Raw genomic sequence first — 459,251 nt, 5'->3', positions numbered from 1 at the left:
GATTATGGTAGCTTGATTTTCTAACATAGATCTTTGTGATTTCCTCTGTGTTCTCTGTTTCAAGACATGACCAGATGGCTGTTTCGGCACTCCTGGGCGTGGCTTCAGCACCCTGGATTGGATTTAAGGGCTCTTGGGATTTTGAGCCAGTATATTCTGTAATACCATCTAACTCACTCACCAACCAGCTGCTCTAAAGATACTGTTAACAGACAGAGACACAGGTTTAAAATTTAGCTTTTATTCACATAGATCCCAGGTTGGGTCTCAGGTAATTTTATCCAGTGCAATGTCTTACAAACAAGGTACAATGGCAGCGACCACAGCCAGCAAAACTTCAGCTTCTACAACAGAGGGATACAGCTGAGTTTATGTCTAAGGGTCATTACCCCTTCTCTCAGTGCCCAAGTCCTATGTGGGCTTACCAAGGACTACTTTGATGTACCCAAATGCTCTGTGTCTGGTAGAGGCTGTCAGCTAACAAAGCTTGGCATGTGGTCTGTTGTTGCAACTAAGAATTTGATCAAAAAATAGGCACATGGAACCCCATCTAAGCCCTCCAAATAAAAACAGTGCAGGTCTGAATTCAAACCAAAAAGGCAGCAGGGAATAAAAGGCCATTGTCTGTACATGTAACAGAAAAGTGAAAGATGTTTGGAAAACTAAAACAGGAATGCTCAGGTAGCGCACTATGCATCGAAGGACAACAGGGCACAAATGTGAAATGGAACTATCGGGGCAAATGTGTTTCAATATATATTTAAAAAAAAGGCAACTGTCAGGCAAGAAACAACTTGAAATACACAAACCCTTAAAAACAAACAGCCCAGGGAGGGGTCATTGCCATGCAGGCATGCCAAAGACACATGGGCCTTGATATAACCCTCCACTGCCGCCTTTGAGGAAGATGCTTTTCCCTGCAACAACAGTAGCTGGATCATAAAAGGTGGCAGGAGAGATGTCTAGCAAGTCTGCATTGAAATGCTGAATATCGAGGCACCAACACTTTTCAATGAGACAGACCACGTGTCCATACCAGCAACAGCTATGATCATCCTCCAATGGACCAACTTTGGCTTCTACCATAAAAACGTAAAAAGCTTAACATAAATAACACTAAGCAAACTCCACAAACCCACCACCTCAAACAAAGGCAAACAATTACCTCAGCTCTTGATGCTTGTTTTTTGTTGTCTCAAGTATAACGGAAAAATGCAAAGAGCTGAACCGTCTTCACCCCCAGTTCAACCCCTCATCTGACATATCCTACATTTAGTCTTCAAAGCTAGGGATCAGCCAATTAGTATAGCTCTGGTGAAATATAAGGAAGGCTGTGACTCCTTCTTCTCCATAGCAACCAGTCTTTTGAGCAGAGTTGCATCTTGTCCCATGGCACCTTCTAGCAAAGACCCTTGAACAGTCTGGCTCTTGAAGAATGGGTAAGGCTCACCTGTGACACCTTCTGTTCCAGGACCCACTAGCAGTCATCAATTTGTATCTTTGTATTCTATAGCAGACCATCTCTAAGTGGATTAGCTGAGTGGCTTTGTCTGGTGATGCAATAAGGAAACGCCAGCCTAGCTCTTTGAACAGAGTGACATTTAGTCTTAAGGCCTTGTCTGCCCTGGAACCCATCAGGCACTTACTAGCAGTCTGTCACTCTGAGCAGGACTGTTGGTCCTCCAGTGGCACATGATCTCTTTGATGGAGTTGTGTCTAGGCCTGTGGCGCTTTCTCCCCTGGGGGTCCTTTCCATCTGTGAGGCATCTCATGGCTGGGCACCTATAACCATCTATTTGAGTAGGTCTGTTTTTGCACAGGTACCACTTACCGCCTGAAATTCAATAACAGTCTGTGTCTTTGATCGGATGTGGATTTAGACCTGCGGCATGGTCTGCACTAGAGTTTTACAGTATTACATTGGTGTATGGGGAGTTTTCCTACCTTGCAGCATTTCATGCCTTCTAATCCTATCACAGTTTACTCTTTTTGAAGAGACCTGCTTATGCCATGGTGGCACCTTCCGGATCAAAACCAAATAACATTTGGGCTCTTCAATGCCATTGTTTAGTCCTGTGCTGGAGAACCTTCCAACAGTTTAGCTGTTTGAGTAGAGTTTTATCTGATTATGAAACACAAACAGTCTGACTCTTTGCGGAGTTGGGCCTAATTCTGTGCTTTTGCATATTCTGACACAGGACACTCCAACAGTCAGTCTATTTGAGTGTAGTTGTGGCCGGTTATTGCACACCTTCCCCTAAAAACAATATAAAAGTTGTCTCTTCCATTATGATTTCTCTAGTCCTGCAAAACCTTCCTCCCCAGGATCCAAGAGTATCACGTCTGAGTGGGACAGCCAAGTGCCTGTTTCTAGAGCAACACCACCACCCACTTTCCAACAGTATATACCCATTTGAAAGGAGTTGGGACTATCCTTATGTATTGTCTGCCCTTTGGTCCTAAAACATTCCATACCAAAAAGAAAATCATATCTGGTCCTACATGTCTCCCACAGCAGGGTACAGTATAAGCTGATCTCCTTTGAGGAGAACTGTGTGAGCTACTCAGAAACTTCCTGCCCCATGGTCCTTGCTTCTGTTCCTTTTGAAAGGGTTATCCCTTGTTCTGCGGCACATTTCACCTGGAGCCTATAATGGTCTGTGTCTTTGAGCAGAGACAGGTAAAGGATAGTGTTGAGTAATGAGACTGCAAATATCATCCCTCCTAAGTGCTTGTGAGTCAGATGCCCATGCCCAGGGAGTGTGGCCAGCACAAACCGCCCTAAACCTTCCCCATTACCGATTCTTCACAAATTGCGCACTCTAAAGACCCAATTTGTATCTCACCAGAGATAGCAGAGTGATAATTGGTTCTGTATTGTTCTGCCAGATTGCCCACATTGAAGAATTTAAGCCCAATATCTGATATCCAGATGTCTGGTTGACAGTCTAAATTTGACAGCCCTGAAAAGCTTCTACATCAAGGTATCCAATTGGTATAAGTCAGTAATGTAGGCGGCAGGTTTATCCCTCAAGATTCATAAATACGCATGATCTGGTTTCAGACAGCAGAGCTGTATCCAGGCAGGCCGCTTGTTTTTTACATAAAGGTCTCATATCAGAATGATGGAGTGATTCCTATGTGTTAGGAAAAGTAGTAGCAGATGGTAGCCCTGCACTCCAAATCCTGGGGAAACTATCCACTGACGCCTCATTCAACAGAAGCTAAAGCACAGAGTGGGTGCCTGCTTCCTGGCAGGAGAGTTAGTAGTTAGCACAACTCAATTCACCCGTGTCCTTCACCAGACAGAGCCCATTCAAGAGGTCAACAGAGAGCATAAAACAAAGGGGCTCTAGCTGCAGAGGATGATTGCCTCAAAAAGCCCTTGCACTTGTTACGGCATCTACAGCAATTAATTTGCTTTACCACCTCGAAAAATGTCAGGATTTCCATTGCACGTCACTTTTTGACTGCTCAGAAAAGTGAAGCTATTTCCCCCCCCATTAGGAGGTATTTGTCTTTTCAGGCCAATGTTCCCCTTGTAGATTGTGTCCAGCTCCAGACACCTTCCCCCTCCTTGTCCTCATGCCCTGCAAGCGGTCTTAAAGTAAGGATAGGTTAGTCTCATTCAGGAGTCAGTTACATTGGCGATATGATGGTGACACTCAGAAGTGATGCCTAGGAGGCTCCACAGCTCTATTGGCCTGCACCGGCTGCCAGAGCCTATTCTCAGAGTGCTCTCCTTTCTTATCTTCTCAACAAGTCCCTAGCTTTTGTCTTTCGGAGACTTAGGTTTTGGGTCTGGCTTCGAGCTGAGCATCTTCAGAGCCTTCAGTGGTTTAAATTTTCCCTTCTTCTTTGTCATTGTTGACTCTGAATCCTTGTGGAAATCTGAAGTGAGAGGAAGGAGCGGGGAAGTGGTTGGATACAAAAAGAAAAGGGTGAGCCACTTCGAATTAGTCATTTCATATTCAACACCAGAAATCAGATATATGTAGCAATAAAATCGTTTTTTTTAACTAGATCGTCTAAAATAGGGGACTGCACATCTCTGGCACACACACAAACTACAGCAAAAAAAGAATGTTTGTTAGCTCGATTTTCTTTCAGTACAAGAATGTTTAACTTCAACCCCCAATATAAAGAAAGCAAGAAATGACCAAACAGTGCCAACTGTACCCATGGAGATAGTTTTGGGTTTCTTCTGACAGATTGCAGTGAACCATCAAGCTTAGTATTTACTGGGGACTTTGAATCACATAGTTAATTTTGAAAATCTCCACCCCTGACCAGTATTAGAACCTTTGCTCGGGACTGGGTCGTTCACAAAGCCACAGTGTCCTTGTAGCCTGAGGCTGAAGAATAAGTGGAGAAGCGTGGCTCAATGGTTAGAGCAGGCAGACCTCGATGCAGAGCTCTGGCCAGGGACCAGGGTTCGATTCCCGTCTCGGCGGGTCTCGGGCTCATTAATTCCCCTCACCGGATATTCTCGCCTCAGTGCCTATTCTGATCATGGGTCCCGCGCTGCAACTCTGGGCAATAGCTTGCTTAGTCTCCAGAACGGCCCCCACAACGCGAGGGATGCCTGGTCTGCACCATGGGGGTGCCCAGGAGTGGACACTTCACAGGGAAAGCCAGGAAGGGTTCCCTTGCGGTATTCGTACAAGCGCCGGGAAACCCACTGCGGGTAGCTGTGCGCTATACAAGTACAAAAACATTTACATTTACATTAAGTCACATAGGCATGTAAGGAAAATGTTACTTACCCAGTAAGCACCTGTTTGTGGCATGTAGTGCTGTAGGATCAAATGCTTAGCATAAGTCCGCCATCTAGTGTTGGGCTCATTTGTGTGCAAGTTGTTTTTCTTCGAAATAAAGTCCTTGAGACATGAGGTGGTGTCATTCCTCCCTGTTTTCCCTCATGATGGGTGAGGATAGAATGTCAAGTAAAGCATAGTACAAAGCGATGACCATGCGAAAGGAGTTTGTGAAAAAATTGTGAAAATAACTAACAAACGCAGGTGTCCAGGGAGGAGAGTGGGCATAAGTGAATCTACAGCAAAACATGCCCCAAACAGATGCTTACAGGGTCAGTAACATTTTCTGTTTGAGGCATGTGTGGCTGTAGATACACATGCTTAGAATAGATTGTTAAACAGTTTTCCTCTATAAACAATGGTTAGCCGTGGGAATTACAGTTGTTTGAAATAATGTCCGTAGGACTGTTTGGCCCACATTGACTTATTGACAGGGCAGTGCATCTACACAGTAATGTTTTCTAAATGTATGTGGGGGTAGAGCATATAGCTGCTTTACAAGTAAGCTCTGGGCATGTTTCCCTAGAAGGCCATAGAAGCTCCTTTCTTACGAGTGGAGTGAGCTCTAGGAGGAATGGGTAAAGTTATTTTAGCTTTAGCATAGCATGTTTGGATGCATTTAACAATCCATTGTGCAATGCCTCATTTAGAAATGACCCTGCCTTTGTGAGGTTTTGAAAAAGCGACAAATAGTTGTGGTGTTTTTCAAAATTATTTAGTCTTGTTAGTGTAATAAATGGGAGATCTTTTTACATTTAACATATGGACAGCCTTGGGAAAAGACAGGTAGTTGAATAGATTGATGAAGATGAAATTAAGAGACCACCGTAGGAAGAAATTTAGGGTTGGTGCAAATTACAACCCTATCACTATGTATTTGGAAGAAGGGAACTTCTAAAAGTAATGCCTGAAGCTCACTGACACATCTGAGTGAAGTAATAACAACTAGGAATGCTACTTTCCAGGATAGAAACTGGAGGGGGCAGGAGTGTAGGAATTCAAATGGTGTGCCCAATAATTTGTTAATACAATATTGAGTTCCACGTGGGAGTTGGTGGCACTCTAGGAGGAATGACTCGTAACTCCTTCCAGAAAGGCTTTGACAACCGGAATTTTGAATAGGGCAGTGTGCTGTCTATTTTGCAGATATGCAGCGACCAATGCTAGGTGTAGACGTATAGCTATAAATGCTAAACCACATGTATGTAAGTGAAATAAGTAGCAAACATTGTCCTGTAATTTAGCTGCTAAGGGAACAATGTGTTTTGAATGACAATAGTGAACAAATCATTTCCATTTGGCAGCGTAACAGGCTCAAGTAGTAGGCCTGCGTGATTCTTTAGGAATAGCCATACAGAGGGGAGGAGCTACGCTAGCAACCTAGATGGCCGCATAAGCTCCCGGCTCCGCCGACCTCCGCCGGTTGCTCATAAATCCTGACTACCATCCTGATTTCCCACCGGACTCCCGTGCAGCTGAAGTGCGCCTGACCCTAAAGGTGCGATCCCGGAATTTCTAGCTGCTCAAATGGTGAAGATAAGCCGTGCGCCATTCTCGGCCTAACCCGGAGTTGAAGCCGGGGCCTCGAGTTCTAACTCAGCCGGGTTGGAGTTGAACAACATCGGCTGCGGGACGTGGGTGGCTTCCGGTCTCCCGAAGTGGTGTCTTTCTTGTCCGTTTTGGATGGTGATCTGGTGGCAGCTTTATCCCGCACCTGCGGCGGCTTGACGTATCGACTGCTCTGGTCGGGGATCCGCTGCCCGGATGCCCCGCTGAGCTCCCGGGTCGATGGGCTTGGTTCCTCGCTGGCGGCGACGGTGTTGAGATCGTGCTTTTGGAGGTGCCCACAGTTGTCATCTGCATTGCCTTTTCCTGGTGCCCCGGAGTAGTCGACCTCCGGGGTTCAGAGACCTGCCCAGTCGCTCAGTGAGGGGCGATGGAGCGGGCTGAATGTGTACCGTCGCTGCATACTATAATGGCCGCCATTGGGGAGCTCCACATACGAGTCACCGCCATCGTCCAGAGGATGGTTGTAACTGCTGATAACATCTGTCGGAGACCGGACTCCGACCCTTTGTCGGTTGTGAACCAAGATGCTTTACCCGCGGAGCAAGCTCCGATTGCTACCGAGGACCCTGTGCGGAAGTCGGACTTTGAATTTTTTTGCGACCCCCAGATGGCAGCGAGCGAGCCCGAAACTATCGGCTGTGTGTTTTGCCCTATGTCGATATTGCCCGAGACGGATGTGACTATTCCTATACTTCAGTGTGAGTTCTCCAATGACTGTCGGATTACTATCTCGCCCTTTTTCTCTCAGATGGATCAAAAACGCTCTGCTGACTTATTGCTGGTGGGCAGTGAAATTTGTTTGACTTTTGGACTTTGTAAACGTCTATCCTGGTACCAATCCTTCCGTGTTGACTTTGAAACTTTTCTATTTCTTGATACTCCTGTTGTGATGGCGGTTCGAATGGACAGGGCTCGCATGAAGAATCGTAGCGGCCAGGGTTGACTTTTCTCGTATGGGTTTGGAAAATGACTTCATTTGACGCGGGATTGTACCTCATGATTGCACGGGAGGGGGGTGGGTTTTTTACACGCTTCCCCCCTGTTGGATTTTACTTGTTGCGTTTTCTTATCCTGGAGATTTATGGGGTGGGTTGCTGCTGGCGGGGGGGGAAGGGGGACCGGGGGCATGTTTGATATTCCCTCCTCCACTTTCTTCTTTCCTTCTTTTAGGTACAAGTTCTGGGGCGACAGGCACGCTGCTAGTGGGGATGGGCCGTAGCCATTGCAGAGGTGTAGGGTGGGGGGAACGGGGAGGGGTTTATTATTTTATATTAGTTTAGTTCTATGGCCTTTTTTTCTTCTTCCTTTCTTCTTTCACAAGAGATGGGTCGATTATCCTGTATCGATTTTCTTAATTGTCGGGTGTCTAATTTGGTCTTTAATTCCTGTATCATGGGTGGGCTAACTTTGTGGACTACTGTCTTGTCGGATTGCTGTTTGTTTCTCCCCTTTAAGTATGTATCGTTGCCACAATTGCAACCGTCGGTAAATTGCTTTCTACGCATTGTGTACTTGCTCACCTATTGATGTATCGTTTTAGGAGCGTGACACCCGATTTATTTATATTCTCTTGCTTTTCTTCAATAAAAACCTAAAAAAAAAAAAGAATAGCCATACATTGTTGTATGAGATTGAGGTAGCCACATTTTAAGACTTCAGGAGCCAGATTGCAAGGTTGAGTTATCTAGGGTCTGGGTGTCTGATTTCTCCACGGTTCTGTATTATAAGAAAGTCCTGCCTGTTTGGCAGTGCTTTGTGGGGAACTACTGACAGCTCAAGAAGTGTGCTGAACCATGGTCGCCGTGCCCAACTGGGAGGTACCAGGATGAGTGTAAGAGATGGCTGACGTAGCTTGCAAACCAGAAATGAAATCAGTGGGAGAGGTGGAAAAGCATAAGAAAATATCCCGGACCAACTCATCCATAGTGCGTTGCCCTTGGATTGTAAGTGTGAGAACATGGAGACAAAGCTTTGGCATTTTCTACTATGGAGAGGTCTATTTGTGGTTGTCCCCAACGCTGGAAGTATTGGACGAGTACTTACTTTGTGGGTAGAGTTCCCACTTGTGGCTTGTTGGAGCCTCCTGCTGAGCAGATCTGCAAAGTCGTTGTCCACTCTCGGGAGATACTCCGCTAACAGGTGAATGTTGTATGGGACACCCCAATTCCAAATGGTCTGGGCTAAATGGGAAAGCTCTAGTGACTTGGTGCCCCCTTGCTTTTGGAGATAATACACGGGTGTCACGTTATCCATCTTGATGAGGAGTACCTTGCCATTTAATGGTGAGGAAGGAAGGCTTTCATTGCCAAGTGAACAGCTAGTTACTCCAGGTGATTTATATGGATAGCTCTCTGACTGGGTGTCCAGTGGCCTTGGACAGTTAGATGTTGGGAATAGTTACTGTCCTCTGCGGAACTAGGTCTAGGAAAGACTGTCCTTTTGACAGGTTGTTGGTGTTGCACCATTGCAGAGTGCGGCAAGCCTGACAGCCGACAAACACTAGATCTTCTAATTTACCCTTCGCTTGAGTACATTGGTGCGATAAGCACTCCTGCAACGGACGCATGTTCAGTATGGCATGGGTACTATGGCTATACATAAAGCCATCATGCAGAAGAGATGCAGGACTGTTCTTACTGTTACCTGTTGACCTGGTTGAAATTGTGAAATGAGTACCTGGAATGCTTGTATTCTGGCAGTGTTTGGGTAAGCTATAAGTACTTGTGAATTGAGAATCGCCCATTGGTAAGGTTCCATTTGAAGGGGTTGGAGGTTGTACTTTAAGGTGTTGATTGTAAAGCCTAGTTGGTGAAGTAGGTTTATGGTGGCCTGTGTGTGTTGAAAGCACTGTTGATGAGCCAGTCGACCAGATATAGAAATACATTTATGCTTTGCCTGTGCAGGTGAGCAGTTACTACCATGAGACATTTGGTAAAAACCAGGGCATGGTAGTGACCCCGAATGGGAGCACTTTCAACTGAAAATGCTGACCTTTTGTTAGAAACAGAAGATATTGGCGATGTGCCGGGTAAATAGGAATATGAAAGTAGGCGTGCTTAAGGCAAAATGTGGCCATGAAGTCGCCTTGTTGTAACAGTGGAATGATATCTTGAAGAGTGACCATGTTAAAGTGCTCTGAGAAAATGTATTTGTTTAGTGGTTTAAAGTTCAAGATTGGTCTCTGAGGGACCTGTCCTTTTTGGGAATAAGGAAATATAGTGAATAGACCCCTGTGCCATGGTGGTGGAGTGGAACAGATTCTATAGCTCTTGTTTTTTTTTGGGAGTGGTTGCACTTCTCTGAACAACTGCTGGTGTTGTGCGGAAAGTGTGTTTGCGGAGTGGAATGTTGGGAGGTGTGGAAGTGAACTCAAGAAAATTACCACGTTTGATAATATCCAACACCCACTGGTCAGAGGTGATATTCCGCCAGGCAGGAAGAAAACCTTGTAGTCGACCCCCAACAGGTGATGTGTGATCGAGGGGAATGACTGGGGAGTCAGGCCTTCATGGTTGTTGTGGATGGTTTTGTAAATCCGCCGTTACCTCTACCTTTGGAGTTGTTATCCTTGTATGAGCATTGGTAGTAATCCCTAGGAGTTGTGGTTTGGGTCTGAGTCCGCTGATTGGAAGTGGAGGCTTCAGGGGAGGTGGTCTTGAAACCTTCACAGTAAGAAGAGCGGCGACAGGAGTCCTGATGAGACAGTGTCTGCAGCGCTCCCATGGCCTTAGCTGTTTCATTATCTTTTTTGATTTTCTGAAGGAGGATATCTACTTGCAAGCCAAAAAGATATTGCTCATCAAATGGGAGGGCCAAGAGCTTTTGTTGGACTTAGGATTTAAACCCTGAGCTCCGAAGCCAAGCATGCTTGCGTAATAGTACGTTAGAATGTATCCCTCTAGCTGCAGTATCAGCAGCGTTCACAGCAAATTGCAGTATTAGATATTATTTTACCCTCTGAAGCAATTTGATGTATATCCTTTTTTATGTTCATCTGGAAGTGATTGGAGTATCTCCTCCCTCATCTCACATAGGGCTATCATATCTAGAGAGGAGGCAATAGAATATGCAATCCGCCAATGATTGGTCGATTGGGTGGCCACTCTCATTCCTGCTGCATTAACCTTTTTTTCTCTCCTTATCTGGAGGAGGTGTCTCACCATATGTTTGTGAATTGGCCCTTTTACGCGCTGTTGCCACAACCAAAGAGTCTGGTGTAAGTTGACCGTTGATATATATGGGTCCCTAGGTGACGCTTTATATTTTTCTCGACCCTTGGCGTTATGAACCCAGATCTTACAGGGTCACTGAAAATGTCAGTGGTGTGGCGGAGCATGCCATTGAGCATGGGCTGTATTGTGATTATACTTGTGTTGAAGAGAGTGTTTAAAATAAGAAATCTTCCTCTAGGGGCTTTTTATGTAAGGATAAGTTACGTACCTGTAATCCTAGTTCTTTTCCAGGGGTATACTCATCAAAGTCATAAGCAGTGAATTATCCCCGTCCATGTGCAGGACCCCGGAGCTTATAACAATATATATATACATATATATATATATATATATATATATATATATATATATATATATATATATATATATAATAAATAACTATGCAGTCCTATAAATACCAACTATAACAGGGGCAAACAGCCAGAAAATAACTACGCCATACTTGTATAGTAACACACTAGATAAGAAAACTTGTAATAGAGACCATACACCCACATGGCTTCATAAAGGAATTTCTTTATTTTTCAGAACAAGGAACAAAACACAAGTTTTTGAAGGCAGTTTGGCCCATAGACTGCAAAGGAATTACTGTCCTGGGACAGAAAAGCAAACTGGCACCTCGCCTTTAAGACTTCCAAGAATCTAGGTACTTTGCCTTTAAGAACCTCAGAGAGCCCTATGCTCCCAGCATGCACCACAGGTGACAGTTAGGTCAGTTCTTTTTTCCGGCTCCTTCTGTGAGGATCCTGGAGCTTGAGCTCGACAGTTTTTTGGCTTTTTAGTCAAACATTTTTAATTTTCTTGCTGTTTAGCATTTCTCCTGTGCTGGTGGAAGGTTTTTCTTCATTTTCTGACTTGTCATCTTTTTCTGTCAAAATGCCAGCTCTCTTCAGAAATTGTCCATCTTGTGGAAAAAAGATGGCTAGATCAGATCCACACACTGTGTGTATAGCCTGTCTTCCTTACTCTCATAAGGTGGACTCTTGTTATCATTGTCAGAAGCTCTCTTCAAGAACTCTGTGATAGGGAGAGAATTCGGCTTCAGGCGGTCATGGAGAGAGGAAAAACACGTCCAGAAAGTGGCCTTGGAAAATAAAGAAATTCTTGTATGAAGACATGTGGGTGTATGGCCTCTATTACAAGTTTTCTTATCTAGTGTGTTACTATACAAGTATGGCGAAGTTATTTTCTGGCTGTTTGCCCCTGTTTTAGTTGGTATTTATAGGACTGCATAGTTATTTAATATATATATATATATCTATCTATATATATATATATATATATATATATATATATATATATATCTATTGTTATAAGCTCCGGGGTCCCGCACATGGGCGGGGATAATTCACTGCTTATGACTATTGATGAGTATCCCCTGGAAGAGAAGTGCACTTTATGGAAGGTGGCAGTTCTACACATTAAATCATGGAAGGTGGTAGTATTGTCAGGGGGAAAGGATCGGGGTCTGTGTTCGCTGATGGATCAATGTCATATGTATCCCAGGGGTCATCTTGTGGTGTGGTATCCCAAATGTCCCCGTCATCTCCACCCGCTATGTAAGAATTCAATGACCCTTCCGGCGAATATGGTGCAGGGGCAGTCGGTGAAGCCGGTGCCGAGGGTGTATAGTGTGGACCAGGTGTACGTGGTGGGATGATGAGCACAGGGCTAGTGGCCTTGTCCAACTTCTTCCTGTATTTGGGTGGAATGGGATCATCCAAAGCCTCTTTGAAAGAAAGTTGTCTCTAGGAGGGTTGGACACCAGTAAGGGGGGGCCCCAACCTATACGTTGCTTTAGGAGTGGAAAAGCATTTGGCTCCGACGCCAACATGTTCAGTGCTGAACTTTTAGGCCTCTAAGCAACTGGTTTCTGTGCCAAAATCAGGTGGTGTTTCGATGCTGAACGTTTTGGTTCCGAAGGTCGACTCGGCTCTGAGGCAGGAGAGGTTGGCTCCGAAGATTTGTGGGGCATTGAGCTGGGGCTAGGCGTATCCGAAACAGGCAGTCTTGACAACCATGAACTGAAGGGAGTGGTTTTAGGTCTCTCTGGGACAGTATGTTGACCCTTTGTGGTGGTTTGCTGGGGTCGAGCAGAGGTGGTGGAGACAATTTACTCACAGCTGGTTGAGCTGGAGGCAGCCCTTGCAGCTCGGTGTCGGAGCCCCGGCTATTATAATGGGAGAAGTTCCCTCACCTGCAGCCGATACTTGTGCCTGCAGATTTTCTTGGAGATCCTTGGGTCTGAACAGGTGTGGTGTCTCATCCACGCTCACTCAAGACCTCTCGAGACGTCTTCTTGGACTTAAAGGAGCGGCAGGCCTTGCAACTGGCCTCGTTGTGCTCTGAGGAGAGGCAGAGATTACACACCTAATGAAGGTCGGTGCAAGGAACCTTTGTGTGACACAGAGGACAAAATCAAAAAGGCACGAGTGCACATGATGCAGGTGGAATGCATATGTGTGAAATGAGTGCCCAGAAGGGCGAAGGGCGACGAGGGGCCGCAGTCGATGCGAAATCGCCCCGATGAAGGTTAAGTCACTGAATCGATCCGAAGGAAGTAAAAGAGAACTGTGATCGAAAATAATATCGACGAGAAGTAGGTATAGACCGAGAAAGCTGCAGCATGACGGTGTCGAACTGGACCACACATCCAAACCAGATGGCAGAAGAAAACTATCTAGCAATGGAGTTTATGACCATGCGCATTACCAGCAAAAGGAGGAGTCATACTACGTCGTGACTCAAAGGAATTTCTTTGAAGAAAAACAACTTGCACACATCCAAGCCCAACACTTGATGGCAGACCTATGCTAAGAATGTGTATCTATAGCCACATGTGCCTCGAACAGTGCATACCTCCACACTAGTGAGGCTACCTATTGTTCCAGTGCAGTCCCCCTGTTATCTCCCAGGGTTGGAAAGCAGCTTGGAACCCTAGCGAGGAAGGAGTCTTGGAACTAAATCTTCTATTTTTGGTACTACATCGTCACACCAGCCTTAAAGAGACAAAACACACACGCCTGCATCAGGCAAGTGTAACTCTAGCTTAAATGACAATGTGAGGGAAAATTAAAGGGATGTGGGCTAACACACAACAAAGCCCCAAAGACTCCTGTGGTCAAGGCAATACATTAACAAGATTTACAAAGAAGGGGGGTCTATCTCAGCTGCCAGGACTGACTAAGGTCCCCATGGGACCTGAGAGCACCATCAATAATAAACGGTTACCAATCGTCCACCAGATACCCAAACTATAGCAACCAGGTGACCCTAAACATCTTGTGTCCCGCGTAGAGCTACTCCAGTGTAGAAGGCCCTGAAGTCTTCTGAGACATATCTCACACACAAGGACCGACAGAAAAAGACAGTAGGATTACATCAAGTAGGAGCCTTGGAAACCCTCCAGGAATCTGTTTGCTATAAAACCCATTAAATAAGATAATACTACAAACCCAATGGCCGATTGACCATCATAGTGATACTTGGCAGAATGATGTGCAGGGGTTGGTTGGAGGAAATACATGAAAAGACGAACAGTGCCAAGAAAAAACACCACAATTCATTCCATACCTTTCTTCTTGATCATTGCAGCTAACAATTTATCTTCTTCTTCTTCCCTGCAAGATGAAATAATACTTTAGAGACAGAGAATGCCCTACAAGAGTGCCACAGAGGTAGCGACATCCAGTTGCCATTGAGCAGTGTGGTGAGATGGAATGGAGGAGTGGAAGTGTTTAGGGAAGTATCTTGCTGTGCCCTATGAAACCCTTTAGTGCTCAAACTGCAAAGCTTACAGGTTGGTCCCATATGGTTCATCGCAGTAGCCCTACATCTCATGCTCTTCAGTCGTATGTGTTGAAAAAAACTTTCAATCATTTAGACCTCACCTTTGCCGGTCTTCATCCAAGCAGGTGACAATGGCATTACGCTGTTCAATGATGGTCACAAGCTCAGCCATCAGTACCTCCTCCCGTGCTTTGTCATCCACTGTCCAATCCTTCTCTGCAAATAGAAAACAAAGAGTCATTCTTCATGACTATAGCCACAAACTACAACCTACTCACGCACAACATTCACTGTGAGAGCAAAGGAAGCACTGCTCTTTGACCTGGCCCCAACACTAGCAATGCAGGCATAAGTTGCAGGTAAGCCAAAAATTCTACTTCACTGGAAAAAACCCAAAATGCCTTGATACCACTGTTGTAAATTATTACCATTTATGATTTGTGACCTGTGAACCCTGTTTCCTGATGGGGTAACAGAAACTGTTAAGCACTAAGAAATTCATATTGTAAAAATTTTGTTGGTTCATAATAACTTTGACATGTTAGCATACGCTAAATATGAACAGAAGGGAACCTTATTGATATTTACCAATGCCTATATTCAATTCAATTAAAAAAAGTCTTTATTGCGATTATACATCTTAAAAGACAGACAGTCAAGCAAGGAATAAAATGAACTACTGCCAAATATATACCTTAACACGACATGAAGCAAGCTTACATATTTCTCAGTTGGGTTAAAAAAATAAAAATAAATACCTAGATATACATATTAAAAAAAACAGATCCTTGATTAAATATATCCCACGCACAAGACTTTATACACATCGTAAAAACACCTAAAAATACATAATTCCACATAATTCATTCGATAACCCAGGGGGAAATATCTAAGCTGTTAGGTCTCCCCATTTTTCATCTGTAGAACCCATGCCCAGCTCAGGAACTTTGCTACTCCTATTATAGCGATCTCATTGGAGCCAGATTTCAACAGCCTCTTAGCAACCATCGCAGAGCCAGTTCCTAAGGACCGACATACGGGTTTTAGCCACAAGCTACAGGGTTTATTATACACCGGACAGACAAATAAAAGGTGATCAATGTCTTCAATGTGATCCGGGCAAAATCGGCACTTATCATCAAGTCCTGGTTGCCACTTACATGTGAACTTCCTGACCGGCAGTGTCCCAACTCTGAATTGGTGATAAAGCTTGCGGTCTAATGGCTTTGATATGAGGTCCCAATAACTTTCCAGGCAAGGTTCGTCTTTTAGCTCTAGAAAGTCTCTGCACAGGGTTGGGCTAATAGCAGAGGAGAACTTCCTTATTTTTAACTAACTCCCAATAGGCTGCTCGATAGGAGTCTTTGGAGGGAGATTCCGCCGATTCGGGGCTCTCCCATAGTTCCCTCATCCCCATATCAATTAACAATGACTTTATACCAATCAGCCACGGGATTCTATGCATATGATCTAATCCTCTAACTTCGGACAACGCCCTGGCAAAGAGGTGGACCTCTGGAGTAATACAGAGACTCCTCCAGAAGGCCAGTGGCCTATAACGGGCGATGTCCTCAATAATGTGGCAGCCTAGGTCAAACAGCAATGGGATACCGGGGGAAGATTGGGGCAAGCCCACACTGATCTCATGAATTGATTTTGGGCTGTGGCAGTTGGGTCAGGTTACAAAAACCCCAAATTTCAGCACCATACAGAATAGCGGGAATAATTTTAGTCGAGTAAATTGTGACCACTAGTTTGTGATGGCCTGTGTTCCTTGATTAATGCTCCCGCTAACTGGATATGCTTCAGTGCGAGAATCTTAACTTGGGGATCCCAACTTAGGTTATCGCCAAAAGTGACACCCAGATAATTCTAATGTATTATATGAACAACATCATGTGAAAAATTGCAGCTGAGCCTTGTCACATATACAGTACATGCACAGGTTTCCTTATTCCCTCATGCAAGTACAGGTTCTCACGCAGTGGCCTAAAGTCCAGTTAGGAGGGGGTGACAAAAACAGCATTTTTTTCTAGAAAGAAACAACGTATACATTCTGGGGCTTAGTTTCTTGAGGAAGACGTTTTGGACTTCACTGTACAATATGCTGTTGCTAGCACACACAAAAAGGGGAAGAGGAGGTCATCCTAATGAGATTCCACCCTCTCTGGGAAACCCAAAAAAGTTTTTAAAATTGCCCTCACTCACTAATAGTGGCATGCTTTATGATTGGGTGTGCTACAACACCCCTGCGCACACCAACGTTCGGCGTGGAGCAAAGTTTTTTTGGGGGTAGTCTGGGAAGACGCAAAAACTTTTAAAGGGATCCACTGTGCTAATAATACAGTTAAAACCGCCTCATGGATATCCCTAATTCCTGTTTAATACTGGGGCCCCCTACGGAGGATTTAAACAAATCTCCTGTGATGATTTGGGTAAATTAAGGCCCCATCATCTCATCTGCTGCCAACATGTTTCGGTCTAGTTTTCGCCCCTAGGGGTTTACTGGTCTTTTTCAGGATTAAGTTCCCAAGACTCAAGCCCACCACACCTCGTTCCTGAAACAATGCTAAGTGAGTGGTGGTAGAATCTCAGGCTGTGACCTTACTTGTCACTTCATCTATACACACTCTTGGACATCCTGTAATGACAAATAACATGTGTTTACTTCCTCATGATGGTAAGGATATATATATAATCCCAGCATCCAAAGCATATCACTCTTGGTCCAGTGCCCTTATCCAGGGAAGTTCCAAATACACTCCCAATTAAAAGTCCCCCCATATTCATAATGTCAAGCACCCCATCACCATATGTGCACCAAGAAAGGGTGAGGTTAAAATCACAGTCACTAGAAAGACTCATTAATCTTACCCTGGTTCATCTAAATTATCTCTGAAACCTTGTTGGGGCGGTAAAATCTCCCTGTAGTGACACACTACACTATAACATAACATCTGGGTCATGCTATTCAAGTTGTTGTCAAAAAGCAAAGGACTGCTCATCAACTACATGGTGGTGTATTAAAGGAGCATGTAGTTATTATTATATTTAGTGGTCTGTCTCTTTCGGTAAGTAGAGACCAAATGTAGCTGCATTACCAAACATGACATGCAGCACTTGTGTAGTATGTAATGACCTCAAGTTTGTGCGGTAATCAAGCTGAACTGAAACAATGGTAGATGTGTGCGCCTAATTCTCTCTGGTGGTTATAAACGCTGCGAAGCATGCATAAATTAACAACGTGATATTGCTGTTCTGAAAAAGATTTCAGCATCACAGATATTTCTATGTGCACATGCACCTGCGGGTGGCTAACAATGTTAGTGTGCCCAGGCCGATCCAGCAGCCCTTTGTGCATTAAGTAAAACTGCCCCTGCCTCTCGGGCAGCAATCCAAATAATTGTGCAATATAACAGCCCTTTGTAACAATCTCAGCCCCCCAGCATCACAGGACATATCCCAGCCCCCCACCCCCACTTACGTCTATAAGGGACCAATGGCGCTCAACCATGCCGCTTGCTGCCCTTGGTTGGTTCGTAGTCAGCTAGTTGAACTGCCCTTCAATAGTCCTCCAATTGGACACTGGTGGTAGCAATCAAGTGCACCACGTGATTCGTCCTACATGTTAGACCTAATCTTCGGCAATTTCATTGTGCTGAAATTCTCTGCCATATTGGGTTAGGTCAAAAGGGCTAATGAGTGACCCAGATTCAACTTTGAACACACATTACCAGTGATTACACACCCATCTATTAGCCTCCTATGTAAATACAGAGCTCTCTAAACATAAAACATTCAGTAGGAATGGTGTTTTGGAGTGTTTATGATAGTTTTACGATGTGTACTCTGTGCAACTATCAACACAGTTATCGTCCAATCATTGCGATCCGGTTAACTAGGTAGGTAGGGGGCACATTTCCTGAGGTGTAGAGGTGTTATTGAACTCACTGGTGTAAATCTAATGAGCTCACTCCCATTAAGGGAATACGCTGTTGATAAATAGGCTCCCTGGTCCCCTCTGGAATTTGTACGAGTCAGGGTGTTCAACCCTCCTGGAGAGTTAACCATAAATGTATAAACAATTAGATAAAAAGGGAGAGGAAACCAGTCCCTTATAAGTGTGTTTATTGGAGGCAATACAGATGGTGCCAGGGGATGTCATTGTTCAATCCCCTATCATGACTGAGTATTCGATATATTTATCTCTATTCTTATTTCAACAAGAGGTTTTTCACATCTTTCACATTTCTGGGGATGTTGGGCTTATCAAGCATTGTCCCACCGTGTGACTCTTTTCTATGTAACGTGTGGTTAATTTTGTAAACATTTCTTGCATTTGACATTGCTTCTATGTTCTATGATCCTTATTCTGACTTTCCTTGTTGTGATAACCCACATAAAGTAGGTTGCAGAGTAAGCAAATGAGATATATAAAGTTTTCAGAATTGCAGTAAGTATGTTTTGTTCAAATCCATGGGTATTTGAAACCTACATCCACTGTTTTTTAGTCAGGGGGCACACTTTACATGAGCCACAGGCATTATGTCCAACTAAGGGGGGTGGGGAGGGGGGGGGGGGAGATCCTACACTCTTGTCTTTAGCCTGGGTCCGTGATCCAGTGGTCTAATATGGATCAACATGCTCCTGATACTTGCGCTTTTCTTAAATTAAAACATGGGCGGTGGTAGGCCCAAACCATTTGAATTCAAGACGTGCCAATTTTTTGTAACAATGGTCTTTATGTGGTTGGGGGCTGTGCTGAATTTAGTTACACAGATAGTTCTGTCTGTATGGGGTTTTTTATTAGTCTCAAAGAGGGCATCTCTGTTGTAATTCCTTGCCCTCTTGCATGCTCGAGCTATAACCTGATTAAGATAGTGTCTCTCATGCAGTTTGTTATGGAGTCTGTCTGCCTCTAGTTTAAAATCACAACATCTGAGCAGTGTCTGCGGACGCGCAGAACCTGCCCAAAGGGCAGATTCTCTCTTAAGGATCTTGGATAGAAGCTTCTGAATGACAAAAGATTGTTTCTATTGGTATGTTTATGGTATACCTGAATCACTAAATTCCCTGCACTGGCCTTGGTCTCCAGGTCCAGGAAGGGGAATGACATATTAGTGATGGTTTAGGTAAAATGTAAAAGTGAATTTCTACTGTACAGCCAGTTCAGGAAGACCTGTGCTGAATATAGGTCACAATGCCAAATAAAGAGGACATAATCAATGACGTGACGCCATAATCTAATCCATTGGCTCGAAGGGTTATTGGGAAGATGAATCAACTCCCTCTCAAACTCTGAGACGTACAGACCCGCCAGACTCACAGCATGGAAGTCCTGTGGGAGTGGAGGTAGTTGTTAAAGTCAAAGTAATTTTTAGTAAGAGCCATCTGTGCCAGATTGAGGATAAAAGGCCTAGGGGTTTGTAAGTTCTATTGTTGTTGGTATAGAATATCTTTAATGACCCGCAGATTCTCATTCTGAGGGAAGTAAGTATATAAGGACTCAATGTCAAGTCCTATAAGAAGCACTGTCTGAGGAACAAAAGTTGTCTCTAAAAAAGCCTTTCAGATAATAAGGCATTTTCTGAACCAACGGTCTGAGGAGGTTATCACAAAATTGTGATAAGGGTTCTAAAACAGACCCAATACCTGATGTTTATAGGTTGCCCCGGTGGGGGTCTGGTGAGTTTATGCACTTTTGGTAAAGTATAGAAATACAGGATTACTGGTTTCTCTTTTCAGAGAAACGCCCCTTCATTCCATGAGATTCAATCGTTGTTTATGGCCTCCTCAACTTCAGTCCTAATTTCTTTTTGTAATTCTAGAGTGGGGTCTCTCGTATGTATTCTGTAATTACATTGGTCAGATAACAGGTGTAAGCCCTCTTGTTCACAGGCTACCTCAGTTTTTATCACAATGGCTGCCCCCATATTTGCAGGTTTTATAACAATGTTGTGGTTCTGTTTAAGTTCCTGTATGACTTGTGTTTCCAACTTTGTGAGGTTCTTGGAAGGTTGGTTAGTAGTTGTGTTCATCTTTTCAACATCATGTGTTACCGCCTGCTTAAATGCTGCCATTTCTAGTGGAAGTTGTGAGGGCATGGGTATAAATTTGGATTTGGGTCGAAAACCTTTATCACCCAATTATGTGGGCCCTGAGTTTTCCTTATCAAATAAGATCCTGAGGTGGACCTTTCTTGGTTTAAATCATGTTTATTTATTTTATATAGTGTAACAACAATACAGCATAAGCCACCTACAACCCTTGGCCAGTGGTACGTGCAGCTGGAGGCTTGCTCAGTAGGTAGCGAATCAAATAGGAAGAGCAAAGATTATAAACAAGAATAGTAAGGGTAAAAGAGGGAGGGGGAGGTGGGCACGACAATTACCTGAGGTGGACCTTTCTGAACAACTCTGCAAGTTCACATCTGAGTTGGAAAGTGTCATCCACATTGGTAGGGACAAAACCCAGCCCCTTGTTGAGGAACATCTCTTGATGTACAGTAAGGACAATATCTGTAAGATTCATGATCAGGGTCAGTCCTTGTTAGTTCCGAGCACGAACGCCCGGGGCATATTCCCGGTCACCCTCTGGTTGAGGTCTTCCCATTGGACTTTCTGTCCTCTGTTTCCCTCTTCATCTGCCTCTTCATCTGCCCCTTCCTCTCCCTAAAAAAGGAAGGGGATTTTGATGGTACTGGAAGGGTTGCATGAGGGGGCGGGGGGGTACATCGGGGGCCACCGGTAACCCGGGCTGGGGCCCCATTGCACATCTGTGGATGTCACTGGTACAACCCTCTCCCTCTGCCTCTTGGCCAGAAATCATAATCACTACTATCACTCTCAATGCTTGATGTGTGCACAGAACGGGGCTTTTGCTGCAGTTACCCCTCACACTTTGTGCCCCCTTTTCAGTTACTAGATGCTGATTTTCGACTCTGGCACTGCACTGAGGCTTGCTAAGCAGACCTCTGTGCTAATGCGCCTTCCCTAAAACAAGGTAATCCTAATTGTGCTACAATTGGCTAAGGACTTTACCACCCCTGTAAGACCCTAGTAAATGGTACTCCAGGTACCTAGGGCAGGAGTACTACAGAGGGTCCCAAAAGGCTGCAGCATATCTTGTACCACCCTAAGGGACCGTGTGGCGCCGCGGCCAGGGCGACTGACGCTGGAATCTGGGGATCAGGGTTCGATCCCCGGCTCCGGCGGCAGGTTAGCCCAGCACCATGCGACTCTGGGCAATAGCTTGCTTAATCTTCCCGACGGCCCCCAGCGCCTAGAGACCCTAACGGGTGATTGTGCACTATACAAATGTGGATTATTATTATTATTATCCAAATTCCACACAGACTGCCATTGCAGACTGTGTGACATGGTGTAAATCACCCCTACAGCAGGCCTTTGACCCTAAGGCCGGGTGCATTATATTTTATGTGAGGACATATCTGCATGAGCAGATGTGCCCCTATGATGTCTAGTTCTATTACTAGATATTGCAAGTGATCAGGGAAACCATTTTAAAAGCATGTGCTGGGCACTGGTGAAAATGAGTTCCCAAGCTACATGATGGCTTTACCGAAAATAGGGATGTTTGATATAAAAAACCTTGTATTAATAAACCCACTCTGATGCCAGTTTCAGATGTACTAATACATGCACACCGAGAGCAACTTAGAGGTGCCCCCTGAAAACATATCAGCCCCTGGTGTGTTGGCTGACTGATTTCTGCCAGCCTGCCACCAGAGGAGAGTGTCTGACCCTCAAGGGTGAGAGCCTTTGCTTTCAGGAGGTCAGAAACAAAGCCTGCTCAGGAAGTGGGTGATAACACCCCCTCCCACAGGATGGCCTGTTGATTAGCATTCCAAAACATATATAACAACGGGGTTTGCCCTAATCCTCCTCCAGCATCTGGACAAATGAATATCTAACTATACACAGAGAGTGATGCGGAGGAATAAGTACAGTACAAATATCAATAGGACACATACAACTTTAATCCAATTCTTTGGTACACAGTCCCTTCATCTTGGACTTAGTAACATTAAAGTACATACCACCTCTGATTCCAACAGGAACAATTTATAAATTATTTTAATTGTTCTCTTGTTTTTACCAACACATGAAATACATCAATACACCAGCTCACAAAAATAAACTAATTACAGAAACATTAAGAAAGAACAAATAAATACATTCAATTGTGCACGATTATACACATGACCATATATTCCTTCCCACCCCAATCATGCACAATTGACTGTTTTCCCGCCGGGAGCCGCAGTATGGTCTAGTTGCTCTCCCCTACCGTCAGCACTACTTGTAATGCTTTCAGCATCTGTGGCTCTTGAGGGAACTCAGCATAAAGTGTTCTCACAGCCATGCGCGATCTAGTATATATAAACCCATGCATTGACTTATATGCTTGCCCAGCAAAAGCCTAATAACTCCTGCATTTTGCAAGGCACTCATTGCCCCACGTTCCTGCGCAGCTGAGATACCCGGGTGTGCAGCAATTGGCATGGCATGCGCATACAAATACTATCCCCCTGCATGAGCACCCAAAGCTCTCCACACCCTGACAGTGTTCCTCTCTCTCCTGGGTCCTCCATCTCCATTGTGTAGAACCATAGCGGTAAAAGGGATTGGAAAGGTGTGTCCTCCTCCACAGCTAAGTGTGGCAGATAACATTGAGGGAAATGTCAGTAATGTGTGAATTGCACCTGTGCACACAGATAGTACAGCCGCAGATTGGGTGCCTCAAACCCCCCCCCCCCCCCCCGTTCAAATGGCAATATCAGAGTGCTCCAGCCACATCTTGGCTGCTTACCAGCCCACACCAGGGCCAACAAACAGGACTGCAATGTTTTTAAAAGTGCCATTATCAGAATGTTTACAAAAGGAGCTTGGGAAGAATAGTCATCTTCGCCACCGCAATCCTATCTGCCAGGGACAACGGGAGACGCGTCCATCGGGCAACTTGTTTGGTAATTTTAGCTATCACATGCCCATAATTCATACTGAGCACTGTATCAGGGTCTCTGTGCGCCCAGACCCCAAGATATTTTACCTGCTCCGTAGACTAGGCAAGTGGGCACTCCAAGACAGTTTCTTGTGTGCAATCAAATAGTGGGAAGACAGTGGATTTTGCCCAATTTATGCCCAACCCGGAGTGTCTCTCAAATAGGACATATTCACATAGTATGCGTGACATATGTGTGGCCGGCTCCCAGACGTATAGCATCTTATCGTCTGCATACAGTGAAATGGCAAACGGACGCTGCCGAAATCCCAGAGCATCATTAGCATGTAGCTGTTGGATCTTGCACACCAAGGGCTCTAGTGCCAACAAAAAAGCATTGGGGAGAAGGGGCAGCCCTGCCTGGTGCCCCTGCATATTGTGATTGGACACGATACCCATCCAATAACCCGAGCCCTGGCGACTGGGCCAGTGCACTCACTTCAGGAGAAACGGCGTTATCCCCATTCTCTGCAAGACCATAAACATGTACCCCATTGAAGTGAGTCAAAAGCTTTTGCCGTATCTAGAAGCACCACAACAGCCGGGAGCTCGGGATCCAATTGATGCCAAAATGGTATGTAAGTTATTCATGGTTGATCGCTTGGGCACCAATCCAGATTGGTCTGGAAGTATCAAATTGGGACCAGGGGCGAAATCCTATTCGCAACAATTTTTGCCAATATTTTGGTGTTAATATTTATAAGGGACAGTGGCCTATACGACTCACACATATTCGCTTCCTTGTCCGGCTTTAACAGTGTTACAATAAGAGCTTCCCTCCGAGAGGGGGGCAGAACACCAGTTTCGTATGCTTCTGCAAATACTTCCAGAAGGCTCAGAGCCTCAACACATGTTTTATAAAACTCGCTTGGCATCCCATTTAACCCAGAAGCTTTCCTGGATGGCAATGCCATTATAGCTTCTTTGACATCTTCCACCTTAAAAGGCTGTGTTAAATATTCCAGCTGACCGTTGGACAACCACCCCACCGCAACATTATCAAAATAGCTAGAAATCTCACTATCACTCGCCGACGGCCTATTCCCATATAAATCTGAGAAGAAGTCAAGAAACACCTTGCTAATCTGAGGAGTGGTGAACTGCGATATGGAATCACTGTCTAACATATCTATGATGTGCTCCTGTCCCTTTGGAAGAGCCAATTTATGCGCCAGAGAGCGACTGGGCCTGCCTCGCTCCCCATAGGTACGCGCCTTAGATCTCCTGGACCTGTGGAGTTGCTCCTGTTCAGCAACCTGATTATATTCCGACACCAAGTCTCTGATTTGAGCTAAGAATATGGACGGGGGGCTCTGTTTGTTACGAAGCTCCAGCGCACTTATCTAATTGCATAGGCCCTGTGGCCTATTCCCTAAGAGCTTTTAATACACCTGCCTGCGCCCCAATGCATTCTACCCTAATGGTGACCCTGAAAGCCTCCCAAATGGTGCATGCCCCATGAACTGAACCTTCATTTTCAAGGATAAAATGTGTAATAGTGTCACCAATTATGGCCCGGAACACAGGGTCAGAAGCACCAGACCCTGCTCATGCGCCTCAGCCTTAAGCAGAGTCAACGGCGTACCCCTTTTGACCAACACTAGCACTCCCCTAGAGTACGATGAATACGATGCTGCCACTCGCACCGCAGCCCAGCAAGCCCCCACATTAAGTTCTGAATGCTTGGTGAGATGCGTATCCTGCAGAAACGCGACCTGGATATCATTCCTATCAAGGAAAGCTAACACATTGCGGATCTTTTAGGGGTTGTTGAGACCGCATACATTCCATGTTATTATTTTAACAGTACCACCCACACATGCATTTTCAAATCATAATTTGCAAGATTCCACATTGAAGACCTGCTAGGGAGATCACACATGTTTGATAATGTACTGCATTGATATTGCACTGCACCTGCAACAAATCGTTCCCACCCTCCCAGCCCCACCACCCACTTCAGCAAGCCCATCTGCTAAAGACAGCCTATCAAAGAACGAGCAACCCCCCCCCCCCAAAAGAAAACCATCAACCTGTAAAAGAAGTGGAGTACACCCATTGGGAAACACTTGAGTACAATCAGCCTCCCACTGAGCAGGGAGGTGGCCGAACATGTCCATTGTATCAACGTGACAGTCCAACTAGAGTCCAGAGCCCAAGGGACATGCTCAGGCAACTGCCAGGATTTATGTCCCAGGCGCTGGAATGCCAGAATAGGATACTTTTAGTGGTATTATCCTCCTCCAGTGAGCAATTCCCTACAAACCATAACCATCAGCGCATTCAAATGGCAGCAGCAATCCTATAATAGCCTATCTGTGATATGCAGTCCCAGACAAGTACTTACTGCTCCTCTACGTCAGGCTCGCTAGCAGTATCACAGCCCTGTTTTTTCAGAGATTTAGCGTGTTCCATGGCAGCCTTGGGGTTATTGTAAATCTTGGCAGTCCCTTCTGATCCAATTCTCAGGCGGGCCGGATAGAGCATAGCGTATGGGGTGTTTTCCGCCATCAGCAGCTTTTTGACTGGTGTGAATTCCCTCCTCACTGCCTGGACAGCAATCGTGAAGGATGGATAAAAGGCCAGCTCATTCACCTGATAATCATGCGGAGGATCGAGTCCTGTTCTCTATAATTGAGCAACCACGTGATGATCGGGCGTAGCGGGGCCCCAGGGACCGGATGAGCACCAAGCGGTGTGCACTTTCCACAATCAACATGGCTGACAGATTTTCAGACCCAAAAATGTCTTTAAGCATCACCTCAACATAAATCTCCAGCTTCCCATTGTTGGTCAATTCTGGCAGGCCAGTTATTTTCAGATTGCTCCGCCTCGATCTGGCCTCCAAGTCCTCATTCTTTGTCTGAATGACCGCCAAGACTTATTCCATGTTCAGAGCTTTAGTGGATACACTTTGAAGGTCATCCTCAGCCGCAGAGACACGCTTCTCCACCTCGCCCAGCCTGGTGCCCTGTTTGTCAAGTTTCGCAGACATGTGGTCCATACGCAAATTTAGTGTGCCAATCTTGCCATCCATCGACTGGAGACTGTGCTGCATTGCCAGTAGCGTTGTCTCAAGCGCATGGGTGGCTGCAGTCGAGGCATCTAACTCGAAGTCTGAGTTCTGCCTTTGTTGAGACCTCCCAGGCTTACGCATCTCGAACGTTAGGCGAGATTGAACCTTGTTCGTTTTGCTCATTGTGACCAGTACCCGTCACACCAGCTATGTACACTCAGAGCCACAAAAGAAGTAAGTAGTCACTCCGCAGGAAGGATGACCTGAACCGCTGTTGTATGAAGTAAATCCTGCCTTCAGCCAGCGCCCCTGAGATGGGCATCAGTAACGTGACGATGCAGCCATGGGTAGCCACAGCCACGAGCAGCAGCAACACAGCTCTCCCGCCGGGGCACACCACCTCCAGGGCATCAGACTCAGGCACACGTGCGCTGCTTGTACCAATACCTCTGCGAGACGGAATGCCAACGCCAGGCCCACTAGTCACCAGCCGCACCGCCCGCAGTCAGGGGCCAGAGTTCTACCACAGGATGGCACACGCGGTTGGTAGGCAGTCAATCGCAGAATATAATGATGAGCTGCCACACCGCGCTCCAGGGTAGGCCACTTTAACAGGTCCGATGCACTCCGCCTCTCATAGGCCTAAGCGATGAAGAATCCCCGCCACCCGCTGCACAAGTAGACGGGGGCAGCACCTTCCCTGTCGCAGCAGGTCTCCAGGGAGCTCAGCCTGCAGTGACAGGCCTCACCTTCGTATCCTGTTACCCTCGCACTGGCAGTTCTCGCTGTAGCACCAAAGCTGTAAAGCACCTCCATCGAAATCTAAAGATGTGGTGTCACAGGGTCCCCTAAATATTCAATTTAGGGGTGTTAAGGGGAGTGAGGGGTAGTAGCCAATGGGCTACTTACCCCTGAGGTCTCTACCCCTATATGACAACTCCTGTGGGAATTGGGCATAACCCTGTCCCAGAATCCCTAAGTTTGCCAATACAAAGATGGCTAACTCTGAAAAGGTGTGTCCACCTCAGATTAAGCCACCTTAGGGGTGGTACTGGCCTGGGGGTGGGCACGCCTACATGACTGGCTCTGTATATACTATACCAAAATGAGGTATAGTGTGCACAGAGTCCAGTATAACCCAAAAGGTAGGCAGAGGTAAAAGTAGCTGGAACCTTACTCTCTATTTGGGGTCGTTTGGTCGAGCAGTAAGGCAGTATCAGAGGACAGTGCTAAGCATTTGTTGCACACACTCAATCAGCAAATGATTTCACACACTCAAAGATTGAACTTCAGAACAATTGTTTTAATATAAAACAAATATGCTACTTACCAGTATGCATCTGTTCTTGGCATGTAGGTCTGCTGACATTTATATCTTGTGCATAGATTGCCGCCTAGTGTTGGGTCCGGATGATTGCACATTGTTGTCCTGGAAGAGTCTTCGAAGTATCACGAGATAGGTGGCTCCTCCCCTGTACTACAGTGCGCATGGGCATCGACTCCATCCCCAGATTGTTTTTAGCTATTGTGGCAAAGATGGAGTGTAACACTGTGAGAGATGACCATGCTAAGAGTAATTGCAAGTGCTGCAGCCGCTACAGGCGCCGGGGAGGAGGGCGGGAGATATGAATGTCAGCAGCCCTACATGCCAAGAACAGATGCATACTGGTAAGTAGCATATTCGGTTCGAGGCATGTGGGCTGCTGAATTCATATCTTGTGCATAGAATACACAGCAGTCCCTCCATTAGCGGCGGCCGCCTGTGCCAGCTGCAGCAGTCTGAAAAGTGTTTTAAGAACAGCCTGCCCTACAGCTGCCTGCTGTTTGGAGTGCACATCCACACAGTAGTGTTTTGTAAATGTGTGTGTGGTAGACCAAGTGGCTGCTCTACAAATGTCTTCTAAAGGAATATTTCCAAGGAAAGCCATGGAGGTCCCCAACTTACGAGTTGAGTGGGCCCTTGGGGGGACCGATAACATGCGCTTTGCTTTTTGATAGCAAATTTGAATACACTTAACGATCCACCTGGCTATACCCGCTTTGGAAATGGGGTTGCCTTTGTGTTGTGCTGAAAAAGCAACAAAGAGTTGTTTTGTCTTCCTAAAATCTTCAGTTCTATCAATGTAATACATCAAAGCTCTTTTGACGTCAAGAGTGTGGAGCATTCTCTCCGCCACTGACTCAGGATTTTGGAAGAACACAGGCAGTTCAATAGTCTGATTGATATGGAACTGTGAAACCACCTTTGGAAGAAATTTAGGGTTAGTGCGCAGCACCACCCGGTTGGAGTGAATTTGTATGAATGGCTCTTGGATAGTTAGTGCCTGGAGTTCACTAACTCGCCGCAGTGATGTAATCGCTATCAGGAAAGCCACTTTCCACGTCAAGAACTGAATCTCAAATGAATGTAGAGGCTCAAAAGGTGGACCCATCAGTCGGGTGAGGACCACATTAAGGTTCCATTCAGGAGCTGGTGGGGTCCGTGGAGGAATGACTCGTTTGAGTCCTTCCAGAAAGGCTTTAATGGCAGGTACTCTGAAAAGTGAGAGATGCTGCCTGTTTTGTAGATAAGCCGCTATGGCGGACAAATGAATCCGAATGGAAGCATAGGCCAGATTGCATTTGTAAAGATGTAACAGATAACAAATGATGTTGTGCGTAGACGCGTCTAGCGGGTTGATGTTGTGGTCTGCACAATAAATGACAAACCGCTTCCATTTTGCCGCATAGCATGCTCTGGTAGTGGGCTTTCTTGCTTCCCGTATGATATCCATGCAGGCGGGAGGCAAGTCAAGGTAGCCAAATTCTAAGACCTCAGGAGCCAGATCGCCAGGTTCAGCTGTTGCGGATCTGGGTGCTGAATGTCGCCATGGTTCTGCGTCAAAAGCCTGGGAGTGAGGCGCAGCCGTTGATGCGGTACCACGGAAAGTTCTAGAAACTTGGTGTACCATGGTTGGCGTGCCCACGTTGGAGCAACTAGGATGAGCGTCATCGAGTGTTGCTTCAGCTTGCGTGCCACCAGCGGTATTAGAGGTGCTGGGGGAAAAGCGTACGCAAATTTGCCTGACCAGTTCATCCATATCGCATTGCCCTGCGACTGTGGGTGCGGGAACCTGGCGGCAAAGCTTTGGCATTTGGCGTTTTCCTTTGTGGCAAACAGGTCTATCTCTGGATGACCCCACTGCTGGAAGTACGGTGGAGTACCGATGGATGTATCTCCCACTCGTGCACTTGGTGCTGTACCTGCTGAGCAGGTCCGCCATCTGATGGTCTTTGCCTGGGAGGTGCTCCGCCATGAGGAAGATGTTCCTTCGAATGGCCCACTTCCACATGCTCTGAGCCAGATGAGACAACTGTGGAGAGTGTGTACCTCCCTGCTTCTGAATGTAGTACATGGCCGTCATGTTGTCCGTCCGGATCAACACGACCTTGTTGCACAGATGTACTTTGAATGCTTTCATTGCCAGGAAGATAGCCATCAGCTCTAGGAGGTTGATGTGCATCTTCTTTTGCTGCGTTGTCCATAGTCCCTGCACTGTGTAGTGGAGTACATGAGCTCCCCAACCCTGGAGAGATGCGTCCGTGGTTAGGATGATCTGTGGCACAGGCTCCTGGAACGGTCGTCCCTTGCAAAGGTTGTGTGGATTCCACCAATGCAGAGAGTTGTATGCACGACCGGTTACCAACACTAGGTCTTTCAACTGTCCGTGAGCCTGAGTCCACTGATGTGCTAAGCACTCCTGAAGCGGACGCATATGTAGTCTCGCATGCGGGACTATGAAGATGCAGGAGGCCATCATGCCTATCAACTGCATGAACACCCGTGCCGGAAGCGAGTGTTGCGGTCTGAATTTCTGTATCAGCAACTGAATGCTGTTGATCCTCACTGAATTTGGCTGTGCTTTGGCTGCCAGAGTGTCTATTGTCGCGCCCAGATACTGCCGTACGTGGGCGGGCTGAAGGTGTGATTTTGGGTAATTCAGTGAGAATCTCAGATCGTGTAGAAGGTGAATGGTTTGGGACATGCTGGTGGCGCACTGCTGGGCCGACTTTGCTTGGACAAACCAGTCATCCAGATAAGGGTAGACGTGAACGTTCTGTCTCCGTAGGTGTGCAGCCACCGTCGCCAGGCATTTTGTGAACACCCTGGGCGCTGTCGTCACTCCGAAAGGGAGGACTTTGAATTGGTAATGCTGATTTTGAATGGTGAATCGGAGGTATTTTCTGTGTGACGGATGTAGCGGAATGTGAAAATATGCATCCTTTAGATCTAGTGTTGCGAGGAAATCTCCCTGATTGAGCAACGGTAGAACCTGCTGCAGTGTTAGCATGTGAAAGTGTCCCGACAGAATGAATTGGTTTAGGGGTCTGAGGTCCGGTATGGGTCTGAGGGACCCGTCCTTTTTTGGGATTAAGAAGTACAGGGAGTACACTCCCGCGCCTCTTTCTTCCACCGGCACGAGCTCTATCGCCCCTTTTTGCAGCATGACGAGTACCTCCTGCTGCAATAAGTGCAAATGCTCCGCGGACAAAGGACGGTGTTTTGGGGGTATGCTGGGTGGAGTGGATGTCAACTCCAGACAATAACCGTACTGGATAAGCTTTATGACCCACCTGTCTGTGGTGATGGATTTCCAGACCCGCAGGAACTGTTGGAGTCTCCCCCCGACCGGTGTGGTATGGTCGGGGGGCAGTGACAAGGCGTCACTGTTTGTTGGCGGCGGAGGATCGGGAGTTGTTGTTTCCACGACCTCTGCCTTTGGCGCTGTTTCCGCGATAGCCACCTCTACTTTGTTTGGTGTACATGGTTTGCGCGCCACCTTTATTGTACTGTGTTTGCTGGGACAGCTGGCCTCTGGAAACACCTCTATTGCCTGAGCGACGAAAAGAACCACCCCTGAACTGCTGCGACTGGAGAGCCCCCATAGACTTTGCAGTTTCCGTGTCCTTTTTGATTTTCTCTAGGGTGGTGTCCACCTCAGGTCCAAATAAGTGATCAGGGTTTACAGGCTGATATAGGATGGTGGTTTGTATCTCCGGCTTGAACCCGGAGATTCTCAGCCAGGCTTGTCGCCATAACATCACACTGGTATTAATGGCCTTGGCCGTGGTGTCTGCCGCGTCCAGTGCACACTTAATAGAAGCATTTGAGATGAGCTTTCCTTCCTGTATGAGCATCTCTGCTGCCTCCTTATATTCATCTGGCAAGTGTTGTAACAGGGTCTCAAGTGTATCGTAATGGGCCCTGTCATATCTGGCTAAGAGTGCCTGAGTGTTAGAAATGCGCCAGATATTGGCCGCTTGAGCCGCCACCCTTTTCCCAGATGCTTCCAGCACTTTAGATTCCTGTCAGGGGGAGGAGCATCACCAGTAGTTTGTGAGTTTGCCCTCTTCCGGGCATTGGAAACAACCAGAGAGTCCAACGGCAACTGGCCCCTGATGTGGGTAGGGTCCCCAGGCGCCGGCTTGTACTTCTTCTCAACCCTGGGGTTTATAACCCGGGCTCTTGTGGGCTCTTTAAAAATGTCTCTGGCATGTTTTAAGACACCCTTTAGCATTGGCCGAGTTTTTACAGTTCTCTCCGAGGTGGAAAAGGTATCAAACAAAAAGTCCACTTCAATCGGGTCAGCATGGAGCTGGACATCGTGATTTTTGGCTGCCCTCTCAATAAGCGCATTAAACGCCGCTGAGTCCTCAGTAGGCGATGTTTTTATGGTATACACCTGAGCGTCTGGGGCAGATTGTGGATCTCCTGGGTCAGCAGCATCTGCCCACGTGTCATGTTGATCTTCAGGATCAGTGTCGGCAGGGTAGTTGTACTCATTATAGTCACCTTCCCCAGCCTCCACATCCGAGTAAGTGGGCGAGATAGGAGCAGTGTCCTGGCCAACGGGTGAAGTCGTGGAATCCTTCTTCTTCTTTAATGGAATTGTGTACGACTCCATAGGCTGTGCCGGGGCGATCTTTCATTTGTAAATAGAAAGTCTCCCCGTGTCGGCGTCGATGAATTGTTCCGACTGCTCGTCAAGCGGGGGTTGTCGATGCTTTGCGCCCACAACCGCAGGTGTATGCTTCAGCGCCGTGGACACCTTTATAGACCCTTCGACGGCCGTCTTCGTGGCAAAGGCCTTCGGCACCACCTTTGGTGGCAGCATAAACTGAATGGGCGCCGGCGACTTTAGAGGTTTGGTGGCAGGCTTCGGCGTGGAAGTATCTTTTGGACCGACAGCGGAAGCCTTCTCCTTAATGCGTTTCAACGAGTCAGACACCTGCTTCCAGAAGGAGGCGGACGGCTGCGTCGACTCGACCGGGTCCTTTGAGCCACCGCCGGGCGCGGAGTCGAGGGCTGTACTGCTTTTGGCCTTGTCCGGCCGACACGCAGGATCAACAACTCTTGGAGTTCCGAGTCCTTTGTCTGTGTCGACGGTCCTTGTCGCTGATTTCTTCGGGTCGACGACCTTGACCAGTGTTTTTGGTGTCCCAGTCTTCGGCTCGACACCCTTCAGCGACCCCACCGGGTCGATAACACTTTTAGGCTTTGTCGGCGTTGATAGGCCAGAGGACTTCGAGCCGACCAAAGCAACACGCACTTTCGATGGCGCCTCTAGTGCTTTCGGTTGCGTAGACACCGATGCTTTCTCTTTCGGTTTCGATTTCACCACTTGTGGCTCCTTAGAAGTGTCCGAAGCCGGGCCTGGAGGCGAGGCTGTAGAACTTAGTGTAAGATCTTGAGTAAGGCCATGTGGCGATCCCTTGACCTGGTTTTGAAAAAGGGGGGTGGTGATGGACAGAGTTTCTGAATGATGCAGAATACTCTTACCAAGTCAAGAGATCATGGTTTTAATCCATCACCGTTTTTTAGCTCACTGCACCATCCCAGCTCAGAACCTGGCTATATGCAAATTAGTCTGTTCCTGTCCCAGTGCATGATGGGAACAGGGCAAACCAAACTACCAAGCCAATTCTTATACTGGGAAGGAAACAAGCTCCCGGGGACCGGTTTCTGGCATCACAGCCTTCTTCGGCCCGGTTTGCTTGAATCCTGATGGTGCAATGAGCAAGGGACTCACGTCTGAGTATACCCTCCCACACATAGTGTGGATAAAACCGATTTTGAAAAAGGGGGGTGGTGATGGACAGAGTTTCTGAATGATGCAGAATACTCTTACCAAGTCAAGAGATCATGGTTTTAATCCATCACCGTTTTTTAGCTCACTGCACCATCCCAGCTCAGAACCTGGCTATATGCAAATTAGTCTGTTCCTGTCCCAGTGCATGATGGGAACAGGGCAAACCAAACTACCAAGCCAATTCTTATACTGGGAAGGAAACAAGCTCCCGGGGACCGGTTTCTGGCATCACAGCCTTCTTCGGCCCGGTTTGCTTGAATCCTGATGGTGCAATGAGCAAGGGACTCACGTCTGAGTATACCCTCCCACACATAGTGTGGATAAAACCGATTTTGAAAAAGGGGGGTGGTGATGGACAGAGTTTCTGAATGATGCAGAATACTCTTACCAAGTCAAGAGATCATGGTTTTAATCCATCACCGTTTTTTAGCTCACTGCACCATCCCAGCTCAGAACCTGGCTATATGCAAATTAGTCTGTTCCTGTCCCAGTGCATGATGGGAACAGGGCAAACCAAACTACCAAGCCAATTCTTATACTGGGAAGGAAACAAGCTCCCGGGGACCGGTTTCTGGCATCACAGCCTTCTTCGGCCCGGTTTGCTTGAATCCTGATGGTGCAATGAGCAAGGGACTCACGTCTGAGTATACCCTCCCACACATAGTGTGGATAAAACCGATTTTGAAAAAGGGGGGTGGTGATGGACAGAGTTTCTGAATGATGCAGAATACTCTTACCAAGTCAAGAGATCATGGTTTTAATCCATCACCGTTTTTTAGCTCACTGCACCATCCCAGCTCAGAACCTGGCTATATGCAAATTAGTCTGTTCCTGTCCCAGTGCATGATGGGAACAGGGCAAACCAAACTACCAAGCCAATTCTTATACTGGGAAGGAAACAAGCTCCCGGGGACCGGTTTCTGGCATCACAGCCTTCTTCGGCCCGGTTTGCTTGAATCCTGATGGTGCAATGAGCAAGGGACTCACGTCTGAGTATACCCTCCCACACATAGTGTGGATAAAACCGATTTTGAAAAAGGGGGGTGGTGATGGACAGAGTTTCTGAATGATGCAGAATACTCTTACCAAGTCAAGAGATCATGGTTTTAATCCATCACCGTTTTTTAGCTCACTGCACCATCCCAGCTCAGAACCTGGCTATATGCAAATTAGTCTGTTCCTGTCCCAGTGCATGATGGGAACAGGGCAAACCAAACTACCAAGCCAATTCTTATACTGGGAAGGAAACAAGCTCCCGGGGACCGGTTTCTGGCATCACAGCCTTCTTCGGCCCGGTTTGCTTGAATCCTGATGGTGCAATGAGCAAGGGACTCACGTCTGAGTATACCCTCCCACACATAGTGTGGATAAAACCGATTTTGAAAAAGGGGGGTGGTGATGGACAGAGTTTCTGAATGATGCAGAATACTCTTACCAAGTCAAGAGATCATGGTTTTAATCCATCACCGTTTTTTAGCTCACTGCACCATCCCAGCTCAGAACCTGGCTATATGCAAATTAGTCTGTTCCTGTCCCAGTGCATGATGGGAACAGGGCAAACCAAACTACCAAGCCAATTCTTATACTGGGAAGGAAACAAGCTCCCGGGGACCGGTTTCTGGCATCACAGCCTTCTTCGGCCCGGTTTGCTTGAATCCTGATGGTGCAATGAGCAAGGGACTCACGTCTGAGTATACCCTCCCACACATAGTGTGGATAAAACCGATTTTGAAAAAGGGGGGTGGTGATGGACAGAGTTTCTGAATGATGCAGAATACTCTTACCAAGTCAAGAGATCATGGTTTTAATCCATCACCGTTTTTTAGCTCACTGCACCATCCCAGCTCAGAACCTGGCTATATGCAAATTAGTCTGTTCCTGTCCCAGTGTGTGAGAAGTTGGCCTGATGTGCAGTGTTCACTATTCTAGTGATCACTATATATCAGTCCAAACAACCCTTATTGATGATTGGTTGTAAGTCAACCTTATAGACCAGCTATCCTAGTAGGATGGATACGAGCAGTCTAAGGCTAAGACTCTAGAGGGCGTGTTAAGCCAGCTGTTTTACCATCACATTACCCCTTGAACACCCAGTGAAAGGACACCACACAAGTGTTATGAAAATAAACAGTGTATTTATTAGAATCACAACAACCCTGTACTCTTTATGAGGACAGGGTGCTAGGCACACAACAAAACTCTTACGAAAATACTTAAGTTAGCACGTTATACACAAATGCCCGGGGGGCACGAAAAACCATATACTTAAAAAGTGGAATGCGAAATTACTAGCAGGTAAGTACAGTACTAATAGGCTTTGGAATCGCTAGGACTTAACTAGGGAATCGTTAGATTACTTCTAGGAGACCTAGGGGACTCGGGTGCAGAGTGTGCACTCTCACGCGGGATGCGGGACAAAGTCTATGGAGGCTAGTAAAGACAAAGTTAGTGTTCACGGGCGAACCCGACCTGGTAGGAAGAAAACGACAGTGGATCCTGACCCTAGGATAGTGAGGCTATGCTGGGACACCGAAGTGCCGAAGTTACCTAGCCCAGGGGCTGCAGCTGCATAGGTCTGAAAAGACGTCGGGGATCTCGTTGCCGGACCAGGAGCCTGGAAGAAGGAAGTTGCTGGCAGGCGACCAGTGGAGGAAAGTTCGATGGATCCAAGCCTGGATCAAGGAAGAAGAAAACCTGAAAGCAGAGGGGACCAAGTTCTTGAATCACTAGCCAGTGATTAAGTGGGCACCAGGATGGCACCGGGCGAAGTCACCGCAGTCAGGTGAGTGGGCGCTGCTGGGCTCTGCAGTCTCTCGGACCAGGAGGCGTTGTCGGCGACCAGGATGGAGGTGCGAGCTGTCCCACGAAGGTTCTTGCTGTCGACGTCGCTGGACCCAGGATTGGGCAACAAGTCTTGGCAAATGCAAGGCCCACGCGGTGGACCTAAAATGGCGTCTTAGCCGGACCAGGAGGGTCCAGGGTACTTCTCCGATGGAGGGAAGCAAGGGCCAGTCTGGAGCAACCACACTAGCAGCAGAAATGTCGTCGGGCGTCGTCAGGAAGGCCACAAGCCAGCGGGCTAGTAGCCAAACAACGCGGTGGGCAGTAAAAAGCAGAAGGGCCCCACGCAGATCGTGGAGATGCTGGGGGGCTGCTCTTCGGTGCTGGAGCTGCTCAGGGTGGGGGCTCCTCGGACCCCAAAGCACTCACCAGGAATTCACTCGGCGGGCTTGCTGGAAAGAAGTCGTGCAGTCTTGCAGATGGCCGGTCCCTTGAGGTCTCGTCGCACCCACGGTTCTCAGCTGGGCTGTAGAGGTGGGTAGAGGTCAGAGGTGCCAGGGAAGCCGGTTCTCGTCGAGCTGGGCAGTCTTGATCCGGAGGAGAGACGTGCAGCAGACCGCAGTGTTCTTAAGATGGTGCCTGCGGATGCAGGGTGACTACTCCTTAGTCACAAGGGAGAAATCTTAGGGAGAAGTCTTGAGTTCCTTTCGTGGAAAGTAGTTTCAGGATTCAAAGATGATCTGATTTGGAAGGGGGCCAGTCTCTACCTTTATCTGGGAAAAGGGGGCTGGCACGCGACTAAGTCCTGCCCTATGGGTGGGACCAGGAGGGGGGTGGTTACACCCACTTCCTTGGCGGGCTTTTCCCCAGCACAGGGTCTGGAGTGTCCCTGGAACTGGTTCCAGCCAGCCTATGCACAGTGAGCACCGGGGTGCCACGTGCAGTCACCTTCCTCTAAAGCCCTGCCTACCTACAATACACAAAACCCTGTCTGGGACGGTGCTGGCACCGCCCCTGGCAGGAAACCCTTTGTCCTTATCTCCTGCTCTGGGAGGACTCCCAGCAGCAGGAGGGCAGACTTGTGTCTCGGTGGCAGCATCCATTTTGTGGAGCTGAGGCTCTGTTTGACTTTAACCGGGGTTATAGGTTACACACATGTCGTGTCCCTCTAGAAGGGTGGAATGCTAACCCCGTCGCCAGAATTGGCGAGGGGTTAGTATTCCAATTCGTATGACACCTTACTCGACATGTTTTGATAAAGCGATACCAGAGTTGGCATTTAACCGCGAGGATTATAATGCACTTAAGAGTATATGGTATGCGATATCATGGAAACGGCTAAGGGATAGATCCCGAAAGCCGCAGACAGGCTCAGCTCATGCCAGGGCACCATCTCACACGATTCCAAGCACTCTGCCTTCAGGATTGTTAAGGCCTGCCATAGGAGTGACTGATAGGAGATCTGTGTGTCCATTTTAGGGTTAGATATAGGTATACTATATCTAAAGCAAAGGGTGATTACACCACCTTGCCCCAGCTGTCAAGCAGCCAGTTGTGTCAGATTTGGATGGCCAGCCAGGGGTGGCATAATACATGCTGCAGCCCCTGGTAGGCCCTGGGTACACCTATGCCCTGGGTACCTAAGGTACACTGTACAGGGACTGATAAGGTGGCTCAGTATCCAATTTAGATATGTACCTAAGGTACATGGAATCCATTTTACAGAGAGAGCAGTAGGCCTGAGGTCCTGAATAGCAGGGCCTCAGGTCAACTAAGTCAGAAAACCAGCAAAACACCAGGCAAAAAGTTGGGGGCAACCATAGTCAGGGATCTACCTTCCTACATAACCCCCCCCCCCAAACGAAAGGAGATAAGGCTATCCTTGTCCAGGTAAGCCTATATTGCCTAAGTGGCCATTTAAGGAAGTACCAGCACTGGCATGGTTACCCCCTATGTCATGGTCCACTAAGCAATCCCTCACCCTAAGGGTGTCTGAAGGTCTCCACCATAGGGAATCTCTACCTGTGGTGTGTTTTGTCAAAGAAAAAGGCTGGTGCTGAAATGGAGTACTGAAGTGAGGCTCCACTAACTTTGGGCTCAGCTTCCTCCAATCATCATCCACCATAGAGGCCTTTCTTTCCAAGACTGAGTTGTTTTGGGCTCTCAGGGTCAACCTCTGGCTACCTACAGCTGGAGGTTGGGTCCCTCTGTTTGGCTTACTGGAGGGACAGGTCAGGTCTGGGGCCCTCAGGTCCCAAGTTTGGCTGTGCCCAACAGTGTCCATCTGTGGGAGGTCCCTAACTAATTTTAAGGGGGATCCCTCAGGAGTGTGTCTTATTTTCACTTGGCTAGGTCTACTAGCTTCAGTGCCCTTAATCTGCTGATTGGGGAATTCTTTTGGACAGGGGGCCCTTTGGGGTCCAACACTGGCCTCCCTGACCTCTACAGCCCTGGGCTGACTGAGGCAGGGTAGAGAGGGGCAGGTTACCTGCTCCAGACTGGGTCCCACCTTGGAAGGGTCCACTGACATCAGAGGCTCTGCCAGGCTAGGCCTGACTACCTCTGAGGCAGTTCCTTCACAAGGGGTCAGATCAGTTCCCTGAGGAGGCTGATCCTTTCCTAAAGTCTGGTGGGAGGGAGATTTCTCTTCCTCCTCAATGCTCTCTGTCTGAGTGGAGTGATCCATAGTTTCAGGCTTCACAACACTATCATCTGTCTGAGTTTGAGCTGTGGCCATCACAACTCTCCCAACCTTTTCAGGAGGGGGCTCAGTTTGGGTGTGGGCTGTGACCATCACAGCCTTGACAACCTGTTCTGGGAAGGAAGTTGTCTGAGATTGGGCTGTGACTGGCACAGCCCTCCTGACCTGTTCAGGGAGGACATCTTGGACTGTGGCTGTGGCTATCACTGCCCCACTAACCTTACCATGGATGTTTACCATTTTAGAATGGGTTTCTTGCTCTACTTCAGCCCAGGCTGAGGTCTCTAAATCATTCCCCAGTAGGCAATCTACAGGCAAGTTGGATGACACTGCCACTCTCTTGGGGCCAGTGACACTTCCCCAGCTGAGATTTACTACTGCCATGGGATGAGTTTTCTTCACTCCATCAATGTTTACCACCTGGTATGTGGCACCAGGTACAAGTTGCCTTGAGGGGACTAGACTCTCAGTCACCATGGTGATGCTAGCCCCTGTATCTCTATAGGCCTCAACTTTCATTCCATTGATGAGGGGCTCCTGTCTGTACTTGCCCAAAGTGTTGGGACAAGTGGTGAAGTTGGCAAACCCCATGCCAGTCTCACAGACAAGAGTATCTGAGTTTGGGGACCTGGTTAGGCCAGAGTCCCCAGGAACTCCCAAAGTAAATGCACCCAAATTCTTGGGGGCACTCCCACCACCTGGGGGATTACTACTAGTAGTAACAGGAGGTTTGGGAATGTTACCTGGGGGTATGTTCTCCTTATTGTTATTCTTTGGGCAACTGCTGTCAGTTTTTAAATGACCCACCTGTTTACAGGGATAACAGTAAGGCTTTTTCTGTTTATTGGAAGGATTCTGGGACCCACCCCCCTCAGAGGATTTTTGGGGCCCTGATGTGGTTTGATCTGGAGATTTATTCCCACCCTTCTCTTGAGGCTTGGTTGATTCCTTTTTCTGGTCACCACCTTGGTTCTTGGGCCTAATCCTGGTTCTGACCCATTTGTCTGCCCTCTTACCCAATTCTTGTGGAGAGGTCAGATCAGAGTCTACCAGGTGCTGGTGTAATAACTGGTTCTGACAATTATTTAAGACTTGCTCTCTCATAATAAGATTATACAATCCTGTGAAGTCAGTAACCTTGCTACCCAGTAGCCAGCCTTCCAAAGCCTTAGTGGCACAATCAACAAAGTCAGACCAGTCCTGAGACTGAGTTTTCTGGGTGTCTCTGAACAGCAACCTGTACTGCTCAGTGGTTAAGCCAAACCCATCAACCAGTGCATTTTTCAGGACCTGGTAATCATTAGCATCCTCCACTCTTGTAGTGAGGAGCTTATCTCTACCTTTACCATCAAAGGAGAGCCACAGTATAGCTGCCCACTGACTCTGGGGAATGCACTGCACAGTGCAGGCCCTCTCCAGAGCAGCCATCCATTTCTGGATGTCATCCCCTTGTTTAAAGGGGGGCACTATCTTAGTCAGGTGTTTAGTATCTAAACCCTTCTCTTTTTCTCTTGGGAGATTGCTGCCACCAGTGGGAGCTAACCCACTCATCTGCTGCTCTCTAGCAAATGCAAGCTTTTCTTTGGCCAGGGCAAGTTCTTCCCTTTCAATCCTCAGTCTAGCTTGTCTCATCCTTGCTTCATGCTCTCTTCTCTGAGGGGAAGTCAATCTCCTCTGGGGAGAGTTCCTTCTCCCCTGAGAAGAGGCATTAGAGTGCAGAGATCTAATGGAGTCCCTAGAAGGAGATCTATCTCTCCTAACTCCAAGGTTAGGCCTCATTAGGGTCAGTACTGGGGGTCCCCCAGATCCTTCCCCAAGTAGGTCTAAGTTGGCCCTAGTTAGCCTTCTGACTACCTCAAGACCTTTGTCTACCTCATCCCCAGAGAGTTCCTCTTGATCCTCCTCCTCAACTGCATTGGCAGTGTTGGGGAGGTCTGGATCCCCAGAGGTTCCCTCTAAGGCTGGCATGTTCTCATGTAACTGAGAAATCTTTCTGGCATCATATGTCTCTAAGAGACCTATCAGAAAGGGAATGGTGGGGTTAGACCCCTGCTTCAGTTTCCTGGAGGTACAGACTTGTCTCATCTCCTGGAAACTGAGAGCTGCATATCTGGAAGTGACCTGTGGAGGGTCAACACTTACCAGGGGAGTCTCAGTGGACTCTCCATGGTTAGACATGCTTTTCTAGTGAGGTGTAAGTGGTGCACTTACCTACACTATATGTTTGCCTACTGATCCCTTGCTAGAGTTGTAGTTTAGGGTGTGCTAGGCCCTAGGAGCTACAACAGCTGGTTCAGTAGAACTCAGAGTATTCTACGCTAAGTTATATGTACCTTTAGTACTTATGTGATCTTTCACAAGATATTCTTAGGATATGTGTAGTAAAACAACAGCAAGCTCAAATCCCAACCGCTGCTCACCAATGTGAGAAGTTGGCCTGATGTGCAGTGTTCACTATTCTAGTGATCACTATATATCAGTCCAAACAACCCTTATTGATGATTGGTTGTAAGTCAACCTTATAGACCAGCTATCCTAGTAGCATGGATACGAGCAGTCTAAGGCTAAGACTCTAGAGGGCGTGTTAAGCCAGCTGTTTTACCATCACATTACCCCTTGAACACCCAGTGAAAGGACACCACACAAGTGTTATGAAAATAAACAGTGTATTTATTAGAATCACAACAACCCTGTACTCTTTATGAGGACAGGGTGCTAGGCACACAACAAAACTCTTACAAAAATACTTAAGTTAGCACGTTATACACAAATGCCCGGGGGGCACGAAAAACCATATACTTAAAAAGTGGAATGCGAAATTACTAGCAGGTAAGTACAGTACTAATAGGCTTTGGAATCGCTAGGACTTAACTAGGGAATCGTTAGATTACTTCTAGGAGACCTAGGGGACTCGGGTGCAGAGTGTGCACTCTCACGCGGGATGCGGGACAAAGTCTATGGAGGCTAGTAAAGACAAAGTTAGTGTTCACGGGCGAACCCGACCTGGTAGGAAGAAAACGACAGTGGATCCTGACCCTAGGATAGTGAGGCTATGCTGGGACACCGAAGTGCCGAAGTTACCTAGCCCAGGGGCTGCAGCTGCATAGGTCTGAAAAGACGTCGGGGATCTCGTTGCCGGACCAGGAGCCTGGAAGAAGGAAGTTGCTGGCAGGCGACCAGTGGAGGAAAGTTCGATGGATCCAAGCCTGGATCAAGGAAGAAGAAAACCTGAAAGCAGAGGGGACCAAGTTCTTGAATCACTAGCCAGTGATTAAGTGGGCACCAGGATGGCACCGGGCGAAGTCACCGCAGTCAGGTGAGTGGGCGCTGCTGGGCTCTGCAGTCTCTCGGACCAGGAGGCGTTGTCGGCGACCAGGATGGAGGTGCGAGCTGTCCCACGAAGGTTCTTGCTGTCGACGTCGCTGGACCCAGGATTGGGCAACAAGTCTTGGCAAATGCAAGGCCCACGCGGTGGACCTAAAATGGCGTCTTAGCCGGACCAGGAGGGTCCAGGGTACTTCTCCGATGGAGGGAAGCAAGGGCCAGTCTGGAGCAACCAGACTAGCAGCAGAAATGTCGTCGGGCGTCGTCAGGAAGGCCACAAGCCAGCGGGCTAGTAGCCAAACAACGCGGTGGGCAGTAAAAAGCAGAAGGGCCCCACGCAGATCGTGGAGATGCTGGGGGGCTGCTCTTCGGTGCTGGAGCTGCTCAGGGTGGGGGCTTCTCGGACCCCAAAGCACTCACCAGGAATTCACTCGGCGGGCTTGCTGGAAAGAAGTCGTGCAGTCTTGCAGATGGCCGGTCCCTTGAGGTCTCGTCGCACCCACGGTTCTCAGCTGGGCTGTAGAGGTGGGTAGAGGTCAGAGGTGCCAGGGAAGCCGGTTCTCGTCGAGCTGGGCAGTCTTGATCCGGAGGAGAGACGTGCAGCAGACCGCAGTGTTCTTAAGATGGTGCCTGCGGATGCAGGGTGACTACTCCTTAGTCACAAGGGAGAAATCTTAGGGAGAAGTCTTGAGTTCCTTTCGTGGAAAGTAGTTTCAGGATTCAAAGATGATCTGATTTGGAAGGGGGCCAGTCTCTACCTTTATCTGGGAAAAGGGGGCTGGCACGCGACTAAGTCCTGCCCTATGGGTGGGACCAGGAGGGGGGTGGTTACACCCACTTCCTTGGCGGGCTTTTCCCCAGCACAGGGTCTGGAGTGTCCCTGGAACTGGTTCCAGCCAGCCTATGCACAGTGAGCACCGGGGTGCCACGTGCAGTCACCTTCCTCTAAAGCCCTGCCTACCTACAATACACAAAACCCTGTCTGGGACGGTGCTGGCACCGCCCCTGGCAGGAAACCCTTTGTCCTTATCTCCTGCTCTGGGAGGACTCCCAGCAGCAGGAGGGCAGACTTGTGTCTCGGTGGCAGCATCCATTTTGTGGAGCTGAGGCTCTGTTTGACTTTAACCGGGGTTATAGGTTACACACATGTCGTGTCCCTCTAGAAGGGTGGAATGCTAACCCCGTCGCCAGAATTGGCGAGGGGTTAGTATTCCAATTCGTATGACACCTTACTCGACATGTTTTGATAAAGCGATACCAGAGTTGGCATTTAACCGCGAGGATTATAATGCACTTAAGAGTATACGGTATGCGATATCATGGAAACGGCTAAGGGATAGATCCCGAAAGCCGCAGACAGGCTCAGCTCATGCCAGGGCACCATCTCACACGATTCCAAGCACTCTGCCTTCAGGATTGTTAAGGCCTGCCATAGGAGTGACTGATAGGAGATCTGTGTGTCCATTTTAGGGTTAGATATAGGTATACTATATCTAAAGCAAAGGGTGATTACACCACCTTGCCCCAGCTGTCAAGCAGCCAGTTGTGTCAGATTTGGATGGCCAGCCAGGGGTGGCATAATACATGCTGCAGCCCCTGGTAGGCCCTGGGTACACCTATGCCCTGGGTACCTAAGGTACACTGTACAGGGACTGATAAGGTGGCTCAGTATCCAATTTAGATATGTACCTAAGGTACATGGAATCCATTTTACAGAGAGAGCAGTAGGCCTGAGGTCCTGAATAGCAGGGCCTCAGGTCAACTAAGTCAGAAAACCAGCAAAACACCAGGCAAAAAGTTGGGGGCAACCATAGTCAGGGATCTACCTTCCTACACAGTGCATGATGGGAACAGGGCAAACCAAACTACCAAGCCAATTCTTATACTGGGAAGGAAACAAGCTCCCGGGGACCGGTTTCTGGCATCACAGCCTTCTTCGGCCCGGCTTGCTTGAATCCTGATGGTGCAATGAGCAAGGGACTCACGTCTGAGTATACCCTCCCACACATAGTGTGGATAAAATCGATTTTGGAAAAGGTGATGGACAGAGTTTCTGAATGATGCAGAATACTCTTACCAAGTCAATAGATCATGGTTTTAATCCATCACTGTTTGTCCCAGTATAAGAATTGGCTTGGTAGTTTGGTTTGCCCTGTTCCCATCATGCACTGGGACAGGAACAGACTAATTTGCATATAGCCAGGTTCTGAGCTGGGATGGTGCAGTGAGCTAAAAAACGGTGATGGATTAAAACCATGATCTCTTGACTTGGTAAGAGTATTCTGCATCATTCAGAAACTCAGAAACTCTGTCCATCACCTTTTCCAAAATCGATTTTATCCACACTATGTGTGGGAGGGTATACTCAGACGTGAGTCCCTTGCTCATTGCACCATCAGGATTCAAGCAAGCCGGGCCGAAGAAGGCTGTGATGCCAGAAACCGGTCCCCGGAAGCTTGTTTCCTTCCCAGTATAAGAATTGGCTTGGTAGTTTGGTTTGCCCTGTTCTGATCATACACTGGGACAGGAACAGACTAATTTGCATATAGCCAGGTTCTGAGCTGGGATGGTGCAGTGAGCTAAAAAATAGTGATGGATTAAAACCATGATCTATTGACTTGGTAAGAGTATTCTGCATCATTCAGAAACTCTGTCCATCACCTTTTCCAAAATCGATTTTATCCACACTATGTGTGGGAGGGTATACTCAGACGTGAGTCCCTTGCTCATTGCACCATCAGGATTCAAGCAAGCCGGGCCGAAGAAGGCTGTGATGCCAGAAACCGGTCCCCGGAAGCTTGTTTCCTTCCCAGTATAAGAATTGGCTTGGTAGTTTGGTTTGCCCTGTTCTGATCATGCACTGGGACAGGAACAGACTAATTTGCATATAGCCAGGTTCTGAGCTGGGATGGTGCAGTGAGCTAAAAAACAGTGATGGATTAAAACCATGATCTATTGACTTGGTAAGAGTATTCTGCATCATTCAGAAACTCTGTCCATCACCTTTTCCAAAATCGATTTTATCCACACTATGTGTGGGAGGGTATACTCAGACGTGAGTCCCTTGCTCATTGCACCATCAGGATTCAAGCAAGCCGGGCCGAAGAAGGCTGTGATGCCAGAAACCGGTCCCCGGAAGCTTGTTTCCTTCCCAGTATAAGAATTGGCTTGGTAGTTTGGTTTGCCCTGTTCTGATCATGCACTGGGACAGGAACAGACTAATTTGCATATAGCCAGGTTCTGAGCTGGGATGGTGCAGTGAGCTAAAAAACAGTGATGGATTAAAACCATGATCTATTGACTTGGTAAGAGTATTCTGCATCATTCAGAAACTCTGTCCATCACCTTTTCCAAAATCGATCCCTTGACCTGAGCCTTATGAATAGTTTGAACGTTTGGGCATAGCTCCTCGCTTGAGCTATCTTCCATGGCCCCATAGGCCTCATCGTCGTCTCCTACCTCGTCGACGACTTCTTCAGTATCGAGCATTTCAACAACAGCGTCATAGCTGTAGTTGACCTCCGCTGCCGGAGTGGACATCGGCACTTGAACTTCCTGCTCGTCTGCCTCTTCTCCCTCAGTATCGAAAATGTTCACCGAGTCAGGTGCCGTCTGCTGGGCCTCCTGGCGCGCTGCGCGCCGAAGTCGAATCGTCTTCTTGGAGCGGAAACCAGAACAAGCCATACAGTTGGCTTCATCGTGATCCGGCGACAGGCACTTGTTGCACACCGGGTGGACGTCGATGTGAGGATACTTCGAGTTGCACACGGGGCACCTTTTGAACGGGCTCCGTTCCATGATGTTTCGTCGAATAAGGCCTCTGGCGTTGATCGGGCCTTCAGCGCGGAAGAGCCACGCGACTCCTCTGGATGTCCGACTCGGGAACTGAGCTGGAACAGAACTGGGCACCGATCGCAAGACAATACCGACGATATAGGAAAGGCCTTCTGGCCAAAAAGAAAGTGCTCTATTGATTCCGAACTTGAGTGATCAAATATGCATCCGAACCCAATGGCGGAAAAAAACAATCTGGGGATGGAGTCGATGCCCATGCGCACTGTAGTCCAGGGGAGGAGCCACCTATCTCGTGATACTTCGAAGACTCTTCCAGGACAACAATGTGCAATCATCCGGACCCAACACTAGGTGGCAATCTATGCACAAGATATGAATTCAGCAGCCCACATGCCTCGAACATATTATTTTCGTTATTTTATTTCCTAGAACCAAGTAAGCCTGGCACAGGTAAGGGATAAATACTTTGCAGTAAATATACAGTTGTAATACAGTTGTAATAAAGCTTGGATTGTAATGGTACATGTACTTTGTTTTGATTTACAGTATTGTTCCAGAGAAATGCAATGCTTTGTAAATACAGTACATAAACTTGAATGGGCTTTTCAGTAAAATGCCAGGTAAGTTACTTTTTAGATTACTTTTCTTACAGTGTAGTATACCTGGATACTACACTGGGACATTTCCTGTTAATAGGTAAGTAAAGGCAATTTTGTTAAATAGTACAATTTTAAAGAATTTCTTTAGGTTGTCAAATTCCACACTTGAAAACTTTTCCAAGAAAAACAGTCAGTGTTATCCTACGGAGGAAAATAGTGTTATCGGTTTTAAGGTAAGTATTCGGTAGTGGGAGTTGAGGTTCCGTGGTAGACTCAGGGGTCCTCCAGGGTCAGGGATGCACTCTTGTTACACCCTCAGCGGCACTAGGGCGGCTGGGTGCAGAGTGCTGAGCCCCAACAGTATCCAATGGGAGATAGGGGCCTACAGTTGGTGGTTGCTCACGAGCAGGCCATTTGGTGGTGGGCGCAAAGCTCCTGGACTTTAGCTCAGGACAAACGGGGAAACAAAGTAGACCCAAAGGTACACCCTCAGCAGCACTAGGGCGGCCGGGTGCAGGGTGCTGTTTCGACGTCAGGCGCCCTGTTGTTTGCAATGGGGAACCTCTGGTTTGCAAAGGCACTGCAGGCTCGGGGACGAAGGTCTTCTGGGTGCGATCACTACTTCGATAGGTACGTTGGGATGTTGGGGGTTGGTTAGGCACTGTCGGTTTGGCCACCCAAGGCCATAGGTCGTCTGGTGCAGGGGTGCCTTTTAGGGTCGGAGTTTCTTACCAGCTCCAGGTTGCGGTTGGGGGGACCTTCTGGATTTAGGCTGCAGGCATCAGCTGGAGGCAGGTCAGGGGTTGGCGGGTCTCGGTCCCTACCATTTATTTCCAATGGCCATATTACAATAATCTGTGGCACCACAATCATAAAAGTAGGCTACTGTAACAATCTCTCTATCTTAGTGCCCAAAGAATCCTCTCTAGCCCATATCACTCACAAGTGTGCGCTAAGGAGGTCACTGAAGCGGACAAAGTGGCTTGCTTAAACCCTATCCAGTGGGCGCTAAAGGAATCCTGTTCTTCCAATAACTGGATTTAAGATTTTTACATGAAAATACAAAAGGAGCCATGGATTCCCCATTAAATTCTGGAGCAGGAAAATCTCCAAAATACTTTACTATAAGACCCCTTTGTTGATCTGAGAACTGAGCCTCTTGTTAACCGAGATAAAAATATAAACACTAGCCACAATACACTCAATTGTTGGGCCCAAACAGTGAAAAAACATTCCCTCCTATTCCTTTGTGCCAAGGTATTCTAGCCTCGCTTAAAAATAATTCTCAAAGCACACCAGTTTCAACCAATGTTCTCTCTGGTTTCTATCTACATAGCACACCCTTGAATTCCCCCGAGTGCAAATCCTATTAACACTTTTTCTCATGACATTTACTAAGTTGCTCATTGAATATTCATTTTGAGTTTTGTTGCAGCTCTGGACGAAGGACATCAAGATACAAATGCTGATTATCATTGTTTATCATATATGCCCTGATGAAGGGTTTAGTATGAACCCGAAATGCATTGGGATTGATTTTTTGTTTTTGATTTTGTAAATAGGCAACAAATTGTTTCTTGTTGGCTGATGTCAAATCAATGAAGAACGCTTATGATTTACTGGGGCGTGGCTACCAGCCAAGCATGGCAGACGTGAGCTGAGCTCGCTCCGTCCAACGCCCTGGAAATAAGCCGATTATCCTGCAACCCATGGTACTATAATTCCTATTCCTTCACCTACATGAAACGGAACGAGCACGAGCAGTGTGTGTGGGAATCTGGAGTCTGTTGAAGGTACGGACCGTATCGGGCGGATCAGAGACGCGGAGAGGCCTAGCTACGGAGAGGAAGCTGCGACCCACAGTGAGAGGGGAAGCCGAACGGAGGTCGATCTCGAGAGGCGGAATCCCGGCCACATCAGACTGCGGTAGTAATGTGAGCAGCAGCGCGAGCCGAGGTAATGTGAGCAGATACATTTGGAACCGGCCTGACCTAGCGAGAAAGGGAAGTGGGCAGAAGGGAGGCACCCCAGAAGAGTGGACCGGACCGCTACACGGAGAGAGGGGAGTCGCGGTCCGGACGTGCGGCAGCGGACGGAGTGTAATTGGTCGGAAGTTCTGCCCAGGACACCACACCCGAGGAAGAGACGTCCCGTCGCACCATCTGGAGAATTAGAGGGCACTAACTAAACAGTGGAGGCCCCTGCGACTGCCCGGCTAAAGCGCCCCTGTGAGTACAAGCGGCAGCCATTTTGTGAGTCGGGCGCAGAAGAAACGTGAAGGCACGGGGCTGGAGGAATTGAAATGGCACACTAACAATAACAGTCCGGCCTGCACTGCCCTCACAACTAAGTGCATAGAGATGCCCATTGCTTAATGTGGGGATAATATAACCCACCCCCGACCGATGAAGCAGTTGTTGAAGCGTATAGGGGTGGAGGGGCCGTGACCAAGGTGCGGCACGCATAGAGGGCACTAAGACGGGATCGGAGCACAGGCAGGAACCGTATAAGGGACCGGAGAGCGATAACCCTGTACGTCACTAGACGGACAATCCTTCCCAGTCGGGCGCCGGGCTTCTGACACCTCCATATATAATACAAGGGACAGTGGAAGACCGCGGCAGAATCACGAACATTGTGAGAGCATTGAGTGGAACTCGGGCGCTTCCCCCCTGCCAAGAGACGAAGTCCACAGATGAGGATTGGGGGCTACACAGAGTAGGCCAGCGGAGATTGCATTGACCACGCACTGTCACAAGCCAACTGGAATATTACGCTGGGTGAGAACACCGTGACATAGGGCTCCAGAATACAAGAGACAAGGGGAAGGGCCAGGAACAAGAGGAACGGCCGCAATACAGAGAGGTGTACTCGGACCACGAGAGCGGGGTACAAATGGGGCGGAATAGGCTCAAGCAACCAGATACAGCGCCGCATACCACGATACAATCCACGGGTTCTGAAGACCATCTGGCTTCCTCTAATAATGACATGATTCCACCGACGGGCATGGGCTCGCAGGAGGCCAAGTTGGACTTGATTCTAACCGAAATTAGGGCCTCAAGAGAAGCGTTGGAAACACGCATGGACGCGATGTCCACAGGTCTGTCCCTCCTGAAGGACGACCATAAAAAACTAGCGGAGAAGGTCTCGGAACAGAAACTCGCCTTAGATGATTTGATCCCCCAGCAGACGGAACACTCCACGAGACTGGAGGAATTGGAACGACAGCTCAGAGGATTGTGAGATAGGGTGGACGATGCGGAAGGTCGCTCACGCTGCAACAATATATGCATTTTAGGCGTCCCGGAGCGAAGCGAGGGGGCAAACCCAACACAGTTTGTGGAGGACTGGCTGAAGAAAATAATAGATCCTGCGGAACTCACCCCGATGTACAGTGTAGAGCGAGCGCACAGAGTACCCCCGAGACCACCTAGACTGGGGGCTCCCCGCGTCCCCTGATAGCACGCCTCCTACATTATAAAGACAGGGACGCAATACTAAAGGAGGCGAGGGAGAGAGCTCCAGTGAAATATGAAAATAGAACGGTGCCGATCTACCCGGATTTCACCCAAGCAGTGCAGAAAGCCAGGTCGTCCTTCCTAGGAGTGAAGCGCACGCTGCGGGATCGCAATATGAAACATGCACTTTTCTTACCGGCACGCCTTAAAATAATACATGACCACAAAGCTTATTTTTTTGACACCCCAGAGGAGGCATCTGAGTGGATGGAGGTAACGCACACACCGAACCCATCTCAAGAACATGCGGCGGAAGTGATGCAAGGGCACGCATCTGGCGGAGCGGAACTGCAGCGGGACCGGCGAGGAACTACAGAGAAGACGCCCAAAACAATAGGAAGCCACGCCCAGATTGTTGAGGACGAGCCACCGGAAACAGCGCAGTGGATGACGAACGCTCTGGCGGCACATAATGCTACAATTATAACGGACAAGAACAGTCAAGCCAGTTCACACACGGCAGAGTCGGACTCGAACACTAGTTTACAATTGTTCCCACACATCACAGCACAGATGGCGAATGACTTCTGATGAGATGTGATGAAGATGCAGACTGGTAACGTAAACATACAGATGATTGAATTGTTGGAGGAGGGGACAATGGTCCAGGGTATATGCTGATAACAGGGTGTTATGTTGCTGTTCAGAAAACACGACTAGGCTCACCCCCCCAGGCGAAGGCACACTTGAGTTGCACTCATACCCACGTTGGGTATTATTGTTTGGTCCTCAACAGTTCTTGAGTGGGGACCTTAAGGTTGGGAAGTTAAACACAAAAGTAGCACTTACGATGCACAGCACAATGAAACACACCCTTGGGATGCTGGCAATGTCAACGTTCTGGATGCTCAATGCCATGACGTCTCCTAGCACATATAAGATCTGCACCTGGAATGTGAGGGGGCTGGGATCGGTACATAAACGACATAGAATACTGTCGCAACTGCACAGACGGCAAATAACTATAGCATATCTCCAGGAGACCCACTTGAATAGAGCAGAGGGGGCCAAAGTGATCAGGAAATGGAAGGGACACTTGCACGCCACAGAGTATTCAGCGTTTTCCCGAGTGGCGGCCATCTGGATCAAAAATTCTGTCCCTTTTAAAATGTTAGAGAGAAGGGTGGATACAGAGGGGAGATGTGTGTTCGTAAGGGGAATACTTGATGGCTCTTTTATAGTGCTAGGCTGTATATACGCACCCAACACGGAACAGTCAAAGTTTTTTGATAAGGTTAGTGGGGTACTGTTGGACTGGTCGAAACACGACTGGATAATAGGCGGAGACTGCAATGCGGTCCTAGATCTCTCCCTTGACAGGTCACACCCCCGCTGAATGCAACTGAAAGCAGGAAGCAGTCGGAAGCCCTGGCGCGCTGGGCGAACGGCTGGGAACTGGCAGATGCATGGCGAATTAAACACACAAGTCATAGGGAATATACGTTTTATTCCCCACCCCACAACTTACACACCAGAATAGACTGCATATTCTGCTCTAATACACTAACAGGGTCAATTGGTTCCGTAATGCATATGGGTAAGACACTGTCGGACCACAACCCAGTGGAGCTGACGATACAGTGGGGGAGGATTCCTACCCCAATACCAACATGGCGCTTATCGCCGGGGTTGCTGGAAGACTCTGTTTTCAGATCCACACTATTAGAGGCAATCACGCAGTACTTTGCTGAAAACAGGAACACGGCTAGCTCCAGGCAAATTGAATGGGACGCCTTTAAGGCGACCATACACGGCATGGCGATGGGTACGAAAGTGGGCATTAAACACTCGGTAGTGGAGAAGCTCAGGGAAGTGGAGGGTAGCCTGGCGATGCTTGAGAATGAGGCGGCGGGCACGATCGATAGCCTTACACAACTCCAAGAAGCCCATGTTCAGCACGTGGAATTACTAGAGGAGCTGAGGGTAATTGACTACAGAGAATACACATGCCGACAACACACCCAAGCGGACAGGTCGGGCCACTACTAGCACGATTGGTGCGCAATGCTCCGGTGAGCACCCCTATAGTAGAGGTGAACGATCAACAGGGGACGGTACAACGGACACAATTAGACATAAATAACACGTTCAGAGGTTATTACGCTGAGCTATATAGCTCACACCCCCCACTATCAGACGGGAACTTTGAGTCCTTTCTATCGGACATACACATTCCACAACTCAGGAACACACAACGGGATGACCTAGCGAAACCCATAACATTGGTCGAAATCAGGCAGGCCATCAAAGCGTTGCCACGGAACAAATCACCCGGGACGGACGGCCTACCGGCAGAATTCTATATGACGTACATCGACATGATAGCACCACAATTACACACACTATATAACGAATCGTTGTCGTCTAGCACTTTACCAACTACGACACTACAGGCACTGATAGTCTCCCTCTTGAAGCCAGGCAGGAATGCTTCACAATTAGAGAACTACAGACCCCTGTCCCTGTTAAACACGGACTACAAGATCCTGAGCAAGATATTAGCGTCACGTTTATCCAAATATATTCCGGAACTGATACACCCAGACCAATGTGGCTTTGTGCCAGGTAGGAGTACCGCGCTGAATATGAGAAGATTGAGCCAACTGATGACACAAAATGACACGGGGGACAACGCTGAGGGGTGTATATCACTGGACCTCAAACAGGCCTTCGATTCCCTGAGATGGGATTATATGTTTGCGATGCTGGGCAAATTCGGTATACCGCTAGAATACATAGCGTGGGTAAACCTACTATATCTCCACCCCACAGCGCGTTTCCGAACCAATAAATGTATTTCCGAACAATTTACAATTGCAAAAGGGACGCGACAAGGCTTCCCATTATCGCCCTTGTTGTTCATTATCGCCCTGGAACCGTTATTATTTAAAGTAAGGACTCTAGCCTTAACAAAAGGGATAACAAGACATTCACTACCTCATATAATATTGGCTTATGCAGACAACATAATATTATACATTAAAGACATGTCGGATCGATTGGATCCGCTGCCGGAGATCTTTAACGATTTTCGAGGAATATCGGGTCTTACAGTAAATGAATCCAAATCGTATGGATATTGTTTTCATATGACGGTAGAGGACACTCACCTTCAGTTTGCGCCGCATAGGTTTCAGATGGCACCCACGACATTCAGGTACCTGGGGATACAGGTATACCGGAACGCCCGGGACTTACTAGATGGTAATTTGGGCAAGGCGCTCAATACTCTAAGGACTCAGGTGCAATTCTGGAACACATTACCTCTGTCTGTAGCAGGAAAGGCAGCAATCTGAAAGATGTTGGTACTGTCTAGAATGATATACTTTTGTACAAATCTGCCGCTCCTGATACCAATGGCCTTTTTTAAAACTCTGAATATGCTACTAACGGAATTGATATGGGGATCGGGTAGGCGACGTATCAGCCTAGCCAAACTACAGTTACCGACAGACAGGGGCGGTATGGGAGTGCCTGATTTAATTGCCTATGGGTATGCCTGCCAACTTCAATGGCTGGCCTATTCGCTGGCGGGTCGTAACCTACACGAACTGGGTATGACGGAGACCGACAGGAATAGGGGTGCCATACATCGATTGTTGCTACCAAATGCTAAGGTACCCAGTTCAGCGCCACCTCTGCTCCGGCTTGCTATAACACACTGGAGGAAAGCGGTCAAATACACCAATGCAAAATCGTCATACACACCCACAATACCCCTGCTGGGGATTCCACTAGGGTCCGGCACACTTACGGAACTAGAGCTGAGGCCCTGGCATGATGCAGGAATCACACAAATAGGGGACTTTTTTGCGGAGGGTCACATCATGACACATGCAGATTTTACACGCTCACATAGGGCCCCTGGGGCATTATTCTTATTACACGCGCGGGTCGCACATTACATAACTACGACTTGGGCACAAAACAGTATAGAACCAACCACGAATTCACTACTTACAATGCAATACCTGATGGGGACGGGCAGTCGCTTGACCAAGTGGCTGACCAGTGGAATTAGAGATAACAGGGCGATTTCACTACAACCTATCCGAGAACGCTGGGAGGGAGATATGAGCCGAGAACTTAGAGATAAGGAATGGGAGAAGATACTGAGGTTCCCTAAATAGGTGTCGCGTAACCCTAAATTCAAATGTATTCAATTAATGGTTGTTCACAGAGCATATCTCACTCCCCACCGATTACACGCCATGTTCCCAGAGTCGGCAGACACGTGCCCCAGATGCGGGTCGGAAGATGCAGGACTACTGCATATGTTCTGGGAATGCCCCAGGATAGGCTACTATTGGGGAACTGTACACGAGTTTCTAGCAGGGGTTGCCCCGGGCAGGCCTTACACGTCACCGTTGTACAGTGTACTGGGACTAGATCATACCGAAAAGAAAAGGAGCGCCGCTACACGCTTCGTAGATATGGCACTGTTATTAGCAAAATGGACAATAGCGATGAAGTGGAAGTCAGCTAGACCACCAGATGTTGAGGTTTGGTACAGAGAAGTGATACGGTGGGGGAAGGCGGAAGGAATGGAATTACAAAGGGAGGAGCGTAGAGGACTTAGAAAAACACATATTTCATTAGAATGGAACTCCATGCTGGTGGAGTTTGAAACATGCGCTAAATCACACTTGGAGTAGACATGTACTACGATGGGCTGTACATGGGGGGGATACCCGAGTCAGGTCTAAGTCGCCTCATCTGTTTAGTGCTCATTAAGGATACCCCGTGCACTCACACAGGAAGGGTAGCGGGGTTCGACATCATGATTCGTAATTCACGATACAAAGGGAGAGAACTGGTCGGAAGAATGGACCTATACTACAAAATGGAAATATGTGACATTGCCAGAAAGAGAAATATATGTGCGAAATGTAAAGTGCTTGGGATTGAGGGAGGGGGGAGTTACGAATATGCGGGAGTTATATTAAAAAGAAAAACTGCATTGTAAAACGCAATTAACATGGAAGAGTATAAACATATAATTGGATAATGGATACATAATGATGTAAACAGTATGATTATGCAGATGGTGCAGTAATAAAAATATTTTTTTTTTAAAAGAACGCTTATGATTTACATAAATACTGTTTGAACTCATGAGAGTGACATCTACTGAGTATTAAGTTGTGTATTGCATTTTTTCTTAAAACGATTCTTGTTCATTAGATTACATACAAAAATGTTATGGATTTACGTAATAGAAGTGTGTTTACTTTTGTAGAGACATCATTGTCTTCAGCTGTGCTACACATAGGTTGTGGTTTTCCACTGCCTTGTTTTATTACACTTCACTGATAGGGCATTACCTTTGGATAGGGGGTGTGGGGACCTGGATGTGAAGTTTTGGCATTTTTTGTTCTCTACTGTCGCAGAGAGATCTATTTTTGAAAAGCCCTAGCTGTGGAAGTATGGGAGGAGGACTTGGGGGTGGAGTTCCCACTCAGAGTCTCCTTGCTGTATCCTACTGAGGAGGTCGGCAAAGTCATTGTCTGTCTTGGGAATGTTCTCTGCTACAGTTGCTTTCTGTGGTGCATTGCTCAACCCCAAATGGTCTGAGAGAGGCATTATAGCTGTAAAGAGTGTGTTCCCCTCCCCTGTTTTTCTACATAGTACATCTCTGTCCTATTGTCCGTACGTACTAGGACAACCTTGCATATGAAGTGAGGTAGAAATGCTTTCAGCTTTAGGTGCTAAGTAGTTGATATGGAGATTCTGATGTTTGCTGTCCCTGAACTGTTAAAAGTTGTAAGTGAGCACCCCACCTTGTAAGGGATGCATCCACTGTTGGCTCAATCTGTGGAACAGGTTTGACACAGGGCCACCCTTTTGATAAGTGTTGTGTGTTCCACCACTGCAGTGAACAATGGGTACAGCTGTCTACCAACACTAGATCTTGTAGTTGACTCTGTGATTGATGTGCTAAGCATTCCCGTAGAGGATGCATGTTTAATCATGCATGAGGTACTATGGCAAAGCATGATGCCATCATTCCCAGTAGCTGCATGAAAGTTCTGACTGGTAGATACTGATTGGTCCTATTTCACTGTTGAGCATCACTCCTGACTCTTAATCCCTACTGATGTAGAAGATTTATGGTAGTTTGAGTGTGTTGTAGACACTGGTGGTATGTGTTGGCTTTGCTAAGCCAATCGTCGAAATATTGGAAGACATGAATCTGTTGTCTCCTTAGAGGAGCTGCTACCACTGCTAAGCATTTTGTTAATACTCTGGGTGCAGTAGTAGTAGTTCCAAATGGAAGCACTTTGAATTGATAATGCTTTCCTGATACCACAAATCTGAGATATCTGCGGTGACTAGGGATGTGAAAATGTGCATCCTTTAAGTCTAGTGTTGACATAAAGTCACCTTGTTGCAGTAGTGGAAGCACTTGTTGAAGTGTGACCATATGGAAGTGTTCTGATGGTATGTAAAGGTTTAAAGGCCCGAGATCTAAAATTGGCCGTAGAGAACCGTCACTTTTGGGTATTAGGAAGTAAAGTGAATAAATGCTGAAAATTTACTTCTTGTAGGAGCAATTGCTTGTGCTCCAGAGACAACCTGTGATTGCGAGGTGGGCAAATGGGAGGATTGCTGGTGAGCTCCATGCAATAACCATACTGGATAATGTCCAACATCCACTTGTCTGATATTATTGATGGCCAAGTGGGAAGAAACATTTGTAGACGTCCCAGACAGGTGTACGGTAGTCGGGGGGAATGGTTTTGGAGTCACTGCTTGTTGAGTGATGGTGAAGTACAGGTTGGTGAACCTTTACCTTTAGAGTTGTTGCCTCTATATCCACCTCTAAAAAATCCTCTAGAGTTAAAGGATTGGGTTTGGGGCCTGTATGAAGATGTGGACACATCTGTGGATATAGTTTTTGAACCTCCCTTTTAGAATGAGCGACAAAAAAAAACCTCTATTAGAGAATGTCTGAAGTGGCCCCATTGATTTAGCCACTTCTGTATCCCTTTTCAGATTTTCTACTGTCTCATCCACTTGTGGTGCGAAAAGATGTTCTTTATCAAAAGGAGCAGTTACAATTGTTTGTTGGACATCTGGTTTAAAACCAGAGATACGCAGCCATGGGGGCCTTTGGAGGAGAATACTGGTGTTGACTCCTCTGGCTGCAGTGTCAGCAGCACCTAGTGCACACCTGATAAAGGAGTTGGAGATAAATTTTCCCTCCTGCACTCATTCTTGTCCTTTTGTCTTGTGTTCCTCTGGGAGGTATTGGATTAATTCTTCCATTTTATCCCAGTGGGCTCTATCATACCTTGCAAGCAAGCACTGTGTGTTAGCTATACGCCAGCAATTGGCTGATTGAGAAGCCACTTTTTTTTCCCTGAGGCATCTATTAATTTAGATTCTTTGTCTAGTGGTGGTGCATCAGCTGATGTTTGTAAATTTGCTCTTTTACAATCATTAGACAGTATAAAAGAATCTGGTGTAAGCTGACCTCTTATAAAAATGAGGTCAGATAGTGGGGGGGGGGGTTCTATTTTTTGTCAACCCTTAAAAATATCCTCTGCATGACGCATCATGCCTTTTAACATTGGGAGACTGTGATGTTTTATGTGTAGCCCCTAATGTTTCAAATAGGACGTCTTCATCTAAGGCTGCTTTACGTAATGTGACCCCATAATACGTAGCTGCTCTGGGTATAAACTCCTGATATGAGGTGTTGTCATCAGGAGGTGAAGGTGTTGCAGGATAGAGATCAGGATCGGTCTCTCCTGGAGGGTCTACATTGTAGGCATTTAATGGGGTTCTGGTGGTGCTTCATAGGTGCCCGCCCCCCTCCTCTGCATCAGGGTCTGCGTGAGAACACTGAGGTGTAATGTTTAAAGGATTTCCTGGTGAATAAGGTGTTAATGATACAGGTAAAGATGGTAGTGGTGGTGAATGAGGAATACAGTGGAAGGGACTGGTAGCAATGTCTTTTTTTTAACCACTTGGATGCTAAGGTGTTTTATGGCTCCGCATGCACTTTCCATTGAAATCAATGGAAACTCCATGACGAGTTACCCTTGTCATTAGCACTGAAGGGGTTAAGGCATGTTATATCCAGTGTTCTCTAGAAAAGAAATCTTCCTTTTGGAGGGTGGTGGTAGCTCAGATTTTGCTATGATTCGCCAAGTCTCTGGATGAATATTACGTTTTTTTAGTTATGGATCCCGTTTCTCCTGCATTGTTTCCAGAATTAGTTCTGGAAGCGTTGCATGAGCAGGTTTATGTTTTGGTGACAAAATTTTTAAGCCGAACCAGGCTTCTCTTTTTTGTCCTTTAGAACTGAAGTTTTTGCCGCGGAGGTGGAGTCTCGGCTCGAACCACAGTTGTGCTTTCAGTGCCGAGCCGGAGGGTGGGGCGTTGGAAGCAGAATCTCGGGGCCTACCATGGCCAGTGGTGCCCCGAAGCTTTTTGTTTGGAGGAAGCAGGTTTTTGTGTGGGCAAAGAGGTTTGAGTACTCGCGTAACCTTGACCAGCTGGAACATCATGGGACTCCAGTTTTATTTAGAGTTCTGAATCGGAGTCTTGGAGAGACTTCAGCTGCCGACACTTCCAAATCTTCCTGTTCGGTATCTTGTTCTCCGAAGATATCGGGAGTGTCTTCAGTGCTCTGCCTCTGCATCTCTTTCCGGTGAGCTCGGTGGTCCTGCAAGTTATTCTTGGATCGAAACGACTGACAGGCCTCACAATCTTCTTCTCTGTCCTCCTGGCAGAGGCACAGATTGCAGACTTTGTGAAGGTCGGTGCACTGGGGCTTCGAGTGGCACAGAGGGCAGAATTTAAATGTAGTCCATTCCATCAGCTGATTTGGAAAGATACGTTGGACAGACTAGGCCCAAAGACTGCAGTTGGAGTATTCCAGCCTGACTAGGGAACGTTTTCTGATTTTCGACACACGAGGGATGGTGAAACACGTTTGAAACAATACCAACAAGGGAAGAGTGATTGGAGCACCAAAGGTAACCCGAAAAATGGTCTCGAACCGGAGCGCCGCAATACATATCCGAACCTGATGGCAGAAATAAAACAATCTAACAATGGAGTCGATGCCCATGCGTAGTATAAGCAATAGAAAGACACCTTACTTTGTGACTCGAAAAGACTTCTTCGTAGAAAGACAACTTGCAAACATCAGCATCCAACACTAGATGGCAGGAGTATCCAAAGTATGGGTATCAACAGCACACGTCTCGAACATGATAGTTTGACTCGCATGCTGCCCATTGGTGTTTAATCTCAGAGTTTGTGGTTCTACTAAGAAGTTTCTGAGCAGCTTCATTTCCATATCTACCACACTAGACTCAACTGAGAGGTGTATGCTATACATCTTTGTTATTCAACCAATAGCATACATCCCTTCAGTACCATTTTAAATTGCCCTAAAGGGGCAATGGTGACAGTAAAAGGTAAACCTCAACTCAATTCTGTCTTTGTTTGAATAACAATAAGCTGCACACCCGAGTTTTTCCATATGCTCAACTTTTTCTGCGACTCCCGATTCCCACTGTGGGTCACAGTTAACCTCAGCATAGGCCTTTCTGACTCTGTGCTGTCGCATCAATCCCTGGCTTCTCTCCCTTTGCAAGGTTGTGGTAAATACTGGCACCTCCACTGTACCCTGTTAGAGGCAAACTTGTGACTGCAAAGGAGAGCTAATCACCCACATACAGCGCGCTGCACTGCAAAGCAGCACATAACAGAGCTCACCTCTTTCCCCAAAGAACACCTAACACATCCACTTCTGTCTCTCCACAGAGAGCATCTCCACAGAGTACAACACTCTGACATATTCACTCACCAGGTTTGTTGAGAAGGCATCGGAGCTCGTATTCCACATCAGCCTGACGCTGTTCCAAGTTTTGCTGCTTAATGCTGATGGGATAAAATTTAGACCATAAGAAAAACCTTTTCTTTACCCTTTCCACACCCCAGCCAAATCTCTTGCATTTTTGACATCTCACATCACTCAAATAGTTCACCATTGTCTTTACATTTTCTAGCACAAGGCAGGTTTTCAGTGACCATTTATACAGCACACTAAATCAAAGAAATCTTTCAAACTTCAGATAAAATCAACTGTTGGAGCTTACATAATAGGTGTCACTAGCCAATTCAATGGCCTGTGCTTTATGTTATTTTATGTTGCTAGCAAGAGTTATCCTGTCTGCAAAAATGCTTTAAATAACGGAGAAAAACTTGTCTCTATGGGTGCGCCAACAAGTCACAGACATGCGCCTAGAAAGAGTTCCGCTCACAAAGGTAACATTTAATACAAATACAAAAAAGTTACAAATGGTATACATTGAATTACATCCCAAGACCTAAATAAAACTTGAGTTTTTTATTTCTTATTTTTATTCATATCAAAGCGACCAAATTAGACATATTGAGATCAAATCGGGGTGATAAATTCCATACAATCAATAAATGGGTAAAGACAACTGTGTCAGAACACAAGAGAGTCATCGCATCTGATCTATCAGGCATACCGCATTCATACGCATCAACATCAGGCAAAAAGTGGGGGGGAAACCATGCAAAAAGGGGCACTTTCCTACAATCTAATATCAGTAGGCTACCTTATTAGCCCTATCTTCTTTAGGAGTGGTCCATGCCCCCCTGTCTACTCCCCTTAGAAAAATCCCTTGTCTCAGCATAAACCTGGGACCGTTTCCGTAAAGAGATGTTTGACGGGTTAACATCTGTGATTTATTTTCTTGCAAAGACATTACAAATGATTTCTTTCCACGCTGCACTGGTGTTGAGTCCTCCTGAACTGGAAATGACAGTTGCCTACACCTGCTTCTATTGGACCTCTGGGCATACCTGTTGCCCTTGACCACTGCTAATTACTATAAGTGAGTCTTCCTAAGCCAGCCGAGCTCAATGTGGATAGGGATTTGGGTACTAGTGATTCTGAATGATTTCTCTACATCACCCTGATGATAGCTGTTGAGTCACCCTCAGCCATGCCCCCTTGGTTAGCCAAAAGATTCCTGCAATGTGCCCCTATATCACTCATTGTACACTATTAGCCAGGGTTGGTGCTACATAAGGCACTTGTGTAGAATGCAGGAGTGGGTTCAGGGATAGTCACAAGGTGGGTTCAAGTCCTCTACCACTTCTCCTGCAAGCAGACAATAGGTTCTATTACATTGCACAGACAAAGGGTTGTAACATCTAATAGTTATGGGTGTTTAATTTAGGGTTTCGGTCTAATTTAAACATATTTGATCAAGTTAAAAATGATGACAAGAATTTATTCATCAAAAGAATAAATTACTAGGCTCTTCTCTACAACATGTTCGTTCATTTATTTATTTGATGGCAGTAGGAATTGACATCCACTTATCAGCTGGAAGGGTTCAGTTAGCCCACACTAATGGTATGATATTTTATTTTGAGAGGAGTTAGGGCAGAAATAGTATAGAAACAAAGCTCAGGGTTTAAAATGCTAAGAGCATCCCAAAAGCAATATACAGGGCATATATTTCAGATATGTGAACTCCACAACTTTACAAATGGAAGAAGTAACATGTGACGTACCCTGTAAGCATCTGTTTGTGGCATTTAATGCTGCGGATTGACATGCTGTGCATACTCCTGCCATCTACTGTTGGGCCCAGATGTGTGCAAGTTGTTTTTGTTCGAAGTCTTTCGAGTCACGAGGTAGTGTGACTCCTCCTCTCGCTAGTAATGTGCATGGTCATAGGCTCTATTGTTAAGATGTTTTCCAGCAGGGCGGGTGAGGATGGAATGTGAAATGAAGCGATGTATAGAGAGATGCCCATGCAAAAACAGGGAAAAAAGAGAGTAAGAAACACTAAAACATCCATATGTGTCCAGGGAAGAGGGTGGGTGCATGTGAATCTACAGCACTATATGCCACTAACAGATGCTTAGAGGGTAAGTAACATTTTCTGTTTGAGGCATGTGTGGCTGTATATACACATGCTGTACATAGAATGTAAAGCAGTCCTCCCAGAAAGTGATGGCTAGCCTGTGGGTGTTGCATCAGATTGGAAGAGTGTACGGAGCACAGCCTGACAAACATTAGCTTATTGGCGTGTTAGCACATGCACACAGTAATGCTTTGGGAACATTTGTGATATGGACCAAGTAGCTGCTTGGCATATCTCAGCTACTGGGATGTTTCCCAGGATGACCATAGAGGCTCCTTTCTTCAAAGTTGAGTGGCTCTGGGAGGAGGAGGGGGCGGGAGAGGGGGGTCTGGGATGGGGGGGGGGGGCAGATACCGTTTAAATTTAGCATAGCATGTCTGGATGCATCTAACGTTACATCTGGCAATGCCTGACTTGGATAGAGCCTTCCCTTTATGGGGTTTGGAGAAAGCAACAAAACGTTGTTGTGTCTTCTTAAATGGTTTAGTTATGTCAACGTAGTACATGAGGCTCATTTTACATCCAAAGATTGGAAAGTCCGTTTGGCAACAAATCAGGTTGTGGAAAACAGACAGGAAGTTCAATGGACTGGTTACGGTGGAAGAGAGACACCACCTTCAAGAGTAATTTGGGGTTCTTGCGAAGGACAGCCCTATCCCTATGTACTTGGAAGAAGGGTTTTTCCAGGATTAATGCCTGAATCTCATGGATAAGTCTGTGTGAAGTAATAGCGACCAGAAATTCCACCTTCCCAGAGAGGAAGTGAATGAGGCAGGAATAGAAGAGCTCAATCAGAGGGCCCATGAGTCTTGTGAGTACAATGTTGACATTCCATGCTGCGGCTGGTGGGACCCTGAGAGGAATGACCCTCCATGAAAGTTTCAATGACTGGAATACTGAAGAGAGAAATGTGTTGCCTATTTTGCAGGTACGCAGCAATGGCGGCCAGGTGTAGTCATATGGAGGTAAAGGCTAGACCAGAAACCTGCAAGTGGAGTAAGCAGCAGACTATGTTCTGCACTGTGACTTTAAAAGGAACAGTATCTTTCGAGTGAGAGCATACACAAATCTCTTCCACTTGGCATCATAGTAGGCCTGTTTGGTATGTCTGTGTGCTGCTTTGAGAATGCTCACGCATTAAGGTGGAAGATTAAAGTACCCAAATTCTATGACCTCAGGTGCCAGATCGCAAGATTGAGAAACCTGTGGTCTATGTGCCTGATTTCTATATGGTTCTGTATGAATATGTCCGGCCTGTTGGGGAGCCTCTTGCCCAGGACCAGTGAAAGAGCGAATGAGCTGACAAGCTTGTGTTAATGGGAGAGGTGTGGCACAGGGGCTAGGGCGGCTGAGTCTGGAGCGCGGGGCTCACGGCTCGAAGCCGAGCGCCGGAAGCAGATCAGCTCAGCATTATGTGACTCTGGGCAATAGCTCACTTAATCTCCCCGACGGCCCCCAGCCTTGACAATCTTAGGGGTGATTAGTTTGCGCTTTAGTACCAGGCTATTTGATGCACCTGCGCCCAGTGAGTGGTACATAGACCTGAGAAGACTTAGGGCAGCTTTTCCAGCACCCCAAAACGACTTGTTGCTCTCCACTGATAAAGGAATGAGTCCAGAAACGCGTGTCTAGAGATGCACAGCACAGGCTGCACCAACTTGGGTGAAAAATTAAAAACTACTACTGTAGTAAGTGTTATCACGCACTGCATTTACCATGAGGCACAGTGGCAAATTGAGTGCTCGGATGTAAGCCAGTGTGCTTCCACCCTCCTTTTGTTTGACAAGGGTCCTTGAAGATATCGGGCCTGTGGAGTAGCACTCCCTTAAGCATTGGGAGGTACAGAGTAGAGTGGAGAGTGAATGAAAGGGTTTTGAAAAGGAAGTCGTCCTCCAGGGGCTCTGTATAAAGATCCACCTTTGAAACAAGGCAGCTCTACCAATGAGTTCATGGTAGAAAATGGAATTGTCCGGAGGAGAGGGACGGCATGGGCACAGTACAGGTCAGGGTCTGTGTCCCCTGGTGGGTCTGCATCATAGGAGTCCCATCAGTTACCCTGCAGAGGAATGTCAAATGTGTTATCCTCTCCCTGTGCCCACCCATGTCAGTGTGAGGAGACCCCTGAGGTGTGATGTCAATGGAGTCGTCTGGAGATGCAGGCGAGGAACAGGGTAAGGGGCTGGCAGCCTTATCCACTTTCTTGCACTGCTTTGGTGGAATCAGAATGTCCAAGGCTTCCTCGAAGGACAGCTGGCATTTTGAGGGTGGAACAATAGGCCCCAAAGGGCAGGTAAGGATATGGCTTGTATGGGGGTAGATGACCTGGTGTTTGTCATGAGTCGATCTTCTACAGTTTATGGAGAAAACGTTTTGGTCTTGCTTGTCGATGTCAATGTCTTCTGCTCCAAGGGTGGCTTTGGTTTCAGCGCCAAGGTTCTGGTTGGCGCAGAGGCAGATGTGGTGGACGCCGGAGGTCAGCTCAGTGTTGGAGTAGCCGGTGTCAAGGTGGCCAGTCTCAAAAGCTTCTTCAACGCTGAGCTGGAGCTGGGTGGAAAGTGGTTTTTCACGCCAACCATGGCCCGAAGGCAATGATGCTCTGAAAGCCTGTCTCTGCTACTCCAGAGTGGCTGTGTAACCTTTGGTAGGGAGCTGCTCAGATTGAGAGTGGTGTTGAGGGGGAGGTTGTGCCTTACTCATGGACTGCAGGGTTGGCAGAAAGTCCTCAATATCCAGATTGGAGCCTAAGCTTTATTTGGAGGAGAAAGCCTCTTCATCTGTAGCTGTCTGTTGTGGATGAGGTTCCCCCTTATTGTCCTCGGGACCAAAGAGGTCTGGGGTGTCGTTGCCGCTCCTGCACGACATCTTGTGTCAACATGCCGCATGGTCGTAGAGAGTCTTCTTGGAACGGAAGGAGTGGCAGACTTCACAGGCGGCATCGTTGTGTTCAGGTGGCAGACACAAATTGTAGACCTGATAGACATTGGTCCAAAGATATTTTGCGTGGCAGCATGGATAATTTCAGAATCTCGTCCGTTCCATCACCGTCGAGGCATGGTGGAGAGATGTGACCGAGAGACAGGAGTAGGCCCCGAAGACCGAGGCCCAGGAGGAGCTGCTGTCGACCCAGACCCGCTTGAGCAAAGTAAGCAAACATCGACCTGAGACAGAGAGTAAGGGAAACGTGATCAAATACAATATCAATGTAGGGAAGGAAACCATGTGAACCTAAAAGAGCACCACAATCGTGTTGACCCATAGCAGATGTCCGATTCCGACAAGGAAATAAAACAATCTAACAATGGAGCTGGTGACCATGCACATTACCAGCAAGAGGAGGAGTAACATTACCTTGTGACTCTAAAGACTTCTTTGAACAAAAACAACTTTCACACACCCGGGCGCAACATTAGATGGCAGGAGTACACACAGCATGTGCATCTACAGCCAGACATGCCTTGAAACAAGGAAAGCTTTTGAGTTTCCCCACTCTGTGTCTACATTTTCCACAAAGTTGGAAACCTTGTTTGTCTTTTTGGCAGACCACATGTCAGCTCTGAATGAACTAGTGGTCTCATTGTGGTTAAATCCAAAGCTGGGCTTGTGAAATGCCCTAGTGCAATATTTCACATATGAAGAGCGTTTACTTTGTTTGCAGACAGTGAAACTCTCATGCAAAATACACCAGAGTATTAAGAAGAGTATAGACTCTATGCAACACCTGTCAAAAAACACACTAATTGCTTAAAATCACCACGGTCTGAAGGTGCTAAAGATTATACTACCTGCAGCATTCATACTGTGGTGAAAACGTTACAGATAGCCCATCTTCTAAAGCTAAACAAGCACATATTCATGGGTTAGTTCCTGGTGCACACAGTCTTCTATTATATGTAGAAAATGCCACACTATGACAATTCTGACAAATAACTTTAGGCTGCTTACAATACTTAGTATCTACTATGTGTGAGAAAGTGCCATGTTTCCTGCATGGTATGCCCCCACTTTTTCTGAATTGCTGATATGCTTTGACTGAGTGTGGCCTGGGCTCCTGACAATCAGGTGCCCAGGGCCTGTGTCCTTCTCTAAAACTGTGTTTAAACTAAAATCCAATTGGCATCTCTTGCCACCTGTCAGCCACTAGTAAATGGTACCCTAGGTACCCAGGGCATGGTGACCAGATAGAGACCCCTAAGGGCTGCAGCACTTATTGTGCCACCCTTGGGGGCCTGTACCCTGACACCCACACACTGCCTTTGCAGGCTGAGTCTCTAAGTACAGAACTAAACAAAGGCATGGCATGTGGGCATGGCACACATGTGCCATGCCCACAAGCTCACTGCCCTGGCATCGATCAGTCATCCCTCTAGCTGGTTGCCCTATGCCAGTGGTGTGGGCACAGGTGCATGAGCCCTGTGCCCCTAAAGTACTCGGGGCAATTCCTGGGCACTGTAAGTGCAGTACTGCCATTTAGAGTATATGGTGCTGGGAGGTTGTCATTACGAACTCCACAGTACCATAATGGCTTCACTGAAGACTGAGAAGTTTGATATCAAACTTGTCAGCACATTAAACCCGCACTGATGCCAGTGTGGGATTTATTGTAAAATGCACAACAGAGGGCATCTTAGAGATGCCCCCTGAAACCGAACCAATTCCCAGTGTCCTGACTGCGTGGCTACCGAGGCTGCCACCACCAGACATGTTTCTGGACCCCTGAGTCGAGAGCCTGCGCTCTCGGGGCCTGAAACAATGCACATCCTGGGACAAGGTGCCAAGCCTCCTACCCAAGGATGGGCAAGGGAAGCTTCAAAGGCATGCTGCCTTTGTGAGCTTCTCCAGGCCACTTGCTGTACTCAGCAACTGGCCCCCACTCGGGGAGAACAGCGGGAAAACCTAAGTGAGGAAAGGGGGTGTGCCAGCCTATGCCAACTCCACCCCTCAGGTGGGAGAGGCGAGGTGAAGCATGACTACGGGCTCCAGGCCATCTTGAGGATGGGGAGCCCTGCCCAATCAGAGCTAGGCTCCTGCGCCCCCCCCACAGGAGAGGAGCAGGCTAGGGGGTGTACTCACCCATTGGTCTCTGCTCTTGCCCTACTTGTAACGCCCCTAAATTTAGTATTTAGGGGCACCCTGAACCTTCCTTCCCCAGATCCCGATTTCAACAAGAACAAGAAACAAGAAGACCTGCCATGCAGTTGCTAACAAGAGGACGACACCCACTGACTTGACCCCTGAACCCTACAGGCCTGTTGATCCTCGAACCTGCTCCTGCGAAACTCCGGCGTCTCCTGCGGACAGCAACCTCAAAAACCCCGGAGGACCTGCCTGCCTTGAACCTCTAAAAAGACTGGGACTCCCACGAGCAGTGGTTCTGCTCCAACAGCAATACCCCTGGTGTCAGCCAGGAACCGCAAATCCAACACACTCTGCACCCGCCAAGCCCGGCCTGTGCCTGAGTGATCAAAGACCACGAGGACGTCCCCCCGGCAACTGTGACCCGGAGTCCAGTGCCCAAAGACCCTCCTCGACGACCCAGGCGACGCCTGCAGCCTCAGAACCAGGGACCCCTCCAACCGCTGGGTAAGATTTCCCGATGCTAAAAGACACCCTTGCACCCCGCGGCCCCCTTTTTTGTTTCTTTGGGGTACCTACCTCTTCTCCAAGATCCCAACTTACCTCAAAGTGGTGATCGCACCTGAAGAATCTCCGTCCCCGAGCCTGCAGACTTTGTTCACTTTTTAACTTTCCCGTTGGATAACATTGAGCGCCTGACAGATCAAAAGCACCCTGCACCCAGCCGCCCAAGTGCCGCCGGAAGTGCAACTACTACCCTACTCTACTTCCCCACTTGCCCTGAGTAAGTGACCAGGAGCTCAGCTCCCACAGCCACGTGGCCTGCTTGCTTGCAGCCACCAACCGAAGGCCCCCTACCCTCTATAGGATTGCATTGGGCCTACTCTCTCTGCACCCGGCTGCCCCTGTACCGCTGAGGGTGTAACTACTGTACCTTTCCGATCCTGGGAGACCCCTGAGTCTATGCCCAGAACCTTAACTCTACCAGTCAAGTACTTACCTAAAAGCTGATAACTCATTTTCCTTCCATAGGATAACATTGACTGGTTTCACTTGAAATTTCTTCTAAGTGTGGCGTTTTGAAACATTAAAATATTCATCTAAAATCTGCCGAATAACAAATTCCGAATTACTCACCTGTGATCAGGAGAGAAGCCTGTGCTGCACCTTTTAGCCCAGCACTGCCCCGTAAAAGTAATTATATAAGTGTACTTACCAGTAACTTGAATTTCCTCCCATAGGATAACATTACTTGGTTTTCACTGAAAAGTTTTTGTGTCAACTTTGAAAATACCTTTATATTCTTTACAAATCCCAACTGTAACCAAAACGCTTTTACTTAACTGTTTACAGTTTATGTCCCAGGACTGAATCCAGGATCCAGTCCTGTGGCTAGAAAAGTAATCTATAAAGTAATCAATTGTATTTATCTTGAAAAACCCATTGAGCTCAATGTTAAATTGTGTTTGAAATTGTGCTGCCTATTGCAACCACTGTAGCTATTGTACTTACAAAGTCTATTGCCTTTTTGCCAAGTATCTTCCTAAGGTCACTCATATTGAGAAAAGTATATTTTGATACCTTGTTGGTTCTAAAATAAAACAACTATATCTTTTGATATAAAACAATAGGCCTAGAGTTCACTCCTTAAGTGTGTGAGACCATTTGCTGACTGAGTGTGTACAACAAATGCTTTACACTGTCCTCTGATACTGCTTTACTGCTCGACCAAGCTACCACTTTAGAGAGTAAGGTTATATCTAACTTTAACCTCTGCCATACCTCTGGAGACTGGGCACTCTATACACACTGTACCTTACCTTGGTCACGTATATATATATAGCCACTTTCTTACACTATGTAGAATCTTTGCCATGTTGGAAACCTTTTCTCGAGAACCAAAAAACTTGTGTGGCCCATACTGGACACAAGTCGTCAACTGTCATCTGCACACAGAGTTACTCTTCAATGCAAAGCTATATAATGTGTTCAGTACCTCTACACAACTACGATGCATTAGGAACACATGTATTGTAAACACTTACACCCATTAGCTGGACACAGGCTGAAAAAAATTAGGTAGGAAAGTAATATGGTAGCTACCTGCCACTTTCCTTGGATGATGTCATCAGCGATGTCATTAATGAGGTTATTTGAGATGTCATCAGTGATGTCAAATGTCACAGAGCATGGCAAGAGTGGTGTAATATGTGAGGTCATAAGCAGTGCATGGCGGGGTGCAAGTTATAGTAAGCTCTGCTAAGTATAACTGGCGAATTTCAGTGGTTTTTAGGAGTTCAGAACGTTAATGTGGTCACTGACATATCCATCTAACAATAAGGTTATTTTAACCTTTGTTTGTTTCAGTTTATTTTATGTTTTTCCTTTTTAAACAAGAACAGATCTTTTTATCACACCTAACTCGAGCATTACTTTAAAATGTTTTTTCAGAGTGGAAAAAAAAAATATATATATATATATTTCACTGAAAAAAAGAAACCACAGGTTTAATGGACGTTATAGTTAGAAATTAGCATTTAATAAACCTTTAAAATTCAAGAAAAAAACCACAGGTTTCAGGGACGTTATAGTTAGTTGGACATTTCACTCGTACAAAACCAGAGCAATTCGCCCGTTATAGTTAGTTGCGCTAACTATAACTGGTACCATCGAGGAAGGCGTCTGCCGAAATGCATCTGGTGGGTTGAGAGTCTAAATAAAATCTAAGGACTCTCCCCCGCGAGTGCTGTGTCTTTTCTGTGACTAAGAGGAGACGAGGAGCGATGATATTGGTGGGAGCACCCCCCGCCGTAACAGCACCCGTTCAGAGTGCGTGAGCATGGTGCAAGTAGAGCGAATATATATATATATATATATATATATATATATATATATATATATATATATATATATATATATATATATATATATATCCTGTTTTGCCTATGTAGGCGGTTTATGTACTTGCACAATAACTTACTGTAGAGAGGACAATCCGAAGTTCTAGGGGATTTCACTGCTTTACTAACTAGCTAAACCGAAATTACCAATTTCAGGACCAAAATTTCTAATAAGGCCCGATTAACAGGCCTGTCAGTTTCGGTCCCTGTGTTTTGTTCCTTGAAATGCGTTCACACCGGAGTGACTCAAAGGTTGACAGAAAGAAATACAGAATATGCGCTGCAGACATCTGAGGATTCCTGTGCGTGTTTCATTTACACTCAGACGGGACGTTTTGGACGGCGCCGGGGCTCCAGTGCATTCCCGTAGATTGAGCAATTCACAGCACACACAGTAGTAATGAGGCTTAATTCTCTACCCAAGCAGAACTCACGCATTAATAATAAGTGCATCAGAAGCGTCTGTTTATTCGGGGGCTGCATAGTCCGGCTGCAGAACTGCCCACAGAGAGAGGGCAGGACCCGGCGAGCACGAGCCTGCTCTTCCAAGGTACGTCGTTAAATCTCTGCTGCTTTTTTTCGGAGAGGCGCATTAAAAAAAAAACAGTAAATCGCCATTCTCAAAGCGCTGACTTAAATAAAAATATACACGCTCAAAATGTTTAAATTAAATATCTGAGGTTCTTTGATGCTCCGCAAGAAAGAGCGTGGGTACATTCTGGACTGCAATTGCGTTCTATTCCCGGCTTCTTGATTGGTCTGTGTTTGTGATCCTGGGCATGTGTATTTAATTGTTAGAGCGTTAAGGAACAGGCCAAATGTTATTTAGCACTATATCAAACTAGAGAAGAAAAGGCAGTTATTTTTATTTTATTCAGTGATATTATCAATACCGCCAGTATCAAGTTTATAAAGAAGCGCTCCTTTACACTCCTAAAATATACCATGCTAGATTGTACATTTATTTAAAGGGCCCTGTTCGATTTTAGGAAATAATTCACTGAAGTGCGAACAACCTTGTGTCTTGGAAGAACTTGTTTCAGGATAGCTATCTCCTCACTACACTGTTTCCGAGTGGAACAAATGGCTTAAGAGCAGATAATTCAAGCATCACAATTTATGGCAGTGCTAATTTTTCATCCAAAATGCAAAGAACCGACTACGCTCACAGAGGACATCACAGCTCATTTTGCTTAATATCTTCGGCCCGTCACTTTGAGCAAATTTTGATGTTCTATAGAGAAAGATTGTGTCTGCGAGGTGGAATGTTTGGAGGGGTAAGAGCTCCAGACAATAACCACATTGGATAATGTCCAACACCCACTGATCTGATGTTATGGCTTTCCAATTGGGGAAGAAATGTTGTAGGCAGCTCCCGACAGGTGTTAAGTGGTCGGGGGAATGAATAAGAGAGTCTCTGCTTTGAGGTGAAGGGCACAGAGCGTGTTGAGGCACCTCTCCCACACCCTTTGAACTGTTTCCTCTATATGTACCTCTGTAGTACCCTCTTGAGGGGGGAAGTTTGATGTTGCTGCCTGTACGAGGAGGTAGAGGTATTAAGAAGAGTAGTTTCCGCACCTTGTTTGTATGCGGGACACCGAAAGGAACCACATGAAGCAGGGGTTTATAGCACCCTGTCGTGTTGGCCCTTTAATGTTTTTCTTAGAATTGTACTCCTGTAACATTCTTTGTTGTCAGCAACTGTCAATACAGAGACTGGAGAAGAATCCTGTGACAACAAAGAATGTTACAGGAGTACAATTCTAAGAAAAACTTAAAGGGCCAACACGACACATCTTCTTCCTTATAAAAAAAAAAAACAATGTAATAACAAACAAAATCTTGTAACCAAATAGGTTTAGAACAAACACGTTTTTTTCCAATGATGGTATTCTCAGAACAAATGGAATTTTTAACAATAGTGTTGTTAGAGTTTTGACTTGAAGAACAACCTTCACCTGTAATGTGAGTATCACTAACATTTCTGGTGGAAATTAAACTGCCTTTGTTAGCTACATCAGAAGTAGTTACGTTGTCCATACAACCAGGAATGTTTACATCAGGAACAGATACATTTTCAATTCCTGAAATAGACTCATTGTTAATGTCATCAGAAATAACAACATTAGAGGTACAAACAGGAGCAGAAACATTTTCAGAAAAGAGAAAACCACCATGATCCCCATTTTGAACAATTTGAGATTCAGGAGTATTATTAGAAAATGTCCCTGAATTAAAGGAATTAGTACATAGATCTTTCTTCCCTTTGTAAATAGCAATTCTCTTTAAATTCCATACCTTTCCATCACTAAGAAGAACAGCATTTCGCAAGACTTTCTTTACCATCAAGGGTGTAGAAAATTGAGATTCACCTTTGCGAACCTTCCATGGTAATTTCACTTTAACCAACATGCCAGCTTCAACATTTATAGATCCAGAAGCATATTTATTGTCAAAATTCTTCTTATATTGGAGATGTTTCTTAATTATATTGTCTTTGATTTCACTCATGCGGATGTCTACACAATCTTTCTTATGTAACCAGTCAGGATTATATTTAGTCCTAGCGACACGACCCCTCATGATCTCAAAGGGCGACATCTTCAAAGCGTCATGGATGTTGGTTCTGTAGGACCAAACAGCTTTGTGTACACAAACCTCCCAATCTTCTTTTTTTAACCTGGCAAATTGGATAGCATTTTTCAGAACTTTGTTAAACCTTTCACATAAACCATTACCACTAGGATTATACAGTGAAGTAGTTCTGTGAGTTATGCCTGTTAAACGTGTTTGTTCTAAACCTATTTGGTTACAAGATTTTGTTTGTTATTAAATTGTTTTTTTTTTTTATAAGGAAGAAGATGTGTCGTGTTGGCCCTTTAATGTTTTTCTTAGAATTGTACTCCTGTAACATTCTTTGTTGTCACAGGATTCTTCTCCAGTCTCTGTATTGACAGTTGCTGGGGAAGAAGTCCTGTGTAGGTTGTACCCTACCTTGCTCCTGTGCTTTTCCTACTAATAAACCATTTTAATACATATTCTCCTGTGTGGACTCTACACTACAATTTTGGCGACGAGGTCCAGGAAGCACCAGGATAACCCCCGAACCCTGATGATTACAAATTGGAGGATTTTCAAATTTCCACCTATTTACAAGGAAGGAACCTTTCAACGTGAAACTGATTTCACTGATAATTCTACAATTCTTTCTTCAAGAACATCGTGTTTGACCTCTGCCTTGGCTTTATTTTCCTGCCGTTTTAACAGCACCGTGAGGGTAAAGAACGAGTTTCTCCTCCACATCGTGTGAGTAAAGGATTTGTTGATTTTTTGATAATTGACCCTCACGCCGTACATCAGCTTTGAAGATTTTTTTATATACGCGCTGGGTCTAACCAAAACTTCACATTACTCAGTGCATCTTTTAAACGGCAGAGGCTTGCGAGGCGGTTACCTTGATAAGCTGGGAGCGAGCGCTTTCATTCTTCCTCGTTCCCGAACCCTCCACTGCCTCGAGAGCTCCATTCTTCGCTGGGAGTGAGCTTCTCGCTCGCGAACGCCCTGACTTCCTCCTTCACGGCGGTCTCTCTTCATGACGCATCACGCACGTCGCATGATGACGGAAGACACCAGCAGCCATTTTAAGAATCTCCATAGCAACGCATTTCAACGCTACTAACTACTCGGCGTTCATTATTTATAAATATCGATCGGCAAGGTTGTTTTTGAGCTAATTTCAACAGCGTTTGATGTTTAGTTAATAATCCGCTTTTATTAATTTTAATTCTTCATTTTCCACGGATTTATTGCCGTTTCCAGTTCATCAGTGACAGTCAGTAAGATTTTTTTTTCTCCTTCCTACATTGACTATTTATGACATTTTATAATTATCTTCATTGACTGTTTTAGATATCTCATAATATAACAATGGCTACTCAAAACTTTACCATTCAATCACCTCAAGCCTTTTGGCCTTCTGGCACAGAACCTTGCATGAAATGGCTTCAATGGAAAGCTTAGTTTTTAAACTTTATTGATACCATCGACGAAGAAGGGAAAATGAAACCTGAAAAGAAAAAGAAATTATTCTTACATTCTCTTGGCGCTGGTGGTTTGAAAGTCTATGAGGAAATGTCAAAATGTACTGGTGGTGGGGAATCAAATGTTTTTGATGATGTATTGAAGGATTTTGATAATCACTTTTCCCCTAAAGTATGCATTGGTATCACCAGATATAAGTTTTTCCGCAGGAAACAGCAGCCTGGTGAAACTATAGATGTTTATGTATCTGAACTGAAGAAGATAGCAGATGACTGTAAGTTTGATCACCTTCAAGAGCAGTTTATAAGGGATCAAGTTGTGATGCACGCTTCTGATCCATCAATCCAAGATAGACTTTGGATTAATGGCGATTCAGACCTTAAGGATGTTTTAGCTATCGTTAGAAAGGCTGAACTTTCTGGCCGTAGTGCTAAAGCTATCAAAGTTAATGATAAATCTGCTGAATCTAATGTTGTTTCCGAGCATACTGTTTCTAGAGTTCAGAGCAAATCCAATTATAAACAGAAATACCAAGTTAAAACGAAACCTAGTGAGGTTAAAAGTTCTGAGAAGCTCAAATGCTTCAGATGTGGTAGTAGTTCACATTTGGCTAACTTTAAATTGTGTCCAGCCATTAAAGAAAAATGTTCCAATTGTGGACTAATTGGACATTATTCTAGAGCCTGTCATAGGTCTAAGAATAAAAAAGTTAAAGTGATTTGTAATTCTTCTTCTAGTGAAGACGAGGATATTGTTAGAAAAGTCCTACATTGTTCTGTTGAGGATGAATGTATTAAAAAAGTCACACATTGCTCTATGGAAGATGAGTGTACTCGGAAACCACTTGAGAAGGTTTATATCTTCAATATTAATGACTCCCTAAAGAGGAATATTCTCAAGAAACCAATTTGTAACATGTTAATTGGTGGTATTCCAATTAATATATATGCTGATTCCGGTTCTCCCTATACTATAGTTAATGAAAAGGTATGGAATTCGGAATTTGCACAATATTTAGGTAATGAGTTTTACCCTTCTGATATTTCTCCTGAAGGATTTTTAGGAGAAAAATTTTAGATAATTGGTTTCAAACCTTTAAGATTTAGATTTAAAGATAGAGATTCTCTAGGGAAGCTCTATGTGTCCAAACGGGGTCCTTCTGTCCTGGGATGGAAGGATCAATGGGATTTAGACATTATTCTCAATCCTAATAGTCCTGAACCAGTTTTGGTGATTAATGATGGTGAAAAAATTGGTGTTTCCATGTTAAAAAAATTTCCCACAGTCTTTAGTGGCAAGATTGGGAATTTTCAGGGATTTTCTCATCGCATTGTCTTGAAGAGTGATGCGAAACCTAAAGTTTTTAAAGCCAGAAACATTCCTATTTTAGTACGAAATGATGTTGAAAAGGAACTAGAGAAATTGGTTGGAGAAGACATAATAGAGGCAATAGAATCTTCTGAATGGATTCCTCCTGTAGTGATCGCGAGACGTTCTAATGGCAAAATTCGGCTATGCGTAGATCTTCGCCATTTGAACGAGAACATAGTAATCGATAAATTCCCATTGCCCAAAATTTCTGAAATGCTGTCTTCAGTTAAAGATGCCTCCATTTTCTCGACCTTAGACCTTTCTGCTGCTTACCATCAGATTTCATTAGACGATGACAGTAAACATCTCACAGCATTTATTACACCTATGGGTTGTTTTCAATTTAAGAGAATGCCTTTTGGTTTAGCTTCTGCTGCTGCCATTTTCCAACGTATTATGCACCAACTTTTTGGCAAGCACCCCAAAATTAGATTTTTTCAGGACGACATATTAATTTATGGAAAAGATGAAGTTGAACACAATTCTATTCTTGAAGAAGTTCTTACTATTCTTAAAGAGAAAGGTTTGACTATTGAATTTTCCAAATGTCATTTCGGGGTGAAATCTGTAACTTCTTTGGGTCATGTATTATGTTCTGATGGTGTATCGACTAAACCCAAACTAGTTGATGCTATTAAAGAAGCACCTTCTCCGACTAGTAAGGATGATGTTCGATCATTTCTGGGAATGGTAGAATTTTATTTTAAATTTGTTAAAGGTTTCTCCAGTAAAGTGTTTAACATTAGACAACTTTTAAAAAGTAAAGTCAAATTTGAGTGGTCTGCTCTTTGCGAGAATGAATTCAATAGGATTAAATCCGACATCATTAATGCTCCAGTTTTATCCCCTTTTGATGTTGACCTTAATTCTGTTATTACAGTGGATGCCAGCAATAAGGGTCTGGGAGGTGTTCTTTCACAAATTGACAAATTTGGTAAAGAACACATTGTTGCTTTTGCGTCTAGAGCCCTTTCTGTTCCTGAAAGTAAATTCTCAGTTATTGAGAAGGAAACTCTTGCGGTTGTTTGGTCATTAGAACATTTTCGGAGTTTTATATGGGGAAAAAGATGTGTATTTAGAACTGATCACAAACCTCTTACCAAATTGCTTTCCACTGAAGGTCTTTACAATGCCACTGCTAGAATTGCTAGAATGACTATGCGCTTACAAGATTTTATTGTTAAAATTGAATATTTTCCAGGAAAGAGTAATGTTATTGCGGATTTCCTGTCACGCATGCCCTCTGATTTACAAGAGTGTACAGTAAGTGAGTGGGATTCCTTTCAAGTGGCCCTTATTCATGATGAAAATCCTTTTTGTATTGAAAAAAAAGTTTGGATGAAAGAGTATGAGGAAGATAAACTGTTGTCCTTGGTTGTTTCCTCTATTCGTGAAGGTTGGCTAGAGAAAAGTAAATTGGTTTCCGACCTTAAACCTTTTTGGGAGGTTAGGAATGAACTTACTGTTTTGGACAATACTATTTATCGAAGTGACAAAGCTATTCCTCCTTTATCTTTGAGAGACTCCATTTTAAGTTTATGCCACAAGGATCACTGTGGAATTGTTAAAACTAAGCAGAATATTAAACTGTGGTACTGGTGGCCTGGTATTGATGTCATGACGGAGAGAATGGTACGTGATTGTGTAATTTGTTCAAATTCAGATAAAGTTCTTAACACCTTAAAACCTGAGATGTGTGTACCTATAGTGCCTGATGGTCCTTGGCATACTGTTGCAATGGATATTATGGGGCCTGTTGAGGACAGTCACAAATGTATCATTTCTGTCATTGATATTTTCTCTAGATGGCCTTGCATTACCGTGGTAGATAAAGTCGACTCAACCACTGTCTTAGAATTTATTGATAAGGTTTTTATGGAGGAAGGCTTACCCACTCAAATCATTAGTGATAATGGTGTTCAATTTTTGTCTAAATTGGTTAAATGTAATTTTGATAGAACAGGCATAACTCACAGAACTACTTCACTGTATAATCCTAATGGTAATGGTTTATGTGAAAGGTTTAACAAAGTTCTGAAAAATGCTATCCAAATTGCCAGGTTAAAAAAGAAGATTGGGAGGTTTGTGTACACAAAGCTGTTTGGTCCTACAGAACCAACATCCATGACTCTTTGAAGATGTCGCCCTTTGAGATCATGAGGGGTCGTGTCGCTAGGACAAAATATAATCCTGACTGGTTACATAAGAAAGATTGTGTAGACATCCGCATGAGTGAAATCAAAGACAATATAATTAAGAAACATCTCCAATATAAGAAGAATTTTGACAATAAATATGCTTCTGGATCTATAAATGATGAAGCTGGCATGTTGGTTAAAGTGAAATTACCATGGAAGGTTCGCAAAGGTGAATCTCAATTTTCTACACCCTTGATGGTAAAGAAAGTCTTGCGAAATGCTGTTCTTCTTAGTGATGGAAAGGTATGGAATTTAAAGAGAATTGCTATTTACAAAGGGAAGAAAGATCTATGTACTAATTCCTTTAATTCAGGGACATTTTCTAATAATACTCCTGAATCTCAAATTGTTCAAAATGGGGATCATGGTGGTTTTCTCTTTTCTGAAAATGTTTCTGCTCCTGTTTGTACCTCTAATGTTGTTATTTCTGATGACATTAACAATGAGTCTATTTCAGGAATTGAAAATGTATCTGTTCCTGATGTAAACATTCCTGGTTGTATGGACAACGTAACTACTTCTGATGTAGCTAACAAAGGCAGTTTAATTTCCACCAGAAATGTTAGTGATACTCACATTACAGGTGAAGGTTGTTCTTCAAGTCAAAACTCTAACAACACTATTGTTAAAAATTCCATTTGTTCTGAGAATACCATCATTGGAAAAAAACGTGTTTGTTCTAAACCTATTTGGTTACAAGATTTTGTTTGTTAATAAATTGTTTTTTTTTTTTATAAGGAAGAAGATGTGTCGTGTTGGCCCTTTAATGTTTTTCTTAGAATTGTACTCCTGTAACATTCTTTGTTGTCACAGGATTCTTCTCCAGTCTCTGTATTGACAGTTGCTGGGGAAGAAGTCCTGTGTAGGTTGTACCCTACCTTGCTCCTCTGCTTTTCCTACTAATAAACCATTTTAATACATATTCTCCTGTGTGGACTCTACACTACACACCCCCACTGATCTAGCTACCTCAGGGTCCTTTTTCATCTTTTCTAATGCTTGGTCCACCTGGGGACCAAAGAGATGCTCTATAACAAATAGCATATTTAAGAGTGTTAGCTGCACCTCTGGCTTGAAGTCAGATATACAGAGCCAATCATGTCTATGCAATAATACGCTTGTATTGATGCATCCTGCTGCTGTGTCTGCTGAATCTAGGGCTCATCTGATTGAATTGTTGGAAATTAATTTGCCCTAATTTATAATTTCATGTCCTCTTTTTTTAAACTCCTCAGGGACGTGTTATAGGAGCTCCTCCATTTCATCCCAATGTGCTTTTAACATAGCAAGATATTGACATTATCTATCCGTGCTGAACAACGTTTCAAAAAGAAAATCACCCTCTGTATTTAAGGGGACCTGGTGATATGCTGCTGCCCTAGCAATAAGGTCCTGAAAAGATGAAGCATCATCAGGGGGTGATGGTCTGGCTGGGTAGAGACCTGGTTCAGCATCGCCCGGGGATCAATGTCATAATTATCCAAAGGCGCTGTGGAAAAAGCATCATCTACTCCCATGACTGGGTGTGAGTGTTTGATTGGTTCAGATGCTCCGTCCATTACCACCCCCTTTTGTACCGCTTTTGGCCGCCATAAGTGTGCAGGGTATGCTCAGACGTGAGTCCCTTGCTCACTTTGCCACTGGATTCAAGCAAGCCGGGCTGAAGACGGCTGCAATGCCAGAAACCGGTCCTCGGTAGCTTGTTTCCGGTCCAGGGGAGGCATGGCTTGGCAGTTCGGGCTGGACTGTTCCCATGAGGCACAGGGTCAGACTGATTTGCATATAGCCATGTCTGAACTGGGGTGGCAGAGTGGGCTAAAGAACGGTGATGGATTAAACCCAGATCTTTTGACTGGGTGTGAGTGTTTGATTGGTTCAGATGCTCCGTCCATTACCATCCCCTTTTGTACCGTTTTTCAAGGGTGCGGCAGTTTTTCTTGGATGTTTTGAGTCCGTCGGTGAACCACGAGGCTTTCTTGCTGCCGGGTCTGCTGGGAGGGTTCTTCAGTGGTGAGAGGTCGTCGGCGCAGTTGGTGAGCCACTGTGTGAAGGTGCGGGCTGCTTCGTTGGGGTCCGTTGCGCTGGCGGGAGGGTTCAGGCTGAGGGAGGTGGTGAGCTGGTCGGCGGTGATCTTGCTCCAGCTCCTGCGTGGAACCTGTTGCGGGTGGTGGTGGGTCGTGGTTCTTCTGAAGCTGAAGTGGACGCAGCTGTGATCCGTCCAATGAAGTCCGGTGGAGTGATTGAAGGAGATGTGATTGTTGGAGGAGAAGACGGGGTCAAGCGTGTGGCCGGCGTAGTGGGTGAGGGTGTTCACCAGTTGCTTGAGTCCGAGGTTGGCGAGGTTGTCCAGCAGGGTGGTGGTGTTGGTGTCGTTGTTTTTCTCCAGGTGGAAGTTGAGGTCCACTAGGAGGATGTAGTCAGAGGAGGGGAGGGCGTGCGGGCTGATGAAGTCTGCGATGTCTTCGCTGAATTGGGTGCGTGGTCCCGGGGGTCTGTAGATGAGGGTGCCTCTGAGGGTGGTCTTGGGGTCGGTGTGTATCTGGAAATGGAGGTGCTCGGCGGCGGTGAAGGTGTCGTCGGAGTTGGTCGTGATGTGGATGGTGTTCCTGTGGACGATGGCGATGCCTCCTCCGGTCTGGTTGACGCGGTCCCTCCGGGTGATCTTGTATCCGTCCGGGATGGCTATGGCGATGTCGGGCGCTGAGGAGGCGTTCATCTAGGTTTCCGCGAGGAAGGCGACGTCTGGTGATGTTGTGTCGAGCAAGTTCCAGAGTTCGACGGCGTGTCTGTGGACGGAGCGGGTGTTGAGCAGGATGCACTTGAGGTGGTTGTTGCTGGTGCCTGGTCTTTTGGGTGCGGTGCAAGTCCGGAGGCAGGTGAACTTGCAGGCTTGGCAGCTGAAGGGTCCGTGGGTGCGTTTCGGGGTGGCTCGGTAGCAGGCGGGGTTCCGGTCGGGATTGAGTGCGTTGAGGGTGGCAGCGTCGTAGGTCCGTCGTGTGGGCTGGCATCGTCGGGGGCCAGGGGTCCTGGCGCTGGGCGCGGACGGGCACAGACGGGCTTGCCTTTGGCGCGCCTTCGGTGCACAATCGGCGCGCCCGCTGCACGTGACCGCTGCGTGTACGCCGTGCGGCCTCCATATGAGGGGCTGAGGGAGGAGCAGCTGGGAGGCGGGAGTGGGGTGGGAAATGGGAACGGCGGGGGGGCGGGGCCGCAGGGAGCAGCGGCGGGAAGCAGAGGGCGAGGCGGGAAACGGGGGCACAGAAGGCAAAGGGTGAACGGGGGTAAATGACTAATTAAACAAGCACAAGTTACAAAAAGGCAAAAAAGGGGAACGAAGTTACAAAAGGCAAAAAGGGGAACGAGGGGTGCAACGACAGAAAACAAGCACAAGTTACAAAAGGCAAAAAAACGAAAGAGATACAACAGGTTACAGGTACAAGCTCGCAGAATGGCGGAAGAGCGTAGCAGCACAGCACGGGGAGGCCCACGCGGTGGCTAGGGGGGCGACCTACCTGGTGACAGGGTCATGGGTCGCTCCCTTTACCACCATGCGGCCTCCATATGAGGGGCTGAGGGAGGGAGGAGCAGCTGAGAGGCGGGAGTGGGGTGGCGAATGGGAACAGCGGGGGGGTGAGGCCGCAGGGAGCAGCGGCGGGAAGCAGAGGGCGAGGCGGGAAACGGGGGCACAGAAGGCAAAGGGGGAACGGGGGGGTAAATGACTAATAAAACAAGCACAAGTTACAAAAAGGCAAAAAAGGGGAACGAAGTTACAAAAGGTCAGAGATACAAATAGTGGGCCCGGACAGACAAACCCCGAAGGCCGCGATAGGAGCACCCGAAACAACGGCTGAAGTTTTCTGGTTTTCCGTACGAGACAAAGGAAAGATGTCTGAAACAATATCTAAGAGGGTGGAAATGAACAGAGAACCGAAATGAGCCCGAAACGGTCTTGAACCGGATTGCTATAGAACACGTCTGAACTCGACATTTGAAAGAAAACAATCTAACAATAGAGTCGATGGCCATGTGCATTAGCATTAAGAGGAGTCATAACTTTGTTTCGTGACTCAAAAGACTTCTTCGAAGAAAAACAACTTGCACACAGCCGGACCCAGCACTAGATATAGCTATCTAAAGGCGCACATCCTTCTCAAATCCACTGCGCGTGCCGTAAATCCATGTGCCAACAGCAATGCCGTGATTCGCGGGCCGCATCCGGAGTAGAAAGTTACAGCCACCATTTTAGATATCTGGGAACAGTCCCCGGCTGCAAAAATTTAGATGAAATGTAGAAGAAGGGGTCAAGGAAGAGATACCCTGACCCCATTGGTGCAATTTAGGGGTCTGTGAGGGACCCCTAATGGGTTAGGAAATACCCCAGAACAATTGTTTTCCACATGTAGATGCTCTGAATCTGCTGTGATGCTAGCGCGGCCACAGTGCAAGTTTGCAACGGATTTGCAAATTCGGCAGAAAAAATTATAAAACAGAAATGTACACTCAGACACTGATGCACTGACTAACGGACAAGTTACTTACCTTCGGTACCGCCTTATCTGGTAGAGACATGATCTAGCTGCAGATTCCTTACCGTTGAACTTCCAGGCATCAGGCTGGATCCCGAAGATTTTTCGTAGCAGTACTCCTGTGTGCCGGTAGGTGGCGTCAGTCAACTCGGTATCGGCGTCGTGTTAGTCGTCAAGACGTCCGAGTCGTCAATAAAACCGCGACTACGGCACGCTGACATCAGTACTTTTCACGACTTTCCATTCCAGAAGCGCAGAACCATGAAGTGACAGACCATGGTGTATTAAAAAAACGAACAGCGAGGGCTCTGAAGGGGAACATCCCTGACACTTAAAACCAATTCCGCAGTGCAGGGAGGATGGGTGGGCCGGTACGGAATCTGCGGCTAGATCATGTCTCATTTAGATAAGGCGTTACCGAAGGTAAGTAACTTATCCATCTTATAGAGGCATCTAGCTGTAGATTCCTTACCTTTGAACAGCTACCCAAGCCATACTATCCCCGAAGGAGGGACTGCGGAACGGTTCACACCAGAAAATCCTGTAAAACAGAGCGACCAAAGAGGCCCACTCTGCGAACCTGGGAATCCAGGCAGTAGTGTCTGGCAAATGTGTGCAGAGATGTCCACGTGGCAGCTTGGCATATATCCGAAACGGGAACATCATATTGGAGAGCCGTGGTGGCCATTTTTGCCCTCGTGTAATGGGCATTAAGCCCGTCAGGAGACTCCTTCTTCACTAAGGCGTAACACATTTTTATGCAGAGGATAACTGTGAGAAAGTGCCATTTTTCTTGCATGGTATGCCCCCACTTTTTTCTGAATTGCTGATGTGCTTTGACTGAGTGTGCCCTGGGCTCCTGCCAATCAGGTGCCCAGGGCCTCTGTTCCTTCCCTAAAACTGTGTTGAAACTAAAACCCAATTGGCATCTCTGGCTACATGTCAGCCCCTGGTAAATGGTACCCTAGGTACCGAGGGCATTGTGACCAGAGAAGATCCCTAGGGGCTGCAGCACTTATGGTGCCACCCTTAGGGGCCCTGCACCCTGATACACACACACACACACTGCCTTTGCAGGCTGAGTGTCCTGGTGAAGAACTAAACAAAGAGTCGACATGGAACACGTCCCTGTGTACCATGTCACAAACCCACTGCCCTGGCATACATCAGTCACCCTTCTAGCTGGGTGCCCTATGCCAATGGTGTGGGCACAGGTGCATGAGCCCTGTGCCCCTACAGTACCCAGGGCCATTCCTGGGCACTGTAAGTGCAGTGATGCCATTAAAAGTATATGGTGCTGGGAGTTTGTCATTACGAACTGCACAGCACCATAATGGCTACACTGAAGACTCAGCACATTAAACCCACACTGATGCCAGTGTGGGATTTAATGTAAAATGCACAACAGAGGGCATCTTAGGGATGCCCCCTGAAACCTAACCTACAATCCACGTCTTGTCTGAGGGGCTGCCTAGGCTGCTATACAGCAGACATGTTGCTGGACCTCTGGGTAGAGAGCAATCCACTCTCCTGGGCCTGCAACAATGCAAGTCCTGGGCGAGGTGCTAGGTCTCCTCCCCCAGGGTGGGCAGGGCAAGCTTCAAAGGCATGCCGCCTTTGTGAGCTTCTCCAGGCCACTTGCTGTACTCAGCAACTGGGCCCCACCAGTTCTGACCCCCACTCTGGCGGGAAGACTGGCGGGAAACCCTCAGTGAGGAAACGGGGTGTGCCAGCTTGTGCCAACTCCACCCCTCAGGTGGGAGAGGCAAGGTGAAGCATAACTCCGGCCATCTTGAGGATGGGGAGCCCTGCCCAATCAGAGATAGGCTCCTGCCCTCCTCCCACAGGAGAGGAGCAGGATAGGGGGTGTACTCACCCCAGGGCAGGGACCCATTGGTCCCTGCTCTCACCCTACCTGTAACGCCCCTAAACTTAGTATTTAGGAGCACCCTGAACCTTCCTTCCTCAGATCCTGATTTGAAAACAAGAAAGAAGATCAAGAAGAAGAAGACCTGCCGTGCAGCTGCTAACAATACCAACTGACTTGGCCCCAGCCCTACAGGCCTGTTGATCCTTGAACCTGCGCCTGCTAAATCCCGGCGACTCCTGTGGACAGCAACCTTGAAAACCCCGGAGGACCAGTCTGCTCAAACTGCAATACGCCTGGTGCCGGTCAGGAACCGCGAATCCAGCACACTCTGCACCTGCCGAGCATGACCTGTGCCTGAGTGGACCAAGACCCTGAGGACGTCCCCCCGGCGATTCTGACCTGGAATCCAGTGCCCAAGGACCCTCCTCGACGACCCAGACAATGCCTGCATCCTCAAAGCAAGGGACCCCTCCAACCGCGACCAGCAGAGGGTAAGATTTCCAGACGTCAAAAGACACCCCTGCACCCTGCACCCGGCGCCCCACAGCCCCCTGTGCCCAACTCCTGGGTGCCTACCTATCCTCCAAGATCCCAACTTACCTCTCAAAGTGTTGGTCGCCCCTGAAGAATCTCCGTCCCCAAGCCTCCAGCCTTTGTTCATCTCATTTGAATAACATTGAGCGCCCAACAGCTCAAAAGCACTCTGCACTCAGTCGCCTGTGTGCCCCTGGCAGTGCAATCTTGGTCCTAAACTACTTCCCCATTTGCCCTGAGCAAGTGACCAGGAGCCTAGCTCCCACAGCCGCGTGGCCTGCTTGCCAGCAGCCACCAACCGAAGGCCCCCTGCCTCTCATTGGATAACATTGGGCGTAACTACCTCTGCACCCGGCTGCCCCTGTGCCGCTGAGGGTGTACCAACTGTACCTACCTGACCCTGGAAGACCCCTGGTATCTATGCCCAGAACCTTAACTCTGCCAGTCGAGTACTTACCCATAAGCCAATAACTCACTTTTCTTCCATAGGCTAACATTGACTGGTTTCACTTGGAAATTGTTCTAAGTGTGGAGTTTTACTCACCTGTTATCAGGAGAGAACCCAGTGCTGCACCTTTTAGCCCAGCACTGACCCTGAAAAGTAATTTTAACCGTACTTACCAGTAACTTGAATTTCCTTCCATGGGAATGCATTGTCTGGTTTTCACCCAAAAAGTATTTAAGTGTCGATTTTCACAAACTACAAATATTCCTTAAAAATCGCCTGTATGACTTTAACTCTTCTTTCAACTGTTTAGAGGAGATGCGCCAGTGCTGGATCCAGGATCCAACACGGAGTAAGAAAAAGTAACGATAACACTACTTACCTGCTAAGTGAATTTCCTACCATAGGATAACATTGGTGATTCTATGTAAACATGTTTTCTAAGTGTCAACTTTTAAAATACAATAATATCCCTTAAAAATCACTACTGTAACCAAAATGCTTTTACTTAACTGTTTACAGGAAATGTCCCAGGACTGAATCTAGGATCCAGTCCTGTGGTTAAAAAAAAGTAATCTACATAGCACAGAGGGGGAGGGGCCGAGGAGGCGGGGTGCACCACTCCTCATGCTGACGTGGAATGTAAGAGGGCTGGGGGATAAGGTAACGTGCGGACTGGTGCTTATGGCATTGAAAAGACAGGGGCCCGCCCTGGCACTTCTCTAAGATACACACTTAATGGGAGGGGCGACCAAGGCACTAGACAGGAGGGGCTATCGCATGGTAGCACATTCCGAATTCACTTCTGGCTCCAGGGGAACTGGCATACTAATCAAGAACTCCTCACGAATCATACCAATGGGCACCAGGGTGGACGGACAGGGATGCTTTGCGGCACTGCAGGGACAATGGGAGGGGCGTCTCATTAATGTGGTCTCGGTATACATCCCCCCGGCGCTACACTCGGTCATGTTGCCGGCACTTGGTGATTTCCTCTTAACACTGCCAGAGGGAGATGTGATACTTGGGGGAGATTTTAACGCCACCGTAGACACCCAACTAGACCAATTCCCGGAGGTGGCCCCGACGGGTGGCCCCTCCCGCTTTCAACGCTTCCTGACCGCCATGGGTCTGGTGGATATATGGCGGCATACCCATCCTCGAGAGAGACAGTACACCTTCCATTCCTCTGTCAACAACAGTCTCTCGAGGATTGACTATTTCCTGGCACTGGGAGAGGGCATACAGCGCGTAGACACCGTAGACATTCACCCTAGAGGCATATCGGACCACTCACCAGTCACCCTGACGATCTCCACCCAAGAAAAATCACGTAGACGCATCTATCCCATACAGGCCACGTACCTTAAGGTCCCCAAGGTCAGGAAAGCACTGAAGACGGTGACGACGCACTACTTTGCTGAGAATGCAAAGTCAGTGCCTTCCGCAGCAACTTTATGGGAGGCATATAAGACGGTGCTCAGGGGCCAGGCTATAGCCTCGATCACGGGTCACAAAAGGGAAAAGGAGACGGTACTTGCCGGACTAGAGTTGGCACTGCGGGATGCAACAGCAGCACACGAGGCGCACCCCGGGCCCGACACGTCCCATACCAACAACAACTATACGCGGAACATTTACGTCATCAGGTGAGGGGGCAAATTACAGACACAGCACAGGATCTATGATATAGGGGACAAGGCGGGTAGGATGCTGGCCTGGCTAGATAAAAGGGGAGGGAGCTCCAGGGGTATCCAACGAGTGCGAGATAAGCAAGGGGCGGTTCACACAAGCCCCGAACTGATAGTGGAGACACTGGCAGTGCACTTTGAGGAGGTATATACACCGGGCAGGGCAGTCTCGGCCGATATGGCCAGGGCAGCACTAGATTCTATCCCAACACCAACACTTCAGCCGGAGAGATCGGCGGAGTTAGACGCTGACATCACTACAGAGGAAATACAGATGGCCATACGGGAGTTAAAGCCCGGTAAGGCGCTGGGACCGAACGGTATCCCGATAGAATGGTACCAGGCCACGCCGGAGAGTTTGAGCACCCACCTACTGGCTATGTATGAAGACTGCTTGGGACTGGGCGAGCTTCCTCATGACCAAAGGATAGCGACCATTGTCGCAATCCCTAAACCTGGGAAACCACCGGAGGAATGCACTTCCTACCGCCCTATTTCTCTGCTTAACGCGGAAGTCAAAATACTGGCCAAACTCCTGGCTACCCGGCTGTCGGCGCACCTGCCTGACCTCATACATCCCGATCAATCCGGATTCATGCCACACAGAAACACGGCGATGAACCTACGCAGGGTGCATGGAGTACTGGCACGGGCGGACTCGATCCCCGAACCGGCGGTCATCCTGGCACTTGATGCGAAGATGGTTTTCGATTTGGTGGAGTGGAACTATCTGTTCGAGGTCCTGACGCGTTTGGGTTTCGGGCCCAGGTTCGTAGCGTGGGTCAGGCTACTCTATGCTAAACCGGTGGCGCATGTGGTAGCAAATGGCCACATTTCGCGAACATTCCCGTTACAAAGAGTCACCCGCCAGTGTTGCCCTTTGTCGCCGTTGCTTTTCGCAATTGCATTAGAACCCTTAGCGAACCTGATTAGGTCTAGCCCCTTACTGAAAGGCATATCCGGGCAGAGGGGTGGGAAGACCGCCTCTCACTATATGCGGACGATATGCTGGTGTACCTAACGGATCCGGGGAGTGGAGTTCCGGCGCTTCTGACCCTCTGTGATGACCTCGGGAAAGTTTCGGGCTACACGTTGAACTGGACTAAATCGGAACTATATGTTCTGAAGGGCCCGGCTCCGGCGTTGAACGAGGATTGCCCATTAAAGATGGCCGGCTCCTCCTTTAAATATTTGGGAGTCCATGTCACCATGGACCCTTCGGAATTTGCCCGGAAGAACCTGATACCGCCCATGGAGAGGCTTAAACAAGACATTGCATTTTGGGCAGGGCTGCCCCTAACGATGCTGGGTAAAGCAGCACTCTATAAGATGATGTCACTGCCCCGTTTCTTATACATTCTAGAAAATACGCCATATCCGGTAGAACCAGGATACTTCAGGAAGGTATCGGCGTTGGTGGCGGGCCTTCTATGGAGTAATCGCCCGGCTCGCATTGCACAGGCTAAAATGCATAGAAGCTGGTATGACGGAGGGATCGCACTGCCTAGTTTGCAACTGTATTACTGGGCAGCGCAGTTGAAACCCATAAATCAATGGCTTCATGCCCCCCAGAACGACCCTGCATTCCAGGCAGACAGGGCGCAGTTGGGCACTAACACCTTATTGGCCCCTTTATACGACCGGCGAAAAATATACAAATTGACGGGGCCCACGAGACTGACCACAGCGCTGTGGCACACGGCGCAGTCGGCCCTGGGATGGAAAGGAAGACTAACCAAACTTACTTCGCTGTGGGACTCCCGCGCTCTGGGAACCCTGAGATGTAGCAAGGGCTTCTCCCATTGGGATACCATAGGGATATCCACGGTAGGGGATCTATGGGAAAGAGGCACGGTGGTCCCCTTTGATCAGTTGAGGGAGCAATACGAGCTGGGAACTCGGGAATTGTTCCGCTATGTTCAGATTCGGCACGCGCTGCTCACGGCCATCCCCCCCCCCCCCCGAGACAGAAATCCCAGAGGCCTCTCCGCTTGAAGATCGCCTTCTTACGGACTTCATGCCGGAAAGGGCAACCTCCCTTGTATACCGCAAATTACTTAATAACTTGCCAGACCCCATGCTTAAACTGAAAGACAAATGGGAGGGAGAAGTGGAGACTATGGACGAGAATGAATGGAATACGGCGCTAGCGTCACCCAGACAAGTTGGAATTTCGGCTAAATTCCGTCTTGTAGAATTAAAAATTCTGCACAGTGTATACTATACAAGAACGACGCTACACCTCATACACCGTGCACAGCACCCATACTGTCTTCGTGGATGTGGGGAAGAGGGCACATTCTTCCACACGATATGGGAATGCCCGCGCATTCAGGAATACTGGAGGCAGACATTACGCACAATATCACAGACGATGGCAACCTCTTTGGTCCCGGAGCCGCGGCAGTGCTTGCTGAATGTATGGGGGCCTAACGATTTGTCCAGATATGGACAGCAGTGGGTCACATTAGGCATAATGATTGCAAAGAGGGACATAGCGCAAAAGTGGGGGGCGGTAGAGGTGCCAACGAAATCGCAATGGTGTATGAATGTGGACAGGGTGATGATAACAGAAAGGGCTGTGTATGCTAGTCGGGCTTGCCCAAGGAAATGGAACAAGATATGGTCCCCGTGGAATACATACAGGGGGGAGATCTGTGAACCCTTACCGGAGGAAGACACACTGACTTCAGATGAGGAGGGGGAAGAAGACTAAAGACACCCGTAAGGTGTGACAGGGAGGGAGATGCCTCGGGTAGAGAGGGAGGGATTGTGAATTAGAGGGTAGAAGCGAGTGGTTCCCAAAGTATACAGCCTCGGAAGGACTGGGCACGCAGGACCGCTCTCCCAACACAGGCACCACGGCCTCGGTCGCCACTCAGACTGTTCACACTGTGGCCTTAACAGGAGTTTCTCCAGGCACAAGTAGTGCAAATTACTTATTCTAATGATGACCTAAATGTGGTTTACTCAATGTTCTGTTGTTTAAGGTTAAAAAAGAGAAAACCAAAATTACATAGAGCTACATGCTGCCGCGATTTATGCACCTTTACTATGCTGTAAATTAGCCGAACACCGACCATAGCGGCCGATAGGCGATATTATCCTGTTGATCAATACTTGCATTGCTGATGTCGCGGCCGGCCCACTGGGTTGTAGGTCTATGGCTGTGTAAACTGTTCAAGTGCAATAAAGGTTTTTATAAAATAAAAAATAAAAAGTAATCTACAAAGTAACTAATTGCATTTTACTAAAAGTTCCCATTCAGCTCAAAGTTGCATTGTGTTTGAAATTGTGTTGCCTATTGCAACAACTGTAACTATTGTAATCAAAAAGTCTATTGCCTATTTGAAAAGTATTTAACTTAAGTAACTCATTCTGAGAAAGTATATTTTGATAACTTGTTGGTTCTAAAAATAAAACAACTATATATTTTGATACAAAACAATTGGCCTAGAGTTCAGTTCTTGAGTGTGTGAGACCATTTGCTGACTGAGGGTGTACAACAAATGCTTTACACTGTCCTCTGTTACTGCATTACTGCTCGACCTAGCTACCACTTTACAGAGTAAGGTTATATCTAAATTTAGCCTCTGACATACCTCTGGGGACTGTGGACTCTGTGCACACTGTACCTTACTTTGGTCCAATATATACAGAGCCACTTTCTTACAATAACCCATCGGGATATAGTCCTCTTCTGGATATCATGGCCTCTCTTTGCATTCACGCCCCATCCAGAACTCTTTTGTTCAATCAAGGTAGAACGACAACGCTCTCTTTGGGTCCAGACGGTGAAGATGTTACCCTTCCTTGGAAGGGTGCCGAGGCGCATAGAAGGTGGGCAGGGTAAGCGTCTGTCCCAGATAGAAGTTTGATACCACCTTAAGAAGAAAAGATGCCCTTGTCCGGAAGAGTCATCAGGTAAGCAGGCTTTGACGAAAGGGCCTGTAGTTCGCTGACACTCCTGGCAGAGGTTATTGCTACCAAAAAAGCGGTCTCGATGGTGAGCAACCGCCGAGGGCAGTTCTGCAGCAGCTATAACGGTGCACACATCAAGAAAGTGAGCATCAAATTAAGGTCCCACTTGGCAAGATGAAAGGTGAAGGGGGAAAGAAATGGGTTAGCCCCTTAAAAAATATCTGCACAATAGGAGATTTGAACAGAGATGGCTTAACAGTCAGCTGAAGAAAAGAAGAAGGGCCGAAATGTAGCCCGTCAAGGTGCCCAGAGCAGAGCCCGGCTGGGCTAAAGACAGTATGAAGAGAAGGACTTCAGAAAAAAGAGCAAATAAAGGGTCAATAGACCAGACTGTACAATATTTACAAAATGTGTTCCATCAGCAGGCATATACTGATTTCGTAGAGGGACGCCGGGCTGCCAAGATAACCTCACCGCCTTCAGGAGGAAGGTCAAAAGCTGTCAACTGTCACAGCTCAATCTCCACGCGAGGTGGCGGAGAGTGGACAGGTTCGGGTGGAGGACCCTCCCCTGCGGTTGCAACAGAAGATCCTCCCGAAGAGGCAGCCTGACAGTAGGATCGATGTTCATGTCCAGCAGCTCGGGATACCAAACTCTGTGTGCCCGGTCGCTCCTGATCTTCTTCAGCACTCTGGGCAGGAGTGGTATGGGCTGAAAGGCGTATAGGAGGCCTGAACTCCACTTGTGATGAAAGCGTCGCCGAGCGAGTGCCGCCTTGGAAACTTAACGCGCTAAACAGCTGACATTGAGTGTTCTCTTCAGAGGCTAACAGATCTAACCAATGCTCTCCCCACCGCTGAAATGGTGGAAGTGATGGCGTATTCTGCCACCAACTGGCCGAGTTTGTTCGAGGGGGATCGGACTAGGAAGGTTTTGCAGTGGAGGAGGGGCTGGTTGCTTGGCTCGACTTCTGGTTCTTTGACGTAGGAGGCCGGGATGAGCCGCGTCCACGGCCCGCATAAGTTGCTGTACTTGTGGGCCTTCTGGCCAGAATAGGGTTGGTGCTGCTGGTAGGCCCGTCCATAGCCACGGTTGAGCGAAAATTGAATGAAGACCTGGGGGCAGTAGTGAGGCCCAAAGACTTGCCAGTGGCCCGCAAATCCTTGAAGGACTCAAGGGTAGCATCCGCCCTGTCACCAAAGAGACGGGAGCCATCAAAGGGCATGCCCATGAGGCTGGCTTGGGTATCCTCCGAAAAACCAGATGTTATGAGCCAGGGATGGCAACGAACTGCCACTGTTGTGGAAATCGCTCTACCCATAGAGTCTGTCATGTCCAAACCACATCTGATGGCGAACTTAGTTGCGTCTCTCCCATCTGATATCGTTTGGGAGAGTACATACCGGTCCTCCTCCGAAACTCTGGGCCGCACCTGCTCTACCGCATCCCATAGAGAATGGGATTAACGCCCCAAGAGGCATGCAGTGTTCACCGACAGCATCGCTAGGCTGGTGGAAGAGAAAGGTTCTTCCCGAAGTTTTTCAGTCACTTGGATTCCCTGTTCAGTGGTGCGCAACGGAAGGCGCCTCGAGACGTGGAAGCCAGGACTACTACGCTTTGGGGGGTGGTTAGGAAAAGTAGGTCCCCCGGTGCGGGGCGATGGCAGCCAACGATCATCCTATTCACAGGAGCCCTTGTGCTGGGTTTGGACCATGTCCCCGGAAGGAAGTCTGTCAAGGCCTCATTGAAAGGCAATTGGGGTTCCGAGCTCAAGACCCCAGGCTGCAGGACCTCTATCAAAACGTTTGTCTTGACCGCCACTGTAGGAAGCTATAGGTCAAGGACCTCCACAGCCCTACGCACCACCATGGCAAAAGTTGCTCCCTCCTCCATAGCCTGGGTAGGAGGGGAAAGCATGCCAGAATCTGGTGAGGTGACCAGACCACTGGTGTCACCCAATTCCTCATACCAGTCTAGGTCTTGCCTCCCAATCCTCTTCCTCCATTCCTACCCCTTCAGAATAGGGCAGAAAAAACGGCTTGGAGACTATGGCTCCGTCTGCGCCGGTCTCGGCGTTGGAGGATGCTCGACCGGCTCCATGTCGTCGGGAATGAGGATCGGGGAGGCGCCGCCGGTGGGCAGCGGCGAAGCCATGGACCTCGGCACCAGACGCAACGCCGGGGAAGGTCGCTGTGGAGGAGCGACCAGCAACGGTCTGGACCCGGGAACGGGTCCACTCGGAGACCGTGGGGCTGAGGTCAGAAGCGCCGGCACAGAACCACGGGGATCTCTCCGTCTTCTGAACCTGCAAGGCTCTGATGCCCGCCGGCAGGGTCAGACCGCCCAAATATGACGCACATGGCGTCATAAAATTCCTTGAGTTGGGCGGGGGTCGATCCCGGCCCTGGAAAGAGAGGGAAACGCGGAGTCGACCCACGCACACGCTCCGCAGAGCAGGGCCTTGAGCCCCGAGGTTCCTCCACCGCGTCATGTGACGGGTGGGGCAAAGTTGAAGCACGCTTCGACTTCTTGTGCTTTTTGTGGCGCCTCTTACCCGACTTCGATGAAGAGAACTTTGAATCACCGGAACGGTGCTTGGACCTTCTTCTCGACCGAGACCTGCACCGGGATCGAGAACTGCGAAGCGACCTCTGTGGCGCCGGACGCCGGGCCGCCAGTAGTTTTAGGGACCGCTTCATCAAAGCCTTCGGCTCCATGGCCCGGCAGTCGGAACAAGACATGGAGTAGTGGTCGCGCTCCAGACACCACCGACAAACCAAATGGGGGTCCGTAACCAACATGGCGTGCTGACAGGCGCTGCATGGCTTGAACCCCGACGTCTCTTTACTTGACATCACAAACACACCAACGGAGTCGACAAAAAGTTTTTAAAAAGTCTGTCAAAAAATGACAGGGGGTAGCTGTACGAAATTGGCTCAATATATACTGCATCAAATTGAGGTACAGTGTGTATAGAGTCCATGGGTCTCCAGAGGTTTGGCAGAGGTTATAGTTAGATAGAACCTTACTCTCTAAAGTGGTAGCTTGGTCAAGAAGTAAGGCAGTATAAGAGGACAGTGTTAAGCATTTGATGTACACACCCAGTCAGCAAATTAATTCACACACTCAAGAACTGAACTCTAGGCCAATTGTTTTTGTATGATAACAAAATTATACTGTTGTTTTATTTCTAGAAACAAGCAAGCCTGGTACAGGTAAGCATATAAATGCTTTTCAGCTACAAGATGCTGTTGAACACTTTCAAAATACAGTAGGACTTTGTACCAATTCCAGTTTACAGAGGTTGCAACGCAATGCACAAACTTAGTAGACTCAGTACAAAGGAATCAATAGGCCTTTTTAGTAAAAATGCAATTAATTACTATTCAGATTACTTTTACTAACAGTGCTGGATCCTAGATTCAGCACCGGGGAATTTCCTGAAGATAGTTGAGTAAATGCGTTTTAGTTAGTGGTACGATTTTTAAAGAATATTCATGTATTTCAAAAGTTGACACTTGGAAGCTTTTTCACCTAGAACCACCAATGTTATCCTACGGAAGGAAATTCAATTCACAGGTAAGTTACTTTAACGTTACTTTTCTTACTCAGTGCTGGATACCTAGATTCAGCATTGGGACATTTCCTGAAAACAGTTGAGAAAATGTTTTTGGGTTATTTTTGTGATTTTTAAGGAATATTCTTAGTTTTCAAAAGTCGACACCCAGAAACTGTTTGGGAGAAAACGTGTCAATGTTATTCTATGAGGAAAAACAGGTTATCGGTTTCGAGGTAAGTAATCGGTCTTTGGAGTTCGGGTTCTGGAGTTAGACTCAGGGGTCTCCCAGGGTCAGTGATGTACTGTTATGGCACCCTCAGCGGCACTCGAGCGGTCGGGTGCAGAGTGTTAAGGCCCAATGTTATCCTACGGAGGATAGGGGGCTCCATTTGATGGCTGCTGGCAAGCAGGCCACGGGGCTGTGGGAGCAAAGCTCCTAGGGTTTAGCTCAGGGCAAGTTGGGGACCAAGTTAGCACAAAAGGGGCACCCTCATCGGCACTAGGGCGGCCGGGTGCAGGGTGCTGTTTTGAGGTCGGGTGCCCTGTTGATTTCAATGGAGATTCTCCGGGACAAAGAAACACTGCAGGCTCGGGAACGAGGATCTTCCAGGAGTGATCACTACTTCGAGGGGTAAGTTGGGATGTAGAGGGATGGTTATGTTACAAAAAACAGTGGTCCCTACTCATGGACACAATGGTATACTGAGCTAATAATCACACACCTGATAAGTGTTAGGTCTTTTGTCCAGCCGGACAAGGAATTTATTTAAAAATGTTCTTAATAAAAACTGAATGAACACATTAATAACAAGTGGGCACAGCCGTGACCCACAACATTCAGACAAAACAACGAACAGAATGGTAAAAGGAGCAAAGCAAAAATAGGTCTGTGTACTTGTAGTCAGTGTTACAGACAGAGATTGTTATAACCACACCATTGCATTTCACAATATTTTTAAATGTCATATTGCATACAGGGTTTTTTTTGGCCGACGACGTTTCGATGCCTAAGTTAAATGAGGGGCATCATCATCAGGACAAAAACATAGTCATTGTTGTCTTTAAATATTACACTGCCTTTTAACGCAATTGCGTATCACATCAGGCAATTCAACGGATCAGCAGATACCATGAACAATGGAGAAATCGGTACTGCTGTGGCGGATGGTGGGGTTCTAGTCAAAGAACCAGAACCCCATCATCCGCCACAGCGCCCCCGACTTCTGCATATCGAGCTATTACGCTCCTAATCCAGACGACTTCCCACGCTGGACACGGCAGTACCGATTCCTCCGATTCCTCCCGTATGCAATATGACATTTAAAATATTGTGAAATGCAATGGTGTGGTTATAACAATCTCTGTCTGTAACACTGACTACAAGTACACAGACATATTTTTGCTTTGCTCCTTTTACCATTCTGTTCGTTGTTTTGTCTGAATGTTGTGGGTCACGGCTGTGCCCACTTGTTATTATTGTGTTCATTCAGTTTTTATTAAGAAAATTGTTAAATAAATTCCTTGTCCCGCTGGACAAAAGACATAACACTTATCAGGTGTGTGTGATTATTAGCTCAGTATACCATTGTGTCCACGAGTAGGGACCACTGTTTTTTGTAACATGATACTGCCCAAGGTCCCTATGGCATACCTTTTGGGTTCTCTTGTGTTTCTTAAACGTAGAGGGATAGTTAGGCACCGCTGGGTTGGGCACACAAGGCCGTGGGGCGTCGGGTGCAGGGGTGCCTTAGGACGTGGGATTTTCTTACCCGCTCTGGTCGCGGTAGGGGGGGGTCATCTGGATTGAGGCTGCATGCGTCATATGGAGGCTGGAGGCAGGTCAGGGGTCGCCGGTTCTCGGGTCAGGATCGCCGGGGGGACCTCCACGTGGTGTTTGTTCAAACAAACACGGGCCGGGCTTGGCGGGTGCAGAGTGTGCTGGATTCGCGGTTTCTGGCTGGCACCAGAAGCTGCAGTAAACATGTCCGGTGTTCATGAGAGAAACAGCTTGGAATGTAAATGCAGGCAGGTCCTCCGGGGTTTTTAAGGTTGCTGGCCGCTGGCCATACTGGGGTTTCGCAGGAGCAGGTTCGAGGGGAGACAGGCCTGTAGGGCATTGGCCAAGTCAGTGGGCGTCGTCCTTTTGTTAGCTCTGCACCGCTTCTCGTTCTTCTTCTTTTCTTGTGGTTGCTGGATCTGAGGAAGGAAGGTTCAAGGTGCCCCTAAATACTACATTTAGGGGTGTTGCAGATAGGTAAAGGGCAGGGACCAATGGGTCCCTTCCCTGGGGTGGGTACACCCCCTATTCTGCTACTCTCCAGTGGGAGGGGGGCAGGAGCCTGTCCCTGGTTGGCTGGGTCCTCCCATCCTCAAGATGGCGGGGACTCGAAGTTGTGCTTCACCCCGCCTCCCCCACCTTAGGAGTGGAATTGGCAGAGGTGGGCACACCTCTTTTCCTCACTTGTTTTTCCCACTGGTTCGCCCGCCCAAAGGTGGGGGTAGAACCAGTAGGGACCAATTGCTGAACGCAGCAAATGGTCTGGAGAGGCTCACAAAGGGGCATGCCTTTGAAGCTTCTCCTTCGTGAACCCTGCCCATCCTGGGGGAGGAGGCTTGGCACCTCGTCCCAGGATGTGCATTGTTTCAGGCCCCCGAGAGCAGCAAACTCTCGACCCAGGGGTACAGAAACATGTCTGGTGGTGGCAGCCTAGGCAGCCACTCAGTCAGGTCACTGGGAGTTGGTCGAGTTTCAGGGGGCATCTCTAAGATGCCCTCTGTTGTTCATTTTACAATAAATCCCACACTGACATCAGTGTGGGTTTAATGTGCTGAGAAGTTTGATACCAAACTTCCCAGTCTTCAGTGCAGCCATTATGGTGCTGTGGAGTTCGTAATGACAAACTCCCAGCCCCATATACTCTTAATGGCAGCACTGCACTTACAGTGCCCAGGAATGGACCTGGGTACCGTAGGGGTTTAGGGCTCATGCACCTGTACCCTCACCACTGGCATAGGGCACCCAGCTAGAGGGGTGACTGATGTATGCCAGGGAAGTGTTTTGTGGGCATGGCACACACAGATGTGTGCCATGTCGACTCTTTACTTTGTTTTGCACCAAGACACGCAGCCTGCCAAGGCAGTGTGTAGGTTTCAGTGTACAGGGCCTCTAGGGGTGGCACAATAAGTGCTGCAGCCCTTAGAGGTCTTCCCTGGTCACAGTCCCTGGTTACCTGTGGTACCACTTACCAGGGGCTGACCTGTGGCCAGAGATGCCAATTGGGTTCGTTTTTGGGGGTAGAACACAGGCCCTGGGAACCTGATTGACTGGGACCCAGAGCACACCAAGGAAAAGTGCATCAGTAGTCTGGCAAAAAGTGGGGGGGTTACTCTAACAGATACCCACTTTCTTACACTCACCCATACAGCTTCTCACCCACTCAACCAATTACATACGCATTAACACATCCATACAACCACTCACATGCCCACTCACTTACCAATAAAGCCACTCACACAGACACTAACTGTGCCATATCAGTCCACTGAACCAGCCACTCACTCACTCATACACCCCCTTACATATCCTGTCACTCAACCATAGCGCTACTCACACAGCCACTCAGTCACCCATACAGCCACTAACTCACCAACACAACCACTCATACAGTCACTCACCCACACAGGTACTCACACCCCTATTTATTCACCCATACACTACATTACAACCACGTACATACCCATGCACACATCCATACAAGAATGCACACATCCATACAGGCACTCCCACATCCGCTCACTCACCCATACATCCATTCACACAGACAATCTCCAATACAGCCACTCACACAACAACTCACTTAACCAATCACCCACTCAGTCACTTACACACCTACTCACTCACCCATACAGCCATTAACATACCCACTCACACACATAGCCACTCAAACACCCACTCACATATTGATACAGTCACACAACCACTCAGATCATATATGTTAGAAATAGTATCACTCATTTGTAGTGCGCCTAGTATACTAATCTAACTTTTGTAGTAGGTCTGTATATATCTTTAACACTCAAACTCTTACAAAACACACTTAATGGATGATGTCATGAGTGATGTCATTTGAGATGTCATCAGTGATGTCACTGACCATGTCTTGAGTGATGTAACATTTGAGGTCCTAAGCAGTGCATTGCGGAGGCTTAAATTATAGTTAGCTCAGGTAACAATAACATGCTGAATTTCTATGGTTTTCTACAAGAGAAACCTGAGCCTAACTTTAACGTCCCGGTAACCTTTGTGTTTTTCAGTGAATTTACACATTTTTTAATACTATTTCTCAACTACAACATCCCTGTAACCTTTAGTTTTCCAAGAGAATATATATATATTTAATTTTTTTTATACATTTTTATTATATAATGACACATATACATGAACAACAAAACGAAAAAAACATGATTGTCAGCATCATTCACTTGAAGGAACACAGACCTTCCATGTAGTAATATTGAAAAATGTAACAAAAATACCGACACAAAGTGAGGGGGGAGGGGAGAAAAACAGAGGGAAGGAAAGAGGGGAGGGGCCAACTTATGCATTCTGTACTTTCCAATATATCGGTTATTTTGGAAACGTGTCAAGCTGTCCATGCGGTATTTTCTGCATTTGTACTCAACTAGTAGAAATAACCTATACCTTGTCTGGAACGGCGGGGGATATGTGTAAATATAGTGTGCCTGTCCTGAAGATGGGTGTAAAGACGTTGTAGATGAGGATCCCTCCGGCACTGGCCGTTGTGTGGGCGAGAGGGTCGGTGGGGTTGGGTGTACCAATTGTATATAGCAATGGTAGACATGCCAAATGTCCTTGGGTCGCGAGGTTGGGGGCTGGAGCGTAGCGTATATTTCAGTTTGCATGTTACATTATGTCATGCTTCGCAACCATGCCTCCTGCTTAGGGTAGTGTTTGGCGCCCCATGACAATGATATCTCTTTTCGCTAGCAACAGTGCTATGGCGTTAAATCTACGGTAGAAGAGTTTCACATCACTAACTATGCCCAGTAGGCCCAACTTTGGAGAGGCAGGGAGCGGCATGGAGATTATAGTAGATAGCGTTTGGAACACATCTGCCCAATATGCAGCCACAGGGGGACACGTCCAAGTCATTTGTGCAAAGTCTGCTTCTAAAGCTTGACATTTTGGACAACTGGACGATTTGGTATGGTCATATTTGGTCAGTTGTCATGGGGTAATGTAGATCCGGTTTATAAACGTAAAATTAAGCAGTTTATGCCTATGGTCAGGGGATACCCTCTTTGTTTGTTCATGACAGAATGCCCATTCCTTATTCGTCAGTGGTTGACCTAAGTCCTCCATCCAGCGACGTCACACCCCCCTGCCCTGCACTTGTTTGAGCGCCATATACACCCGGTACAACTTGGTGACCAAACGTGCCCCGTCCTTATCAGCTATAAGCAGCGTAAGTGGTGAAAACTCCTCAGGAGGAGAGGGGAATGAAGGAGTGGCCGAGCGGAGGGCACCAATCAGTCTGGTCGCTATAAATTTGTCCATATACGATATTTCATCTTTTGTGAGCAAGTCCGACATGGTTATTGCCTGCCTGTCTGGGAAGAGTGAACCAATGGTGCATAGCTTTAGCTTATTAAGGGTGCGCTGAACAACAGTCTCATTTTGTTGCAGTGGGATGTTAGGTGAATATAAGGAGCCTGTACCTAGTAGATAGATAGATCTAGATCTATATATATATATATATATTACTTCCGAGACCAATCCCTCAGTCAGGTGGCACAATTCTGGCAGAAACCCCAGCCGGTACGAAATGTCCAAAATTTTTTAAGAATAAGACTGCGCACTCAGAAGGGAATTCCAATCACCAGGTTTTAATCCATTATACCGTTACGCGTTTCGACACTCAGCGGTGTCTTGGTCACACGAGCCTGTACCTAGTAGCAATATATATATATATATATATATATATATATATATATATATATATATATATATATATATATATATATATATATATATATATATATATATATATATATATATATATATTCGGACACAATCTGACTTTCCTTCGTCAGAAAAACGGCAAGCACGCTGGAAATCCGATGTAAAGAATTTTATTCTGCAAACCCCCCTCACCCCAGACAGACGCGTTTCGCTATGAAAAGCTTTGTCAGTGTCGTATATATATATATATATATATATATATATTTTCCACAAACGATGCGGCACTCTTAGAATGGTTTTTAGCTTCTTTTTATATTAGCGTTCACCCCACCAACGCGTTTCAGCCACTCTAGGCTTTTTGCACGGTTAGTAAGTCCTTCCTTACTTTCAACATTTATACTCCCATCTTTGCCTTAAAGTGGCATTATGGGATATGTAGTGTTTCAACATTTTATCAGTCAACGTTATACATAAAACAGAAAGACAAGCGCGCTTATAGTCAGCCCGATACATTATGGTCATGTAATTCACTTGGCATTCTGCTTTTCAAAATCATGTAGTTAGCGGCCAGCTCTGGCCGCGAAGGTGCCCCACCGCGATCCCAGCGGGCCCTGTGCTGTGAGTATCTCAACTCATCTGGAACATCGTGTCCGATTTGCAAGCACTTTAATTTGCAGGCCCGTGAACTTACATGTTGTCAGCAACCCACTGTGGTGATTATTTGAATGAAGTGGGGAATATCGTGGCATCTACTACAGAACAATAAGAAGGAATATGCTACTTACCAGTATGCATCTGTTCTTGGCATGTAGGGCTGCTGACATTTATATCTATGCATAGATCGCCGCCTAGTGTTGGGTCCGGATGATTGCACATTGTTGTCCTGGAAGAGTCTTCGAAGTATCACGAGATAGGTGGCTCCTCCTCTGGACTACAGTGCGCATGGGCATCCCCTCCATGCTCTGATTGTTTTTCGCCATTGTGGCAGAGATGGAGTGTGATATAGTAAGTGATGACCATGCGTGAGAATAATTGAATTAAATCTGAGTGCTACAGCTGCGACAGGCACCGGGGAGGAGGGCGGGCGATGTCAGCAGCCCTACATGCCAAGAACAGATGCATACTGGTAAGTAGCATATTCCATTCGAGGCATGTGGGCTGCTGAATTTATATCTATGCATAGAATAAATAGTAGTACCCTCCTTAGCGGCGGTTGCCCGTGCCAGCTGCAGCAGTCTGAAAGAGAGTTCTGAGAACAGCCTGACCTACAGCAGCTTGCTGTTTTGAGTGCACATCCACGCAGTAGTGTTTGATGAATGTGTGTATGGTGGTCCATGTGGCTGCTCTACATATGTCCTCTAGAGGAATGTTACCTAGGAAAGCCATGGATGCCCCCAACTTGCGTGTGGAATGCGCTCTTGGGGGAACTGTTAACGTGCGTTTAGCCTTTTGATAACAGATTTGGATGCACTTAACGATCCTTCTGGCTATACCTGATTTAGAGATTGGGTTGCCCTTGGGCTGTGGAGAGAAGGCAACGAACAGTTGTTTAGTTTTCCTGAAATCTTTAGTCCTGTCTATGTAATACAGGAGAGCTCGTCTAACATCTGTGTGTGTAGTGCTCTGTCTGCTACTGAATCAGGATTTGGGAAGAATACAGGTAGTTCGATAGTTTGGTTAATGTGGAACTGTGAGACTACCTTGGGCATAAATTTAGGGTTGGTGCGGAGCACTACCCTATTAGCATGAATTTGAATGAAAGGCTCCTGAATAGTGAATGCTTGCAGCTCACTAACCCGTCTTAGCGACGTGATCGCCACCAGAAAAGCGACTTTCCATGTGAGAAATTGTATCTCACAAGAGTGAAGAGGTTCAAATGGTGGGCCCATGAGCCTGGTGAGGACTATGTTGAGGTTCCAGACAGGTGAAGGCGGGTGTCTTGGAGGAATGACCCTTTTCAGTCCCTCCATAAAAGCTTTAATGGCTGGCACTCTGAAAAGGGATAGGTGCTGTCTATTTTGAAGATAAGCCGCCATTGCAGCTAAATGTATCCTGATGGAACTATACGCTAGATTACACTTGTATAGGTGCAGCAAGTAACTTATGATGTTTTGCGTGGAAGCATCAAGTGGATTTATGTTATTATTTGAGCAATAGATAACAAAACGCTTCCATTTCGCCGCGTAGCAGGCCCTGGTGGTAGGTCGCCAAGCCTCCTTTATGATGTCCATGCAGTCAGGAGGCAGGTTTAGGTAGCCAAACTCTATGACCTCAGGAGCCATATTGCAAGGCTCAACTGCTGCGGATCTGGGTGCTGAATGTCTCCATGGCTCTGAGTGAGGAGACTGGGTGTGAGTCTTAGGCGCTGGTGGGGAACTACGGAAAGTTCCAGGAACGTGGTGTACCATGCCTGCCTTGCCCACGTTGGAGCAACCAGGATGAGCGTCATGGAGTGTTGCCTCAGTTTGCGTGCCACTAGCGGTATGAGTGGTGCTGGAGGAAAGGCGTACGCAAATCTGTTCGACCAGTTCATCCATATTGCATTGCCCTGAGACTGCGGGTGTGGGAATCTGGCGGCGAAGGTGCGGCATTTTGCGTTGTCGTGTGTGGCGAATAGGTCGATCTCTGGATGACCTCACTGCTGGAAATATGGTTGGAGCACTGAGGGATGTATCTCCCACTCGTGCATCTGATGGCTGTGTCTGCTGAGCAGGTCCGCCATCTGGATGTCCGTGCCTGGGAGGTGTTCCGCTATGAGAAACATGTTTCTTTGAATGGCCCACTTCCACATGCACTGTGCTAGGTGTGACAATTGTGGAGAGTGTGCCCCCCCCTGCTTCTGGATGTAATACATCGCAGTCATGTTGTCCGTCCGGATCAGCACAACTTTGTTGCAGAGATGCAACTTGAATGCCTTCATCGCCATGAAGATTGCCATCAGTTCCAGTAGGTGAATTGCATCTCCTGCTGTTGCGGTGTCCATAGTCCCTGCACTGTATAATGGAGGACATGCGCTCCCCAGCCCTGGAGAGATGCGTCCGTCGTCAGTACTATCTGTGGTACAGGCTCTTGGAACGGTCGTCCCCTGCAAAGGTTTTGTGGTTTCCACCAATGCAGAGAGTTGTATGCACGACCGGTCACCAACACTAGGTCCCTTAGTTGTCCTTGAGCCTGGTTCCACTGGTGTGCCAAGCATTCCTGAAGCGGACGCATGTGTAGCCTCGCGTGCGGAACTATAAAGATGCAGGAGGCCATCATGCCTATTAGTTGCATGAACACCTGCGCTGGGAGTGAGTGTTGTGGCTTGAATTTTTGAATCAAAACTTGCATGCTGTTGACCCTCGCTGAGTTTGGTTGCGCTGTGGCAGCGAGCGTGTTTATTTCCGCGCCTAGGTACTGCTGTACATGTGCGGGTTGAAGATGGGACTTTTGGTAATTGAGTGAAAATCCCAGACTGTTTAGGAGGTGGATTGTGCGTGACATGTGGTTGGCACACTGCTGGGCTGACTTTGCCTGTACAAGCCAGTCGTCCAGATACGGATAGACATGGATGTGTTGCCTCCGAAGATGCGCGGCCACTGTCGCCAAGCACTTCGTGAACACTCTGGGGGCTGTAGGGACCCCGAAAGGCAAGACCTTGAACTGGTAATGCTGGTTGTTGATGGCGAACCTGAGATATTTCCTGTGACTGGGGTGAATGGGAATGTGGAAATAGGCATCCTTCAGATCTAGGTTTGCCAGGAAATTTCCTTGACTGAGCAACGGGAGAACTTGCTGTAACGTGAGCATGTGAAAGTGTTGTGATAGGATGTATTGGTTTAGAGGTCTGAGGTCTAGAATGGGCCTGAGAGACCCGTCCTTTTTTGGGATTAAGAAGTACAGTGAATACACCCCTGTTCCCTGTTGTCCTAAAGGCACGAGTTCAATGGCCCCTTTTTGCAGCATGGATATGACTTCTTGCTGCAATAAGTGCATGTGCTCGGCGGCCATAGGACGGTGCCTTGGGGGTATGTTGGGTGGAGTGGAGGTTAGTTCTAGACAGTAACCGTGTTGTATAAGTTGTCTCACCCACCTGTCCGTGGTAATGCTTTCCCAGACTGGCAGGAACTGTTGGAGTCTCCCCCCGACCGGTGTTATATGGTCGGGGGGCAGTGACAAGACGTCACTGCTTGTTAGTGGCGGAGGATCTGGCATTATTATTTCTTGGTGCGGTTTCCACGCGATCCACCCCTATTGTTCTTGTTATAGGTGGTTTGTGTGCCTCCCTTGGTGTATTGGGCTTGTTGCGACGCTTGTCCTCTTGAAGCTCCCCTGTTACCGGAGCGACGAAAGGAACCGCCCCTGAACTGCTGAGACTGCAGAGCTCCCATGCATTTCGCAGTTTCAGTGTCCTTCTTAATCTTTTCAAGAGTGGTGTCTACCTCTGGACCAAACAGGAAGTCGGGGTTTACTGGCTGATTGAGCAGGGTAGTTTGGATTTCCGACTTAAAACCAGAGATGCGGAGCCAGGCATGCCTCCTGAGCATAACGCTAGTGTTCATGGCCCTTGCTGCTGTGTCGGCCGCATCTAACGCTCACTTAATGGACGCGTTGGAGATCAACTTCCCCTCCTGTATAAGCATTTCTGCTCCCTCTTTATAAGTATCTGGCAGGTGTTGCATTAGCTGCTCTAACGTGTCATAGTGTGCCCTGTCATATCTTGCTAACAGGGCTTGGGTATTGGAGATCCTCCAAATATTAGCAGCTTGAGCTACCACACGTTTCCCAGAGGCTTCTAAGATCTTTGATTCTTTGTCCGGAGGAGGGGCATCACCCGTTGTCTGAGAGTTCGCTCTTTTGCGAGCATTAGCCACCACTAAGGAGTCCAGTGGGAGTTGGCCCTTGATGTAGGTAGGGTCCACGGGCGCAGGCCGGTACTTCCTTTCAATTCTTGGGTTCACCACCCTTGCTTTAGTGGGCTCTTTAAAAATGTCACTGGCATGTTTGAGCAAACCCTTGAGCATAGGCAGAGTTTTTATAGACCTCTCTGATGTGGAGAATGTATCAAAAAGAAAGTCTTCCTCCACGGGGTCAGCGTGCATATCCACGTCATGGTTATGTGCCGCCCTCTCAATTAGTGCATTGAACGCAGCAGTATCTTCAGTAGGCGAAGTCTTGATAGCATATGAAAGAGTATCAGGGGTGGTGTGTGGGTCAGGGTCCACAGCATCAGCCCACGGCTGGGACTCATTTTGATCAGTATCAATGGGATAGTTGAACTGGTCCTCATTGTCTCCTCCCTCCACATCCTCAGTGACATTTGTGGGAGAGTAGGCATAGCCCTGATCATATGATTGCATGGGCTCAAAAAGAATAGGAGAGGTAGTAGAGTCTCTCTTTTTCTTTAGTGGTATCTTATAATGTTCCATAGGCGTTTCAGGCCTGATATTACGCTTGTAAACAGTGAGTCGACCTGATTCGGAGTAGATGTAGAATTTCGACTGGTCGTCGTGGGACGGTGGCTGGAACACAACGTCTTCCGTCCGAGGCTGAGTGGTTGCGGCACCCGACGTCGACTTGGCAGAGTCGGCAGCCTGTGTATGTTAAACAGATTTAGGCCGTGCTGTCGGGGATAGTCCGAACTTCATCGGCGCCGTAAGTATCGGTGACGGACGAACGGACTGTCTTCGATGGAGGCGGTGTCTTCGATTCGACCGACTTCGACGGTTCAGTGCGTTTGAGGCCTTGCGCTGATTCGAGCCGTTGTGGCTTTGCAGGAACGCCCTTGTGCTTCGACACCGTAGGGTCTTTCGATCCGACCTTCGGCTTCGGGTCGAAGGCCTTGACCAACAGTGGCTTCTTCAACTTCGGATCGATGGTGTTCTGGGCCTCGAGTCCCGCAGAAGAGCCACCATCTTTGGAGCCGGAAGTCGACGTCGACGGGGGCGTGACATGCTTCACTGTAGACACAGGCGTAGTCGATCCGATCTTCGGTTCGACGCCCCCCTTCGATCCCGAGGGGTCGATCGCACGCTTCGACTTGGAAGGTTCCGAAGTCGTTGAGCCGATGGTTGTTTTAACCAGTGTCGCTTTCGATTTCGTGTCTTTCAGTTTTGATTTCTCCACTGAGTGTGGTCTATCGACTGATGGCTCTTTGGAAATGTTCTTAGTCGGGCCTTGAAGCGGGACTAGAGAACGGTGTTGAAGATCTTGGCTAAGGCCTTCCGGCGATGCCTCGACCTGAGCCGTGGAAGAGTCTTTATAGGGCCCCGATACTGCGGTTGGGCCTAGCTCCTCGCTTGAGTCGTCGTCGACGGCTCCGATAGGTTGTACGTCGTCTCCTACCTCGACGATGTCTTCATTATGGACGTAGAGTTCTTCCTCGTCCTCGTTGTAGGTGGAGTCTGGCTCCGACGCGGGATCCGAGTGCTCCGGATCCTCTTCTTGTACATTTTCTTCGTCGTCACCACCGAAGATGTTTTCTGGGTCTGGTGCCGATTCTCGCGCCGACTGTCGTGCAGCGCGTCGAAGACGGAGAGTTTTCTTCGATCTGAACTTCGAACAGGCCATGCAGCTGGCCTCGTCGTGGTCCGGTGAGAGACATTTGTTGCACACCGGGTGTACGTCGATGTGGGGATATTTTGAGTTACAGACGGGGCAGCGCTTGAACGGACTCCGTTCCATCGTCGATGGGCCTTTGGCGTCGAAAGGCAAAAAGTCTTCCGACGTAGAGTTCAAAGAACTGGAAAGGTAAAAGGCACCGAGCGAAAGACAATACCGACGCTCCTAAGGCCTTTTGGCCGCGAAAAGAGTAAACAGTATAATTTCCGAACGTGAGTTAAGAAGTACATCCGAACCCAATGGCGGAAAAAAACAATCTGAACATGGAGGGGATGCCCATGCGCACCGTAGTCCAGGGGAGGAGCCACCTATCTCGTGATACTTCGAAGACTCTTCCAGGACAACAATGTGCAATCATCCGGACCCAACACTAGGCGGCGATCTATGAATAGATATAAATTCAGCAGCCCACATGCCTCGAACCTACAAAAACCAAGATGCACACTTGTGAACGCCCACATGGGCGGGACTATAAAATCATCACAAGTGCGATGTGAACGATCCCAGCGGGTCCTGTGCTGTGAGTATCTCAACTCATCTGGAACATCGTGTCCGATTTGCAAGCACTTTAATTTGCAGGCCCGTGAACTTACATGTTGTCAGCAACCCACTGTGGTGATTATTTGAATGAAGTGGGGAATATCGTGGCATCTACTACAGAACAATAAGAAGGAATATGCTACTTACCAGTATGCATCTGTTCTTGGCATGTAGGGCTGCTGACATTTATATCTATGCATAGATCGCCGCCTAGTGTTGGGTCCGGATGATTGCACATTGTTGTCCTGGAAGAGTCTTCGAAGTATCACGAGATAGGTGGCTCCTCCTCTGGACTACAGTGCGCATGGGCATCCCCTCCATGCTCTGATTGTTTTTCGCCATTGTGGCAGAGATGGAGTGTGATATAGTAAGTGATGACCATGCGTGAGAATAATTGAATTAAATCTGAGTGCTACAGCTGCGACAGGCACCGGGGAGGAGGGCGGGCGATGTCAGCAGCCCTACATGCCAAGAACAGATGCATACTGGTAAGTAGCATATTCCATTCGAGGCATGTGGGCTGCTGAATTTATATCTATGCATAGAATAAATAGTAGTACCCTCCTTAGCGGCGGTTGCCCGTGCCAGCTGCAGCAGTCTGAAAGAGAGTTCTGAGAACAGCCTGACCTACAGCAGCTTGCTGTTTTGAGTGCACATCCACGCAGTAGTGTTTGATGAATGTGTGTATGGTGGTCCATGTGGCTGCTCTACATATGTCCTCTAGAGGAATGTTACCTAGGAAAGCCATGGATGCCCCCAACTTGCGTGTGGAATGCGCTCTTGGGGGAACTGTTAACGTGCGTTTAGCCTTTTGATAACAGATTTGGATGCACTTAACGATCCTTCTGGCTATACCTGATTTAGAGATTGGGTTGCCCTTGGGCTGTGGAGAGAAGGCAACGAACAGTTGTTTAGTTTTCCTGAAATCTTTAGTCCTGTCTATGTAATACAGGAGAGCTCGTCTAACATCTGTGTGTGTAGTGCTCTGTCTGCTACTGAATCAGGATTTGGGAAGAATACAGGTAGTTCGATAGTTTGGTTAATGTGGAACTGTGAGACTACCTTGGGCATAAATTTAGGGTTGGTGCGGAGCACTACCCTATTAGCATGAATTTGAATGAAAGGCTCCTGAATAGTGAATGCTTGCAGCTCACTAACCCGTCTTAGCGACGTGATCGCCACCAGAAAAGCGACTTTCCATGTGAGAAATTGTATCTCACAAGAGTGAAGAGGTTCAAATGGTGGGCCCATGAGCCTGGTGAGGACTATGTTGAGGTTCCAGACAGGTGAAGGCGGGTGTCTTGGAGGAATGACCCTTTTCAGTCCCTCCATAAAAGCTTTAATGGCTGGCACTCTGAAAAGGGATAGGTGCTGTCTATTTTGAAGATAAGCCGCCATTGCAGCTAAATGTATCCTGATGGAACTATACGCTAGATTACACTTGTATAGGTGCAGCAAGTAACTTATGATGTTTTGCGTGGAAGCATCAAGTGGATTTATGTTATTATTTGAGCAATAGATAACAAAACGCTTCCATTTCGCCGCGTAGCAGGCCCTGGTGGTAGGTCGCCAAGCCTCCTTTATGATGTCCATGCAGTCAGGAGGCAGGTTTAGGTAGCCAAACTCTATGACCTCAGGAGCCATATTGCAAGGCTCAACTGCTGCGGATCTGGGTGCTGAATGTCTCCATGGCTCTGAGTGAGGAGACTGGGTGTGAGTCTTAGGCGCTGGTGGGGAACTACGGAAAGTTCCAGGAACGTGGTGTACCATGCCTGCCTTGCCCACGTTGGAGCAACCAGGATGAGCGTCATGGAGTGTTGCCTCAGTTTGCGTGCCACTAGCGGTATGAGTGGTGCTGGAGGAAAGGCGTACGCAAATCTGTTCGACCAGTTCATCCATATTGCATTGCCCTGAGACTGCGGGTGTGGGAATCTGGCGGCGAAGGTGCGGCATTTTGCGTTGTCGTGTGTGGCGAATAGGTCGATCTCTGGATGACCTCACTGCTGGAAATATGGTTGGAGCACTGAGGGATGTATCTCCCACTCGTGCATCTGATGGCTGTGTCTGCTGAGCAGGTCCGCCATCTGGATGTCCGTGCCTGGGAGGTGTTCCGCTATGAGAAACATGTTTCTTTGAATGGCCCACTTCCACATGCACTGTGCTAGGTGTGACAATTGTGGAGAGTGTGCCCCCCCCTGCTTCTGGATGTAATACATCGCAGTCATGTTGTCCGTCCGGATCAGCACAACTTTGTTGCAGAGATGCAACTTGAATGCCTTCATCGCCATGAAGATTGCCATCAGTTCCAGTAGGTGAATTGCATCTCCTGCTGTTGCGGTGTCCATAGTCCCTGCACTGTATAATGGAGGACATGCGCTCCCCAGCCCTGGAGAGATGCGTCCGTCGTCAGTACTATCTGTGGTACAGGCTCTTGGAACGGTCGTCCCCTGCAAAGGTTTTGTGGTTTCCACCAATGCAGAGAGTTGTATGCACGACCGGTCACCAACACTAGGTCCCTTAGTTGTCCTTGAGCCTGGTTCCACTGGTGTGCCAAGCATTCCTGAAGCGGACGCATGTGTAGCCTCGCGTGCGGAACTATAAAGATGCAGGAGGCCATCATGCCTATTAGTTGCATGAACACCTGCGCTGGGAGTGAGTGTTGTGGCTTGAATTTTTGAATCAAAACTTGCATGCTGTTGACCCTCGCTGAGTTTGGTTGCGCTGTGGCAGCGAGCGTGTTTATTTCCGCGCCTAGGTACTGCTGTACATGTGCGGGTTGAAGATGGGACTTTTGGTAATTGAGTGAAAATCCCAGACTGTTTAGGAGGTGGATTGTGCGTGACATGTGGTTGGCACACTGCTGGGCTGACTTTGCCTGTACAAGCCAGTCGTCCAGATACGGATAGACATGGATGTGTTGCCTCCGAAGATGCGCGGCCACTGTCGCCAAGCACTTCGTGAACACTCTGGGGGCTGTAGGGACCCCGAAAGGCAAGACCTTGAACTGGTAATGCTGGTTGTTGATGGCGAACCTGAGATATTTCCTGTGACTGGGGTGAATGGGAATGTGGAAATAGGCATCCTTCAGATCTAGGTTTGCCAGGAAATTTCCTTGACTGAGCAACGGGAGAACTTGCTGTAACGTGAGCATGTGAAAGTGTTGTGATAGGATGTATTGGTTTAGAGGTCTGAGGTCTAGAATGGGCCTGAGAGACCCGTCCTTTTTTGGGATTAAGAAGTACAGTGAATACACCCCTGTTCCCTGTTGTCCTAAAGGCACGAGTTCAATGGCCCCTTTTTGCAGCATGGATATGACTTCTTGCTGCAATAAGTGCATGTGCTCGGCGGCCATAGGACGGTGCCTTGGGGGTATGTTGGGTGGAGTGGAGGTTAGTTCTAGACAGTAACCGTGTTGTATAAGTTGTCTCACCCACCTGTCCGTGGTAATGCTTTCCCAGACTGGCAGGAACTGTTGGAGTCTCCCCCCGACCGGTGTTAAATGGTCGGGGGGCAGTGACAAGACGTCACTGCTTGTTAGTGGCGGAGGATCTGGCATTATTATTTCTTGGTGCGGTTTCCACGCGATCCACCCCTATTGTTCTTGTTATAGGTGGTTTGTGTGCCTCCCTTGGTGTATTGGGCTTGTTGCGACGCTTGTCCTCTTGAAGCTCCCCTGTTACCGGAGCGACGAAAGGAACCGCCCCTGAACTGCTGAGACTGCAGAGCTCCCATGCATTTCGCAGTTTCAGTGTCCTTCTTAATCTTTTCAAGAGTGGTGTCTACCTCTGGACCAAACAGGAAGTCGGGGTTTACTGGCTGATTGAGCAGGGTAGTTTGGATTTCCGACTTAAAACCAGAGATGCGGAGCCAGGCATGCCTCCTGAGCATAACGCTAGTGTTCATGGCCCTTGCTGCTGTGTCGGCCGCATCTAACGCTCACTTAATGGACGCGTTGGAGATCAACTTCCCCTCCTGTATAAGCATTTCTGCTCCCTCTTTATAAGTATCTGGCAGGTGTTGCATTAGCTGCTCTAACGTGTCATAGTGTGCCCTGTCATATCTTGCTAACAGGGCTTGGGTATTGGAGATCCTCCAAATATTAGCAGCTTGAGCTGCCACACGTTTCCCAGAGGCTTCTAAGATCTTTGATTCTTTGTCCGGAGGAGGGGCATCACCCGTTGTCTGAGAGTTCGCTCTTTTGCGAGCATTAGCCACCACTAAGGAGTCCAGTGGGAGTTGGCCCTTGATGTAGGTAGGGTCCACGGGCGCAGGCCGGTACTTCCTTTCAATTCTTGGGTTCACCACCCTTGCTTTAGTGGGCTCTTTAAAAATGTCACTGGCATGTTTGAGCAAACCCTTGAGCATAGGCAGAGTTTTTATAGACCTCTCTGATGTGGAGAATGTATCAAAAAGAAAGTCTTCCTCCACGGGGTCAGCGTGCATATCCACGTCATGGTTATGTGCCGCCCTCTCAATTAGTGCATTGAACGCAGCAGTATCTTCAGTAGGCGAAGTCTTGATAGCATATGAAAGAGTATCAGGGGTGGTGTGTGGGTCAGGGTCCACAGCATCAGCCCACGGCTGGGACTCATTTTGATCAGTATCAATGGGATAGTTGAACTGGTCCTCATTGTCTCCTCCCTCCACATCCTCAGTGACATTTGTGGGAGAGTAGGCATAGCCCTGATCATATGATTGCATGGGCTCAAAAAGAATAGGAGAGGTAGTAGAGTCTCTCTTTTTCTTTAGTGGTATCTTATAATGTTCCATAGGCGTTTCAGGCCTGATATTACGCTTGTAAACAGTGAGTCGACCTGATTCGGAGTAGATGTAGAATTTCGACTGGTCGTCGTGGGACGGTGGCTGGAACACAACGTCTTCCGTCCGAGGCTGAGTGGTTGCGGCACCCGACGTCGACTTGGCAGAGTCGGCAGCCTGTGTATGTTAAACAGATTTAGGCCGTGCTGTCGGGGATAGTCCGAACTTCATCGGCGCCGTAAGTATCGGTGACGGACGAACGGACTGTCTTCGATGGAGGCGGTGTCTTCGATTCGACCGACTTCGACGGTTCAGTGCGTTTGAGGCCTTGCGCTGATTCGAGCCGTTGTGGCTTTGCAGGAACGCCCTTGTGCTTCGACACCGTAGGGTCTTTCGATCCGACCTTCGGCTTCGGGTCGAAGGCCTTGACCAACAGTGGCTTCTTCAACTTCGGATCGATGGTGTTCTGGGCCTCGAGTCCCGCAGAAGAGCCACCATCTTTGGAGCCGGAAGTCGACGTCGACGGGGGCGTGACATGCTTCACTGTAGACACAGGCGTAGTCGATCCGATCTTCGGTTCGACGCCCCCCTTCGATCCCGAGGGGTCGATCGCACGCTTCGACTTGGAAGGTTCCGAAGTCGTTGAGCCGATGGTTGTTTTAACCAGTGTCGCTTTCGATTTCGTGTCTTTCAGTTTTGATTTCTCCACTGAGTGTGGTCTATCGACTGATGGCTCTTTGGAAATGTTCTTAGTCGGGCCTTGAAGCGGGACTAGAGAACGGTGTTGAAGATCTTGGCTAAGGCCTTCCGGCGATGCCTCGACCTGAGCCGTGGAAGAGTCTTTATAGGGCCCCGATACTGCGGTTGGGCCTAGCTCCTCGCTTGAGTCGTCGTCGACGGCTCCGATAGGTTGTACGTCGTCTCCTACCTCGACGATGTCTTCATTATGGACGTAGAGTTCTTCCTCGTCCTCGTTGTAGGTGGAGTCTGGCTCCGACGCGGGATCCGAGTGCTCCGGATCCTCTTCTTGTACATTTTCTTCGTCGTCACCACCGAAGATGTTTTCTGGGTCTGGTGCCGATTCTCGCGCCGACTGTCGTGCAGCGCGTCGAAGACGGAGAGTTTTCTTCGATCTGAACTTCGAACAGGCCATGCAGCTGGCCTCGTCGTGGTCCGGTGAGAGACATTTGTTGCACACCGGGTGTACGTCGATGTGGGGATATTTTGAGTTACAGACGGGGCAGCGCTTGAACGGACTCCGTTCCATCGTCGATGGGCCTTTGGCGTCGAAAGGCAAAAAGTCTTCCGACGTAGAGTTCAAAGAACTGGAAAGGTAAAAGGCACCGAGCGAAAGACAATACCGACGCTCCTAAGGCCTTTTGGCCGCGAAAAGAGTAAACAGTATAATTTCCGAACGTGAGTTAAGAAGTACATCCGAACCCAATGGCGGAAAAAAACAATCTGAACATGGAGGGGATGCCCATGCGCACCGTAGTCCAGGGGAGGAGCCACCTATCTCGTGATACTTCGAAGACTCTTCCAGGACAACAATGTGCAATCATCCGGACCCAACACTAGGCGGCGATCTATGAATAGATATAAATTCAGCAGCCCACATGCCTCGAACCTACAAAAACCAAGATGCACACTTGTGAACGCCCACATGGGCGGGACTATAAAATCATCACAAGTGCGATGTGAACGATCCCAGCGGGTCCTGTGCTGTGAGTATCTCAACTCATCTGGAACATCGTGTCCGATTTGCAAGCACTTTAATTTGCAGGCCCGTGAACTTACATGTTGTCAGCAACCCACTGTGGTGATTATTTGAATGAAGTGGGGAATATCGTGGCATCTACTACAGAACAATAAGAACTACAAAAACCAAGATGCACACTTGTGAACGCCCACATGGGCGGGACTATAAAATCATCACAAGTGCGATGTGAACGCTTGCTGCATTATCCCCGTGAAAGCGAGAACCATTGATGAAGGGTGGAAGAGCACCCGAAACGCGTTTGGAACTATGGCCTCATCTTAGCTGCAACCAGTAATGCCACGTGATTTGCGAGTGCTGCAATTAAAAGGATTGAAACAACTACAGTGTGTGGCACCTTCAATGTTGGGAGCAACTAAGTTTGGAATGTGTTAGCGGCTGGCTCTGGCCGCGAAGGTGCCCCACCGCGATCCCAGAGGGTCCTGCGCTGTGAGTATCTCAACGCATCTGGAACGTCGTCTCCGATTTGCAAGCACTTTAGTATGCAGGCCCGTGAACTTACATGTTGTCAGCAACCCACTGTGGTGATTATTTGAATGAAGTGGGGAATATCGTGGCATCTACTACAGAACAATAAGAACTACAAAAACCAAGATGCACACTTGTGAACGCCCACATGGGCGGGACTATAAAATCATCGCAAGTGCGATGTGAACGCTTGCATCTGTTCTTGGCATGTAGGGCTGCGGACATTCATATCTTGTGCATAGATCGCCGCCTAGTGTTGGGTCCGGATGATTGCAGTTTGTTGTCCTGGAAGAGTCTTCGAAGTATCAGGAGATAGGTGACTCCTCCCCTGGACTACAGTGCGCATGGGCATCTTCTCCATCCTCAGATTGTTTTTCGCCATTGTGGCAAAGATGGAGTATAGTAAGTAAGAGATGGCCATGCAAAAGAGAATCCTGCAGCTGCAACAGGCACCGGGGAGGAGGGCGGGCGATATGAATGTCAGCAGCCCTACATGCCAAGAACAGATGCATACTGGTAAGTAGCATATTCCGTTCGAGGCATGTGGGCTGCTGAATTAATATCTTGTGCATAAACTGTATTGAATATGCTACTTACCAGTATGCATCTGTTCTTGGCATGTAGGGCTGCTGACATTCATATCTATAGCATAGATCGCCGCCTAGTGTTGGGTCCGGATGATTGCACATTGTTGTCCTGGAAGAGTCTTCGAAGTATCACGAGATAGGTGGCTCCTCCCCTGGACTACAGTGCGCATGGGCATCGACTCCATCCCCAGATTGTTTTTAGCCATTGTGGCGAAGATGGAGTGTAACAGTGTGAGCAATGACCATGCTAAGAGTAAGTTTGAATTCTGCAGCCGCTACAGGCGCCGGAGAGGAGGGCGGGTGATATGAATGTCAGCAGCCCTACATGCCAAGAACAGATGCATACTGGTAAGTAGCATATTCAGTTCGAGGCATGTGGGCTGCTGAATTCATATCTATAGCATAGAATATATAGCAGTCCCTCCATTAACGGCAGCCGCCTGTGCCAGCTGCAGACGTTTGAAAAAGTGTTTTAAGAACAGCCTGTCCCACAGCTGCCTGCTGCTTGGAGTGCACATCTACACAGTAGTGTTTAGTAAATGTGTGTGGTGTAGACAATGTGGCTGCTCTACAAATGTCTTCCAAAGGGATATTACCAAGGAAAGCCATGGAGGCCCCCAACTTGCGGGTGGAGTGGGCTCTGGGGGGGACCGTTAAAGTGCGCTTAGCCTTGTGATAGCAAATTTGAATACACTTAACGATCCACCTGGCTATACCTGCTTTGGAAATGGGGTTGCCTTTGTGCTGGGCTGAAAAGGCAACAAAGAGTTGTTGTGTCCTCCTAAAATCCTTGGTCCTATCGATGTGGTACATCAAAGCTCGTTTGACGTCAAGAGAGTGGAGCATTCTTTCGGCCACAGTCTCTGGGTTTTGAAAGAACGCGGGCAGTTCAATGGTCTGATTGACATGGAACTGTGAAACCACCTTAGGAAGAAATTTAGGGTTAGTGCGCAGCACCACCCTGTTCGAGTGAATTTGTATGAATGGCTCTTGGACAGTGAGCGCCTGTAGCTCACTAACATGGCGCAGAGACGTAATGGCTATTAGAAAAGCCACTTTCCATGTTAAACAAGCATTGGAAATGCAATAGGTCTCGCAGCATTAGAGTTAGTGCATTTAGAATTGTTTATGGGTTTTTTGTTGTAAATCTTTTGCATTTTTTTTTTTTTTGCCAATGCTAAAGAATTACAAATCAAAAAAGCAATAAACAATTGTAAAAGCTGTAACAAAAAATCCTACGAGACCTATTGCACTGTGTGAGGGTGAGGTGTTGAGGGTGAGTGAGGGTGGGGATGAGTGAGGAGTTGAGTGTGAGTGAGGTGTTGAGGGTGAGTGAGGTGTTGAGGGTGAGTGAGAGTGAGAGTGAGTGAGGGTGAGGGTGAGGGAGGGTTATTGCGAGTTAGGATGAGGGGTTGAGGGTGGGTGATGGTGAGGGTGAGGTGTTGAGGGTGAGTGAGGATGAGTGAGGGTGAGTGAGGAGTTGAGGGTGAGTGAGGGTGAGTGAGGGTGAGTGAGGGTGAGTGAGGGTGACTGAGTGTAAGTGAGTGTGAGTGAGGGTGAGTGAGGGTGAGTGAGAGTGAGTGAGGGTGAGGTGTTGAGGGTGAGTTGTTGAGGTTGAGGTTTTGAAGGTGAGGTGTTGAGGGTGAGGTGTTGAGGGTGAGGTGTTGAGGGTGAGGTGTTGAGGGTGATTGAGTGTGAGTTAGTGAGGGTGAGGTGTTGAGTGTTAGTGATGGTGAGGTGTTGAGGGTGAGTGAGGGTGAGGGTGAGTGAGGGGGAGGGGGAGGCGTTGAGGATGAGTGACGTGTTTAGGGTGAAGTGTTGAGGGTGTGGGTGAGGAATTGAGGGTGAGGGAGGGTGAGTGTGGGTGAATTGTTGAGGGTGAGTGATTGAGGGTGAGGTGTTGAGGCTGATGTTTTGTGGGTGAGTGAGGGTGAGATGTTGATGGTGAGTGAAGGTGAGGTGTTGGGTGAGGCGTTGAGGGTCATTGAAGTTGAGGGTGGTTGAGTGAGGATGAGTGAGAATGAGGGTGAGTGAGGAGTTGAGGGTGAGTGAGGGTGAGGTGTTGAGGGTGAGTGAGGGTGAGTGAGTGTGTGATGTTGAGGGTGATTGAGGATGAGTGAGAGTGAGGGTGAGTGAGGATTTGAGGGTGAGGCGTTGAGGGTGAGGTGTTGCTGGTGAGTGAGGGTGAGAGTGATTGAGTGTGAGTGAGTGTCAGTGAGGGTGAGGTAGCGTCTTACTGATTGCCCGTGAAAAGCCCAATTATCTTCTTATATGTGAAAAAGAATGAAATGCGATAGGTACATTTTACAAAAAAAATTGTGAGCTTATGTGTTGTATTTATTGTTATAAAATAGCACTCGCTCGGTAGGGAGGCTACTTCAGAGCTGATAAAAACAGAATTATACATTTAATAAACTGTCATTTTTTGTCCTGTGTGTTTAAGCGTAGTTGAGACATTGACAGCACGAGTCTGAAATATAAATGAAAACAACGCAGCAGGACCCGGCGCCTTTTCATCCCTAAAAGTATTTACCATTTGAGGAAGGACAAGGCGCGAACCCGAAATGCATCGAGGGGTGTGATGTACAAGTTGCCTATCTAGAATGTGAACGATTGTCCGATAAAGTATTTCAATCAATCATGCAATAGAAGTATAGAAAATTATTTTCAGCAAAGAAAAGACAAATGCACCAGTTTACGTTGGGATGACTGAATGCCAGCCACGGATACAAGAAAATTTATCAGGGATTCCAGGCTGCAATCGCGTAGAGTGTTAGGGGGTGTGAGGGGGGGAGGATGAGTGAAGTTATTTGCGTAAGAGAGTGTGTGAGTGTGTTAGTGTGAGGGTGAGTAAGTGTGTGTGAGGCTGAAGGTGTGTGATGGTGTATGAGGGAGATGTTGTTTTAGCGTTACTGAGCGTGTGTGAAAGAGTGTGATAGTTTTGTTGTGTGAGGGTGATGTTAAGAGTGTGTGTATATGTTAATAATAATTAAGTAATGTGTTGTTTGTAACTAAAGGTGTCCCCTTTGTATTACTTCAGTCTTATGTGTATATTAGTATGTAATTTTAAATGTGTATGTATTGTACTAACTATGTGTATGTTTTGTAACATGTTTGTGTAGTCTCGTTTTTTTTTTTTTTTTTAAATGGCCGACGTATAGCGTCACGTCGACGTCTGCTATGTTTAGCGGTCTAGTTTATTTTTGAGTTGTGTGTGTTTTTTGTTTACGTATTTTTCTAGCCAATCGGAGCGCGACGTTTTTGACGTAGCGTTCCGATTTGCATACGTCAACCGTTGAATTCCCCATTGATCGAGAATGTTGGTGTGCGGAAGGCGTGTTCTTGTCCCGGTGGTGTTGCTGCGTCGTTTGACAGGTAAGAATGTATTCCTAAGTTTATTTTAATGTAATGTAATGTAGTATATATACTATGTAAAATTTAAATACTTGCTAAATTTATTTAATTCACTCGTAATATTTGTAAATGTTTGTAATGTAACATAAAGTAGTGTTTTTTATTGGCGATGTGTAATGCATATGTTTTGTTAAACTGTAATGTAATGTATTAATGTCCTTTTTTTGGTAATTTGACATACAAAAGGGGTTTGTTTCATTTCGAAGTGGTAAATGTGTTGTAATATATTGATGTAAGTTGTTTTTTTATTATTTTTTTGTGTGATGCTGAAGTAGTCGGATAATTTGTTATTGACGTACTTGAAGTATGAAATGAAACTTTGTGTCTTTGCTGACTGTAGTATTTTTAGCAATGTATGAACGACATGTACAGTGAACTAATGTATTTTTCGTTAGATTTTTGTGACTGACTCTTTCTATGTTCGTAATATGTTTTATTGTATTTGAACTAATTCCGTCTGGATAAATGCTATTGTGTTAAGCGTTTCTTTTTTTGTGTAAATCTCGACTATTGTATTCAATGCGTCCCATTTTCCGGATGAATCGTTCTTGTTTATTTCCCTCTGAAAAATTTGATTGTTTCTGAATTTTTGTTTATTTCGTCATATTTGCTTTATATTAGACGGAATTCCGTGAGAAGAAGTGCTATTGTTGTATGCGTCCGGTTTTTTGTGTAACTGTTGACTACTGTCTTTAAACCGTCCCATTCTCCGGATGAATAGTGCTTGTTTATTGCCCGGCGAAAAAGTTGCCTGTTTCACTTGTGTCTTTGTATCTCCTCGTCCTCGCTTCCTGCCACATATTTGTATTTGTTTCCTTTGTGTAATATTGTTGTAATATCGTACGAATTAAATTTACTTTTTGGCCCGAAGACTGATTAACATCCTTGCATCCTTTTAGGTCAATGATGTTAAGTTTTTTTTGTGTCTAACGTATCTGATGCTATACTCCGTCGACCCCCTTGTTTTCCGTCCTGAAATTTCTTTATGTGTAAGAAAATGGCCTAACATTCCTCAAATTGCAGAGTGGGTGAATGCTGCAGAGTGGGTGAATGCTGCAGAGTGGGTGAATGCTGCAGAGTGGGTGTATGCTGCAGAGTGGGTGAATGCTGCAGAGTGGGTGAATGCTGCAGAGTGGGTGAATGCTGCAGAGTGGGTGAATGCTGCAGAGTGGGTGAATGCTGCAGAGTGGGTGAATGCTGCAGAGTGGGTGAATGCTGCAGAGTGGGTGAATGCTGCAGAGTGGGTGAATGCTGCAGAGTGGGTGAATGCTGCAGAGTGGGTGAATGCTGCAGAGTGGGTGAATGCTGCAGAGTGGGTGAATGCTGCAGATTGGGTGAATGCTGCAGATTGGGTGAATGCTGCAGATTGGGTGAATGCTGCAGATTGGGTGAATGCTGCAGATTGGGTGAATGCTGCAGATTGGGTGAATGCTGCAGATTGGGTGAATGCTGTCTATTGGGTGAATGCTGTCTATTGGGTGAATGCTGTAGATTGGGTGAATGCTGTAGATTGGGTGAATGATGGAGATTGGGTGAATGATGGAGATTGGGTGAATGATGGTGAGTGGGTGAATGATGCAGAGTTTCTGAAAGATGGATAGTGTGTGAATGATGGATAGAGTGTGAATGATGGATAGAGTGTGAATGATGGAGAGGCAGAGTGCTGTTGCGTTTTTGAGTGTTAGTGTGTGTAACTGAGGGTGAGTCGTTGAGGGTGAGTGAGGGTGATGTTGAGTGAAGGTGAGGGTGAGGTGTTGAATGGTATTGAGGGTGAGGGTGAGGTGTTAAGGGTGAGTGAGTGTGACTTGTTGAGGATGAGTGAGGGTGAGTGAGGTGTTAAGAGTGAGGTGTTAAGGATGAGATGTTGAGGGTGAGTGATGGTGATGTTGAGTGTAGATGAGGGTGATGTGTTGAGTGTGAGTGAGGGTGAGTGATGGTGAGGGTGAGTGAGGGTGTGGAATTGTGGGTGAGGTGATAAGGGTGAAGTTAGTGAGGGTGAGGTGTTGAGGGTGAGGGTCTGAGGGTATGCTGTGCTGTACCTGCTCCGTGTGTGAGGGAAGCTTGCACTGTTGCCGCCTGTGCTGTACCTGATGTATGTGTGATGAAAGCTTGCACTGCTGCTGTCGGTGCTGTACCTGTTCCATGTGTAAGGGAAGCTTGCACTGCTGTTGGCTGTGCTGTACCTGCTCCGTGTTTGAGTGAAGCTTGCATTGCCGTTGCCTGTGCAGTACCTGCTCCGTGTGTGATGGAAGCTTGCACTGCAGCTGCCTGTGCTGTACCTGATGTATGTGTGAGGGAAGCTTGCACTGCTGCTGTCGGTGCTGTACCTGTTCCATGTGTAAGGGAAGCTTGCACTGCTGTTGCCTGTGCTGTACCTGCTCCGTGTTTGAGTGAAGCTTGCATTGCCGTTGCCTGTGCTATACCTGCTCCGTGTGTGATGGAAGCTTGCACTGCAGCTGCCTGTGCTGTACCTGATGTATGTGTGAGGGAAGCTTGCACTGCTGCTGTCGGTGCTGTACCTGTTCCATGTGTAAGGGAAGCTTGCACTGCTGTTGCCTGTGCTGTACCTGCTCCGTGTTTGAGTGAAGCTTGCATTGCCGTTGCCTGTGCTATACCTGCTCCGTGTGTGATGGAAGCTTGCACTGCTGCTGTCGGTGCTGTACCTGTTGCATGTGTAAGGGAAGCTTGCACTGCTGCCGCCTGTGCTGTACCTGATCTATGTGTGAGGGAAGCTTGCACTGCTGCTGCCTGTGCTGTACCTGCTCTGTGTGTGAGGGAAGCTTGTACTGCTGCCGCCTGTGCTGTACCTGATCTATGTGTGAGGGAAGCTTGCACTGCTGCTGTCGGTGCTGTACCTGTTCCATGTGTAAGGGAAGTTTGCACTGCTGTTGCCTGTGCTGTACCTGCTCCTTGTTTTCGAGTGAAGCTTGCACTGCTGCCGCCTGTGCTGTACCTGATCTATGTGTGAGGGAAGCTTGCACTGCTGCTGTCGGTGCTGTACCTGTTCCATGTGTAAGGGAAGCTTGCACTGCTGTTGGCTGTGCTGTACCTGCTCCGTGTTTGAGTGAAGCTTGCATTGCCGTTGCCTGTGCTATACCTGCTCCGTGTGTGATGGAAGCTTGCACTGCTGCTGTCAGTGCTGTACCTGTTGCATGTGTAAGAGAAGCTTGCACTGCTGCCGCCTGTGCTGTACCTGATCTATGTGTGAGGGAAGCTTGCACTGCTGCTGCCTGTGCTGTACCTGCTCTGTGTGTGAGGGAAGCTTGCACTGCTGCCGGCTGTGCTGTACCTGATGTATGTGTGAGGGAAGATTGCACTGCAGCTCTCGGTGCTGTACCTGTTCCATGTGTAAGGGAATGCTGTTGCCTGTGCTGTACCTGCTCCGTGTTTGAGTGAAGCTTGCATTGCCGTTGCCTGTGCTGGAGCAGCTCCGTGTGTGATGGAAGATTGTGAGATCTGGCATAACGGAAGGATTGGTAGTGCGTGCACAGTTTTTTTTTTTGTTTGTTTATTGTTGTAGTGAAAAGTTTTATGTATGCACTGTGTATGTTCTCTTTGTGTGTTTTCTTTTTTATATTTTCTTTATTTCAGGGAATGAGCTGCTACGATGGACAGGTAATGACAAATTAATTTGCATAATATTAAAGCGTGTCTTTGTGACTTTTATACTTTTGTTTATTGATTTGCTTATTGTAAAGCTAATGTAATTATTTTATTAGGTCTCTCTGCTCGCATGTACTTTCTGCCTGGCTTCTTGCATTTGATTTTTATTTTATCAATGGCTGCTATTTCGGTGTATTTGTTGCCATGGATTGTGTTCCGTTTTGCCGTACGTGTTTTTTGGTCGCACTTGGCTTGTGTATACGTTTCTAAAATTATGTAGTGTATGTAAATAAAAGTTTTTGTTTTTCTGTTCTAGTAAAGGGTATTACGCAATGTATTCCCTTTACGTTTGTTACGTAAGGGATGTTAGCGTTCTATTTTTTAATTGATGGTGATGTAATTATGAGCGTTACGTAATTTTTAGCCAATCGCAGCTCTACGTTGTGTGACGTAGCGTTGCATTTGACATGCGTCAACGGGGCTTTTTCCAAATTGATGTGAATGTTCGTGCGGTAAAGGTGTGTTATTCCTCCGTGTTTGTTGCTGCGTCGTCTGACTGGTAAGATGTACATTTATTAAAAGTGAGTACATGAATTTGAATGTATTAATACGTGTGTGTATATACGTATTATTAATAATGTTTTATTAGGATGTATGAGTGTTTTATTGTATTGCGCCATGTGTATTATCGAGTTTTGAGTTACAATATTCCTTAGTACTGTTCTAAAAGATATATGTTTGAAAAATATAGTTTTTTCGAAATGTTACATAAAGCAATGTTTATGTTTGTATGTGTTATGTCTTTGAAATTGCGTCCCTTGTTATTTCTCGCTCACTTTCCTTGTGTTTTGAATTTTTCTTGATCTTTATGCGAATGTTGGCTCGTGTTTAAGTAGATTCTTTGGGATGCATTGAGTAATCTTTGCTAGTGTCTTCCTGGTATGTAGTTTCAGTAGTTCCGTTTCGCCTGAGGTGGCACTGTGATGTTTATTTTCCCTCTGACTTAGCTTTTGCTTGTGTCATTTGTACCGGTATGTGACTTGTTTCGCCGCTATTCATTTTTTTTGTTAGTTGCTTGTTGTAGTTAAAAGTATAATGTATGCACTGTGTATGTTCTCTTTGTTGTTTTTTTTTTTATATTTTCTACATTTCAGGGAATGAGCTGCTACGATCGACAGGTAATGACAATTTTATTTGCATATTATGAAAAAGTGCCTTTGTGAGTTCTTATACTTTTGTTTATGCCTTTCCTTTTATTGATGTTAATGTAATTATTGTATTTGGTTTTGCTTTGCTCGTACGTATTTTCTGTCTGGCTCCTCTCATTAGAGTGTGTTTAGTATTTTATCAATGGCTGCTATTTAGTTTTATTCTTTGGCATGGATTGAGTTTCGTTTTGGCGTACGTGTTTTTCGGTCGCACTTTCCTTGTGTGTAGTAATTTTTCCTTCCATAGGTCCTGATGATAAGGTCCTAGCTCACTGCGTGATTTCCCTACAGAGACTAGGGTGGCGTAGTAGGTGATAGGTTTTCCTTCCATAGGTCCTAGCTCCCTGCGTGATTTCCCTACAGAGACTAGGGTGGCGTAGGAGGTATTTTCCCTTTACCAGTAGTTACTGGTTGTATGCTACATTTACTATTTCTGTGTTACAGTCATTGTATGTTTATGTGCTAAAGTGTTATACCTACAAGTATTATTTCTAACAAGTGCATACCCCTGACAGTGGTCCAGGTGGCCCTGTCCTGTACATAATCCCTTGTAAATCTTGCCCGTGCCTGTTGGCACATTGTAAAGTGTGTGTGTTATCTAATGTGTTTTTATTATTATAATACAAAGGCTATTTTTTATATAACCTTGTGTGGAGTTTCCTTTGTGGTGGGCCTTTGATTGTTGTCGCTGGGGTGCGCGCGCAAACGCTTTACACATCGCCTCTGAGATTAGCCTTGCTGCTCGCGCCACGTTACCTAGAGGGTGAGCGGGGGTTATCTTGGTGTGTGACTCCCTAGCCCTGACCTTGGAAATGGTGATCCCTGACTGACCTCGACGCGAGTCTTGGCCGGCCAGGGTCCCGTTTCTAACATTGGGTTAGTTTTTGGGTGAGTGGCGTTGCGGGTGAGTGGCGTTGCGTGGGTGAGTGGCGTTGAGTGGCGTTGCGTGGCTGAGTGGCGTTGCGTGGCTGAGTGGCCTTACCGTAATTCGACTTGAACTGTCTGCTCCAAGTTACCCTTCAAAATAGCATGAGGGGTTGAGGGTGAGTGAGGGTGAGTGAGGGTGAGGCTGCTGCGGATGCGCCCCTTAATGTGTGTGTATAAGAAATATGGTAGTTATCCAAAAGAAGGCAACATCGGAAATGTTCCACTGAAGGCAACATAAGAAATCTTTAGTCTGTACAAGCGTCGACGTAGAATAGGCCGATTTTAAATACCACGCTGTAGAGGGAAGTTGTGAAATACTAGACATGGTTATGTGAAGTAAATAATTTTTGTTAAAAAAACATCACGTTTCTAGTGTTAGTATTTTCGTTCAGTGGGATTGTTTAAGTTTAGCGAAAAAGCATCACGTTTCTAGTGTTAGTATTTTCTTCCAGTGACTTTGTTTTTGGGGGGGTTTGTTGTTGTTCTCGAGGTAACACCCGGCTCGCATCCTGCTGTTCTAAATTAGCACATCCCCAAAGGAACTTCACAAGTGATTACAATCTTGAACACGGCGCTTAAAGTAGTCTAGCATCCTGGAGTTTTGGTAACGAAAGCCTTGGAGTCTGTGGCCTGGCTTTGTGTTCATGTAAATGGTATTAAAGAATGGTCCCAGCAGGTCCGTCGTATTGTTGGGGGTTATGGCGGGTTGCGAGGACTGTTTAGTCACGTGGATGTGCTAGAGGCTCTGTGATGTCACTCTGTGTCGGAGGAGGGAAATAGTAGGCCCGTTGAATTGAACTGACTCTGTGTGTTTCATTCCGTTATATGACCGGTATGCGAAGGAGGCACTACAGGTCCAGAGCAGGCTCAACCCAGAAGTACTGGTCAAGCCTTTGCCACCTCCCAACCTTGAGGTCAGACTGAGCAAATAACTTGCGTGGTCTTGAGAAGGGAATACCCCTCTCACACGTAGATACACTTTAGGGCGTGTAGACACATAGTCTCCCCTACACCCCCACTAGGTAGTTTGCACTCACTTATTTTAGGTCCTGAAGAAAGCCAGTCTAGTCATAAGGCACTGGCTGAAACATGTTGACCCATTGGATGTGAGAGGTCGTAACTCGCCCCTTACATCCCCTTGCCTTATTTTTAACCGCTGACGGAGGCCCAGGTATTAAAGTCTAATTTTACCTACGGGTACTGGGACCACCGTTCAGCCGTTTTAACATCACTTCCTTAACTATCTTCACCGCACACTCAGTAAAATACCAGCTCCGCTGTAGTCAGGCGTTGAAGCACACCCGGGGCACGCTAGGTGCCACTGGGTGGGCCCGATGATGAAGCATGCCACCAACTAGGTTGGTGGGTGAGGGCTTTTTGAACACACCTGCTGGGTGTTCACACTCCGTGACAAAACATACCAGAGTCTTCACCCTCCCCTAAAGTAACTTGAGCTAGTCTCTTTTTGATTTAATCATTCCGTTTATAAACATGTCAAAATAATAATTTTTTTTTAGGTGCAATGCTATAGATACAAGCGCTATTTTTGGCGTAGCAGGCTGTAGAGGGAGGGGTGGGAATAGTAGGTCTGCTGATTAGGGAATGTACAAGGCCATGTAGCTTGTAATGCGTCTGTCATTATTTCATTTTGTAGACGATTTCACTTTCAAGTCTTTTTGTGTTCTGAGAGCCTGGCTGTGTGCAGGGACAGAGAGGGGAGGTGCTGGCGTCTGGGGAGGGGGAGTTGAATTGCGAGTCTGGATGTGTAAGGGAACAGAGGGGAGAGGTGCTGGCGTTTGTGGGTTGTAATATTAACTGTTTTTTAGGTGCAATGCTATACATACTAACGGCGTTGCGTGTGTGAGTGGCGTTGCGTGTGTGAGTGGCGTTGCGTGTGTGAGTGGCGTTGCGTGTGTGAGAGGCGTTGCGTGTGTGAGAGGCGTTGCGTGTGTGAGTGGCGTTGCGTGTGAGTGGCGTTGCGTGTGTGAGTGGCGTTGCGTGTGTGAGTGGGGTTGCTTGTGAGTGGGGTTGCTTGTGAGTGGCGTTGCGGGTGAGTGGTGTAGCGTGGGTGAGTGGCGTTGCGTGGGTGAGTGGCGTTGCGTGGGTGAGTGGCGTTGCGTGGGTGAATGGCGTTGCGTGGGTGAGTGGCGTTGCGTGGGTGAGTGGCGTTGCGTGGGTGAGTGGCGTTGCGCGGGTGAGTGGCGTTGCGCGTGTGAGTGGCGTTGCGCGTGTGAGTGGCGTTGCGCGTGTGAGTGGCGTTGCGCGGGTGAGTGGCGTTGCGCGTGTGAGTGGCGTTGCGCGTGTGAGTGGCGTTGCGCGTGGCTGAGTGGCGTTGCGCGTGGCTGAGTGGCGTTGCGTGGCTGAGTGGCGTTGCGTGGGTGAGTGGCGTTGCGTGCCTGAGTGGCGTTGCGTGGGTGAGTGGCGTTGCGTGCCTGAGTGGCGTTGCGTGCCTGAGTGGCGTTGCGTGCCAGAGTGGCGTTGCGTGGGTGAGTGGAGTTGCGTGGGTGAGTGGCGTTGCGTGGGTGAGTGGCGTTGCGTGGGTGAGTGGCGTTGCGTGGGTGAGTGGCGTTGCGTGGCTGAGTGACGTTGCGTGGCTGAGTGGCGTTGCGTGGCTGAGTGGCATTGCGTGGCTGAGTGGCGATGCGTGGGTGAGTGGCGTTACGAATGAATCTAAGCTGCGAGATGTGGCATAACAGAAGGATTGGTACTGCGTGCACCGCTGCTTGGGGTATCTGCGGGATTTGTGTAAGTAAATGGAGAGGGGGGTGAGAGTTGGAAGAGAGAGTGAAACAGGCAGAAACGTGGAGAGTTAAAAGAAAGAGGGAATGAATCTAAGCTGCGAGATGTGGCATAACAGAAGGATTTGTAGTGCGTGCACCGCTGCTTGGGGTACGACAAACAGGAGATGGTGACTAAAGTTTCAAACATGAGGTTGGAAGGCAGTGAAGTGAAATGTGAGGAGGCACCTCTTCAAATTGTAAAACAGACGGAGGGCATTGCTGTGGGGAGGGGGTGTAGGAGAAATGCACATTGCGGGCTGCTGCGCCAACATGCTTGCTGTTCTGATGTCCCTGTGTTAAGACTGGCTTTAATACACTTTCAAGCACGGTATGAATTGGTTCCATAGGCAGTGCATGACGGTGTGCTATGACGTATTGTTGGAGCGGTGTTATTCTAACGAGGTCTTCGAGATATCTGTGTAACGCATTCAGCCGGTCCTTCCATTATTTGCTAGCGTTTTATTACTAAAAGAAACAAAACTACGAGTCCCAGAATGCAATGTTGTAGCTAAAAGCCCGGGACTGCTCGTGAAGTGTTATGGCTGAGTGGCGTTGCGTGGCTGAGTGGCGTTGCGTGTGTGAGTGGCGTTGCGTGTGTGAGTGGCGTTGCGTGTGTGAGTGGCGTTGCGTGGCTGAGTGGCGTTACGTGGCTGAGTGGCGTTGCGTGGGTGAGTGGCGTTGCGTGGGTGAGTGGCGTTGCGTGGGTGAGTGGCGTTGCGTGGGTGAGTGGCGTTGCGTGGGTGAGTGGCGTTGCGTGGGTGAGTGGGTGAGTGGCGTTGCGGGTGAGTGGCGTTGCGTGGGTGAGTGGCGTTGAGTGGCGTTGCGTGGCTGAGTGGCGTTGCGTGGCTGAGTGGCCTTACCGTAATTCGACTTGAACTGTCTGCTCCAAGTTACCCTTCAAAATAGCATGAGGGGTTGAGGGTGAGTGAGGGTGAGTGAGGGTGAGGCTGCTGCGGATGCGCCCCTTAATGTGTGTGTATAAGAAATATGGTAGTTATCCAAAAGAAGGCAACATCGGAAATGTTCCACTGAAGGCAACATAAGAAATCTTTAGTCTGTACAAGCGTCGACGTAGAATAGGCCGATTTTAAATACCACGCTGTAGAGGGAAGTTGTGAAATACTAGACATGGTTATGTGAAGTAAATAATTTTTGTTAAAAAAACATCACGTTTCTAGTGTTAGTATTTTCGTTCAGTGGGATTGTTTAAGTTTAGCGAAAAAGCATCACGTTTCTAGTGTTAGTATTTTCTTCCAGTGACTTTGTTTTTGGGGGGGTTTGTTGTTGTTCTCGAGGTAACACCCGGCTCGCATCCTGCTGTTCTAAATTAGCACATCCCCAAAGGAACTTCACAAGTGATTACAATCTTGAACACGGCGCTTAAAGTAGTCTAGCATCCTGGAGTTTTGGTAACGAAAGCCTTGGAGTCTGTGGCCTGGCTTTGTGTTCATGTAAATGGTATTAAAGAATGGTCCCAGCAGGTCCGTCGTATTGTTGGGGGTTATGGCGGGTTGCGAGGACTGTTTAGTCACGTGGATGTGCTAGAGGCTCTGTGATGTCACTCTGTGTCGGAGGAGGGAAATAGTAGGCCCGTTGAATTGAACTGACTCTGTGTGTTTCATTCCGTTTATAAACATGTCAAAATATTACATGTTTTTTAGGTGCAATGCTATAAATACAAGCGCTATTTTTGGCGTAGCAGGCTGTAGAGGGAGGGGTGGGAATAGTAGGTCTGCTGATTAGGGAATGTACAAGGCCATGTAGCTTGTAATGCGTCTGTCATTATTTCATTTTGTAGACGATTTCAATTTCAAGTCTTTTTGTGTTCTGAGAGCCTGGCTGTGTGCAGGGACAGAGAGGGGAGGTGCTGGCGTCTGGGGAGGGGGAGTTGAATTGCGAGCCTGGATGTGTACGGGAACAGAGGGGAGAGGTGCTGGCGTTTGTGGGTTGTAATATTAACTGTTTTTTAGGTGCAATGCTATACATACTAACGGCGTTGCGTGGCTGAGTGGCGTTCCTTGGGTGAGTGGCGTTGCGTGGGTGAGTGGCGTTGCGTGGGTGAGTGGCGTTGCGTGGGTGAGTGGCGTTGCGTGGGTGAGTGGCGTTGCGTGGGTGAGTGGCGTTGCGTGTGAGTGGCGTTGCGTGTGTGAGTGGCGTTGCGTGGCTGAGTGGCGTTGCGTGGCTGAGTGGCGTTGCGTGGCAGAGTGGCAGTGCGTGGCTGAGTGGCGTTGCATGTGTGCGTGGCGTTGCGTGTGTGAGTGGCGTGTGTGAGTGGCGTTGCGTGGCTGAGTGGCGTTGCGTGGGTGAGTGGCGTTGCGTGGGTGAGTGGCGTTGCGTGGGTGAGTGGCGTTGCGTGGGTGAGTGGCGTTGCGTGGGTGAGTGGCGTTGCGTGGGTGAGTGGCGTTGCGTGGCTGAGTAGCGTTGCGTGGCTGAGTGGCGTTGCGTGGGTGAGTGGCGTTGCGTGGGTGAGTGGCGTTGCGTGGGTGAGTGGCGTTGCGTGGGTGAGTGGCGTTGCGTGGGTGAGTGGCGTTGCGTGGGTGAGTGGCGTTGCGTGGGTGAGTGGCGTTGCGTGGGTGAGTGGCGTTGCGTGGCTGAGTGGCGTTGCGTGGCTGAGTGGCGTTGCGTGGCTGAGTGGCGTTGCGTGGGTGAGTGGCGTTGCGTGTGAGTGGCGTTGCGTGTGTGAGTGGCGTTGCGTGGCTGAGTGGCGTTGCGTGGCTGAGTGGCGTTGCGTGGCTGAGTGGCGTTGCGTGGCTGAGTGGCGTTGCGTGGGTGAGTGGCGTTGCGTGGGTGAGTGGCGTTGTGTGGGTGAGTGGCGTTGCGTGGGTGAGTGGCGTTGCGTGGGTGAGTGGCGTTGCGTGGGTGAGTGGCGTTGCGTGCCAGAGTGGCGTTGCGTGCCAGAGTGGCATTGCGTGGGTGAGTGGCGTTGCGTGGGTGAGTGGCGTTGCGTGGGTGAGTGGCGTTGCGTGTGTGAGTGGCGTTGCGTGGCTGAGTGGCGTTGCGTGGCTGAGTGGCGTTGCGTGGCTGAGTGGCGTTGCGTGGGTGAGTGGCGTTGCGTGTGAGTGGCGTTGCGTGTGTGAGTGGCGTTGCGTGGGTGAGTGGCGTTGCGTGCCAGAGTGGCGTTGCGTGCCAGAGTGGCGTTGCGTGGGTGAGTGGCGTTGCGTGGGTGAGTGGCGTTGCGTGGGTGAGTGGCGTTGCGTGGGTGAGTGGCGTTGCGTGGGTGAGTGGCGTTGCGTGGGTGAGTGGCGTTGCGTGGGTGAGTGGCGTTGCGTGGCTGAGTGGCGTTGCGTGGCTGAGTGGCGTTGCGTGGCTGAGTGGCGTTGCGTGGCTGAGTGGCGTTGCGTGGGTGAGTGGCGTTGCGTGGGGGAGTGGCGTTGCGTGGGGGAGTGGCGTTGCGTGGGTGAGTGGCGTTGCGTGCCAGAGTGGCGTTGCGTGCCAGAGTGGCGTTGCGTGCCAGAGTGGCGTTGCGTGCCAGAGTGGCGTTGCGTGGGTGAGTGGCGTTGCGTGGGTGAGTGGCGTTGCGTGGGTGAGTGGCGTTGCGTGGGTGAGTGGCGTTGCGTGGCTGAGTGGCGTTGCGTGGCTGAGTGGCGTTGCGTGGCTGAGTGGCGTTGCGTGGCTGAGTGGCGTTGCGTGGCTGAGTGGCGTTGCGTGGGTGAGTGGCGTTGCGTGCCAGAGTGGCGTTGCGTGCCAGAGTGGCGTTGCGTGCCAGAGTGGCGTTGCGTGCCAGAGTGGCGTTGCGTGGGTGAGTGGCGTTGCGTGCCAGAGTGGCGTTGCGTGGGTGAGTGGCGTTGCGTGGGTGAGTGGCGTTGCGTGGGTGAGTGGCGTTGCGTGGGTGAGTGGCGTTGCGTGGGTGAGTGGCGTTGCGTGGGTGAGTGGCGTTGCATGGGTGAGTGGCGTTGCGTGGCTGAGTGGCGTTGCGTGGCTGAGTGGCGTTGCGTGGCTGAGTGGCGTTGCGTGGCTGAGTGGCGTTGCGTGGGTGAGTGGCGTTGCGTGGGTGAGTGGCATTGCGTGGGTGAGTGGCGTTGCGTGGGTGAGTGGCGTTGCGTGGCTGAGTGGCGTTGCGTGGGTGAGTGGCGTTGCGTGGCTGAGTGGCGTTGCGTGGCTGAGTGGCGTTGCGTGGCTGAGTGGCGTTGCGTGGCAGAGTGGCAGTGAGTGGCTGAGTGGCGTTGCATGTGTGCGTGGCGTTGCGTGTGTGAGTGGCGTGCATGAGTGGCGTTGCGTGGGTGAGTGGCGTTGCGTGGCTGAGTGGCGTTGCGTGGCTGAGTGGCGTTGCGTGGGTGAGTGGCGTTGCGTGGCTGAGTGGCGTTGCGTGGCTGAGTGGCGTTGCGTGCGTGAGTGGCGTTGCGTGCCTGAGTGGCGTTGCGTGGCTGAGTGAAACAGGCAGAAACGTAAATGGAGAGGGGGGTGAGAGTTAAAAGAGAGAGTGAAACAGGCAGAAACGTGGAGAGTTAAAAAAAAAAGCAAATGAATCTAAGCTGCGAGATGTGGCATAACAGAAGGATTGGTACTGCGTGCACCGCTGCTTGGGGTATCTGCGAGATTTGTGTAAGTAAATGGAGAGGGGGGTGAGAGTTGGAAGAGAGAGTGAAACAGGCAGAAACGTGGGGAGTTAAAAGAAAGAGGGAATGAATCTAAGCTGCGAGATGTGGCATAACAGAAGGATTGGTACTGCGTGCACCGCTGCTTGGGGTATCTGCGAGATATGTGTAAGTAAATGGAGAGGGGGGTGAGAGTTAAAAGAGAGAGTGAAACAGGAAGAAACGTGGAGAGTTAAAAGAAAGAGCGAATGAATCTAAGCTGCGAGATGTGGCATAACAGAAGGATTGGTACTGCGTGCACCGCTGCTTGGGGTATCTGCGAGATTTGTGTAAGTAAATGGAGAGGGGGGTGAGAGTTAAAAGAGAGAGTGAAACAGGCAGAAACGTGGAGAGTTAAAAGAAAGAGCGAAAGAATCTAAGCTGCGAGATGTGGCATAACAGAAGGATTGGTACTGCGTGCACCGCTGCTTGGGGTATCTGCGAGATTTGTGTAAGTAAATGGAGAGGGGGGTGAGAGTTGGAAGAGAGAGTGAAACAGGCAGAAACGTGAATCTAAGCTGCGAGACGGAGAGGGAGGGAGAGAGGAGGAAAAAGAGAGGGGGAGTGAGACAGAGGGAGGAACACAGTTAGAGTGAGACAGAGGAAGACAGGAGAGAGGGAGGGGGAGCTATAGATGTAGGGAGAGCGCGAGAGAAAGAGAGCGATAAAATTATGTGTATGCCGGGAGGGCTCAGTGCACGAAGCCTTCGGCTGCAGGGTCCTGTGATTAACTTCATGGTCAGTTTTATGTTGTTGCTGTCCCTCCAAGCGCAATGCCGCTGCCAGCAATACCAGCATCAAAGAAAACAAGACGGAGGGAAGAGAGGGGAGAGGGGAGAGGGGAGGGGGGAGGAGAAATGCGACACGGCGGGAAGGGGCAGGCAGGATGACTCAGGGGAGGGGGCGGAGCGGGGCAGAGCGGCATGTGGGTGTGAACAAGCCGGGCCTTTGAAGTGAAGCTAAGTTTCACTTCAAAGGTGTCGGAGGAATGCGGGCGGCTGTGCACGCGCTTTTAAGCTCAATGCACATGCGCATTGAGCTTAAAAGTCACGGGCACTGCAAGGAATCGCCACGATTCCTTGAAAGTTAGATAAAGTCTGGATGAGCCCCTATAGTCTCGCTTGCTCGATGCGCATGCGCATCGACAGGCGAGACCTAAACTGAACCTCGCATGAATGCAGAGGCTCAAAAGGTGGGCCCATCAGCCTGGTGAGGACCACATTAAGGTTCCATACAGGAGCTGGCGGGGTCCTGGGAGGGATGACCCGTTTCAGTCCTTCTAGGAAGGCTTTAATGGCAGGCACCCTGAAAACGGAGAGATGCTGCCTGTTTTGGAGATAAGCTGCTATGGCGGATAAGTGTATCCGAATGGAAGCATATGCCAGCTTGCATTTGTAAAGATGTAACAAATAACAGATGATGTTGTGAGTGGATGCATCTAGCGGGTTGATGTTGTGTTCTGTACAGTAAATGACAAACCGCTTCCATTTTGCTGCATAGCAAGCTCTGGTGGTGGGCTTTCTTGCCTCTCGTATGATATCCATGCAGTCAGGAGGCAAGTTAAGGTAGCCAAATTATAAGACTTCAGGAGCCAGATCGCCAGGTTGAGCTGTTGCGGGTCTGGGTGCTGAATTTCGCCATGGCTCTGCGTGAAAAGTTTGGGCGTGAGGTGCAGCCTTTGATGCGGTACCACGGAGAGTTCTAGAAACGTGGTGTACCATGGTTGGCGTGCCCACGTTGGAGCAACCAGGATGAGCGTCATCGAGTGTTGCTTTAGCTTTCTGGCCACCAGCGGTATGAGAGGTGCTGGGGGAAAAGCGTACGCAAATCTGCCTGACCAGTTCATCCATATCGCATTGCCCTGCGACTGTGGGTGAGGGAACCTGGCGGCAAAGTGTTGGCATTTTGCGTTTTCCCTTGTGGCAAACAGGTCTATCTCTGGATGACCCCACTGCTGGAAGTACGGGTGGAGTACTGATGGATGTATCTCCCACTCGTGCATTTGGTGGCTGTACCTGCTGAGCAGATCCGCCATCTGATTGTCCTTGCCCGGGAGGTGTTCCGCCATGAGGAAGATGTTTCTCTGAATGGCCCACTTCAACATGCTCTGAGCCAGATGAGACAACTGTGGAGAGTGTGTACCTCCCTGCTTCTGAATCTAGTACATGGCTGTCATGTTATCCGTCCGGATCAACACGACTTTGTTGCACAGATGTACTTTGAATGCCTTCATCGCCATGAAGATTGCCATCAGCTCTAGGTGGTTGATGTGCATCTTCTTTTGCTGTGACGTCCATAGTCCCTGCACTGTGTAGTGGAGTACATGAGCTCCCCAACCCTGGAGAGATGCGTCCGTCGTTAGGATGATTTGTGGCACAGGCTCCTGGAACGGTCGGCCCTTGCAAAGGTTGTGTGGATTCCACCAATGCCCGACCGGTCACCAACACTAGGTCCTTTAACTGTCCGTGAGCCTGATTCCACTGACGAGCTAAGCACTCTTGAAGCGGACGCATATGTAGCCTCGTGTGCGGGCAGTGCTTTAAATGGAAAAAAATAAGTGCAGGTACTCACCAAATTGAGATGTGTACTAGGGGGGCGGGGCTTGGGGCGGGGCGAGGGGGCGGGGCTATGGGCAGTGTAATGGGATCCGGCCAGGGGCACACATTTAATGTGATTGAGATTTAATTGGTGTGCAGATGTGCATAATTATACGGAAGCCTTTCTTGTATATATTTGAATATTGCATTTCCCTTATACGTACAAAAGGGTATATTTATTATTAAAGTGGGCTTCTCATGGTGCAACACCTAGATCACCTATGACTTGCACAAGATATTTTCCTTAACATTTTTTGGAAAGGTTTAACTATGGTTAACCCTCTTATTTAGTTGCCACTTAGCAGACATCACCCAGAACCTCGCAGTTGGCACAGCTTGGCCTCAAAGCTCCTTACCTGCTGTAAAGTCAGTTTCCCTCTTTCTGGAGTCGGGCAAGCTGCTGAAAGCTCGAGCGAGGATGCCTGGCTTTGGCTCAGTTCCAGGTCCTCTTGCACCCTCAAGCCAAAAATGAACTGAACTGTGATAGTGCATGTGCCTGCCAAACTCTAAACTCATGTGCAAAGATTAAAACAAAATAGTGACCTTAATTGCAATACAGGAGAGAAAGAAAGATACAGCCATCTAGAGGCTGAATTGCACAATGTTAAAGCAGAAATTCTGGGATCAATCCCAGCTTCCCCACATGACCAAATTTTGAGAATTGCTTCCACATGAAAAAAATACAATTTTATTTCACTGGTAATGTTTTCAGGGCTCGACTACTGTATGAGCTTTTAAGGCCAGGCCAGACTTCCTGGTTCGGCTCTGACTGGGCTCTTCTTGTTAATTTGTTGGTTCAACCATCTCTACGCATCCCAGAGCCCCTCCACTTATTCAGGAGAAAATGGCATGTACAAGACAAAATGCAATTGTGTTGAAACACTGCGGAGAGAGCAGATCTGCACTGGGGAGAGAGTGGCATTGCACTTGCTACAAGCGCACCCTTTCACATGCTCGTCAAGTGCAGAGTGTAGTAATACAGGGCTTGTTGGGCTTGCAGCTATACATCTGCTATGCTGGACACTGCAGACAACACTCACTCATGCAAGAATACGCACAGGGTCACAGAAGCATTCATGCAGACAGGGGATTCAGTACATGCGTTTTAGAAATGCTTACATTAGCTCCTGCCCACATTGCTAAACCTTAACTCCCACTGGCTGTGCACAGCATCACTATCACCACTTTCCTCCTCAGTTTGGATCCAAACATTTGCTGCCCTATTCTGCTATGCCAGCAGGAAGTCTTCTCTTCGATTTCCTGAGAGTCACGAGATATGCCTGTTAGCCGGCCCGCTCTCACACCTACAGTGCTATGGACTCCAGAGTGCCTGAGTACACACTGCAGATAGCTGCAAAGGTTTTATGTGTGACATTTTCATAATTTCAGTGTAAATATGAGTGACATTCAACGACTATGAGTGACACTTTCCCACAGGCAAAATCAAGCAGTGAAAATGTGGGAAACCTATACATTTCAGAAATTACACCCATTTGAGCAACAAGAAACTCCAAGAAGATCTTAAAACTACTGCAGAGCACCTGAAATGAAAGGGCACTTTGGCACCAGACTGTACCAAACAGGATGTAAGAGGCCCTACCTACACACATGATCTCAGCTGCCTACTAATACAATTTCATGATTATTCACACTTGCTTTCAAATCAATCAGCCCTTGCCTGGTGTTCTGGAGGGCACCAGAATATTCTGCATATGGAAGACTCTTGCACTAAACTCTCGAACCAAAGCTTAGGAGATTCCTGATTAAACGCACCCCCAGCAGCCCTGGTTTAATGCACCCCAGCAGCCCTGAATAAATGCACCCCCAGCAGCCCTGATTAAATGCACACCCAGCAGCCCTGGTTTAATGCACCCCCAGCAACCCTGATTAAATGCACCCCCAGCAGCCCTGGTTAAATGCACCCGCAGCAGCCCTGGTTTAATGCACCCCCAGCAGCCCTGGTTTAATGCACCCCCAGCAGCCCTGATTAAATGCACCCCCAGCAGCCCTGGTTAAATGCACCCCCAGCAGCCCTGGTGTAATGCACCCCCAGCAGCCCTGGTTAAATGCACCCACAGCAGCCCTGGTTAAATGCACCCCCAGCGGCCCTGATTAAATGCACCCCCAGCAGCCCTGATTAAATGCACCCCCAGCAGCCCTGGTTAAATGCACCCCCAGCAGCCCTGGTTTAATGCACCCCCAGCAGCCCTGGTGTAATGCACCCCCAGCATCCCTGGTTTAATGCACCCCCAGCAGCCCTGGTTAAATGCACCCCCAGCAGCCCTGGTTAAATGCACCCCCAGCAGCCCTGGTTAAATGCACCCCCAGCAGCCCTGGTTTAATGCACCCCCAGCAGCCCTGGTGTAATGCACCCCCAGCAGCCCTGGTGTAATGCACCCCCAGCAGCCCTGGTTAAATGCACCCCCAGCAGCCCTGGTGTAATGCACCCCCAGCAGCCCTGGTTTAATGCACCCCCAGCAGCCCTGGTTAAATGCACCCCCAGCAGCCCTGGTTTAATGCACCCCCAGCAGCCCTGATTAAATGCACCCCCAGCAGTGTCATGCTGTGCTGTCAACGAAGTGAGGGCAGAGCGAAGGTTCTCATTAACTTCACCCCCAGGCAACTAGGTCGAAGGGTGGCGTCTGTCTCTTTAATAAGGCACATCTGTGACCTCGAACCACGAACAAACCCTCATCCGAGGAAATTACAAGAACATTTGTCTGACGTGAGCTGAACAAAAAACAGCAGCTTCATGTGTAAGTGAACAAACAATATCGGCAATAACACTGTTCTCTGCTCAGTGCACCAAGCCCAAGGCCCGCTGTACATCAAACATACCACAGAAACAATTAATATACGTGCCTTTATCTCAGGTCAGATGCTCTAAGTGGAAGAGATCTGTTTGGCGCAGGTTCCTCCCCCCACCAGCACTGCACCCCGTTATGAGCCTGTCCCAGTCTGACTCTGGTCAGAGCAGACAGAGAGTCACAGGCTGTGTCAGTAATCACAGTGTGTGTCCGCCCCGCCCAAACTTCCTGCCAGCTCCCTGGCTCTGGATTAATGCCTCCTGGCAGCCGCTCAATTAGCACATTGTGGGGGGTAGATTAGCACTCGATCAGAGTGCTTCAAGAAAACGGACGGACCCACTCGTTGTCAGCTGTGTTGTGCTTCTTTTTGTAAATGCCAATTTCACGGAGCTTGGTTAACATTCCTGTGAGTACCGGTACTCTCTTTTGGACAAAGAGAAGTTCCGGTACTCAAGCGCCGAAAATTTAGAAGTGCCGGTACTCAGTACCGGTGAGTACCGGCCCATTTAAAGCACTGCGTGCGGGACTATGAAGATGCAGGAGGCCATCATGCCTATCAACTGCATGAACACTCTTGCTGGAAGCGAGTGTTGCGGTCTGAACTTCTGGATGAGCGACTGAATGCTGTTGATCCTCACAGAATTCGGCTGAGCCGTGGCCGCCAGAGTATCTATTGTTGCGCCCAGATACTGCCGCACATGGTCTGGCTGAAGGTGCGATTTGGGATAATTTAGCGAGAATCCCAGACTGTGAAGAAGGTGAATGGTGTGGGACATGTTGGTGGCGCACAGCTGGGCCGACTTCGCTTGGACAAGCCAGTCGTCCAGATAAGGGTAAACGTGAACGTTCTGCCTCCTGAGGTGCGCAGCCACTGTCGCCAGGCATTTTGTGAATACCCTCGGCGCCGTGGTCACTCCGAACGGAAGGACCTTGAACTGATAATGCCGACCCTGAATGGTGAATCTGAGGTATTTTCTGTGTGATGGATGTAGTGGAATGTGAAAGTACACATCCTTGGGATCCAAGGTTGCGAGAAAGTCTCCCTGGTTGAGCAACGGAAGAACTTGCTGCAGCGTTAGCATGTGAAAGTGTTCTGAGAGAATATACTGGTTTAAGGGTCTGAGGTCTAGAATGGGTCTGAGGGACCCGACCTTCTTCGGGATTAAGAAGTACAGGGAGTACACTCCTGTGCCTTCTTCCTCCACCGGCACAAGCTCGATTGCCCCTTTTTGCAGCATGACAAGTACCTCCTGCTGCAATAAGTGCAAATGCTCTGAGGACATAGGACGGTGTTTTGGTGGCATGTTGGGTGGAGTGGATGTTAACTCTAGACAATAACCGAACTGGATAAGTTTCCTGACCCACCTGTCTGTGGTGATGGATTTCCAGACTGGCAGGAACTGCTGGAGTCTCCCCCCGACAGGTGTTGTGTGGTCGGGGGGCAGGGGCAGGGCGTCACTGCTTGGTGGTGGCAGAGGAACGGGAGTTGTTATTTCCACGGCCTCTGCCTTTGGCACTGTTGCCCCGATAGCCGCCTCTACTCTGCTTGGTGTAAGAGGACTGCGCCCCACTTTTAGTGTATTGCGTTTGCTGGGACATCTGGCCTCTGGAAACACCTCTATTGCCTGAGCGACGAAAAGTACTGCCCCGAAACTGTTGGGACTGGAGAGCTCCCATGGACTTTGCAGTCTCAGTATCCTTCTTTATTTTTTCCAGTGTGGCATCCACGTCAGGACCAAACAACCTATCAGGGTTGACCGGCTGATTGAGGATGGTGGTTTGTATCTCCGGTTTGAAACCGGAGATTCTGAGCCATGCCTGACGTCTTAACATCACACTGGTGTTAATGGCCCTGGCCGCGGTGTCTGCCACGTCCAGTGCACATTTAATAGAAGCATTGGAGATGAGCTTCCCCTCCTGAATGAGCATTTCCGCCGCCTCTTTATACTGATCGGGTAGATGTTGTAGCAGGGTCTCTAGTGTGTCATAGTGCGCCCTGTCATATCTGGCCAAGAGTGCCTGAGTGTTTGAGATACGCCAGATATTGGCTGCTTGAGCCGCCTCCCTCTTCCCTGATGCCTCCAGCACTTTAGATTCCTTGTCTGGGGGAGGAGCATCACCAGTTGTTTGTGAATTCGCCCTCTTCCGGGCATTAGAAATGACCAGAATGGCAACTGGCCCTTGATGTAGGTTGGGCCAGGTGCCGGCTTATATATTTTTTTCAATTCTAGGGTTGACCACCCTGGCACGTGTGGGTTCTTTAAAGATGTCCGCAGCATGTTTCAGAACCCCTTTCAACATTGGGAGAGTTTTGACAGTTTTTTCTGCTGTGGAAAAGGTATCAAAAAGGAAGTCCACGTCAACAGGGTCAGCGAGCAGCTGGACGTCGTGGTTTGTAGCCGCCCTCTCAATGAGAGCATTAAATGCCGCAGAATCCTCAGTAGGAGAGGTTTTGACATTGTACACCTGAGTGTCCGGGACAGTTTGCGGATCCCCTGGGTCCCCAGCATCTGCCCAAGAGTCCTGGTGATCCTCAGGATCAGTGTTGGCAGGAAAGTTATACTGTTCGTCCTCACCTTCCCCAGCCTCCACATCTGAGTAAGTGGGTGAGGGTGTAGCAACTCTTGGAGTTTGTGGAGCAAGTGGCTCAACCAGAACCGGGGAATCCGTAGAAGGCTTCTTGCGCTTCAAAGGAATCGTGTAGGACTCCAAAGGCTGCGTCGCCGTGATCTTTCTCTTGTAGAGGGTAAGTTTACCGGTGTCGGCGTCGATAAAGTGTTCCGACTGTTCCTCCACCAAGGGTTGTCGATGCTTCAAGCTCACAAGCTGTGGAGAAGGCTTCGACCCAGCAGACCCTTGCACGGGCGCGTTGGTGACCGACCTTGGTGCGAAGGCCTTCGGTGCCACCTTAGGCGGTAACGTAAACAGGAGTGGCGTCGAAGACGTTGGCGTCTTGGCAGCCTGCTTAGAGGTGGATTTACAACAAGGGGTGGTGATGGACAGAGTCTCTGAATTAAGCAGAATACTCTCACCCAGTCAAGAGATCAGGGCTAGATCCAACACCGTTTTTTAGCTCATTGCACCATCCCTGTTCCCATGATGCACTGGGCCAGGGACAGACTAATTTGCATATAGCCAGGTTCTGAGCTGGGATGGGGCAGTGAGATAAATAACGGTGATGGATCAAGCCCTGATCTTTGGACTGGGTAAGAGTGGTCTGCTTAATTCAGACACTCTGTTCATCACCACCCCCTTTTCTGTATCGTTTTTGGCCACTATAGGTGTGGCAGGGTATACTCAGACATGAGTCCCTTTCTCACTGCTCCATCAGGATTCAAGCAAGCCGGGCCGAAGAGGCTGAAATGCCAGAAACCGGTCCTCGGTAGCTTGTCTCCTTTCTAGTGAAGAATTGGCTTGGTAGTTTGGTCTGCCCTGTTCCCATGATGCACTGGGCCAGGGACAGACTAATTTGCATATAGCCAGGTTCTGAGCTGGGATGGGGCAGTGAGATAAATAACGGTGATGGATCAAGCCCTGATCTTTGGACTGGGTAAGAGTGGTCTGCTTAATTCAGACACTCTGTTCATCACCACCCCCTTTTCTGTATCGTTTTTGGCCACTATAGGTGTGGCAGGGTATACTCAGACATGAGTCCCTTTCTCACTGCTCAATCAGGATTCAAGCAAGCCGGGCCGAAGAGGCTGAAATGCCAGAAACCGGTCCTCGGTAGCTTGTCTCCTTTCTAGTGAAGAATTGGCTTGGTAGTTTGGTCTGCCCTGTTCCCATGATGCACTGGGCCAGGGACAGACTAATTTGCATATAGCCAGGTTCTGAGCTGGGATGGGGCAGTGAGATAAATAACGGTGATGGATCAAGCCCTGATCTTTGGACTGGGTAAGAGTGGTCTGCTTAATTCAGACACTCTGTTCATCACCACCCCCTTTTCTGTATCGTTTTTGGCCACTATAGGTGTGGCAGGGTATACTCAGACATGAGTCCCTTTCTCACTGCTCCATCAGGATTCAAGCAAGCCGGGCCGAAGAGGCTGAAATGCCAGAAACCGGTCCTCGGTAGCTTGTCTCCTTTCTAGTGAAGAATTGGCTTGGTAGTTTGGTCTGCCCTGTTCCCATGATGCACTGGGCCAGGGACAGACTAATTTGCATATAGCCAGGTTCTGAGCTGGGATGGGGCAGTGAGATAAATAACGGTGATGGATCAAGCCCTGATCTTTGGACTGGGTAAGAGTGGTCTGCTTAATTCAGACACTCTGTTCATCACCACCCCCTTTTCTGTATTGCTTAGAGGTGGAAGCATCCTTCGGAGCGACCGCGGAAGCCTTGTTCCTGATGAGTTGCAGTGAGTCCGACACCTGCTTCGTAAAGGAAGCGGACGGTTTCGTCGACCCGACAGACGTCTTCGGTCCACCAGCGTGTGAAGACTCGAGCGCCGATGTCTTGCTCTTCTCCGGCTGAGGCACAGGAGCAGCTTTTTTAGGTGCGCCGTGTCCTCCTTCCGCGCCGACGACTTCGGGTCGGCGGCCTTGACTCCCGGGGTTGGGGCCCCAGTCTTCGGCTCGACGCCCTTTTTCGGTTTTGGATCGACGCCCTTGACCGTCTTCGGCTCGACGGCTTTGGTCGATTTCACCGTGTCGACAGCCTTCTTCGGCTTCGTCTGCCCCGACATATCGGAAGATGAGGAGGGGGCCAGAGGGACAGACTTCTTCTGTTTCGACGGCGTCTCCATCACTTTCGGTTTCGTCGACACCGAGGGTTTCACTTTCGGTTTTGTTTTTACCACCGGCGGCTGCGCAGAAGTGTCCGTAGCCGGGCCCGTAGGCGAGGCCGTGGATTTGGGTGCAAGGTCTTGGGTAAGGCCGTGTGGCGATCCCGCGACCTGAGCCTTAGTGATTGTTCGAACGGGGCATAGCTCTTCGCCTGAGCTATCTTCCATGGCCCCATAGGCCTCATTGTCGTCTCCTACCTCGTCGACGTCTTCTTCTGCATCGAGCGCTTCGACGTCCGCGTCGTAGTCGTAGTCGATCTCCTCCGCAGGAGGTGAAATCTGCAGATGAACTTCTTGGTCGTCTGCTTCTTCTCTCTCGAAGATGTCCACCGGTGCCGGGGCCGACTGCTGGGCCTCCAGGCGCGCCAAAGTCGAATCGTCTTCTTCGATCGAAACCGGGAACAAGCCATACAGTTGGCTTCATCGTGGTCCGGCGACAGGCACTTGTTGCGCACCGGGTGGACGTCGATGTGTGGATACTTCGATCCACACACGGGACATTTCTTGAACGGGCTCCGTTCCATGATGTGTAGTGGAAAGCCTTGTTGCGTCGACTGGGCCTCGAGCACCAAAGAGTCGCGCGACTCCTCGGGACGTCCGACTCTGGAACTGAGCCGGAACAGAGTTGGGCACCGAGCGCAAAAACAATACCGACGGTATAGGAAAAGGCCTTCAGGCCTTAAGAAAAGTCTATATCGATTCCGAACTGGAGATAACGAATATACATCCGAACCCAATAGCGGAAAAAAACAATCTGGGGATGGAGTCGATGCCCATGCGCACTGTAGTCCAGGGGAGGAGCCACCTATCTCGTGATACTTCGAAGACTCTTCCAGGACAACAATGTGCAATCATCCGGACCCAACACTAGGCGGCAATATATGCTATAGATATGAATTCAGCAGCCCACATGCCTCGAACAGCAGTATCTCCTCTAGCGGTGGTTACCTGTACCAGCTGCAGCAGTCTGAAAAAGAGTTTTAAGGACAGCCTGGCCTACCGCAGCTTGCTGCTTTGACTGCACGTCTACACAATAGTGTTTAGTGAAAGTGTGTATGGTAGACCATGTAGGTGCTCTACATATGTCTTCAAGGGGAATATTCCCTAGGAAAGCCATGGATGCCCCCATTTTACGCGTAGAGTGTGCTTTTGGGGGAACAGTTAGAGTGCGTTTAGCTTTTTGATAACATATTTGGATGCACAACTATCCATCTGGCTATTCCTGACTTTGAGATGGGATTACCTTTATGTTGTGGTTAAAAAGCAACAAACAGTTGCTTTGTTTTACGAAATGATTTAGTCCTGTCCACATGATATAGCAGAGCTCTCTTAACATCTAGTGTGTGTAGGGCTCTTTCAGCCACTGACTGTGGGTTTTGAAAGAAGACTGGCAATTCTATGGATTGGTTGATATGGAAAGTGGATATGACTTTTGGCATGAACTTAGGGTTAGTCCGAAGTACTACCTTATTAGCATGTATTTGCATAGAAGGTTCTTGGATGTTAGTGCATGTAGCTCACTTACTCGCCGGAGGGAGGTAATGGCAATTAGAAATGCCACCTTCCATGTTAGAAATTGTAATTCACATGAGTGGAGTGGTTCGAAAGGAGGTCCCATAAGTCTGGTAAGTACTATATTTAAGTTCCAGACTGGTGAAGGTGGGTGCTTTGGAGGAATTATCCTTTTAAGACCTTCCATAAAAGTTTTGATTGGTGGTACTCGAAACAGAGACAGATGTCTGTTCTGGAGGTATGCTGCAATAGCAGCAAGATGTAGTCTTATATGTATGCTAGATTGCATTTTTGAAGGTGCAAGAGGTAACAGATAATGTTTTGGATGGAAGCATCTAATGGATTGATTTGGTTATTGTTGCAGTAAATTACAAATCTTTTCCATTTAGCTGCATAGCATGCTCTAGTAGTTGGCCGTCTTGCCTCCTTGATAATGTTCATGCCATCAGGAGATAAGTTAAGGTATCCGAACTCTAAGACCTCAGGAGCCAGATCGCTAGGTTCATCTGATTGGGATCTGGGTGCCTGATTTCTCCATGGTTCTGAGTTAAAAGATGGGGCACGAGGCGCAGTCTTTGGTGGGGGACTACAGAGAGTTCCAGGAACGTTGTGTACCATGGTTGTCTCGCCCATGTGGGAGCAACCAAGATCATTGAGTGTCTGCTGACGTAGTTTGCGTGCCACTAGCGGAATCAGTGGAGCTGGTGGAAAAGCGTACGCAAATCTGCCTGACCAGTTCATCCATATCGCATTGCCCTGTGACTGTGGATGTGGGAACCTGGCGGCAAAGTACTGGCATTTTGAGTTTTCGTTTGTGGCAAACAGATCTATCTCTGGCTGCCCCCATTTTTGGAAGAATGGTTGTAGAGCCTGAGGGTGAATCTCCCATTCGTGTAGCTGTTGACTGTGTCTGCTTAGCAGATCCGCTACTTGATTGTCTTTTCCTGGCAGGTGTTCTGCTAGGAGAAAAATGGTTTTTGGAATTGCCCATTTCCATATGTTCTGTGCTAAGTGGGATAGTTGTGGAGAGTGCGTCCCACCTTGTTTCTGAATGTAGTACATGGCTGTCATGTTGTCCGTCCGGATCAACACAGCCTTGTTGCACAGGTAGTTTTGGAATGCTTTTAGTGCCAGAAATATTGCTAGCAACTCTAATTGGTTGATATGCAGTCTCCTTTGTTTGATTGTCCAGAACCCTTGGACTGTGTATTGTAGTAAATGGGCTCCCCAACCAGTCAGTGATGCGTCCGCTGTTAGTACTACTTGTGGAACCGGCTCTTGGAACAGTCGCCCCTTGGAAAGGTTTTGTGTGTTCCACCACTGCAGAGAGTTGTGAGTGCGACTGTCCACCAACACTAGGTTTTTTAAATGTCCCTGAGCTGGTTTCCACTGCCGTGCTAGGCATTCCTGTAGCGGACGCATTTGAAGTCGGGCATGGGGGACTATGAATAAACAGGAGACCATCATGCCTATTAGTTGCATGAATACTCAAGCTGGCATAGAGTGTTGTGGCTGGAATTTCTGAATGAGAGTCTGGATGTTGGCTATCCCTGATTGATTTGGATATGCCTTCGCTAGAGAGGTTTTATTGTAGCCCCCAGATATTCTTGTATGTGGGAGGGTTGTAGATGTGATTTTGGGTAGTTCATTGAAAAACCCAGGCTGTGTAGCAGCTGGAGTGTTTGAGACGTATGGCTTGCACACTGCGCGTACGAGTTTGCTTTTATGAGGCAATCGTCCAGGTATGGAAAAACGTGGATATGTTGCCGTCTGAGGTGTGCAGCTACTACTACTAAACATTTTGTGAACACTCTTGGGGCTGTGGTTACCCCGAAGGGGAGAACCTTGAACTGATAATGTTGACCCTCTATTGTGAACCTGAGGTATTTCCTGTGAGCTGGATGTATAGGTATGTGAAAATATGCGTCCTCGAGGTCTAATGTTGCTAGGAAGTCGCCTTGCTGGAGTAATAAGAGTACTTGTTGCAGAGTGATCATATGGAAGTGCTCTGAGAGTATGTATTGATTTAGAGGTCTGAGGTCTAATATTGGTCTGAGGGAGCCGTCCTTTTTGGGAATAACGAAGTATAGTGAGTATACTCCTGTTCCTTGGTGTTGAAAAGGTACTGGTTCTATGGCTCCCTTATCTAGCATGGACTTGACCTCTTGTTGTAGCAGGGTGATATGTTCTTTGGACATAGGACGTTGTCTGGGAGGTATGTTGGGTGGAGTAGAAGTGAGTTCCAGGCAATAACCATACTGGATAATTTGTCTCACCCACCTGTCTGTGGTAATTGCGTTCCAGACTGGTAGCAACTGATTGACTCTGCCTCCGACTGGTGTTAAATGGTCTGGAGGGAGTGTGATGAAGTCACTGTTTGGTGGCAGTGGAGGCTCTGGTGTTATTGCCGCCACGTCCTCTGCCCTTGTTGTTATTGCCCCTGTAACCTCCCCTGTTGGAGCCCTTATTGAAGGAGCTTTGAGTGTTGGTTTTGTATGTAGAGGAAGTCTGTGAAGTGTTGCCTCTTGCGGGGCCTCTGTAGGAGGACCGACGAAAGGAACCTCTATGTTGTTGAAACTGCAGCGCGCCCGTAGATTTTGCAGTTTCAGTATCTTTCTTCATTTTGTCTAAAATGGTATCCACTGCCGGACCAAACAGGAAGTCTTGATTAACTGGTTGGTTAAGGATGGTGGATTGCACCTCGTTTTTAAAACCAGAGATGCGTAGCCACGCGTGTCTGTGTAGTAACACACTAGTGTTAACTGACCTGGCTGCTGTGTCGGCTGCGTCAAGTGCACATTTAATGGAAGCATTAGTTATAAACTTGCCTTCCTGTATGAGGTCGTTAGCTTGAGCTTTGAAAGGTTCTGGCAGGTGTTGCAGCAAACTTTCAAGCTGGTCGTAGTGCGCCCTATCATAGCGAGCTAGGAGAGCCTGTGTGTTTGCGATCCTCCATGAATTAGCAGCTTGTGAGGCCACTCTTTTGCCTGAGGCCTCCAATATTTTAGACTCTTTGTCAGGAGGTGGAGCGTCTCCTGTCGTTTGCGAGTTGGCTCTTTTGCGAGCCTTTGCTACTACCAGTGAGTCTAAAGGCAATTGTGTTTTAATGTAAGTAGGGTCTGTAGGGGCCGCCTTATATTTTTTCTCAACCCCTTGGATTTAGCACCCGTGCCCTGGCTGGATCCTTGAATATGTCTGGCGCGTGTTTTAGTACCCCATTTAGCATAGGAAGTGTCCTGACATTTTTCTCGGAGGTTGGAAAAGTGTCAAATAGAAAATCTTCTATTGGGTCAGTGTGCATGTTGACCTTGTGGTATTTTGCTGCTCTATCTAGCAGTTGGTTAAACATAATGGTGTCGTCAGTAGGCGATGGCTTAGTAGGGTATGGGGAGGTGTCAGGTATGGGTTGTGTGTCATATGGATCATTTTGATCATCCCATGTGTCATCCTGAGGCTGTGGATCCTCTGGGTCATTAAAATCTTCCTGAGGATCTTCCCCCATGTTGTCCTCATCATTGTATTCTGAGTGTGTAGGAGAGTAGGGCACAAAAGGCATATTAGGATAGAAAGGAGGAGGAGTAAAAGGCCTAGAGGGAGATGTCCCGAAGTTCTTTTTCTTTGGTGGTACAGGGCAAGTAGTGTCTGTGTCCAATGGTCTCTTTTTCCGGTAATAGATGGTTACTTTGCCGGTTTCAGGATTTATGTACAGTTTTTATTGTTCCTCCGATTCTGGATCAGGGTGGAAGAGTTCTTCTTCCACTGTCCTTGGCCTTGGCGCCGATGTTTTCGGCTTACTGACTTGCTTGTGACCTTTTGGCTCGAGGGCCTTTGGTTCTGGAGTCTTTTTCAGCTCGACTGTCGGTTTGGGGTCGGTAACCTTTTTTGGTTCGACGTCTTTTGTCGGTTTGGCAGTCTTTTTTGGTTCGGCGACTTTATTTGGGTCGACGACCTTTTTCAGATCGATCCTCTTTTTAGGCTCGACGCCTTTTTTAGGGTCAGTGTCTTTGGTTGAGTCGATGCCACTGTTCGGTTCGACTGGCTTTGGTTTAGTTGCACTCTTTTTAGGATCGGGTGCTGCTTTCGGATCGATGAAATGTTTAGGGTCGAGGCTTTTCTTTGGATCGATAGTTTTTGGTTCGATCACCTTTTTGGGGTGGACGACCTGTTGTGGTTCAACCCCTTTCTTCGGCTCGATGCCCTTTGGCTGGTCGACCTTCTTTTGTTCGACGACCTTTGGCTCGACGACTTTCGGCTCGATGGCCTTTTTTGGGTCGGCGACCTTCGGCTCGACAACCCTTTTGGGTTCGCCGACCTTCTTGGGGGGAAGTTTACTTGGTCCTGGGCTTTTGGAAGGCTTCGATTTGGACTTCGGAGCCGAGCCGGAGGGCGGGGCTTCTGAAGGTGTTTTTCGAACTCGGCTAAGGCCCTTAGGCGATGCTTCGACCGGGGCATTCGGTTTCGGGATAAGTGGCGTTGGGGGATGTGTACTCACGATTTGCCCCGGTGGGATCTCGTCCTCGGAGTCCGACTGGTCCTCGAGGGTAACGATCTCTAGGTCCGAGTCCGCCGCTTCTGGGAGGTCGCGTTCATCATCGAAGATGTTCTCCGGTGCCGACCGCTGCATCTCTTGCCTAGCGGCCCGTCGAATCCGGATGGTCTTCTTCGAACGGAATTGGGCAAACGCTGGGCAGTTTTGTTCGTTGTGCTCCAGTGATAAGCACTTGTTGCATACTGTGTGCTTGTCAGTATGGCGGAATTTGGAGTGGCATTGTGGGCACCTTTTGAACGGGCTCCTTTCCATCGACAGCAGACCCACGTGGCGTCGAAAAGGCCCAACGGCCCGCGTCGACGACCGGATTAAGATGGAGAGGTTGGTTGAGTCAAGAAGTACCGAACGAGAACAATACAGTCGAAGGCCTTTTGGCCTTTAAAAGTAGTTAATTTCGGTTTCCGAAGTTGGAGTAAAGGAATAAAATCCTAAACAAATGGCGGAAAAAACCAATCTGAGGATGGATAAGATGCCCATGCGCACTGTAGTCCAGGGGAGGAGTCACCTATCTCGTGATACTTCGAAGACTCTTCCAGGACAACAAACTGCAATCATCCGGGCCCAACACTAGGTGGCGATCTATGCACAAGATATGAATTCAGCAGCCCACATGCCTCGAACATATATATATATATACACATAAAACACACCCACCCACACATTTTTTTTGCATGTTTCTTTGAGAGTCGGCAGATATCTCCCAGACCACTGCCGGCTACCCCTAACACTTTTTTCACCGTTCGGGAAGGGGACCAAACTAACAACTCCAACTTGGGAGTCTGTAACTTTTCAATGGTTTGTGCATTGATACGTCTGTTATCAATTCGGTATTTTGAAGAGAAGCCCGCAACACGATCCTTCCAAATACTGAATTAGTATCCAGTCACAGTCACCAGTCAGCAAAACGTTATTGACTTCTAAAAAGAGATTGGTACATGGGCAAAACATTTGGTGCGGTAGCAAACTCCAAATCGGAGTTTTTGCGACTGCAAATATTTTTTGTGCACCAGGACCTTAATTACTCATTTCATTTAGTCATTTTTCAATACATTCTACAATTTCCTGTGGGATTGTCACCCCACTCCATTGTGAGAAAATACTGCAACAACTATGTATGCATTTGTATTGTATTTTTGACCCTCCTTTTTATTTTTAAGAACCATAGCCTAGGGTCATCTGCCTGTTTTTTAAAAATGCAGGCTTTAACAAAAGTGGCCCACTGTAGGAAGGTAGATCCCTGACTATGGTTGCCCCCAACTTTTTGCCTGGTGTTTTGCTGGTTTTCTGACTTAGTTGACCTGAGGCCCTGCTACTATTCAGGACCCCAGGCCCACTGCTCTCTCTGTTAAAATGGATTCCATGTACCCTAGGTACATATCTGATTGGATACTAAGTCACCTTATCAGTCCCTGTACAGTATACCTTAGGTATCCAGGGCATAGGTGTACACAGGGCCTACCAGGGGCTGAAGCATGTATTATGCCACCCCTGGCTGGCCATCCAAAACTGACACAACTGGCTGCTTGACAGCTGGGGCAAGGTGGTGTAATCACCCTCTGCTTTAGATATAGTATACCTATATCTAAACCTAGAATGGGCACACAGATCTCCTATCAGTCACTCCTATGGCAGGCCTTAACAATCCTGGAGGCAGAGTGCTTGGAATCGTGTGAGATAGTGCTCTGGCATGAGCTGGGCCTGTCTGCGGCTTTCGGGATCTATCCCTTAGCCGTTTCCATGATAGCGTCAGACCATATACTCTTAAGTGCCTTATAATCCTCGCGGTTATGGTAACTTTGGTCTGACAATATCTAAACATGTCGTGTAAGGTGTCATACGCTTTGGAATACTACCCCCTCGCCAGTTCTGGCGACGGGGGTAGCATTCCACCCCTCTAGAGGGAGAAGACATGTTGGTAGCCTGTAACCCCGGTTAAAGTTGGACATAGCCTCAGCTCCACAAAATGGATGCTGCCACCGAGACACAAGTCTGACCTCCTGATGCTGGGAGTCCTTCCAGCGAGGAGTGCTTGGACAAAGGGTTTCCTGTCAGGGGCGGTGCCAGCACCATCCCAGACAGGGTTTTGTGTATCCCAGGTAGGCAGGGCTATAGAGGAAGGTGACTGCAAGTGGCACCCCGGTGCTCACTGTGCATATGCCGGCTCAAACCAGTTCCTGGGGCACACTGTAGGAGAGTAGGGTCTGCAATCCTATGATCACCCAGATTTTTGCTTTTTGCTTCACTGGTTTACGACTTTCCCTGGCTGTGGGCCTGCTAATCAGACCCACAGCCTAGCTGTTCTCTCTACTCCAAATTGTACCCAGGTACTGAATTGGCACTGGGCCCTCTCAAGTCCCTGTACTCAGGGCTGAGGTGCACCCAGAAGTCTTCCAGGGGCTGCAGCATGTATTATGCCACCCCTGGGCTGACTAACTAAATCAGACACAACTGGCTGCTTGACAGCTGGGGCAGAGTGGTGTACTCACCCTCTGCTGTAGATATAGTATTCCTATATCTAAACCTAAATGGACACACAGATCTCCTATCAGTCACTCCTATGGCAGGCCTTAACAATCCTGAAGGCAGAGTGCTTGGAATCGTGTGAGATGGTGCTCTGGCATGAGCTGAGCCTGTCTGCGGCTTTCGGGATCTATCCCTTAGCCGTTTCCATGATATCGCATACCATATACTCTTAAGTGCATTATAATCCTCGCGGTTATATGCCAACTCTGGTATCGCTTTATCAAAACATGTCGAGTAAGGTGTCATACGAATTGGAATACTAACCCCTCGCCAATTCTGGCGACGGGGTTAGCATTCCACCCTTCTAGAGGGACACGACATGTATGTAACCTGTAACCCCGGTTAAAGTCAGACAGAGCCTTAGCTCCACAAAATGGATGCTGCCACCGAGACACAAGTCTGCCCTCCTGCTGCTGGGAGTCCTCCCAGCCCAGGAGGCAAGGACAAAGGGTTTCCTGCCAGGGGCGGTGCCAGCACCGTCCCAGACAGGATTTTGTGTATTCTAGGTAGGCAGGGCTTTAGAGGAAGGTGACTGCAAGTGGCACCCCGGTGCTCACTGTGCATAGGCCGGCTTGAACCAGTTCCAGGGGCACTCCAGCCCCTGATCTGGGGAAAGCCCGCCAAAGGAGAGGGGTGTAACCACCCCCCTCCTAGTCCCACCCATAGGGCAGGACTTAGTCACGTGCCAGCCCCTTTTTGCAGGATAAAGGTAGGACCTGGCCCCCTTCCAAATCCGATCATCTTTGAATCCTGAAACTACTTTCCACGAAAGGAAATCAAGACTTCTTCCCAAGATTCTCCCTTGTGACTAAGGAGTAGTCACCCTGCAGCAGCAGGCACCAACCAAGCATCGCGGTTTGTTGCCAGTCTCTCCTTCGGATCAAGACTGCTCCAGCACGACGAGAACCGGCTTCCCTGGCACCTCTGACCTCAACCTACATCCTCAGCCCAGCTGTGATCCGTGGGTGTGACGAGACCTCGAGGGACCGGCCATCTTCAGAACTGCACGACGCTTGTCCAGCACGACCGCTGAGTGACCCTCGACTGAGTGCTTTGGGGTAAGAGAAGCCCCGACCCTGAGCAGCTCCAGCACCGAAGTTCAGCCCCCCTGCATCCACGAGATCTGCGTGGGGCCCTTTTGCTGCTCACCGCGTTGTCCCGGTCGCTTGCCCGTTGGCTAGTGGCCCTCTCACGACGCTCCACGACGACAACTACTGCTGGTCTGGTTGCTCCAGACTAGCCCTTGCTCCCCTCCAAAAGAGGAGCACCCTGGACCCTCCTGGTCCACTCAAGACGCCATTTTAGGTCCACCGCGTGGGCCTTGCATTTGCCAAGACTTGTTGCCCAATCCTGGGTCCAGCGACGTCGACAGCAAGTACCTTCGTGGGACAGCTCGCACCTCCATCCTGGTCGCCGACAACGCCTCCTGGTCCGAGAGACTGCAGAGCCCAGCAGCGCCCACTCACCTGGCTGAGGTGACTTCGTCCGGTGCCATCCTGGTGCCCACTCAAATCACTGGCTAGTGATTCAGAACTTGGTCCCCTCTGCTTACAGGTTTCTTCTTCCCTGATCCAGGCTTGGATCACCACGAACTCCTTCACTGGCCGCCTGCCAGCAACTTCTTTCTTCAGGCTCCTGGATCTTCAACGAGGGTTTCCGACGCAACTTCAACCCTATGCAGCCGCAGCCCCTGGGCTAGGTAACCTGAGTACTCCAGTGCTCCAGCATAGTCCAACACCCTAAGTGTTCGGATCCACTCCCGTTTTCGACCCACCTAGTCGGGTTCGCCCGAGAACAGTAACTTTGCAACTGCTAGCCTCCATAGACTTTTTCCCGCCTTACGCGTGAGAGTTCCCACTCTGCACACGACGTCCACAGGCCTCCTGCATCTAATCCCAGTGTTTAGAATTGTAGGCCTAGCGATTCCTAAGTCTAGAAAAGTATTACTTACCTGCTAGCAAGTTCGCATTCCACTTACTGTGTATATGGTTTTTCGTGCCCCTAGGGCATCTGTGTAAATTGTGCGACTTAAAGTATTTTCTTAAGAGTTTTGTTGTGTGCTTAGCTCCCTGACTCATAAAGAGTTCAGGGTAGACTTGTTATAAATAAATATCTGTTTATTTTCATAACAACTTGTGTGGTGTCCTTTCACTTGGTGTTCAAGGGGTAATGTGATATTAAAACAGCTGGCTTAACACGCCCTCTAGAGTCTTAGCCTTAGACTGCTCGTATCCATGCTACTAGGATAGCTGGTCTATCAGGTTGACTTACAACCAATCATCAATAAGGGTTGTTTGGACTGATACATAGTGTTCACTAGAATAGTGAGCACTGCATATCAGGCCAACTTCTCACATTGGTGAGCAGCGGTTGGGATTTGAGCTTGCTGTTGTTTTACCACACATATCCTAAGAATATCATTTGAAAGATCACATAAGTACTAAGGTACATATAACTTAGCTTAGAATACTCTGAGTTCTACTGAACCAGCTGTTGTAGCTCCTAGGGCCTAGCACACCCTAAACTACAACTCTAGCAAGGGATCAGTAGGTAAACATATAGTGTAGGTAAGTGCACCACTTACACCTCACTAGAAAAGCATGTCTACCCAGGGAGAGTCTACTGAGACTCCCCTTGTGGATCTTGACCCTCCACAGGTCAAATCAAGATATGCAGCTCTCAGTTTCCAGGAGATGAGACAAGTGTGTACCTCCAGGAAATTGAAACAGGGGTCTAACCCCACCATTCCCTTTCTGATAGGTCTCTTAGAGACATATGATGCGAGAAAGATTTCTCAGCTAGATGGGAATATGCCAGCCTTAGAGGGTACCACTGGGGATCCAGACCTCCACAACACTGTAAATGCAGTTGAGGAGGAGGAGCCTGAGGAACTCTCTGGGGATGAGGCAGACAAAGGTCTTGAGGTAGTCAGAAGGCTAACTAGGGCCAACATAGACTTGCTTGGGCTAGGATCTGGGGGACCCCCAGTACTGACCCTAAGTAGGCCTAACCTTGGAGTTAGGAGAGATGGATCTCTTTCTAGGGACTCCAATAGATCTCTGCACTCTAATGCCTCTTCTCAGAGGAGAAGGAACTCTCCACAGAGGAGATTGACTTCCCCCCAGAGAATAGAGCATGAAGCCAGAATGAGACAGGCTGCTCTGAGGATTGAAAGGGAAGAACTTGCCCTGGCCAAAGAAAAGCTTGCCTTTGCTAGAGAGCAGCAGATGAGTGGGATAGTTCCCACTGGTGGCAGCAATCTCCCAAGAGATAGAGAGAAGGGTTTAGATACTAAACACCTGACAAAGATAGTGCCCCCCTTTAAGCAAGGGGATGACATCCAGAAATGGATGGCTGCTCTGGAGAGGGCCTGCACTGTGCAGGGCATTCCCCAGAGTCAGTGGGCAGCTATACTGTGGCTCTCCTTTGATGGCAAAGGTAGAGATAAGCTCCTCACTACAAGAGTGGAAGATGCTAACAATTACCAGGTCCTGAAGAATACACTGGTTGATGGGTTTGGTTTAACCACTGAGCAGTACAGGTTGCTGTTCAGAGACACCCAGAAAACTCAGTCTCAGGACTGGTCTGACTTTGTGGATAGTGCCACTAAGGCTTTGGAGGGCTGGTTGCTGGGTAGCAAGGTTACTGATTACACAGGATTGTATAATCTGATGAGGGAACAAATTTTAAATAATTGTCAGAACCAGTTGTTGCACCAGCACCTTGTTGATTCAGATCTGACCTCTCCCCAAGAATTGGGAAAGAAGGCAGACAAATGGGTCAGAACAAGGATCAAGCAGAACCAGAACCAGAACCAGGGTGGTCAGAAGAAAGCAGACCAGAAGGGTAATACTAAGAGTGAACAAAATGACCAGAAGTCTTCAACAGGTCCCCAACAAACCAAAGAGGGTGGGGGTCAGGCTTCACAGCAGAAAAAGAAGACTCAAGAAGGCCAGTCAAAAAGGTGGTGCCAGTACTGTAAAAGTAAGTCTCACTGGTTTAGTGAGTGCACCAAAAGAGGAGGGCAAACCTCTACCACTACAGCCCCTAAGGCAACTGCACCCCCTAGTACAGTCAGTAGTGGTAGTGCACCTCCCAAGGGATTAGTTGGGTTAACCTTGGGAACTGAGGAGTCTGACAACTTAGTTGGCACACTCACTCAGGCTGTCCTTGTCTGTACAGGGGATATGGATATGTCCCCTGATGTAAGTCCCAATACTTTGGGCAAATACAGGCAAACACCTTTGATAAATGGCAAAATGGCTCAGGCCTATAGGGACACTTGTGCCAGTGTCACCATGGTGACACCTAACTTTGTGGACCCTGGACAGATCATGCCAGGTACAGATTTCCTGGTGACCAATGCCAGCAACGTCACTACCAGTCATAGTATGGCGATTGTTGCTTTCTCCTGGGGAGGGGTAAGTGGCCAAAAGAAAGTTGTGGTTAGTTCAGACCTCCCAGTGGATTGTTTGTTGGGCAATGATTTGGAGTCATCCCTATGGTCAGAAGTGGAGCAGAGGACTCACATGGAAATGTTAGGCTTGCCAGCACATGTGCTTGCTGTGACTAGGTCACAGGCCAGAAGATGCCCCACTGAACAGGTGCTGGATCCTGGAAGAAAGGACCAGACACCTTCCAAGAAGAAGAGCAGTAAGGGTAAGGCTTTGCCTTCCCCCTTGCCCCAGGTTGAGGATCAAGTCTCTGAGGAGGCTGATCTGAGAGAGCTGAGGGAAACTGAGCCTAAAGAGCTTGAACTTGATCAAGTTGAGTTTCTGGGCTCAGGGGGACCCTCCAGAGAAGACCTGGGGAAGGCACAGTTAGACTGCCCTTCCCTTGAACCCCTCAGACAGCAGGCTGCTGCTGAGGCTGCAGGGAATGCCACAGGTGCCCACAGGGTATACTGGGAAGATGGACTCCTGTACTCTGAGTCAAGAGACCCCAAGCCTGGTGCAACCAGGAGGCTGGTCATCCCCTTGTCGCTGAGAGGTTTCCTTCTCACCTTGGCCCATGAGATTCCCCTTGCAGGTCACTTAGGTCAGACAAAGACTTGGGACAGACTTGTCTCACACTTTCACTGGCCCCACATGAATGAGAATACCAAGGAGTTTTGTCGCTCCTGTGTCACTTGCCAAGCCAGTGGTAAGTCAGGTGGCACAACAAAGGCCCCCCTTATACCACTACCTGTGGTGGGGGTTCCCTTTGAAAGAGTGGGGATTGACATTGTTGGTCCAATGGAACCCCAGACAGCATCAGGGCACAAGTTTATACTGGTGGTGGTGGACCATGCCACCAGGTATCCTGAAGCTATTCCACTTAGGACCACTACAGCACCTGTAGTGGCAAGGGCCCTAGTTGGAGTGTTCTCCAGAGTGGGCTTCCCTAAGGAGGTTGTTTCTGACAGAGGTGCAAACTTCATGTCAGGATATCTGACTGCAATGTGGAAGGAATGTGGTGTTAACTACAAGTTCACCACACCCTATCACCCACAGTGCAATGGGCTTGTTGAGAGATTCAACAGGACCCTCAAAGGGATGATTCATGGACTACCTGAAAAGCTCAGGCGTAGATGGGATGTCCTGATACCCTGCCTCTTGTTTGCTTACAGAGAGGTCCCACAGAAGGGGGTTGGCTACAGCCCTTTTGAACTTCTGTATGGGCATCCTGTAAGAGGACCCCTGTGTTTGGTGAAGGAAGGATGGGAGAGACCTCTCAAAAAGCCTGCAACCAACATAGTGGACTATGTACTTGGTCTCAGCTCCAGGATGGCTGAATACATGGAGAAGGCATCTAAAAACCTAGAGGCCAGCCAAGAACTCCAAAAAGCTTGGCATGACCAGAAGGCTGTCCTGACTGTGTACCAGCCTGGACAGAAGGTGTGGGTGCTGGAGCCAGTGGCCCCAGCAGCCCTCAAAGACAAATGGTCTGGGCCCCACACCATCATTGAGCAGAAGGGAGAGGTTACCTACCTGGTAGACCTTGGAACTCCCAGGAGCCCCCTCAGGGTGCTCCATGTGAACAGGCTCAAGGCATATGTCGACAGGAAGGACATGAGCTTGCTCATGGCCACAGATGAGGGACAGGAGGAAGAGAGTGACCCTCTCCCAGACCTGCTCACTCAGAATCCTGATGATGGATCAGTAGATGGTGTTGTCTTTTGTGGCAGCCTCTCTGAACATCAGCAACAGGATTGCAGGCAAGTTCTGCAATCCTTCAGACATATGTTCTCTCTGACACCCAGTCAAACTGATTGGTGTACCCATGAAGTGGACACTGGAGACAGTCTGCCTGTCAAGAGTAAAATCTACAGACAGCCTGATCACGTCAGAGACTGCATCAAAACAGAAGTGCAGAAAATGTTGGAGCTGGGAGTCATTGAGCCCTCAGATAGCCCTTGGGCTAGCCCAGTAGTTCTAGTGCCAAAGCCTCACACCCAGGGGGGTAAGAGAGAGATGAGGTTTTGCGTAGACTACAGAGGCCTCAATGCAGTCACTAAGACTGATGCCCACCCAATACCAAGGGCAGATGAACTTATAGATAGATTGGCTTCTGCCAACTACTTAAGCACATTTGACCTGACAGCTGGGTATTGGCAAATCAGGTTAGCTGAGGAAGCCAGGCCCAAGACAGCATTTTCTACCCCTGGTGGGCATTATTAGTTTGTGGTAATGCCCTTTGGGTTGAAAAATGCACCTGCCACCTTCCAAAGGCTGGTGAATCAAGTTCTCACTGGGATGGATGACTTCTGTGCAGCATATCTGGATGATATTGCTGTCTTTAGCTCCACCTGGGAGGATCACCTGGTCCACCTGATGAAAGTGTTGGAGGCCCTGCAAAAGGCAGGCCTCACTATCAAGGCCACTAAGTGCCAGATAGGGCAGACACAGGTTGTATACCTGGGCCACCTTGTAGGTGGAGGCCAGGTTAGGCATTGGAGAGTAAGATACAGGCCATCAAGGACTGGGCTCCTCCAATCACCCAGACTCAGGTTCGAGCTTTCTTGGGCCTGACTGGGTACTATAGGAAATTTGTCAGAAATTATGGGTCCATAGTGACCCCCCTTAATGACCTGACAAGTAAAAAGATGCCAAAGAAAGTTCAGTGGACAGCAAGCTGTCAGAAAGCATTCGATGACCTAAAGCAGGCCATGTGCACAGCACCTATCCTAAAGAGTCCAGACTTCTCCAAACCATTCATTGTCCAAACAGATGCTTCTGAGTTGGGTGTGGGAGCTGTTCTATCTCAGCTGAATTTTGATGGCAACGACCAGCCAATTGCTTTCATTAGCAGGAGGCTGACCCCCAGAGAGGAAAATTGGTCAGCTATTGAGAGGTAGGCCTTTGCTGTGGTTTGGGCCCTGAAGAAGCTGAGGTCCTACTTGTTTGGCACTCACTTCACAGTTCAGACCGACCACAAGCCCCTCTTATGGCTAAGTCAGATGAAGGGTGAAAACCCCAAACTACTTAGGTGGTCCATTTCCCTACAGGGGATGGATTTTACAGTGGAGCACAGACCTGGTACTGATCATGGCAATGCTGATGGGCTCTCCAGGTATTTCCACTTAGAGCAAGAAGACTCACCTGGTCAAGGTTAGTTTATTGTCCCAAAGTTTGGGGGGGGGGTCATGTAGGAGAGTAGGGTCTGCAATCCTATGATCACCCAGATTTTTGCTTTTTGCTTCACTGGTTTACGACTTTCCCTGGCTGTGGGCCTGCTAATCAGACCCACAGCCTAGCTGTTCTCTCTACTCCAAATTGTACCCAGGTACTGAATTGGCACTGGGCCCTCTCAAGTCCCTGTACTCAGGGCTGAGGTGCACCCAGAAGTCTCCCAGGGGCTGCAGCATGTATTATGCCACCCCTGGGCTGACTAACTAAACCAGACACAACTGGCTGCTTGACAGCTGGGGCAGAGTGGTGTACTCACCCTCTGCTGTAGATATAGTATTCCTATATCTAAACCTAAATGGACACACAGATCTCCTATCAGTCACTCCTATGGCAGGCCTTAACAATCCTGAAGGCAGAGTGCTTGGAATCGTGTGAGATGGTGCTCTGGCATGAGCTGAGCCTGTCTGCGGCTTTCGGGATCTATCCCTTAGCCGTTTCCATGATATCGCATACCATATACTCTTAAGTGCATTATAATCCTCGCGGTTATATGCCAACTCTGGTATCGCTTTATCAAAACATGTCGAGTAAGGTGTCATACGAATTGGAATACTAACCCCTCGCCAATTCTGGCGACGGGGTTAGCATTCCACCCTTCTAGAGGGACACGACATGTATGTAACCTGTAACCCCGGTTAAAGTCAGACAGAGCCTTAGCTCCACAAAATGGATGCTGCCACCGAGACACAAGTCTGCCCTCCTGCTGCTGGGAGTCCTCCCAGCCCAGGAGGCAAGGACAAAGGGTTTCCTGCCAGGGGCGGTGCCAGCACCGTCCCAGACAGGATTTTGTGTATTCTAGGTAGGCAGGGCTTTAGAGGAAGGTGACTGCAAGTGGCACCCCGGTGCTCACTGTGCATAGGCCGGCTTGAACCAGTTCCAGGGGCACTCCAGCCCCTGATCTGGGGAAAGCCCGCCAAAGGAGAGGGGTGTAACCACCCCCCTCCTAGTCCCACCCATAGGGCAGGACTTAGTCGCGTGCCAGCCCCTTTTTGCAGGATAAAGGTAGGACCTGGCCCCCTTCCAAATCAGATCATCTTTGAATCCTGAAACTACTTTCCACGAAAGGAAATCAAGACTTCTTCCCAAGATTCTCCCTTGTGACTAAGGAGTAGTCACCCTGCAGCAGCAGGCACCAACCAAGCATCGCGGTTTGTTGCCAGTCTCTCCTTCGGATCAAGACTGCTCCAGCACGACGAGAACCGGCTTCCCTGGCACCTCTGACCTCAACCTACATCATCAGCCCAGCTGTGATCCGTGGGTGTGACGAGACCTCGAGGGACCAGCCATCTTCAGAACTGCACGACGCTTGTCCAGCACGACCGCTGAGTGACCCTCGACTGAGTGCTTTGGGGTAAGAGAAGCCCCGACCCTGAGCAGCTCCAGCACCGAAGTTCAGCCCCCCTGCATCCACGAGATCTGCGTGGGGCCCTTCTGCTTTTTGCTGCTCACCGCGTTGTCCCGGTCGCTTGCCCGTTGGCTAGTGGCCCTCTCACGACGCTCCACGACGACAACTACTGCTGGTCTGGTTGCTCCAGACTGGCCCTTGCTCCCCTCCAACAGAGGAGCACCCCGGACCCTCCTGGTCCACTCCAGACGCCATTTTGAGTCCACCGCGTGGGCTTGCATTTGCCAAGACTTGTTGCCCCAATCCTGGGTCCAGCGACGTCGACAGTAGATACCACCGTGGAACAGCTCGCATCTCCATCCTGGTCGCCGACAACGCCTCCTGGTCCGAGAGACTGCAGAGCCCAGCAACGCCCACTCACCTGGTCGAGGTGACTTCGTCCGGTGCCATCCTGGTGCCCGCCTAATCACTGGCTAGTGATTCAGAACTTGGTCCCCTCTGCTTACAGGTCTTCATCTTCATCTTCATCGATCCAGGCTTGGATCACATCGAACATCTGCCACTGGTCGCCTTCCAGCAACTTCTTCTTTCAGGCTCCGTAGACTGCAACGAGGATTCCCGACGTCTTTTCAGACCTATGCAGCCGCAGCCCCTGGGCTAGGTAACCTAAGCATTTCGGTGCTCCAGCATAGCTTAACTATCTAAGTGTCCAGATCCTTTTTCGTTTCAGCTCTACCTAGTCGGATTCGTCCGATAACACTAACTTTGCATTTACTAGCCTCCATAGACTTTGTTCCGCATCCCGCGTGAGAGTGCACACTCTGCACCAGATCTCCCTAGGCCTCCTGCTAGTAATCTAAAGGTTCAGTAGTCTAGCCCTAGCGATCCCAAAGCCTCTGAGAATAGTTACTTACCTGCTAGTAATTCGCATTCCACTTTTGCAGTATATGGTTTTTCGTGCCCCTCGGGCATTTGTGTAAATTGTGCGACTAAGTATTTTCTTAAGAGTTTTATGTTGTGCTTAGCTCCCTGACTCATAAAGAGTTCAGGGTAGTACTGTTATAAATAAATATACTTTTATTTTCATAACAACTTGTGTGGTGTCCTTTCACTTGGTGTTCAAAGGGTAAATGTGGTGGTAAACAGCTGGCTTAACACGCCCTCTAGAGTTTAGCCTAAAGACTGCTCTTGTCCATGCTACTAGGATAGCTGGTCTATCAGGTTGACTTACAACCAATCATCAATAAGGGTCGTTTGGAATGATACATAGTGATCACTAGAATAGTGAGCACTGCATATCAGGCCAACTTTTCACACCCACTTTTTTATGCTTTCAGTTACTACTGTGTTTGCCTCATTGTGGGTACATTCCTTATGGCAGCAATTATGATAAGGAAGCAATTGGATCAAGTAGCCATGTAGAATATTTAGCTTTGACTCTGCTAGCCTGTTTCAGGCTAAATTACATTTCTTTTTATCTATTCTTTATGCATAACTCATCTGTGTTATATATATTGCTTTATGTTTGCTGTATTTTGTGAGAACATTGCAATGTTCTATCGTTAAGTGATGTAATGTATTTGTTTATGTGTACTTACTTGACTTTATGGAATATTTTCCAAACAAATCAAGTTTTGATGATGGAAGAGACTGCAGATAGTTGCCTTACAGCATCAGTATGTGTCAGATTACAATAAAAGGCCCTTGCTATAAACCTTGTTGGTTGAGGATTCAAGTGGAAATGGGCAGCACCCAAACATCAAAATCAATTTTTTCCTTGTGCACCGGAGCTGCATCTGTCCAATTGGCCCTATGAAACTCAGGTTTTGCTACAGCCATCTTTACTCATGGTGCGGAAGAAGCACACTTACACATAGACAAGCTCAGACTCCCGCCGCACCAGCATGTGCTTCTCATGGATCAGCCTGAACCAGTCCACCAGCAGCTCGTCATCATCCTCGGTCTCTGCAAAGCAGGGGGGAAATATGAGTGGAATGGTCAATTCTGGGTAGCAACCTATCACACGGAGAAAGAAGGTACAATGAAGGATAACTATCCTACCACAGATGGTGCAGAAAAAGTACCCAATAAAATGAGATGGCTAGTAGAGCATGGGAAATTATTCAATCACACCAAAAAGGATTGTTACAACCAACAGAAGTGATCTTGCCACTCCTGGAGTGGATATGTGTTTAGTATATGCTTTGAAAGGTACAAGAAAATACAAAGGGTTGGTACACGCACTGCAAACTACTTCACCATATCCAGAGAGCCCACAAAGGCCTGTGTAACTAACACACAACACAGAGAGCTGGCTAATCCGTGGAAAACCTCATACTGACACCAAGATGGGTGTCACTATTCTAGGTAACCACTAAAATAAGAGGGAAAATGCACTGGGGGTAAACTACCTTCCATAGTCAGAGGGGTGTCATGCCTCTCTAAAACTACCTACGGCTCAGAGAGCAATAGTGTTTAACTAGCACTGCTTTTCAGTGTGATGTGTGACCTACTGGCCCACTGCTGTGCCGCTGTTTATTGAAATGCATTCAGACAAGAGCCAGAATTCAAGAAAATTGCTGGCAGAACACCACAGGCATGCCTTAGCTTGGACAAAATTCCTATGGCCGAGTAGCACTCATCACACTATACAGCCTTTCACAAAAAGGAACCCACTTATTACCGCCTCGTTGTAAACGACTGATATTCAGTGCTGTGTTTCTCCCCTTATACGTTTGTGCTACACAAGTAGCACTATACACACAAATCATAAAAACAATTGAACTGTCACACAAGAAAGGTAGAACTCTTTTTAGCAGAAGTTAAACATTCTCCTTGCACACATAAAAAGGGTATATCCCAGTTTGAATCATGTGTGGCTGTAGACACACATGCTGTGCATACTCCTGCCATCTAGTTTTTGGCCTGGATGTGTGCAAGATGTTTTACTTCACAGAAGTCTTTAAAGTCACAAGGTAGAGTGACTCCTCCTCTTGGTGATAATGTGCATGGGCATCAACTTTTTATTTTAGATTGTTTTCTTTCCACAATCGAATTTGGACATGTGCTCCTGTGCTCTGGTTCAACACCGTTGTGGTGCTCTGTTTGGTTCACACAGAACCTTATCTCCATCGGAACTGTACTTCGATTGTGTTCCTCTTCTTTCCTGTGCGGGTCAACGTTCAAAGACTTTGATTGAGCTGAGATCGTATTGGCGGCCCCTTCTGCACCTCACCTGTCCCGCCCTTCTCTTATCTCTGTTCTGTCTCTCCACCATGCCTCAAGGGTGATGGAACTGATGCCCTTTCAGAGGTTGTCTAGCTGCTACACTAAATACCATCGGACCAACCTACATCTGATCTGTAATTTGTGGCTGTAACCGTAACCCACCAATGGCCAACTGGAATGCCTGCTGCTCCTTCCGCTCCAAGAAGACTCTTCGCAATCATCAGAACTGTAGACTCGAGATGTCACGGAGAAGCGTAGAAGGCACACCAGACCTTTTCAGTCCCAGCAACAGAGGGGGAACAACACCCATAGCCATTGCCTGCAGATGAAGAAGCTTTACCCCCAGAAGGCAGCTCCCACTTGCAGATGGAGGACCTTTCACCAGCTCAGCAGTCTGTGTGTACAGCACCGAAATCTTGAATCTTGCAAGACCAAGCACTTCGGTTCTGACCACCCTGGAACTGAGCTAACCCTTGGCATCAACTTTATACATCTCAGCACCAAGCAGCCTTTCGGCGCCACAACAAAAGATTATTTCTGAACCGAAGACCTCCGCGACAAACTCTAAGTCCAACGCTAGCGCACCAGTTGAGCCCATCCTCCGTAAGCTCCAGGAAGAACTTGATTCAAGGCAAACGCAACTGGTCATCCACCCTCACACTGGCCACATCCTTGCCGACTTTCAAGACCTCCTACTCCATCCTCTCAACAGCAGCTCCTTCCATGAAGCTTTGGATGCTCCTGTTCCTGCCAAGCTTCACATGAAGACAGGAAAGGCTGCTAGCCCCTTACCTCTTGGACCACCATCACCACCTATTCCCCCACCTTTGCCTTCGTCCTCGCCACCTCCTTCTACCAGGGACCCCCTTGGCATTACACCTCAAGGGTCTCCACATTCTGACACAGGTGGGCGTGGTGAGGAGTGGACACGTTTGATACTCCTCCACAAGGTGACTCAGGGATTGCTATGATATAGAGCCACTAGGGCACACAGACCTGTGCCCTGGCCGCTTCTCCCCTCCTGATGACTCTGCATCCTTCCAACAACTGATTAGTAGAGCTGCCTCCTTCCATAAGGTGGTACTGTACAGGGAGCCCTTAGAAGAGAACTTTCTTTTCGGAACCCTTTCCGCCACTCACCGCTCCACCCAGTATCTCCCAATGCTCAAGGGCATGCTTCGCCACGCCCCTGATATTTTTAAAGACCTGACAGAGCTAGGGTTATAACACCTAGGGTGAAAAAAAAGGTTCCCCACCCAACCCTATTTATATTCGTGCTAAGCTTCCTCCCAGACTAACTTGTCATCACCAGTGCCCGTAAACAAGCAAACTCCAGGCCAGCGGAGAAGCCTCACCACCAGATAGAGAGCAAATGCGTGAGGAAAAGGGTGGCAGTGTAATCAATCAACCACTGGCATATTGCAAATTCCATGGGGCTCCTTGCAAGATAGGACCATGCCCACTGGGACGAAATGGAGAAGCTTCTCTAATTACTCCCTCCGAAGCAAAGGAAATGTGGCCAGGAAATAGTATCAGAGGGTAAGTTTATTTCTAATGCTTCCATTTGATGTGCCCTGGCCTCAGTTCAAACCTCGACTAGGAGGGTGAATACTAGTATCCTCCGCAGACATGCATTAAAAAAAAAAATAGTAATAGCAGCATACATCTTGACCAGAAATTACAGTCATTGTTTATCATGTTCTTCACAGTACATTTCAATTATATGAGACTGACAGACATAGGTACATCATATGATACATCAGATTCTGCAGCATCTAAGTAACATTCTTGCAGTACTCTCTAGGGCACCCAGTTGCGCTCTTATCTATGTTCAATTAGTATTACTTCATACTTCTGCTTGAGTGTGCCTTCTAATTTGTGCAAACGTTCATATGCTACACGTTCCGTATTCAGTTTGCCTAATCCGCATTCGCAGTTTCCTCCCCCATTTCTTGGCTAACTAAGTAAGATTGATATGGCCCCCAGCCATTTTGGGGTCTGTTTTTGGGGGGAAGCAGCTCATTGTATGCATCGGTTTGTGTGTTACAATAAAGCATGTCTGTGTGCCAATCTTCAACTGTGGGCATCGGCCCTCTTGCCCCTTTCATAGCTACCCTTCTTTTGGCTAATAAAAGGCCTATGGCTATCAATGGTCTGACTGACTTCTCCACTCTCAGATCATGTCCCAGCAGTGCCATTTTGGGATCCGGTTCTAAGTCTGCGCTCACTATGGTCCCTAGTTCATGGAATATTTTGCCCCAGTACTCGTAAATCCCAGGGCAGTGCCAGGCTGTGTGCATAAACCCAGCATTATACTCGCTGTATCTCTGACATTTTTATTCCTCTTTCAGCCCGTACTGGCATTGTCTTTCAGGTGTGTAGTAGGTTCTATGTAAAAACTGAAAGCGTATGAGCCTATGCCTACCGTTCATGGAAATTGTTTTAGTCCTATTGCAGCAGTACTGCCACTCCTTGTCATTGATCGGACTGACCAAATATTGCTGCCAATCCAGTCGAACCTTAAGCATTCCTGGCCTGTGCACTGCCTGTGCGCTGGTGTAAAAGTTTGTTATTAGTTTGATGGGCGTATCTGTCCTTATCAAGGTCGTAAGTGTGTCCATGGGTTGTGGTTCCACCATGTCTTCCCCTAATAGCTCTTGCATTGTGTGTCTGGCGTGGTGGTAGTGGTATCTGGCAAACCCTGTTGTGTGTTGGGTCCTTTCCCTGATGCTGTCCCAGCATCTCATCTTCCCATTTATAAAGAAGTCGCCCATAGTGTTGATCCCCAGAGTGCTTAGTGCCTTCCTCGTCCCCCCCCCCCTTGGCCCATTGGGAACCCCAAACACCAGTGCAGCTGTATATCTGGGGAGTATAACAATCCACCTGTTTGTCTATTCAGTAATGCATGCCAAGCCTGTGTCGTGACAGCTACCCCATGTCGTCGTGTTGGATTGCAAAGTCTGTGGTAGAGTAACCGGGGAGGCTGCATCCCTCTCCAGATATAAGTGTGTCGTCGTTGGCGAATCATGGATCCAGTAGTGCACAAATGCACTTTGGGCTGCTCTATACTACATCTCTATGTCAGGAGAGTTAAGGCCACCCTGATTATAAGGTTAGGTGAGTCAATCCCAACGCACTCTAGGCTGTCGTCCCGCCCAGGCCAATCTGATCATAATCGAGTGCAATCGCTGGAACATTGTGTGAGATAATAGCATCAGTATGTTTTGAAACAAGAACAGGAATCTCTACATAATTATCATTTTCATTGATGCTACCTGCCCCACTACTGACAGCGGGAGCCTAATCCATCTGTCTACATCTTCATGAGCCTCTGAATGGCTACCTCATAGTTCTCGAGTAGTACCACCGAAGGGTCTGTATAAATCCAAATACTCAGATACCGTACTGAGTCGGTTGTCCATTTAAGGAGGTACTCTGACCTTGGCGAGTCCGTGATGGGGAGAGGGGGGAAATAATCAACTTGGGCATTAAGGCATAAAGCTGCCGCCTTCGCGGACGTGCAGCGGAGCGGCAGATACTGCCATACAGCTTTGTTGTGATTGTGTGTTAAACGGAATATGCTACTTACCAGTATGCATCTGTTCTTGGCATGTAGGGCTGCTGACATTTATATCTATGCATAGATCGCCGCCTAGTGTTTGGTCCGGATGATTGCACATTGTTGTCCTGGAAGAGTCTTCGAAGTATCACGAGATGGGTGGCTCCTCCCCTGGACTACAGTGCGCATGGGCATCCTCTCCATGCTCAGGTTGTTTTTCGCCATTGTGGCAGAGATGGAGTATGAGATAGTAAGTGATGACCATGCTTGAGAAGAATTCTGAGTGCTACAGCTGCGACAGGCACCGGGGAGGGGGGCGGGCGATATAAATGTCAGCAGCCCTACATGCCAAGAACAGATGCATACTGGTAAGTAGCATATTCCGTTCGAGGCATGTGGGCTGCTGAATTTATATCTATGCATAGAATAAATAGTACTACCCTCCCTAACGGCGGTTGCCCGTGCCAGCTGCAGCAGTCTGAAAAAGAGTTCTGAGAACAGCTTGACCTACAGCAGCTTGCTGTTTTGAGTGTACATCCACGCAGTAGTGTTTGGTGAATGTGTGTATGGTGGTCCATGTGGCTGCTCTACATATATCCTCTAGAGGAATGTTACCTAGGAAAGCCATGGATGCCCCTAACTTGCGTGTGGAATGCGCTCTTGGGGGAACTGTTAACGTGCGTTTAGCCTTTTGATAACAGATTTGGATGCACTTAACAATCCATCTGGCAATACCTGATTTGGAAATTGGGTTGCCCTTGTGCTGTGGAGAGAAGGCAACAAATAGTTGTTTAGTTTTCCTGAAATCTTTAGTCCTGTCTATGTAATACAGGAGAGCCCTTTTAACATCCAGTGTGTGTAGTGCCCTGTCTGCTACCGAATCAGATTTGGGAAGAAGACTGGTAGTTCAATAGTTAGGTTAATGTGGAACTGTGAGACTACCTTGGGGATAAATTTAGGGTTGGTACGCAGCACTACCCTATTAGCATGAATTTGAATGAAAGGCTCCTGAATAGTGAGGGCTTGCAGCTCACTAACCCGTCTCAGCGACGTGATCGCCACCAGAAAAGCCACTTTCCATGTGAGAAATTGTATCTCACAAGAGTGAAGAGGTTCAAATGGTGGACCCATGAGCCTGGTGAGGACTATGTTGAGGTTCCAGACAGGCGAAGGCGGGTGTCTTGGAGGAATGACTCTTTTGAGTCCCTCCATAAAAGCTTTAATGGCCGGCACTCTGAAAAGGGATAGGTGCTGTCTATTTTGGAGATAAGCTGCCATTGCAGCTAAATGTATCCTGATGGAACTATACGCTAAATTGCATCTGTATAGGTGCAGCAAATAACATATGATGTTTTGCATGGAAGCATCCAGTGGATTTATGTCATTATTGGAACAATAGATGACAAAACGCTTCCATTTTGCCGCATAGCATGCTCTGGTGGTAGGTCGTCTAGCCTCCTTGATGATGTCCATACAGTCAGGGGGCAGGTTGAAGTAGCCAAACTCTATGACTTCAGGAGCCATATTGCAAGGCTCAGCTGTTGCGGATCTGGGTGCTGAATGTCTCCATGGCTCTGCGTGAGGAGACTGGGCGTGAGCTTTAGGCGCTGGTGGGGCACCACTGAAAGTTCTAGGAACGTGGTGTACCATGCTTGCCTTGCCCACGTTGAAGCAACCAGGATGAGAGTCATGGAGTGCTGCCTCAGTTTGCGTGCCACCAGCAGTATGAGTGGTGCTGGAGGAAAAGCGTAAGCAAATTTGTTCGACCAGTTCATCCATATCGCATTGCCCTGAGACTGCGGGTGTGGGAACCTGGCGGCGAAGGTGTGGCATTTTGCGTTTTCTTGTGTGGCGAATAGGTCTATCTCTGGATGACCCCACCGCTGGAAATATGGTTGGAGCACTGAGGGATGTATCTCCCACTTGTGCATTTGATGGCTGTGTCTGCTGAGCAGGTCCGCCATCTGGTTGTCCTTGCCTGGGAGGTGTTCCGCCATGAGGAACATGTTCCTTTGAACGGCCCACTTCCACATGCACTGTGCCAGGTGTGACAATTGTGGAGAGTGTGTCCCTCCCTGCTTCTGAATGTAATACATTGCAGTCATGTTGTCCGTCCGGATCAGCACGACTTTGTTGCAGAGATGCAACTTGAATGCCTTCATCGCCATGAAGATTGCCATCAGCTCCAGTAGGTTGATGTGCAACCTTTTCTGCTGCGTGGTCCACAGTCCCTGCACAGTATAATGGAGGACATGAGCTCCCCATCCCTGGAGAGATGCGTCCGCTGTTAGCACTACCTGCTAAGCATTCCTGAAGCGGACGCATGTGTAGCCTCGCGTGAGGGACTATAAAGATGCAGGAGGCCATCATGCCTGTTAGTTGCATGAAAACTTGCGCTGGGAGTGAGTGTTGTGGCTTGAATTTTTGAATTAGCACCTGCATGCCGTTGACTCTCGCGGAGTTCGGCTGCGCTGTGGCAGTGAGAGTGTTTATCACTGCGCCTAGGTACTGTTGTACAGGTGCGGGTTGAAGATGAGACTTTTGGTAATTCAGTGAAAATCCTAGACTGTGTAGGAGGTGAATCGTGCGGGACATGTGGCCGGCACACTGTTGGGCTGATTTTGCCTGGACAAGCCAGTCGTCTAGATACGGATAGACATGGATGTGTTGCCTCCGAAGATGCGCGGCCACTGTCGCCAAGCACTTTGTAAATACTCTGGGGGCTGTAGTGACCCCGAAAGGCAGTACCTTGAACTGGTAATGCTGGTCGTTGATGGTGAATCCGAGATATTTCCTGTGACTGGGGTGAATAGGAATGTGGAAATAGGCATCCTTCAGATCTAGGGTTGCTAGGAAATCCCCCTGACTGAGCAATGGTAGAACTTGCTGTAAAGTGAGCATGTGGAAGTGTTCTGATAGGATTTATTGGTTTAAGGGTCTGAGGTCTAGAATGGGCCTGAGAGACCCGTCTTTCTTTGGGATTAAGAAGTACAGTGAATACACCCCTGTACCCTGTTGGTCTAAAGGCACGAGTTCTATGGCCCCTTTTTGCAGCATGGAGATGACTTCTTGCTGCAATAAGTGCATGTGCTCTGCGGACATAGGACGGTGCCTTGGGGGTATGTTGGGTGGAGTGGATGTTAACTCCAGACAATAACCGTAATGTATAAGTTGTCTCACCCACCTGTCCGTGGTAATGCTTTCCCAGACTGGCAGGAACTGCTGAAGTCTCCCCCCTACCGGTGTTGTATGGTCGGGGGCAGTGACAAGACGTCACTGTTTGTTTGCGGCGGAGGATCTGGCGTTAGTATTTCCACGTCCTCTGCCCTTGGTGCTGTTCCCTCGGTATCCACCCCTATTGTTCTTGTTATAGGTGGTCTGTGTGCCTCCCTTGGTGTATTGTGCTTGTTGCGACACTTGTCCTCTAGAAGCTCCCCTGTTACTGGAGCGACAAAAGGAACCGCCCCTGAACTGTTGAGACTGCAGAGCTCCCATGGATTTTGCAGTTTCAGTGTCTTTTTAGATCTTTTCCAGAGTGGTGTCTACCTCTGGACCAAACCGGAAGTCAGGGTTAACTGGCTGGTTAAGTAGAGTAGTTTGGATTTCCGACTTGAAACCAGAGATGCGGAGCCAGGCATGCCTTCGGAGCATTACGCTAGTGTTTATGGCCCTAGCTGCTGTGTCAGCTGCATCTAACGCGCACTTAATGGACGCGTTTGAGATCAACTTCCCCTCTTGTATAAGCATTTCTGCTCCCTCCTTATAAGTATCTGGCAGGTGTTGCATTAGCTGTTCTAACGTGTCATAGTGGGCCCTATCATATCTTGCTAACAGGGCTTGTGTATTGGAGATCCTCCAAATATTCGCAGCTTGAGCTGCGACACGTTTCCCAGATGCCTCTAAGATCTTGGATTCTTTGTCCGGAGGAGGAGCATCACCAGTTGTTTGAGAGTTCGCTCTTTTACGAGCATTAGCTACCACCAAGGAGTCCAGGGGGAGTTGGCCCTTGATATAGGTAGGGTCTACAGGCGCAGGCCGGTACTTCCTCTCAATTCTGGGGTTCACCACCCTTGATTTAGTGGGCTCTTTAAAAATGTTGCTTGCATGTTTGAGCACACCCTTTAGCATAGGCAGAGTCTTGATAGATCTTTCTGACGTTGAGAACGTATCAAAGAGAAAGTCTTCCTCCACGGGGTCGGCGTGCATGTCGACATCATGGTTATGTGCCGCCCTTTCAATAAGTGCGTTAAATGCAGCAGTATCTTCAGTAGGCGAAGGTTTGACCACATATTACCGAGTGTCAGGGGTGGTGTGTGGTTCATCAGGGTCCACAGTGTCAGCCCATGGCTGTGATTCATCCTGATCTGTATAAAAGGGATAGTTAAACTGGTCCTCGTTGTCTCGTTCCTCCACATCCTCAGTGATAGGTGTGGGAGAGTAGGTATAGTCTCGCCCATGTGATTGAATGGGTTAAAAAAAGACAGGAGAGGTGGTGGAGTCCCTTTTTCTCTTTAGTGGTATTCTGTAAGACTCCATAGGAGTTTCCGGCATGATTTTTCGTTTGTAAACGGTGAGTCGACCCGATTCGGAGTCGATGTACAGTTTGGACTGTTCGTCGTAGGACGGTGGCTTGAACATAACTTCATCTGTCCTAGGCTGAGTGGATGCGGCTACTGATGGTGACTTGGATGAGTCGGCAGCCTTAGTGGCTTGAACCGTTTTAGGCCGTGCTGTCGGTGGTAGTCCGTACTTTATTGGCGCCGAAAGCATCGGCGACGGACTGACCTGCTTCGATGTAGGCGTTGTCTTCGTTCCGACCGCCTTCGACAGGTCCGCGTGTTTGAAGCCTTGCGTCGACTCGAGCTGTTGTTGTGCAGCAGGCACGCTCTTGTGCTTCGACGCGGTCTGTTCCTTCGGTCCGAGTTTGGGTTTCGGCTGGAAGGCTTTGACCAGCAGCGGCTTCTTAATTTTCGGATCGATGGTTTTTTGGGCCTCGAGTCCTTTAGAAGAGTCGCCATCTTTGGCGCCGGACGTCGACGTCGGCTTGAGCGTGATGGGCTTAACCGTCGACACTGGCGTAGTCGATCCGATCTTCGGTTCGACGCCCCGTTTCGACCCCGAGGGGTCAAGCGCACGTTTCGACTTGGTAGGTTCCGAAGTCGTCGAGCCGATGGTTGCTTTCGCCACTCTCGGTTTCGATTTCGTGTCTTTCTGTTTCGGTTTTTCCACTGTTTGTGGCCGATCGACCGATGGCTCTTTGGAAATGTTCTTAGTCGGGCCTGGAAGCGGGACTAAAGAACGTGGATGAAGATCTTGGCTAAGGTCTTCCGGCAATGCCTCGAGCTGAGCCGTGGAATAGTCTTTATAGGGCCCTGCTACTGCGGTTGGGCCTAGCTCCTCGCTTGAGTCATCGTTGACGGCTCCGATAGGTTGTACGTCGTCTCCTACCTCGACGATATCTTCATCATGGACGTAGAGTTCTTCCTCGTCCTCATTGTAGTTGGAGTCTTGCTCCGACGCGGGATCCGAGTGTTGATCTGGACCCTCCTCTTGTACACCCTCCTCGTCGTCACCTCCGAAGATGTTTTCTGGGTCGGGTGCCGACTCCCGCGCCAACTGTCGTGCAGCGCGCCGAAGACGGAGAGTTTTCTTCGATCTGAATTTGGAACAGGCCATGCAGCTGGCCTCGTCGTGGTCCGGTGAGAGGCATTTATTGCACACCGGGTGCACGTCGATGTGGGGATATTTCGAGTTGCAAACGGGGCAGCGCTTGAACGGACTCCGTTCCATCGTCGATCGTCGATGGGCCTTTGGTGTCGAAAGGCAATAGTCCTTCGACGTCCTGATCAAAGAGGTACAAGGCACCGAACGAAAGACAATGCAGACGCCCCGAAGGCCTTTTGGCCTCGAAAAAGAGTAACTAATATATTTTCCGAACGCGAGTTAAGAAGTACATCCGAACCCAAACAATCTGAGCATGGAGAGGATGCCCATGTGCACTGTAGTCCAGGGGAGGAGCCACCCATCTCGTGATACTTCGAAGACTCTTCCAGGACAACAATGTGCAATCATCCGGACCCAACACTAGGCGGCGATCTATGCATAGATATAAATTCAGCAGCCCACATGCCTCGAACACTGCTTTATTCACTGCATTTTAAAAATGTTATTTGATTGCCACTGCTTTTATTCGCCGCAAATGCCACTGGGTGATTTTAAAAGAATGATTGCTCTACCAGTTAATGCTCACCTTACCACTCGTCGGCAACTCTCCGGTCCACCACGGTTTATCCCTATGACTGATTGTGTGGAGAGAGTAAGCCGATCTCAGGGGGCCGAGAACGGGCGCCATCTTTGTTGCGGTTAGCGCACTAGCATTCACGGGCATTTAGGCATAAAGCTACCGCCTTCGCGGACACGCCGAAGGCCCGCCCAAGGCAAGCCCGTCTGCGCCTGAACGCTGCCAGCTGCCAGGACACACTGCCCATTTTTCTCTCTGGTCCACACATGCCTTTAATAACATATGCTAAACAGACACTACTGAATTTAAGGGACAAGGTCCCCTCGACGGGTTGTGGGGGAAAGGCAGTGGTAGAGTTTGAGGGCACGGGCAGTAACTGCCCGCAATGTGGCTGGCTGTTAGGTCACGCGCATAGCACTATTGACCTTGCTAGCGGCCATCCCGCAGACTGGCGAGTACCATTGGAACAGACTGCAGGAGGAAAAGCCGGAAGAGGGGTGGGCAAAAAACTACCTTCCAAGGTTTATACCTTAATGCCAGGGAAGTCTGGGACCTTCTGGATGATTTAAAGCCAGATACCTGTTTTTTTACAGAGATCTGACTGCACACTCAATTAGCTCCTTCTGTAGCAACAGCCTTTCCTGCAGATTATACAGTGGCGAGATTAGATAGAACAGGCAAAAGGGGAGGAGGGTTGGCTATAGTTACGCGCCCAGCCCATCAGACAAAAATCCTATATACTATCTCAACCCCTAGTATGGAATTTATGATATTTAAAATGGGACATGCCCTAGATATTAAGCTGATGGGAGCAGTAGTATACCACCCCCCGGGGAAAACAAAAAGAACTTCTGAGTGCCATTACAGAAGAACCTGGCTCCTTACACCATGCAAGCCGACAACTTTCTACTCATAGGTGATTTTAATCATCATTTAGATATCAGCTCGAACTCTGATTACCTAGGCTTATTAGCAGCCATGGAGTCCTTAGGCCTTTGTCCCAGAATTCATAGCCCAACACATATAGCCGGACATACTCTTGATAACATCTTTACGAACATGAAGGATCTCTTAGTAGATCCTCCGTTAGCCTTAAGCTGGATGGACCATATGGTTCTAGGATTCTCCCTGGTTGTTCTGCCACCTTCAAGTCCGGTCCAAGGGCGGAAGAGTTCGCGTAGATCATGGAGGAAAGTGACTTTACCAGCATTTAAGTCAGCATTTTCTCCCCGTCTTTCAGCATGGAGACGGATAGCAACTCAACACTTCATATGCTTGAAAATCTAAAACGGCGGCCCTTGATACTATAGCGCCAGCCAAGACAGTTATAGTGAGGGAAAGAGCTGCCCTAGCACCTTGGTACTAAGAAAGCTTGAAGGTAGAAAAAGCTATCTGTAGAGTTCCTGAGCGGAAATGGAGGAAATCAAAGAGGGATGAGGATAAATTGGCTTATAGATCATTACAAATAACTTATCTTGGTAATTGCAACAGAGCCAGGAGAGCGCACCTAGGGGAAAGAATCGCGGAAGCCAGTAACTCCACCAAAAAGCTCTTCAAGATTCTTAAAGAGTTCACTAATCCCAGAGACAATAACCCCACCCTACCTACTCACTCAAGGGCTTTGCGATGATCTTGCCATTTATTTCAAACAGAAAATTGATAAAATCTATAACACGTTTGAGGTGGAAGAGGCTCTCCTGGCACCTACTCCTCCCTTGGAAGATCCATCCACCCCCAGTTTAGAGACCTTTGCAGCCATTACTACCAAGCAAGTGCATGCCTTACTGCTACACACCATATCAGGCTCGCCGTCAGATGTGCCCTCCCCCCCACATCATCGCAGACTTGGCACCGGCCTTATCAGCCTCGATCATGGAAGTCAATACCTTATCTCTGGACACAGCCGTGTTCCCGGCAAAATGGAAAAGGGCCTATATAAAGCCACTACGTAAGAAACCACTAGCAGATCCTACAGACCTACAAAACTATAGGCCAATTTCACTTCTTCCATACTGTTCTAAAATCATGGAATCCCTGATTAAATCGACAACTATCTGCCTATCTAGAACAATATTATCTGTCCGATCCGTCGTAGTTGGGTTTCTGTGCTGGTCACAGCACGGAATCTGCATTAACAGAGGTTACAGACTCAATAAGGATGCTACTGGATGAAGGAACCCCCGCTATACTAATTCTCCGGGATCTGTCAGCAGCTTTTGACACCACCTCTCACAGTTTCCTTTTGGATAAGCTGCGAGGGATTGGTGTCAAACGTTCAACCTTAAACTGGATACATAGCTTCCTGACAGAAAGAACACAATGTGGCCCCAATCATTAGATCGTGTGGGTTCCATACAATCTCTTATGCAGACGACACCCAGGTGAGTCCGTATTGGGAAAGACCTCGCTCTGACCAGAGAAAAATTTAAGAGCTGCATGCTAAAAACTGCAACCTGGATGAGCAAGAACTTCTTACAACTCAATTCTAGTAAAACTGAGATCTTGCTATTCGGGAAAGCTGAGGAGTTATGAGCCAGAGGAACTGGGGGAAGCCCCCATTCCAAAATAATGGGCTAAGGACCTGGGTGTGGTGATTGACGACAAACTCTCGATGGAGGAGCACAAAAAAATCACCTCGGGTAAGTGCTTCAGCATGATGCGCATGCTGAGAAAGGTCTTTCCTTGGATCCCCCTCTACACCAGGAAAGTTCTCATTCAGGCGCTTCTAGTCAGTAGACTAGACTATGGAATCTCTCTACTGGTAGGGATCAGAGAAGATCTGTTATCACGGCTGCAGGTTGTAAAAAACACAGCAGCGCGTCTGGCCCTAAACAAGCCTGCACGAGCCCCATCATCTCCTCTATTACGGCAACTTCACTGGCTTCCTATAAGGAAAAGATCAATTTTTAAACTCCTATGTCTGGTATTCAAAGCCCTGCAAGGACACGGACCTACATACTTAACCGAGAAGCTGCAATGGTATGCTCCTGAGATCTAGCAGTCAAAGGCTGCTCCCCACCTGCAGAATCAGACCAAGCATTGGCATAGCCAATAGGTCTCGCCTTTGGGACCTTATAAGTATTTAATTATGAAGCACTATCATAGGTGCTACATCAACTGTTGCATGGCTAAACACTTATAAAGTCCCAAAGGCGAGACCTATTGGCTATGCCAATGCTTGTTCTTTTTGATGCAGCTAGCAAGCACCGCCACTAGGTGGTGCCAAATACTGTGTTTTCTCTTGCACCCGAGTACATCCCTTCCCAATTCCGAGCAGCTCGTTTGAGCAGACACCATAGAGAAGATTCCCAAAAAAACTTGGCTCCTGGCCTCAAACGTTTCAGACCTATCTGAGGCCAGACAGTAACCTGTCTGGCCTCTGGCTGGTCAGATGAGGGGTGGCGGGGGCATAGAATACCGTTTACAGGAAGAGGCACCGCTGTGAATCTAAGAAAACCCGCTGGAAGCACTCCAGCCTTAGATTGATATAATTGTTTCTTGTAGGTTACATGGAAGCACCCTGGTGTAGTTTACATTGAGAATGACGTTGGTCATATGACTCCACTCACAGCTACCAGAAATGAGTCGCCCGGTGCGCAACTCAAATGTTTATGCTGGCACAAAATATTTTAAATCCAGATCAAATAGGATTATTGTTCACAAATGAATGTCTTGTCACCTCATGACTGGCAGAGGCAGAGGGGAGAGAAGGACCTTGGAGCACTGGAGGGGCACAGGGCCCTGGAACACAGGGTCTATTGTGGGAATGAGGGACAGTAGAGGTGAGGAGCACTTCGGACCATGGGGGAAGGGGGGCTCTTGGAGCACTGATAAAGGATGGAGAAGTTGCACCATGGAAGATTTGTAAATGGCTCTGCCCACGCTGTGCGCTGTCAGAGGTTTGAGCCTGCGAGCTCCTTGCAGCGGGAGCGACAGCTCTGCTGTCGGAGGGTTATTAAGCCTGTAAGCTCTGTAAAGCAGCGGCCATTGCTCTGCGGTCAGATTGAGCCTATAGGTTCTGTGAAAAGCATATCCACAGGCCTAGTTCACATTGTCACTGGTACCAGTCCTGCAGGATGGCAGTACAGTGGACAAAGTTACATTTACCCAGAATTCAGTTGCTGAGCATGCCAGTTTTCACTTCAGCTCTGCTTGAGCCTGTAACATCTACATGCACGAGGCACGGATCTGCTGTCTAAAACACGAGCCTTTACTGCTTAGCCAGACACGCTGATCTGCTGACTGATGCTCGAGCCTGTAAGATCTGTGCAGACAGCGGTGCATCTCTGGGGTCCGAGGATCGAACCGGACAGGTATGTGCGGATGAGGAACAGCTCTGCTGTCTCAAACTTGATCCTGTTAGACCTGTGTAGCCTGGGGCACAGCTTTGCTGTCTGATGACTGAGTCAGATATGTGTCATGTCAGCCTCATGACATGAAAAATACAAAAAGCGCACAGTGACTCAGAGGTTTTGCATACTTGCTGTATGTACACTGAATACAGAGTAAACTGAAGCCAGGCAGACATTTAAAAGACTCACAAACTATGGAAGTAGGATTTTTACAAGTTGAAAGTTGAGTGTCCAGTTCTCTTATCCGACTTTAAGATATCCACGAGGGAGAAGAATGAAAGAACTGGATTTTAAAATAAGCAGAAGTATTTTTCTTTAGACTCTCTTTTGTTCAAGAGGGTAGTTTCTGCCTAAATTGTGCACAAGCGCGCAGTTTTCACAATACCTCAATTTGCTTGTCCTTGTCTGCTCAACTATATTTGAACGGCTAATTGTAAACTCTCATTTCCAACACCACCAAATAATTGACTTTGCAAATACAAGGGCAAAGGTTAAAACTTCAAGCCTCCGCAGAGGTGCTGCATTTCATCATTCTCCCGATTCACCCTGCAGTTACTCTCCCTGACTGATGAGCATAGATCATGTTAAGAAATGACAGGTTAGCAGAAGGCAGAGCTTAACATGAACAAGCACATCCACACTGTCGGTTGCTAAGGACAGGGACCAGACATTGACGAATGAGTCGTTCAGAAGCACTGTTCAAACAATGAGAGGGTGAAACACAGCTGAAAATTGCCAGGCTGCCACTTGCGAAACCAAAACAAGAACAAGCCTGCGAGTGGTGCGCGAGAGCAGCCCATCTGTTTTCCATTTATCGCGACCGGACACGATAATTGAAAACAGATGTGGCCCGTGCGCGTAACCGCAAGCCTTAGGCCGTGGACGGTTAAACTGGCTGGGAAAGGCGGGGCATGCACCCGCCTTTACCCAATTGCGTGCTGTTTTTTACGGAAGACGCATGCAAAGGCCAATGGAATGTCAGGACTTCGAGCACGAGCTTGCTCTCTTGTGCGCGAACTGCTGGTAAGCTCCAAGGGGTCGTTTTCCCATTGCAGCGCATGCACGCTGCTATAGGCTCGACCTAAAAACATAGATGGGAGGGCATGCATTATCTCTCTAGTCCCCGCCCACTGGATTAGCCTACCATAGGAGCTGCGAGCATGTCCTAACCTGTCACAATTCAAGAAGCTTCTCAAAACGTGGCTGTTTTGTTAGAGCACTGTCCACCCGGTAATCTGACTCTCAGGCACCGAGAGATCCCCTTGGGAATCATTCGCCGCACCTTACAAATATTAAATATAAATATATTGTTGAGTTAATTCTCAGACCCAAGTGGCACCCAAAGCGGACCACCTCTTCTAACATAGGGGAGAGATTAGTGTCAGTGTTACAGACGTACAATACTGTGTCATCAGCATACGCTGATATTATGAGGTTATCACCAGGAAATCTCAGACCCCAATGGCTGTGGTACTCACACAACTCACAGGCCAGTGGTTCAGCCACAATCGCATAAAGCAGTAACAATAACAGGCATCCCTGTCTGGTCCCCCTGGAGATGCCAAAGGCATCACAGTATATGTCACCCACTTGCACCCGGGCTGTCGGTGCAGTATACAATAGTGGGACAAGGCTTATAAAGAGGTCCCCTACTCCTATCCTGCGGAGCATGGCGGACATGAATCCCCACTCAACTGAGTCGAATGCCTGCCTTCTCAGCATCTAGGAACACAGCAGTGGCTTTTGTATCTGGGGTCACTAATTGTATAACTCCGAATAACGTCCTCAAGTTGTGTGTCAGAGTTTGGCCCTGGACGAAGCCCGCTTGTTTGGGTCGGACTATCCCCTGCATCAGTGGTGCCAGTCTGTTGGCTAGGAATTTGGCATACATTTTGGTATCTACATTCAGTAGAGATAGCGGCTGGTATGAGCAGCATAATTCAAGCTGCTTACCCAGCTTTAATATTGTCACTATCACAGCTCCACTTGTGGGGGGGGGATGCAATTTTCCCTACCGCTGCCATCTCCTCATATAATGTTAAGAGGTGCAATAGTATTAACTCCTGAAACTACTTATAGAGTGCCACCGTCAACCCAACAAATCCCAGTGCTTTGCCCGTTGACATGCTCTGCAGTGCGGTCCTGAATTTTCCAGTTGCAGGGGTGCCATCAGATGCAGCCAGCGCTCTGGCGCCAGCCAGGTCATTCTTATGTGAGTCAGGTATTCGGTCAGTGCGTCATTAGTGGTTGAGATTTGCGACTGTATATCGTTTTGTAATAGTTGCTGTACTGTTGTACTATATCTTCTGGGGTAGGAAAAGTTCAACCTCCGTCATCTATTATGTCCGTGATCATATCTGACGTTCTTAGGGTCTGAGTATACCAGCCAATGTCACGCCCAGTCTATCTCGCTCTCCGTAGGAGCGCATTGGCATATTTCCCCATATGCTTGATTTCGTCGTTTGCTAACTCCTGGAAGAAAACAAGTTACTTACCTGTAACTTTAGTTCTCCAGTATTGGAATCTTTCATAGATTCACATGCCTGAATCATTCCCTGTCGTCGAGACGGGAGTCTCCGGTATATAAAAAAGCAGTGCTTAGTAGTATAGCAAACTGAAAAGAGGCCTAGGCCCATTTCCCTTTTGCAACCCATAGCCTTTGTTATGTAAAAAAGGCCCAAACTTTTCTCTGAACCAATCAGACCTCCTCACCCTCTAGAACACTCCTGAGAGAACCTTCTGCCCCTCAGATTTTTCGCGCACTTGTGCATATAACACACTGCTTGTGCTAAATCCGAGGTGAGCCTCTCAGGGGAGGAGGGTGGGTGCATGTGAATCTATGAAAGATTCCAATACTGGAGAACTAAAGTTACAGGTAAGTAACTTGTTTTCTTACTCCAGTATTGGAACTTTCATAGATTCACATGCCTGAATCAGAATAGCGAGCAGTGAAAAAACAAAGCACATTTTCCTGATACATTACATAATCATGCAATACCATTAGAAAATGAAGCATATCTCATATACATATATACATACTTATATAAAATGTGACTTTGTAAACAAGAGAACTTCTGGATGGAGGGATGCAAGAAAGGCTCACCGTTACTGGATGATGTTCCGCAGTACCGCCTCTCCCACCGCCGCATCCGATTCTGCGGCTGCCTCCAAGCAGTAGTGCCTGGTGAAGGTGTGCGTAGATGCCCAGGTTGCTGCTCTGCAGATATCCTGGATTGGCACTCCTCCAAACAGAGCAGTGGATGTGGCCATCGCCCTCGTGGAATGGGCACGGACTCGTGCATTCAAAGGCTTTCCAGCAGCTTGATGACAGTAGACAATCGCACTGGAAATCCATCTGGCAATTCCCCTCTTTGACAGCGGGAAACCTTTCCTGGGTGCGCTGAAGGCGACGAATAACTGGGAAGACTTGCGAAACGCCTTAGTTTCTTTCAAGTAAAATTTCATACATCTCTGAACGTCCAGCGAGTGTAATACTCTTTCTGCCGCTGTTGATTGATGAGGAAAGAAACGCTTCAGCACCAATGGTTCGTTCAAATGAAAATCAGTTGGCACCTTCGGAATGAACTTCGGGTTTGTCCTGAGAATCATCTTATCCTCTTGAAATTGCAAGAAAGGCTCCTGAATCGTGAGCGCTTGTAGTTCACCTACTCTTCTCGCTGAAGTCAATGCAATGAGAAGAGCCACTTTCCAGGACAAGAACTTCAGGTCTGCCCTGTGTATCGGTTCAAATGGTGGCTTCATCAATTGAGAGAGTACAATATTCAGATTCCATAAAGGTGGTGGAGGTTTTACTGGTGGAAAGACTCTGAATATCCCTTTCATGAATTGTTTGATAATCCTTGAGGACCATAATGATGGGCCTGACGATGATCTCCTGTAGCGGGATAACGCAGCCAAATGCACCTTGATGGAGGCGTGTGCTAATCCTGACTTTGCTAACAGCAGAATGTAAGGTATAATTTGATGAGGTGCAGCAGTAAGAGGGTGAACATCATGTCTCTTACACCACAGACAAAACCTCTTCCATTTCATTCTGTAGGTTTTGTTGGTACTCTCCGCTCTGGCCTTGGACAGGATCTCCCGACATTCATGTGAGATGTTCAGATGGCTAAACTCACAGTGTTCAGGAGAAAGGCTGCTAATCGCAAGGATTTCGGGTCCGGATGGCGCACCTGCCCCTTGGACATTGTCAGAAGCGATGGAATCAGGCGCAACCAAATTGGATGGTCCTCCGACAGTAGCAGCAGTTCCGTGAACCAGTGTTGTCTTGGCCACCACGGGGCTACTAGGATCAGCCTGCACGGCTCTTTCTTGATCTTCACCAGTACGCGGGGGAGAAGAGGAATTGGAGGAAAACCGTAGGCAAAGATGCCGGACCATGCCATGGAAAACGCATTCCCCCAAGATCCCCTCTGGGGAAGCCAGCTTGCGAAGTACTGGCATTTTCTGTTTTCCCTTGTTGCGAAGAGGTCCACCATCGGTGTTCCCCATCTCCGAAAGACGCTGTCCAGGATCTCCTGTCTAGCTCCCATTCGTGGCAGGACGATTTTAGCCTGCTGAGAGTATCCGCTTTGACGTTCTGATCTCCCGGGAGGTGTTCTGCTGTCAATGATATTCCCTGCTGAATAGCCCATTCCCATATCTCCTGGGCTTCCTGAGACAGGGAGAGAGATCTTGTTCCCCCTTGCTTGTTCACATAATGCATCGCCGTGTTGTCTGTTCTTACCAACACCGGCGCACCTTTAATCCTTGGCAGAAAAGCCAGTAATGCCAAGCGGATCGCCCTGATCTGCCTTCCAACGGCCGCTGACCTGAAGGAAACCTCCCCATCCTTCTAACGATGCATCTGTCGTTACCACTAGCGGAGCTGCTCTTGCTAGAAACGTCAGTCCTTGACACATTTGCCTTTTGCGTCCACCACTTTGCTGCCTGCAGCATCACTGGTGTCACCTTTATTGTATCGTCGAAGGATCCCTCCGCCTGACGCCATTGGAGATCGATCTGTTCCTGCCATGGTCTCATCCTTAGTCTGCAGCAAGGTACCAGTGGAATACAAGAGGACATTGTGCCCAGCAAGGATTTGTACCTGCGGACTGAAAGAGACTTTCTTTTTCCCAAGTCTTGGAAGAGGGACACAATCCTCAGTTGTCTTTCCTCAGAGGGAAATGCTTTGTTGCATTCCGTGTCCAATATTGCCCCCAGAAATGTGATCACTCTTGCTGGGTGGAGGTTTGACTTTCCCTCGTTTAGAGTCAATCCTAAATCGGCGAATAAGTCTATGCAAGCTTGCGTCGACGCTATGGCCTGTGTCTTTGATGGTGCTTTGACTAACCAGTCGTCGAGGTAAGGAAATATTTGATGTCTTTGCTTCCTCAACACAGCCGCCACTGGAGCCAGGCATTTCGTGAAAACTCTTGGCGCTGACTTCAAGCCGAATGGCAGTACCCTGAATTGGTAATGTCTTCCGGCTACCCAGAACCGAAGGTACTGCCTGTGTGCAGGATGTATCGGCACGTGGAAATACGCGTCTTGTAGGTCCAATGTGGTCATATGATCTCCTGGATTTAAAAACGGAAGGATGTCCTGTAGGGATACCATGCTGAAAGATTGTTTCTTGAGATAGGTGTTTAAGGATCTGAGATCCAGAATGGGACGCCACTGGAGCTTGTTTTTCTTGATAAGAAAAAAACGGGAGTAAAACCCCTTGTTTTCCTGGGATTTCGGTACCGGTTCTATTGCTCCCTTTCGGAGCATTGTCCGAATCTCCTGCCGGAGTTGATGCAGATGATTGGCTCTCTGGTGCATCGGTGGCGTACAAGGGGGCGTCTTAAGAAATTCTAGGGTGTGACCGAATTGAACTATTTTGAGGACCCATTGGTCCGTTGTTATTTTCCGCCAATTGTGAAGATAGTGAGCAATCTTTCCACCCAGGGGAGCAACTGACAGAGCCGGAGGATGGAGGGTGTCATTGCCGACGGGTGTTGTCCTTTCCTCGGCCACCACGTCCTCTTGGAGTTGATTTTGTGTATCCTCCTGACTGACGCTGGTTATATTGCGCACGGTACGGCTGCGATGAGGACTGATAAGAAGACAAATATCTCTCTTGTTGGTATCCTCCTCTATACGAGGATTGTCCTCTCCCCTGGAGCCACGAAAAGGGGTTTTCCTGTACTGCAGTGTTCCCAGAGCCTTTGCCGTATCAGTATCCTTCTTGATACTTTCCAGCGTATCATCTATATGTTTTCCAAATAATTCTTCTTCATTGAAAGGGAGGTCTAAAATGTTGTTTTACACCTCCGGCCTAAATGCTGTTGCCCGTAGCCAACCTTGCCTGCGCAGGACCGCAGCTCCTCCCAAGGATATAAATGCCGTGGTCGCTATATCCATAGCGCAGTCTATGACTTTAGCCGAAGTCCTCTCTCCTTCCATGAGAATTTTCTTCGCCTCTTGCTTCTCTGGATCTGGCACCAGGTTAACGTACGGAGACAGGTCACACCACATCTGCCTGTCATACCTTCCCAATATAGCGAGGGCATTAGCGGCTCTCACAAGCAGAGCAGACATTAATGAAAAACGTTTCCCTGCGTTATCCAACCTTCTGCCCTCTTTGTCTGGAGGTGTTGCAATCGGAGCAGATGGGTTCCTGGATTTCTGTTGTGCCGCCTGCGTGATCACAGAATCCGGTTTGGGATGACCCAAAAGGCAAGATGGAGCATCGACCAGTGCTTTATACTTTTTATCCAGTCTGGCCAGAACCTGTGTTACCGTCGCTGGCGTCTCCATGACCTTCAATCCTTCCTTCCAGATATGAGACACTATAGGCAGAGATCGTACAGATCTCCTATATGAGTCTTTAAAGTCATATAGAAAACACTCCGCTTTCTCCTCTGTCATGGTCAGTGCAAACCTCTTAGTGGCTCTCTCCATCAAATTATGAAATCCACCAATGTCCTCCGGTGCTGAGTCCACTGGTCTCTGCGGAGGAGTTGAAGGTGATTGGGCGACAGTCATGCCATTCCGCATTTGTGTCCGCAATCTCACCCTCCTCTTGATCCTCATCCGAGGTATCGTGGTGTGTTGTCGGTGGTGGGGACCTAACAGTAGGTTCCGGCACAATCTCTCTCCTATGAATCGGAGTTCCTGGAACCGATCGTGGACGTGGAGTAGCCTCTATGGCCTGTTGAGCGACTGGAGTTGCTGGGTATCTTTTCCTATAATCCTCCAACATTCCCTGGAGATCCTTCAACAAAGAGGATGGCACACTTGTCATCTCCTCTCGTTGCTGTTGGCGATATCGGTGTTGTTCCTGGGGTTGCTCTTGATAACCCCCATATTCCTCCTCAGAATCGTATTCTTGGTACTTGACCTGTAATTGTGATGGGCTAATGGCAATACCATACTCATCATCTTCCTCCTCCAGTAAGTGAGACGGTAGCAATGGGGAGACCTTGCTTGGAGATGTAACCTCAGGTGTTATAGGTTTTTTCCAAGGCACCAACCTTTTTTCTGGTGTTTTTTCCCTCGTCGACGAGCACGTCGACGAGATTCCCATCGCCGTCGTCGACCAAGTCATTGTCGTCGACGCCACCGTCGACGTTGTAGTGACCGTCGACGCGGTCCTCGTCGACTTCGACGCTGCCGTCGTCGTCACAGTCCTCGTCAACGCTGCCGTCGACGCTTTTTTCTCACCAGCCTTATCCTTTTTCATCGACGACGGAGGTGTTTTCGTCGTCGTCGTCGTCGATGGTCCCTTTTTAGTCGACGGTCCCGTCGATGGAGTTGATTTCTCCTCAGAAGGCGCAGAAGAAGATCGTTTGATGGTAATCTTGATCTTCTGAGGTGAGTGTGGTGGATCTGAGGTGGATTTTGCTCCTTTCACCTCACCAGCAGAACCCTTCTTCCCCTTAGATGAGACTGAAGAGGATTTTGAGGGACTGCGCCCCGAAGACCCTGGAGTGGTCTTCTCAGGTCTTTCCCATGAGGAATGTGTCTGAGGAGATCTACTTCTCTTCTGAGATCTCTTAGACGCCACAGATTCCTCCTCACTCTCACTTGAGAGGATTTCCTTCCTGGCTTTGTCTTTCTGAAGCCAGATCAGTAGCCTTCCCTCACGATCTCTCAAGGTCTTATTTGAAAAGGTACGACATACCTTACAATCTGCTGCCTTATGGTCTGGGTAGAGACAGTAGATGCAGTCCTTGTGAGGGTCATCTGTAAACAGCCTCTTCTTGGAGCAGGTTGAACAAGCTCTAAATAATCCTTTTTTCTCTTTCTCAGACATGGTTGATGTAGAAACCTCAAATCCAAGTCAAAATACTGTAGAAGTAAAGAGTTTGAGCAGAGCTCAAAGGAGACTCCCTAGCACAACGTGCGGTAGAAAAATCTGAGGGGCAGAAGGTTCTCTCAGGAGTGCTCTAGAGGGTGAGGAGCTCTGATTGGTTCAGAGAAAAGTTTGGGCCTTTTTTACATACCAAAGGCTATGGGTTGCAAAAGGGAAATGGGCCTAGGCCTCTTTTCAGTGTGCTATACTACTAAGCACTGCTTTTTTATATACCAGAGACTCCCGTCTCGACGACGGGGAATGATTCAGGCATGTGACTCTATGAAAGCTCCAATACTGGAGTAAGTTTCTGTTTTATGTCAGCCATGCAGGTGGGTCCCTCTCCCTCCTGCAATGCCCCCTCCATCTTTACTATTTTTTTCTCAAAGACGGCTAACCTTCCCCTTATCGAGTACAGTACCCACGCATGCTTGGCGATTGTAATCCCCTGGATATCGGCCTTAAAGGCCTCCCATACCCTTGCAAATGACCAATCCCATAAATCGCGAAAAATACTCTTCTACTGCTAGCGTTAGTTCTGTCTTAAAGAAGGTTTCCAATAAAGAGTATGTCGGAAACCTTCTAGTAAAGGCTGCGACTCGACGCATTCGGTACTCTAGTGTCAATTGCATTGGGGAGTGGTCAGAGTAGGTCCTAGGGAGATGGGTACAGTCTGGGACTCTTGATTTTAACGCACTGGAAATCAGCCAGTGATCTATGCAGGTGTGTGTATCGTTATTTGCATCAAATTAACCCCTTCCAGGCTGATGACTAGCTCAGCTCGTCATGAGCGTAACCTGCCGTGCGCTCATGACGAGCTCGTCATGTAACGTGGTATTTTTAAAATTACCGCGCACAGCGGGAAAAGCCGCCGCAGCGATGCGGTTAAGGATAGTGCATGCTGCTGCTGAGGGGCGCTTGGCGGGACCTTTGAAGCGGTCTATGTCTAGGTTTAAAATGCAGTTAAAGTCAACCCCCATATCTGAGGGAAGTCTGCCCATTGGTGTAATTTGGCCTCCACGGAGTAGTAAGATAGGGGATCATCATAGTTTGGTCCATATATGCCCATTATTAGGAAGACCATGTCATCCTTGCTGCACTTCGCTACTATACATCTACCTCCTGGATCTTTGTATAGCACTGTTAACTTCACCACGGAGCGCCAGCCCACCCAAATGAGCACCCTCTGGCATGTGATGTGTAGCCAGCGGCATAACACTGGCCCTGCATCTTACGCTGTGTCAGTGTCCTGTCATTTGGTTTAAGGTGTGTTTCCTGTAGGACTGCAATATCTATTTTGTGTTTCTTGATATATGCCACCACTTTTCTGACCTTTCTACTATCATTGAGGCCCCTTGCGTTCCAAGTCAAGAGCCTCAACTCCCTGCTTGCTTTCCCACTAGTTGCCTCTGAGTTTACGTCTGCTATATCTCCATGTGTCGTGTAGTACTGTTGAGGTGCCTGGTTCAGTGTTCAGATGTATTTCTTCCCATTCAAAATATAGCAACAATTCCTGCCCTAATTGTCCATCCCACGCTATGTAAACCCCCAACACTCATAGCATTTGTGTGTCCCTCCCTCCCCAAACAAACTCCATTTCAAAAGCATTATATAAACCATTGCACTTGGTGGAACAAACCTGGGAGCAGATTTTACCCACTCTTTACCTCCCAGCCACTTTCTGCCACCCATATGTTGCATGGGCTATCATGGTGCCCCGTTTCATATTCTGTGCGTTCAGTCTTACTGCCCATTTTGTCAAGAGTTCTAGGCTAATCGTTCCCTATACTGCATGTCCAGTTCAATATGAGTTCTCAATCAAGGCCCCCCACGCGTGCTTCAATCATCAGGGGTCATTTGAGCAGTCTTACCAGAGATCGACACTGGATGCTTCCCTGCAGCTGTGTGCCCCCCTCTAGCACGCAGGCGGTAAGGGTACGTCTTTCAAGTCTACAATTTAGATAATCTCGCCCTCACATTTCCTCTAATACTCTCTGCATTGGGTCTTTTAATTAAGATTCTCGTCGTTTTCCTTGTCTCAGGTGTCAGTGTTCCTCAATCTCTAGTGCTTCTGCCTCATTACCATGGGAGCATCCAGGGGAGCCTCGTCGCTTTCCTGCTCGCTCTCTCGGTTTAATAAACAGTAATGTTTAATAAACGGCATTACTGACTTGGTGTCCGTAAAGTAGTGCACTTTGCCCTCCATATTCACTCTTAGTTTCGCAGGGTATTGCGTGCGATACTACAGATTCAGTTCATGTCCTCTTTTTTTTTTGCCAGGATAAACAAGCGGCTCGTCTCCTGCACCTGCAGGGTGAAGTCCGGGAATAGGGATATCTCAGTTCCTTCCCAAATCTCCGGCTTTCCTCAGCGCTGCATCAAGGTCCCTGTAGTTTAATAATTTGGGGATAATTGGTCTGGGAGCTGCCTCTACCGTGAGGCACTAGAGACCGATGGGTCCTCTCAACTACAAATATATCTGAGACGGTTTCTCTGCCCAACAGGGCCATCAGCACCCGCTCCATGTAGTGTTCCATGTTGTTGATGCTGGTCGATTCTGCTATGCCAATAATTCTAATGTTGTTTATTCTAGACTTTGCTTTTAAGTCTTCCGTTTTAGACTGGAGCGATTGCAATAATGTATCCATTGTGTCTTGTGCTGTGGATTCTATCTGGAGAACATCTTCTGCATTTGAGACTCTCTGCCCCACTGCATCGAGTCTCTCATTATGTTTGTCCAGTCGCTCTGACATTCTGCCCATAAGAAAGAGAAGAGCATCAATTTTACTATAGATTTTTGAGAGGCTTTGCTGCATTGTTCGCAATATGTGTTTCAGGTCAGCCTCGACCATGGTCTCTGCGTCATCGGACATTGATTCAGGATCTGAAGCACCCATTTCATGAGACTTGGAGGTCTTGCGCAATTCAAATTGCAACTTTGATTGCTGTTTGTCTGGTTTCTCCATTTTGTGATCCTGCAGCTACTCCTCTCCCGGTCGTCTACTGCCTGTGCTCTATTCCTCCTTTACCCTGTGTGTGTAGCATTCTCACTATTTATGTCTTATGTAGAGCGTGTTCATAGCCTGTTCCCAGCCGCCCCTCGTGGAATCGTGGTCACTGGTTCGGCACTGAGGCTCAGGCAGTCTGATCAGTTAGCCCCTTCCACCCTGGCTACGTAACACACAATTTCTGTCTTTGTTTGCACTATTTCCTGTGTTCCTGCTATTGTCCACTTCTCCCTTGCTGAATTGCTACTAGGGCGTTGCAGCTTTCCTCTGAGGCACCTTCCTCTTAATTCCTCACTTTCTTTGCAGCCGCTTAGTCCCTGGTAGCCCCTTAGGGCTCGAAAGCTTTCAAACTTTCCAGGCTCCTGCTGGGTCCGCTTCAGCTCCCTAGGCTGCAGCCTCTCTCATGGCCTCCCAGGAAAAGCCGCCACGCCAGATCACCCCAGCTGGGGGGGACGTTTATGGATTTTATTCCTCTCTTTGGCCAGTCGTGCACCCGCAGGCCTCCTATACCTTTGTCTTCCATTCTGCACTTCGTCTCAGGGGGTGCCGATCTGGTGTTCGCTACACCACTGCAGGCTCCTCGCCCAGCCTCCTCCACTCCGACAGGGGCTCACACTGTCTGAGACCGGAGCCAGCATAGCCCACCTGCGCCCTCTACCGCTCGTTTCTCAGCCTCTCACCAGCTCTGTCTCTATCGCCAGCCCAACGGGTGTCTGCCTCACCTTCCCGGCAGCTTTGGAGGACTCAATCACCCAGCCAAGTATTCATGTAGGTGCAACGCCCGGCACAGTCGATTGCCCCTCATTTGGATTGTGCACCTCTGTTTCTGTGTCCCTGCCTCCTGTGTGGTCTGGGGGAGGGGGGGGGGGGGAGGAGATCCAGGATGGGGGGGTGTCTGTCCCTTGTCGTCCGTCCCTCCGTTAGACCCACACGCGCCTCTCGCTGTTCCTGCTGGGGGTTCGCGCCCAATCACCTCCGCATCAGCATTGTCTCTGCCCTGGGGCCTCCTCTCTATGCTATTCTGAGGCTGCGCACACGCCTCCGGCAGTTGGCTTCAGTCTTCCTGGCCTCCTCCAGCCGCTCCGTGGTGCTTACTTGTTATTTTTCTTGGACCGTTTCCGTTATATCTGCTATGTGCCATTACTCTGTGACCCAAATAGTGTATTTAAGTCACTTATTGCACCAAGATTCTGCTGGATTGTGGTGGCGGTCTTGTGAGTCAGGCAAGCTCCGCCCCCCTCCGCAGACATGCATGGCTACATATTGCTGGTAGTAAAATCTGCTGAACATGCCTTTTGATCAGGATGATCTTTTTGACCCACAGGTGGGCCAAACTCTAGAGAAAAGAAAAAAGGGTATGGAGTCGGCGAAAGCAATATGGGCACCTCAAAAATCAGCTCCTTGTAGTTCCTTCCGCTGCCCATCCTATCGTGGAATTTCAAAGACCACCTCATCTGGAACCTCCACCTCTTACCAGCGCACCCGGTACCAGCAATCCTCTCCCAGGGGTCATTTAAGAGGGTCCAATAGGGGAAAGTACTCCAGAGGCAAGGGTATCTCCCAAAAGGATCTACATCCGCCACCAAACCCTGGCTTGCCTCTTCCTCCCGACCACAAAACACCTGTTGGGGGACGTCTACAAGGGTTCTTTCCCACCTGACAAACAATCACCTCGGACCAGTGGGTGTGAGATATTATCAAACATGGTTATTGTCTGGAACTCACTTCCACGCCTCCAACTATTCCACCTTGCAAACACAGACTATCAGCAGAATACCAAACACTACTCAAAGAGGAGGTAAAAGCCTTCTCGTCAGCAGGATGCGGCAACAAGTGGTAACTCCACCCGCAAGTCCTCCATCATTGCTTTCACAAACGGGGGTCCCCTCAATAGATCTCTTCACAACCGCAGACCACACCAATTGCCCAAACATCGCCTCCAGGTTCCAACACCGAAAATCCAGTGGCAATGCACTATGGATGAAGTAGTCAGGGATATTTGCCTACGTTTTTCCTTCTCTTTCTCTTCTTCCATTTGTAGTTCGAAAGCTTTGGCAGACACCCCCTACATTTTTCTTGGTAGTCCCACAAGGGCTCGCCAACCATGGTTCACAACTCTGCCTGACCTCTCTCTGGTCCCACACGAGAGGCTCCCCAACAGGCCTGACCTTCTTACGCAGAACCTTGAAGAAACGAGGCACCCAGATCTTATGTCTCTAAACCTTGCAATCTGGTTCCTGAGGTCCAAGATTTTGGATTCCTTCATCTTCTACCTGAGTGCAAGACCATTCTCAAGGAAACCCTCAGCCTACCACATGTGTCTGCTATGCAGCAAAATGGAATAGGTTTGACTGCTATTGTCACTCGAAACAACTTGACCCTTTCAAAGCTACAGTACAGAACACTGTTTATTACTTGCTTCACTTACAGATTTCTGGACTAGCCTTTACTTCCATACGCTTACATCTAGCCACAGTAGCTGCATATCTTCAGACTAGACATCTCTCACTTCAAAATACCAGTCATTAAAGTCTTCATGAAAGGTCTCATAAGAGTGAGTCCTCCCTGGGTTCCACCAGCACCCTCATGGAATCTTAACACTGTACTTACATGACGCATTGATATTACCTCACTCAGGCATGTCAGTGAGCCTCAAGCATTAACCCAGGAAGAACTTTTTTCCAAATACATAGAGACAGAGCTGTCCTCAGGCACCAACCCCAAATTCCTACCTAAGATAGTGACTCAATTATATCTTAATCAGTCAATCGACCTACCTGGTTTTTTCCACAGCCAGACTCAGTTGCGAATGGACTCTTCATAATTTGGATGTAAAGTGAGCCCCCATGTACTACATTGATAGAAGTAGGACTTTTAGAAAGACACAACTTTTTGTGGCTGTCTCCCACTATCATGAGGGGAAGGCTATATCCAAGACAGGCCTTGTCAGATGGATAGTTAAATAGATTCAGATCTATGCACAGCATGTGCATCTACAGCCACACAAGCTTCGAATAGAGAATGTTACTTACTCTGGAAGCATCTGTTCTTGGGATGTAGTGCTGTAGATTCACATGTGCCCAGCTTCCTCCCTGGAAACCTGTGGCCGTTGCAGTATTTTCTAATATTTCTTTTTTCTTGTATCCATGGACATCTCTGTATGCATAGAAGGTGAATCTAGAGCACTACATGCCACAAACAGATACTTACAGGGTGTGCAACATTTTCCTAAAACCACATCATACACTTCGTAAGAATACTGCAGTAGGTGAAGTAAAGACCTTCCTCATTTACAGGAATCAAACATTCCTTCTATCTGGGTCTAAGCTAAGCTCAATGTTACTGGAATAGTATGACCCTCTTACAGCTATCTGACCACAAGTCTAAATTACAGTCTTAGCTAATCTCTTCCGTTTAACCAGAATGGCAAAATCCACCCTACCTTAATCCCACTTAATTTCATCCTCCACAAACAACTTGCATTCCTCCTTTTTGTTAAACGAAGCCCGTCTTCCCTTGAATCTGATTGATATAGCCCCTGTAACCTCATTCTAAGCCATGGTCCTTCTATCTTGAATGGAGACTACATGGCCTCTCTTACCACTGTCTAACCTAATCTCCTCTTATGTTTACTGGAAAGATATTGCTCTGTTTATTAAAGTCAAGAGGCCTGATTTAATGTTTGGTGGACGGAATGCAATCCTTAAGTGTGGCGGAGGACATTACCTCTGCCACCCTGACGGACTAGCCTCCACCAAATTTATAGTTGACCTCCGGCCCAGCAGGTGATTCCTTGCAGGGTACTAAAAGTTTGGTGGAAGGCCACTGTTGGTTTTGATGACAGTTCACCCAGCTTCTAACTTTTTTTCCCCATAAAAACAGCAAACTAATGACTTCTACACCGTGGAGTTTTTTCTGCGTGTCATTACAGGGTTTTTTTCTGTCCCTCATAGCAAGTATTTTCAGGCAGTGATAAACAGGAAAAAGAAATTAACTACATTACACCGACCATCCTAAAAAGGGACGTTGGAGAAAGAATTCCATTGATGGAGCCAACAGAGGATCCGTCAACGGAATACTTAAGGTCTATCAACCTGTACATGAGGTGGGCGGACGAAGGGTTTGCAGTGCAGGGTACTCTGTTGCATTTGAGACAGACTGTCCACCAAACTGAAAATCGGACCCAGAGATAAACTTTCACCTTGAACTGGAATAACAGGACCCATAATGCCATTGTCTAGCTAAACTTCCCCCATCGTTAACAGAAATTGGATAGGCTCGTAACCACTGTCCATGCTAAGCGCCTCACACTTTTTATGAAAACTATGTGGCACTGCTTACCGCTTGTATGGTACGTTCTTCCTGTTTTAAAAAGGAATGATATAGTCCACTTTAAAGTTGTGTAAACAAAGCATTTTCACTGGGTTTTTATAGCTTATCTACCCAAGCACAGCACTCACTCTTTCACTAGAATGGTCCATCCCCTCTTACCGCTATCTAAGCTGCGCAGTTTGCTCTCCAGCTCGATCCCGCGCCGCTCCATTTCGTCAAGCTGACGCTCAATAGTGTTCAGCTCCCCGTGGATATCTTCCTCTGGGATGTACTGGTCTGCTTGTACCTACCCAGGAGCAGACAGAGACACGTGGTTATCACAGAGTAAAAACTGATGGTGGTGTGCAGTATCAGGTATTTAACCCTTTAATGAGAGATCTTTCTGATTTCTTTGTAGAAGGGAGGGGGCTCTCTTCCTTAATTTTCTGTGGAAAGTGCAAGGTCTGTGTCAGATGTCTGTGAGGAGATGCAAGTTTTAGGTTTGTCTTTTGGAAGTGATTTTTTAGTGGCAATTGTGAAAACATTGTAAAAACATTAATCTGAAGGGGTCATGAGCCATATCTGCATTTTCAGAGATTCGTCACTGCTTTCTTAGTGAGAAGTGAGTTTGAACCCTCATTTTCTGGGAGGGGCGAAGAGGCAATTTTGCATCTGTAGAGTTTGGTCACTGGTTTCTTCTAGGGAAGTGAAAGGCCAGTCCCTAATTTCTCTGGAGGATTGAAGGGGCAGTGCCTCCATTCTCAGAGGATGGTCTCCAGTTTCTTTGTGGGAGGTTAGAAGATGGACCCTCCTCTCTCTAGGGCAAGAGTAGACCATGTATTCAGTGTCTCTGTGGTATGTGAGAGATCTGTCTTTATGGTTTCGTTTTCCCCACTAGTTCCCCTTCAGACATTTTCTGTTTCTGCTTACCTTGCGTTTAACCAGTGGGAAGCCGTGCCCTGGGGCAGGGGGCCGTGCCGGTTTAGGGCCTTTTGTGCTTTTCCTTGATGGAGATATGACCGGTGAGGCGGCAGGTGAGGCCTTCCTATTAAACGGGTTCTCTTTACAAGAGGACTGTAAGATAAAGGCACAGTGAAGGAACCATGAACTGTTTGAGTGTTACTGTATAAACCCAGAGGTAGTGACCCTTGCATCCTCTATCTGTGCATCACTGATACCATTCACCGTGCCACTCACGCCCTCTGTATGTGTGCTTCACTGAGGATATTCCCAGTAGTGCTAAATCTCTGTGTCACTGATGTAATCCCCACATATCATCTGTATCGGTGCATCACTTTTGTCACCCCTAGGTAATCCTCAAACCTCTTCTGTCAAGACATTGACTGCAAACCCAGACACCGTCACATACACAGGGACCCTCACACCTCCTCTACTGGTTTATCATGGATATCACTCCCTGGGTATACTCACACCTTCCGTATCTATATATCATTGAAAGAATCCCCAGGTGCCCTCTCACACAATGTACCCATGCATCGCTGACTTCATCCCTATGTAACCTTCCCAGCCTGTGCAACTGCATTATAGATATCGCCACAGAAGCACTCACATCTTCTGTACCCCTGCCTCAGTGATAGCACACCTAAGAGCTCCCATACATTTATCTGGATGTTTTCCAGAGCTCATTGCTTCTTCTTACCTTTGTATCACTGACACCACCCTCAAGAGCCCAAACAACATCTGTACATGTGAATGACTGTTGACATCCACAGGGTTCCTCACACATTCTGTATCAGTATATCACAACTCCACCTTCCCTTGCTGATTTTCTGTGTGATGTGGCTTACCTTTGGCTGTGTTTTCGGTGGTGGTGAAGTAACACTCTCACTGCCCTCTTGGGAAGAAGCAGCAGCAGAGGGTACTGTAGGCTTAGGAGGTGGAGGCCGGTGTGGGCTGGACTTCAGACTGCCGCATGAGGAGCTCCTGCTGCTCTGCGGCGAAGTAGCCAGATCGGCCGGGCGATGAGCCAGCTCACCAGCAGAAAGCCTGGCAGGTGTTGGGTCACCATTGGTGGGGCAGAGAGCTGCGGCATGCACAGCAGGCTCTGAGGAGCTCTTGCTGACCGTTTCATTCAGGGAAGGGTCTGAAGAAAGACTTTCTATGCTGAGAGCTGGAGATGGAGTACAGGAGGATGGCTCGGAGTGCGAGATCCGAGAGGCTGGATGGAGGCTGGTATGCCGAGCTGTGAACAAACAATGAGAGATATAGTGAGAGAAGTTTGTTGCTGGAACACAAAGCACTAATGAAGTACTCAAGGGTTAGTCCAGGAAAAAAGTCACTTGTAAAACGTATCCCACCACTGTAAGAAAGTTGCTCTATATATACTGGACCAAAGTAAGGTACAGTGTGTATAGAGTCCCCAATCTCCAAAGGTATAACAGAGGTTAAAGCCAGATATGACCTTACTCTCTAAAGTGGTAGCTTGGTCGAGCAGTAAGGCAGTATCAGAGGACAGTGTAAAGCATTTGTTGCACCCACTCAGTCAGCAAAAGGTTTCACACACTCAAGAACTGAACTCTAGGCCAATTGTTTTTAAATCAAAAGATATAGTTGTTTTATTTTAGAACCAACAGGTATCAAAATATACTTTTCTCAATATGAGTGACTTCAGTTAATTAATTTGCAGAAAGGCAATAGACTTTGTAAGTACAATAGCTACAGGCGTTGCAATAGGCAACACAATTCTAAACACAATTTAACATTGAGCTCAATGGGTTTTTCCTACATAAATGCAGTTGATTACTTTAAGGAGTACTTTTCTAACCACAGGACTGGATCTTGGATTCAGTCCCGGGACCAAAGCTGTAAACAGTTAAGTAAAAGCGTTTTGGTTACAGTTGTGATTTTTAAAGAATATAAATGTATTTTCAAAGTTGACACAAAAACTTTTCTGTGAAAAACTAGCAATGTTATCCTATGGAAGGAAATTCAAGTCACAGGTAAAGTAGGTTCTTGTTACTTTTGTAATCCAGTACTAGACTCCTAGGTTCAGCACGGGGACCTCTACCTAAGACAGGCAAGTAATTACGTTTCAGTATTTGGTCCGATTTTTAAAGAATATTTGTAGTTTGCAAAAATCGACACTTAGAAGAAGAAGTTTCACAGAAAAACGGTCAATGGTTTCCTATGGAAGAAAATGCAGGTAACTGGTAAGCACAGTTAAGATTACTTTTGCGGTTCAGTACTGGGCTAAAAGGTACAGTACTGGCTTCTCTCCTGATCACAGGTGAGTAATTCGGAATTCGTTATTCGGCTTTTTTCAGATTAATATTTTAAAGTTTCAAAACTCCACACTTAGTAGAAATTTCAGTGAAAACCAGTCAATGTTAGCCTATGGAAGGAGAGTGAGTTATCGGCTTTTAGATAAGTACTCGACTGGTGGAGATAAGGTTCTGGGCATAGACTCAGGGGTCTCCCAGAGTCGGAAAGGTACAGTAGTTACACCCTCAGTGGCACAGGGGCAGCTGGGTGCAGAGAGAGTAGGCCCAATGCAATCCAATTGGGGGTAGGGGGCCTTCGGTTGGTGGCTGCAAGCAAGTCTGTGGGAGCTGAGCTCCTGGTCACTTACTAAGGGCAAGTGGGGAAGTAGAGTAGGGTAGTTGTTGCACTTCCAGCGGCACTTGGGCGGCTGGGTGCAGGGTGCTTTTGAGCCGTCGGGCGCTCAATGTTATCCAATGGGAAAGTTAAAAAGTGAACAAAGGCTGCAGGCTCGGGGATGGGGATTCTTCAGGTGCGACCACCACTTTGAGAGGTAAGTTGGGATCTTGGAGACGAGGTAGGTACCCCAAAGGAGGGCACAGGGGGCCGCCGGGTGCAGGGGTGTCTTTTGGCATTGGGAAATCTTATCTCTGCTGGTCACGGTTAGAGGGGTCCCTGGTTCTGAGGCTGCAGGCGTCGTCTGGTTCGTTGAGGAAGGACTTTGGGCACTGGACTTCGGGTCCCAGTTGCCGGGGGATGTCCGCGTGGACTTGGGTCACTCAGGCACAGGCCGGGCTTGGCAGGTGCAGAGTGGGCTGAATTTGCGGTTCCTGGCTGGCACCAGGGGTATTGCTGTTGGAGCAGAACCACTGCTCATGGGAGTCCCAGTCTTTTAGAAGGTTCAAGGCAGGCAGGTCCTCCGGGTTGTCGAGGTTGCTGTCCGCGGGAGACGCCGGAGTTTCACAGGAGCAGGTTCAAGGATTAACAGGCCTGTAGGGTTCTGGGGCCAAGTCGGTGGGCATCGTCCTCTTGTTAGCAGCTGCGCGGCAGGTCGTCTTGTTTCTTGGTCTTCTTGTTGTTGCTATCGGGATCTAAGGAAGGAAGGTTCAGGGTGCCCCTAAACACTATATTTAGGGGCGTTACAGGTAGGGCAAGGGCAGGGACCAATGGGTCCCTGTCCTGGGGTGGGTACACCCCCTAGTCTGCTCCTCTCCTGTGGGAGGGGGGCAGGAGCCTAGCTGTGATAGGGCACGGCTCCCCATCTTCAAGATGGCTGGAGCCCAGGGTCGTGCTTCACCTCGTCTCTCACACCTTAGGGGTTGGAGTTTGCACAGGCTGGCACACCCCCCTTCCTGACGTAGGGTTTCCCGCCAGTCTTCCCGCCAGAGTGGGAGGGTCAGAACTGGTGGGGGCCAGTTGCTGAGTACAGCAGATGGTCTGGAGTAGCTCACAAAGGCGGAATGCTTTTGAAGCTTCCCCTGCCCATTCTGGGGGAGGAGGCTTGGCACCTCATCCCAGGATGTGCATTGTTGCAGGCCCAGGAGAGCGAGGGCTCTCCACCCAGGGGCCCAGCAACATGTCTGCTGTGTGGCAGCCTAGGCAGCCTCTCAGACAAGATGTGGATTGTAGAACAAGTTACTTACCTTCGGTAACGATATATCTGTAAGAAACAGTAGTTAGTATTAGATTCCTTACCTTAGAATATCCCCAGGCGTCAGTCTGGATCCGGAAACTTTTGCGTAGCAGTACCCCTGGGCGTCGGTAGGCGTCGTCTGCAGGCGTCCCCTGCGGCTCCGCGTCGTCGGCGTCGTGCGCCGTGATGACGTCGCTGGAGTATATAGACGCCGCCTCCGCGCGCTGACGTCAGTTCTTTGCACACAGCTTTTCCGCGCCAGAACACGCAGAGCCATGTGAGAACTAACACTGGTGCCATTTGAAACTAGGGCCCTGAAAGGGATGTCCTTAACCCTAGGTATCAGTTCGCAGAACGGGGAGGATGGGTGGGGCGGTAAGAATTCTAATACTAACTACTGTTTCTTACAGATATATCGTTACCGAAGGTAAGTAACTTGTTCATCTGAAAGAAACAGGTTAGTATTAGATTCCTTACCTTAGAATAGATACCCCAGCAATACCAACCCCGGTGGTGGGTCTGCGAACCAATACAAACCTACACCAGAAAGTCCTGGAGGACCGAACGGCCAAAGAAGCCATCCCTCCGGACTTGACTGTCCAGGCAGTAGTGCCTCGCAAAGGTGTGCAGCGAGGCCCACGTGGCCGCCTGGCAAATGTCCTGCAAAGGGACTCCCCGGCCCAGGGCAGTAGTAGCCGCCGTGGCCCGAGTGGAATGGGCCCTCAGCCCAACAGGAGGCTCCTTCCGAGCCAAAGAGTAGCATGCTTTGATGCACAGGACGACCCACCGAGAGATGGTTTGTTTCTGCACCGCCCTTCCCTTCTTCTCACCCACATAGCCAACAAACAGTTGGTCATCCACCCGGAACTGGCGTGTGCGATCCATGTAAAACGAAAGCGCACTGTGAGAAGTTGGCCTGATGTGCAGTGCTCACTATTCTAGTGATCACTATATATCAGTCCAAACAACCCTTATTGATGATTGGTTGTAAGTCAACCTTATAGACCAGCTATCCTAGTAGCATGGATACGAGCAGTCTAAGGCTAAGACTCTAGAGGGCGTGTTAAGCCAGCTGTTTTACCATCACATTACCCCTTGAACACCCAGTGAAAGGACACCACACAAGTTGTTATGAAAATAAACAGTGTATTTATTTATAACAAGACTACCCTGGCTCTTTATGAGACAGGGAGCTAAGCACACAACAAAACTCTTACGAAAATACTTAAGTTAGCACGTTATACACAAATGCCCGAGGGGCACGAAAAACCATATACTTTAAAAGTGGAATGCGAATTACTAGCAGGTAAGTAACAGTTCTAATAGGCTTTGGAATCGCTAGGACTGGACTAGGGAATCGTTAGATTACTACTAGGAGGCCCAGGGGACTCGGGTGCAGAGTGTGCACTCTCACGCGGGATGCGGGACAAAGTCTATGGAAGCTAGAATTCACAAAGTTAGTGTTCACGGGCGAACCCGACCTGGTAGGAAGAAAACGACAGTGGATCCTGACCCTTGGATAGTGAGGCTATGCTGGGACACCGAAGTGCCGAAGTTACCTAGCCCAGGGGCTGCAGCTGCATAGGTCTGAAAAGACGTCGGGGATCTCGTTGCCGGACCAGGAGCCTGGAAGGAAGAAGTTGCTGGCAGGCGACCAGTGAAGAAAAGTTCGATGGATCCAAGCCTGGATCAAGGAAGAAGAAAACCTGAAAGCAGAGGGGACCAAGTTCTTGAATCACTAGCCAGTGATTAAGTGGGCACCAGGATGGCACCGGGCGAAGTCACCGCAGTCAGGTGAGTGGGCGCTGCTGGGCTCTGCAGTCTCTCGGACCAGGAGGCGTTGTCGGCGACCAGGATGGAGGTGCGAGCTGTCCCACGAAGGTTCTTGCTGTCGACGTCGCTGGACCCAGGGTTGGGCAACAAGTCTTGGCAAATGCAAGGCCCACGCGGTGGACCTAAAATGGCGTCTTGGGCGGACCAGGAGGGTCCAGGGTACTTCTCCGATGGAGGGAAGCAAGGGCCAGTCTGGAGCAACCAGACCAGCAGCAGAAATGTCGTCGGGCGTCGTCAGGAAGGCCACAAGCCAGCGGGCTAGTAGCCAAACAACGCGGTGAGCAGTAAGGAATATGCTACTTACCAGTATGCATCTGTTCTTGGCATAGAGGGCTGCAGAGTGGTACATTTATGAATAGATCGCCATCTGGTGTTGGGCTCGGATGATTGCACTTTGTTTTTCTTCTGGAGAAGTCTTTGTCGTCATAGGTGACTCCTCCTCTCGGTGTTAGTGCGCATGGGCATCGGCTCCATCCTTAGATTGTTTTGCCATAGTAGGGTTAGATGGAGTAGTGTAGTGTAGTACATAAAGATATGCCCATGTAAATGTATCTAAATAAGATAATGTTGGGACAGACACAGGTTTCCGGGGAGGCAGGGAGGGCATGTACCACTCTGCAGCCCTCTATGCCAAGAACAGATGCATACTGGTAAGTAGCATATTCCGTTCGAGGCATATGGGCTGCAGATGGTACATTTATGAATAGATTGTACAGCAGTTACCTCCCTAGCGGTGGTCACCAGTGTCTGTCGCAACTGTCTGAAATAGAGTTTTTAATACAGCTTGGCCCACTCTGGCTTGTTGTGCAGCCTGTACATCAACACAGTAGTGCTTTGTGAATGTATGTGGTGTAGACCAAGTTGCTGCTCTACATATGTCATCTAGGGGAATGTTCCCTAAGAATGCCATAGATGCTCCTAGTTTTCTTGTGGAATGAGCTCTAGGAGGAACAGTTAATGTTCTCTTTGCTTTAATGTAACATATTTGTATACATCTTACAATCCATCTTGCGATGCCTGCTTTAGAGATAGGATTGCCCTTATGTGTTGGGGAAAATGCTACAAATAGTTGTTTAGTTTTCCTGAAGTCTTGTGTTCTTTCTATGTAGTATGAAATGGCTCTTTTAACATCTAGTGTATGTAGAGCCCTTTCTGCCACCGTCTGTGGCTTTGGAAAGAAGACTGGTAATTCCACTGGCTGATTGATGTGGAATGCTGAAATTACTTTAGGCAAGAACTTTGGGTTTGTTCTAAGAACCACTTTATTCTGGTGTATCTGTAGGAATGGTTCTTGTATTGTTAATGCCTGTAACTCGCTTACTCTTCTGAGTGAGGTAATGGCTATAAGGAATGCCACCTTCCATGTAAGGAATTGTATTTCGCACCTATGCATAGGTTCGAAGGGTGGCCCCATTAGTCTGGTGAGTACTACGTTGAGGTTCCAGACTGGGGAAGGTGGTAATCTTGGTGGAATGACTCTTTTAAGACCTTCCATGAATGCTTTTATCGCTGGTACTCTGAACAGTGATATGCGCTGCCTGTTTTGTAGGTATGCTGCTATAGCTGCTAGATGTACTCTGATAGATGTGTACGCTAGATTACATTGCTGTAAGTGTAACAAGTAGCAAATAATCTCCCTTGTTGATACGTTTAGAGGGTTGATATTGTTATTAGTGCAGTGTATAGCAAACCTCTTCCACTTAGCTGCATAGCATGCTCTGGTGGTTGGACGTCTCGCTTGTTTAATTATTTCCATGCAATTTGGGGGGAGATCTAAGTACCCAAATTCTAGGATTTCAGGAGCCAGATCGCTAAGTTCAATTGAGTTGGATCTGGGTGCATTATTTCTCCATGGTTCTGTGTAAGGTGCATGGGTAGAATTCGTAGCTTTTGATGTGGCACTTGTGAGAGTTGCAGGAGCGTGGTGAACCACGGCTGTCTTGCCCACGTGGGTGCTACTAGTATCATGGTCATTGAATGTTGTTGCAGTTTCCTGACCACTAATGGGATTAGTGGGAGAGGGGGAAAAGCGTATGCAAATTTGTTGGACCAATTTATCCATAACGCATTGCCCTGCGACAGGTGATGTGGGTACCTGGACGCGAAGCTTTGGCATTTTGCGTTCTGATGAGTGGCAAATAGGTCTATCTCTGGTTGTCCCCATCCTTGGAAGAATGGCTGCAGTATTTGTTGGTGCAGTTCCCATTCGTGTATTTGTTCCGACTGTCTGCTTAAGATGTCTGCTATCTGGTTTTGAACTCCTGGTAGGTGTTCGGCTAACAGATAGATGTTTTGAGGAATGGCCCATCTCCAAATCTCCTGTGCTAGTCTGGATAATTGGAGAGAGTGCGTCCCCCCCTGTTTTTGAATATAATACATTGCTGTCATGTTGTCTGTTCTGATCAGGACTGCTTTGTGGATAACATGTATCTGAAAGGCTTTCAATGCTAGAAACACTGCCAGTAGTTCTAGATAGTTGATGTGCAGTGTTTTTTCCTGCACACTCCACCTTCCTTGTACTGTGTATTTGTCCATATGTGCTCCCCATCCGGTGAGCGATGCGTCTGCTGTTATTGTCACCTGTGGAATTGGCTCTAGGAACGACCGCCCCTTGGTAATGTTTGTTCTGTTCCACCACTTCAGAGAGCGGTGTGTGCGGTCGTCTACCAACACCAGATCCGTAATCTGTCCTTGAGCCTGATTCCACTGTGTCGCTAAGCATTCTTGTAGCGGACGCATTTGTAGTTTTGCATATGGTATTAGCAGTATGCAGGATGACATCATGCCTAGTAGCTGCATGAACACTCTTGCTGTTAGTGAGTGTTGTGGCTGAAATCTCTGAATGATTGTAAGCATTGCTTGGACTCTTATTGGGTTGGGGTACACTTTGGCTTTTTCTGTGTCTATGGTAGCCCCCAGATATTGTTGAACTTTGTTTGGTTGTAGGTGTGACTTTGTGTAGTTCACCGTGAACCCTAGCTGGTGTAGTAGCTGAATTGTCTTTTGTGTGTGTTGCAGACACTCCTCTTGCGACCTGGCTTTTATTAGCCAGTCGTCCAAGTATGGGAAGACATGAATTTGTTGTCTTCTTAGGTGAGCTGCTACCACTGCCAGGCATTTTGTGAACACCCTTGGTGCCGTCGTGACACCAAATGGGAGGACTTTGAACTGATAATGTTGTCCTTCTACCACAAACCTGAGGTATTTCCTGTGGGCTTTGTGAATAGTGATATGAAAGTAAGCGTCTTTTAGATCCAGTGTAGAAAGAAAGTCCCCTTTCTTCAGTAAAGGAAGTACTTGTTGGAGCGTGACCATGTGGAAATGTTCCGAATTTATGTATGCGTTGAGAGGTCTTAGGTCCAGTATTGGCCTTAGAGACCCGTCCTTTTTGGGGATTAGGAAGTATAGGGAGTATACTCCTGTTCCCTGTTGGTGCTGTGGAACCTTCTCTATGGCATGCTTTTCTAGTAGTGATATTACTTCCTGTTTTAACAGTGTCAGGTGATCTTGTTTCATTGGACGCTGTTTGGGGGGGATGTTTGGTGGGGTAGCTGTGAGTTCTAGGCAATAACCATGTTGGATAATTTGTCTTACCCACTTGTCTGATGTGATGTTTTCCCAGACAGGTAGGAACTGTGATAGGCGTCCCCCTACCGGTGTTATATGGTCTGGGGGAAGCTCTATGAAGTCACTGTTTTGGGGTTGGAGAGTTGCGGTTGTTGTTGTTTCCGCGACCTCTACCCTTGTTGTTGTTACCCCTGTATCCACCTCTAGAATTACCTCTGGGTGATGTAGGTGTAAAAGAGGTTTGCTGTTGGTTTGTACCTGTACTTTTGGATCCTCCTCTATAGGTGGATCTACGAAAGGAACCTCTTTGTGTCGGCTGCTGCAATGCTCCCATTGATTTAGCCGTTTCTGTATCCTTTTTCATTTTTTCTAGGGCCTCATCTGTCCCTGTGCCAAAAAGTGTTTTCCCATCAAAAGGTTGATTAAGTAACGAGGTTTGTACCTCTTGTTTGAATCCTGACACTCTGAGCCATGCATGTCTCCTTAGCATGATGCTTGTATTTGTCGACCTTGCCGCAGTTTCTGCTGCGTCTAGGGCGCACTTTATTGAAGTGTTAGTAATTAACTTCCCTTCTTGTATAAGTTGATCAGCTCTCTTTTGATGTTCTTTAGGGAGATGTTTGATGAGTGTTTCTAACTCATCATAATGCGCTCTGTCATACCTTGCAAGTAGTGCTTGCGTATTAGCTATGCGCCAACTGTTTGCCGCTTGAGATGCTACTCTCTTGCCAGAGGCATCTATTAGTTTAGACTCTTTGTCAGGAGGTGGCGCTTCTCCCGTAGATAAAGAGTTTGCTCTCTTGCGAGCGTTTGTGACCACTAGTGAGTCTAGAGGAATTTGTCCCTTAATGTATATTGGGTCTTTTGGAGCTGCCCTATATTTTTTATCAATTCTTGGGTTCAATACCCTAGCCCTCACTGGGTCTTTGAATATCTCTGATGTATGACTGAGAAGGCCTTTTAGCATTGGTAGTGTTCCTGATGTTCTTTGTGCAGTAGGTAGTGTCTCTAATAAGAAGTCCTGTACTAGAGGTTCTGTATGTAGGTCTACCTTATGAAATGTTGCTGCTCTAGTAATGAGTTGTGCAAACCCAGTATTGTCATCAGGAGGTGAAGGTTTTGAGGGATATGACTCAAGGTCGGTATCATTACCTGATCCCACATTATACTCCTCCCATGGGTCTGCCTCCTCTGGGATTGTGTCCTCATCATCCCCAGGGTGTCCCCCCTCCCCTGTGTCACTTTCTCCATCTGTTGTAGGTGTAGATGGACGTGTGGGAGGAATATCTGGCCTATTGTGAGGAATAGGCGAAGATGGTGTGTGAGGTTTGGGAGAAGGGGGAGGAGTTGTATTCGTCCCCATTGTTCTCTTCTTTGGATGAGCCTTGTCGTCCAAATGTTCATGTTTCCTCTTTTTAGGTAGCTCTGTGACTACCTTGCCAGTCTTTGGGTCAATAAACAAAGTCTTTTGTTTAGGATCCGTTCCGTGTTCCTGTGTCGGTACCGCAGTTTTCGGTTCCGAAAGGTGTCTTTTCTTTGAAATGTCCATTTGTATTTTCGGTGCCGAAGTTTTGTTCGGATCCGACTTCTTCGGTATCGAAGATGTCCCCGGTGTCGAGGGTATTTTCGGCGCCGAAGCGTGCTTCGGTGTCGACATGGACTGCTTCGACTTCGAGCTTTCCTTGACCTGGTGCTTCGGTGTCGATGTGGTTGGTTTATCGGAACCGGAACCACTATGATGGGGGACCGAGTGTTTCGGTTTCTGTTTCGTTGCCGGGCTCGAAGGCGGGGCGTTGGAAACTTTTTTCGGTTGTCTGACCGGGCTCGAGGGCGGGGTCGACACCGTGCGGGGTCTGTTTTTCGGTAAAGGGACGTCGTCACTCACGGTTTGTTGGACGTCGATTTCCTCGACGTCGGACTCGTCCGCTTCTGACCCCGCCTCGTCGGCCTCTTCTTCCTCCTCTTCTGGTTGCTGGTCCTCGAACAGCTCCGGGATTGCTTGTGACTGCATTCTCGATACCTCGTGTCTTCGGGCTCGACGGTTTCTAATCGTCGACTTTGACGAGAACGCTGCACAGGCCTCACAGTCCCTGGATTCGTGTTCAGGGGACAAGCAGAGGTTGCACACTTCGTGTAGGTCCTTGTGTGGGAACTTAGCACCACACGTTGGACATTTTTTGAATGGAGTCCTTTCCATGGACCCCGGGCTGGACTACGTCGAGTTTCTCGTAGTCGTCGTCCTTCGAATCGCGTCGGTATGGAGTGAATTCGCGTTCGATAACGATACCGTCGATTTGGAAAGGAATACGCGCCGGTTATAACCTTCTTTGTTGAAGTCGGTCCGGAGCGCTTCGATCCTCATCCGAACCCGATGGCGGAAAAAAACAATCTAAGGATGGAGCCGATGCCCATGCGCACTAACACCGAGAGGAGGAGTCACCTATGACGACAAAGACTTCTCCAGAAGAAAAACAAAGTGCAATCATCCGAGCCCAACACCAGATGGCGATCTATTCATAAATGTACCATCTGCAGCCCATATGCCTCGAACAAAGCAGAAGGGCCCCACGCAGATCGTGGAGATGCTGGGGGGCTGCTCTTCGGTGCTGGAGCTGCTCAGGGTGGGGGCTTCTCGGACCCCAAAGCACTCACCAGGAATTCACTCGGCGGGCTTGTTGTTCAGAAGTCGTGCAGTCTTGAAGATGGCCGGTCCCTCGAGGTCTCGTCACACCCACGAATCTCAGCGTGACTGATGATGTAGGTAGAGGTCAGAGGTGCCAGGGAAGCCGGTTCTCGTCGAGCTGGGCAGTCGGATTCCGGAGGAAGGACTTGCAGCAGACCGCAGTGTTCTGTAGATGGTGCCTGCGGATGCAGGGTGACTACTCCTTAGTCACAAGGGAGAAATCTTAGGAAGAAGTCTTGAGTTCCTTTCGTGGAAAGTAGTTTCAGGATTCAAAGATGATCTGATTTGGAAGGGGGCCAGTTCCTACCTTTATCCTGTAAAAAGGGGCTGGCGCGCGACTAAGTCCTGCCCTATGGGTGGGACTAGGAGGGGGGTGGTTACACCCACTTCCTTGGCGGGCTTTTCCCCAGCACAGGGTCTGGAGTGACCCTGGAACTGGTTCCAGCCAGCCTATGCACAGTGAGCACCGGGGTGCCACGTGCAGTCACCTTCCTCTAAAGCCCTGCCTACCTACAATACACAAAACCCTGTCTGGGACGGTGTTGGCACCGCCCCTGGCAGGAAACCCTTTGTCCTTATCTCCTGCTCTGGGAGGACTCCCAGCAGCAGGAGGGCAGACTTGTGTCTCGGTGGCAGCATCCATTTTGTGGAGCTGAGGCTCTGTTCGACTTTAACCGGGGTTAGGGGTTACATACATGTCGTGTCCCTCTAGAAGGGTGGAATGCTAACCCCGTCGCCAGAATTGGCGAGGGGTTAGTATTCCAATTCGTATGACACCTTACTCGACATGTTTTGATAAAGCGATACCAGAGTTGGCACATAACCGCGATGATTATAATGCACTTAAGAGTATATGGTATGCGATATCATGGAAACGGCTAAGGGATGGGTCCCGAAAGCCGCAGACAGGCTCAGCTCATGCCAGAGCACCATCTCACACGATTCCAAGCACTCTGCCTTCAGGATTGTTAAGGCCTGCCATAGGAGTGACTGATAGGAGATCTGTGTGTCCATTTTAGGGTTAGATATAGGTATACTATATCTACAGCAAAGGGTGAGTACACCACCTTGCCCCAGCTGTCGTGCAGCCAGTTGTGTCAGTTTAGTCAGTCAGCCCAGGGGTGGCACAATACATGCTTCAGCCCCTGGGAGACTCCTGGGTGCACCTCAGCCCTGGGTACAGGGACTTGGAGAGGGCCCAGTGCCAATTCAGTACCTGAGTACAATTTGGATAGAGAGAACAGCTAGGCTGTGGGTCTGATTAGCAGGCCCACAGCCAGGGAAAGTCGTAAACCAGTGCAGCAAAAAGCAAAAATCTGGGTGATCATAGGATTGCAGACCCTACTCTCCTACACGCACGTTTTGGGTCCAGACGATGGAGCCGCTCTTCATCCTTTGAAGGATGCGGAGGCGGGAAGAAGGAGGGCAAGGTGATGGACTGCCCAATGTGAAAAGCAGAGACTACCTTGGGCAGGAAAGAAGGTCTAGTCCGAAGGACCACCTTATCAGGATGAACAGACAAGAAAGGAGGTTTAACAGAAAGAGCCTGGAGCTCACTCACTCTCCTGGCAGAGGTGATGGCCACCAGGAAGGCCGTCTTTAAAGTGAGAAGACGGAGAGGACAGGAATGAAGGGGCTCAAAGGGAGCGCACATCAGGAAAGTCAAGACCAGGTTCAAGTCCCACTGAGGCATCACGAACGGAGTTGGAGGATACATGTGCGTGATGCCCTTCAAGAATCTTAACACAATAGGGGACTTGAATAAAGATGGCTGATCAGGTAGCCTCAAGAAGGCGGAAAGGGCAGAAAGATAGCCCTTGATAGTGCCCAGAGCAGAGCCCTGCTGGGCAAGGGAAAGGAGGAGGAGGAGAACCTCAGACAGAGGGGCAGAAAGGGGATCCACAGCCTTTGCTGTGCACCATGCCACAAATCTGTTCCACCGGCAGGCGTATACCGACTTCGTGGAGGGACGCCTGGCTGCCAGAATTACATCACAGACTTCAGGAGGCAAGTCAAATGGCCTCAACTGCCGCCGCTCAATCTCCAAGCATGGAGGTGGAGACTGGACAGGTTCGGGTGGAGGACCGTCCCCTGCTGCTGCGACAGAAGGTCCTCCTGAAGGGGCAGGCGGATCGAGGGACCGACTGTCATGCTGAGTAGCTCGGGATACCAGTATCTTCGAGCCCAGTCCGGAGCCACAAGGATAACTTGGGCCCGGTCGCGCCTGATCTTCTTCAGCACTCTGGGCAGAAGTGGTATAGGCGGAAAGGCGTACAACAGACCGCAAATCCACTCGCGCCGAAAGGCGTCGCCGAGCGAGTGCCGTCTTGGAAACTCCAACGCGCAGAACTGATGACATTGCGCGTTCTCTTCTGTGGCGAATAGATCTAACCAAGGCTCTCCCCATTGCTGAAAGAGGCCTCTCGCCACGTCCGAGTTCAGACGCCATTCGTGATCCACCGAGCACCGACGGCTGAGTTCGTCCGCCCTGGCGTTCAGAGAACCTGCCAGGTGTTGAACCGTCAGAGTCACGCCCTGACGTTCCAGCCATTGCCAGAGACGCAGAGCCTCCTGGCAAAGGGTCCACGACCCCACACCGCCCTGTTTGTTGCAGTACCACATGGCGGTGGTGTTGTCCGTGAACACCTGCACTACACTCCCGTTGACAAAGGGGAGGAATGCCTTCAGTGCTAGGCGAATCGCCCGCAGCTCCAACAGGTTGATATGGAGCCGGGACTCCGCCGGAGACCAGATGCCTCTGATCTCCGCCTCTCCCAAGTGGCCACCCCAGCCCTGGAGGGACGCGTCCGTCACAACCACGTGCTCCGGTTGGGGAAGGGAGAGGGATCTGCCTCTGACCCAATCGCGGTCCGTAAGCCACCACTGCAACTGTCTCGCAGTGCCCTCCGAGATCAGGACATGGTCGGATAGGTTGCCCTGATGCTGGGCCCACTGAAACTTCAGGTCCCACTGCAGAGCCCTCATCCGCCACCTGGCGTGATGCACCAGTAGGATGCAGGAGGCCATCAGCCCCAGAAGCCGCAGCGTCAACCTGACCGAAACCCGGGATAACGGCTGAAAGATGGGAATCAGAGCCTGAATATCCCGGACCCGCCGTTCCGGGGGATAAACCCGAAACTGCGCCGAGTCGAGAACCGCTCCGATGAAAAGGAGCTTTTGAGAGGGACACAGGTGTGATTTCGGCACATTGATGGAAAACCCCAGCTCGTGCAGGAGGTCTGCCGTCATCTGAAGGTGGTGGACGACTGTCTGGGGCGAGCCCGCCTTCAACAACCAGTCGTCGAGGTAGGGGAAGACTGAAACCCCTAACCGGCGCAGATGAGCTGCGACCACCGCCATCACTTTCGTGAACACCCGTGGGGCGCTGGTAAGGCCGAAGGGGAGCACGATAAACTGAAAGTGCTCGTGGCCTACCGTGAACCGCAGGTAACGCCGGTGGGCCGGCAGGACGGGGATGTGAAAATACGCATCCTGCAAGTCCAACGCTACCATCCAGTCTTGTGGGTCTAGAGCAGCCAAGACCTGAGCCAAAGTCAACATCTTGAACTTCTCCTTCCGGAGGAAGCCGTTGACGTTCCGTAGGTCCAAGATAGGACGCAGGCCTCCTTTGTCCTTCTTGGGCACCAGAAAGTAGTGGGAGTAGCAACCACACCCTACTTCTGGCCCAGGAACGCGCTCGATGGCCCCCTTGGCCAAGAGGGCCGTAACTTCCTCCTGCAGAAGTGTCAAGTGGTCCCCCGACACACGGTGGTTCTGCGGTGGCATGGCTGGAGGAGTGGACTCGAAGGGGAGGGCGTAGCCCCTTCGAACGAGCTGCAGCACCCACCTGTCCGATGTTATCGCGCGCCAGCGGGAGTGGTGATGGCGAACCCTGCCACCCACTGGCGTCACGTGAGCCCGAAAGCTCGGACTAGGAAGGCTTGGAAGCAGCAGCGGGGGGAGGCGTGGACTGACCTCGCCGCTGGCCTCTACCGCCACCACGGCGGAAACCACGGCCGCCACCGCGCTGGGGAGCGTTCTGCGGCGCGTGGCTGGCAGCACGTGTGGGACCGCCCCTCCCTTGGCCACGAAAGGGGCGAAACGAACCCGTCTGCTGGCGCTGGGTCGAAAGACCCAAGGACTTGGCCGTGACCCTGGAGTCCTTGAAGCGCTCCAGCGCGTGGTCCGCTTTGTCACCAAACAGGCGACTGCCATCAAATGGCATGTCCATGAGTGTATTTTGGACGTCTGGCGAGAAGTTGGCAGATCTCAGCCAAGCATGGCGACGAATCGCCACCGTCGTGGACATAGCCCGTCCCAGCGAGTCGGTCGTGTCCAGACCACAACGGATCGAGTACCGCGCCGCATCCCGGCCTTCAACGAAGGCCTGGGTGAGCTTGTCCCGCACTTCCTGGGGGCATTGCGGCAAACACTCCTCGACCGTATCCCACAGGGAGTGGGTGTAGCGGCCCAAGAGGCACGCGGTATTACAAGACCGCAGTCCAGCGCTCAAAGAGGAAAAGACCTTTTTACCAAATTGGTCATACCGCTTTGATTCCCGATCGGGCGGAGACGACGGGAACGCGGACTGCGAAGTGGAGGCCTGGATCACCAGACTCTCCGGGGAGGGATGGGTGGATAGGAAGGCAGGGTCGTCCGAGCACGGACGGTGACGCCTGGCAACGTTCCGGTCAACCGGTGCACCGGAAGCGGGCCTGGACCAGGTGCCCAAAAGGACATCCGTCAGGGCCTCATTAAACGGCAGCAGAGGCTCCTGGGGGCATGACTGCGGTTTAAACACTTCGGTCAGAATGTTCGGCTTGACCTTCGCGACAGGGAGCTCAAGGCTCAGGGCCTTGGCAGCCCTCATCAGGACCACCGAATAGGCAGCACCTGCCTCAGACGCCACAGGGGTCGGGGAGACAAACCCAGGGTTGGGCGACTCGTCCAGACCACTGGCATCACCCAGATCACCTACCCAGTCCACATCATACTGGCAGGCATGGGATAAAGGGTCCTCAGACCCCTCCCAACCCTCTCCATACTCGTCCTCATCGCCATATTCTGGATCGACGATATAGACCTCGGGGTCAATGGGCCCCATCGGCGCCGGATCCGGCGTCGGACGACGCCGGTCCGACTCCGCGTCAGGAGTCAGAGGGGGAATGGGGGTGGCGCCGCGTGGCGTCGGCGCCGGGGACCCGACGCCGGCCGGAACCGACGGCGGAGTCGCTGCACCGCGCGGAGGCGGTACCACGGGTTGGCCCAAAGGAACCGACGCCGGAGAGGCCGGTAGACCAGCCGGCGACGAACCTGAGGGGCCCAGCGGCGCCGAGGCCGGAGCCACCGGCGGCGTCGAGGCAGGAGCACCCGAACCGCTCGGGCCCCCAGACGGGACCGACGGGCCCGCAGGCGCCGTAGGCCCCGCCGGAGGAGACCTCGCCCTCATAGCGATTGTAGGAGAGTAGGGTCTGCAATCCTATGATCACCCAGATTTTTTGCTTTTTGCTGCACTGGTTTACGACTTTCCCTGGCTGTGGGCCTGCTAATCAGACCCACAGCCTAGCTGTTCTCTCTATCCAAATTGTACTCAGGTACTGAATTGGCACTGGGCCCTCTCCAAGTCCCTGTACCCAGGGCTGAGGTGCACCCAGGAGTCTCCCAGGGGCTGAAGCATGTATTGTGCCACCCCTGGATTGACTAACTAAAACTGACACAACTGGCTGCACGACAGCTGGGGCAAGGTGGTGTACTCACCCTTTGCTTTAGATATAGTATACCTATATCTAACCCTAAAATGGACACACAGATCTCCTATCAGTCACTCCTATGGCAGGCCTTAACCATCCTGAAGGCAGAGTGCTTGGAATCGTGTGAGATGGTGCTCTGGCATGAGCTGAGCCTGTCTGCGGCTTTCGGGATCCATCCCTTAGCCGTTTCCATGATATCGCATACCATATACTCTTAAGTGCATTATAATCCTCGCGGTTATGTGCCAACTCTGGTATCGCTTTATCAAAACATGTCGAGTAAGGTGTCATACGAATTGGAATACTAACCCCTCGCCAATTCTGGCGACGGGGTTAGCATTCCACCCTTCTAGAGGGACACGACATGCCTGTAACCTGTAACCCGGTTAAAAGTCAGACAGAGCCTTAGCATCCACCAAATGGATGCTGCCACGGAGACACAAGTCTGCCCTCCTGCTGCTGGGAGTCCTCCCAGAGCAGGAGATAAGGACAAAGGGTTTCCTGCCAGGGGCGGTGCCAGCACCGTCCCAGACAGGGTTTTGTGTATTGTAGGTAGGCAGGGCTTTAGAGGAAGGTGACTGCACGTGGCACCCCGGTGCTCACTGTGCATAGGCTGGCTGGAACCAGTTCCAGGGTCACTCCAGACCCTGTGCTGGGGAAAAGCCCGCCAAGGAAGTGGGTGTAACCACCCCCCTCCTAGTCCCACCCATAGGGCAGGACTTAGTCGCGTGCCAGCCCCTTTTTACAGGATAAAGGTAGAGACTGGCCCCCTTCCAGATCAGATCATCTTTGAATCCTGAAACTACTTTCTGCGAAAGGAACTCAAGACTTCTTCCTAAGATTTCTCCCTTGTGACTAAGGAGTAGTCACCCTGCATCCGCAGGCACCATCTAAGAACACTGCGGTCTGCTGCAAGTCCTTCCTCCGGAATCCGACTGCCCAGCTCGACGAGAACCGGCTTCCCTGGCACCTCTGACCTCTACCCGCCTCTACAGCCCAGCTGAGAACCGTGGGTGCGACGAGACCTCAAGGGACCGGCCATCTTCAAGACTGCACGACTTCTTTCCAGCAAGCCCGCCGAGTAATCTACTGGTGAGTGCTTTGGGGTCCGAGAAGCCCCGACTCTGAGCAGCTCCAGCTCCGAAGTGCAGCCCCCAGCATCTCCACGATCTGCGTGGGGCCCTTCTGCTTTCCGCTGCTCACCGCGTTGTTTGGCTACTGGCCCGTTGGCTTGTGGCCTTCCTGACGACGCCCGACGACATTTCTGCTGCTGGTCTGGTTGCTCCAGACTGGCCCTTGCTCCCTTCCAGAAGAGGAGCACCCCGGACCCTCCTGGTCCACTCAGGACGCCATTTTTAGTCCACCGCGTGGGCTTGAATTAGCCAAGGCTTGTTGCCCAATCCTGGGTAACTTCGACGCCGACAACTTCATCCGTCGTGGGACAGCTCGCACCTCCATCCTGGTCGCCGACAACGCCTCCTGGTCCGAGAGACTGCAGAGCCCAGCAGCGCCCACTCACCTGACTGCGGTGACTTCGCCCGGTGCCATCCTGGTGCCCACTTAATCACTGGCTAGTGATTCAAGAACTTGGTCCCCTCTGCTTTCAGGTTTTCTTCTTCCCTGATCCAGGCTTGGATCCATCGAACTTTCCTTCACTGGTCGCCTGCCAGCAACTTCTTCCTTCCAGGCTCCTGGTCCGGCAACGAGATCCCCGACGTCTTTTCAGACCTATGCAGCTGCAGCCCCTGGGCTAGGTAACTTCGGCACTCCGGTGTCCCAGCATAGCCTCACTATCCAAGGGTCAGGATCCACTGTCGTTTTCTCCCTACCAGGTCGGGTTCGCCCGTGAACACTAACTTTGTGAATTCTAGCTTCCATAGACTTTGTCCCGCATCCCGCGTGAGAGTGCACACTCTGCACCCGAGTCCCCTAGGTCTCCTAGTAGTAATCTAACGATTCCCTAGTCAAGTCCTAGCGATTCCAGAGCCTATTAGAACTGTTACGTACCTGCTAGTAATTCGCATTCCACTTTTAGAATATATGGTTTTTCGTGCCCCTCGGGCATTTGTGTATAACGTGCTAACTTAAGTATTTTCGTAAGAGTTTTGTTGTGTGCTTAGCTCCCTGTCTCATAAAGAGCCAGGGTAGTCTTGTTATAAATAAATACACTGTTTATTTTCATAACAACTTGTGTGGTGTCCTTTCACTGGGTGTTCAAGGGGTAAGGTGATGGTAAAACAGCTGGCTTAACACGCCCTCTAGAGTCTTAGCCTTAGACTGCTCGTATCCATGCTACTAGGATAGCTGGTCTATAAGGTTGACTTACAACCAATCATCAATAAGGGTTGTTTGGACTGATATATAGTGATCACTAGAATAGTGAGCACTGCACATCAGGCCAACTTCTCACATTGGTGAGCAGCGGTGGGATTTGAGCTTGCTGTTGTTTTACCACACATGCCCTAAGAATATCTTGTGAAAGATCACATAAGTACTAAAGGTACATATAACTTAGCTTAGAATACTCTGAGTTCTACTGAACCAGCTGTTGTAGCTCCTAGGGCCTAGCACACCCTAAACTACAACTCTAGCAAGGGATCAGTAGGCAAACATATAGTGTAGGTAAGTGCACCACTTACACCTCACTAGAAAAGCATGTCGACTCAGGGGGACTCTACTGAGACTCCCCTGGTCAGTGTTGACCCTCCACAGGTCACTTCAAGATATGCAGCTCTCAGTTTTCATGAAATGAGACAGATCTGTGTCTCCAGAAAACTGAAGCAGGGGTCTAACCCCACCACTTCCTTTCTGATAGGTCTCTTAGAGACATATGATGCCAGAAAGCTTTCTCAGTTACATGAGAACATGCCAGCCTTAGAGGGAACCTCTGGGGATCCAGATCTCCCCAACACTGATTCAGCAGTTGAGGAGGAGGATCAGGAGGTACTCTCTGGGGATGAGGTAGACAAAGGTCTTGAGGTAGTCAGAAGGCTAACTAGGACCAACTTAGACTTACTTGGGCTAGGATCTGGGGGCCCCCCAGTACTAACCCGAAGTGGGCCTAACCTTGGAGTTAGGAGAGAGAGATCTCTTTCTAGGGACTCCAATAGATCTCTGCACTCTAATGCCTCTTCTCAGGGGAGAAGGAATCCTCCACAGAGGAGATTTACTTCCCCTCAGAGAAAGGAGCATGAAGCTAGGATGAGACAAGCTGAACTGAGGATTGAAAGGGAAGAAATTGCCCTGGCCAAAGAGAAGCTTGCCCTGGCAAGAGAGCAGCAGATGAGTGGGCTAGCTCCCACTGGTGGCAGCAATCTCCCAAGAGATAAAGAGAAGGGTTTAGATACTAAACACCTGACTAAAATAGTGCCCCCCTTTAAGCAAGGGGATGATATCCAGAAATGGATGGCTGCTCTGGAGAGGGCCTGCACTGTGCAGGGCATTCCCCAGAGTCAGTGGGCAGCTATACTGTGGCTCTCCTTTGATGGTAAAGGTAGAGATAAGCTCCTCACTACAAGAGTGGAGGATGCTAACAATTACCAGGTCCTGAAGAATACACTGGTTGATGGGTTTGGTTTAACCACTGAGCAGTACAGGTTGCTGTTCAGAGACACCCAGAAAACTCAGTCTCAGGACTGGTCTGATTTTGTGGATTGTGCCACTAAGGCTTTGGAGGGCTGGTTGCTGGGTAGCAAGGTTACAGATTACACAGGATTGTATAATCTAATGATGAGAGAACAAATTTTGAACAATTGTCAGAACCAGTTGCTGCACCAGCACCTTGTTGATTCAGATCTGACCTCTCCCCAAGAATTGGGAAAGAAGGCAGACAAATGGGTCAGGACAAGGATCAAGCAGAACCAGAACCAGAACCAGGGTGGTCAGAAGAAAGCAGACCAGAAGGGTAATGTTACGAATGAGCAAAATGACCAGAAGTCTTCACCAGGTCCCCAACAAACCAAAGAGGGTGGGGGTCAGGCTTCCCAGAAGAAGAAGACTCAAGAAGGCCAGTCAAAAAGGTGGTGCCAGTACTGCAAAAGTAAATCTCACTGGTTTAGTGAGTGCACCAAAAGAGGAGGACAAACGCCTGCCACTACAGCTCCTAAAGCAACTGCACCCCCTAGTACAGTCAGTAGTGGTAGTGTCACTCCCAAGGCATTAGTTGGGTTAACCTTGGGTACTGAGGGGTCTGACAACTTAGTTGGCACACTCACTCAGGCTGTCCTTGTCTGTACAGGGGATATGGATATGTCCCCTGAAATAAGTCCCAATACTTTGGGCAAATACAGGCAGACACCTTTGATAAATGGCAAAATAGCTCAGGCCTATAGGGACACTTGTGCCAGTGTCACCATGGTGACACCTAACTTTGTGGACCCTGGACAGATCATGCCAGGTACTGATTTCCTGGTGACCAATGCCAGCAATGTCACTACTAGTCATAGTGTGGCAATTGTGGCTTTCTCCTGGGGTGGAGTGAAGGGACAAAAGAAAGTTGTAGTCAGTTCAGACCTCCCAGTTGATTGTTTGTTGGGCAATGATTTGGAGTCATCACAATGGTCAGAAGTGGAGCAGAGGACTCACATGGAGATGTTAGGCTTGCCAGCACATGTGCTTGCTGTGACTAGGTCACAGGCCAGAAGATGCCCCACTGAACAGGTGCTGGATCCTGAAACTATGGACCAGACACCTCCCAAGAAGAAGAGCAGTAAGGGTAAGGCTTTGCCTTCCCCCTTGCCCCAGGTTGAGGATCAAGTCTCTGAGGAGGCTGATCTAGAGGAGCTGAGGGAAACTGAGCCTAAAGAGCTTGAACTTGATCAAGTTGAGTTTCTGGGCTCAGGGGGACCCTCCAGAGCAGACCTGGGGAAGGAACAGTTGAGCTGCCCTTCCCTTGAACCCCTCAGACAGCAGGCTGCTGCTGAGGCTGCAGGGAATGCCACAGGTGCCCACAGGGTATACTGGGAAGATGGACTCCTGTACTCTGAGTCAAGAGACCCCAAGCCTGGTGCAACCAGGAGGCTGGTCATCCCCTTGTCTCTGAGAGGTTTCCTTCTCACCTTGGCCCATGAGATTCCCCTTGCAGGTCATTTAGGTCAGACAAAGACTTGGGACAGGCTTGTCTCACACTTTCACTGGCCCCATATGAATGAGAATACCAAGGAGTTTTGTCGCTCATGTGTCACTTGCCAAGCCAGTGGTAAGTCAGGTGGCACAACAAAGGCCCCCCTCATACCACTACCTGTGGTGGGGGTTCCCTTTGAAAGAGTGGGGATTGACATTGTTGGTCCAATGGAACCCCAGACAGCATCAGGACACAAGTTTATACTGGTGGTGGTGGACCATGCCACCAGGTATCCTGAGGCTATTCCCCTTAGGACCACTACAGCCCCTGTAGTGGCAAGAGCCCTAGTTGGAGTGTTCTCCAGGGTGGGTTTCCCTAAGGAGGTCGTTTCTGACAGAGGTACACACTTCATGTCAGGATATCTGACTGCCATGTGGAAAGAGTGTGGTGTGAACTACAAGTTCACCACACCCTATCATCCACAATGCAATGGGCTTGTTGAGAGATTCAACAGGACCCTGAAAGGGATGATTCATGGACTACCTGAACCTCTTAGGAGAAGATGGGATGTCCTGATCCCCTGCCTCTTGTTTGCTTACAGAGAGGTCCCACAGAAGGGGATTGGCTACAGCCCTTTTGAGCTTCTGTATGGGCATCCTGTAAGGGGACCCCTGTGTTTGGTGAAGGAAGGATGGGAGAGACCTCTCAAAAAGCCTGCAACCAACATAGTGGACTATGTACTTGGTCTCCGCTCCAGGATGGCTGAGTATATGGAAAAGGCATCTAAAAACCTTGAGGCCAGCCAGGAACTTCAAAAAGCTTGGCATGACCAAAAGGCTGTACTGACTGTGTACCAGCCAGGACAGAAGGTGTGGGTGCTGGAGCCAGTGGCCCCAGCAGCTCTGAAAGACAAATGGTCTGGGCCCCACACCATCATTGAGCAAAAGGGAGAGGTTACCTACTTGGTGGACCTTGGAACTCCCAGGAGCCCTCTCAGAGTGCTCCATGTTAACAGGCTCAAGGCATATGTTGACAGGAAGGACATGAGCTTGCTCATGGCCACAGATGAGGGACAGGAGGAAGAGAGTGACCCTCTCCCAGACCTGCTCACTCAGAATCCTGATGATGGGTCAGTTGATGGTGTTGTCTTTTGTGGCAGCCTCACTGAACATCAGCAACAGGATTGCAGGCAAGTTCTGCAATCCTTTCGACATATGTTCTCTCTGACACCCAGCCAAACTGATTGGTGTACCCATGATGTTGACACTGGAGACAGTCTGCCTGTCAAGAGTAAAATCTACAGACAGCCTGATCATGTTAGAGACTGCATCAAAACTGAAGTGCAGAAAATGTTGGAACTGGGAGTCATTGAGCCCTCAGATAGCCCTTGGGCTAGCCCAGTAGTTCTAGTACCAAAGCCTCACACCCAGGGTGGTAAGAGAGAGATGAGGTTTTGCGTAGACTACAGAGGCCTCAATGCAGTCACTAAGACTGATGCCCACCCAATACCAAGAGCAGATGAGCTTATAGATAGATTGGCTTCTGCCAACTTCTTAAGCACATTTGATTTGACAGCTGGGTATTGGCAAATCAGGTTAGCTGAGGAAGCCAAACCCAAGACAGCATTTTCTACCCCTGGAGGGCATTATCAATTTGTGGTAATGCCCTTTGGACTGAAAAATGCACCTGCCACCTTCCAAAGGTTGGTGAATCAAGTCCTCACTGGGCTGGATGACTTCTGTGCAGCTTATCTTGACGATATTGCTGTCTTTAGCTCCACCTGGGAGGATCACCTGGTCCACCTGAGGAAAGTGTTAGAGGCCCTGCAAAAGGCAGGCCTCACTATCAAGGCCACAAAGTGCCAGATAGGGCAGTCACAGGTTGTATACCTGGGCCACCTTGTAGGTGGAGGCCAGGTTCAGCCACTGGAGAGTAAGATACAGGCCATCAAGGACTGGACTCCTCCAATCACCCAGACTCAGGTTCGAGCTTTCTTGGGCCTGACTGGGTACTATAGGAAGTTTGTCAGAAATTATGGGTCCATAGTGACCCCCCTTAATGACCTGACAAGCAAAAAGATGCCAAAGAAAGTTCAGTGGACAGCAAGCTGTCAGAAAGCATTCAATGACCTAAAGCAGGCCATGTGCACAGCACCTATCCTCAAGAGTCCAGATTACTCCAAGCCATTCATTGTCCAAACAGATGCTTCTGAGTTGGGTGTGGGAGCTGTTCTGTCTCAACTGAATTTTGATGGTAATGATCAGCCTATTGCTTTCATTAGTAGAAGGTTGACACCCAGAGAGAAAAATTGGTCAGCTATTGAGAGGGAGGCCTTTGCTGTGGTCTGGGCCCTGAAGAAGCTGAGGGCCTACTTGTTTGGCACTCACTTCACCATTCAGACAGACCATAAGCCCCTCTTGTGGCTAAATCAGATGAAGGGTGAAAACCCCAAACTGCTTAGGTGGTCCATTTCCCTACAGGGGATGGATTTTACAGTGGAGCATAGACCTGGGACTGATCACAGCAATGCTGATGGGCTCTCCAGGTATTTCCACTTAGAGCAAGAAGACTCACCTGGTCAAGGTTAGTTTATTGTCCCAAAGTTTGGGTGGGGGGTCATGTAGGAGAGTAGGGTCTGCAATCCTATGATCACCCAGATTTTTTGCTTTTTGCTGCACTGGTTTACGACTTTCCCTGGCTGTGGGCCTGCTAATCAGACCCACAGCCTAGCTGTTCTCTCTATCCAAATTGTACTCAGGTACTGAATTGGCACTGGGCCCTCTCCAAGTCCCTGTACCCAGGGCTGAGGTGCACCCAGGAGTCTCCCAGGGGCTGAAGCATGTATTGTGCCACCCCTGGATTGACTAACTAAAACTGACACAACTGGCTGCACGACAGCTGGGGCAAGGTGGTGTACTCACCCTTTGCTTTAGATATAGTATACCTATATCTAACCCTAAAATGGACACACAGATCTCCTATCAGTCACTCCTATGGCAGGCCTTAACCATCCTGAAGGCAGAGTGCTTGGAATCGTGTGAGATGGTGCTCTGGCATGAGCTGAGCCTGTCTGCGGCTTTCGGGATCCATCCCTTAGCCGTTTCCATGATATCGCATACCATATACTCTTAAGTGCATTATAATCCTCGCGGTTATGTGCCAACTCTGGTATCGCTTTATCAAAACATGTCGAGTAAGGTGTCATACGAATTGGAATACTAACCCCTCGCCAATTCTGGCGACGGGGTTAGCATTCCACCCTTCTAGAGGGACACGACATGCCTGTAACCTGTAACCCGGTTAAAAGTCAGACAGAGCCTTAGCATCCACCAAATGGATGCTGCCACGGAGACACAAGTCTGCCCTCCTGCTGCTGGGAGTCCTCCCAGAGCAGGAGATAAGGACAAAGGGTTTCCTGCCAGGGGCGGTGCCAGCACCGTCCCAGACAGGGTTTTGTGTATTGTAGGTAGGCAGGGCTTTAGAGGAAGGTGACTGCACGTGGCACCCCGGTGCTCACTGTGCATAGGCTGGCTGGAACCAGTTCCAGGGTCACTCCAGACCCTGTGCTGGGGAAAAGCCCGCCAAGGAAGTGGGTGTAACCACCCCCCTCCTAGTCCCACCCATAGGGCAGGACTTAGTCGCGTGCCAGCCCCTTTTTACAGGATAAAGGTAGAGACTGGCCCCCTTCCAGATCAGATCATCTTTGAATCCTGAAACTACTTTCTGCGAAAGGAACTCAAGACTTCTTCCTAAGATTTCTCCCTTGTGACTAAGGAGTAGTCACCCTGCATCCGCAGGCACCATCTAAGAACACTGCGGTCTGCTGCAAGTCCTTCCTCCGGAATCCGACTGCCCAGCTCGACGAGAACCGGCTTCCCTGGCACCTCTGACCTCTACCCGCCTCTACAGCCCAGCTGAGAACCGTGGGTGCGACGAGACCTCAAGGGACCGGCCATCTTCAAGACTGCACGACTTCTTTCCAGCAAGCCCGCCGAGTAATCTACTGGTGAGTGCTTTGGGGTCCGAGAAGCCCCGACTCTGAGCAGCTCCAGCTCCGAAGTGCAGCCCCCCAGCATCTCCACGATCTGCGTGGGGCCCTTCTGCTTTCCGCTGCTCACCGCGTTGTTTGGCTACTAGCCCGTTGGCTTGTGGCCTTCCTGACGACGCCCGACGACATTTCTGCTGCTGGTCTGGTTGCTCCAGACTGGCCCTTGCTCCCTTCCAGAAGAGGAGCACCCCGGACCCTCCTGGTCCACTCAGGACGCCATTTTTAGTCCACCGCGTGGGCTTGAATTAGCCAAGGCTTGTTGCCCAATCCTGGGTAACTTCGACGCCGACAACTTCATCCGTCGTGGGACAGCTCGCACCTCCATCCTGGTCGCCGACAACGCCTCCTGGTCCGAGAGACTGCAGAGCCCAGCAGCGCCCACTCACCTGACTGCGGTGACTTCGCCCGGTGCCATCCTGGTGCCCACTTAATCACTGGCTAGTGATTCAAGAACTTGGTCCCCTCTGCTTTCAGGTTTTCTTCTTCCCTGATCCAGGCTTGGATCCATCGAACTTTCCTTCACTGGTCGCCTGCCAGCAACTTCTTCCTTCCAGGCTCCTGGTCCGGCAACGAGATCCCCGACGTCTTTTCAGACCTATGCAGCTGCAGCCCCTGGGCTAGGTAACTTCGGCACTCCGGTGTCCCAGCATAGCCTCACTATCCAAGGGTCAGGATCCACTGTCGTTTTCTCCCTACCAGGTCGGGTTCGCCCGTGAACACTAACTTTGTGAATTCTAGCTTCCATAGACTTTGTCCCGCATCCCGCGTGAGAGTGCACACTCTGCACCCGAGTCCCCTAGGTCTCCTAGTAGTAATCTAACGATTCCCTAGTCAAGTCCTAGCGATTCCAGAGCCTATTAGAACTGTTACGTACCTGCTAGTAATTCGCATTCCACTTTTAGAATATATGGTTTTTCGTGCCCCTCGGGCATTTGTGTATAACGTGCTAACTTAAGTATTTTCGTAAGAGTTTTGTTGTGTGCTTAGCTCCCTGTCTCATAAAGAGCCAGGGTAGTCTTGTTATAAATAAATACACTGTTTATTTTCATAACAACTTGTGTGGTGTCCTTTCACTGGGTGTTCAAGGGGTAAGGTGATGGTAAAACAGCTGGCTTAACACGCCCTCTAGAGTCTTAGCCTTAGACTGCTCGTATCCATGCTACTAGGATAGCTGGTCTATAAGGTTGACTTACAACCAATCATCAATAAGGGTTGTTTGGACTGATATATAGTGATCACTAGAATAGTGAGCACTGCACATCAGGCCAACTTCTCACAGCGATGAGGAAGGCCTCGATCTCCTCACGCGACGCGCCTTCCCCAGGGACCGACCGGTATGGGGCAGACGGCGTCGGCAACCCACGCGGGGCCGCGGGGGTGGGGCCACCCGAGCCCCCGGCCGCATCACGCGGGCGTTGGGGGGAGTCGGGGGTACGATGACGACGCCCCGACTTCTTACGCTTACCTGACGAACCGGAGGAATGGTGGCGACTCCCGGAGCGCTCATGGCGGCTCCGCGATCGTTCCTTCGACCGCTCCCTCGACCTCCGACCGGACCGGGACCGCTCTCGACGCGGGGCCGACACACGGAGCTCGAGAAGCTTGCGGGACCGCTCCCGCCTAGCTTTACCAGTCAAGGCCCGACAGTCGACGCAGGACTCCACGTCGTGGTCCGCGCCCAGACACCGGAGGCAGAGTCGATGGTGGTCGGTGACCGACATCAGGCGGTCGCACTCGTCGCAACCCTTGAAACCGGGCATCCTACCGGCACCGTAGAAGATTAAGTAGTTAACAATAAACTTGGTCAAAAGACCGGAGTACTGCTCTTCGGATCTGCGCTAACTGGCGCGGAAAAAAGAAGAACTGACGTCAGCGCGCGGAGGCGGCGTCTATATACTCCAGCGACGTCATCACGGCGCACGACGCCGACGACGCGGAGCCGCAGGGGACGCCTGCAGACGACGCCTACCGACGCGCAGGGGTACTGCTACGCAAAAGTTTCCGGATCCAGACTGACGCCTGGGGATATTCTAAGGTAAGGAATCTAATACTAACCTGTTTCTTTCAGATGGTTAGGTTTCAGGGGGCATCTCTAAGATGCCCTCTGTAGTGCATTTTACATTAAATTCCACACTGGCATCAGTGTGAGTTTAATGTGCTGAGAAGTTTGATATCAAACTTGTCAGTCTTCAGTGTAGCCATTATGGTGCTGTGGAGTTCGTAATGACAACCTCCGAGCACCATATACTCTTTTATTTTTTTCTTATTGTTTTTATTGATAGTGAGACATGTCAGACAAGTATACAGTTCTTACAGATAATAACTGCAGGGTACATTAATCACCACATATGCTACGGAAATTGGGAAAACGTTACATTAAACAGTTACATCTCTGTCCATATTTCTTCGCATGTCAAGTTCCACCATAGGCGATACACAGATCTCCCCCTGTGAGTGTTCCACTTCTGCCATTTTTTATCCCATTTCTTCGGGCATCCCCTGGATATGAAGACTTCTTTCTCCGCTCTCATGCACCTATCTAGCTCTTTCAGCCACACCAGCACAGTAGGTGGTGCCACTCCCCCCCCCCACAATCCTCTAGCCAGTTCCCTTTTTACTAATGTGTAGCCCAGCGTCACCAATTGTTGTTGGATTTCAGTCAGGTCTATGTCCTCCCATATGTTGAGCAAACAGAGTCGGGCGTCAGGGTCATTGCCTTCCCTAGTGGCATCACTGCACTTACAGTGCCCAGGAATGGCCCTGGGTACTGTATGTACAAAAGGGGGTGGTGATGGACGGAGCATCTGAACCAATCAAACACTCGCACCCAGTCAACAGATCTGGGTTTAATCCATCACCATTCTTTAGCCCACTCTGCCTTCCCAGTTCAGACATGGCCATATGCAAATCAGTCTGACCCTGTGCCTCATGGGAACAGTCCAGCCCGAACTGCCAAGCCATGCCTTCCCTGGACCGGAAACAAGCTTCCTAGGACCGGTTTCTGGCATTTCAGCCGTCTTCAGCCAGGCTTGCTTGAATCCAGTGGCAAAGTGAGCAAGGGACTCACGTCTGAGCATACCCTGCCAACTTATGGCGAACAAAGCGGTGCAAAAGGGGGTGGTGATGGACGGAGCATCTGAACCAATCAAACACTCACACCCAGTCAACAGATCTGGGTTTAATCCATCACCGTTCTTTAGCCCACTCTGCCACCTTCAGAGGCTCTGTCCATCACCACCCCCTTTTGTACCACTGGGTACTGTAGGGGCACAGGGCTCATGCCCCTGTGCCCACACCAATGGCATAGGGCACCCAGCTAGAGGGGTGGCTGATGTATGCCAGGGCAGTGGGTTGGTGGGCATGGCACACAGGGATGTGTGCCATGTCGACTCTCTGTTTGGTTCTGTACTTAGACACTCAGCCTGCCAAGGCAGTGTGTGGGTGTCAGGGTACAGGGCCCCTAAGGGTGGCACAATAAGTGCTGCAGCCCTTAGGGGTCTTCTCTGATCACCAGGCCGCCCTGGGTACCTAGGGTACCATTTACTAGGGGCTGACAGGTGGCCAGAGGTGCCAATTGGGTTTTAGTTTCAACACAGTTTTAGGGAAGGAGCACAGGCCCTGGGCACCTGGTTGGCAGGAGCCCAGGGCACACTTAGTCAAAGCACATCAGCCATTCAGCAAAAAGTGGGGGCATACCAATGCAAGAAAGAGGGCACTTTCTCACAACCACCCCAAAACCCTTGAAGAAGTCATTACGAGTCCTATGTGAAAAAGGTTTCAGTAATACCTCACCCACAATTAACAATGCTATGGGGTATGGTCGTTTTTTGCAGTATAACTGTGCCAATACAACCTCTGGAATAAAAAGTTTGAGCATCGATTTCCTCAGGCCTTTCCCTCATTCAGAGCATTTTTCCCCTGATGCATTCAACCAGTGTAGGAGAGTAGGGTCTGCAATCCTATGATCACCCAGATTTTTGCTTTTTGCTGCACTGGTTTACGACTTTCCCTGGCTGTGGGCCTGCTAATCAGACCCACAGCCTAGCTGTTCTCTCTATCCAAATTGTACTCAGGTACTGAATTGGCACTGGGCCCTCTCCAAGTCCCTGTACCCAGGGCTGAGGTGCACCCAGAAGTCTCCCAGGGGCTGAAGCATGTATTATGCCACCCCTGGATTGACTAACTAAAACTGACACAACTGGCTGCACGACAGCTGGGGCAAGGTGGTGTACTCACCCTTTGCTTTAGATATAGTATACCTATATCTAACCCTAAAAATGGACACACAGATCTCCTATCAGTCACTCCTATAGCAGGCCTTAACAATCCTGAAGGCAGAGTGCTTGGAATCGTGTGAGATGGTGCTCTAGCATGAGCTGAGACTGTCTGCGGCTTTCGGGATCCATCCCTTAGCCGTTTCCATGATATCGCATACCATATACTCTTAAGTGCATTATAATCCTCGCGGTTATGTGCCAACTCTGGTATCGCTTTATCAAAACATGTCGAGTAAGGTGTCATACGAATTGGAATACTAACCCCTCGCCAATTCTGGCGACGGGGTTAGCATTCCACCCTTCTAGAGGGACACGACATGCATGTAACCTATAACCCGGTTAAAAGTCAGACAGAGCCTTAGCATCCACAAAATGGATGCTGCCACCGAGACACAAGTCTGCCCTCCTGCTGCTGGGAGTCCTCCCAGAGCAGGAGATAAGGACAAAGGGTTTCCTGCCAGGGGCGGTGCCAGCACCGTCCCAGACAGGGTTTTGTGTATTGTAGGTAGGCAGGGCTTTAGAGGAAGGTGACTGCACGTGGCACCCCGGTGCTCACTGTGCATAGGCTGGCTGGAACCAGTTCCAGGGGCACTCCAGCCCCTGGCCTGGGGAAAAGCCCGCCAAGGAAGTGGGTGTAACCACCCCCCTCCTGGTCCCACCCATAGGGCAGGACCTAGTCGCGTGCCAGCCCCCTTTTCCCAGATAAAGGTAGAGACTGGCCCCCTTCCAAATCAGATCATCTTTGAATCCTGAAACTACTTTCCACGAAAGGAACTCAAGACTTCTTCCTAAGATTTCTCCCTTGTGACTAAGGAGTAGTCACCCTGCATCCGCAGGCACCATCTTAAGAGCACTGCGGTCTGCTGCAAGTCTCTCCTCCGGATCAAGACTGCCCAGCTCGACGAGAACCGGCTTCCCTGGCACCTCTGACCTCGACCTACATCATCAGTCACGCTGAGATTCGTGGGTGTGACGAGACCTCGAGGGACCGGCCATCTTCAAGACTGCACGACTTCTTTCCAGCAAGCCCGCCGAGTAATTTCCTGGTGAGTGCTTTGGGGTCCGAGAAGCCCCGACCCTGAGCAGCTCCAGCACCGAAGTGCAGCCTCCCAGCATCTCCACGATCTGCGTGGGGCCCTTCTGCTTTTTGCTGCTCACCGCGTTGTTTGGCTACTAGCCCGCTGGCTTGTGGCCTTCTGAACGACGCCCGACGACATCACTGCTGCTGGTCTGGTTGCTCCAGGCTGGCCCTTGCTCCCTTCCAAAAGAGGAGCACCCCGGACCCTCCTGGTCCACTCAAGACGCCATTTTGAGTCCACCGCGTGGGCTTGAATTAGCCAAGGCTTGTTGCCCAATCCTGGGTAACTTCGACGCCGACAGCTTCATCCATCGTGGGACAGCTCGCCTCTCCATCCTGGTCGCCGACAACGCCTCCTGGTCCGTGAGATCTGCAGAGCCAGCGTCGCCCACTCACCTAGTCGAGGTGACTTCGCCCGGTGCCATCCTGGTGCCCACTTAATCACTGGCTAGTGATTCAAGAACTTGGTCCCCTCTGCTTTCAGGTTTTCTTCTTCCTTGATCCAGGCTTGGATCCCTCGAACTTTTCTTCACTGGTCGCCTGCCAGCAACTTCCTTCTTCCAGGCTCCTGGTCCGGCACGTGGATTCCCGACGTCTTTTCAGACCTATGCAGCTGCAGCCCCTGGGCTAGGTAACTTCGGCACTTCGGTGTCCCAGCATAGCCTCACTATCCAAGGGTCAGGATCCACTGTCATTTTCTCCCTACCAGGTCGGGTTCGCCCGTGAACACTAACTTTGTGAATTCTAGCTCCCATAGACTTTGTCCCGCATCCCGCGTGAGAGTGCACACTCTGCACCCGAGTCCCCTGGGCCTCCTAGTAGTAATCTAACGATTCCCTAGTCAAGTCCTAGCGATTCCAAAGCCTATTAGTACTGTTACTTACCTGCTAGTAATTCGCATTCCACTTTTAGAGTATATGGTTTTTCGTGCCCCTCGGGCATTTGTGTATAACGTGCTAACTTAAGTATTTTCATAAGAGTTTTGTTGTGTGCTTAGCACCCTGTCCTCATAAAGAGTACAGGGTTGTTGTGATTCTAATAAATACATTGTTTATTTTCATAACACTTGTGTGGTGTCCTTTCACTGGGTGTTCAAGGGGTAATGTGATGGTAAAACAGCTGGCTTAACACGCCCTCTAGAGTCTTAGCCTTAGACTGCTCGTATCCATGCTACTAGGATAGCTGGTCTATAAGGTTGACTTACAACCAATCATCAATAAGGGTTGTTTGGACTGATATATAGTGATCACTAGAATAGTGAACACTGCACATCAGGCCAACTTCTCACAACCAGCTTTTCACTTAAAAAAGTGTCCAAGGAGAAACCCAAAGATGCACATTTTACTGCAAACTGGTAATCTTGATTTGGATGGGAACTCTTATTTCTGCAGAATTGTTTTTCTGGCAAACGTGTAATAAGAATCAGAGATGGTTCCACCACAAAAGAAGGGAAAACAGGTTTCAATTTTCTAGACAGTCCTGTAGCCTGTACCCCTGAAGTATGCTCTTACCTAGAGGAGAGGCATTAGGTGCCTTGGGGGCTGCTCGCTTCTTCTGCTTTGGGCTGCTGGTGGGTGTGATACCGTACCAAGGGTGGCTTTGGTTCAGTGAGGAGTCACTGGCCTCTGGGTCATCATCTTCGTCATCATCAAAAGGGTTGTAAGGCTTGGGCTGAAGTGGTGGCTTCCGGAGAGAGGTCCGGCCTACCCGGTCCTGGGCAGGGCTTTGCAGTTGTTCTTCGGTAAGGGCCCTTGGAGGAGTCCCTGGGGGCAGAGGAGCCGATTTCCGCCTCTTTTCCTGAACCAGCACAATCCATGGAGGCTCTTTGTGAGGTTTGCCGTTCTCCACCCTTGGGACGAAAGAGAAGACAAGGGTAAGAAATGAGGGGGGCTAGAGGCAAGAAAGCAGTAAAAGTTGTTGATTTAGCTGTATAATCTGAGCCAACGTAAATTAGAAGTGCAAGGTATAAAAATAAAATTTTTGTCACATAATTACCTACCAAGAGAAAACAGTCAACTAAAGAAATATGAAGGCATAATCATAGCAATATGCAGGGTTTTTGCATATTCATTTCCTCTTAGTGGCACTTATGGAGATTATTTTCTCCTCTATAACAATTCAATTTTTTACATTCTCCGGGAGTGCAGAGCCATTAGGGGTAAAAGATAAAACACCAGCAAGAAGGATTAGGACTTTGAGATGAGCCACAAAACAACTGTAATGTACTTGACATAAATCATGACTAAAGGAGGGGAAAAAAGAGAGGTATCACTAATATTTCTAATGACAATGTGTCTGGATCATGAGTTTTAAAAATGTACCCTATGCTGCACCCCATGTGGCTGTTCACTCAAAGTCTTACTTTAAGAAGAGTGACTTAAGGTTCTATAGATCGTCGTCCTCCACAGGTTGGCAAGCGTAGAATGATTCACTCCTCTCAAGAGAAGACCCTTGAACACATTCTCAACCCGATTTTCAAGATTTCACTTGATAAAAGCTCATGAAGATTCCAGACTTCTGCACAGCTGTCAGGTTCCCGGGATATCCAGCATCTACTGCAGTAGTTCAGTTTGTTTCATCTGCAAGTTGTGCAAGGAACTTTGAATAGGTTTTGCTGCCGTTTTGTAATCTCGAAGTTATTAATGTCCTATTTTTAGGAGCTTGCAGCCATGTGATTAAAATAAAACGCTTACGAAGCACTACTCAGTGCTATGATTCCATAGAGTACAGATTTTGATTGGGCATAAGTGAACAGCCACTGAAATATCGTGCTTGTAGTTACATTTTTTGCCTTGAGATAAAGGGTTTCGTCAGTACAGCAGGACAGAGTTGGTTATGGTGACAGTCCAATGACCAAGGGTGTAAGCCTGATCTGTTAGTTATGAAAGTTTATTTATTGTGAAAAGCATATGCTCAAGCCTATAGGACTACAAGGATGGATTGTCATTACACTGTGTTGAAGCGTGTACATAGGTAATTTGATACATGGAATCACACAGACCGTAATAGGCTAGGGTTTTGTTGATGGTTACACGCTGTGACAACTCATTGGGGAAAAAAATTAGCATTTTGAGAATCCATGTTATGCCATTTTAGGAAGGGCTGTACAGTGTTTTGCCAACTGTGTTGTGTTCTACATATTCATTTATTTATTTATTTAGAGTGTTTTATAAAGCGCATGCATGACTAAAGGGTATCACAGAGCTGTACACAGGGTTGAATGAACAAAGTCATCGATATAGACAGGTACATCAAAAGTAAAGAGCCACATTAGGATGTTTCAACAAATATCACATAAAACAATTAATATTGCCTTAGTCTGCATTGCTCTAGCATCTTCATGGTGGTTATTTTGCTGCTGCTCTGAAACTATTCAGGACAGCCTTTTGACGACTTTAACTCAAGGATTTGTTCCCTAGACAGCATTATTCTTGTAGTTGGTTGAAAACGGGCAGCGTGGCTGGTGCTGGACGCGGCCCGGACGTGAACAGGCGCAGATGGGCTTGGCTTTGGCGAGCCAGCGGCGCATCCGCTGCGTGCGTTTGCTGGCCCATCAGCTGATATGGGAGAGAGTGGGAGTAGCTCCGCCCCCTTTCAGCCCGAAATGGTGTCAACTGCGCATTGAGAGTTTTGCCCTGCCCTCCACACATACGGCACCCGCCACAGTGGACCAGAGCAGGGGACAAAGTGCAAACAGTGCTGTGCAAATGCACGGAATATGAAGTAAGTTTTAGTTAAAAATAGATTAAAACTAACTTAAACTGATCGCAATATGAGCAGCTCAAGAATCGCTTCGTTTCACACGAGTGGTAGCAGTGGCACTAACTAAAGACTTGCAAGTTCAAGGCAATGAGGCTCTGTTTAGACTCTGTCTTACACCAAGACAAATTATTTTCCTGAACAAAACTGTGCAATAAACATACTGCCTCTGCCGGGCCAAGAGAAAGGATATGAATCCACCAAACGTTTCCACATTTTGATAATTGGCAACCGTTTACAAATTATACAGAGGAAGAATTTGACAACATGCTCAACAATAGTACATATAATTCTTCACATTCCAACCCAGAGGGATGGCTAGTGTGGCAATTAGATACTATTGGTTGCCATGCTCGTTTTCTGAACAACATGAAGTCGTTTAGAATAAGCTGACCAGACATACAATACGAGCAGGCACAACACCTGGGAGTAATAATAACATACATTGTGGGAAAATTGTTCCTTGAATGGCTAAAACATTCCACATCAGATGAGGTGAAAGAACACATCCCACTCCTTTCTGATGCCTTTGAGTTAAATGGTCCTAAAAAGCCACGTCAAAAACACTTTTTGTTGCTATATACAACAAACTGTGGAAGGTTTCACAGCCGGAAGCTCCCGAGCGGATACGTGAAATTGACAGAGCAAATTTAGAAAAGGCTCTAGGAGTAGTTGATAATGGTAGGACTACTTTATCCACTAGAATGTATTCTCTGAGCAGAAGTGTGATGGCAGCAATTGACAGAATACAGTGACATGTCCCTCTTACAACATGGACAGAGTCAGATTAGATCCTTCATGTTATTAAGCTGGACTTTACAGACTGTGCAATGGTCATGTGCCTTGAAAACATTTGAACACTACCGATTCATTTCTGCCATACAATTTAACACGAGAACAGAGAATTATAGCAAAGAAGGACGCGACATTCACAATGTTAAACATAGAACATCTAAAGGAATTACCGTTAACTGTGGCAGAAACACGGTCAGCCGATTGGATCATTCATGGGTTTATCTCTCTGCCAATTTCAACATTCCACTTCACATACTGCTTACAACACTATCAAGTAGACAGATATGAAGACTTAGGGGAAAGATTTATACATGAGTAGTGGGTCCTACCTTTCGGGTATAGGTGTAGAAATGGGGACATTGATGTTCTTCTCAGTGGTACAGAATGGAAGAACTTTCTGCCATTTTAGTTTGCAGATAGGTCACACTTCACGGAGCATGTAATTAGGCCTGGGCGGTAAATTCCGTTCCGCTCGAGGAATTTGTGGAATTTGGGTAATTTCGCGTTCTGCAGAGAACGCGAAATTGCTAGTAGCTTGGCTTGGTAAGCGGTGTTTGAACAGTGAGTGTCGAGGCATTCAAGGTTATTTCAACACAGTGGTTGTTGTTCGGTCTGATCAGCGCACGTTCTAGGCATAACATATATGCAGCTGTGGCGGCCTCTGATTTTGGCGCGTTTAATAATGCACTGCGCAGGCATGCTTACACACATTCTTTGGAGAACATTCGCATGCAGAGAGCTGGTGTAGAAAATGATGTGATCCGTTTCTACTAGGACCAGAGGTATGGGGCCGCCCTTGTAAACCCTTGTAAACCCAAGAGACCTTCTTTAGATATAAAATAACCTAATAACAAGGGTGTGTGAAATCTAGGTGTAATCTAGTCTATTTCCATTTAGCATTTTAACATGCTTTCTCCTTTTGTATTTTATGGAACAGTAACTATGCTGATAATCTTGTTGCTTATAATATGTCTGCTTGTATTAGCTAAGATACTGCGCTTGAGAACACGGCATTAGAAATAAATATTTCAAACTTGCATGTGTCTTCATTTACTCCCCGTTTTGGACTAGCATGAGTGTATAACGAAAGAGTGCTCATGTGTTCCACATTGCCTGAGGTATTCTAAGTTCCATGTTCTGGGTTGTCTAATCATTGGGGGTATGGAAGAACCAATGAGACACTGATTGCTAGTCTGGTAGGGGATTTTTGCTACTAAGGTGAGTTTTGGCACACCCTAATTCACTGAGGTTCCAAGTCTCTATGCACAGTTCTGTGTAGGAGCAGAATCCCTGCTACATGGCGCCCATACAATGGTGGTCTTATTACATGACACTTGAGTAGTACTTCATTCAGTCCTTAACCCCTTCGCTATTGTTTCCGGATAATAGTAGTGTCGAACAAACCTACCTATAGTTACATAGGTCTTTTCAAGCTTGAATCTTTTCAAATGGTTTCGTTTTGAATTACTACCCAGTTGTGCTACTAGGTTATACATTGTGCCTTTTTTGTCTCTGTGTCATTATGGCTGACATTGTTATACCGCAGCATAGTCGCATTGCGGTTCGCAATCATTTGCAAGCATACAATGTTGGTTTGGAGGGCGCAGAATGAAGCTTAGTCCCGTGATGGTCAATGCAGTAATGGGCAAACATCCCCAAGATAAGGATGATATGCCTTTTTGGCTTGCCGAGAAATTTGACCAGCTGGAGGCTGTTTTTCCTAATTCGGGTCCCGTGGAAAAACACAGGATTCTTATAATTAGTTTACCCAAGGATTTGGTACCGGAAGCCGGTGACTGAGTCATGGGGTAGAATTTTTGCGGCAGTGTACACAAGGTGCTTCGGCACTCCGTCAATGGCTGTCCTTTTGACGGTCATTAAGCGTGTTCAGGACAAACACGGATCTGAGGCTGAGGCTGCGGTTGAATTGGGAATGAGACTCGTAGGCTCATTTTATGTAGTTTTCGATCTGGTCCTTTCAAATATAAAGGGAGATGCGGTAAACTTTCAGGTGGCTAATGCCTTACGCGAGGTCCCCGATGCCGACAAACCCCGACAGTTACTGAGAATTATTACGGCTGCGTACAAAACCATTGGCCGCAATAGTTTAGGTGTCAAGCCCTTTTCTGCTAAAGATAAGAAGCAAACCCAGGGTGCGAAGTCTAAAACAAACTTTCAACCCACAGCTCCAAAGACAAATTGGAACAGAAATAAAAAACAGGTTAAACAGCAACAGAAACAGGAGTCCCGTCCCCCATCACCAATGCCTGAGTCTACTGAGCGCGTTTATAATTTGCGCAACCGCACTACGATTAATTCGCCTGATCGATTTCAGGTTCCTGATCAACGCTTTCCTCGTTCTTTACAGGACACATCGGCCTTATCGTCCGGTGGTGGAGGCGGCGGCAGAGGTCGGGGTGGCCAGCAGAGTCGCGACCAACCCCTCCCGAAAGACGGAAAAGGCAAGCAGGACGTTTCTTCACAGAAAAGACCCCAGTTCCATAAAAAGAAAGTTGCCGCTTTAACAGCAAGATATGCCACAGATAGTGAGAACGCAGCTTCGGAATCAGACATGGGCGCTGACGTTGTTGGACAGCGCGGCGGAGATTACCATTGTGAGAGAGGTCCTGCGTCCACTACTGAAGGTGACATCGACTGACCGATATGTTGTTGTGGAGACAGCTGATACCAGAGTAGCTCCCCCTGATAGACTTTTTATGAAATAGTCCTTTTAATTGAAGGTGACATACAATGTACAATAAAAGGGGTATTTCTGGAAAATCTTACAACTACCTATGACATTTTGGTAGCGGAGGCTGACTGGCCCCCACCTTTTGTTCTCGCAGCTCCGAGAGGGGAGGAGGTGATCCTCCCTAGTTTCGTGCACACAGTCTCGAAGGAGCATGCGCTGAATTTTGCAGAAGAGTGGGCTAAAGCCCTTGCGCCGGCTCTATACCGTACGCACTGTGGTTGGGATACATTTTCCCCACACCACGAGATTCCCTTACGGTGTATGCCACAGCCTCAACCTCAATATCCCATCCGACGTGAAGCTAAGGCTTCCGTTGCGGAAATCCTTGAACAACTGGAATATCAAGGTGTAATTGAAACTTGCGTGTCACCGATGAATAACCTACTTTTTACTGTAACCAAGCCAAACGGTACGTACCGCTTGGTATTGGATTACCAGCATTTGAACTCGCATTGCCGTACCTGTGCAGTACAGAATACCCACGGCTCTGCTCTAGTGGATGGTCTTGTGCGAAAGCTGTTTAAAACCACACTTGACATATCCAAAGTTTTTTTTGCCCACAATTTGGATGGTCTAACAGGTAGATGCATCAAGCATTTTTGCAAGCGCAAATGGTACGAATCGCAAAATTTAGCCGTTTGCAATCTGGGGTCGCTATTTACCGCAAATTCAAACTACGTGGTAAATAGCAAAAACTTAGAAATATGCACTTTAGTGCATTTTTCTAAGTTGTATATTACACACACACATGTCCTTGGGACATGTGTGTGCGCAACACCAGTGAACTTTACCATTTCAGGGGTGCAACAGGGTGTCCTTTGGACACCCTGGCACCCTTGAAATTGCGGCACATTTGCGATTCGCTAATTGCTAATCGCAAACAAGGAATGACAAGGAATGACTCCCCATTCATTCCTATGGGCCTTTAGGAAAGCCATTCCTTATTTGCGATTAGCAATTAGCGAATCGCAAATAAGGAATCAGTAGGAGTCGCAAATAACATTGTGATTCCTACATGCATCCCGTTTTGCGAGTCTTTAATAGTGAATCCTTAAAATTCGCTATTAAGGACTCGAAAAAATAACTTTGATGCATCTGGGGGTTAGTTCCCAATGGACCAGTTTTACCTGTGGCGGCAAACAACGCCAATATAAACGCCTGGCGATGGACTAGAGGAATAGTCCGGGTGTGTTTGCGGCCCGTATTGTCTCTCTCTTGGAGAGAGTTGACCCAGATGCCTGTTCGTATGTGGGTGACATCTATCTCACAGACGACGAAATTTGGGCGCATCTGTGTCGCGTTGACCGCATAATTTGTAACTTTGCGGACTTCGGTTACAAATTCAACTTTGCAAAGTCTCACATTGCAGAGTACACAGTGTTGTTCCTGGGCTACGAGCTCAACCATGAAGGTCGAGGATTGACTCTTCAGTTCTTGGAGAAATGCACACAACAGCGCGCTCCAACAACTCTGAAAAAATTACAGTCCTTGCAGGGATTTTTGGATTTCGGGCATACATACATTCCCGAATATGCCCAGCGTATCAAGCCTTTGTATGCTTTGATACAACCTACTTTCAACAAATCGTGTTGGCTGCCTGAACATTCAGCCATTTTGCAATCACTGCAGGCTTATCTTCTAGAATCTAAATTCTTACTGACTCGTGACAACCACACCAACCTGATGATAAGAATCATCCCTGGGGCGGTGGGTTTCACTTACCTTACTTTTAACGAAGGAGACACATTACCTATTGCTTACAAATCACACTAGTACACTTCGGCTGAAATGCGGTTTTCCACTGTGGAAAAGGTTTTGACAGCAGTGCAAATGGCAACTCTTAAAGAGCGTGCACTGTCGCAAGGGACGCATGTTGGTTGTTACCCCGTATCCTGCACTGGAGGCAGTGACAAAGGCCAGTGTACCAAATTCAAAAGCTTTGCACCCAAGGTGGATACAATAGGCATCATCTTTGACGTCTCCGGATGTCACTTTCGTTTTTGATGCCTCCTTACAGTCACAAGAGTTTTTGCAGTATGAGTTTGTTCATCCTGCGCCATTGACTATGCGACCTTTAGAGGAGTTCCATTGTATAATATACACTGATGGTTCAGCGCAAGTTGCGCATGGGTCTAAACACGCATACGTCTCAGCTTGCGCCATTGTGGTGGGTACCATGGTGAATGATGAATTCAAGTCCAAAGTCGTGCACACGCAGACTTTAGTGAACTGTACCGCACAATTGGCAGAGCTCCTTGCTCTGATGCTTGCATTGGAGTACGCTGATCCTAGTGTGACGACTCTTATTGTGAGTGATTCTTACTACTGTGTCCAGTCTTACAATGAAAACCTGTTCTGTTGGATTCAGAATGATGTTTGTGACTCCAAAGGTAGCAATATAAAACATAAAATGATCTGGGTCTGAGTGGCTGAGCTTAAAGAGTGTATGTAATTCACACTCTTGGTCGTCAGCGCGTGGGAGTTCACGCTGTTGGCAATTCTTTGGCAGATGAGGCCGCAAAATCAGCAGTATCGACATATTTGGTCGCGGCAGTTACACGTTCCAAGAGTAAGATTGATGATGATGATATCTTGGCAGCTGTAGCCGCGACTGAGAAGGGAAGTAAATATCCTAAGGGGTTCCCTTCGAAGTATACAAGTCCTGATAAAGTTCCTTATGTGAAAATACCGGACGTTGGTGAAAGGTTAATTCCCAACGCAGACCGCAGGTCCACACTGATTACAGCTGCCCATGAAGGTGTTGCGTCTGCGCATGTGGGCGTTTCGGCTACTGTTTCTTAGTTGCAACAACATTTCCGGTGACGGTGACTGTACAAACAGACGCGTGATTATGACCTTCAATGTGACATTTGCCAGCAGATTAAACCTTCAACTGCTGCGCGTCCGCCCCAGACACAGTTGTACATTTCTAATAAGGCACTTGGTTGTGTTTATTTAGATCACTGCGGTCCTTTTTCTTCTGATACTGCGTATAAGTACATCTTAGTAGCAGTTGATTCATGCACACGCTTTGTGTCGGTGTGGCCACACCGCAGCGCTGATTCACGATCTGTCATAAGAGACTTGCGTGTCTTTGTAGGGATTTTTGCCTGTAGTACCATCCATTTGGATCAGGGTCCTGCTTTCGCCTCTAAGGCGTATAAGGATGCCATTGCTATGATGGGGGTCCAAGTCAAGTTTTGGTCTCCATACAGACCCGAGGGTAATAGTGTTGTGGAACGAATGAACCGAGATTTAAAGCAGTCTTTGACAGCTAGGGTTATAGGCACTGGCAGGAACTGGCTGGCCCACCTCAATAGCGTGCAGCGTGCCCTTAATAATCTCCCTAGAAGGTCTCTGGGTGGGCGGACCCCATACGAAATGCTCTTTGGTATCAAGATGTTTGTCCCGGACCTTGACGGTCTAGAGCAGGCGGCAGTTGCTGCCTCCTTTGACGTAGATGAACATTGCAATGTTTTACAGGATCTACAAAAGACGAGAGACACTTGCCCTCCACATCTGATACTGCGCTGCAGATTCCGGTAGTTGGCTGGCTACCCACAGTTGGAGAACTGGTTGGAGAGAAGATCGAGAACAAGAAGGAGTTTGGTCCCTCATATCGAGCTGCAGTTCCCGTGCTTGGCGTGAAGGGCATAAGAACAGTAATTTTACCACCACTTCCAGGTCGTAAAGGTCAAAGGTATATCTCCATTGACAATGTCAAATTACACAGAGTGGCCGATTCTTCTTAGTATGACTCCGGCAGTCTCATGTCCATCGAGTTTGAGAAATTCGGTTTTGGCTCCGGCTCCTAATCCCAGGCCTGATGTTGCCCTCGAGATGCCTGCAGTTTCAAGTCCTTTATTGAGTTCACTACCTGGTGCTCATCTTGATGAGACTGAATATACTTACCCCACTGACTTATCGATGCCTGATTTGCAAACTTGTTTGGCTACAGAATCCAGATTTTCATTTGACACTGACTCTCACACATCGAAGACCCCTTCCAAGGTTTCTGTTCTTGCAACACTAAAAAACATTTTTTGATTCCTCCTTGGACCTACATTTGGTTGGTGCTTTTTTCGATTTACCTGTTCATGTCTATTGGATTTGCGGTGTATTTGTTCCGCCTTGTCAACGGACACTATGTTGAAGAAAGAACATGTATTCGACATATTAATGGAACATTGGCTCCCCATTCCTCATCACACAGATTAAGGAGGGACCGGGCTTTTGTTAACATCACTGCTTGGCCAGTCTTAGATGAGATTGTGTGGGATGCTATTAGATTTCAAATCCATGGGCCCACCGAGGTTATTAATGTCCTAAACGTCCTGAGAGTTTCTATGGGGGATGTAATTAAACAAAATATACGGTCTGATGATTGGGATGTTCAGGCCGTTGAAGCTTTGTTTTCTGATTTGAAATATTATGCAACCTTTGATATTATGCAACCTTTGATGCTGATGATTTGTATCTTGATTCCGCAAATTATGGTGATTTGTTTTGTTATCAACATTTTGGGAATCACTACCTGCATAAAGCAAATACTAGGAGGAATACTGTTAATTATACCCAGTGGGAACATTGTCCCGCTCCTGTAGAAGGCAGTTCCACTTCTTTTTTAAAGAGGTTCACTTACTACTACCTGCTACAGGACGGCCACTTTTTCTCCCATTTTGGAATTCCGTCTTTAGTTAGGTATCTCCCAAACCTTAATAACATAAATTTATTCTTAATCAAAGGTTTTAAATGAAACAACAAATAAGGTTGGGGAGCTAGTTTGCCAAAAAAGTTAGCTATTGAGCATAGATGTTTTTTTTTTCCTTAATTCATTTTTATCCATTATAGTAGACAATGAAGCAGCTGATTGATTAATTGATTTTTTGTAAACCATTTTACTCCTCACTTCATCTACTAAGTTTGGACAATCAAAGTTAAGTAAACACCCATTTAAATAAGTTTGCCAACTACTCGCATATTCACTTTTTATTATCTCAAGCCAACATCGATTTGCTAGAGAACCCTCTTCAGCTCGAGACAGTGTCAATAAGGACTTTAAAAATGTAGATTGTCGGGCCAAAATCTGTTTCTTTCGACCAAATTCTAGTCTTATATTGGCACGACTAATATATCTGGGAATCCTAAAAACTGATTTATATATCCTTAATTCAATATCATCAAGTATTTTCGCATCTTTGCCACGGAAGATAATAGAACCAAAATCCAAAAATGGAATTAGCTTAGCTTTCATAACCTTCAGCAAGTGATCATAATTTGGGCATAATAGCTTATCTCTCAGTTTTCTAAAAGCAAATGCGAGCGATGTGCCCTTAGCTTCAAGGTTATTAAAATGCTGCCTAAATGACATACTGTCATCAAATGTGATTCCCAAATATTTATACGATTTTACACATTCAATAATCAAACCGTTAATATTCCATTCTTTTACTCCTAGTTTGCCTCTTCCCACGGTCATTATTTTTGGGGTTTTTGTATTTAGTTTTAGACCGTTGTTAAAAGAGTCTATTAAACTTTTTATTCCTATGACAGTTTGGCTTATTAAAATGTTATCGTCAGCATATTGTAAGTATTTAAACTCTTTACCCAACACAATAGGAAAGTGGCCATTAACATCATTAAAATGGGCCGGAAGATCAGACATAAAAAGGTTAAAATGGCAGGGGGCCAAGACACATCCTTGTTTCAAGCCGATATTGGTCCCAAGGCGACGAGTCGTGTGTCTTCCATCGCCTACTTTGATCTGTACCCAAGTATCGGAATTTAATAATTTGATCATTTTTAAAAGTGTGTCAGATATATCCCACTTGATTAACTTCGACCAAAGTACATTTAGGGGCACAGAATCAAAGGTGGCTTTTAGGTCAATGAAACAAATATACAATTTTTGTTTCCTATATTTGGCTCTTTCGCCTAATAATGTTAATAAAATCAAGTTGGTATAAGTCGATTCTCCCTTTCTAAATCCGTTTTTAGGTCGAGCAGACGTACTCTCAATGCGTGAGCATTGAGGTGTCTGCTTCAGACCTATTGCTACCCGTCTTTAGTTTTGAGGACACCAATTTGACACGCGCTTTTTGTTTCCAGTTTTGACCGCGTGAGCGCGCGTCTGAGCCGCGCATGCGCAGAGTAACTTGCTCACACACAGACACAGGCAGCCCCCACCCCTCTGCATGCACGCACACACACACACACAGGCGAGCGCATGCACACGCAGGCACACACATACAGGCACACGGCACACAGCACACATACAGGCACACAGCCCCTCCCTCCCTCCCCTCCCTTTAACTCACCGGAGACGGACTCGTCGCACCATCTGTTCAGGGAGCCCCGCAGAGCACTCGAGGTCCTCTGGCACTCTCCCAAAAAGCGGAGCTCTCCCCATAGGCATGGGGGCCCGCAGTCTCCACGCTGGTCTTCACCCGGGCCCCCTCCTGGGACCCGGGACTTCATGCGGCACTTCTCTTCTCCGGGATCGCGCTCCGACCTGAAAACGAAACTGAGGCGTGGCGCGCATGCGCAGGCAGCCCCCGCCCTCCCACTCCTCCACGGCCGGCAGCAGTGAAACATTAACAGCTTTTGTTTGTTCTGTTAATAACTTGGGAGCTGTATGCAGAATCCTTTTGGTTCTCGTTGCTGCCGAACAAATAAGGTAGAGCGCTCAGGCGTGAGAAATAATTGGCTACCTTGGATGGGTCATCTCAACTATGTAGATGTTATGATTCGGAAGTTGTTGCGCTGAAAACTAAAACCATTATTATTATTTTTTTACTTTTATACGCACTGCAGGTCACACATTTGTACAGAAGCCTTTATGAATCGGGCCATTTATGTGCTTCATTTGACGCTGTTAATGCTTTCTGCATGTTTGTGACAACTGTGTTTTTACTGGGGATCATTGATTAATGGGATGTTTATCTGTGCTATGTAAACTGGCTCATTGAAGAGATTGCTAAATTAAGGGGTTGTACTTTTTTGCCAAAAAGGAATGTTGCGCTAACATCTGCTCTCAACGTAGCGTTCTGTAACAGGCCAGGTCATCAACACATGGTGCTACTAAGTATGTGTACCTGGACATGATGCGCTGTGTCAGACAGTGCATATCGTGCTATATGTATGCTACCTTGTAACAGCTGTCCAAAGGTTGGTGTGTTCAACAAGCGCCCTAATGCTATATCTGTTCTGACAAGGCGCTAAATATCGAAGATCTCAGGGGCAGATTTACAAACCCCTTGCGACACTTTTGGGAAAAGTGACGCAAACATGGCGCAAGGGGCTTGTAAATGTGACCCTCGGTGTTTTATTAGTTGCGATATTTAGCGTATTCGACGCCAGGTCACTTGTTATCAAGTGCTGTGTGTCTGAATGAAGAACTAAACCATTTTCAGCAGTGATTACTACAGGTGAAGTAGCGAGTGAGATAGAAAAAGGATGGTGCTCAACAGATATTTGTATTTGGATCCGAGGATTGCACGTTTTCCCGTCGGAATGGGGAATAACATGAATATGTTCTCTCACTATATGTATGCTACCTTGTAACAGCTGTCCAAAGGTTGGTGTGTTCAACAAGCGCCCTAATGCTATATCTGTTCTGACAAGGCGCTACCGGCCTGATTATAACTGCCCCGTTAAATTGTTTGCAAAGGGATTGTAATTGCCAGGTCACTTGTTATCAAGTGCTGTGTGTCTGAATGAAGAACTAAACCATTTTCAGCAGTGATTACTACAGGTGAAGTAGCGAGTGGGATAGAAAAAGGATGGTGCTCAACAGATATTTGTATCTGGATCTCAGGATTGCACGTTTTCCCGTCGGAATGGGGAATAACATGAATATGTTCTCTCACTATATGTATGCTACCTTGTAACAGCTGTCCAAAGGTTGGTGTGTTCAACAAGCGCCCTAATGCTATATCTGTTCTGACAAGGCACTACCGGCCTGATTATAACTGCCCCGTTAAATTGTTTGCACAGGGATTGCAATTACTATAGGAACGATGTTAATCGCACCAGATAATTACCAGGTGCAATCAAGTTTGCAGCCCTGTTAACCGGTAAATGTCAGTAGGTCAAACCTGCCGGACTACATTAGGTAAAAATGCACAACAAATAACAGGACATGGCGATTTTGGTGCCTTAAGCTGCAAAATCTGCATGGTATGCCCCATTTTCATAGCAAAACTCAGAATAGGTAATAATTTGCTCACACTAAAAATATCGAAGATCTCAGGGGCAGATTTACAAACCCCTTGCGACACTTTTGGGAAAAGTGACGCAAACATGGCGCAAGGGGCTTGTAAATGTGACCCTCGGTGTTTTATTAGTTGCGATATTTAGCGTATTCGACGCCAGGTCACTTCTTATCAAGTGCTGTGTGTCTGAATGAAGAACTAAACCATTTTCAGCAGTGATTACTACAGGTGAAGTAGCGAGTGGGATAGAAAAAGGATGGTGCTCAACAGATATTTGTATCTGGATCCGAGGATTGCACGTTTTCCCGTCGGAATGGGGAATAACATGAATATGTTCTCTCACTATATGTATGCTACCTTGTAACAGCTGTCCAAAGGTTGGTGTGTTCAACAAGCGCCCTAATGCTATATCTGTTCTGACAAGGCGCTACCGGCCTGATTATAACTGCCCCGTTAAATTGTTTGCACAGGGATTGTAATTACTATAGGAACGATGTTAATCGCACCAGATAATTACCAGGTGCAATCAAGTTTGCAGCCCTGTTAACCGGTAAATGTCAGTAGGTCAAACCTGCCGGACTACATTAGGTAAAAATGCACAACAAATAACAGGACATGGCGATTTTGGTGCCATAAACTGCAAAATCTGCATGGTATGCCCCATTTTCATAGCAAAACTCAGAATAGGTAATAATTTGCTCACACTAAAAATATCGAAGATCTCAGGGGCAGATTTACGAACCCCTTGCGACACTTTTGGGAAAAGTGACGCAAACATGGCGCAAGGGGCTTGTAAATGTGACCCTCGGTGTTTTATTAGTTGCGATATTTAGCGCATTCGACGCCAGGTCACTTGTTATCAAGTGCTGTGTGTCTGAATGAAGAACTAAACCATTTTCAGCAGTGATTACTACAGGTGAAGTAGCGAGTGGGATAGAAAAAGGATGGTGCTCAACAGATATTTGTATCTGGATCCGAGGATTGCACGTTTTCCCGTCGGAATGGGGAATAACATGAATATGTTCTCTCACTATATGTATGCTACCTTGTAACAGCTGTCCAAAGGTTGGTGTGTTCAACAAGCGCCCTAATGCTATATCTGTTCTGACAAGGCGCTACCGGCCTGATTATAACTGCCCCGTTAAATTGTTTGCACAGGGATTGCAATTACTATAGGAACGATGTTAATCGCACCAGATAATTACCAGGTGCAATCAAGTTTGCAGCCCTGTTAACCGTTAACTGTTTCAAGCTTTATTACAAATGTAACAAAAATATGTTAATATTTCACTTCTGTTCTTGGATTTTCGTGACAAGAAAATACACTGAATATAATCTTCAAAAAAGTTATTTACAAAAGTTTAAGCTATTGCCATTATAAATTACAATAACTTTTATTTAAGTATTAAGGGCCAGATGTAGCAATCTCCCACCTACATCTGGCCCTATATATTTAAAAAAATTAAAAGCCATTGTTATTCGTAATCTCAATACATTTAAGTCACGTAAATACAACACATATTGTATTACAAATGCTATAGGTGTCACATTTGTGAAAGTTCTAACTATTGGCATTGTAAATGACAAAGCTATTAATTTTGCTATTTTCAAAAACAAAACATAAATAAAAATGTTGTCATTTACAAGACCAATAGCTCAAACTTTCCTAATGCGAGACCTATTGCATTGCAAATGCTTGTTTAAGTTTGGGATCAAATCCTCTCTCATGGCCCATGATTCCAATTCTTCCAAAAGACAACTAGAAAATATTTTCGATTCTACATCTGTTAATGCGATTAAGCGATAATTTGCGGGGTTGTCCTGGGGACCACTTTTATAAATTGGTTGGATAATACCTCCCTGCCATGATTCCGGAATCAAGCCTGTTTTAAGTACATCATTACCGCTCGAGAGTGACTTGCTGCCTGGGAATCCTGCCTGCACGCTACTGGAGTAGCATACGAAGATCCCTACCTTGCTCTGGACCCTTAGGCGGATTGTCCGGTGTCTTTGGCGTTTTCGGCCGCAGAGGAGGTGAGAGGCGCGGCGAGCGGGACTGCGAGGACCAGCATTCCTCCAAACATCACCAGCTGGTTCCTCTTCCCGCCCGTGCCGCGCCCCCTCCCAGTGCCACGCCCCCTGCCTGGGTGTACTTTACCTCTCGCGGCCCCCGCTTCGCGGGAGCCGCTCGAGAGTGACTTGCTGCCTGGGAATCCTGCCTGCACGCTACTGGAGTAGCATACGAAGATCCCTACCTTGCTCTGGACCCTTGGGCGGATTGTCCGGTGTCTTTGGCGTTTTCGGCCGCAGAGGAGGTGAGAGGCGCGGCGAGCGGGACTGCGAGGACCAGCATTCCTCCAAACATCACCAGCTGGTTCCTCTTCCCGCCCGTGCCGCGCCCCCTCCCAGTGCCATGCCCCCTTGTTACATTTAAGTGCCCCTGGTTACGCGCATCGCGGGACGCGCGCGGGGCAAAGAGCGGGCCGTTTTAGGCCGTTCGAGGCCGGCTGAGACCGGACCGGGCCTCCCCTCTGACGTCGTGCCTCTTCCAAGTACCCCTCCTTAGCACTACCCAGCGGTCCTGTGTGTTCCTTCTGCCATGTCTACCAGAGCATCCAGGAGCAAGGCTCACCAACAGTGTTCGAGCACTTTGGAAAAATTCTTTCCTAAGGCCAGTGTTGTGGCCAACAAAGTCCAAACAGTCCCAGACACCCTCCTTGAGGTGAGCATAGGCAATGTGGTAGTAGGCTCCTCGGATTCCCCCCTAACTGATGCTAGTACCCCACTACCCCTCGACGCTACCCACTTGTCACTCTTGGACAGTATTGACCAGACTATTGAGTCAGTCCTACAACATCTCAGGACCCCGTCAAACTCCCAGAGGCATAGTGAGTCTCTGCGCCTATCTGGGGTGGTGGAGCCTTCTCCCAATGTGATCTGTGCGGAAACATCTGAGTCGCTGGATGGGGTCCAAGTTGTAGCCTTAACAGAACCCGCAAGCAGCAGAGGGGACCATGCTCCGAAAAGGAAAAGGTCAAGGGAGTCAAGAGGGGCAAAAAGGGCCAAAGTGTATACAACCAGGTTATCACTGGATGACAGTACGGATATCTCGGCCTCTTCTGAGGTCATTTCTCCGGGAATGGGGCCCGATCAATCTGGCTTGACAGTAGCCACAGCTCTACCAGTGTGCTCTGGGCCGTTTATTTTTGGTGGGACCCCTCCTAATATTGCAGATACCCTAATCAGTTCATTCACGGACATCCTTAAGAATCTATTGAATCCCTTGTCTGTTAAATTGGACTCCATAGAAGCTAGACTTATGGCTCTAGAAACCTCACATAATAGAAGTAGCCCTAGTCTGGGATTGCGTTCAAAAGTTCAGACGGTTCCCCGGGAATCAGTGGGAAACAGACTTCCTACTGTTGGAATAAGCACCCAGGCCCAGTCTGGATTACAACACAGTAGCACAGGTAGCCCTGCCCCTCTAATGCCCTCCGCACAAATGTCCAGGCCCCCTGTACCCGCTCCAAGAAGATCCAAGCAACACGCTCCACCCCTACCAACGGGTGAGGGGAGTGCTGCCAACGGACAGATTGGTCGGCCCACTAACCCTAACATCAGGCGAAGGGCGATCAATCTGCCCCCTGAGGCAGTGCCATACACAGCAATTATGGTGGGAGTTCCTGAGCTCACTGGCGACACTAGAGAGCCACAGGACTCACTTCGGAATAAGGTAATTAACTGGCTTAACATTAATAGGCCCCTCCCTCCCAATATTAAAGGTGATGTATTGATGGTCAGAAGGATCCCATGGATTGGAGTTACCCCCAAGAACAGGGCAGGGGACTGTATTATAGTCAGCTTTAAAAGTCCATTAGTTGCCCCATACATTTGCAACTGGCTGGTAAGGCCTGACAAGTCCAACATCGAACTAGTGTCCCTCTCACACTTTTACCCAAATGTTTGTAATCCAGTTGTGGGGAGGGATCAGTGCTGGACTAGAGTGGGCTTTGCAGTAGATGGTTCACGTTACAGGCCCAAGCATAATACACTTCCCGCTCATGGCAATTTCATCCATCAGAATAGATTCTCTTGCCTGGACCAAGTAGATTGACCACAAATGGGAGACACTTTACAGCATTCAGAAAAATCTGCCCTTGTGGTTCCAGTCAGGGGGGAAGTCACTTCTGCTCACGCAACTGGTAAAAGGATTCAGGTCATTGACAAAGGGGGAGGGACCTCCTTGGGAAGTATCTTGGGTCAAGCAGAAGTATCATCAAGCACACTGATTGCCTCTAATACGCAACCAGTGGAGCTGGCTGTACTATCCATCCCGACCACTAGAAGTGGCCTGTGTGATTCTGACGATCCTACAGTCGCTACCCCGCCCGTTTCAAGTGGGGTAGACTTGCAACCACAAGGCCTAGGGCTGAGAATTCTCTCCTGGAATGTGGCAGGCATCACAAGCAAGGCAGGCACACCGGAGTGGGATCTCCTGGTAAATGGTAGTGATATTCTCCTTTTCCAGGAGACGTGGGCAAGGGAACCACAGACTAGGAGGGGCTTTGACATCTTTGAAATCCCAGCAAAGTGGAATGGGAGGGGGAGACCCTCGGGAGGTCTAGCAATCTGGGTGGCGAGTCACATTGGGTGTCAGGTGGAAAGTATGGTCACACTCTCACAGGACATCCAGTGTGTGCTGCTTAGATGGCCCGGCAGAAGAACATGGGCAATTGTCAACGTCTATTCACGTCCAGTTGCTGTGGGCAAAGAATCCCCCACCCTAGATGAATTGTCCTCCTTTCTAGGTCAATTGTCAGGTGATCTCAAACTAGTGGTGGGAGGGGACTTTAACTGCCATTTTGAAGGCCTAATGGAGGGTGCTTTCACTGCTGAGGATGACCATTGGGGAGTTCCAAGCTTGGTCCCCGCTGGCAGTACAACTTACGTCCCTCACCCTGAACTTTGCACTGAGGGCGTGCAATGGACGTACCCCCTCTGACACTCCCTCGCAGTGCACATTTAACAAAAAGGGCCACGAGTCAAGGTTGGACTATATATTAATAGACATTTCCCTGTGGTCTAAAGTCCAAGATTTTAGAGTCCTCCCGAGGACAGACAGTGACCACAATTCTCTGTTATTGGAGATCCAGCATCCAGCCCCTGCAGCAGGGTTGCCAACCACTGACTTTGGAGTTGACCAGGGGGATATTCTCCTCACTACAAATAGGCGTCGGGTGAAATGGGGGAAGCTGATTGATAAAGAAGATGCCATAAACAAGTTATATGGCTTAGCACTCCCATGGTTCCAGGAGGTGGACACTCTCATAAACCAACCAAGACCCTTTGATTTTAATAAGAGACTATCCGGCATTCACCAGGACCTAGTGAGGGTCCTTGCAGAGGTCTTCAATCCGGTGGCACAGTCAAGAAGGAAGAAGACTCGTACCCCATCTTGGTACACTTCTGCCTGCAGGAAAATTAAAACTGAGCTAATCTCCGCTTTTAAAGAGGGTAGCGGTAAGGCGAGGGTAGCAGTTCTTAGGAGGGAGTATAAGTCAGCACTGGCCAATGCTAGGGCAGAGTGGGATTGGAACCACTGGCATGATCTGACTGAAGCCCTCAAAACTAAAGACTCTAGAAAATTCTGGGCCCTGGTAAATAACGGAACGGGGGACCTCATACCCGCAGTGGAACCTAACATCGCCCCCTCTGTTTGGGAGGCCCACTTCGGAGCACTCTATCAAGAAACCACTTTATGGCCCGAAGGGTCGGCGGTGGAGTCCCCCTGCCCCCAGGACATGGCCCTGGAATTTACTTTAGGCGAGGTGGTGATTGCACTGGAGCGCTTAGCGCTGGGGAAGGCACCAGGGCTGGACAAGCTACCCGGGGATCTCTTCAGACACCATCCTGATATCTGGGGTCCGTACCTTCTTATCCTTTTTAACGCTATACTAGGAGGTATGGCGGTCCCTTCCTCTTGGTTAGGGGCTGAAATAGTGCCGATACATAAGAAAGGGTCTCCCCTGAGCCCGGCCAACTATAGGCCAATTAGCCTTATAGATGTCCCCCAAAAGCTATTTGCGCGCCTTATCCTGAACCATCTATTAGACTGGGTAGAGGACAATGACATCATGAGCCCCTTGCAGGCTGGCTTCAGGAAAAACACGTCGACCATGGACCAGATCTTCCGTCTCGTACTCCTCTACTGGAAGACGGTGAGGATCGAGGGGGGTAGATTGTACATGGTCTTCGTGGACCTGAGGTCAGCCTTTGACCTAGTCCCGCGCAGGAAACTATGGGAGGTGTTGGAAAAGCTAGGAGTACCCCCCCAGTTACTTATCATAGCCAGGCTGCATCAGAACAACTATGCGCAGGTCAGGTGTGGGAGAGACGGCAATCTTTCGTCCAGGTTCCCTGTCCGTCGGGGGGTGAGGCAGGGTTGTGTCCTGGCACCGACCCTGTTTTGTTTATACATTAACAATGTCATTTCACATCTGGAAAACGTCAAGGACAACGACGCCCCACACCTGGCAGGCAGGAGGGTTCCGGCAATTATGTTTGCCGATGACACCCTCCTGCTTTCCAAATCCCCCATGGGGATTCAGAGGATCCTGGATGGGTTTGGTCTTTTCTGTCGCCAGCACGGTCTGGAGGTGAACACAGAGAAGACTAAGTACATGATTTTTAATCCACCAATTAAAACCAGGCCTAATCCCACCCTGGGTACTGTTAGCCTTGAGAGGGTCTCCACCTTCATATATCTGGGGGTAACATTGGAGGAAAACCTATCTTGGGACCGCCAGATAGTACGATCAAGGGTTAAATTGTCCCAATTGTCGGGCGCAATCCTGAAGGTGGCTAATACTTCCTCTTTCAAGCCCATAAGACCGGCCCTTGAAACTTACAGGACCCAGGCCAAGACAGCGGCCATGTATGGCAATGAGTTATGGGGGTACAAAGCTGGTAGGGACCTTCCAATAGTTGAAAATAGTTTTTTAAGGCGCTTATTAGCTCTCCCACAAGCTACGCCACTTCAGCCATTGAGGATGGACATGGGTCTCCCTCCTATTGCAGAGGAGCTTGTGTCGAAGCCAGTGAAGTTCTGGCACAGGCTCTGGTCCACAAATGAACTTCACCACTATAGGGAGGATCTTGCCCATGTCATGAGCTTGAACTGTATGGGCAAAATCCCCTGGCTCACCTTTGTGAAAAATGAACTGTTTGCCATGAATCTCCGTGAGCTATGGGAGGACCCTGCGCGTGGTTGTCAAACGATCTCGCGCAGAGCCCTGTCCCAAATCTACAAAGACAGGTCCCTCGCAAACATGATGGGTCAAAACAGCGGCACCTTAACCAAACGATTCTTGGAATCCAAAAATTCTTATGTCTTTGAACCTTTTATGGATTTTATTGTCCCCATCCTGGCGAGGAAATTGTTTGTCCAATGGAGGCTTGGCACACTTCCCATCAACTCATTTACCTGCAAGTGGACCAATGGGGGTGGTAAAATATGTCCCTGCTGTAACATTCATGAGGAAGATGACCTCCACATCTTGTTTGTGTGCCCTGCATACCAAAGGCCCAGAAATTATTGGATAGCGCCGCTTTGTAAGAACCTAGGGTTCAGAGAGTATGCACAGGCATACAGAATCATGAAAACATCATTAAACACGAGCGTTAGTACCTCTGGCCAATCTTTTAGGTTTACTTTAAAAATGGCATTCGGAATTCCATTCGGGCAAGGCGCTCAATTTGATATAATCTTATTTATTACTTTTTTGACTTTATCAACCCGACCATGGCTCATTATCAAGGGAACTTGATGGTTCATAAACACTTAGGTCTGACCCGCCATTTTCTGTTATCTCTCGTTGGCCATGATGAGTAGGATTAATTTTACCATCATCGCACTGTGGGCCCAGGGGGGCAATTTTAAGATTATTAAAAAAGTTTACCCAGCTTAGTTTATCAATATTGGCACTATTACTTCTATGATAACCATTTTCAAGGTTGTTAATAATACTCCAAAATAACCGTGAATCTTTAGATTTACAAGCACAATGTAATTTAGACCAAGTTTCTTCATAGTATGCTTCTTTAGCCTTCCAAATTTTGTTCCTGTATCCCTTTTTAAATTCTCTAATTTGTTGGAATATCGCAAAATGTGATGTTCCTTTTGCTTTCCTATACAATGCTCTTATTGTTTTATTGAGACTTCTTTTAAGGTATAGTAAGCGATGGGAAAACCACCCTGGATTCTTTGGATTCAAAGTTATACCTTGAGAGGGTTTCAAATTAGGAAAATTATCCAAAAGAGCGGAACATAAACAAGGCCAAAGAGCAACCAAAGATTTCCCTACAGCATTAGCATCTTGAACATCTAAAATTATACGGGAACGGACTTCTAAAATATCTTTTTCAGTTCTATCATTCCATATTAACCTTTTAAGGTTAAAAGGAGGAGAAACAGTTGATTATTCTAGATTCTGGCAAATAATCAAAAGAAAAAGCGAGAAAGATAACTTGTGGATTATGATCGCTTTCAGTCCTTGGAGCTACCTGATAACTTTGTACTAGGTTAAAAAGTTTCTCAGAGATTATGGAGTAATCAATTATAGAAGGGCTACACATTTTATTAAACGTCGGTGTGTGATCTTCATCATACATAATCTTTAGGTTACATTTGATAAACTCACAATTGCTCAATTGGGATAACATTTTTGAGGGTGTATTCCGCTTTTTATACGAAAAAAGATGCATGTTAAAATCCCCAGAGATGACGATTATTGAATCCAGATGATCGTAATATAACACTTTCACCCTTTCCCATAGATGTGTAAGTTGCGTGGATCTAACCTTTTTTTTTCGAACTCAAATAAACATTAAAAAAAAATTATCGATTGTTTGGCGATTAATTTGACACACTGTATCCAATCAATCTCAAAATGCTTAACATCAAGATTCAAAGAAACATATATAGAAAGGCCGCCACTAGGACGGCCAGTAGAGGCCTCACGAATTGCCCCATTCAAATATTCAAAATAACCAAAAAGGGGTTTACTAAACATATTCCAAGTTTCTTGTAGCATTAATATATCGAAAGTTTTTAAAAAACGGATTACATTCAAATCCTCAAGAAGTGATTTAAGACCATTTGTGTTCCAAGAACAAATTTTGAAAGGTTATAGTACTTTTTCCAGAGAAGGCCGACATCAATCTTTCTTCACCGAGTTTCCATTTGTTAATATCAATGGAAGCCAACTCCAATCCTCGACCGGATTGGGTACTTTCTTTAACTCTTCCATGTTCGTAGAGCTGGTTGACAACTCATGATCTTAATCCCACATGACAAATTCAACTCTGTTGATAGGCCTGAGGCACCTTTCAACACTCTAACATGTGATACCGGGCCTATTTTTTGTTCACACTTCTTTAAGACTGGGCTGCAAGGACTTACTAGGGATCAACAGAGTTGGATATTAGGACCCATGAATTCTCCAACTTGATGCCCCATTTCTCAAATTGGTTAGTGTTGGCAATTATTTTTCAAACAATTTCATCACTTAGCCAAGTTGTAACAGTTATTTCACTATAAAAAATTATTACAATCTTTCTTAAACTCCACAGATTCCAAATCATCTGATATTACATCCTTTAGATCTTTAATTGCATTAAACAATTTCAAGATATTTCCACGGTTCAAAATATCATAGGGGCCTCTTGTAGTATACTGAGGACAGAAGACTACTTTCTTCGTTTCGTACAAAAGATCAGAGGCCTCTATTTCTTCCTTATTTCTAGAGCCGACTGAAACCCTCTTCCCAATAACAGGAGCCGAGACAGGAACTGTCAATTGACTTAATACATGGGGTTCTAATGGCTTTTGATCATGAATACAAGGTTGATCAGCATGATCATTATTGTAACATTGATGGTTAATATTATTTACAATTTTCCGATTGAGGGTTGTTTGTTCACCATGTTGATCAACCAATTCATTACAAGACTGATCAGGCATAACAACCCCTGGCTTCAATGGAAGAGGGACTTTGGGCCACCTACTGACATTTTCCACATCCTGAAAAGAAGTATTAATGGATTGACCGTTTTGTTTATCCTTTGAGTTAACTACAGGTTCTTCCGTAGATCTAAAAATCGGGAATAAGGCTTTCATTTCAGATTCTTTAGGCTTTTTAGGATCTTTAATTACTACCTCACTGAGGAGTTTTTTATCCTGTGATATTTTATTATGGGTTTTCCATACCCTTTTTCTTGCCCGTTTGGTCTCAGGGTTTGTAGGAACGCCTAATGCTTGGTTTTCTTCAGGGCAGATCATTTTCACCTCAGAGTTTCTAATGACACTTAATGCTTGATTTATCTCTGAACAGTCGATTTTTGACTCGTCAACTGTCAAATGATCCTTATTTTTAATACTTTTAAAGCTAACTTGAGATACCTTAGGTGTTTTCAGATTAATGGCATCATTTGCAGATTGATCATTCATATCGATATTTTTACTATTTCTGCTATTCATGTCTTCTTGCAATATTGCTGATTTATCTATGGTGATCATCCCAGATTGAACTGGACCGTTTTAATTATTTTGTACACCAGGTAGATTAATAATTTCTTCATTACCTTGCACTGTTCTACCTGACAGCAGTTTTACTTCCTGTACCATGGAGCTAACGATTGACGGTAGATCTGAGATTTTGTCTATCCGTTGTGCACAAAAACAGGTTATTAACTGACTCTCTTTATCTGATTGAACTTTAGTAATCAGTTTGGTCAATTGGAGAAGTTTTGCATCAATCCCTACTACATGGGATGCCAATGTGTTTAAAATGTCTACCTGAATATCTTATTTATCCGAATGGAAATTAAGAGCATTAGTGATTGAATCCATAGTGTGGAGTAAACATTCCCATATTACACGCTCAGGTCTAGAAGCGTTATTTTCTATATCACCTGATCTAGCCTGAAAATTCCCATCAAATGTAGTTAATAAAGGGTGCCGCTCGTGAACTAGGAGATTGTGGACTTTGCTTGTGGCCGTATCTGGGGCATTTTGTGCAGCGGAGCCCTTGGGAATCCCTTTTCTGTGACCTGGGAGCACATCTGCTCGGTCACCATCGCTGGGGGAGAGCCACAAACGACATCAGCCTAGGGAGCGGGACTGCGAGGACCAGAAGTGCTTGCGCCGTCCACCGCGCGCACCTGGTTCCTCTTCCCGCCCCCTCCTCTCCTCCTCTATTTCAACTCCGCCCTGAACGCGAACGCGGGACGCTCGCGGACGAAGAAGCGGGCGAAGACCGGGCTAAGAGCGGGCCCTCTGTGGCCCTCAGAGGCACGAAAAGGCCAGGCTAGGCCACCCTTCTGTCAACCACCGTTTGGCGTCGATAAGGTACTGTGTACAGCCTGACATTCTAGCATATAATATCGCGCCGACGAGATTAGTCTGTTAATTTGTTGCCGCTGATTGATTGCCATACCTCATTGTTCCGCTACTTTCACTATCTTTATTTGAAGCCACCTGAGCTAAATTCTGCTAGTCCGCCTAGCCCCAGACAGCCTTCAACAGACGGCAGCAAATATGGGGAAGAAACTGGCACCTGTCCCCACCGAGCCACTTAACACCCTAGACTCATATCTGGTACAAGTGGTCAGCAAAATCAACACCGAGAGAAGGCAATCCTTAGGCTTGAGCCAGTCGCCTATTTTGCCCCCAGAAAGCCCCTCCACAAGCGTTTTAAGTACAGCATCAGCGGATATTCCGCCTGAAAATTCCCCTATAAATCTTGCAGACTCTATCCCTCAAGTTAATGGCAATGAGGTTGACGACTCGGATCCACAAATCGATCTAATAGATCTCTCAGATAATACCGTTGCTGATCAAGACCACCAGGCAGCCATAGCGGATGAAGTTCTATCACCCCCGCAGCCCGCAAAACGGGCGGTCAGAGCCTGTAGAAAATATCCAGCAAAGCGGGGAGGGAAACAACAAGGTAGGAAAAAGCCCGCCACCCCCCCGCAACGTCGTGATGGGAAACACGTCGAGCCCGACATTGACGTAGAGTCAAGACGCATGGTTGATGACGACCTATTCAACAGGATCCAAGACATGATAGACATTAAAATCAGGACCATAATTAAACCCCTGATTGGGAAACTGGACAAACTAACTTCCGAGGTCAAAAAGTTGGGAGGCGTACACAGCAAGTTGGTTGAAGAGGTGGAGAACTTATCTTCTTTTGTCACAAACATGGCGGCTTCGGATGTGGTGGTTACCCCAATTGAAAGCAACCCACCGCCCATCTTACAAGAGCCGTCGCCATCATCTCCATCTCTACCTACACCCAGACAGGAAGCAGAAGCTGTAGATCTACCCATTAGCATAACTGCTGCTAAAGTGGATCTGCAACCAGAGGATGTCTCAGCCCAATTCATCTTGGAAGCTTCACCAGTAGTACTTGTACTAGCAAACGTTCCTGTTCTAACACAAGATAAAATAGAGTCCAACCAGGGCCTGAAAGACAAAGCGCTACATTGGCTCACTAACAACATGCATATGGCACAGCAAGGGTTTGACAAACTGGCTGGGGATATCATCATGACCAGGAGGGTACCCTGGATTGGGAGCAACCCAAAAAAGTTTAAGGGGGATTGTGTAATCTTAAATTTCGCCAACGCGGAGGTCCTCCCAGATATTTTGACTAATATCTTTCCACCCCAACGCCGCAGTGGCTCCATAATCCCGCTCACCCTTAAATTTTTCTATAGCAAATCGCAGTCTGCAACTATTCACAATATCCCCAACTTCAAGAGACCCTCTAACATCATTAGCTGGGGAGGGGATATTAGACATCGATATTCTAACGATCATTTCCAGTCCACAACTAACCCAGATTTAGTCAGATCTAATTACTCGAATGAGCCATACACCAGGCCTGCCACGCTACACGAACCTAGTATAATTGGCTGGGGCACTAGCCTCCCGGGTTATGATCATCGTGGACAGGGCAATAGGTTTATATATCCGATGAGAAATGATCAGTTTAGGATACGCCCAAATACACCTCAACCCATGTGGAACATGCCAGCTTTTGGCCAGGGCCAGGTAGCAACCCCCCTTGGGTGGGGATTTGGCACGAGAAATAGGTATGGCCCTCTATCCGACCTAAACACCTGTGATTGACTTGATGTAGGAGCCGATCTAGTAAATGAGGCACTGATTATGCCATTAACAAAAAGTGGTCGATATAACATCATCGAACCCCACAGCAACCCTAACCACAAGGAAGCTTCGGGGTCTCAAGAGCTGCCAAAATTCGACCAGCCCCCGACTTTATATCGGATGGAGGTTTGCGCCGCGACGACCCCAAATAGCGCGAACGTACAGAGCCTCCCTCAAGGGGAACTCAATGAGGGACCACTAACGCTACGTATAGCAGAAGGGGATTTGGAGGGGGTAAAAGAACCGAGGTTATCCACCGACTCCTGTAAGATCATAAGCTGGAACATAGCAGGTTTAAATGCGAAACGTCAGGATAACGCCTGGTTGAGTTTTATCTCAAACCATCACATCATTGCCCTGCAAGAAACTTGGGACACATCCGCCAATCTTTGGTGGGATGGGTTCACCAGTTTCACCAAACCTGCAGTTCCCAGCAGAGCGGGTAGAGCTAAAGGCGGCTTGGTTATCTTGTTCTCCTTAGACCTAAAAGGCAGCTATAGGCAGATCAGTACCGACTCCGATAATATCTTAATGGTCGAAAGGGTGATTAATAATATTAGCAGGACCCTATATGTCAATTTTTATAACTCTGGGAATAGCGACTATAGAGGTCGCAATATTGCTAACCTAGATAGCATTTTATACTCAGTATCTCAGAATATCCAGTTTGCTTATGAGTTTATTTTATTAGGCGATTTTAATATTCATTTATGTAACCTAGCATGTAAGGGAAGTAGCGTCAATGAGGATGACGATGCGGCCTTAAAGGGTCCTCACTTTGAACATTCTGTAGAGGGGCAGGAGCTTGAAGAACTACTCGCTAACTATGACCTGTACGAACCCGACTGGGGCCTAAGAATGCCAACCTTTTTTGGTATCCAATATGGAACAGTGATAGACTACATCTTCGTCTCACAAGGCATCTTAGGCCGGACCACGGATTATCGCACTGTTTTAAGTCATCATAGCGACCATAACCCCGTATTACTCAAAGTGGCCTGGGGAGCTCAGATGGGGGTACCCCCAATCACAGCAAAATCCGCACAACCCCTGAGGACCACTGATAAGGATAGACGAGTGAAATGGGCCAAAGTGATCCCGGAAAACTTTTATGCATTAAACTTTCCAAAAATTAAAGATAATGTAGAGCTCTGTAAAAAAACCTGGCGCTCAAGGGAAAGAAATAGTATCAGCATACGAGGCAATATGTGTCCAGGTGGCAAAGGACCTTCTAGCAAAACCTATAAAGGGAAGCCCAGGAATTAAGCGCTGGTTTGACTCCGCATGTTCGAATGCCCATAGAGAATTGCTGGTAGCCTTAAAAAATGTTCCCAGGGTCAAAGATGACATTGCCAGATTAAGGAAAAATTATAAGGCAGCCATAAAGAATCGCAAGGATACCATCAAACGCGAGGCCTGGGACAATCTTCTTTCAGCGGCAGTGTTGAAGGATAGTAGGAGATTTTGGGAGATCATCAAACAGCCCTTTTTCTCTGATGACAATAATGCACCCATGGACTGCGTGATTACTGACGAAAAATGGCTGTCTCACTTTAAAAACGTCTATGGGGGCATGGAAGAAGAAATTAAAGAGGTCCCACTGCCCACCGTGGAGGTACAACCCATCATCTTTAACCCCGAAGAAGTGAAAAAAGCTCTTTTGGCAACCACAAAACATAAGGCACCTGGCCCTGACGGAGTCCCCGCTGACTTTTTTATGTACTCACCAAATTTGTGGGCGGAGGTCATGTCAAATGTGTTCAATGCAGTTAATGGCAACCATGCCCCCGCCTCGTGGGCCATATCTACCATCGTCCCTATTTTTAAAAACAAAGGCCAGCGGGACGTTCCCGCATGTTATAGGCCCATATCTCTTCTGGACTCAACCATTAAAATCTTGGGCAGAGTACTTTTATCCAGATTGAGGGAGAATGTTGAGGGCTGTGGTGGGCTGTCTGAATTACAATATGGTTTTAGAGAGAGAAAAGGGACCATTGAACAATGTATCAATCTGCATTTACTTATCTCTAAATATACTGTGGCTAAGGAGGGTTCCGTGTTTCTCGCTTTCATGGACCTCTCCTCGGCCTTCGACCTGGTCAATAGAACAAAACTATGGTTGATTTTGTTGGAGATGGGTATTGATGAAGCCCTGGTTATGTTCATGGCGACTATGCACCAGGAGCTTTTTGCAGCTGTTAGAGTGTCAAATCATGGCAGATGCACCCCATTGTTTAAATCTCTAAAGGGGGTACGGCAAGGCTGTATTTTAGCCCCCTTGCTCTTTACCATCTACATTAATTGCTTGGGAGAACATCTGCGGTCCCAGGTAGCGGATGTTCCGCGTGCAGGAGGCGCCCAAATACCGGCACTCCTGTATGCGGACGATGCCGTGTTGATCGCTCGAACTGGCGTTGGCCTTCAGCTCCTTTTGGATGCCTTTGGTTCTTATATGGATAATCTGGACCTTAAGGTTAACGTCTCTAAGTCACATACGATGGTAATGGGGCGCGAGTGCACTAAAAAAAAGACACAAAACATTTTTCTGCAGAGGGGTCCCTGTCTCTAAGGTAACCACATTCCCCTATTTGGGCGTTTTGTTCGATCAGAAAGGATCATGGGGCCCACAGATAAGAGCAAAGAGGTTGGCTGTAATCAGATCTTCCTCAGCGCTCTTGGGCTTCGCTGGCAAGCTAGGAGCTAGGCCCATGGAAGCTCTTTTAAAAATCTACAAGAGTAAGCCTGTGGCTATTGCACTATATGGGTCCCCTTTGTGGGGGTATGTAAATCTTGACCCTATCCAGAGAGCAGAAAATAGATTTATTAGATCCCTGCTCTCTGTACCGCAGTCAACCCCAACTTACTCTATCCACAAAGAGGTGGGCTTACCCTATCTGTCAGATATATTGAGCCTAGCCCCTCTGACCCTGTGGTTGAAAATGTGGTTGAATGAAGACCTTCCTTTAGACCATAGAATTTTACATGACGTCCTAGCGCTTGATAAACACAGCAGCATTCCTTGGCTGTCGTATTTAGCCAAATCTTTTTCAGATCTGGGTCGCCCTGAACTTTTTTCATCCCCTGAGAAAATTAGGGTCCAGGACATAGACTACATAAAAAAGTCCTTTAAGGAAAGGAAGGAAGTGCGCCGCGAGGCTTACGAATTGATGAAACCAACAGTGAGGGCTCATAGCCTCCTGGTTAGCACATCCTCGCTTGCACCTTACCTTAGTTTCGTTACTTTCCCTTACCACAGGTTTTTATTAACTAAGTTTAGATTTAACCTGTTACATCTTTGTTTAGGTTCTTTTAAGAGCTGGCAGAAACCAGACTTAGCCCCCCCTTGTAGCTGCGATCATTTCTCAGTGCAGGACACAATGCATTTCGTAATGTTTTGTAGTTTGTATCATGAGCAGAGGAAAAAATATATGTTGCCAATCCTGAAAGAAGCCGGCTTCACACAGGTGCGCCCGGCGCTGCTCTTTTTACAACTCCTGTCAAACCCTCGCATTTCCTTCTGCACTGCTAATTTTTTGGTGGCCGCAGCAAGGGCGAAAGCTGCCGGCCAAATCTCGCCTTAAAAGTAATGGTTTTACAATGTTCCTTTCGATATGAAATGTAAATATATTTTAACTATGTATGTAGCTTTTCTAAATGTGCAGCATGTCTGCCGCTTTTAAGATAATCATGGAACATGTATTTTATGTGATGTTTTTGTGTGTTTGTTTCTTTGTATGACTTGGAAAAAGTCGAATAAAGATATTCTGACTGACTGTAGTTAATAAAGATAAATCCACTGAGTTAAACTGATTATTTAAAACTATATTTGTGAATTTACTTTGCTCATTTGAGATGGGAACATTTTCACCTCTAACTGCACCTGGAACCAATAATGATTTATTAATGATAAAACTATTCTCCAAAATTATACTTGCTGGTCCAAATTAAAAGGTCTTGCATTTTCAGGTTTGTCAGATTGGCCATTTGGACTAGATACTAATTCAACTGTAGCTGGTATTGGTATTAAACACCCCCTCTTGGGTTCTGACTCTTCAGCTATGTAGTCTAACATAAAGATCTCATCGCTTACGTTCTGATCCAAACCTGAGGAGATGTTAATTACTGATCCGATCTCTTTTTAGCTGCCAGCTGTCAGTTTACAAAGCTCCTCCTGTCTGGGAGCTAGAGATTCATCAACCGTAGATAACACAGGAAAATGTGCAACAGAGTCCTGCAAATGAATTTGAGCTTTTGTCAGTGACTAACCAGAAGATGATAATAAAAATGTAGGCCTTAACGGCACTTCAACCTTTTCAAAATTGTTAATCCTATCATGAAAATTAACTTCATCTTTTAATTCTTCTATTTCTGAAGACAACTTAGATTGTGTTAATGCAGAAGGGTGAACGCTTTTTACACATATTGGTGATGATGGTAATGAGGATGTTACACGGTCATTAGCAGTCTCATTAACAGTCTCATTATTTTTAGTTCTTTGTTGATTTTGAAACTGTTTTTGACGATACTTAAAAAAAACTCTTACTGGACAGCTGAGTAACATGAGCTAAATGTTTATAGTCTTGACCGGAATTTATGGGGGGGAACTACCATTTTAGCTGGCTCATTCATATGCTCCTTTGTAGAAACACAAGCATCAATGCTTTCCTCATTCTTTTGACATGACTTAGGTTGAGACACAACATCCATAGTTTCCTCGTTCTTTTGGCGTTGTTTCAATTTGGGCAGTGTCCCACGCTGTCAGCCTGATCTCATTATCTACCGACTAAAGGCTGGAATTGGCGAAATATCGATTAGTAAAGCAAACTGACAGGACCTTGCCTCAAGAATAAGGCTATCCTCCGTCGTTAGTGTCTGCACTCCACTCCTTCAGCCGTACTCAAAATGCAGATCTTGTGCAGACAAGTCAATAGACACCAACACCTGCCCCACAACGATGCTTCAACAACTGGATTCAGGTCTATCGATTACGCTCAAATACTCTTGATTGCTTGATTGGCTGCAAAACAAGGCTTACAACCCTCAGGCTTTTCGTGGCACAGCCTTACTTCTGGTGAGCGAGGACCTACGAGGACCCACGGGGGCCTGGTAGGACCTAGTAGGACCAAATATAGGTGCTTAGCTCACTGTCTCTACTAAATACGCAGTTCCTCCTCCTGGGGGCCAAATAACCCCTCCCCACAACGCCAGAGCCCAATCGCTCACCTCTACTGGAGTGGGGCCAAGTTGGGCCGAGTGGGGACAAGTGGGGACTTATATCTCCATCTGCCGGCTGCTGCTCGCAGCCGCACCGCTTTGCCTGCACGAACAGCGAAGAGGGGGGTTTCAAAACCCACACACAGCGAAGAGGGGGGTTTCAAAACCCACACGCAGCGGCTCCAGCAGAGGGTCCGGTTGGTGCTCCTCACCGCTGCCGTTTTCCGCCGACACCAGCAACACCAGCAGGGCCAGGCGGCGGGCACAACCCTCTCCCCCACTCTTTCCTTCTTTTCTTCACCAGCCGCTCAGCACTGGAAATGGCTCCGGGTCAGCCAGGTCGGCCCTCGCACACAACTTTGCAGCTCACGCAACTCACGGCGCACCTTCGCCAGCAGCCGTTCAGCCGCTCCGCTCCGTTCGGCCGCTCGTACTGGAAGCGGACCCGCACACGACTCGCAGCTCGCGGCTCACGAAGCAGCCGCTTGGCTGCCTGCACTCGCGTCTCCTTCATGTCTCGGAACCGGAAGTGGGAGTGTCTCTCAATGCCAGGTGTAAGAAGAAGTCTGGCAGGGATATGTTTGATTTTCAAGTTACAAGGCCTTTTTCCGAAATCCAGTTGCTACTACGCACTAATCTCTCACAACATTTCGAAGAACTTGTGCACTGCAGTTCTAACACCTCAAATACTGCGGGAGTAGTAGTTTTTTTATAAAGCTCTTGGGTATGGGTTTCTTAGCACTTTCCAGACTGTCTTCTGAGTAAATGCATCTTTCATACAATCATTGCTTTACAGCATTTTTGGAGGCATACCTGTCCTGTTTCTGATTGTCAGGATCTTGGTTCTGTTGTTGGTGCTCCGCAGTTGATGTTACACCATGCGGCCAAATGGGAATAGCACTCCCACATGTGCTACTGTGTCGTGAATGCCTGATGCAGTATTTTGGCTCACCCTTACTTCAGGAACTAAATGATAACTGGTCCTTATCCATTCTGCCTATATTGTTACATTGTGTACTGCCTGTGTTCCACTGTCTGCAGTGCACTTTCGAGTGTGCCCTGAATATATGCATTGAAATGCAATCGGTCCAATATACAGATATAGAACTGCTGATGTTAAGAATCAACCAGCAAAGATGTCTTGCATGATTGCAACTGCAGCAAAATGCATATTATAAGCCTTTCTTGAATGTCTCAGCTCCTGGATTTTTGGATCCTGGCTGGTCTTCTGCGGATGCACTACTGGCTGTCACACCTCCAGCGGCTGGGTTGGAAATGACTATGTTTCTTCTTTGAAACTTGTGACTGGGGTGCCAATGAAAACAGTCTGCGGAAGCTGGAAACAAATTTGTTTCATCTGACCCTCGGAACAATCATGCAGTTTCAAGAAGAAGAGTATTTTTCCTGCAGATATTAAATCCTATGTTTGCATTGGCTTTTAATGCATTTTGGCTTTCATTTTGCCTTAGTATTGAAGTGTAAAGTTTTCTTACGTATCATGAGCAATTTATGTTCTGAGGCTTACTATGAGGCTTCTTAATCACCTTAGAGACAGGGAGTGGGTGCCATGAGGTTACATAGGCCCTAGGTACGAACACCTCCTTTTTACATATTCCCGTTGACATATTTTTAAGCGATGATTTTAAAGACACTTTTACTTGCGTGCCCTAATGGGTTGGGTACTCAGTCAGTCAAAAATGTTTATCCAGAAATTCTTCCATAAAACAATGCTAAAAAACAATACAATAGCACAGTAACGAATCCTTCATGAATGAATATGCTACTTACCAGTATGCATCTGTTCTTGGCATGTAGGGCTAGTGACATTCATATCTATAGCATAGATCGCCGCCTAGTGTTGGGTCCGGATGATTGCACATTGTTGTCCTGGAAGAGTCTTAGAAGTATCACGAGATAGGTGGCTCCTCCCCTGGACTACAGTGCGTGGGTGAGAGTGGAGCAGTGTCCAGAGCACATGGAGTAATCAGTTCAACAAGAATTGGGGAATCCATAGAAGCCTTTTTCCTCTTCAAAGGAAATGTGTAGGACTCCATAGGCTGTGCCGGTGTGATCTTTCGCTTGTAGATGGAAAGTTTACCGGTGTCGGCGTCGATAAATTGTTCCGACTGCTCCTCCAGTAGGGGTTGTCGATGCTTTGTGCCTACAACTGCAGGGGTAGGCTTCGGCCCCGTGGACACCTTCATGGACGCGTCGACGACCGTCCTTGGCGTGAACGCCTTCGGCGCCACTCTCGGCGGCAGCGTGAACTGGATCGGCGCCGTCGACTTTTGCGGCTTGGCTGCGAGCTTCGGGGTGGAAGTATCCTTCGGTTCGACCGCGGAAGCCTTGTCCTTGATGCGTTGCAACAAGTCCGACACCTGCTTCGTGAAGGATGCGGACGGTTTCGTCGACCCGGCAGGCGTTCTCGATCCACCACCATGTGCTGACTCGAGGGCGACAGTGCTTCTGGCCTTTTCGGGCCGACGTGCAGGATCGACAGCTTTCGGAGCTCCGAGTCATCTGTCTGTGTCGACGGCCTTCGGCGCCGACGGTTTCGGGTCGGCGGCCTTGATAAGCGGTTTCGGTGGCCCAGTCTTCGGCTCGACGCCCTTGAGCGACTTCACCGGTTCGACAACCTTCTTAGGCTTCGACTGCACCGACAGGTCTGAAGACGTGAAGCCAACGAAGGCGACAGGCGCTTTCTGTTTCGACGGCGCCTCTACCACTTTCTGTTTTGTCGAGACCGAAGCTTTCACTTTCGGTTTCGATTTGACCAATGGCGGCTCCATAGAAGTGTCCGTAGCCGGGCCCGGATGCGAGACCGTGGATCCAGGTGCAAGATCTTGGGTAAGGCCATGTGGCGATCCCTCGACCTGAGCCTTAGTTATTGTTCGAACGGGGCATAGCTCTTCACCCGAGCTATCTTTCATGGCCCCATAGGCCTCATTGTCGTCTCCTACCTCGTCGACGACGTCTTCTGTGTCAAGCATTTCGACGTCTGCGTCGTAGTTGGAGTCGATCTCTGCCGCTGGAGTTGAAAGCGGCTCTCGATCTTCCTGCTCGTCTGCTTCTTCCCCCTCGAAAATGTTCACCGGGTCAGGGGCCGTCTGCTGGGCCTCCTGGCGCGCCACGCGCCGAAGTCGCGTGACTCCTCTGGATATCCGACGCCGGAACAGAGCTGGGCACCGAACGCAAGACAATACCGACGCTATAGGAAAGGCCTTTGGGCCGAAAAGAAAGTTTCTATCGATTCCGAACTTGAGTGATCAAATATGCATCCGAACCCAATGGCGGAAAAAAACAATCTGGGGATGGAGTCGATGCCCATGCGCACTGTAGTCCAGGGGAGGAGCCACCTATCTCGTGATACTTCGAAGACTCTTCCAGGACAACAATGTGCAATCATCCGGACCCAACACTAGGCGGCGATCTATGCTATAGATATGAATTCAGAAGCCCACATGCCTCGAACATAAATACTATCAATAAAATAGACACAGATCACCAAAAACAACAGAGGGTCGCTATAGAATTTCTAAAACCTTTGAATAAGTGGAGAAGCTGGTACCATCAGGTGTTTTTTAAGGCCCACTGATACATCATTGTTCATATAATCAAGTCAACAGTACAATGGTTGAATTGTTTATCTTATTCACTATTCTTGTAATCCTGGTAACTCTGTTTTGTTTCCTTCTATTAATCATTGCAGCACATGTATTTGACACAAGAGTCAAATTGCTTCAATAAATATTTGAAATGCCAATTTGTGCATTTCTTGTGTCTCCCTTTGGGCATGCCCGAGTTAACAACGAAAGGATAGATCTGCTTCCACAATTTTCTTGAGGAATCAGGGTTGTCATGTTCTGAGATTGCAGAAACCTTGGTGTCCTTGTAGGGGTTAAAGGTCCAGATGGTGCATTGCGAGCTAGCCAGGAATTCTGTCAGCATGCTCTGACGGTGTGCACGGACCCAGTATCACATAGCGTTGACGCTTATGTAGCCCAAACACATGGTCTTACTGAAATAGTAGGAACCGTATGACACCCTAATATAGCCATAAACATACCTGGGAGGTGTAAACAGGTAAATTCTAAGACCTCTGGTGTCATCTAGGGCTGGCAAAGGACTGCTCTGCTTGCGTGAAGTGTGATGAAAAGGGACAGGAGGGTGGGTCTCTAAAAGGGCCGTGACCAATGAAGCAAAACTAGGGATCCTTTCCAAGAGCTTTTGTCAGTGCACTTAAGGGCATAGCTTAAAACATGTGAAATACAAACCAGTGCTTCACTCAGTATGCCACCTGACTTGTATTTGGTGCCTCTTTGTGAATATTATGTTCTTGCATCCAGATGTATTACACATAATGGAACGGAGAAATTAGTAATTGGGAAGTAAGAGGACAGTTCCGTGTACATGGTGATTCTATTTACTGCTTTGAATGTAAAGAGTCTTTTTCTGCTGTAGCTGTTCTGGCAAATAGGCTGCAAAAGTTGTTTCTTGTCAAGAGGGCTGCGCCTGTGAGGATTCGACCGTCTTCGAATTCAAGGAGCTGTGCGTTGTCCATGGATCGTATGTTTTTCCATCATGTTCCAGCAGGATATTCAGTGTGTGTGATGCAGATGCCCAGGGTCAAAATAGTGATGTCACACAATATGACACAACATGTACGCCATTTGGAAAGTTTCCTTTTCGCAAAGTTATGTGAACGGACTTTCGAGCTTATTCCAAGCATAGTTTTACTGTAGAGAACATTTTAAAAAAGTATTTCCAGTAATTTGAATACGTGGTACCCATCTTCCCCTTTCAATTAAGGTACTGTCTACACTATGGAATATATACATGTTCTGTAACTTTACAGGTCAGTGCTTTATATACTTGAAATATCAGCTTGATATTATTTGAGATCTTCTCTGGTGGTGTACTTTTGGATATTTTTCCCCCTATTTTAATAGTAAATAATTGGGGAAAAAAGGACCTTGAACAAGGCCATTTTGATGAAGCAAGGGCACCTAACTATTCCATTTGTTGAGTCTTACTATGACTTCACCAAACTTTGCCATTAGTCCACCTCAGCCGTGTTGGCTCTCTGGAAGTGATCCTAGCATGAAATGATTGGGATGGAAGATATACTTTTTAAAATTATTTGGCTGCTGTGCAAGAAGGAAACACCATGTCTGCACAACAGAAAAAAAATGTTTTCTACCATTCCATTCGTTATATAGGCTCAAACGTGTACAACAACATGAATGTGGAGAGTAGCGAAAGTGACTAAAATATGTTTAACAAAGCTATTATTAATTTTACCAATAGCTTTGTACCAACGTTTGTACAGATATTGCACACAATAAATTCTTTAAAAGGCAGCAGAGAAAGGATGAACCCATTGATGAGTACATTTCAGCTCTTAAAAACTCTTAGGACTCGAGATTTGGTGTTTTACAGGAAGAATTAATAAGGAATAAAGATGTGATGCATATTATAATTCACACTTCTCAGGAAAGACTATGAATAAATGGAGATTTAGATCTCAAAGAAATATTAGCTAGTGTGAAAAAGGTTGAGATGTTTTTTAGATCTGCTAATGCTGTATTGGATGAGTTCATAAATATTGAAGTGGTTAGAAAGTAAAAGGTAAATAAGACCACAAATATTTTAAACTGATCAAAAGTACCATGGTAGCGAGAGATACGGTATAAGACAGCATCAAGTTGGTTACCGAAGTGGATGTGATCATAGAAGTGATTGCGCTTATATCCTTCTTTAACCCCTTCGGTGCTCATGACGGCTCCACGCCGTCACGAGTCACGGTAGGCCTGTGCTCATGACGGTGATGAGCCGTCATGCCGCTGCCGCTCCTCCCACGCGGCACTAATTCCCCACCTGTGCAGGAGAATTAATGAGTGGGCGGGGTTGTGACGGCACCACGCCGTCATGAGCACAAGCCGCCCATGAGGCATGACGGCGTGGAGCAGTCATGAGCACCGAAGCGCCATGCCCAGCCCCTAGCCCCCCCCCCCCCCCTGCGCAGAGGCGGAATTTGTGGCGCAGGAAGGGGTTAAAACAAAAACAGCATTCTGCTAAAGTTTGTAGAAGAAAGAAGGAAAGAGTTATGTGGCTGGAGGATGAGGTTATAAGTGTAGAGGGCGACAGTGTAGGGAAAAAGGCGGTGCGCTTTGGAGGAATATTTTTTAGAAACAACGGCAATAAGTGTAGCAAGAGAAATAAATCAATTTGCAGTATGAGTTTGGGCGGTGTTATTATGCAACTGCAAGCTCACTTGGGTTCACCATATAGCATTATCAGTGAGAAAGTCTGGAGAGAAAAATTTGCCAATTAATATGGTTCTAAACTACTTGAAGCTGATATAGTGGTGAAAGGGTAGATGCTAACTACCTGTGAACAGGCCTTGCACAAATTGCAATTATTAGATACTGCAAACACAAGGAGATGATGGACGGAGCGCTGAAACTTTTCAGATACTCACCCCCAGTCACAGGTCTGGGTTGAATCCATCATGGCTTTTTAGCTCACTTCTCCACCCAAGTTCAGACCCAACCATATGCAAATCAGTCTTCGCACCGTTTCTTATGGGGTACTCCAATTATCTGTGTCAGGGTGTTTTCATTCCTTAAAGAAGCTGTTTTTGCTAGGAAAACTATGGATGAATAGTACTGCCTATTTTAAAATGTTTGTATTCTGATTTTAGATATATACTGTACTTGATTAGTTCATATTCTATAGATGCACCATGCACTTTATATGCAGATAAGCGTATTGTTTTAAAGGTCTTATGTGCTGTAGTTTTACTTTGTTGAGCAGTCGCTATTATGCTTTATCGTTCCTGGACCATTTATCTATTTAAATTATGTTGAGGTTGATGGAGTTATTTGCTTTACAACCATTTAATTGCTCTTTGTTGCTTCTATCTTTTAAGGCCATATACCACCAAATAAAAAAAAGGAAAGAAAGAATGGTATAGAATGTTAGTATTCAGATTCAAAAACAGAAGTCATTAGGAAAGCTATATATAGCTACAAAGAACCATTGGTTTTAGTTTGGCATGATCAAGGGAATCTTTACATTGTCTTTGATCCTACAACAAAGAACAAGTTTTAATACTGGATAAAGGGGAAAGGACAGGGGGGGTAGAAAATGTCTACAAAGATTCTGATGGGTCAGTTGGCAAGTTGGAAGGTTCTGAATACAAAAACTGGTTTAAGAGAGGATGCATGCCCTAACGTATATAAACTTTTTAGTCTTTCTTTGGTAATTAGAAATGATGGGTCTGGAAACATGTTGCTGTGGTAACAGATGCAACAAACTCCGCAGACAGTGTTAAGAAGATGTCGTTTTATCTCAGGTTTAAAGCTTTAAACATAGAGCCATGTATTCCCTCAAAGAATACTGGTGCTAACTGCAAGGTGCAGTGCCTGCCTAATCAGAGGCACCTCTATTGTCCGTGTTGGAAAAGCTTTTGCTGTCTGTGACTCGTTTCTCACCCCCCCTGCCTACAGGTCTCAGGAGTGTGTTTATGTTCTCCACTTCTGTCCAGTGATACCTGCTGTATCTTGAGAACAAAGCTACTGAGATGAATATTCGCCACAAGGTAGTTGTCCCTACTTTGTCCCTTATCCTCGCAGCGAGCTTAAATTATCCAGGTGGGTGTAGGAGCGATGTCCCCAGTTGACTGAGCAGCTGCCTGGTTTCTTACCTTATGGGCGACAAGAGAATCAGGGAGCATTTGCCCTCTAATGTAGAGGGTCTTTGAGAGTCACCTTAAACGTACTCTCTACCCTAGGCGTAACTATCTTTCCTATAACAGGAGCTTTAAAGTTCTCCAAAGCGGTTTTGAGCATTTTCAGAAACTGAACTGTACATTCAGTCCTTGCGGTGGTTTCTATGAAGAAGTCATTTACCCCTTGAAAAGTGTGCATTGCCACCTTCTGATGACAAACCACCATCTGACAACTGCATCATCCCTAGCTCCTGTACCATGAACGACAATATTGCATGACTAGTTCAGGTATGTTTGTAGCATATTTAGCCTCTTCTATGAACACATGACATTAAGCTTGTAGGAATAATCCCCTGATGGAGGGCACAGCCCGAAATTAATTGGGCTCATCATTGAATGAACCAAGGAATTGAAAAGTTGCGATGTGAAAAAACATCACAACGATGAATAGGAAAATAAGAGAAAATAAATGAAGGTTTTGAACTACCATTGGATTACAGTTTGAATGTATAAAACTTTATTGAAGAGTGCAGGCTGGGGACGCTTTCCACCGGCAGAGGAAAATGCTTGTTCTTATTTGATAATTCGTTATTCATACTCAGGTGATTACACCAACCTACACCAAAAACACAAGTACACCAGTGAGTCCGTTGGTCTTACCACATTTGGAATCTTTCAAAGATTCACAGGCGTGTATACCCAGTCAGATATCTTAGTTAAAAACCTTTGCATCACCTGTGCTAAAAAAACAACCAGTAATCTTATCAGAAATCTCACACATCCCACAGTCATAAAATTAGAACAAACGTAAGTACCTCTCTGATGACATGGGCCTTGACCTTGGCTTCGGGACCGGTGGATCAGACTCCGGCTGAACTCCTTCATTGGGAGGTGAAAAGGCAAAATGTCAACACAAACTTTCTGCAATGTGCTAGCACACAATAAGACAGTAAAGTCTGGCAGCAGTGACACCACAGCAGAACATAAAAAAAGGCAGCAGATTTTAGGGACATGCAACTGACTGTAAAAAAGGAATCAGATTTGAGGGACCTGCACCTGACTGCAGAAGAAATGGTGGCAATAATTCCAACCCACAGAGTAACATGTGCATAACCAGCTATCTTAGAGGAACAGCACTGAAGGTAATTGCACCCCAATTAGATCACCAGTGGTGCAACAATATTTGATGTGGAAATAGGCCTAAAACTTTCAAAGGAATGAGAACCATGTAATTTGGTTTTCAGAAATTTCCTGTTGCATCCATTGGTTTGTAGTCTGGCAGGTCTCACTTGGGAAAACATGCAACTTTGCCCTTAATCCTTAAAATCCCATTCCTGTGAACCCTGGGCCTTGAGAGGTGTGGGCTTCGGAACTCAATCTTAAGGAGAAAGACTGGAGGTAATTGGGGAATACAGTGACCACCACAAAAAAACACTGGATACATTTGGAGTGCTGAGGCATTGTTGGGGGTAATGGCTGCTTCAAAGGACTCTGAACCAGAACATCATTTTATAGTGTAGCTACTTCAACTGCTAGGGAGGATTTTGGGGTCTTGTTTCCTCAGATGCTTTGTAACACAAGCAACCCAGGACACAGAGCAGTTTTGGGTGAGCTGTTACTCACAGGACACTGAAGGTCACATTACAAGCAGGATCAAGTGCTGAAATCTTGAACTTTGGATAAAGTTTGGGCCTACACCAGAACCTCTAGAGACCAGCACAACTAACTGCCTATGACTATGAAAGGCCCTCCACTATCTCCTTACCGTTCGTGACTTGTGTGGAGGCAGAGGGCATCGACTCAGTCGCAGCATCTCCAGGCTGAGTGGATCGTGGCTTTGGAACTGGAATGGTCTGAGGTGTTGCCACAGTACCCACGGGCCGCCTGGCAGCAGGAATGGGGCGGTTGTCTTGGTCTCCTGACCTGCAATGAGCCTCAAGCACTTGTGGCAGTTCAACATCGTATTTGCCACAGGATGAGGCACACACCGAATTCTCAGGGGTTGTCAGAGCAGGGATCTCTGTGTTATCACTACTCAGAGAGGCACCAACTGTCAAATTCTGAGGGCTGACAGGCAAGGTGACCTCTGCACTATCATTGCTTAGATGAGAGGTGCCACTCTGATTCTGAAAGCTTATAGGAATGCAAGGATCAGAACAATCAGTGCTCTGGGAAACGCCATTGTGGTGCTGAAGCTTCATGGGGAGGGAAGATCCTCCAGAATCGATTTTTGAAGAGATGGTGGCTGAATGTTCCTGAAGAGCAGCTGGCTTGATGGGGAGAGCTGGCTTAGAAGGAATTTGGGGGCGTGGCTTTGCTAGTCCTGTTTCATTGACATTCTGTGTCAGGTGTGGCACATCAGATACATCTGTAGGAGTGCTATGCTCCACTTCAAGTGCATTGTCATCCTGCTCTTTCAACTTCACCCACGCATTGGCGCTTAGTGCGGTTGCAGCAAGACTGGGAGCCTCATTGACATCACTCTTGCAGTCCATGCTGGCCCCTGGCGGTACAGGCATGCTTCCCGAGACTTCTTTGGGTGTGGCTACACAGTCCTCTTGGCCCTCCTTCCCTCGCTCATCACCACTGTCCTGTTCTCCACTAGTTGCACTATCATCCTGGTGACTGACAAGAACATTTGGAGGCATTGTACTGCCACGGCCTCGATGATGAGTGCAGACAAAAGTGCCATTTTCTGGCCCAGGCATGTAGGATCCCGGTAAGAGCGTGCCACAGCAGTCTTTGCACCTATGGGGCAAGAAAACAAAAGATGGGTTTCACAGTACAGCAGATTCACATAAGTGTAAATCCACCAAATACACAACAACAGAAAGTCGTTATCATGGGAACTTGAAAAATCTGCTAAATATAAAAATTGCATTCACGGTTCTGCCCACAGCCATGTGTCAAGCAACCAGATAAGCATCCTCTCACTTGCGCAACTAGAAGCATGACCCCCCCTCTGCTCCTAGGATAAGCAGTCTCTTGGTAATGTAAGCTGTCAGCCCGGCATCTGAAGAATGGCTAGGCAGTGTGTCCCACTTTCTTAGTAGTCGTAAATTCAGTGGCATAACGCACTCATTCGGTTACCTTTAGCTCAGCCGAAGATCTAACCTTCTCCATCTTAAGAACTGCCAATGCTGTGACATACAGAGAATCTGCACAATTGTTCATTCATAACTTTACAGTGAAGGGAAGCACTTCCCAGGCAGCCTACCCCATGCCCTTACCTGTAACATCGAAGGGCAGCGAACTACCTCTCGCCCCAAGCTGCTGCAAAACCAGAGGAGTAATATTCCTTCTGTCACCTTTAGCCCTGCTGGTTAAAACTTCCCTCACCCTACCTGAAACACAGCTTATGGTTTATCATATGCCACTCACGCACCTCTCTATTTGAACGAATGTTTCCCCTTCTTATCTCAAGCAACAATGCCAAGAGACTAACGGCAACATTCGGTCACACCGTGAGAGCGCTCAAAAGTGTCCCTTTACAAGTAGTTGGTTACCCCGCCCCATAACAAGACAGGATTCCTCAACCCTGACTTTCTGTACTTCTTCAGTACACACGGCTTTTGCTATTTTTACCACAGATTGCCCTGACATTTAAATACCTCGCTGCAAAACAAGGGGACTTCTTTAGAAAACAAAACGTCTGCTAGCATCATTGTGGAATAAAATTCTCCGAACAAGACAATGAAGTGTTCAAAAGTAACTGTGATTATAACTAATCAAATACAGGTGATACTCCTGGCTTTTGCGTTTGACATAAAAACAGAGTCGCTTTCGTGGTTACAAAGTGTCCTCATCTGGAATGGCCAGGTTTGAACTGGACGAGAGGCAGTGGGGTTTCATGGCTTGTAGACGGCTCACACCGAGCAGGACATAAGAGCCTCCACATTCTTGGGGAGTTGTTTTAAGGCCCTTAAGAATTACAATTAAGCCTTCCGAAGACCAAGATAAAAAAGTAACCTCCTTTCTGTAACAATATTTCTGGAGAATACATGATCTTCTTGGAGATTCTTCACCATGTGAATTATCTAGCCATTCCTCAGACTGGTCTAGAAAAGCTTTCTTCAGCCATGGCTCTCCAATGCCGCATGGTGAGCAACATGTGGCTTAAGCTGCAACTGCACCTCTGTATATGAATTCACCATGAATACATTCTGTGCAACCAGGAACCCAGACAAACAGAGAGGAACAAAGAGAACAATGACACCCTGACGGGAGGGAGGAAGGCAGAGAGGAGTATGTGGTTAGATTATGAATCCACCATAAGATTTGTTACCGAAGGTAAGTACCGTTTATTCTCATAGTTCTATCTCCCACAGATTCCTCACCTTGTGAGTGAATCCCAAAACAGTTTCTCTCTGGGAACTGAGATGAAGTAGTGCTTCTTAACCAAGCAAGTCATGCAGCACAGCTCGACATAGTACCTGCCATAGCTTGGCTGAGACATGAGGAGCTGATGCCGGCAATCAGGATGCTTCAATAGAGCTGTGTAGGCAGCCATGGGTATGAATGCCTTAGAGAGGGTCTTTCACGGCTAAGGGATAGCAGCTATCGATAGAGAGGATGAATTAGCATGCAGTGGGATATTTGGTCACCGCCTTGCCCTGCTTAGATCCAACAAACCCAAGAAGAGCTGATCATCCACACTGTCCCTACGAGTGTGGTCTTTGTAGTGAGACATCCTAGGCTCAAAGGTCCAATCAATAAAGGTTATGGAGGATGGAAGCACGATTGAAGAGAAATAGACTGAGGGATAGATGTAAGAGCATTCCATTTTGCAAGTCGCGGTGTTTTGCGACTCGCGACTCACAAAATGGAATTTACAACAGTGTCTCAGACAAGGTTTGCGATTCCTAATGGGTCGCTTAAGTCCTACCTCATTAATATTAATGAGGTAGGTAGGGCACAATTTAAACAGGGATGGTGGCCTGCTGGGGATAGCAGACCGCCATGTCTGTGTTTGCTTTTTAAATAAAGCAAAAAAAAATTCAAATGCAGCATGATGCACTTAAAAGAGAAAATGAAAGATTTTTTTAAGGACAGGCAATTGTCCATGTGTAGGAAGCTGGCTCTGTATTTACTATACCAAAATGAGGTATAGTGTGCACCGAGTACAGTGGAACACCAAACGTAGGCAGAGGCAAAAGTATTTGTGGTCGTGTGGGCGAGCAGTAAGGCTTTATCAGAGGGCAGTGTTAAGCATTTGTTGTACACACTAAGGCAGGAAATTATATCACACACTCAAAGACTTATCTCAGAACAATTTGTTTGTATGCAAAATGTATTTATTTATATTTATTTTCTAGAACCAAGCAAGCCTGGTACAGGTAAGTGTAAATGGTACTTTTCAAGGCAGGTTGAACAATACAAGCAAGCTGAATGAAAATGTCTTTGTTACAGGTTTCTAAATCTTACCAATACAGTGGAAATTACAGTTAGATTACTTTTGATTACTTTATAGATTACTTTTTCTACTCAGTGTGATATGCCTAGATATCACACTGGGACATTTCCTAGAGAAAAGGTAAGTAAAGCAAATTTTATATATTTGCAGTTTTTCAAGTTCTCATACAAAACCAACTCCACAATTTTCAAGACATGAAAAGCAGTCAATGCAATCCTATGGAAGGAAATCGAGTTATCGGTTTACAGGTAAGTAGAAGTTTGTGGGAGTTGGTGTCCTGGGGTTAAAAACAGGGTTCCCCTAGGATCAAGGATACACTATCAAAGCACCCTCGGCTTCACTAGGGCAGCCGGGTGCTGAGTGCTGAGTGCTGAGGCACAATGTTATCCAATGGGGGATAGGGGCCTCTGGTTTGTGGCAGCTCACGGGCAGGCCACAAGGTTGTGGGAGCAAAGCTTCTAGTGTTGGGCTCAGGGCAAAGGGGATCAGAGTTAGCACACAAGGTGCACCCGCAGCAGTGCAGGAGCAGCTTGATGCACGGTGCTGTTTTGGCGTCAGGTGCCCTGTTTTCAATGAGTTGCTGGTTTTGGATTTTGGCTGCATGCTCGGTCCAGGAAGACTTCCGGGAGGAACCAACAGCTGGGCAGGTAAGTTGGAGGGCTCGGGAAGTAGGTGCACCTCGGGTTCTCTTCTCCAGGTCTTTTGAGGTTGGATTTCACCTCACCAGCCCACTCACGGTTGGGGGGTCTGCGTGCAGGGGGGGATCTCCGTGTAGAGGCTGCAGGCGATGTCAGGGAATCCTGGAGGGGTCAACCCACGTTGGACCCAGACTCTGGAGCGCTGAGGGACCTCGCTAGGACCGGTGAGTCACTCGAACTCGGGCCATAGACGGCGGGTGCAGTGGTGGTTCCAGACATCAGGTTTCTTTGTACTCAGCAAGCTCAGAGTCTGCTCACAGGAGATTCGGTCTTTTTTTAAGGCAGTCGGTCCTCCCACGCTTCTGGAGGTCGCTAGCTGCAGGACACTGTGACTTTTGGCGCAGGAACTCTGGAAACTGAAGACGGGCTGGTAGGGCTGGGGCCAAGTCAGTTCTTCCGTGCAATCTCCTTTGTTGGGCGTCTTCTTTCGTCCTTCTTCTTTGTGGGTTGCGGGAATCTGTCTTCTTGGTTCAGGGCTGCCCCCTAAATACTGTATTTAGGGGGCATTTTACGGTTCTCGAGGTCAGTAGCCAATGGGCAGCTGACCTTAGGGTGACTACACCCTTGGTGTGCTCACTCTACCTAGGGGGTGGGCACAATCCCTAATCCTAATTGGGGGGAGCCTGCCATCTGCAAGATGGCAGGCACTGAAGAGTGGGCTTCACCTTGCCTCCCCCACCTGAGGGGTGGGGTTGGCAGAGATGGGCACACCTTCTGCGCTGGCTAATTTTTCCCACATGTCTTCCCGCCGAAAAGGAAGGGAGACAGGAAGGGGGCCTGCTCCTGATAGCAGGAGAGACTGGTGGTTGCATTACAAAGGCAGCAAGGCCTTTGAAGCACCCCTGCCACAGATAGCTCTTTTCTGGCCTGGGGGAGGTGTGAACACCTCCATTCAGGAAAGGCTTCGTTTCTGACTCAGGGAGCGAAGGCTCCTACTCTAGGGGTCCAGAAACATGTCTCGTGGTGGCAGGCTGGTGTCAGGGAACCCATCAGAGGCTGGCCGTTTTTCAGGAGGCATCTCCAAGATGCCCTCTGAGACAAAAAATGTCATTAAATCCCACATTGGCATCAGTGTGGATTTAATGTGCTGAGAAGTTTGATACCAGACTTCCCAGCTTTCAGTAAAGCCATTATGGTGCCATGGAGTTCCTAATGACAAACTCCCAGCACCATATACTCTTAATGGTATTACTGCACTTACAATGTCTAAGAATTGGTCTAGACACTGTAGGGGTACAGGGCTCATGCACCTGTATCTTCACCACTAGTATAGTGCACCCAGCTAGAGTAGTGGCTGACCTATGCCAGGGCAGTGGGTTGTAGACATGGCACACAGGGGTGTGTGCCATGTCAAGACTTCACTTTTTCTGCACCAACACACACAGCCTGCAATGGCGGTGTGTGTATGTAAAGGTACAGGACCTCTAAGGGTGGCACAATAAGTGCTGCAGCCCTTAGAGCAGGGGTCTCCCACCCGTCGATCGCGAGCTACTGGTAGCTCGCCGAGGTCCTATGAGTAGCTCGCTCCAGCATCCTAGTTTTGTAGCCCATTTTGGTCATTTTACGTTTTCGGCTTTTTTTTAATAGCCGTTGCCTGCCCTCACCAAAATCAGCTGCTCTAATAGGCTGAAATGAAGTGAGCTGAAGAGTATGACGTAGTTTGTAATCTGTGTGATCTCTGCCTCACCTGCCTTTCGCAGTCTGTCACCGCGCTTTCAACCTGCGCAACGTGTGCTGGAAGGGACCGGAAAGTTTGGTAGCGTGTAAGTGGCCTACCTTTTCAAGTCCAGCACCACGTCTCTGATTTGCGTGCGGAGGAGCAGATCAATTGGTAAGTCCTGGCCTCAAAAAGTTGCGGTGTCTTAGTTTGTTAGTTGCGAGTAGGGGCGGCTGGAGGGGCAGCAAGGGAAAAAACAACAAGAGCAATCTGCCTGGACTGAAAGGTTAATTTTCCCTGTTTGATGTCTCCTACCCGTGATTCTTACACTCATAATAAAGTCTGTTAAAATTCAGACCGAGCAACAGAAATTTACATTTTCTTATTTGAGGAGACAATTATGCATTGGTTCGAGGCAGCTTCTTGTGGTGTGAATGCTGGTGCCTAGAGACAGCTGGAGCTCGGCTGGGTTTACGTTACCGAATACCTCGGATGACTAAAAACCGGCTGGATTTCTCCATCAGCAGGGGACAGAAGGAATATGCTACTTACCAGTATGCATCTGTTCTTGGCATAGAGGGCTGCAGAGTGGTACATTTATGAATAGATCGCCATCTGGTGTTGGGCTCGGATGATTGCACTTTGTTTTTCTTCTGGAGAAGTCTTTGTCGTCATAGGTGACTCCTCCTCTCGGTGTTAGTGCGCATGGGCATCGGCTCCATCCTTAGATTGTTTTGCCATAGTAGGGTTAGATGGAGTAGTGTAGTATAGTACATAAAGATATGCCCATGTAAATGTATCTAAATAAGATAATGTTGGGACAGACACAGGTTTCCGGGGAGGCAGGGAGGGCATGTACCACTCTGCAGCCCTCTATGCCAAGAACAGATGCATACTGGTAAGTAGCATATTCCGTTCGAGGCATATGGGCTGCAGATGGTACATTTATGAATAGATTGTACAGCAGTTACCTCCCTAGCGGTGGTCACCAGTGTCTGTCGCAACTGTCTGAAATAGAGTTTTTAATACAGCTTGGCCCACTCTGGCTTGTTGTGCAGCCTGTACATCAACACAGTAGTGCTTTGTGAATGTATGTGGTGTAGACCAAGTTGCTGCTCTACATATGTCATCTAGGGGAATGTTCCCTAAGAATGCCATAGATGCTCCTAGTTTTCTTGTGGAATGAGCTCTAGGAGGAACAGTTAATGTTCTCTTTGCTTTAATGTAACATATTTGTATACATCTTACAATCCATCTTGCGATGCCTGCTTTAGAGATAGGATTGCCCTTATGTGTTGGGGAAAATGCTACAAATAGTTGTTTAGTTTTCCTAAAGTCTTGTGTTCTTTCTATGTAGTACAAAATGGCTCTTTTAACATCTAGTGTATGTAGAGCCCTTTCTGTCACCGTCTGTGGCTTTGGAAAGAAGACTGGTAATTCCACTGGCTGATTGATGTGGAATGCTGAAATTACCTTAGGCAAGAACTTTGGGTTTGTTCTAAGAACCACTTTATTCTGGTGTAACTGTAGGAATGGTTCTTGTATTGTTAATGCCTGTAATTCGCTTACTCTTCTGAGTGAGGTAATAGCTATAAGGAATGCCACCTTCCATGTAAGGAATTGTATTTCGCACCTATGCATAGGTTCGAAGGGTGGCCCCATTAGTCTGGTGAGTACTACGTTGAGGTTCCAGACTGGGGAAGGTGGTAATCTTGGTGGAATGACTCTTTTAAGACCTTCCATGAATGCTTTTATCGCTGGTACTCTGAACAGTGATGTGCGCTGCCTGTTTTGCAGGTATGCTGCTATAGCTGCTAGATGTACTCTGATAGATGTGTACGCTAGATTACATTGCTGTAAGTGTAATAAGTAGCAAATAATCTCCCTTGTTGATACGTCTAGAGGGTTGATATTGTTATTAGTACAGTGTATAGCAAACCTCTTCCACTTAGCTGCATAGCATGCTCTGGTGGTTGGACGTCTCGCTTGTTTAATTATTTCCATGCAATTTGGGGGGAGATCTAAGTACCCAAATTCTAGGATTTCAGGAGCCAGATCGCTAAGTTCAACTGAGTTGGATCTGGGTGCATTATTTCTCCATGGTTCTGTGTAAGGTGCATGGGTAGAATTCGTAGCTTTTGATGTGGCACTTGTGAGAGTTGCAAGAGCGTGGTGAACCACGGCTGTCTTGCCCACGTGGGTGCTACTAGTATCATGGTCATTGAATGTTGTTGCAGTTTCCTGACCACTAATGGGATTAGTGGGAGAGGGGGAAAAGCGTATGCAAATTTGTTGGACCAATTTATCCATAACGCATTGCCCTGCGACAGGTGATGTGGGTACCTGGACGCGAAGCTTTGGCATTTTGCGTTCTGATGAGTGGCAAATAGGTCTATCTCTGGTTTTCCCCATCTTTGGAAGAATGGCTGCAGTATTTGTTGGTGCAGTTCCCATTCGTGTATTTGTTCCGACTGTCTGCTTAAGATGTCTGCTATCTGGTTTTGAACTCCTGGTAGGTGTTCGGCTAACAGATAGATGTTTTGAGGAATGGCCCATCTCCAAATTTCCTGCGCTAGTCTGGATAATTGGAGAGAGTGCGTCCCCCCCTGTTTTTGAATATAATACATTGCTGTCATGTTGTCTGTTCTGATCAGGACTGCTTTGTGGATAACATGTATTTGAAAGGCTTTCAATGCTAGAAACACTGCCAGTAGTTCTAGGTAGTTGATGTGTAGTGTTCTTTCCTGCACACTCCACCTTCCTTGTACTGTGTACTTGTCCATATGTGCTCCCCATCCGGTGAGCGATGCGTCTGCTGTTATTGTCACCTGTGGAATTGGCTCTAGGAACGACCGCCCCTTGGTAATGTTTGTTCTGTTCCACCACTTCAGAGAGCGGTGTGTGCGGTCGTCTACCAACACCAGATCCGTAATCTGCCCTTGAGCCTGATTCCACTGTGTCGCTAAGCCTTCTTGTAGCGGACGCATTTGTAGTTTTGCATATGGTATTAGCAGTATGCAGGATGACATCATGCCTAATAGCTGCATGAACACTCTTGCTGTTAGTGAGTGTTGTGGCTGAAATCTCTGAATGATTGTAAGCATTGCTTGGACCCTGACTGGGTTGGGGTACACTTTGGCTTTTTCTGTGTCTATAGTAGCCCCCAGATATTGTTGAACCTTGTTTGGTTGTAGGTGTGACTTTGTGTAGTTCACCGTGAACCCTAGCTGGTGTAGTAGCTGAATTGTCTTTTGTGTGTGTTGCAGACACTCCTCTTGCGACCTGGCTTTTATTAGCCAGTCGTCCAAGTATGGGAAGACATGAATTTGTTGTCTTCTTAGGTGAGCTGCTACCACTGCCAGGCATTTTGTGAACACCCTTGGTGCCGTCGTGACACCAAATGGAAGGACTTTGAACTGATAATGTTGTCCTTCTACCACAAACCTGAGGTATTTCCTGTGGGCTTTGTGAATAGGGATATGAAAGTAAGCGTCTTTTAGATCCAGTGTAGAAAGAAAGTCCCCTTTCTTCAGTAAAGGAAGTACTTGTTGGAGCGTGACCATGTGGAAATGTTCCGAATTTATGTATGCGTTGAGAGGTCTTAGGTCCAGTATTGGCCTTAGAGACCCGTCCTTTTTGGGGATTAGGAAGTATAGGGAGTATACTCCTGTTCCCTGTTGGTGCTGTGGAACCTTCTCTATGGCATGCTTTCCTAGCAGTGATATTACTTCCTGTTTTAATAGTGTCAGGTGATCTTGTTTCATTGGACGCTGTTTGGGGGGGATGTTTGGTGGGGTAGCTGTGAGTTCTAGGCAATAACCATGTTGGATAATTTGTCTTACCCACTTGTCTGATGTGATGTTTTCCCAGACAGGTAGGAACTGTGATAGGCGTCCCCCTACCGGTGTTATATGGTCTGGGGGAAGCTCTATGAAGTCACTGTTTTGGGGTTGGAGAGTTGCGGTTGTTGTTGTTTCCACGACCTCTACCCTTGTTGTTGTTACCCCTGTATCCACCTCTAGAATTACCTCTGGGTGATGTAGGTGTAAAAGAGGTTTGCTGTTGGTTTGTGCCTGTACTTTTGGATCCTCCTCTATAGGTGGATCTACGAAAGGAACCTCTTTGTGTCGGCTGTTGCAATGCTCCCATTGATTTAGCCGTTTCTGTATCCTTTTTCATCTTTTCTAGGGCCTCATCTGTCCATGTGCCGAAAAGTGTTTTCCCATCAAAAGGTTGGTTCAGTAACGATGTTTGTACCTCTTGTTTGAACCCTGATACTCTGAGCCATGCATGTCTCCTTAACATGATGCTTGTGTTTGTCGACCTTGCCGCAGTTTCTGCCGCGTCTAGGGCGCACTTTATTGAAGTGTTAGTAATTAACTTCCCTTCTTGTATAAGTTGATCTGCTTTCTTTTGATGTTCTTTAGGGAGATGTTTGATGAGTGTTTCTAACTCATCATAATGCGCTCTGTCATACCTTGCAAGTAGTGCTTGCGTATTAGCTATGCGCCAACTGTTTGCCGCTTGAGATGCTACTCTCTTGCCAGAGGCATCTATTAGTTTGGACTCTTTGTCAGGAGGTGGAGCTTCTCCTGTAGATAAAGAGTTTGCTCTCTTGCGAGCGTTTGTGACCACTAGTGAGTCTAGAGGAATTTGTCCCTTAATGTATATTGGGTCTTTTGGAGCTGCCCTATATTTTTTATCAATTCTTGGGTTCAATACCCTAGCCCTCACTGGGTCTTTGAATATCTCTGATGTATGACTGAGAAGGCCCTTTAGCATTGGTAGTGTTCCTGATGTTCTTTGTGCAGTAGGTAGTGTTTCTAATAAGAAGTCCTGTACTAGAGGTTCTGTATGTAGGTCTACCTTATGAAATGTTGCTGCTCTAGTAATGAGTTGTGCAAACCCAGTATTGTCATCAGGAGGTGAAGGTTTTGAGGGATATGACTCAAGGTCGGTATCATTACCTGATCCCACAATATACTCCTCCCATGGGTCTGCCTCCTCTGGGATTGTGTCCTCATCATCCCCAGGGTGTCCCCCCTCCCCTGTGTCACTCTCTCCATCTGTTGTAGGTGTAGATGGACGTGTGGGAGGGATATCTGGCCTATTGTGAGGAAGAGGTGAAGATGGTGTGTGAGGTTTGGGAGAAGGGGGAGGAGTTGTATTCGTCCCCATTGTTCTCTTCTTTGGATGAGCCTTGTCGTCCAAATGTTCATGTTTCCTCTTTTTAGGTAGTTCTGTGGCTACCTTGCCAGTCTTTGGGTCAATAAACAAAGTCTTTTGTTTAGGATCCGTTCCGTGTTCCTGTGTCGGTACCGCAGTTTTCGGTTCCGAAAGGTGTTTTTTCTTTGAACTGTCCATTTGTATTTTCGGTGCCGAAGTTTTGTTCGGATCCGACTTCTTCGGTATCGAAGATGTCCCCGGTGTCGGGGGTGTTTTCGGCGCCGAAGCGTGCTTCGGTGTCGACATGGACTGCTTCGACTTCGAGCTTTCCTTGACCTGGTGCTTCGGTGTCGATGTGGTCGGTTTATCGGAACCGGAACCACTATGATGTGGGACCGAGTGTTTCGGTTTCTGTTTCGTTGCCGGGCTCGAAGGCGGGGCGTTGGAAACTTTTTTCGGTTGTCTGACCGGGCTCGAGGGCGGGGTCGACACCGTGCGGGGTCTGTTTTTCGGTAAAGGGACGTCGTCACTCACGGTTTGTTGGACGTCGATTTCCTCGACGTCGGACTCGTCCGCTTCTGACCCCGCCTCGTCGGCCTCTTCTTCTTCCTCTTCTGGGTGCTGGTCCTCGAACAGCTCCGGGATTGCTTGTGACTGCATTCTCGATACCTCGTGTCTTCGGGCTCGACGGTTTCTAATCGTCGATTTTGACGAGAACGCTGCACAGGCCTCACAGTCCCTGGATTCGTGTTCAGGGGACAAGCAGAGGTTGCACACCTCGTGTAGGTCCTTGTGTGGGAACTTAGCACCACACGTTGGACATTTTTTGAATGGAGTCCTTTCCATGGACCCCGGGCTGGACTACGTCGAGTTTCTCGTAGTCGTCGTCCTTCGAACCGCGTCGGTATGGAGTGAAGTCGCGTTCGATAACGATACCGTCGATTTGGAAAGGAATACGCGCCGGTTATAACCTTCTTTGTTGAAGTCGGTCCGGAGCGCTTCGATCCTCATCCGAACCCGATGGCGGAAAAAAACAATCTAAGGATGGAGCCGATGCCCATGCGCACTAACACCGAGAGGAGGAGTCACCTATGACGACAAAGACTTCTCCAGAAGAAAAACAAAGTGCAATCATCCGAGCCCAACACCAGATGGCGATCTATTCATAAATGTACCATCTGCAGCCCATATGCCTCGAACATAGCATAAATGGAAAAGTATTGGAAGAGTAACTTCAGCTCAGCTCTTAGCGGTGAACTAAGGTGCAGGTTCAGTGCTTCATTAAGAGTACTGCAGACAGCTGTCTTACAGCTCTGCTACAATATTCCACGAGGGATGTATTTGGTTCAATACCTACATGCCCCCGAGAGGTTATCAGAGATGCCAGTTCAAATGCAAACGTTATATAGAGCGGGAGGAGTGAGGTGCGCCAGGGTCGGACCAACACCCGGGAACACAAAGGTATGGAGAGGTACAAATCCAGATAAGATGTATCTGATTGTTGCAATGCCATCAGCAACAGGTCCAAGGTGTCTCTGACTAGGCCGTTCAGTGTACCAAAAGCCGTCAAATAGTATGGAACTAATTCCAGTGAGCAGCGCAGTGCTTTATGAAAAACATTTATATTGGAGAAAGAGGTGATTATGGTGCGTGGAATCCAGTTAAGAAAAGGTTACATATATCAAGTTGTGATGGGCCCTGGGAGCGAGAACATGTACTCAGTAGCACACCATATATTGTATTATGTGTTTATATTACTTCTAATCACAGATGGGTGTGACAGCGTTGCCCTTTTGCGGTCAAGGAGTGATCAGTTGTCCATGGTGCTGCCTGCACTGATTGTTGGATACCACAGTCCTAGCTAGGCTGAGAGCTCTTATGTGAGATGTTTCGCATTCTGGTGTCATATTTCAGTAACTTTATTTGAAAGGTTCTAATCCAGGATGTGTCAGAGTAAAGAGAAAAGGTACTATTCAGCCGGTTAGCAGGCAGTACTGTGACGACTATGGCTTCCGTGCTTGGTTGCATTGCGAGGGTGTCAAGGGGGGGTCACTTGTAAAATGCGCTAGCTGGTTGGCCTTTAGTAGCTCACAATGATTTTCGCTGATCAGAAGTAGCTCTCACTACAGAAAAGGTTGGAGACCCCTGCCTTAGAGGCTTTCCCTTGGTACCCATGGTACCTTTTACAAGGGACTGACATGTGGCCAGAGAGGTGCCAATTAGGGGTACAATGTACAGTTTTGAAAAAGAACACAGGCCCTGGGAACCTGATTGGTAGGGACCCAGGGGACACAGAGTCAAAGTGCATCAGTGGTCTGGCAAAACGTGTGTGTGTGTGTGGGGGGGGGGGTTACTGCAACAGAAACCCAGCTTCCTACATCATGGGACCACTACCTGCTCTTAAAAAATATTTTTGCATACATTCACAAAGGGGAAGGGCTCTCCTGGGGAATCCTTCCTATTTGTGACTAGCTTACCACCTACTTGAAGTAGGTGGTAACAGCAATTGTTTTGCAACTAAATTTGTGGTTGCAAAACAATCGCACATACCAGTATGACTTGCTATTAGGAAGAGATGCCCTTGGCACGCCACTTCCTAATAGCGACTTGCAAACCCTATTTTGCATGTCGGTAATAGGTTACAGACTCGCAAAACCGAGCAGGCTTCGGTCGGACCAGGTATTGATGTGGTCGATTTAACATACTTCTACCCACGGCCAGCTATGATATGTCCTGATCAAATCCCCGGGGCCACTTTTCACGACATCGTTGAGAGCCAATGGCATCCTGCAATACCTCTGCTCCAGCGGCATGCCGCGTGGCCGAGGCCGAGTTGGGGCCCCAGGGGGTACTGCCTTGCTGATTCTTTTGGGGAGGTTCGGGGGGATTTAAAAACTGACGGAGTCTCCCACTCACCCCTAAAATCGACAGGTTCACCCACCGCAACAGGGAAGCAGGTAGCCTTAACGGCTATCCGGGAACTAGGCGCGGGGCAGGTCCCTACTGAAGTTGCTATCGTTCAACCCACCTTGGCAGAGGTCGAGTTGGTCGGCACTGCCATGTCCAGTAGCGCTCCAGCTGTGACGGACCCACTCATTAGGGTTTTCAGCTGGAACGTGGCTGGACTGGTTAGGAAGTTGGCCTTGCCTGACTGGAATGCTCTTGTGGAGGAATACTCCATTTGCGTGTTCCAGGAGACCTGGAGTAGGGAGCCCCTGCACAAGGCGGGTTATTCATCCCATTTTACACCTGCTGTTTACTCGGAATTGGGCAGGGGGCGCCCCTCGGGAGGCCTCCTTATATGGGTATCTCCCTCCCTTAATTGCAGGGTAGAGGAGCATCCAACCAACTGTCCGGATCTCCTTAATATTACTTTAAAAAAATTCCAGGGGTCGAGTCATTCTTAACATTTTTAATATCTACGCGCGGGGCATAAAAGGAGGCAGACAATCGCCCACTATAGCTCTCCTAGAGGGCCTGCTTAGATCGTCCCCGTACAAGCTATGTACCCTGGTCGCGGGTGACTTCAACTGCACCTTTGAGCCTCTTGGCTCAGAAATCACCCAAGACCAGGAGGAGGATGACTACAGGAGGGGGATACCGGCTCTAGAGCTTAGCCCAATTAAGAGATGGACCGAGGTGGCACTCCAGGTCAACTCGCTCACCATGGAGTTTGACCTGAGGGCCCTCAATGGAAGGACTAGATCTGATAAAGAGGGAGCCCATACGTATAATAGACCCAATCATACGTCAAGAATTGACTACATCCTGCTTGACGTCCACCTATGGAGCTCGGTGGAGGATATGGAAATCATACCCTCCGTGGAGAGCGATCACAACTTGCTCTCCCTTGCCTTGTCTCCTGGGTGGTTTGATAATATAGGGGGTTCACCTACATGCGCTATTGCTCCCGGTGAATCAGTTGTCTCGAACTGTGGTAGACGGCTGAAGTGGGCTAAGCTCACGCTCTCGGTTGAGAAGATGTCCACCATATCCAGGCTCTTAACCACAGCTTCAGACAATTTGGACTCACTTGAGGGTGGGCCGGTGGAGCTGCACGACCGGTTTTGTAGTCTAACCCAGGCCATAAGCAATCTGTTTATTGTCCCATTCAGTCACAATGGTGGGAAGATATGTCCACGTAAAAGACAGGGTTGGTATAACCACAAGTGCAGGGCAACCAAAACACTGCTCGTGGAAGCAGTAAAATCTAAGTGCCAATCAAGGACTAGGGAGGCTAGAAGACTGTACTCACAATGTCTGAAACTTGCCAAAAAGGAATGGGAGGATAACTTTTGGCAAGATCTCCTGGCTGCAAGTAGGGGGAGAGATGCTAAAGGCTTTTGGGACTTGGTAGGCAGTAGGAACCGCCCTGATGATACCTTGAGGACTTGCACTATCCCAGCACAGATGTGGTTTAACCACTTTAAGGCCCTTTATTCAACTGTAGAAGGGTCACTTGATGACCCATTTTTCCCTTCCCCCATTTGTTCTGGATAGAGCCACTGACCCCTTTACTGTACGGGAGGTTACGAATTTGATCAAATCTCTGATACCATTGAAGGCAGCTGGTCCTGATGGGTTGCCAGGGGATCTTCTCCGAACCTATCCGGATGAATGGGGCACACTGATCTCTGCTATTCTGAATGCTATTCTAGACGGAGGCCGTGTCCCGGAGTCCTGGAAAGGGGCAGAGGTAGTCCCGATTTTTAAAAAAGGCTGTCGGGACCAACCGGGGAACTATAGGCCAATAAGCCTCATTGACTCTACTCAGAAGGTGGCGGGAAAGGCAATTTTGGGGCGGATTCTTCACTGGGTGGATGAAAACCATATATTGTCCGACCTGCAGGCGGGTTTTCGTTCCGGTACAGGAACTATTGAGCAAGTGTTTAGATTATTGCTTCTACACTGGAAGGTGGTGGAACTGGGCAAGGGCAGTCTTTACTTGGCCTTTATAGACCTGAAGACTGCCTTTGACCTAGTTCCCAGGGAGGAACTCTGGAGGGTTTTGCAGGGTCTTGGGCTGCCCCCTTACATCTTACTGCTCCTCATCAAACTACATAATGACAACTATGCCCAGGTGCGATGGGGCCAGAATGGGGAAAAGACCGATAGGATCCCGGTTAATAGGGGTGTCCAACAGGGTTGCGTATTAGCTCCCACACTATTTTCCCTGTATGTGAATGGGGTGGTAGAGCACCTGCTTGAAGATGCAGCAGACGCCCCCTCCCTGGGGGGCGTGAGGATTCCAACCCTGTTGTTTGCGGACGACACCCTCCTCAACTCAAAAACTCCACAGGGCCTCCAGAAGCTTTTAAACCGCTTTCAGGACTTTTTCTCAAAAAGAGGGTTGGTCATAAACGTGGAAAAAACCAAATATTTGATTATGCACCCTCCACGCAAGCTTGGTCGCCCTCCAGTACTTAACTCCGTTCCCCTTGAGAGAGTCTCAGAATTTGATTACCTAGGGATCCGTATGAGTGATGTCATGAGCTGGTCACCCCACATTAACAAAATGACCCTTAGTCACAAAAGGGTGGGGGGAGCATTGTTGAGCGAGTACCGCAATTCTTCTAAGCAATGTGTAGCTCCTGTAATCGACATCTACAAAGCAAGAGCTGTTACGGCATATCTCTATGGGGCTGAGCTATGGGACCTTGGTAATCTGGAGGTACTTACCAAGGCAGAAAACAAATTCCTGAAGGACCTCCTGGCCATTCCGATGAGCACCCCAACAGTCCCGGTGCTTCTGGATGCGGGATGTAAATCAGTTAAGGACCAGGCTCGCCTCCGGCCACTCCTCTTATGGGCTCGTCTGTGGAGAGTTCCCGAATTGAAAACATATGCTGATGGACTGTCAGAGGTGATGGGAATGTGTGGCTTGAATAAGATTAAGTGGCTCAGGGACATTAAAAATGTCCTGGGAGACCTAGGGCTGGGGTCTTGCTGGACTACACAATCTGCCCCGCCAAAGGCGACCCTGAAAAAACTATATTGGGAGTGGGTCTCTGCCCAGCTTATCAGCAACCCACGTCACTGCAACTCCACCGCAGCTTACTTGAAAATAAAAGACGTTGTTGCCTTTGAGCCCTATTTGGACTTAATTACAATTCCTGCTGACCGGTCTCTTTATATTAAATTCAGAGTAGGTACCTTACCTTTAGGAGACTTGATCTCAAGATGGAATACACCGGCGCCGGTATCATCATATTGTTCACTATGCACAACCAGGCCAGAAACTGTGGCTCATTTCTTTTTTGAGTGCCCTGACTACATCCGCCCAAGAAGATATTGGCTTAAACCTCTTTGCAGGCAACTGGGAACTCGCCACTATTTTGTGGCCCTACGGATTTTATTAACTGACACATCACCCCCTATAGTCTGTGGTGTGTCTAAATTTTTAAAATGGGCATGGTTGATTCGCTTAAAAAGACTGTCTATATCAATTTAATACCCTTTTAAATAACTTATTGTTGTACAATTCAGAAATCTTTTTAACTGACTTAATTTTAACTTGTACAGTTTTTCTACGATGTGCTATTTTTTATAATTCTGTAATGCTTTTATGATATTTGCATATCGAAATAAAGCTATCAACCAACCAACCAACCATAACCCTTCTTAGCGGTAGCAAACGGGCCAATTTCCCGTTTGCAGCCGCTAAAAATGGTCGTACATCTGGCCCAGAGTCATATGAAATAAAGAAAACACCTTAGGTAAGAAGGTGGAACAGGTCAAATAAATCAACTTATCCGGATAGAAAACTGTAAAGAGTGGTCAAAATTAAGACTTAAGTTCTTCAAAGCTGAAGTAATTACCACCAACAGAACCGATTTCAGAATAAGGAATCAAATCAGATAATTGTGTATAAGCTTAAAGGGGGCATTAGAAACTCAAATGAGGTTCAAAATCCAATTAACAATACTAAGTAGAATGGGAGAAAACAAACAGCACAAACCTTTCTGGAAATTTAGAGAATACAAGGATAATGTATTTTAGGGAAAAGAGTAACCAACTTTAAAAGGGTCCTTGACTCCACCCTGGTGGACTCATACAAATATCTGGGACTGACTTTCACCAGGAACCTAAAGTAGGATGCCTATACGAGGAGTTTTAGGACTAGAACCTTGCTACAAACAGGTTGTCTGGTAAAGTTCAACCAAGTGTATGGGGATTGTCACTGCCACCCCCCATGAAAACTTAACCCCCCCAATCCCCCCCCCCCCCCCGGCTAGGGCGACTGACTCCAGAATCTGGGGATCACGGTTCGATCCCCGGCGGCAGATTAGCCAAGCACCATGTGACTCTGGGCAATAGCTTGCTTAATCTTCCCGACGGCCCCCAGCGCCTAGAGACCCTTACGGGTGATTGTGAGCTTTACAAATGTGGATTATTATTATTATTATTATTATTTTTATGGGAAATTCCCTTCCCTCGCCCTGTATGGGGCAGTGGTTCTTGCACTTGATTTAGCTTCCATCTGGGAACCAGTGGAAAGTACAATCCTTAAGGGTTTGCTAAGCCTTCCCATCGAGAACTATAGTGCAGGGTATAAGGAGAGAACTAAAATTGGTATCTTGGCATTTAATGACCAATTCCTGTATGCTTAGGATCTTGATTATGCGATCTCAGGATGAAGAACCAATAAAATGTTCCAAGCTTTGCTGGGAAAAAAGTGTGGTTAGTGAAAGAAAGTGGGCCAAGGATGTTCAAACTAGGATAAGGAGCTTTAAAGCTATGCATTCCTGGTAATGTGGAGGGCTAAGGGGCCGAGCAGTTGAAAGACCTGGGGGACCGAGATCTACGTCAGAATCAGAAACCTCAGAATCATGAATATCTATGATCATATAAGAAAGCGGAAAATCCTTAAGGCATGCCATGTCCAGTACCCCCCTATAGCAGTCAGCCTTTGCAATGAGATACATGAGACTTTTGGGCACTGATGTTAAAGCCCGGGTAGTGGTGGAGAGTTATCGTCTGCCAAAGGTGTTTCAAAACCAGTGTCAGAGACTCTGCTTTCATGAAGCAGTCATTCCATGTACTGCTGATAGTCACAGTAAAACACCCCACAACCACCAGTAATTCCGAAAAGATACACGGGAGAGTTGTCAGCCCAACTGGGAGAACTCTAAACTGACTGTGCTGATATCCAGGCTGGCTTTTCAGGATGCCTTTTCCATCTTCACATCCTTCCTGTCAACAGACGTCACCTGAAGATCAAGAGATGACATCCTGTCTCTTGCAGTTAGGGCTCATTAGTACATGGCTAAGAAACAGCATCATTTTGCGCTTGTCCTGCTGAATAAACAAGTTCAAAACGGCACCACCAGGAGCACAGGGGCGGCCGGTTGCAGAGGTCAAAATCGGAGTTTGGCCCAATGCGTTTTAATGGAGAATGGGGGTGCTCAAATTCACACTGCTTGCAGGTAAATAAATCGGTTGCAGGGTCCAAGCTTTGGTGGTTGGGACAAGCACAGGGGAGGGGGCACAAAGCAGCACCAAACATGCACCACAAGCTTCCAGGTGCCACAAGGACGGCCAGATGCAGGGCGCAATTTCGATATTGGGTGCCCAGTGGTAGTCAATGAGGATTCTGTTAACGACAGATAGGCTGCAGGTGTGGCACCGGAAATAGCAGGAGGGAGACCAACGGCAACAGAGTTAAGAAGAAATCTATGGGGTAATAGGGGCACTGTCGGTTCAGCTCACCAAGGGCGAGGGGCTTTGGATACAAGGGTGCCTTTTGACGTCAAAGTCTTCTTACCGGAGCTGATCGCGGTCAGGGTGAGCCTCTGGATTCACACAGCATGTGCCGTTGTGGAGGCCAGGAGAGGTCAGCCAATGCTGGATTCGAGGCCAGGAACGCAGGGAGACTTCACTGGACAGGTGAGCCACTCAGACTCAGGCCGTTGGCATCAGGGGCGCGGAGTGGGCAGGAGACGCCAATCCGCCTGGATCCAGAGTCCTTGTAGTTTGATTCTTCTGGACAGGGCTGCTGTCCTCTGAAGATTCGAGTACTTTTCAAAGGCAGCAGTCATCACAGGGTTTTCTGAGGTGGCTGGCTGCAAGACAGGTCTCTGGTTTGTTGAACCGGGAGACAGTCCGGTAGGGCTAAGGCGTAGGTAGTCGTCTTCAGTCTTCTCTACATGAGTATCTTCTTTCTTCTTAAGCCTTCGCAGATCTAGTTTCTAGGTCTGGGGGAGCCGCCTAAATCCTAAATGTAGGGGGCGTTTAAGAGGAGTAGTAGGTAGGGCCAATGGGCTCCTTACTTGGGGTGACTACACCCACTATTATGCCACCCTCCTGTTGGAGGAGGCATAGACCTAGCCCTGATTGGAGGAGTCCCCTCATCTTCAAGATGGAGGGGACTGAAAAGTGTGCTTAGCTTCACCTCCTCCACCGGAGGGGTGGAGTTGGCATAGGTGGGCACACCTCCAAGTTTTTGTAAGTTTTCCTGCTGGTCTTCCCGCCCAAAGTGGGAGTGTAAAGTGGGGGCTCCCATCTGCTCCTTGCAGCAGAGGCTGGGGGTCGCATTACAAAAGTGGCAGGCCTTTGAAGCATCCCCTTCGAGCACTGGCCCATCCTGGGGGGGGAGGAGGTGTGACACCTCTGCCCAGGATGTGCATTGTTTCTGGTCCCAGAGACCAGAGGCTCTCCACCGAGGGGCCCAGAAACATGTCTGTGGGTGGCAGGCTGCCTAAAGCCAGTCAGTGCCCAAACAAGGGTCTGTAGGTTTTCAGGGGGCACATTTGAGGTGCCATCTGAGTACATGTTAAAATAAATGTCACACCAACATCAGTGTTGATTTATTGTGAGGAGTAGTTTGGTACCAAACACTCCCGTGTTCAGTGAAGCCATCATGATGTTGTGGAACTCGAGTTGTAGAGTTTCCAGCCCATCTACTCTTCATGGCTTCCCTGGCACTTAAAACATGAAGTAATAGACCCCAAAATTGTTGGGGTGTATCTGCTCATGCAGATATGCCCACACCTGGGATATAGTGCACCCTGCCTTAGGGCTGGTAAGGCCTGCTAAAGGGGTGACTTAGGTAGTGCTAACTGGCATGGCACACAGGGAGTGTGCCATGTCGACTTGCATTTTGTCTGCACCAGGCCATGCATGCTACAGTGGCAGTCTGCACGGCCCAGGTGAGGGGTACCTGGGGGACCCTATTCAGTCCCAATTCCCTTGGTACCCAGGTACCTTTTACTAGGGACTTCCATGGGGCTGAAGGGCCAACTGGGGCATGGTGTTTAGGGAAAAAGCACTGGCACAGAGGAACTGATTGGTAGGGACCTTGTGCACTACAATTGAAGCCACATCAAGACCAGGCAAAAAGTGGGGGCTAACCATGTAAAAAAAGGCACTTTCTCATAGTGCTCTAACTAACTTTTGTGTTGCAGAAAATCTGAAGAAGCACTCTTACTGAAGGTCAGTGATTCCAATTGGAGCACAAGACAATGCTGTCCGACTGGCAGTGCTTAATTGTTTTGGGAGCCCGATGTTTGCGATACTGTATTGCTGAATACCAACATTGTCTATTCGTAATCCCTCCTCATGTCTTTCGTTCACCACCATACACTTCCTGCCTCTTCAACTCTTGCAAGGCCTTGTCACTGATTTCCTATATTTCTCTTTCTTACGCCCTTTTATACATTTCTCTCTCTTGCTCTGGACCAGTCTAATGAAGAAAAGTCATTCTTGATCACCTAAATCAGTACTGGGGACAACCACGGGTAACTTCCAGCACAAATTAAGCACTGCTTATTGGCACTGTCAAGTTGTCTCTAACAGTATCAAACTATATATTATCTTCTGTTGCCCAAGAGCAGTGCCAGCCTAGGAGCTTGATCACATTTAGAACTCTTTCTTAAGCAGGTCCGGCTTCTAGCATGGGTGTGCCAGGCCCAGGATGCTAATCTTCAGAGGGGCACGAGAAACTGTCTGCATTAAGTTCAAACAGCAGTGCTCCTCTCACCTGGCGCCAGTGATTCAGTTTAAGTTGTTTTTGGTCATTGTTCAATATGCCGCCTGTGTGGTTTTTAACACTCCATCTACCCCATTCATTGCCCTTCCCATCTCGACGTTCAATCTTTTCCAATTTGGACCACACACATCAGCAACGTGTTACCTCACCTCACTGAGATTCATGACCAATAAGCATTAGCCATTCTTTTAACAAAAATGTAAATTTTTTAAATGATATATTTCTCAGGTTAACACTGCCTTAAACATGTCTGTCTTTTCTTGGTCATTGAATAGTATTTTATTATTTCTAGTAAAATGTACTGTGTTTTTTCCTCAGTCTTGTACATCGCTCAGATACTGTGGCGTCTTTGTGGTAAAAATACATTAAAAATAAGAAAATAAAAATCTATAAGCTGCTTGGCACAAACTCTTCTTTCTAGCAGCAAAGAATGTTTTTGACTTACAAGACAAAAACACCCAGCTACATTGTATTGTCACACTGTGTATGCCACCCCTGCTTCTTCCACCTGATCAGTTGTCCATGTTTGGCCAAGAATCCACATGCAGAAGAATGAGCAAAAGTAAACAATATTAAGTAGGATATCCAAAGTGGACAGAAAGCTAACTGGACAGGTGTGTTATCTAACAGTCTTTATGGCTAATAGAAAACTCTGTCAGTCTTTTCAAGGTCACAGTCCCTCAACAAGCCGCTTTCACTCCCACAATGGCCACTGGATAACTAGGCCCTTATTTTAAGGAGTGCCATGCTATCATTCATCAATATGCTACCATACCTAAACCATTCCTGTTAGTATACGTCTCCTACCTACCTAAAACACTGCCCGTAATACAAACAAACCCACCCTACATGGAGCATTGCTATTCATTGAACCCATTCACTCACCTGAAGCACTGTCGGTGGTACAGGCGTCCCTCCACAAGATATCGCTGCACAAGATGCACATGCCGGTGGCAAGAGGCACAAGTGCTGCTCAGCGATGTGCGTGTGGCTGGCTCCAACTCCTCTTCTTCCCTCTAAATTCATAACAAAAAGATGAGAAGACACAGATCATTGTGGAAAACTCAGGCCATCTGTAAGGCCACTACCTCAGCACTAGAATGTGCCAGTCTGGTCTTAAAATCCATAGGGATATCTAAAGGGATCGCTTTGGTATCACTTTCACTTGGTGTAATGTGAATGCACTCCAATTTTCCCATCGTTCAATATTCCTCCTACACCTGTGAACTGCCTGTATAAAAATACTGCACAACCTTTGATATTCATTGTGACCCAAAGCAATAAGAAGGTCACTCACCGGTGGCGTGGAAGCTTTCTCAACTATCTTCTTCAAAGCCGGCTCAGACGAGGATGCAGCTGCCGAACGCTTAACAGCTTGCGGGTGAAGTAGAACTGCTACAGAGGTGTGGGAAATCAAACCAGAGAGAATGTGGTCAAGAATGCATAAAGCTCTGCTGAATTACAATCTGTAGGAAGCTGGCTCTGTATATACTATACCAAAGTAAGGTATAGTGTGCACAGAGTCCAGTGGATCCTAGGCAGAGGTAAAAGTAAAAGTAGATAATATTTTACTCTCTATTTGTGGTAGTGTGGGCGAGCAGTAAAGCTTTATCAGAGGGTAGTGTTCAGCATTTATTATACACACTCAGACAAGGAATTATGTCACACACTCAAAGACTAAACTCAGACCAATTTGGTTTGTATAAAAAAAATATTATTTAGTTGTATTTTATTTTCTAGAACCAATCCAGGCCTGGTACAGGTATGGGTAACAGTATGTTGCAGAATAATGCAGTTAAGTACAGTTTGAATGCAGTTGAATGCAATTGGATTGGTTACAGGTAAGTCACTTGGTCATAAAACAATTGGAATTACATTTCAGTTACTATTGAGATTACTTTGTACATTACTTTTTAAGTTACTTTTTCTACTCAGTGTGATGTACCTAGATATCACATTGGGACATTTCCTAGATAAAAGGTAAGTAAATCAGTTTTTGTACATATGCAGTTTCTTCAGGTTTCATACAAACCAACTCCACACTTGGAACAATTTTCACAACAAAGCAGTCAATGCAGTCCTATGGGAGAAAACCAGGTTATCGGATTAACAGTAAGCACTTAGTTTGGGAGTCGGTTTTCTGGGGGTTAAACCAGGGTTCCCCTAGGGTCAAGGATGCACTCTCAAAGCCCCCGCAGCTGCACTAGCGCGGCCGGGTGAAGAGTGCTGAGTCCCAATTTTATCCAATGCGGGTTAGTGGGCCTCCGGTTGGTGGCTGCTAACGAGCAGGCCACAAGGTTGTGGGAGCAAAACTCCTGGACTTAAGACTCAGGGCAAAGGGGGATCCAATTTAGCACACAAGGTACCACCACAGTGGCGGCCGGGTGCAGGGTGCTGTTTTGGCGTCTGGGGCCCTTTTGTTTTCAATGGGGATTTTCTGATTGTAACAAACACCAAAGGCTCGGGATGAAGATTTTCTGGAGGCGACCATTGGGTGGAGAGGTAAGTGGAGAAGTCTAGGGATGCTGGGGCACCGCCGGTTGGGCCACCCAAGGCAGTAGGACGTCAGGTGCAGTAGTGTCTTACCGGGTCCGGTCGTGGTCGGGGGATTCTCCAGAAAGGGGCTGCAGGCATCGGTTGGAGACTTGAGGTAGGTCAGGGATCAGCAGATCCCAAGTTAGGATCGCCGGAGAGACCTCCTTGTGGTGTTGGGCCATTCGAACTCTGGCCGTGGGCACCAGGTGCAGAGTGGTGTAGAATCGCGGAATTGGCCAGAGCCAGAGTCTATGGGTGAGGAAATCCAGTGCTCACGGAAGACAACGTCTGGTTTGGGGAGGCAGGGTAGGTCCTCCGGGTTCTTGGGGGCTGCTGGACACACCGGGACTTGGCTGGAGCAGGTTGAGGTAGGAACAGGCCGGTTGGGCTGGGGCCAAGTCAGTTGGTGTCTTCCTCTTCTTCTTTCAGCATGTCTTCTTCGGTCCTTCTCTTTTCTTGCCTGAGGAGGTAAGGTTCTGGGTTACAGGTAGGTACAGGTCGGGACCAATGGGTCCCTTCCTTGGGGTGGCTAAACCCCCTATTATGCCACCATCCAATAGCCGGAGGGCATAAGCCTCACTCTGGTTGGCTGGGTCCTCCAGTCTTCAAGATGGCGGGGACTGAGAGTTGTGCTTCACCTCGCCTCCACCACCTGAGGGGTGGCGTTGGCAAAGGTGGGCACACCTCTCCTTCTAACTTGGTTTTCCAGCTGATTCACCTACCCAAAGTGGAGGTCAGAACCAGTGGGGGCCAGTTGCTGGGAGCAGCAAATAACTGGTCACAAAGGCGGCAAGACTTTGAAGCTTCCCCGTTTTGGACCCTGCCAATCCTGGGGGAGGAGTCTTGGCACCTCGGCCCAGGATGTGCTTTGTTTCAAGACCCTGAGAGCAGCAGGCTCTCGACCCAGGGGTCCAAAAACGTGTCTGGTGGTGGTAGCTGGAGAGCAACCACTCATTCAGGACACTAGAGTTAGGTCGTTTTTCAGGGGGCATCTCCAAGATGCCCTCCGAGTGCATTTTTCATTAAATCCCACACTGACATCAGTGTGGGTTTAATGTGCTGTAAATTTTGATATCAAACTTCCCAGTTTTCAGTAAAGCCATCATGGTGCTGTGGAGTTCGTAATGACAAACTCCCGGACCATATACACTTTATGGCATTACTGCACTTACAATGTCTGGCACACCAGGATGTGTGCCGTGTCGGCTCTTCACTTTGCTCTGCACCAAAACACGCAGCCTGCAATGGTAGTGTGTGTGTGTAAAGGTAACCGGCCTCTAAGGGAGGCACACAATCGCGGCTCCCCCTTTGGGGCAAAGAGGCGTCGCCCCACTGCTTTCTTGCCGTGCGAGAAGGCAGAAACATAAATGGTAATAACTACCATTTTATGTTTCTTCCTTCTCGCACGGCGAGAAAACAGAAGTGCCTGGTTGGGGGTGGGCGGTCCTGCTCGAGGGTGGGGGGGGGGGAGTGGCTTGCTCTACTATTACCCTGGGGCCGACCAAACAGTCAGTATGCACAACAGTGAGCAAGCCAGTCCCCCCTACCCACAAGCGGGACCGCCCACTCTCTCTTTTTTTCTATGTATGCTGCATGCAGCAGCATAAAGCATACATTACATCCGCAGGTCATTCATAAATAGGGCTGCCCACCCTTAGAACAGGGATCCAGGTTTACTCATTTAGCTGGTCACCTATTAGATGCAGTTTTTACTGACTCTTCCCGGCTTGAATTTCAGGAGCTTTTGAGTCTTCACTGGTCTGATCATCAGGCTGTATCCTTTACCCTCTTGCAACCTACTGAATTTAGGGGACATAAGAGCAGGATTGCCCCTAGTTGCTACTCCAGGAACCAATTGGACAAGGAGTTGCTTCTTTCACACTTAACATCTACCCTACCTTTAGGGGCTGACGACATTGAATCGGCATCACTGCAATTTCATGATTGGTTAAAAAACAGGGTACATATAGCAGTCCCCCTAAAAAAGTGCAAGAATTCGAGACTAGTACCTACTGAACCTTGGTTTTTGGAAGAAATCAGAACTTCTAGAAGACATTGTCGTGCAGCGGAGAGGCGCTGGCGTAAATTTTACAAAGACTGTGACAAAGAATCTTATAAAAAACGTGTGATTGAATATAAAGTCCTGATTAAACACGCTAAAATAGAATATTTCACGGAAAGGATAATTCAGACAAAGAATAATTCAAAGGAACTCTTTGCCACGGTGCTTAAGTTAAGTAATGCTCCAATTATCGAAGATAACTCAATAGACCAGCAGTTCTGTAATGAACTGGCTTTAGCATTTCGTAAGAAAGTATCCGATATCTTTGATACTTTTTCTAGCCAAGGTCTTTCAAATCTACAAAAACCCAACACAGATTTAACTATCTTAATGCCCCTTCCCTCTCGAGGCCTTAATTATACTGAAACTGGCCCTATTTTTAACGAGTTCCCCTCACTATCAACTGAGCAAACTTTTAACCTGCTAGCTACGATAAAATCTGGTTCTCCCCTGGATCCCTGTCCTCCCAGGGTGATTGGCATAGTTGCAGAATTGGTATCACAGCAACTCACTCCAGTTTTGAATTTGGCTGTGGAACACGGCGTGTTTCCTTTAGCCTGGAAACAGACCTCAATCCTACCACTTCTAAAAAAACTATTTGGATTAAGCAGAGACAGGTAATTATCGTCCTATTGCTCGCCTCCCCCTACCGGCTAAGGCTTTGGAAAAATACGTGAATTTTCACCTCTCTCTCCATCTTGAGAAAAATCGTAAACTAGATCCCTCTCAATTTGGATTTAGAACATCTCACAGTACTGAGGTGGCTCTCATTACTGCCATTGAGGATGTTAGAAAGGCGGTCGACTCAGGAGGCACTGCTGTATTGATTCTCCTTGATTTGTCGGCCGCCTTCGACATGGTGGATCATGATCTTCTTACCCATCGTCTTCAAGCAGTAGGTGTTGGAGGCACTGCTCTTGCTCTGCTGATTTCCTTCTTGACCCGCAGGCGTCAGTACGTTGAAGTAGGAGGGTTTAAGTCCGAAGAGTTTAGACTTTCTTGTGGGGTTCCCCAGGGCTCTTCCCTAAGCCCTACTCTTTTTAATGTTTATGTAGCCCCCCTTGCTAACTTAATAAGAAGTCATGGTTTTAATTTAGTTTCTTACGCTGACGACACACAGATCATTGGGTCTGTCTCCAGTAATATTTCTGAGTCAGCTTTTAATTTTCAAAATTGTATGAGTGATGTCAGCAGTTGGATGGATACTAATTGTTTAAAGCTTAACTCTAATAAGACTGAGGTACTTATTTTCGGAAAGGACGCTTCAATGTGGTCTGCTGACTGGTGGCCTGTCGAGCTTGGCCCCACTCCACTTCCGGTAGTAAAGGCTAAAAACCTTGGTATCAATATCGATTCCACTCTTGGTTTCTCTCAACACATAAGGAATATGCTACTTACCAGTACGCATCTGTTCTTGGCATGTAGGGCTGCTGACATTCATATCTGTGCATAGCTCGCCGCCTAGTGTTGGGTCCGGATGATTGCACTTAGTTGTCCTGGAAGAGTCTTCGAAGTATCACGAGATAGGTGACTCCTCCCCTGGACTAGAGTGCGCATAGGCATCTTCTCCATCCTCAGATTGTTTTTCGCCATTGTGACAGAGATGGAGATAGGAAAGTAATAGATGGCCATGCAAAAGAAAATGCTGCAGCTGCGACAGGCACCGGGGAGGAGGGCGGGCGATATGAATGTCAGCAGCCCTACATGCCAAGAACAGATGCATACTGGTAAGTAGCACATTCCGTTCGAGGCATGTGGGCTGCTGAATTCATATCTGTGCATAGACTGTATAGCAGTATCTCCTCTAGCGGTGGTTACCTGTACCAGCTGCAGCAGTTTGAAAAAGAGTTTTGAGGACAGCCTGGCCTACAGCAGCTTGCTGTTTTGCTTGCACGTCTACACAGTAGTGTTTTGTGAAAGTGTGTATGGTGGTCCATGTGGCTGCCTTACAAATGTCTTCAAGAGGAATTTTCCCTAGGAAAGCCATGGATGCCCCCATCTTTCTTGTAGAGTGTGCTCTTGGGGGGACTGTTAAAGTGTGTTTTGCCTTTTGGTAGCATATTTGAATGCATTTAACTATCCATCTGGCTATTCCTGACTTTGATATTGGATTTCCTTTATGTTGTGGTGCAAAAGCAACAAATAATTGCTTTGTCTTTCTAAACGATTTCGTTCTGTCCACATAATAAAGCAGAGCTCTTTTTACATCTAGTGTGTGTAGGGCTCTTTCAGCTACTGACTGTGGATTTTGAAAGAACACTGACAGTTCTATTGATTGATTAATATGGAAATTGGATACGACCTTTGGCATAAACTTAGGGTTTGTTCGAAGAACCACCCTGTTAGCATGAACTTGCATGAAAGGTTCTTGAATTGTTAGTGCTCGTAACTCGCTAACTCGCCTGAGTGAGGTAATGGCAATTATGAATGCCACCTTTCATGTTAAGAATTGTAGTTCGCATGAGTGTAGAGGTTCGAAAGGAGGTCCCATAAGTCTTGTGAGTACTATATTTAGATCCCAGACTGGGGAAGGAGGGTGTCTTGGAGGGATCACCCTTTTAAAACCCTCCATAAAAGCTTTGATAGCTGGTACTCTAACCAGTTAAAGGTGTTGCCTGTTTTGAAGGTATGCTGCTATAGCAGCGAGGTGTAGTCTTATCGAAGAGTATGCTAGGTTGCATCTTTGAAGATGTAGTAGGTAACATATAATGTTTTGTATGGAAGCATCTAATGGGTTGATTTGGTTATTGTTGCAGTAAATAACAAATCTCTTCCATTTAGCTGCATAGCACGCTCTTGTAGTTGGTCGTCTTGCCTCCTTAATGATGTTCATGCAGTCTGGTGGCAAGTTAAGGTATCCAAATTCTAAGACTTCAGGAGCCAGATCACTAGGTTCATCTGATTGGCATCTGGGTGTCTGATTTCTCCATGGTTCTGAGTTAGAAGATGGGGTGCGAGGCACAGCCTTTGATGAGGAACTACTGAAAGCTCCAGGAACGTTGTGTACCACGGCTGTCTCGCCCATGTGGGAGCAACTAGGATTAGTGTGAGTGACTGTTGCCGCATTTTGCGTGCCACCAGCGGAATCAGCGGTGCTGGGGAAAAGCGTACACAAATCTGCCTGACCAGTTCATCCATATCGCATTGCCCTGTGACAACGGATGTGGGAACCTGGCGGCAAAGTACTGCCATTTCGAGTTTTCTTTTGTGGCAAACAGGTCTATGTCTTGGTGACCCCACTGTTTCAAGAATGGCTGGAGAACTTGGGGGTAGATCTCCCATTCATGTAGTGGTTGGCTGTGCCTGCTGAGCAGGCCTGCTATCTGATTGTCTTTCCCTGGAAGGTGTTCTGCTAGTAGAAAGATTTATTTTGGAATTGCTCACTTTCATATGCTCTGCGCCAGGTGGGACAGCTGTGGAGAGTGTGTTCCTCCCTGTTTTTTGGATATAGTACATTGTGATCATGTTGTCCGTCCGGATCAACACAGTCTTGCTGTCCAAGTATTTTTGGAATGCTTTCAGGGCTAGGAATATCGCTAGCAACTCTAGTTGGTTGATATGCTATTTCTTTTGTTTGGTTGTACAGAGCCCCTGTATTGTGTATTGAAGGAGATGGTCTCCCCAGCCTGTCAGTGATGCATCCGCTGTTAGTACTAGTTTTGGAACTGGCTCTTGGAACAGTCGCCCCTTGGAAAGATTTTCTGGGTTCCACCACTGCAGAGAGTTGTGAGCGCGACTGTCTACCAACACTAGGTCTTTTAGTTGTCCTTGAGCTTGGTTCCACTGCCTTGCTAGGCATTCTTGCAATGGACGCATTTGAAGTCTGGCATGGGGGACAATGAATATGCAGGAGGCCATCAAGCCTATGAGCTGCATGAAGACTCGAGCAGGCAGAGAGTGTTGTGGCAGAAATTTGCGAATGAGCATCTGCATGCTGGCTATCCTCGCTGAGTTTGGGTATGCCTTTGCCACTGAGGAATCATAGTGGCTCCCAGATATTGTTGTGTGTGGGACGGTTGCAGATTCGATTTTGGGTAGTTTATAGAAAACCCTAGGCTGTGTAGCAGCTGAAGTGTTTGAGACGTGTCTCTTACACACTGTTGGTACGATTTCGCTTGTATTAGCCAATCGTCTAGATACGGAAACACATGGATGTGTTGCCTTCTGAGATGTGCAGCTACTGTCGCTAAGCTTTTCGTAAACACTCTTGGAGCCGTGGTTACCCCGAAGGGGAGAACTTTGAATTGGTAGTGTTGACCCTCTATTGTGAACCTGAGATATTTTCTGAGAGCTGGGTGGATGGGTATGTGAAAATACGTGTCCTTGAGGTCCAATGTTGCTAGGAAGTCTCCTTGTTGGAGCAACGGGAGCACTTGCTGTAGTGTGATCATATGGAAGTGCTCCGACAGTATGTATTGATTTAGGGGTCTGAGGTCCAATATTGGTCTGAGGGAACCGTCCTTCTTGGGAATAAGTTAGTATAAGGAGTATACTCCTGTCCCTTGGTGTTGGAAAGGGACTGGCTCTCTGGCCCCCTTTTCCAGCATGCATTTAACCTCTTGTTGTAGCAGGGTGATGTGTTCTTTGGACATGGGACGGTGTTTGGGTGGTATGTTTGGTGGGGTAGAAGTGAGTTCTAGGCAGTAGCCATACTGGATAATTTGTCGCACCCACCTGTCCGTGGTAATTGCGTTCCCGACAGGTAGGAATTGTTGGAGTCTGCCTCCGACCGGTGTTAGGTGGTCTGGAGGTAGCGTGATGAAGTCACTGTTTTGTGGCAGTGGAGGCTCTGGTGTTATTGCCTCCACGTTCTCTTCCCTTATTATTGTTGTCCCTATAACCTCCTCTGTTGGAGGTTTTGGTGAGGGAACTTTGTGTGTTGCCTTTGTATGAAGATGACGTTTGCGAGGTATTGCCTCGTGTAGCTGCCCTGTATGAGGAGCGTCGAAAGGAACTTCTATGTTGCTGAAACTGCAATGCGCCCATTGACTTTGCGGTTTCTGTGTCCTTTTTCATTTTATCTAAAATGGTGTCGACAGCTGGGCCAAAAAGAAAGTCCTGATTGACTGGCTGGTTAGAATGGTGGACTGCACTTCGTTCTTAAAGCCTGAAATACGCAGCCATGCATGTCGGCGTAGTAAAACGCTAGGGTTAATAGACCTGGCTGCGGTGTCGGCTGCGTCAAGCGCACAATTGATGGAGGCATTTGTAATGAATTTTTCCTCCTGTATGAGGTCATTAGCTTGGGCTTTAAAAGGCTCAGGTAGGTGTTGCATTAAGCTTTCAAGCTGGTCATAGTGTGCCCTGTCGTAACGGGCTAGCAGAGCTTGTGTATTCGCAATCCTCCATGAATTGGAGGCTTGTGCTGCTACCCTTTTACCTGAGGCCTCTAGTATCTTTGATTCTTTATCGGGGGGAGGTGCTTCACCCGTTGTCTGTGAGTTGGCCCTTTTGCGTGCATTAGCCACTACCAGTGAGTCTAATGGTAACTGCCCTTTGATGTAGGTAGGGTCTGTAGGGGCTGCTCTATACTTTTTCTCAATCCTGGGATTGATTACCCTTGCCCTGGCTGTATCTTTAACTATGTCAGGTGCATGTTTTAACACTCCCTTTAACATAGGAAGTGTTCTGACACTTTTTTCTGAAGTAGGGAAGGTGTCAAACAAGAAGTCTTCCTCTACAGGGTCATTATGCATGTCTACATTGTGGTACTGCGCTGCCCTGTCTATTAGTTGGTTGAAAACAATGGTGTCATCAGTAGGTGACGGCTTAGTTGGATAAGAGGATACATCAGGGATGGGATGGGTGTTATAAGGGTCAGTTGGCTCCTCCCATGGTTCATTCTAGGGGTCAGGATCTGGTGGATAATCATATTCAGGCTGTGGATCCTCCCCTGTGTTCCCCTCATTGTCCCCATAGTGAGAAGGAGAGTAAGGAGCAAAAGGTGTAGTAGGCATAATGGGATAGAAAGGAATGAAGGGTCTAGAGGGAGAAGTCCCAAAGTCCTTCTTCTTTAGTGGAATAGGGGAATGAGAGCCAGTATCCAGTGGCCTCTTCTTCCTGTGCAGGATTGTGACTTTACCAGTGTCAGGATTAATATATATTTTTGCCTGGTCGTCTGATGGATCTGGATGGAAGAGTTCTTCCTCTACAGTCCTTGGTTGTGGTTTTGACTTTTTTGGGTCGATAACACCTTCTGATTCTTTGTCTTTTGGTATCTTTGTGCTTTTCTTCGGCTCGGGCCCTTTCTTCGGGTCGACAAGTGATTTCGGGTCGATCGGGTCTTTCGGTTCGACACGTTTCTTGTACTCGACAGTTTTTTTTGGTTGATTGTCCTTTGCCGAGTCGATGGTCTTTTTGGGATCGACTGGTGTTTTTGGAGTACTTGTCCTTTGGTCAATAGCCTTCTCCGGCCGGGTTACAGGCTTCGGTACGGCACCCTTTCTGTCGGCGACCTTTGCTGGGTCGGTGACTTTCGGTACAACTGGCTTGTTCGGTCCAACGACCTTCTTCGGGTCGACGGTTGTCTTTGGCTCGACGCCTTTTGGCTGAACAGCCTTCTTTAGGTCGACGGTTTTCTTTGGGTCGACGGTTTTCTTTGGGTCGATGCTTTTGGGCTGTACGGCCTTCTTTGGGTCGACGCCCTTCGACTCAACGACCTTTTTTGGCTCTGGAACCTTCTTAGGGATGACGTTACTTGGCCCTGGGGTCTCTGAAGGCTTAGGTTTCGGTTTCGGAGCCGAGCCGGATGGCGGGGCTGTCAATTGTTTTTTCGGATCTTGGCTAAGGCCTCTTGGCGATGCCTCGACCGGAGCCTTAGGTAACGGGATAATTGGTGTAGGGGGCAGTGTCGGGGGCAGTGTACTCACGGTGGGATGTCGTCATCGGAGTCTGAGTAGTCCTCGACGGTGATTATCTCTAGGTCAGAGTCTGGTGCTTCTGGAAGTTCTTGGTCATCATCGAAGATGTTGTCCGGTTCCGGTGCCTGTCGCTGCATCTCTTGCGTAGCGGCCCGTTGAATACATATGGTTTTCTTCGACCGAAATTGGACGCAGGCTGTGCAGGTTTCTTCCTTATGGTCTGGGGAAAGGCACTTGTTGCATACTGAGTGTTTGTCGGTATGCGGGAACTTGGAGTGGCATTGTGGGCATCTTTTGAACGGGCTCACGTGTCGTCGAAAAGGCCCAACGGCCCGCGTCGATGACCGAGTCGAGATGGAAAGCTTGATCGAGTCAAGAGGTACCGAGCGAGAACAATACCGTCGAAGCCGAAGGCCTTTGGCCTTTAGAAAAGTTTTGTTTCGATTCCGAAGTTGGAGTATAGGAGTAACATCCGAACCCAATGGCGGAAAAAAACAATCTGAGGATGGAGAAGATGCCCATGCGCACTCTAGTCCAGGGGAGGAGTCACCTATCTCGTGATACTTCGAAGACTCTTCCAGGACAACAAATTGCAATCATCCGGACCCAACACTAGGCGGCGTTCTATGCACAGATATGAATTCAGCAGCCCACATGCCTCGAACACATGTTGACATCCTCTACTTATTACACCCTTCGTATTCTTCGAAAAGTGTTTCCTTATATTCCAGTTGATCAACAAAGAACTGTGATGGCAGCGCTGGTCATGTCCAAGTTGGATTACTGTAACGGGCTGTTGGTGGGCGCTTGCAAATCTGTGACTGCTAAGTTACAGGTTCTCCAAAATGCAGCGGCCCGCCTTTTGTTTGGACTTTCCCGTTTTTCATCTGCAAAACATGCCTTAAATGAATTACATTGGCTGCCTATTACAAAGCGGATTCGCTTTAAAGCCCTGTGCATCGCCTTTAAGGCTTTACATGGTATTGGCCCGGAGTCTTTACAGAATCCTTTTCAATGGTACCTACCCTCTAGGACGCTTCGTTCCTCATCGGCCAATAATGTCAAGATTCCCAACTACCGCCTACAGAGATGGGGAGGGAAAAGCTTTCATCACATTACGGCCAGGTGGTGGAATGCACTTCCCACTCATCTAAAAGCAGCTCAAGATCTTCTGCCTTTTAGAAAAGATTTAAAAACTTGGCTCTTTACCATCTAATCTTCTGTGCTCTTTCTTATGTGGCAGCTGTGATTTGTTTCCGCCAGGCCAGCGCCTAGACGCCTTCGGGTCGTAGTGCGCTATATAAATAAATAAATAAATAAATAAATAAATAAATAAGCAAAATACATAAATCCCGGCATCCGAGCAGCATCCTGCTTATCTGGGCAAATCGTTTCATTTTCGTGATCCCAATAAAATATGAATATGACCTGGTGTAGTAGTGTAATGTAATTGGTGCTCATGTGAGGCATGCCAATACATTCTGGCCGAGAGCGCTATAAAACTACCAAATAAAATGGTGCCCAGCATCTGAAAACATTTTATTGTGCATATCTTCCCCTACTAGTTAACAGACACAGGACAAAGTGGAGTCAGCTTCTGCCTCTAAACTCGAAGAAATTAAAGTGAGAGATGCCATTGACATTTCTATGGCTGAAGTACTCAAGCAGAGCTAATATCACTGAATTGAAATCTGCGCGGAGGTAATTAGACAAACCTCTTCTGTGATGTTTAATACGCGGTGAGAGAAATGCAGCGGAAGTGGTATTATAGTATGGGCTTAAAATAGTTGTCTTTTACTTTACCAAAAGGTGACCACAGGCGGAAATACTTTATTTGTAAATACAATCCAGGTTAATTTCTAATGCATTACTAAGTTCGAGGGATTTCATTTCCTTATGCTATAAAAAACACAACAGTCTCTATTCTACTCTTCTGCACCTCTTGACTTACAGGTAGATTCATCAACACAAATTGCGATCGCAATAGCTGCGAAACAGCTATTGCGATCGCAATTCCATGAACCGCAATTCATGAAAAGAAAAGTAACCAAATTACGAATTCGCAAAAATTATTTTGCGACTTCGCAAATAAAATCGCAGAATCAAGGTGGAACCCCCTTTGCGATTCTGAAATTGCGATTTCCCAATGATTCTGCGATTTCATTTGCGAAATTGCAAAATAATCGCAAACCCAATGCACGAAAAATCGCAATTAGGGAAAAAGCTCCAAATCGCTATGTGCGAGGCGCAATTTAAGGAGAACTCAAACCAGGTGGTAACAATAAAGGAAAAAAAAGAAATCCTAACTAGCTACAGGTGCGGGGCTGAACAAACACACTTAAGGAGACACAGTAGGAGCATGAGGACATTCACGATGCTAGGACTCTACATGGTGGTAAGGCGGCGAAGGCTCCAGGCTGCAGCAAGGAACAGACGCAGGATCCAGGAGCGAATTTTCCACCAGCGGTCACACTCCTGGGCCAGACTGAGGAGGAAATCTACTCAAAGTACAGGCTGAATGGGGCAGGGATTACCAAGCTGATCCAGGACCTTAACCCCCTGATGCAGCACCCAACGAGTAGGACCAATGCCGTGCCCACCCATGTCCAGGTCTTGTGATGCCTGTACCTCCTGGCCTCCGGAAGCTTCCAGGGGATAGTTGCAGTTGCAGGGGGGATCTCCCAGAGCACACTGTCCCGCTGCCTAAGGAGTTTCCTGGAGGCCATGCTGACCCGGCTACACCATTACATAACATTCCCAACCACCCAACAGGACTTGAATCAAACCAAGCTACAATTTTACAACATTGCGCAATTCCCCCATGTAATTAGATGCATTGACTGTACCCACATCCACATCTGCCCACCCGCTGATACAGAATACATGTACCGGAACCGCAAGTCCTACCATTCACTGAACATCCAGATGGTCTGCAACGCAAAGACAATCATCACCGACATAGTGGCACAATACTCGGGGAGCACGCATGGTACCTTCATATTCCGGCACAGCGGCATGCACACACGCCTGGCCAGGGGAGACTTTGGTGAAGGACACATGCCAACAAACAGTACATCAAGACCATGTAGCTGCGCATAACAGGCACTCACCCTCTGCTGCTTTCATTCAGGTGACAGCGCCTACGGCCTCCGTGAGTACCTCCTCACCCCATACCTCAACCCTGCCACACCACAGCAACGGCGTTACAATGCTGCACACATTCGCACTAGAAATTGCATTGAGCGGACATTTGGGCTTTTGAAGAGCCGATTCCGCATCCTGCACAAGACTGGTGGGGCCCTCAAATACCAGCCTGAGGTCTGTTGCCGCGTCGTGTGTGCAATACTCCACAATATTGCTACCAAGCGGAGGATACCTGTGGGGATCTCTGGCAGTGAGTCGGAAGGGGACAACCGCCCACCTGCACATGTAAATGTAAATGTAAATGTAGTTGAGCTTATATAGCGCACAGCTACCCGCAAAGCAGGTGTCCCGGCGCTTGCTTAGGGAACCCTTCCTGATATTCCCCTGTGAGATAGCAGGGTATCCACAAGGTGAAAGTCAGGCATCCCGCCGCGAGGGGCCGTTGTGGAGATTAAGCAAGCTGTTGCCCAGAGTCGCAGAGTGTGAACCCGTGAGTCGAGGAGGCACCAGGGTGAGAATTATCGAGTCCGTGGAATTTTTAGCCCAAGACCCGCCGGGGCGGGGAATTGAACCCTGGTCCAGGACCGCTCTCAGATTCCGGGTCTGCCGCCTCTAACCCCTGAGCCACACTTCTCCACATGTGCATCATGCACGCGGGGAGAACCCTGCAGAAGGACACAGGCGCCGCAACCAAATCACAATGAACTGTTTCTAGTGCACCCATTCCCCTCACACAACACTGCACTCATGCATGACGAATGTAATAATGACATGAGTCGGATTTACTTGTGACCATAAATTCTTATTGTTATTTTCAAAATAATGTGTATTTCAATTTTTTACAAATTACATGAGAACTGTATTCCCTCATACAGCCCCATGATGGAGAAGAGGGCATGCTTGTCTAATCAGCATGGCCCTGCTGGTAGAGTTCATTGAGTCACTGGCGCCTCCGCCGGACGCACCCAGTCGCCTCTCCACGTCCTCCACGACACTATTGGCCCGTGATGCTGCAGTGGGCCTGGTGCTGCGGCGGCGTTCGGCTACCAGCGGCAAGGACAGGCTGCTGTGACTCGAAGTGCCCTAACTGGCATCATCCCCCCCACTTGCTTGGCCATGGCGCCTGCAGACTCTGCACAGCTGTGGTGACTTGTTCAAAGGCCCTGGCGAAGTCCTGGCAGCATTGAACCATCTGTATCTGCATCGCAAGAGAGCGGTGCGAAAGTTGGGAGGTGGCATTTCCTATGAGATGGTTGGATCTCGTGTATGCTGACAGGCGGGTCAGCAGCTGGCGGTGGCGGCGGCGAGTGATATCCTGCTGGGACACCAGGATCTGGCTGTTCTCCCGGACAGCTGCGGTCATGACCTGCATGCTTTCTGTGAGCTGGCTCATGTTTCGCACTGTCTTATTCAGCTGCAGGTGGATGCCTGCCAAGTGCCGTGCCTGCTTCTGGTGGACAGCAAGCATCCGGCGTTCTATGGCCAGCCCAGGATCTCGGACATGTACCCCCCTGCCAGCGCGTGTTGGGACATCGCGCTGCTGCCTCGTCAGTCCGCTGGACAGAGATCGCACAGTGGCTGTGCGCCGTGTCTGCCTCCTGGGTGGTGGTTGTGTTGCCTGTACATCTGCCATGGGTGTCACATGGGGTGGTTGCTGGGCTCCTGTGGCTGCAACGGTGGCCCTGTCCACATGGGGAGATGGTGGTACTGCTGCTGCTGGCTGTGATGGTCCGGGTCGTGGTGCAGGATGGCCCTCTCCCTCGGTGTCCTCAGGATTCTCCTCTATGTGAAGGGCCTCGCTGTCTGTGCTGGGTTTTTCAGACGCACCTGTGATGTAAATGGGTGCATGATAAATGATATGTATCTTGCACATGGGATGTTGCAAAATGCATGCAGGCTTGCATTCCCTGACTGGCTTTGGAATAACTTTCACTTGACAGGTCTGGCTGTGTGTGGCTATCCGGGAATTGTGGTCACACTACAGGTCCCACAATGCAATAGGGCATTTCAGGTGTGCATGGCCTGCATTACTGGGATTATCAAATGGCTAGCTCTGGAGTCATGGGCATTGTTAGGGGACGGGGTCGCAGTCGCATGGCACTTACCTTGGGATTGTTGGGTGGGTCGGGAGGAGTCCAGCCGGGTGACCCCCACGCAGGCTTCAGGATTGAGGGTGTCCTCCACCAGGTCTTCCAATGGAGTGTTGGGTGCAACTGTGGGGTCTCCTCCTCCGGTGGCAAGTCGCTCCCGCAGCCTCTCAGCGATGCGTTCTTTGGCACGCCCTCTGAGGTCGTACCACCTCTTTTTGAGATCATCGATGGAGCGCTGGGTCACTCCAACTGAGTTCACCTTTGCGCGGATGCGCAGCCAAATGCGCCGCTTGTCGGCCTCAGGCACCCCCCGGGACTCCTTTCCAAACAGCCTGTCATGGTCCTTTGATACTCCCTCAATGAGGTACTCCAATTCCTGCTCAGAGAATTTTATTTTTCTCTTTCTGCCTGGTGCACTGCTCCCTGCTGCTTCCTGGGACATTTTAAGTTGTTCTTTGTGTCCTGGTGTGGTGCTGCAGGAAGTCTGTTGTGGAGCTCTGGCCTGTGCTTCTTCCACTCTCAGGCTCTGTGTTCTGAATGAGGGAGGGAACTGCCTACTTCCTGGTTGTGATGTCATCATTGTGCTCGATATGGGACTTCCCGTTTTTGCGATCTCGCAATTAGCGAGATCGCAATTTGCGATTTCGGTAATTGCGAGTTCGCAATTTCTACATGGAAAACGGACGATTCTGCAATTTTTATGCGATTTGGGGAAAAACGCAATCGGCAATTGCGGCCGATTGCGATTCGCTTTTTTTACTCGCTTTTCTTGATGCATCCCATTCTGCGAATTCTAAATTGCGATTCGGTATTTTTCGCAATTTATAATTCGCAGAATATGGGCTTGATGCATCTGGGGGATTATTCTGCACTCAGATGCACTCCGCAGATTTCTAGATGCTTTATAAATATCGATAGATAATGATATGAGGGCTATTGCTACAAAACAAATGCCATAAAATGTCCAAGTACTGGCACAGCTTATTTCAGCACAATTAAAAAAAATAACATAGGTACTGATGTGGGAGTTTTATACAGGACTTTTCCCATACGGATACTATAGTGCACTGTACAGGTCATAGAATTGAGGGCGGGGTCCAATCTAATGCTGGCCATGGGGAATATGCAGGGTTCACCAAGTCTTATTTACAGGCCCCAGCACACAGAATAAGTGCTTGTTTTTAGGCGACAGGAGGTATTTCCATGCCACTTCCTACAGCTGTTCATCGGGACACCTGTCTGCTCCTCCTAACTGGTTGCTCCTCCTGCAGTCAACTTCTTTATATGCAGTCTCTAGATAGCTTTGTCATTCAGATAGGCTATCAGTATTGCATGGGTGCAATTTCAATTTGCAGGATAATGTAGAGTGTTTTAGCTACTTCCAGGATATTTATGTACTTTTTCACGTACCACATTACTCTTGTACAGTGCATGGTTTGAACTGAGTGGCACCACTTGTTTGCATGATTGAGAGCTCTGGAGCTGTGGTTTCTCATAGGGTCTGTCAGTGGGTCAAAAGGTGATCACAATATATGGCCATCCAATCATTGGCATCTCTGCAGAGCGCACAGGGCCGTGGTCACATATTTGAGTTGAAATTGTGATACTGTGCAAATGGGTGTGAAGGGGTCCCTTTCATGGGGTACACAGTTTTCAAAATTAGGACAAGGCAAAAGTGAAAAAAAACTCATCCCTAACTTTTGCGCCCACCACTTTTAAATGTCACCAGCCACCACTGGTGGCACAATAAGTACTGCAGCCCTTAGAGGCCTTCTCTGGTCACAGTGCACTCGGTACCTATGGTAGCTTTTACAAGGGACTTACTCGTGGCCAGAGAGTTGTCAATTGGGTTTTGCAATTGTACAGTTTAGGGAAAGAACATAGGCCCTGGGTACCTGGTTGGCAGGAACCCAGGGCACACTCAGTCAAAGTGCATCAACATTTAGGCAAAAAGCGGGGGGGCAACCTTGCAAATCTGGGGCACTTTCCTACACCATCATCTCTGAAAATTCATGTTCCGAATAACCCAGATCATGGCAGGAGATTTTATTTAGGGGTCTAGGTTTAGCCATCCATTCTATACAAGAAAACATCTGATAAAATGTCATGTTTTAGAGGCTACCCACACAAGAGATTTGATAAAAGTGGATATGTGAAACTCAGGCTTCAATTGGAATGCAGCAAAAAAACACTCTAGAGTGATTATTCACTCCATTTTGTAATTGTTGTTTTTAAATCAGAGGTTTTGTGCATTTAGAGTTTAAGAGATGGTGATAATTGTTGTCTTAAATCCAAGACCTTAACTGTAAGTGTCAAGAAGCAATGACAGGTTAATCAGCAATTCAGATGGTTACCCTAAATCCCTACTGCATTCTGTGAAGCTCTCTTTTGTGTATTTAATTTTTAAGGAGGAACTGGTGGATTTCTTTGAGGAGACTCTTGACCAAAAATAAGCAATTCACCAAAAGATCACAGCCTGGCTAATTATTTCTCTGTCATATGTCAATTATGTCTCAACTCGATCTCTGGTGAAAAATCAAAAACGACACTTCTTTTATTACAAGGGTGTGTCTTTAAACAACAAGGGCTAGGGTAGGAGAGCAGGCCAGGGGCCATTAAGATACCACATGGATGAGAGGCAGTGAGGTGGTCAGCTCTCGGAAAGACTTCAAAATGAGAGGCCTGGTTTCATCAGAAGCTGAACTTATCCCTCTACCATTTCCATTATTCATTCAATCACTGATCAGCATATTTCTTGATTCTGAATATTAAATGAATGTACGCGGCTTCTTCATTACACTAGCACTGTACCTGTTAATATTAATTCAAGTGTCCTGGCCTTGGTACCATTTGACTTAACTAAAACAAGCATTTACAATGCAATAGGTCTCGCAATGGCGAGATTTGAACCTATTGGCATTGTAAATGACAATGTCTTTTACTTATGTTTAAAAAACCTGCATTAATAAAAGGCACTGTCATTTACAATACCAATAAGTCAAAATTAGGAAAATGTAAGACCTATTGCATTACAGAGAGCGCAGTGTCCCTGAAGAGGGGCCGCGCTTAGCATTAAAATAAAAATTTTAAAAAGCTGAAACAGAAAGTGTGGTGTCCCTGAAGTGGGCGCCGCACTCAGCTTTAAAGTTTGAAAGAAAAAAAACAACGCTGAAAGAAAGCACGGTTTCCCTGAATAAGACGTCATGCTCAGCTTAACAGTTTGAAAACCAAGAAGCCGCCAGCATTGTCCCGCGAGTGTGCCTGGGGTAGGGGTGGGGGCAGCCACTTTTAAAGTTAAAGCGCGCATAGCACTCCATACAAGAAGTGGCCGCCATTGTACCGCGAGTGTTGTGTGGGAGTGCCGCAAATACAAGAAGAAGCCGCCATTGTCCCGTATTATTCATTAATCAAAATAGTGCTCACCGACTTATAAAGCAGACCATGTAAAAGGTCCAGTCGTTATGGGAAGTTACAAATACAAGGCGGTACCAAGGAGGGACTACTAAGCCTATTCTCAAATGAAAAGCAACGATTTTGCAAGGACAGTAACAGGAGCCAATTAAAAAGATGGGTGGGGAAATGGGCGGAGCTTGTATGCCATACCTCAATACAGCATGTCTCATGAGATTTTTTAAGGTTCACAAAGTACCCTTCAAAAAAAAAAAGGTTGGAGGGACAATTGACATTTATACAGCAACTGTTACAAACAAATGTTTGAAAGATCACCAACAGAGGTTCCAGCTTATGAATGTGCAGCTCATTGAGGTGTATTATGTTAACCCATCGCTGCTGGTCTAGTGTACATAAACTGGTAGTGATTTCAATTTATTTTTCCACGGTTAACACAATGTACGTACCTTGCTGTCTGTATTGCACTCACATTGGCCTGGTTTGTATCTCTGTTAGATACACTGTGTGGGGGGTTAGCTTACTCGCTAAGGAAGAGATGGTCAAATTGGGGAGAACCAAGCTCTGCTTACCTGGGGGTGGGTTCCGGAAGTAGTTATAATACTGTGAGAGGTAGGTCATGATGCTGAGACGGTCTGGAACCCTCATGGACACCATGTCTGTGGGGTCCAACAAGGCCGGTATCCCCAGCTCCTGCTCTGCCACCTCAAAGGCCTGTAGGGGAGAGGGATAGCAAGCAGACAGATGTGAGAGAGTGGAAAAAGAAAAGAAAGAGGAAGAAACAAGAGCACAAGAAAGAGGGAGCTGGGTGTGAGGAGAGAAAGTAGAAGAGAAGAACAAGAGGAAATAGTAAGAGAGAAAAAGGCAAAAAGCAGAACAGATATGGATCAGATGGGAATGAGTGGGAAAGGGGTAGAAAAGGTGTGTAAAGACAGTGCAAGGACAATATTAAACAAGTGGCGCACGCGTCATGCCTGTGTCTGGGCACGATCATAACTCCTCCCTCGCCTATCGGTGTCTATTGCACGCTTGGTGCGCATAATAGACACCAATAGGCCATGGGAGGAGCTATGCGTGCGCCTCGGGCCAACTGCGTGCAGTCTTTTACAATAAGACGCACGCAAAGGCTGATGGGGGAGCTCAAAAGGAAACGCACACGCACAAGCATGTGCGATTCCTAGGTGTGCTCACATTCCCTGTTTCCCTGTTTTTCACTTACTAAAGGTCTCACGACCTGCACAAGCACGGATGCGCAGTGCAACGCTGGTCGCGAGACCTAAAAAGGGGAGATGGGGAATGAGTATGAGAGAGTGGTTGAAAAGCAGAGAAAGATAGGAAGGATGGGTGTGAAATGCAAGGGAGAGTGAGGAAAAAGGAAAGATGGATAAAGACATTGGAAACGTAGAGGAGACAAAATAAAAACATCTTGAACTGACCATCTTTATAGCAACTTAGATAATATTTTTATAGCAATCAGTTTCCAATTGATGTTTAAACAATCTACAGCAACAAAGCTACTGGCAGAATTACAATTAATGGCCACCTATATGGGATCCAATCAGTAGAGGGATCAGTGAAAATAACACCATCGCAATATGGAAAACAAGTAAGTAATCATGGCTCCAAAGATATAAATGAGATGAAAAAAAGCCAATAGGCTTCAATGGTATCATGACTCCAACAACAACGGTTCCAAGTCACAATTACAACATGGCTCCCACGAGATAAGGCATCAGTGAAAATCAACATGGCTCCATTGACAACAGTCATCACTGACAATTATAACATAGCTCCAATAATATGGGGTTTAGTCTTTTTTTACGTGGCTGGTAGAAGCAAGAGCATTATCAAAGGTACCATAAACAAGACTTACTTAATTGCCTTCAAATGAACATTTGTGGTATCTTGAGACTTTACCACAGAGGGGATTATATAATGTATACTGTCATTCTTACATATTAAGCCAATCACAAGAGCTCACTACTAAGTCAGGCAAGTCACTAAATCTATGTTTTCATGTCATAACTTGTATTGCTCTAGAAAAGCCCACTTTTTCATCACCACTCTACAGATACCTCCTGAGCCCACACACCCTCACTTTACCTGACGGCTAAGAAAAGATCTCCGGTAAAGAACCCCCTAGTGGGTGCCCTTCGGCCATTGCAGAAAATAAGGAGTTAGGTCCCGGGACACAGGGTCAGCTGGACCATAGAATAATTTATAAAAAGAAAAATGCTGGCCCTGCGATTTTTGATAGCTATATTTTGAGCAACAAACCAAATCCTTGTTATGATTTGTATGGTCGAATTTATTTAAACCATTTACTTTTTCATATAAATCTCATTAAGTTAAAGCATTGATTGCATGAGAAATAGCTTCATTGCTTAATACTACATAACGACTGATGCTTCTCGTATGACCGTATTTGTATATTTATGTACACTAAATGATTGGATGTCATTTTGTCATATGTATTTATGTATTTTTGTTAAAATTCTTTGTCAAATGTTTTTGTATAAATTGTATGTACGTAGTGTTTTTCTCATGCAATCAATGCTTTAACTTAATGAGATTTATATGAAAAAGTAAATGGTTTAAATAAATTCGACCATACAAATCATAACAAGGATTTGGTTTGTTGCTCAAAATATAGCTATCAAAAATCGCAGGGCCAGCATCCTTCGGCCATTGCAGCGCCGGCCCGACATGAAGCTAGACTGATGATGAAGCATGACACCTTCGGGGTGTGTGAGGGCCCGTGCTCCTTTTGGAGCATATTCCCCCTCCTGGAAATTGTAGACTTTAACCAATGTGTTTAAGGAACTGCACACTCCTTTTCTTATAGCTTGTATGGCACCCACTAACCACAGATGCAATAGAGATTATGATAGTTTAGCCTTCAAAAAGAGGGCGTATACTCGTTAAACGTGTTGGCTGTGACTTTATATGTTGTCAGAATTGAGGATTTCTTAAAATTTCAGGAATTTAGATTTTTTTTTAAATCACAAGATCTTTCCTATCTTTGGACAAATGTCATAATATGATTACCTTTGGATATTGCATAATGAATTTATACAAACAGAATCTAGGGCATTATAAGAATGGGTCAATTGCATTTATTGCTACCATATTTATACAATGTCATGATTCTGTATGAATCTTTAATTCTAATATATTTAGTTCTCATACACATAAAAAGTGTTCCACAAGTGTGATAAAGCGCCATTAAGTGGGCCTCTAACTAGTCAATTAATTAGTAACTTTGAATACTAGTGGGTTGCTGGTATTGGAGTTGTGCATCCAGATGCCAGGCCATGTTACCATACTTCCCAAATAATATTATAGCTTTAACAATAAACATCAGTGATGATCAACAAGAATCAGCAACAGGCATCAGTGACGTTCAACATAGCTACAAAGAGAACAGACATCAGAAACATCACAGCTCCAAGAAGAAGAATAAAACAACAATGCTCGGAGGAGGAGCTTCGCGCGCATCCAAGATGGTCGCGTGAACACAGGGCTCCCGAGTCCCTCGCCGCCCTTCGCACATATCCTGAGAGATATCCTGACTTTGACGACGGGTTCTTGAAGATGAACCTCAGCTGACACCTTAGCTGTTTTCAAAATCGAATTTGGACTTCGGGAACCGCTGCTACGTCGATCTGAACTTTTGAGGCCCGCCCCACGGCGGCACCGGGGGCTTGACACACCAAGACGCCGGGAAGCCGTTGAACAACGGCCTGAGGGGTCACCCCTGCCGCCCTGAGTTTACTTTCGGTTTTGTTCTTGGGCCTCTGGCCTCATCTGCTCGCGTGATCGCTTTGCCCCCCCCCCCCCCCGAGGTCTAGCCTAACCCTGCCTCTCCATTGTGTGCCAGCGGTCGTGAGTGCTTGGGTATTGGGCTGTGCTGCTGCTTGTGCCTCTGGGGCCTACTTTCGTGGTCTTCGGTGGTCTGGTGGTGTGCGGCCATTTTCACCAGGTCTCGCGGTGCCCTCCGGGGCACACTATTCAAAATGACTGCCAGGGTTGACAACGAGAAGCGGAAAACCAAAACGCCTCTACGGGGGGGGGGGACCGATCCAAACTAACATCATGGATCGCTATACCCAACCCAAGGGGTCCCCCGGTGGCATCAGTCGAACTCTGGAGGACTCTAGGGACGACCCTGCCGCGTCGACCGAATTGACTCTGCAGGATGTCATGGGCGCCATTGCCAACATGAAGGATTCCATTGGCCAGCAATATGAGGCTCTCGCTCTCAAAATTGACACTGTAGCAGTTGATGTTACTCTGATCAGAGCTGACTTGTCGAAGACCAACGAAAGGGTCAAATCGCTAGATTTGAAGACTTCTAGCCTCACGACCGATGTGTCTGACCTGCAGACGGAAATTGGTAATCTGCGATCCTCTAATGATCTCATGGCCCATCGACTGGAGGATTTTGAAAACAGGGCCCGACGTAACAACATACGCCTCGTTGGCGTCCCTGAAAATACTGAAAATCTGGCAACGGACCTCCTTGTGGAAGACCTCGTCTTGAATCACCTCGCCCCTACAGGCCTGAGTAAATTTTTTGCCGTGGAGCGTGCCCATAGAGTGCCGGGCGGGAAACCGAAGTCGGGTGCCCCTCCGAGGCCTATCATTGCCAGAATTTTCAATTTTAGGGACAGAGACATTATCCTGCAGGCTTCGAGAGTGAGTGGCCCCCGTAAAATTCGAGAACACGACGGTGAGTTTCTACCCGGACTTCACCCAGCTCGTTCACAGGTAAAGGATGGGATTTCAGGGGGTGAAGCGAAGACTGGGAGACATGGGCCTGAAATATGCAATGCTATTTCCAACTAGGCTGCGTGTCGAATACGAGGACCGGACTTTCTTCTTTGACCGTCCCAAGAGAGTTAGTGACTGGCTGGATACTCTGCCCAAGCAGAATGACCTAACTGGGCATCCGGGTGGAGCCGAGGGTGGCGTGTTGGAACAAGAGTGACATTATGATTCCCGACTTCCGAACAATTGACATGTCATGCAGCTGGGTTCGATACTTCTTATACCATTGTGTCTTATTGATGTGTACCCGAGGGTGGCGGGGGGAGTGGGACTCTTTCCTCCTCAGGGGTTCTTTTCGTAGACTAGTTTAATGTTAGGGCGACAGGCACACTGCAAGTTGGGGAGTCTAACGCAGGGGTGTAGGGTGGGGGGTGTTGTAATGGTTTCCAGTTGGGGGGTGGAGGGGGGAGTTTGGGTGTTTGTAAGTTTTTTTCAAGGCAACGTATTGTGTTTTCTTTCTGATTTGGTCATTGTGTTCGTTGTGGGGTAGATTCTGCATTTCTCTCCGGGATGGGGGGTAGTGGGTTGAAACTAATGTGTTGGAATGTCAATGGATTGGGTGATAGGATAAAACGGGGAGTGGTGTTACAGTTGCTGCGGCGCCTTTCCCCCGATATTGTACTATTGCAGGAAACGCATCTGATTGGGAACACGTGCCACGCCATGAATAGGCGAGGGTATCGTCTTGCGGCGCACTCTGGCTTTACTTCTGGTTCGAGGTGCGTGGGCATCCTCGTCAGGTCCTCTCTCCCTTTGGAAATAGATGATGTGATTCTTGATGATAGGGGGCGCTATGCTGCTCTCACTGGTAGATGGGAGGGGAGGACTGCCTCATTGATTACTGTATATATCCCGCCGGGTCTACAGACCTCGACTTTTGCGGACCTTGGGCGTGTGGTATTGGGGCTCCCAGAGGGTATCTTGGTGATGGGTGGAGACTTTAATTCGGTCGTCTCCGGGAACGTGGATCGCTACCCTCCCAGAGATCTCACCAAATCTCAATCCTGGTTGAGTGGGTTTTTGGAGACCCTGGGTCTCGTAGACTGTTGGAGGTTGATGCATCCGGAGCAGGTACAATACACCTTCCACTCTGGAGCCCATGGCAGTCTCTCTAGACTCAACTATGTTTTGATGCCAGCGGCGCAAGCCTCCTCTGTCAGAGAGGTGAGGCACCTGGCCCGGGGCATATCCGATCACTCCCCATTGTGGCTTAGCATGGATACCACTGTGTGTAATGAGGGTCGGGTCGCCCCGATAAACCCCTGGTATCTTCGCAATCCCAAGACCCGTGCTGAGTTGATGAAATCCCTCGATCGCTATTTTGTTGAAAATGTGGGGTCGTTCTCCTCTGCTGTATCATTGTGGGAGGCTTTTAAAAAGAAAAAAACAACAATGCTCCAACGAGAATATATATCAGTAGCAGTCAACCATACTCCAGTAAGAAAAGCCATCAGTGGAAATGAACATGGCCCCCACGTTTTAAGAATAGTCCATCACAGTAACATCTGCCACATAACAGGACTTAATTTTATTTCTAGCATTGCTGACTGCTTGTACCTCCTGTGCTGAACAACCAGCTGCTGGCTCGCTAGACTGTCCCACTAGTGTTTGAAACCACCACACTGTGGTATTAGCGGGCTTACTGTGTCACCCCCTGGAGCCCTTGGACTAGGCTTGTGGGGCTGCTTGTGCTGCATATCTCCCAGGACCCAGATGTGCAAGGGGGCCCTACTGGCTTTAGTTACCTCTCCCTCCCAGCACTGGAGAAACCTTCATTGGATTTTACACCAAATAGATCTCTTCCCACTCCTACTGCTGCTGATCATCTGTGACACAGACTGGGATGCTCATGCACGCCTCACTTTTGCCTCACTTTCCTGGCACATGTAAGCGGGTCCAGTAAGCACCTGGCTCTCCACCACGGACTGTACAGCGTCATGCTCACCATAGGTTGTTTACGCTCTGGCACCCAAAGCACTCCTGTGCATACAAAAAACGCATCCTCACCGGCTACTGCGATCACAATCCTCTAGATCGAGACACCATATCCGCATACTTAGAAAGCAAGCAAGACATGGTACGGGTGGCTATCAAAAATTCTCGTACCTCATTGGAACATAGGATAAACACAGTGGGGGCAGACCTAACCCTACTGCGTACAAACAATCGCAATCAGGCTGACAGAGTCCGTAACTCCGAGCAAGAACCATGATACAACCTCAGGCCCAGGAGACTGAGAAGGGACTGCGTGCCCTGTAGAAACTGGTCTGCATCCTGGAAGAGAGAGCTGAGGATGCTGAAGGATGTTCCCATAGGAACAACATTTGCGTGGTCTGCCTACCAGCGAATGTTGAAGGTTAGGATCCGATCTCTTATGCAGAGAATTGGCTATGCCATATTTTCCTCAACTGCTCTGTCACCCTTCTTCTAGACTAAGCGGGCTCGACATGTCCCCACACAAGAACTTTCCCCTGGAGCGAAGCCTCGATCCATGGTAATCCGCCTACTGCACTACCAGGACCGGAATGCAATCCAGCAGGGGGCCCGCAAGCTACTAGAACTAGCAGTAGAGAATTCAAAAATATTTATATTCCCGGATTATACTCTGGCGGTGCAACGTCCGTTCTTGTAGTTAAGAGCCACCTTCAAACACTGGGAGTTAGATACTCACTACTATTCCCGAAGAAACTCTGTGTGATACATGACGGCCAGACATAATTCTTCAAAGACCCTAAGGAAGTTTGGGACTGGATAGAAAACTCCGAACTAACCCCTTCTGGCTCGGCTACACATAGAACCGCACCCATGGCTACCCCTGTTGAGGGAGGACACCACCGACAAGGCCGCACTCCATGAATACACAACACACCAGACCTGAAGCAGATGATCCACGAAAGACGAATGGCCCTCCAGGCCGCCGCGACGATCTAGAACCCAACAGCCTTGTCAGACCTGAACGAGGAACTGTCCAAATCCTCCAGCAAGGACTGCTCCCAGTCGACCTGGCCCTCCAATTTGGACTATGTTGTACCTCCCCGGGTAACACCTTAGACTGCCGAGGACCTTGGCTGAACTCCGGCGTGAACTGTATGGTACACTTTCTCACACCTAACATGATGCATACCCAGCAGTCATGTAATAATTATGAGTGGCGGCAAGGGTTACCCATGCACTCCTCTTCTATGAACTGCTCCCTCCCCCATTCCTCTCTTCCCTCTTATTTATTTTAGTCTACCTCATCCAATGATGCACACTTTGATTGTGTGATAGGTGTATTGGATGTTGCCCCAAACATGCTGTTGCGCATCACTGTTTATTTTAGTGTCTGTATGGCACGTGGCTGGTTGCACCACAGCCAACCTAAAGAGGAGTTTCTATGCCCTCTGTCTTTTGGACGCCAAGCCCAACCCTATGGACAGTTGAACCTCACTGGCAACCATATTTACAATGTTTGGGCGGATGTTTGTTTTCCTCTACCCCTTATGGTATTTTTTTCATTTGCTGTTTCACCATTATAATGGTTTCTGTCCCAGTTACTATCCCTGTTGGTGTCCACTCCTGTTGGGCACTGCAAATATATGCAATTTATTCATACTGATGTTGCCGCTTTACACAAATTACACTGATACAAGAATCTCACTTAACACTAGCTGAAGCTATGAGATTGCAGAGGCGCTGGCGTGGACAGGTGTGCTCCACAAACTCCTCTACATAAGCTACGGGTGCCCTGGTGTGGATCAAGGCGACCGTTCCCTTCACTTTCACTACTGTGGATTCACAGGACAGATATGTTCTGGTGGATGGGCACCTCGAGGGACACCGCATGCTTATTGGTTCCATCTATGCACTCAACTCTAACGAAAATGGGTTTCTCACCAAACTGACGGGAATACTTTCCTGTTGGAATAGGATTCCGTAGCTCCTTGGCAGAGATTTCAACAGTGTGTTAGACCTTGACATAGACTGCGCCTCGCCCCCCCTCTGAACAGTCGCCATGTCTAATGCCCAGGCACCCCATACCTGGCTCGAACCCTGTTGGCTGTCTGACATATGGAGACTTTGCAATGCATCCATCAGGATCTGGTCCTTCTATTCAAGCACCCACAACCTACATGTCCGCATAGATCTCCTAGTTGGTACATCAGACATTCTCCCCCACATAACATGGATCGATTATCTAGGCTGCACCCACTCAGACCATAATCCCCAGCATCTATTCCTAAACTGGGATGCTGAGGCCCCCCCCCATTCTCACATGGAGGTTCTAGCCAGCAGCACTGGAAGACCCAACTTTTTGGTCATTAATGCTAACACAGCCTCGACCAGTTTGCTTGAATGGGATGCCTTTAAAGCAGTAAACAACCTTTACAACGCAACTTTTACATCGCAGAGCCTTTACAACGCAAACTATTACAATGCATTGCTCTGGGGGGGCGCTATAGGATAGGGAATAGGTTAATTTACTATCCAATAACCTTCCCTAGTGTCCACGGGGACTGGAGTTGGAATAGTAAATTAAACTATTCACTATCCAGCACCCCAAAGCACTATGCGTTGTAATGGACTGCGTTGTAATACTTACGTTGTAAAGGCATGCGATGTAAAAGCATGCGTTGTAATGTCATACATCCCTTTAAAGCTGCTGTCAGAGGCCACTGCTTAGGGTGAACGTGGAACGTACCACGGACACTTGGCAAAGGTATAGCCTATATTGAACGAGACCTGCTGGGCCACGAATCACTAGCTCTACTTACCTCAGAACACAAGGAGCGTTTACTTCTGGCGCAGCTGGAGCATGCTGCACTCCTTGAGCGCCTTTGCTGTCTTAATTACGCAGCTCAAACAGCTAAGACTCACACGGATGCAGACAGGCAGGCGCACTTTTAGCATGGCTTATACGCCAGGAACACCCACAACACTCCATACTTGCACTTCATCAGCTATTGGCTCCCTTCTTCATTCCCAAAAGGCCATTTACGCTGAAATAATGTGTTAATACACCATCTACACCTCAGCCTTGCCTCTTGGCTTAGAGCCACTGATTCCTTCTTGTCTTACGCCCACTCACCCAACACATCCCCTGAAGAGTAATCTGGAATAGATGATGCCATCACACAATTTGAGATCCAGGAGGCCACACATGCCCTCGCCACAGGGAGGATCCCAGGTCCAGACCGTCTTCCGACCAAATTATACAAGGCCTATGCCCCACTCTTGGCCCAGCCTGCAGATGTTGTACGATAAAGCTCCTCAGGCTGCCTGTTTGCCAACATCACTTCGCGTGGCACTGCTCATATCACTGCCCAAGCCAGATCAAGACCACACAGTACTAGGTTCATATCACCCTTTTGCACTACTCAATAAAGACTATAAAATATTGGCCAAAATATTAGCTGACCATCTGGCCCCTATTGTACCTGCGGTTATTCACCCCAACCAGAATGGGTAGATCCGGCCCGGAACACTTCCTTCAACCTGCAAAGATTGTTTAGTATCATGGAGCACGACCTCCGCACTTGGCCACGTTCCGGCTGCCTTGTGCGTGATTTAGAAAAGGCATTTGATTCCTCGGAATGAGCCTTTCTGTTTGCAGTCTTTACCAATTATGGCCTCGGCCTCAGATTTATTCGACTAGTGAAACTACTCTACACCCACTCTCTAGCGAGAGTTAAAACCAGAGCCTGGATTTCTGACCCCATCACGATCCATAGAGGAACCCTACAGGGATGCCCACTGTTCTCTTTTTCGTGACGTGGGTGTCCCCGCTAGGAGACGTGCTGCACTCAGACTCACTCCATGCTAACAACTTACTCCTATACCTACGGGACATACATGCAATTCCTCCAGACACAGCACCCATATTTGATACAAGCCTCGAAAAATCCAATTGCAACGTCAAGTGAGATTTTATCAGGTCGAGCTATTTTTAGCATTTAATCGTCCCCGCTGGTGAGTTAACATAAACTGGAAGGAACAGATGTTCTGATCATTCAGAAAGTGAATGAGCAATAAAGACTCCTTAAAATCTTGTTTTTGTCTTGACACATTTGCTCTGTTCAAGGACAGAGGTCAAATGTCAGTTAGTGTTATTACTATGGGTTGCTTGTGTGTTCCTGGAAAAAGTTTTTTACTTTTCTTTCTCTTGTTATAGTTAGTGCTTTTTGTCAAGACAATAATTGTGAAACAAAAGGCTGTAAAATATCAGGCTTTTTTTCTAACACAACATTTAAATAACTTGTAAATTAATAGTAAAATTATTTAAACAAATATCAGGAATAATGAAATAACTTTTTTGTAATTCGGAAGTGCGAACACAAAAGATTTACATAGGTGCAAAACAAAATCAGAGCACTTTACTTGGTGATGTGCAAATGACAAATATCTGCAGAAACTCGATTTCCAGACATTTTACACTATATACTTTTAAAACCACATGTCAGTGGGAAATTGTGGGCATTTTAATATAAAATCTGATGATTGCAAATGACAGTGGGCTGCTACTTTATGTTTTAGTTATGTATTTATTAAATGTGACAGTTTGTAAGCATAAGTTGAGAAACATTCCTGCCCCCACACTGATGACAATGCGGTTAATGAACTGAGGCAAGTCAGCAGTCATGTGTAATCTCTATGTGGTTAGATGGGTATTATATACGGAGCAAACGTTTAGTCTGTTAAACCAAACACAAGTTTTCTATTACTATTTCAATCATTTATAGCAACAAAACAGCAGCAACACTACAAACAACGATCTACACAGTGGGGAAAAAGAAAAGTTTTGATAGCTTTCCTAAAATCAGTAAGATTGTTGAGGCCACGGATATGGGGGGCAGAGAATTCCAGAGAATTGCAGCTCTATAACGGAAAGAAGACCTCCAGCTCGAGTTTTCCTAACTCGAGGAACCCGCAGCATATGTTGGCCCATGGAGCGAAGCTGGCGGGGAGGAACATAGAAAGAAAGCAGATCTGTCAGTGCGCTAGGGGATCCGAGCTTCAGGATTTTAAAAGATATACAGAGTGCTTTAGACTCGATCCTTTGAACCACGGGCAGCCAGTAGAGGTGGCGAATATTGTCAGACACTGAGCAGACTCTACGCAAGCCCAAAAGAGCTCTCACTGCAGCATTCTGAACCCTCTGTAACATAAGTACTTCTGCCTTGTTTACCCCTAAGTACAGAGAGTTCACATAGTCAAGCCTAGAAATAATTAGAGCTTGAATAATGAGCTGTCTGGTCGGTGCATCAAAGAAGCCCAGGATGGGTCTCAGCCCACGAAGGAGACCGAAACAGGTACCCGCTACCTTCTTTGTTTGTGTCTGGAAACTAAGCGAAGAGTCCATCCAAACCCCCAAGTTCTTTACCACCTTTTTAGGAGGGGGGGGAGTGCCTAGATTCCTGGGACCACCAGTGTTCATTCCATAATCCATGATCCCTTCCCACCAGTAACACCTCCGACTTACTAGCGTTCAGCTGGAGGCAGTTGGCTGCCATCCAGCCGGCAACTGCCGCCAGATTGCCTTGGAACTTAGTGGCGTTGTCCCTGGAATTACCGCTCTGCGGAACTTGCGTATTTGAAGGTGCTTTCATATGCGATAAAGAAGAAAATGGAGTCTCAGTGAATTAAAATACTTGCCCAGGATCAAATAATTTAAAACCAGTTTATGGGTCATGAGCATTCTAATTAGGTTGAGTAGATTATTTAAGTCACTAGGACTGCAGGTCTAGTAAACGTTTAGGATTTTTTCTAGGCCTGTGATAGGTCTGCCACAATTTCAGGACTCAGAGTTAACTGGGCGAAATCATGACTGTACTTCAATTCTGCTATCTGGGACACTTCCTACTATCTTAAAGGTGCCAGTCTGACCTGGCAACCTGTAATGTTCCGATACTTAAGTATTCCTGTTTGCCACGGACCTGCTGATCTGTTCGACGGTTACCTTACCCAAACAGTTTCTTCAATTCAGGCACAGTTGGCATTTTGGAAATCACTCCTACTTATCATCGCAGGTCGGATAGCCATTTTCGAGATGGAAATTCTGCCCAGTTTACTGTATCATTTTGTCAAATTTTCCCTCTCCATCCCCAAATCTTTCTTTTACACACTTGAGAAACTCACAAGGGAATTCCTATGGCACAATACACGCAAAAGGGTGGCACTCTAAAAACTTCGCTTGCAGATAACCAAGAGAGGCCTAGCAGTCCCCAACTTCGAACACTACTATTTAGCCTCTCAGCTACAATGGGTGGCCTGATGGTTGGCAGGACTTCAACTAGCAGATACTGCAAAGAGAGACTGGAGCCTGCACCACATACTACATTTATTTCGCCCCAGCACCAAAATGATATCCCTATCCCCTGCACTGTTAAGCGTAGCAGACCAGTGCTATAAACAGAGTTTACTGATCACTAAACCTACCCAGCTATATGCCCCTGCATTTCCACTACTGGACACCTCTGCAGGGGAACTTTCTGCCTGGCACAAGGTAGACTTACATATACTGGGGAGATCTTTACCACAATGGCTCCCTTATGTCCTTCAAGACTACACAATTCCATACTCGGGGCACTTGATGCCTGCTGGGGCGGCATGCAATAGGAACGCCCAATGTACCTCACAGTCCAATATTGTCACGTTATGGGCATGGGCCGCCATTTAACGTGGTGGTTTGCTGAATCGCTGTGTAGGGACACTGCACTACCCTTGACATCGCCACACCGATGCTGGGAAACAGACCTGGAATGCACTTGCACGGATAAGGAGTGCAGGGCCATTATAGAATACCCTGCGATGGTCCCACGCAATGTGCATTTCTGTCTTATACAATACAACATACTCCGCAGGGCTTATCTCACTCCTAATAAGATAGTTCTTTATTACCATCCAACTGACGCCGTCTGCCCCCGCTGCTCCCTACCCGACGCTGGCCTGCTAAACATGCTCTGGAGATGTCCCTCCCTTCACCAATACCAGCTGGGTGTGACCTCTCGCCTGGCAAACTGCACAGAGAGACCCATACCTCACACCTTGGAGGTCTGCTTGTTAGGCAAGAAACATAGCTGCACAACTCCTGGCCAAGCGATTGATCACCCGTAGCTGCAGGTCACCCGCACCTCCTCCGATCACTGCCCGGGCCTGAGATGGAGCGTGGCCTCACACAAAGAAGACACACAGAGCCTCCGTAAATACCCATTGGCATCTAGCTTGGTGCCATCCTGGCTGATTTCAAAACTGCTTTGACGCCTGCTGACAAAAAACCTGGGGCGCCTTGTCTCCAGAGATTGCAGACATCCACTGGCTGCAAATTTATCACTAGGAATGCATGTTGCTCTCCCCTGAACATCCTCACTCCCTATATAACAACTGACGCTTCTTTTTTCATTTACACTGTTTCTATGTGAGGGTGCTCATTTACCCTCTCCTCCTGCTGTAATGTGGCACGCGCCTGATGTTTGTACTCCCTGTTTGATTTACATTTTTGCTATTTCTGTTTCAAATATTGCTCATTGAATCTGCTGACTATTGCCATGATACCTTCGACTGTTAACACTGGATATATCATGTGTCACACAACTGTTAAATATGAATGTACTATTTGAACTCAAAAAGAGTCAAACAACAAAACAATGAGTCCATCACAGTATGGCATAAGTAACAGTACCAATCCAAACTTGGCTGCAATGAGAATAGACATTAGTATGTAATAAGGCACCAACGAGGAAAAGGCATTGCTAAAAATCTCATGTTCTCATCAAGAATTGAGAGCACTTCAACTCAACATGGCTCATATGAGAATCAGTGGGCAGACCCAAAATGGCTCTAATGAGAAAAGGTGTTGGTAAATCATAGCAGAGTGCCTATGCATCAGTGCGAATCTCAACATAATAATATGACTGAGTCATTAATAACAATCTGAACATGGTTTTAATACCAACTAGCATTTGTACATCACAATATGTATCCAAAGAAAATCAATATCAATTACAATAACAAAACTTGCCTAGCGGGAATGTTTTTTTTTTTACAATCACAACATAGCCCCTACGAGAAGCAGTATCAATGAAAATAACATGTCTACTACTAGAATTAAGATCAGTAACAATCACAACATGAATATTTTATTTATTTATTTTTATTTATTTGCAATTTATATTGCGCGACTAAACCCGAAGGTGTCAAGGCGCCTAACCAAAAGGATCAAAAAGGCAGAACACAACTACAGGTAAGCCTGCACAAAAAGACGAGTTTTCAGGGCAGTTCTAAATTATTGTAAAGTGGGAAGGGACCTTAATTCCAATGGGAGGGCATTCCACCACTTTGGGGCCAGATTGGAAAAGGCTTTACCACCCCATCTAGTTTTCCGGATGCGTGGAACTGAGAGAAGCAGTCGGTTGGAAGAACGAAGATTCCTACCTGGACTATAACGAGACAAGATGGATCCAATTCCAGTAGGGCTGCTTTTTGCTAGGGCCTTATAGACCATACACAAGGTCTTAAAGAGTATACGGTCCTCAACAGGAAGCCAGTGAAGCTGCTTCCTGGCAGAGGTAGCCGAGGCACAACGGGGTAGATCCAGGACAAATCTGGCCGCTGCGTTCTGGACCACCTGCAAGCGCTGCAGCAGACTTTTATTCAGTCCCGCATACAGCGCATTGCAGTAGTCCAGACGGGAGCCAAGGAGAGCAACAGCGAGTTGTTTCCTTGCCTGCTGTGAAAGGTAGTGCCTAATTTTCCTTAGTATGCGGATGATACCCCAACAGGTAGATACAGTCCTGTTAACCTGTTGGCACATACTGAGGATGGGATCAATCATAACCCCAAGATTTTTGGCTGAGGAGGTAGGATCAGGACGGACTCCCAATGAGTCTGGCCACCACTCAGCTGACCATATCTCCTCCTTTCCTCCAAACACCATCACCTCAGTCTTCTCCCCATTCAGTTTCAATGAGTTGTGAATCATCCATTGGCCGACTGCCTCCATACAAGATCTAAAATTGGAGGCAGTCGACGTAACTGACTGGGAGAGAGAGACGAGGATCTGCGTGTCATCCGCATAGGAAACTACCTCCATCCCAAAAGATCGAATTAGTCTGGCAAGGGGGGTCACATAGATGTTAAAAAGGGTCGGGCTTAGCGCCGACCCCTGCGGGACCCCACATTGCACAGACAGGGATGGAGATAGAAATTTACCCAGCATCACCCTTTGCTCTCTGTGATCGACGAAAGAGGTTAGGAGCCCCAGGGCCGCCCCCTGAACCCCAATCTCCCTCAGGCGAGATGTTAAAACCGAGGGAGAAAGGGTATCGAAGGCAGCCGTGAGGTCTAAAAGGATCAGGAGGGAGGTCTGTCCCCCATCCACACGCGTGCGGATATTATCAAGCACTATGGTGAGGGCTGACTCGGTGCTGTGTTCCCTCCTGAAACCATGCTGGGAAAGATCCAAACAGCCCGAACTCTCCACGAAGGCAGCAAGATGTTTATTTAAATGAGCTTCTAACATCTTCGCGGGAGCCGGGAGCAGTGAGATGGGGCGAAAGTTTTTTAATACCCCGGGGTCAAGGGAAGATTTCTTGAGCAAAGGTTTTACTACAGCATTTATCCACTGCTGGGGAAAAATGCCATCCCTCATCGCCCTATTCATGATGTCAACAAGAGGGGGTAAGAGGGGTTCTCTACACTGCTTGAGGATCTTTAGCGGGCAGACATCTAGCGGGGAGCCGGATTTAGTTTTATTGAGAAGGATCTCTAAATCCTGTAGAGAGAGGGGAGGAAAGGATTCCAAGTCTCCCGACAGGGGTCTCTCCGCGAGAGCGGGGACCAGATCAGCGGGAGCTGGGGGCTCGGTAGTAAGAGATCTCTGCGACTCCAAGGCGATGTAAATGTCCGATATTTTAGACTGAAAAAAGGAAGCTATACTATCGCAGAGCTCCTGAGATGCAATTACTGGGTCCGGGGTCTGAAGGGTTGTAAGAGAGTCCACTATCCTAAAGAGCTCTTTAGGAGAAGAAAGTGAGGTTGTAAGGGCCGTGAAGTATTCTTGTTTGGTCCTAATCACTTCCAATTTGTATTTCTTTATCAAGATCTTGTGGGCTTCCTTGTCCTTTTTTATGGAAATATTATGGAAATTGCAATAAATAGCAAATGTACACTGACACTATCTCAAATACAGTTTTATTCTTACCTATTTTGAAAGCTCAATTCCAAAACTGATCTCAGAGTGCAGTAACTCTATAAGTGAAAAACTGCAATGTCTTTAGTGACAAAGAATGGAAGTCCACAATGTAGGGTTACAAACAAGCAAATCCCCAAATTTGACGTTTTAGATGACTAAGTATAAATCTCCGCTCTAAGAGCGTTGGTAAAAACAAGTTTCTTTGCCTGGGAGGGTGATCCAATGGGACCATGAAGGGCGAAAGTACCACTCAAGGAGAGTGGAAGGCCCAATCGTAGTCCGTGCCCTACGCAAGTATTGATCAAAAAAGTTGGACAGGGCTGTTCCTGGAAGAGGTAGTGTGCTGGTCACAGGGAAGAGGAAGTGTGGTGGTCGGCGTGTGTAAGCCTACCATTGGGTATCCATTATGTTGGGTGTAATTGCCTCACACACCTTTGCAGGTGTCATGCTTCATCATAGGCAGTGCTCCTCGTTGGGTAGGCAGTGCAATACCCAACGGGCACACCTCAAAGAGGGGCTCTTTAGCAGAGATCAAAGTATAAATCTCCGCTCTAAGAGCGTTGGTAAAAACAAGTTTCTTTGCCTGTCCTTGGTCTGAGTGCCCAGGATTAAAATAGGGGTAAAACAGGATCACACTGCAACTCATGAACTAGTACTTTGGCCTTAATCGGATCTTCAAGATGGCCTGATCATCACTAGCCAAATGTGTGTTCCTGCCATGCCCGGTTTCCTAATTTCCTGACATAAATTCGCAGAAGATAGGTAATGTGTTTGGAATAGGTGTTCTTGGCTCATGAGGGTAAAGGTTAGGCTGTTGAGATACAGAACTTCACATTCACTTCAGTCACTTCCGAAACCCCTTCCAATAATGATTCGGTCCCAGGAAAAATCTCTAGTAATATGCAAGCAACCAAAATCCATGTGGCTGACATCTTTGCCCAACCTGGTGTTGTCCTTGGCCAAAGCTAAACATGCTTAACTCTCTTCAGTGTTGTCTTCCGAGGTAGGGAAATCATATGTGCCCATGCTGATTTTTTTATCTGGCAGACACAATACGTCATCCATTTAGTTTTCATCCCATGGATATCCTGGAGTGCGTTCTGAATAAAGGTTTCTATGGGTGTCATGTATCCGGTAGCCAAAGGTAGTCCGGGAATATAATGTTTTTGTTCCCCTCAAAAGTTCTGCTTATGCTCCAGCCATAAATAAGCCTTTGCCATCAGCATGAACTTCCAAAAGCTGATGATATATTGCTCTGAGGAAGAGGGTCACCACCTTTGTAAGTTCTTCAATGCTCTATTTTGTCTTTTCCAATAACAAGACAGATGAATAAACAATAGTGCCCTCCATACCTTGAGTATCTGTCTGTTCCAATTCATTGGTCAGTTTTGTCCCACTATGCCTCTAACTAACAGAAACAAATCATCAATTCCAGATCCACCCAACAGGTAGGTGTAGTCTGAAACGGACATTTTGAAGACAACTGCATCAGCACTACATGGAACAAAAAACAGTACTGACCATTTGGCTATTTTATGTAGCCTTGAGAACATTAGATTAGTTATTTATGATAGCAATCATTACCAAATCAAAGCAGAGGGGACAACCACAAATGGCAGCCTACAAGCTGTTTTAAGCAGCACAGCCTTTTTGACAGGCAAAGTCATGTGAGGCACAGTTTCTGAGGCAGGTGTCACAACAAATACAAGTGCTATCATGTAAGCTCTGTCAAATGAGGCACTGTCTGAAAACCACCGCCTACTCAGGAGTAGGCATTAAGCAGGAAGCAGCAATGACATATCATTTAGAATAATGGCCAAACACATACGGGCAGCACACAGTTTGGAAAAGCCACACAAGCTTTCACCATGCATGTGGGCACAGATGCAAACAGCGTCAATCACACAATCCCATTGCAAGCTGGGCAAATTTCTCAGCTGAGGCTGATGTACCAGTCACTCACCAATCTGTTGTTTTCGTAGACATTCTCCTTGGAAAGCGAGTCAAAATCTCTACAAAAAACGAGAAACAAATGTCAGACACAATGAGATGGGAAGTCGAAAGACCTGACAAGGACATGAGTGACCAGGTGAGGATACAGAGGAAACACACAAGGAGGCAATAAATGCATGTTAAGACACTACAGAGGCCACAAAAATAAAATCTAGACAAGAAGAGGAGGAAACAAATACAAACCACTTCCTCTATCCCCTGCAGTAAGGGAGATGGAGTCAGCTGAAAAGGAGGCATACTCCCAGTCTAAGGTACAAACTAGAAAGGGAGCTAAAAGATGTGATAACGAGACAAAGCAATTCAATGTGACGTAAGAGGGAAGCTCCAATGAGAGTGAAATTGGATAAGGAGAGAAAGGCCAAGGGGGAAGAGAAAAAATGTAATGGACAGAAAAAACAAACATGGAGACAAAGACCTGCGAATTAGAGAGAGAGACCTCTGATAAGCCGCTGCACACCAGTAACTGAGACAAAATACATCATAAAGAGATGAAGACCTAATGAGAAGAGATCTGACAAGGAGCTAAAAGACCTGACAAAGGAGCAGAAGACACAACAATGACAGTTGCAGGGGAACAAAATAACTTCTGAGAGTAAGTCCAGGCAAGGACATGAAACATCTTACGAGGAGACCAAAAATCTGCAGCGTTAATAGCTGTAGGACCTTGCTACGCCCATCAAGTCAAGTTACATGGTGGAGCATTGCTCTCAAACGACTCAAAAGTTTTGCTTCATTCACCAGAATTGTTAAAGTCGGTCAGCCAGTACTTTCACTCAATCTGAGTGACACGCCAAGTTCGTCAATAAGGCACAGGTGTGGGATTTTAACATAATACAGTGTCAATGTTGGGAAGGCGGTTCTGGATGAATTATTCGGGTTCCACAAGCATCATCCTTGACCTGCTCGAACACATGGAGTGCTGAAACTTTTTATCCTGGTCTGCATCTAAGGTCACATTCTTTGGAGTCCACCTTTAAAGGCAATTACAATCTAACTATACTTTCACAAGTGATTCTAAAGTAAAAGACCTACTGCATTGTGCTCTGATTATTCCATCTTTCTGTATTTTATAAGACAATAAGATTTATATCTGTATTTTGAGAAAAAAAACAGTGTCTGTCATTGCTTGCTGCTTGGGATGCTGACAATCTGAAATCCTGACTCTCAGAATTTTGCATTATTTGAAAAATGTTGTATCGGTGAAGCCAGCTTGGGCGCTATCTCTCCTCTTTAATATTCTGAAGAAAATGGACAGGCTGTAGGACATGATTCTAAGAGGGTTATGGTCTAACCTGCACAACAGATCCTACACAGCTTAGATGTGAAACCTCTCCTCTGATCTGTTGCCACCACACCATGGCTCCATATTGACCCCTACTCTATTTAGCCCATATAGAGAACCAGTCAATGAGATGTTCAGATAAATTGGCCTAAATATACAAGAATATGCTGAAGATATTCAGCTCTCTATCCTAATCAGTTCTGCCCAAGACGCTGTTAATCTGAAGAAAGTCATTAAATTAATACAGACATAGCTCTCCAAACACTTCTTAAAGTTTAATCCACACAACACTGCAATTCATTCTCATGTCACCGAACAACATGATGGCAGCCCTTGAATGGATCACAGGCACAAAACTCTTAGGAGTTAGAACACTGACAGTAAGTTACGGTAGATCCCTAGGTTTTAAATGTAAAGACTAACTCCAATTAATCATGTTAACAAGACCATGAAGAACATATATGCATAATTAACACCCTAAATACCTGACCTCTAAAGAAGATCAACTGCCCTTAACAAGCATTTGCAATGTAATAGGTCTCGCATTTACGCATGTTTAAGCTATTGGCATTGTAAATGACAATGCCATTTATTTATATTTTAAAAACAAAAATAAAAGGCATTGTTTTTTGCAATGTCAATAGGCCAAACACGCATAAATGCGAGACCTATTGCATTGCAAATGCTTGTTGGAGTATATATCCACTTTGAGCTATTGACATTCAAGGACACAACCTGGAAAAGGGCACATTCTAAGAAACAGGGCTGCACAAGCCAGTCACACATAGAAGGGACAAACTACAATCATGCAAGGGCACTTGAACCCAAAGTGAGAAGGCATGCTATGCTCAGACACATGCAGGACTGAGGCAAGGGAGGACACGGGAAGGGCAGAGGACGAACTACGAGTCAAAAGGAAAGGGCAAAAGATCAGCACTCAGGAAGAGCAGAGGGGCTGGCAGGCAAGAGGCACTAAACCAACATGTGTCAACTCGATCTCTCTTGACCCAGCGAGGATTAAGGAACTTGGAGGCACTGAACTAACAAAATGTGCGGAACGCCTCTTATGACCAGAGAGACGGAGAGTGCGGGTGGGCGTAACTGTTTTCTGTAGTATAATTCCACTAAATTATAGCAAAGTTACACATTATTTTAGCAATTTTGCGTCGAGTAACGTAAAAGTACTGAAATTACTCAGGATTACTCTGGCCAGGCTCAGTTGGAAAGTGGAGAATTATTAAAAATAAATAGGCAGGAAGGAGAGGTCAAACAAGTAGGGCACGATCGGGAAGATCTTGAAACAGGTATGCTTGAAAGTGGTACTCTTGAAAAGTAAGCTGGTGAAAAAGGTATGCTTGAAAGTGGTACTCCTGAAAAGTAAGCTGAGAGACTCAGGGTGAGATTGGGGTAGAGCTGAAGTGAAGAGACGCCATAATTAAGAAAAAAAGGGTGGAGAGACCTTGAGGAAGACGAGAAGTAACTGAGAAAAGCAGAGACAAGCAAAGGATAGAAAGAAAAGATTGAAATTTGTCCTGTGTGCCTTGTCCAATAACCGCCTTCCCTTAGAAGGTCAGAGTAGGCCATTTGCCCCCTCCGCACGCCCCTAGCTGGAAAACCGTGGGCACAAATAAGGGAGGACAGCAGCAGTTTCAAAACTGGTTGACTTCGCCATCTATAAGGATGTCCCCATTAGACTCCCTCAACAGATTGAAATATAGAACACGAGAGGGGGCTATTCGGACATACACGCGTCGTCAGGCACCCAAAGTCGGCTCCCCCAATCAGGCTCGGCTGACACCGGTGGAATGAGCTCATAGAATGCTAGAGGTGACTGAACTTAGACTAGAGATTTTCAGAGAATTTCCTCGATTTGGAGCCAAGTGTCCGCCTCCCTCCGCCGCCACCGGACAGGATTGTAGCCGCACACGGAGGAGGAAGAGGCGTCACAGACACTAAATGAGTAATGTTTGCTTGGAGAGAGGGCACTACATATGGTAATGAACCCCCAGGTCTGTGCTGTGCCCCCTGCAGCTCACAGCTTATTCCGTAGCATGCGCCTCCAAGACATGTGAAAGGCACCAACCTTCCAACTTGGATTAGCCACAGCCTACTACCGTAGGCCCACGATAAAGGGAAGAACATCCTTCCTCCATCACTGGATATCAAGCTGCGCCTCGCGCAGCAGGGAAGTTGTGGAGGTCTCCTCTGCACACTTCTCCCTCTCACAAAGTTCTCTGCTTGTTTGTTACCGCCCTGTCTCCTTTCCGGAGGCCCATCCGGACTGGATCCTTTGCTTCACGGCTTGCTTAGATCACACGCCCCCTTTAGATAAGAAATTCCTTCAAGACAGCCGTGAAGCTGACGATCCAGTCCGGATGGGCCGTCCAAAAGGGAGACAGGGCGGTAACTAAGAAGCATCCTTTTCAATGGGAAGCCAGGGTTTAGCATAAACGCTGACGCGACCCAATGAAAATGATGGCCGGGGCTGCAAGTCCCCTTCTGAAATCTCCTGATCACATTAGGTCTCGCAGTGTGGCTCTTCAAAAACATAAGGAAAACCAAGCGCACCTCCAGAGTACTGAGATTACTGAACTGGTTCTCTGTAGAGAAAAGCTGCAGTCAATACAACATGCGCAACATGTAAAGCTATACATCACAATACCTCCAGTTACCAAGCTCATAAAAAGCACTTTTAGAAAAAAAGACTACAGAAACGAAAAGGTCTGCTATCTTAAAATTCAGAAAGCAAAGATCCCTAAACCAGCAATTCTCGGAGTCAGCTCCTTGTATATGCAGCAATGTTTGTTTCCCAGAGCTGAGGAAGGCTTTTTCAAACTTACATTCAAGAACGGAATGGTAGAACTACTATTCCAGCATTAATCAGCCTGTCTCACCATATTGGTACCTACAATCCACTAAATACAGATTCAATCACATCATATCATCTATAGGTAAAGTATTGCCCAGCTCATACCTTTGCACAGATGTGTATGGAGTATCTTTCACGACCTCGTTTTCATTTGTACTTTTGTCTATATGTTTACTTGGGTCTCATTATATGTTGCACCTCTAATCTTGACTTTAAAATGTATTTTACGAACTGCCTTGTTTTGTTCTTTATATATCTTAGCAGTACAAGTTTATTCATAATCTCATCCCCCAATCTCCTTTAAAGCACACTGATATCAACATGAAGTGGTCTGTTCTATAGAGACCTTCATATTAAAACAGTATTTTGGCTTTGTTAGCTTTTGTTTTATTTATTTTTGTAAACCTGTATTGTTGGGGTAGCTGCCACGTCCTCCCCAATTTAAAAAAGAAAAATAATGGCTAAAAGCAAACATTTTTTGTTTTCAAGCAACATACAGTGCCATAGTAATCACGGGCACTGAAGAGAACTACTTTGGGTGGGGATGTGCTCATTGTGAAAGAACACAGTGTCATAACTCAGTGAATATATCCAGTGGCTGGAGTGGGCTGGCCCACTGCCCCATATTGTATGCTGTAGTGGGCTGAAAAACAAATCTGAATGACAACAGGCCAATGGAGGAAGAGGGCTAGTTAAAGCTGCCCTGCTAAGTGCCACGCATCGGGCGTTGGTCTACCGCATTTCAGTGCCTGCAAATGCACTGTCACACATTACTCTCAGGTTCTGCATTAATTGTTCAAAGCGGCCGAGAGCATGGCTCATTACACTGTGCATTCTGCTGCAATGTGTTCATGCTCGCTGTTCCAGGTTCCCCGGTGCTGTTCAGAGATCATGGGATCAAAGAGAAAATAAAAGGTAGCCTCACAGCCCTGGGCCTGGCTTCTTTTGATCATGTGGCTGTGAAAGCAACGCCAAGCCCCCTCGTCACTTGCTGTGCTGCCTTTAAGCCCTGCCGCCTACTGTCAAAGAGAATGTGATCATATGTAATGTGACTGGTGAACGTGTAAGGCGCTCCAATACCTTTGGATCAAGTTAGCACTATATAAAACTGTAAAAAATATTTATATATTTGTAATATTGTGCTTTCCAAACACTTAAGAGCGGTTGAAAAACAAATGCAACTGTGGCAGCTTAAAAGTTTATTTCGAGCTTAAGCAATGTGCTCTGCGTATCTGTAATTTCTGCAAACTTCAACCTTTCCCCACTGTTTATATTTTATTTCTTGAAGAAATGTGGAAACAAGTTTTTTTCTGTTTTCCCCAAATTTAGGCTACTTTTCATGCCCGTTTCTGTTTGTGCGCTCTTTCTAGTTGGATGTTACCCTCCGCTCCTTCTAAGCTGCTGCTTTTTACGACTCACTGGTTTCACTTGGTCCTCACATGAAAAACTGGATCTCTGATCTACGAATTGCAAGGTTCATGTAACAAGTTAGCAGGTAAAGAGATAATAAATTGTGCAGAATAAAAAGTGAACAAAACACGGACAACCATACTTGGTGTCAGCCAGTGAAGTCAGCCTCTTTTGTTGTAGTCTAGTCATCTCCTTCAACGTGGCTGATGATGAGCCAGTGTCCCTTCCCTGCTCTGGAAGAGTAGGTTTGGTGAGTAATGTTCTTGTAGTGAGACTGCCTCACTCTCTGCTGCTTATTCTCTCCTACCTCATTGAAGGTTTCAGAATGAGCCAGTCCTGCACAGCCTGCTCCCCTCTCTGGCCCTCAGTGAATACCTTTGGGGTGCAGTGTCCAAGAGCCTTGTGCAGCTGTTCCTCACTCTCCTCCCAAGTTAAAGGCCTCAGGGCTTTTTCTTTCACTGGCTTGTGTAAAAGGTTCTGCAGCACACTCTGCCCGTAAGTGATAGGCCAGGAATTGGTGTGAGAGGCTGGGCATGTGCTGTCATGTCTGCACGGTCAGAGAAGGCCTCAGGGGTTAGTAGTGAACTTAGTGTCAAAAGCTGATCCTGTGCTGCACTGCCTGTCCCATGACTGAAGGCCTGGTGATGGGCCTTAGTGTCAGACACTGGGCCTGTCTCTCACTCTCTGCCCCCTAAGCGAATGTCTCAGACACTGGACCTCTGCCGATCAGTTTGCCCCCTCACCGAAGGCCTCATCTGGGACAAATCTCAGTGTTAAAGGCTGTTTATGGCCCATTCTACCAGATCTGTGCCAACCTCTGTTCATCAGTGAAGCTCTATTGCCCAACGCACACTCATGAAAGATCAGGGAAGACTTTATTCTCAGTTGAGGCTTTTTCCAGAACTTCTCATAGCTAAAATGTGGAACATTTCAGATCTTTATTTTTAGATGAACTTCATTGTTTGGTTTTAATCTCATTTAAGTATCGCTCAAAGTTTCCCTCTTTTGGCAAAACATGGTCACTCTTGCAGACCATGAAAAACGTTGAAATTGTCACAAATCAGCAGCCTGAAAACTTGGCAGCAATGCGAGTACATGACTTACGGGTCAGTCATCAAACTGTTGAACCAGCTGCAAGGCACAGAGTAAAACTGCACTTCAACGACGTCAAGTACGGCTCAGGTAAGCGGCTGGCACATGACCAGCAGCTAATGTTAAATAGCATGGTTCCTACTTTATATAACAGTACAATCAGGTTACAAGGGCACTAGGGCTAGTGCCCTTCCATTTTTGGTGCTTTGTAGCAGTTTTAAGATCTTAAAATTTCTCATTGCTCAAATGGTCTTACAGTTTTTCCACTGGATTAGCTTTCCAGGTCGCTCCTCATTCTAAACATTTACCCAGTTCTCATAAAGACCTGCTTTTCAGACTTAGATTGGCCCTCACCTAACCCTTGCAAGTCGAAACGTTGAGATTCTGTACAGCCTGGATTGTATAATGGTTCCACAAATGGGCAATTATAAACGATACGATTACCTTTCTTTAAATAAGATTACACTAATGCTGGATAATAAGCATAACGGACAGGCTATTGTGTAAATAATATGATTTATGTAATATGTCTATTTCCTTTCTCCTTCTTGGTTTAAAACTCCACGGACGAGCACTTTTCCTGAGCACCCCTTCACATATCTTCCTGGAGCAACCATATGTGTATATCATGTATTTATATTTGTTTAATTTTCAAAATACAGAAAAATCCATACATTTAAATGTGTTTTCTTTGTGTGTGTTGTAAAATGTATAAATTTATAAAATACTCTCCCCTGTTTTCGAAAAATAATATTCACCCCATCCTCAAGTTATATGAGTAGTGGTTATTTAAAAGTTATCAGGATTAGTTCATTCATTTAACTTTATCCGCTTGGCGGATCTTTCCGATTGGACCACTGTTGTTACGTATCACAAGTTACCCAGGTCCTTCTGATTATTTTTGGGTTACCCCATTGTTATACAATGACCTGAGGAACCAAGCATAAGACATAAGACTCTAAAGTCTGAAAATGTGGATGTATCGCCTATAGTTCTTACAAGCATACAAGTAGTAACACATGCCACTGTGCGCTAACATGATTTTGGGAAAGTGTTCCTCGGAATACTCACATGAGGTCAGGTCGGTGTTTGTGGATCAGTGCACAGAAGGCCAGTCCATCACGAAAGGAAGAGCTAAGGTCACGAATCTGCACCCCAGAGTACCCCTCGCACTGCAGACGGCACCACTCTTGCATGGCCCTCACTGCTGACATCCTAAGGGAGGAACAAGAGGGGTCAAGGTTAAGATAACAAATATAGCCAGGGTCTCAAGATAGCCATGGCCCCATGATATACCTCCGTAAAAAAAATGTTGTCCAGAGATTTTCATTTTTGATTTGTGTTTTTGTATCATTAGAGATGTAATTTAGGTTGGGTAAACATTGCTAATCTGGGACTAATTTTTCTGGACAACCTTAAAAATGGCTGATGTGTTGCAGTGCTGATGTGATATTTCAGGAACCATGAGACCTAAATACTTTATTTTGGTGTCTTAACATAGGTTTTGGGGGTCAAGTAGTCTTCTACAGACAGAAAATAACTCCTCAGAGCAACCCTTCTGCCATTTTCTAAAATGGCGGCTCTATAATGATGTGTTTTAGCCATCATATTGGTAATTTATTTTAATATTCTTTTTGTTTCAGGTTTTCAGTTGATTCAAATTCGTAAACATGAGAGTTCGAGATGCTGCAGAAATACGGCAAGACGAAGTTCACAAAAGATTGAAACTGATGGGTGAAGAGGATCAAATATTGTATCAGTGCTGCAAGTCGTATACAATGGAAAAAAGCCTGGAAAATAATAGTCAACAAAATAGCAGAAACCAGTAAATCACAACAAGAATCCGAGTCTTCTGCGAAAGCCACCTCAACCAAACTCAATGCCCCTCCACTTAAAAGAACATCGATGGCTACCCCTGATCCATCTCCAATAACTGATAAGAAAGCAAAGGATCTTCATTGTGTTATCTGTGGTTTAGCCAGAACAAGGGCCAAAGGGATTGACGAAAGAACAACGTACAGAGTATGCGAGTCTCCATGCGCAAAAATGTTATTATCTGCAGCTAGTTTCTTCCAAGATGAAGTTTTCAGCCGAGGATCTGATCTAAACAGCGAGGTGAATGTATATGCAGAGGATTTGCATGCGTACCTGAACGTGCATGTGCGCAAACATTCGAAAATTTGAACGTACAATGAGCTACCAGCAGCAATGTAACCAACAGCCTACAGTTACGTTTGCACTCTGATAAAGCAAATTAAGCTTTAAATCGTCTCTTGAGTGCTGGCTATGGGTTCACACTCGGTGAGATCAGAGAAATAATGGTCAACTTTGATGAAACTGTTGGCTACAGGTTCACACTCAGTGAGATCAGAGAAAAAATGATCCACATTGATGAAACTATATTGATCCATTATAATGAAATTAAGATTATTCTGGTGAGAATGTACACTGACCGAATTTGTTTTTGTCAGTCTTGCAAAAAGAATGAGACACTTATGGGGTTCTCAGCTGATTTAACTCCTAAAATTCTTGCTGCCAAAATAAGATCACAGGATGCAGTAAAATCAGCAGGAACCATTTTAAGAAACTTCCTAAAAGATTATGACTTTGGACTTAATGACAAATTTTGATGCCCCAGAGCTCTGCAAATCATGGGAGTCCGCATGAATGCCTGATGTTGTCTTAACATTTTTTGCATCAATATTTAATATCAGCAAAGTAAAACTGTTACAACCTAAAGTTCTTGAGTTTGGAACAGAAGCCGACAACATTGATGATGGCTTTGAAGATATAAGTGAAGAAGTGGAAGACAATCCCATGAACCGACAGGCTTATGCTGTGGAAATGTACTTTCTTTTCTAAATCATGTTTTATGAATTACATCACGGCATATAGAAAACTCTGCTACACATGATAACTGCAGACTCAGTCTATGACAAGTGCAACAGTAGAGAGCTAATCACTTCAATGAATAGGATTGGTGTATCAACAAGTTATAATGACATAGTACAAAGCAGGAACTTGTTAGCAGCTCATGCTGTAAAATCTTGTGAATCCGACAGCATACCACTTCCAAGTCCCTTTAACAGGAAAGGCTTTACATTTGCTGCTCTGGATAATTTTGATTTATTTATTTTTTTTAAATTGTTTTTATTGTTGCTGTCACATGCTAATCAGTCAACGGTAAACATTTGTCAGTGCAGCTTCAACATTCAGCTGCATCCAACCATTTAAGCAACTTTTCAATTTTATCTTTTTTCTATTTTATAACTTACAAACAAAGGGTCATGACACGTTTTCGTTGGCAAAATTAAATTATGTCAGTTGCGTGAGTAGAAGCATCACAAGGCATTACACATGGTTTATAGCAATTATAAACTTATCAGCATATCAATTCGTAAGGCTCGTGCCTCCCGCTGCACCTAACGCCCCTCCCCCTCTCACCACTCCTCCCCCTCATTCTATCTCCTCATCCTCCCCTGCGCTATCAACATCGTCATCCTCAGGCAGTGGCTCGCAGAGCTCCCCCCTATATATGTTCCAAGGTGACCATGTCTTATTCCATTTACGTGGGTTGAGCCTCTGTTGGTAGACTGCTCTTTCTGTCATCATTAACATATCCATGTTTCTGCACCACTGAGCCAGGGTCGGGGTGTTGTGTGCCCCCCAGTTTATTGCTATGTCACGTTTTGCCAGCATCATACCAATGATTACCCATCTCCTCCCATGCGGTGTCAGGTCGGTCTGGTCCCACACATTCAGTAGGCAAACCCTGGGGTCAGGTGTAAAGGACGTCTGCAAAGTCTGGCCTACCGTGCGTGCTACACGCCGCCAATAGTCTTGTATACTGGGGCAGGCCCACAACGTATGGAACAGCGTACCCTCCTCCCCACAGTTTCTTAGACAATATGGGTGATCCGCCCTTCGGATTCTGTGTAGTGTTGTGCGGGTGTAGTAGACCCTATGTAGTATTTTAAATTGTACCAATCTAAAGCGTGCGGATATACCCGCCTCCCTGGGCGATGCCAATGCTGCATTCCAGTTAGCCTCGTCCATTTCCCCAAGCTCGTCCTCCCAGTGTTCCTTCAGTTTCACCAGTGGATCCGGTAGGTTGTTTAACAGTTTACGGTAGGTGAGTGAGGTAGCACTCGCTTCCATGTAGTCCGTAAGAAATCGGTCCTCTAACGGAGCTGACTCCGGGACCGTCGTACCTGGCTCTAGTACAGATAGGAGTGCATGTCTAATTTGTACATATCTGTATGTTTCATTTATTCCCATGTCGTACTGTTCCCTCAGGGCCGCGAATGAGATCACCCCATCCCTTGTCCACATATCTCCTACTGTAGAGATCCCGATGTCGTCCCACTGGTCAAACCCCTTACTGCGTCGCAGATTACCTAGGACCTTGGCATCCCAAAGTGGTGTGAGCTTGGTAATCACCCCCTCCCAGGCTAGTCGCCTTTGAGCTTTATGCCATATAGACACCGTGTGTTTGGTTGGGCCTCTCAATTTTGTCACCAGTCCCTTATTATAAAGCGGGGCCAGCAGGGTGTTTATGCCTAATTGACTCCTATCGGCCAGGTATGCCAGGTCATCCTGTGCAACATGGATCCATTGGTTGATCACCTTAAGGTGGGCCGCCCAGTAATACAATTCAAGGTTTGGGAGCGCTATCCCCCCACTATACCAGTCTCTAACCAGTTTCATTTGTGCGACCCTGGCCGGCTTATCTCCCCACAATAGGCCTGACAATTGTGCAGATACCTGGCGGAAAAACGATGGAGGAACCATCGCCGGCGTGTTTTCCAGGACATACAAGAAGCGCGGCAGTGCCATTATTTTGAAGAGCACCGCCCTACCTAGCAGAGTTAAAGGGAGGGTCTGCCAGTGGCGCACGTCTGCCTTTAACCTGTCCAGCAGTGGCTTAAGGTTCAGGTCCTGAAAGGTCGCTTGTTCTCGTGTGATTCGAATCCCTAGGTACTTGAAGGAGAAGGATTCAACCAGCAGCGGGCAGTCAGTATTCAGGGGCGGTGGAGTGCCACTTAAGTAGAGTACCGATTTTGACCAGTTAATTTTATACCCCGACGCCGTGCCATGTTTCTCACATAGGGCCAACAGGACCGGTATACCATTCGTGAGGTCCGTGAGGTAGATTAACATGTCGTCGGCGTATAGGGAAACTCTATCCTCCCAGTCGCCTCCCCATTGGATGCCCTTCAGCAGCCGCGTGGTTCTGATAACCGTCGCCAAGGGTTCCAACACTAAGGCGAATAGCAGCGGCGAGAGCGGACATCCTTGTCTCGTGCCTCTCGCCAGCGGGAGCTCCCTCGAGATGTGACCATTGGCCGTCACCCGTGCTACGGGGTTGGTGTACAGTAGCCTGACCCATGATATGAATTTCGCACCAATACCCATATGCTCCAGAACCGCGAAGAGATAGCGCCATTCTACCAAGTCGAACGCCATTTTGGCATCCAACGATACACCGCCGCCTGTTCCTCCAGCAGTGGAGCGCGTGCCAGGACGCCGTGCAGCCGTCGAAGGTTCATTGCCGTGCTCCGGTGTGGCATAAAGCCCGACTGGTCCGGATGAATTAGGTGCGCCAGATGAGGCAGCAGTCTAGTGGCCAATAGTTTCGCCAACATTTTACTTTCGGCGTTAAGGAGGGAGATTGGGCGGTACGATCCGCATTCTTCAGGGGGTTTTCCGGGCTTTGGTATTGCGATTATAGTGGCCGTGCGCTGGTCATGCGGCAGTTGCCCCCGCTCCCGGCATTCCTCGTACATTTGGAGTAGAGGCGTAGACAGCGTCTCCGCCATGGTCTTGTACCATTCAATCGGCACACCGTTAGGGCCAAGCGCTTTCCCTGGGTGTAACGCCGCGATAGCTACCTTTATCTCCTCGGCCGTCAGGTCCGAGTCCAGCTCGTCCCGTGTGTCCTGTGGTAGAGTACGAGTAGGCACTCCAGCGAGAGACCCTTCCGCCATCTCCCGGGAGACCTCGAATTCAGGGGAATATACTGAATGGAAATGATCCGCCAGTATTTCCACTATTTGAGACGGTCTGGTCTGCACCACGCCCTCCGGGTCTTTCAATTGCAGTATGGCCCTCTGTCCTCCCCGTTTTTTTTCTAACCAGGCCAACAGTTTACCCGCCTTGTCGCCTACGTCGTACACCCTGTTTGTTGTCGTTGCCATGTTATCCAACACCCTGCGGCGCACATGGGCCGCATGACGCTGCTGACACAGCCGGAGTGCGTGTTGTGTTTCCCCGGACGGGTCCCACTCATGGTCTCGTGTGGCCCTATCAAGTTGTCCCTCTAAATCTAACAGCTCCTGACGCAGCGTGTGCTTATGGTGTGCTATAGCGGAGATGGCCTGTCCGCGCAGAACAGTCTTGTAGGCTTCCCACAAGGTTGTAGGGGAAGCCACTGACCCTATATTTTTGGTGAAGTAAGACCTCGTGCCCCTTTTTAATGCCTTGGCTACTGTCGGTTCTCTAAGGTATCCTGGGTAGATGCGTTTGCGTGTCCGTTCATGATTGGAAAGAGTCAGTGTCAGCGGGGAATGATCTGAGACCCCCCCGTGGACGGATTTGAGCTTCGGCTACAGTGAGGAGGCCCCCCCCCAGTGTGAGGAGGTAGTCAATTCTTGATAGGCTGTCATGGACCGCCGAATAATATGTGTACTGTCGGTCGTCCGGGTGGGACCGCCTCCATATGTCTACTAACCCCTGTGCTTCCATGAAGTCATGCAATCGGGAGGGCCCCGGTGTTTGTGTGCGCACAGGGAAGCGGTCCATAGAGTTATGTGCCACAGCATTGAAGTCCCCCCCTATAATGAGATCCCCTTCCGGGAGGTCTAGTAAGAATTTTCCCAGCTCTGGGAGAGCAGTGGCGTGCAGTGCAGGCGGAATATACACCGAGACCACGTTCAGCGGTGTTCCCTCCCACTGCCCATGTGTCGCTGCGAAGTGCCCCTGCGTGTCGATTTTAGTGGATTGGGTTATGAATCTTGATGATCGGTGCATTAGTATCCCCGTGCCACGGGATCCCTTTGTAAATTCAGAGTGAACAATCATACTGTACCCCTTCCTATCTAGGGCCCGTGTCGCTGCGCCTGTTAGATGCGTTTCCTGCAGTAAGACCAGAGCGGGATTCAGTCTCCTGATGCCCTGTAACACTAGCCCTCTTTTTATTTTGTCTCCCAGCCCCCTCACATTCCAGGACATGAGGTTCAACGGGGTTGCCTGCCCTATACTATCGTCCCCTCCCACCATGCTGGAAAGAGTGGATTGTGCGGCCGGGATCGTGAGGCGCCAAGCCTCTTATGAAGTGAGCATGAGTGCTATGCCATGGTACCGCTACTCTACGCGCTTGTGTCCTAAGGTTTCTGTCCGGACCCTGAAAACTAACTAAAGACCCAAAACCTGCCCTACCCCCAACTCCCCCCCTCCCTGCCCCCCTGCTCAACGGACTTAGAACTGCCCGCCCCCCCAACTCAGCAGAGTGCCTGATCCCAACCCAAAACATAGTACTTGCACGCTGGGGTGAAGGACTCTCCGGAGTCGGCGGCCCCCTCCTTTGGCCGCGGAGGCCCTCAGCCCAGTGTCCAAGGCGGCATCGTCGGACAGCGTTACATTCAGTTCAATTAGACATCATCTGGGGATCACTGTTCTCCGTCATCGCCCCCTTCCTGAATACCGTTCAGAGGCGAGAGTGGCTCCGCTTCCTCGCCGGTTGATTGTAAGCCCTGCTGGGACCCTCCAGTGCGGTGTTTGGTCTGTCTACTGGAGCGACGGGGGAGGCCCGTCGTCCGCCATCCCTTTAGCCAGTCCTGCGCCGCCTCCGGGTTGTCGAAAAACAAAGTCTTATTGTCGGCCACAATCCGAAGTTTGGCGGAAAAAGCATTGAATAAGGGATCTCCCTGGCTCTTAGTTCTTTCTTTACCTCGAAGAAAGTTCTCCTCCTCCGCGCGACCTCCGCCGTGTAATCCGGAAAAAAGGCTAGTGTGGAGTTTTGAATCCTAATGGGGGGTGAGGTTCTTGCCGCCTGTAGAATGACATCACGATCCCTGAAATTAAAGAGCCGTGCTATAATCGGCCTGGGGTTTGCTCCCGTTTGCCGGCGCCCGCCAGGGACTCTGTGTGCCCTCTCCACTGTGAAAAAATTTGAGAGTCCCTTAGGCTGTAGGTGTTGTTTGATTAGATTCTCCACATACAAGTCCATCGTCCTCGTGTCTTCTGATTCCGGCACACCTATTATACGGATGTTATTCCGCCTCGAGCGCCCTTCCTGGTCATCGAGCTTGTCACGCAGTTCCTTATTTTCTTTCGAGATACGTTCCATACTAATCTGCAGTTCCGACACATCTTCCACCAAGGCTTTGGTCACAATTTCCATCGTATTCACTTTCTCCGTCATCTTGTGGAAATCTGCCCGAATTAGTGTAATTTCGGCTGAGATCGACCCCACCGTGGCTTGCACCTGTGTGAGGGCCCGCATGACATCATCCAGGGTCGCCTTCTTGCCCCCCGTCGCTTCCACTGTCTTGCCCGTCTGTGATCCTGCGTCCGGCGGGGAGGTAACGGGTTTCTCATAAGCGAATCGGTCAAGGCGGGATTGCGCCGCGGTGTTTTTCGGCCCCTTGCCCGCCATCTTGAACGGGGAGCCGAGTACTCAGGCCCCCGGTCGGTTCCACCCTGTCTTCTGCACTCCTTCGGGGCACCCCTTTGCCTCTCAAGTCTCTTCGATGTACATGGGGTCACAGTCCCCCCGCAGTCGTGGCCCTCGGTGGTCTGGCGTGGTCCCTTAGGCTCGCCTCCGGTCAATTATAGTGGCGGTGTGTGTTCCTCCTTTGCGGCAACACGTGAGGCCAGGGGGGATGAGTATTTCCACGGACGACTAGTCCCAGCCGTGGGGTGTCAACGAGTCTCTGGCTATGGGGATGCTTCTGTTGCGCCCCACCAGTGTTGTGTGCACCGTCCCGCGTTGTGGTCTTGGAGACCTCCACCTCACACCCCTGCAGCCGCTGTAGGGTCTATGGCGCTACTGGTTACGTCGGCCCGTGTCCGGGGAGAAGGATACACGTGGGCGGGTCTGTATTGCACCATAAGCTCCTGTGCACACTCGCGCCTCCCTTACTTGCAGTGCACCCCCACTCCGCGGGGGGGGGGGTCCGGGAGCTATGCCTCGTCGTACCGGGCGGTGTTCTACTGCCTGATGACGGTACCTGTGTTCCGCCGGCGTTGCCTGATCCGCCTCGGCTGGTACGGGACCCCCGCCGGGTCTTCAAGATGGCGGGCCCCGCTCCGGATTCAGCAGCACCGAGCGTCTTTACTCGCCTCCTCAGGTCGTCCGGGCAGATCCCCTCCACTCAGCGAGGGGGCGCCTGGGGTCCCGCTCGGGGCTCTCAATGTCCGGTTGTGGCTGCAGGACGCCGGGGGGCCTCCCCCTCCGTGGTCGTTGCGGGCGGGCGCTTCCGGCTGCACTCTGCCCAGGACGGCTCACTTCCTGTCGGCTCGCTAGCCCAGGCAATTCCCCGGCTCAGAATCTCCTCAGGGGCCCACTCGGGGTCCACCACAACTGGACTCCCCGGTCTCGGATTTTCTTCCCGCTTGTCCGTACCTATGCCGCCCGGTCCTGGGCATCAGTACCTTCCCGCATGGGACATGTATGTAACGGATCAATGATCGGATGTCGTAGGAGGCCGCTTCAGCCGCGGAGCTCTCCTCCTAAGCTGCCGCCATTACCGGCTGCTGGCCACGCCCCCCTGGATAATTTTGATTTTGAAGACAGCTCTTCTTTGTCTGGAACATCCAGCACACATGATGCTTGGTGCTTTTTCAAGACTTACCAATGACGTAGCTGCTGGAAAACAAGCTGTATCAGCTGTAGGCATAAACAAACGAAGCTTCAAACTTATAAACCAACTGCTTTGCCAATGTGGGCAAAATCGCTACAAGCCATCAACACGTCCCAGCCTACCAGAAAGTTTCAAAGTGGCTAAGGACATGGTTGTTTTTCTACCTGATGCTGCGTTCCACAAAGCTGATTTAACTGAATTTATCATATTGCTTATTTGGTGCGGACTGAAGGATGGAGAAAAGCCAGTTCCACTGTGTGCGGGAATTCATGTTCTGATCTCGCAGACTACCGTCCCACTGAAGAAGGTTGGGTATTTACTAGGAATACCATCTCCCGTCACAAAGTACACAACAGTACGCAGCTCTAAAAGAATTCCAAAATATGCATGCTCAGCTTGAAGACTAGCCTATCCTACCAATTTTCAGCCATGAAGGTGTTTTCCATATTGTAGCTGACATTTTTATGAGCAATCCAGTACAATTTGATGATGGTTATCCAAAGGTGTGCGTTTTCCACATGACAAAAGTTGAGTTGTGGTGTGCAGGAAGGTATCTCAGTGGACGTGGCATAGACAATGCACTTATTGAGGCTGATCTTTGGAAGCAAGAATGTCCAGTCAGTATTGAGCACAATTCATTAAGTTTGTTCATTACATGGTATGCTCATCATATCGGAGGCTGTAGAAACAATGCATTGGAATGGTTTCTGGAACAAGAATGCCAAATTAGGTTTTGCATATCTTATCCCAGAAGTGAACAAGACACGGGGTGTACTTATTTCAAAAGACATTGCAAAGCTACGCAATGTTCAATACTTTAAAATAAGAAAACCAAGTTCATAGTTTGTCAAAGAATGTGAAGAAAAATCAGAACTTTGCAAGTACTGAGGAAATGTTTTACACATGATAGCTCTAGTGAAAAACTTGGTACATGCCAATCGGGAAGGTGGTTGAGAGCTGCATGTGAAGACTGTGGAGTCATTAAATACTGTGTTTTGCGAACTTGATTGTATAAACTACCTGAGTTATTGGTCCTGGTATTTGGTAAGAGTGAAGAAGAATACAGAAGATTCATTCAAATATATTTTGCGGTGAAAGACAGAGAAAGTAGGGTCAATGCTGTGGCTCCAAATATGAAACTGAAATAGACAATCCAGATGTCACAGAAAAGCTCCAAGGGAATTGTTGGTAAGTCACGTCAAAGTGAATATGTTCCTCAGTGGCAGCTAGTTTACCATGAAGTCCTTTCTGTTTGCAGTGTTTTCAGAGAGATGACAAATTCAAAATTAATGGACCATTGTGAAACAGTATACATATCAAAATTTCCCTCATTGACCAACAACTCTTATTTAAAAGTAAACCAGTCACAAAAATAATTAATTTGACATTTTTTTTAATTTTTAGCAAAACATTTAATTTCCTCTTTTTGTTATATTTTTCTCATATCATTTTTTCAATGTCAAAAGAGTGATTTCATCAATAACAAATCTAAATACATCTTTTATAGCCATGATAATCACAAAAAAAGATATACACATATACAAATAAATAACACATAGATATTAGAGTCCTCCTGATACACTACAACATACATATACCCATTCCAAATCATACAAAATCAATCATACTACACCCAGAAAACATCCAATATCTGTCAATGGTAAAGTAAATGTCTGGCAGAAAAGAAAACAAGCATTTGCAATGCAATAGGTCTCGCATTCAGAAAGTTTGAGTATTGGTATTGTAAATGACCAATTTTTTATTTATGTGTTGGTTTTGAATATAGAGAAATTAATAGCTTTGTTATTTACAATGCCAATAGTTTTAACTTTCGCAAATGTGACACCTATAGCATTTGCAACACAATGTGTGTTGTATTTAAATGACTTAGATGTATTGATATTACAAATAACAATGGCTTGTAATTTTTTAAATAATTAATACTTAAAAAAGAAGTTATTGTAATTTATAATGGCAATAGCTTAAACTTTTGTAAATAACTTCTGTGAAGATTATGTTCATTGTATTTTATTATGACGAAAATCCAAGAACAGAAGTGAAATATTAACATCTTTTTGTGACATAAAGCTTTAAACATTGAGAGAACATATTTGAACCAGTTGTTGTTGAATGGTGGCGCTGAGTGATGTTGTGGTGGTGATGAGTGATGCTGTAGCGTTCAGTGATGCTGTGGTAGCGCAAAGTGATGTTGTGGTGCCCCTGAGTGATGTTGTAGTGCCCCTGAGTGATGCTGTGGTGGTGCTGAGTAATGGGAGAAATTCAAAGGGTTACAAGAGGGTTAGAGAACGAGGCAAAGAGAAACGACAAGAGAGAGGCAACAGAAGGAGAAGGGAGTGAAGCAGGGTAAAGGAGAAGGGAGTGAAGCAGGGTAAAGGAGAAGGGAGTGAAGCAGGGTAAAGAAAAGATGAGAAGGCTTTAGAAGAGGGGTAGGAGCTAAGAAAGGAATGAAGGGGAAAGAATGAGAGGAGATAAATGAAGTGGAGATGGGTGAAAGGAGGAGGACAATGGGAGAGGGAGGGCGAGAAAAAGGATTAAAAGAATAAAGCATGAACGCGTGTCAGAGGCTTGGAGACATACAAAAGGAGGAACAAAGAGGTAGGCTGACGAAATGAACACAGCGCTGAGTCTAGAAATAATGAGGGTTATGCAGTTCACAATTTTCACCCTTCAACAAAGTTTCCCGGTTTCCTTTGCCACGTTTTTTCTCCTCTTAGGAAGATAATGTTCTCGTTAACAGAACCCAGCCAAGCAAGTGTTATTCACGCTACTTTCTTATGAGTCCTAATTCCGTGCCGAAAACGAATGCAGACATTTCTGTGCAAGTGTGCATTTTGCAAGAAAGAACACCAACTTTCTTATTTACAGAGTATACCATTTTTTTTTTACCAGTATCTGTCTACGGTTCACAGTCTGCGAACTAAAAGTGTCTCCAAAGAACCGATTTTCAGGCTGAAGTACAGTATTTTATACACATTTGATAGGATATAAAAACTCTTTGCACCCACACCACTTGCAAGAATAACACTTAGGGTCTGACGTGTACGAAAGAGCCAGGTTAAACACATATGTTTGTACTGCGATGTGCCGAGCTGCTCCTTTTGCGGTTGAAGGGGAACGCAAAGCCCTCGTGCCTCTACAGCTTGCAAACCTTCTGCCGCACACACGTCATTGGGATGGCATTCAGCTTATTTCTCCATGCGAGCAGTTGCAAAGGCTGTGGTTATGGCTTGCATGAGACAGCACAACGCCTGTCTTTTATTTCGTTTTAATTGCAGCCCCTGACTTAATTAAAACAAAGTAGGCAAACTGTGAATGGCACCGAGAGAGAATGTAGCACCTCCCTCCACCTAGGGCTGAGCCCACATACCGGAAGTGGAAGCGGTCCCTCATGGACGGATTCCACTTTGCAAATCCAATCCCCTCTCCTTTGAGGAGGCAGTGTGGCATCATTGGTTTACTAACGCTACGGTGGTCGGAAAGCACTGACATCCCGCACATCACGTAATTTGCCCTTGCCTATAACGAATGCATGTGACCTTGTGCAATGTAAATGGCCCTCACGTGAAGTTCTTCAATACCGTCAAGTCAAGTTCGAGCTATATAAAAACTACAGAAAGTGTGCAAAGAGGTAAGACCAACTACCCACACAAGGAAAGGCAGATATATACCCAGCCTTACAAAGTCAAACCTAGATCTGGATAAATTGCGGAATCTCCGCTTAAAATGTGTAATATTAGGCAATTTGTTACTTCACCAAAACTCCCTTTTCCTCTTTATCGTGTAGGAAGGACCTTCCAAATATACGAGTTCAGATTACCAGCAGTACAAAACCTATTATGTTTCATGTATCAGACTATAATGTGGCTCTATTATAAATAATCAGGACCACGTACTGGGTTTACATTAACTTTCAATAAGTACTTCTCACTGCACTGCCATCATGAGCCGTTTTAATGTCAAAGCTTCCATATGTTAAACTACAGACTCCCCTTACTCCTGAAATGGACTCTCCCGACTTCACATAACTGCTCACACTGTCTGTGAGGGCTGCCTGCGCATGCGCGCCATCCCTAAGTTTCGTTTTAGTAGCGAGCCCCGGAGCGAAAACGAAGTGCCGCAGCTGCAGTCCCGGGTCCCAGGAGGTGGCCCGGGTGAAGACCAGGGGGGAGACTGCGGGGCTCCCATGCCTAAGGGGAGAGCCCCGCTTCGTAGCCTGGCAGAGGAGCTCGAGTGCTCTGCGGTGCTCCGATGAGGATGAGAAGCCTGGTGTTCCAGATGGTGTGAGCCCGGTAAGGGAGGGGTAGGGGTGTGTGCATGTGCGCGTGAGTGTGTGAGGGAGTGTGTGTGTGACTGAGTGTGTGTGTGTGTGCGCGTGCGTGCGACCGCGACTGAGAGAGGCATGGCTGACTTCCTGGCAATCTGAGGCAGGGGATGTGCACGACGCCGGGCTGGGCGTGCGCGCCCATGAGGTGAAGTCGACGCTCGTGCGCATCCCCTGTCTCAGATTCCCAGGAGACGGATGACTATAGTTGTCGAGCTAGACATATGCTTCGCATGCGTATTCTAGCTCGACCTAAAAAGGGGGAAAGTTAATCTCTTCTGTCATACAAGTCTCAAAAGCAAAGGAAATATGAGACTCGGCACTGGGTCGACACGTTTCGGTGGACTGAAGGCTGTTGGAACAACCTTCTTCAGGACCACTTCAGATACTACAAATTCAAATCACAGGGGACCTATAAATACAATAGCATGTCAACTGTTAGCACTGGCATACAAAACAAATAAAACAGATGAATTTTCTATATGCACTTTAACAATTACATTAGTTTTGCTTGACCCGACATGAACCCAAACACGCTAATCATTAGCATATTTACAAAAAACAATCCCTGTACCACCTGTAAATACTAAGTGGCGCTGAAAAAATCCGAATGCTATACTAGTAATTGAAGACGTCTGATAAGACTACTAGAGAGTATCCAAGTTATAGTTGGCCTATCTAGAACCATCACCAACACCCAGTGATCAAAAAGATACAATGAAGCTATACCATTCTACCTAAAATGAAAGTCTGTTCTAGTGTATGATACGATATCCAAAATAGAAGTCCTTCAATTTTCAAAATGAGATATGTTCCGCATCCTACAATTAAAGAATCTTCTGTCAAGCAGTCCAAAAAGTAAACACATAAGACAGAGTGCTCTAAGAAGTGTAATTGTTTTACCAGAATACGTTTTGTTCTGGATAGGTTAGGACGTCGACTTCTTTCCAATTTTACAGGGGCCAGTAGAGTAAAACAAAGCTGAAAATATATTAAAGGGCAACCTAATGAATGGCTGCAGCCATTAACAAAACTATAGAACGTCAATTGACAGTACCTATCCTCATTACTAACCTCGTGAAATAGCTTTTAATTCGTATTTCCTCTTTGTATCGTGATCAGGAAAAATCTGCAAGATTCAAAATTTCAGTGGGTCATGGTGTAACAAATCCTGTAAGATATGTAAAGGGAAATCTACCTTAACCTCAACATAACATATTTCTAAGACGCCTAAATGTAAGAAACGTTCAAGGTTTCAGTGAAACAGAATTACCTATTTCTGTCTGTTTAAATAAAGAGTCGACGTATTACAAAAGTAGGTCATATGTGGCAGAGACTGTCGACTATGTTAATATTTTGAGGACTATGCTCCTGAGGAAACACAATTAAAACTAAAAAAAACGCAGGAGGAACTTCCAAAGGTGTAAAAGAGAGTCCCATCTGCCACATATGACCTACTTTTGTAATACGTCGACTCTTTATTTAAACAGACATAGAAATAGGTAATTCTGTTTCACTGAAACCTTGAACGTTTCTTACATTTAGGCGTCTTAGAAATATGTTACATTGATGTTAAGGTAGATTTCTCTTTACATTTCTTACAGGATTTGTTACACCATGAACCACTGAAATTTTGAATCTTGCAGATTTTGCCTGATCACGATACAAAGAGGACATACGAATTAAAAGCTATTTCACGAGGTTAGTAATAAGGATAGGTACTGTCAATTGACGTTCTATAGTTTTGTTAATGGCTGCAGCCATTCATTAGGTGGCCCCTGTACAATTGGAAAGAAGTCAACGTCCTAACCTATCCAGAACAAAAAGTATTCTGGTAAAACAATTATATTTCTTAGAGCACTCTGTCTTATGTGTTTACTTTTTGGACTGCTTGACAGAAGATTCTTTAATTGTAGGATGCGGAACATATCTCATTTTGAAAATTGAAGGACTTCTATTTTGGCTATCGTATCATACACTGGAACAGACTTTCATTTTAGGTAGGATGGTATAGCTTCATTTTATCTTTTTGATCACTGGGTGTTGGTGATGGTTCTAGATATGCCAACTATAACTAGGATACTCTCTAGTAGTCTTATCAGACGTCTTCAATTACTAGTGTAGCATTCAGATTTTTTCAGCGCCACTTAGTATTTACAGGTGGTATAGGGATTGTTTCTTGTAAATATGCTCATGATTAGCGCGTTTGGGTTCATGTCGGGTAAAACAAAACTAATGTAATTGTTAAAGTGCATATAGAAAATTCATCTGCTTTTTTGTTTTGTATGCCAGTGCTAATAGTTGAGATGCTATTGTATTTATAGGTCCCCTGTGATTTGAATTTGTAGTATCTGAAGTGGTCCTGAAGAAGGTGGTTCCAACAGCCTTCAGTCCACCGAAACGCGCGTCGACCCAGTGCAGAGTCTCATATTTCCTTTGCTTTTAAAAACCCGATTGTATGACAGAAGAGATTAACTTTCCCCCTTTTTTTCTTTTCTGCCAGACATTTACTTTACCATTGACAGATATTGGATGTTTTTTGGGTGTATGAGTATGATTGATTTTGTATGATTGGAATGGGTATATGTATGTTGTAGTGGATCAGGAGGACTCTAATATTTATGTGTTATTTATTTGTATATGTGTATATCTCTTTTTTTGTAATTATCATGGCTATAAAAGATGTATTTAGATTTATTATTGATGAAATCACTCTTTTGACTTTGAAAAAATGATAGGAGTAAAAATATAACAAAGAAGGGAAATTATATGTTTTGCTAAAAATTAAAAAAATGTCAAATTAATTATTTTTGTCACTGGTTTACTTTTAAATAAGAGTTGTTGGTCAATGAGGGACATTTTGATATGTATATATGTGTTGCTTTCCCCTCTTTTCCCTGACCTATAAAGTATTATAGAGGGGGGTCCCTTTATTTCTGCTGTTCCATTGTGAAACTGTTCCTCAGAACGAATTTGTGGGAAAGAGAGGGGAACACTTTAATAAACATGTTGACAGCCTTCTTCATTTCGTGCAGCAGCAAGGAAACCCCTTTGAAATGACAGAGCTTGAGCGACTACACAACTTTGTTGCCAAACAATATATGGATGATATAAAGACATGCCTATTAGATGTCCTGAAACATGGATCGCAACTATACGCAGAACTGAAGCAAGAGAGATTTGTTTTGGGAAGAGAAAAAGCTCTTTGACATAACCAATAAAGCTAAACGTCTACGCTTTAATTGCTATAGTAAACATTTCGTCCAACCAGCCACTACAAAAAAGGTTACAAAAAAATACAGCTTTCGCAAGCACATAAAGAGTTGGATGTAGCAAAAGAAAGAGGTGAATGTAGCAATACATTCTGTTGAATGATCTTCTTCCAACAAACGCATTATGTGATGGAGATGCTGCAACCAAACCAGTCCAGCACAAACTCAAACAAGAGCTCTAAAAAAAACTTTCATGCGAACAATTTTTCAATTCCAAAAGGTGTCCACATTGAAAACTGCTGTTATGGACTATATGTCAATTGTGAATGGTCAAGATTTCATCCATGCAAAGCTTCAGAGAGGTCATTCAGACTGTTCTACAGAAGTCGAAGTCAGTGTGCACCTTGCAAGAACTGCACATTGTCTTTAACAGTTATTTTGAACTATCTGTCAAAGAACGTGAGACAATCAGATGAATGTCTACAAATGGAACAATTGACCTCGCCTGCATCAAAAATTCAACACCTATACCTGTGCACGTTGCTAAATTCTGGTCCAAATAATCAAAAGAGGGAGGAGAATGGACAACTTGTCCTGCGTATCAGGGTTGTGTTTTTCGTTCTATTTGCTGACTTCCACCTGGAGGAAGACCAACTGGTGTTACAGTAGGGTCTAGAACTAAGGGGTGAAAGGAGGCAAGGTGTCCTTGTGAAGTGAATATAAAATTCCCTACGCCACCTTCGTGGTAGATACTTTAATGAATTAGGTGGTGTGAGAAAGTAGAAACAAAAGGTGCGTGCCTGCGTGCGTAGACAAAGTTACCAATCTACCGCACCGGTGATGGTCGACATATTTCAGCCTCGTTTTACATCTAGAGGCTTTCTTCCCGACCGGTGAGTTCGTAGTGGAGCGTTGTGGCGACTACTATGTGTGGTTAACTTACCACTCCATTATTTATCGAGTCAGGCAAGTTGTGACTGTGACTGGAAAGAAAGGTGCAATTGTATACTTTCTTTTTTGAACAATAAAAGACTTTCTTATTGTGGAATACCTCTTATTGGTGATGCTTATGTAGGTTTGACAGAGCAATCGGAGTGTTGCTAAAACTGTGATTTTATGTAAGAAAATAAGTTTCTGGATTGTGACTCCCATAATTCTATGTCAGGACAGGAGGCTTCGGATTATGCCGCAACTTTCAATGCTTTATTAAGTTTCGCCTATTATCATTCGCTTGCGAATGTAATAGGCGAAAATTCAAGGGCTCAATCGACTAGTGAAACCACTGTGGTTTCTTCACAGTGCATGTGAGTCACGTGACCACAAAAGCGGGTCACGTGACCACACAAGCACGCGCATCTCCCTAATCCGCCTGCCTCCCCTCGCTCGCATTCACGCCCCCCCACCAGGCTCTCCCGCCCCCATACGGCTTCCCTCCTAATCCGCCTGCCTCCCCTCGCTCGCATTCACGCCCCCCCACCAGGCTCTCCCTCCCCCATCCGGCTTCCCTCCTAATCCGCCTGCCTCCCCTCGCTCGCATTCCCGCCCCAGGCTCTCCCGCCCCCATCCGGCTTCCCTCCAACTGGTTTAGCTTTACATCATTTCCGTCAGTGAAGTCCTCTAGAAAGCACTTGGTTATGTTTGTGCACACCATGAAACAAGACGATGTTTATCTCACGAGCGCTCGCTTGCATTCCCGCCCCACCCCCCCCACCAGGCTCTCCCGCCCCCATCCGGCTTCCCTCCAACTGGTTTAGCTTTACATAATTTCCGTCAGTGAAGTCCTCTAGAAAGCACTTGGTTATGTTTGTGCACACCATGAAACAAGACGCTGTTTATCTCACGAGCGCCACCCGGCCCTCTCCACACGGCGCCCACCCTGGCATTGCCATTTGTCTCAGCCTGCGCGTATCGACAGGTTTCTTGATGCGCTTCACGCCCCTTAGCGGACACTGTCACGTGAACACCCGCTTTCGCATAACAATCCGAAGTAATTAGGCGCTGGTAATGAACACAAGGGCACTCCCACCCTCTCAGCGCGTTAGGTTAGGACATTTTCCTGTCATTGCCACACTGGCATCTGGCGTTATCTGCGAGTTTGCAACGAACCTGTTTTCTGTATGTTTGTTTCTTTTGACCTCTGCCTTTTAGCTTCGAACCCGTTTGTGTGCTGAACATATATGCGTCCGGAGTGGACAGTTTCATATCCTGACGGCGTGGTTGGTTCACTTTTGTAGTTGATATCTTCCTTCTTTGTTATGGTTCATCGAGCGCCTGTTTACACCCTCTGCATGTGTGACCTCTGCAGTGCACCGCCAGTCGAGCTAAAGGCGTTTATGAAAGTTTTTCGGGGTTCCACAGATTACGGGTTGTTTAAAAAAAATATTTAATCATCAAGGCTAGTGAGAGCTATATAAATGTAATCTAAAACGAAATGGAAGCGGGTTGTGCCGCCGGGGTTGAAATTGTAAACAATTGTGCGCAGACCGAAGGGGTTGTTTGTTAATACCAGGAAAAAACCCACAGCTCTAGAGAAGATACACTACTCTATGTGACAGTAAAGAAACTTCTAGAAGGTTATGTGCTCAATAGAAACTGCATTCTACCCGCTTTCCATCTTGCTCAGCTCCGTCCAGTGCCTAACTGGTTGCTAAATCGTGTCATACTCTCTTCAGAGTAGACAGGTAACGTTTTACGCTGACGACATTGACAGAAGCACACGAGTAACAGTAAAGAATCGGCAACAGTGGAATAACATAAACTCAAATGCATTAAATTTGGCATAAGAATATCTAAGCATAATGAACCACACACACAAGGCGTTAGCTGTCTTTTATCTATTATGATTTCTGCATCACGAGTAGAACCATCAGATTTGTTGAGCTCTGGGGATGCATTGTCAACAACCACGTCATTGTTTTGTCAGTGCAGTTTGTAAGTCCAACAATCCCCAAACACGAATTGTCCTCAAATTGCACCACAAGACGTGTTTAGACACCGTGTTTAGCTGGTGGTGCGAGTAGAGTACATGGTATCCCATTCTGCAGCATGTCACATGGCGCGAGGCACGCTGCAGGTTGGAGTCAAAATAACATACGCACATCGAACTAGAGCTTATGATCACTACCTCTAAAATATGGGTGCCGTGTTTAATGTACAACCCATCGACATATTTCATATTCCACTATAGACAATAAAACATCATCTGTTAGTGCTATGAAGTGGTTCCTGTCGCAAGGCAGTGCTTAACAAAACAGTTACAACAAGCACTGGCGTTGCCAATAGGTTTCGCATTTGGAAAGTTGGAGCTATTGGTTTTGTAAATGACATTTTCTATTTATATATCGTTATTGGCATTGTCAATAACAATATATAAATATAAAATGTCATTTACAAAACCAATAGCTCCAACTTTCCAAATGCGAAACCTATTGGCAACGCCAGTGCTTGTTTGCACAGCAGCCATTTTAAAAGTCAAACTTGGACCACTTATCCCAAACACCCTTGGGAGAAAGTGGTCAAACAAAACAAATAAGGGACAACATATCCCTTAGTCCACAACAACCAATCACAATCCGGGATCCTCTTCTAGTCCCTCCGCACTGCCCAGTACCTCCTCTTTCTTTGCTGCTCAGCAGCCAGAGATAAGTGTTTTCCGTTTTCTCTGTGGTGATTTGAAGTGTTGCTAATTACTAGTGGTCGCGGGATTGTCTTTCGCTTCCAGCGCCCGTTATTTACTTTTCTGTGCTATTTTCACTGTAGGGGTGACTCGTGTAGTGTTGCCGTCAGTGCCAGCGCGTTCCGGGTTCACCTCGGGCTTTGCGGAGGATGTCGGCGCATGGGTGAACGTCGTAACGCGCTTCCGGTGTTCTCCGCATCGGGCTTTGTTTGTTCTGTGGCAGCGTGGCATTGGGTTGGAGCCTCGGCTCCTTTTTTGGCATATTGTGCGGCCTGTGGGTCCGGTTTCCGGGCTTACGCAGTTCTGCTGAGACGACGGTCAGGTGAGGCACAGTGAAGACCCCCCACCGCTAGGGGCGATGTCACGTCATCTTGACGCGGCGATTCTTCTCGTTTGCGGCGCGCGGGATTTGGATTTCAAATTCTTCGCATTCCGCCCGCCGTCGCCTACCTTGCCTCACACCCCTGGAGAAGAACGCCCTCTTGGAGGGTCTGTAGCGCTTTGCGGGTTGTTGGACACCCGCTGGGTGTATTTGGTGCTTATAGCACGCAGGCCTTTCTTCCAGGTGAATTGGGGCCTGGAAGGGACAAGTCCGAGGGTGCTTGGTGTGCTGTCTCCCTCACGCCTAGTGCGTCCCCCAGGTCTTCGACCTGTGTTAGGGTGCTGAAGGGTTTTTTCTACCCGGTGAATTTCGCTGGTCCCCAGCATATTAATTGCAGTCAGGCTGACTGTTAGGGGATCGCCACTGGTTTTTCTTCTGCTTTCCCTTGCGTCCAGTGGTTGGTTGGGGTTGCAGCATGTCCCAAAAGAGAGACAGTACCTGGGGTGAGGATCTCCTCAACCAGCTACCATGGGATGAGGATTTCTACGATGCAATTGATTCTTCTATCTACCGCGCCATAGAGGAGGCCATGGGCCCTATGGAGGAGCGCCTGTGTAAACGTTTGGAGCAGTTTTGTGCTCGGTGGGCTCCTTTTACGTCAACTGGTCAGCAAGCAGTTCCTTCTAGCGACCTGGTACCTGCGAAGTGCCCCAAAGTGGACTTCATATGTGAGAAATAGATGTTGTCTTTCGTACAATCTCAATGCTATGTGTCAGTATGTCAGTGAGGACACAAGAGCGACTACACGTTTCCTTTAGGTCGCGTATAGCACTTCAAAAGAGCCCGCATCTAGGAAGCAACACCCACGAACGCCGTGTACACCTCATTTCAATACAGTTGCATAAATGCAGTTTCATCGTGGGCTCGCGTTACCCGAAGTGCCGTGAACAGAGCCAGCACAAGTGCAGACTGAGAACACATTGGTGAGCGACGCAAGACACACACACCGTTATTCAAGTAAGGATATCTAACCCCTCCACAGAGCCGTCCGGCCCTTCTAGGAAACCCGGATCAGGGAAGAAAGAGGTATTTAATGCATTGACCGCAATGAGGAATGCGCATTGAATTACTAACTTGTTTTCCGCTCGCTCATTTTTCTCTGAAAAAGAAATTAACGATCAGCCTATTGCATATAGCCTAAGCCATGGCAGTTCGGGATGGACTGTTCCCATGAGGCACAGGGTCAGACTGATTTGCATATGGCCATGTCTGAACTGGGGTGGCAGAGTAGGCTAAAGAACAGTGATGGATTAAACCCAGATCTGTTGACTGGGTGTGAGTGTTTGATTGGGTCAGATGCTCCGTCCATCACCACCCCCTTTTGTACCGCTTTGTTCGCCATAAGTTGGCAGGGTATGCTCAGACGTGAGTCCCTTGCTCACTTTGCCACTGGATTCAAGCAAGCCTGGCTGAAGACAGCTGAAATGCCAGAAACCGGTCCTAGGAAGCTTGTTTCTCGTCCAGGGAAGGCATGGCTTGGCAGTTCGAGCTGGACTGTTCCCATGAGGCACAGGGTCAGACTGATTTGCATATGGCCTTGTCTGAACTGGGGTGGCAGAGTGGGCTAAAGAACGGTGATGGGTTAAACCCAGATCTGTTGACTGGGTGTGAGAGTTTGATTGTTTCAGATGCTCCTTTTGTACCGCTTTGTTCGCCATAAGTTGGCAGGGTATGCTCAGACTTGAGTCCCTTGGTCACTTGGTCACTTTGCCACTGGATTCAAGCAAGCCTGGCGGAAGACGGCTGAAATGCCAGAAACCGGTCCTGGGAAGCTTGTTTCCGGTCCAGGGAAGGCATGGCTTGGCAGTTCGGGCTGGACTGTTCCCATGAGGCACAGGGTCAGACTGATTTGCATATGGACACGTCTGAACTGGGGTGGCAGAGTGGGCTAAAGAACGGTGAGGGATTAAACCCAGATCTGTTGACTGGGTGTGAGTGTTTGATTTGTTCAGATGCTCCGTCCATCACCACCCCCTTTTGTACCGCCCTCTCCAACTATGACTATATACCAATATATTTACCAGTACTGCCACACTACACTAATCACTTATTTTATGAAGGAAGCGTATTGATTAAAACAATATGTCCCATAGACCTCTTTTTCCGTCAGACCAGTTTTGGTTTCTCTCCAGCTATGACAGCAGAAACCAGACACAGCATGACACACATAGGTTCAAAATTGAATAGGCTGATACAGCAACCATACGTCCTTAATTAAAGCCCTAAAACAGGACGTGAACACACATTTTTATCACACCCATGAGAACCCTATACATCTAACTCGAACCATGTCTTATTCTCTAGTTTTTCACCCACATGCTACATATCAGATTGAAAACGCTGCCTTTACATGTAATGACGTGTCTTTTTACCTTAGTGCATACATCACGCACATAATAATGGGAGTCACAATCCAGAAACTTATTTTCTTACATAAAATCACAGTTTTAGCAACACACCGATTGCTCTGTCAAACCTACATAAGCATCACCAATAAGAGGTTATCCCACAATAATAAAGTATTTTATTGTTCAAAAAAGAAAGTATACAATTGCACCTTTCTTTCCAGTCACAGGTACTACTGGCCTATCTCGATAAATTATGGAGTGGTAAGTTAACCACACATAATAGTCGCCACAACGCGCCACTAGAATTCCCTAGTCCTGAAGAAAGCCTCAAGATGTAACACAAGGCTAAAACATGTCGACCATAACAGTGCGGTAGATTTGTAACTTTGTCTACGCACACACGGACCTTTGTTTTTACTTTCTCACACCACCTAATTCCTTAAAGTATCTACCACAAAGGTGGCGTAGGGAATTTTATATTCACTTCACAAGGACAACTTCCCTCTTTTCACCCTTTATTTATGGACCCTACTGTAACACCAGTTGGTCTTCCTCCAGGTGGAGGTCAGCAAATTCTCAGAACAAACCCTATGATGATGGTGTCACGTTAAACAAAGGTGGAGAACCAAGATATACTGCCCTATCTTGTGTACGTGAATAAGGGGTTTTTATAGAATGAAAGACACGACCCTGGTACGCAGGACAAGTGGTCTAGTCTCCCCCCTCTTTTGATTATTTGTATCTTCGTCTGGAAGCCGAATGGACCATTGCTTCTCCTTCCCTCCTTCTTGATTATACTAAATTCTGGTCATCAACATCGAACAAAATGAACTTGGAGATGCTAACTCACCAAAACATTGCTAAAGCTTCAGTGAACACTGAATTTCCAATTATTGCAAGTGAAATGACTGTCAATGAGAGGTTGGTGTTTGCAGAGATGTATTCGAAATGTACAGGACATATTGTTCAAGAACTTAACAGCAAACTGGAGGAAGCTGACCATCGTGTTGTGCCACATGTTGAGTGGGCTATTCAAAATGGTTCCAATCGAGTAATTTTACTGTCAAATGACAAGATATTATTGAGCAAATTACATTTCTTGCAATGTTCATAAGTCAAGGATTATCAAAGTTATTGATACATTATGGAACAGGCAAGAAAAAAACACTTAATCCTGCTTCATATTCTGTTCAAGAAGCTTGACCCAGAGATGCCCAGTGTTCTTACCAAGGCACATATTCATACAGTAGATGACACTGAGCAAAATTGAAACAAAGCTTGGAGTTTTAACTGCTGAACTTGTGAAGTTTTTAAAAGGAATTCCTAAGACAGAAGGTGATTTTAAAAATTTAAGAAAATACCTGTGCATGTGTGGAAAACGAGTTCTGACTGTCACACATTTGACGATCTTCGGTACAGGGATTTCAAGAGATCCCTCCCACTAAGTAACTTTCCATCAACATCATATTCTGTGCATGGACAAATTAAAAGAGCGTTCTACGTGATCAGAAGATGTGTAAATGTTTTCGATCATTTATATGTAGAGAAAGATCGGTGTGAATTTGGTTGGGAAGATATTGATGGGGTGCTCCAACCTACTAAAATTTTAAAGCCTCTATCCCACCCAACTTACACGTACTTGCAAAACATGTGCTACAATAACATGTCCGTTTTGATATGAACTATGAAAATGTATCTACAAAAGGAGTGATAAACATTATTATTTTTTTTAAATAGTCAGATCATAAACATTGTTTGATGTATACATAAAAGGATTAAAAACCATTATTATTTGTTTCATTTCTATATAGGTCTCTTCTTTCTCTATTATAGTCAGTCGCCATTTTGGAAAATTACATAAGGGTTGCTTTAGGGTGTTATTTTCTGTCTCTGTAAGAATATTTGACCAACAAAACCTATGTTTTGACACCAAAATGAAGTATTGAGGTCTCATGGTTTCTGAAATATTACATCAATGCAACACATCTGCCATTTTTAAAAATATTGCCCTGAAAAATGTGTCCGGATCACCAATGTCTACCTAAAGTCTAACAAAAGTAGTTAGATACCAATGAATAGCAAGCTGAAGACCACAACTGGCCACGCTACAGGTGGGCAGTTTAGGGTTAAATCGTTTACAGGCTTGTGGGCAATGTATTGGTGAAATTGCGACTCACTGAAGAGGTCAGTGGGGGTCAAGAATGGAAGTCAGGCCGATTAAGGTCAGTCTTAAGGGGTGGTTAATAGGGCGTGTGTGGAAGGACATAGGCAGAACAGTGCAGGATATAGTTGGTAAAGGAAAATGGTCTGAAATCGTGACAGCCTTGTGAAAGGGTTCCGTTTGTGAGGGAGTGTGGCCAGCATTAGGTTCACTGGTAAGGGGACGGACTGTAACGTGAATGCCGGCCCGTAGGTGATGGGACAGGCTGGTGAGTGAGGGGTTTTCTGATTAGGTACCCGTCTGAAGGGGGGTAGCTGGTGGGCGAGCAGGCACGCCAGTGTGTAATGTGGAGACCGGGTGGTGAGGCGGACGGTAAATGAGCAGGCAGCCTAGAGGGGGAGGGAGCCGGGCTGAGGGTTTCGGGACGGCCGCTGGCCGAGGGACCGGTCCTTGGAGTTCGGGAGCAGGCAGGGGTGTGGGCCTGGGGGCGGGGAGCCGGGCTGTACAGAAGTGCTCTGGCCCTCCCTCTCGGGCCTGCCTTATACCAGGCCGCGCTCTCTAGTGGTCGCTACCCCCGGTCATCCGCTCCTCCCACGGGACTGCCCCAGTACCTGAGACCGAGGGCCAGCTCCCGTCGGTCGCCCCTTCCTGGCTCTCCGGCCGCCGCTCCCGGACTCCGCCGCTGCGCTTCCTGCCTTCCGCGCCGGTGCCCCCTCCGTTCTGTGGGAGGTGGCTCCTCCCTAGCGCCCGCCCCGGAGGGGGAGCTGAGCCGACGACTGCCAGCGGTGAAGGAGTTTGGGGGGGTCACATGGGGGTGAATCACACGGAGTGATGAGCAGCAGAGAGGAACGGAGAAGCCTCACACGGGGAATCAAAAGGGGGTGAATATATGCAGCATTCAAATAAAACTTACATTTAGTAAAAAATCGGGGGAGTTTAAATTTCTATATTTACTCACGGCTTAAGTTGAGTAGGTTTGGAGACAGGAGGAAGTTAAAATGAAGCATGTTTGCTCTCAAATTAATCAAAGACTTTAGGGGTACAGCAGGAGATAAAATGAAATAGTGGGTCTGCTGTAAGTCGGGCGGGTTCTGCCGGGTCTAAGAAAACTATTTATTTATAAAGTGTTTGAAAGGGGTCCCTATCAGATAATCAATGTCAGTGAAGCTTTCCCAGTTTGCATTTTAAGTTTACTTAACCTTTAATTGCATTCATTAAGAGTATTTTGTTTTCCAGATGTTGTTTTTCTGTGGCTTTGTTCAGGTCTTTAAGTGGTATGAAAAAAGTGTATGGTCCCCTAAAGGTGTCTATGTAATTGAGGATGAGAATTAAACACCGAAACTAAACTTCTGTTTCCCATAGTCTGCCCCCTTCTGGTATTTTGGTTCATATCTGAGCTTTCTGTTATTGTATACAGATATATAACACAACTGATAAACACTTAAAACCAACCAGGAGTATTGGCTTTGTCAGTGGTTTAAGATAATTCAGTAACAACAACGCACTGACACAGTTTGGGGCCAGTGCTGGGGTGAGATACCGTACCCCAGTACGCACTTCTTCAACCTTTTGCCGCTGCTGGCCCAGCTTACCTGGTGGAGGGGCTGGCACCAGCACCATTTAAACCCGGGGCTTGTGATGCGCACACAATGTTTGGGGCAAGTACTGGCATGGGTCTTTGTCCCCCAGCAAGCACTACTTTATCCCTTTGCCGCACATGACCCGACTTCCCTGAAGCAGTGGCCAGCAACCAGCGATATTGATGTGCCATTAAAGCCGTGTGGTTAATGTCAAGTCATATGCACATGCTTCCGTGTTGAATGAAAGTTCTTCAAAAGTAGGTAAGTAGAGGGAGGCAAGTGATGTTTCTTATGGTCTTTTCTTTGTCTTTATTCAAGAAAAATAACACAAAGTCCAGCCAACACGTGTTTCGTCGTTAGGGAATTGGCCCTCGACTTCTTCTGGGCTGCAACGCTCTGGATAAGGAATTCAAATACCTTACTGCCGGTTATAATTCCGACCGGCTGGTCATTAATCCTTCTAGTATCTCAAATCAAATTATTCTGCAACGTAAATCTTTTAAGTAATATAATCCTACATGTGTTCCTTAATTAATCAATTTTGTGCCGATGTGGGTGGAGGGAAAATTAAGATGAAGGCTGATGTGAGCCACGAGAAATCTGAAGCGAGTACGCTGTCAACTTCCAGATACGCGTTCCGTGAAAGGGCAAGAATGCACCTTATTTATGAAATATGGTGCATTCCTGTCCTTTCCCTCTGCGTTGGGGTACAAATATCTGCCTAGCACCAACATAGGCAGGATTGCTTTTGTGCAGGAAGGGGTACTTTCCTGTACAAAAACAATCCTGAGAGGTGGTTTCCTCTTTCTATGTTTGCTGAATGGACAGAGTAAAAAACGAGGAGGAATGAAAAAATTCTCCTCGCTATACCTGCTGTGGGGAGGCATAAGGTTTTGGCGCTGCCCCAAGTTTACATGGTTTTCAAATCTGGGGCATGTGAGAAGTTAGCCTGGCATATGATGTCCACTATTCTAGTGGGCACCTTGCACCAGTCTAAACGACCCTTATTGATGGCGGTTGTAAAGTCAACCTTCTAGACAAGATATCCTAGTGGTAGCATGGACCAGCAGTCTTAGGCTAAAACTTCAGAGAGCATGTGAAGCCAGCTGTTTTACCATATATAATCCCTTGAATACCAAATAAAAGGACACCACACGAGGTGTATATCAAATATATATGTATTTATTACTAACACAACCCCTCGGCACTCTTTATGAGGTCAGAGTTCGAGATACATTACAAGTTACTCATTAAGCATACTATAAGTTGCACAAATACAATCCTGCCCTAGGGGCCTCACGTACCATATACTAAGTAAGTGGTATAAGGACCACTTCAGGAATAGTGAATAGGCCTAGGGCCTAGGGAATCGCTGGGGCTACACTACAGAACCAAAGGTTAGGAAGTAGGAGACTCACGGGAGACGCATGCAGTGTGGGAACACAGTCGCGAGCTACCATTGACTTACAATGGGGACCGAAGAAGTCACAAAGTTACTGATTAAGGACACTTCCGGGTGGACTACGTGAAACCCCTTTTAACTAGGACACTTGAAGAGTCAATACCCACGGGAGCACCGGAGTACTCGAGTTGCCTCACCCAGGGAAGCCGGGTGCATAGGTGTTTTTTCGTGTCGGGTTTAGTCGATGCTTTCAATGGAGACCTGCAAAAGAAGTCCTGCAGGCGGCAGAAGGAAGAGTGTCCGGGTGGATCCAAGGGTGGATCGAGGAGCTGAAGAACCTGAAAGCAGAGGGGACAGAGTCTGGGTCACTAGCCAGTGACCAGGAAGGAACCAGGATGGAACCACGTGATGTCGCGATGCAAACAGGTGAGGAGGTGAAGCTTGTCTCTGCAGTCACGAGGACCAGGAGGCGTCGACGACGACCAGGAGCTGGATTTGAGCTGTCCCACGAAGGATCTAGTTGACTGCGGTGTCGGTATCCGGATTGGACCCAACAAGCCATGGTAACCGCAACCCACACAGGAAGTGAAGATTGGCTTCAGGTCAGACCAGCAAGGTCTGAGGAGCTTCTCCTTTGCAGGGAAGTTGGAGCAAGCCTGGAGCAACCAGGAAAGCAAGATGATTTCAAAGGTTCGCCTTCAGGGGGCTCACTAGCCAATGGGCTAGCAACCGGGAAGATGGGTCGAGCTGAAATGAAGGAGCGGGTCCCACGCGGCACTCGTGGAGTGTGGAGGGCCGAGCTTCACTGCAAATGGCGCTCGGGTCTGGGGATTCTCGTGCCCCAATGCACAACTGTGAGTTACCGCAGGAGTCGATGCAAGTAGCAATTTGCAGGATGTCCAGGGAGTCTGGTTCCACGTCTCTCGTGTCCGCCACGGGTCTCAGCTTTGCTGTGGATGTGGGTCTGAGTCCAAGAAGTCTGGAAGTCCAGTCCTGAGTAGCTGAGTCTTCGGGTTCTGTCGGGAGGGTCGACAAAGTAAACCAGCAAGTTACTGGTGGTGCCTGTTTGAACAGGGTGGTCACTCCTTCACCACAAGGGAGATGTCTTCCGTCTTCTAGTCGATGTAGAAAGTCGAAGGTCCAAGAGTTTCGTTTCAGAGTTTCAGTCCAGGATAATCTAATGTCTCTAGACACAGCTCCTATATTTATACTAATCTAAGGGGCTGGATTACCTGCTAGATCCCTCCTATGGGTGGACCCTTAGAAGGGGGTGGTTACACCCCTTTCTCTTTGTCCAGTTTTGCGCCAGAGTGGGGCTGAAGTGCCCCAGCAACTGGTTTGAACTGGGCTATGAATGGAGCACCTTGTGTGCCCCAGGCAGTGTCTAGTTTTGCAGCCCTCCCTGCCCCAATACACTAAATGCCTGTCTGGGGAGGTGCTAGCACCTCCCAAGGCAGGAAACCCATTGTTCAGGCCTCCCCTGCCGGAGTTTCGTCCAGCAGCAGGAGGCCAGAGACTCGTGTCTGTGGCAGCAGCATCCATTTTGTGATGCTGAGGTTCTGTTTAACTTTAACCGGGTAAAGCAGTAACCAACATGTCTTCTCCCTCTAGAATGGTGGAATGCTACCCCCGCCGCCAGAATTGGCGGGGAGGGTAGTATTCCAAAGTGTTTGACACCTTACACGACATGTTTTGATAAAGCCAAACCAAAGTTAGCATTAACCGCGAGGATTATAATGCACTTAAGAGTATATGGTATGGCTATATCCTAGAACAGCTATAAGGACATGGTTCCGAAAGCAGCAGAAGGGCTCAGCTCATGCTAGAGCACCCTCTCACATAAACCCAAGCACTCTGCCTCCAGGATTGTTAAGGCCTGCCACAGGAGTGACTTATAGGTTACTATGTGTCTATATATAAGGTAGATATAGATATACTATATCTAAGTAAGGGGTGATTACACCACCTTACGAAAGCTGAGTGATCAGCCCGTGGTGTCAGTTTGGATGGCCAGCCAGGGGTGGCATAATACATGCTACAGCCCCTGGTAGGCCTTGGATGCACCTATGCCCTGGGTACCTATGGTACACTATACAGGGGCTCACAAAGGTGACCCAATACCCAATCAGGTATGTACCTAAAGTACATGGTATCAATTTAGAGAGAGAACAGCCAGGCTTTGGGTCTGATTAGCAGGCCCACTGCCACACTAAAGTCGAAAAGCCAGAGAATCACAGAAAAAAGTGGGGGTGACCATAGGAAGCAGACCCTACTCTCCTACACAACCCCCCCCCCCCCAAACGCAGGGACATTAAACTAACCTTGACCAGTTGAGTCTTCATGTTCTAAGTGGAAATATCTGGAGAGTCCATCTGCATTGGCATGGTCAGTCCCAGGTCTATGTTCCACTGTAAAGTCCATCCCCTGTAGGGAAATGGACCACCTAAGCAGTTTGGGATTTTCACCCTTCATCTGATTTAGCCACAAGAGGGGCTTATGGTCTGTCTGAATCTTGAAGTGAGTACCAAACAAGTATGGCCTCAGCTTCATCAGGGCCCAAACCACAGCAAAGGCCTTCCTCTCAATAGCTGACCAACGTTTCTCTCTAGGGGTCAGCCTTCTGCTAATAAAAGCTAATGGCTGGTCTTGACCATCTTTATTCAATTGTGAAAGAACAGCTCCCACACCCAAATCAGAAGCATCTGTTTGGACAATGAATTCTTTGGAGTAATCTGGACTTTGCAGAATAGGTGCAGTGCACATGGCCTGCTTCAGGTCATCAAATGCCTTTTGACAGCTTACTGTCCGCTAAACTTTCTTTGGCATTTTCTTTGAGGTGAGGTCATTAAGAGGAGTCACAATGGACACATAGTTCTTAACAAACTTCCTGTAGTAACCAGACAAGCCCAAGAAAGCTCTGACCTGTGTCTGGGTGGTTGGAGGAGTCCAGTCCTTTATGGTCTGGATCTTGCTCTCCAGTAGTTGAACCTGACCTCCACCTACCAGGTGGCCCAGGTACACAACCTTACTCTGCCCTATCTGGCACTTGGTAGCCTTGATAGTTAGGCCTGCCTTCTGCAGGGCCTCCAAAACATTCTTTAGGTGGATCAGGTGATCTTCCCAAGTGGAGCTAAAGACAGCAATATCATCTTGATAAGCTGCACAGTAGTCATCCAGACCTGAGAGGACTTGGTTCACCAACCTTTGGAATGTCGCAGGTGCATTCTTCATACCAAAGGGCATTACCACAAATTGATAATGACCTCCTGGGGTTGAGAATGCTGTTTTGGCCTTTGCATCATCAGCTAGTCTGATCTGCCAGACAGTAGCCAGCTGTCAAGTCAAATGTGCTCAAAAACTTGGCAGAAGACAATATGTCAATGAGCTCATCTACCCTTGGTATTGGGTGGGCATCTGTCCTAGTGACAGCATTGAGACCTCTGTAGTCCACACAAAACCTCATCTCTCTCTTACCATCTTGGGTGTGAGGTTTAGGCACAAGGACTACTGGACTGGCCCAGGGGCTCTCTGAGGGCTCAATAACTCCCAACTCCAACATCTTTTGGACCTCTGTCCTGATACAGTCCTTGACATGATCAGGTTTCCTGTAGATTTTACTCTTGACAGGCAGACTGTCACCAGTGTCCACCTCATGGGTGCACCAGCTTGTCTGACTTGGAGTCAGAGAAAACATATGTCTGTAGGACTGTAGAACTTGTCTGCAGTCCTGCTGCTGTTGGTCAGTGAGGCTGCCTGCCAAGGCCAATCCATCAACTGAACCATCATCAGGGTTCTGAGAAAGCAGGTCTGGGAGAGGGTCACTCTTCTCTTCCTGTCCCTCATCTGTAGCCATGAGCAAGCCCATTGCTGCCCTGTCAACATATGCCTTCAATCTGTTGACATGAAGCACCCTGTGGGGGCTCCTGGGAGTTCCAAGGTCAACCAAGTAGGTTACCTCTCCCTTTTGCTCAACAATAGTGTGGGGTCCAGACCATTTGTCTTGGAGTCCTGCCGGGGCCACTGGCTCCAACACCCACACTTTCTGTCCTGGCTAGTAAACAGTCAGCACAGACTTTTGGTCATGCCAGGCTTTTTGAAGTTCCTGGCTAGCCTCAAGGTTTTTGGATGCCTTTTTCATGTACTCAGCCATCCGGGAGCGGAGACCAAGTATATAGTCCACAATGTCTTGTTTAGGCTTTTTGAGAGGTAACTCCCATCCTTCCCTCACCAGACAAAGGGGACCTCTCACAGGATGCCCAAACAGAAGTTCAAAAGGGCTGTAGCCAACCCCCTTCTGTGGGACCTCTCTATAAGCAAACAAAAGGCAGGGCAGAAGGATGTCCCATCTTCGCCTAAGCTTTTCAGGTAAACCCTTGATCATGCCCTTCAAGGTCTTGTTAAATCTTTCAACTAGACCATTGCACTGTGGATGGTAGGGTGAGGTGAACTTGTAGTTCACTCCACACTCTTTCCACATAGCAGTCAAATATCCAGACATAAAGTTTGCACCTCTGTCTGAGACAACCTCTTTCGGAAAACCCACTCTTGAGATAACTCCCAGGAGAGCTCTTGCCACAACTGGTGCTGTTGTGGTCCTTAAGGGAATAACTTCTGGGTGTCTGGTGGCATGATCCACTACCACCAGAATAAACCTGTGCCCAGATGCTGTTTGGGGATTCATTGGTCCAAGAATGTCTATCCCAACTCTTTCAAAGGAAACCCCCACCACAGGTAGTGGTATTAGGGGGGCCTTTGTGGTGCCATCTGATTTGCCACTGGCTTGGCAGGTGACACAGGAGCGACAAAACTCCTTGGCATTTTCTGACAAGTGTGGCCAGTGAAAGTGAGGGACAAGCCTGTCCCAAGTCTTGTTCTGGCCAAGATGTCCTGCTAAGGGAATATCATGGGCTAAGGTAAGAAGGAAGCCCCTGAATGCCAAAGGTATGACCAACCTCCTGGAAGCACCAGGCTTGGGGTCTTTAGCCTCTGAATAAAGGAGCCCTTCATCCCAATACACTCTATGGGTACCTGTCGCATTCCCAGCAGCCTCAGCAGCAGCTTGCTGTCTGAGGGATTCAAGAGAGGGGAAGTCCAACTGCGCCTGCCTCAGATCTGCCCTTGTCCCCCTGTCCCAAGAAACTCAACCTGATCAGGCTCAAGCTCTTATAGGACAGTTCCTTCTTGGGTCTCCCATTAAGCTTTCTCAGAAGGCTGATCCTCATTCTGAGGCAGGGGGAAGGCACTGCCTTAACCCTACTGCTCTTTCTCTTGGTAGGCAACTGATCCATAGTTTCAGGATCCAGGGCCTGTTCAGTTTTGGACTTTTTGGCCTGTGACCTGGTCACAGCAAGGACATGTGCGGATATACCTAACATCTCTGCATGGGTCCTATACTCCACTTCAGACCAGACTGAAGATTCCAGATCATTGCCAAGCAGACATTCTACAGGGAGGTCTGAACTAACAACAACTCTCTTTTGAGGCCAGTTACCCCTCCCCAGGAGAAATTAACAATTGCCATACTATGGGTTGTAGTGACATTGCTTGCATTGGTCACTAGGTAATTGTCCAGGAGGATGAGGACTTTGGGAGGGGGATACCGGCTCTAGAGCTTAGCCCTATTAAGAGATGGACGGAAGTGGCACTCCAGATTAATTCCCTAACAACGGAGTTTGATCTGAGGGCCCTTAATGGCAGGACTAATTCTGATAAAATGGGAGCACATACATATAATAGGCCCAACCACACGTCAAGAATCAACTACATTCTGCTTGACACCCACCTATGGAGCTCGGTAAAAGATATGGAGATTATACCTTCCGTCGAGAGCGATCACAATCTGCTCTCGCTTGCCGTGTCTCCTTGGTGGCTAGAAGGTTTAGGGGGCCGGCCCCCATTGCTACTGTCCCGGACCAGTCATCTGTCTCAAACTGTGGTAGACGGCTGAAGTGGGCCAAGCTGACGCTATCAGTTGAGAAAATATCCTCCATAACGCACCTCCTAGCCGTAGCCTTAGATAATCTTGACTCTCCTGAGGGTGGGCGGGTGGAGGTGTCCAACAGGTTTTGTAATTTAACCCAGGCTTTAAGTAACCTTTTTATTGTCCCATCTAGTCTCAACGGGAAGAATTCACGTCCCCGGGGCCAGACAGGGCTGGTTTAACCGTAACTGTAGGGAAGCAAAGACACTGCTCGTTGAAGCAGTAAAATCTAAGTCACAAATTAGGACTAGGGAGGCCAGAAGGTTATATTCACATTGCTTGAAAATTGCCAAAAAGGAATGGGAGGATAGCTTTTGGCAGGACCTCCTGACCGCAAGTCGAGGGAGAGACGCCAAAGGTTTCTGGGACCTAGTGGGCAGTAGAAATCGTCCAGATGACACCTTGAGGACCTGCACTATTACGGCCCAGGCGTGGTTTAACCATTTTAAGGCCCTATATTCTGCCGTAGAAGGTATACTCAATGACCCATTCCCCCTTCCCCCATTCTCTTTGGACAGAGGTACTGATCTCTTTTCTGCACGGGAGGTTACGAACCTGATCAAATCTTTAACACCACTAAAAGCTGCTGGTCCGGATGGGTTGCCAGGGGACCTTCTTCGAGCCTATCCTGGCGAATGGGGGGTGTTGATCTCCGCCCTTCTTAACGCTATTATAGAGGGAGGATCTGTGCCTGAGTCTTGGAAAGGGGCTGAGATAGTCCCAATTTTTAAAAAGGGCTGTCGGGATCAACCGGGGAATTACAGGCCAATAAGCCTCATTGACTCAACCCAGAAGGTGGCGGGAAAAGCAATTTTAGGGAGGATTCTCCAGTGGGTGGATGAGAACCACATACTGTCCGACCTGCAAGCAGGCTTTCGTTCCGGTACAGGAACTATTGAGCAAGTCTTTAGACTCCTGCTACTTTACTGGAAGGTGGTGGAGCTGGGCAAGGGCAGTCTTTACTTGGCCTTTATAGACCTGAAGACTGCCTTTGACCTGGTTCCCAGGGAGGAACTCTGGAGGGTCTTGTATGGTCTTGGGATGCCCCCCTACATTTTAACGCTCCTCATCAAACTACACAACGCCAACTATGCTCAGGTGCGATGGGGACAGAATGGGGAAAAGACCGACAGGATCCCGGTTGTCAGGGGCGTCCGGCAGGGTTGTGTATTAGCTCCCACCCTATTCTCCCTGTACGTGAATGGGGTGGTAGAGCACCTGCTTGGTGAACCAGCAGACGCTCCCTCATTGGGGGGCGCAAGGATTCCAACCCTGTTGTTTGCCGACAACACCCTCCTTATCTCTAAAACTCCCCAGGGCCTCCAGAAGCTCCTGAACCGCTTCCAGGACTTTTGCACAAAGAGAGGACTTGTCATCAATGTGGACAAAACCAAATATCTAACCATGCATCCCCCCCGTAAGCTTGGCCGCCCTTCTATACTGAACTCTATTCCCCTTGAAAGAGTATCAGAATTTGACTATTTGGGGATCCGTATTAGCGATGTCATGAGCTGGACTTCCCATATCAACAAAATGACCATCAGCCACAAAAGGGTGGGGGGAGCTTTGTTGAAGGAGTATAACAATTCATCCAAACAATGCGTAGCTCCAACAATTGACATTTACAAAGCCAGAGCTGTAACGGCATCTCTCTACGGGGCTGAGCTATGGGGCCTTGGCAGCATGGAGGTTTTGATCAAGGCCGAGAACAAATTCCTGAAGGACCTTCTGGCCATCCCGATGAGCACCCCAACAGTTCCGGTGCTTCTGGATGCGGGCTGTAAAGCAATTAAGGACCAGGCTCGCCTCCGGCCTCTTCTCCTTTGGGCTCGTCTCTGGAGGGTGCCTGAACTAAAAACTTATGCTGACGGGTTGTCAGAGGTGATGGGTTTGGGTGGCTGGCACAAGATTAAATGCCTTAGGGACATTAAAAATCTCCTGGAGGCCCTAGGTCTGGGGTCTTGCTGGTCCACACACTCTGCCCCGCCGAAGGCGACCCTAAAAAAACTATACTGGGAATGGGTCTCTGCCAAGCTCATTAGCAACCCGCGCCACTGCAATTCCACCGCAGCTTACCTGAAAATAAAAGACGTTGTTGCTTTTGAGCCTTACCTGGACATAATCACAATCTCTGTGGACCGGGCACTTTATATCAAACTTAGACTAGGTACTTTACCTCTAGCTGACCTCCTTTCAAGATGGAATATGCCCGCGCAGGCATCACGCTTCTGCGCCCTATGTACAACCAGGCCCGAAACCGTGGCCCATTTCCTTTTTGAATGTCCTGATTACGCCCGTCCAAGATCCTATTGGCTTAAACCCCTATGTAGACAATTGGGTATTCGCCAGCATATGGTGGCCTTACGGATTTTATTAACAGATACATCCTCTCCCATAGTTTGTGCTGTATCCAAATTTTTAAAATGGGCATGGCTGATCCGCCTAAAAAGACTGTCCATATCAATTTAATTCACTTTTAATGAACTTATTTCAGACTAATTGTCAGTTTTTTATCTGTCTTGTCTTTTTATTGTACAGTCTTTTTCGATGTGCTGTTTTTATATACCTTTCTGTAATGCTTTTATGATATTTGCATATCGAAATAAAGCTATCAACAATAGACTAGGTAATTGTCACCTAGTATTATCTGTCCAGGGTCCACAAAGTTAGGTGTCACCATGGTGACACTGGCACATGTGTCCCTGTAGGCCTGAGCCACTTTGTTATTGATTAAAGGTGTCTGTCTGTACTTGCCCAAGTTATTGGGGCTCACAGTAGAGGCCATGGCCATGTCCACATCACAGACAAGAACAGCTTGAGTTGGTATTCTGACTAGGCCAGAATCCATCTCAGTACCCAGGGTTAACCCCACTATAGCCTTGGGTTGAGAACCACCACTATTAACTGTACTAGGGGGTGCAGGTGCCTTAGGGGCAATAGTGGTTGGAGCTGTCTCCTTTTTGGTGCAATCACTGGTCCAGTGAGTATTAACCTTACAATATTTGCACCAGGGTTTCTTTGGGCCTTCCTTTTTCTTAGATTGTTGGAACCCCCCACCATTAGAAGCTTTTTGGGGACCTTGTGAAGACTTCTGGTATTTTGCTTCCTCCCCACCCTTTTGGTCTTGCTTCATCTGATCCCCACCCTGGTTCTGACCCATTTGTCTGCCTTCTTTCCCAATTCTTGGGGAGAGGTCAGATCTGAGTCAATCAGGTGTTGGTGCAATAACTGGTTCTGACAATTATTAAGAATGTGTTCTCTCATAATCAAATTATACTATCCTGTATAGTCTTTGAGCTTACTGTCCAGTAACCAGCCTTCCAGAGCCTTAGTGGCACAATCTACAAAGTCAGTCCAGTCCTAAGTCTGTGTCTTCTGGGTGTCTCTGAACAGCAACCTATACTGTTCAGTGGTTAAGCCAAACCCATCTATCAGAGCACTCTTCAGGACAGTGTAGTTGTTAGCATCCTCACCACTAACTGTGAGGAGCTTGTCTCTACCTTTTTCTGAAAAGGAGAGCCATAAGATTGCTGCCCTCTGACTTTGGGGTACCTGCTGTACTTTGCAGGCCCTCTCCAAAGCAGCTATCCACTTGTGGATGTCATCCCCACTCTGGTAGGGAGGGACAATCTTACTTAGGTTTCTAAGGTCATTTGACCTTTCCCTATCTCTAGGGATCATGCTGCCACCAGTGGAATCTAATCCACTCAACTTTTGCTCTCTAGCAAGAGCCAGGGTCTCTTTGGCAAGGGCAATTTCTTGCCTCTTGATCCTAAGCTTGACTTCCCTCATTCTAGCCTTATTCTCTCTTCTCTGAGGGGAAGTCATTCTCCCCACTGCTGAGGTATCTGTCCCTACTGAGTCGCCAGAGTGGTGGGAGTCACTGAAAAGTGACCCCCCTTCTGTGCTCAGTGTTAGGCTACTTTGGGGCCTGGATTGGATTCTCTCCTGTCCAGCCCCAAGTAGTCCTAGGTTGACCTGGTTCAGTTCCCCAACTTGGACCTGATCATCATCCTCTTCATCATGAGAACCCCCTGGATTGTCATTCTGGGAATCCTCTGTTGAGGGATGGCCCCCCTTCCACTACCTGTATGATCTGGGGTTGCTGCCTTTTCTGCATCATACTCCACTAATAGATCTATCAGGTGTCTCAGGGTTGGACTCTGTCCTTGTCTCAGTCTCCTGAGTGAACACAAACTTCTAAGCTCATTAAAAGTAAATGTGTCATAGTTAGAAGGGACCCTGGGAGGGTCCACTTCTGTGGGGAGAGACACACTAGGCTCTCCTCTCAAGGACATTCTCTAGTGAGGTGTGGTGTGTGCACCTACCTACACTAAGTGTTACCTACTAGAGCCTCTGTAGGAGTTGTAGTCGGGGTGTGCTAAGCCCTTTCCTCTACAACAACTAAGTTCAGCAGAACTTACGTATTATAAGAACTTGATTTACATGAACATTCATCAACTCGTTAATACAAAATATCCTTAAAACAAATTAAGCATGTTTGGCACTCCATAGACATGAATAAGCTTTTTGGGTACACAACCATTTTAACTCAATATGATCAATATAATCTATACTGTTCCTTTACAATATGATCTCATTTCATTAAACCTAATTTGTTTTGGCCTATACCTCTCAATTTATAAGTGCGTCAACCATCCATGCGGCAGACATTATTATAGAACCCAAGCACACACTCGCTCCAAACCATACTAATCAGGATTTTATTTAAAGATTATAATGAGGAAACACTCACCGGTGCCACAGCACTCAGATTTAAAGTTTCAAGTCTCTTTGACTATTTTTTGAGGTTGAATAACGATTTTTGTAACATCTATAATGTTAAACAACATTCTAATCACCCTTTAGACTGCCAAGCGCTTTAGAATCTATTTGTACCGCTTTCCGTCCTCTCAGATAATGACTGACTCGCTCTTTTGACAGTTTCCATCCAGCTATCTGAGTCTTCGGCTGGACTAGTTCCTTGAACAGGCGCTTCGCCACCAGACACCACTACACATTCTAAGTCAGCCAGCCCCAGTGGCTTATGCTTTCTTTCAGGGAATTTAGCTGGCATTGATAAGAAACTGGACAATGCGGACAAGCTAGAAATTGTTAATCAGTCCGACATGGTGTTTTTCCAAGAAACATGGACTCTAAAATTGTATATGTAAATATCTTCTAATCTTTCTCTGTTCCAGCTACACTTTTTCTGTTGGTCGACTGAAGGGAGGATTGGGAGTGCTTATTTCCCTTAACTTGTGCAATGTAACAAATGTTTAGCTATAGTGAATACTCTGGTAATACATCTTGTTAATGATTTTTCTGGTTGACTCACCTCCCTTCTGATACCTTTTTTACTTTTTTCTCAAATTATCTGGTTGAATTGATTTGAGAATTAGATAGTTTTATTTTTGAATTTTTAAAGGGCTGCCCTGATAGGGTGACTTTCATTTGCCTGGGAGATTTTAATATATCAAAATGTCCCCTGCAGGAGACCGTGTCTGCAGCTTAAATAATTGGGAAGGGGAGAATGTATCTAATTTCCTGCACAACCCCTTTGGGGAAACCCTGGATCAGATTATTTCTAAACATAATCTATTATATACCCTGGATTTTGTAAATGAAGGTGTATCACTCCTCCCAACCTTTATAGGGAAAGGTGGGGGATCCACCATCGTTCTTTATTCTCTTTTGTTCTCATCTATCCCCTTTAGTTCTAGAAACCACAGTCAAGTCATCAAATATCAGTGATCATAATCCAGTTGGAATTTGTGTATCCTGTCCTGCTTTTGAATTGCTCACTCTTGTCTGCCCCACCACTTTACAACACTGTAAAAGCGAGGGGATACTTATTGAATGGAAACATTTCCATCCAGAAAGGCTTTCACTGTCCTCGTAAACGATGGTAGAGCGGATGTGATGTGCTGTGTTTCTGAGCTAGCTAAACCACAATTAGTTCTTATATGTTTTAACTACATTGGTGCTAAGGCAATTCCCGCTGGGTGCTGAAATTTACATGATCCCATTGTTCATGACGAGGTCAGCTCGTCATTAGCACAGCTCCAGTGTGCCTCATGACGAGCTGACCTTGTCATGAGCATGGAAGGGGTTAATCAACTGTGTAAATCAATGTCCAGTTTGATGGCTTCCAAGAAAACTTCCATTGAAAACTTATACCCCTCCCCATCCATCAATGGTTTAATTGCACCTGTTCGATACTTCTAAGAATCCAAAACTAGCAGTCAAGATTGTTCCCAGAAAGATTACTTTTAAGGTAAACTCCACCCCAACCACGGGAGAAAAACAGGAAGGAGTGGGGTAACCCCAGCCACCCTGGGGTGGTATAAACACCCTCCTCCCTACATCACTTCCTGACAGTTCAAAGCCACATGAAGGCCAGCTGTCAGGTTGGATAGTAATGACTGTTACGAGGACTAAAGAGACTAAGGATAATGAGATTTACTGTTAAGTAACCAGGCATTATCCCTACATCCCATGTCCTCATCCCAGTCATTACTCTTGAATTTTACCGAAGCAAAAGTTGGCCTTCATGACTAACCACAATCTAAAAGAAACCTGAAAAACACATTAAACCAGTCAGGCTTACTAAAACGTAATCAATTCAAATCCATAGAAAATACTGCATTCAACACAGTTTACCCAAATGATTATAATACTCTCAATAAGACAGTATGTCAAAAAAGATTGAGCTGAGACCCACGTAGCCAGAATACTGATTTTTGACAGGAGAACTCCATGTGCCTCAGCCCAAGAGGCTGCCACGCCTCTACTGGATCTTCTTTGTATTCCTTCAGGCAGGAAAATGTTAGACAATATGCCAAAGCAATAGTAGACCTAATCCATCTACTTTAAGTAACATTAGAAACTTTGTGACCCTGATTGACTCGACCAACGTTAAAAAGAAATGTTCAGATTTTCTGTACTCTTCAGACCTTTGGAAGTAAATCTTTTTTTTTTATAATCAAGTTTATTACAGATCAAAAAATACATTGGTAGCAATCAGACACATCGTACAGATACATTATACTAAAGGGAATACGATTTAGACTCATTCGACACTTGTGGGCGCAGCCCTACCCCCGCCCGTTGCTTACCACATACAGGACCATTTGGACCCCTCACACTGGCGATAAATTAAACCATTTGCCCCATATTTTGCCAAAGAGTTCTGGGCAACCCCGGGCCTTGAAGAGGGGCTATTCTTGGGTACCACACCAGTCCACCCCCCGCCTCCAGCTCCTCATGGTGGGTGGCTTGGTCTTGGACTAATGCGCAGCAATATCTCGCTTTGCCACCGCCACTGCCGTTTCCAGAAAGCGCTTGTCGGCCTGGGATCCATCAAGGCCATCGAACACTCCCAGGATCAGGCGTAGCGGGTCATGGGGGACCTCCCACCCTAAAGCTTGTGTAAGTTCACGCTCCACCCTCGCCCAGAACGGTGCTAGAGCGGGACATTGCCACACCATGTGATAAAAATCGGCTGAAGCGTGGTTGCAGCGCGGGCACGCAGGGGAGGGCCGCAGACGGGCGCTGAACAGGGGTGTGGGTGTGAGGTATGCCGTGTGGAGGTAGTAGAGTTTGACTAGATGCAACTTGGAGGAGGTCATCAGGGTCTTGGGTGCCATAAGGGCGTCCCTCCAATCAGTGTCCTCCAGGGGACCCAGACACCCCTCCCACTGGGCACAGAGCGAGTCTAAGGATGAGGGACCGTTGTTCACCAAGTAGCTGTAAATCCGTGACACCCCCGCCCCCCCCCCCTCTGCCCAGGTTCTCCATCATCACTTGGGCCTCCAGGGGACTAAACTCGGGGAAGGAGGTGGGGGGTGGAATGTGGGCTTGAAGGGCGTGCCTCAGCTGCAAGTATTTGTAGAATTAGGAGAAGTGGAGTGAGTGGCGGTGTTGTAGGTCGGCAAACGATCTGACATGGCCCCCCCACCCAAACGTCCCCGAGAAGCGAGATCCCGATGTGGTCCCATTTACGGAAGTTCTGGAGGGACGAGACCTCCTCCAGCCAGGCCCCACTCCACAGAGGCGTCTGCCTGGTGACGAAGTAAATCTTGACTGTTCTGTGCACAGCCAACAAATGAAAAAGGTCCTATTCCTTGGACGACAGGGAAAGATAAAAAACACAGAAAACAATACTTCTAGTGCATCTTGAATGATATGTTGGGAAGGAAAGCCTGATTGTGCTTAAAAGATTGCATCCTCCATAATCTTTAAAAAAGCAGGTCTTCATAACAATGCCCCCAGCTCACCAATCCTCCTGGCAGAGGTAATCGCCTCAAGGAATGCCACTTTTGGAGACCAGTACTTAAAATCAACAGAAATCAGTGGTTCAAACCACACACACAGTAGTACCTCCCTAGCCAAAGGCAACTCCCAAAAAGGACCAGAAGGTCAAGATACAGGCCTAGAAATAGAAAACTATTTAGAGTCTGACCACCAGATCAAAATCAAGAACTTGACCATGTCTCTCTAAAAGGCCCTTATTGCATTCCACTGGACTCTTAGCACAGTACAGCCAAATACTTCTAAAAACCATCCATCAAAAATTGTAAAACTGAGGAAATCTGAAATTGTTTTGCAGACCGAGATTAAGAAGCACACCATACTTCAGAATTCCCCCAGTGTTTGGAGTAGGACTTCAAAGTAGAAGGGTGCCTAGAACCCTGAATAATCTTAGCTAAGTGTTGAGGCACTTCCCTTCTCTGAAGCCCAATCCTCTCAATCTCTACAAGGACAGAGGCAATTTCTGAAGAGATAAGCACCCAATCTGAGAGTAAAGTGTGATAATGGGACTCTCCAAAGAGGAAGAACAGACAGGCTCTTTTGAAGGGAAAACCAAGAGCGACATGGCCATGACAGGGCTATATCACAATCTCTTTCATTTCCCTCTGGACCCTTGAGAGTAGACGTGGGATGAGTTGAATGCATATAGCAGCTGAGGAGGTCAAGTCAAGGACAAGTTAGCACATCTACCTAGCATAATTCTGCATCCTGATACAGAGAGAATAACTTAGTGCCTATCTTTAGAAGCAAACCGGTCTAAAATTGCATATTTGAGAAAACACAGGAGGGGGTTGATCACATAAGATACTATTGTTGTGTTGCCTGTACTGATCATCACATGCTGACTCAAAATCTCTCTCCTGAAATGTAACATTGCCTAGAGAATCACAGATAAAGGCTTCCAGTTCGAAGTTCTTGTCTTGTTCTTTGTTGGCCATCTCCCATGAGCAACTTTGTCCCCCAACTTTTCACCACAGTGTAAAGGGCTTGCTTCCGATGTTGTGGCAATCTCTGGTGGAGAATGAAGAGGAAATCCTCTGCTCAATGACTCCTCTTCCAGCCACCACTGCAGATGACCAATGTTATGTTCTGTAACTGGGATACTCCTCTCTCAGTCCAGTCTCCAATATTCTGCTAGATGATCCAACAGTGGTCTAATATAAAGCCTTGCCCAAGGGCCATGTGACCCTGAAACATCAGCCACAATCTTGCTGTTGCCTCCTTCCTTCCGGGATAAAAGAGAATAAAGGGTTGCTCTCAGCCTCACTGCTCTCTCCTGCAGAAATACCATGCCCAAATCTGTCCCTACATGGACCCCAATGCAAATCCTGTTATGTGAGAGATCTACCTTCCATTTCTCCAAATGTATTGAAGACCCATGTCACGGAAGAAAATATCTCATCACATCCCAACCTTCCTATATCTCCTCCCTTGTGTTGGCATGGAGGAGCCATGTATCCTTGGAGATGAAGCAGTGCGACCACGGGTGCGGTCATCTTCGTAAACAGCCTTGGGGCAGACTTCATACCAAAGTTCAATACCTGGAACTGATAGTATCTTTTAAAGCAAAAAATCTGAGACATTTCTGATGGCTTTTAGCTTTGAAAATGTGGAAATAGGCATTGCTTAGATACATAGTAATCAAAAATCAAAAATGGTTTGTGCGGGATTAAGGGAATGGTCCTCTGAGCTGTCTCCATCTTGAACTGGATCCTCCTTATTCATTTGTTCACTCTCTTAAGTTTTTAATCAGTCTGAACTGACCCGAGAGTTTGGGTACTAGGAAGAACCTTGAATACACTCCCTTGTCCCCTCTCTGTTTCCAGAATTGGAACCACCAACGCCTTTGTCACCAGACTGAGAATTACTGTCCCCAGAGCAAATTTCCTTAGTGCATCCCAAGGTTCTGGTGTAGGAATGATCCCAGAATCTAACTGAGTTTTCAGAAACTCTTACCCGGCATCCCTTCTTTACTATCTGATGGACCCATGTATTGGAGGTAGATTTAACTCAAGCCACAAGGAACAATTTTATCCTTCCTCCAACAGACGGGGGAGGCCTTTTACTGGCATAGTTACGAATGCTGGTTTTTGGATGGTGATCCAGACTTTCCCTTTTGATCTCCTAGATTCCTTTTACTTTTGCCCTTTTGTCTTTTATAGGAAAAATACTTCTGTTGCTGGCCCAATCACCACAAAGACTGATGAAAGGAAGATTTAGGGAAAGAGGGGTAGGATCTTGACTCCGATGTACCATCACCCTGAAAAAAGGACTGCAAATGTTTCTTTTCCTTTTAAAGCCTATGTCATTTTCCTTAAGGTCCTTACCAAAGAGCTTGGTCTTCTCAAAAAGAATTTTTCATACCACTGAGTTCTGAACCACATCAGTCTATCACTCCTTCAAATAAAGGTTCCTTATAGCGGAGATAGCGGAACCCTCTACCAGCGGCAAAGCTCTCATTACATCAAAAGAGATATCAAGTTCAAGCTGCTTCTGCAGGGCTTCAAGAAGCTCTTGAATTGTTTTAAACAATTCTTGATGTCAGAGATGTGGAACTGTTATACGTAAGCTCCATGAATACCGGCTCTCATGACTAAGTTAGTTCCAGCGTAGGATTTTCTTAAGGCTCAGTCGATCTTCTTTTCAATTTGACCCTTAAGGGTTCTCTCCTCAACCTGTCATGACTTGCTCCCTACTTTCTCTTGTCCACCACCAGGGGGCTGAAATGTGGGACTCGCCAGTGTTTTAATAAGCTTCTAGACCCTCCCCTTCATGTACATACTGACTTACAGCCATTTGGACACTATTTGGGGATTGACATCCATTCCCAATCCATGCCGGGTTTTGTGGAAGCCATCCTGCTCATGCCTGAAACTCAGAACCCCAGAAGAACCCTAGAAGAACCCCAGAAGAAAACACCAGAATTCCCTTCTCACTGCTTCATCTCCACCCCTGCAGGCCAAGGATGGGTGGAGAAAATCAGCTCACCTGGGGCTGGCTGCTGCTAGCCTGCTCACACCTGATGGGTACGAATTCTGTGAGCTCTTTGAAGCCCCAGCTCCCTTCAGCCCTGGGTTGATCATTGTAGCTGTGTACCGGTGAGACCGACCCTTGTTTCCAGTGCTCCCTGAGCTTTTGCTATCCTTCTGTTTCCAGTGTTTCCTGAGCTTTAGTGATTAATTGTTCCTGACCTGCTGCTGTTTTCCTTGTTCCTGAATTTGCACTGCCTGTAGTGTTACCATGACTCCTGAGCCTTAGTATTCCTTGTTCCTCAACTGCAGCAGTTTCCTTTGTTCCTGAACTAGCACTGCCTGCAGTGCTACTGTGACTTCTGTTTCTCGCATTCCTTGTTCCTGAAATGCAGCAATTTACCTTGTTCCTGAATTAGCACGGCCTGCTGTGCTTCCTTGACTCCTGAGCTTTTGATCAATTCTTGTTTCTGCTCCAGCACAGCCTTCAGTGCTACTGTGTTTTCTGGACTCCTGATTCAATTCTATTCTAGTGTACTCTTGTAGCACCCTCCTTCTGTATTTACCTTTTTCCAGTCCCTGCCTTTCGTCCCATTTTCTTGGTCAAGTTCCTAGTTAGCTGTCTTTCTATTCTGCAGTCTTGCTTCTGTTACCTTGTATATTTGTTACCTGCTTTCTGCCAAGTGTGCCCTGTGGTTTCCTTCCTTTCCTGTTAAGCACTCCTCCTTGCTAGCTCCTTGTTTATTGTGCTTGTGTTTAGTTCTACTCCTTTGCTGTTAATTCCTTGCGTGTTCCTGTTTGATCGCCAGGATCCGTGGGCACTGCTGAGTACCTAGGTGGTGTTTCATGTTCAATGTGAGTATTGTCTTTGAGTTACATTTATAACATCTCCACAGGTATCAGCTCCACAGACCCTGCCCTTAAATGCATATCCTATATGTGGATATTTGCAGTCAGTATCTGTAACAGCAATAGTGGGAGAGGAACTTACTGAGCTTCAGTCTTACCGGGTGGAGCTCGTGAGTGCTTTACCCTACATTCCCTTTAATGTTAATGTTGTATTATATATATGTCTTACATCTTCGTCCTGGGTGTAGTTAGTCTGAATGCTAAATTGCCTTGTAAGTAACCTTCCTTTCTGAGTCTTAGCCATCTTGTTCACTTGTACAGGCTTCCCATTTGGATCCCTTTTTCTCCTCTGACTCCATGTGCGATCCTGGCCAGCGCTGTACTACTTTCTGTGCACTGTACGTTTTCTACCCAGTTCTTAGTCCTTGCCCAAGGACTGGGACTGTATTCCCGACATAGTCCCGGACAGTCCCTGACACAACCAAAGATGTTCTGCAAACCAGACTGGCTACCAAGGAATTCACTACTACTATCTCAATCATAGATCTGTTACCTTCTTCTAAAGGATAAAGCCTAGAAATCAATTTAAGAACATTGATTTTATCCAGCTCCTTCCTTTCGCTCTTTAACACATCTGCTACATGCTGGTCAACACGAAGACCCAAGGCGCTAGGCTGCTAGAACTGCCCCGAAATCAGTTCAGAGAAGATACAGGGTAACTCCTCCAAAGGTAATCACATATTCTGGCGTACTCTGGCCAAACTCTCAGACAACACCTCCTTAACAAAATACTTGCCCTATCAGTCAAAGAGAAGAAAATCAACGCCTTCCTCTTCTACTTATAAAGAGGAAATGGAAGAGAACTGGTTCTCATTCAAAGATTTCGGAACTTTAGGAGAAATAGTGAGGCGCATGGTTTCCAGCATACTCTTCTTGATCCTATACTCCAAGGATGTGTCTTCCTGTTAAGCCCTCTTCTTATCTCTAGAGGGTGAAGAGGAGGATGAGAATGTGTCAGAAATCCTCCTCTTCCTAAAATATTTGCCCAATCTGGACAAAGCCACAAACATGAATAAATGACCAAAAAGCAAGGCTTATAAATACTCCATATTAGCGCTAAACTTAAAATGCTACCTCATCTGACAGCAGCCGCTAAAATCAGTTTCAGAAATAGCGGAGAGACGGAGGCGCTAGGTGGCGCCAAACCAAGATGGCCGCACTGGAGTGAGGCTCCCGCCAGACCTGGCACTAATCATTATCCTACAACATCCTGATCGGTAATACTGGACCGAAACCCCCCCCACTGGCTCCGTTGTGGTGTCCTGCACGCAACGGTGTAAAACTCGCCCGTTTTGCGCAGCGGCTTGCCCTGGGAGACGCCGTCGATTCGTGAGCGGGAGGTGGTGTCGAGACGACGGAAGCTGCCAGCCGGACCTACAGACTAGGACAGACCGGGGATCTGCGGCCTCACCGACAGCGACGGTGAACATTGGCCCGAAGACTGGGCCCTGGTCCCCCCTCTCCTTCCCCCCTGGTGACCGTCCTTGAGACACACTGCGGCGGTGATCCCGGTGAGAGACATTGGCGGAGAGCGCGACCAACGGCTTTCCTTTCGGCCGGAGGCGGCGCTGTCCATTACTGGCGCCTGGGAGGTGAGTCGCGGAGCTGCGGAGCACTGAGACGGTGAGGAGGTGTGAGCGGACGCGCTGAGTGCAGCTTTCCTCACGGAGGGCAGACCGGACCTGAGGGGAGAGTTGCGGTGAAGCGGAGCATGTGGGCGGTGAGGGGGTGAGAGAGGACGCACTCCGTGCTGCATCTGCTCCCGGTGGACGGCCCGGCCTGGGGAGCTCCGTATCTACGCCCTGCTGGAGCGTTGCATCACCCCTGTTGAGACAGCGGAGCCTGCACCGGCCTGACCGGTACGGTAGTGAAGACTCGCCCACCACACTGAGCCCCGCGTCCCCCATGCACGCGCTCTATCGCTTGGCCGGTGTGGGGCCTTGCACCTGCGGCCGGCGCGCCCCGGGCCTGGTGCCACTTTGCAGGGCCGCAGAGGCGCGAAAAATCCTGGCCTAGCCGGAGCCACCGCAAGCCATCGTGGCGCCGCCGGCTGGGTGCAAGCCTTGAGCCCCTGAGGAGACAGAGGCCATTATATTAAGCGGAACTGGTTCATTGCCCGGGGAGCGACGGACCCCCTCTCCAAGGAGGTCCAGTGAACACTGACCGCACAATCCTCGCGTGGAGGTGGAATCAGAAGCGCCTTCTGACCCTGAACTAGGTAGTTTCCACTGGAAGGCAACATAGAAGGAGGAGGGGCCTCATAGCGCGCTTGTCACCCCTATACCAGGCCCCGGCGGACTGTTGCTAGCGCGGGGTGTCTGCTTGCACCTACCATATACCCATCTCCGCTAACCGAGATACTGGCGACCTCTTCACTGGCGGCGGCCCGGACTCCGAGACGCGACATGGGGCGCAATGATGCCAGGCAATCCAAGATACCGTTTGAGTCTAAAAAACCTGCCAAAGGGACGCCGGATGCGGAGGGGAGCCCCGCCGCGCAGACCCCCCAGGACGACGATTGGAAGACGCTCCTGCTTGGCATGAAGCAGAGCCTATCGACCATTGATGCCAATATTGACACCATTAACACCCGTATGGATAGTGTCGTGACGAGACTGGAACAGCATGACACCCGCATCAAAGAAACCGAAGACAGGATCTCTGCGCTGGAAGATGGGGCGACGACGACCACCAAGCAAGTCTCGCAAATGGATAAACTACTCAAGGTAATCGCGGACAAAAATGAGGATTTAGAAGCGAGGTCCAGGCGCAATAACATCCGCGTCCTGGGCCTTGCGGAAACAACAAACACTGGAAAACTGGAGATCTTCATGGAAAAGCTGGTGGTGGAACTGTTCGGGAAAGATTCCTTCTCCCCACATCTAATAGTGGAACGGGCACACAGATCACTTGCTGTGCCTCCTCCTCTTGGGCTGCCCCCGCGCCCTATCATCGCCCGCTTCCTAAACTACAGGGACAGAGATGCAGTTCTTCGTCGGGCAAGAGAGCTGGGCACAGTAACCTATGGCAATGCAACGCTGTCCTTCTTTCCTGATTTCACCCCCTCAGTACAAGATGCAAGACGCAAATTCGCCGCCGTAAAAAAGAAACTACAAACCCACGAAATCCCATATGCCATGCTTTATCCTGCAAAGTTAAAGATCACGCACCGTGGCACTCACCACTTCTTCACCAACCCACAACAGGTGGAAGATTTTCTAAAGCTGCAAAGGAAGGAAAGACTCCGGGAGGAGAGGGAGGAGCGACGGTCCAGGTCACAATCTCCGTTATCCCAACAAGACTAATCAAGACAGTCCTGTATTCATCGTGGTACCACCGCCGGTAACAGCCCTCCTCTGAATTAGATGCAACACTTACTGGTGAGGTAACACTTCAAATTTCTTCTCTCACCGATCTACAACATTGACAAGTGCCGGATCACCCACCTCCGTCCCACGGCCGAAGTCTGGGACTTGTCCCGGATGCCAGTGGGTGCAAGTAAGGAGGTGGAGGGCAGGTCTGGCGCCCCTTAGACTACGCCTCCAATGGGCGATCCCCATAACACCTTTCCCCCTTCTGGGGTCAGGGTTACTGTAGTTCTGATATTGATTTTGGTTCTTTTTGGGTTGGGGGAGGGGGGGTGGGTTCTGAATGCCCGGCAAGTTGGGGAAGCCGGAGTGGGAGGGCGGAACGCATGCACTGCCTCAACGATTATCCGTACACTTGATACTCTAGTGGGAGGCGGACATTTCAGTGTTGCGGGGTGGAAGTTGATCCGGTCTGTTGGGGTTGCCGGAGGGAGGATGGGAACGGGAGGTCGGCTAGTTCCTTACACTGTTTTTGGTCAATTGGAGTTGTGTCCCAGGGGGGGGGGGAGGCCCCAGGGTGGAAGGCTGGGTAATGTCCTAATTTGTCATTCTGCTGATACTGGTTCGATGCTTGTTGCTACACCTACTTGTTCAATTTACTTGTCATTGCGGGGATGGGAGACGTAACTGATTCGCCACCTGGGCTCCAGCTCCAGGTGTTGTCATGGAATGTGCGAGGGCTTAATAACCCTAGAAAGAAAAGACAAATTTTGGGGTACCTGGACAGACATGGAGTGGCTATAGCTCTTCTACAGGAGACTCATCTACTGCCAAATGGGTCCCCTCTTTTCGCATCCAAATGGGCCTCGTGCAGGGTCTTTTCGTCTTACTCCAGTTATGCTAGAGGGGTCACGATCCTTGTTCGTAGAGGGGTGAGGTTTACCCCAGCGGGCACGGACATGGACAGTGGGGGGAGATACTGCATGGTCTGGGGGAAATTGTACTCTCACACAGTGCTCATTGCATGCTACTATGGCCCGAACACGGATGATCCGTCTGCACTACTCACGTTGTGGGGCAAAATTCAAACTCTGGGCATAGCTCATGTAATACTTGGGGGGGACTTCAATACAGCCGTACAGCCTGTTCTTGACAGATCGCACCCGCAATCGACGCATTACACAAACACCCAACACTCCCTACTGGGCATTCTGGAAGATCACCATTTAGTTGACGCCTGGAGACACTCGCACCCCACCATGCGCCAAGGTACTCATTATTCAGCAGTTCACTCTACCTGGGCTCGCATAGACTACATCTTCCTTACGGTAGGCCTCACACCCTGGGTAGTTAACACCATGCACCTGGCTCGTACTTTTTCGGACCACTCACCTGTCCTCCTTACTCTGCGCGTCCCCCATGAAGTCTCCCCTTATTTAAGCTGGCGCCTAAACCCCGCGCATCTTGCAGATTCAGCCTTTAAGTCGGAACTGGAGATGGACATACAGGACTTCTTCGACCGTAATATTAACTCTGTAGGCAGCCTTACTACTGTTTGGGAGGCTTTCAAAGTCACCGTTAGGGGCTGGTGTATTTCCAAGGGAGGAGGAGTACTCAAATCCCTGCGGGGAGAGCTGCGCAAGTTAGAGTCTGAGTTACGCACACTTGAGAGGGAAGTCACTCGCGGCACGATGGAATATGAGAAACGTGCTCAGCTCAGGGAGAAGATCAATGAATATTCGGAAGCGGCGGATAAAGAAAGTCAATTCCGAGGTAAACCCTACATGGCGCGCATATATGGCGAGGGAGAAAGGCCGGGAAGGGCCCTGGCCGCGGCTGTAAAACCCCCTAGACATTGCAATTACGTTACTTCTCTGTGCGATGACCAACAGGTGCCTCAGAGGGACCTACCGGGACAGCTCCGTGTACTCACGAACCACTACAAGGCGCTGTACTCCTCACAAAGGCGAGTGCCACTGGAGCTTCATACATACCTTGATGACACGGCTATTGCTTGGTTGGGCCCGACGCAACAGAAATTCTTACACCTCGAACTTGAGCTAGATGAAATAAAGGACGCCATTATGTCCATGAAATCTGGCAAGTCTCCGGGATCGGATGGGTTGCCGATAGATTTCTATAAAACCTACATCCACATACTTGCCCCCATCCTGAAGCAGGTGTATTACTCAGCTCTCGAGGAAGGAACACTGCCCGACAGCATGAGAGAGGCACTAATAGCCTCACTGCTTAAGCCAGGTAAACCTCCGGAGCTTTGTGACTCCTACCGACCCCTGTCACTTTTAAATACTGACGTTAAAATACTAGCTAAAGTACTCGCGACGCGCCTGAATCTTCTTATGGAGAGGCTGGTCCTCCCAGATCAGGCGGGGTTTGTCCCGAATCGTGCGACTTCGCACAATCTTCGTACCCTGCAGGCGGTCATGCAAGATATAGATCCCAACTGTGAAGCAGCTGCAATATTCTTAGATGCTACCAAAGCATTCGATTCCCTGGAATGGGACTACCTCTTGGAATTACTGGAACGGATGGGTACTCCATTCAGCTTTTTGTATTGGATCAAACTTTTGTACACCAAACCACGGGCTTCGGTACTCCTAAACGGGTCCCGCTCCGCACCCTTCGAGATACATAGAGGAACCCGGCAGGGTTGCCCATTATCTCCAGTATTATTTGCGATAGCAATCGAACCCCTGGCAGCCAAACTCCGCCAACATCATAACCATAGGTCCCTGATATACCCGGAACGTCAACTGCTCATCTCCTTATACGCGGATGACATGACTTTATACGTCCATAAACCGCGAGATAATCTCAATCCCCTACTGCGCGAGGTTACCAAATTTGGAGCGATAGCGGGGGTACAAATCAACTGGTCCAAATCAGCCTTGTTCCCCCTCACTGACAACACTCCCCAGTTCCCCCTTGACTACCCGCTAGTATGGGCACAAAACGAGATAAAGTACTTAGGAGTCATCGTGACCAGGGACCGTGAAGCTCTGATCAGGGCGAACTACGGTACGGTCCTTGACAAATTAACGGACAGCATAACGAAATGGATTCATCTTCCGTTGTCCATGGCGGGGCGCGTATCCATGATCAAAATGGTCATACTCCCTAAGCTGCTGTACCTTTTCACCAATATTCCCTATAGTCCAGGCCCACATTTCTTTAAGGCGCTGGAGTCCCAGCTCTCCCGACTTATATGGGGGGGGAAACAGGCTCGGCTAAAACTGACGACGCTCATGTTACCTTACCATCAAGGTGGATTTGAGGTGCCGAACTTCCGATTGTACTACGACTGCGCACAGGGCCACTTTGCTTCCTACTGGCTTCACCCCCCGCCCTTCATGGCGCACCTTGCTGTGGAGGACGGATATATGAGACCAGAAAAACCGTCGGGGTACCTTTACAAGGAGGTTAGTGTAACGGATCGGGACCCATCCACGGTAGATTGTACAGTACGAGCCTGGCGTAGAATTGCGGAACGTATGGGGGTGACCCTTCTGTATTCCCCAAGAATGATTCTGGCATATGACCCTAGAGTGAGCATTGCCCGAGAGGAAATAGGCCGTAAACTGCTCTCCAAACTGGCCCTTTACAAATGGGGAGACTTATACGTGAATGGCCAGTTTCGTACAAAGGCTCAATTTTTCGGGGAACAAACGCCTTCTATTATGGACACATTCCTATACACGCGGCTCCGACAGAATATCAAATCTGTAACACTGGAGTTCCCGGATGAGCCGGAGGCCTTTGCGCCCCTGCATGCACTGCTACAACAGGACACCCCGAAACACGTTGTTTCCATGCTCTACAACCACACGTATGCGTCCTCCGCTCCCCCAGACCTGCGTGCCAGACGTGACTGGGCCGCGGACCTAGATCCTCCCCTTTCAGACGAACAATGGGAGGACAGCTGCTCCCATACAGTTTCGGTGACGGGAAATGCTCGCCTTAGACTGATCCACTATAAATTCCTACACCGCCTCTATTACACTCCCGCCAAGCTGTGCCGATTTGGTCTTCGAGAGGATGATCGTTGCGCCAGATGCAGACAAGCAGGAGCGGACTTTATGCACTTAGCGTGGTCATGCCCAGCAGTCGCGTTGTACTGGACGCAGGTGACGGAGGCCATGTCCACAATGGTAGGGATAGAATTAGAAGCCTGTCCCAAGGTTGCATTATTGGGGCTCCCCACCGCAGCAAATAACAGATTCCGGAAGTTCACTGCAATGGGCTTCCTACTTGCAAAACGCCATGTGGCCTGCAGATGGGGCCGGGGCCGTGCCCCCAAATTCAAATTATGGCTGGCAGTAATGTCAACCTGGCAAGACCAGCTGCACAATTATGCCGAATTACTGCCACATAAATCGCGTCCCAAGGATCTATGGGGCCCGCTCTCCGCCTATCTGCTCCGCGCCCAATCTGCTGCTGAAGCTGGTAATGAAGACCAGAGGGAAGCGGGGCGGGATGAGCAACCCCGTGGACTGCACGGCACCTCCTCTCAGTCGTGAGGACGAGACACGGCACGCCTGCCACCCACCCGCTGGGAGGCACCTAGCTGGGATTTATTACCTGCAATGCTCCTCTACGCGCGATTCCTAGAGCCACCGTGGGGGGTGTATGGGGTAGCCCTCAGATCATTCCTGGTACGCACGAGAGACGGAGCTGTGACCCGCTACCGGCGTTGATTGGCCCAGCTAATCTCCTCCCTCCCCCCCTCGCCCTCCTTCCTCTCCCCCCCCCCTCCCTCCCCCCCTCCCCTCCCCCCCTCCTTCCCTCCCTCGCGCATTGCACATGTTTCGGCATTTCAGGGGGGATCATCGCCCCCATACCAGGAGACTGGCATAGACTATACACATAGCCCCCCCCCCCACGCCCTCTCCCCCAGTGGGAAGCGCATGCCTGACCGTACACCAAGGTGTGCAACCACACACACACTCAATCTACTGCTCAGAGTCACACCACGCCGGACTTGGAATCCGGAGACCCTGACTACCACACACCCCCACCGGGGAACTCACATAGGAATAGGACTGACCTCCTTAGTTCTGTAACGAGTTGTTGTTAATGTTTAGAGTGCGACAAAAAGTAAAAATTAGACCTCAAGAAAGTACGAACTGCAATTAACGGATAGTTTGCTTGCGGTAATACGCTTCATTCTACAGCTTTATATAACAGTTAACGCGGCCGGCCCAAGTGGGTTGTAGGCGACATGCTGTGTACGTAATTGGCACTGTGCCCAAAGTCGGGGAATATGCTTGATCTATGTACTGTCGCTGCCGGCCTGACACATTGGGATGTAGGCACAAAGCCGTGGTTTACCTCTGTAATAACAATAAAGGTCTTCAAAAAAAAAAAAAAAAAAGAAATAGCGGAGAGACTAAGCGCATGCATGGAGTCTGACTCCTCGCGTCTACCAGAAAGACAAATCGCTTAGAGAAAACGGAGCTCTAGTGAAATGCAACGCCGGCGAGCAATATCAGGCACAGTGCATGAAGAAACTGCCCCTTAAAAACGGCACCCCTCAAAAGGACCCTACGACATCAAACCATGCCAATTCTAAGAGGTAGAAGGGTGGGCTGGGAGTATTTACGTGGTCCCGCATCGTTCACCAGCAACAGATCCCTCGTGGAGGGGGAGACAAATTCCACCTCCTGCTTCCCCCCTTCTTTCTGTGTAATGGTCTAATCCCCTTGTGCCCGATACAAGGGGAACCTTAACGTCCCGAAGAGGAGCCAATGCCGATAGAAGTCCCACATACCTGTTCCTGTCCTCGTCAGGCAGGAGAAAAGAACAGAAGTGATGTGGGTAGGAGAGTGTTTATACCACCAGATGGTGGATTTACCCCTCAACTTTCAGTTTTTCTCTTCTGGTTGAGGTGGAGTTCACCTATCTGCCTTTGGAGGAGTATAGAGATCTGAAGGCATTTTCAAATGCAGCTGGGTGTTGACAGCAGCTTGTTTGTGGGCAGTTTTTGTGGCTTTGTCTAGGTTGGGCAAATATTCAAGGAGGAAGAGGATTTCTGACACATTCTCATCCTCCTCTTCACCCTCTAGAGATAAGAAGAGGGATAAACAGGAAGACACATTCTTGGAGTATAGGATCAAGAAGAGCATGCTGGAAACCATGAGCCTCATTATTTCTCCTAAAGTTCCAAAATCTTTGAATGAGAACCAGTTCTCTTCCATTTCCAGCAGTTTGTAAGTAGAAGAGGAAGGCATTGAGATTCTTCTCTCTGAATGATAGGGCAAGTATTTTGATAAGGAGATGTTGTTTGGGAGTTTGGCCAGAGTACGCCAGAATATGGGATTGCCTATGGAGGAGTTACCTTGTATCTTTTGTGAACTGATTTTGGGGCAGTTCTAGCAGCCTAGCGCCTTGGGTCTTCGTGTTGACCAGCATGTTGCATATGTGCAAAGAGCGAAAGGAAGGATCTGGATAAAATCAATGTTCCTACATTTATTTCTAGGCTTTGTCTTTTAGAAGAAGTTAACAGATCTATGATTGTGTTAGTAGAAGTTAATTCCTTGGTGCCAGTCAGAAGTAATGACTGGGATGAGGATGGGCATTTAGGGATAATGTATACTAGGTGTGGAAAGAGATGGAGTAGGTGAGAGTCCAAGATGCTTCATCAAGTGCCTGGCCAAATATGACCACAACATCCCCCACGCTTGTTGAACTACACAGGCTCAACTTGCTGACCTACACCACCTTTATGGCCAGCTGCATCATCCTCTGAGCCACCATAAAACTGGTAATCTAGATCACCATTGTTGGACTTGGGCCTTAGGGCAGGTTCACCCCTAATCTTTTTGCTTTTATTTGTGACCCTGTGGTAGTGATTTTTGGGTCTGTGCGCACTTTTTCCATGTGTCCCAGAGTAAAGTGCGTGCGTGTAGTATGGCTGGCCTGCCCTCCCATAGGAATGCATGGGGAATGTGTGTGTCCGTGTTAGTTCCTGATGCGTGGGGAGTGCAGGCTCGAGTTTAGTATGCGTGAACTCGTGAGAGTGAATGCTGCGCGATGGTATGTGCGGCTTGTATGTGTCTAGAAGAGAAGTGCTACTTCTGGACATTGATGTATGTGTGCAGTGAGGGTACTGGAGCGTGATTGGCTGGAGCTGGCTGGCATGCCAGGCTCCAGGAAGTCTGGATGGGTCTGCCCGGTGGTGAGTGTGAGATCAGCATGAGTGATGTGTGGGAGGAGTGCACCTGGGTCCTGGATGGGCTGGGTTTTTCCCCACACAATGCTGGCTCCGCCCCCCTGTGGTTTGTCTAACGACCCAAGCCTCCCCAGTGAATGAAAGGGGTGGTTGGGCCATCAAGGGTACTCCCAAGCCAGCTGCAACTGGTTTTCCCCCCACCCTGCACCCTGAAGACAAAGGATTTTGTAGTATAAGAAGGGGCTGTGTCCCCTTACAAGTTGTTCTCTGTTCTTCCAGGATCCTTGCCAGAGGGGGCTGTTGCTGCTGCTGGGCCAGAGGACCGCCACTTGGCCTGTCTCCCTGCCTGGAGACCCAGTGTGCTGGCTCTGGGCCCAGCCTTGCCCCCTGCCTGCCTCCAGACCTTGCTGGAGCTTTACTTTTGCCCCTAGCGCTGAAGAGCGCTTCCTTTGTGCTGCCTAGCGCTGGGAGCGCTTTATCTTTACTGCCTAGCGCTTGGGAGCGCTTATTTGCCTGCTAGCGCTGTGGAGCGCTCTATTTTGGTTATAGCGCTAGGAGCGCTTTATTTTCACCCAGCTCTGCCTTCTGGCGCCTCGGAGTGCCGAAATTGACATAGCGCGCAGAGCGCTGTTATTTTCCTGCCAAGCGGCTGCCACGCCGCATTTGCCCATTTTTATTAATTGAAGCCGGTGCCCACCCGGCATTGCCCCGTTTTATTTAATTATTTACAAGCCGGTGCCCACCCGGCATTGGCCGCCCGTGATCACCGCCGCAGCCCAGGAGCATCGAGAACCGTTGCCGGGCCGCTGCCTAGTGCGACCCGGAAGTCCCGCCTCCGCATCCCCAGGGCCGCGCTGCCCTTGGCGGCCCCAGGGGAAGTGAGGCAGAGTTCGGCAAGACAAGGCCAGGCGGAGACGAAGGAAGCAGCCGGACGAGTCCCCGAGGCTCCCCGAGTGTGGAGAGAGGAGCCCCGCAAGGAGGCCCGCAGCGAGTGCTTCCCCGCCCCCGCAGACCCAGCGAGACCCGGTGAGTGAGGGACAGGGTCTTTTGAATTTAGAGTGGCCCCGGTTGGCAGCGGGCCACTCCGAGAACCTGGGGCATTTGAGTTCATGCGTCCACGAGGGCGCCGGGCGCCTTGTGTGATTTATGAGCCCCGAGAAGCTCTTGGGGGGCATTGGCAGTTGTTCCTGAGTCCCCAGCCGCGGGACTCCAACGTCGCCCCATAGGTGCTTGAGGCTCACAGCGCCCAGTATTTGCAGAGCCCCGAGAGGCTCCAAGCCCCCAGTTGTATTTAGAGCCCAGAGAGGCTCTGGGGGGCATTTCATTGTTGGAGAGCGCTGAAGCTCTTAAGGGCCATTTCCTTGCTTCACGAGCCCAGAGAGGCTCTTGGGGGGACACAGGTAGTTGGTCAGAGCCCCGTGGCTCCCACGCTGTGTTGCCCTCCCCCAATGTGTTCTTGAGCCCACGAGGCTCCAACGTTGGCCATCTGTGATTCACAACTGTCCAGCACTTAGTGGACAGTTGCTACGTTTAGGCTTTGTGTTTTGGCTGCCTGCGCAGCCTTCCCTGACATTGAGACTCAGGGCATTTCAGCCCTTGCGAGGCCAGTTGGCCTGAGGGACCGTCCTAGTGTTGTGCTACATGCACCCTGACATTGTAATTTCCTTGCTGATGTGATTGTTGCGCGAATGTTCTACCTGCACCTCTGAATGTGTTTTAATGTTTCATGTGCAACTGTTTATGTTTTTACCTTTGCTAAAAGTGACCTGCTTAGGTGATTCTTTATGTTTTTATTCCCCTTTGCTAAAAGTGACCTGCTTAGAGGATTGTTTATGTTTTATTGCCTTTGCTAAATGTGACTTGCTTAGGTGATTATTTTAGGTTTCCTTCCCTTTGCTAAATGTGACTTGCTTAGGTGATGGTTTTCCTTCCAGAGGTCCTGATGATAAGGTCCTAGTTCCCTGCGTGATTTTCCTACAGTGTTTAGGGTTGCGTAGGAGGTATTTACCTTTACCAGTAGTTACTGGTTGTATGCTACATTTACTATTTTTGTGTTACAGTCATTATATGTTTATGTGCTAAGTGTTATACCTACAAGTATTATCTCTAAAACGTGCATACCCCTTACAGTGGTCCAGGTGGCCCTGTCCTGTACATAATCCCTTGTAAATCTTGCCCGTGCCTGTTGGCACATTGTAAAGTGTGTGTCTTATCTAATGTGTTTTTTTATTATAATACAAAGGCTATTTTTGATATAACCTTGTGTGGAGTTTCCTTTGTGGTGGGCCTAGGGTGTTGTCGCTGGGGTGCGCGCGCAAACGCTTTACACCTCGCCTCCGAGATTAGCCTTGCTGCTTGCGTCACGTTACCTAGAGGGTGAGCAGGGGTTATCTTGGAGTGTAACTCCCTTGCCCTGACTTAGAAATGGCGATCCCTGACTGACCTTGGCGTGAGCGTTGGCCGGCCGGGGGTCCCGTTTCTAACATTGGTGGCAAGCGGTGCGGATTGGACTTGCGTTTGCGCTGTACCACAGTGGCGACAGGCCACACTACAAAACTCTGCAATTTTAGATAACCACATTTTGGGGATTATTGTTTTTTAGGGAAGATCAGTATTGCTTCTCCTGAAAGGTGTCATTTTGTAATTTCTGTCCAGTACATTTGTTCCCCGCCCTGCTTCCAGAGTTTGGTACCTGTGTCACTTATGGTCAGGTTGAGAAGTCAGGGGTGGTAGAAACTGCCTTACCAGTCCGAGGGGAGGGTGTGTGTGAATGAGTGGTGTGTTACACTGGACAGAGGAGTGCAAGTTCTCTGAGATAGGAATCTTGCTGAATTTTGTAATTGTGTACTCCTGTGTAAGCTCAGACCCCCAAGTTCCCTGTGTCAAACTCTTCTTGAGAACGTCCGCCAAAATGGAGCCTACTTTTGATTTCTGGGATCTGTTTAGATACAGTATGTTGGAGTTGGTCAGATTCTGTGAAGAGAGAGACATAGGGGTGGATGAGTCAGATACTCAGTCCGAACTTAGGAGCAGCCTGATCCTATGGCAAAAGGGTCAATGGGATCTTGAGCGCAGTGAGAGAGAGAGGGCCCGGACCGCACGCCATGAGGGTGGTGAGTCTGTGGGGAGCCCTGAAGAATGTGAAGTGAGTGATGATGAGAGTGAATGGGCACCAGCAGATAGTGAGGACCCCATAGATAGGGAGTCCCTTGCTGGGTCCAGTGTCAGTACCAGCGCCCCATCCCTTGTCCTGTCCCCAGAGGAGTGGTTGGATAGGAGGGAAGAGCGGGAGCATCAGCTAGCGATGGAACAGCTCAGGTTGGAGCACGCCAAGCTAGAGGCTGAAAGGGCCTTGTTCAGGGAGAAGGTAACCCTAGAGGGTAGGTTATCCCCGGAGTGCAATTTTGATTTTCTGGATTCCCCAGGGAGGGTTGAGTCCAGTGGTGGCAGCTATTTAAGTGTTAGTGTAGACAGTCCCACTCCCAGTTCCCCGAGTATGGTACCTGGTTCCCAAGAGGAGGAGAACAGGTTGAAATTCAGGAACCTTAGGAAACCACCTCACCAGGAGTGGGAGTATTTTGTGGATGACTGTTCTGATGCGATATGGGGTTGGCTGACGGCTAACTCGGACAATGAGGTGGACGGAATAGTCAATATGGTTCTCAAAGAGCAGTTGCTCAGTGTTGTTTGTCCAGAGTTGCGCCAGCACCTACTGAAGTTGAAGTGTTTTTGTCCTTGGGACCTTGCAAAGGAAGCAGAGCGCTGGGACAGTGCGAGAGGTTCTCTGGAGTCATTAGTGGGTGATTCCAACAATAGTGGGTCAGGTGTCCTCCAGCCCAGCATGGTGGAGGAGGGTGAGAGTAGCCCAGCTAGGTCCCAGGTTAGTGAGGAGGGTGTAGGGGCTGACTGCCTGTCTCAGTGGAGCGGGAGTGAGTGTGTGACCGAGAGTCCCCAGACGCCCGAAGCCCTGTCACAGAGCCTGGATGGTTTCTTTAGGGAACACCAGGATGGGAACCTAAGCTTTCCTGTTAGTTCACTTGAGGGAGATCTTTTAGTGTGTAGAGGACCTGGAGCATCTGTAAGCGGAGCTTCCATGGTTCTAGAGTCTGGCAGTACCGCTCCAGTGGGGAGGGTACAGGAGTCCAGCGAAAAGAGTGGTTGGGGGATAGTATGTGAGTCCCCAGAAGTCCTGGAGTGCCAGGCATTGGTTCCACCAAAGGTTCTAGACCGGAGGTTGGAAGGCCAGGTTCAGGATCCGCCTGACCTGAAGGGTGGGACTACTGTAATCAGTGTCCTGACCAGTTCTTCATCCAGATGTACCGCCCCGGTTGGGAGGGAGCAGGACTCTGGAAGGGGGTGCAGAGGGTGGGAGAGCCCACCTCTGACCCCGGTGCAACCTGAGGGGTTAAACCCCAGGTTGGGAGAATGGTGTTTAGAGGGAACCCCTTTGCAAGAGGAGGAGGAACCCTAGAAGAAGAGGTAGGGGGAGGAGAGCCTTCCCTGAGACTCCTGGTCCGCCTGAGGTTGTAGACCCTAGGCTGGAGAACCAGTGGCAGTCTAGCCCTGTCTTGCAGACAGGAAGGGTGGAGAATGGCTATTATGTGCCAGGGGTTACTACCCCCCACTTTGTGAGTAGGCAGGATCCAGTGGCACCTGGATGGCCTAGGGCCTGGTCCTGGCCGAGGGCAGCTGGAGAGTACCAGTGGGGTAGCCCAGTTAGTCCCTACAGTAGTTTTAGAAGGAACCCTAGGGGTTCACCGTGGCGTAAAACAGGAGGGTGTCCCTGCAGTTGTGGGCCCGCGTCCGTGTTTTATCGCCCCAAGCAGGGAAGTCCATCACGGTGGTGATTGGTCTGCCCTGCGTTTTGGCTGGAAGGGGGTTGTGTTGGACTTGGGCCTTAGGGCAGGTTCACCCCTAATCTTTTTGCTTTTATTTGTGACCCTGTGGTAGTGATTTTTGGGTCTGTGCGCACTTTTTCCCTGTGTCCCAGAGTAAAGTGCGTGCGTGTAGTATGGCTGGCCTGCCCTCCCATAGGAATGCATGGGGAATGTGTGTGTCCATGTTAGTTCCTGATGCGTGGGGAGTGCAGGCTCGAGTTTAGTATGTGTGAACTCGTGAGAGTGAATGCTGCGCGATGGTATGTGCGGCTTGTATGTGTCTAGAAGGGAAGTGCTACTTCTGGACATTGATGTATGTGTGCAGTGAGGGTGCTGGAGCGTGATTGGCTGGAGCTGGCTGGCATGCCAGGCTCCAGGAAGTCTGGATGGGTCTGCCCGGTGGTGAGTGTGAGATCAGCATGAGTGATGTGTGGGAGGAGTGCACCTGGGTCCTGGATGGGCTGGGTTTTTCCCCACACAATGCTGGCTCCGCCCCCCTGTGGTTTGTCTAACGACCCAAGCCTCCCCAGTGAATGAAAGGGGTGGTTGGGCCATCAAGGGTACTCCCAAGCCAGCTGCAACTGGTTTTCCCCCCACCCTGCACCCTGAAGACAAAGGATTTTGTAGTATAAGAAGGGGCTGTGTCCCCTTACAAGTTGTTCTCTGTTCTTCCAGGATCCTTGCCAGAGGGGGCTGTTGCTGCTGCTGGGCCAGAGGACCGCCACTTGGCCTGTCTCCCTGCCTGGAGACCCAGTGTGCTGGCTCTGGGCCCAGCCTTGCCCCCTGCCTGCCTCCAGACCTTGCTGGAGCTTTACTTTTGCCCCTAGCGCTGAAGAGCGCTTCCTTCGTGCTGCCTAGCGCTGGGAGCGCTTTATCTTTACTGCCTAGCGCTTGGGAGCGCTTATTTGCCTGCTAGCGCTGTGGAGCGCTCTATTTTGGTTATAGCGCTAGGAGCGCTTTATTTTCACCCAGCTCTGCCTTCTGGCGCCTCGGAGTGCCGAAATTGACATAGCGCGCATAGCGCTGTTATTTTCCTGCCAAGCGGCTGCCACGCCGCATTTGCCCATTTTTATTAATTGAAGCCGGTGCCCACCCGGCATTGCCCCGTTTTATTTAATTATTTACAAGCCGGTGCCCACCGGGCATAGGCCGCCCGTGATCACCGCCGCAGCCCAGGAGCATCGAGAACCGTTGCCGGGCCGCTGCCTAGTGCGACCCGGAAGTCCCGCCTCCGTATCCCCAGGGCCGCGCTGCCCTTGGCGGCCCCAGGGGAAGGCAGGCAGAGTGCGGCAGGACACGGCCAGGCGGAGACGAAGGAAGCAGCCGGACGAGTCCCCGAGGCTCCCCGAGTGTGGAGAGAGGAGCCCCGCAAGGAGACCGGCAGCGAGTGCTTCCCCGCCCCCGCAGACCCAGCGAGACCCGGTGAGTGAGGGACAGGGTCTTTTGAATTTAGAGTGGCCCCGGTTGGCAGCGGGCCACTCCGAGAACCTGGGGCATTTGAGTTCATGCGTCCACGAGGGCGCCGGGCGCCTTGTGTGATTTATGAGCCCCGAGAGGCTCTTGGGGGGCATTGGCGGTTGTTCCTGAGTCCCCAGCCGCGGGACTCCAACGTCGCCCCATAGGTGCTTGAGGCTCACAGCGCCCAGTATTTGCAGAGCCCCGAGAGGCTCCAGGCCCCCAGTTGTATTTAGAGCCCAGAGAGGCTCTGGGGGGCATTTCATTGTTAGAGAGCGCTGAAGCTCTTAAGGGCCATTTCCTTGCTTCACGAGCCCAGAGAGGCTCTTGGGGGGACACAGGTAGTTGGTCAGAGCCCCGTGGCTCCCACGCTGTGTTGCCCTCCCCCATTGTGTTCTTGAGCCCACGAGGCTCCAATGTTGGCCATCTGCGATTCACAACTGTCCAGCACTTAGTGGACAGTTGCTACGTTTAGGCTTTGTGTTTTGGCTGCCTGCGCAGCCTTCCCTGACATTGAGACTCAGGGCATTTCAGCCCTTGCGAGGCCAGTTGGCCTGAGGGACCGTCCTAGTGTTGTGCTACATGCACCCTGCGCATTGTAATTTCCTTGCTGATGTGATTCTTGCGCGAATGTTCTACCGGCACCTCTGAATGTGTTTTAATGTTTCATGTGCAATTGTTTATGTTTTTACCTTTGCTAAAAGTGACCTGCTTAGGTGATTCTTTATGTTTTTATTCCCCTTTGCTAAAAGTGACCTGCTTAGAGGATTGTTTATGTTTTATTGCCTTTGCTAAATGTGACTTGCTTAGGTGATTATTTTAGGTTTCCTTCCCTTTGCTAAATGTGACTTGCTTAGGTGATGGTTTTCCTTCCAGAGGTCCTGATGATAAGGTCCTAGTTCCCTGCGTGATTTTCCTACAGTGTTTAGGGTTGCGTAGGAGGTATTTACCTTTACCAGTAGTTACTGGTTGTATGCTACATTTACTATTTTTGTGTTACAGTCATTATATGTTTATGTGCTAAGTGTTATACCTACAAGTATTATCTCTAAAAAGTGCATACCCCTGACAGTGGTCCAGGTGGCCCTGTCCTGTACATAATCCCTTGTAAATCTTGCCCGTGCCTGTTGGCACATTGTAAAGTGTGTGTCTTATCGAATGTGTTTTTTTATTATAATACAAAGGCTATTTTTGATATAACCTTGTGTGGAGTTTCCTTTGTGGTGGGCCTAGGGTGTTGTCGCTGGGGTGCGCGCGCAAACGCTTTACACATTGCCTCCGAGATTAGCCTTGCTGCTCGCGTCACGTTACCTAGAGGGTGAGCAGGGGTTATCTTGGTGTGTAACTCCCTTGCCCTGACTTAGAAATGGCGATCCCTGACTGACCTTGGCGTGAGCGTCGGCCGGCCGGGGGTCCTGTTTCTAACAACCATTATACTGAAGACAATCAGTGCAAGAAAGACAAAGCACTGTGTGGTTGTAATGAAGTACACAAGAATGAAGTGTCCTTTTTCAGAAAGCTGTAGTTTATTCCAATTACATAGTCCCATGACACTCTGTGTGCATCCAGCTGCGTTCCCAAAAGCTTACTGGAAACAGTAACGGGAACAGGCTGGGAGCAAACAAAGCGCACGTGGAGAACACTTTCAATCAAAACATAATGCTAGTGTTAGAACAACACGAGCACACATTTAAACATAAACACGTCGCTCTACCATAGCATACTGAGCGCATGAACAAACAGCACGAGCTGCATGCAAAGCGCATGCTGAGCATTCTGTATTATTACAGTGGTATTGAGGAATGAAGGTGTCCAGTTGGAGATTATTTTAGAAGAAAGGTTTATTCACTGATCACAGTGCTTAATTTGAGCAGTTGGTTTCCGGTGCTCAACATCAGCACTTAATCACCAACACTGGCGCTTTTCATGAGCACCAGTTAAGGACACGTTTATTTTTGGTTTCACAAGGAGATTATGCGATTTGCCCAGAATCACAGGATGTTGAGCCGATGCCGAGACTTGAACCTCGTTCTCCAGCTCCGAAGTCGGCAGCTCTGGCCGTTACACCACACCCTCTCCCCAATTTTATGGCTAGTAGTTGTTTCTGTTTTGGGTGGTGCTAACAGGATGAAATGTGCTGGTGCAAGCTGCCTCTTGGCGAAAGCCCCAGCACTTTTTATATTTTATTTTTACAAACTTACTATGGCTGATCCAAATAGTTACAACCCATGACAGAGGTAGAGAGCTCCAGTCATCTTAAGGCAGAAGAAAGAATGTCGCCTTAGGGACCAAATAACTCTATCTGCATTCTCCTTCTCGAATGGAATGATGCACAAAACACATCACAGTATGCAATGATTCACAAAACTAACCCTGGGCGTAGTTCGCGTAGTAGCACTACGCGTAGCTACGTGAAGTGCACTTCGCACTACGCGAACTGCGTAGTGCACTGTGCAAAATGCTGTTCGCACTAATTGCATAGAGCCGGATGCTTGTCCATACTGTGCAATCAGTGCAAACCGCATCTTGCACAGTGCAAGCAGACGTTTTCTGCCGCTCGTGTAGATTTCTACTCGAGCTGCAGCTTTCTCAACGCGGACTGGTAGTTTCTCGTTGCGAGCATACGAGACCACTCGCAATGAGAAACCTGACCTCCCCGCGTTGAGAATCTCGCCGGGAGGTTTATTTTCCACGCTCGCGATCGGTAACTTCATGTTGCTGATCACGAACGAGGAAAAAGTCTCGCCGGGATGTAATTTTGCTCGCTTGCGGTCGCCAACTTGCCGTTGAGGACCATGAGCAAGCAAAAAATGACCGCTGCACTACGCTACGCGTCTTTGCACTGTGCTACATGCAATTAGCATAGTGCGAAGTAGCAAACTATGCAAGCGTAGCGTAGTGCTTCGCCCAGGGTTACACAAAACACATTACAGTAAAGCATGAACACAACAGAAAATACAGTCCCACACTACACACCGACCCCTTTTTTATAAAAACAACAACAAAAAATATGAAAAATTAGAAAGTATTACATTTAGGATAGTTATAATACAACAAATTGGAAGGTAATCTAATAGACCTGTGAGATCTGGTAACCCTGTCGATGGAATTAGAAATCTGTGAGAAAGTAACTCCAGGCAACTCTTCCTGACTGGATTCATCAGTAACTGCAGGACACACCTGTGGCAACCCAGATGAATACAATGTTTGAGCACGCTGAAGTGTCACACCAGAACTCGTAAAGTTGAAGTCAGTGCTCAACATGGAATCAACATTTCCACGTCTATTTACACAAGTGTCATTATAAAAGTCTTTGTGTTAACTTGTGATGGGAACTCATCGGTCTTGCTCCACTTACATTTCCCCGCTAACAGGACAGCACTCTTGCCTACTTTAACAAACATAATGGGGCCTGAAAACCTCAACTCTCCTTTCCTGACCATGGTAGTTAAAAAAAATAATAAACCCCACTTCTGGGCCAGCCAAGATGGCGGAGCAGACATAATCCTCTTGGGTCCGTCGCAACTTGCTTTGAAATTAGTAAGAATGCAAAAACAACAGCCAGGATAGCTTGAATCCAGTGGCATGGAGAGCACGGGACTCACGTCTGAGCATACCCGTCCCACTGGGGGTGACAAATGCAAAAACAACAGTTGATGGACAGAATGCAGAACAATGTCATACATTCACCCCAGTACAGAGATCTGGGCCTAAATCCATCGTGTTTTTTGCTCACCATGCCATTCCGGTTTGGACCCAGCCATATGCAAATCAGTCTTGACCCTGCACCCAATGGGAACAGTCCAGCCCGAACTGCCAGGGCAGGTCCTCCCTAGACTGGAAACAAGCATCCTAGGACCGGTTTCGGGCTTTCAGCCCACATCAGCCAGGATAGCTTGATTCCAGTGGCATGGAGAGCACGGGACCCATGTCTGGACATACCCGTCCCACTCGGGGTGACAAATGCAAAAAGAACAATTGATGGATAGAATGGAGAACAATGTCATACATTCACCCCAGTACAGAGATCTGGGCCTAAATCCATTGTTTTTTTGCTCACCATGCCATTCCAGTTTGGACACAGCAATATGCAAATCAGTCTTGACCCTGCGGCCAATGGGAACCGTCCAGCCCGAACTGCCAGGCCAGGGCCTACCTGGACTGTTAACAAGCATCCTAGGACCGGTTTCGGGCTTTCAGCCCTCATCAACCAGTATAGCTTGATTCCAGTAGCATGGAGAGCACGGGACCCACATCTGGGCATACCCGTCAAACTCGGGGTGACAAATGCAACAAGAACAATTGATGGACAGAATACAGAACAATGTCATACATTCACCCCAGTACAGTGATCTGGGCCTAAATCCATCGTTTTGTGCTCACCATGCCATTCCAGTTTGGACCCAGCCATATGCAAATCAGTCTTGACCCTGCACCCAATGGGAACAGTCCAGCCAGAACTGCCAGGCCAGGTCCTCCAGAAAACAAGGACGCCAGTTCAATTATGGCCAATTCACTATCTCAGTTCCAGTTAACCTGCTACCTCTACAAGAGATAATCCAATTCTATACTTGTTCAAGTCAAGAACACTTACTTTACGCTAGGTCTCTAGGATGAGTTGCGACACCACTGGCCCGATTCACCCACCACAGACCAGGAGGTCTACTCATTAAGTCTAACACAGGGGCCTGTTGTCCCTGCTTTGATATGTTTTTTTTCTTTTATTATGTTTCTTGGTTAACAGGTACTCAGGGGCCTTAAGATACGACACAAAGAGGGTTTCTCCACACTCTATCGGTTGCAGGTAGGAAGAAGGGTCCTGGGGGGAGGGGAGGTGGACTAAAGGAGAAGGGGGTGGCTCGACAGGGCAGTCCCACATGGCCAGCAGAGCTTCTAAGGAGGGAGGGTCCCCTACGACAGCAGACATGACACTCACTACACTACACTCTCATGGAACATACGGGGTCTTAACTCTCTGAACAAGCGACACAAACTCTGGAAGTATCTCAGTGATCAGCACTATGACATAGTGGCTTTACAAGAAACTCATCTAAAAAGATCAGAGGACTATATGTTGAAACACAAGGTATTTCCCCTCATATACAAATCATTGGCTTTGACGAAACACAATGAGGTGGCACTAATATTCCATGCCACGACAACATTTCAACCCAAAGACTACAAAACGGATAAGGAGGGGAGAACAGTAATGGTGAAAGGGGTACTGCGGGGATGAATATGTACAGTGATAGCCACTTATGCTCCCAACACAAATCAGGCACCACGCTTTAGCAGCTTGCTCACACTCCTAGGGGGCTTCGCAGAGGGAGATATCATCCTTATGGGGGATTTTAACCTCATACGGTAACCAGTTTTGGACAGCACGCCCCGGCATAGGACACAAACAGGTACATTTGCCAAAAGCATTAAGCAGGCCTTCCACGACCCTGCTTGATAGATGCATGGAGAACACAACACCCTCAAGATAAAGATTACACATTCTTTTCCCATGTACATCCAGATACTACAGGATAGACTATATATTCTTAAGTTAAGCTCTCTTCCAAGACATTAGCGAAAAACAGCCGATTATCATGTCAGACCACGCACCAGTTTTCCTCACCCTCGATTGGCATCGACCCACGCTGAAAGGGAAATAGTGGTTCTTCCCTCAAGCATTACTTAGAGGTCAGCCCTCACAAGATGAACTGCGTAGAACCATCAGAGATTATTTTCAGGTTAATAAGGCCCAGGACACATCACCCTCAAATAATTGGCATGCCTTTAAGGCAGTAATTAGGGGCCATTGTATGGCACTCAACTCGGCCCTAATTAAACAAAAGACAAAGGAATGCTTAACCCTTGAGGAGAAATTACGCATTACAGAGAAGGCCCAGAAACAGACACCTACACTTATCCTCCAAAGGAAAGCGATGGCCTTGTGAGTGTAACTTAATACTATTTACACTAACAGGTTGGAGTTGATACTTCTTAGGATCAAACATACCATTTATCTACAGGGTAACAAAACAGGAGTATACTTAGCCAGGCAACTTAGAACGCAGAGGGAGAGGGAATACATAGCAGAACTGCAGCTACCCTCAGGGGAGCTTGTGTCTACAGAATGTGAGAAAGCTCAGGCCATGGGGCAATTCTATGCAAATCTATACACAGCAGAAATATCACACCCGAGGGCCCAAGAGGACTACCTACAAGAGGTACTGTTACCACAAGTGAATCAAACACAAAATTAAATTTTGGGAGACTCTCTCACAGAAAAGGAAGTTAAAATGGCAATTACCTCTCTAAAACTACATAAAGATCCAGGGCCAGATGGTTGCACTGCACACTTCTATAAAACATATATCCAGGAATTATACCCCACCGGACTAATCTTTTTAACCACATAGCAACACCGGGGAAGGTTACACCAACCATGGGTGAAGCAGTGATTTCTGTACTCCTAAAACCAGGCAAAGACCCTCGAAATTACTGCTCTTACTATTCCATTGTGTTACTAAATCTTGACAGCAAACTTTACTTCTAGCAACACGAGCCTACTACCCGAACTCATCCACCCTGATCAATCAGGCTTTATTAAGAAATGCCAAACGCATGACAACATGCGAAGGGTAATCCAGCTTATCGAGAAGGTCAATAAGTAAAAGGTCGCGGCAATCCTATTGTGTTTGGACGTCGAGAAGGCGTTTGATCACGTGGATTAGCCCTTTTTATTCAGTACCCTCAAAAAACTTCGCCATCCTCTAGAGTCATGGTTAACGGGATGAGCTCTGAAATCTTCGGCCTTGAGAGAGGAGTGAGACAGCGATCTCCTCTTTCCCCTCTCTAATTTGCATTAAGCATAGAACAACTGGTGGAAAAGATTAGGGCTAACCAAGCCATCAAAGGCATTTATTTTGAGCGGGCAGAGCATAAGATATCCCTTTTTGCTGATGATATTTTAATGGCACTTTTGGACCCTCAGAACTCCCTTAAGGCACTGCAGGAAGAACTCCAACTATTTGAACCTACTGCAGGTTTTCGCATTCATTTGACTAAAGCTTTCATTCTAAATTTGACTCTGACATGGGGAGAAGTGCAATTAAGCCCCCTCGCCCCCTTCCAATAGGCCCAAAAAGAGCTCACCTATTTAGGAATCAACTAAACATCCAAAATAGCTAACTTATTCTTGGCCAATTTCCCCCCTCGATTACAGGAACTGCAAGGGGACCTGAAGTGCTGGGCACCTCTATACATATCTTGGATGGGCAGGATTCAAGCAATTAAAATGGTAGTAGTACCTAAGGTTTTGCATCTCTTTCAAAAGTCTGCCAATCCCTATAAAGGGGAATACTTTAACTCCCTGCAATCCCTCATGACGAGATTCATATGGCAAATCGGGAGAGCAAGGTTATCCTATAAAATCCTTGGACGCCTGAAGGACGAGGGAGGACTAGCCATGCCCTACTTCCTATGTTATCACAAAGCATCTCAACTACGGGTCATAACTGAATGGTCACAGAGGGAATCGGACAAACACTGGCTACATATGGATCGCACGATAGCGGGCAGGGTCATATGGGATCTTTTGTGGATGCCAAAGGAGGACCGCACACACAATACCTATCTCAGCACCCCAACGCGTACAACTTTAAAAGTTTGGGATGAAGTGGTTAGGGCAGTGGAGTGGACCAAGTTTCCCCCTCCTTTTACCCCAATACATTTCAACCCATCCTTTCCCCCAGCTCACCAGCAAGCACCCTTTGAGGTTTGGTGGGAGGGGGGTTGTCTGATTCTCTCATAGCTGTTCCATAACTGAGACTTCCTCACCTTTGAAAATTGCAAAAGAGAGTTCGGTTTAACAGATAATGAACATTATCACTATCTACAATTGCGACCCTGGGCCCTACAGCCAAAGTTGAGAGGCGCGGCAACAAGAGAACTGACACAAATTGAACAATTCTTGAAAGGGCAAGGGGGAGCAGAGGCACAATCTCATTTCTATACTCGCTACCACTGCATACCCTCACCAAGGCCATGCTACATGGTCTTCTGGGAACAAACACTTGGGCATGAAATACAAGATAGCCAGTGGAAGGCACTATGGAAAGATATAATAGGAACAACCGCTGTATGGCTATGAGAACTGCCCACTATAAATTGCTTTATGACTTGTACCTTTATCTCTTTATCCTACACAAGATGATTTCTTATGCCACCAGATACATCAGATCAAGCAGTAATTTGGTTAACCTGGGATCAGCCAAGCTGACACTTGTAGGGGCATGGAAGAAAAAAGAGGCTCCTACTTTAACATAATGGCACGCAAAACTAGGGAGAGGAGTCGGCCTAACGGCTACAGCAGTCAACCTCAAATCTGGGGCACCAGGTTTGAGTCTCAGCAAGTAGGCGCAACATCCTGTGATTCTGGGCAAATCACTTAATCTCCCAGTGCCTAACAAAAATGAATGTGTCCTCATGTAACGCAACTGGTGCTGGTGTAAAGCACTCTGATACACGATTCCCTTGGGTCAAGTTCGCTCTATATAAATCTCTGTAAAAAAAAAAAAAACTCTGGCATGCTATCACAATGGAGAGAATGAGCTCCATCTTTCTGAATGAGTTTAAGCACACTCGTTTCCTATTTGTCAAAAGGCCTCCGCTTATCGCCTGCCCTACTAAGGCCGGAGCACTACACTTATTCCAGATTTGAAGTGACACATCGCTATAGGCAAGCCCTGTCAATACCGTTGTTTTCGACACCACTCCTAAGTACACTGTATTTCTTTTCTTTTCTTCTCCTTTCTCTCTTTCTTTCTTTTACTTTCTGTGAGTTTATTTTGGAATTAATGTGGGGTGGGGTGTGGAAGGGACAGGAAATAAAAGTACGTCTTTCATTGTAAGTGGACATGTTGATATACTTGTTACAGGGAGCAGATTGAAATCGAAACGTGACATCCTGTGTTATTATGACTAATGCTGTAACTAGTAGTAGATCCACAACAGAAATCCATGGGACACTTTTGAGATATTGCAGATCTCAAACACATTAAAAAGCATGTTGTATTTTTCACAAATTACAATAAAAATATTCTGAAGAAAAATTTAAACCCAACCATTTATAAGGAAGGTTACTTACTTGAAACGTTTAGAGGAATCAAATTGGGTCTTTTGAACAGACTGTTTGTCACTAACTCTTGCTCTTATATAATGAAAATAATCAGACTACTTCTCACTTTGTGAATAATTCAACCAGTTGGGCATCAGTCACAAAGTAGGCTTTCTGCGTCTCAACATCTTAAATGGAGCAATGCATGTGGTCTTGTGTGGAGTAATAAAATAAGCCCACACCTTTTATTTGAGATAACAAATGACCTTCATCCCTGAGGTCAAAGCTTTCTTGATTCCTTCCTTCAGAAACCAATTAGCTCTCTCCACTAAACCCTTTGCCTTGGGACTGTATAAAGCAACCTGGACATATTAAGTACTTTGTGACTGGAAGAAAAGCTCAATTTCTCTAAAAACAAAATGTGAGCCGTTATCAGTGACTATTTAACATGATGGACCCTCAAAAAAAAGAGTTTGGAGAATCAACAAAATCAAAATAAATCCACTTACTGTAACAGTCAGCCAACACAATAAAGAAACAATTTACAGACGATAAAGATGAAATGGCCCGGAAAATCCAAAGCTGATCTTTTCCAAGTTCCTCCTGGCAGCGGGACTGGTGACAGGGGTTTCTCAACTGTTCTTCAAAGTTTGTCTGATACAACACACTGGGGATATACATTCACCATAGATCTGACTTGAGAATCCATTTTGAGCCACCAAAAGAAATTGTCTAAGTCTCTTACATGTGGCAGAAACGCTCAAATGTCCTTTGTAAGGAAGGGCCCTCTTTTTGCCTGGTTCCCCCACTAGTGCCAAACTGCTGATGTACCTTGACTGAGTGTGCCCTGGGTTCCTGCCAAACAAGTACCCCGGGCCTATGTTCTTTCCCTAAACTGCATTAAGAAAAAACCCAATTGGCACTCTTTGGCCACATGTCAGTCCCTTGTAAATGGTGCCACAGGTACTAAGGGCAAAAACAATACCCTCTGAGCACACTATTATTATTCTCTCTGTAAATATAGCACCAGTCTTATTGGCAAATGTCACTATTCAGTAAATCAAATTGACTAGTCCAGGTCTTCTCCAATTGAGGTTTCAAAGTTCATCTGTATTTATTTTCATGTCATCAATCATCTCTGCGGGACTTGTGGATGTTGGATACACATCTACCTTCTTTGATGCACCAAATGTGATATACCCTATGAATATACCCTGATAATATATTGTAGACCTCCCATTAGCCTTTTTGTATCCACTCTGTCATTTTAAGGTACTAAGGGCAATGTGTGGCCAGGGAAGGCCTCTAAGGGCTGCAGCACTTATTGTGCCATCCTTAGAGGCCCTGTACCTTTACACACACACTCTGCCATTGCAGGCTGTGTGTTTTGGTGCAGAACAAAGTGAAGAGTCGACTACAACCCACTGCCCTGACATAGGTCAGCCACTCCTCTAGCTGGGTGCACTATACCAGTGGTGAGGGTACATTGGCATGAGCCCTGTACCCCTACAGTGTCTAAGTCAATTCTTAGACATTGTAAGTGCAGTAATGCCATTAAGAATATATGGTGCTGGAATTTTGTCATTACGAACTCCCCAGCACCATAATGGCTTTACTGAAAACTGTGAAGTTTGGTATCAAACTTTCTCAGCACATTAAACCCACACTGATGCCAGTGTGGGATTTAATAAAAAATGCACTCAGAGAGCATCTTAGAGCTGCCCCCTGAAAAACGACCTAACACTAGTGTCCTTGCAGAGTGACTGCTCACCAGATGCCTCCATCAGACATGTTTCTGAACCCCTGGGTCGAGAGCCTACTGGTCTCGGGGATCTGAAACAATGCACATCCTGGGACGAGGTGTCAAGCCTCCTCCGCCAGGATGGGCAGGGTCCACGAAGTGGAAGCTTCAAAGACTTGCCACCTTTGTGAGCTACCCCAGCCATTTGCTGCTTCCAGCAACTGGCCCCCAACGGTTCTGACCCCCACTTTAAGTGGGAGAATCGGCGGGAAAACCAAGTGAGGAAGGGAGGTGTGCCCACCTTTGCCAACCCCACCCCTCAGGTGGGGGAGGCGAGATGAAGCACAACTCTCAGTCCTCGCCATCTTGCAGATGGGGACCCAGCCAACCAGAGAGAGGCATATTCCCCCCTCCCATTGGAGGGTGGCATAATAGGGAGTGTACCCACCCCAAGGACAGCACCCATTGGTCCCGACCTTTAATTACCTGTAACACCTCTAAATCTAGTATTTAGAGGCAACCCCAAACCTTGACTCCTCAGACAAGAACCGACCAGAAGAAGAGAAGAAGAAGGACTTAAGAAGCTGTGCTGAAACTTAAAAGAGGAGGACGCCCACTGACTTGGCCGCACCCCTACCGGCCTATCCTCACCTCGAACCTGCTCCAGTGAAATCCTGGTGTGTCCTACAGATAGCAGCCTCAAGAACCCGAAGGACCTGCCCTGCCCTCCAAACCCAAGACTTTGTCTCCCTGGCCCCATCCAAAACCGCAAGTCTGCACCACTCTGCACCAAACACCTACGGCCCGAGTTCAAGTGGCCCAACACCATGAGGAGGTCTCCCCAGCGATCCTGATCTGAGATCTGATGATCTCTGACCTACCTCAAGTCTCCAAACGACTCCTGCAGTCTCTTTCTGGAGGACCCCCACGACGGCAACTAGAGCAGGTAAGAAAACCTGATGCCTAAAGACACCCCTGCATCTGACATCCCACGGCCTTGGGTGGCCCAACCGACGGGTTCCCAGTATCCCCAGGCATCCTAACTTACCTCTCCAACTGGTGGTCACCTCCAGAAGACTTCCGTCCCCGAGCCTGCAGTCTTTGTTGCAACAGGAGAATCCCCATTGAAAACAACAGGCCCCAATGCCAAAACAGCACCCTGCCCCCAGCCACCCCTGTGCTGCTGCGGGTGTACTTTGGGTGCTAACCCAGACCCCCCAATGCCCTGAGCCTAACACTAGGAGCTCTGCTTCCACAGCCCTGTGGCCTGCTCATGAGCAGCCACCAACTGGAGGCCCCATATCCCACATTGGATAACATTGGGCATCAGCACTCTGCACCCGGCCACCCTAGTGCCGCTGAGGGTGTTCTGAGAGATCCTCGACCCTGGGAGAACCCTGGTTGTAACCCCAGAATACCAACTCCCACAAATAAGTACTTACCTGCAAACCGTTAACTTAATTTTTCTCCATAAGAATACATTGACTGTTTTTCCTTGAAAATTGTTGTGTGGAGTTGGTTTGTAGGAACATTGAAAAACTGCATAGGTACTAAAAGTGAATTACTTACCTTTTGTCTAGGAGATGTCTCAGTGTGATATCTAGGCATACTGAAGCAATCTGAAAAGTAATCTAAAAAGTAATGTGCATAGTAATCTGTAAAGTAACTGAAAAGTAATTTCGAACTGTTGACTTACCTGTAATTCAACCAACTGCATTTGAACCTGCATTCAACTGTAAATCATTGCAAACGATTTTGTAAAGTTTTATTTCACTTACCTGCACCAGCCTTGGCTCTAAGAAATAAAATAACTAAATATTATTTTTGATACAAACAAATTAGTCTGAGTTCAGTCTTTGACTGTGTGACATCATTTGCTTCCTTAGTGTGTACAACAAATGCTTAACACTACCCTCTGATAAAGCCTTACTGCTCACCCGTACTACCACAAATAGAGAGTAATGTGCTATCTACCTCTACCGCTGCCTACCTTTGGTCTTCCACTGGACTCTGTGCACACTACCTCATTTTGCTATAGTATAAATAAAGCGCCAGCATCCTACATCCTTCATAGGCAATTTCTACAGTCCTTTCACGAAGGCTGTAGGAAATGGGACCCCCGGCCGGCCAGGGCTTGCGCCACAGCCAGTCAGAGACCGCCACTCCTATATAAAGTCGACCCCTGCTCGCCCTCTAAATAACGCGGCGCGGGCAGTCAGGCCTATCTCGGAGGACATGTGTGAAGCATTTGCGCACGCACCCACCAACAGCAACATCCCAGGCCTCCCACAAAAGGAACTCCACACGAAGTATATATGAAAATAGTCTTTGTATTAGGCAGGACACATAGGAACATACACTTTACAAGGGGGTCAAGGCACGGCAGGGGTTACCAGGGAAAAGGTACAGGGCAGGGCCAAGGGACCTCTGCCGGTGGTACGCATCTGATGGAACTGGCATTAGAACACATATCTCCTGGGAGCTTCCTAGAACTAGCAGTAGAACTCACTCTGACCAGGGATCACATACATGAGACATCGGGTACTCAGGCGGGAAGGGACAAGGTACATAACACAACAGAGGCCCCCATCAGCAGGGCAACACATAGTAAATCAGCAGGGCAACACATAGTAATCCTCAGCATCACATTGATATTAGTCAGTAGCACCCCCTAGGCCAGATGACCGTCCTGGGGCAGGGGCGCCTTAGAGTCTCGGTGTCCAAAGTGGCCTGAAAGGGCCCGGGCAAACCTAAACGTGGCAGCGGCCCACGAAGTGCTGGGCCGCTGAGGGACTTGGGCGGAGCCTTGCAGGCTCAGGGGGACAGGAGGGCGATGGTGGAGCCTCTCGGGGCTCAGAGAAACAGGGGGCACGTGGTGGAGCCTCTCGGGGCTCAGAGAAACAGGGGGCACGTGGTGGAGCCTCTCGGGGCTCAGAGAAACAGGGGGCACGTGGTGGAGCCTCTCGGGGCTCAGAGAAACAGGGGGCACGTGGTGGAGCCTCTTGGGGCTCAGAGAAACAGGTGTGGGCAGGCGGGGCCCCCCTCGGGGGACCCGGCATCACTGGTGGCCCCACGGGCCTCGGGGCTCAGCAGAAGGATCATTGGAGGGGAGGGCCGGGCACCGGCAATGTGCCCCGACGGCCCCTCCCCTTCGCAGCACTCACCGGGTCGGCGCGGCCGCGCCGAGCGCTCCTCGCTCTCCGGGGCTCCCTCTTGCTCCTGGGGGCCCCGGGGGGAAGACGCGGCAGTCCTGGGGTCAAGCAGGGGCGCGGAGTAGGCTCCCGCCGCCCCCTGCCTTCACCGCGCTCCGCCAGCCGCCTCCCAAGCTCCCCGGGCCGCCGTCCAATCACAGCGCGGCCCGGGGGGACGTCAGAAGCCAAGCCCGGGCCAGCATCCAATCGCAGCGCGGCCCGGGGGAGGGCTTCACGGAGGGGTCCCGGGCCGGCGGCGGTGATTCAGGGGAATTGACGAGGGCCAGGCCCCCCTCGGGAATGGGGCAGTAGCGAGGTAGGCACTCGCGGGGGAGGTATAATCCCCCAAAGGACAGGGCAACGGCCGGGTGGCACCGGCGTGGTGAAGGTAGCGCGCACAGCGCTAGTGCCACGAAGGATGCGCTCCAACAGCGCCGACAGGACAGAAGGCAGTGCTCTAAGCGCTAGGGTCAGAGGAAAGCGCTCCCAAGCGCTAGAAGCGGGAATGAGCGCCCCAAGGCGCTAGGTTAGCAGGAAAGCGCTCTCAAGCGCTAGGGCCATAGCTAGCAGAGACCCCAGGAAGCCCAGGAGCCCAGCAGATCAGGAACAGAGCAGGGCCCAGGGAGGCACGCCCTTCCCTGAGCCCAAGCAGCAGCACGACCCAGGTAGGGTCCCAAGCAGGAAGAAGAAGAGAGAGAGAAAAGGGCCCACCCTCCTTTTATACAGGAGCTCCCTTTGTCTCCAAAAGGGGCAGGCAGGGAGAGAACCAGCTGGAACTGGTTCTAAGGAATTTCTTGGTACTGGCCAGGCCAGGGACACTGTATGCACCCCCTAGGGGTGGGGCCAGCCTGGTGGGGGAAGGCCCAGCCGGCTTCAGCCAATCAGGCGCCAGCACACCTACTGCACACACACACCAAGGTCTAGAAGGGGCCCTTCCCTTCTAGCCACACGCATGCCGCATACATCCTCTTGTAGCATTTAACCTCACGAGCGCACACATACCAAACACGGCCCGGCACGCCCCACGCATCAGGAACTACCAGAGCCACATACATCCCCCATGCATTCCTATGGGCGGCAGGTCTCTCTCACCACACCCACACTCAGAAGGGGAATCACCATCCCCCGGTCACATGTAATAAGCACAAAACCTCAGGGGCGGACCTGCCAGACGGGCCAAGTCCAACAAAGGCCAAACAGGTGGCACAAATAAATCATTTGTCAAGTGTACAAAGCTGGCTCTTTATGTGATATATCAGAAATCTGATATACCGTATAAAGAGTCCAGGGGTTGCCTTATGAATGGACATGGCTTGCTAGGCAATCTCATAGTGCACTGTTAGGGGGTAGTGTGGCCGAGCAGCCTTAGGCTTAACACAGAGGAGTGCAAGACATTTGCAAATACACACAATGATTAATACATAACAACACAACTCAAGAATGAGATCCACACCAATTTATAAAAATAGCAAGTATCTTTTTACATATTTAGACACCAGAGACAAATCGTTCAGGTAAGTATGTTTTTAAGTATAAATTCATATCAATTTAAAAAGTGGCCCCAGTGCAATTTCTGAGGTTTGCAATGCTATCCTATCGAAGGAAGAACAGGTGAGTGTTGGGCAAGGTCCAAGGCAGCACCAATATTACACCACCAGTGGCACAAGGGCGGCCAGGTGTACGGTACAAACCAGCATCGGAACCCAATGCGAACAGGAGATTGGTCACTGTGAGAAGAGCCTGCAGACTCTGACTTGGAAGCTAGTCGGGGTGAAATAGCAGGGGGGTTCACAGCTTGTGATCCTCGGGATGTGGGGACACCTGGGGTCGGTCTTCTCCACGGCCTGGGGTGCGATGGATGCAAAAGTGTCGTAAGACGGTTGCTTTTTCTTACCAGAGCGGTTCAGGCGGCTTCTGTGCAAAGCTTGCAGGCAATGTTGGGGAGTCCACAAGGGGTGAAACTACAATGGGCTTGAGCTCAGGAGGGCTGGGGAACCTTGTTGGCACCAGTGTAGTGGTGGCTTTGGATGTTGATGGTTCAGGAGGCCCCAGAGTCTTCGCTTTTGGAGTTTCTGCAGGATATATTTCCGCTGTCCTTCGGGAGGTCTTTGTCTTTATTGAATGCAGGCAGTCCTCCCAGGTTTTGGAGGTATACAGCTGAGGGCGAGTTGTTTTCTGCACAGGTTCACAGCAAATGGCAGACAGGACAGCAGGGCTGGGATCAAGTCAGGTGATCTCTTCAGCCTTCTGCTTTTTCTGCTCTTCGTGTCCTTCTTTGTATACCATCAAGATCTGCTTCTTTGGTGCCAGGGACTCCCCTAAATACTGAATTTAGGGGCGTTGGGGGAGTGTTGGGTAGTAGCCAATGGGCTACTGACTCTAGGGGTCACTACGCCCCTAAATGATCACTTCCTGTGAGAAGTGGGCATACCGCTGTCCAAGAATTCCTAAGTATGGTATCACAAAGATGGCTACTGCTGAAAAATTGTGTCCACCTCACAGTAGCCCCCCTTAGGGGTGGTACTCACCTGGAGGTGGCATGCCTACATGACTAGCCAATTTTCCCGCCTGTCCAGGTTCCAAGGGGGTCCTGGACAAAGGGGGCAGCTTCCTCTCCTGTGAGGGGAGCCAGATTAGCATTCCAAAGGTGGCAGCTCTTTTAAGCTTGCTGGCCCAAGGAGGCTAATCAGTAGGTCATCCTGTGGGAGGGGGTGTTGCATCCTCTTCCCGGACAGGCTTTTGTTCAGGGTCTCCTGAAAGCAGATGCTCTCACCCTAGGAGGTCAGAAGAGTGTCTCAGGTGGCAGGCTGGCAGAAAGCAGTCATTAAGGATACCAGAGGCTAATGGGTTTTCACGGGGTACCTCTAAGGTGCCTTCTTGAGGCATGTATTAGTAAATCAAACTCTGTCTCAGTGTGGGTTTATCAATACGAGATGTTTGATACCAAACATTCCTGTTTTCAGTGAAGCAATCATGTAACTGTGGAACTCGTTTTCACCAGTGTCCAGCACATGTCTTAAAATGGCTTCCATGGTTACTTGTACTGGGAGTAATATGAATGACCAACATCCTGCCTTAGGGCTGTCTGGCCTGCTGTAGAGGTGACTTACAAATATTACAAGCAGTCTTAGGGACATGGCACACAGGGATGTGTGACATGTTGTGTTTTCACTTTTGTCTGCACCAAGACACGCAGCCTGCAATAGCAGTCTTGCATGTGTTTGGTGAGGGGTCCCTTAGGGTAGCACAATTCGCGCTGCAGGCATTAGGGGCCCTCTTTAGTACCTTAGGCCCTACGGACTAGGGTACCATTTACTAGGGACTTCCAGAGGGTGCTAAAGGATTTGCCAATTGGGGGAGCAATTGTGCAGTGTTTAACCCCTTGCCTGCTGGGCTAATTCCCCCGCTATGCTGGGGGGCCGGGGGCGCGCACAGCGCCCCGGTGCTCATGACGAGCTCAGCTCGTCACGGCCACACCCATTTCTGTAGAATGTTCAGCACAGCGGGGGAATTAGCCCCGTGTGCGAGCGTTGCAGCCGTTATGACGAGCTCAGCTCGTCATGAGCACACGGCCACCGTGGCTCATGACTGTTAGCAGGAACCCAGTACACTTCAGTCAAGGTTGCATCAAATACCAGGCGTGTGTGTGTGTGGGGGGAGGTCCTGCAACACAAACCCAATTTCCTACATCAAGCAAATATTGTTCTAACAAGTGAAATCAGATGATACCTGTGCTAAACTCCCCAAGTTTCCTGAAACAACTTTGGGCCATTCTTCTCTAATATAGAGGAGAACTTTATTCAAAATAACATCTCCAACCATGACCGCTTCCCACTCACTTTCTGAAATCTGTCCATCAACCCTCTGTACTGCATCAATAGTGGTCACTACACATTCATAATCATTAAGAAAAAGATGTTTTCTCAGGTGAACCAGGTAGAGGTAAACGAGACAAGCAGTCTGCTCAAAAGACCTTGCCCCCTAGTATGTACTTTACTTGCATGCTTTACACTTCAGTCAAGGTTGCATCATCTAGTAAAAACGCTCATTTTTAGAGGGCCGATCTCAGCAAGTATTTCTCCGCCCGCATGTCTCCACACCTAAGCCCCTTTTGTGTGGAGTCCCCCAGGGTTCAGCTCTGAGCCCGATTCTATTTAACGAAAATCTCACCCCCCTTGCATCGCTAATCGAACAACAGGGAGTGAAAGTAGTTTCCTGTGCTGACGATACTCAGCTGGTGTTCTCTTTTAGAGAACACTCTAAACCAGCTTTCGATAACTTTAAGTAATTCTTGATTAATATCTCAACTTGGATGACGGATAGCTGCTTTTGATTGAATGCAGATAAAACTGAGGTATTATTTTTCAATCAATCCTCTCCTCTGCATTCCGATCTCTGGTGTCTGACGGAGCTAAACCCTCTCCTGCTCCCATTTGATTCAGCTAGGAATGTCTAGTTTAAGTTCGACACATGCCTCTCTTGCAAGGCCCAGATCTGCCAAGTCTCATCGTTCTGCTTCTGGAAACTAAAAGCCTTACGGAGATTTTTGCATCTCATGGCCATGGACTGCAGAAAGACAGTGGTTCATGCTCTGGTCACATCACAGCTACTATGCTAACAGCCTCTATATAGGTTTCCCAGCTTATCTTATTCATAGACTACAAATCATCCAAAATGCTGCGGCTAGACTCATTAAGAATGTGCCACTTCACCACCACATTTCCCTCCACTTGCAGAGCCTCCACTGGCTGCCGGACCAAAGAAGAATTGAGTTCAAGGTGCTGTCCTTGGCATTTACAGTCACCAGGGACAGAGGCCCGGTTTACCTTAGACAAAGACTCCATAAATATTGCCAGATTAGGGACTTGAGATCGAATCATTAAGAACTACTTAGGACTCCCCGCTTCTCTAAAGCCAGGATAGGCGGACCTGCTTTTCTAGTGAGAACGGCGTCTCTTTGGAATTCTATGCCTGAAAATCCTTTGTAAGGCTGAGACAGAACTAGCATTTAGGAAGGCTCTGAAGACCTTGCTTTTTAGCCGACCTTAAGGTCCCCCTCTGTCTCTGTTGAGTCCGCCGCTAGCGCCTAGACACCTCCTTTGGAGGTAGCTGTGCGCTGAATACATTTCCATTGATTGCTGATTGATTGTAATTTGGATAAGAGGTGAACTAATCTAGCTGAAGCCTTGCCCAACCAATTTCCTGACAACAAATATACAAGTGGCTTGTGATCTGTGAACACAACAAAAGATTTACCCCATACATAAGCCTTACATTTTTGCACAGCTCAAACACAAGCTAATGCCTCATGCACAATTGAGCTGTATTTAGACCTCGCTTCAGTTAATGTTCTAGAGACAAATGCTACTGTTACTGCCTCACCACCCACAAATTTCCCGAATAGTGAACCAACACCCCTCTGGCTGGTATCAACTGAGATGAAACACTGACTATGAGAATCATAAGGCTTAAGTGCTGGAATGTTCAGAACAAGTTTTTTTGTGTTTTCAAAAGCATCATTAATTTCATTCATCCCGACAAACTTCACCCCCTTGCGAAGTAGATCCCTCATGGGTTGCACCAAAAAATGCATACCTGGGGACAAAATGGGCCTAGTATTCACAGAGACCCTAAGAAAGAACCCAATGTCTCCTTGTCATAGGACAGCAGAGCTTTTTGTATTGTTTCAAGATTACTAAATTTAGACTTGAGGCCTTCTACTGGCATGGTTTGTCTTAGATAGTCTACTTCCTGCACCATAAGTGTGCATTTCTGTGGTCTCACCGTCATGCCTCTTTAAGAATACCCAAGACTTTTTTAAGCATCACAAGATGTTCCTCTCTATCCCTAGTCAAATTCAGAATATCATTTTGGAAGGCCAAGCCAAAAAGCAACCTTAGATATTTGCACATCCCTAGGGTTGTAACAAAAGTTGTAAAATCTTTGGATTCTTTACGATAGGAAGCTGGCTCTTTATATAGTTAAACAAAAATAAGTATACTGTGCAAAGAGTCCTTGCAAACCCCAAAGGAATTACAGAGGCACCAATTATTCCCCAAATGCTCTCTGTTGTGGTAGTGTGGGCGAGCAGTTAGGCATATCAATGGGTAGGGCTAAGCATTTATTGCCCACACAAAGGCAGTAAGTGAGATACGCACTCAATAAAGAAATCCGACACCAATTTATAAAAATAAAACATACTTTTATCTGAATTTAGATACCAAGATCATCAGAATCAAGTAAGTACTTTTTGAGTTATGAATGTTTACAGTTTTCAAAAGTTTACACTGCAATTTTTGGGTGTGGTAACGTTATCCTATGAGGGAAAAACATGTAATGCATTCAGGCACTCAACATCGTCTTACGGGACTGTTCTCCGGGACTTAATGTGAGTATGGAGCAAGGTCCAAGGCCTCACCAACAGATCACCTCTGGGGCATCCGGATGCAGAGGTGTTTTATGGCATTGAGTGTCCCATTCACTTCAGTGGGGAACAGTCCGGTCAGTAAGAGGCTGCAAGCCGAAACCGGGAGGCCAGTCCAGGTGAATCCAAATAGTGGCTCAACCCTTCAGAAGCTCAGGCATGTAAGGACACCATTGGTCCACTTCTCCTTGGGCTGTGGGCTGAGTTGCAGTGGTGTCTTTTGGTGTCGAGTTCAGTGCTGGAGTCACTTGTGGTTGGAGGGGGCCTGCAGAAAGAGGCTGCAAGCGGCGACTGAAAGTTCAGTCTGGGTAAACCCAAGGGTAAGCTTAGCTCCTGTGGGTCTGTGGACCCCTTTGGCACGTCACCTACTTTGGACTTGGGTTGTGAAGTGCGAGTGTAGAGGTACTTCAAGATGACGGGTGGTGGCGGTCAAAGTCTCACTTCTTTGTCTTTGTTCTGCAGAAAAGGGGCAAACAGGACTGTGGGGCCACTCTTGTTGTGGGTCGCACTGTCCCTAAAGTCCTTTGATGTGCAGGTCAGTTTTCCTTGGCGTCGGTGCCTATACTGGACACATCAAGCATTGGCTGTTTCTAGGGGTCCAGTCATCCAGGTATTAGTGTTGTGCAGCTACGATCGGTCCTGGCATCCCCACACGTGGAGGGAGGATGGATCTAACCTATAGGAACATAGCTATCACTTTCTGGGTGGCTGCTGCATTGGTAATCCCTGTAGGCGGCAGGTCGGTGTCCCGGGCAATGCTTCTTTAGTGCCAGCGGCTGTAGGGGAGTAGCTCCTTTACTCCAAAGGAATTTCTTTGGCAAGTGGTTAAGCACTGGCAGCCCCCGGGTTTCTTGGAATCTGCACAGCAGCAAGATGAGTTGGCTGGTCCATGAAGGTCAGGTTCAGCAGGCAGGTTGGCAGGGTTGAGGCCGAGTCAGCAGTCTTCTTTGTCCACTCCTTATTTTATGTCTATTGAAATTGGAGGTCCTGTTATCAGGGGGTCCCCTAAATACTCCATTTAAGGCCATTAAGTGGAGTGAGTGGTAGTAGCCAATGGACTACTTAGCCCGGGGTCACTTCACCCCCTAGATGACCACTTCCTCTGGGGAGTGGGTATCATCCTGTTCCAGAGTTCCTAATTCCACCACACACACAATGGTGGAATTACTAAATTTGCGTTCACTTGTGGAAAAGTAAATTTTGCCATGTTCTGTGTCCCTACGTGTTCCCCATCTTATGCTGTATGTGCATGATTAATATGCATATGTATTCCCCATGATCGATTAAAGACGCAATTACAGTTGTGTCCATCTCTAGTATGCCAGTTTCCAGTTCTCGTGAAAGCTACGAGTATTAGGCCTATGTAAAGCTACGTTGCCACGTTTCACAGTGTGCACGTTATTTCATTGTAAAATCTCCGTTTCTAGGCCTCAAAAGGGCCCGGACTCAGATTCAGCTCCTGTTTTCTGAACCCTCGCTGAGGAGCGATACAGCCCCCACCTGTATCCCTGACCCTTCACTTACTTCCTGCCTCACAGTGCCCGGCTCGGCCTGGCTCTGCCTGCCAGTCTGCCAAGAGTATGTTATGATTCCAGTTATCAGTCCAGCTCTCCTTCTCTGCATTCCTAAGCTACTGAATCGCATCAATAGTTTCAGTCATCGTCTAGCCTTTACGTCTCCATGTAAGAGAAATACTGTATTAATGGTCATTTAATATTCCTCAACACACACTACATGTAGAATAATGCATGCACCAGTCTTAGTGTCTGTTAGCCTTTGCCCTGATAACTTTTGGATTCTATCAACATGTTCTCTAAACATCAGATACTAGATAGTGTTTAGGTACATGTCGCTCTGACTCTCCAGACTTTCGTCTCTCCTTCTAGCTCAGAAGTCATAGCCCCCAGCTTCTCCCTAGTCACACGTCATTGCCAGCTTGCGCGCACCACTAGGTTAGAGGTCCCGGCTCCTTAGGTAGCCCCCTCCATGTTTCCGCCCCATTTATGACATATTCTGTTACGTCTACATCACATGTCTATGTATACGCCTCCTGTTACACCCACTTTCATCCTTATCTTTCGCGACTGTTGCTAACTCCACCCACTGTCACACCTACTGTATGTACTGTAATGCAATTGTTTTAGTATATATACTTGTGTATTGTTATTAAAAGCGAGCGCGCTCATTCCAGATCCTGCCCGACAGCTGTCGGGGCCCCCTGTTGGCTAGCCATCCCAGATCTTGCCCGTGCAGGTTGTCCTGTTCCTGTCCTTTATGCTGTATTAAACCTGCAAACTCCTACTACCTCGAATCTTGACTCTTATTTATTGAGCTATCTGTTATTGTTATATCTAGTCAAAAATAGAGGTATTATTTATTTATTTACCACATAATGGCGCCCGAATAGGGACTTGCCCTTTCCCCACGCGCCGGAGAAGCCACGCAAGCCCCCTGATCCTCTGCAGCCGTGACGGAACCATACCGTGCACGTGCAGATATTTCTGCTTCAAGTATCCCTCAGGCCCACGGAGGAGACGGAGGTTGCGGTCCAGCATCCAGACGAGGCGGTGGAGGAACGCGGCGAGTCCCGACCAGAGCCCAAGCCGAGAGTCCAAGGTCCGAGGTATCCGGAGACCCACCCGTAACAGAAGTCCGAAGTTCGTCCGTCCGGTGAGTACCGTTGCTGGGGTAGTATCTAGACAGGGTCAATTGCATTGTCTCTGGTCCGTGGGTTTGGGTACACAGATCCAACACGAAGTGTCCACTTAGGTGGATGCGGGTCCTGACGTGTCTCTTTATGAGACCGGTAAGTTTCGTACTGTTTTAGCAGTGCATCTAGTTTCTGTTCTAGTCCGTTCTGTTCTCGAGAAATTCATGTATTCTGTTTTCAGTATTCCAGGTAGTATTTTGTCAAAACTGTTATTTTAAATGTCATTCATGTATTTCCATGTCGTGGTATGAAAGTGGTGTAATTATCGTGTTCATTGTGTATTGTATTGTGTCTAGACTCCAGCCCAGTCATGCCATTGTTTTCCAAACTACGTCAGTTAAAAACTAGAAAAGGTCTGTTAGAAGAAGCAGTTCCTGTCCCGCCTAGGGACAGTCCAGGTCATTTTATGTATCAAAAGCATGGCATAAGTGCCATATTATATCTAGATTTATGGGTGGAGTACACCAAACAGTTAGAAGAAAAGTATAGATGGCCCGTATCGGGTACATGGGATGCCGAGTGCATCATGCGAGTAGAAGAAGTATTATGGAAAAAGAAAGCCAGACAGTCACAGAAAGATGCCATCGAGTTATGGCGCAAAGAATCTCATAAAAGAACCGAAAAAGAAATCAGAAAGTCAGAATTAAGTAGAGAATCCTTAGAAAGAGCCCAAGAAAGGGAATTAATCGAAATAGGTGAACGAGTTAAAACCGAACGGTCAGACAGACAGAGGAATGCCCTCATTAAGGGTATGTATGTAAGGGTATGTATCCTCTTCTTGCCGAGGGCTTGCCAAAAGCAACCCCGGAGGCATCCAGTAATTTTCCGCCACCTTTAGTTCCGACCAAGCTACGTCACAAACCGACCGCAGCTGATATTTTTCTCTCGTCCTATTTGGACGACACAGTCCCAGAATATGCAAATCCTGTTCCGCCAGCTCCTGTAAATAATGTAAATCCTGCTCCTCCAGTCACCGGGGCACCTGTTGCAGTACCTGTCACGGTACCCCCGGTCCAGCCCGTAGTACAAATTCCCGCCACATCAGTCACTCTGCCAGCACGAAGAGTATCAGTCGACGATTCCAGTTTAGGGGCCGCGGGAGGAGGTCCTCCTGGTACCCCGCCGCCAAGTAGACGTCTAGGGGCAGTCGAGTTACATGAACGTGCGTTACAGCGTACGCCTAAATATAAGTCCATTGCAGAAATCAGGCGACTTCTTACTGAATGCTGTTATGATCCAGTCCCAGGCGAGGATAGTATGGTTATATATTCCGTACGTATAAGGCAGGTGTCCGAGTATTTGGTCACCCTACCGAATATGAAAGAAGATCTAGACAGAATGTATCGTTTCATTCGTACAGGACAAGATCCAGAAAGTATTGCTGAAGTCATGTCTCTCAGAAAATCTGAGATCCAGTTCATGCTGTTAAAGTTTCTGATCAATTGTTTAATTAGGGAACAAGATTCCCCGACTAAAGATCCGAACGAAATGAAAATTTTGACAAAGTGGAGTGATAATATAGCCGAGGGTAAGCACAAGACACTCAATAGTATAGAGAGTATGTACAAGAAAATACGTAAAGAAATAATAAGGTTACACGAACAACGCAAAGAAGCACAAGTAAGCGAGAAAGAAAATGACTCTTCTACTGAAGAGGTAGACGACGAGACTACCGCCAGAATAGCGTATGTAGGTAAATCTAGATTTCCAGACCGACATTTACGCCTAGAACACAAGAAAGTCTTCCATCTTCCAGCACCGGAACAAGGCTCTCTAGAACAAGTATTTCAAGCTACCGATCAAATTCTGAAATCACGAATCGGTTATAGTGAGTTAAGTACTATGCATGAACAAGAACTAGCCCGATCAGCAGTCCGATGGATTACTGATTCTACCACTTTTCCAGACGAAATAGTGGCACAAATGTTTCTGAAATTACCCCCAGCCGAGCAGCGACTGGTGGGTATGTATATGATCCAACACCTCATTACACTGTATGAGGGTCAACATTCTGATCCAGGTCCGTTACATGATATCCTGAACGAGTTACTCCAGTATAGATGGAAAGGTTTAGGTACCGATTTAATTAGTGTCATTCTAGAACAGCGCCACAAATACAGAACGTTTTTGAACCCGCATTTTGTTCATGTCTCACCTCCAGAAAGTAAACCGTTTTACATAGACAGACAGCATCCGCTACGAGAAGTACACCCAGTTAGGACACCAGATGGTGAAATGCAACGAGTATTTGTTTACACCCCAGTTACCAAGATGGAACTCTTAGAGATGAAGAAATTAATTCCCTGTCACGACAAAGATCCAGCAGGGTTCCACCGAGAATTAAAGGACATGCTCCGCATGGGAGAATACACGTATCCAGATATTATTAAAATGCTAAAAGTCCTGTTGCCTGCGGGCATATACGAAAAACTCAAGGAAAAAGATTGGGAGGTGGGAGAGAAAAAGATAGATTGGACAGCTCTAGAAGCTGAAGAAAATACACGTGTACCAGGTACCGGTCTAGGAGGTAAATGTAAAGAATTACCTGAACTATTAATACAAGTTTTGCCAAGATTATTAGCCACTAAAAAGGAAGACTGGGATGCAATCTCAGCCTGTAAACAGAAACAAGACGAAGACACTAGTGATTTTTATTCTAGATTCGAGAAATGCTTTAGCATTAACAGTGGTTTGAAGACGAGTAGCGAGTCATACCCTCATCTTTTTGTTACTAAACTAGTCGAGAATTCAAGTCCACAAGTTAAAAATCGAGTTTTGAAAGTCGAAAGTACCTGGCAAGCGAATACTCCGTCCCAAATGTTACAGATGCTCCAGTACCACCAGAATAGAATCAGAGAAGAGCAAGAACACGAGAGAAGACGTATGAAAGACACGAAAATGAAAGTACTAGTTGCACAATCTGTTCCTCAAGACAGTCAGAAGAGGGGTCCGAATCAAGCCAGTCATCCTGCAGCTCCCGTTAAAGGGACATGCAATTATTGTAAACAGCCAGGTCATTTTATAAACGAGTGTGCAGTTCTGAAACACAACATAGCTACCGGTAAAACTAAAGAAAGACCACGTCCGCCTAGACAAGAACAAGTTTCACAGACTTCTCAGCCACAGAATGCACAACAGACAGTTCCAGCACCGCAGCCTATCGCTGCAACACAGCATGTTACACAGCAGATGTACCAGTATGCACAGTCCGAGTATCCAGAGTATCAAGCGTATTCATGAAACAGCCTAGAGAGGGAGGTAGGCTTGCCTCTCATCGAGATACCTGTAGATCAAGAGGGTCCCTATGTTCACAGTCAAGTATTAGGGAAAGACAGAAAGTTTCTGATCGATACAGGGGCAAGTAGGACGACTATTAGTCACGACGAGGTTCCAGGGGCTCCGCTCTCAGGCTCTAGAAATGTTTCCCTTGGATTTTCAGGAAAGCCAATTGTTAACGAGATTTCCAAACCAGTTACTCTAGAAGTAGGTCCATTGTCCCGAACTACTGATCTATTGCTTACGAAGTCCTGTCCAGAAAATGTGTTAGGTATTAAGACACTGAAAGAATTAGGTGCAGTTATTTGCTGTTCCCCAGAGGGGATACGTTTGTTTTTACGTGACTTCAAGGGTCACTATGTTTTACGAGATTTTGATCCGAGATTGTCTAATGTTCCGCAGCATCTATGGGCGCAAGGTCCAACTGATGTTGGCTTCATGCAAATCACACCCCATCGTGTGACTCTCAAACCAGGTGTAGTGTTACCACGAATCAGACAGTACAGATTGCCACCTGCGGCTGTAGCAGCCTTATCCAAAATTATTGACGAGCTTATGGCTCAAGGAGTAGTTGTAGAAACTGACTCCAATGTATGTAATTCTCCGATCATTCCAGTCATGAAACGTACTGATCCAAATGCACCCCCAGTATATCGATTAGTGATTGACCTTCGAGAACTCAATAAATGTATCATTCCCCAGTACCCAGTAGTCCCAGATATTTCTTCTTTATTGACAGCCATTGATTCTGAAGCCACATTTTTCACAGTCATAGACCTCAAAAACGCATTTTTCAGTGTCCCCATTCATCCAGACAGCCAGTACCTTTTCGGTTTTTGTTTAAATGGAAGGAGCTATAAATTTACACGAGCTCCTCAAGGTTTCACAGAAAGTCCTAGTATTTACAGTCAAGCACTTAAGAGACAACTAGACAACATTCACATGCCAACTGACACTGCCCTGCTCCAGTATGTCGATGATCTACTGATCACAGCCCGTTCTGAACATGCTTGCGAGCGAGCATCGCTTACAGTTCTGTATTTCCTAGCCGAGATGGGGCACAAGGTGTCCCCTTCGAAGCTTCAATTCTGTGTCCAGCAAGTGATCTACTTAGGCCACTTACTGTCCAAGTGGGGTAGGCAGTTGACACCCGACCGTATCCAGTTAATAGCGAGTCTTCCTCAGCCCAAGACCCAGAAGGAGGTACGTGCTTTTATCGGCCTCACTTCTTATTGCAGACAATGGATTCCTCAGTATGCATTTCTAGCCAAGCCACTGATACAGTTAACGACACAGGAGGCAGCCGTATCGACTGTCCTCCCTTGGACATCTGAACATACACTTAGTTTTAATGAGCTAAAGAAAGCTTTATGCCAAGCTCCCGTTCTAGCTACACCGAACTACAGTAAGTCTTTTACACTTTTTGTCACAGAACGTAATGGTACAGCATTATCTGTTCTTACACAAGATCAAGCAGGACAATACAAGCCCTGTGCTTATTTTTCGAGCACATTAGATCCTGTAGCCCAGGCTCTGCCTGCGTGCCTCAAGTCAGTTGCAGCCACAGCACTAGCTATCAGACAAAGTGATTCCATAGTATTAGGACATTCCTTGACAGTACAAGTTCCACACTCCGTGGAAGTTCTTTTAAACCGAACACAGACTCAGCACTTGACAATTGCACGTTTAACAGGTTATGAATTGACACTGTTCCAGCCACACATAGAAAGAAAGTCCGTACTTGTATGATATGTTGTCAATTCAATCCAGGTAAAAGTGTCCCGGTGGAACAAGGTGGATTCCAACCTCCTGACCACCCTTTTGAAGTCCTCCAGATGGATTATATTCAGATGGAGCGATGTCGAGGTTTCAAGTATGTCCTTGTAGTTGTATGCGCTTTGTCCAGATGGACAGAAGCATATCCAGTCCCAGATTACACAGCCGCGACCACTGCCAAGCAGTTGGTTCGTGAATATTTCCCCCGTTATGGACTCCCAAGGGTCGTATATTCTGATAACGGCCAGCCATTCTCATCTGAATTAATGAAGCACGTTTCCCTTTTGTTAGGGTACCAGTGGAAGTTTCATTGTGTACGCCATCCTGAAGCAGCCGGTCTCGTAGAGAGACATAATCAAACCTTGAAAATCCGTATTGCCAAAGTATGCAAAGAGAAAGGTGTAGACTGGCTAGTAGCCCTGCCAGTTGCGTTGTTTTATATGCGCATGGTCGCACATTCCAGATCAGGTCTGTCCCCTTATGAGGTCGTATTCGGCCGCCCCCCGAATATGTGGGGTACACCCAGACCCCGAAGTATTACAGATGTTTCCAGTAATATGCTGACAGATTACCTAGCTTCCTTGATGTCTGCCCTCCACTCTTGTCGTTCACAGGTTGCCGCCGCATTTCCAGACAATACCGAGGTGAAACCGCATGAAATCGTTCCAGGGAGCTTGGTTCTCGTGAGGAATTTCGATCGTTCAAGTCCGTTGGAGCCTCGTTGGAAGGAGCCGAAGCTCGTCCTCTTGACCACCCGTACTGCCGTCAAGCTGGAAGGCAGGAAGGGGTGGGTCCACCTGTCTCATGTTAAAACATTTCACGGACTAAAACCTAAAAACATTTCCAAGGATTGCCAGGATTTTAAGGACTGCCAAAATACTATTCTCAAGGACTGTCCCGCAAATGACATTGATTCAAAACCTCCCCTGTTAGAGGAAACTCCGCAGCAGAAGTATAAAAAGATGCTTCGGTCTAGTAAAATAAGTCAGCCAGTTTAATTGTCTAAGTCCTCCCCTAGGTGAAACGGTTAGACAGGTATCTGACATGTATGAAATAGACCCCCATAGTGAGAGAGTTAGTCAAAACTCAATCCGATGTATCGTTTTTCTAAGTTTTATATTGTTTTTAAGCCTGATGGTTACCTGCACGAGTTATGCATTTCATTTATGTTTTCCAATTTCTCATGTAAATAAGTCTTCTAATGCTACAGTAGAGCACACATTTAGTGATCTGCCTCCTCACGAACTATCCTATCGTCTTGCTATGCGCAATAACACATTTATCCGTATGTTACATTATTCACACCAGACCAGCAATGCCACTAATTGTTGGGTGTGTGGTCGACTCCCCCCTTTCCAGACACCGAAGGGAGTTCTGCCACTCTTTCCTTATCCGTTCTCACATAATGGCTCATGTGGAGCCTGGTCCATGTTAACGTCATCCTCCACTGATATGTCCCTTCTGAACAGTACATGTTTTCCAGACAAGCAAGGTCTTCCCCACAGAACAGGGTTAGATCTAGAAAATGAAGTTTATAATTTGGGTAATTATTCTTCGAATTTTATGGTCCTGAATGTTCAGTCTGATCCTACTCCAGACTTACCTGCTATTTCAGTACTACCAGTCAAAGGCGAATTATGTGTCAGAAATAATGGTTCCGTACATGTAGGACATAGTGATTGTACTACTATTGTCAAGTATAGTGACAGTGGGAAATCTATTTTCAAAGCTTCACGTCATTCTTATTTTGTTTGTGGTCAGACCGCATATGTTCGTCTGCCCCTCGATTGGGAGGGAACCTGTTACATTGCCTTCCTACTGCCACCAGTTTTCCTAGCCCCATCTGATTATCACAGAAACACACATCTAGTACACATTAGACATAGAAGGGAGATCGAGTCCCCGATTGTCGACCAAACTGAAACTGCTCTAGAACAGTATACAGATTTCAATAGAGGATTCTTTTTCTTTATAGGACCTATCCAGAATAGTAAGTTAATCCGTAGATTAACCAGAACCCTTGAGGCAGTAGTGAATGAGACTGCTTCTGCCCTAGGTAACTTAACCGAAGAGCAATCTGCTATGAGATTTGTCGTGCTCCAAAATCGTCTCGTTCTTGACGTCATACTGGCCGATAGAGGAGGAGCATGTAGAGTCATCGGATCTAGTTGCTGCATTTTCATTCCAAATAACGCGCCGTCTGTTTATTCAGCTATAACCAGACTTCATAAAATTGCCCATCAGTTACACCAGAATCCAGGCACCTGGACATGGTCCGGTTGGTTCTGGAGTATAATTTCTGCCTGGGGATGGAAAGTATTGTCATTTCTAGGTATTGCAGTAGCGATCATATTCAGTTGCTGCCTCTGTATACAATGTGGCCCTGCGATTTGCGGCATTTGTGCTACCTCTTGTATTCCTAGTCCCAAGTCCCGTCCTAGATCCCGTTCCAAGAAAATTCGAGACGAGCAAATGATACTGTATGAAATGATAGATGGTATCATGAATATTGATGTTTCCTGATGGAAACGTAGTGACAAGGAGGGAATGTGGAAAAGTAAATTTTGCCATGTTCTGTGTCCCTACGTGTTCCCCATCTTATGCTGTATGTGCATGATTAATATGCATATGTATTCCCCATGATCGATTAAAGACGCAATTACAGTTGTGTCCATCTCTAGTATGCCAGTTTCCAGTTCTCGTGAAAGCTACGAGTATTAGGCCTATGTAAAGCTACGTTGCCACGTTTCACAGTGTGCACGTTATTTCATTGTAAAATCTCCGTTTCTAGGCCTCAAAAGGGCCCGGACTCAGATTCAGCTCCTGTTTTCTGAACCCTCGCTGAGGAGCGATACAGCCCCCACCTGTATCCCTGACCCTTCACTTACTTCCTGCCTCACAGTGCCCGGCTCGGCCTGGCTCTGCCTGCCAGTCTGCCAAGAGTATGTTATGATTCCAGTTATCAGTCCAGCTCTCCTTCTCTGCATTCCTAAGCTACTGAATCGCATCAATAGTTTCAGTCATCGTCTAGCCTTTACGTCTCCATGTAAGAGAAATACTGTATTAATGGTCATTTAATATTCCTCAACACACACTACATGTAGAATAATGCATGCACCAGTCTTAGTGTCTGTTAGCCTTTGCCCTGATAACTTTTGGATTCTATCAACATGTTCTCTAAACATCAGATACTAGATAGTGTTTAGGTACATGTCGCTCTGACTCTCCAGACTTTCGTCTCTCCTTCTAGCTCAGAAGTCATAGCCCCCAGCTTCTCCCTAGTCACACGTCATTGCCAGCTTGCGCGCACCACTAGGTTAGAGGTCCCGGCTCCTTAGGTAGCCCCCTCCATGTTTCCGCCCCATTTATGACATATTCTGTTACGTCTACATCACATGTCTATGTATACGCCTCCTGTTACACCCACTTTCATCCTTATCTTTCGCGACTGTTGCTAACTCCACCCACTATCACACCTACTGTATGTACTGTAATGCAATTGTTTTAGTATATATACTTGTGTATTGTTATTAAAAGCGAGCGCGCTCATTCCAGATCCTGCCCGACAGCTGTCGGGGCCCCCTGTTGGCTAGCCATCCCAGATCTTGCCCGTGCAGGTTGTCCTGTTCCTGTCCTTTATGCTGTATTAAACCTGCAAACTCCTACTACCTCGAATCTTGACTCTTATTTATTGAGCTATCTGTTATTGTTATATCTAGTCAAAAATAGAGGTATTATTTATTTATTTACCACACACTTCAGGCTGTGCACCCTAGAGATGTGTTTCCAGCCTGGCAGTGCAAAACACCTCATACATAGCTAATTTTACTTTCTGTCCTGGTGCCAGATGGCCCAGGGCATGGTTTGGCATCTCCCTTGTCTGAGGAAGACTTGGGTCACATATCGAAGGCAGTAAAGACCTTTGAAGCCTCCTGCATTGATATGATGATTTACCAGCCTTCTTGAAGGAGGACGTGGTAACAACTCTCTCCAGAGAACAGTTTGTTTCTGTCCTCCTAGAGCAGGTCTATCGCCTTCTAGAGGGTCAGAAACTGCTCTGTGGTGGCAGGCTGGACTGGACTAGTCAGCCAGCAAACTAAAGGACTAGTGGGGTTCAGGGGGTACCTCTAAGGTACCCTCTGGGTGCATGTTTAAATACATTCATAACTTGAATCAGTGTGGGTTTATTAATACAAGGTGTTTGGTACCAAACACTATATGTTTTCGTGGAAACATTATGTAGCTAGGGTACTTGTTTTCAAGGGTGGCTCCACCATAATGGCGGAGGAGCGTTGAACCACTGGTCAGAGTCAGTCACCGAAAAATAAAATTATAATAAAACACTAATATCATTTTATTTTTCCGTGACCGTCTTTGGTTGAGGCATGCTTGTGCAGTGCGGTGCAGGGTCAGGCCATGACAGGGAGGAGTGGTGGGCACTTATAAGTGTGCCTTTCGGTTTGGCTGGTCGTCTTAGTGGCCTAAGATGGCCAGCCAACGCAGACATGCACACTTCTGTTTATCCAACCCAGCTGTGTTACACACCTGGGTTGGAGAAAAGCCACAGGTTCCTAGGCAAAGACCAATCCTGGTGCTGCTCTCATGCTAGGTATAGCATGAGAGCAGCGTCTGGTTGGGTGGGGAGCCTGTCCTTTCCCAGTGATTGCTGGGAAAGAAGCACTAAGGCAGCCGTCGGCGGGAGCAAGAGGTATGTTTTTTTAAATGATAACTTTTCCTCTAAATTCTCCCCCCCCCCCTCCCCCCAACTTACGTTTTGCAGCAGCCGCCTCTGCTTGTTTTGACCAGTGTCCAGTACAAACCTTAAGATGGCCTCACTACTCACTTGTGATATCTAGTAATAGAACTAGATATCACAGGGGCATATCTGCTCATACAGATTTGTCCTCACATAAAATATAATGCAACCTGCCTTCGGGCTCAAAGGCCTTCTGTAGGGGTGACTTACATATATTAGATCTAGTGACTTTAACATGGCATACAGGAGTGTTTCATATCATGTTTTAAATCATGGTTTGCGCTGTGTCACACAGTCTGTAATGGCAGTCTGTGTGGAATTTGTATGTGTGTCCCTTAGGGTGGCATACGATATGCTGCAGCCCTTAGGGACCCTATTTAGTACTCCTGCTCTAGGTATCTGTGGTACCATTTAATAGGGATTTACAGTGGGTGTTAAAGTCCTTAGTCATTTGTTGCACAATTAGACAACACCTTGTTTTGGGGAAGGAGCATTGGCACAGAGGTCTGGTTAGCAGACCTCAGTACACTGTCAGAGTCACAATCAGCATCTAGTAGCTAAAAAGGGGGCAACAAGTGGAGGGACAACTGCAACAAAAGCCCAGTTTCCTACATTTACTAAGGGCAATCTGATGATAAGCAGAATGAACGTCAATGGCAGAAAAGTACTTCAACCTACTAATATTAGCCAACATCTATTGAATGTGTGGAAGCAGGTGACAATCCACCACAATATTTTGATTGAGCGATCTCAAGTCCACACAGTCTCAGTTCACACGTCTTTTTTTTTATAAGTTGATACAGTGCTCAAATCCCAAAACATTTCCGATCTCATTTTTTAATACTTCCGGAAACTGCTTTACCGTGTTCCTCAAAACATCTTCCATGGTGTCTATTGTAAAAATAGGCATCTCCCCTAATGCAATAGGTTCTTGGTGGACACGACACAATATAATACCAAGTTTGGCAAGATATTTTCAACCCATTTTATCACATCCTCTATCTGCCACATAGATCTTTGCTTTAGCATTCCTCATAAACACTCCAGACTCACCACGAAATAACCAAAAAGATCGAAGTCAAATTCCCTAAAGGCCTTCGGGTTTATGTCTTGTTTTTCCAATTTAAAATCACTTGGCCACTACTTGAAAAACATTGCATAAGCCAATATAGTTACTGGTGCAACACAATCCGCCATGACCAGTACATTTCACCCATCAATGTTTTCCTGTACTAGAAGACAGTTAATTTGCGCAACTTTGTTTTTGTCATTCAGCGTTAGCAGCACATTGTCAAATTCTTTTGTGCACTCACTTCCCTCACTGTTATTTATCTTAATCTTATTACAACTTTCTCCCTGCATTTGTCCAACTCCCTTGCACATTGCCTGACAATGCCCTGGTTTCTTACAAGCATTGCACCTTTTGTACAGCGCCGAGCAAGAAGGAGAATTACTTATATATGTATGCGAACAACAATAAAAACAGAAAAGTTTCCCCTTCTTCTTAGCTTTAGCATTCACAGCACACACAACACTTTCATCCATTATGCACATGACAGGAGGAAAGACCCTCAATTCCAGCTCAAACCTAAGAGGGAACAATAGATCTTTCAATGCTTTTACATCTAATTTAATGGGGTATCCCAGTGCCCCTCAGAACCTGGGTGTACAAGAATGCGGAGAATGTGGGTTCTGTCGGGTACAGAAGTGATTCTTGGTTTACTGAATAATAATACATAGAAAACAATACTCAGACCTTTCAGTAATAATTAATGAAAAGGAAAGAGAAAATAGGACAAAAACAAACCAGAAAATTGAATAAATCTGAACTTGTATTGAGGGATAAATCAATATATTCATTTATACTTCATGGTGTTGACATGACATTAAAAGGCTGTCACAATTTATGAACATATGAATTGTACCTAGGGATGAATGTCCTCTGAATAACCAGTGTTAACCATCCATGCAACACTGTATATATCCTGTTCACATGTAGCACTTTTTTCGCACTTTCTTCACCTTATCACTTGTGCCGTTTGGACAATTCATATGTTCATAAATTGTGACAGCCTTTTCATGACGTGTCGACACCATAGACTGTAAATGAATCTATTGATTTATCCCTCAATACAAGTTCAGATTTATTCAATTTTCTGGTGTGTTTTTGTCCTCTTTTCTCTTTCCTTTTCAATAATTATTACTGAAGGGTCTGTGTATTGTTTTCTATTAATTATTATTCAGTAAACCAAGATTCACTTCTTTACCCGACAGAACCAACATTCTTCGCATTCTCAATGCTTTTAGCCACATCGATAACCTCTTAAACAGTACAGTTCCTACAAGTTAACAATCTCTCCTGAGTCTTCTTCAATAAACAATTAAGAACAAATTGGTCACGGATGTAGACTTCCACGCAATTCTCAAACTTGCAGATAGATGCTAATATGCATTGAGCAGCAATACATTCTTCCACCCACTCGTTACTACCATGCTTGAGCTTGAAAAAGTTATGCCTTTCCAATAACACACTAGTTTCCTCTGAGTACTGCCTGCGCAAGCTTTCTTTTGCCTACTCATAAACATTCCAACAAACTGTTATAAATAGAAGTCCTTGAGCCAGGTGTATAAACAGGATAGGTTTATTAAGTCAAGTTCCAGATTAGGTTCTTCAGATGGAAATGTAAAACCCCACCAGGAGTGACCTCCCTGTCGCTCAGCCTCCCTGCCATAAACTGCCACTTCACACACAGGCAGGCACCCAACATTCCACGATGTCACCAAGCATTCCAGCAGTCACACCATCTGAGCAACAGGGAAATCCTAGCCAGGGAAAAGAGACATAGATCAATTATAACACATCTCCTTTCTTTAGGGAAACAACAAAACTGAAATTAGGGAAAGCAACATCAACATCAATGTACACCATGCATTCTGAAAATAGAACATTTACATTGCGAAAGAAAGCATTGACATTACATTCTCAGATAATTAGCCCCATCCCCCTCCCTTGGGAAAAACCACAACACAACCACAAAAACGGACTCACACCCATAACCAACATGTAACAAGATACACACCACCTTGTGGACCAGTATTGGGATAAAGAGTGCCCCACAACCTATAGGTAACAGGGTACACACCACCCTGTGAAGCAAAATTGGAGTACTTGTCACTCCATAAACAACATGTAACAGGGTACATACCACCCTGTGAACCAGTACTGGGACACAAATTGCCCCACAACCTACATGTAACAGGGTACACACCACCCTGTGGAACAAAATTAGAGCACCTATCACCCCACCACCAAACATGTAACAGGATACATATCACCCTGTGAACCATTACTGGGACACAAACTGCCACTCCACCTACATGTAACAGGGTACACACCACCCTGTGAACCAAAATTGGAGCACTTATCGCTCTGCAACCTATATGTAACAGTGTATGTAACGCCCTGTGGAACATAACCTGGAAACTGAGCTCCTACAACCTTGTCGCAAACCACTCTAGTAACAGAAATATAGGCCATTTAGCTCCCACAACCACCTCACAGTTGTACATAACACTCTAGAACAAAATTGAAACACACAGCACTACAGAAGCGCCAAATAACATTGCCAACAGACCTAGGGCACATACCTAGGGCACAGGGTGATATAGGCTCGATAGGCTAACATTGACTGTTTTTCTATGAAAAGTTTCTAACGTGTGGAGTGGAAAATCCAGAACTGTCTTTAAAACTGCAACAAAATAACACAAACACTTTTACTTACCTGTTTACAGGAAATGTCCCAGTGCAGTATCCAGGTATACTACACTGTGTAAGAAAAGTATTCTGTAAAGTAATCTACTTGACATTCTATAAAAAGCCAATACAAAGTATATGTACAGTATATCAAAAGCATTGCATTACTAGTAGCTCTACTGTAATCTAATCAAAGTGCATATACAATTGCAATTCAAACTGCTTACAAACTGCATTACTACTGTAAAGTATGTATTGCTTACCTGTGACAGGCTTGCTTGGTTCTAGAAAATAACATAACTAAAAGAATATTTTTATACAAAACCAATTGGCCTGAAGTTCAGTCTTTGAGTGTGTGATGGTATTTGCTGATTGAGTGTGTACAACAAATGCTTAACACTACCCTCTGATACAACCTTACTGCTCGACCACACTACCACAAATAGAGAGTAAGGTGCTATATTATTTTACCTATGCCTATCTTTGGGGTTCCACTGCACTCTGTGCACACTATACCTCACTTTGGTATAGTGTATACAGAGCCGGCTTCCTACAGTACCTGCCTTTAGAAAAAAATGAAATACCTTTGCCAGGAGGAAGTTACCTTTTCCATGGATAGCCACCAAAGCCAAGTTGAGTGGAGGAACCTATGTTCTGAGCCAGAAATATGAGATCAGCTTAGCCAGTCACACAGTGAATTGGGAGAGGATCACATTTGCTTATGGAAGGGACAGCTTTGCTGTTCCAGAATGTTACTTTCTTGCTGCACAAACATACTACGCCATTTATTGGATCTGCGCTGGCTTATCTGTCCCCCAATTTCCATTCAAATGTGATCAACTCGACATGGGCAGACTTGACACTACCCTAGATGCAAGGCAGCCATGCTCCGACAACTATATTGAGTCAGTCTATTGCATGCACTGGGCTTTGAAGACTATGACGGAGAGTGCAGGACTTTAATCGCTCTACTCTCCAACGATACCTATATTCGCCAATCCATCTCTGCCTCCTATCCTGGATAGAACTGTGTGAGACATGTTACATTGGCTGGGGGTTACTGAAGTGGGCCGCTTGTTTAGGGAGGGTTTCTTTCTTTCCCTTGAACAGTTCCGGTCTCTGGGTGAGACAAATGCGCTTAATATCTTTTCCTACTTCAGGGTCTGCCTCACTGCAGCAGCGCGAAGCCTAACTTTCCATGTGAATCACAAGAATTACCACCCTTTAAGCAGATGTACACTTCTGCCGGTACTAGTCTGGTCTCCTGTCTATATAAAATGATTGAAAGCCTTCTTCCCCTGTCTACGGTTACCCCTCAAGCGTACTGAGAGGCAGATCTGGGATATCCACTGTCCGATAAGCTTTGGGCCCATTGTTGTGAGCAGATAAAATGTGTCTCTATTGACCACAGGCATAGCCTCCCTCACTTTAACCGCATATTTTACATCCCACTCCGTTTGCATCAGAAGGACCAGACCTGATCCTCTGAATACGCTGTGCTCTACAGACCATGCCGAATTTTTACACTTGGCTTGGAGCTGTCCCTGATCCAAGGATTTTGAGCAGAAGTAGCTATACACTCGGTGCAGTAATACATGCACCAATACCCTGTGCACCACTCCCTATACTCTTGTGTTATGTATCACATATACCTTGCTCCAAGAGAAGATTAGTGGTTTTATCGTTACTGCTAGCATGGTGTCGGATGGCCTGGGCATAGATGAAAGGTTCCCACTCCTGATCTCTGAAACATATTTCTGTCTCGAACTCAGAAGGCATTCAATTTGTTTTTTGTTCCCTTTCATAGCAGTCAAACACTGCTCAAATAAGTTTGCAATTTTGTTTTCCACTCTTAGGAAGTGATCTAGCTTCAGTAACTTATCTGGGTTTTTTTTTGCCCCAACCTCACCAAATTTGTGCGGTATTATGTGTTCTAGGATGTAATGCCTCCTGGGTATGCTATCTGTTCACTGCATCACTGCCTTATTGAAGCAATCTTTACCAGTGAACTGAGAGTTAGTTACACTGCTCTTCGTTCCAGATGTATTGTTCCTATCCTGAGTCACCCAAATATTCTTTATTTAAATTGATACTCTTCAACTTGTCCTACCCTACAATGTAGATCCCTTTTGGTGTTCATTTGGGCTATTTTTGTCTTTTTTTCAGAATACATTTCATTGAGGTTTTTGGTGGGTACAGGGCAGCCCGATGGACTCATACATAAACATCAGAATGCAGTATATTTCTAAGCTGTACCCTTATTTCAAACCTTCGACAAAAGAAGAACAAGCATTTGCAATGTAATAGGCCTCGCATTACTGGAAGTTTGAGCTATTGGTGTTACATTATTATTTGCAAAGCCAATAGGTCAAACTTTCAGTAATGCAAGACCTATTGCATTGCAAATACTTATTACATGTAGTTTTAAAGCAGTTAAATAACCTTGACAGCTAGAGGTATAGGTGTCAAGTAGTAACTGTGAGTTTGTATTTTAAAGAGAATCAAAAGTTGCTGAGATGGTTATTGTTTATCAAGGTGTTCCTTATAAGTAGTTTATGTGGCTGCATACTTAAAGACAACATACCTAAAGATGGGAGGCTCTGTTCTTTTATGAGGTTGGTAATACTTTTCACATTTAAATCCAAGTTACCAATTTTTTTTCCCTTCAGTTTGGCAAACATTAAGCCTTTCAAGGACTTAATCAGAGCACTCATATAGGTACAAAAACAATTAAAGACAACACGTGTGCCGTACAGACAGCAACACTTCACTGAAATTCAATGTTATTAAATAATGTGGGATTGCAAGCCGCAATTTTAACTAAGATTGGATACTCTGATTATATATTTTAATGAAGTTGCTAACAGAGTTTGGTTTCAGCCCTGGTGATGCATAAAGAATAACCGGAATTAGTTTGAACTGAGGGTGGTAAGTGAAAGAATTATCAGTCACACTACACGAGACTCGTTACCGTGGCAAAACTGTCTAGCACAGTGGGTTCACCGCGTAGCAACTGCTCAACTGTCCATTAATCTAATTACTTGTACAATCCACAGCTTAAGGCAAACAGCAGAGGCAATGAGTTGATCAGTCCACTGAACAACTTCACATATATAAAAGTATCTCATGTCTGCAAAAACACAAGCCCATTCCACTTGCAGTAAACACATGTATCGTACAAGCAAGAGTCATATGGCGCTTACCGTCAGCCGGCTTCTGAAAGTTGACATAAGCACATCCCAGAGAGCGGTGAGTGATCTTGTCCCTGCGTGAAGACACACAGTCACATTTGAATATGGCGGCCATGGTAGTCCTGCTGAAGGTAGTACTCCAGCATCAAGTAAAGTCCTGATTACAGTGCAGACTGGCAGGACAGTCGCTCTCAGCATGCAGCTTGCCGCTCCGGTTAAAAAATAAATAAAAGCATTGTGAGAAAGCTTTGGTGCCTGGATACAGTCATTCTCCAGGGCTCATGGCAACACCTCCTCACCCCTTCTAGCTGAAGCAATCGCTGCTCCATTTTTATCTATTTCTACAATTTTTATGCAATCGCCGCACCCACGCAGGTGCCGAGATTGTTACAAATGTAAGAAATAAAAAAGACTTGGCAGGACGGCCACTTTCAGCATTCGCTTGCCGCACGCGTAAAATAAAAATGAAAGCGCTGGGAGAGACCTTTGGCGCATGCATAGTTATTCCCCAGGGCTAATGGCAGCTCCGCACCTCCTCACCCCTTCCTGCTGATGCAAACAGGGCACCATGTTATACCATTTCTTTAATTTGTATGCAGTCGCGGCACCGGCACAGGTGCCGAGATTGTAACAAAATAAATAGAAAAGTCTTTGGAAGACGGCCGCTTACAGCATGCGGCTTGCTGCGCCGGTAAAAACAAGCAGCAGTGAAAGCGATCGCGAAAGTGAAAGCGATCGCTTGTGTGAAACAAACAAGCCCGCGAGTGGTGCGCGCGCGCCACAGCGAGACGCGGTTTCAATTATCGCGCCCGTGTCTGGGCACGATAATTGAAACCCCATGGCAGCGGTGCGCGTAATAGACACCAATAAGCCATGGGCGGAGCAATATGCCCCCCTTTGGCCAATTGCGTGCAGTCTTTCATAAAAAGACACACACAAAGGCCAATAGCGTGGCCCAAAAGGAATCGCACAGGCTCGAGCGTGTACGATTCCTAGGTCCATTTCCAAATCCCCTACAAAAAGTCTCTCGCTGCGTGAGCAGTGCTGCTCTCTGCACCGCTAGGCGCGAGACCTAAAAAAACAATGAAAAAAGAAGAACAAAACGCAGGCACAAACCAGGCACCACCCCCTGCCCCATGTAGGATGTCGTACCATACCATTGAAATGGCAATAACTACTAACTAAGGGTGTGACTCTGACTATGACTGTATTTCCTGCTCGATGAGGCATTCTGGGGGTCGTGCAGAGGGCAGGTCCATGCCCCTGTATTCAGCCCATCGCTTCCAAATTCTATAATGTTTCTGTGGGCAACGTCGCGCCTTGAATACTGCTAATTCCATCTCCATGCACCTATCTATGGCGCGTTTCCACCTACCCATGAGGGTGGAGAAGTCCCCTTTCAGTGTTGGGCTATGTCTCTCTTGGCCAGTGTGAGCCCCAGAAACAGGAGGTGTTGTTTGTATCTATTCCCACCAATCCCATCTGTGCTGTGCGAGAGGATAAGCTTGGGCTCAAGGGGGAGCTGCCAGGACAGCACTTGTTCCAGACAAGAGGCTATCTTATGCCAAAAAGGCTGAAGTGCACCGAAACTCCATACTGTTAGAAGGAAGGTCTCTTCCCGCTTGCCTCATCTAAGACATATAGGGGATGATATTGCGACTATGCGCCAGAGACGGGGCCTTGTGTAATGTGTACGTACTTAAGCTGAATTAGGCGGTACCGTGTTGCCATTGCGGCACCACGGGGACTCGCCAGTGCCTCTGTCCAGTCATCCTCAGTTAGGTCTATGAAGTTGACCTCCCACGTTGTCTGCAGCGCACCTAGCATGGTTTGATTGTTCGTAACTAGCTTTTGATACACTTGCCTAATCTTGTGGGCACCCAAGTCTCCCATCAACAGTCGCCCTTCAAGTGTGTTAAATTCAGGTAAGTCAGTCTGGGTCTTAATATGAGGTGTTAACGCATATCTAAGTTGTAAGTACTTGTAGAACTGGCTGCGGTGGAATTGATAATCCTCCTGCAGCTGTTGAAAGGATTTGAGCACTGTCCCTTTCATAATGTCTCCTGGTGTGGATAGTCTAATGAGGTCCCAAGTGTGGAACCCAGGGAGCGCATCAACCTGCCGAAAGTATGTGCCATGCCACAGTGGAGTCGCCCGAGTCAACAGTCCCCCCCACCACATCTGCAGGACCGTAGGTCACCATAATTGAATAACCACTTTGGCTGCTGGGGGTAGGTGGTCTATATTTGCCTGGCTATAGAGAAGGTCTAATAGTGTTTGATTGCCAATCACACGTCCCTCCACTGCGAATGCCGGGTCAGTGCGCTGTACCACCATTCGTTTATATTAAGTAGGTGGGAGGCTGTGTAGTAGGCGTATATATCCGCCGCAGTAGGTGGACTGTGAACAGGTCCGAAGGGCGACTCTGACTGCCCCACCTCCCCACAGAAAATGATTAAGGGTTGTGTTGATCTGTTTAAACCTCAACTGTGGGATCACATCGGGGAACTTATGGAGCCGGTACAGCAGGTGTGGCAATGAGATCATTTTAAAAATGGCTGACCGCCCAAATAATGATAGATGAGGGGAGACCATGCCTTCACCTCTTCTCGGACCCGGGCAGGGGGAAATGTAGATACCCAAATATTGGAAGTCCCCCGTGGCATGAGTCAGATGGGTCACCCACATACCCCTGCCCTGGGCCCCAAAAACTGGGAAAAGCTCTGATTTCAACAGGTGTGTACATAGGCCAGAGGTTTTCTCAAATACTCTGAGTATTTGCAGGATTCACGGGCCAGTGAATCCTGGGTCTGTAAGGAAGAATAAGGCATCGTCTGCATAAAGTAAAATCTGTCTGACGTCCCCGCGGACCACTCGAACCCACGCACTAGGGGGCCCCGCCTCACCCATGTGGCTAACGGCTTGATCGCAAGTGAGAACAATAGCGGGGAAATCAAGCACCCCTGCCTGGTACCCATATGGATTGGAAACTGGTCTGATAGCTCCCCAGCCAAGCGTACCAAGGCAGAGAGATCCGTATAGAGAAGAAGGATATAAGACAGGAACTGCAAAGTTGAGAGCTTGCAGGAGAAGAAATAAGTAGTCCCAGCTGAGCGAGTCAAATGCTTTGTCAATGTCAGCTAATAGAATGGCTGCGGGTCGACCGAGTTTGGCGCCCTTGCAAGGGCGTTGTGAACACGCCTGATTTTTGTATTTTTATTTTTTTTTATTTTTAAGAAGATCTTTATTATGCAGTATGCGGTTATCATACAATTCACAATCCACATCTCTACAAAGACTGCGTAAGCAGATATTAGTTTGCTAGGTTCTGAACAGGACGACACAGCCATTCAGCCGACAACCCGGGGGTCCGGCGGCGAGTTCCATGTGCCAGTTAGTATAACCATCTGTTGACTAATGACGTTAATGGCAGATCTCATGGTTTTACATTTTATCCTCAAGATTCGTGTCGCAATGGTCACCCAGCATTTGCCTCATGAATGTGTCTTCCCCGAGTCCCAAAGGTTGTGTACAAGTCAGCTGTGGGTAGTCAGAAAGGGGGAGGGGAGTCAGTTATGTATGCGTTCCCAATGCTGAGTCAGTGTTGCTGCTCTTGTACTGGTGATGTGTGCATTAGTATAGCTCACTGAGGCATAGGAGTGCGCAGATGTAGTCAGCAGGGTTTAGTCCGCAGCCATGTTGGGTAGGGTTCAGAGTACTGAGCAGTAGAGTGTCTGTGAGTTCTCCCAGTTACAGCACTGGGAGGGCGCTAGGGACATGACAGCTTCCAATAAGCAGTGTGTATTATCCACGTGTAACACGTTTGTGGCCAGATGTCCATATGGACCTCCTGTGGTATGTGAATGGTGTCATGTCTCCGCAATTCGCAGGTGGCGTGAGGTCTCGAGGGATTGTCTCTTGTTAGTAACGTGTCATCCCTTGTGTCTTCATTTAAAACAAGGAAATTAGGTCCAGTCCGGGGACTTGACCAGTAAACAAACCGTTCCCTACGCCCATATATTGGCTGGGAAAACTGGGGGTTGGGAGAGTGTGAGAGGCAGGGGAGGGGGAAAAGGGGGGAGATCGTTGCAGGTTCCGATGTGGGGCATCTATTGTAAGGTGGGGTCCAGCGAGGCTACATGCAATGTATGGGGACAGTCGAGGAGGGGGGGGGGAGAGGGGTGGGGGGAGGGTTGCAAGTCCCCTGTCTCATTCAAGAACATATGGGCAACAACTGTATTGCAGGGTCAGGGCGCAAGCCGGCAGTGCGCGGGGCGGCGGCGCAGGTCATCTATGTGGTAATTTGTCTCCTGCCGGTGGACAGGCGGGCGGGGGGGGGGGCCGGCTCCTCTTTTAGCGTTAATGTCTGCTGTCGTCGCAGACATGCCAGGGCCAGTGTGACGGCGCGCATTCAGTGTCTCAGAGGCGTCCAACGTGTGGTGGGGAGGCAGTAGCATCCCCACCCAGGGTCGCGTGTCTCTTACCGGTGAGAGGTGAGTGGGCGGGGGGGGGAGGGGGCGTAGGCCTGCATCTACCCTCAGTAACAGTTAGTATCACTATGGCTATGTTGTCTTTTGTCTCATTGGATTCCCCGCTCCTGGCAGGCGTGGTGGAATGTCTTTAGGAGGTCGTTCCAAAGCTGGGCGATGGGGAATTTGCGGAGTCCCGCTGTTTCTTCCCGAAGAAGAACCGTGCCCTCCGCTCGTGCCCAGTTAGTGAAGGAAGCGCGCCAATGTCGAACATGGGGGGAGGTCGCTGCCTTCCAGTGCTTGGTGATCAGGCGCTTAGCTGTTATAAGCCCCATGTCCCAGAAGCGGGTCCGCACTTTATTGAGCTTCGTGCGTTTATACAAACCTAAGATGCATGCTTCCCACGTGTGTGGTATTTGCTCGTCAGCACTGCGTGTGAGGAGCGTCACGATCTCGCTCCAGTATGTGCTCACTTCAGGGCAATGCCACAACTTATGTAAGAGGTCAGCTCCAGCTAGAGAGCAGCGCGGGCAGGCAGCATCCGTGGTGGCAAAGTATCTATTTATCTTGTCAGGCGTCAGGTAAGCGCGGTGTAGAATATAGAATTGTATGATCCTAAAGCGGGGGCTGCGTGGGATATATGTCGGTCCGGCTAATATCATTGCCCATTCCTTGTCGGTCCAGGCCCGCCCCCTGTCTGCCGCCCACCCATCACGCAACCGCAGCACAGATGGCTGCGAGTGTGCCAGCAGAGCCTGCGCCAGCCAGTGGATGATGTGCGAGCCAGTCCCCATAACATGTAGGTACTGTATAAAGCAGTGCATCGGTAGTTCCTCCGTCACATCTCCCCAGTAGGCAGTGAGTGTGCGCAAGAGGGACGCATGCAGCAGGAACTGTCCAGCTGGGAGTTCCGTGGCAGCAGCCAGGTCCTCAAAGGTGAGCAACGCTCCCTCAGCATACAGGTCGCCCAGGGTATCCACCCCTGCTTGTGTCCAACTGGTCAGACAATTCACAGTCAGTGCTCCTGTAGGGCTCGGGGTGCCTAGAATGGGCATGGTCGGGGCATATGGTGTCGTGGCCCGGGTGAGTTTCAAACAGCGCAGGAAACATTTGCGTGCCACCGCCAAGTACATCTGGGGGGGGCGGGGGGTTCGGGATAACGGGTGGAACAGGGTGTTGATTTGCGTCTGCGTCCAGGCAGCCGCGTCCGAGGCAGTATCCTCGGGGTGTTTGCCGCTAAGCCACTCCGACACCCACTGCATTTGTGCCGAAAGGTAGTACAGTTCCATGTTGGGAACCGCCAGGCCTCCTAGTTCCGTTGGCATGTAGAGTTTAGTCGGCCCCCGTTCCAAATGAGGCTTCTCAGCAGGGTCTCCAGGTCCCGAAAAATGTTGTTCGGCACGTAAGTCGGTATATTAGCGAAATAGTACAGGAGTCTAGGCAGTACTATCATTTTGATAAGTGCTATCCGACTTGGAACATTAAGGGGTAAGGTGTTCCAGAACGTGATCTGCGCCCGGATCGAGGCAATTGCTCTTAGGAGGTTCCCCTCCAGGACATCCAGTGGAGCCCGATAGATTCGTATCCCCAGATACCGGAAAGTGGTGGGATACCACTGTAACCTGCCGCCGCCCAGTCGCACATCACACTCGGGCGTATCCGGGTGGAAGGAGTAAGCCCCCGATTTGGACCAGTTGACTCGCAGTCCCGACATCTCCTCGAAAGTTTGGAAGACGCTGGCCAGCGAGGCCGGGATGTTGGTTATATCCCTGACGTACAACAGTAAATCATCTGCGTACAGCGACACTGCGTGGAGACCGTCCGCCAGTGGGATGCCCCAGTCGGCCCCTTGTGCCCTAAGTATCGTGGCCAGGGGCTCCATGGCTAGAGAGAACAGCAGAGGCGACAGGGGGCAGCCCTGCCTAGTGCCCCTGCAGACTCGAAGAGCGTCCGAGAGTAGCGTACCCGTGCGCACCCGAACTGTCGGCCTGCCATAAAGCAAATCCACCATAGCCTCGTTTCCGCCACCCAATTGGAACTTTTCCAATACCGCTCCCAGGTACAGCCACTCCACCGAGTCGAAAGCTTTTTCCAGGTCCAGTATCAAGCACCCTGCTCTAGGCCACCTCAGGGTGGCATACTCCTGCACCCGGAAGAGGCGTCGGATATTGTGGGAGGTGTGGCGCGTTGGGACAAAGCCATTTTGATCTTGGTGCACCAGTCGGGGCACATAAGGGGCCAATCTCCGAGCTAGAGTGGAGGCCAGTATTTTGTAGTCTGTATTGAGCAGCGCCAGCGGGCGATAAGAGCCCACTTGTGTGCAGTCTTTGTCCGGTTTAGGGATGGAGATCAGGGTCGCCTCATTTAACGTCGGGGGTAAGGCAGCGTCTTCTAAGGCCGCAGCATACATCCTCAGAAGTTCAGGGATGAGTATCGCCGAGCCTGCTTTATAAAATTCGGCTGGAAGCCCATCCGGGCCCGGGGATTTGCTATTAGACAAGTTAAAAATTGCGTCGCGAACCTCCTCAGGGTCAAGCTGGGCTCCCAGCTCGTCCTGCTGCGCGGCAGTCAGTCGCGGCATTGGCAGGGGGGCAAGGTAGCCAGTAATGTCGGGGCGCGGGTGAGGTAGCCTAGAGCGATACAGTGCAGTATAGTGTGTGGTGAATGCGTCGTGGATCTGGCGCTGCGAGTATAGTAGGCCTCTCCCCTCCACCTGTATCGCCGCCACTGGGGTTAAGCGCGTTTCTTGTGATATCAGCCAGGCCAGTAGCTTGCCAGGTCTGTCACTCATGTGGTGCGTCCTCGCCGAGTGTGCTGCGTAGTTAATGTCGCGAAGTCGCTCCATGAGGCCCGCGTGGTCTGCGCGCGCCTTCTGTAGCAAGTCAGCGCTACCCTCAGCGGCCTCCCCCTCCCTCTCAAGTAGAGTAGTTTCTAATCTGGTGAGCTCGCTCTCTAGTTGTTGTCTCATGTGGCCCTGTGTCCCCAAGCAGTGGCCCCGGATCACTACCTTGAAGGCGTCCCATTCTACTTGTGGGGAGGACGCTGTGCCTGTGTTGTCCTCGAAATATTGAGCAGTACATGTGAGAAGGGATTCGCGAAATTCCGCATCCAGCAGCATCGCCGGTTGCAGTCTCCAGGTGGGGACCGGAGGGTGTGGTCGGTCCCAGGCCATGGTTAGAAAGTGTGGATTGTGGTCAGAGTGCGTGCGGCCCATGTATAATGCGTCAGTCACAAGGGGTAAGAGGTCAGTAGTGGACATGAATCGGTCTAGGCGGACATGTGTGAACACGCCTGATGTTGTGATGCATGGATCTTTGCGACATAAAGCCAGCCTGATCAGGATGGACAAGATCTGGGAGGTGCAGGAGGAGCCGATCCCAAGACCCAAGAGTTTAGCTTCCAAGTTCAGTAGTGAGATAGGGCGATATGAGGAAGGGTCCTCCAAGGGGGCATCCAGGCTTGTGGCACACCGCAATTTTTGTTTGCCAATCCGACGGGAGGATTTGTTGCTCGAGGGCCTCTTGGAGCACTCTTAGCAAGTGTGGACCTAGTTGGGGCATATGATCCCATTAGGTCCCAGTGCTCGGCCAGGGTGCAGACCTGAGAGTACGGTAGCGAGTTCCTCTACTGTAATTGGCGTATCGAGCTGTTCCCCTATATTGTCTGAGACCGCTTTTGGTGGAATGTCCCTTAAAAACTCACTAATTTGATTTTGGGACAGGACTTCCCGTTTCGTGTATAAATTTGAGTAATAAGTTGTGAACGCCTGAACAACTGCATAGGGATTAGTGCACAGACTCCCTTCCACATCCTGTAGTGCAGGCACCGGGGTTGGCAACTTCGCCATTTGATACAGAAGGTGTAGCATCTTGCTCGATTTATCCCCCATTGATATATTCTACATTGGGTCGCTTGCCACGCCTTCCGGGCCTTGTTCGTAAGTAGTTGATGCAATTGCTTTCGGGAAAGAAGAAGACAACGCTTGGCTTGGACACCGCCGTCTTCTTTCACCGCGGCCTAAAAGGCGCGTTGACGGGTCTCCAGTTCCACCACTTGTGCGATACTGTGATGTTTCTCAACAGCGCAATAGCTAATGTCCACCCCCCACAGAGTGGGTTTCAGGGCTTCCCACAATATTGTGCCCGAGGAGGCAGTATCAACATTGGATGCTAAGTATTCCGCAAAAGCCTGATGAAGGATAATAATATAAGAAGAATATCTCAGTAGCCAGGTTGAGATTCACCACCGGAAGGGAGACCTACTGGCCCTATCTGTAGGCTAAGTCACTGGGGAGTGATCTGACAGCCTTCTGGGCAGGATGGCGACAGCCGTGACCCTGTGGAAGGGGGAAAAATATATAGTCCAACCTGGAGAGGGACCCATAAGGGGCTGAGATGACGGTATACTCAGGTTCCGTGGGTGATAGGCTCTCCACGCGTCTGACCACCCCAGAGAGGATGTCAGAAATTGTAAGTTGGACTCTCCTGTGTGGTGGCTAAGTCCCTCTGCATGCCACCTGTTGACTGGTGCCATAATATCGTTAGAGTCTCCCACCCATCACTGCTAATCAGTCCGGTAATTTCCCCCAGAGGCGTTAAACCCTGTCCATGAAGGCTTGCCCTAGAGGTGGGGGGGCATAAAAGCTACCCAGTGTGTAAGTGGTTCTCCATGTAATGTACCCGCCCTAAGGGTGTACCTCCGCCCAGGTCCATCCTACCTTGGTGACTCTGTAGGGGATTCTGCAATGGATCAGAAATGCTGTACCCCGTCACCCACGGATAAACCCTGAGTGGAAAACCTGAACAAACCCATAGCGTACTAAGCATGGTACCTTTGTTCCCATCATGTGGGTTTCCTGCATTAAATGTATGTCAATCTCTAGCCTTTTGACCTGTTTGAAGACCGCCCCAGTTTAATTCTATCAAGGAACCCCCCCGCCCCCCCCCCCCCACCCATTCCATGTCAAGATGCGAATCCCTCCAAGCTGGTCACCAGATATGTCTGTGCTCGTCTATATTCAGGGAGGGTGCTATATGTGAGCCGGGTGCGCAGGGAGCTGTGGTGTCTCTGCCATAACTGTGTAAAACATTCAGTGACTAAATTCAACATCCCCATACCCCTCCCCCACCCTAATACCTCAGCCAACATGAAGTATCTGTCGCGGTGAGGGTGCCACCCAAACCACACCAGTAGGTCCCCAACTTCCCAAAACCCTCAACCATAGTTCTTTAGGGCGTGCAGATGGAACTCATTGAGGCCAGCCATGCCTGGTAGTCCCTCGAAAACCTACCAGGAGGAGCAAATCTGTGGATAATAAGTCAAGGTTGATAAGGCCGACTCCGGAGCAGCCCTGCAGTTCTGCTTATGAATCTTCACCCTGTGCCTGATAACGCCAATTGGATCGTGATCCATGTCACCGTTTCAACGTGGGTTTCTTTGGGCGATTCCACTGATTACCCTGAGAGGAACCAGACTCCAATGGAGGTGGCGTATGAGGCCTAGGGTGCACAGTCTCATCAGTCCAAGCGAAGATCGCCTCTGGGGTGTTGAAAAATAAGGATCCGCGCCGGGTATTGAACATGGAGTTCCCGGTATCTGCGCTTAGCTGCCATGAAAGATTGGCGCTGTTGCTGGACGAGCCTGGTGTATTCGGGGAAGATCATGATTTTCTGGAAGTTGTGAGTGAGTTTGTCCCGATGGCCCAGGTAAATTGGAGGATAATGTCTCTGTCCATATAGTTCAGCAGTTTAGTGATAACTGGGCGAGGTATAGCCTGGTGGAGGGGGCACCCTCAGGAGGGCTCTTTGGGCTCCCTCTACCACAAAGCAAGAAGAGAGTGAGTCTTCAGGCATGGGAGACCGCAATCACTGTGCCAAGAACCCCTCCATCAAGGCACCCTCACACCCTTCCGGGAATCCCACAAAGCGTAGGTTGTTTCGCCGAGCACGGTCTTCTGCATCTTCTACCCACGCTGCAAGTTACTGAGGCACCACCGTGAGTTTGTTAACTTTTTGTTGGAGCGATGTAACTGTGTCCTCCACGGCTGACACCCTGGCCTTAGCCTTGGTGATACCGTCCACGGCCTTTTCGGAGATCTTGTCTGAGGAATGAGACCTCCTAGGCAACCGCGCCTATTTTGGCATCCAACATCTGATTGTGTAATTGTGGCAAGCAGGGCGGCGTTGTCCGGGACGGAACCCCCGTCGTCCTCACCACCCGCCACCACAGAGATAGTGATGGCGTACTGATCCATGGTGCCCTGTTTCGTGGAGGGAGTTGTGAATTTGTCTTTCATCGTATCATTGTGGGGGGAGCCCCGCCGGCCGAGGCACTGCCTCTGCCTGATGTTTGTTCTTCAATGCGGCCTCTTCTCTGAAGATTGGGGCGCGCCACAGCGAGTTGGGCCTAACGGGCTCGGGCGGCCCTGGGTTGCAAGCCGCACCGGCCCTGGCTCAGCTACCTCTGCCACCCAGGGACCAACTGCAAAGCGAATCCCTTAAGAGGATCATGCCCCCCTGGACCACCAGCCCACGGTCCCCTACCTAGGTAACAGCCACTCTAGCCCCACAGGGTGCACTGGGATCCAAATCAGCCCCAGACCATGGCACCACCCCAGCACGACCCCGCCTTACTAAACAGGGCCTCGTTGCATGTCAAAACAGTGCAGACAGACATGGCGGGAGGCACCCAAGAGCCAGAAGGAAGGCCCCCGTGTTCCAGACAGCGCAACGCCTTGGTCCTGCACAGCGGGCCTACCTCTTCTGGTCCCGTTGGGCTGCTACATTGTAGTTGGGGGCGTCAACCGGCCCACGGCAATATTCTGAGGGCCATCCTGGCCCAAGCACAGTCAGCGCTAAGTCCCCCGCAGGCTCACCAGGGGACACCACCAAACGGCAGGTGGCACCACCGGCAAAAAGGGGGTCCTGCCCCCGCTCCATGCCAGAGTCTTTCTGGAGTCTTCCCAGTCCTCTGCGCTGGCGGCGACCCTGGGCCTGACAGCCCGGAAACTGTTCACACCACGCCGCAGCTTGGCTGTGCCACACCTCTCCGGAGCTCCCGGCCAGCCGCCACACCAGTGCCTTCACAAATCCGCCAGAATCAGGTCCGCTGCGAGGCTTCAGCACCCAGCCAAGGCGCAGGCTGGGCAGTAGAATTCCGTCTGCCCAGGGTCCGAAACAGCACAGTCTCCCACAAGGGCAGAACGCCCACCTGGTGCCTTCCTCTGGAACACCCCCCGGCGAGCCCCCGCTGGCCCGGATATCGCCTGGCCTGCCTCCGCAGGGAATTATTAGGATGATGACGGATTTTGAGGCTTGGTGAGTCCAAGCGCTTTAAGAAAGGTATTCAACCATGATGGCTTGTCAAGCAACGCATGGGCTAATTAGTCTTCACTACTATTATTGCTCATATTAATGGACTAATCCCTTAGTTTGATTTATGATATACAGTGATCATCTGGAACTTGTGGAACATGCATTTAAGATGCAAAGAACAAAGCTTATTCTAAGATGTCGGTCATTATATCTTTATGACTTGATGAAGTTCCATAAGCTTCAGGGCCTTCATAAACATTATACACTTTAATACTTGGAGCATTCTTTTATTGGAACCAATGCCTATGAGCACTCTCCTGCAAGACCATAGAGTGGTATATGTCTGTGGAGGCATTGCTTTCTACTAGAAAGAGTAGTATGTTATAGCCCATACCCGATTTCAATGCCATCTGGGAATACTGATCTCTGTGGATACAGAAGGTAGGGTTACACCAGGTGGGACTACAGAACTGTGTTGTTCACTTTCTTTCCGAGTCTCAGTGTTCAATCACGTTAAAATCTTGATAGACTCCAAAGGCTTCATGAAGTCAGGACGTCACAACCTTGGAGTTCATGGGGTCAAAGACATTTATAATCACAAGGGTTTATGCCTACAAACCATCCATGTCCTCAAGAATTCATGGCGTCAAACCTAAAAGAACAAGCATTGGCATAGCCAATAGGTCTCGCTTGTGGGACCTTATAAGTATTTAGTTTTGCAGCACAATATCCTTGGTGCAACAAGGATATTGTGCTGCAAAACTAAATACTTATAAGGTCCCACAAGCGAGACCTATTGGCAATGCCAATGCTTGTTTTCTTTGCAGCAAAGCCGTGATTTCTCGATGAGAATTCACAGAAGCGGCAAACACCACCCAAATGAGGCAGTTTCGGGTGGAGCTAAAAAGCACACATCACCACACCAGGACTTCGCAGCACTCTATGCAACGCTCTCAGTAAAGTAGACCCGGGGAAGCCTTCCTGGACATACAGTTGCTGTGGGGCACGCCTTCCACACACGGACTGGAGGGGAGGGGCACAGACTTTGTTAGAACAATTGTGCAATTTCTCACATAAATTGGTTAAAAAAAGCGCTGAAGGGCCGGCGGCTGAGGAAGTGACATGCGCCGTGTGTGTGTACAGTGAGCTGATACCGGCGGCAGCCGGATTTTTGCAGGCAACAACAACAAATGTGAGGGGGCATGACTGCAATGAATAAAAGCATAAAGATGGGAAGAAAAAACCCAGTCATTTACTACTTGGACGGCAACTGAAGGAAACACCAGACTAAGTGTCATAAAATAATAAAACAAAAACAATGGCACGTCCCTGGAAGTCACAGGAGGGAATTAGAGTAACATGAGGTAAAGTGGACAACAACAGTTCAATTGACGGGAGAAGTAGGGAAATAAATAAACGACGACTAAGATGTCCGGAAAAGCACAAGTGTTTAACAGTATTATACAGCTCAAAATGATGGTAGAAGACGTTAGTGCCCATGAGACGCTTGGACTCGATGAATGCAGCGCGTCTGCAATTATAAAATAAACAATACACGGAAGACGCGCTTAGGAGAGGAAAATACATTTAACCATTCACAAAAAACTGTGCAGTTATAGGGTTAGATTTGCTTGTGAAGAGTACCCTGTAAAGATTATTTAATGCCTTCTCACTTCCTTATCAGTCCTCGGATCTTTTGACGCTGGTTTGGTTAGTAAATTCTGGTATCTGAAAGGGTTCTGGCAGAGTTGTACCATGTATAATAAGCTTGGGATTTCCATGTCTCGTCAGCGTTGCAGAACGGCCTGGGGGAAGCTGGCTGGGGAGGGGGAGGATAATTAGGGGAGGAGAAGCCGAGAAGCCGCAGAGCGCACGCTGGGCGAAGCCCTTTGATGTGCTGTGCGGCAAATGCAATTAGGAGGGAGGGAGGCTGATGCGCGTTCGTGTTTGATCACGTGGTTCACGTGAACTTCGTGAAAACGCCAGCAAAAAGCTGGTGGTTTCATGAGGATTTTGGCTACTTGAATTCTCGCTCCGCTCGATGCGCTTGCTTGCATCGATAGGTCGCGAGACCTAAAAATGGGAACAAGATTTGGCTCTTTGCAAGAGGAGTGTTTAGAAGATAAAATGGTACTAAGCAACTGGTGGTACTAGCTCAATTGCACCTCGTTCAGTGTAAGTATTTCTACAGAATGTATTATACACCTAACCGGCTACACAAGATAGATGGAAGTGCAGATCGATGTGTGTAACATGGGCAGCAGGTAGGTACCTTCCTCCGTGTTGACCAGTGTAAGACTCTAGATTATTATTTGAGGTGGCCAATTACCAATTTCATGGAATAATCACAGCCCTTGTCAGGGTGCACCCTTAAAGTCACTGAATTAACCTGAACTCAAACCCCTGGTAGCTAAGGCACAGAGCAGATAGGCTCAAAGTAGGGCAATGTGTAAGGTATTTATTCAGTACCAAAATAGTAATAAAGTCAAAATGCAAAACATTAAACATCCCAAACGAATTACAAAAATATTTTCTACAACCAGCATAGACCTGATAAGAGTCCAAAGTCGCTTTGTTGGGAATGTCTGAATGGGACGGGATTGGGGAAGGCAGACATTGGTGTCTGTGGGACTTATGGTGACCAAAATGGATACAGCTTGATATTGGAGGGCACTGTCCATCCCAGAGGTGAACAATGGATCAGGTGAATGAAATTATTTGTTGCTGAGGAGAAGAGGATCTATAAAGGGAGGGGTTGCCCCAGAAAACATGCTAAAATATGAGGAGTGTGGCGGGATGCATTTCAGTCAATAAGTCCCAGAGTGTATGGACTTGGGATTAATAGGATGATGAGCACCAGACATATTTGTTGGGTGAGATTTTGGAATTGTATCTAAAGGAGTCATAAGAGATGCGTGTGTTGCTTTATGTTACATGTTACTGTTGGTGTATGGTGAAAAACAATACAAGTTTTTTTTTTTAAAGGTCCAAGCAACAAGGTTTAATGAAGTTCAGGCTTCTTAGTGTGAAATACGAGCATGAGCGCAGGGCTCCTTGACCTCAAGGTTTCATGAAGTTGAGAATTCTTTAAGGTAGAGCCTCCATGACATCAACGCCTCAAGAAGTACATTTGCTTCATGGTGTCAATTTTTCACTATATACCTCAAGAAAGGGTGGGAAGTTCTCTGAGACCTATGTAAGGTATCGGGGGGAGTAAGGTAGTAGCAAAGCTCCTCGATGGCCCCATTGTTTCGTTGGGCCAAATTTTGGTTTGAAAACCCGACACACAACACAGTGATACTCAAAGTACAGCCCAGAGAGGCGCTTGCGGCCCTCTTGACCTTTACATGCGGTCCCCCTGGTGTACAGCAGCACAAGCTGCCGTTTAGTTAGTGAGCACTAACATAAAAAAAGTTAAATAAACGGGCAAGCATTTATAACCTGCAAATAAATGTTTGCCCATTTATTGAAATTTTTTTAGATCTCCTTACACAATCCCTGACCCATCCAGGCCCCCTACCGCCACCCTGCTGGCATCAGTGCGGCCCTTAGTCACACCACAGACTGTACTTAGTGGCCATTCTCATACCCATGGATAATTCACCCTTTATTCACACACAAAAAAGCCAAATGGTACAAAATACTTTGACAATACATATGAAATTCCCAGAATGTAGTACTCTGGTCGTTTTCCCATCAGATTCCTGGTGCTCCATTGCCAAAGACTGAATAAAAAACAGAGTGAACTACATGTCACATCTACATGTCTTATTGCGAGCAAAACGTTAAAAATGTTGTGCAACACAAAAATTGTCTTTCCTAGGTGATTTCTGTGGAAACAAGCATTGCATAGCCAATAGATCTCGCCTTTGGGACTTAATAAGTGTTTAGCCATGCAACGGTTGATAGTGTTGCACAAAGGATATTGTGCTGCATAACTAAATACTTATAAGGTCCCAAAAGCGAGACCTATTGGCTATGCCAATGCTTGTTTCAGATAAAAGGGGATGATATAAAGTGCTATGTGCAGACATGAGGGGCATATTACCAACGATTAGCGATATTTATCGCTAACTAGGCTTAGCAACAAATTTTTTATCGCTAAGCATCGCCGGAAAATATCGCTGAGATAACGTGCTATTAGCAACGTTTATCTCCAAAGCGATAAATTTTCCGGCGATAGCGTGAATATCGCTGAGAATACAGCGATATTCACGCATTAGCGACAAAATGCTCTTAGCCATGTTATCCACCTCCCATTGGATAACATGGCTAAGAACTGGTCTGAGCAGGCGTTAGTTTTTGGAGATATTCGCGCTTAGCGCGAATATTTCCAACACTACGCCTGCTTTGTTAATAGGCGATAGCGACGTTATCGACTGCTTTCAGTCGCTAACGGGTTGGGTACGCCCACTTTGCATGTCATTAGCGATAAACATCGCTGACATGCAAAGCGGGCCCCAAACCGCTCGCTATCGCCTAAAAGCTGTCGCAACATCAGTTAGCGACAGCTTGCTAATAGGGCGATAGAATTATCGCCGCTTAGCGGCCGAAAACGGCCGCTAAATCGGCGATAATTGTCTATCGCCCCCCTTGGTAATATGCCCCAGAGTTCTGTGTAGAAACAAAATACAGCACGTCTTACTCCCAAACTAGTGAGCAGGGATGACTTTTTCCACACAAGATGGAATGGCACAGGGTCAAGACATTGAGAGAAAACCGGGGCTGCATTATAGGGAACACAATCGTTGTGGGACCCCTAATATATTTAGCAATTTTGGACTGGATGACACTCACAAATCACAGGCCGACTATATAAATGGCCGGTAAAGCTTATAAAATCTTTTTTATTTTTTTATTTCGGTAGCTGCACTTTTGATATTATTAACCTAAGGCTATAGGAATTATGCAATTTTGTGGCTGTGGCGTTTTCCACATAATTATGGATTTGCCACACTTGGCACATAACTATCAACTGATGCATAAACTACAGATTTAAACAAACAAATCTTGCTCAAACGGATCAAAAGTTACTAAAAACACAGCAACAAGTGTTGGTACTTATCTGTTGCTGATTGGTGTGTTTGGATGTCAAACTGGTTCTAATGAGGTACAATATTTGTCCAGATAGTGTTAACATTTATACAAATGACAAAATAACGAGGTAATGGTATTCCATTAAATTGATTTCAATAAAGTCACATACAATCAGGAAAACCTCTGTGAGCAGGGATGTTAACTAGTGGCATAGCTAATAATGGTGAAGCAAGTGAAGTGGCTCCAGGGGCCCAGAAATACGAGGGGGCAACTGATTGCTGCATTTTACTACCCAACCAGCAGTCAGAAGGTCCGTTGTCCTTGCTTGCACTAGGGCCCAGGGTATCCTAGCTATGCCACAAATGTTGAGTATTATTTACCAGCCATTGTCTTATATTCAACAGCCAAAGCATTGTGGGAATGGTAGTTCTGGCTTATCTTAACATGCTGCCCCATGTCACACGGAGCCATCTATTAACATTAGATGAAGTCTAGAGACCACTCTTCAGGGAGAGGTGTTACGTCACCAGCAGAGACTCTTCGTGAGACATCTAGGAACAAAAAAGATCACTGTATGGTAATTTGGGTCCAGAAAATAACAAAATTAGCCGATGAGGGAGAGGTTTCCAAGGTTTAGAAGTAGCCATAATTTTGATGCTAAAGGTCGACAAAGAAAGGCTTTTGGCTGGAACTAATTCCTGCCAGCTGCAGGGCACAGTTGGTGGCTGACCAGGCGGACAGACCCGGTCAGGGAACAGCAGCTTTCTGTCCCCGCCTCGGCTTCCAATAGTGAACATTTGTGAACTGACATCCAGCTGAGCTGGGGGGGGGGGGGGTAGGAGGGAGCGCTGGAATCTATTTCCAGACGTTTCTGAGAATGATGGAGGAGTAAAAATATCAGACCAAGCGACTGAGGGCATTTGATTTAGTATTGTGCTGGGTAACAGTGTTTTAGTGTGCTCATATCGCGCTAAGAAGTCTTGAGACTTTTTATCAGTGACCACCAAATAATTAACTGAGACGAGGATGAAAGCGGAGAATGAAAGCTCGTGACTGGCCCTCTTACCGCAGGGTATTAAGACACGGGGGGGGGGGGGGGACAGCGACCAGTGGGATGGGGGGGCCAAGAGTAAACAAGCATTGGAAATGCAATAGGTCTCGCATTAGAAAAGTTGGAGTTATTGGTCTTGTAAATTACATATTTTATTTATTTGTTGGTTTTTAAAATTGCTAAATTGATGGCTTTGTCATTTACAATGCCAATAGTTATAACTTTCGCGAATGTGACACCTATAGCATTTGGAATGCAACATGTTTTGTATTTACGTGACTTAGATGGCAGCTCTGGTCGTTAGGCCACATCTCTAGAGAGCAGGAGAGTGCAGCAGGGGAGAGAAGCACAGCAATGCAATAGGTCTCGCATTAGGAAAGTTTGAGCTATTGGTATTGTAAAGGACACATTTTTTATTTATGTGCTTGTTTTGAAAATAGCGAAATTAATAGCTTTGTTATTTACAATGCCAATAGTTTTATCTTTCGCAAATGTGACACCTATTGTAACACAATATGTGTTGTGAGGGTGAGGGGTTGAGGGTGAGGG

General features: G+C 47.7%; 1 protein-coding gene across 3 annotated transcripts; it reads right to left on the bottom strand.

Moving 5' to 3' along the window:
• Positions 1-225: 225 nt before the first annotated feature.
• On the bottom strand, positions 226-363,663 carry MICALL1 (MICAL like 1). Of its 3 annotated transcripts, none has more exons than XM_078684158.1 (17): positions 363,534-363,663; positions 338,010-338,153; positions 330,236-330,284; positions 311,846-311,987; positions 292,472-292,569; positions 292,060-292,190; positions 269,019-270,001; positions 268,069-268,132; positions 227,063-227,400; positions 194,210-194,604; positions 193,332-193,475; positions 192,582-192,708; positions 161,233-161,326; positions 60,125-60,198; positions 14,509-14,623; positions 14,192-14,238; positions 226-3,891 (listed from the first exon to the last, which is right to left on the bottom strand). In XM_078684158.1, exons 2-17 carry the CDS (start codon positions 338,150-338,152, stop codon positions 3,767-3,769), a joined length of 3,069 nt encoding a protein of 1,022 aa, XP_078540284.1. In that variant the 5' UTR covers position 338,153; positions 363,534-363,663; the 3' UTR covers positions 226-3,766. The 3 variants fall into 3 exon arrangements, with proteins under 3 accessions (XP_078540284.1, XP_078540285.1, XP_078540286.1); XM_078684159.1 differs by having other exon boundaries at positions 292,472-292,566; XM_078684160.1 differs by lacking the exons at positions 330,236-330,284; positions 363,534-363,663 and having other exon boundaries at positions 338,010-338,141.
• Positions 363,664-459,251: the final 95,588 nt, after the last annotated feature.

The sequence above is a fragment of the Lissotriton helveticus genome, chromosome 1_1 (assembly GCF_964261635.1).
Source record: "Lissotriton helveticus chromosome 1_1, aLisHel1.1, whole genome shotgun sequence".
In the NCBI taxonomy this organism is placed as follows: domain Eukaryota; kingdom Metazoa; phylum Chordata; class Amphibia; order Caudata; family Salamandridae; genus Lissotriton; species Lissotriton helveticus.
The sequence above is the reverse complement of the archived record's forward strand: the minus strand, read 5'-3'. Positions and strand labels throughout refer to the sequence as shown.

Coding starts and splice junctions, on each gene's coding strand:
- MICALL1 (XM_078684158.1), bottom strand. CDS start 338,152: ATGTCAGCAGTGAGGGCCATGCAAGAGTGGTGCCGTCTGCAGTGCGAG. Junction 194,605..227,062: donor ACCTAATGCCTCTCCTCTAG/GTAAGAGCATAC, acceptor GTTTGTTCACAG/CTCGGCATACCAGCCTCCAT. Junction 14,624..60,124: donor ATGCCTTCTCAACAAACCTG/GTGAGTGAATAT, acceptor TTCTATTTGCAG/AGAAGGATTGGACAGTGGAT.